Source organism: Onychostruthus taczanowskii, unplaced genomic scaffold (genome assembly GCF_017590055.1).
Source record: "Onychostruthus taczanowskii isolate IOZ18803 unplaced genomic scaffold, ASM1759005v1 scaffold3, whole genome shotgun sequence".
Classification (NCBI taxonomy): Eukaryota; Metazoa; Chordata; class Aves; order Passeriformes; family Passeridae; genus Onychostruthus; species Onychostruthus taczanowskii.
This window is the reverse complement of record NW_024500349.1, coordinates 15,669,721-16,246,436: the sequence shown is the minus strand read 5'-3', so window position 1 is coordinate 16,246,436 and position 576,716 is coordinate 15,669,721. Positions and strand designations below refer to the sequence as shown.

Below are 576,716 nucleotides of genomic sequence, written 5' to 3'. Positions count from 1 at the left end.
AGAGAAACTGAATATTAATCTGATCCGTGAGAAGTTTTCCACCAAAACTAAGTCAAACAGCTGCTCTTAAACATTCGTTGTTGAACGTGTCTCTAGCAGATAGCAGTACAAATTAACTCATGTTCTAGATGTTACATTGGAATTTATAAAAGATGTCACTAAACCACAAATTCTTCACTGGGCACAGTGCCATGCTTAGCAATTGCTGTATGATCTAATTATCAGAATAATTTCACCTTGCTGTTCATCTTAGCAGAGCAGGCTTGGGGCTCCAGGATTTTGTCACTGCAGAGTGAGAAAGTGTTTTCTGATGTAGGGGAGGAGGTGATTGCTTCTCAGTGCTGTGGGAATCCTCAGGAAAACATGGTTTTGTTACATCTGGGGGCTGATGCTGCTGTGTCTGGTTTCTGTTAAATGAAATCTTTTATCCTGTTGAAGTGCAGCCACAGCCACCTCTGTTAGGGAAGGCACAGTTTTCCCTGTTTCCCCTTGCAGTGCTGGGACCACTGGCCACCACTGCAGATTTGTGTGTGTCACCTTCCGGGATGTGTTGTGGGAAGAGACCTTGTCCTCTGTGCCTGCCCTGGGTTGCACTGAAGATTGCCTAAATGTTAGAAGAAAGTGGAGGTGGATAAGCTTTTGGTGTCAAACCCCAAGACACTATTAAAAATCTGCATTTCGGGCTCTATCACCTGTGTTAGGTGTGAGCAGGAGGCAGACAGCACCCATACTGACCATTACTCACAGTTTGCCAATGCCTTTTCTTAGAGCATTGCACTCTTTTGGTGGATTAAACAGGGCTACATTTTTACCTGTCTTCTTGTAGCTGAGATTCTCTAATAAATAGTTTGCTGAATATTTGTCAGTGTGTGCATGTGTGGCTTACATACATACATAGGATTTTTATGTTGTTTACTGATTATTGGGAAAAAAATGGTTTTCAATTCATTGCCAGTAATGTCTGTGTACCTTTTGATTCATATCTGGCCAGAGACCTATGCACATGGCTGTGCCACAGCCACTGCAGCATGCCAGGGTTACTAGTCAAGAGCATTTACTTAGCAGGAGATGGGGAAGGGGAAGAGGGGTTATCTCTGAAAGATGCTGCCAAGAAATCTCAGCAGACTCGAGCTCTGTGTGCACCACCTTGCAAAAGGAATTCAGCCTATCAGATGCATGGTAAGGAAACTAGAAATGGCTCACTCATTTAACTTTGTGGAACTATGTGTACCTGCCAAAGGCCACCTAATGACAAGAATTTTATCTTTGAATTTTTTAATACTACTATTTTTACAGGAACATCCAAAAGATCCACAATTTTTTTCAGTGTTTTCATTACGTTCACAGAAAACCAAAAAGCAATCCCACACGCTAGCAAAAACACAGATTACACAACATCTGATAAATGGAATATGACTGTTTTTTAGCTTTTCCCAGGACTCAAACCTGTGTGAAACAAATGAAGAAGTGACTGTCATGCTGGGAGCCCTTCTAGAACAAAACAGAATTCAGAGGTAACACAGCTCTCAGCAGTACCATGGAGCACTCAGGACTTTGCTCTCCTTCAATTAATAAACAGGTCTTGGTGTATAGCAACTGGTTTTTCACAACATTTTAAAAGTAGAGTTTCTGTTTTTAATCTAGATGGATGACACGTTTCATCATTAAAGTTCTAATGGACAGGAGACAGATTCATTTTTTCAGTGGTTTTCACAATCAATGTTATCCTAATTTTTGATTGTCTAACCCTAAAAGTTAAAAGGACATCTACAAAGCTGTATTAGCCTCCCTTTCCTCTCCAAAGAACACTCAAAAGCTTAGATCCTCCTATCCCTGCACAGTGAACTGATGGATGGCCCTTTGCACCCAGAGAGGAATGGAGGTAGCTGAAGACAGCCCTGAGGCACACAGATACCCAAGTGTGTACTGGGCTGGAAGCTGACCTGCACCTCTTTTGAAATATCTTCAGGGATAACAACCCTACCACTTCCCTGGGCAGCCTGTTCCAATGCTTCACCCCCTTTTGGGTGATAAATTTTTCCTAATACCCCATCTAGACCTCCCCAGGTGCAACTTGAGGCCATTTCTTCTTGTTCTACCTCTTATTTCTTGGGAGGAGAGATGGACATCTACCTCTAGAACATCTAGGACATCTAGGTAGCCTGGGAATGGCTACCTAGAACAGAAGCTAGACAGAGTTAGGAGGATAAAGGAGGCATTCATTAAAGGTCTTCAAAAGATACTCCTTGGCCAGCCAAAACCTCGCAGAGGCTACACCCAAGATGGACAGCGGGCATGAGTTTTTCAGACAGATATAAGTTTAGTTTATTTGCATATCAGCATTAATTCTGCAATTACAGCTTCTGGTAATGAAGCATATCCCTCCAGTTTGCCCCTTCCCAGTTCATTTCTGTTTATACTTTTTGGGCTGAGGCTGGGATGGTGACCTTTGTTCTCAGGCCTGGAAGGATTGTTTTGTCTGACCAAAATGTGAAGAGAGCTTACTAACACTCTATATGGAGTTCAGAGTTATACACTAATGTAGTACAGCATCTGAAAAATATAAAAGCTGAAAACTTTAAGCTTCAACCTTGCTACAACCTCCTTTCAGGAGGCCTCCTTGGCTTGGTTTAACAAAAAAAAAAATAGTTGTGGAGGTGTGAGCAGAGCTGTAGGCTGAATCCATGCCAGGTAAGAAAAGCAGGAACAGAGAGCTATTTTTTGCTGAGCGACTAGTGGCAGCTCAGTGAGCCAGGAGGATAAATACTTATATGACAAGGTAAATACTGGCATGGCAAGATATAGAACCCAAGGGGAGAATGCAGGGTGTAGGAAGATGGCAGCTCATCAGCACAGGGATCAGCAGAGGACAGCCCTTTCCCCAGGGCTGACATCTGTGCTGCCAGCAAAGGTGGGCAGGGTTTCTCACTAGAGACAGTGAGACACATCAATGCTCAGCCTAGTAAGTTACAAGCCCTTGGCTTCTGCTGCGTGCATCAGCCAACAGATAATTGCCCTCTTCTCTTAGGTGGGTATGTCCCCCACAGCAGTAGGAGATGAACCAGATGTGCCCACTGGGAGAGGTTCCTCACCCTGCTGCCTGGGGCCGTGGCAGCCTGAGGGCTATGGGGGCTCCAGCCCTCCCAGCTGGAGGCAAGCCCAGGACACCAGGTGCCAGTCACAGCTTTCTTCCCCGCTCAGTGACAGGAGTTCACTGCTCTCTTGATCTGAGGTGCCTTCTGTAGCTGGCTCTGAAGAAACTGTGCCTTCTGCCACATGTTCTAGTGCTGGCAGTTCAGTCCCCAGCATGAGTCCAGCTCACTACACAGACATAAGGCCACAAAGACAAGCAGAAAAGCACACACCAGGTTGGGATATTTCCTCCTGTTTTGTGCTCTGCTGTGTCCATAGCCCTCCTGAGCCAGGCACTGGGAAGGACACAGCAGATATTCCCCAGAGATTACAGCAGTGCAACTCTAGCCCTTCCTGGGCCTGCCAGCCAGACCAGGGTCAACATCCAAAAAATTCACTCCAAGGTGCCCTCTACACATTGTGCCTCTTGTAACCCAGATCCTGAGCCAGCTTGGGTGCTTTCACATTAACTCAACAGGAAATGATGATCAAGGTATTGCAGAGATGAGAAATACTAAATCAGCCATGAAGACCTCTCTATTTTTTTTGTTTCTCTGCTTGGAGAGCAAACCCTTATTCGCCCTCTTCTCTCATGTTCTAAACCAGGAAGACAATCTCTTGGTTTCAGCATTTCAGACCTCAAACTCATCTCTCTTCCCCTGGGACATCTTGCACCCACCATGGCTCAAACAGTCAGCCTGAACTAACAGGGTTTCTTTCCATTTGCTCACAGCCCTTTAAAGGAAAAAAAAAGGTGGACAAAATGTTTAAGATGCAACCTTGAGAAAGAAGATTTCTTAGCATCCACTTTCTACAGAAATGTTTTCATTGGATTTTCAAATGAATCTTAAATTACTGTAAATAATGATTTTCAAGTCTGTAAACTCCACCACTATGCCCTTGGATGTAGCATTATGGGCCCCAGTAGTTGTTACCTGCCAAAGGACTGAGACAAACACTTGTACAGGTAATGACCTGACAAGTCTCTTTTAAGAAATTTTTATTCTGTTCTCTCTTTCACAAGGAATTAAACACTTGCTGTTGACCCAGAACTCAGTAAAACTGAGACCAGCCTCTAAGGTTGATCAAGTGCAAGAAACGAATTGACATATGTGGTGAAGTCAGCCTCTCTCTGCTGAGCTGGAGTAAGTGAACACGATTTCCATCTTCTGATCATGTGAACTAAAATACCTTTGCTTAAACCATTTCAGAAGGTTCCAGTGCACAAGTGAAGACAGCCAGTAAAATTATTTTATTTTTACTGCAGTGGGATTCATTTCTACACAGGCAGCCTTTGTGTCTGGCCTTCAGGGCAGCCACTTTCAGCTGACAGTGGCAACTTCTGGATGCTGAAAATGCTGACAAAGAGCCTGTGCCCTCTTTTGAAACCTCCAGCCCTTTGTCTTGAATGAAAGCTCTGGTTTTAAAGTCTCTCCCATCCATTTTAGGGCAGTGTGTAAGGCAGTCACACTCACAGAGAGGAATACTGGATGTCTTTCTTCTCAGCTTCAATCAGGGTTTGAAATGGCCCTAGGAGTTTTACAGAGCTGGGCTGCTGATATTCATGTTCTCTTACCCTGGCTTCTCTTCTCAAGCTGGCTTTGCTGTGACTTCCACATGGCCTGCACAAGGACTTGGGTACTTCACTATAGCTTAGGCTTTAATTAATGCATTATCGGACACACCTTTCAGGAACTGGTCTGATTGATTTTTTTCTTTAGGCATCTAACCTAAAGGAGTAATTCAGATATTATTCTCAAGAAGGAAATTTATCCTTACTTCCTGTTTCCTCAAATACCTGTCAAATGTTATACTCTTGGCTTTTATGGCCAGGCAGCTCTATGGCATTCTACTGTTGCATTGTGTATGTGTTTAATGGTCCTTTGCTCACAGCCACTCTTGTTTTCCACACATTCATTCATTTCTTGGGTGAAAACCAACAGAACACCTTTACATCAAACAAGGGAATCTCTAATTTCGTATGCAGTATCACTGTTTATACATCAGCATTTGCATACACATAACCATTCATAGTGTATGTTCTTTATGTGCAATATAATATTATAATATAGCTGTACTTTGTATGATTTTATGTATTTGTCTTTCTCAGGGCTGGAGAGGAACTTTCTCCCTGTTGCCTGTAAGATTAGAGAAACTTGGTTCAAAAAGTCTTATGATGGAGGGAGGAAGAGGGATTTCTTTTTCTTCACTGCTCCAGCTTTCATTCATACTTGAAAAATTAACCAGTATTTCTGGACTCTTGGCCTACCATAACCTGGATATCAGTGCCCAGATGAGGAGGCCAATTTTTTTTTTTCCTGTGGAAGCTGAAAATCCTGGTTTTCATCCCCAGTGCATAATTAAATGATTTACTGAAGTGTTTTTCTTTTACAAATTTATATATTTCCAACACAGTTTATTTAGACCAGTGCCTCTAGTCCAGGAGCCATCTGTGACTCCCATGAAAGACAAGTCAGTTTCCAAAGGATGACTATAAAAGGGTTTATCCACTACAAATTTTTCAATCACATCCATTTCACTTAAAGATTTAAATGGTAACCTGGAATTTGATCAGTATTTCTATTAGCTTACCCCTTCATCTTAATATCAATAAAGAAATTGTGTTAACTGATGAAGATAATGGATTATGAGAAAATAAAGAACAAATAGAAGAAGAAAACCATCTATATTAAAGTTGCACAGAGAATATCAATTTGTTCAGTTGTGAAAACATGGGGTGAGTCACTGTGGAAAAAGTGAAATGTTACCCAGAGAGAAAAGAAGTCTAATAAGAGATGAGTTTAATGGGTTACGTGCCCTTGGTTCCTCCCTCTTATTGTTTCTTTGTCCTAAAAGAAACCTGACAGTATGTCTTTGGATCATCAGGTTAATGAAAGATATGTACATTGTGAAGGTTAAATAAGACCTCTGGTAAAGAAGTTTCACCAGAAAAGCCTGAAGCAATTTGAATTTTTCTTATGCTTCTGATTCCTAATGCATCCACTAAAGAGGCAATTTGACAAACATAAAGCGCTTGGGGCTCTTTGTCCACAGTTGTCAACTGTTTTTTGTTCAGTAAAAGCCCAGTGGAAAGAAAGGGCTTAAAACAGTCATTTTGTTATCACAGAACTCAGAATTAATCCCATGCATCTGTACCCAGTGGTGCTTTTAGCACTGTGCTTTGGAGCTGTAAATCCCCCATACGAGGAATGTGCGAACTGCTCATGGGAGCTCATCCGGCTGCCCCTACTGCTCCTGCTTTTAGAGTCACCAGGGGAGCACAATGTGAAAAGGTTTTTGGAAACAAACAACCAGATTATGTAAAGTATTCTCACTCCTACTTTTTGTAATGAGCGTGGTATTTCTCAGCACACACAATATTTTTTATGCTTCTATTTTTAAGTTCTATTTTAAAACTTAAATAGAGTTGTCTACCAATGTGCAAGAGGAAAACCCTCAACCTATAGCTCTGTGAGTATCATTTGAGTCAGTGGATTTACAGAAAAATCAGCAAGAAGGAAATAATTCAGTGTTTTGTTTCCTGATTTTTTTTAAAATGTTTGATCCCTCCTTCCATTCATGCAGAAAATAAGGATACTTAAGAGCTGGTCTATCAAGTAAGATCAGTGGTTCATTGAATGTACTTTCTCCTCTTTCAGTGGAAAATGCCAAATGCTGGCATGAAACTTTTTGACAGATAATTATGGATTTCTTTACATTGCTTTTATGGTGGGTTTTTTTTTTGTTTTGTTTTTTTTGGGTTTTTTGTTTGTTTGTTTGTTTTGTTTTGTTTGTTTGTTTGTTTGTTTGTTTTATTGTGAGTACCAACTTACTTGCATACTTCAATGGCATCTATGGAAATGTTTAGAGACTTCCCTGGAGCCCAAGGCAAAATGGAAACTGTAGCGAGTCTGTAGAAATTAAAGACAGCTGCAGGAAATGGACAGAACTCTCAGAGGAATTACCTTATGGACTTCTATTACTAGCTTAGTTCCACATTTAAAAGATGAAACCTTATATTTAGGAACAATGATTTCCACACTATGGCAATAAAAATTCATTATATGTGTAGAGCCTTATAGTTTTTGATGGTTTAAAATTATTTAGTTTTGTTATTCTTTAATGCAAGTTTCTCCCAGTAACTAATAAACAAAACATGATTATCCACTTCTGCTGACCCTCACAGACCCAGGATGGGCTCTGGATGTGGCACCTGGATCCCCATTTAGATTGGCTTGTAAAAACTTTTCAAGAGAGAATTGGCTGCAACTTTAATCCGAGTCAAACCTTACCTCAACAGTAAGATGTGAGATCCTGGGGAATGAACTCGCTTGGGGGGAGTCTGTAATTCTTCCCTTCCCAAGGGTTCTGGGCACAGAGATTTTCTTTGGAAAGAAATGATCCAACAAAGCATCTAGTCCTTGGAGAGTAAAGCCCATTATTATATACGAATAGGTGTTCAACTTATTTTTTTCCAAAACCAATCAGCAGAATTTAAAGAGATGTTTGTCATTAAAAATCTCTGTAAGGAAAGAGAGGCAGCTGTCTTCTGATCATTACAGTTATTGATCTTCTTCATAGAATTTAATACGTAAAAATTGACTGGACTTTTAAGAAAAAAATCACTGGCGAGTCCAGTTGTCAATGTAATTTACAAAAACCCCTTAAACTGTTAAATGCATATTCTTAAGAACAAAGTTTGACCTTGCCTCTTCTTGGATTACTAATAAGTCCTTTTCTAGTTTTCCAGAGGAAATGGATTTTGCAAGAGCAAATAGCTGAAACTTGCTTTCAGACCTTCTAGCTCTAATATGGTAGAGGAAAGATGAGCTGATGTAAGGTTGCATCAACAGATGGTAAAACCACTATATTTGAAAAAAGCTGGTAAAAATCAAGGAGTGGAATTATAAGGGAATCTATTTTGCAAAAGGAAAGGAGAGAAAAAAGTGGCTTGATTTCTAGAGTTTCTCCTTGCAGAAAAATATTAAAGATACTTTGCTAGTAAGAACTATTCAGAACATTGTGATTGTCTCTCAACATCAGATCTTTCCTATAGGCTTATTAATTCTACCTAAGAAGCATGCACCAGGATTTATTCTCATTGAAATGTGTCCCAATTTCTTTCCCATGCTATCTTTTTCTCTCTCTTTTTTTTTTCTTTTAATTTTTTTTTTAATTCCGTGATTCCCTGACCACATTATACATTCTCCTGGTAGCTCCTCACAGTTGCATGTCCTCTGTTTAATGATCATTCTCATTCTCTGTCCTTCCATAGTTAATGATAATGGGCTCCACAGCATTCCCCTTCATTATCACTACAGAGTACACATTTCCAGCCTGTTTTATGCCTCAGCCCTTTGTAGTTCCATTTAGAAATACATTTGCAAGACCTGCCTGTGAGAATGCTCTATAAAGCAATGTCAAAAGCCTTTTTACAGACACCACCCTGGTATCTTCTCCTTGACTTCCATCCACAGAGCTGCAGGTGGAAGTTTGAAAAGTCTGACATAATTTTTTCTTTCCAAGTCTGTGCTGGCTGTTGCTCAGCTCTACCTTCAGCTCCCATCATTCTCCCTTCTGCTCTGCCTCCCGTGCAGTTGCTCTTGCCTCTGCAGCTTTGATTCCAGCACACTGAGGTCCTTTCCACTGACAACACTTCTTGCAACACTAGAATGCAGTTACTCTCCCTTGGTTTGTCATCTGCACACTTTGCGTTTCCTTTCTCCCCCCATTTTTCTAAATATTTTAATATTTTTATAAATATTTTAATATTTTTCTATCACTTGATAAAAAGTTATGCATTCATTCTTTGCCTCTAATTATATTCCATCTCTGGCTGCTCCTTCAATTTCTCTGTTGTCTGTTTTCTCCTCTGCTTCTAATCCCTCAGACCACCCTCTGACTTCTTTCTCCTCTTCCAAGTACCCCCACAGCTATTTTTATCATTCTTCAAATCTATCCTTTAAATGCCATTCTTGCTAATTCAAAACAACAAACGAAAAACCTCTTTCACCTCATCTGCATCACATTACCCTCCACCACTGAAAATGAATAAACTTAAATATCTTTGTCACTTCTGAAAATGAAGAGGGAAGATTAATTACTTTTACTGATTTAATTGAGGACCCATGAGCACTCTGGTAATCCAGGATTAGCTTCTTGGGGTTATTTTTTAAAGCAACCATAATCATATTCCTATTTGCTAGTTTGACAGATCACAGCAACACAGTCATAACTTTTTACAAATTGCCAATAATCCCAAGGCTTCTGTCTTCTAAATGAGGCCATTCTGAGTTTCCAACACTTATAAAGTAATTATGTTTTGTACCTCATTTACAATGAAAATGGATGAATTCAGTCTAAAGAAACAGGCTTTTTTCAAAGGAAATCAGATGGAGTGAAAGTACTTTGCAATCGGAGAATTCACACAAAGCAAGCAGCTGATCTTGCCTACACACACTGGGATTTCTGTTAAAAGGAAAGGTCTAATTACACTTTGCACTTTGAAACCAAGTAATTCAGCTTTGTTGTAAAGTGACATAATTTTTCTGAAACTGCTGGCATGGGGCACAATGTGTATTACTTGCCATCCTCTCACCTCCAATCCAAAGTTATGAAAATATAATAGAATTTTTGTTGAATTTTTAACATCAGAATTTTGGCATTTTCTTTTGCAGCATTGTATCAGGGAAAAGATTTAGAGAAACATCAGGCCAGGATAGCTAATGAAAATTGAAAGGCTTGTTTAATCCCCTAAACTGTATTAATAAACTCAGAGCAACAGTATTTATGCTTCAAAAGTACCATAAGAAGAATTTGCAAATGGTATTTTTAAAATCTGACCGATGACCTAAAGAAGCAAATCCACTTAAATCACATTCTTTTAACTAAATGTCTTTCTCCCTATTAACAGCAATATTCTCCATTCACATATCAGAGTTTCCTGTAACAGGCAAAAAAGCTCCCAAGTTAATGCTGACCACATGAGTGATGCACATCATGGCTGGCGATGCAGGAGAGAGCTGTGTCACCAAAAGGAAGATCTCTTACAGGTAGGACATTCAGATTTTCTGGGTGGGAAACAGGTGGGACCTACCTGGCCCCAGTCATTGGACAGAGAAAACCTGTGAATGCCATCTTAGAAACATGGGTAGCAAAACCTACCAGTATATTAATGCAGGATGGAAAAAGGGTAATTTTAGTCAAGATGATTTTCTAAATTTCATCTATATTAATAACTAATAAGTATTTAAAATGCTTTTTTATATCCCGTTGAGGTCTGATCTTTCTATCACTTGGTAGTCCAGACTGATTCTTTCTGCTTTCAACTCTTTTCAGTTTCATAATCTTTTATTTAAAACAGATTTCTTCAACAACTTTTATGCTGTAATTACGAATTTAGAAGTTTCTGATTCTTTAAAGTACAAGGACTTTTAAGTGGCTCCTTCAAGAGGCTTCATACTTGGCAAGCAGTGCTTTATTCCTGACCATATTTCTAATGTTCCTGGATTTATTAAAGTTGGAAAAGATCTCCAAGATCAAGTCCAACCATTGACCCAGCGCTGCCATGTTCACTAAATCATATCTACAAGTACCACACCCACACACCTTTTGAAGACTTCCAAGAACGGTGATTCCACCCCTGCCCTGGGCAGTCTTGATCTTGTTTGTAGTTTTACTGTTTGTCCCTTTTTCCTAGTGCCATGGACCCTGAGAAATGTTACCCCATGACCCTTTCCCCTTTCTTGTAACGGGCATCATGAAGTTAAACCTCCTGGAGACTGTGTCCTCTACTTACTCTTGGGTCCCTCTCCCTACACTTGGGCTCTTCACCAAATACTGACTTCCATTCTGTGTTTTTTCTTGTGTCTCAATTTAAAGCAGCCTGAATGGCAGAGTCAGCCTATTCCTGCAACCAGGCTGCTTCTGAGCTGACTGAAAAGCAATCAGGAGTACATTGTCTGAAAAAGTCCAAGCTTTAAATGTCTTCTTGGTCCTTTACAGTCAGATCATCAAACAGCTGCACAGCATTAACACAAGTGCATTGCGAACGTTTATATTCTGATGAAAAGAAAAATTCTGTTTCATCCTCGTCTGCCAGAATTGTCAGTGATGAATGACAAAGTGCAGGAAAAAATAGAGAAAGAAAAGGACAAAGAGAGAATCTGCTTCCTTCTGTGTTTACAACTGGACCAATCAATTATCCCATGGCAAGGCTCATCCCACCTGCACAGGACTTTTCTGGCAGTGCACCCACTGCCTCAGGACAGGGCACTGCAAGGAAGGGCCTGCTCTGCTTTCAAGCCCTGTGCACAATTTAAATTTCAGCATCACATATAAGCCTCTCAGGCAGACCTACAAAAAACACCAGTGCATTTACTGAAATGAAAAGCATTTATATATCTGTTCAGATGCTACATTCCCAAAGGGGCAACATGCTTCTTAAGTTTCCCAGTTCCAAATGAAGACATTTTGGAATTAAATATCCTCGTTTCCAAAAACTCCATAGCCTCAAAGTCCACAAGGGCTTGGGCCATGCCCAGAACAATATGTCTCAATAGTTCTGAGCAATTAGGCATTTAGGTAATCCCAAAGTTTTGAAAGTATCCAGAAATCCTTCTGAGGCTGGATTTAGAAGTCCTGCTCTGAAAATCCTGACCTGGGCTGGACTTGTGCAGTGCTCTGCTGTAGAGATGGGATGGCCACACTGCAGGATGGGAGGTGAAAGAGAAATTATCTCTCAGGGCATGTCAACCCAGTTTTTCTAATTGATGCTCCTAATTCACCAGGTTAAAAGTTAGACTGGTTTTGTGACCTGGCTTGTGGGAGGAGTGCTTGGATGAATGGGGAAAACAAACATGCATCACACATATGATTAAGAAAAGGGTAAAGTGAGAAGAGAACAATTATTTTTCACCCTCACGGTTCATCTGGGAGCAAGGGTATCTGCTCTTCAGTCCCTGCTCCTAAGAATATATACACAGTCTGTTTCAAGATCGTATGCTCTGGCTTGTAAAAAATGTGGTTTTAAACTCAAGAAGTGTTGGACTACACAGTGAATGTGCACTTAAAATTGCTGCATTTGGGATGTGATCATTTTTAAAGAAGATAACATCTGTTTGAAAGCTGAACAAAAATTGAGCTCATGCATTTTCGGGAACTTATTTAATAACATAAGACAGATTGTCTTTCTTTCATGTAAAACTTTTTTTTTCTTTAGTAGGAAAACTACAAGCACTACACAAAATGAAGTCAAAGGCTGCTAACACTTCCACTCTACAAATAGTTTTTACTAGTAATTACTGGATCAAGCTGGTAGTAGTGCTGGTGTGTGCTCACTGAATAAATAATAATAATAATAACAATAATAATAATAATAATAATAATAATAATAATAATAATAATAATAATAATGAAATTTTTAGAATAACACATATCACTGTCCCTGTCTCTGCAGGCTTGTTTTGCTTTAGCAGTGATAAACCCTGCACACACAGCTGGATACAACAGGATTTCAGCCTCCTTTCTACAGCATGTTTTTAAACTGTAAGGTGTTTTCACATCTGTACATCGAGTCCTGGAGGTCTGATCTTAAGAAGGGAAACAGTGAGAGTGTCTGCAGGATTATTACAGCTGGTACATAAGAATCAAAGGATCTTTTTTCTTTTTACCTTAGATACCTTAGGCTTACAAGGGTTCCATTGTAAATAATGTGCAATAAGTAGCTCATGAGCCATAATAAATGTAGTAATTTGTATCTGTAAATCAGACACAGTGTGTGTGCACATTTTCCTTCTCTAGAGGGAAAAAGAAACACCTTTGAAGCCTCCTGTGCAAAGGGACGTCCCACTCACATCATTCAAGTGCATATATTTTTTGTCTAATTGCATATGCAGAAATACATATTTATCTACTTACATATAAAATTATAAAAAAAGTATTTCAGAATGGGAAATTAGTTTCTGATAAGCATGTGATGATAATATGTTTGGTATATTATTTAGATTATGCATCAGTATAAAATATTTAGTGTAACATAATGATCTGAGGACAAAAACTGGGTGAGACTCCTATTTACCTGGTACTCTTGATACATTTACTACTCTGAACAGAAAAATCTCAAAAAACACAAATGAGTCCTAGAAGAAAGGTGTCTCAGGTGTGATATCAGTTCCTCTGGGTCTGGATTGAAGGCACTTGAGACAGTAGTTCATGTTCAGACTCAGGTGTTTATTATTTCTTATCAGTAAAACAGTCTCATTACTGTGAGTTCTGCAGCTTTTTATTAGAAGGCACAAAATGGCTAACAATCTCTTGTTATAAGGTCTTTTAAGACTAAACTATCCAATAAAGAAATGACACCTAGATTATTTTCCCTTTTAACCCAAGAATTGATCCCAAAGAGCCTGCAATGCAGACTTTTCTGCCCAATTACAAAATGCCACCCAAACCCATGAAGAAGAAGAAAGAAGAAGCATGAAGAAGAAACCCAGGATGACATCCTGTGCCCTCTGTCTTGCTTCCATCCACAACATACTAAAAATCCCAAACCCTAAATTTCTCACCAAGTGATACACCTAGACTACTCTCTATAATCTATTTCACACTTTTGTGGATTCTGGTCTATCTTGAAGTCTAAGAAACTTTCTCCATGAATGAGGGACAAAGTCAGTGCTCCCCTGGGGGTCAGGACACCCCAGAGCAGACAGAGAAATATTCCCAGTGCCCTGGGTTTCCACAAACCCAGAGGAGTCTCAGGCTAAGGATACAGAGTGGATAGATTTCTTATCTTTCTTTTTGAAACGTAGTTCTGTATTTTTTTGTGCCTAGAATATTTTCATACATTCATCTGTCTGCCTGAAGATGTGTTTCTTTTCTCCTAGGTCAGTTTGCACCAAGGTATCAGTATTTCACCATTTTCTTCCTTATTGGTTACAGGGGCCTCTAACACTGATGTGCCCAGCAGTGAGGAGGTGGAATGGGGATTGCAAGCTAAAAACCTGCTGAGGACTTCTTAGCCCTGCTGGGACCCACAGCATCAGTGCTGGTGAGAAATCTGGGGAGCAGGAGCTGCTTGAAGAGGGGCAATGAGATGTCTTTGAGTTTTGTGATAAATGGCATTATTGGGAAGAACAGCCTTTGAGGGTCCAGGTCAAGCAGTAAAGCAAGTGAAGGAGAGAAAAAAAAAAAACAAACCAAACCAAACCAAAACCAACCAAACAAACAAAAAACTGGTGCAGACAGGCCCAAATAATAATGCTTCTGGTAATCTCCACCCTTGAACATGCTTTAAAGCTGGAGAAATTCATCACACTCATGCAGTAGCACAACTATTCTTCATATTGTATAATAAATGCTGTCAGCTGCATAAAGTGACTACATTTGAAACCCTCAGGGAGAACTGAGAATTATTTACTCCTCACAAAATACAGATATTTATTGGACAAAAACAAATTATGGGCCTTGCATGTATTTGTTTTAATTTGTTAAGTGTTATTTTGTGAACTTGAAGGGATTTCCTATAAAAAAATTATTAATTGGTCAGAAAATCTTTTTATTTTCTGAGAAGTACTTTGTGCTGCTAAAAACATTTGCTAACAACATGTGCAAGCAAATTCAACAGTGACTTTTTTGTCAGACTCAAATTTCTGATGTCTTTTTTCTTTGCCAATATGATTCGCAAGAGCTAGGCAAAGGACTGAGTTTTTTCAACTTCTTTAGTTTAATAAATTTCTATTCTAACTATGTGGTATATTCTCATTGTGGACCACAGGTACTGCAGTTTGTGTGTGACAAACACACAGTTTAGGTTATGTTTTAATTCTGGGGCAAAACCTTAAGAACACCCAAGTGCTTGGGACTGGCAGCAGAGTCAGGCGTGCAAAAGCAATGTCCAGCATTGTTCAGGCTGTGCAGAGCAACAAAAGGTTGGTTTACTGTGAGCCTGCAAACACTGTGAGTATCTGATATGGTCAAACCTTCAATGCAGATACACAAGAAAGCCAATAAAACCCCCTCCTCTGAAGTACTGGTTCTCTGCCTCTACTATTTAAGTCCTTTCTAGCCAAATCAACTAAGATATCCACTGCACAAAATTTTAAGCTTTGCCTTGTTTGCTTTGTCATAACTCTGTTTAAAGGCACTTTGCCATTATCTGAGTTCTGAAGGATGCTGAAGCACTCCACAAATCATAATACAAATCATTAACTGGGGTTACTCTGTTAGCACCCAGGGGCAGCTGTCCCTAAGGCTTTTCTCTGTTCCTCTTCACCCATTAAATCTATTTTGACCTCACAGTTGGGTTTTTTAGTTATTATCTCCTGAGTCTTGGTATAAAAACACTCTAGACAGTAAAATTCAGACTGACAAAAATTCAGTCTTTAAACAGGACATTAATATGTACCACTGTAATCCCTTATCTTGAAACACTCAACTGGAATTAAAACTACTTACCTGCTAATATAAAATAGTTCTCCCAGTATATCTATAGATATATTTCCCAGGAGAGAAAGAAGGGAGTAGAAATGTCAAAACATCTATTCCCACCTGTTTTTTAACTTGTGCGTTTGTCTTGTTCCATTCACTGCAGACATTTTCTTGTTTTTCACATTTCTGCAATAATCCAATACACAAAAGACAAAGGGATAATTCAGCCCATTTTTTTATTTCAGCAATAAAAATACAACTTATCTGCTACACCTATATTAGAGAGCAGGTATGAAACCTTCACAAGTTTCACCCCTGTAATTTTCCTAGTAGTGACTTTTAAGCTCAAGACAGCTCAAGAGATCTGGAGTTCCTGCCCATATGAAGTTTCTACTACTTTTCACTATTTATTACTCACTCATAATTCACCATTTTCAATCAGAACTCCTCTCATTGCCCTTTTCAGAACAATTCAAAATTCCTGAATGTACAGAATTCTACTTTACTGCTCCTACTCTTTCATACTAGTTACCTATTCCATTATCAACTATTGCCACTTTTCCCAAGTAACCACTCCATTTGAATGCATGATACAATTATTTTCTAAATGGCTGACAGTAATATCACAAATTTTAGCAAGATGACTCCATAAACTTATGTCTTAAAAGAGAGAAATTATCAAGTTACATAGTATGGTAGAGATATAAATGGAGATAATTTATGAATCTTCCTAAGCTGTGAGCACAAAAAAGGTAACCTGGCACTGGTTCGGTGTTATAGGCCACCCTTTAACAAAGCATGAAAAGTCACATCATCTTAGACCAAAAAAACCCAAAAAACCAAACCAACCAACGAACCAAAAAAACCCAAAACCCACCAGCAACAAAACGACCCAAAAAAACAACAGCCAAACAAAAAGCATTTTATTCTTATATAACTGCATTAAGGCAAAAACATGTATCTATCTATCTAAAATATACCAAGGGCTATCAGTCCCAAGCACAGAATTTGCACATTTATTTGAAAATGTATCTCCTTACAGCATAGTCTGGACCCAGTTCTCTTGATGGGAATGTCTGCATAACATATTTATTGGAATCTGAGTCATTACAGGTCCATTATTCAGAATTCAAATAATAGTATTAAAAAATCCTTCTGGCAGAACTGCTTCTGGACCCAGGGTATGGGAAGCCCAGACTTCAGTAACCAGAGGATAAATATGCAGTGTTCAATAGAAAAGAACTCAGAGGAAATTGAAAAAAGTTTTGAATTAAGAACCTGTGAGAGAGAAGAGAAAGGGAAATATTTTCATCTGCAGGCCTCAGCTTAGTTTTTTCTACCAGCTGATTTAGCTTATGGTTGGTTTAAATCCCTTTTTTTGTCTCACTTAATACTTACTTTTGGCATAGCAATTTCGGTGTCCATCAAAGCCTTGTGAATTCTTGGTGCCAGACAGCTAACATTTGGGAGCTGCAGCACTGAATATTTCATTGGATTTTTGGTTCTTTTCCCAAGAGAAATCATAGTTACAGGATGCTGTGACCAGGAGCCCCATAATTAGCCCTCCTGCAGTCATCAGCTTCTCTTATAGAAAACTGTGACCTAACCAGACTGTGCTCCTGAGCCTTTATTATCCACTTTGCTTCCACGACCCTACTGTTCTCTCTGTGAAGCATCCTGGACTTCACAACTTGCCTTGGCTGCATGCCAGACCAAGAAAAATGGTGGTTATCACATTTTACACAGCTCCATGACCTCTTGGAGGGCAACAGCAAATTGCCAGTGCAGCTGTCAGCTGGGAGGTTTGTGTCTGGCTGAAAGCAAATGTCAATAATAATCAGCATCTGTTTTGGGTCTCACACTGCTGGGCACATCTTCAAGTGTGCAGCGTAGCTCCAAGTGAAGCCACTTATTTAGCTGCCTAAATATGGATCAGGAATGCACATTTATTTCTTGTTGCTGATCATATGCATGAGAAGTGATGCATCTCCATGCCCATTCCAACCACCTTGGACTAGGGATGACTAAGACATGGATAAGAGGAAAGTTTCTATTGAAATGGTTGAGTGTTAATGCAGTGAATTCCTATACTATGATACTCATTTATGTTTGAACCTTGTCCTGTTTCACAGAGTAAAAGAAGTCTCCAGCAAGACTCTAAGGTACTAAATCTGATACTTATCATTCAATTTACATTAGAAATCTCATAACATCTCATGCAGTTTCAGATTAGAAGGAACTGTGATATAAGTTAGTCTAACTTCTGGTGTAGTGCCTTTTGCTAAAGACTTGACCTACTGAGGACACTCCAAAATGACCAGAGCAGCAGAAAACCAATTAGGCCAGATGACCTTAAATGATCTTGCAGACAGTCTATATCCCACAGAGAATACAGGGAGATAGCCAAAGTTACCTCCAGATTGAGAACTTGCACTTCAGATCATTCTGGAAGCAACCAATTTGTGTCTCCCAGGGAGTCTGCCACCAGGCAGGTACAGCCCACCTGGCACTCCTTGCCCTCCAGCAATAACTCACAGAAAATATTTTATATCCATCCCTAGGTCATCACATTTGTAAAAATATACCAAGAATAGAACTCAAGTTATGGAGCTCCACCATTAAAGTAAGGAAAGGTTTCTGGAGAAATTCCCTCAGTCCTTGTGAGCTGCCATTTGCCCATGGAAGTCCAGGTAAATGCAGAATTAATCTCTTCAATCTCAGTGTCTGGTGTCAAGGATGACAACATTACACCTGGACATAAATAAAAGTAAGTTACTCTTTATACTCAGACTGATTCACTTTAACAGGACACAGTTCTTGCTCACTGTTCATTCCCAGGATTTATGGTTATGTAATAGGTTTCTTAGGCAAGGATTCCTGTGATATTTATAGTCAGGTTTTTGGGGTTTCTTACCTGCCCTTTTAGGCAAGAGTTTCAGAACTCCTCTAGTATTTAACCTCAGGGTAGCCTTTGTCCCCTTCTCTTTCTCCTTTAGACAAAAACACTTTCCTCTGCTCCTTTCCTGTTCCAGTGGAACAGCTGCTGGGGAGAAGGTGTGTCCTCAGCAAAAGAGGCTCTGAGGATGTGCTCAGGGCAGATACACTTGGCTCATGACAGGTATCAGTGAAATTCATGGAAAACTGAGCATCTCATTCCTCCAGACTGAAAAATCAGTCTTCAGCTCTTCTAAACATCAAACTCTCCTGAGTTCTCTCTTTCTGATGCCTTACACGTGTGATATAGTCTCAGATTCAGACTCCAGACCTATTGCCAGCCTACATGAAGACTGTGCAGGGTAAAGAAAATGATGAGACATTTGATACTTAAGCGTGGTCTGTATTTTTCAAGATAGCTTAAGAATCCATGTCCTGCCAATATTTTATTTATCCTTAGATCTCCCATTAAACTCCCATTTCAGTTTTTAAAATAACCTCATTACAGTGCAGTTTTTAAATGACACATTTGACTGTTCAGCAAGAGATAAACATCTTCAGATTCATTTGCTGTCTAAGTCTTCAAAATAAGTGTTATAGATTCTAAAGGACAGGAAAAAATGTCTGTCACTGACTGCATCTGTGTGCACATACCACCCTCTTTAATACCCAAAGAATTTGTTATGATTTCTGTTATTCCTAAGACCACATAAATTAAAACAATAAGACAGCTAGAATAAAGTGTTACCAAATCCTAATCTCTAAAAGTGATGTGAAATATTTTCCAGCAAATAAAAGCAGAAAGAACTAATGATCCAGAGCTTTTAGCCTATTTATATGAAAGATTAAAATAAACCTAGATTCTAAGTCTTGATCAATAATAGAAATGTGTGGTCTAAAAAATAGTCTAAAAAGTGTATATATTGGTCTCCAGCTGAAAAATGTGGACATTTTTTAGTTAAATATTTTGGTGGGAGAGATTCACTCTGCAGTTTAGGGGGTTCTATGTTAACTTCAAAAGAAATGTGGCTATTTCTGGTTGTTATTACAAGAAGCCATTCATAGACCTAGACCTCTTTGGAAAGAATGCTAACAATTTCAAATGCCATAGGCCAGTATTGACACGAGCTTTGAAAAAGAATCACATTCAGTGCACTGAGTCAACAGATTTCTTTCCAGGTAATGATTAATTCTCTTTACACAGTGTAATTGTGCAAGGATAAGCAAACACCTTTTCAGAAAGAGGAGGAGGATTTAGTTCATGAGGAAGGTTTTTCATCTTCTTTGAAAATCCTTTTATGTCTGTGCAAGATATAGGAACACAGAATAGATGGTGCTTAAACCTTGGTTGCTTGTGACAGAGAACAAAAGCGGAGATTTCTCATCTTTTCATTTTATATTGCAATTGAAAGACCTCACCCCCAGCAGCTCCTGTAGGAGGGACTGTGCTGCTTTGTGCAGAGGAGGATGTTGACACTTTCAGGCTTTGCAGCCCTTGGGACACCTTTGGCTGGATAGTACAGGTGACTTTGACAATCTCTGGGCCAAAGTGCTCCTGAGCAGCACCCATGTCACACTGAGTCTACTAATGTCAGAAAAAAAACCCCTAATCCTCTGATTGATTACTTTTTTTCTAGTCTAAATTTAGGTGAAATTTAGGTAGGGATACCCCATGTCCTTCTGGAGCCAAGGGAGCCCAAGGCCATCGAGCATCTCAGATGTCTCTACACATCTATATGTGGGCAAAAGAATTAAATACTGACCATTACTGTTTTCGATACAATAGAAGATCAGATTTTTTTTTTTAATGTAGATTCATCATATGTTAATTCTAAGTAGTGCACTGACAGTCTTGCTTGCACACTTTTCCTGGTGCCAGCTGAAAATCTCACTGAAACTAGTCCCTTTACTTATCCCCTGCAGTCCCTTGTTGATCTCTACTGCCTCACCAGATTTTGTACTTTTTTGTCATTTGTTCTTGGATCAGCAGATGAAGATTAGTTTAGAAACAAATATAAGAGGATTAAAATACAGATGCTAAATAAAGTAACACATGTTAATGGGCATCCTACAATTTCTCCCACTTTAGCCAAAATTGTCTCTAACAGCGAATAAAAGGAAGAAGATGGGAAGCAGATGTTTTTTACTGTCTTGATTGTGAACTGGCCTGACACTTCCCCCCAAAAGAGTTTATCAGGAGAGTTTGATTCAGTGAATCAGTCCCAAACCCAGAGCTGAAGTACCAGCACAGCCAAAGTGATCAACTTCTTGGACCTTATGGGAGAAGAAACCAACAAAGCAACCTGAGAAAATATTTTGCCCTTACAAAGACACATTTCTTTTGTGACAGGCAAATACTTAAAAGAGCAAAGGAATCCTGAAGGATAGTTACACCTCACATTAATATCCCTGGGAGTTACCTATAGACCTCTGTGAGTCAACTTCAAGTTTTAGACTTTTATTTAAAAGAAAATTTAAAATTTGCTTTACTCTGGGACTTGTTCCTTTGTAAGATAAAAACTGTACCATGTGGAAGGGGTTGCCACCTGAGTTCAGATACAGCAGAAGACAGAAATAACTGATGTTACAAATCAGTTGTGGGACATATGCTGGGCTAAATGAAAGGAGAAAATGAAGACACAAAAACCTGAAGTAAGTAATCTCAGTTAAATTTTAAGTGAATTTTAGATTTAAAACTGTAATCCAGTCATTAGAATTGGGCTTATTAAAGATTCAGAAGTTTTATAATGAGATAAAAGTAGGCTCTAGTATTAGATCTGGAATACAAATCAAAGCATAAAATAGGAAAAATATTTTAATGCAGTTATTTTAATACATAGCAGTGAAGACATACAGAAAGACTACTTTAGCTTGTCAGAAAAACAAATTGGAATAACAGTCATAGTTCTCATACAGAGAACATAAATAAATAAAAGAAAACTAAAAACCATATGTCCTTATTTTGGAGGATGAGGAAAAGTAAAACAGCCAAAGAAAGGATAATAGTGAAAACAGCATGGAGATAAAAATATTAAAGAAATGGGATACAAATGCTATTGCCAGAATATTGCATAATGACTGCTTTTATGAACAAACAGAGCTAGAAATGTTGCTTTCTTGCTTTCCAAGAAACCTCCAGCAAGTCCAGAATGTGACATGATTAAGCAGGAGGATAGTTTTTCCCTCTGAAGCAGTGAGGATGGGGCACTTCATGTTCTCTTGGAGAAGTACACAAGAAGTACACGTGCTCTTCTGGGGAGCTTTTCAACACACCTCACGTTCTGTCCATTTTCTGTCAGCTCTGGGGAATTGAGCAACACACTTTAAGGATGATGGAACTTGAGAGTTCACCAGCTTCAGATTTATAGAGTGATAAACAATATATCAATCAGAGTCTGGAATTATATTTACTTTTCCCAGCAAATCTGCAAAATTTCAGTCACAATTATTTTCCTGGATTTTTCTGATGTCCTTTTCTTTCTGAGATAAGATGAAAAACACAGACTCCATGCTGGAAAGAAGGATTGTTGTACTACATACTCAGTGGTGCAGAAGAGTGTTTTCTGTGCCTTGAGGTACAACCACTGAGGGAGCCACGATAAGATTTGAAGATTAAGGCCTGCTAAAAGAAGCTTTTGACAAAGGGAGAAGAGAGAGGAGAGGAGAGGAGGAAGAGAGATTATCACTGCTGGAGCAGGGGCAAGCATATGCACTCCCTTGTCCTGCCCCAGTTGCCCTCCTTGTGATGGAACTGTTGGCTGGCAAACACAGCTCCCTGGGAAGTGTGAACATTGCAGCCAGCAAATATGGGCTGTTCCCGGACAGGGATTTCTTGTGGCATGCTGTAGTAGCCCTGCAAATTGAAGGAGTGTTCTGCTGTATTCACATCCCCTGTGGCCCAGCTGTGTGATCCCCCACTCACATCCATCTTCATGTCTGGACTGTGGCTGTCCCTCCGTCAGTCCATGCTGAGGACAATATACCTTAAAATAGTGGCTGCAATGGTGGAAAAACCATTTCTGTGATGGATTGATGTCTGAAGAAGGGAGATGAGTCCTGTGAATGGGAAGAGTTGATTAAAGGAGGACAGATAGGCCAGAAGAGAAAATATGTGTATAACACACCTGAAGATGGTATTTTCCCTCTCTGGGAAGAAGAAAGATGTCTTATTTTTAAGAATTTTCATTTGTGTGAGTGACCTACTGTCACCGTCATATTTTCTGAAAAATCCCTTCACCAGGATTTCTTCTCCTGGGAAGCTGAGAAGCCTCATAGAAAAATGAAAACAATAATTATCTGATTGCTTCTCCTGTGTTTTGCTGCTTTGGAATGTGGTTTGGAGATTGTTTACCAACTGGTCATTGTTTGATTGGTTGCATATGAATTGTTTTTACTTATTGGCCAATTATGGGCCAGCTGTGTCAGGACTTTGGAAGAAGTCACGAGTTTTTCATTATCATTCTTTCTAGCCTTCTGTCTGTATCCTTTCTCTATTCTTTTAGTATAGTTTAGTATAGCATTCTTTAATGTTATATAATATCATAAAATAATAAATTAGTCTTCTAAGAACATGAAGTCAAATTCTTTCCTTCCTCCTTTGTCCTGGGGACCCCGAAACTACCACAACCTACTATCCCATAGTAGTCTTCTACTACATGTTAACAGGACAGGTCACTGAGGTTACGTCTACATTGGTAAACTAACCAGTAAACAGCAGTGATAAATAACACAGACCAGTGCTGTATGGGACCTCTAGAGGTGTCCCCTCCCACCCGGACTGAGCAGCTCCATCCAGCCCCCTTAGCAGCAAGGTGCCCCGTTCTGCTTCACATCCTGCATCTCATGGCAGAAAACCACTGGGAGAAAGAGGCAGTCATGCCAGGCCAATCTTTACAGTTAGTAATAGAATATCTTCATAGAATCCTAAAACTGAGAGAAGACATCTACCCCCAGCCTGTAGTAGTGCAGCACCCAGCACTTTGCCTCACCGAATCTCTTACCTTTGGCCCCAGTGCAAGTCCCTCTGCAGAGCCTTCCCACCCTCCAGCAGTTCAACACTCCCACCCAGCTTTGTGTCATCTGTGGTCTGACTGAGGGTGCCCTTGTTCCCCTCATCCAGATCATCAATAAAGATGTTAAACAGGACAGGTCCCAGCACTGAGCCCTGGGGAGCACACTTGTGACCAGCCACCAGCTGGATGTAACTCCACTCCCCACCACCCTCTGGGCCTGGCTACCCAGCCAGTTTTTATCCAGTGAGGAATACACTTGTGCAAGCCGTGGGCTGCCAGCTCCTGCAGGAGAATGCTGTGGGAAGCAGTGTCAAAGGCTTTGCTGAAGTCCAGACAGCCTCTCCCTCATCCCCTAGTCTGGGCACCCAGCTGTCCTCCCCATTGTTTGTGACTGTCGTGGTGCTCGGATCCTGTCCCCTGCTCCTTTGTTTGCTTGTAGAGACAGAGCTGACAAGGCTAGTGAGTGGCACTGAAATTCTTACCATGGTTTTGGCTCTCCTAGGCAAGGTGTCACACAGTTCAGGGGACAGGAAAGGCCAAGGAATGGTACCTGTTACCAGGGTGGACTACTATGGGCCAATATGGGCCATTATCTGCCAACAGCAGTCAAGGCCTAATAATGTCATAATACAGATATAATAAGTGTGCAAGTTTTTATTTACCCAGGCTTGGAAGACTGATGGCCCAGGGATTACTGCTGACAGGACTTATTGTACTCCACAAACTTTGAAGAGGACTCATGAATATTTCTCATAGCTCAAAGGAAACGTTTCAGATAGCATTCCTGCTGCACAGGGAAAGTAAATATTTAAAGCTTATTCTGAGAGATGAGAAGGAACAAAACGTGCAAATTTTACACCTTCTACAAAACAGTAATTTAAATTCACAAAGGTAAGAGTTTCTTGTCAAGACACTACATAACAAGATACTGTTTGATAGAAAATAGGCCAAACTGCACCAAGAATAGTCTATGATGATTGATTTTACAAGAGGCTCCAGTGAATTGCAGCAACTTAATCTAAGATCATGTCTACTATTAGGGTTGTAGGAGGACGCTTTGTTCAAATTTCCCATGATTTGATTCATTTCATAGGGAAGTCTCAGAGTGCATAAGGAGTTTTCTTTGGGTAAAATCAGAAGGTAACAGCAAGCACATTCCTCCTGGGCTCCAAAGGCACAGGGTAGCTCAGTCCAGGTGCCCTGGCCACTGCTGACCGAAAGCAAATCCCACTGAAGCGTTTCACAGAAATGTGTATGGTATGGACACCAACACCAAATGTTTCACCTGTCTGCTCCCAACATCTGCCCTATTTGCTGGTGTAAACATAACCTAGAGTGCTTTCTGTCTACAGTTCAGATATTAGCATCTTTTTAACATTTAAAAATAGTAGAAAATAGAGGCAAAACAGAATTTTAATGTGCTATTTTGGAAAGAAGCAAGGCACAAGCATCATACTATAACACATCTAAAGAAAATTCAAAGCATTGACTCTTCCTAGGTGCAACTTAGCCTTCCATTCCAATTGACTGAGCCAGTTTTGACTTAGCCAGATACCCTGGTTGCATGCAAACACTGTTACCTGTGTCCAGTACTGCCATATTTGTGAGGTGTATATGGATTAGCCTCACAGTGCATTATTTGATTTCTGCATAAATACACGTACTGGAGTATGTGAAGCTGCACAAACCCCATGGAGCTCCAGGTACTCACCATTCTAATTTCTTCATTAGCATTTCCACTGAATAATACTCAAAAATGCTTGAAACCCATGAAACTGGCTGTAAGGGAATAATTAGTAGTCATCAGTATAATTTATGAGTATCTGAAATGAAAAATCCAGGGGTTTATATTTTTAGGGCCTTTGGAAGTCCCAAGAGAAGACCAGAGCAGGCACCCCATAAGCAACCTTCATTTCAGTGCCTGCAGATGTTGGTAGCAAGTTCTTTGGGTCAGTACAAAAAATATTTTTGAATAGCAATTTTCAGGTGCAGAAGTAAGGCCAGTCAGAGCAGTTAAATATTCTCTTGTGATTTTCTAAATATAGACACATGCATCACTGAGTTTTATTTCTGTACAAACAGGATGCTGTCTGTGCATGGTACAAGTGAATCTGCTAGTCTAACACTTAAATGCTCATGAAATGCACTTATCTGAGAAGAGAGGTGTTATGTACTCTCCACAGGCTTTATAAACTAAGATCTGAATATTGGGTCTATTATGTTGCTCATGTGTAGAAGCATCTACTCTTTTATAAGAGCACAATAACACTTGAGATAATTATGACATAAAGTCACTAACACTATGTTCATGTACAGGATTATTCTTCCATTTTTATTACTAAACATAAAAAACAAGTAAAGTTAATAACTGAGCTAGAGTCTAAAATCTTCACTCCCCTTGCAGATCAGCTACTTCTCTGAGTATTTGCCCATACATACACATCCAGTTTTCACAATGTCGACCCAGACTACAGGATCTTATGTCTGAGAAGTTGGAATAGCCATGAGATAAAATCTGATGCAACTGAAAGGCTATATCTGAAAGGGCAGCCGAAAATACAGGGGATGAAGACACATGAAACAAAGCAGAACAACTTGGCTGGAAATGAAATGGGGATGAGCAAAGTGCACAGTGATCAAGGTGTTGAAACAAGATACCAGCACCTACAAGAAACAGGTCACCAGAAACCAGAGGAGCAAACTGAGACTTGGGATCTACTTTCCAACTGATTTCTATGCTTATTTCCTAGTGACAAATGACCCTTTTAAGAAAGAAAGAATATACCCTGAGTTACTTTTTTCCCAAACAAAGGAGACAGCTAATGGAAAGCTGGAGGACAGAGAGAGTCACTTATGGCAGGGGAAAGAAAAACAAAACTGGAGGAGGCAATGTGATAAATGAATGCAAAGGGAGCCTGACTAGGAAGTACACATGATGCCAAACAACTTACTGAGCTACCATGAACATGAATAAAAACCAAAGTCACTCTTCAAAATGTAAATACAACAGAGATGCACATCAATGTTCCCCAGCTACTCTGCTATAAATAGCATAGAAAAGGTAGTGGGAGGTCAGAAATCATGGGAGCCATCCAAGGACAGGTTGAGGCTGAGAGAAGGCCAGATTCTGCAAACCACAGAAAGCTGAATTTGAGTAAACACAGGAGAACAACATTCCTGGTATCAGGAATGAGCTGTTCATGGGAAGATTCCCTTGCACCCCTCTGGTCACCCTTACCACCAGCACAGCAGGTACAGCTCTCTGTTCTACCACTGCATTTCTGACTTGGCAATGTCCTCTCAGACAGATGTTTTTTCCATAATTCCAGCTGTCAAATTCTCAAAACAGGGTAAACAAGATCTTGCTGGCAGCTTTCCTCCATCCTGGATCTGCTCATGAGATCTCATGGCTAGATCATTTCACAGATGTTTTAGGGGTTCTGCAGCTTATCACACAAATATTTACTTTTTCAGAAGGAGAAACCAAGTGCATGAGACCCAAGTTTGAAAGGCTTTGTTTCTTCCAGCCCCTTCCTGTGGTTGCTTGACAGGCTGAAACAAATGAGTGTGAAGACAGCACAGTGAGCAGCACAGCGAGGGGTTCACTCTTACAAGGGAAGAGTAACACCTAGGTGCTGCAGTGCTGCAACCTAAAAGCCAAATCCCAAAAGCCAGCAGAGCACAAGGAAATGGTGCAACTTCAAATTCCATCAGAAGGACCTCTCCAGCCCCATTAGCTAAAAGAAATTTACAGTGGTCATTTGGAAAACAACCTTCAGCACACCCCACTGAAGTCCAAGTGAGGCTTGGACACGAGCCATGGGCTGTAGGGAGATACCCTCTGATGCTCAGAGGTGCACCTGCACTGTCCCTGCAGAAGAGAAGGGTTTCTGAAAGTTGTCAAAATCTCTCTGTGGCTTAGTGTCTCAAGTTTTTTCTTCAAGGCAACCTAAGGTTTGAAAACAAGGTCCAGGTCCTTCCTTCATCATTTAGACACCCTGAAAATGAGCACTCAGAATTTTGGGAGTGAGGCACATTTGAGCTGGGCACATTTGCATCACTGAAAACAACAAGAGAGAGGGCCTAAAAAAGCAGGTACTATTAAAGAAACATGAGATTACACAGGCACTGAAAAATCACACATTACTGACTGCCTTTGAAAAATTGTGGCCACAGTGGTGTAATCTGTACATCACACATCACATAAATCTAGATCTCAAAATAATACCACATAGAAAGTGTCAGTCTGGCCTGACTCCAAGGGGTTAATTTAGGCATTTATTTTCATTTAAATCATATGCAAATAAAGTGATTTCAGGTTACTATGAATAAAGACAATTTGTAGCATACAGCAATGGATATATAGAAGGTATGTCAGCTCTTTTTCTTTCTCAAACAGATGCAATTAAGTATTTAAAAATTGCTAATATGATTAAGTAGCATTTATTTTGGCTATTAGTGGCTATGCAAGTGCAGTTCTTACTCATCAATACTGTTCCAGAGCAGCCAGATTTAATTCTGCTCTGTAAGCAATGGTGTCAAGTACATGTTAATGTATTCCTTAGGTGGTAAAAGTGAGAGAAAGTCACTTTAGGGGAGGTCACAGTTGTTGCTTTTGAAAGATTAATCTTCATTTTGAAATGTCAGCAAATTTCATATAGAATGATCAAAAGAAGTTCCCGTTTTGGGGGGTTTTTTAACCTCTCTATGTTGGTTAAACTAATCTTGTAAAGGTATAATGCACTATGCAGTAGACTCCTCAAAATGAATTCCCAGCAGATGCATAAAGAAATAATGTTAGGCATGCAACATATAGTAAAATTAGCAGCATATTCCAGGCCAGGATGCATATTTCACCAAGAAACCAGTGGCAAAAGTTTAGCAGTGGTATCAACAATCATCTTGGGAACCAGCAGTGCCAGAAGCTTAGATTTATGTAATTTCACTGACCTGGATTTTGGGATTTCCAGCTTAAGTGGAAACTTTGCATGAAAATACTGGTGTGCTGTATCTTAAAAATGGCAATAAATATATCACCTCACGTTCTTTAAGAAAACTGCATCCATGTTGTCTTCCAAAGTGACATTCCTGACAACTCCCTTTCATGGCATGGTGGGACAGCAGAAAGAGCAGAGCATGGCACAGACTTCACTTCTGCCAAACAGGCTTGATGAGGTGGAGTGAATTTCCCAGAGAAAGCCCTGCCAAGAGTTCCCTGCCCAAATCACTTGGGCTGGAAAGTCACATTGTTGTTTTCATTCCCAGCTTGATGAGAGGTACTGGAGACAAAGCTCACACTGCCGAATTCAGCACAGAGAGACCATTAGTCAGTCAGCTGTGAAATGTAAATAATTTTTGCCTTACAGAATATCCTCCCTGATTCTGTCAAAATCCATCATGCACAACTGCTTATTCAAGCAAAAGGTAACAAAAAGTAAATATCCCCCAAACTTACAGTCTAGCAGTGTACATCTTAATTTCAGTCCATCATTCTTCTCATGACACTTTGGTAAAAAACACTGTTCTTCCAATATCAGTCTGTCCTGATCGCTTTTGAACTAACAAAAGCTAAGTCTTTTAAAATCAGGGACTTCTAGTTTGCCTCATGAACTGTGACTTTGGAATAACTCCACTGGCCTCACAAGACAGGTTACTTCATTCCTAATTGCAATCAGGGATAACTCTTGGCCCACAATCAGTGAAGAACTCAGTAAAGGCCAAACCATGGACAGCCTCCTGATCTGCTTTCCAGGAGGCCGGTGACCCCTCGGGATTATCCCCTCTGCCTTTGCAGGAGTGAGAAAGGGAGAGGAAGAATTAGCTTTGGGAATCAGCTGTCTGGGCCTTACTTTGTTATTTTCCTCACTGGATTCATAGGCTGATTATGTGGAAAGTTGAATTTGATTTTATTTCAAAGATGCAAAGGGTCATGACAGTGTTCACTGCTGGATGCCTCCAAAGGTCCAGTCCAACTGCAGCAAGAAGTGCAGGCTCTTTGGGAAACACATGAACCTCCTGAGTCAAGCATGTATCCAGAAATACTTACCAAAGCTGATATTTTGACCATTTGGCTTTTCCAAATGTTTTGGAAAATGGTTTCCATTTTGGCTTTTTCTTGCTGGGACCCAACCAGCAAGAGTATGACCATAAATTTTTCTTTCAAATCCTTGTGGATGGAAGCTAAATTTTACAGAAGATTTAAATAAAACTTAGCAATTTAGAAGAAAGTATGTATTCTGCTAAGCCACATTTGGGATTATTAAAAAAAAATACTAGCATTAGCTGAAAGTTAAAAGAGCTATAAAATCAAATTGAATTTAAAGACCATATCAATTTACTAATAGAAGAAAATAAATACATAGAAACATTGAGAAACAGCTAAATATGTTAAATGATTCCTTGGAAAGGCAAAAAATAAAGCTTAATCTGAATATCTACTTTGATACTAAAGTTGCCAAAACCAATGCAGATAAACTGCTCAGGCATAATTGCATTAAAACTTTCCACAGGGACAAAGTCTCCAGGATGTCAGCACTGAGCCTGTCTTTAACTTTGGGTTTAGCACTTTTTGTCTTTTTATATTTCTTCTACTAACTGGTTTGTGCCCTAGGATATCTTCCCCAGTTACTGAGAGATTCTGACATGGGATCTTTACAGAAGCTGTCATGCTTAATATTTTGGTCAGTGATAGTGAATGCTTTCTTTAATCTTATGACATCCACCATGTTCTATGTTAGCAGCAAAGAAACAGCTATCCAGGTTGAATGTGATTGCTTCCATCAAATTTGAGATTTTTTTTTTCCATAATTTTCCTCAAGGTGCACAAAATATTCATATGAACTGCCAAAGTATTCAAAATGACAATTTAATTAAGAATACTGCTGTACTGAAGAGCCTTAGAAGTATGGCTATTTTTTAAACAAAGAAGCAAAGAAACAAGTCAGAGCACATTTCCTTTTAGGGATTCAATAATTAATTAACAAATTAATTTTCATTAATTTTACAGACCAATCTTCCCCACCCAGTGTTGTCATATGTCTCCTAGTGTAGAAATTAAATCAGACCTAGAACTCAAATTATAATCTTTCATCTGCTAAATCATCACACAACTTTAATATTTCCATCTGCCTTGGGAATTGATTAAAGCTCCTTCGAATTATAAAACCACAGAATCATTTAAGTTATTCTTTCAATTAAAACAGCCTTCCAGCACCCCACTTTTCTTTATTCTGTGTTCATTAACTTGTTAAAGCTGGATGTTAGAAATCTATTTTAGTAAGAATTCTTAATTACAATTAAAGAAGTCAGTCCTACTGACTGACTTCCAGAAAAAAAAAGTCTGTCAAAAGGAAAAATCATATCAAGTTTGTCAGTGGTGCTACAGGCAGCTTCTATGTGAAATAACAGATGCTATGCAGCAAAAAGGTGAAACCACATACTCTCTTCCCCATACTCCCCAACATCCTTCACATCTCCCTCTCCTTTCCCCACCCCCAACCCCTCACAGGTGATTAGATTTGTCCTGGGAATCAGATTCTTTAAAAGAAAAACCCATCTGAACACTCCGTTTCATCTAGTGTTAAACAACCAGATTACAAAATACCTCCTGTTCCTGATTTCACCAAGGCAAATTCTACTTAGCCAGAGGTGAGGTGGTGATGTGCCAGCACTAGAAAATTAAGGAAGGTTCTGATAGAGACATTAAGCTTGGAGACATTAAGGAGGAAAAAAGTTCTTTGTAGATAATCTAAATAATTTATGTCATTAGTTCCTATTTTGCATGACACATGGATCTTTCAGAAGAAGTCCATTTGAAATACTACTGGATGTACTCATTTTTCTTTTCAGGATAAGGCAGATTTATTTCTCAGTTTCTAACTTTCATGTCAACATATGCTACACACCTGATCCTCTTTTTCTGTCATTTTCCCCTTATGCATCTGCTGCCCTTTCCCCTGCTCTAAGCAGTCAGCTCTTGGTCCTCAAGGGCCATCCTGCACCCAGGGTGATGCAAGGGCTGCCCACCTTCAGCCACAGTCTGGGCACTGCAAGAAGGATGGCTCAGTGCTCCAGCACTGCCCTCCAATCCCTCAATCTCTCTGTTCTGACTCAGGCAGTCAGAAAGAAATGCCCATATTGCATTATAACACAAGTTCCCAGTACCAAAGCATGTAAACAAGCGTATGAACATGTGAAAGTGCTTGGTGCAGAAAGCAAGAAGGAGAGAAAGAAATTAATCTCCTGAATAAGATTACTGGTCTCCAGCAAAGGTGGCTCAAGCAGGGTTTTTTCTGTGTCTCTGAGGAAGAGTGAAACTTAGAAAAAATAGCAAAGCAAATTGCTTGATGGGTTGCTTTGAATACTGCAGATTACTTTTAGGTTCAGGGCAGGGAGTGCAATCCCAGTTCCCTGGCCTGGATATGTCTGCAGTCCTGGTTTTCTACCCATGGGCACAAGGAGAGGCACAAGGCTGCCCACAGCACTGACCCTGTGTGTCCTCCAGAGTGGAGGCTTGGACCTTGCTCCAGCCAAAAGGGTGGGCACAGCCAGGCCGTGCTGATCTCTCTTTGGAAAAGCAGTGCAGAAAGCACAGCCTGCCACCAGGCTGATGTTCACACCCTACCTTTCCTCCTTCTCTTGCATAACTAAGCACTGGTGCTGATCCAGCCACTGTTTCCCCCCCTCCAGGGTAGGCACCACAGAGTTTAAAACTCAGGAATGGGTGGGTGCCCTCTCTGCTGCAGCTGCCCTGCAGGAACATGCTCTGGAACAGGGGCACGCTCCACAAACCAAGAGAAGATGACAAAGTGCCACAACGCATGCCTGTAACATTTAATTACAATTCAATTTTAAAAATTAGCTACAATTTTTTACCTAGTTTAGATACACAATTGCAATCAGAAATCAACCACTGTGCAAGCATCACTTAACTAGAGCTTGCAATTAAAAGGCCATCCACTTGTACACCCGTGTCAAATCAAGCAGATTCAACCTCATCATAACAATGCTCAGCATTTTCTGGTTTGTATTTTACAAGTGTTGTGCAGTCTAACCCTAATTAATCTTCTTGAAAATAAGAAACAGAAAGGTTAGATTTATTTGGGGGAGGGTATACAAAGAATCAGATGGCAGAGCTGGGAGAAGAATTTTGGGGAAGACAGTCTCAGCCCTGCGCTAAAATAATAACTTCTGATAACTTTCCACTAGAATTAATTTGCTAATTTTGGTCTAAGTTTCCATCTTTTGACTCCAGTAATTATTATTAGCTGATGCAGTGTCTGTAATGTAGTCAACACTTTCCAGACATACAAACAAGACAAATTATTTTTACAAGACTGCCTATAAAAATACATTGCATTTTTGAGATCACTTTGGATTAGTGATGCCAAGGGAGTTTAAACATTGGTATGCACAATGTATGCAGTAAAACTATGTGGATTGGTAAAAACAAACTTTTTTCTTGTTGTTTTTTCCAGTTGCTGAGCACAGCATGCTCTAAGTTAGTAAAATTGGAGATTCACTGACAATGGAAATACTTAAAATTTTATGTCTTTCTCCCTTTCACAGTCTGATGTCAGTCTCATTTAATCATAGATTTTGACCTATATACCTACCTTTAGTACAGACAAAACAAACTACCACCAACTTCTGGCAATGAAAGTAAGAAGAAGATTTAAGTAAACTATTTTTATATCTCTGCTGCTTTCTGATTCCTAGGAATGGTAAGGTCCATCCAAAATTAAAACCGTGTTTTCCTCATACTTATCAGGAATCTATATTTATATATACATTTTATATATATATATATATATATATATAAATGTATATGTGCTCATTTATTCTATATATTTATATTTAAATATTTCCAGATGCTTATATATTTTAATAGATATTTATAGAAAGTATTTTACAGAAATACCACAAGCAAACTTGCCTGTCAGATTGTGTCTGCAGCTGTCTGTTCTCTTCTGCCATCAAGTGGGTATTACTGAAGTGCAGGAATGCAGCAGCTGCTGGGAGAGCACGAGAGGATGAGAGGGTGAGAAATGCTCCTGTGCCTCCCAGGTACCTCGGGCAAGCTGGGATAGCTGCCTTCTCACTTCAAAATTGTCTGGCAAGAAGCTTGACATCTGAAACACTTCTCCATACCTCCAGGTCTTCAACAATCTAAAAATCTATGGAAGTTCAGAAATAAAATTTTAAAAAGTAACATACAGTAAAACAAACCACCAAATACTTTTCTGCAGATGTGTTTTATTGGAATACAAAACTTCTTGGGATGATTGTGATATTCTGGGTGTTTTTTGTAAGGATGTCCCGGAGCTGATCCCCTCCAGGCTGGATTCTGCTTTTTCTCAGGGACCATCCAAATCTCCAGAAATGCTCTATTTTTTAAGAGGTCATCAGAGATTAAGGAGCTGTTTTAAGGATATTTTCTAAATATGGCTGTTTCAGATTAGTGTACTTAATCCTACCTCCCTGTGATTAAGCTATTGACAAAATATAGCAAATGTAAGGTATATACAAGAGAGCTACTTCAAAAAAGGCCCTTTTGACTTTACAACTAGTTAAACAAAGAATTATCTGCCTAGCTCCTGACTCAAAAATATTCCACAAGTTTTTACATCTCTAGTAAAGGCCTAGATGGGATAAAAATATTATTATTTTATTTATTCCATAATTATTTAAAATCACAATCACTCCAGAACTCCTGTATAATGGCATTCAAATTGCTGGTTTTCTCCTTAATTAGCTAGAAACAAATCTGATACATCTTTTAGCTAATGCTGAAAAAGTGTTAATGCTGAAGGAGTGTTAAGGCAGTAAATGGTAGCTTTTAACTACTGCATTTGAAGAGTCACTGTGTGGGGATTTCACCCTTGCATAAACACTGGCATTCTGGGCAAGTGCATAGTTTCTCTTTCTACTGAAAATAACAAAAGAGGGAAAAGTAAACTTATGTCTTGTTATTAAACAAAGGATAAAATAATGCCTTTAGAAAGAAGCTACAGAAGTGTGGGGGTTTTTTTTCCCCCAAGTACACCCTACATTTGCAAATAGTTAATATTTTGTTTAACACCAGCTAATCTATAAATATCTTTTTGACCTTTGGATAACAGAATGCTTAATACATCTGCATGTCAAACACTGCAAGTTTTACTTTGATTCACCCACTTTAAGATAAGCTATCATGTGCCAGACAGCTGCTTTTTCTCATAGCTTCCCCCATAACTAAAACTTCTGCATAGTTACGGAGCAGAAAATGACACCAGAATCACAGAGCAATATGTGCATTTCTCAGGACTAAATGGCTTCTGTTACTTGCTCCAGCCAAATATAAACCATATATGTGCAAACGCACACCAGCTTAGCTTCTGAAAGCAAATGTCTTCTCAGAGTGTTTCACACTAGTAGTAAACTCCCCATCTCCAGATTTTTCTTCCTTTACTGAATGTCTGAAGTAAACAGTGAAAATTGTGCAACTTTTATTCAGGGTGGTAAATGCAATTTGAAATAATAACTCTCTCCACTACAGAGACCACTTTCCATGGCGTAGATTATTCAATATAATATTTTAATGCTAATATTTGCTGCAAAATTCTCACACTATATAGCAGAGCTCTCTGTATCTATTGTTAAATATCTGCAAGCACTTTGTAAATATTAACACATTAACATTAACTTTATAAACATGTTAGCATTTTAAATGTCCTAAGAATTACACAGGTATTTATAAAGGTCAAAAAGTCTCCTGAGAAATTATGTACTTCCAATGCAGGCACTGCAGCCCCTAAATATTCAGTGGCTGGTGTCAGAGGTTGATTTTAAAAAGCCAAGTCGATTTTTAGGTTGCTCTGTACAGTCAATGGGAAGAGTCAAGTCTTTCCAAGGTCAATGACTGAGTGACTGAAAGGTTCCTCTAAGGGACCAACAAAAACTGGACAGTTCAACAAAAACCGCTTACAGCTAGAAAACAGGAAATGTCTGCAAGAAATCAGAAGAAAAACAATATAGACAAAGTTGTATTAACTGGGGAAGTGCAGATAGGAAAAAATTTGCATGGTCTGAAGAAGTGTAGCAAAAATAGGAATGGCTTTGAACAAAGAATGGTGGGTTAGAATGTGATACCTTAATCTGGGTGTTCAAAATGTTTCAAAACTTTAAGTAAAGCACGTGATTTTGAAAAGCTATTATCAAAGCCCTAAAAGCTTTGTAAACTGATCAAGACCTAAATGATGTTAGAAATACAGCAAACTGCAACTGGAAACCAGAAGCAAAACCATTCCCTGTGTAGTGTGCAATATATACAAATAAATGCATGCATAGAATAGTTTGGATCAATAAATGATTTGGGGTTTTTTAGTGCTTTCATCAAACTGGCAAATAGTACATCTGCTCATCATCTCCTTCTGCCAAGCAGGTGGAACATTTAAGAGAGGATGGTGATCGCTGCCAAGGTTTGCTTAGCAAAAATTCCTTTGTCTGTTTTAGCTATAAATAATGCTCACCACATGTTTACTAGGCAAGGCTGTGATTCACTTTCATCTCAGTTTGGTGAGAGACAAACCAAGTAATATTGAGAAGACTTAATTAATCCACGTGTAAACTCAAGAGATGCTCAAATTCAATAGGAAGCCAGAAGCAGCCTCAACAGAGAGAGAACACTCGGACTCTACTCATTGCCAGCAACTTAGCTCATACATTTTACATGCAATCAGCATTATATAAAAATACAGTGACTAAGAAACACAAAAATAACTATTGCAAGAGGGCAAATAAGTCCAAGCTTTCCCTCAAAAGAAGGCTACAGTCAGTGTATTAATTTTTCTCCTTTTACTTCACATTTCTTGTGTTTGAGGTTACACCATAGCTCAGTTTTAAGGGGAAAGTTGTCCCGGAAGCCTCTTCCACAATCTGGTGGTTTGGTCAATCTCCTGCAATCCTCACTGCACCAAGCCTGGCCTTTGTTTGCTGGGTTGTTGTGTGGCACTGCAAACCCACCAGAGCCTTGTGGAGGGGCTGGCAGAGGCGTCTCCTCCTCGCCTCTGCAGAGAGGAAGCAGCAGCAGCTGTCCTGTGTTGCACTGGGTCCAGGAACCTGCTGAATGTTATGGTGTCTGAACAAGATGGAAAAATGTGGGACCTCCTGACCAGAACATGGCAGATTACAGCTGTGAGTGAGGCACCTATTTTCCCAGAGGACTCTTCCCATAATCACTGACATGCCCAACTCTGCAGTCCAAAATGAGATGGTCCAGAACATTTGAGGATCTCTGAAATGTAGGCCTCTAGATCCTTTTGTGGGTTTCAGACAAAAACTGCTGTGGGCAGCCTCTTTTGTTCGTACATAGAGTGATTTGTCCTTGTTCTAGGAGTTAATGTTGTATTTGGCTGGCTCCTGAATGTCATTATCCTCCTTTTCTTACCAGTCTTGATCCCCCTTCATCTTTATTACTCAAGTTTAGTTTTCCATGATGTCAACAGATTGCAGGGAAGCTGCTCTGCTGATCTCTTCATTCAGGGACTGAATAAATGAGACTTGCTAATGTTACATTATTATTATTTTTCAAGTTCTCAGAGCTATGGAAAGTCCTGACAGCTCATGCAGAGTACAAGGCTGTTACTACTTATCTTTTACTAAAATACACTAATGAGAAAATTTCTCATCAGATCTCAACAAGAGTGTTTTGTTCCTTACAATGTAATGTTGACATATTTGTGTGCTGCTGTTCTGGGCCTGGATGTCAAAGCATATTAGACTTGTACATTGTAGTCATGAATTTTGTCAGTAAAAATAAATTAACGCTTACTTTCCATGGTTCCAGTTGTTTTTCAGTATTTTCAATTCCACTGATGGCATGTTCACAAGCAAACATCTGGAAAAATATTGGCATAGGTGAGCCGAGGTCATCTCCCTAATCTGAATTCACCAAGAAACTTGAAATACAGGGAAATTCAGAAGCATATTTGAAGACCAAGCTCATCTACAGGGTCCTACCCTAACTTTTCCTTAATTTATCAAATAGCTGGAAAAGCAACGCCTTTATCCACCTCATTAAACATACAGATTAAAACAGGGTTTAGTCCGAGTTTAAACTGGTGGCAATGAATATCTTAGTCTCCAGTGATAAATTGCATGTCAGAGTTTTCCTGTCTTTTCAGCCTGGGCAGTAACCCCGAAGGGGTTGCAGTGCTTATCTCAAGTGTGTCTACAGCATACATCCAGCCCTTCACAAATGCAAAGAGGATGGATCATGTCGTCAGACATGTACTTCCTAAGCAGACTTCTACTCCAGCTGACAGTAATCAACTCTGACGGTGGAGCAGAAGTTATTTTTGTCCTAAATGACAAACTGCCATGTCCTGTTATCTAGAAGATTTAAGGCCTGACATACTCTATTTCATCTAATGGAAACAGTTTAAAAGGAGAAGACAGGTTAACATATGCCAGCAGGAATGGATATGGAGCTGTATTTCCCCAGGTAGCTAAGAACGAAATATCTGTTATTTTTCTAACCATGGTGGTTTTTGTCAGTTCATTTTATTTCAAGGTGTGCTTAAACTTCAGACAAGTCCTGGTATTAGCATCCCAGCATCCCCTCAGCTGGCCACTTTTCCCAGGAGAAGATAGAAAAAGGCTGAGCTTATCACAAGTGATTACTCCTGACTGACCAGACATTCTCCCAAAAGAGTGACAAACACCATTTTAAACAAAGAGAAGGGAGGATGAGAGCAAACACCTAGCTGCTTCTTTTTCTGTTAGGAATGTGTGGTTGTGGAGTAGTTCAGACTAGTGACATTGCTTTAGATGAACCTCACAGTACAGTGCAGTTACCTTTTCCTCAGGGTTATTTTATTTAGTATTTAGCTCTAACCAGCCTTTTGCCGTTTGTCTGATATTTTGTATTTTCAGTGCTGTAAGGCAGTGACTGCATTTTTGCTCTGGTTTTATGCAGTTCTTGAGCCATGATTAGGATTCCTACAGCAGGTATTGCTACCAACATTGCACAGCCAGACACTCAAAGTGTCCTTTGCAGGGGCTTCTCTGTCAGACTCATATTTCCAAAATTCAGAGCACAGGCAATTATTTGGCCCAGACACTGAAATTCCACACAATGTTATAAACCATGGGAGTATGACACGTCCTAGAAAGACTCTGTGTCCTGGTTCATCTTTAAAGACTCCGGCTTTTAATGGAGTTTTATCTTCCCAGACATTATGAAATCCATTAAAATGAAAAATACTTCTTTTGGGTTCCTGGAAGTAATTAATTCATTTATACTTAAAATAAAGGGCAGATATTGTAGTAACTGTAACTGTCAGAAAGGAGGACACATTAGAAAGGCTTAGGAAATACAAGCTGTGTTCCTGACAGGCAGCTGAGGAGCTGCAGGGAATTAACAGTGCTGGGGCTGGGGGCATTAACTTCTTTTATATCATATTAGCAAGAACCAAGGACCCTGAAGTGTGATTTAATGGCAGGATTCAAACTTCACAAAGATTCACAATATCCTTTTCCAAAGTATTTGAGCATGAGGAGACTATGACTTAGTTACACAGAGGTGAACCAAGTATTGCTGCACTTGCCAACACCAAAGAAGTTCTTTTGCAAACATTGCAGTCTTCACCTGCCTCGTGCGGGGGAGAGGAGGGGCAGGCACTGATCTCCTCTTGGTGACCCACGACAGGACCCGATTTAGTGGCCTGAAATTGTGTCAGGGCAGCTTTAGGTTGGATGCTAGAAAAAGGTTCTTCCCCCAGAGGGTGGCTGGGAACAGGAACAGGCTCCCCAGGGCAGTGGTCACAGCACCAGCCTGACAGAGCTCAGTGAGCATTTGGACAATGATCTCAGGCACAGGGTGTGACTCTTGGGGACAGTCCTGTGCAGGGCCAGGAGCTGGACTCAATGGGTGCCTTCCATCTCAAGATATTCTATGACTCTATGAATTGAGTTACAAAAAATAATTATGCAGAAGCAAATTAGCAAAATGCTGTCATGCATAGGTAGTAAATGATTAATCACACTGAGAGCCTAAATGAAGCATGACAGATCACCCAAGATCTACTGATCACCTTGAATACAAGAGATTCCACTAGACACTTCCTTCTTCTGTATCAGGAAAAGCAAAACAGGAGTCCACAAAAGTCCTGCAAATGGGTGAATGAGATGGGCCAGGAATATTGGATGGCCTAAAGAGAAGTCCTTGTGTCATATAACTCTTCAAGCTGTTGTTTTGGGGGAGTTTGTTTTCTTTTTTTACCTATAATGGAAGTGTCAGATTCTGTCTATCTGGTCACAGTTTTCAGAAACTCTTGAAATGTTTTTGAAAAAGAGTCTCTTATTTTCACTTTACCTTTTGCAAGCTCTACACACAACCATACTTAATTCTAATATTAAACTAAGGGGACACTAAACCACTAAAGCATCTTTCCATCTTTCTATCACAGAATGGTTGGGTTGGTAGGGATCTTGAATTTCCCCTGTCCATGGGCAGGGACAACTTCCACTATCCCAAGTTGCTCTAAGCCCTGTCCAACCTGGCCTTGAACAAATCCAGGGATGGGGAAGCCCCAGCTTCACTGGGCAACCTCTTCCAGTGCCTCACTGTCCTCACAGTAAAGAATTTACCTATGTCCTATGTGTCCTTGGATTTCTTTAAAAATATATTAATTTTCAATTTTTCTTTATAAAGGAAAAAAAAAGAAAGTTTTTAATTCTAGATACCAATGCTTCTGTCTCTGTATATATATTTCTTTTCTATCTATAGATATGTGTTAGAACAAATGGAGACAGAGGTATGAGTATGCTGAAGGATAATACATATTCTTTGCACATGTCACAACATCTGAGTTTGTAGTTCAGAATCTCTGGCTGTTTGCAATTATTTCCAGTGTCTAGACCGGTGTACACTTTGCTGGAGGGATGCACCAACACAGCAGTTCTGAACTTGAAAATAGCTTTACTATATTTTTTATTGGATTTTTCATTTAAAGTAACTATGATTCTCTATTGCATGATTCTCATATTCATGTTATCTGGTTATTGACTGAATAATTCAAAACCCTAACATTGCAATACATGTGCATTAACAATTATAACAATAATTTTTTTAAAATGAGCACAGCTTCTGACGCACTATTTATCTTTAAAATGAGCCCAAGTCAAAACATTAATATCCAGGTCTCAATTTCCCTGTTTTTCAGGTGATATAGATGTACTGCTGGCTTTTAACTTACATCCCATTTAAACAACCTTTGCATTTTTGTTTTTGCTTGTTTATCTTCGTTGAGACAAAATAAACTTGAGGATTGAAGCGACTTTTTTTTTTTTTTAGGAATTCATCAAAGAAGAATAAAAAATACGTTTTTATGAGATAGTGTGGCTGGCTGAGCTGAGGAGCAGGTGTCTGGAATGCATGCAGAAGGGCTCACTTGCTGTCAGTGTGTTTAAAGCTGGAGAAGCCAGCCAGCACTGTGCTCTTCAGCTTGTAAACTCTGGTTGCTGATGTGATGAGAAACAGTGAATGTTCTGCTTGCAAATTTAGACCCTTCATCCCAAGAGGTTCCTACTAGATCCCGGGCTCTGTGACAAATCCAGGGTTTTTTTTTTCATGGCCCATATATTTCAGAACAATAATATATGTCATATATATGCCTTCTGGAAGCCCAGAAGAAAGTGGTTTCCTTCTTGTGCAATGTGAGCAGCTCTTTCACTCTCCATGAACACAAGCCACAAAGCTCTCTGAGAACCAGGAGGGAATAAATAGAGAATTGGAATATAAATGGTATTTTTTTTCTGTCAATTGTTCTCTTCTGTTGTTTATAAGACTTACCTTCCTAGTTTATATGTCAATATTGATAAAATAATAATTTCAAGATAATAAGTAATGCATTGTGTGAAGTCTAATAAACTGGAGTTGTGTGAGAGTTGCAATCAGAGTTCCACCAGTCTCTCTCCACTGCCTGGCTGGGAGCAATGCACAGAGTAACCCCCTTCAGTGCAATTCCTTGGCTTGGGGCAATCCCAGGCACAGGCTGTGCAGGGAATGGATTGTGAGCAGCCCAGGGGAAAAGGACTAGGAGATGTTGGTTGATGAGAAGCTCAAAATGACCCAGCCATGGGCACTCACAGCCCAAAAAGCCAAATGAGTCCTGGGCTGCATCCCAAGCACCGTGGGCAGCAGGGCAGGGAGGGGATTCTGCCCCTCTGCTCTGCTCTGCTTCTGGTGACACCCCACTTGCAGAGCTGCACCCAACTCCTGTGCTGTCAGCAGAAGGAGAAGGACCTGTTGAAGTGGGCCCAGGGGATGCCATGAAGATGGTCAGAGGGCTGCAGCAACCCAGAGAAGAGAAGGCTCTGAGGGGACTTTGTACCAACTCCTCATATCTACAGGAAAGCTGGAGAGGGACTTTTTCCAAATAGAAAGAACAGGTGGAGTGACAGGACAAGAGGCAATGGCCTTAAACTGACAGAGAGCAGGTTTAGATTAGATATGAGAAAATAAGTTCTTTACTGTGAATGTGAGTCACTGGCACAGGTTGTCTGGAGAAGGTTTGGCTGCCCCATCCCTGGAAGGTTGGATGGGGCACCCTGATCTGGAAGGTGTCATGCCTGCCCATGGAAGGGGCATTGGAACTTGATCATCTTTAAAGCTGCTTCCAGCTGAACCCATTCTACAATTCTATGATTTACTAGTGAATGCATTTACATAAATAAGGGAAATGAAGACACAGTTTTGTACCCTTTTTCCTTATTATTTCTTACTTCAGAATTATAAACAAGCAAAAAAAGCCAAGTTTCCCAGTAATATTCTTGATGAATTAATAAAAGTATGGATGAAAACTTCTGGATGGAGCAGAGCAGTTGGATGGAGCAGAGAAACCTGAAGACACCAGAGTTTGCAGAGAGAGCAGAAGACAAGGTATTTTGAGACAGCACACATGAGATTTTTAGTAAAGTGAATGATGCATGGCAGGGAGCTGATCAGGAGAAGAGAAAATGCAGGAGCCTGCCTTATTCTGCCTGCAAGACATTTTGAGAAAGATAGAATATATCTCCTGAAGAAGCAGTATGGATGTGAAAAGTCCAAAATTATTAGAACCACTATTTTTCTTCATGATATTTCATGTTTATGGGGGAAATAAGGGTAGGAATGCCACAAAAACAGCTGTTGCTATGTACTCTATAAAATTCTGCTTTTTGCACTGTCTCAAGCCAAGAATTAAAGAATCATGATGAACCCAAATAGAAAAAAAAAAAAATGAAACTTCTTCCAACAAACTTAAAACCTGAAGATACGAGCTAATGAGCTTATACTACCCAAACCCTGTTTTATACTACATCAGCTCTTTGTCACTCAGGACATGGTTTATATTCTGATTTCTGAAACAGTTGGAATAAATAAATCACCCAAGCAGCAACTGCTTGAAACACAAATAAAATCTTCTCATGAGTTGCCCTGATGTATTATTACCAGAAGGTATTTTGGCTCCTGAAAAAAGTGGCAGTCACTTGAGCTCACAAACTGTCAGTTCCTCCCAAGGTGCCAGCATATTACCTCCAGAATATCTGAGTTCCAGAAAGATGACATTGTAAGACATTTTATCAGAATAATGATGAAATTAATTACTGGAAAAGTTGCTGTTATTTGTTTTATTTAAAGGAAGTTTATAGGTGAAAACTTGTCTAGTTTCTGTATACGTATTAAATGAAAGATTAGCTGTGTTTCTTTTAGAGATGGATTGTGTGAACTCTTAAATATTTTTTCACATTCATTTGGAAAAATAAGTCTAAGAATGCCATTAACTCCACATTTCTCCAGAAAAAAAATTTATATACACTGAAAAAAAGGGTAAATTATTGTATTCATAACCACGGTAACAAGGTTACAAATTTTGCATTTTCAAACATTCACTAATTCACGCATGCCTATAGTGGACCTGTGGTGAAGTGTCTCTACTAAACAACCTCAGGTTTACACAGAAGCAAATAAGAGAAAAACATTTTACACAACACAGAGGATTTGTCATGCCAGGCATAAAGACAAAACAAGATCTGTTTCTCAAAGCTACATGAGCTGAACATTGGTGGAAATTTTTACAACCCTTTTAATCTGTCCTTGACACTTTTCCTTTCTAAAAATATCTGGTACATCTTGCTGGCACATACAGGACCAAAACCCTTATGAATTTATAGTGAACCCACAAAGCAGAAAATCTGGAGCATGGTGTGATGTCAGTGTAAGGAGGACACACACAAACCATTGCAAAGGCCTCAGCAGCTCAGCTGGGAGCTTACAAGGTTTTTCTATCCTCATGCACGAGGAATGCGACTCCCCGTGAATTCAATTGTGGATCAGATTTGTCTTTTGAGATTAAAGCCCTCATTAATACGTTGGGAGGACATGAATTCAAAGAGGGAGTTTGACAGTGATGAATGTCACTGTGCATGCTGAGAACTCCTGCTGCACATTTCATTAGCGTGGATCTTGCAAACATGTTCTTGCTATAAATCCACCCCAAGTTTACAAAAAACTGCCACAAGGCTGGTCACATTTTAAAGTTTCCTGAATGTTGAATGATTTTGCTGGATTGAAAAAGATTCCTTGGATAACATTTTGGCCATGCTGATGCCAAGAGGAGTTTTGCTGTGGATTTTAGCAAGGTGTGGCTGACCCTGGCTGGACACCACGTGCCCACCTCGGACCTCCATGGGTTGCAGGGGCACAGCTCCTCTCTGGGGTCATCAGCACAGCCTGAAGGAGAATCTTTGTTCTGGCATGTGGAGCACCTTCCCCCTTTCTTCACCGATCCTGGTGTCTGCAGAGTTGTTTCTCTTCCATATTCCCAGTGCTTTCTCCAGCTGCTATTGCACACTTTTAGGGGTCTTTTACCCTTCTTAATTATGTTATCCAGAGGCACTTGCAGCTGCTGCTGATGGGCTCAGCCTCAGAGAGCAGTGGATCTGTCTTGGAGCAAGCTGGCACTGACTCTGTCTGGCATGGGGAAAGCTTCTGGAAGTTTCTCTCAGAAGCCACCCATGTAGCCCCCTTCTGTCAAAAACCTTGCCATCAAAACCAATACAAAAGGCCAGCATTTGCAGTCTAATGGCTGAAGAGGATATGTGTAAAACCAGCAAGTATTCAACCAGCCACTGGTTAGAGCCTGCACTGGTCTATGCTCTGCTCATGTTAATGTGGCTACAGCTCAAATCTGCAGTCTTCAGAAAATCCAGTTATCTGCTTGCAAGCACTGGTTTGTGCAAAGATACTTTCTATTTTAACCTAAAAAACTATAGGAAATTGCAACTCACTGTGCTCTGTGAATTTTCTGTGGATCTGTATTAAACAAAAATAAAGCCCAGAACTTGTGAACTAAGTCTTACCCTGTTATCCCAAATGCAGTTACAGTTTCTTCAGCAGAGGAAGACACAGCAAGGAAAACACAATGTGCTGAGACCTGAGTGAAAACCTGAGGACTGTCCTTGCCCTTTGGTTCTCCCAAGCATACACCCCTGCTTGCCCTCCGAGTCCTAGAAAATTAAAGTCAGTAAATGTGGTGGAAGACGAGTGAGACAGTGTCTGTGTCCTGATGGTTAACAATGAAACCATTGTCAATCATCAGGACTGGCACACGAAATTCAGGGGCAGTGCTCATCGTGTGCCTGCAGCGTGGTGCCTCTGGGGCTTTCCCTGGATGCTCCTCAAAGCCACAGTTTGTGCTGCAATGAGGTGCCGAACAAAAAGGCAACCACAGTTTTGTCTCATGAAACAAAGCAGGATGTGCCACCTTCACACAAGCAGTCTGACACTCAGGACCCCTGGATACAAAGCAAGTTTTGTTTTTAAAGCTTATTTGGCTTCAAGGTTACGATACTTTTAAACATAATTTCTTTACATGCAATGTAGAATCTACAGGCATTAAACTGAAGAAGCAACTTGCACATATCTTAGAAATACTTGGTCAGAGTTAGGGATTTGCCTCAAGGCTCTAAAAATCCTAAAAAATAGGTCACTCAGAAATAGTCCAAGTATCTCATATTCCCAGTTAGTGTTTGTTATTTTCCCAAAAACATATGAAACAAACCCCCTACACCATATCATCTTTCAAAATATTGTGGAAATTATCCTAGTGTCAGCCACACACTTCATAACATCCCTACCAGGAAACTGGATTGCACATTTCTGGGGAAAATAAAATTCAGCATATATCTTTCATCCTGTTTTTATGCTCTTTCTCCATGGAAAATATTCTCACCTTGGCTGTAAATTTAGATAAAGTTTCAGTCTCTGAGAGGAAAATTATGTGGTAGTTTGTTTTTTGGGTTTTTTGATTTGGTTTTTTTGGGTTTTTTTTTTTTGTTCTTTTCTCTACTGTTTGGGTTACTTTTAATCCTTCTTGGAGACCTGATCTAACCTTAGTTTTGTACATTTTTGCACTTGAGTCAAATATCTGACTGTGATAAATGGCCACAATGAAGCTCCTTGGAAAATTGAGCTGTATCACTCCTGCCTCTTGGAGAGCTCCTATATAAGAAGATTATAAATGCTTTTTCCTTACTACCCCAGCTCCAACAAAAGGGAAAAAAAAAGAATTATGAAATGTTGATGTCCTCTGACCAGCTGATAGTCTCATTTGCTATTTCTAGTCTTAAAATTTGTTACCTTATTTAAAAGCTGTTATTGCTTTTACATGAAGCTTCATTTGAAAAGGGCTACATGAAAAATTCAACTCAGCTGATCAGCATAACCAGCTGAGTGATAGAAATTTCCCATAGAAAACAGGGGAGACATAGAAGGAAAAAAATCAGCAGAAAGACCTGATTTATTTTTGTGATCAACTACTGACTTGTGGTAATTTGGAAAAATTCTGAAGCAGAACCAACATTGGCAGGACAAGGAAAAACTAGATGCAAACAAATGATATTCCAGTGCTCACAATGAAACCATTGCACACTGCAGCTGATGTTAGGATTTCAATCCTCAGAGACAGAGACTTGATCCAAATGCCAAGGTCTTTTGAAATTGCAATAACACACTTGGACTTAAAAAGATGCAGATTTTGATTCTGTTTCAGCTCCCACCAAAATATGTGGGCTTTGAGCCCATCATATAAGGTATTTAATCCTCTTACCTGAATCTTCACAAAATTAAATAGGTTCACGAAACCTTGAAAGCACAGAATATTTCATGTGATCACCACAGAGAGCTAACACAGGGTGCCCATAACCACACAGAAATCTCCAAAATCTCCACCTCTACCTGAGACTGCTTTGCCACTGTCTTCCAACACCTTAGAGAAGTTACAGGGAAGCTGGAAGTACTCTCTTCTCTAGGATGCATGGTAGCAGCTCAACAGACAGCAGGTACATTTTGTTCCACGGGAATTTTCATTTGGATTTAAGAAATAAGATTATTCATCTTGAGAAGAATTAAACACTGAAACAGGCATCCCAGCAAAGTTGTGGAATCCCCTTGGCATAGAAATATTCCTTGGCTACACACTCCTCTGGAAAATTGAATCTAAGGCCTGGCTGTTGGCTCAAGATTGGTACACATGATCTCCAGAGGTACTTTCCAACATGTAATTTTCTGTAATTCTAACCCATAATTCACCACTCCCATTATTTTATAAATTATATTGGTAGTGCTCAAGAAATAGTAAGTTGTGAAAAGCACACATTCACCTAATATATGAAAACATGAGAGAAATACAATCATTAAGCTTTGTCCATCAGATTCAGAGATTGCTTGAAAGCCAAACCAAACATTCATCTGGGGTGAGAATCTAGAGACCCTGGTCATGAGTGTTCTGTCTGTCCCAGCTGAACTGGGGGTGCCTGGGCACAGAGACCAAGAGGCAGTGGGGGCTCTGTATCCATGTTAGCAAACTGGCATTGTCTCCAAAAGAAGGACCTGCAAGCCAAGGATCTTTGGGCAGGCCAGTCCTCACTGCCAGGAGCTCCTGAAAGTTCAGCCTGGGACAGGCAAGGCTGCTGCAGGAAAACGTTCAAACCATTTATCAGACAGATAACAGCTGTTCAGGGGCCAGAAATGCCCCTGGGAAAACCGGGATTTTAAGCGTAAAAATATGAGAATAGGAGGAAATGGGTCCTTACTTCACTGCACATAGGCCAGCAACCAAACACAAGTTAGCACAAAGAATTAATTCATTCCACTACAAAAGCATAAGTTTACTTTTCAAACCAAAATAAAAAGTACTTAGCTTGCAGAACAGATATGGTAGAAGTATCTTATAAGTCTGTAAAAGATAAAATTCTACATTATTAATGGTTTTATTAGTCAAGGGAAGGGTGGAAAATTAAACAAACACAATGTCCTTGCTGTCTGAGAGATAAATTGCTCACATGAGTACATCCAGTGTTATGGTGGATTGAGACTACCGGTTTGATTTATTGCTCTTTTTTGAATGGGCCCCAGCTCATTGACAACACCATTATAGAACTTAATTCTTCAACAGGCTTGTACTGGGTTTGTTTTGGGGGAGGCCTACAGAGGTGACTCCTGGGAGAAGCTGCTGGAAGCTTCCTCCATGTGTGAGAAAGCCAGTGCCAGACAGCTCCAAGGTGGAGCCAGCAGTGGCCCAGGCCAAGCTCATCAGCAGTGGTGGTGACGCCTCTGGGCTAAGGTACTAACAAGGGGGGATAAAAGTGCTCAACTCTGCAGCAGTCAAGAGAGACAGGAGTGAGAATACACAAGATAAACAGCTCTGCAGACGCCAAGGTCAGTGCAGAAGGAGGGGGAGGAGGTGTTCCAGTCCCTTGCAGCCTCTGGCGCAGACCATGGTGAGGCAGCTGTGTCCCTGCAGCTCGTGGGGGTCCAATGTGGAGCAGGGATCCACCTGCAGCCCAGGGAGGTGCCACACCAGAGAAGGTGGATGCCCGAAGGAGGCTGTGACCCCAAGGCAAGCCCATGCTGGAACAGGTTTGCTGGCAGGACCTCTGATCCTCTGAGGGATCCATGGTGGAGCAGCCTTTTCCTGAAGGACTGATCCCCATGGAAGGGGGGTACACGTTCCAGAGTCCCACATGCTGTTCAGTGGCAGCTGTTCAGGCTGTGCCACAGCTTCAGCCTCTGTCACTTGCAAGCAGGGCAGACATGGGCAGGGAACACCACTCTACCTGAGCCCAAACAGAAGACACGCTTCCATCCATCAGTCTGTCAGGGAAGTGTGTGTGCATCTTCCCCACCTAGTACTATTCCTTCACAGAACAAATGGCATAGAGCTGGGCCAGAAATCTTTCCCTGTTTTTCACAGAAGCAAGTCAGAGTGGGCAGGGTGTCCATTTATGGGGTTTCTGTGGGACATCCTGAGGGAGCAGTGGTTACACAGCCCCCTGCTTTTCTGTACAACCCACTTCAGACACTTTCCCTGGCATTATGCTGTGAACTCCTGTGGGCAGCCAGGGAAATGGGAAGGAGAACCCAAAAGGATTAGAGAAGTCCTGACAGCACACACAGTGCTGAATCCACAGTGTGGATCAACAATAGCATGTGATGACACTTACCATTACTTTTTCACACGGTACCTTAGGTAGAACCATCCTAATCATCCAAAACCAAACCATCCACTACACAGCAGGGACTTTCACACAGCACTTTTAACTTGCCCTTGCCTGCTCCATCTGCCTTTTCTACAACTCAACAGCAGCCTCAGCATCATGTCACAGCCATCCCTACCACGCTAAAGACATTTCTGTGTAACTAACCGATTGTTACATCAGAGAGCTGAGTCTGGGCTCAAAAAATGAGGGATGATAAAGGCTCCATGGACACAGCAACCCTCAATCTCACGGGATGATCAGCAAAACTCTGCATCCAAGGAGGATGTGTGCTGGGGATGGAGTGGATCTCTGAGCACCATGAGAGGAGGGGTGTGCAGAGATGTCCTGGAGGCAGGGTGTGTGAGCAGCCCCAGCGCCCAGCTGACAGCGTATCCCACTAAGGGTCTGGCTGACAGGGACTGAAGGATATGCAGGCGAGTTTGGCAGTATTTTGTGGCAGGTGAACAAATGCTATGTGCGTTCTTACACTGCCATCTTGTGACAGGCAAAGGTAACATTTGTGCACTGACAAGACAAATACATTTATTACAACTATTATAAAATGGGAGTTACAAGCAATTTCCAATAGCAGGCTACTGAAAACTAATGCCTGCAATCAGTCTGCTAATTAGCTACAGGTCATTCATTACTTTGAGTTTTTTTCCTCTGAAATTTTGAATATTAATGTATCACTAAAATTTTGAACATTTTTTCAAACAAAACAAAGTCACATTTTCTTAACATCTGTATCTCATTTTGGACAAGGATCAAGTCTGGGAACAATGGACACATTTTGAAAAAGCCATGGTAATTATAAAAAGCCAGTTAACTTTTTGTTTTGTTTTGTCTTTTGAGGGGGAAAGTTGGCAGAGTTTGAAGACTTCAAACATCCTTCCTTTGTTGAAAAGGATCTTTCAGAATGCAGTGTTTCTCAGTGAGGACTTGATGCAACCACTTTCTTGGAAGTTTCTTGGAACTTTCTAGCTGCCAAGGCTTTACCTTCAGTTCTCAGATGATGATCTCACACTCTGCATTGTTCTGCACACTGATTATAGTGTAATATAATATGTATATAATAGATTATTGTATATAATGTAATATAATGTATATAATAGATTGACTTTTTAAAAAAATTGTTCCTTCAGGTGGCATGAGTCTTAAACTGCTCTGAAAATTAGCACTAAAACCTTAAACTGACATTGTCTGAAAGCCAAAGGAGGGACTATAACCTGGGGGTACCACTCCTGCTGTTATCTAAGCCATGAGAAAGGCTCTGTATCAACTTCTCAATCGGATTGAACTACAAATTGATTTTCCAACAGTTACCTCTTTCAAAATTTTCATCAAAACATCAGCAATGCTGAAATTTGGGACACTTCAGATGAAAAATCAGAGTCAGTAGAATAGTAATGACAAAAGACAGTTTATGAGATTGCTGAGGCAAAAAAGATACAGTTCCACAGCAGATGCTGTGTCCCGAATTATTTTGCCATATAGAGTTCTATGCCTCTATTCTGAATCACACAAATTACCTGCAAAGGTAAAAAGGTAAATGGATGCACTCAGGAAACCATTGATTAACCCCTTCAGTAATCAATGCACCTGGAGTTCCCTGAATTACCAGAGATCTCCACCTGGAAGCTGCCCTACAGCTGCTGCTGCCTCCTCTGGAGAAATTCCTTTTGTTCACTGCCAAAGAATCTGAGAGGTGACATGCAGTGATAAAGTCAGTGTGCACAGCCTCTGCCTCAAAACTCGAGTGGAAGGAGTGCAGATTGTTAAATGGAACTGGGGGGAAGCACTGGGGAACTGCAGTGGAAATACCTTTGTGGTAGGTCCAATATAAAGACCAGACTGATGTGGCCTGACTGTTTACCAATTTCCCACAGCCCCATATGGAAGGACAGTGTGGGTAACTTATTCCAGAGACCTTGTTCTCTTTCTGTTTTCCAAAGAGAAAGTTGGTACCTCTGTATTTTAATAATTTGAGACATCTTTATTTTGAGAATTAAAATCGTGGAATGTATAAATGTAAAGGAAGAAACAAAAAAGGCTTCTACTTATCTCTGTATTTACATATTTCTGGTGATATAAATCAAGAATATGTGTGTGTATATAAATATAAATATATACACACATATATATATATATATAGATATATAGATATAGATATAGATATAGATATAAGTTATCATCCATGGAAAATTTTCCAGATTACTCTTTACTTGCACAAGTAATCATAAGTATGGTTTATTCTGTCCTTGGCTTGATATAAAGTTCAAAAATCAAAGAAAAGAGCAAGCCCACATTTATGCTTTAAAATTTTCAGCATATTTTATTTATATAATTAACTTGTAAAGTCATCTGTATTTTTACTGACAACACCTACCTTTCCCTGATGTGTGACAGAGTTCTGTGACTCTTCATAAAATGAGTATCTGCTACAGCAGCGCTTAGGATTTGTCTCTTCCCACTCTTCTGGACATTTAGGAAATGTAGTTGCCTCTTGATGTTTGACTGCAAAAAAAGGAACGCACTGTAACATACAAAGTCCTAAACTTTCTATAGAGAATGCTTCTAAATAAGAAGATTTTATTTACCCTTGATTTATGGTATTCATCTTACCTAACTTCAGGCACCAACCACGTGGAGATTTACAGCGAAGCAAGTCACTTCAGTGTCCTTTTATAGGGAGTTAAAACATGGTTTGGGACTGTGTTCTGCTCCACTTCAGTTATCTATCTGGAGAACAAAATTAATTTATAACTAGACCATGGTGACAAGAGTAAGTGCTTCTCCACAGACTACTGTAACTAGCTCACATGTAAGCCAATCTTTGCTTAAGTTAATGCCATTCCCATCATAAAAACAGAGTATCAACACATAAATAAGTATCAGTTTAAAAAAATAGTTGTCATTTTAGTCTCAGTTCTTCATTTCAGTCGATGTTGTATAATTGTAATATGTTTTATCAGGGCCTGTTGCAAGACTTACATTACCTAAACTGATTTTAGTCTGACACACAGCACAGCCACCTCCCCTAAAGCATTTCCTAAAGCTGAATTCTGTAATCTGCAAAGGCTGATGACAATCACTGCACAATCTGTAACATTTACCTGCATCTGGGCCAGTTTAGAAACAGAAAGTTGTTTGCATGGTGGAACAGTGGCTTCAGTAGAGCAGGGGGGAAATCTACAGATCTACTCAGCCTTCTGGAGGTGGCAGAGGAACGGGAAAGAAAATCTTTTCCTCGTTCTTCCAAAAGAAAAAGCTACAAGCACACAAATGATTGCAAAAACAGTCCAATCTCCTCTTGATCCACTAGAAGATCTTGAGTATATTATTATTATATACTGTTAGCTGGAATTTGGCAGGGTTTTCAACCACATTCACTGATTCACAGAGAGGTATACAGAAACTCCTACAGAAATGTTCTGCCATTATAAGCAGAATATCAGAGTCCAGCTGTGCAACATAGCACAGCTATAGGATTTATAGACATGAAAGGTTTCCATTTTGCTGAATGATTAAAAACATAGATTGAAAAATTTCAACATCAGAAACCATTTTTATTGCGTTTGGCTGGTTGGTTGGTTGTCTGGAAACTTACTTTACTGTGGTTAAAAAAACATCCAAACCAAACAAATCAACATTTATTTGTCATTATAATTAAACTAAAACTGGATATTATTATTATATGCATCTAAGTATTATTTAAATTGTACTCAATTTTTACAGCTCAGTCATAATTGTATTGTCCTTACAGTATTAGACACACATTGCTGAAATTCTTTTTGTTAACAGCATCTAACTTTAATGATTTTCTCTATTGCACATTTTGACAAAGCTTTGAAACTTAATGAATTGAGTTTCACTTTTCACTTACAAAATTAAATCAAAATACTGACCAGATTCTAGAGAGTGAGAAATAGAAGTGCTAGTTTCTCTTCTTTACAGGAGAAAAGCTAGAGTTTTGATACTGCTGTGAAGTCATGCAAGGTAACACTGAAGTCCAGGCAGTTTGCAACCTTGACAGGAGCTGGCAGGTCAAAATAAGCTCATAGGTGTAGCTTTCACTTGATCTACTAACTGATGTGAAAGCTAAAAATAGAGATTATCTTTCAGTAGAATTCAATTCACCAGAGATGATTCAATTAGGTAAAGCTGAAATCAATTTTTTCACCCAGAAGAAAAAAAAAATACAGCCAGGGTTATTTTAAAAACTACGTTTGTGATGTGTTTAGTATCTACCATTCAAGTCACATGCTACAATAATTCTCAGCAGCCTAAAAAAACAGCTGAAAATCTAAGATGCAATTAGAAGTTTCTGCCCAATTTCCTGAACGCAGCTTTTGCGGTAGCCTGTGTGAAGCTGGAATTGCATCTGCTGAAAGTTTTCAACTGAGTGCTATTGAAAAAAATCAGTATCAGCACTGCAGATTAGGAGAAAAACAGAGTCTGCCCTAATCTTTGAGCAGCCTATTTTCCTCCAAGTACACGTGTCATTATCCCAGTAGTGCTCATGGATTTGGAACCATGTGTCCAGAGACCATGCCTGTGTCTGGGATCCCTCTGAGGGATACTGAGTATTTGCAATTGACCCCTCAATGACCCAAGTTTTGGGTCTCAAATACAGCATTTTTTTGCTTTATGTGTAGGCTGTGAAAAAAAATCTTAGCTAGGCCTGATAAGCCATTAGGTAGGTATGGTCTGTATGTATGCAGGTCGTCATACTGGCAGAGATTGCACTATCAGGCAGTGTCAGAAAAGAACAAAATTAAATTACAGTAAAAAAGGAATAATCACAGTGCTTTGAAAAATCATCAGTAACATGCTTTATGCAGTTAAAAAAATTTCTTCACATTTTTGTTCAATTCATCTTTCTTTGAGTCTCATCCAGTAATGCCTCCCTCCCACTCCCTCTGTCTGGAATAAGAATCTAATTCTTTAAGTACTTTCTCTTCAACTTACTTTTCAACTCTGCCCCAAAAGCTGAAATTTCAGTGACTAATTGAACAGAATTTGGAATACTTCCAAGCCTACCTTGTCCTCATTGGTTTGACAAGGTTCCTGTGCTCTGGTCATTAGTACAGCATGACCCTGCAGAACTAACTCAGCCATGAAGCAAGTTAATCAGTAAATGAATAGAGTTCTTGAACAGAGAAGTTTTATCCTGAGTTCACCAAAGCAATTATGTGTTAATTAATTCTCTGCCAGGCACAAAGTAAGACAAATATAGGAAGTATGATCTTGAGAGAAATAATTTGCTGGGGAGAAGGTCAAATCCTAAACTGATGTAAATTGTCAGAGCTTGCTTTACTTACATTGAGACATTATGATTTATAACTTCTGAGGATCTGGCCCAATTATAAGAGGATTCACTTTTTAAATTTTATTCTTAATCCTAATAACCAATAGTAAATCCATGTCAGATAAGCCTTTGTTCAAATAAAATTAGTTTCCCCTTAAAAATGACTTCATATGACTTAAATCATAAACAACAAAACAGGTATATCTTCATTGTCTAGATATACATAGAAGTGTTTCATTAGACAATGTTCAAATATCTAGAGCCTGATTTTTTAAATGTTCAGTTCTTTAAAAGTATATACATATAACTTACTAAACTAAGCATTAAAATCCCCAGGAATATGCAGACTAAAATTTGAAAAAAAAAAAATCTTTGTATTGTATCTCTTTTAATATCTGAAAATTTAACTCCTGTGAGCATAACTCAATTAAACCATAGTTCAGAGTGCTGCATAAGCAAAACCGCTTGCAAATCTCAGACATAAAATATATCAAGAATCTCTTCTTGTTCCCATTTAAACCAGTAAGATATTTACCTTTCAGTTAAATGGAAAAGAAAGCAGATTTTAAACCAAGCAACCTCTTCTTTATTTCAGAACCTGGATTTTTAAGATTGGACAAGGAATGGGGTTTCCAGGTTTTCAGATGTGCTTTTTGTAAGCCTTTGAAGAGATTTAACATTCAGAGGATTGACAGGTTTAGTCAATAAAATCTCAAGGCACCATTACTTCAAGTCACTTTGGAATGAAGAGAGCATCTAATTTACCAGCAGAACCCTGAACGTATGCAACTCATTAATCCTACAGTTGAGAGTCTAGATAAAAATTGATTATTATCAGATTTTTTTTTTTTTTAAATGAAAGCATTTTGTATGCTGGTTCTGCCAAAGGTGCTGTTTAGCGTGGCTGTCCTTCTCAGGAAGGGCGATGTCAAATCTTTGAGCTCCAGTTCCATCAGCACTCTGTTTCATCGCTCCCAGTCATGTTTTCAGTTCTGTAATCATGTGAGAGTGAGATGAGAAAAGCCTTTTTCAGAAGAACTGCACAGGTGTAGCTGAAAGCAAACTGCCTCATGCCAAAACTTTGTATTGGAGGTGCCTAAGGGGTTATGATTAATAAAAGCTTCTAAATGTGTAACACTGAAATGTCTTCACTGGGAAATTGATTAAAATTCCTCTAAGCTAAGCCAAGTCAGACATATGTATCCCATCTATAATTTTGCTATAAAATCTCCTGTAATACTTCAATGCTTTTTGCATTCCTGATAGTCAAACACAAACAGAATAGTAGTGATAGATGTGTCTCCTCAGAAGCTATTATTACTTCCAAGCTCAATGCTGTACCCCCAAAGGGGTGCTTCTGAGATTCCTGTCTGTTGTAGGACAATGGGATTCGTGTTGTTTGCAGACACAGCAGACTGAACAATCAAAGGTGACAGAAAGGTGTGTTATATGCCTGGAGGCAACCATTTTATTAACTACCACTACTAGTCCTGGAAATATTCCTGTTGTAATTTCTTGGATTCCACGGGACCAGCTAGTTATTTTACCTCTCCTGCTGATTTTCAACATCTAATAGTTATCAAATGCTATTCCTTTGTTTGTGATTAATCCCTTGATGAATGACTTTGTTTGTTAAGGAAAACAGAGTGTTTTAAAGAACAAAGAAACATTTTTAAAAAATTAAGGGTCCAACTGTCCTTTTACATATCTAGATAGCCCAGTTCCTTTTTCAGAGCACATTAACTGTTAAAACTGCAAATATATGTTATATGATGAAACAAAACTACAGCATATATCTTTATCAATAGGCAAAAGCAGTTCTTCAGAGAAAGGAGCCACTTCCAGTGCCTTTTTGTAGTAATGTGGATCTGGATATTCTCATAAATGTTCTGCAAACTCTTCTCTCTCCATCCTACTACAACTTTCCACAAAACTGGTGACAATTTTTTTTCTCTCTCTTCCTCTCTCTCATACAAACAAAATGTGATTGTGTGTTTCCTTAGTTTCCTTTTCCCTTCAAAAAATGGCTTGGAAAGGAAGCCATTGCAGAACAAAACAATAAAATGATAATAAGCATTTACATAGGATCCAATAAAATACGAGTAAGAAACAAAACTAAAGTTGCACACTAAATTAATTTTTCTACATACATATCACATCCCTTCTCCCTGCCTTTTCTTTCTCTAACCCTAAAGACAACAGAGTAGGACCTTTAGGAAGGAAAAGAATTTCTCTATATTTTCTTGAAGACTCTAGTGCTATGTGGGCCTAATCCCTTTATGGCTTTTGAGAGTTAAAATAACACATAACTTCTAGCTGTCACAACAGTAAAGTGAACCGGAGCCAAAAGAAAGCCAAGAATATCTACAGGGACCACAGTGAATAGGAATTAACAAGTTTTTTGAACTTCAATCTCCCAAAATGTGCCAAAAATTCATGTTCCTGCTTGTTTGTAATTTGCTGCACATAAAAATTGCTTTAATTATTTTTCCCCATAATGTTCTGAAATTACACAGCCCTTTCATGCACAGACGAGCCCACTTTTGTGATAACAAACTGCTTAAGGTAAAGAAATGAAAGGTAAGGAAACTGTCTCCACTTGCAGCATTTGTCTAAGCAAAGGTAGTGGAAGATTACAGAAATTCTTTATTACTTCTCTATAACCCCACTACATTCTTGAAATAACTATTTTAGCTACTTGCCTATAAAAAGCAGGTTAAAATATTCTTTACATTCCTTTTGCTCCTTGACCATGGCATACGCAATCTTTCACAATATTTTTTCAGAAGAAAATATGCATGTTTCTTCCAAAAATTATGTCAAGTTTTCTCCTTTAACAGATGGTGACAGTAGTCCTTATCATATTTCCTCATAGCTTTAGTTTTTAAGCAAAACATTTTGGCACATCAAGAGGTATAAATAAAGATTCAGATGTTTATTGAATACCACATAATTTAAATAAATCATATTTACGAATGTCTGGCTGAGCAGAATTGATTGCCAACATATACCCTTTGGGCTTGAGTTTGTTATCTGATGTTTATCTCAGACAGGAAAATATAGCATGTGAATAATTTATCCCTATTTGTACTCTCCTTTTCCCTACTTTTCAATTTTTTTCAAAGTCACTATTTAAAGTAAAAAACACATTTCTTTGAAATGTACTTGCATGCCCAATAAGTTCAGCACGTGAGAATCTGAAATAATTACAACCCAGTCACTACCAGATAAATTAATCAAATAAGCCCTCACTAAATGCCCCATTTCCTCTACACAGAAATGAATGAAAAAAACTTCTTAAATTGCAACATTGGGCTTTCAAAAATTCAGCATTTCCCCCTTAGTAAGCAGGCTGCAGAAGTATAGAACTCCTTGCTAAACAAGCTCTGAATCCTTGAGAGGTGTGATGCTGCAAAGCGCACCAGCAAATCACAGACATGAGCGCTGTGAAGGGACTCTAAGGAGCAGTGATCCTTCAGATCCCCGGCCTGGGGCAGTTCAAACTCTGCCAGCCACACTGGCAAACCCAGGAGGAGTTCTCACATCCTCACCAGGACTGCTAGTTTTTCCAAGCTCAGCTCCATTACTTTACTCCCATAAGTATTGTCAACAGCTGATCTAGTGTAATACTGGCAGTGTCAGGAAGAAACAGAGAAAAAACATTTTCAAGACTGCAGGCCAAATCACAGGACTGACATTGATAGTAGCCTTGCAAGATAAGCAATCTACAGACCTGAACAGAAATTACAAATATTCCTTAACTTGCCCATGTTCTTTCAAAGAGTAGAAAAAGAATCCAACAAAGACTATCCAATATCCCCACAAGATATAAGAAATAAATCTTAAAACCACATATTGAATGGATTTTTATACTTTATTTTTATAACTACAATTGCAATGAAACTTAGTAGGAAAAACTAGGAGTCTTTTAAGATGTTCATGAAAATAAGGGGCACCTAGGTTTTTAGCACTGATATGTTCATGGATGTCAAATTAATAAATTCCAGTATACAAGTGTCAGCATCCATAGCAAGATTTGATTTCCTTCTCATCTACATTTTGATATGTGTACTAAAAGTGCATGGAATACATTCAGCAATGTTCCCACCTCAATAAAATATTATGTGCCGTTTCCACCTCTTCTATGCACCAGGTTTGAAAGTCTTCTCTCTTAAAAAGCTTCCATGGTGGCAATTATGTCTCCTTTCCCATCTCCTCAAGTTCCTCTTCATCACCTCCAGAAATCTCTCATTACATTATAATTTTTATATGAATTGTTACTAAAGGCTTCACTCTTTCCAGAACAAAATTTCTCATTCTTCATTCTTTGTTTCCAGAATACTTTTAAAAATTATTTTAGATAAGAATATTTTAAAAAAGATCCACCTCAAAATTAATGTGTTGTTATTGGTTGAATTTGTTTTAAAACTACAAAAGCAGCAATTTTCTTCAGTAGTTGAATCTCCAACCATCAGAATTAAATAACATTGTTCTCAGCATTGTGCTCCCAAATAAAATAGTGGCTGAAAAAGAAAATTATGACTGTGTCCTGGGTGGCAACAAATAGAACCAACCTCTGAAACACATTTTTTGAAAGTGATTTTTTTAAAGAATTTGCTCAAAATCCCTGCATATGGAGAACATCATGAGAACCTGCTTCCCTTGGTTAGCAATCCAGTCCCAGACTGAACATTTGTACATATGGAGAAGTCAACACTGAACTTTATGCAGAGATTAGAGAAGCACTTGTGTCCAATAATTATGGTAGATATTCCATTTAGAAAGAAGCTATTGAACACCCTTCTCAATGGATTTGAGGCATATGATGAATTGTAGTAACTTTATCTTGTGTACTGGTTTTGGCTGGGATGAAGTTAACTTTCTTCCTAGCAGCCTGTTGGGTGCTGGTTTGGATTTGTGACCAAAACTGTGGTGCTAACACAGGGTTGATTAAGCTATTGCTCAGCAGTTCTTACACAGAGACAAGGTTTTCTCTGCTTCCAACCACACCCTGGCAGTGAGGGCTGGGGCTGCACAAGATGTTGGAAGGGGACAGAGAGCTGACCCCACCTGACTGAGGGGTATCCCACACCATGGGGAGTCCTGGTCGGCTGGGGAAAGAAGGAACGAAGAGCATACTTGGAGTGATGCTGTTTGTCTTTCCAAGTCACTGTTACACATAAGGGAGTACTGCCTTCCTGTAGATGGCTGACACCTGCCTACCCATGGAAGTAGACAATTAATTCCTTATTTTGCTCTGCTTGAGTGTGAAGCTTTGGCTTTGCCTATTAAATTGTTTTTATCTTTTATCTTTTCTCACTTTTATCCTCCCAATGCTTTCCTCCTTCCCACTGGGGTTGAGTGAGTGAGTGAGTGAGTGAGTGAGTGAGTGAGACTGAGTGGCTGTGTGGAGATGATCTTCCTGATGGGGTTACACCCACAATATCTCAAAATTATAAAATTCCTCCTTCTGACAGAACAGCATACAACCATTCACAGGCAGTATAATCAGGTCACCTTTCTATTTTCTGTGCCTTACCAAGACAGAGCAAAGAGTGCAGACCTGGTCACAGTTATACATCTTTGGAGTTGGCAATGAGAATGGTATCTTAGACCATACAAACCAGGAGCACCAGTGCTTTAGGGTCCATTGCTCTGGCAGTGAGCCCCATCTGCCATTTTTCTCCAAGATGATCTTTCTTACTTTGCTTTTCACTGTTCTTGCATCGAAGTCTTGTGATTTTCTTCTTGTCAAACTCAAGGAAAGAGGTTAGAAGGATCTTATTTATGTGCAGTGAAGTAGAAAGCAGCGGTTTGAAAGCAAGCATCAGTTTACTGTGGCAGTATGTACTCTCTGTTTGCCTGCCAGGCATCTATTTTACATTTTGCACAAATATACAGGGCCGAGTGTTTTGTGCAAAGGCTTCCCTCCTCCCCTTCAAGCTTTTGATCGCTTACAAAATACACAGAGAAGAAAAATCTTAGAAAATACTGACCCAGTTGCAGAGAAATGTTTCTAAGATTTGAAACTGTAGATTCAACCAAGACCACACCAGCATAATGCTCATGCCCCTCCTGAGCAATATTCACTCAGACATGAAGGTCTGTCCCTCCAGTGTCTTCCTTCCTCCCTTGAAGTCCACAGAAGTTCTTCTCTCTGATGGAATACAAACAGTCAGTGCTCCCTCAAGCAATATCGAAAGTGGTGAGAAAAAGAGATAAAATGATGGAACATAAGCAAGACAACAATGTTGGTTAAAAACCCCCATTTCTCTCCTGGCCTCTCTTTTCCCTGGTGCCTCTGTTGACTGTGCAGTTGTGGATCACTCCAGCTGAGCAGGGTGTCAGGTCCTTCCTGCCCTCACTCCAACACCACCCCACAGGAGACAGAAAATGGATATTGCTGCCCCCAGATACAGGGGCTTGTGCTTGTTTTCTCTTTTAAGAATCACTCTCCAGTCTGATGCATCGTGGGCTCTCTAAGTGATGCGTGTGATTGGCAACTTCTTTCCAGTTGTGTAAGGCAGAAGACTCTCTCTATGCAGATTGGGCTCTTCCTATATCACCGAGAAGTCTATTTCCTCTCACATTCACCTTAGCATTTACAAAAATTTCCCAGGGAAAAAGCAGAGCCCAGCTCGTTTACAAGTGAGACCTTCAGTAAACTCTGAAACTTAGTAGCATGAGAGTGATTTATTAAGTTGCTAGAAAGAATGGAGTTTCCTGTTCTGCCTTGCTAAATCACTTTTGTAAAATATTAAAAGTGAGCTCCTATTTCTTTTTTGTATTCATGCCTGCAAAAACAGCTTCCAAATCTATGAGATTATTTCGCTAGATTTCAATGTAAACAAAAGAAATGGAACAGCTCTAAAGACATCATTCAAGCTAAATTTTCTTGATTTCAAGAGGGCTTTAAATTACCTTTGAATTTAGAGATGTAAAGTGTGGCCTAACAGAGGGACTGACCATACAGATGCAGTGGAAATATGAGAGAACAAGAAATCAGTCATGATTTTTCTTTTTTTTTTTTTTTTTTGGTCTCTGAGTTATACTTAGAAATTCTGCCATTGCTGGAATGCTTACTATCGTCCATAAAGCACAGTCAAAATCCTACATATTTTCAAATGGTTCTCAGCAAGTATTTTAAAATGGAATTTAGCTTGGATGTTCTGTGTCTCTTTACCAATGCACCATGATTTGGCATTTGTTCATTGCCAAAAAAAAAAAGTGATTTTCTAAACATATACCTCTATTTAGATATCTAAGTACTACAACTTCAGGGCCTTAATAAATGAGAGATGCATACACTACTACTGACATGTTTAGAAAAATATGTTGGGGACCAGATCCCTTTTTGATTCCCCAACGCCCCTTCCAAAATTCCAGTGAAATTTGCTTATAGTGTTGTGCTTTCTAAATGCTAGCACAATTAATATTTAGACTATCTGAAAATCAGAATATTTTTTTTCAAAAATAAACTGTGGAACAGGAAAAGATCAGTAATATCTCTGTGTAACAGAAATAATGAGTATGATCTGTGTTCTATTGTTGAATTAAATGATTCACACATATGGTCCTGCAAACCACAGGCAAGCTGAGCAATAGTCTTCTGCACTGCAGATGTTTTCTATGGCTCTACAATGACAAATGGCAGTAGAGTTCCACTATCCCCTCTCTATTTCATAGTATCACAGAAGGAATGCTGTATAGTATTTCCAAGCATTTTTACTATAAGCCTCAATTTAAAAAAATACGTAATTTGTTGGATGAAATCTGTCATAGCTACTTCCTTCCCAGGACAGCTCTAAAGCAAAGTTTAATCAATTCTATTTAGCCATTTTTAATATCCGAGAGAGACAAAAATGAATACGTGACAGCTGTTGCTATTAATAAAGGCCCTACATTTTTAGTTTCCATTTTTACATTGTGTTCTTTCAAAACAAAGGCTATGAGGAGCTTAGGGTTGTAATAACTCTTGTGACTTAGAAAACTTATTTTTATACACGTATTTTTAACATTTCTGGTGTTGTTAACTAAGACAGGTTGTACATGTATGCGCAAATATTAAGATACTATTGTGCTTGCTAACTCGTGCATGTCTTGACAAGTTAAAAAAGTTAAGAAATAGAAGTTCCTAACTGCTTGGAAATCATGGGCCTTCCGTATAGAAAAAGTAAGCTTTTCAATTTTTTTAATGTATATTATGAAGAGACCTAGAGTAAACAAATTAAAGTCTTTCACACACTAACAGGCACTAGACTTGATGCATTAAATTTTAGTAATTGTAAACTGTATTTCCATGGATGCACATTCCAATCAATCTCTCACTGCTTGCTAGACTTGCAGCAAACAGTTTGCTCACATTAATAGCAACAAAGTTATTTGTCTAGGGCAATAGTTATTGGAATTCTGCTTTGCCTTTAGGGTTGTCTGTGTAGATTAATTTTTCTTAGGATTAACTGGACACACATACATTTCTATCAATTTGGGTGTGCAGGCAATATAATAAAGAAGCGGTGTCTGTAGTGATAAACAAAGGAGGGCTAAGGTCCAAGCACAGGCACTGGCACTCGGTCACAGATTCTGTTAAATAGTTAACATGGTTTTTGAAGAGAAAAAAGAAAAAAAAAAAAAGCCAAGCCAGATTTAAGGGCATTACAACCCAACCCAGACACTACTCCCAACAGATTGTTTAGATGAGAACACTGTATTCTGCAGGTGACAGGATATAGCCACCTGAATGTAAGGCATGTTATGTAGGTTGTTGCAAGGGCTAGATATCACTGCGGGACACATTTTATTCATTTATTCATCAGAAATGTTTTTCCTTATGATCAAAATTCTAACACAAACCTCTACTAAAAATTGTACAGATGTCATTTTATTCTGGCATTTTATTCTTTACTACCTCTTTTTGAAGTCTCAGGTACAACAACGATGTCCAAATACACCATCTAAACCTTAAGTCAATTGTGTAAAAACTTTGCTGCAGACGTACTGCTTGAAATGTAGCAAAGGCTGTTTGGGTTTAGTTTGGACTTCAACTCCTTACACCTCCTGTAATCCGTTCTACTTTACCTTACTTATTGCAACAGTATTCTCCTTTCATTAACTACACAAGTTCATGCTCAGCTAATTATCCAACATGACTACTCCTTCCTTTCAGAGTCACTAAACTACATGTCTCACATTCTGTAGCCATATAACTCTGGTCTTTATTCTTTGTTTGTCTAAGGAAGAATGATGTCTTTATTTTTTATTTTAAAGAAGGAGCCATCTTTTAACAGTGAGCTTGCAAATTTTAAAGCCTTTTTTGTATTTTTCAGTATCATATTTGAATAGATATTCCTTGAAAAAGATAGTACAATTACATTGCTGTCATATATAGTGAGTTCGGGTTTTTGACTTAAACACTCCCAGGAAAGTTCTGCTAGAACTCAAGAGCAGAATTTTGTCAGTCTTCATTGTGCCATGTAAATCTAATAACTGAGGCAAAAAATAATTTAGACTCCAGTCCTCCGAAGGAATGTCTCCTTAGTTTCCATGAAGACATCCAACAAAACTGCCACTATTACTTCATGGGAAGTTAACTCCTTACAAATAGCTCACACCTCCCCACGCCCCCTCAGCCTGGCAGTCCCATGGCATTGAATGAAAATGCTTGTAAATAACACAGTTTAACAATTCAATTAGTGTTCTTTGAGGGTTTTGTAGTTTATAATTTTTTCCCTATGGACATCATGTTTTAATATAGTGTTCATAAGTCTGTTCTATCTTTTCTAACATTGGGGGACCTGAACAACTTCACTGCGGCAATGAAAGGCAAGAGGAGTTCACTGCTAGCACCAGTGTCACCTCTCATCTACTAACCAGTGAAACATAAAAGAGGATACAAATTTGGGACATTTGACCCCAGGATTCCCATACATTAACGTGACCAGCAGCCATACTGCTACCACAGGGAGACTTGGAGTTCATTCCTAGTCACTAAATTCCTAGGAGAAGGAAGATTTCATTCTTGTAGTCCTTGCTTGAACATGTTGTTCATACACACTGGACAGTGCTTACAACTTCACAAAAAGGATTCATTTGTCTCCTGAGGAATCCTTATATGCACATAAAATATTTTGAGATGGTTCAGTCTGAATCTTCAGGCTATTTTAAAAATTGTGCTTTAGTTTTGAGTTCATTTCTTTTTTTGCCTTTCCTCATATTTTTGATCACCTGAGAGAGTAATCATGAGTAAAATTTGATTCTAAGAAGACACATATGATCTTCCTTATTCCCCATATGCATGGTGTACCACATTCTCATATGCTCACAGCTCAGCAGCTGAAAGCAAATATAACTTTTTAAGTGAATGGTCACCTTCCTTGTAAATGAATTGATACAGTGTTTCATTTAAAACCTCGGCAAAATTTCCTTACAGACAAAAATTAGTGCAGTATAAGAATTCAAACATGGACTTTTGTGTGACATGATTTGTCCTGTTTTTATATCATCAAGCACTATGAGTTTAACTCCAAAATGCAGTAAACAAACTAAGAGGATGGGCCCCTTTTCAAATAGAGAATCCACCTGGAAATTCAATCCCTTTTCCAATAATAATAATATTATAAGAAATTATTATAATGCTTTCCAGCTTGATGTTTATTACAGCATCGCCTTTGAAATTTTTTGCAAATTCCTTGCAGCTTCCTGAGTTTTTTAACAGCAGAGAACTGTGTTGTTCTCTACTATGTGCACACCTACCAGTTTGCAACTATTCTGAATAGTATTAGAAAAATGGTTTTAAATATAAGAGTGATTATGTAACATCAGTTCTGTTGATTCATTTTCTAAGTACAATTCTTTCTATTTTTGTTATTTCACAAATTTTCTGCTTATGTCACCCACAGATTCCAGTACTAACACTATGCTTCATTTTTCTTTAAAAAATCACACAGAAATTGTTTGGACTCTAATATTCTAGCCACACATCACGTTTAGCTTGATCTTATATAATGCATAAGCAACTATATGCAGTGGGGTTTTTTCTTCCTAAAAATAGAAAAGAAAATAAATACAACTCATATTGAATTGGCACTTGGGCAGGATTCCCTAGATCTCTGGAGAGTTATGGAAGAAAGAAGGAAAACCTTGTCTGTATGTCTGTCACAACACCTTGGAATTGTGTTAAACCATTAAAAAGCAACAGCATTTCCAAAGTGAGTGCAATATAGTTGCCACCCAGAATGGAAAACATTCACATAAATTACTGAGATGAAAAGTAGCATGACCTATAGTTAAGAATTGAAACATGGGTATGATAAATCTTTCCTTTTATGTTAAAAAATGAACAAGATTAGAACTAGTCCAGCACTAAGAAGAGGCTATAAAGCATGCAAATACTATAAATAAAATATGTGGATTTATATCTCAATGTTAAAAAATTTATTAAGTGCAGGTATTGAACAGAAAATGTATTACCAAGATTGCTCTGAGTGACACACATGTACAGGATGTCAAAATCTGATTACTTTTATTTTTTTTATTCAGGATCAAGGAAATAAGGTAAACTTTTTAAGTTCAGCAGCGCAGCATATTTAGTTACTATTTCAATGGTAACCGTAATTAGTTACCCTTATTAGGGTACACTGTAATTAGCTACTAGCTAACCATGGCTTTTGATTAGTATGCCTGGTAAATTTACAAGATATTTCAAACTCCCACATTATTCTTACTAAAGTTAACAGGGTGTTAATATTTTTTTGTTTTTCAATGAGAAATCTTTAAGTGATTACATTGCCATATGCTGAACATAATGCAGCTATTAACTAAGATAAATAGGTAAACAGATAAATATGTAAATTAAATCGATTACTTGTGAATTATACATAATACATATTCTACATAACACGTAAGATCAAGTAATACACAATCTATTTTTCCCAGTACTCTTTTCAAATCAAATAATTTCAATCAGTCTCACTGTGTAAGTTCCACTTTGGTTAACTTGTCATGACATTCTCTTCCAATTCCATCAGTGTAAGAAGGCTGGCAGTGAAAGGACAAGTAGACTTGAATATTACAATTGATTTTAAGCATGTGATTCCTTACAGAATGTAACAAAAATTAATTTTTATATCTATTATCTATTTATATCTAAACTATTATATCTATTTATATCTAAACTATTATATCTTATCCAACATATAATCTTTAACTTTGGATAATATAAAAGCTTTCAAATAAGGTATCTGAATTATAGTATGACAGATGTGGATTTTTTTTTTTTTTTTGTTCCCATTAGCTTTCATCTTGACCATAATGGTTCAAAACTGACACAAATGTTGCTATCAATTAAGCCCATCCTTGTACAGCCAATCAGTGATACCACTAAGAGGTGTAGTCAAGCTGCAGATGATATTGGGACACATCAAAGCTCCAAACGCAGGAAGATGGCTTCCTGCCAGGCCAGCTTCAGTCTGGTAAGGATCTTCAGCTCAGGCAATGTGTCAGATGCAAGAGCTCTGCTCCAGAAACAATCTTGCCTCTTTTGTGTAGCATCACAACTGCAAAAATAAACAGAGTGAGACTGGAGCTAATGCTATGCACAAGAGTGCATTCCTGGAAACTGGAGCTTGGGAAAAAGCTGTACAGAGCCACAATTGATGATCAACTAGCTTCAGTTAAGTACTAATGATAACACGTTCTCTCTTTCAGAAACATCTGGATGTCTCTGCTCCATACAGGGACAGAAGTCTGTACTCTGGAAGGGTTTGTTAAGCCCAGAGAAGTGCCTCATGAATGCATGGAACCAGCCCGGTTCCAGCACTTCCTTGCAGCTAACAAGACACATTTGAACATGGAAGGCTTTGACACAAAGGGCAGAGACTGAGTATTTCTAAACTAATTAGCAAAAAGGCAGTGCTGGACCAAACTGGCTTGTCACGAGCTAACTTGTTTTTAAAGGCACTTGAACATCTTTGCATGCTTCTAATACATGCACCTCCCTTATCCATGTATGTCCCCTGCCTTGGAAGGATAGACTCCCCTTACTTTAAACATAGGATTTTTTTTTCTTATTATTTTCTATGCTGGCATTTAATACGATGTGCAGTGTAATTATTATTTCCCCAAAATTATGGCATTCATTGTGTGTCCATATAAAAGTTCTAGTTCTATAGCTATTTAATAACAAAAGGTACTACTTATTTCCTCATGGTCCCAGCAGGTTTTTTGACAAATGATGTTTCTCCAGTCACAGAATGCTCATAAAGTAAAAATAGATGCTATTTCAGTCTAAAATCAAATGTAAGTTTTGAGCATTTGTTCTACATAGATATAAATTATTTCCTATATTATACCAACACAGACCAATGTGAGATAAATTTGATGTATATTTGAAAATTAACATTAAAGGGTTTTTTCCAGAAAGTATGCAACTGGTGCAAATTCTTGCTCTGTTGTTTAGAATTAGTTAGAAAATATGGAGCTACGTTTCCTTTGGCAGACTCTGTGCTGAATCAGGCATACACTTTTCATGAACCATAATGCTGGTGTAAACACATGTCATGTCATATGTCATAAACATATGTCAGTTTACTCACAGGTAAACTTTTTAGGATAAACCTCTATTCCCAGTTGTGCATGAAAATGTAAAGAGACAACACACTCAAGAAAAAAAAAAAGGTGCATTTTTGTATCTTAGTCTACATCTATACTTGCTAGACTTAGCTCTGAGTGGATTTTTTTTTATTACCAGCTATATCCACAAGGAATTCACACACACAAGGACTAGCCATAGGGTATCAAATCAAAGTTCTACCTCCCCACAATGTACTGTTTTCAACAAATACCCCAGAATGTCTTTAGAAACTCTGCCTGTACAAGTTCCTCTGAGCACTGTGGGTAGGCTGCACTACACAGCCAGGTGTGCATGGCTAGGGACATAGCAAGGAGAGGGAAGCTGAAATGGAAGGAAGGATCCTGGCTGCTGTAGGGTCTATTTCAACTCTCATCATGTCATCTGCAAGGACAGCATCTCCGGGTAACTTGAACTCATTCCTCAGACAGCTTCATGGAGCAGCAGACATTGGGGGTTCTCTGCTCTGTGTCCCCCTCTTGAGCCTGGTATTTTGTTTACAATGCCTGGGGAAAAAAGGAAGAGCATAACCTTCTCCTTAAGACTCTCCCATCCTCCAACTGTTTTCAGCTCCATGGATTTCCTGAGCTTGTTGTTATTAAGTCTTTGTTCCCTTCCCCCAGCTTCCTAAATTAAATGCCTTGCTGAGATTTTTACTGCAAAGAAAACTGTGTTGCTAAACTTCATTCTGATGAAAAATTTACACTAATTTTCTGCATTAATACTTCTGTGATCACAACACAGCAGACCTGCCTCCCAGAAAACACGTTCAAATAATTTTTGTTTCAGTGCAGCTGGGAGTGGAGTACACAGTGAAGTGGGTTGGCATCACCAGCAAGACAGCTATCTTACAAAGCCAGATAAAGACTTGAGCTTATAGTGGGTGGGTTTGGTTCAGCCAGAAAGATGGTAGAAAGTCCTGGATAAGGCAGGGATGTGCATTCATTAGCCTAGCACAAGTGCTGCGATGGAGAGGACACAAGAGTCCCTGCTCTCCTAAGGGCAGCATTCAATGGATGATTTCATTATACCAAGCCCAGTACCTGGAACCCACCAGCACTGATGTACTTCTTCACCTACAGGTTGTACCACTGAAGCAAGAGAATGGCAGAAGATCGTGGCAAGAATAAAAAGCCATATACACACAGGATTGTGTTCTCCAGTATTAGAACTGAAAATAGAATGATCTTTTGAAGAGGATGGGAAGAGTAGCATTTAAAAGGACCATGGAGGCATATTTACCAGTCTGCTTGACACTAGGCAGTGTTGGTCTTCTCATGCCTGGAAAATGTAGTGGACATACCTGGGGGAACATGTAACAGCAGGACAGAGGGTATTCATGTCCCAGCTCCCAACGAGGATCAGCTCAGGGATTTCTCAAGTCACGGTTTGTGTGTCTACAACCTGCAAAGGATTTCCTTCCCATGAACCCGCCTGACATCCCCTTTAATTCATGGCAGTAGATTACATTCTTGGTCTGGATGATGCTAATTCTGTGCTTTTTGTTTATTCAGCTTCTTCTCCCTCCTCCAAGTCCCTTTCCAAGGGAAGAGGTGCCTACAAATCCCCTGTTTACACACCAGTGCAGCACTACCGGCAAAAGCACAGAGCACAAATGCAGACCGGCGTATTCCTATGGCAAGTACTTTCTATTCGGAAGGAAGTAACTTTATCATGTTCTCTTTCTAACACTGACGCAGTGGTGCGTTTTCTCTCCCCGCAACCACGTAAGCAAGCAGGCGTCTTGAGCCCTCACCATGAACCTTTAGGACCAGCAAATCCTTTCCCCAGCCGAGCCACCGCAGCCCGAGAGGTGCCGGTCCTGCCCCAGAGCCGCGGCTCCTGCTCGCCCTTACCCGGGCCCTTCCCGGCCGGGCGGGAGGAATTGCGGCCCTGCGGCCTCGCACCGCCCCCCGCCCTCGCCCCGGGAAGGGGGGCTGCCGACGGCCCCGAGCCCGCTTTTTGTTGGTACAAACATTTCCCCGTGCCGATGAAGAAACCCGCCGCGGCCGGGGCTGGGGGAGGGGGATTTCCTTCCCATTGTCTGCCGGGCTCGGCGCTCCCGGACCCGCTCCAGTGAAAGTGAATGGCCGGGAGGGACCCGCCGCAGGGCTCCTGTTAGACACCCAGCTGCTGCGGTAAACGCGGGAGTCGGGCCAGCCCAGCCCGGCTAGCCGGGCTTCAAAGCTCTGCACTGACAAGCATTAAAAAGTCTTCACAATACACATAAAAATAAGTCAAAACGAGACAAAAATGCTTCCTTTTAATCCTTCAATGTCCATCCTAAAGGCTATATAATGCAAACAGCTACTCAGGGAGCCTAAAGAGGATATCAAAACACCCCAAAAGCAGGCCCATGAGCACCCATTTATAAGCTCTGTGCCTGTCTTTCCACACTGGATCTAATTCATTGCCCCCCAGCTCAGAGAAGGTAACGTGGCTATGGTTGCAGACACTCCCTACATGTTTGCTTTAGGATACCTTGTTCTTTCTAAAATCAAATATTTGTGTCCTGAAACAAATATTTGGAGGTGGTCCAGATTAGCCTTTATAAATATGTTAAGTACAGGAGATTGCTGGCAAGTGGTAGACTCCAGGTAAAAAACCTGTACAGTAGGCAAGCCGTAAGGCTTCCGCCCTCCATGTGCTTTCATGGTGGTGAAACTGTGGCCTAAGTATTTATTTGACAGCTCTCTATGGGTCCTGTGAGAGATAAGAGGCTAAAACCTCTTTATACTGAAGATAGCTGAACTTCTGCCTTAAATAAATATTTACATAGGTAAGGAGAAGGCACTGCGACAGAGCAATAAATCTTTCACTAGAGAAGCTGAGACTGGCTTTGGAGCTTTGTTTTGGAGTTATGGCAAATCCCTCCAGCCAACCCAGGTTTGGGGTGAAGAATTAAAAATGGTTATGTGACTGCTGGCTATGTTTGTCCTCTGATTCTGGATGCAAAAATCAGTGCACCTTAACCATGTCAGCTTGAGCAGAGCTGTTGGCTTTATTGCATGGTAGAAACAGCAGAAACTGTAATGACCCCGAATTCTTATTTCCCCCCCTGTAGATAAATATAGCTCAGATGCAATTTGAACAGAGAAGGTTTCAAAGAAAGCTAGGACAGGCAAGCCAGTAATATCCCATGGAAACTTGGCATATATATTTCTATCAAACTTCTTTTGAAAATTACATGCCTTAATGAAATGACAGCCAAACATCACAAATACATGCTTAATATAAGGCAATTTGTAATTATACTGATGGCAAATCCCTTTTTACTTTAAAAAATTCTTGTAAATTTAATTTGCTTTTTTATTAATGCAAGCAATATAATGCAGTTAATAAATTATTGTGCCACTACTGGGTATCTGTCCAATGCCTCAAGCACTCTTTGAGAGCAGATTACCAGCACTTTCCTTCCTATTTATTTTAGACAATGTAAAATATTCTTTCATATTTAAATGCATAATAGAAGTAAGACTTTATCACAGCTGTGCAACTAACCATTATTTGCATTTTATTTTAGAAGTGGATGTAATGTCCTGATGCAGCAGTCTCAAAGAAACTGGGTTTAGACACTACTAGAAATCTTATTTACTGGACATTCTGGAGAAACTTCCACTTTTCAGTGTGCAAACTGTTTAATTTTTTACCAACATGGCACAGTGGATGCTTCTTTTTCAATATTAGCACTACTGTTTCCTTCTGCTATTTCAGTAATATTGATGACTACTCATATGACTAAATTTTTTACATGCATAAATGTTTATAGAACTAAGCTTACAGTTTATTTTAATAAAAGTAAAATTCTAGTCAAGTTAATTAATTGTGAAGTGTTACTTACCCATTTAATAATTCCTGAAGAATTTCAGAAACATTAGGATATATTTCAATAGACATTTATTAATATTTATCTCGCAGTCTATTAAAAAATAGAAAATTTATGTTTTCTTGCTACATACATACATACATATATATATATACATATATATGTTCCTATCAAGTTATGTATTTTGTATTAATATGTATTTCCTTCCCCTGCAGTGCAAGTATGGCTACAGCTGGACTCAGTGATCAAAAGGTCTCTTCCAATTTAAATGATTCTTCTGTGATCTACAGCTGAGGATGTATTGACAGCTCTGAGACAGACCGCTGATTCTCTGTGTTTTAGTTTCTGTTGCTCAAGGTGAGTGTCTACTTTCAAAAACATTATCTGTCATTTCTCCAAGTTAGACTTCATGATAGGAGAAATTTTCATGTAGCACGGCTGGATAAGCACCATATTTTCCCTCTGCAACAAGAGAGGGTCCAGACCTAAGAGTATGACAAAATACATACATAATAAATAGTTAAAGATCCGTTTCAAATGTATTATTAAAAAAATAATAAAAGAAACAAACAGCAACTCCAGCAGAGACCACTAGAGTTCTCCTTCTCCCAAATATCCCTAGCACCATCCTAAACCCTGTTTACCCCAGAAACCTGAACTGTGGACAGACAGAAGAGGAGAGAGAGAGAGAGAAAATTCAGACACAATAAAACTCTGAGGGGAAAAATATGTGGAAGGAGGAGGCAGCAGCGGCCTGGGGAAGGGATTGAAAAGTTTCCCCTGGCTTAACTTCTCCCCCCCTGCAGCAGCAGAAGCAGCGCCAGCAGCACAAGGTGAGAGAGACTTTTAAGTCTGGGGAGGAGGGGTGTGTGTGCGGGAGGGGGGGTGAATTTACAGCCCTGTGGATATTTCTGTGTCTGCCTCCCTGGCTTTGGGGTGCGAGAGACGCCGTGTCTCATGCTGGGTGGATTTTTTTTTTTTTTTTAATATGATGGAGGATTATAAACATGGCGCCTTAAAAAAACTACAAAATCATGTACACACTGTTCCAAGGAGATGGGGGAGAGGGGACAGGGGAAGGGCTGGGCACCAGGGGAGGGGGCAATCCTTCCCCGCGGGGTGCCGTATGAGGAGGGGGGAGCAATTATACTTAATAATAAAATGTGTGGGGCTGCGGGGGGGAGATGGAAGGCGGGATTTTTTTATTATTATTATTATTTCATTTTTCGGAGTGGGCAGGATTATCTGGCAGCCCGCTTGGAAACCGAGGAGAAGAAGGGGACGGCGGCGGAGCGCGTGTGATTATTAACGGCGATTATTTTTGTCCCCACACCTTCCCCGGTCGAATTTCGGCAGGGAGGCGGCGGCGGGTCCCCCGCGCCCCCGTGCCGAGTTGCAGCCAGCCCCGGGGCCGGGGCGGGAGGAGGTGGGGTGGGGAGAGGGGCGCTCCGTAGAGAATCGCCGCTTCCAGCGCTCCGCGCGGGCCTGCAGGGCGCGGGGGAGCCGGGGACTCGCGTGAGAGGCGAGGCCGGGCAGGGTGTGGTGCAGCCCGGCCTCAGCCCCGTCACCCCCCGGCCCCGCTCTATCCCGCACGCGGGGCCACCGCTTTGCTCCCCACTCTCCCCCGCTTTCCTTTCGCTCACACACCCCCGCCGCCGCCGCATTTCCTCGCTGGGGAGGGGGATGCCTGCTTGGAGGACGGGTCTTGGCCCGAGTAATGGCAGCTGCTCGACAGCGCCGAGGCTCCACAGGAGAGAGACGGCGGGGCTCCCGCAGGCCGGGCGAGGGGCCATGGCTGTCGTGCCCGCGGGGGGCAGGGGAGGGGACGGGGAAATGGTGAACTCAAAGCCCCAGCCCTCCTCCGCCAGCGGCTGCAGGCGGTGCCACCCCCGCGGCCGGGACGGCCTCGCCGTCCGGCGGGGCACCGGGGCCCCGGCATCGCCTTGCCCCCCGGCACAGCCCCGGGGGCTTCCTCGCCTCTCCCGTGTGCTCTGGGGCAGGGCCCGGGGGGTAAAGAGGGCGATTTCTGCGCTCTGCCCCCCCGGCTCCCCGCGGCCTCCGGGGCAGCGCCGGGAGGGGCCCACCCGGGGCTGTGCCGGACTCGGCGGTTCGGGGAATGCGAACTGGCGACGGGCTCGCTTTTGTTTGCGTTCTGGGGATCTTTGTGTGTGTGCACCCCCGAAGCCGCGTCTGCAGATAACTGCCCTCGGTGCACTTTGTGGGGTGTTCGCCTTCTCCCCTCCCTCGGGGCTCTTCAGAGGCCTGTCTCTTTTTTTCGGGGAAAGGATGGAAGTGTAGGTGTGGGAGTGCCCGTGGTAAGGATGATGGGGAGCTTCCGTGCGCTTTCCTGACCTTCCGTGTCTTCCAGACAATAGCCCCCCTATAAAATGCTGATGTTAAGGATTTGGGAAACTTTGTGTGTTTTTTGGGACTTATCCGGAAACCAGCAGGCTTTGGGAATTTGTTTTTGGTCTTCTGTGAACTTTACAGATGCTGGAGATGGGGTGGTTTGAGAAGAGATAAAGGAGTGAAAAAACTTTAATTTGGTGCTGTTTGATTTTATAATTTAACCTGGAATTATCTAGCATGGTCTCTGTATTGTTGGAATAATTCTATTTATTGTAGTTTTAAGAAGACCTTATTGCAGTACAAAAGAAACAGAGTGGAAAATGCTTTCTTGTCCTACTTAGCGCTGATATTTTTCCATTTCTCTTGCTTTTGTAGGAAATTGTTTAATTCTTTAGGGGTGAATGCTGAGGCAGGTGTGAGGAGGGGGAAAATGGGAGGGGAAATGCCAGTTTGTGGTTCAGGTTGCACTCCTTTGGGTTTGCTCGAGTTCCTCATCCTTCAGTATGAAGGACCTGGCATCTCTCCACTTTTTTTTTTTTTTTTAATTATCAACCACTCTTGAATGTGCTACAGAAAGTCTTTAGGGAAGTCAACTGTTTGCTGACTAATGTTTTATATAAAAGTGGAAGTGCCCACAAAATAATTTCCACTTTTATGGGATTTATGGCATTAATTAATTCCCACTGTGGATTTATGGCCTTAAAATGCCAGCTTTTCCATGCCTAAACAAACCCTCTGTGCTTTTACCAGATAGTTGTATGGGGAAGGGAGGGAAGGGAATGGTTCATGGGTAAGTAGTTCAGCAGAGAGCACTTTGTCTTGCTGATGGTGAGTTTGGTTTTAGTGAGTGGGGAAAAAAGTGACTGTGTTGACGGTTCTGTTGGTTGTGCTATGGATGGTTGTCTCTGCAACAAATGCTTGGTATCAGGTTCAGTAGCAAAGGTCTGAGTGAGAAAAATGATCTTTATCTCCACCTCATGAACTGGATAATGTGATGGAAATTGTCTTGTGTTGAAGTCAACTTTGTAAGGGGAGTTGGGCGTCTGTGGATGTTGGGAGGGGGTCTTAAAACTTTGGTGATGTGCTAGAAGATGCTCTTCAACAGTTTGAAGCTTTGTAGCAAAAATTTTACGGGTAGTTCACCTCTGAAGGTGTTTGTTTTGTTTTTTAAATCTAAGCAAGCAGTTGGCAACTATTAAATATAAATGTAAAAAAAACTAATTGAGTTTGTTCACCAGAAACCAAAATTCTTAACAGTTTGCCATAGTCCTTCTGTAGTATGAGGCAGAGCAATGCTTCATAACTTTTCAGGGAAGAAGTGAGCACTATTGGAGTGACAAGAATTTAATGACTGGAATTGCTGTGCACACGATGTGTGACTGGTAGTTTGTGTGCTATGTGTCCTTACTGTTTGCAGGCAGTAGGAATTCTGTGGGCATCTGCTGTTCAAGTGTCCTGGGTTTCCCTGCCTTGGAGCAGAGAGGAGAAGGGACTGTTCAGCACGACCTGAGGCTTCTGCAGCAGAAGAGCCTCGGTTGTGCTTTTTGGCCTAGGGTCATCTCAGCAGCAAGTGAGACAGTGAAAAGCTGTGAAGTGTGCTTGGTATTTCTGCCTGCACATAAATAAAACATACTGGGTACTGTTAGTGGTGTGGTGCTCCCTGAGCAGACGGACCATGAATTTGGCCTCAAACTCACCTTGAAGTGGCTCAGGCTCCATCTAGACTGTTGTGTACCACAGCTTGGGGACCACTGAACTGTGCCATCTGCAGTTGCTGGCTTAGAATAAGATACCTCAAGAGGAAATAGATAAAAGATAACATTGATGATGTTTTCTCAATTTTAGGTATTTAAACGTCTCTGTAGATGCCTGCCTTATCTAGTTAGCTAGCAAATTGTTTCATTTCACACAGTTTGAGAATGAGGGGGAATTTTAGAATTAGGAGACATGTTTTGAAATTGAGGATCCAATTTCAGGCAGCTAAAGTTCACAAATTCTGGACATACCTGTAACTAATTTTCATAGGAACTGCCTTCCACAGTCTTTCAGAGCATTTATCTCTGGAAGTGTGTGAAGACTTCAGGCAGTGGGAATCAGTCCAGGCTAAAAGTTCTGAAAAAGGGACAAGGTGATGATGAAGATGTCTTCAGGAAATTTCTTAATTGACTTTTTAGCTAGATCCAGATTAGCATAAGTGTCAGTAAAGGACGTCTTTTACCCATGATGCAGGTTGTTACAAATGCTAACTAAAACTGTAACAAAATTAATCTGCAAAGTATATGTGCCTCACTCCAGTGATGAACTTGGTTCGTAAAATGTGGAATTGTTTAAAATTACCGACGAAATGCACACAAGATTTTATTTTCCTAAATGAAGTAGAGTTTGGAGATTTTTTCAAAAGTTAGATCAGAATTGTTGGAGCAATTCTTTTTCTCATATTTATCCAGAAAATATATAAATTTGTTTAAAATCCTGACCACTGATTTTATTAATTGCAGTGGTTTTCCTTCCATATAATAGGACTTTGTTTAGCCATCCTTCTTGCCCTGATTGTTCAGGAGGTAATGCAGGATCATGTTCTTTGTCTGCCGAGGGTTTTGTGCCTTGGTTTTTGTTGGGTTTGTTTAGTCTCAGGATGTGGTGAGCACTCCCACATTATGTGTGTAGTACCTGGAGCATGGTGCCCTTGGTAGCTGGGCAGTGCAGCATATGTCGTCTTTGATATAACTCATACATTTTAGGCTGTCAGTGTTGCTTGTGCTAAACATTGTGAACAAAGATTATTCTTGTCAGGTTCTGGATCATTTTTCATCAGTTGAATGTAAATTTAGCTCATAATTGGGTTATTGTTCTAAGGTTTAATCTTCTAGTGGCGAGAGTACAGCCTGCAAAGTAGGTAGTTTATAAGATGACGTAATGACTCCATTTTTCAGGAATTTCTTTATTTGTTACTGCTGAGAGCATATGAAATGCAAAACAAATGTGGAAACCTCCACAGACCCCTTCATTCCTGGGTACAGTGGAGGTAACTGATGGACACAGAGTGGCTGTGTACAGTACAACAAACACTGTGGCCTCAAGCCTGCACAGGTGAGCTCCTGTGGCACATGAGGTTGTCTGATTTCCAGGGCCTCTCCACATGCAGCTCCCAGAAACACCTGGGCTGGATTGAGCCCATTTTTTTCACCACATTTTCAGTTGTAGTATTTAAACATAATTTTATCATCTCTTTAAACCAATGTCTGCCATCTAGTAATCTGAGAAAGCCTGAACTGTCTGTTTTGATTTGTTTCTATCATGTTGTGAATATTGGATTATATAGGGAAAACAAAGGGGTAATCCTAGCATTTTAGTAAGATTTCATTCATATTTATTTCTTCTCTTATTTTGGCCCTGAAATGACCAGGATCTTTTAGTCCTGTGGGCAGGCTACAGCAGGCACAGTGGTGATGCATACTGACATGTCCATGAACCCAAGTTAAAGCTCATGGTGTCTAATTTTAGCCAGCTTTGGTAATATCCCATCAGAGCTTGATCCTGTGGCTGTGCCATGCAGATAAATCCAAAGTGTAGCTATTGAGAATTTTATGTACAAAAAGACTGGTTTTTATTTTCTTCCAGTCTCTCATTTTGCACTTCACTAGAATGCAAAGGTGTCTGTTATGAAAATACAGAGAAATGATCAGTTTGAGTTTAAAGTATGTTATTGATAAAAAGGCAGTAGTATTTGTAATTTCAAAATTAGAAATGTATTAAAAATATAATTGGTGTACTTACTAACATTCAGAATATCTTTTCATGTAACTTTACACTGTATTTATTTTTAAATTCCAGGATTAAATAATTGCAGAATAAAACATGGTAAATTCATGATTATGAGTCTTCATAGAGCTTTCACTTATACTATCATATAAAACTAATTCATAATAAATAATTTTAACACCAGACACATTGAAATTTAAAATACAAAATCCACTTATTCATTAAAAATTTAATTTAAACATGCCAACAAAAATAGCAGTAATATCCTATTCACCGTTCTTGTGGAAATTGTATTTTTTGTGTGCAAAGAACTGGGCTCACTGTCTTAATTAATTTTAATCTATAAGAGGATACTATTGATTTGACATACAGTAATTTTGAAGAAGAAGAGTTAAACATATTCCTTCTCACCTCTCATTTTTCCAGTGTTTGTTACTATGTTGAATATAAACCAGCTTGCATTATATTCAAATCGATGGTTTTAATGCAGCTGACTTAACAATGTTTTGGTTACAGAGCACAGTACTGTGCTAGTAGGTGTAATACTCCAAAGCAGTGTTTTGGCAAGTGGGTATTTGTACTTTGATCCCATGCACTTAGGGCATGGCATTGTTATCTGGTCTTTTAAAGAGAGCTGGATGGGAGTTGCGTGCTGTGACTCATGGGACATGGCACTTAGTTCACTAATTTTAGCAGAGCAATTCTTGTCTGTCAACCTTAGGTTTTATTTGAACCTTCTGGAAAAGCAATGAAGTGAAACAAAATGGAGTTGAGAGAAAATGATTAGCAGAATCCCAAAGTAGCTAGAAATAGTACACAGTGAAAAAGAAAATAAAAGTATGTAAGAAATGTTTATTGCTCAACAAATCTTTAAGATCTGAGAGACTGATCAGAGAGCTTTATCTTTCTTAGCATGCTATCATTTTCTGTTAAGTCTCCCACAACATTTATGCATTCAGTAAGAGAGGATCTCACTCTACAGATACCTGTTTGCAATTACAGATGCTTCTCAAGCCAGAAACCAAGCACCAGCCAAGTCTGCACTGGCTGCTTGTGCCTTATTGCTATTTTCTTGGTGTCATTGCTAGTAAAAGAAAACTTCCAAAGAGGACAGAGTCTATGCCTTGCATAACACTGCAGTGTGTGCATTCATATGCACAAATTAAAGTGGAAATTGTGCCTCAGAATGGAACAGGGTTTCTCCAGTTTTCCTTCTGGTCAGTTGTTAATTTTGTGATCAGTGTCTTATGAGCTGTCATTGACTTCCGAGACAAGCTGAAAACCAGAGTTTATGCACAATCTCCTTCCCCCAAGCAATTACTAGGATCCAGGTTCAAAATTGTACAAAATCAAAACAAAAGAATTGCTATTTCATAAAATGTAATCACAGGCCACACAGTCACTGATTGTTCACTGATGAAAATTGATATTCACTGCAGAAAATTCATTGTTACCCGTAGATTAATATTAATATAATGATGGAGACCTTGATCGTATAAGCACTTGTTTCCCACAGGCATGAAAATGCATAGGTCTAGGAGCATACTGATGAATAAGTTTAGTTCCACAAAATAGTTTTAAAAATTAAAACCTTACGTATGACTCCAATATTCAAGGAAGAACACAGTCAAAATTAGTTGTGCCAATATAATTTTATGTGATACTGTATTTTTGATTCTTCTATGGAGTTGCATAGCAGTGTTACATGGGCATTTTTATGCCTTTTCAATATCCACAGTATGACTTGGTTTTTTTGCACATGCTAAATTTTACATTAATGTTTGTTTCCATTGAAGTTAAGGCACTTTTCCTACATGTACACTAGTCTTTGAAGGAGTTTACAGTGCTTTGGAAAAGAGCGGAGAAAACATGGATAATATTTTTCTGTTAGTGGTTTCTGCCATTTTCTGTATATCTTAAATCCTGTGTGTTATAGAAAACCTTAATTATAGATAAAGAAAATGGTGAAAGAAGAAATCTCTACTGGAAAAGACAATACCATTATGAGAAGAAAGGTTTATTCTTACATCAAGAAAGCTAGAAAACAGGTATGTCAGGGAACTGTGTATTTGTCAGGGAACTGTGTATTTTAACATCACAATACCATTATGAGAAGAAAGGTTTATTCTTACATCAAGAAAGCTAGAAAACAGGTATGTCAGGGAACTCTGTATTTTAACATAGTTTCAAAATTATGGAAATTATGAATGTGCAAGCAGGTTAAGTAATCATTTTTTTTATCATAGAACATAAATTAAAAACCTGAATTCTGAAATTTATCTTGAGTCATCCTGTTGTTATAATTTACCTGCAACAGTAAGCAAATCTAGATAATAATTTTTGTTCCACGCAACAAATTGTTTAGAGTGGGTAATGTTCTCCTCACAATGTGCTCCTATTCCTGCTTTGTTAAACATTCAAAATTGCAGAAAACTTTATTTTTAATTAAAAGCAAAGAATTGTTATTATTTGTTTTCCCAGGAACTAGATTGACACTATTTTTAGCTTCACGTAAGTATAGTTGAGAATTTAGGACGTTCTTAAGAACTGGCTGCGTTGACTTATCTCAGGAAGCTTCAGTGTCAGTTGTCACATGCAATCTGACATTTGAATACAATATGGCACACTGAATAATTTGGCATTGGTTCTAATATTAAAAGAAGAAGAAAATTTTAATTTTTTTCCCAAATAAAAATAGCTTTCTTAAAACCTCTTGGTCATGGTAAAATATGAGGAACAGTGAGAAGTTATTTTGCTAACAGATAACTCAAGGTGTTGGACCTCTTACCAGTCTGACTGGAATGGAATATCAGGCTGTTTAAAAGCTGCCATATTAAAATATTGGTTGGTTGGTTGGTTGGTTGTTAATCTTGTGCTTACACTGACCTGAAATAAATAGACTTACAGAGAATATTTGTTGTAAGAAAAAGATTCTTCCTTTTCCTGCACACTTTCCGCTCTGCTGGCTCCCAGAAGGCTTCTTTGTAAATCTCCTAATTGGAAGCATACTCCTAACTTCTCTCTGGTTCCAGACATGAAATTTTCTCTTGTTACTGAACTTGCACCTTTTAGGAAGTGCAGATTAAGAGTCAATCATCTCTAGGAGCCAGTTTTATCGTTTTGGGATTTTTTTTTTTCAATTCATGCTGATACTCTTTTTCTCAATAGTTGTAAAAAATAGCATAAAAATAACCCATTTTCCAGTCAACCAAGTATTAGCCTAAGTTGTAGCACTAATTCCTGAAAACATGGAGCTTTCAATAAAATGGAAGGACTTTTGTTCCTCATAGAGGCACAGGAAATACCAATAAACATCAGCTAAAGCTCTGTGGCGGCGCAGATTCTTGGAGTGCAGGTGCACCAAGGAGTGAGGAGCTGAGCATGGTTTGCTCTGCCAAGTTAGTGGATAAGCAGTTGCAGTATTTCCTGGGCCAGTGGGAAGGAATGGTGTCCAAATTTCCACTTGGCTCTTCTTCCAGGAGAACTGCCTTTCTTGATCAAACTAGCATGTCATGTAATCCAGAGTCTTGTTTCCAGCCATCAGATGTCTCCTAAAAAGTGTCAAAAATGAGGCAATTTTCTGAGGTAGAAAGCTACAGAATACTAGTTTTCCATACTATTCCAAACAATAGTAATTTAGATTATGGCTCCTGTTTTTACACATGTAGAAGTTTTGTTTGTTCCATTTTTTGAATGTTTTAATTTCTCTTTCCTGTAATTGAATATTTTAGCTGTAATGTTAAAACCTACTGCTTTTTAGGTCAAATCTGTTCTGTCCTTTCCTCATGCCTTGCAGCCTCCTACTGCAGTGCTCTTTCTCTTTGCACATTTTCCAAGAGCTTCTTCCGAGGTTGCAGGAAAGAGCCATGTTACACCTGCTTCTCTGAGGGGTTTGATGGAGATGAGAGACCTTGAGGGGTGAGTTAGTGAAAGGCTGTAGTGGTTGTCTGCTTAGTACCAGTAAGAGCTGGGAAATGCACAAGTGAAAAGAAGAAAGGGAGAGTTTGTTGTCAGATGCACATTAAGTGGAAATCGAGGTGTACCCTTGTCACAGGAGACAGCACCACTGACTTTGCTAATGTCATTTGGTGCAGCTCTGTTGACTTTAGTGGAGCAATATTAGTTTACACCTGCAGAAAATTTTCTCCCGAATCTCTGGGAATGAGAATATGAAATGAAGTGTTTATGGGTGAGTGACAGAGAGAGTGCATGCGAGAGAGAGCGCACACGCACACACTTTCAGGCCTGATTGACTGTATGAAAAAAACCCTGGAGTTGAAAGAACATTATTTTAAATTAACATTCATTATCTTCACGCGTGAGATAACAGTTCACTTTGGACCAGATCCTAACACCATTATGTTTCCTGAGCAGAGACTGCTTTTTTTCTTGAGTGAGGTTATTCAGTATGAGAATGGCAAAATGTAGTCAGATCTTTGACAATTAAAATATATGGATTAGTCACTATATATGAGAAAAAAATCTGTGTTATTTCTGTCAGGAAAATACGCGTTTTTTTCTTTTTAGAAGAAGTGGTTACATTTTCTTTGAAATGTGAAATAAAAAGTAAGGTCTTTTTTTTTTTTTTTTTTTTTTTTTAGGTCTCATCTTATGCCTGGAAAAGCTTGCAGCCATTTTAATTCATGCTGCATTCATTGATCTAGCAGTTAAATCATTTAATCACTGTGCAGCTAGGTCATCTACCTATTGGACACTGTTAAAGTGTTCAGCAATAAACATTGGGTTATTGGCTTCTAAATGACACTTTTGAAAAGAAAAAAGAAAAAAAAAAACAAAAAGCAAACAAACCATGAACACCCCAGTTAACTGATGAGCATTATAAAGGAAAATACAATGTGAATTCATGGTCTTATCACTCACCTCTTTTTTGTTCTGTACATGATATAAGTTGAAAAAAGCACATCATAGCAAACAAAGGAAAAAATCTGATTTTGATATTCTTTGGCAGTTCTTTTACTTCTAAATACAGAGTTTTGTAACATTAAGTCATCTAATTAGGCAGCAGCTTGTATGAAATATTTTCATAACAGACATAGTTTGTGAGCATGAAAATGAAAGCCACATTTTAAAATTATAACCCCAAATAACTTTCTGAATTTAAATATTACTCTGAAAATGGCTTATTCTCTAGGTATAATGATGTGAAAGAAAGTGGGAGAAGTTTGTATTTTATGTCAACATCAAGTAGAAAACTTAACACCTTTGACTTAAATGCTGCAGCTATAGAAATCCAATAAACTAAATACATAAAAAGGGAAATAAGTGTAGCAGCAGTTAATACGTGGCAGTGAAAAGCAGAGGAAAATTTTGTGTGCCTTTAAGTGTCCTGTATTTTCTTAGAGGGAGCTACTTACAATCAAATAAATCTCCTCTTGGTATGCAATAGGCAAGTATCTTGTCCAGAGAGAGATGGTAAATTCTTTGGCAGTGATGCTCTTGGCACCAGAGGTTTTTAAAGCGTCACCCATTTGCTTTTTAGTTATTTCCCTGCAGAGATGAAAAGAGAAGTTCATGCTCTTGTGAGGTAGTTGTCTGTCTGAGTGCAGGTAGAACAAGAAAGTCGCCTTTCATAAGAAGATGGGAACTGTATTTCCCTCTTGTTCCATGAAGGCTCAGAATACAAACATGCCAATTCCATCTGTTTGTGTCTGGATCCCTTGGCCTATTTCCTTGTGCTTTCCTGATCTACACTGAAAGCTTCATCAGATGAGAAGTTGTGATCATGTTAAGTATCTCCCTGTACCTTCAGCAGAGAGACTCCAAACAGAGGAGAGGGTCAGTTGTTCATCTTATTTGGTGTTGTCTTAATTAGTGAGTTTTTCAATGGTTTCACTTTCTGACTTCCAATAGCTCCTCTGCTTTATTATGTGAGTTTACTACAATTTTGGTACAATTTCTTGTTATACTTTCATCTGGGCATTCTGGGATGTCGTTAATTTTTTGAAGTAATGTCATTATATATGTGAACATGGAGTCCAACAGTAGAGGAGGAATTTGACTGAAGGTTTAACAAATGCCATCCCCCTGCTGAGTAAGACCTCAGTGAGACACTTTTTATAGGGGTCTGATACTTTTGCTCTCTTTTGTTTGGAAGAACATTGAAAGGGCTGCAAACTCAGATGAATGTGCTGTGTCCTCACTGTGTATTTCTTTACCAGTAAATAGGGAATTCAGTCATGGAAGGCAACTGGGTGAGCTTGAAGAAAGGAAGGTGCTGAAGTCAGCAGCATGTCAAAGGAAAATGAGAATTCAGTGACAATAAAAGCAAAGTGCCAGTGTTAATGCAACATATTTTCAGGTTTTGAAGAGCTGAAGATGCCTCTTAAAAGTGGGTTTGGGTGCCTGAATTGCAGTTTAGGAACTGTCAAAGGACAGGGTGTAAAAGAAGGCTGAAGTCCTGGCAGGAGAGCAAACAAGCATCCCTTGAGCTCAGCCCGCTCTGGTGGGTGTGGTGACCAGATGATTATCAAACAATACATGAAGTGCAATATTGCAGTGGGTATCAAACCTTTTCACATGTACGTTGCTAAATTTAAGAAACAAAAAGCCCCGGTTTCCAACGTTTCCTCCGAGTTCCACTGAATTAATGAAATTAACTGAGCTGCTAGAGCGGGTGGAGAGCGCTGTGGCAGGAACCCCACATCGGGCAGAAGCGCTGATTTACAGTCGCTTTGTCTTGAATTTAAATGATGACCTTCACTTCCTGCCTCTCAGACTACAGCAGGCTGCAGTGGAGGTAGCTTTGAGAAGGTGTTTGCTAATGAGGCTCTGGCACTTTTGATAGCTATGCTGGATAATCAGAAGGTGATAGATGATGGTGTATTGGGTTTGGGAATTTAAAGTGTATATTTATGTACTTACAATTTTGACCCATTCAAGCCATTTGTATGATCTGTTGGTGTTTTCCACAAGAGTAGTGATGTTGCCCTGGCTGAATTCCAGTTTGGCTAATTACATTCTGAGTGCCTACATTTCTGTAAAATTTCATCTGGATTTTGTTACTGTTGTTTATTTAAATAGTAATGCATATGTACTTGGAAACTTGTGAAATAACAGCACAGGATAAAAAAAGTTAGGAAAAATCCCTGCTCCAAATTACATTTGGTATTTGTGCATGAATAAGTATAGTGTGGCATGATACAGTACAGAAAAAATATGAAGTGGCATATTCAGTAATAGCATTCATAGAAGAGGTAGGTTTTCAGAGTTTATGAAATAGGTTAAGTTGCTGAGTAGTGTGCACTGTTAAACATATGATATATTGTGCAGCAGGAATGGTTATAATTCATTGGTAGGAGAAATAATGCTTGTTTGTATTGTAGTTAAACTGTATATATTTTTACAAGGTTATCAGGCATGGATTTTACATGTGTGTCAACAAGGGAATGGGAGCCAATTTTTGTGGTGATGTCAAAAGGACTTAGGCAATCACAGATCTGCACATGGCAATCATCTGCTGGCACAGAAATGTTTCTCTTCTACATACAAAGGCACATTTTATCATTTACCACTCAATCTCTCAGAATCCTGCTTAAATTACAGTAGGAAGCACTTGCTGTTTGTTACTGTAGAGTAAGAGGTAGGTGAAAAAGAACACAAGCCACATCCTGTTGTGGAGAGTATTTTGCAGAAATATGAACTTCAAAGCTGCAAGCTTGCTCTATCAACTGATTGATAATAATAGTCAATATTAACCTGGAATGGATTTCCAGAGGAGATCAAAATAATCCAGTATTAGACCATACTGCATAACCATAACATTCTAATATTTACAAGAACTGTCACAGTGTTCTTCCAAAAATAACTTGTCTGTTTAGAGATGCTTTGTCCACAGTGCATATATACCCCATTAGACAAAGATATTAGAAGTAGATGGAAAAACAGTTTTCATTTTGAAAATGATTTCAAGAAAAATGCTTTTGACTAGTACTTGTGAGTGAAATCATACCCAAGTCAAATAGATTGTTCACAAAAAGAGGTTTGGGGTTTCTTTGGTTTTCTAGAAATGGAAAAAAATACTTTGAAGATATCTTCGAATTTGCATATTAACACTGGTGTTTCTTATTGTTAGTAGTTCTTTTTACATAACTTCATTTCTAGCAAAAATAGTAAATAATGTACTATGTACTTATGCAACTGAAAAATTTATGACAATGTATGGGCTTCTGAAAACTGCTGTTCTTTTAATTTTTGTCTGTTCAAAGGCTTGGCCTTGTTTTTGGAAAGAATTTTTTTGTGTAACCCAGCTTAAATAATTTTACCTATTTCTTCTGTATCGAACTCAGTGAAAATGCCATCACAAGCCCTTGTGACAGCAACCAGCCTGTTGTATGTAAGTGAAAGAGTTGAAGCCCCATCTGTCAGTGCTCTGAGACAGACAGGTATCTTACCCACTTTAGTGTCTGTCTAGTTGGAGTTTTCTGTCATCTGTGGACACTTTTTCCTATGAAAAAAAATCAGGAATACTTCAACAAGGAAAGCCATCCAGCATCCACATGCTGCACATTATGAGAATAAGATCCATGTGGCTTCTTACCTTTTTTTTTTTTCTCCTTCTGTATCATTTATTAAAGCTGTTATGGAATATCTGCTTAAGGGTAAAAGAGTTTGAATTCTCACTTAGCCTCATTAAGGTCTGGGGCTTGGTGTTTACCGCTCCTGCTTTCATCAAGGCCACTTCCTCAGAGACTTTTGAAGGAGACACATATGTTCTCATGAATAACATTCTTCATTTTTTTTCTCTAATCATGGTAGAATTTTACTTTTTAATCAGCAGGTTTTCTTTAAACTCAAAATGTTATTGCTGGTGTTTTGCCTCTAAAGCAGAATTTGTTATTTTATACTTTTATGTTGTGGTTGTCTACTTCTGTATTCTCACATTTAAATGCTTCAGGCTATTCATTGTGTGTTTTCTGTGGGGTTTAACAGTTCAGCCATTTCCACACAGACTGTCAAAGTCAGTTGGAGACTGTCAAAATTTGCTATCAGACTGCTAGAGTTGAATCTCCCTCTGTCACTACAGAGTGCTTCTCCAGAACATAAAACCTTGTTAAGAAATAGTTGAGGTACTGGAGGTGATGCTATCTGTAGCTCCATCAGTAGCTTCACCACATGCTCTTAGTGCTCTTAGAATGGTTTCTAGAGAAGACTCCATGCCCTCAGGTGCTTAGTGACCAGGTGTAGCTGTTGAAGTCACTATGATGAACTGTAATAGTGCCCTCACAATAGAAAGAATTGATTTACCAATTGACAACTTTTTAAAAAATGGTTCATTCACATAAACATTTTCTATTTTGATTACTTTGTTCTCCCTCAGAATTTTTAAAATTTGTGAGTTTTCTTTTCTGTGGTTGGGAGAAAACCAAAAGTGGCACAGTCAGTACCTTATATACTTATTCATTGCAAAGATAAAAGACTGGTCTCAAGTGAAAGAACATATATGTAGCCCAGTAGTTTGAATATACATGAAGAATTCATGTCTCAAAGAATTCTGGTTATTGGTAAGCAATCTCTCTTTATTTTAGCTGTAAATTTAAACTTTGAGCAATGAACATGCTTAGACTGGTGATGTGCTTATTAGGTTAAAAAAAGAACAAGATTTTAATAGGGAAAAATTATCATAAGACTAAACAGCACATGATCTCATTAGCATTTATGGATTGCTAAACTGCAGTTTGAAAGTCACATTTCTGTCTAAAAAAGTTTTCCACAATCATACAAGCAACATTTAACAGTGTTGTTTTAGTTTGTTTACTTGGGGTCAGATTTTCAATGATCAGAGTGATTAAAGTTGCAGTTGTCTGCAAAGGCAGCGCTAATTAGCTGCAGTTGATGTTAGCAGGACTTTGAATAAATGTTGGTTCTGAAAATCTCATCATGTATGGACATCATATCTGTTTTCAGTCATCTTTGAAAATCTGGCCCTTAGGATAGTTTACATCTTGTCTTGTTTCAGTGGTTCTCCCTTAGTAGTTCCCCATTTTACTCTGCTCAGGAAGGTCCATCAATTTTAAACAGCATTTTGTAGTAACTTCTGTCAGGAGGGATAGATTGACAGAAGAGACATGGCCCTGGCTTTCCATGCAGTATTTTACTTTGCTCTAATAACATAAATAGTTCTTTGGATAGTACTTTTTGTACATAGATGTTTAAGTGCTCAGAAAAGGGATTAGTGTAATTAGTTTTGCATTTGGAAATGGTTGTGTAGAGATATGCAGTGACTTGCCTGAAGTTTACTAGCACAGGAGGCAGTTAACAAGTTAGGAGAGCTGGCGCTCAGTCTGCTTCCTTCAGCAAATGGAGAGTGCTTGATCTATCCACACAAAATAACCAGACAAGAATCTTCTAAATGTAGTGATTTGGTACTTAGGCAGTGTGAGTCATGTTCTGGGATGCTGGCAGTGGTTTCTTGTGATATTTCCGTTTCACATTCAGCTTCGGGGGCTCAGCGGGGGCTTTTGGTCTGGTTGCCATATGAAGTTCATCGGGGGTGACAGGGGAAAGCAGCTTAATGTGCTTATGTTATTTTTGTCTATAGTAGAAATTTGTGATGGGGACTGTTTCTGTTTTGCATAGAGTCACCAAAATAATGCATTGACTGTAAGCTAACTGGAGGTGCTCAGGACTATTTACAGCAGAATTGCCTGGACAGTGTTAGTTATTGAGTATAATTATTTTGATCTCACAGAGAGCAAAGCATAAAAACCACTTATCAGGGTTCCTAAATTGCACACTCTGTTCTTTGTTGTGTTGAAGTTGGGTACCTTCACTAGGCCTTTCGGACTCAGCTTTTTGTGTAATGGTTCTCCAACAGTAAAATGAAAAAAAAAAAGAAAAACAAATCTTACAAAGTGCTGTGGGCATAAAAATGTTCAAGGCTACAAGATCCCCTGCCAAGACAGTTTGCAGAAAAAACACTAATAACCTTATCCAGCTGCCACTCACTATGGAGTGCTTAACACTCCTCTTGCCTTGCTTTCTCAAAATTGACTGTAGAGGAATGTCTGCTGTAGGTACTGTGAGAGCTCTTGGACCAGTTAGTTTACTTTTCTCTACCCCATCAACTGAAGTGGATTAGAGCAAACTTTTCAGGCAGTAGAACAGTCATATGGTCAGTTTTCATTAAATTAATTCCTGTAACTTGTTCAGCTGAGGTTTGTTGCTGATCCCAAAGGCTAGAGACCCTTGCCTCCAAGGATTCAAGCAGCCAACACTGCTTTAGTGGCCCCAAGCCACTAAAGGACAGATTTCTCTTTAGGACTCCTCTTCAGCACAACAAAAAAGCTCAGAATACTTAATGTTTTTTTTCAAATTAAAAGATTCTCCAGATTCCATGTAGCAGAGTTAGTTCTTCTAGTTAGAGCTTGATTTTGAGTAAGAACCGGTATTTGTGGGCCTTACAGGTGTCTTAAATGGGAAGGCATCTGGTTGAAACATGCAGATCTGTTTGCTGAGTCAGGAAAAATACCTAATCTTTATTACTTTTATTTACAATCTGCTTATATTAATAAGCTAGGATTTAGATTTGTTGTGAATTAGATGTTAACATTGGTGTTCCAACAGAGAGGCTGAAACTATGCTGTTACTTATGTTATCTTCTCCATCTTTAGCCCTGGAGAATCCCATATATTTGAGTAGCTTTGTGTCATGCACCAGAAATTCAGTAAATGTGTCTTTGATCAATCCCTGTGGTTCTTATGATCTTTACAAATATGTCTAGAGGGAGGTGATTGTGGAAGAGTATAAAAAGCCACTTAACCCACCGTATTAGTGTGAGGATGACAGCACACAGCCAGTCTGGGTAAGTGTGGATTGGAAGCCAGGCTGTAGGATCTAAACATGAGCATTTCAGAGGGAGGAACCTGACATGATGTCTGTATCACACATGTTGTGTTGTTATTGCTTTTAAGTGTTTACTGTGTAGGGCAAATATGGCCAAACTGGCTTACCCTGTGGGGATGACACACTAAAATTCCTATGTAGATATGAGCCAAAACTCCTGTACCCTGTGTTTTGGATAGCTGAGAGCTCCCAAAATGGAGGCTGAGACTTGTCTCAGTGTTGAGCGCTGGGCTGGTGTTTGCTGAGTGACCCTTGTTGAGTGGTTTCTTCCAAATGCAGTGATCTGAGTTTATTTAGCAGCATCAGCATGGCCCTGCTGCCAGGTACATGACTGGCAGCCTCACGAGAGCTGTACCTGAAATATTGTGAGACAGGAGCTGTGGCTGCCCGCCATGGGCTGGGGAGAGTAACTCATCAGGTTGCTGCCATGATTTACCAGTCTCATTTTTGTGCTTGTTACAGATTCTGAATGTACTTCTCTATGGCATAGTTTCCTCCCTGTAAAGTCGCAGTATCAGCACTTTGCTGTGTTACGAGGCATTTGGAGTATAAATTAGAGGGGGAACAGTTGCTAAGGCATACACTTCCATTTCATTCTGTGAATAGGTCTGCTTCTAAGGCAGAAAGAGATAAAGATAATATACCAATACTTCTAGCACTAGAAGAATAGAAAATCAGAAGTAAGAAGAGACGAGATGGAGAGAAAGTGATATTGATAACAATGAAGGCAAGTGCAAAAGCAAAAGACAAGCAGATTTAATATGCTAAATTGTTTAATAGCTCAGTAAAAATGGCTGGAACTTCAGGTTGCTGGTACCCCTACAGTAGCGGGAAATGGAATTGTGCTTAGGTTCTAAAAATAGTGAAAAACACTTGCTACTTTGATATCCAGATTAGTTTTAAAGAAAGTGCTACAATAAAACTAGCAAATTTTGTACTTAGTAACTAAATTAATGTTACTTTGAAATTGAGAAACTGCCTATAACTCGGGAAGGAATGTCATGAGAAGTTGCATCATTTTTCTCAAGAGAAATAGCTTCCTTTAAAATTTTCACCAGAAGACAACTCATCTTGCTAGCAATTCTCATACCAGCGCTGTACTGCTATTTTTTCATTCAGAGTGAATGTCTCAACTCTGGGAAGAGTGAAATGTGTTTCAATTTACACTTGCTCATAACCCATTTTTTACTTTTTGCTGTGACATCAGAAGTTCTGTTGTCATCAACGAGCTGAGGCATTCACTGTGATACAATCTGGATCTGCCCTCAGAGTTTTGAGAGAACTGAGTATTGTTACAGAAATTGTCTGGTTTCAGGCTGCAGCTCGGAGGGTGCTTGTGCTATTGAACATGAGTCCTATGCTTGGAAACACCCTCTTGGATTTCTTTCTTAGTATAATTAAACAGGAATGTTCACTCATTGAATCTGAGTGTTCACTCATGGAATCTGAAAATCCATCATTCAAGAGTGACTGGAGAGTTCAGTAACCAGCATGTTTATGTTGATTTTTTTCCATTTTACAAAAAATGAGGACGATTTATGAAATCTCAAGAAAATAGATATAAATTTTTTTAATGGTTAAGAAACATTCCTGGTGTCACAGGAAACCTGTAGCACTGCGAGGAAGTGAACTTGGACATACCTGCAGGACAGACCTTCTTAAACAAATTTATCTGCTGTACTGTTGAAGCTGGCTGTCAGCAACTGGCCATGCATTGTCATTTTTGCTTAAGAAAGATGGGAGTGGCACATGTGACAGGAGACTTATTACCAGAATAGTCAGTGCAATCTTCCTGCAGCTCAGCTTTTTTATTTCTTAGACTTTTAGCCAAGTCTTCCAGAGGGCTTATCAGGTCAGGCAGTCTGTTGTAATTCTTTCTCAAAAAATAGTTGCACAGATTTTACACAAGCTTTTCCTTTTCTAAATAAAAGCAAGGGAAAGTAGAATGAGAAGAGAACTTTCTTGTCTAGGATCATAAATTATTAAAAATACAGATTTTTTTTAAATTGAATACATGGAGACAATAGAATTACTTCTCACATTTCCTCATGTGGCTTACTTGAAACAGCAGCTAAAACACTCCCAATAGAAAGAACTACTGCATTTTTAAATAATGAGATTTGCTTTCCAATATGTGCTTCTGTTGCTTGCTTTCTTCTAACTGTTAGCTGTGGCCACTTAAAAACTTAAGTCAGTTTGGTTTTTATTCCTTCTAATTAGCATATTTGTGTTTACTGTATTCACTAAGTTTTTAAAGCAGTTTTGGGGTGATTTAAAAGAATATTTGTAGTTTATTGATTGGTACTGGTTTTTGTAAAATCTTTGGGCTTTTTGAGATGCTGGCAAATGGGGAGAAAAAGGCAATAGGGATCTTCAAGAAAATCAGGCAGAGCACAGATGAAACATCCTGTATGCCTTTCCCACGACTGGAGGAAACAAGATATAAGAAAGAAAGGGGAGGATGTCAAGGAGGTGGCCTATAATCCATGAAAATTTATAGCAAATCAGTTGGACAACTGAGAATGCTCTTGGTGTGGGAAAATGACTAAAATAAACTGAATTCAGCAGAGAAGTAGTCAGATACTGTGGCTAAGGAGAAGAGCAGTGAGCAGGTCATGAATGTGGCAGAAATAGAATTTAGGGTACCAAAATTGTATCAGTGTGATGAATTACCTGAAGGAAATAAAGTGCCCTGATGTTTTCCTTGTCCTTTGTCTTCTTGTTCTTTGAAAATAGGGATTGGCAGAAAAATATATAACTGCGTGGAAGAGGAATCCAGCATTTTTTTAATTATGAGAGAAAAAAAAAGATGAAGTCTGCTACTCTTTCTTGGATGAGATCCAAGGAAGGCAAAGCTGTTGTTTAGGATTCTGAATGTCTTTATCCTGTTTTTAATTAGAAGTACATGTACACCTTGTAACATCCCAGAAAGGTTAGGAAGGCATTTTGTAGTAGGAGATACATTTTAGCTGTTACTGACTACTTTCCTTTCAGAATTACTGAAAAATCTATGTGTTTTCCAGCTAGCTGCCCTATACCAAACAGATTTTTTTCTTCAAGAAAAACAATCCCTGTCTCAAATTTTTGTGAACTTATTATTTATCATATAAATGATATGTCCAATGCAAAATGCATATAATTCTTCATGCCATTATATTATTTCTTGTTTCACTGTCTGCTACCTCCTCTGCTATAAAGTGCAGTCTCTTTGTAATACAGCTTGGATTTTTTTTTCCCAAATTGAGCGATTCAAAGGTAGTACATGAGGGAGAAGCAATTTATGTGATGTGGCTACATTCTTAAGCTGTAACAATGATAAATTAGTAACATTGCTTTAGGAGTTTGCAGTCATTTTGCTTTTGATATGATTTGAAGAACTGTATTGCTTAAACTTGTTTTATTCTTCACATACCATAGAAATTTAATAGTATGGTTTTGTACAGATTCTTGACTGAATTATGACTAGATTTTTTCCTTAGACTAGTTTGCTGGAATATATTAATGTATAGATATCTAATAGAATTTATTTCCTTGGAAGTGCTGTACATTTGTATTTGATTTATATTTACAAAGCCAAAATCATATAATAAATAATAGAAGCAAACTATTTGCATAGCTTTCTTTTTGATCTTTGTTTTCTTATCTGCATAAACATTACTGCAGGCTCCTGGGCTGGTACCTGTGGTAAATGGATGTTTGACATTTTGTATTTCTGTTCCATTTTATCTGTCTGTTTATCAGCCATGTAGTCCAGCGTCTCTTCCAGAACATGCTTATTCATAAAAGCTATTGGCTGTTGTCAGGATTGAGACTGGAGGGCTGTAGGCAGTAATGGGATGTGAAACTTGGAACTCATATCTTTAAGACATCCATCTACCTGATTTGCTGCTGTGTTGAAAAGATTGTTTATTCATCTTGGTTGTTTTGAAATGAGTTTCTTTTAGTTGATTTTTAGGAGAGAGACTGTAACTGGAGCAGAGAATTGAACTGAAACTCTGCTTCTCTAAAATCTTATTTAGAATTCATGTCAGAACTTTAGATCTATGTATTTTTCCCCTATGCAGTCTTTCAAAATAATTTCTGTAATCCTTGGGATAAAGCTCTGGTGAGGATTATTTCTGACTCATGATGGTGGAGTAAGGGAGGAGAGATGGAGCTTGGAGATTTGTCTTTGCTATTTACTGATCTTGGACAGGCCCTTTAACCTTTCAAAGACTCAGCTCCCCCAGCTTTAGATTGTGGACAGGCGTTTGAAGTTCTTTGGAAAATCTCACCAAAAATCAACATTTATAGGATGCTAGGAATTACACTAGAGAAAATTAGTTGCCCCATCACTTGGTCTTAGTATCTTCTTGGAGGGTAATCTATGAGCTTTGGAAATTAAATATTTCTTTGGATAATATTTAGTACCCTGGAACTCTAAATCCTATAACAAGTCCAGTATTGAGTGTACTGGCCAAATACATCCATTTACGGTTTGAGCTGTGGGATTTTGCCATGGAATTAACTTATGGACATGACCCAGTGAAAGGTAATGTTTTCTCCTCTAGAATCAGCCTGAATCACCCCAGACTTTTTCTTTTGCCAATTCCTACCTCCATGCAGCTCCTGCTACCATCCCATCATCACCCTGGTTTCTGAGCAGTGGTGCCAGGCTATCTCCAGTGAAAGCATTTCCCAGTCCTGCACTCGTGGGGACCTGTCTGAGGAGCTCTCTCCCTCTCAAGCCCTGACCCTGTGGGGTCTCTTCTTGGCCAGGCACGTGTGAACAAGGGCTTTTCTGTTTGTCTCTCTGCTCCTGTGTGGTGGTTGGGGGCATCTCACGACCATCTCCACTCTCACACTGGTCTGGACATGCCAGCTTCTGTCCTGGGGTTATTCAAACCCACTGAGAGAGATTTCCTCTGCTTTCTTACAGTGCCATTGTGAGAATTGTCACCTGCATTTAAAATGTTGTGAATGAAGGCCATTTACATTTTTGCCTTTAACAATGTATTTGAAGTATTGAAGAGTTCATAAGCTCTTTAACTAATCCAGAGCTTTGTGTTAGTAATTAAAAAAATGAGTGGTGGCAGTTTTCATCAGAGCTGAAGGTCACTGGAGGCATAATGTATTAAGAAAATGTAGCACATAATTTCCTTTCTCCAGATTCTTTTGTGAAAATTGAAATAGATATGGTTTTTAAAAATGCCTGTTTTTTGTAAGAATTTTGTCTTCTATAGTCAGTACAATTAAAAGTACAATTTAAAAAAAAAGAAAAACCACTGTAATTTTAATTCTTGCTTCTATAGGAATGAAAAAAAATTAAATTCCAGGTGCAAACTAATGGTCAGTAACCCAGTGATGAATGTTTATTCACTGGAAGTATTAATAGTGTACATGAGAGTTAATTTCTCCTGCCTAGTATGATCTTAAGCTTTAAATTTAGTGGATAAATGAGGCACATGGACATTTGGTCTCTGACCTTAGAGAGTGTGCAGCTATCTAGGATTTGAGGGTTTGTACCCTGTTAGAATAAATATGTAATTATTTGTGCAAGTGGCAGCACTCCAGCAGGGCAGCTGAGCACTTCCAGCTGGGCTGTCCATCAGCTGCTCCAGCTCTGGTGTGAACAGCTCCTTGCTGTGGAGGGTGGTGCTGAGCATTCCTGAATTCCAGGTGAACCATGCTATATAGTCAAGAGCCCTGGTGAATCACACCTTTATAGCCCAGGTATTAAAAGATCCTACCTTAACTTCCATAAATGACTGCAGAAACTAAGGCAGAGATGTCACAAAGAAGTGTTTTGGGTTGTGCATCTGTTGATGATCCTGCAGCCGTCCATAAATGATGGTGCAGAACCTAGGTGCATATTCACAATTGTTAATCACTTTTTGTAGGGTTTTGGCAATAGGATAATTCAGGTATTAAAACTAAAAGTACTTGCAGAATTTTTTATAAAAAATCTCAGCATATTTAGCAGTGTTAGTACACACCTACCTACCCCTGAAATGGGGCCTCAACTCCCACTCTTCCAGCATCCTACCCAAGCATGAACAATTATGAAAACTCTGCTGACCTTTCTGACACTAGAGTTTAAATGAGTCCTCAAAATACACTCTGTCCTCACTTTCTTGTTTTAAAACATTAGCTTGTTAACAGGCTTCTGTCACGGTGTCATATTTTTAATGTAAGGCAAATAATATTTGTCTGAATTCACCGCCTGCAAAGAAACTATCCTGGTGATGTGTTTAGCTTGGCTTTGCTTATGCAGATTATTTGTGTGTAAACATGGCAGATACTGTTTTTCAATGTTCTTTTTTGTCTGCAGTACTTCAAAGAGTCCCTTGTATCATTTCATATATCACTTAGTCATAAGCCCTCTGAATATACATTGTGAGAGCCTCAGAAAAGTGTTAATTGTATTCTACTGCAGTGGTAGCCAGAAGGTCAGGATCTAAAATTAATGTATTTCTGAATAATTTGAATTTTGTATCAAGGTTGATTTTTCATGGTCACTATTCAAAGTAGCATGCTAATTTATGGCTAACATATTACATATTTTTTCTGTAAAAACAAGGAGGCCTTTCCCTTCTCACAGACAGAGGCATGCTATCTAAACACTTCTGCAGTAGAAATAATTAAATGCGTTGGTAGATTCTTCAACTCATCTCAAATGTGTGCAAAAACTCTATAAAATTGAGAAAAACTTTATTTTTAAAATAATCAGCTAGAGATTTTTAGGTGAGATTCATTGGCTTTTATTGTTATCATCAGTATGTACACCTGAAAGCATTTTGAAAGAATATTTAATTTATATCTTTAAAGAAGATGTGCATTAGCTGCCTTCCAATACATTTTTATTCCTCATTGGTGAACAGTTGAGTATAATTATCTTTGGATTAATCAGTTTTTGAAGTCTTTTCCAGTGATAATGTGTAGAGAGGATTAAGAGAGAGATTACCAAAGCATTAGGACTTTTTTCTGGTTGTTTTTACAAAGGAATCCTTGCCTTAAGTCAATTACAATATTATTTCCTTGTAAGAAACTGTTGAGCAAACTAAAAAAAATCAAATCACCTATGGCAGGGTGTGTGTCCTGGAGCTTGGGAGGGAGATGTGAAAGCAGTGAGGTCTTATTTAGTTATGCACCTTCTTTTCTAACTCTGTTTCCTTGTTACATGGTAAGGCAGGGTTGTCTTTTTACCATTAGAAATTTTGAAGTTCCTTTTCCCCTTCTTTTTCTCTGTTAGATAAGCAGCAGTAAAGGAGAGGAATAACATCCCTTCTCACTTCCTCTGCTACCATTTTTCACTGGGGAATAGTTTTGTTTTCCTTGTGCTCATTTTTCATGGGTATTAAATTGCTCCATAGTGTTCTCTAGTTTGACCTTTATTTTATGTTTTGCTTTGGATATCATCAGAATGATGATACAATTTAAATACAGTTCTGTAAGGTTATTTTAATTGAATGTTTGAGTAACTCTGCTTGCCTCTGTAATGATTGAAATTAACTTGATCTGGAGCTTGGAAAGACTGTCCTATGTATGATTTCGTCATTAAAAAAATAATGAAATTAATACAAAGTTCTGTTGAACAGATCTGAGATTACAGTTCATTTGCTTTGGGCTTTAGGGAACCAAAGTGCAGCCACACCCTGAATTCGTGCTGGTGAAAGGCTTCTTCCAAGCCTCCAGTTACACCAAGAATGATGTGTGACATAGTTCTAGCTGTGGGAGCCACAAGCTAACCTTCTCCTGCAGGAATCTGCTTTGCAGTCATGAGTTCTCCTTTTTCTTGGCTGATTGCAGTAGCCCTGGTTTGGCTCTGGGTTTGTATCACACCCGACAAACCTGGGTGGATAGTGTTAGGTAGCTCTGTAATACCTCCTCCTTTTTCTTGGCTGATTGCAGTAGCCCTGGTTTGGCTCTGGGTTTGTATCACACCCGACAAACCTAGGTGGATGTGTAATACCTGCATTACTTTCATGGCTTCAGTGTTTCTTGTGTGGCATGTTGTGGTTTTTTCTCATTTCAAATTTATTGGAGAGGCTGGAGAATAAAGGGTTGAGAATGGCTTAGACCATGTTCTAAGATGAGAATGGTTACACTTAATATCTCAGGATACTGGAGGGATCTGCTCACCACTGCTCTCCTCATTCTTCTGGTACCTCGATGTTGGTGTCCCAGTGTGGAGCCTGTTCTGCAGTTTGCAGTTTGTCATTATTTGCTAAACAGGAAGAAGTTCTGCTTATCTAAGCCATTTTTGCTGTCATGTTTGTGTCCATGGCTGCATATGAGAAGGAACAAGCCTGCCATTTTCATTATACTTCCAAAGTGGCAAAAGTTTCCATTACAGATCAGTTTTTATTATATCTGTCCTAGAGTCGTGCTCTGCTTATATCAGGGAAATGCCACCTGCTAAATGACACAGGGTACTCAAGCAAAACCTGTGTATGTGAGTCCTAAAACCCATAAAGGTGGAAACAAAGAACAATCTGTCATTTGAGACGTCAACCAAGACTGAGTTTTTCCAAATGCCCATTGGACTTTGTTTTGAAATGTAGGTGATTTTAAGAGTGACCCTTATTCCTTGTCTATAACTCATCACTTGTGACAAGTGGAAGAGAGAGGGAGTGTACTGCACATGAGTTTTGCCCATGGGTCTGGTCAAAACCTAGAGACCCAGCCAGGATGGTTAGCAAAAGGCAATATTTGAGCTGGGTCATAAACCTTGAAAGGGCAGTCATAAATCATAATTAAGGTTTTTTGTTTCCTCGATGGTGTAACTCTTCAGAGAATGGAGACTGAAATTGTTTACCAAAGCCCTTTTTTTTTTGTGTTCAGAGAAGTGTTTAGGAAACCTTAACCAGGGTTTATTAAGCATATCTCTGAGAGACAAAAACAGAATTGTCTGCAAGGAGCATTGACAGGCTGACTGGTGTGGTCATAAAGGATATTTAATTTCAAAGGATAAACCACAGGATTCTTTTTTTATTTTTTTTTAATCTGAAGTCAAGCTTATCTAGTTTATACCTTATCTAGTTTAATGTATGAGAACTGTAAATTCAGCTATGTTAAGTAAACAATTTATTTTGGATTGATTCCATTTTCTCTTTGTTTTAGTAAATTTTGGGTTTGTTAGGATTACTGTTGTGTGCTTAATTTAATACAGATGTCTTCAAAGAGTAAAGAAAAATCCATAACTCTTAAAGAGAATAGCTGAAGGGGAAACAATGTCTCTGGAACTCCTTTTCATTCCTCTGTGGTCCTGCCAGAGGGGTTTGGATTAAAGGATTGTATCAGGAAGTCATCTTGCTGCAGTTGGTAACCGTAAGAGAGAGACCAAAAACCAAAGAGATAAAGACTTAATGTTTACAGTCATTTTAAAATTTTCAAAGTCCTATAAAGTATAGAAGTATAAATAATATAAAGGGGAGTGACAGCTCCTGTCTGTGAGGTGATGAGGTGGGATGGATGTGTGTTGTGTTTGTTTTGCAAATGAAATAGTAAAAAAACCTAGTTATGAGAGATCTAGTAATATGAAATAAGAGGTGAAATGGTCAGGTAGTGTTTCTTTCTTCTTTTTCAGCTTCATAAAACAAACTCAAGAAATCAGATCTTTCTCGTAACTTGTAATTTTATGAGGTATAAATGATGCTTTGGACAGGGGGCATTTAGCCTGTAGAATACCATGGAGGTCATATAGTTAAATGTAGTGGTTCAATTTTCAAAAAGGGCTTGATGATATGAAGTCTAATAACAGTGTCAGCAAAGCAGGCCTAGAGAAGGGTAATCAAATCTCATGATTTAAGACGTAAGCACATTACCTGTAGCATCTGGAAAGGCCTCGTTCCTCTCTGTCACCTGCAAAGCTTTCTGCAATTAGTAAGGTTCATTCTGGTTATTTGTAATGTCTATTTTGTTTGAAGCATTGCTCCTAGCAGTTGCTAGGGGTAGGATACAGTGTCCTGTATGTCATCATGTCATACCAAATGCTTGCACAGAGCAGTGCCCTGCTTCCCTGTGCTGCTGCTGCCTTGAATGACACCACCACGGTCTGAAACAAAAGATCCTGGTGATGGGATGCTGTGAAAGCACAAAATTGCCTGAGCCAACATCAAATAGAAGTGAACTTGAAGGGCTTTTGCACATATACTTTGAAAATTAATGCAACTCTTTTATAAAAATCAGTTGTTATAGTTCATGCAGAAAACCCCCATCTCTTATAAGCAGCAGTAAGATAATTAAATGCATGATGCAGGCAATTTCTTTTGACATAAAAATGGAAGTATATTTTATATCTGATTTTTGCTTTAGCTTTTTATTTCTGTGGTTTGCTCTAAATAACAACTGCTGGTTAAAATATTTTATTTGAAGTGTAATATGAGGAGTATATACATAGTTAAATCCTATGTGAGGCCCTCCTTTATAAGTAAAACCTATAGAAATGAGTTTAGATGCAGTTTCCTCTTAGAAAATTAAGAGTAACATGTTTCAGCAGATAGAAGAACATTTTATTAACCCTTAATAAATCAAAGGAAAAGATAAAGATGGCTTCTGAGGCTGAAGGCCTGAATTATAGTCAGGTGACTAAGTAAAGTCCTGGATGACTTCTCCAAAGGGAGGTCCTGGAAGGCACTGGGGCATGGCCTGTGAGCAGGCTCGCTGGCCTGTGGGATGTAGTTCCATATACAGCTTCTCTGGGAACAGAGCTTGAAATCTGGCTTTCAGCATTTACAATTTATTTTACATTCCATTTTATAACGTTCCATGGAGTCCATAAAAGTCAAGGTCAAATTGAAGGAGTAAAGGAAGGTGTTTATTTTAAATTATTGAAGACAAAAGACATCAGTATGGAAATCTTTTACTGCTTATATGTTTGCAGCTTCTTTTTATTGAACTTGTTAAACTGTTTGGAGGTAATGAGAAAATGCATGTAGGAATCAAGCTCAGACCAAGCAAATAAATTTGATTAATGGAATGCTGATAAAGACAGGAGGGTTCGCATAGTGATATGATATAGAGGACAAAGGCCAAAACACTGTAAAAAGGGATGAAAATTCTGTACTTTACTTTAAATGAAGGTACCACTGATATGAAATAAACAGCCTTGTGACCTAGGAGTCAAAGTTAGAGAAAGTTAGCATCTTGAAATAACTAAGGATATTAATTTTCTTTGCTAGTTCAGTTTCTACTTCAGCAAGGCATTGTTGTAAAACACTGAAGAAAATTCAGCAGTTATGCTTTTTCAGTTTCATTTTGTCTAGTTAGATAGCCACATTTATTAAAATCACACATCTTACAAGAAAAATTAAGAAGTGTCTTACACTGCACTTTTTGTTAATTAAAAACTCAATCTGACAAGGAAAAAAATTCAAAATACACATAATTCCCATTTAAAATTATAGTATATATCAGACATTGTCATTAATCAGCCCTTTTACTAGAATTACAATGATATTACTAGGGTTATAAAGGAAATATCACTGTCTGTGTTTGGGGTTTTTTTAGGAAAAATTGCAGTTATTTAAGCTTTTCTCAACGAAAAACACAACTGCACTTTTTTTCCGTCAGGCAGATGGGGAAAGTAAGATCTCTTCAGTTATTCAAAGATGTCCATATGGAAAATGAAAAAATAATGATGAAATTTTTCATCCAAAAAAGGCAAAGTAGCAGAAAATCAATAATATGCTGGCTAGAGCCCTTAGCTGAGATGTAAGAAATTCAGTAGCAAGCACGACCTTATACCAGGCAAGTGCAGGCACTGGTTAAAGCAGGCAGCCTGACTGCAGTGTGTGATTTAAATCCAGCCACAGGAACTTCTCATCCTAATCTCACTTTATCTTCCCTGGAGAGAAATGGTTAATTTTAGGGCTTAATTCATCTGACCTATTTGTGATGCCTGCTTCACAACAAGATGAATTGTAGCCTTGAGTAGATCATGTCAAGTGTGAAGGGAGCGTGGAGTGATTAGCTCAGGAATAGACGTCTGCCTTCAATCCGTTCTTGCAGCCTCTCCCGTCGGAGGCTGCGCTAACAAAAGGACAGAGCTGCAGGAGGACTCTGGCTCTGGAGCTGGAGCTTCAGCACCCCTCACCTGCTGTGCCAGATGCTCCAGGTGAGCTGAAGGGATCTCAGATACATTCCCACATATCTAATACTGTATTTCCACAAACCATCTGGGGACCAATAAAACAACATTTTTCAAAGGAGGGAGCTTTATGAGCAAACTGTGCAGCTCAGAGTTCATTTCTACTCTGTGACTATCTGCTTCACTGAAAGGATCATAGAGCACTTGGACTCGGAGGAGGGAGCACACATGCATTCAGCAGCCTTGCCAAAAGTAGAATAAACATTTCTTGATTTGGGGAGATGAAATTTCAAATGTCCTTCTCTGAGTTGACCACATTATGGAAAGAGTATCAGTTTTGTTTGTCAGTGTTATTTCCTGTTCTCGAGTTGCTTAATATGCTCTCATTTTTGCAACACAGCTCACAGGGAAAAGAATTCTTGGTGTAGTGCTTCTCCTCTTTCTTTGCATCAGAAATCTGCTCTTTTGAGAAAGCTAAAACCCCAACAAACATGCAGGGGCTGAAAGTGCCTAGCTAAACATTTCAGCAGGTTGAGGCAAAAAAGGGTTTTTGTCTGTAAGGAGGGTTTGCATGTTTCCTGTCTCAAGCCAGCTGAACACACTGCTATGCAAAAGGGGTTTTTACTAAAGCTTTTACTTTTTTTTTGCTTTGAAAACCAGATTTTCAGCCTTTCCAGCACATTTTAGGGGTAAAGAGCTTCTTTCTTCTCTGAACAGGTTAGGTAACTTTTGTTGGCCACATTTTTTTCTCAAGTAATTATACTTTAGGGGCCCTGTGTTACATCTTTTTCTGCCTGGAATTGCTTTTAGAGCAGCTGGAAGCCCTGTGAATGGGGTTGCTTGGTCCTTTCCCTTCTCTGTTCTTACCTCAAATGCTTACACTTCACTTAAATGCTGCCTATTTGTCTGTTACCATAGAAAACCTTATATACTGTCATGTGTTGGACTTTTTGCCTAACACTGAGTTTATTTTTTTGTGTGGAAAGTGCCAGTAGAAAAATACTGTAGTTGTTTAACCTGTGTGAAATAGCTGAAAGGTTGTTTGTAATAAGTATGATAGAGTATTCCAAACAGGTAGGACAAAGAAGGGGATGAGAAATGGAAATGCAAATGAAACTGCCTTTTTTTTTTTTTTTTTTTTTTTTTTTTGTCATCCTCTTGTGGTATTATGTAGATCCCCAGCCAGATGGCTACTGGCTATAAGCTGTGCGTGGATTCACAGGATTTTAACTCCTCTGTTGGTTTCCCATCTGTCATAAACTCAGAAGCTGCAATCCAGAGACTTACATGAATGTCAGTGTCTTCTTTAGCACACCAAAACCATTGTGGCTTGCAGGCTGCAATAAGAGCACGAATGAAGACAGGACAGTCTCTGGTTTAACAACCATGCTGCTAGACTGGACAGTAAAATTTCTTGCAGTTGGCTTAGAGTAGTGCTTTAAATTAGTTTGACCACTATGGTGACAGCAGTCTCCAACAAACAATACCCGAAAAGTCTCCTCAAAAGTTTTTTTCTACTGTTGGAACTCAGCAAAGATTGTAAACTTGCAGCTGATTTCAGTAGGAAATCTCATGTCTAAAAATAAATAACAGACTATTTGCAACAGAAAAAAGGTGATAAAAGTCAGAATCTCTCAGCACTGAGAGAACAGATGTGAAGCATTTAAAAACAATACCTGTTTGGTCTTTCTTCAGTTTAAAATGATCACTTCAGTATCCCATAGGTTTTCCTTCAGCATGTCATCACTTGGATGAACACATTCTATTTATAAAGGTGAAAACAGTGAAAAGCATCTTAGATTTGATGGTATTGGGTAGAATAAGGCATTGGTCACTTTGTGGTCACCCACTGGGGCCTCAGTGTGACTGAAACAAAGAAAACTTGCTCCTCAATGTAAAAGAAGCTCTCATAATCTTTCTTTATGTCTTGTCATACTCAGAAGAGCAAAATGAAAAATTAAATTAAATCTCTAGGAAGCAGGCATGAACAAGTGAGAAATAGGGGCTGAGCACACTCCAGAAACCATTTTAGAAGGAATTTTAGCATGTAAGTGTATCAAAGAGAAGCAGCCATATAAGCCTGTAAGGAAATCACTGCTATTATGAAGTCCTCCCAGATTTAGACTTGGTGTTCTTCATTAATGGATTTGACTTATATGAGAAGAAAAGCTACACCCCTGTGAGAAAATAACCACTTTCCTAAGGAGTAGCTGTCTGAAATCAATCTGGTAATCCAGCTTCAAAAACCCTGTCAGGAGCAAATTACCCTCTCCGTTTCCACTTTGCATTCAGTCCTGTAGGACAGGGAGCAGCTTAAGAGGATGATGAAGTGTTAGACTGAGTTTCAGGTGGTTTCTAGTGCTTGGTGAAGTAGCCCCAAGTTAAATGCCTCATTCAACATTAGGCATCATAACTGGAGTCATTCCAGGCAGGTGCTTCAACAGCACAGTGGACTCCAGGTCTTCTGCCTAGGTTGAAAGAACCTCACATGATGAAATAAGATACTGATTGGAAAGATTGCCAGAACTCCAGTGTTTTTTTTCCTGCAGAATACTGTATTGTAAATCCAAATTCCAAGTTGTTCCAAGTTCCAAACAAACAGGTTTGGCCTTTGTGATAATGCCATAATGTTATGATATTCTTGCAGTTCATTTTCTTTGCATTACGCAGAAAAGATTTTTGCAGAAATCACAACAGGAGGCTGTATTTAATGAATGACATTTTCTGAAATTTAGGAGAAGCTGACTGTAGGATTAGTTAATTTTTCTGGGCTTTTATTTCTCTTGGTAGCCACGGAGATGGCACACTGTTCAGTTATGTCCTGCACATCTAGGAATTCCCCCCACGCTGTAGGGCTAAGTCTCAGTGACAGAGCTCACTATCATTCATCTGCATTCAGATTAAAGGAGTAAAATAAAACCCCAGCCAAATGTTGGCAGTAGTGAAAACTGAAATAATCTGAAAAATGCAGTCCTAGTTTTGCTGATAAAATTATTAATCCCATGTTTCGGTGTCCAAAGGAAATGACTGAGAATAGAACAGTATGGTTAATACTGTTTAATAAACCTCAGCCCAGATAATGATAGAGCAGGAAGAGCTCTTGAGTGGTCAGGAAGTAATGTGCTCCCCAAAGGGCCTTTGTGACCTGCTCTGTGTCATTGACATCGCCATCATCAGTGCTTGAAGAAATAGGTTTCAGATGCACCCGCCAGAGGAGACACAGAACATCATTCTGCAAGTGGGAAGTGCTGAAGTCCCAGAGCAGCACAGGGCTCTTTGTAGCTCTTCCAGCACTTGCCATGGACATGCATATGAATATAATAGCACTGGTCAAATTTTCATTTTACCAAAGAAGTTGTACAGAACAGATATAACATGCAAGAATCAGGCTGATTTGAAATGGATTTTCAGGAAAAAAATGTGTAATTCTGTTCACTTACGACTGGTCCTCGAGAAGCTTTGGGAAGAATTCTCTGCATTAAAAAATAAAGACATGTAAGTTGGCTTCAGGTAAGAGAAGATGAGAAACAGGAGTTGGAAGCATCTGAAAGTTATAGGTAATGGAAAATATATAAAAAAGAGATCGCACTTGAACTCCCACCAAGGTCTTTGAAACAGCTCAACAAATTTGAGAGTGCAGTCCCAGATTACAATGTTGGGAAAACTCTGTGCCAGAAAAACCCATTTCCCAACCTCTGCCACCCAATGAGCCACACCAAGAGCTGGTTATAAAGTTAAGTGGTATATTCCTCCCTCCTGCTTTTAAAGAGCGTATAGGAAGGACATACCAACCTGAAATGGTAGGATGAGGTTTTCCTGATATCAGCTGTTACCAGGTTTGCTGAGAAACTGGTGTTATCTGAAATAATGGCAACATCCATCATCTGCTCTGATCTTTGGAAGATCTCTGTTTGAGTAATGTTTTAACTTTTAAGGTTTCTCTTTATAAAGTTTATGGTTTTGAAAATTATTTTCTTCATTTTTTCCATTTGTTAGCTTTTGCAGCAAAGATAAAAAGAAAAGGATCATGATTATACTCAGCTGTTTTCCACTTGAGGATTTGTTTAGTTATGAATGCAGTTGTTTTTCACTGTACATTGGTTTTCATGAAAACTGCTGTTCTCACGTCTGTAAATTGTCCTCTAGGCAAGCTTTGTCCTTGTCCAGACGTGAACGTTTTGGGGGGAGAGCTGAGGGCAATCTGAAGTAGGAAAGTGCAAACTTAATAAATTACCTGCTTTTGAGGTATAAAAAATATAGGAATAGACCTTAGAGATGGATAGGGATTAGGCTTCACTAGGAAGTGTTGATGGAGTTGGTTTGGGGCAGGATGAGAGGAAAGCTGTGTTGGAATGTGTGTAATTAGTGAGTTTGGGTACTGCCTATGAAGGAGAGAACGTGTGCTCCAAATATACTTCAGATTGTACTTTTAAGCCAGATGTCTGTGCCCAACCTGGGAAATACATTCTCTAAAAAACATAGAAGAGAAAGCTAAGGAAGATGAGCACTAGGGGAAAGGGCTTCCATTTCCACAATGCATTGTTCTTGATGAACTGTTCCACAGCTGGGAGAGCGTTGACTGAAAGTTTCAGGTCCATTATTTCTGATATTCACCTTGAATTTCAGAAGCAGGATCTAAAGCTCAGATTTTACAATTTGATCCTCTCCCTGCCTGAAAGTTTCTTTTGATTAATGTTGTAGAAGCATGTAAGCTTTGGCAGTGTTTTTCGTAGGCTCATCTTACCTGCATTACAGATCAATGTGTTTTAACGCTCTGAGTGTATTTCTGAAAGTTTCCAAGGGTAAGCCCAGGCATATTGGTCTTGAAGGAGCTTTAGTTTGGAAACCTTAGTTGGTTAGTTCAGAATTGTGCTTGTTTTCTTTATATAGTACCAGCTTTCCTGGAGATGACTGTTGACAAGACAAAGTCTCCTCTGAGCTAATGTTGCTTGTGGCCTGATTGCTGGAGAAAAGTGGTCATGCCTGCAAAACACGCTCATTTTTAAAATAATTCAGTATCTGAGCAGTTTTGGAAGTTCTGTAGCTGTGCTTTTATTTATAGAGAGGGAGAGGCCAAAAAGAGCTTTGAAAGAAACAAGTTCAGGCAGACTTTGTTTTTGTTAAGGAGCAACAAAAATTGATTCAGCTGCCTTTTGTCAATAAAAGTACAGCCTGGTAGAGGAATCGTTGTTACAAACATCTAAGGTTTAGGTCCTGTTGCTACCACTAGAATCACAATTTGTACTTTAAAGATAGTGTCGGTTGTGTGTAGTTCAGAGAAAGAGAAAAAAAAGCCCAGCAAATTGGAATCTCACATTAAATTGGAAAAAAGTCAACATCAGCTCTGTGTTATACCATATAGCTTACATAATCTGCAATGAATTTATCTTTTTCATGATTTATACTTTTCCGTACATTCATGATTCTTCAACCTGGAAAATGTATCTCTCTTTCTCATTGTTCAGTGTGAAACTGACCCCATGCAGAATTACATTCCCTGCTAATATACCATGAAAAATCATTTATTTATTTATGTCATCATAGCTTATTTACTATACCTTACTTACTGACAGAGAAATTTACTGCATCAGTTCAGTTGAGGCTTACAAAACAACCAAGCTCCTTAGCTTTCGGAGCAGAAAGGAAGATGATGATCAAAAGCTTGCTTTCAGAGAAGGAGCTACTCTTCTCATTTATATTTCTTAGCATTTTCCAAGATGTCTTCCACCTATCATTTTTTATTAGAGGGAGTTGCAGAATCAAAGTGGCATCTATTTATCATCCAGACTGAAATTCCAGCCCTCACCATCAGCCTTCTTGGCCATGATTTTTCCCGTTTTACGACCAAGTGAGCATTGGAGCCTGTCAGGATGCATAGCTGCATTAATCATCTCTGCTCACTACAGCCAAGTGAGAGGACAGGAAGCATCTATTTACTAAGGGCTTGTCTACATGGGGAAATAGCCCAGACTGCTCATTAGGAGTTAACTCCTTCCATGGATTCTGCTTGAGCATCTTTCAGTGGTTTAGCTTCAGGCTGCTTTGGAAAATACGGGATTTGGTAGTGGGTGGAGTTAAACCACAGAAAGGCCATGTTAGTGCGCAGTGTGGGTTCAGAACATGATCCTATCTCCACATGTCATTTAATCTTCTGTAACTGACCCTCTTCATGCTCTTAGTCTGTGGCAAATGGGAGGTTAAACATGTTAGGTGAAGCCCCTTTCATCAAGGCATGTGTGTGTGGCTTGCTTGTGTCCATGTGCCTGTGCATTTGTACAGGGAGCCCAGAGTGCTGCTGACAGCTGCTTGGGTGCAAGTATTATTTTTGATAACTCCCCAAACAAACAAACCTGACTAGACCTCATAATAAATAATTTTTATTATAGAGGACAAAAAATGTGTAGGATGATCTTTTTACACCTTGTATGAGCCATGTATTATTTAGTGATGTTGAAGTTACTCATGTTGGACCATCTTTTGTATGGAAACTTTTTTGCCCCAAGATGAGTTGTCTTCGGAGATGAACAGCTTAAATAGCTTAAAGTCTATTTAATATTAGTCTAGTACATCATCATCCTGAAAATAAGAGGCTTTGTTACTATGGAAGCTGAAGTTTATCTTCATGAGAAACTTGCATCATTTTGCAAGAACTGTGTTTTTAAAACAACTTACACTAGTGCAAGCTTCATTGTGGAAAGCATTTAGCATAACTTAATTTAATTAACCAAGCCAAAATGAAATTGGTTTTTTTAGAAGTTCAGAAGTTTGATAAATGCATTAACAGTGTATGCATTTTCAGTGGTCATAAAACAGGAGTAGAATAGAAAAGGAAAGAATATTTTGTCGTAAGAGTCCTTCAGTAATCATTTAGTCCAGCTGCCTAACCACTTCAGGATTCACCAAAAATTAAAGCATATTATTAAGGGAAAATGCCAAATGCTTGGGGCATGAAGCACCTCTCTAGAAAGCCTGTTCCAGTGTTTGACCACCCTGCAGGTAAATGCTTCCTAATGTCCAGTCTACACCTCCCCAGAACTGCTTTGAAACATTATTTTGTCAGTAAACCAGAAACTTATGTCGTTCTTGATGTTCCTATGTAACTGTTAATTTTCTTACTGGCTATAAAAACTAACTCTCTATGCAATTGAATACCAATTAAAAGTTGAAATATTAAGGAAAATACTGCTTGTTTTATAAGATCAATGTGGAACCTTGTCTTAACACAGATCCTTAACAAAAAATATATTATAAGCTTCAGCTTACCTAGGCACAATACCAAGAGTAAAACATGATGACCATCACTAAAAATGTAATTTGTAAGAAGCTGGTGTAGCTACATTGCTGGTTACAGCTTTGGCTCTTAGCTTTCAGCTCTTTCAACTACATTACTTTCTTTGGCAGCTATGCTTTTCTTTTTTCCAAACTTGCATTGCTAGATAAAGTTTTATTCAGTGATTTCTGCCAGACAGGAACAAAGGATAGTTTCTTTCAAATATTAGGTTGGCATTTGCTGTTGTCTCTGAAATTCCAGACTGGGACTGGCTGGAAAGGCAGCAGAATGCATTTTAGTCCTGTACTTGATAGCCTACCAGACCACTTGGACAGCCTTTGTTTGGAGTACGTGGCTATTGTTCAGTCTTTCTCAGCATCTTGTGTTGATGCTTCATATCAGATTTTGTTATACTCTGTTTGCACTTACACTTTTAGAAATTGCCTTTTGGGATGACACCTCAACATTTGTGTCAAGTTCTTTCTAACAGAGTGAGTTTATTAAACAGGAAAGTCCAAGTTTGGCTCCAAAATAAAAATAATGAGTTCTACCATTTGTATACTGATGATTTAAAATGTCTGAGCTTAACATTCAGCTGCTGTGTGCCTTAGCCCCAGTGAAGGACACTTACTTAATCATTATGAATTGAATACAATACAAATGAAATAAATGCAGTATCAGGGATTAAAATAGACCTTGCACATATGTATAGTAAAAGTATTCTTGGGACCTTTAATTCTGTAATGTCCTTGGCTCAGATTTCTGCAGTGGCTCACTGCCATCCTGAAATGGCACAAGGTAAAAGCAAAAGCTTTCATGTGTTCTGTGTACAGGAGTTGGGGAAAAAAAAAATTGCAGAGAGAATGAAGCAAAACATTACAGTTTTATATTCATGCAGACCTGTTTGTGTCTGTACTGCACTTCAGGGGGCTATGCAAAACCTCACTCAAAAAGTTGCATGACATCAAGGTTAGAAACCTTGCAGTTGGGAAATGCAAAAGGTGGAACTGCACAGATCAGCAGGGATATTGTACTTGCACATGGGAAATATTTAGGATAATTATGCTAATAAGCTTTCCTTCTTTGAATAGACTGTGTAGACCTTAAGCTAACAGTGAATAAAAAGATTTTCATTAGGAATGACATGCATTCAAGATGCAAAAATCTGTGTTTAAACAACTTCCAAAATGATAGTATGATCAGCCTGAGCTGATCTCCTAATAAAAAAAAAAATTAAAAAAAATTAAAAAAAAAAAAAAACAAACAAAACCAAAAAACCCCAAAGAATTCAGTAACTTTTATTAATTTATACTCTAATTTTCTGAGTTTAGTTTAATTAACAAATAAATTTTGCCTATTTCAGTCACAAGCCTTTCTTACATCTTTCAGTTTCACTAACATCACTCAACACATCCCTAAGTTTTTCATTGTGAGGATGTGGCAATCAGACAGCAATTGAAAGTTTACTCCACAACCCTGGAAAGTCAGCAGAAAGGCATTTGTTCATTTTAGTGGATTGGGATTAAGTCCAAAATAAATATCTAATATATCAAACCACTTGATTATTCTTCAGCATTTGAAAATTACTTTGTATGCAAAATCTTTATTTCTGATAACCCTCAGTCTTACAAAATAGAGTCTCCTGCTACCAGGTGCCCAGCAAATCTTTGGTTATGCCTATAATCTTGCACACTCATGAAGACAAATAAATGGTAAGCAAAATAGGGATTTTCTCCTACCAAAAGCTTTGTCCTCACCCTAGCAGCTTCTCCCCATATTTTTGGATCACCAGCTATGGGAGGCAGACATGAAATTAAAGTCTCTTGGTTTTGCCCCATGCATGACCTATATTGCTGCTCAGTCAAGACATTTTCACCTGTACCTTTCCTATGTAAAAATAGAATAATTACCACTTTTAATCACAATTGTTGTAGGAGGGGAAGACTAAGAGTTCACACTCCCACTACAGTGGTGATGAAGGATATGATTTAACAGCAGTTTAAATTGTAAACTAAATTTTAAGCTTGCAGAAGTTCACAGTATAATGGAGATCTGTATGAAGTCCAGGGACCCAAATTTTGCATAAACTTGCAAATCTGTATTTTAATGGTAGACTCCTATTTAGTACAAGAATAAAGCTAGACATTTGGAACTCTTTGTACTGCTCAAATATACAGTTTATACCTACTATAAAGAGTTACACTTTAACAAACACTAGACCTCATATTATAAAGTACTCATAAATATGAAATTGAGCCTGTGTTTAAGTTCCCAAACCACCCAAACTCAGCATGAAAGCCACAAAAACTAGGACTGAGCCTAGCTCCTTCCTGCTTTTGAGCCTAAAATCTTTCACTGTGCATTGTGGAAGAAACCACAACAATAGCCCCTCACAGGGCTATGAGGCCAAAAGGCAGCAAACCAGTAGCTGAGCAGTGGCAAGGATCAACTCCTTAAACCTTCTTTCCATTGCAATTAAGTGCACACGAAGTCCCAGAAGCGGTGGCTGATAGCAGGGATGGAGTTTAACCTGTTTGACTTTGCACTGGAAGGGCTGAGCACCACGGGTAGCCTCGCTCAGAGTGAAGTACAAACACAAGGTTTAACAAGCTAATACTTGTCAGCTCTTAATTAGCAGCTCCCATCAGAGCACCAGCACCCAACTGCAACGCCGTCTGCTTCAGTGCAAGGTCCACATTACTGGTGAAGTTTTCAGAAGCATCATATTTTGGTTGGACAGTGGTGTTTAACAGCTACCACGTGGCAGGATTTGACTACCTTTGAGTTTTTTTCTGTGTGCAGGGAGAGTTTCTAGCTAAACTGAGTACTTGATAGTATCTGCTAAATTGGATGCAAGCAGCTGGTCAGGAGGTTCCTTGGGCTGAATTCCTTGACGTGCTGCAAGGTGATTTTTGTTTATTTTGACTTGCAGTTCAGATTTCCATGTCCAGCACTGCTGCAGCAGACAGCTGCACAGGTTTGGCTCAGCCAAGTGTGTGCTGATGACTGGTGGCCTTGTTGTTGTGACAGTGTCTGCCTTGCCACTGCGATGGCACCGCTGCCACGCGCAGTGAGGCTGCGCTGGGGACCTGGGGAAGATAAGCCCTGCTGTGTGCGTTATCTCGTGTGTTCACAAGATAAAGCACAGGTTGTTGAGCCTGCCTGTGAGAAGTGTGGGTAACATTTGGCTCTTGAGGAAAGCTGCACACTGTAAAGTGGCATACTTTTCAAAATGTGTTTAGGACATTAAAGAGGGATTCAAAATACAAAGTGCAGTAAAACCATAAGCAGAGTGTATGAGGAAAAGTTAGAAAGCTGAAAATTGAGAACATAAATAGTTTGCTTTGGGCCCTGTGTGAGTGAGGGTGTGATGGAAGTGTGTGAGCTGGTGCATCAGCCACACAAAACTTTCTCTGTTAGGAGGATATTTCTTACATTCTGCAGTCTCATGGATGCCTACAAAACCTAAGACAGATCCTGCTGACATAAATTCCTGGATTTTCAGTCATCTCTGTTTTTCAACCTTTCTCTCAGAAGCTGTATCCTACCATAAACTTGCTAACAAAACATGACAGAAGTGGCATGGAGCAAACAATTGTATATGGACAGGGTGTACCATAGCTAAATGAGCATAGTGCCCAGCAAATCAGACAAAGGAATTGAATGTTTACTTCAGCTTTCAGTTTTTCTTTCCAGGATTTTTAAATGAATGCTATAACAAAAGAGGAGAATGAGTAACATTTTCAAGCATTTATCTGTAAATGTACAATCCATTATTGTGGTTTTAAAGAGTCTCTGGACTTCAAACTTCTTTAAAAGACTGCATGAGTGAATCAGCCTCTTTTGATACTTAACCTCTCTGAGCCATAGATTTTTACGCATACTCACACGCACTGCATGTTTATGCTTGTTCTCTCCTCTGCGTGTGTGTGTGAACCCACACATGAGCAAATAATCAGGAGTGATAAATACAGATTTAAGACTCTAACATGTCTCCTGTTAAAATGTAAACTACTATTTGCATGAATAAGGTGTTCCTGTGGAGATGCTGGGAGGATTTTCTGTTGCTTGGAAGTAGCACTCAAAGGCATTGTATGAACTATTAACAGTTGGATACAAGTTTCCTTTAAAATATTGTATTAATATAAAAAACTGCTTGTATTTTTGCAGGAGTGCAGGGAGTAGACTGTTGTGGTTAGTTTTACTGTAGAGGTAGAGTGACTGCAATGAACAGCAAGAAATATGCCATAATCTTTTAAACTTTTTCTGTAATGTAAAAAGACTCTATATTTTTTCTACACCATGGAATTAAAAGATTAAAATAACACTAAAGTAGTCTGGGTTTTTGGAAAAAAAAAACCCTATTTTTGTATTTTTGGCAGTATGGTGTGTAAGAGCTGCTATTTCAGTAGTAGAGTGTCACTCTTGAGTTTAACGAAAGTGCCCTTAAATAGTAAACCAAAGTTATGAATGTGAAAGGTATATTCTTTGAAGGCAGAACGCCTGCTAAAATTATTGTATCTTGAATTTTAAAAAAGGAAATGCAACAGATGTGATTGCTGTGTCCCATGTGTGTCCCTATGCTGTTATTTCCAGACAAACAGACGGGAAGAGCCATGGCCGTGCCCGTGTGTGCAGCAGTGGGAGCAGGGGCCAGCCAGCAGGGAGCCATCAGGGGGTACCCACATGGGTTGTGTTTTGGGGGGTAATTTGTGTTTTGGGGCCACGTGATGTGACATCCCTGCAGCATTCAGGGATGGGAGGTGCATGCCTGTCCTGAGGGCTGAGTTAGCCATAGCCCAGGGCATGGCCTGGGAGAGCTTCAGGCCAACACAGCACAATAAGGATGGGGCGAGGGGCTGGTGGGAGATTTGTTCTGAAAGCCATTCCAAAAGGAGCAGTGATGCCATAGGGCCTTTGCCACTCTGCAGCCACAGGGCTTCAGGAGCTCGTGGTTACAGTGCTCCTTCACTCTCTCTCTTCCTGCCTCCAGAATGGAGCATGGGCTGCTTCTCCCTCCAGAGAAGTGGGAATTCCTAATTCCCAAAGGCCAGCCTTCCCTCTGGCTGCACAGCGGGGCCATGGCACCAGGCAGAGGTGGCAGGTGGCTTCCCCAGGTCCCTGCCCTGTGTTGTGCCCTGGGGCACAAGCGTCACGGGGGTGTGAGAGAAAACCCCGCTGTCCCCTGCGCGGGTGCGACGCTGGCACAGCAGCCATATGCTGGGCTGCCAGAAATAGGGGCTATTTTTAAAGGAGTTGGGATTGCTAAACAAACTGAGAACTGGTCTGTTGTTTCACGCTGCTATGGGGGTCAAGAAGGACAAACGCTTGCTCCTCGCATGGGGATGTGATGCTGTGCAAGAGACCCCGTATCCAGCTTGCTGGCTGCCTTATCGTCTGACAGCTTTTGTACAGAGGGTTTGTGGAGAGCTGGCATGAGAAGAATGATCTTTCAGTCATGCCTGTGTTAGGAAAGAAGTTTTGTGCTAGAACAATCTGTAAAGATTGTCGCATTTTGTGTTAAGATCTAACTTCTTTTGTGCTTTACTCGATTTGTCTTAAAAATTAAATTCTATAAATAGTTATGTGTTTCTCTAGCAAATTAGCAGGGTTTTTTTTTTTTTAACTTGCAATGGCCTAATGTTCTGTGAAATGAATGCAGAGGAGCTTACAGGGATGAAGTGTCTTTTCCTGCTGTTCCCAATGGAGACTTTCTTTCTCTGAATCATTGTCAGGCAATGCTATCTACTGCTGTCACTCTTAACTGTATGTCTGTCACATTCCCTCTTATCCTTCCTTCAAAACTGTATTCTTGGCCTTTTTTTTCTGGGAGATCCCTCTAGTTGCCCTTCCTTTAAACCCCAGAGGGAGGAGATTTCTAAAGCTGAAATGTGGGATCGATGTGTGACCACACCACATCTTCTCATGTGCTGCTCTGCTCTGCCCTTCCCTGATATCTCCTGCAGCCAGGAATGCCTCACGGACCTGGCCGTGTACATACCTCTTCACATCATCTTTTTTATTTTCCTTATTTTTTTTCTTTATATGTGCTACATAGCATAAAGTATAATGCTTTTAAATATTTTCTTATCCTTAATAATGGAATGTTGCCATTCATTTCATTGCACCTGTAAAGTTAGTGAGTGCCGCCGAGCTTATATCAGATCTAAAACTTGAGAGCCCTCTTTGATAAGTACCTGTAGGTCCCATAGACTTGAAAATTACATTGCTGCAACTGATGGAATACTCAAATCTGTTTCATTTTTCTGAATTTGAGAGCAGGGACACTTTTAATACTTAAATTCCCATCTTTAACATTGCACAGATGGTGAAATGTTTTTGCATTTTTTATATTATTTTGGGTTACTGAAGTTAATATTCTGCTAGCTACAAATATCTGTGTGCATACCACAGGGTTCATTCCGAGGACAGAGCTCTAAAATAAATTATAGACCTTGGTAGCACTCATAAATCAGTCATTTTTTCATTGAGAAAGTGGTGGCAATGGAAGAAAGTTATTTAGTGATCAAAATGCATCGTTAAGCTTTTAAAAAGGGATTCTGTGCCTGTAGTGGAGCTGTAGGCGATTTATGGCTTATCTGTACTCATTGCCTCCAGCTTTTGGAAAATTTGTAAACAAAGCCAGATGCTCATTATGTTCCTGTTCAGGGTTGGTTAGATGGGCAAATGCCATCAGAAGCACTTTGGCCCTGTTGGGTTTTAGCATGTTACAGAAAATGGAACTGCTCCAAAATATTTTTTTAAAGACCTATCATCCATGAAAATATACTTCTGGTTTCTCATCATAGAATGGACTTCTTTAAAGTAGCTGTAAATGATAAGAACATGAAGGTAATACTCCAGGGACTGTGCTTGATGTTAAACTGTGGGTCCAGCTTTTTCTCTGTGTCAGAATTTGTGCTTATGCTGTATATGTAGTCAAGTACCACTCATCCTTTTTAAGAGCTTCAGGCAATGCAGGAGGCTGTGGCAGCTTCAGACTGGGGTAGTTTTGCATTTGTACCAAATATAGGGAGCTGAGATATGAACTAAATTTGCCATTGATTTAATATATTTTACTTCTTGCCTTTTGTCTTCCGTTTTGATTATGTGATGTGAAAGGGATTATTTTTTTTTAACTTTGTACTGCTCATTAAGCAGTAATGTAAACTATTTTTTTTAACTTTGTACCGCTCATTAAGCACTTGAAAACATGTTGTTATATACAAATTGAATGCCTATGCAACAATACATAATTACAACATTGTAATCATATTTCATGTAATTTATTTTATAATTCTTGGTTAACTTTTGGTGAATTTTATTTATTTATTTATTTCTTGGCTGCAGCTGACCAGGTGAACAGGTCATGGCACGCCTAACGAAGAGACGACAGGCAGACACAAAGGCTATCCAGCACCTTTGGGCAGCTATAGAAATAATCCGGAACCAGAAGCAAATTGCTAACATTGACCGTATCACAAAGTAAGTGACCTGCTCCCAAAAGAGTCTTGGTGAGGGGGATGGTTGATGCTATTAAAAACCCTTGGGGACAGAGATAGTAAACATAGTGAGAGACTGTGAAACAGTTACATGCAGTTCTATGTTACTGATTAATCAATTATATATAAAAAATCAAATTTACCAAACTGAGCACCTGAATATCCAAAAGTGAGGTTTAATTCATTGAATTGAGATCTTACCCTGTATTTGTTTGGCATAAGCATCTTTAGGAAATATGTAACATTTTTAGTACTTAATTGAATTTAGCATTTTGGAGTTGATAGCTTGTTCAAAATATAAGAAACAGATATAACAGTTGAGGAGAAAAGGGCACTAAAATCTGTAAATAGTCTACTTCTTTAGGAAAATGTGAGAGGCTGGTGTAGGACTTTTCCAGAAGGCAAAGAGAAATCTGAACTGTTAGGTTGCTCAAATAAATAAGAAGCCATATTTGCTGAGATGTGCATAAAATGCTATTAAAGAAGATATGAGATGATTATCACCTTTGATTAATACTGTCAAAATATTCATCAAGGTGCATTAGGTGCTGGATACCAAAGAAATATATATTCTTTGTTCTGTGGAGCTTGCACTGTGTAGAAAGGTGTACAATATTACTTGTAGCAGCCGCTGTAATAAAAGCAGAGGGTTTTGTCCCTCTCTCTACTTTGTCTGCACTTCCAGCCTGACATGTACGTCACATTTGTCAAAGTAATCAATATGAATAATTTAAAAGAACTAAAGTAACCAGTTGGCAACTCTTCAGTTGCCAGAACCAACGTGAACAGATAATGAAGGCAGAGACCACTAACAAGGAGAGTTATAAACAGTGCAGGTGACTAACAAAGTGAAAATCATTAAAACATGGCCCATGACAAGGGTCCACTGACAGAGTTTTGGAAGTTCTGGGGTGGAAGTGACAAGCAAAACTGGCTTCATAAGTGGAAGAAGTGTGGCAGTTCAGGTTCTCCAAACATAATGAGCAGTGAAACACAGAAAGAAGGATGACGTCCCATGTGAATTAATGTGTACCTGGCTTCTACAAGAAGAAAAATGGACCATTAAACTGAAAAGCACCTTTCCAGAGATAGGGAATTCCAAGAGGGTTTGGAAGAAGATTGTATTTTAGGGAATTTCACTTTGGAGGTCATAGTGGAGTTCTAGAATGCATTAAAGCATATATATTTTTTCATGATGTCTCCAAGGAGACGAGTGGGTAAACTAATGCTGTATACTTTCCATTTTAACATTTCAAATTACTTGCTCTAGGCTACATATTAGCTGAGTTTGTTAGCTGTTTGTGCTCTTTTTAGATGTAATAAAGGGAGACAGGCATGTCTAGCTGGGAATTCATCCCACTCTTATGAGAGATGCCTAGTTTAAGATAGTGGGAAAAACATTTAGCTGGGTAAAGTTAGGTCAGACAAATCATTACAAACAAGGTTGAGAAAACAAATAATCAGCTGTTAGAAAAAGAAGTACTGCTCTTGGAAACTGATGGGTAGTTTGATTTTTTTAAAAAGTCTAGGTCCAGATTGTATGACTCATTTCAAATCAGAAGAAAAACAAGTGACTAAACAGAAATGCAAGAAGTCTTAGTACTTTGAGAAAGATGAACAAGGTGTTTGCAGTGAAGAGTAATCTAAAAAGTGCTTGGGCATTGTAAATTCTCCCCATGCACATCAGTGACAAGAGTGATGAACACTGATCTAGTTTCTATTATGTGACATTCCTAAGGAGACAACTTTTGACAAGGAAATGATAAAGACCTTTGAATTGCAGTATGGTACCAGTGGCTGATGAAGAAACACAGATGACATAGTAAATGAGTATGCATAATACATAATATTCAAAATAAAGTTCCAAAATTACCATGGCATCAGAATATCTCTTCTGATGAAAGCTGAGTAACTAATATATTCTTCCAGGCTGAAAATCATTTGGCCAGGTCAGCTGCAATTCCTTAAAAGATCAATCCGTGTCTGGGCATATAGGCAAGCATACAAATACTAAGAATTTTTAAAACCAGTGGTCAAAATTGAAAATTATGAGCGTGTGTACATAGTTGGAGCTATAAGGAAGGTTTAACTATTTGTACTAGTAACATTTTGTAAAGTGTTAATACCTCTTGGGATTGACAGAAAGTAATAATGACAGTGACATTATGGAAGCATGTAATATTCCTGAGTAAGAATACACAAAAACAGCATGAGAATTTTTTTTAATAAATTCATGTTTAAGGTAAGTAACAGTCTTTCTATGTGTCATATATTGGATGACAAATAGGTACTTTCAGATAACGTCACATGTTAAAAAGATGATTCATGATTTGGTTTTTGAATGGATTTTCTTTTCTCCTGGTTTAAGCATTCATTTGCTGCTAGAGACAAGCTGTCCTGTGTATTTTGTGACCTGTTAGTTTAAACACCTTTATAGAAAATTGCTATGAAGAGCTGTTGCTTTCTTCATTGAATGGTTTGTTAATTTAAGCAAAATGATTTGTTGGCTTTTCTCCTAATGTGCATTCAGCATGGTTGTCTCCCTCTTCTTTATATAGTCTTGTTTATTTAATTTAATTCTTACTTTTCTTAGTCTTCTGAGTAGAAGACAATGTACATCTCAAGGGACATTTACTTTTAATGACCTGGGAGAAAATGTTCATAATATAAAAAGAGGATTCATTGTTTGTAGATTATGAACTGTTTCAACTCAATATGCAAACCAGACAAATTTATATAATGCATGCAAGTATGCAAATTGTTACCTGTACACTTTAAGTATAATTGATAGAAGATTACTTGGGTAAAAGAAGACTTCCAGAAGGTACTGTCAATGGAGAGCAGACAAGAAAAATCTACAGAACTAGGCACGCATTTTCTGTAGAGAACATAAGAGTAGGAGGATAGTGTAGGAGGAGCCTAGAGCACTAGAAGGTACTTCTGATATTATCAGGAAAAACCTATAAGGAAAGAGGCCCTTTAATTAAAAGTAGACGAGATCAAGTATGCTTTGCTTTTTAAATTGATGAGGGGGAAAGGCAAGAACAGAAAAATGTGTGATTAGAAGTGATTGAAAACTGTCTTACATCAAGGGAAGAGTCACTTGGAAGATTTGAATATGCAAGTTAGAGCCTTTAAGAAATTAATTAGTAAGCTTTTTGAACTTCAGGCAATTTTTTTAGAAGAGCCATTGCTTGCAGAGAAGTAATAAGAAACATAAGAAAGGTGTCTGTTTTGTAAAGAATTAAAAACGCAGTTGTGAAAATGGCAATAATATGACAGAGTTAATTGGAGTATTATATAAATACTTGAGGCATTGGTAGGGAAGAGACCACACTGCAGAGACTCAATGTCTCAGAAAAAAAAAAATCAATAAATTATCATATGAAAGGCATTCTGCAGTTTTACTGACTTCCTGTGAGGGTACATTATAGTTGGAAATGCACTTTCCATGGGTTGGAGAGAAGCATTTTTCAGTAACTGGAAAACTGAATGAAGGACTGAAAACCAACACTAACAAGAAGCAAGAGTGATGTGACTTTAAAGAAATTAGTACTTTGAATGTAAACTACCTTTGGAACAGGACTTTAAAATATATATTTAAATTCCTACCTTTGTACATAAGTTTCAATATATTCAGTGCATTTTTATGTAATGATAGAGCTCGTTTGAAGGCAGTGGTAGCGTTTCTGTAAAGATACAGAAAATAAATATTCTCACCTGGTTTATATTGTCGCTGAGTATCTCAAGTCAATGAATTGCAATAGTTTACAATTTGACTACGAGAACTAGCTAATACTTCTAAATCACCACATTTCTTAATAACAGAATTGCATTTCTAAGAAGTATTTATCAAGAAATATGACTTTTTTTTTTTTTGTCTAGATTTCATATTGGGTGAATTTGACCCTAGTGTATCAATTATTTAAATGAGCATTATTGGTATTAGTTATGCTGTAGGCACTAGTGAAGAAATGGCTTTCCATATCCTGTGAATTCTCTGTCAAGAGTGCAGCCTGCAGCCTGACAAATTGTTCATCCCTAAATTGTGTTAAAAATCATAACTATGCTTTGACTTCCTGTTTTTTTCCTCATTATCTTCCATCTGTTCTGGTTTTGGGGTAACCTTGAGAATTGAGTCTATGGAATAAAATTCCTTAAAATACACTGGGAAAAAGGCATGCATATTTAGATGAGTAGGATAAATTATTGACATTCAGTTGCATAGCAGATTGGTAAGTATTTCTGTACAGACATGTTTTTAAAGTTCTCTTTTTGGCTATTCCAATCTTCCAGTTCCTTTTATAGTGTTTTCTCCATAATTCCCTTACAGGTAATTGGACTCCTAAGATTTAATTAAGTATTAATTAAATATATACCACTTTTCTCACAAAATATTTGGTTTCCTCAGTAGCAATATATGAACATTTCATAATCTTTATGATTAGTTCATAGTTCATTAGCTATTAAGTTAATGTTATTAACATTCCCAGTTGGCAACTCTGGTATTCTAGAACTATTATTGGCAGCTTTCACGATTTTTTTATTGTAAACAGATAATTATTCTGGTTTCTAAACTATTCCATGAAGACTAATGGAATGAACCAAAGAATATGTAGAGAACCAAATGTAAAGAACCAAAACATAATTTTCTTCTGCACATCCTTCCTTTTTTTCTCTCTCCCTTTGTTGACAGAATTTTTTTTCTCTCTCCCTTTGTTGCATTTCATGATTAATTAAGTTGATTAGCTTCTCTTTCTGACTCTTACATAGGCTGTGTCTATTCCATCTCCATGTACTGTGACAGGGAATGCCCTGGCACTCTCTGGAGCATTTATGCTGGGGCTGCACCTCGTTGCCTTTGGCTCACAGAGTGTTTCTTTGGCCCTGGCATATTCTTTGTTTGTTTTATACGTGTGTGTGGTTCCTCAGTTCAAAGTGCCAAAAATAACACAGCCCACAGCAATGCTGTTCTTGAAACCTGAAGATGGAGACACGATAGTTCCATGTGCAGGCATCTGAGGACACACAGCATGCTGCAGCAGGGCTGCTGCCCTTGGCAGAAGGAGCCAGTGTTGGATGGTTCGTTTTGGGTTCTCTGTCATGAGCAAACCAACCCCTGGGCCATGCTTTGCTTTTTCCTTGGAGGAAGAGCTTGTCTTTCTCCAGAATGGAGCCTGAGAATGTTAGTTTGGGAATGAAAACAGGAGTGGCTGTAGGACACAGGGTAGAGGTAGCACAACTTTGGGGGGAATGAAGCTGATGGATAGACCACTACCTAGAATATGCTATAATTGGACACTTAATATTATTTTCAAATAAAGTGATACTGAAACCATCCATTTCATCAATCAGAAAGCTGTTTTACCCCACTGGTGATACAAGAAAATACTGTTTTTTCATTAATAGATGAAAAGACTTTCATCTTCTTCTTTAATTGGCTTTCAGACAGGGTGGTCCAGTACGAGGTCCTTAAATGATCATAGCTGTTTTTCCTGTATTTGTTCTGTGGACTCATTCTTGCTATATTGTAATTTAATATAGGTGCAGCCAAGTCAGAGCATCAAACAGGAATGAGCAGATCCCAGGCCAGTGTCGAGTAGGCTCTGTTAGCTCTGTGCAGACTGACATTAATCAGCATTGATGGGATAGCATGCCAGAAAGGAATTACTCACTATGAAAGATTACTGTAAAATAATGAGATTTTCTGGTCCCACAGTTGAGATGGAGTTGGTAACAGTTGTAGATTGAGTATGTGACCCTCTCAGTTTGACATTTGGACCTAGGAGGGGGATTTCCTCTCCAAATATCAGTCTTTGGAATTTTTCTAGTCAATGTCTGAGAAGACTTGAAGTTCATATATCTGGTTTTGTTGCCTTAGTTCTTTTGCTGTTCTTTTTCTAGGCTGTCTACTTTAACATAAAACAATTTATAGAAGCAGTGATTAAAGTAAAGTTGAGAATGACCAATTTATTCTCAGGTACAGAATAAACACAACAGAGTATAAATAAGAAAATGAGCAATTTGAATGGGAATTAGGGAATAATCACACAAGTATATAAATAAGAATATGTGATGAAATGGCAAGAAAAAAATTGGAAGAACAAGATTCTTACAGAATTGCTTATTTGAAGCTTAGATACTTACTAGAAAAATATCTATTACTATGCATAGTACTCTTGATGAAAATTTAAGTCTTTCTAGTATTCCTAGTACTCTGCATGTTGCAACTGAACAGTCATGCAGAAACAAAAATACTAGGCCATAGGAAAGATTAGAAGAGCAGATGACTCTGGATTTATAATGAGATAATCCTGTTGTTAAACTTTGTAAGAAAATAAGTATTTCACCACCTGATATTTCTTTGGTTGAAATACAAGCTTAGAAGTGAGGGTTTTGCTTTGTTGGTTTCTTAACCATTGTCAAGCCATTCCCCTAAAATATCTGTCTTTTTGTTGCTGGAAAGCAGGCTTATCTGAAAACAACTGATTGAAGTAGAACATCCTCCTGTTATGCAGGAAAATGCAGTGATCACCCCAGTTCACTTTTTACCAGAGCTACTGGCTCCTTTTCCATATCTGTACATCATTTTCTGTATGTTTGAAATGTGACTATTTGGAGCAAACAGTGTTATAGAAGCCCTGGCCAGTACAGTGAAGATTTTTTATTGTGCTATGCATTGTAATAGCAATTCCTAGTTATGCAAGGGTAAGCAGAAGTGTGGAGTCCAAGGTCCAACAATAAAAGCATGACACTTCCTCAGCAGTCCACACAGTTGCTTCAGAGGCAGCCTGTCTATGCAGTGTTCACCTGTGAGAAAACTGACTTCAGGTTGTATTGGATTGGCAGAATTACAGATAATATGCATTACAGAATTCATCACTGGGTGGTGACAGGGTGGAAAACTCTTAGTTTTCAATACCTCCTCATGTGTTGTCTGTTTTCTGTTTCTCATTATAAACTTCAGCTACTTCTTTAAGCTCCAAACCAATGTGGAGTTTTTCTGTTTTCAGAAAACTATTTTATGTTAAATCAAGATAATGAACTGAGTTTGGAGTTTTAAGGCCTGTAAATCCTTAGTCAGAGATAATACTGCAGAAACAAAAGTTTTCTCTGCTTTTTCAGCAATTTCTTGACTGATTTAGTTAAAAATCATTACATTAATAAAACAAAACCAGTCTAAAAATGATAATTTGATTCCCTAATAACAGAATTTTTAGTACAAGTATTACTTTGGTCATATATAAAAATTGTATTATGGGTGCATAACTAGCAGTTTCAAGCATAGCAATACATTGCAGAGAAATATGCTGGACACCAAAAAGCTTGACTTGTTTGACACATTAATTTCTTATACTGATGGCTTTGCAGTGAGGTTAAATTATGATTTCAGGTTAAATTTGTTTTATATTTTCAAAAGCTCAGTTATATTCTACAAAGGAACAAAAAAACCACTGAGAGCTGCATATGTGCAGAAGAGTACAAGGGGTTCTCACCTGCTATTGCATCATAACAAGTTTTGCTTATAAATTTGTACTGAGACTGAGAAATGAGATAATATTCACTAAGCTAATAATGATTTTTAATACCCAGGTTAAAAAAAAAAAGTTGAAAGAAAAGTGAGAAACTAAGCTAAACACTTTTTGTAAAAATCTTAAGAATGAATGAAAGATGTGATTTAATTGCACCAGGGATGTTCACAATGGCTTATGTTAATTGAATTTCACCTGTGTTCTCTGTAGATAGATACATTCACCATACAACGTTTACCTGTCTGTTTATAGGGTGTTTAATCTTAATTTTGTTTAAGATTTTGGAATTATTTTTTGGTTTGGATATTATTTAGTTTTAATATTGCTTGTGTTAATGGTTTAAGTGCTGCCTTTAGACATAATTGACTAAAGAGAGTGGAAACAGGAATTACAGGGAAAAATGTAAACTTTTCTTGTAAAAAGCCTGTGAAGAACCTATCTGCATTTGCTCGGAGTAGTGGTGGAATTAAAATTGCTATATTAGTAGATTTGGTTGAAGTGTTATCTTAAGTTTATAATGTATATTAGTAATTATTCTTTTTCCCATTGAGCTCCTTTATTGATTCCATTTATTTCTTCAATTTGTTAAAAATTCTATTTAATCATGGTAATTAAACTGGTTAAAGGAATACATAAAAAGAAGTGCACATGTATTAAACAGTGTTATTTGTAATTTCATAGGGATGATTTTTCCTTCAACTTGGTACTTGACACATTGTCCCCCGTTGCTTCCTGAATTGCTGGGACTGCTTTCCAGTGCTGGCTGTCAAAGACTAATTCAGTGCCTGGTGTGGAAAACTCTTCACCAGGGACTGACAGATTGCTCCAGCCTCGCTGCCTTTTTTTCCTGCAGAATACAGAGGAGGGAAAGGATGCTGTAGCTGGCTGTGCAAACATTATACCTGTAAGGTTTAGCATAAGTGGGTATTTTGTTGAGGACTAGAGCTTGAGGTGGAGTTTTTTCTGTATTTGCTTTGATCAGAAATATTACTGTAGTAACATCTTGTTCCTACAGTTCACTCTGCAAAAAACAAATAGGTGCTCAGATGTCCTGACAAATTTTTCTTGATCAACTTTCCTTATCTGGTAATTCTTCTCTTAGGAATGCTCTTACATGGTATTGCTAGAGTGGCATATTTTTTTTTCTGTCTCAGAGGTCAATGTTCTTCATTAATTCAGTAGGTGAGGTCATCTCTGGGCTGAACATGAATATGGTAAATAAAATGATTCACACTAACAGCACAAACACATTGTTATTAACCACAGTCATACTCCTTGTTTAATGTTTGTTAATAAATGCATGCTCATTTAAACTCTCCTTATTGAGTGTTACTGTAAAAGTTGTAAAATGCAATGTTTAATACAATACATGCAAAGTATGAGCTCCAGTAGGAATATTGGGAAGGAAAGGGATGGAACTGATTTGAAAACCACTGTCCCCATATTCATGTACTCCATACTTCTGTTAATATTCATCTTGAAATTGTATATGTTTACACAGAAAAATACAGAAAAGGCTAACTTTATTTCTAATTATTAAAAGCAAACCAATATTTATGTCACAACAATTATGTTTTTTGCTCAAATCATAACATCTTTGTTATATTTGATAGTGGAACTTCTAGCTTATATTTGGGTTCTTTGCTGTAAATAGATGTGACTTTCTATTAGAAGTAATAGATAAAAATGAGTGAGACATGGCCATTTAACAGCTTGTTATCTGACCTGAAGTGCTCATCAAGGCTTTCTCTGTAATCAGTGGAGAGAGAATGATCTCCAAAGCACTACTCATACCATCTATTTTAGGCTGTGGTTTCATATTCCCATTCATATAAACAATATCATCACCAAGAGCAGCAGCCCTGCCCTGATAGCTTTTCCAGCCGTTGTGCTGTTCCCTAGATGGCAATAAGGTGAACATTTGTGTGAAAGAGTGATGATTCTGAAACTCAGCTAGACTGAAAGTAATCTAAAAAAAAAAAAAAATGCACACAGAAAAAACCAGCCCCAAAAACAGAAAGGGAAAGGTTTTGACCCAGAAAAGAATGGACATTAAATTAGATGGAAAGCTCTAAAAAATGGAATCATTAAAACATTCAAATCTTCATTTTTTTTTAACATGTTTTGAATAGAGATGGTGGATATGAGCTGATTAAATATTTCATTTGCAAGGTATTAGCTAGGATGTTACACTCTGAGTCATGTAATACTTTGTCTCTAGCACATCCAAAGAAAGGAGCAGGGTGGAGCAGTGGCCCTGCAGCTACATGAGCATTTGTGCATGCAGTGTCCCTGAATGATTAGTGCTTGTTTGCCAGTCGTGCTCAGTGCATTACCAGCAGTGTCACATATGAGCTTTTAGGTTGGAAAAATGGGAGTAGAGCCCTTTCTTAGATAAGTTCCTCCATAGAAAAATGGTGGCGAGATTTTCTGGATATGGGTTGAATGACTTGGTACCTAAATTACTTGCTTTTCGTGGTCATGCTGGTGGGTTACACAATCTAAAGTGTATAGAGAAATTGTAGCAGTAGGAGTTTAAATTACTGAATAAGAGAATTAACATTACTGTGCTTTTTACTGAAATGACCCAGGTGATTACCATTATAGGTGCATGCATGGTGCCTGGGATATCTAAAACATGCACAAACAAGATCACTCCTGAGCTTCTTTTAGCAGCGGCAGCACAAACGTCAGGCAGATCTGAATTTAGTTGCACTGCTGGATTTCACTGTTGTACTATCAAGTTTATGCATTCTTTTTGTTTTACAAAAAGATTGCACAAAATTAGTTTTTGCATTTATTCAAATTCTGACTTTCTAGACTACAAAGGAGAGATGAAACAAATTTTAAAACATTTCCTGCTTGGATCGTGTATGTGTGTTCCAAATGAATGTTGCAGATACTGATGTCAGAGGGAAAAGTAAATGCATGATTTCTTGGAATTTTGGACTGCATGAAATGTAGATCATGTAAGAAGTATTTTATTGAAGAGGCAGCAGTGCTGTCAGTGCCTGCGTGGTCTGTGCATGTGCTGTTGGTATGTGGAATGCAGTGGAAATCAAATGCAGCCTGTTTGTATACCTGCATCTCATTGTGGAGTACAAATACACAGCAAGAACACTGTGCCTTGCTTGTGTTTATCTGAGTGAATATAATCCGTAATTGAAACTTCAGAAAGTGTAAATACATCTAAAAGGATCCTAGAAAACAAAAGCGAGCTGCTGTGTCCCCACTGTGGCCAGTTCCTCTTCTCTGTGTGTCTGTGCTGCCTTCAGCTCTCAGACCAGCTCTCAGTTTTTGTCAAACAGGGACTATCTGTGTCAAATACCCAGAATGTTTAGCCTGTGTTTATGGGAGTTGATTGGTAGCAGGGTGGTACATGGTGGAAACAGGCAACCTGAGCTTCAGAGCTGAGACCTTGAGATACAGCTGTGAGCACACATCTTCACCTGGCTTTCCACAAGGAGAGCTGATGGATTCCTGAGATCTGAGCCTGTGTATTTCAAGTTCTTAGGTCATGGAGCTGTATTTCTTTTTTAAAAAAAAATTAATCATAGCCATCTCTTCAACTTTTTTTTCAGTATGACCAACTGGCCTATTCTTTGCAAATTGCTTTTAAAAAACTCTTAAAAGAAATGTGTAGGTCTTCTATAAAATAGCTGTCATGCCCTGAAACTGAAGCAAAAGGCATCATTTCTCACTAGAGGTAGGAAGACAATATAAAACTCAGAACAGATTTTTGGCTGCTTTCCTTCTATTTTATGTATTATTCCTTAAGCTCTGTCCCTGAATCTAGGACATTTTTTTGTACCTGTAGGTAACATTTAAAATTAATGGCAGACTTTCAGTTGAGTTTAATGGGATCTGCTGTATTTCTCAGATCTCAATTTTATCAGATCTCAGTTTTTCAGACCTCAAATTTATCAGTTCTCAACTCATCCCTGGGTGAGTTGCTCAGCAGAGTCTGCTGACAGCAGCAAGCTGCTACTTCCCTTTGCACTGAGCAGGGTGGAGGCATCCAGCATAGAGAAAGATAATTGATCAGACCAAGATTACAGAGTTTGCCATGAAAATTAACATCTACCTACACTTGCTGCACTTTTGTATTTTTGCAGCTATTTGCGATATGTATTTTATTTCAGTCTTGTACAGATATCCTTGCTGTAACATTTTTTCAGTTATTTTCTTCTGATTGAGTTCAGGTGGCTGAAAATGCAATTACTTATGAGTTCAGAAAAACTGAATTTTTTTTTAATACCTATGTCATCTTCCTACCTTAAACAACCTCCCTTCCTCCCTTCTTTCTTATTTGGGCCACAGTACAGCAGTGCCTATGTAAACCATTTTCTGCCTCTCACTAGACCACAGATTCCCTCAAGAGGACTCTTTGGGAGCAAAGTTAGATATTTTTCCATGCTGTATTTTGAAGCCATATAGATTTGACTCTTTGAGACAGGGTTTACCTTCATGCTGTGTCTTGCAGAGCAGCAGGCAGGAGTTGTGAGCTGTGTGACAGCTGTAGGTGAAAAGTTCACCATCTGATCCCCTGCAAGTGCTGGCTACTTCTGTGTCTATTTTGCTCCCATGGTGATCACAGCTCTAGAGTTTGCTTCCTCCACACCCCTAAGATGAAACCAGACTTCCTTCTTTAGTTTTAAGGTGTGTTATGAAGCACAGATTCCAGTTTTTATAGACATTATGAACACTGGATAATTTGAGAAAAGTATTTTGAAGTTTTAGGAGTGAATTGGTGATATGCTGACAGATTTTGGTGCTTCTGGAATGTCTTACATATTGGGCAGGCAGGTGATTTAGAGGTGGATCAGGTATTCCTATAGTCCAGTTTGTGGGGCAAAGGGAGGTGGATCCATTTGCCAACTGGTAGGGCAAGAGATAGAGGAGATTTTGTTGCTGTGAAGAGAAGAGCCTGTACCAGGTTCCCCTGCACATCTTTCCTGCCCAGCATTCAGCGTGGCTCAGGTGGGGTGTGCAGCACATGGCTCTGTGGCCCCTCTGAGAACCTCCCCTCCACATGTGCTGACCTCTTGGGCTCTCTCTGTGGTGCCTGAAAGGTGGTCAAGACTTTAGGATGGGTAACACTAATAATATAATAATATAAACTGAAGAATATGACAATATTTTATCGTTATTTACACCTGACTACAGTCCTGAGGAGGTTTGAAATGTCTGTCTTACGTTTCTCTGATTGGTATTTTGTGACTAAATACAGATGAGCATCACATCCATATACAATCTACAAATTTATTCTTTTCCTCAGTGAGTCTCCTGTAAAGGTTTCCTTTTGCCAACAGTCAGGTGCACACATCTATTTAGGTGTGATGCACATGTGCATCTACCTGATTCTGTTGGTAGTATTTTGTTTCTGAAGGTCACCACATTTAAATATACATTTGATGGTATGGCAATGAGGTTTGCTTAAGGGTGGTAATGAGCAAACTCCATGCTAAAGATCCTTATCCTTTGCTTTCCAAGTGCTATTACAATAATTGAAAACATGCATTATTAGGCCCTTAGAAGTTGATTACAAGAACTGTAATTTTGCTAGATTTCCTAGATTCTTCTGTGTTGATGTCAAGGGGATCTGCACTGTCCATTCATAAATGGAGAAAATACTGATCTATAAACACTCTAATTTTCAGTAGCAGTTCAGTTGCTTCTGTATTCTGCAGACAAGCAGCCTCATTTGGTGAGATTTTGAATGTAGCATGCAGATTATCAGGCCTAACCTCCACTTTTCATCAGAAAGACCCTCATTTTATATAGTAGGGATTAGCACAGTTAAATTGTATTTTGAAATGGTTTCTTCAGCCCCCTATCTGATTAGGGCTGGTTTTCTGATTTAGAGGATTTTACTTTATCTCTCTGCCTTATTCTCACTCATTTGAGTGTATTTGCTTTACTTCTCGTGGCTGGGTTATATTGCACTCCCAAATCTGTTGATATGAAGGACTGGGCAAAAGCATAGCAAGCCATTCCTTCAACTCCCAGTTTCCAAGGTAAGGCCAATCAGCTTTTGTTGAAACAGCAGTCAGGGATTGCTTTATCTCCCGTACTTGTTTTTTAACTTGTTGGTGCCAGATGCTTCAGTGCATGCAGAGCCAGGACTTGCACTCCATGGATTAGTGGTGTCACTTCTGCACAAAGGCAAAATTTCAATATTGTTTTTCCCTGATCTAGTAATGAGGCTGACATAGTAATTGGGACTCCAGACATCATGCTTTCTGTCTCTGAGCTGGATTTTAACTCATTCTGTGTTTTCAGCATTTTTCATGTCATGACAATTTTTCATATTTCATTATTAAAGAACTTTAACTATCTTTTCTGATTTGAGTCCTGTGCCTTAGTCATGTCTTTGCTTACCTGCTGTCCTGGTTGAAAAGAAACAAGATAAGTTTTCATCCAAATCCTACAGTGCTGTTTTCTAGTATTTGTGAATATCTAGTCATGTACATACACTTCACAGGTTTTAATAAAGTAAAAATCTGGGGGAGGGTGCATTTTTCTAACAGCAGTTCTACTCTTTGAGGTAAAACTATTCTCTTTACATGTGTGTTCTTTGCTGTGAAAGTTGATAGTATTTTATTTTAAAAATAGAAAACATAGCCCTTGTGACTCCCCAGTGGCACAGTCTGAACACTGACTAAAGTACTCTTCAAAAAGCCACTGGGAATTTACTACTCCTGATTTACAGCTGAAGAAAATGGGGAGATAGTTTAGCTGGTTTAGTACTTTCACTCTGGTGGAGAACAGAGATTGGATTTGAGAAATGGGTGATTCTGAGCCTTGTGCCTCTTTTCACTAGTGCACAACCTGCCACAGTGGACATAGGCAGATTAAACCTCTTAGCTGATTAGAGTTGGTTTAAGGCTTTTTGGTTTGTATTATATATCTGTTCTGTTCAGAGATAAGAGTGAGAAATCATGAAACCTGTAGCTTACATTTAAGAAACCTGTAGCTTACATTTAAGAATTTGGTAGGGCTGTGTTTCTGCAACTAGGGGTGGTGCAGTGCAAAATACATAGATTTTTCAGCAGGATACCCTGAAGGTTATGGCACTGGGTTAATACCCGATTTCTGTTCTCAGACCTATAGCAGCCCACCATATGAGTGTAGGAAAATCACTTCTGTGCTCAGGGTCTGATTTGTTCTGTTAATAGAATGATAGTTAGCCCATTCTCTGTATTTTGAGACCTGTTAAGGAGTTTAATTAATTACAGACACGTGAATGCTATGGCTCTGTCCGGGAGGTTGTTAGCACTGAGTAAAAATGGAGATTTGGTGAAAAAAGAGCAACATTAGCAAATGTTGAGAAAGACAATTTCCACTTCAAAAAGCTAGTTGTGTTCGCATAAATATGTCCAAATGTGCACACACACATGAAATACATGTAACATGGTTATATAAGCAAATGAGTTGTTTTCATGTGGCTTTAAAGCTTCAACACTTCATGCTTCTATAGACCGGTGGTGTTCACTTGCACTCTCTTTGAAAGTGAAGTAAATTGACTTGAGTCTCTGCCTGGTTTAGACCTTGGAGTCTGGATAACTTTGAAAACTTATTTGTGGTGTTTAATCTCACTTGAACTCATGTTGAGTTTTGTTTTCTGTAGAAGTAGAGGGGGATCAGGTTGGGCAGATGAGTATCCAGCCAAGGTGATACAGATCTGAAGTGCCTTATCTTCTGATTTTGGCCCTTGATCCTATGTGCAAACCACCAGAGGATTCATATATATTAGCTTGGAACACAGACTTGTACAGTATATTGTTATTTCTGTATCAATTGCTTATCCTGTATACAGTGCACACACCAATTAGGTTTGGACCGTGTTGTGGTAGACATTATAAAATATGGTAAATAGCATCATCTGCTTCTAAGAGTTTTTATCCTAAAGAAAATAAACCCCAAGATCCTGCAAACATGCTGCATTTATGTAAATGCCTCTGATACCACACAGAAATCCATGAATGCCCTGTGCTGTTCTGATTATTGTATAATTTACTATACAAATATATACTTCCCCTCAGTCAGAAATCTAGTATACTATTTTATATACAGTTTAGAGCAAAACAAAAATATCAGATTAGCATAAACCAGTTCCAGCAAAAGCTTAAGAGAGAAAGCAGGAAAGGAAAAGACCTTTATTCAAACAAAACAATAAGAATTTTAAAAGGCAAATGTCTTCAAAAGGAGGGGTTGATTGAAGACTTGACCATTGGGGTGGTCCTCACTCCTTATTGTAAGTATGTAACTTCTAAGTCATTAAAAATTCCTGTCAGCCATGTTATTAAAAAAAAAAAAATCTGAACTGATTTAACTCTCTTTTTTTAAAAAATTAAATATTACTGCTTTAAAATAAGTCTTTCTTGAGTTTGCTCATGATCATAATTACATTTTTTGTGAAGGCATTTGTGATGACAGTCATAAAGGAATCGTGGTTGCTGGAATTCATTATGAAGCAGGATACTACAGCTGACAGCTTTGTCTTAAAGCAGGCAAATTACAGATTTCTCTTTTAGGAAGCAGGTAAAGACAGAGTACCTGGAGAAACAAAAATGGAGAGAAATTCTGAGGTCTGTAACTTTAAGAGATCCATAACTAGGGAAATATTGTCCACAAAATAATTGGTTCCAAGTCAATTCATGTGTCTGCTGATTGCATGCAATTGCAGCTCTCCATGTGCAGCAACTTCTAGATATGTTCTCAGAATTTTGTTAAAAAAACCTGGATTGTAATGACCTTAAGGCAGAGAGGTCATCTTTATTTGAGAGAAGATAATTTTATGTTGTTTACTCCAAGTTAATATTTGGTGTTGGCCTAGAAGCAAATTATTCTGGATAAAGGTCAACATTACACAGCTAAATCTCATGTATATACACAGTTAAAGCTACATGTGTTTTTTTTCTCACCCAGGCAGTTTGTCACAGTGTGATCATTGTGGTTGACTCAAGAAAAGGAGAAAAACCACTTAGCACAGTAACTTGAGCTGTTGAGTTTTCATATGTGGTATATAAATTTCGCATTTTTCATAAATGTGTTGTACACACAAGCATCACATAGATTCATTGGTACATTCCATATTATGTATGCTGTACAGGAGGTGTTAGAGAAATGCAAGTTTAAAGTAATTTAAAGGGCACAAATGGATGTGGCAGAGACAAGCCTAAGCACCATATGTGTTAATTTTGGGATTTTTTTGGTAGGAGTTTACTGTGCTACTACTTGTCTAAATTTGTACATGAAAGCTGCAAGAGGATAAAAGCTGATGTGAAGGAAAGGGTGAAGTTATATAAATTTTGACTGTTTATAAACAATCTAAAACTTAGAATGTGTATTGTTTTAACTCATTTGAAAATGTGTCTATTTTGCTGACACATTTTATAATTTGAAACTAACACTAAAAGACTTTTGTGCTTTGTGTGCAGGTATATGTCTAGAGTCCATGGTATGCATCCAAAAGAAACCACACGTCAGCTGAGTTTAGCAGTCAAGGATGGTCTCATTGTGGAAACCCTGACCGTGGGGTGTAAAGGGTCAAAAGCTGGTATTGAGCAAGAAGGATATTGGTTGCCAGGAGATGAGATTGTGAGTATAAAGTCTTTGAGAAAATAAATCACGATTTCTGATCTCTTAGCATGAAACTTGTTCTAATTTATATTTCAAACTATTTATAGATTCTGTGTTGGTGCTTGTGAACAGGGAAGTAATGCACTCTTAAATTTTTTTAACCTTTTCTGTTCCATAGAAGCTCTTTCCTCTTGAACTCTGTGTTTTCTTCTATGAAAAACTGGCAAAGTCCTTTGCTGGGTTATGCCTCACTTTTATGTTGTGTTCTCTTCTACAGTTGTACAGGAAGACAGTAAATATTATTGGTATTACTTGAAATCCTCAGACGTTCTCAAATGCCAAAGATGGTGTATTTAAAAAAAGAAAAAAAAAAAGAAGTCACAAAATTTTTAATCTTGCTTTAATCTGAATCTGAATAACAAAGAACTCCCCTTCAGAAGTGCAACATGAAATTATAAAATGATATGCAAACACACATGAAAAGATGTGTTTTACTGATATTCGTGAACACCAGGGCATTCAATTAGAAAGGATTTTCTTAGCAAATCAGCTACAGGCACCCAAGTACTGTTCCACTGGATGTCTAACATAAATATTAAAATCCATTTAAATAGGTTGAAAGTTACGTGAAGAGAAAAAAACCCATGGTTTTGATATCCCTCCACAGCTGAGGTGGAGCACACTCACAAAGTGCAGATAGTCACACAGACCAGGAAAAAGCTTGAACAATTGTTTTGCCTTGTTCAGAAGCCCCATCTCTTTATTTACAAGACAATATTTTCCTAACTAAAAAGAGTTTTGCAAAGCTTTAAAATACCTGAACTAGGAACTATTGCTTTGGAATATAAATTGCATTAAATACTGATAAAAGGGTCAGCATTGTCTCAGACATAGCTAATACATTAAATTTTGAGGAAACCCAGAAAAACTCTGAAAACTACCAAAATGCTCCTTGCAATATGTGAGTTACCAGTAAGATCCTGAAAGTGAAGCAATGTATTGCTTTTAGTTTTGTGGAAACAAGCAATATCCATAACAGAAAACATTATCATCAAAATTATCTCACTTACATGAATTTAAAGTATTGAAATACCTCAATTTCAATACATTGTATTTAATGTACATTATGTCACTGTTAAGATTTTCATTCTAATGTCATTAGAAACCCCCAAGGGAATTTTTAAAAAGGGTATGTTACTGTTCTCCCTGGGAGGAAACATTTCTAAACTCCAGCTTAGCTCTTTTAGGTATTTCTTGCATGAATTTTATCTGTTTAGAAGTGATATTAACTGTGTAGGCTCAACAAGACATAAAGCCTGAGATCTGTGATTATCTCAAGTATTCTGTATGTTTGTTTCCTGTATTGCTAAGAGAAAGGAAAAAAAAATTATCAAAATGCCTCACAATAGCCATTTCTTATATAATCATTCAAATAATGTTCCTGCTGCTTATTAGCAACATTTCTTTTCCAAAACTTGAAAGAATTTACATCCTGTAAATTCCCAGTGAGTCATTAAAATTGCACAATTATTTTATGTCTGAGCAAAAAATGCTGTCTTTGACAGAAGATGCTGTTCAAGTCACATTTTGAATAACCCTTTAGTTAGAAGCAGACTGCATTTTCAGTATTACTGCTAAGCACTGATACTTTGGGCTGTGACCATATGTGTGGTGGCTGTCTCAGTAGTTCAGAACACCACACTTGACTTAACAGTTTTATGCAAAAATAAAAATCAGCTTCTGATCCAGGCCATGTTTCAAAAGTACCCAAACCCAAACTTTTTGTTCCTAATACTGAATCAAAATGCTGCAGACTGATGAAGCAAAACACATTGACTTGGTATAAAGTCATTCCCTTTGTTCTTTAATTCAAAAAGTTTTAATGAGTAACAAAGTGTCATTGTCATCACTCGACATCAGATCAGTATTTTCCATTCTCCGCCAATTGGTGCAAACCCATCAAGTTTGGTATGTTCTCTGCTTTGGACACAGGGGTAGTTTTACAGATGCTTTGTCTGCACTTGATCAAGAGACAGTTTGTAGTTCTTTGTAATTCAGCACTGCTCAAATCTGGTACTAATGACTGTTGGACCATGAACTCAAGTTACATTTCAGTGAGGACAAATACACAGAATTCTTTCTGGAGGTGCGCTTGGAGGAGATGGAACTCTTCAAAGCAGGGTATTAATGTTCAAATAGGGATTTCAGGCTCAAACTTTGTCACTTACAGAGCCTTCATCTAATTGTCAAATTTGATTTGACTGGTACTATCGGAACTTGGAAAGCTCAAAACAGGAAAGAGAAGACTTAAGAACCAGTCCACCACCCACTGACACCAGTGCGGGAATGCTTTTGGATTTTAGCTTCTTTCCTGGCACCACAGTGGAAGTCAGCAAACACAGGCTGCTCCAAGGAGATAGCAAAGGGATGCATTCTTATCAGCCCTCCCCCCATTTTTATTTGAGTATTTGCTTGGTGATTTTTTACACTTTTGAAGTTTTGGATCTGAATTTTAGCAGGTGAAAAGATTACTGGCCTTGGCCACAAAACTGCTGAGCACCTTTGTCTGTTACTGTAAGAGGTGCCTCACTAGAGGATGCCACATGACCTGAAAGTGCTGGTTGTAATGGTGACTACAGACTGATGGCTAAATAGTGACAATAACTGAAAGTATAGAGATTATGAAAGTGCAGCTGTACTTGGAAAAGAGTAATTTGATAATCTGTGATGCTTGCTTAGGGGTTTCCAAACACCTGCCCTATCCAATAGGTTGACATAATGATAGATCTATGCAGTGAGGACATGATCTCTGATAGGGTTAGCCCTTAGCCTTCAGAAAAATTATACTACTTTGCTCTCATTGTTCTAGCAGCATGCTGAAGCTACAGTAAAAAAAATTTATAAAACCTCACATATTTAGTAATATACAAAAGACAAGCTGAGGTGCAAAGACAAAACAGTTTGAGGGCACCAGGAGGTTCTCCCAAAAGGGACAGCTCGTGAAAATTAATGTTCAGAAAAACTGGAAAAAAAAAAAAAAGAATGGTCGGATTTAAGAGTGGAAAATTATTCTGTCAGATACACGTGAGAGAAATATTTTTATGTAAGTTACTAAATTTAGACTGTGGAGTTGGTAACAAAATGTACTGTATTCCAACTGACATTTAAGGATTGGTACCTAAACAAGAACTTTGCTGCAAATATTATACCTCCAGGGCTTGTGCAGGTATTCATTTTGTTTGCTCATTTACCATGTGTCCAGATGTTTTGCACATTTTCAAAATGTGTTCTCAGCTTACAGGCCTTCTTATCTTGCAGATGATTAATGCATTTACACAAAATAAATGAGAGAAGAATTTATTTTCCATTTTTATTGAGGATTTTAGTTAGGAATTTTGCATTTTTTTGTTTGTTGATGCATTATTATACAGTTGAACAAATCTCTTCAGCTTCTTGCCTTGCAAGGGAAATGTCAGTCCTGAAGTCTGGTAATGGAAGTTTACTTTTTTCTTTTTTTCTAAATGCTTTGTTTCTGTTTCTCACAGAACTTCTGGAATTTGGACATGTTATTTATTATCAGTATAAAAAAAATCTTCTTGATCTTTGGATTTAGAAAATAATTTGTAAATCAGTGTTATTAACTTTGTTTTGAATGCAGTTGATAAAATAGAAAGGAAATTTAGTTCTTCAAGAAAATAAGAATGAATCTTCTTACCTATTCATTACTATTTTCTGTTCTGCCATGATTTTATGTACTTTTAACTGTGTAACATAGTACTGTGTCTAACCCCAAGAAAAAAATTGAATTTAAGTACCAATGTCCTATGGCTTTATGAGGGGATTAGATGCAGTTTTTAGAGTTAGTTTGTCTTACTCACATTTTTCTACAGACAGTGTGCACTGAGCTATTTTGAGCATTTAATGTGCTTCTTCTCCTCATGATTAAAGTCATAAAGCTGCTCTGACCCAGAGAGAGGCTTTATGAATGTATAATTTCAATTTTCTTGTGTTCATGAAGCCAAACAATATTGTGTAAAATGGAGATGTGTTCATAACACAGGTTCATTGTTTGCATCTGATTGCAACATACCCCACAACACTGCTGTGGTTTGAAAATGGTTCATAGTGGCCAAAGTCTCTAATGAGATGTGAAGAGTGAGGCTTCACACTTACTTAAGGCACTGTGAGCTATTTCTTCACTGAAGAATGTATAAAAGATGATTATATTTTCAAGAGATTATTCTTTTACAGAGTTCTGATTTCTGATCATTTGATTGATTGTCTATTGAAAGAGGCAGCAATTCCTCTGGCTGTTTAAGTCTGACTGTGGGGTTCAGTTACAGTCATTCTCCTGTGTATTTGGTCCTCTCTGTATCTAAATTATGGCCTTTCCAATTCTTCCTTCTAATGATGTTTGAGTTTTGTGGAGAGCACACTGTTTGGAGGGGAAGTTTCTTTGCTTTTTCCTGCTTTCAGAAAACATTAGAGATGCAACTTGTTTTTCCCCAACACGCACGTGTCTTCTCAGCGTGCTATTTCATTACTTTCTCAATTTTAAATTGAGAAAGTACTGGTGTTTGCTCAAAGCAACTCCAGATACTTCCAAGTCACAAAGGTGCTTAAATAAACTATCTTGTCACTCTGTCTGTATTCCCATCATTGTAACATTTGTTGTAACCCACTGTCAGCACTGTGGGTCTTGAAGGTGACTTTTTAACCCAAGTGACCTTAGGCACACACCCAGTTATTTTTGTGATTTGATGAGTTGCAGGTTTGATTTTGCTAGGATCAGTCTATGAGAAAGGAGTATTTTTGGCTGTTATGTTTGTGTTAATCTAAATTATTTTAGATTGAGCAAAGGCTTGATTCCTTGCTTGCCATGCTTAATTGCTTTTGTAATTATATTGATTTTTCCATGCTAGGTCAGTATTGGTAGCCAGAAGCCGTTTTTTGAACTGACTATGTCATCTTGAGTCTCCATAAATGTGAAGATAATTGTAAAAAGCTTAAGAACTGTCACTGTGAGAGATTGAATCTTTTCTGTACATAAAATACATTTTAAATAATAAAAAACCCTGAACAACAACAGACAAAACCAAACCTCAATCCAAAACCAGCCTGAATAGCTACCAGTTCTAAATAACTAGGCTGAGGAATGGTTTTAATGTGCATCCCATTCTTTTCAGTTAGGGGCAGGAGGATAATATGAAACAGCAATAGTGACAGCCAGTGCCTTCATCATGAAAGCTCTTACAACTGAAGAGCACAAAGAGGAAGAACATGTCACACCAAATGAAGAAAAATCTCCTTCAGTGTTTAAAAAATTCTCTGTTTGCCTTGTCCATCCATATTGCCTTTAATGCAAAGTCCTGTGTAAATTCACTGATCCAAAGCCGAACATAGCCCAAGCCATATTGGTTCATATTTTTTACATATTGAACAAATTGCGAATTTTCCAGGCTGGAATGTTCTAGATAGATTCCTAATTATTGTGAAAGTGACAGTGTTCTTTACAGTTTGGGATTCACTGATGCAAAGAGTTAATGATTGATCCTGTGAGAGAAAAAATTCAAACTGGCTTCCATCCCTTATTACCACACATCAGGGAGAGTATGAGGAGTTTGAGGTCAGGCCACATACCAGCCTGGTCACACAAGAACACTCAAGGATGATGAGCTTCTGAAACTCTCTGAATCTTTTCTGTCTTTCCATCCTTTAAGGTCCCATAATTTGGAGCTTAATTTTCCAAAAGACTGCCATGAAATCAATCCTTCATGTGCTAAATGCAATGATTTATCTTGCAAATTATCGGCACAAACTGCAGATGTGATTCTGCTTATTAATAAACTAAAAATAAGTGGATTTGTGAAAGTTCAGAAAAGCAAATATATTCAAATCATCAAATCAAAGCATAGACTATTTTGTCCTAGATAAATAAATTAAAATTCTGAATTCCCAACTTATGGAAGAGAAATCCTTTCTGCATTAAAGCCAAGACCCTCTTCTGTCTTTGCATTAAGGCTGTTAACATGCAGATCATGAGAATGGCCTCACAGCAATTCTAGTGGTTCTTGCTGCCTCTAGATGGGTTAAGAATAGTGAGCCATTTTCTGCATTCCCTTTCCAATCTTGGTTTTCCTCTTCCCATCTGTTCAGGGGTATTTCTTCCCTCTCCTCTGCTCATCCTTATTTTTTGTTCTCTGGAAAGGGAGTTCACAATGTTTGCAGGATCTTCACATTACTGAAGGTGACACTAGTAGACTCCATCTGACTGCAGAGAGATGCTGCTTCTTTTAAACTGGTGAAACAACCTTGTCAGCATCTTCACTTGACTCTCTCAGCTTTGCCAGCTTGACTTTTCAAAATTCAGTTGATGTAATGCTGTATTCTTCTTTGAGGCTTTTCACTCTCCATTCTGGAGTTGAGATACTGATAATGTTGTTCACAGATTTCACAAAATATTCTTTTCTACTTGAAAGGTTGTTTTTATGAATGAAAATTTACCTTCAAGTTTGAAGTAAACTAGTCAAACTAGTCTGTAGAAAGGTTTAATCATGGGATTTAAATTATGCTAATAGAACAATGACATAGATCAGTCTGTCTTGAGTTTGTTTTGAAAATATGCATCTTGAGTTTTTTCTACCCCTTCTGTGCCCACCCTGACCTAGTAGTGTTATTTTTATTAACTTTGTGGGTTCAAAATGCTCTGTATCTCTGGCGACTGATTATTATTGTGTCATGCTGGTCACTGAATGAAACTTCATTGAAGTTGACTGGCTTATTAATATTCATGCTTAATTCACAATAAATGCAGTCCCCATGCCTTTCTATCAACTGACAGCTGAAACAATATCAGCCACACCTACAGCACAGGACACATAGGCAAGAGATTTAAGGAACCTGTGTAGGAGGTTCTGCTGTTGGTTCAGATAAAATGTTTCTGTGTGTGACCATCAACCTAAAGGAGAACTACACAATAAGACCAGAGAAGCAATGTAAATGTATTTTAAGCAAGAAAAGGGAAGAAGACCATTTTTGTACTCAGTTCTTGAAAGGAGACTTAGAACTACAAACAAAGAGATGGTTTTTTTCTGGTCTGGATTTACCTTCTTTCTAGGGGAACAAAACCATAATGTGGACATAAAAGGCATTGCACGTGATAAATTCCTCACTCCATCACTGATTTATCTCCCTAATGAAAATAGCCTACAAACCTCCTCTTGGCTCAACTTAAGTCAAAAATTGTGACCTTAATAGCAGAGTGAATCCAGTTTCTGAGGAGACAAGCTGAAAGTTTCTATTAACCTTGAACTTGCTTGGAACGTGAAGAAAGAAAAAAACACTTTAACTTGAAATTATTTTATATTTCTAATATCCTGGAGGAGAATGCTTGTATTGTCTCACCTTAAATAATGTGCACTGCTACTACTCAAACATTATATTCTTAGGAAGGAAATTGAGATTTATTCATTACTTCAGGAACACAACTTACAGGCCGAGCAGATAAGTGTGACAGGGGTTTAAGCAGTCAGTTTTGCTGCTGACATGCTAGTACACTTCTTGGAAAAAACTCAATTCTTTAGCACTGGAAGCTAGAGCCTGGCTCTGCACTTTGGGACCTATCATCCCGAATTGTCCAGAACATGTCTGCAGGGTGGAAAGATGAATAAAAATCTACCTGTCCTGGCAGAATCCAGAGAAGATTTGGGAGGTTTCTGCCAGAAACTGAAGACTTCTAGGACAAACTGGCAATAAATTAATTAGATTAAATTCAGTGAATGAAAGCCGGAAGAATTCTGAGCGGATGTGGAATTCTCTGCAGAACCTGAGTCTTCCTGCATCAGTGCATCAGAAGAGGAAGCAGTTACCAGTGAAGAAAATGGAAATGGATAGTTACAAGCTCATAAATACACGGACTGTGGAGAAGGAGATTTTGATCTCTCCCCTGACTGTTGGTTTTGTGTTTGTTCTTTTTAGAATAGAAAGGGTTTCTAAAATAAGAGAATTTAAAAACCATGTAAAACAAGAAATTCCAATTAATTGCTGAGATGCTAAAACCTTGGCCATAATTAAGAAATAAATAAATAAATGTACTTGAAATAAAGCAAGGTGCCTCAGTAGTTGTGAGGACATATGAATTCATAATTATTTTGGATTTCTTTGTGATAAAATATAAATAATGAGTACCTACAAAGTGTCCTACAGGGTCAATATATGGGAATCCATTATAAAGATAAAGCCCAGGTCAGAGAAGGAAATAATCTATAAAGGGAACAGATCTGAATGGATAGATTATCCTGTCTGTGAAAGCACACATTGTAGCTACCTGCTGTAGTAGTTTTCTAGAAAAAGAAAGAAAAGATAAAGTGAAACGATTTTCACAAAGGGATTCTAGCTGCTGAAGTCTTCCTGGCTTTGAAAGAGAGATGGATTCCTGTTTATTTGCTAAGCACTTTTGATGAGCAAAAGCAGTAGGAAAAACATAGATGCAAAACAGGAAGAAATATATCTAGTAAACACAGGGATGCAGGAAAACTGCAGGGGAGAAAATAAGCTTATTTTGGAGTTGAATTTACCCCAAAGCATTGCTCTAGCGTTAAAGGTAAAAATGTGATGATCTAAGAAACTTTTATCATTGGAAAGCAATCGTCCTTATCAAATATAGACCCTTTACAGTAATGATGAAAGGGAAATACTTTATTAAACAGCTAACTCACCATTTACCTGCTGCAAAGATGGAGTAAGTCCTCTGAGCCATCAAGGAATTAATCACACCTTCCTCAGTTTGAAGCCTAACCTTTTCATCATTGTTCTGATGAAAAGATAAAAGCAGAAAGGATGTTTACAGGAGGATTCATGCTTGCTAAAGAACAGATGGAGCCAGGGACAGGGCACGAAGAGAAGACTGACCCAAAGGGCAGTAGGAACACTCCTCTCACTGCAGACTAAGGCCTCTGGTGGAAAACACACACTGTGTCCCCACTGCATTTGAAAAAACACTGGGAATGATGTTCCATGACACATAATGTTTGTTCCATCCAGGTATTATTTGGTGCATGCTGATGTCTGAGTGTTTCCACCAGTACATCTGCCAGAGACCCCTGATAAGCTGGAGCTTTCTTACTGGCTGCTGTGCCAAATGAGATAGAGCCTGTTTAAAATAAAGGCCAGTGTGCACGTACCACAATCCGCTTGAAATCTCTGGAAAAAAAAAAAAAAAAAGGGGGTAAGGCTTCCATCTGTGCAGCTCTACAGATAATCAGCCACACTTTGTAAAACTCCTCTTACTACAGAGCAGTTACTTGGAAGTTGAACAGAATTGTAAAAGCAGTGGATAGATGGGCAAAGGGAGGCATTTCAAAGCTGAGCTAAATGCTGGTGTCGCATTTCTGCAGCTCATCAGGGCTGTTAACAACCCTGGTGCTCCTGTCCAAGTCTGTTTCAGCTTGCCTTTTGTGTGGGGCAGGGATTCCAGCATTTACACCGTGAGAGAAGTACAAAACAGGTAAATGAAGTGGGCAGTTGCTATTTGCAGCAAATGTAGAAGTAGGAAGCATTTCTTCAGCTTTTGGAGAAGTCTCATAGGTAGTGCACCCCCACGGTGGTTCCTGATAGTCGTGAGTCATAAAGATGTACTGCAAGGTTTTAGCAATTACCTTTAGTAAAGCTCATGTCTAATTGAGAAAGCTTTGATGGAGCAGATGCTGCCTCAAAAAGACAGAAAGGAACTGATTTATTAAGAATGGAAAATGTGTTTAGACAGAAATAGATGCTGCTTTGTTTAATGTGAGAGGGGGTATAGGTTCCTGCAGCATACTCCAAGTTATTTTAAAGAGAGGACCCAGATACCAGAGGAGAGTAATGAAATGGTAGATTCATCCATGCTAGAATGCAGTACCACCATTTCTTATATAATAAAGGCTTTTAATTTACAGCAGAAAGTTTGAAAGATGAAAGATTAAGTAGAGATGATAGGAATTACTTCCCAACAGCAGATGATGATGGATGCATGTTGCAAAACCAAAGCAAAATTGAAGATATGAAAAAAAAAGAGCATCATTCTTGTGAGGCATTTATTTCAGTGTATATTTCCACTTGGTAGTCAGTTTTGTTTGGTTCTAGTGAACAGTTATTGAAGGCCAGCAAAGAAACCTTGACATCAGAACCTAAGATTTTAAAAGCTTCTCTTAGTTGAAGAAAGGGGAGGGGAACTCTGATTTTAAAGCTGATAGAGGTGAGAAGAGATGGAAGTGTTCCTTATGGCTGTTCCCAAATCCTAAAATATCAGAATACAGAACATTTGCTTCAGAAATTATATCTTTAAATTGGGCATGGCCTATCTCATTATATGTTAAAGAAATGGGAATCTGAGAAATAGTAGGAACTCATTTATTGACACTCTTTAAAGGGTTATGAAATAATCATGAAAAGATTATACTAAAGTCTTGGGCTGGTGATGAAAATTACTTGAAATAAATGTAGCATGCAAATACTACTATTTTTAAATAATTTAGTTTTTAAAATTACTTCTATCTACTGGCATGGACCTTGATGGCATTCTAGATTCCACCACTGTGACAGACCAAAAACGTTACACGGTGGGTGAAATCTACTGAGTATCTGCTAATATTCTTCCTTTAAACCAGTGAAAAACTGCTCTAAATTTCTTATCCACTGGGCAGCTGGAGCTCTAGGGACTGTTAAAGCATAGACAGCATGCTGGGCTGACAGTGAGTTTGTGCACAGGTGGGTCTGAATGAAAATCCTGTGATCTGGAAGGAGCTGTGTGTGCAGGAGTGTAGAGGGGAGAGAGAGGAACACCACAGCAGCACACATATAAAATAAATGCTGGAGAAGCACTTAAAACAGAACACCTGGAGGGGAAAAAGTGCAAAGATTGCTATGGGACAAGTGCTACACAGGAAATGCTGGGAACCATGAACTCCATGGGAAATTATTTCCTTCGTTTGCTTCATACTGAATTTAGGACAACAGAACTGTATGTATACTATTCGTAAATAAACATGATCATGCCAAAGGGGTAACTGACTTTTAACTGTCTTTCCCATCTATATGACCCTTTTTTTTTTTTAGCTTACTGGTTGGGTCCAAAGGATATCCATAATTTGGATTGTTGGGAAATCTAGTTCAACTGTGTGAAACCAGCAAATCCCCATAAGGGGGAGTTTCATGAATAGAGTTTTGCTTTTTTCCCCCCTCCCTTTTCCTCTCTCCACCTGATAGTAGAGTGACTTAATACCGAGTATCTGGGCTACCATTAAGGGACTTGGAGAAAACAGATTAACAGGTAAGAAATGAGCTATGTTAATGGAATGTGCATTATAAAAAGGCAAAGTGGTCCTTTTAGACAAAGTCTGAGAAAGAAGGTTATACTGTTTTCATGTGCTATACCTACATATAATTTATATGAAAATGAAAATCTATTACTTGTTTTAACATATTTTTTTACAATAATTACGGGCTTGCTGTGGTATGGAAGTGACCTAATAGTTACAATTGTGACCTCTAAGTTATTGTTAATTTTACTGTCAGTATGTGCTTCACATCTCCTACTTAATGGTATGCTAATTGTACAGCAGGATGTCACATTCTCCAACATACAGATTCCCTATTTCAATTACAGCTAAGTAAATCTCCATTACTAATGAGTAAGCATTTCTTTTCCATGTACATTTGCATTATAATGGACATTTTCTTTGTGCACTAAAATTATTCTTCCCTTGACAACAACTATGTATTTTATTTTACAGTAAAGGCTACGACATGATGATTCATTCCTTTCTGTTGGGTTTATCTGTATTTAAATTGTCAAGTGCTCTGGATAGCCTGACATTTTCTATCCCATGTTATTTTTCTGTACTTCCAGAATAAATGTATGTATTTGCTTTAAGACAACCTACTTAAGACAAATGACAAAGAAAAGTAAGCTTATGTGCCGGTCATAAATTGTGTTTTTGAAATTGTTGCAGTACTTCACTCATGATGCCAAGTGAACCTCAGCTATTTATGTCAGTGCAAAGTGACCTTTATGATAGAATGTTTGACAGATTTGAATATAAAGAACAAGTGACCACCACGTGTGACCCATATGATTGCAAGATCCCGCTCTGCTTAACAGAGCGTAGCTCTGGCTGTGACACACAGTCCCCCAAACTCATTTGCTGTCCTGCTGCTGCATAGATCCACGAATGCCGCGGGCAGCTGGGCAGGACCAAGGGGGAAGGTCTCCTCTTGGATCTGAGATACCAAATCTGCTCCCTCTCGGGGCCAGGCTGGTGCTGCTGAACTTGGGCAGAGGATTCCCTTTGTCTGCAGCACAGGGACCCCGGAGCCCTTCCCTCCCTGCACCAGGAAACTCAGTCCCTGTGCGGAGATCCTTCCTCAGCCTGCATGGCCCTGGGAAAATGTACCACCTTTTATACACAAACAAGGACTGTGAGTTTTATTGATAAAGTGATAGCCTAACCTTCGATAATGTGCAGCAAAGGTGCTGCTTTGCTTTTGGTGGGGCAACTCCCTATGCAGTAAATTATGTTAGAAGGATCTATTTTATTATGTTAGAAGGATCTATTTTAGATACCCAGCGAAGGTTTATGTATGAAAGAGAGTGCATTAATTAACAATCATTAATATTCTTGATGATTTTTTAATTGGCCTGGTGGTGGGTGTGTATATGGATAAGAATGATGGGTGTTGGGTTCTTTTAATCATATAAGTACGTGGGATATTTTAAAGAAATAAAATGTGGTGAAAGTGTCAGGTAGCATTCCAGGAATGCAGGAGGAAATGTATGCAACCAGAAGTTAGAACTAACAGATTGATTTCCTGGTCACTGTGCATGAATTCTTTCTAGCCTTGTGTATATCCTGATAACCAGATGGCTTACAGTATAGATACAAAGTTTGTTTTGTTTTTATTTTGAAAGGCCTACGGTATGCAGCCTTTTTCCCAGACAGCAGCAAAAAACAAGGTGAACAATTTTTGCACTATGTGGTTTTGAATTCTGTCATATTTCCTATTACGTTTCTGTCTTCCATTAGGATAGCTTAGTTTACTCTCTTAGCCACCACCATCATCCATGTCACTCCCGGTCCCGAGCTGAGCGTGCGGCGGGCCCGGCGCTGGCGGCGGCCGCTCGGCCCCGCCGCTCTCACCGCGGCCGCCCTTGGGCCGCCGCTTTCGGGAGCGCCCGGCGACACCTGGCGGTGCGAGCGGGAACTGCAGCCCCGCCGCGCCCGCTGCCCGAGCGGCCTGGCCCGCCCGAGGCCGAGCTGGGCGCAGCGCGACCGAGCCCATTTCCTGCATGAAAATAAATAAGTAAATAAATAGATAAAGTGCCGGGAGCACATTCCCCTCCCATTGACACTTAGGTAAACCGAGAGGAGCAATAACCAACATTTCATTGCTGTTGGAGGAAAACTAATGCCTCTGACCTCGCTATTGAAGTCAATAGGGCAGTTGTCCACAAGGGTTATGCACTTTTTAAAATCTTTTTTTTAACTAGCTTTTCAAATATATTTGCGCAAATGAATGTTTTATGTATACTTATGCACTAAATATACTGCATTAAACTAAAACTTTTTTTCTGTGAAAATCCTTTTAGAAATAATGAGGTTTTCAAAACTTTGCAGTGTGAATGCTGAAGGAAGCCTCTTCTGCTCCTTTATTTAACGTCATGGTTTCTGGCTTGAGTGTGTGGTTTTTCTTGCCAGCAAATATATTTCCGTATGTTTATGAAATTCCACATCTCTTTGCCAGCATATTTCTTAACAATGGAATATCTGGGAGATACGAATACGTAACTAATACAAACAAAAATTAAGACTCCTGGAATCCTGATTCTGTGGTGAAATTGCAGGACCTCTTGGGGTCTTCTCAGTTTAATTTTTATCTAAATATACATTCAACCAAAACTGATTCTTTTTCTTGCTTAATTGGCCCTTGACTGCCACCTGATTTTTTTTCATTTTCTACATACAGTTAATATAAATGACATAAAAAACATTACTTTATCCTGATTTCTCTCAGTCTACAGGCAAATCAAGTGCACCAACAATGCAGTATCTTTAGTTGTTTACAAAATATCCCAAAGAAAGGGCTCCCAAAGTACACAGCCGCTGGACTTTGGAAGGGGAAAGATTTGGTGAAACAAGAATGTGTTCTTTTAGCCAAAATTGGTGGTGTTATGCCATTTTGAGATATACAGAATTTGCCAATAAAATGAACTGAGGAGAAATGACAAAAGGTCAAGTTACACTGTTAATCTGCACAACAAAGGAGGGCAAAGTTCTGGTTAAGATTTCATAGGGCGGTTTCCCCCCCTCTAAACTTGCAACCCCTGCAATCCAACATTCATGGTACATCAAGTGTAGTGCAGGCAGCGTGGGTTGGGGCTGTCCCAAAATCTCGTGTGTTCCTGGGGGCTCTGGTCAGATGAGTTCTGTGCTCAGCACGCCGTGCTTCAGCACGTGGCATTTCGTACGCTGCTCCGCTGGAGGAGACCTTTCACACCAGGACAGCACGTCCCAGGCACAGAATAGTGAAAATCAGACAAATGCCCGTTCTGGCAGTCGGTGGGAATTGCTAACTCCACCTTTACATAGCATGACATTAAAAATAGCTTGATCAGATTTTTATCAAGATAATTTACTGAAGAATAGGAGTAGTTTTTGCAGAGATCTGAACCCACTGAAAAGTGACATTTGCCATGAAAAGGCATTGGGAGTTTTATCTGAGATATGACAGCTATTTTGTCTTCTAAGTGTAGAGAAAACTGTGGCATTTCAGATTACAAACAAACATTTAGCAGTGGCCACTGGCAATTCTGCTTGGTTTTAGAACTATAGATTCCTAGAGCAAAATTCTGCCTCCAAATTGTATGCATGCTGCTCTCATTTATTTCAGCAAAGCTTGTGCACATGTTTCAAAGGTCAGAATTTGGCCGTTGGGGGTGAATTTTCAAGGAAGACTATATTAAAGACACCTGTGCATCAGCAGAACCATATCCTTTGTCTACTGCAGAACATTTCAGGAATGAGCCCGGTGCTATTGAGCACGGCAAGTGAAACATTTTATATGTTTTGAATTGCATTGGAATTGCTTAGCAGGAACATTTCTTGCAGTAATTGGTTCATGATTTCATTTATTTCTTGTAACTCAACACTTTGATGCTGAAAAGTTGTCAGTTTTAAGAGAGTAAAGCCTGGAAGGGACCACCCTTCAGAAAATTACAGCTGAAAATATACCATAACAATCAAACTAAGGGAAATAGTCCAAGAAAATAGGTATGGTCTGTTGAGGTGCACAAACTTTTGTTTGCAATCTAATACAGAGAGGTCAACAAATATTTTACACAAAGGTAGAAAACAAACCCACTTTTCATTGTGGACAGAGCTCATATTTGAAATTGTAACTAATCAGAAAATTGAAAAAAATTAAAACTTGGCATTCATATTCTATTGGAGTTAGTGTGTATTAAATTGATGAAGACCTTTAAGCACATAGGTTTTCCCCTGTTTTTTAAACATTTTACACCTCTTAAAAATGTTTATAATGTCTAATTGCTGCTGGATTTCAAGACATATCAATTTTGTTCTTAGTTCCTGCAGATTTTGACAGAATGTCATACCAAAATATTTTGTATTTTTTGTAGGACTGGGAAACAGAAAATCATGACTGGTATTGTTTTGAATGCCATTTGCCTGGAGAGGTGTTGATATGTGACCTGTGTTTTCGTGTGTATCATTCCAAGTGTTTGTCTGATGAGTTCAGGCTTAGAGACAGCAGTAGTCACTGGCAGTGCCCAGTTTGCAGGGTGAGTACCTATGAGATTTCATGTGCTGATTAGAGGATTGATATTCATTAATAGATTTATGAAGGTGTCCAGATGGTCTGGCCAGGTTATTGGGTAAAGAACTGGATATTGAAACGATGGTACATATCTAGAGCATCTGTACAGAGGTACCAAAATGTGGTACATGTAGCAGATGGCAATTTTTGAAGATTCCAGCAAGTGTTACTTGCACAGTACCCTGTGCCAGAGTGTGTGCACCTGAGTGCAGTAAAGTGTGGGAACCTTCAACAAGAGTAAACAAATTGCTGTATAAGATGCTACTGTTGTTACCTAATGTCATTTTAATGAATCATTTTTGTATTTTGATGACTTGCATTCTTAATATTTTATTGGAATGGTATTTTATGTTATAAAGCCACAGTCATGTAACTGATGAGTCTAGTATCAAAAACAAGGAGTTAAATCCTGCTTTTCATTTACTGATGTGGATTGTAATGGTGCAAAAAGAGCAATCTGGATTTTACTCATGGCATCCATATCTATGTTGCTTTTTCTTTTAAAATGCTATTCTTATGAGTATGGCAGTGAGGTAGCAAAAAGCATTTCTTATATACTTTCCAAGAATGGGCAGATATGTTGTCTACAAGTCATTAGAAGATTAAACATTCTGGTCAGGAATGGTGCTTACTGGTACCTAGCCTTGAATCAGCCAAATACCTGCTGCTGTTGTCATCTCTGTGTCACCTCCCCAAATGGAGCACTTCACTAGGCTTCCTACAGAGCTAGGCTCCCTTCCTGTGGAAGGAATAATGCATATGAATGTTTCAGATAAAATTGTTGCTACAAAAAGGCATAAAACTGCCACTTCCACTCTGGCTAGGATTGCTGGAGAGAGAGAGGCACTTCCTTTGCTAAAAGCTTGGATTAGCTGTAGAGCAGCAGACTGACCTTAGGATGATCTGTGCTGCAAGGAATGTAAGGTTTCAGGCACTTTGTGGGATGGGGAAGAAGTTGTTGAAAACATGTGGAGTGTTTTGTTTCAAAACAGCACTTTTTGACTGCTGTTACCTTAGAGTGAGTTCCACAAAACCTGTTGTTGTTGCTTCAGGTTGCTCTCAGGAGAGCAGATTGCTCTCAGGGAGCTCTCAGGGTTTAGGGAAATAGTAAAAAAATCAGGCCTGCCTCAAGGAAGCTGAAAGTAATGAAAAGGAAGTAGTGGCAGGGAAACAACTGTTAAGAATAAAGACATACTGTATCTTTCCATATTGAATTGCTAGCATTTAATTTAGCTACTCAATAGTCCCTCTGTTAAAAACAAAAACTATGACCATATATAGATGATTTACTTTCAGATTTTTAAATAAATCTCTTTAATAATTGTTGGGTCTTATTATAAGTATTGATTATTCCTATAAATAGTTAAAATTAGGTAAACTGCATCCAGTCTTCACTGTCGTTTGCCAGGAATTTTAAATGATGCCTGGTGAAGGTAGAGAATGTGGATGGTTTATGCCACCTTGTGTATGAAGTGGTTTCATAACATTTATCTTGTACCATGGATATCCTCAGAGTGGAAATGCTGAATCATTGCTGGAATATGCTCTGATACGTCAGCTTTGAGAACAGTTTGACTTTCATCATGAAGCCTTGAAGTCCTTTATGGCAGTGATATTAAATAAATGTTTACCTTAAAAAGAAAATCCTGTGAAACTTGAGCCATGTGCTCTCTGCCTATCTTTCTGCATATTGGTTCCTTTTTTGTTATACAAATATTAAGGAGAGGTTTTGGAGGCTCTTAAATACTTCCTGCCCCAGAGGCCTTTGGCTTGCTTAGTGCCTCAGGTGATGATCAGCCTATTTTTGTGGATATTGCCATTGTGAATGCCATGGCATCCTTTCTCCCCCTGTGCCAGCAGCTCCTATTTTTCTTGTTGTTAATTCAAATCACTTCAAGCCCTAATTCTGCAAACTTGGGCTAAGGAGGCTTGCACAGTCCCTGTAAGTCTGGGAGGCAGCATCCTTGTGTCAGTAGTCATCCTTCAGTATTCTGCTACTTTCTCCCCACCCTCCTAGGAAATGACTGCTCTAATTTCATTTTAAAAGCAAGAAAGTGGCCTATATTAAAAAAACTAATAATGTGGAGAGAGGCCTGGCTGGTGTCCAGAGGGCATAACAGAGCTTAACCATCTTGCATAAGGGCAGTGGGGGATTTACACTGTGTTATCAGCAGTAAATAAGTGTCTTCAAGAAAAGTGATAGCTGGGACAAAGAGATACATATATTTTCATATTTAATTCCATAACTGGACATGGCACTTTTCACTTGGAGATTTCAAAGCTCTTTACAAAGGTGAAGTAAAAGTATGTTTAAAACATAATCTATTGGGAGAAATAATCTAAGAACATTTCATTCTTATGTAAAGATTGCTTCTGTAATGCTGCCAAGGTCAGCAAGCCTTTGGATTTTTCATTTCACAATTGCTGGTTGTATTAGTTTGATCAACCAGTGCAGCTTTATCTTGCACACTTGGATACTTGGAAATGTTTTATAAAAGCCATTGCTAAAGATTTGTTCATAGTTTAAAAAAATATTTTCTTCCCATATCATTTATAACAATCCCTTTCAAACCTTGTTCTGAACTGTGTTTGCCTGCTCGTGGTTTTTCTCCATTCCATCCATGAACAACAATGTCCAGTTCCTCATTTATTTCTTTTTTCAAATTGATCATACCACTCTGAGTATTTTTGTACCCTATATAACTCTCAGCAGGAGTCAAAAGTCAAACAAAGTTCAATTCAAACCACATTGCACTGATTGAAATTTTTCCCTGACTGTTGACTAATCATTGTCTTAAGTGAAATAAATTGGCATTATCAGCAAAATTCCTGGTAGACAAGTCACAAGAGAAAAACTTAATATTGAATGAGCTTAGAGATTACATTTTTCACTTCTGGAATAGTCATTCCAGACAGGGTTAGTCACCTCTGTCTCTGAAAGATATAGGAAAGTTGTACATTTATTGCTTCTCTTCAGTTATATAAAACAAGGCAATTAATTTTCTTCAGCTGTTAATTTAGTACCTAAAGACTACAAAAAATACGGCCAAAATACTAATTTTTTGGAGGGGGAATAGATATGTACAAAATTATGAGTACGAGAATTTTGATCATGTTGGCGTAACTGACTATTATTATTTCTTGTCTAAAAATCCAAATTTTAAAAAAATTAGAAGAAGGCAAAATTAAGCATTTTGATATATCATCTGTCACAGAGATGTAGATTTTGATTCATGAAACAGAAGGAAAGAATTAGTCATGTGGTTTTGCTTGACTGCTAAATTTTTTTACAATCATCTCATGAGAGATTGTTCTTCCATGCATGTTCTTTGCAAGGACTTATAGCCAATTTACCTATTGTAGTGGGTACTCCAATATTCCTGGGGTTTATACATAGGAGACCAAAGTAATCTGCAGGGCTTAAGATGTTGAATACTGTGCTGGGAAGTATTCTGTAGATAGGCTTTTTCTGAGTTCTGGTATTGTACTGAGCATTTCCTAGAGTACATAAAAATAAACCATTATGGAGTTCACAATCAACTTCAGACAAAATATGACAACTGAGAATGATAAGCAGTGGAAAGTTAGAGGCACAGGAAGATGGAGGTTACTGAAGTGAAGTTACTCAAGTGCTTAGATCAGGGGGTAGGTACCAGCTGTCAGTCAAGGTGGTGAATATCAAATACAAGGAGGGAGGAAAGAATCTCGCTGTATTGGCTTATTTCATAGTGTTATGGTAGGAGTTTGAGACCTGGATGGGGAAACGTGTTGTTAAAACGGTATTTGGTGTGATCGCACAAATAATAGTCATGGTTTGGTGGGTAAAGGACAGTCCTAGGGTAGGAGCAGTTTTAGCAGCACAGAGCCCACACTTGTGAGGTGTTGGTGCTCACAGTCCCACCCATGCACCCTGGAGTAAATCAGGGAGCTGACAGAACTGGGCATTATATAAGAGATCCTGAATAGAGATTAAAGGAATTTGTCCAAGCAGTGAGAAAACTGGGTAACCTCCACTTAGAGCCTCCTGCCACCTTCTTTGTGCAGATAAAAGCATATTTAATTAACATGATGCTGCATATTCAGAAAATGCTTAATGCACCATACATGTAGAAATCAATTTGTGGATTCAGCTGTAACATTTCCAAAAGCACCTGATGCCTTAAAAAGTCTAATTTTACTGTAGCTGATCATGAAAGAGGCAAATCTCAGGGCGTATTTTGCTCCTGCAGAAGCTTTTCTGTGTGATGCTTAGGGCACACAGTACATTGGTTGCTCTGAGAGCCATTCCATGTGCCTGCATACCTTTCTTAATGGTACAGGAAACCTGAGGACCTGAGGGTTGAAAGTTTGAGAGGGCAGCAGAGCAGTAAAGCTTTCCATATGTAGCACCAAATTCCTCTGGCAATTTAAACCCTAAAAAAGTCCAAGGGCCAGGGTGTAAAGCAAGAAGCTTCTAAAGAGCAGTGGTGAGTGTATGTTAGACTCATGCTCATAGTTCCCCTCTGCAAACAGACCCCTTGAAACCTGAATTGCTTCTGAAAATGCAACTGATGCCTTAGAAACATGTATCTGTCATTGAGCAGCCTTTACATAATCCATCACTGAACTGAAATGCAGCTCTTTGGTGTGTGAATACACAGGACAGGTGAGAGAGGAAGGGAAAAATATTCATTAATGGGAGTTTACAGGGAAACAGAAATCTTTTTAAATGGTGCAAATATAATTTAAATGCCTATAGCTAGGCAGAATGCTGGCACTGACATCTTGCATTTCTTAGAGTTTTCCTATTTTTTTCTCTTCAAATGAAAGACTGCAGCAATTGTAGCACAACTGCCACCCTGGGAGTTGAGAGCTAACTCAGAGTGCAGAGGTTTGTCACTTCCATCATCCCGGGTGCTACTGCAGGATGGGGTTTTTCTGTGAAGTGCCCCTGACTTCTCTAGCCTCATGTGGTTTGTAAAGCCTTGCAGTGAAGTCCTGCACTATAAGCATGTCAGAATTGCTAAATAAGTCACACCTGCACAGTAGCAGTATATTGCTACCCACTTGAAGAGCTAGGCAGTATAATTAATCTGGAGCATTGAATATAAAGAGCAATGTAACCTTCAGGTTCCAGCTTCTAAGAAACAGATGTGCTGCAGAGAATAAGGCTCATGGAAGGTATTTCCTGCACCCACAAGAAAAGAGTTAGGCTGCAGGCTTGGCCTTTCACCTGCCAAATCTCATTAATCTTCTACATGAGGATTGCTGTTGGGAAGGTTATTACTCCACTCCGTCATCCCCTGTCTAAACACATTGGCCTGACCAAGTCTTTCAGTTTACCTTGATTCAAAGCAGGAGGTTTGCAGATTTCTCTGTAGCAGGGCTGTAACTTAGGATTTGTCCATGCTGCAGGTTAACCCCAGCAGGCAGCTAAGCACCACAGGGATGCACTTCCATGTCGCCTCAACTCCCAGCTGTAAAGAAAACAAAACAAAGGTGGTGCAAGAGCAGTCACTGCCCACCCTCATGGACAGATCAGTGCCCAGACAGTTCCTGAGTTGAAGCTGGCTAAATTCCCCCTAAGCCCCCTCCTCTTCCTTTCTCTTGCTGAGCATGAGGTTACATGGCATGGAATAGCTCTTTGGCTAGTTCAGGTCTTCTGCCTTGTGTCTTCTCCCAACCTCTTGGGTACTCCCCAGTCTGTTCACCGTGGGGCAGAGTGAGAAACTGCCTTTACCCTGTGCAAGCACTGCTCAGCAGGAGCTGGAACATCCATGTGTTACCAACACTCTTTTGGTCACAAATCTAAACCACAGCACCACACGAGCTGCTGTGACAACAATAATTTCATCCCAGCCAGACCTGGTGCAGTCCCATATTAAGATAATTTATCCACAAATAGGCTGTGCAAAAGTATAAGGATCCTGACGTTTTGGGGGCTGGATTGAATCTCAGCAGTCTCCTTGAAAAAAAGTTGAACTTGAACAAGTTTTCCAGTAGAGTATGACAGGGAGAAGAAAGTGGATCTTGCCACTATCATTGTTTTTGTTTCTTGAAAGTAGGAAATTAGAAGACCTAATTTTCATTTATATTTGCTTCTATATCACTCTGCCTATAAAGGGGACCTGAAAGTGGGTATATTATCTTGTGTCAGAGCAATATAAATAGATTTTATGCAAATCATAGTCCCCATCTAGTATTATCTATTTTCTTGCTTTAAGTGGCTCTGGGTTGATGACTCTGAGAACACTACAAGTCTTCAAAATACAAAGGAGGGGTTTTCTTATTAAAAACTAACACATTTTCCATCATAACTCCCAAAGAATTTGTGAATGCTACCTCCGAAATGGCTAATTGTTGAAAAGTGAATGAAGTGGTTGAAATGTAACTGGCTTTCTACAAAGGGTGAGCAACCTTGCCATAAAAAGACATTTTGCTGGCTCATAGGCTCCAATTCCCTAAATTTATTACCTTTCAAAATTTAGTAGAGGAACATGGAGATCATGTTTTTCTTAAAATAAATCAGTGTAGGGAATTGAAGGAAAAGTGGAAAAATTAAAGTTTGCCAGAATTGGCAAGTTAATTATACCATTTTCATTGGTGCTTAAGATGATATTAATTGCTGACATCAATAACTATACAAAGCCAGCTATCTATCTTTTCTTACGATCTCAAGGATAAGACTGTAAACCATCTATCTCAACAGTCTCTTTCAAACTCTCTTGCCCAGCAGGGCATGAAAAATGGTTCACATGAATTCTGAAATACTTTCAAAGGATGATAAATTCCAGAGCCATGTCAGAAAAAGAGGTGTAGGACTAGTCAGTGCATGTGAGTTTTATTGTGTCCTTATAAGTTTCAGTCTTTTAAAATGCTGTGTCATTAGCAAGCACACAGCACTCCAGTGCCTGGAATGACAAAATGACAGCAGTGTTTCATAATGCAGATAATTTAATGCACATTTGGGTTTTCATTTGCTGTGGCAATGTTGGTTTATGAGAAACTGAGTAGGTGATTTGAATTCCAGCAGAATGCACGTTTCTCCTGGTAGTCAAGAGTGAAACATGAACATACCGAATGTGATTCAATGTGTAGTGCAGGATAAATTCTCTGTCAGTCCAGAGTTTGGAAGGAAGGTCAGGCAACCATTAATATTATGAAAATAGTGCTTAAAGGAGCTGTAGGTTTAGAAATATCTGGAGCTGGCCCTTCCCACAAGAGAGTTTTTCCCAGTCAGGAGGAAGCTGTGGTGGTGTTATGCACCATGCAGTGCCTGAGTAGGTTTGTGACTGAGCTGGTATTTCAGCACAGTTTGTAGTGATTCTAATTGCTGTTAAGCAATCAAATGAACAGCTTTGCAGGTAGTGCTGTGTACAGTTCTGTTTCAAGAAAGGTAGTAAGTACAATCCTGAGATGTATAGGTTGCCTGCTTGCTGTAGCACAGGGGAACAGCCTGTGGTTTTCAGTGTCCTCAGTCTCTTGCAGGAGGAATATAAACACAGGGGAGACACAATCAAATCCTATCAGCTTTTTTGTGCTAATGTGTAATTTTATTCTTGCCAAGTAAATTTATAAAAGCAGGTGCTCTGTACTCAGTGTCTGTGAGCCCTATGTCCAGAAAGTAATTGAATGAAAAATAGCACACTTCTAGTGACTGATAATTTTTAAGCCTCTTTTATTTACATATTAGAACATGGATTCATTTTTTTCTGGTGTTTGCTAAGCAACCATCATCTTCACAATTATGTAGATCTTGCTAAAGACCATCAGATTTTGAGGATGCAGGTGTAACTGAGCCAGTTTGGTCCACACAGTTTGCACACAAGTGGTGAAATAAGGCATGAGAAGGGGAGAGCTCAGCCTGGCAGTCAGTGCACAAGGAGGTGTGAGGAGGAGTGAATGCCTTGCAGGAGACATGAGCAGTCAGAAACACTTCAGGGTAATAGACCTGGAACCCATGCTGTTGTTTCACTGTGCTTTTGTTTGGGAGAGCTGCTGTAGGTAAAAGCAGGGAGGAGGCAGCACTTTGCAGGCAGCTGTTGTAGCTCTGCAGAGCTGTGCACAGCTGCTGTGAGCTGGGATTGGAAAGGCTGCTTTGTAAGACACATCAGGCATTTGCAGAGACACCTTCTCTCTAGCAGCACATTTTCAGTATGCAGGGCTTCCCACTAGCCTGGTTATACTTTGAAGGGTGGGGTAAGTCTCTATGATTGTCTGAGATGAGAGGGAAAAACTCTGGATCCTGAAGTGCTAAAAAGTAGTGATCTGTGTTCCAGAATCTGGATTAAATTTTGTTAAGGAAGAACCACAAAGCTCCCAGACTGCTATGTTTCTTGAGCAGTAAAAAGTGCTCTGAGTTTCTACTGGCTAGAGCCAATTTGTCTTCCTCCCAGATGGTATCATTTTGCTTAGTAAGCACATAATTTGTAGATGGTACAGGATATTATTTTTTAAATTATTTCTTATTTTACTAAAATTATTAATGCCTTGCTAATAAAAAGACCATTAAATAAATTTTCAGCTGCTCCCTAAAATGACTTTCTTCGTTGCTTTATTCTAATTAGACACTTTTTTATGAGAGGTTTTGACAAACTATTATGGATACAAGTGGAAATAGAACTTGCAATTTTTCTGTAGCTGAAGTTCTCAGCCCAGACATAATTCAAAGTAACAGATATGGTGGTAGTGGTGTGTTAGTGTTACTAATTTCTTAGAAAATATTTTCCGTAAGAAATAGTGTTTTATGTGATTGAAAGTTACCTTCTCAAATCAAGTGTTAATGCAGAGGAAATGTTTATTGGCTGGATTTTGAAGTCAAGTTTAAAATCCTAATATGATGCTCTTTTTCTTTGGCAGAGTATCAAGAAGAAAAACACAAGTAAACAAGAGATGAGCACATACCTGCGCTTCATCGTGTCCCGGATGAAGGAGCGGGTGAGTGTGAGCAGGGAGCATTGCTCAGTCCCTGCTGCACTGCCCAGGATCATTGTGGTTGCCCTGTGGCTGTGCAGGAAGGAGGGCTACAGGAGGGTGCTTTTTATTTCTCCTGTCACAAGCACTATGTGTGTTTTCGTACACTGACCAGGCCCTGAGGTTCGGATCAGTGTCACCAGGCTGTGCCATGGGCCTGTGGCTCCTCTGACATGAACACTTTTCAGGTTTGGACACACCTAATCCCATGGGTTGTGGATCCCCAGTTTGCCCTTGTGTAGTCCCCAGCTGAAATATTCCAAACTATTGCATTTTCTAATCCTCTTTTATGTGTTTTAAGCAGATTCTAAATGCAGTAACAAACACTGTCTCATGGTCCTTTCAGGCTATAGATCTAAACAAGAAAGGGAAGGACAACAAACACCCAATGTATCGAAGGCTGGTGCACTCAGCTGTTGATGTTCCTACTATACAGGAGGTAGAGTGACTTGCTTTCTAACTTCCACACTGGTTTTGGTGTCTTTTAATAGTGAAAGTCTACAAAGTCCTAATCCTCTTTAATTCTCTTTATGATCAGTATTTCAGTATTGTATCCAGCATTAGATATGGAAGCTTAGCATGTCAAAATTTTCCTCATAAATAGGTAATTGAATAAAACCATTTTCAGTGGTGCCTAGTTTTCAGACACAGAGTGTCTTCAATTCCTTTTGTACTAAGGTTACACTAGTATCTACAGGTAGCTAAAATCTTCACAGAAATTACTGTTTAGCTGAATCAATGAATATAGACTCAAGTGCCTGTGTGTGCTTCTCTGGCCCAATGTTTTTGACCATATTCTGATTTCAGTCATTATGCCCTTGTGTGGGTGTCAGCTTTATAAACATCTGAATGATTCATAAAGAACCAATCACTTTGTTGATCATGAAAAACCAGACTCACCCAAAACATCTGTTTTGCATTAATTGTTCCAAATATAAAGTACTAATAAATATATTGTCCCTTTTTTCTGAGCCAATGGTCTGATCATGACTCATATAAATCAACTGCACATGAGCATAATAAACAGCGTATTCATCTTTACTCGGTCCTGCAACTGGATTGTAGGCAGTGCTGTGGTATATCTTGCCCTTTACAAGCACAGATGTGAAGAGCCTTTTTTTTTATTATTAAAATGCACAAATAAACAATAGCTTCACTGACAGTTTTGGAGACCAGCACTGCTGCCTGTCTGGAAGTGCTGGCAACACTGGTTGAGCCTGAAAATAGGTCAGGCCTTCCTTTTACTCTGTCAACTTCTTCTGCTTCCATAGAAGGTCATTTGGCTTTGGTAGCATTCTACAAGCTGATGTTGTTTTGTTTGATGATTGGAATTGTCACAGATGTTCTTGAGAGAGCCCATCTGAAAATGCTGCATTCCCCATTGGACAAAGCCATACTAAGAAAATGAATTGCATGGCTCCATGTAGGCATTTTTTATGAGTTTGGAAGACTGGGACAACCAGCTTTCATCAGATAACACAGACTGTCAAGTGAAGATCCTGGAAGCTCAGTCCTGAAAGGCAGTCAACATTGATTTGAAACTAGCTGATATTTTAAGGTACAAAATGTTCACCTCAGGGAACATAGTTTGAACAAATATTCTGGGTCACACCTTATGCTGCAGCTACTGTTCCAATCAGGAAAATCTTTTTTAAACTTGGTCAAGTATTAAAGGATCTATTTTACTTCTGGGCATTGCATAAAGGGCAGCCAGTGCTCAGGTACTAACAAACCATGCTAGAGAGTTGTAAGTAGTCTTTTTGTATGCAGGAAAAGCAATGTCTGATCTGCATAATGTAGACTTCTGTGAAAGCTTCTCTGCATAAAGCAGGTAGAGCACTTTGAAGAGTTTTCTCACAGCCTTGTGTTTTCTTTTGTGTAGAAAGTAAATGAAGGAAAGTACAGGAGTTATGAGGAGTTCAAAGCAGATGCTCAACTGCTTCTACACAACACAGTGATTTTCTATGGAGGTAAAATACTACATTTACTTCTTGCCTTGTTTGATTTGTCTTTATTTGTAGGAAACTCACAAGTCCAGGATGGATTTGGTATTAATTAGTCTTAAGTGTGAACGAAGTAATTTGCAAGCCCTTAAAAATCAAAGTGCATGAGGACTTTTTAGGGTCTTTTTTGACCCACCTGCTACAGAACTATTTTCATCCTCCCTGGCTAAGCCTCTTAGTGAGAATTACGCATTTTCCATCCTGCTTCTTCTTCAGCAAAGTCCTAGGTCAGTCTATACTGCAGATGTTTGCCAATATACAATATTTTCTTAGGGTAGGGTAGGGTTTGCTGTGCTGTGTCATTAGAAACTACAGACATATTTCTTTTACTTTTGGGCAATATCTGCCATATTGTGACAGCAAATGTAGCTACATCCACATCAGGAGTGTGCTGCTGGTGCAGTGTGGAGGTACAGCCATCAGAGAAGCTGCCAGGCACTGGGAAGGTAAAGAGTAAATGATTGGAAGTCAAAAAACACCACCACCATGTCCAAAAGCTGTAGCCAGGTCCTGTTTTCCAGAGCCACCATCTCAGGAAGGATGTGGTTCTCCCCTGCAGACATGGCCACTGTCAGTCTGAATGCAGGAGATCCACACTGTGGCTGGTGGGGAGAGATGTGAATATGCCAAGAGAGGAATACAGGGGTGTAAAGGGAGACTCAGTGATAAACAGTCTGTGAAGCATCACACAGAGCACAGAACAGAGAGATGTTTTAGGACAACTGCATTGTGCCATTAAGACACAAGCAGAGAAAGGAACTGAACCCATAATAAGAGCAACTGTGTCTCCCTGCTGCTGCTCCTCCTCAGATGTGTACTTGCATTGTTCAGTGTAAAAGCGGTATTGTGGAATATAAATATGACACAGAAAACGAATATTGAAATGATTGTTAGAAAATTTTAAATGGAAGGCCTGTCCAAGTGATTAAATTATGTTTTTTCTTCTTAAGCACGACAATTATAGCATGAATGTGGCAGCAATGACAGCTGCGAATCTTTGTGAGCACTGTGGTCATACTGTGATTGTTTACATAATCTATTTTTAATTTATAGCGGACAGTGAACAAGCTGATATAGCAAGGATGCTTTACAAAGACACCTGCCATGAAGTAAGTACCACCAAGCAACCAAGAGGTAACCACGATACTTCATTTTCATTTCAAAACCTAAGAAATTATTCTTCATATTACAAAATAAAAATTGTGTGAAACTGAATTATAAATTTCCTCCAGACAGTCCAGCAGCTGATTCAGAATTCCTTTTACTTTTTCTTTAGGTTTTTGTTGTTGGTTTGTTGGTTCTTTCGGGTTTTGTTATTGGGGTTTTTTGGGTTTTTTTTGCAACTAGATTATAATTTGAAAAATACTGATATTCAAATTTTAGTTTTGAAAATAAGCAATATAGATTTGGACTAGAAATAATTGTACTTACTAATATAAACTGAATCTGAGGTGAGATTCTTACTAAATTCTGTAATTGTCATTAAAGCATTTCTCCATATTCAGGGGAGACCAAAAAATACAACTGAGGAGCTGGTGGCACACTTTCTCCTTTTGTACAGTTGAATTACTTCTTTCACAATGTTCTTTAAATATTTGATGAATTTAAGAACTGTTCTTTGCATTTCATCTATAATAGATCATTAATATGTCAGTTAGTCTTCTCCCTCTGCCTGGGTTTTCTGAAACATGAATAATGTTTCTTCAGGTTGTCTTTCAGCCTCTCACAGCCCACCTCAGTTTCACACCTTTAGTTTGCATGGACAGACTCCACCAAATTAGCAAGCAGGGCTGAAAAATTTTACTACTTAAGGGAGAGGTATGATACTGAAATCACATAAATAGGATTTTTTTTTTGCTTATTTACCTTTTTTTTTTGTTTGTTTTTCAGCTGGATGAACTGCAGCTTTGCAAGAACTGTTTCTATTTGTCAAATGCACGACCTGACAATTGGTTCTGCTATCCTTGTGTATGTTGCTGACACAGATTTTTATTTGTTTGCTTTTCTGTATGAAAGCCTGCAGTTTTGGTGTCATTAATGCATTGAATATTCCATTTCACAGGGCTTGTTTCAAAAGCATGGCTAAGACTCTGTAAGCCTGGATATTTTACACAAGTGAAGTGTTGATTGGAGTTCAAAGCTGTAACAATATAGGTTATAAAACTTGGGTAACAGCCAGTTACAACAGTTTCACGAGAAAATAAGGAGCTTACAGAACTAAAACTTTGCTCCTGAATGAAGCTAGAAAGACAAGTTAATTTTTAGGCTGCTTAAGATCTCTCTTTTCAATAGACAATTATGCCCTTTTTAGACTTTGCAGTTTTGGGTTTTTTTTTAAGTTGATCCAAGCAATGTATCTCACAAGGAATTGTAAGAAGATAAAAATGAAAATAGCACTAGAAACAAACAGTAACTATACTCTTAAGGTACTAGCATAGTATTGCAGCAGAATATTTTTGGGAGATAGCAATATAAGATTTCATATCCACTAACAAATACAACTTCTTTTTCTAGATACCTAATCATGAGTTGGTTTGGGCCAAAATGAAAGGCTTTGGGTTTTGGCCAGCCAAAGTCATGCAGAAAGAGGACAATCAAGTTGATGTTCGCTTTTTTGGCCATCACCACCAAAGGTAATTTATTAATTCCATGTGCTGTTTTTTACAAACAATATTAAAAGAATTTATCTCATCTGTCATGTTGTAAATCCTGGCTCAGCTTGTTGCCAGCATTAGAAATACTGAATACTTTGCTATAATTGTTTCAGAAAACTTAAATTTCAGTCTAACACATCTGAAGTGTCCAAATTCAGTGGCTCAGAGGTTCTCTTTCCTCAGTTGCCAGAAGGATGTTCCTTAATGCCATTTTAATTAAAGACAGTCAGTGAACTTAAGCTGTTTCTTCAAATGTGTAGCAGTCTTCTAATCCAGGCCAAGGTGAAAATTGGACAGAAATGTACTCCTTCTATCAGCAGTATTGACTTCAGGCAACTTCTCATTTGAGCTGAGGCACTACAATTTTGTGGTTTAGTACCATGATATATATCACAAATGTTTGTGTCTCACTGCTAGAACATTGACAGGCCTCCTGCTGGGAGCCAGTTTGCAATTTCAGAGAATCCCTCTTTACACTGGAAAGTTGTCTCTTAGAGATCAGCTTTTGGTTCTCTCTCCAGCTGGTTGTTCAGCATTTGGGAGGTTTGTAGCAGTGTGACAGTGAATGTACTGGTTTGGATTATTTTACTGTTTTATTTATATGCCTATAATGTGAGGAGAAGAGACATCTCTAAATTAATTCATGGTTGTTGGGAGATGGTATATTTTGGTGCATCCCAAAAGGGCCTAGACAATTCAGTAACAGTGTATTAGTTAACTGTTTATATAAATTGCTTTCATGTAACTTGCACAGTATATGACATCTTTTCACTTTTTATATGAGCTACCAAGACTTTCTAATAGTTATAAAGCAAGTTCTTTACTGGTGCCTCTGTCACAGAATGCTTTTACCTTGAATCTGTTAATGAATACAGTTTATTTGTATTTATATTGTTTCTTTGTCTTTACTCATTAAATTTATATTGGAAGAATCAATAGTCTTTTCACAAACATGTCATTTGTTGAGTATTTAATCTGCTAGGCAGATGTGCATGGCAGTGACTCTATATCCACTGTCCAGTGTTGCCTGGTGCTTGGTATAACCTTTCAAAATTCAAGACCTGCCTATCTAACTCTCTGAGGATTCTCTGAGCACATTTAAGTGGACAAAGTAACTTTGGAACCATGTCACTGGCATAAATTCAGTCCAAACAAGCATGACAGTCTCCATGGAAGTTCAGTCCTCATAGACAGGGGCCCAGGACACAAAATGTCTCTATTCAAGGCGAGGAGTTGGTTCATTCCTTGACAGTTTTAGGGAAGAGGTCAGGAGCTAAATTGGATTAACATATGAACCTCCAGTAAAAAAATGTTTCTGTGTCTGAGTCAGGGCATTTAGCAAGAGACGGATAAGAGAAGGTGCTGGGGAATGTTTGTGGCTCACCAAAAATGAGAGAGACTTTAAGCCATAGCATCAACAGCTAACAAGTATTTATAATAACAAAAATGTCTAACAGCATGCAGTCCATTTTTTTTCAAATGTGTTGAGTTAAAAAAGAAAATCAAAAATGAATTGTCAGTGATCGGCCATTGTGAAAAACTGCTTTTGAAGTCAGTTTCTCAGGTTGAGATCCTTCATCTGTGTTTAATGTTTCTGAACTGTCTGTTCTGTGTATTCACAAGGGCCTGGATCCCCTCTGAAAACATTCAAGACATCACAGTTAACATCCACCGGCTGCACGTGAAGCGCAGCATGGGCTGGAAGAAGGCCTGTGATGAACTGGAGCTGCACCAGCGTTTTCTTCGTGAGGGGAGATTCTGGAAATCAAAGAATGAGGACAAAGGGGAAGAGGAGGCAGAGTCGAGCATCTCTTCCACTAGCAATGAGCAAGTGAGTGCTGCTACAATATTAGCAATTGGGGCAATTCATTAAGGAGTACAAAGTCATTGTGGTTTTGATTAATGTGCTGTTAATTAGCCTTGTGCTCTGTCTGCAGGTTGTGAGGACAAGAGGGTTCAAAGACTTATTCTCCCTATCACTTGTCCTCCCTATCTCACTTATATCCCTATCTTGCTATCAGTAATAGCAAGAATTTGGATTTTCCTCTTTCCTCAGTTTCTTGGATGACCTTTGTGAAGTTTCAAAGTGTTTGTCACGTACAGCACCTTGATGAGACAGATCAAGATTTCTAAAGTTAAATAGGAATGTTTGAGTCAAATGTCACAGATATCAGATGGACTGCAACACTGCCTTCTTGGAGCCCTGTCAAGGACAGCCCTGTAGCTGCTCAGCCTTTTCACAGTTGGAGTATGTTCACTTGGAGCTCTATTCTGCCTTCAGATCCACAAGGAACACCAGCCATGACATTTTCAGCAGGTCCAACTGAAGTTAGGTGCAAACACTGCACTTGAGGACCGTGTGACCAGCAACTGATTAAAGGCATTAAAAATAATTCTGCATAACAAGAAAAATCACATTGTTTTAATAAAGAGCACAAATGGCCAAGATCCAAAACTTTGCATTTCCACATGGAAATTCCCTTATCAGAGCTGATCTTAACTAATCATTCATTGTCCAAAAGGGTGTTATATATCCACTACTTTTCATAGTTTACAGGATGCTTCTCCCTATTTTTGGCAGCCCTTTCCCTGGCAACATCTTTCCTCATTTAAAACCCCTATCCTTTCTCCAAGTCTGTATTCAAAAAAAATCAGTATATTTTCACCGTCTTCCTTTGTCCTTTTGTCAAACAGGTCTATCACTCAATCTGGAATGAAAAAGTTTATAAAACTCTATGTTGTGGTGGAAGGTTGTTCCTTATCAAAGTGGTTTTAGGGCTTTTTACCCTGGTTTGTTTAGCTAACCCTTTGTAGCCCCTTTGTTTCAAGTCTTGTGTGCAGTCATACAACAGCCTGTGGTAAAACAGGAAAATGGTCACAAATAAAAGATAACTGGTATTTTCCCATTTTTTTCATAAGTGTCAGTCACAGAGTCTGAAGTGTCCATTTACATATTTTCTCTTCAATTCCAACTATTCATCTTTGACTTGGCTAATGCTTATACCTGTTTTACTGGTTTCTCAGATACAGGAACACAGGAGTAGCCATCAAACTCACTGTTCTGCTGTAGTCTGCAATATCCTCTTACTAAGACTAGCTAGTACTGCATGCTTCAAAAGCAGGCGAAAGAACTTCTCTACAAACACTGCAAAATAATTACCATCCACTTAGATCTCATTCTTGTTTCTACTGTGAGACTGACTTTTATTCTAAAGCATAAAGTTCCATATCCCTCCAGTAATAATCCAGTCTGGATGATCTTACCATATTTACATACTTATATTCTCTTTGTAATCACTGCTGCTTTCTGGCATCCAGCAAGATCTAAGTATGGGTCACTGATATCGGAATATCTGAGAAAACAAATGTTTGAACTTGTGTGTGCAATGAAGAAAGGAATGGTTAAGAGTATTTTAGCAAGTGCATGTTGAATGCTAGAACTTGTTCTTTAATTTTGTTCCTTCATGCAGTCATAGTCATCAGTGATAATGTAAACATTTTATTGTGTGCACTTCTCATTTAAGAACATTTAATTAATGTTTCTATTTGATACCCTAAATAATTGCAAATAATCACAAATAAAAGGCACATTGGTCATGTTACAATGAAAATCACTTACTTTAACTGTTTTTTTGGGTTGATTCAATATGCTTTTCTTAATGTTCACAGCTGAAGGTTACTCAGGAACCAAGAGCAAAGAAAGGACGACGTAACCAGAGTATGGAACTCAAGAAAGAAGTGAGTAACCTCAATTACTGTGTTTATAGAGATAGCAAAGTACAAAAAGTCTGAAATTTTAATAGACACTCCTTCAATTTCAGTCACCTTTTAGTGATGTTACAGTATTAGCCTTGGAAGTTCCAGCCCCACAGCGTGGTACTCCTTGCTAACAAGTGTAATTGTGCCTCCCACGTGCAAGTAATGCGTGTCATCGTGGGAATATCCTGTATCATGAATAAAGCAAGCCGGCTTACAATATTTCTTAAAAATAACAAATACTTATACAAAATACAAATACTTACACAAATAACAAATTCAGGATATCAGTAAGCCCATAAACAGCAGAAATTAGGAAGTGCAGTCGTGCCTATGAAGTTTATGAACTACCTCACCCACTTTGCCTGCGGGTTTCCCTGTGTATCCCGCTTTCAGGATCAGGGAACCGAGGGCTGCGTTATTGAGCGTGTACACAAGGGGGCACTTACAGAGAGAGCCATAAATCTCTTTCCGAGCCGCAAGGACTTTTCCTGGCCTCGTTCCAGCTGCCGAGGAACGCTGAGAAACATTTGCACATATGTGTGTGTGTTCCTGCCAGAGGACTCGGGATGCCAGCGCAGAGGAGGCTGCGGGTGCTGTAGCAGCAGAGCTCTCTGTGGTGGCTGGAACAGGGACACGGCCCCCCCTCATTCCCGGGCAGCGCCTCCCCTTGTACCTGATCCTGCGGGAGGCAGCGTCGTGGATGGAGGCAGTGACACAGTCTCTGCTCCCTGGGGCACAAACTTGGTTTGAGTGCGAGATAGGGAAATTACAGGAGGATGTCTCGCCATTCTTACTGTGTTTTCTGTCAAGCAAATGCTGTCATTTGCTTCATATATTTATGTCTTAGCATCTGCCTTCTTAGCTCTGATCAGTGATCCAGAAGTCAATCACAGTGACCTCTCAGAGAGTAATTGATGGCAAAAGGGAATGCACAGCCTTTTGAATGGTGTGAGCAATGCCTCATCACAGACAGGCACAAAGTCCAGTCCTGAGCAAGGCTTTGTCTCTACACTGCTAAATGAGCATTAAAACATGTAACTTTAATAAAAAAAAATTGTTTATGTCTTCAGACACTTCAAATAGCAATAAACATTTCCAGGAATATAACTTCAATCTGTTTTAAAGAGCAGGAGCAATTGGTGTTACATTGTAATAACACAGGCAGCTAAATTCAGTACAGTACACTACAGTAACAGGGACTTCTTTCTTGATAATTGTGTAATTATACAGAGCTTCTGTGGTCATCAAGTCTAGTTCCATATTATTGGAAGCAAGACGTAGACTCTCATTAGCCTTTCATCTTCAAAGGACCTTTGAAGTACTGATCAATCTTTGCAGCACTTCTATGGAGTCAGTGGAATATCACAGACTCCGGGGCAGCCTGTTGGGTCAGAGTAAGCCCAGAGTTTGCCAAAACAATTCAGGAGCTTTGGCCATGCAACTACATACAGCTTAGGCAGAATATTGTGGGGGAGAAATATCTCAAGCAAACCTCTAGTAATCCCAAGGAGTCAGCCCAGCCTCTGTGGTTTTCATACTTTTGGGGAATTGAGGCTGGCTGAAGTCAGAAAAGCCTGACCCAAGAGCCTGCCCACTCTCAAGGTGGTTTTCCACAGGGACCCCACATCCCATTAGCACTACAGGTCTTCATCAGACACCTTTCACATTAATTACACTGATATTACTCAAGTAATATTTTTTCTTCAGGGGGAACTGAAAAGTGAACAGGTTGACTTGTTCTATTTTGCTATGTGATTTACAAGTTTGTTCTTTCTCTGCAGGAGCCAGAACCTGAAACTGAAGCAGTAAGTTCAAGCCAGGAAATTCCCACAATGCCTCAGCCCATTGAAAAAGTTTCAGTCTCAACTCAGACCAAGAAGTTAAGTGCCTCTTCTCCAAAAATGCTGCATCGGAGCACCCAGACCAGTAATGATGGAGTGTGTCAGAACATGTGCCATGACAAATACACCAAAATCTTTAATGATTTCAAGGACAGGATGAAAGCTGATCACAAAAGAGAAACTGAGAGAGTCGTGCGAGAGGCAGTGGAAAAGGTAACACTTGTTGAACACCACCTACCCTGGGTTGTGGAGAGGAGATTTTGGGGATTTTTTCACATTCTTTTCTATTTTTGTAATAACCCCTCTTACCAAAATGAATAAAAAACCTTTTCCAAAGAGACCACACAAGAATAGTCTCCATTATTGCTTTTTTAGACCATTTCTATACCAACAAACCTACTTTAAACAGAAAACTCATGGCTTTTTTTGATTCTTGTCCAGTGATATCAGTTTGTGATCCAAAACTGAAACTAACTGTTCATTTATGAGTATCTGGTTCCAAAGCCTTTCTCTCCATTGTTAAGTGTGATTCTAAACAATGTCATTGTTTAACTGCTAATCATAAATAATTCTTCTTTTGTCCATCTTCTGACCTAAAGTTCAAATAGGGTCACTGAAATTTGTTTTAATTTTCTTATCTAATAATAACCTGTTTAAAATTCAATGCCTAAGCTTGACCTGGTCACCTTTGGCTAGAGAGAGCAGGGCAGTTTGGAGGATGATTTGTCTGACCTCTCTTAAGTACCTGTCTTAAGATAAGATGAATTTCCTTCTGGATGAAGGACTGTGAAATGAACTTGGGGAGTTCAAGTGTTAATCCTGTAGGATTAAGACACCAAATGTTTAGGTACCAGAGCAAGGGCAAAAGAACCTCACTGACAATGAATACTAAAATAAATAAATACCTCTTAATGAACTCAGGGATGTTCTATTTTGTATTTTCTATTGTGCACTTGCTGTATATTTATATGCAGTTGTAGATTTGGAAAAAACAAAATCTTTTTTAAAGAGAAATTAATAAATTTATAAACTGATCATTGAGCAAATATACATAGAACTTATTTAGCTGTTATTGTAGATACCTAGCAGAGTAGAAATACAGTGATATTTTTATTTTGATTAAATCTGATTTTGCTATATCTCTAATTGAGCAATTTTTTATTTCCTAAATAGAAGAAATCTCTAATTGGGTGACCTCCACCCTCATCATTAATAGAGGTTTAAAGAGTAGAGATGTAAATAACACTAATTCCAATAGCTGTCCCTTGACTTGTTTTGCTGACTGTCTTTGGCAGCTGCGCACGGAGATGGAAGAAGAGAAAAGGCAGGCTGTAAACAAAGCTGTGGCCAACGCACAAGGAGAGATGGACAGAAAGTGCAAGCAGGTGAAGGAGAAGTGCAAAGAAGAGTTTTTAGAAGAAATTAAGAAACTAGCAGGTCAGCACAAGCAACTGATTTCCCAGACCAAGAAGAAGCAGTGGGTAAGTGTCAAAAATTTATCACAAGAGAGTAAGTGGAAATGTATAATGCATCCTGCAGGCAGTTGATGGGGATTTCTTCCTTGCTTTTAACTGCACTGCTCTTTCACTAGTCTTTCAGCATGAAGGCTTTCTCCTTCATATTACTGTTTCAAATCTTTTCCAAATTTCAACTTGGTGTTTTGATTACTTCCCATCTTAATTTGTTAGTACTAACAGCAACATCTTCTCAAGTCCAATCAGATGTTAGTATCAAAAATATTTTTTTCTAAATGCAGTTTTACGCTGTATAAGACATGTTTTGCATTATGTTCACACTCCTTTGATCTTGAGACCTCAGAGGGTACAATATCTGGCTGCATCAATTTGGATTCCCCTGCTAATAAGGCTATTAGTGATATCCTTTTGGCCTTTTCCTCTCTTGCTTTTTCTACACCTGTTTTATATTCCTTTATATTTAGGACATGACATTCTGAAATGTATTCCTCTCTTGTTTGGTCCTTAAGTGCAACTGCAGCATCAGCTACAAAAACCATGTTGGTGTGCCCTCTAGAAAAGTGAAAATAGACATCTAACTTCTTGTTCTGTTGCATGCTACAAACTTTTCCCTGGTTTTATTTGGACTGTGGCTGGTGTTTTCTCAGGCTGGAGTGTGTCCTCCCACATGGCTGTACAGCACCTAGCCAAACACTGCAAGGACCATAAACTGTGCTGCTTGCCAGGAGCAGAGTGCAGGTGGAAACCCCTCTGCTCAGGAGCTGGGACCTGGCACACAAACTCTGCTATTTCTGTGCTAATTGTCACAGAACAGGGGAGCAAAAGCCATCACTGAGGAAGTCCCACAGCACTGTGACAGTCGCCTGTAACACACAGGAGGGTGGGCACAAGATTGTAGCACTTGTGGGGCTGTTAAGGAACAGGAGCCTCCAGGAGATGGCACAAGCTAAGGGATCTGTCACCTGCCACCCCCTGCAGCCCCATTTCCTTCTCCTGTAAAAGGCTGTTTTGCTGCTGCTCAGCCTCATTAGTCCCTGTGCTTACATGAAACAATGGTCCCTGCAGGGAAAACTCTGCTCTGGAGAAGAGTGGAAAAAATACTCAGGCGAGGCAGTCAGTGACTGACTATCACAGTTTTGAGTTTGGAAAGACAAGAATTGCTTCAACTGCTCCTGTAGAGTCTTCATTTCTGTTCCTCACAGAGGTTTTACTGTGGGTGTTATGATGGTGCAGTGCTTGGGTCTCTGTCAATACCTGTTTCTGCAGACCAGAGAAGTTATTTCTGACTGAAGTGATTGAGTTACTGTGTTCAGTGTGTCACCAGCTGCTGGTGCCTGTGTGCATGTGCTCATCTGTGGCACTGGGAGGGAAATGGAATTGCCTTTGCCCCCTACAGAATATGTCAAATCACCTCTGTTGTGTCAGAAGTGAAGAGCACACATGTGAACCATTGTCACCATTCAGCTGACATACAGTAACTCGGGCACAATAACATCATTGTGAGGCTGGACTCTTAGCTCTAGCTGCTTTTTGATAGTTTGGAAAGTAAAATTTCCAAGAGACTGACTGGAGTTATCTGTTCCAATGTGCCTTTACTATATCCTTCAGACTAATCAAAAAATGCCCTGGTACCACGTCACTGAATTTATTAATGAGAGCATAAAGCTTCTCTACTGAGCAAAACAATCAGAAGATAGAAAGAGTATGTGACAATCTTGCCTGCTTCTGTGGCCTCAAACTATCTGTCAATCACCACCCTAAATGAAGGCATCATGCAGGCAGCTGGTTTGCATGTGGCAGGAGAAGGAGGGTCAGGATAAACCTCTGCATTCAAGCTGATGGATCTGCCTGCCAACACACAGCCCCAGGCAGCTGGACTTGGTCCAATTACACAACTCCCCAGTGATTCTTCCTTCAGTGGTACTAATGACAGTCCCTGGTGTGTAGTACTGCACTTGTATGCTGCTATTATAATGATACCTCCTCACCAAAAAATCTCATGTAATTAACACACATACTAAATGAGTTTTGGTGGCTTTGCTTTTTAATTAGGAGCAGAGACCTCTGGTTTTGTGTAATGCTGATGGCTGTGCTTGGGAATATAGCTGCTATTATTCATACTGTATTTGTCTTTTTCTCATACCTTCAAAACAAGTCCAGTTGGGATAAAGGGATCATTTTGTTGGTGGTATACAGGGACACGAGATGTACTTCCAGCCATTAGAAGACTAATGCATAGTTAAAGAATAACAGTTCCTCTTTCTCTAGCTGTTCACAATTGGCTTAGTCCAATTTCTTTTTTATACCTTCAGAAAATTTGGGTTTAATATAGATACCTCAAGTAAATAGCAAACAAAAGGAAGAAGTGTAAAGGCAGCAGTAACAATAATGAGATTATGCAGCTCCGTGGCTCCAGGGTTCAGGCTGGAGTGCTGGTCGTGACAATGTTTCTGGTTTAGTTTCTCCAAGTTCTTTTATTTGTGTATAAGACTAATTTAAATTGGTGCATAGGTCGTTTCCATAGACAGCTTTTAACTTTTTTCTCTTTCAAATTTATTTACACATATATTTATTTTAACTTCCAACAGGTGGTCTTTAAGTGAATGAGCATTGTCTGTGATGTGTACTGCCTGAAACAAAACCCCAAGTGATTGATAACATTTAGAAAGAGGAAAATACAAAGAAAAGGGGAGGCCTGAGGCCAGCTGGCATTTTGCCTCCAGTGCCACATGTGCTGGTACCAGCACAGATGACACTGTAAGTGGAGATTTACATCCCACACTTATGGCCAGCATATGTAAAGGGAAGTGCAGGACCCACTGATCAGTTGTCCTCTCCTGTCGTAGCATTTTTTGATCTCTCCAAACCAGCAGATGTGAATTTGGACTCTGGGCTGAGGCCCATGCTGTACATAATGGAGAGCCACAGCTGTTCCCTGCACCTTTCCAGCAGATGATCCTAATAGTTCCCACAGGCTTGTGGGCAGCCAGCAACATGAAAAACCAGGAAAACAGCTCTCGAGAGGACACTTGTTTGCAGACATTTTTACAAATAAACTTCCCAGGAGCTAAATTATGCAAGGAAAACGGAGAGGTTCCCTTCTCACACAGCTAGGGCAGTCCCTTTATTGCTGATGTAAATAAATGGTTATCAGTTTAGCCAATGTAAATGTTGGCTTTCTTGGATCTGTCTTTCAGTAGTGTGGGTTGTTGTGGTTTTTCTTTTGAAGCAGTTTGGTTTGTTTCCTTTGTAATTCTCTGTTTTATTACCAAAGCTGTAGCTAGACAGGACATAAAAAGTAAATTGTGTGTTATTTTGTGGTTTGATAGCAGCCTGCACAGACTGTGTGATATCCCTCCCCCTGTTCCACATCATGCAATCAACATTTCAGACTGGATTCCTAAAGATGCTTCCTGATTTTGAGCAGACCAAATTCAGAAAGACAAATTTGCGGTCATTAGAAGCTGACTCTCCAGGATGTAGAATATAAATGGTACCTTAAACAGCAATGCCACCTTACTTTATGGAGTTTTGTCAAAATGAGAGTTAATGCTTCTGCAGCACTGCCTAAAGGGCATAAACTTTCCTGCAGACAGGGCACTGTGTGGGTGCTGTACCTCCTTGATGGCCACCTGTGGTGCTGACCAGCATGTTGTCTTCCCTTTTTTAGCTCCCCAGAGGCCACAGGGTTATTTTCCAAGTAGCTCTTCCAGCTATCAGAAAGCTGGGGGTGTTCTCTGTGTTCCAAGGTACAAATCATCTTTGCTGCAACTTTCTCCAGAACTAAATAATTCCGCATAAATCATGGGCTGTGCAGCATCTTTCTTTCAGGAGTTTTGTGCAGCGCTGGCAGGCACGACAAAGGGCAAGAGCCCAGGTAGCCAACCTGTGTATGACAGGCCTTCGTCGGTTTGTCTAAGACTTGGAGGAAAAAACACTTTTTTGATCTGCTCAGTAGCACTGATGGAGCACAAGGTTTTCCCTTCAGGAGGTGGCAGTGCTGACTGCCAGTCAGCAAACCCCAGTGACAGCAGTGTCCTTACAGGCTGACCCCAGATGGGCTACAACAAACCAATAATTCTTGTCTCCTGGGATGTTAGTGTTGTGACTTTTGACATTTGCTAGACCCAAAGGATCTTCCCCAACAATCTCTGGACAGGTCAGGCTTATAAAGAAACCTCAAACACTGTTTTTCAAGCCTGAGCAGAGCCTGCTCGTGCCAGCAGCACCTGTTGATTTATTGTAGCTTTTAAGACATAGATCAGGGTGCTATTACACAAATGTAGGGTAAAAGATGCTTCCTGCGCTGCGTGCCTGAAAAATGTCAGTCCCCATTCCGAGAGATGAGTTTTCCTAAGTGGGAGATGGTTTTTGGAAAAGCAATAATCCAGACTCTGGAAAATACGAAAGCATTTTGTGGATTTGCTGAAGATTGCTGCTTCACTCAGCACGTGTGAAAAACGCTTGGATGCCCCCAGGCATAAATAAAGGGAGCATTGCTCTGCCGGTGCTGGTGTGGCAGGGGTGGGGGAATGCTGGTGAGGAGGGATCCTGCCAGGGGGATAATCCCATCTCACTTGTTCTCCCCAGTGCTACAACTGTGAAGAGGAGGCCATGTACCACTGCTGCTGGAACACTTCCTACTGCTCCATCAAGTGTCAGCAGGAGCACTGGCATGCCGAACACAAACGCACCTGCCGCAGGAAAAGATGAAAGAGTTCCTCCTCCCCTAGAGCACCACCCCAATGATTGCTATTCTCAGACAGAGCGGTTTTTGTTTCCAAAAAGAAAAAAAAAAAAAAAGCCAAAATTGTTTAGAATTTGCTTCCCATTTTGCACCAGCCTTTAAACACTTTTCTTGGAAGAAATTTTGCACAGTTATTTCAGTCTTCTGTTAAAAATGCTCCTCCAAATTTTGTCGGCTAAATGAATCGAACATCTGTTGGAGCAGGTTACTTCAAATAATTTTAAACTAGAGGATTTGTTGCATTTTCAGCAAATTTTAAGACATTTTTAGGTTTTACAGAGATTTTAATCTTTAAAAACAGCAGATCGAAAAACAAAAAAAGATGCAAGTTTAACAAAAGCTAAAAGTTTAACATGTTTAAAAAACATTTAAAAACTAGTTCTGAATGTAAGAAATACAGAACTGTTTCAGAAAAACGAAGCATACTACCTTGATGTAACATTTATTTCTTAACCTTGTTGAGCTGGTTTTGTTCAGCTTAATTTTACTGTTTAAAGGCATTATCTATTGGTTATACCAGTGGGTACATGATTGAATTTAGGGAACAGGGTTGACACAGCAGGTGCTAGTCCTGCATATTTTTTCTTAAATATTTCCCAACTGTGTTTTATTTTCATTATTTCTTTTCAATATATAACTTTTATAACAAAATATTAGCTTTGATCTTGTAGTTTAAAATCACAGGGAACTGGGGTAATCTTTTACTGAGCTGGATCTTAGAGAAAAATGAATATTTAAATTTTAAAGTTTGCACATTTCGTCTTTGTTCTAACATGAGTGCTTATAACAAGAATAAGAAAAGCCAAAAAAAAAACCCACAAAAAAAACAACAGACAAACAAAAAACCCAACTACCTTTATTCATACTTGGAATTTTGAGGCATACAAATTGCTTTATTGCGCCCCCCTTCAGCCTCCCCAATTCAATGTCATTTGACCACCTCTGATCTGGTGTCACCTGGTCCATTGTAACTGATAATAAAAGGAGAAAAAGCACTTAAGTTTCACAGAAGCCGTTATGTTTGTAGTAATGGGTCATTGCCTAATAATGAGCTCCATCACTGTACTCAGAATGAAGAATAATGCATGTTAATTTTCTTGTATTAAAGATGCCGTGATTTGTAAAAAGTCTGTATTTTGCGGAATGTCTGGATTAAGAAGCATTACCAATAGGAATGGATCGATAGTTGAAAAATTATTTTCTTTTTGTTTGTTTTATATATAGATATATTAATTGCTTCCATGTTCAGAGACAATTTTTTAAATAGATGTAAAGCTTACTTAAATAGCTTTTCTTTTAAAGTGTCTCCACATTTTAGTTTCTTTCAAAGATTGGTCTTAGACTGAGTCATATGCCCATTAATCATCCAGCTATTTTTTGAGAAGTTAGAGGAATAATTTGTAAATATTTATTTAGATCTTTGATATTTATTGAAAGCAATTACATGATGGAACGATGGAAGCTGAAGAATGAGGAGGAAAGCCTTTTAAAAAGTTTTCTCTAGGATTTGTCAGGGTCATTGTAAAGACAAAAATATAACTAAGACTTCTGTGAACTACCACTGAAATTCTGACCTTTTTTACTTACAGTGGTGATATAAGTTAATTGACTAGATACCGCCAAATATGCCCAATATGTTGCAGAAATTAAGTGGTAAGTTGATTGGAAAAAATAGTAAGTAGATGGTAACTTGTATTACCACAGCTGCATTATTGCCTGATAAATGTGTAATTAACTTTTGTCGCCTCTGTGTTGTGACTGTAAAACACTTCACAACTAAAAATCAACCTTGTTCGATTACTTTACAAGTTCCAAAACTTCGATCCACCCCTATGAAAGCAAGTATTGTGGAAATATTTTTGGTGTAAAATCATTCCAGAATATGTAATATTTAACTGATAGCTGCATGAAAGTAAGATTCGTGTTACTTTGGCTTTTTTGTCTCTGTTGACACGGTTGCACATTTCCAAGTTACTACAGCGTGAAAACTGTGTGTTTTAAAGAAAAAAAAAAAAAAGAAAAAAAAAAAAAAAAGGTTGTGGCCTGGTTTTGTATAAGTTTTAGGTAAAATTACAATTGATTGTTTTAGGAACCATGATTTAAAATTAATTTTTTCTGCAAATCATAAAGCTATATTAAAGTGTTGAGCTTAGCCACTATGCACATTGTAATTATTCATTGTGGCTGTCCAGTTTATGATGCATTCTGGCATTTTGTAAGCTGCTCTGACTAGCAATATATAGAGTCATTTAATGTGTTAACATTGGTTAATAAATGTATTTAAAAAAAACCCCTCACTGAATGTGTCTGTGTTGATTTTGGCCAGTTGTCCTCACACCCCAGGGTGGGCAGGCATGAGGCTGCTGTTAGTGTTGTCCTCACCAAGGCGGGCTGGGGCTGTGCCTGAGCTCCCAGGAGCCTTGGTCCTGACTCGAGGGGAGCCAGCAGGGCCAGAGAAGTGTTCCAGCATTTAACATGGCTCTCAGCTCCGACAGTGAACCCTTCCAGCCCGTGCAGGGCCAGCAGCCCCCAGGGGCTGCACCCCAAGTCCTGGTTTTAGAGCAGATCCTGCACTGGCAGCAGCCAGGCTGGGGCTCAGCCCCGCTTTGCCCTGGGCTTCCCGTCACCAGCGGCCCCACTCTGTCTCCTCCCTCACCCTTCCCCAGCCCTGAGCCTGTGCCCGAGCTGGGGTTTATCAGTGAATTCCCTCTGGAGGGACGGCATGAGCCCAGCTTCACCCGAGTGCAGCGGGGTCTCTCCTGCCCAGCCCTGAGCAGCCAGTCCCAGTCGCTTGTGAAGCCACCACTTGGTGCCACTGAGGTGTCCCAGGGAGACGAGGGCCCATGGAGAACATCCTGCAGCCACCCAAGAGAAATGGCCATGGGGACAAGCCAAAGGCAGAGTGGGTCATCCTGGCGTCCAAAGGGGTCATCCTGGAGCTCCACCAGGAATTCAGGGCTGCAGCAGGGACGCTCATTAATTGCTTTCAGTGTGGCAATTCAGAATTTCCTTGTGGAAATTAAGACCTGGCAAGACCTGCAAGTCCCAAGGGATCCCTCAAAGTCTCTTTTATTGTTTCACTATCCAAACAGTTCTGTTCTTACATGAGCCGTATTTTATTCCTTCATCTTGATGAAACTCAAATGTCAACAGTGAATAGAGAATATGCTGGCAGAGCAGGATCAGGGATAAGCAGCGTGTCCCTTCAGCTCCCATCCCAGGGCATTTTCCCTTTTTGATGACTGCAGTCACTTTTCAAGCTCAGCACTGCTCACCAGCACTCCAATGGCAGAAATCCCCAGTGAAAATGCTCCCCTCCCCTCCCCATGTGCATTTGCCAGTTCAGGTGACACCAGTGGGGCCAGGATAAGGATCAAACAGATCCCTGGCCACGCCAAGGCAGCTTCCCAGCTGCATTGTGTAACACAGATCATCTGTGACCTGCCCTACTCCATCCCTGTCCCACACTGGGCCCTGGCACTGCCACCTGGCAGAGCAGAGGAGCAGAGTTCTCCCTGCACTGCCCCAGCTCTGCGAGTTTCCCTCCATCAGGAATCTCAGGATGAGTGGGGGCTTCTCTGAGTTCCTGCAGCACCACCACTGCAGGCAGTGGTCCTAGAGCATCAGCCTTAAAGGCTTCAACATTTTATTGTTGGCTTTTCCTATTATTATAATTATTGTTGTTGTCATTAATTATTTTTTATTAATTTTTTAACTCTGGCTATTCCTTTATTTTCGTAAGGAGGAGCTGTGGTTTCTGCCTCCTGCTTCCTTTAGGTGGAGTGAGCTGCCCAGCTCATGGCTTGTTTGCCTTTCACAATCTTAAATGACCAAATATGTGAAATATGTTTGGGATTTGTTACTGGTAGTTAGGGGACACCCTGTCAATTTTAGCCTCCCTGAGTGAGAGTACAGATGTGCATATGCCTCTCAAATGCTTTCATAAATGAAATTGAGGGGGGGTATCTAAACCAGAGAGGCCCTTCTTGTGTTGATTCATGTCAAGGAAATGCAATTGCAAGTAGAAAGGTCCATCCATTAGAATATTGTTGGGTTTAACTGGGAGATGATTATAGGTAATGTAAAAGGAATAAAACCAACTATCTTGGACATTCCATGCCCCATATTTTACCCTAATAAAACCTATTTCCAGATGTCAAAATCCTCAAAAGTATGATAGACTGAGTAATGCTCTTTGAAAAAGAAATGCTGGTTACTGGAAGTTCAAAATTGTAAAATCAGAAAGATAATCAAGAAAAAATTAACTCTGAATTGTCCCTCCTGCTCCCCATGGCAATGCTTGCCCCAGGACCTCTCCAGCCCCATGTCCCTGGAGCCACTAATGAGGCATAGAAGGGATGTTTTATCCCATCAGGGATGGCAAACAGCAATGAAGAAGCTGAAATTAAGCGCAGCATCTACTTTGTAGATAATTTGTACGTGGAAGGGGACTGATAATTGAAGATTATTCAGAAGAAATGCAAAGAGAGCCAGAACACTCCATGCTAAAAGGCAGAGTGATGTGTTTGTTTACAAAGCCATCGGCCAGTTCCTGCAAACTCCCTGAGTGAAAACTAAGCTGGCGTGAAGCTTCAATGATAATAGGATTTACCCTAGAGAGGGATCTAAAAATAAACTCAGTTCTGCATCAGAAGACGCTGTGAATCTGGTTACACAAAATGCTTTACTAGTGTTTGGAAAAGGACTTCTGCAGGAGAAAACAATGTTTATTAATAAAGCCAGAGCACTTTCATTTGTAACTATTTCATTGACAGGAAAGGTAGCTTTTTCAAACAGCCACTTAGGTGGCTTTGGGGCCCCACTTGCTGCCACATTCCAGCTCTGCCTCTCTCCTGCTCTCACTCCTGTGGCAGCTGTGGGAGCCAGCTCTGCACTGGGCCAGTTTTGAGCCACGATCCCACCACAGCAATGTGCTTTTGTCCCTTGTAACAGAGCCTTCAAGGTGAAAAATGGCTTCATTAAAAAAGGAGCTCAGTGCCTTGCACACAGCAGCTCTTGAAGTCCCTGTCACCAGGAAAGAAGGCTTTGCCTGGCACGGGCCACCCCTGTGTGCCTGGAGCAGCTGGGGCTCCCTGTCCTCCTTGGGAGGTGTAGGAGCTCTGTGGGTCTGCAGGACTGGGGAGAGAGCGGGATGAGGCCTCCAAACCCCGGGGCACAGGCAGGGACATCCCCTGCTGCTGGCCCTGCAGCTCAGCCCCTCCAAGGAGCAGCAACACTGGCTCCTTCCCAAAGGAGAAGCACGGCCAGAAACTCTGCCATGCATGGCTTATGAGCTGGAGAGAGAATTCCTTTGGCTGCCACAACACTTGCCTGAGTGACAGAGCCTTTTCCTGTCTTTTCATAAGTCCGTGAAGACCACAAGGGCTGGAAAGCCTTTTAGTTTTGCCCCAAAGAAATGCAAGATGTGCAGCTCAGTCATGCAATTGCTTGTCCTGTATTCCCACTGACACTGGAGCCAGCAGCACTTTAACCCTTCGCTCCCCAGGGCCAGTGGCTGCCACAGCAGGGAGCTGCTCCGCGCAGGCCGGGAGTGGCTGCTGGATGCTGAGCAGGAGTCCAGCACTGCCCAGCCCTTCCCAGGGGTGTTCCTGCTGCCCCTCTGACAAATTTGGGTGGGGGCATTGCCCCCAAGCCCCGGAGTTCCTCTCCCTCAGGCAGGGGGGTGGCATTGGGATTTCGGGGCCAGGAAGGGGAACAGGAGGCAGCTCACACAGCAGGGATTGCTGCAGGGACAGGATCTGCCCTGAAATGTCACAAACACTGAGAAGCTCTGAGCCACCTCGGGCTTCTCCTGATGCAGGAGCCTCCCTTGGAAAGCAATGGACAATTGTCACAGGGAGAGGCCCTTCCAGGAGAGAGCAGCAGGAGCTCAAGCCTGAAGGCCAGAGGCCTCCCAAGCTCCTCCATAGCCTGGCACAGCCCAGACTCAGCCTCTGCTCCTGGTACTGCATCCACTCCCAGAGCCTTTCTCTTTACCCAAAGGCTCATGGAAGTACTGACAGGATCATCTGCAGAGACAGAACCTATTTTATGGGCTTCTCTTAACAGCTTGTTCAGAATTTGAATTTTTTCTCCCAGTTGTGATCCTGCTCCAGACCTCCCTGGGCAGAGGGAGTGTTTCCACCTCTCCCAGCTACTGCTACTTCACCATTTGGTGAAGAAAAGCAGTGTCTGGAGTTGCCTGTACCATTACAGACCTAATTATTATTCTTCCTGCGGCTCAGCATTTCCAAACCAAAATGGGACTTTGCCACATCCCAAAATGACAGGCTGCATCCTGAGTTTGTGTCCCTCCTGCAGATGCACTGGCTTTATCATGCTGGAGAAATAAATGGTGCTGGTAGTTGTAAGTGCAAAGACAGCACACGTGGCTGATGCAGGCATAGCAAGATGCAGTCACACCAGTTTGGCAGCAAGGCTATGGCTCTGTTAGGCGCTCCGCTGGAAACAGGAGTTTTTAATGGAAGTTTTCATTTAAGAAAATTAAAATGGGGTTTGTTAGAAAATTTTCATAACTGAGTGATCTCCAACAATAATTTTATTATGGCTTAAAATAGTAGTTAAAAGCCTCTTGTACTGTAAAAAGGTTTTGCTCCAGGATGAAGAAACACTTCCCTTCACTGAAGGAAAAAAATTAATTATAGCTGAGACCACACTTCTTTCTCTTTGCTAACCAAAGAACTGTGAGAGAAGAACTAAACATTCCCATTCAGTTTTTGTGGCCCTACACCCTGGAATGGCAGGATAGGCTGTGGGTTTCCATGGTGGATGCCCAGTGTCTGCCCTGGCAGCCAGAGGCATTTTCAGGCTGTGCAAGTCCATCCCTGCCCCTGCAGCAGCCAGCCAGGACTGAGCCATGCAGGGACCCTGCAAAGCCACACGAGGGTGTAGCCCCATCCCAGCTCTCAGAGAATGCAAAAAAAAAAACCAAAAAAAAAACCAAAAAAACCTCCTGTGGATTTCAGGAAAGTATCCAAACCCAAATGTTTAAGAGAGGCATCCTAGAAATGCTAATGAGCATGTGCATCTGCAATGGAAAGTTTAATTTCTTTGTCCCTCCTCAGCCACTTATCTCCTTTGGGCAGTTGTTGGCTCAAATCCTGCTGCTCTGTGAATGCTGCCCGTGCCATACTCACCTTCTGACCTGGCTTCATGGAAACATTATTTTCTTCTTGCCTGCATCTGCTTTCCCTGCTCCTGTCTTCTCCAAGGTTTCTGTTCTTCAGTCCTGCCACTTACCTGATACAGACCTGGTTGTTTTTTAGTTTCCCAGACCACTGGGGTTGGGATAAACTCTGTCCATGCCTTGCACATGTCTGTCCTCCTACCTCCATACACCTCCTCTCTTGAGTCTTACTGCAGAGCCCCTGGCTGAATTCAGCAGGGGAAGCTCATCCAAGCCTCCAGTCCCTGGGGCTAAGAGGTGAGGTGTGTCCCAGCATCTGGAGCTTCCTGATTGAAATGCACTCCCCTAGGTGAGAAAATTAAAATGCAGGCCCCTAAAGTTGGGTGCCTGATGCCACAGGGTTAGATAGTCTCACCTGCTTGATCTTTACTTCCATATGCATTTTTGCTGGCCTCCCCTTCTACACCAAACACTCTTCCTAAAACTTCCCTCCATTTATGGCTTCCTCTACTGATAGCTCAGGACAGCTCTTATCTTGGTGCCTTTCCTGGCATCTCTAAACCTCTCCCATGTGCTGCCAGTCACATTTGGAAGCCACTCCCAGTGGAGATTCCATCAGCTTTGTCCCCTCCTCCAGCCACTCTCCACATTCTAAATCACAAAATTAAAACAAGATCAGCTTCATGCCTTTAGGATCCACCATTAACTGCTCATTGCCATAGAATATTTTGCAGTAATTTAAAAAAATTATTATTATTATGTATGCTGTGGGATCCCTGGGAAAGAGACTTTTTTTTCCTCATGGGGATCAGAGAGACAAACAACAGTGCCTTTGGAGAAATCTTGTTTGTGCAGACCAGAAAGAAGTAAGGAGCAGTGACTTTGGCTGGCATGATGCAGCATGACCTGCTCAGTGAACCTGAGCGAATCTGAAATGCCAGGCAGCTCCCAGTGCCAGGATGGTGCCAGAGGGTGCAGAGATGGCCTCATCCTGGTCTGCTGTGTAGGAAAGGGGGAGCAGCAATTTCAGAGATGCTGATCTCAGCCAGGTGCAGCACAAGGCAAACCTTGAGCAGGTTTTTGTACCAGCTTTAAGGTGATATCCCTCAAAAGAAAAGACAAAAACCATGAAAAGGAGAACCCTAAATCATGGTGAGTGAGGGCTTTTGGGAAGGTGGGCTGCCAAATGGAGCACTCCAGATGTGAAAAAAAATAACATGCATTTATGTTTAAGGAAAAAATTAACAATATTTTATATTTTATCCTCCCAAAAAATGATGAATTTCTACTTTCACAATGTAGAATTTGGTTGCTTTTTTTTTTTTTTTTTAACTCTTAAAATCTCAGTTTTAAAGAAAAAATTTCTCCCAATTAAAAAAAAAAAAAAAAAAAACAAGATTCAAAATCAGGGTTAGTTCTTGCCCTGGGGACAGAGGGGTACATCCCCTTGGGATGACTCTTATAGGCTGCACCTCTCCCCCACTGCCATCCCCCTCAAACCAGGAGTGTGGCCAGGCAAGAGCCACAGCTGGAATTGCCTCTCCAGGGGTGCAGAGGGGTCTGTGGCCCTGCAGGGACTGTGAGAAGCTGCACTGGAGAGAGCTCAAAACTCCCCCAAGCTCAGCTTTGCTCACAAGGCAACCTGTGAGAATTTGTTGTTGATCTCTGTGAACGCCCCTCCCTCCCTTGGTAATAACAGTGCATAAAGCAAATCTTTATGTTGAAAGCCAGAAAAAGAAAGCTGTATGGTCTTTTATCAGACTTTTTTCCAATTCTTACATTCTTAGTATCAATGTGATAATGAAGAAATTACGCTGTTGTTATCGTGCATGATTCTTCTAACCCTACAATTTTTTTTTGGTTGCGATTTCCCACCAGCTTTGCAGTGTTATAGCCACCTTTCACCAAAATAATTTTTAAAATGTGGAATTGAAATATTTTAACATTTTAAAAACCTTAATCACATTAACATAATAATCAATCCCCTTTTTGCTTTAATGAAACACTTTGTAAAATTGAATCAGGAACTGTTCTGCCATCCTCTTCCTTCTGCCATCTCTAACTTGCTTTCTCCTTCCCACAATTTTTGGATCTTTCTCTCTGCTCAGGGTAATTGTGGATCCACACACAAACTGCCCCTACCTCTTGTGATAAGCAACCTGAAATCTGAGCCATCAGAGATGGGATTTTACACCCTGAATTTCCCAGATAGGACTCCAAAGACAGGAGGACTGAGAATTTCACCCCTTGAAATCGCATTTGGAGAATGAGAGCTGGGTCCAAACTTCTTCTCTGCGAATGCTGGTACTCAGCAGCTGGGAGCCAGCTCTGAAATCAAGATCTTTCTGGAAAAAGCCAATGGAAAGGGGCAGATCACATTTCCAAGATCACATTTCCATTGCCCAAGGCTGCTGAACCCATAGGGAGGTTCTGGCCCCACGTGTGTGAGTGACCAAGCTGTAACCCATGAACTTCCACTGGCAGAGAGCTCCATCAGAGCTGTAAAACCTGGGTCAGTAACTTCCTTAGGTGACTGATTAGCAGCATGTCAGTAGCAAGACCTTGCAACAAAAGTGATAAGTGACAAATTTGAGGAGTTTTACAGTACTAATGCTTGTTATTGCTTCTCACAAAATGTTACCAAGCTTACAATAATCTTTACACTTTCAGCAAAAATGTGAACAGTATATTTGAATATATTAAAAAGAATTAAAAAAACATTTCACAAAAAACATTTGTTGCCATATGAAAGTCTTTCAGCAATAAATGCCCACACCAGTATTTAAACATTGTTAAAAGTATAATGATTTGTACTAATAAATTATGCAACAAGAGAGGTAAACAAAATAAAATTACAGTATAGCTCTCCATGTTCCTCCACTGAGCATCCACAGCTCTCGGAAGCTCCATTTTAGATGACTAATTAAGAAACTGATATTTTCAGAGCAACAAAAATAAAAGCTTTTATTTGTTCATTTGAATATAAAACAGGCGTTATCACAGATGTACAAAGCGTACTGGTGGTTTAACATACAAGAAGGTTGCTGTCCTTTGCACATAAAAATTTTTGTTTGAATCTGTGATTGGCTGAGTTACATGAATTTCTCTAACCAGTCACCACACTCTATGAAATAACGCTGCTAACATTCAACTGATAAAAGGGACAGTCTTCCCTTGGGTAAAGTGTCAAGCAGGATTAAATATATATAATAAACAAGCACCATGAGGAATCTGCTCCTGTTTGATTAGTTTTGTGTTTAAATGTTCATTGTGTACCCTCTCTTTTTGTGCATGTGCATCGAGTTGATTACATGGTTTTGTCTGACTCCAAAAGCACAAGGTCACAAGACAAACATTTTATACATTCTCATGAATGGTTTATCTACAGTACAGTTTCTAATACAGAACAATCCTTCTTTATTGCTCAGTCTGATGGTGCTTAAATGTTTCCTTCCTTTTGCTTGCACAACAAAACCAGAAACTCAGTTTATCATTTCTCTTAACTCAGGATTTAACAACCACAGATGACAGGTTGCAGAAGAGAGCTGTTATTAACTGCGTTTCACAACTGCATTGCAGTTCTTTTATTCTCTACAAATGCAAAGTTGACTTCGTGAAGGTTAAAGTGATGCTTTGAACGACAGCGAGATTTGTTTTGCAGTACTGAGATCAGCGATAGCAGGACTTCACAAGTTAGTTCACACACTGCAATTATGTTTGTAATCAATCAACATCTTGTCTGAAACCTTACAACAACTTGCCATTAAGAACAGATTTTATTCTTTTTAGGGAGCAGAAAATGAATTTGACAAAGTATGGGATTGGTCTGCAGAGCAGGAATAGGGCTATTCACAGGACAGTGAGGGCGGAAAAGATGGCCTGAAAGAAAACGCGTCTGACGTGGCGAGATGCTCTGTACTGTACATGCAGACTAAAACGTCCCTACCTTTTAAAAAGATTTTTAACACCCAGCATTGAGACTCCCTTATACGTGATATAAACATGATAACATTTGCCCTGCAACAATCTTAGTCATGCATATCCGGTAATGAGAGCCAGCACATGAACGTCATTTGGGACAAATAAGAAAAGCATTCTTGGACTGCAGCTGGTAAATCCCACTCTTGATCACAAACAGGTCAATTCAGTTACAACCACATGAAGGAACGGGAAGGGTTTAAAAAAGGGGGCATGGGGGGCAGGGAAGACAACAGAACTGGGGAATCAAACCCCTCTTTTCTCCGAAGGTAGTAAAATGAAGGCAGCTGTGATGCATGTTTTCCTACTCTTCTCCCGTGATGGCCTCGGGCTGGAGACCACGGGATTCCTCGGCTCTTTAACCAGGCAGATGGGTTCCTCTGATGTTTTAACGCGTTCAGGGACTAGTTAGCAGATGCACGATCCGTGCCAAAGGGTGGTAGTGACTGTTCGCTCCTCTCCCTTAAGGAATAAATTAAAGACCATCGGAACAATCGTTTCCTGTAAATGTAAACTGGAAGCGTTGGCCACCGAGCTACGTGTCCTAGCTGAGAGGCAAATTGATAACTCTGTGCAAAAAACCCCAAAACTTTTCCTTATAGCAGTAAAAACACCAACTAAAACAATGAAAAAAATTGTGCAACAAAGTTCTGCAGCTAGACAACAGTGCTATTCCTCAACCTGCCTTTTCTAAGTCTAACAAGTGTATGCACATGCCAGCACGAATATTTATTGTTGCCTCCATGGCAAAGAAAAGAAAATTATTGTAGTGCATTTTTAGTCTTAAATTCATTCACTGCCTTAAAGGCAGCAATAATTCCACTTGCTGGTATCTAGAGGATTCTTTTTGACAGGGATACTTAGCAATCCAGGATTGCTTTTTTTCTTTTTCCAAAAAATTTGTGAGTAACATTTGATTATCTACAGTGGGAGACACCATGCAAGTGACAAGTACTGCATTTTAAACTTTAAAATCTTTTGTCATTAGTGAATTTATATTTCATATATATATATTTGATGTGATACTATCCACTCAAGATAATACAACACTTTGTTTTTTATATTAGCAAACATTTCAAGAATTTAATATTCTTGAATGTTTCTTCTCTTTTATACTTCTAAAGAGATCAAAATAAATTAAACGTTTTGTACATAATTACAGAAGAAGTAGTTAACTTATTTTATCTTTTTAGTTTAGTACAAAGATATTTGCAAGCTCATTGCCGAAATACACCTTATTTATAAATTTCTTCCATTCTAACACTAACAGCAAAGGCTCTTTGGCCTTTGGGCTTTCAGCATCTCTGACAGAAAGCTGCAAGATTTCTAATTGAAAGGTGCTACTTTGGGTTTTCTCCTCGTACCACTACGTATTTTCCTAAGATGTGGGATCTAAAATGGCTTAAGTTAGTAATGGATCTGTATTCATCGGCCTTTTATGACATATTAAAACAAATGAAGGAAACAACTATTTGTATTAGTATGCAAATTGTTTTAAAAGAATCCATTTGGAGGGCAGAATAAAAAAAAAATCTACTTCAGCTTACTTAATGTAAAATACAAAGCCACATTTACTCAAAAAGCAGTATTGTCCAATAAGCAAAAAAAAAAAAAAGTTTAAAATGGGCTTTTCCAACACACTGAAGGGCCTTACCCCATAGTCCTTCTTTTCTAAAATTTAGTGGTAAAAGAAAACATTTCACATTATATTTCCTGCCAATCGTGACTGCTTTGAAAAGTCGTAATAGAAACAGTTCCATTCTGATGAGTGTCAGTATCTTATCTGCACACTTTTTTTAGTGGACACAAAAAAATTTTATACATCTATAGTAAAGTCTATGGAAGCTTTAAGGTACAAGACTACATGTTGTAGGCCACATAGATGGGATCTAGCTGGTCTGCCAAAAATCCATCTCGTAGGTGCATACGTTGTTTCTCTCCACGGGAGTTGATAGGAATTACACCAATGTCCACAACCACCACCACCCCTACAATCAGATAGTGTTCCTCCAGGACCACGTTGGTGACCAAAGGAACAAGGTCCAAAGCTTCTTGCTCAGATCCATCCAGCTCAACTACAACGACCAATAAATTTGTCCAGGTAAACACCGCACTGGAACAAAAGAAAATATAATATTAATAATGTTTTTTCATCCACTTCATTTTTTATCCCTTTTCTTGCACCTTGGTTACCTTTTGTTGGAGCTCCTGGGGCTCTTTCCCAGTGCTCAGGACAAAGTGTACACAGCAAGAGAGAACACGCTGCAGGCAGGGGCAGAACAGCCCCATGAGCTCTCTCGTTAATACTGTTATAATTTTAAGCATTAGACTGAACTTTAGAGAAACTTGCCTGTCTTGGAAGGAGGTAGTAAGACAGCACGTGGTTCCCTCTGAAGCCAGGGAAGTGCCACAGCTCTGCTGTGTTCATGGACTGATGTGTGTGTGGAGGTGCATCCACAGGGCTTTTTTGAAGAGCAGCCCAAAAAACCAAGGAGATTAAGAGAGCAGGCACCAAGAAGAACAGCAAGAGCATAGTCTGAGCTGAAAGGTCAGTGGGATAGCTCCTGCCAGGGCAGGGTGTGGAGCCCTGGGAAGGCACATGGCAGGCTGACAGGGGTGTCCAGGGAGGGGGCATCCTGGGAGGGGGCATCCTCCCCACGCGGCTACGCGCCTTCGGGGCTGGGCTGGCTGCTGTCCAGGCAGGTCAGAGCTCAGTACAAAAAAGCTGCAATTCTTCTGGACCAATTGGTTTCCACTGAAGGAAGGCTGTGTCTCCATCTGTTTTATTTTGGCTGTTTTATTTCTGTTGGGTTTAAGGGGACAGGAGTTTTGGCATTCCTGATTAACAGTTGAAGCTGTCAAGGGAACACCATTATCTCCAGTATCTCCTCTTTGCTAAAAGAACTTTGTAAGACCCCAAAGTTTTGGTTAAACCCTTGAGCCAAAGCAGGTAAATTTTGGGTTCTGCTACCTGGAATAATTTCTGGCTAAGGATAATGCATTTTTTCTTCCAAATATGGAGGCTGGGAGGGTGTCTAAGTCTGGCGTATGCTTCCACCCAGAGCAGTTTGACAGCTTCCCTCCATCCTCCTCCTCACATCTCCAGAGTCTCCAAAGACTCTTGCATCTCATGGGAGGTCAGCACAGCTGAGCCACAAAGAGCAATCTCATTCGTCCTTGCAGGTGTTTAAAACACTTCTTCCTCTAGCTTATCCCACAGAATAAATAATAATATTCTACACATGTATGCCATACATCAAGCCCTGTACTTTACTCGCCTTTACCTCATAAAATCAGGGGATAACTTCCCAGAACTGTCTTGAGCATAAGCATCTGAAAGTCAGAATATATTATGTACATAAGCCATCTTCAAAAAGAGCTTCTTACCCTAAGGTCAATGCCTGATTGAGACAGAAGTGCACTGTTTTAGCCTCCTAAGACAGCTCTGAAAATCCATGTACTGTGGAAACATTATCTTATTTTGCCCAAAAATTAGCTATGAAAATGTGCTCTATGCTGATGCTTGACAGAATGGATTTTAGGAGAAAAGTACTTAAATCTTTAAAAAAAAAAATCAGATCCTGCCAAAATAAGGTGTTTGATTGAATTCTCATGCACTTATTGATCTGGAAAACTAATGAGCAGCCAAAGCAAGGATGAGAAGGCCCCTTTTAACTTAGTACTGCTGTGAAATGAATTTTCATTTGTAATTATATTTTCACAGACATTCTAGTAAGTTTTGATTGATACTGAATATTAACAAAATGAAGTATCAATCTGCACAGGTGACCATCTCCAGAGAGGTCCTGGAATTTTTATTGGTTGCTGTACAAACATCTAAATTAGTATTATATATATTTTACCAAAAAAACCTGGGGAGTTTTCATTGAAATGTAAGTTGGCATTTAAAACCATGCCTGGAATACTGCTAGCCTGTTACTTGGGAAAGCAATTAATAGCAAGATTCAGGAGCAGGTGCCTAAAACATGGTTTAGAATAAATTATTTAGTCTGAATTCAGGAAACTGATTCCCAAAACTTTCTTGAAGCTTCTATTAAGTCCTAAAATAAGTGATACTCCCAAGAAGCTTCAATTTAATTTAAAACTATTTTCATATGTCATGGTTCTAACTCACTGGTGATCACTGGAAGTAAAAGGAAATATTGCTCTTTCTGTTCTTACTGGTTGAGATGAAGGTACATTAGTCAGTGTGTCTCTCTTATGCATACATCAACTTTCTAGCCCTGATGAATAAAAAATCTCAAACCAAAAAGCTAAAGACCAGGAAGGCTGACCTTTCCTTAAGAAATAATTGAGTCACAATAATCAAGTCACACCCAATAGATGCAAAACAGTCAATGCACTGAGCTGGGAATGGCCCCTCCTGCTGCTTCCACATCACCAAATGCTACAGGAAAAACAAGGAAGTTGTCAAAACACCTCCAGGGAAAGAAGCTCCTAATTGTTTTCTTCTCCAAATACCTTGTGTAGCTTTGTGTATATAAACCACTTCTAAGCAAATTCCAGGAAGCTCTGTTCTGTTCCTCTTTTGAGACTTTGACATTTAAATGAGTCAGCCATGTGCTTTAATTAAAACACATACATTAAAGCACATACCACAGTTTGTGGTATTAGAAACACTTTCAAAATGCAAAGTGTGTGTTTACATCACAAAACCAAATCGTGCCACTCTTTCACTGGTTATGTCTTAAGACACAGGAGGTCCAGAGTCACAGGTTGTTGATTTTGCGCTAAAATTTCTTAAAAGACAAGAATAATTTTAAATGACCTTTCAGATCTGATCCTCAATGACAGAAGCTGCCCAGCAGGATCACATGTCATTCAACAAATCCCTGAGTCCCTCAGTGGTCTCCAGTGTTACAGAATGAGCTGTGTTTCTCTGAGGGTGTTTTTACAATCTATCAGCTGGACAAACCCAGCACCTTCTGTGTGCAGCAGCAATTGATGCAGTTCAATCCTTACTGGGCCATTGTAACTGAAACAAGAAAAGGGGCTCATGCCCCTGTCCGCAGAAAGGGATATACAAATGATAAATAAACTTTAAAAAAGAGTTAGCTGGCCATTATTTTGTCAAGAGGTTTTTCACAAAGACAAAAGAATGGTCTCTAAGAGAAGCTGAAAAAATTACATGACAGAAGTCAAGGACAGTCAGGATGAGGACTGTGAATGAAAATTCCATAATGGTTATCTGGCAGAGCATTGGTTTAGGAAAAGGCTGGGAACTATGAGCAAACCAGACATTGTCACTCTGAATAACTGTGTGTCCCTTTTCTGCAGGGACCACATCTGAGACACATCTAATTTATCAACAATCTCTCTTTTTTAGGGAAAAACATCCCTGAAATACTGGCCTTAAATATTGGCCTTGGGCCAAAGGGTAGCAACATTACAGAGTGTTTTCTGAATTCTCACTCCTGTGCCTTGTACACTATCACCCAGCTACTGGAAAGAGTTAAGGTACTGAGAATTATCTGCATGTATTTCTTGCAGAAATTCAGTGGTGTCTTCCTCTGGTCATTCCAGCTTACCCACATCCCTTTTGCAGTTGCCACTTTTTCACTCAGGATTGCCATGTTTGTGGAACAAAAGGGATCCTGGAAGTGCTCTCAGCAATCTTGAAAGCAGGAACATAATTTAAGCATTTTTTGGTACTGAAACCCTGCAATTTCTGCAGTGTGATATGGCTGCTTTATTCACTGCCTGTGAGCTCATAATCTGAGGGGACACAAACCTCTGACAAACAGATACTGCTGAACACAGCAATTTATCAATCTTATAATAGAGCAGTCCTTAAACAGCTTGCTCTGAAAACTTTCCATCCACTGCTGGTGCTGATCTGACATTTTCAAGGGGAATTTCATGACATTCATGAAGGGTTCATACTATTCTGTATGAAGGCACAGAACCCAGTTCCCTGTGTAATGCCTGTCTGGCACAAGACCATTCCAGCAGTGATGATGCTCAAGGGAGAAGGCAATAAGGCAAAACCTCAGTTACAGTCAGCCAAGCAACTAATTGTATTCATTTTAACTCATATTTAAGAAAAAAACAAAGTCTTTTATACTAAAGACCAGTTCAGCTGCTGTGCTTCATTCATTATTAAGCTTCCTGCTCCAGGCCACACCTCTGCAACCAGGATTGAAAAGAAAAATGCACTAAATTGCTCTGGCTATTGCAGCAGATTCATTTTGGTTGAAAGGTGAATAGCTGAGCTGTGGCTGTAGCAAAACAAAACAACTACCTGACTGAGTCTTCTGATGCAAGAACAATGAAAAGCAATTTGTGCTCATGTCAGCCTCAATAAATGATTTCCTGCTGTGTACATCTGAGGATGATACATTGATTAAGACAACATTATTATTAACTCATTGATTTACTGTTTCAATTTCCATTGTGACCTTGATTTGATCACTGCTTCATTTATTAATAACTAATTCAAAAATAACAGTGTGTTCACTAATAAAATTTATTAGTGTGTTCATTTATTTGAAATGTTTGCTTGGTTACTCTTAAAAAAAAGAAAAAAAAAAAAAAGAAAAAAGAAATACACTGAACAAACTTATCCAAAATCAGTCCTTTCTGATAAAATCTGTTTGTGCAGAGTTTCATCCTAAGGACACATTTGCAGCTGGGTTATAAATCCTGTGACCATCCCACCAGGCCATTTCCTGGATCAATTGCAATATCCAAGGAAAAACCCCAGACATTATAGATATTTCAGCTTTTTATAAGGGCCCTGGTGTTATATAACCCTTACCATTCTGTGATGCTCTTGTGTGCTCTAATGACAGAGGTTTCAATATCGATCGGGTGGTACCGCATCCCTCGCAGTTCCATGGCTTCGTCTAATGCACCCACCACATAAAGTGCATCATGGCGTTCTGGAGGAAAGGGATTAAAAAAAAAAATAAAGGGAAAGATTCTATTCTCCAGTACATTAAATTATAGAAATGTTCACATTAAGAATTAAGTAAAATAAGTACAACATAAGTTATCCTCGAATTTCTGAAACCCTGAAGTGATTTCCGACTAATGAGCATTTTCCATTACGGAAATGCAATGCAGAGCAAAAAACACAAGAAAGGAAGGCAGAAACACTATTCCCATTTGAAAAAGACAAAAGCAGAAATCTTTATCCAAAGACAGTGGCAGAATTCCTGATTTTCTTCCAGGTGGATGCAGAACAGATTCTTTTTGTTTAAGGCACTCTGAATAGACAATAGGTTCCTTGTTTCTCTCTGTTTTTTCAAAAGGAAAGAATAGATTTGATCCTGACAGTGTGGCTGATGTTCTTCCAATTGATTTGAGATGGTCACTACAGATGCTTTTAATCTATTACAAAGGTGTTTGTCAATAAACTAAAACCATGCTATAGCTAGATTGTAAATTGCTTATTCAGGTAACTTAAGCTTAACACTTTTATAGCCCATATTTTTTACCTACAAGAAATAAATGAGGCTGAAATTACACTTTTTAAAAGATATTAGGCTGAAAATAAACAATTACATGCTAGTCATGAAAAAATATTTGCTAACAGACTTAAAAGCAGATATAATTGACAATTTTTGCAAGGATTTGGGTAGTTGTGTAGTGGTATTGTAATGACAATATGAGGTCTACCTAATAAAGGGCTGAGAACTTTCTGCACTAGGAGCTAAAAGTAGGAGAATGGAGCAAGTCTTTGCTAGGAGACTTGCTAGGAGAATACCTAAGCTATTTGACTGATTAAGTTGCAATATCCTCAGAGAATCCTGAATTTTCTCAGGGTTGGGCTATCATTATGAAATGAAAAAAGCCTGTGCAACCCAAAGTAAATCTCTTCAGAAGGTGCCATTATAAGGTCATGGCACCAGGCCTAATCCACAGGGATTACTAAAATGTTTTCAGATTTGATGAATTCTTTCTTGGCTGAATGGCAGCTGTTCTGCTGGCCCTGGGATCACTCCTGGAGGTGTTCACAGCACTGCTGGAAACCCTACCTGGCCAACAGCCTCCCCTGGCCAGCTCAGCCACTCGTGGCACTGTGCTCCTCAAAATCACAGAAAAATAGCATTTTCCCAAGCACAGACACTGTGTGCCTGGCAGCACTGGTTCACTTACATGTGCACAAGAGACAAGGAACATCATTAAAACAAGTAAGGGACTCCTGTACCTTCCTGACAGAAAACCAACCACCCTATAGCTTCTCTTGCAGGCTACTGCTTGTGTTACATTTCAGTACACAGCACTCTGGGGTAAAGACAGGAAAATCTGGGGAATGGACAGATCCTGTGATTAGGTTTTTAACAAAGCTGGTGGTCACAGTAGGGACAGGGCTCAGACTCTCACCAGGATTTTTTCACCTTCACAAATGCATTCCTGGGGATACAACTGCCAGAGCAAATGATGGCAGTTTCAGCTGTAATTCATATTTTTCCAGCTGAAGCACTGGGTGTATTAAAAGTGCCAAAAGGTCACTGGTGGAGGGGATTTATAGTACATGAGGTACAGAAAAGGAAAAGCAACTATTTCAGTAAGGAAATCTTGCCCTCTTATTTATTTTCTGATTATTTTAATTAAGGGTTTCTTTGCAGTTTTACAGGCTTCACAGATGGAGCATGTTAGGTACCACAGGGCCAGAGGGGCAGTGTCGCCCTCCAAATAATTCAAATTATTTGCATAGACCTAGATGATGAGAAACCTCTTACCTCCATTTGCATCTGTGAGTTCTGTTCTTCTCAGGAACCCCAGATAACCAGTTCTTGCCCAAATAGTTTGTGTGTCTCCAAAGCTGAGTCTTGAGTTAAAATGATCTGATTGCAAAGATTCATCTCCATAGATGGTAAAATACCCACTGGCATTGTGAGTGCTGTGAACCCATATCTAAGTTAAAAGCAATTATACTGGTATTAATTAATGTAGTTTTTGAGAATGAAGCATTACTGAAAATTCTTGATGCAAATATTTTTAGTCATAGCTAGATAATACTAAAAATGTCTTTTAACACTGTTTCTGAACCCAAAACTGACCCAATTCTAGCACAGAGAACCCAATCTACTTTTGCTGAAGTTGCAAGGCAGCTCTGAGCCATGCCACGTCCCTCACTCCTGGTTCAGTGTATTTACCCCAGCAGAGCATCCTCCATGAACATCAGAGACACAGATTATTTTTAAAGGGTGAGGCCAGGGACCTTCACCTATGGAGAAGGATTCATTCCATCAAACTCGGAGCATCATGGAAGTTTTTACAATTTCAAATTAATGAACTCTTACAGAAACTCACAAATTAGACTATAGTTTTAATTATGATCAAGCATGTTCTTCATTTTGTTAACTAGATTTTTAACTGCTTGAAAATAACATAATTTTTTTTCTTACTCTATAAACAAAAAATAAATTTGAAAAACATATAGTCTTGCTAAACTCAGCTAATGAGAGTACTTCAGTGCAGTGAAGCACAACGATTATGGAGAACAGCACGAGAAAACCATCTAGCTGAAATTAGACTAATCTATAAACTTACTTTTCACGTAAGCTTCCATCAGAATTAGCGACGCACCAAGTATAAAATACAGTGAGGAAAATCAGATTTTTTTTCATTTTTTAAACTTGAGATATTACTACTTAGAAACAACTTACTAACAATTTTAATAATGACACAAATATCACAATCCACCCTTTATAATGATCAGTAGAATTCACTATTTTCTTAACTGGGCATTTGATAAGGTGTATCATAGGAAATCATTAGCATGCACAACAATAGCTTTGTCTCTGGAATTTAGTTTAGAGCACACAAAGTTCAGGTTCTCATGACTCACCTCACCAAGATGAGAATCTCCTAAGGGTCCCTTTGTTTCTGGATTAGCAATAATGATACGTACTCCTGGAAGGATCTATTGAAAGAAAACATGAGGCAGTAAGAAAGCAGCTACCACCTTATGCAATTGTATGCTGATGCTTTGTCCCCAAAGAACCTTCATTACAAACTATAAGAAATCCTTAAAAATCCTTAAAAAGTTAAAGTAGACTTATAGTGCAAAAAACCAAAAAAATGGTTCATAGATATGATAAAATTCTAGGATAATATGACAAAACTGCTTCTCTTTTTGAATGCTGTTCCATCAATACACCTCCTTAGAAATCAAATGTTCACCTGCAGAACAAAAGTCTGACCAAATGGCCCCTGTCTGTATGAGAATACATAATAGGAATGGAAAACCCCAAGGAACCTTTGGCCTAAGACCAGGAGAAAGCCAGAGGCATCATGCAATCTCCCAGAATAATGACCTGCCAAAGCCCTCATGTAATGGACATTCAGCAGCTACAGAGGTGGATGTTGAGCCCTAGAATAGAAAAGGGAGCATCCTCTGAGCATGAATGTCTGCAAACTCTGGACAGAAAGGTTTAGATGAGCAGCCAGAGCACCAGAGCCTGCCCCTTTGTGCTCACTCTGTCCCCAGGGCCATGCTCCAGCAGGGACAGTCCCTCTGCAGGTGATCAGTACCGTTGGTCATCTCAGACCAGCTCTCACTGCACGTGGGTTCCACGTCGATGGCACTGCCTGCACCAGCGCCACATTTGTCAGCTGCCTCAAGAATGACATGTAGGGGATGAAAAACCTTCTTTTTGCATAAAAGAAGGAATTGATTTCTGCATAAAAGAGCAATGCCCAGGTTCTGAGAGAGTAGTAATGCATCAGTTACTGCCATCATGCTGTAACCCCAAGAGTAAAGAGAGTAAAGGAAGGACATCAATCTGCACAGCTAATAACGCCTGCCCCAGTACTACATTCATGTAAAAGTGAACAGAAATGGATATTTACTGAAAATATTGACCATAAAAGTTACACTTAAATCTTCTTTCAGTACTTACTTTCCCAGACTCCATGAGAGGCAAACTATGTGGAGATCCTCTTTCGACTAAACGAACTCTGTAAAATAATATGTATAATACATGGTTGCCTTTATTTGCTTTTCATTAACATTTATTTCTAAAAGGAATGGTTAATGGTTGCAGAGTTTAATGTTATTTTTGGAAGAGTTGAAGCTTATATCCTGTTATGTGGAACATAATCAGACTCAATATGTAATATTAGTCAAAACTTATGGAGGGAAAATAATGAAAAAAAGATGTGTGTGAACTTTTTCTTAAATAATAAGTTCTTCAAATGTAGTTGGTGCCTTCTATTTGTTTCTGATAGACTTTTGTAAATGGAATTCCATGCACAGATTTATTCATGACAAGCAGGATCTAAAATATTGATTTCCCACAAGAACGTCATAAAAGCCAGGGCACAGACACAAAAGCATGTGAGCTGAGTGAGCAACCACATTCCACAAGTAGCTGACAGCTAAAATCAAAATCATATCAAAATAACTCATAACCTGGCCTCAGCTTCAAATCTGCATTTGCAATCTTTTAATTATTTTCAATGGACAGTGGATGATAAACATTTTAATATTTTTAAAAAATCATTTAATGAAAAATATTATTACTGCTGAGATCAGATCCATTCTCAGAGTCTGACTTTCTGGTCCTCTCTTCCTTTTTTAGATAATTTATTTCCCCACTAAGTGAACTGGAATGTCATCTCTCCTTCAGTGGTATCACGGTCTGGAAGGAAATTTCTCATTTAACCTTAGAAAAGTACTCAGCAGGTTAGAATGAAAGAACTCACAAGTTCTAAAACAGCTGATGATCTCAGCCAGTACAGGGCAAATAAAATTTGGTAGCATCTAGTTATTCCTGTATCCTAAGTAACTTAAAAGTTCTAACAACCATGGAAAACTTAAACTTCCCACTTTTGAACAACATCCATAATCCACTTAACCAAGCTCAATCTGCACTTGTGTCTGAAGAGCTGTTCTTACCTCTTTTCTCCCCCCAAAAGCCAACCATGTAAAAGGTAAAGATGAAATATCAGAAGACAAGAAAACAGACAGGAGCAGATGGGTGGAGACCTGGATCCCATTAAGCTGAGCATAAAACTGAGTCTGTTAGGAGCAGTCACAATAGATCTTTTTCAGACTGTTTTGAGGTCTTTTTATAGACAGAGCATCACAGTGCTCAGTTTGGGAAAGGAGGGCTGAGACAAGGAGAGACCTCAGCTAGAGGTCCCTTTGGAGAACAAAGCTTTGGCAAGTTCAGACCCTAAGCAGAAAGGAGATGGATAAAGATCTTTCCCTCTCTTTTTTTTTCTTCTTTCCCCTATTTCTTTGCTCCAAGAGTCTTCTATAAAAGGTGAGACTGTTGAGGTCAAGGGAGGAATAGTGAATAGTGTTTTATCTGCAGTTCTGGGAAGTTTCTCAACCTTGATGAATGGGGCAGGGCTAAGCCCTGAGATATTGCACATCAGTGTGAACAGCTCCTCTCACTAACAGAAAGATACAACCCAAACACTCAGGAATTTCAGACCTTTTCCCAAGTTGTGTTGAGAGGAAAAGGATATAAAGTGCCCTACAAGGGGTACTGCCAGGAGCAGGCACAGCTGGGCAGCTGCAGCCTGACCTACAAGGTGTGTAACAGGAATCACTTTTCAACACTCATTCAACTGCCACTAGACTCCCAGAACAAGCCTAAAGCCCTAATTTCCTCCTCTGTGTGTTACATTGATGTTATACTGCCCTTGTTCACACTGCTGTGTTACATGTGTAACATGTCTGTGTTTTTGACATTTCCTGCTGAGCTGAAAAGCAGCACAGCCACCACTGGATGATGGCAAAAGCAGTGAAGATACAGCATCCGTTTGTCCATCCAGGGACACAGACACAGGGCAGCAGAAAGCCAGGTCATGGGAGCCTCTCTAGAATGTGTGTGTGCAAGGCTAAATTAATGCTGCTCTAAAAAGGGTTCATCTACATCAGCCACACTTGGGGCAGCAAATGGCAACCAAATGGCACACAACCACACAAATGGCAGTGAAATCATAACTATTTAGGAGTATTTGGCAAGGGTTTTAAAAATAACTCTGTATATGTTGAAATGAAATCAAATATTGCAAAAACCAGTTGCTACTAATGCCTATATATTTCTGCCTTTGTATATATATCTTTGTTCTGTAAAATCCATATCAGTCTAGAAATAGAGAATGCCTTCAACTCAGTTCTTCCAAACAACTGATATCTCCAATCTTTCAGTAGGTATTTGCAGACAGGTAGCTACTCCTGGAAGAAATAGTCATCATCTCACCCACTTGGTACCTCCTTTAACAGACTTATTTTACCTATTATTTATAAGCATTTGTGAAATTGAGAAAATCTTGAAAAAAAGACAATTTAGAAAACCTCAGCCACAAGCACTGTTAGGACTGATGGTGGTCACTTAACACTCTAAAGGTCAGGAAGCACTTTATGAAATTTAAGATAGGTTTAAAGACAATTCTATTTGGATAACAGTAGAAAAATCCTCAGGGGCAGGAAAAGTGTGTGTCAGAAGTGTCCAGCTGCCCAGAGATACTGGTGGCCTGTGCTTCATTCCTGTCCTTAAGACATGCCTCCATGAAGTGTTGCTGAACTACAGGCCTAGCAAAAATCACAAATAATAAAGCAACAGATTCGATGGTCAATGGCATGACTACTGGAAATGAATCAACAGTGATAAATCTGACAATCCCCTCTTGGCTTTCAGCACCTGTGCTTCCCATTGTGTTCTTATTATCACTGGAGTATTCTTCTAGTTCTCTTCTCCACCTGTTTCATTTAACCTTGCCTGATTTTTTGGCACATGGTGATCCACAGAAGGCGCAATTTCTCACCTTCCAGCTCTGCTAAACCTCTCCCACTCTGAACTTCCCACCTCATATCCCTACCGAGTTTTCATGGCACTGCACTGAACACAGAAACAGCATTTCCTGGAGGTTTTCTGTGAGGGCACTCTTAGCACCCAAAACCCTGGATCCCTTTTTAAAAAGTTTCTGCTAACCTCAGACTTCATTGGGGAACACACTGTTAAACCTCTAACAAATCCAAAAATAATAAAAAATATTTTTGAAGATATTAAAAAAAAATTAAAAATATCAGTATGGGATTCTGATGTTAATGACTCTCATGCACATTCCGAATTTTTAAGTGTTTAATAGTCTAATTAACTCTACTGTGACTAGATACTGTGAATAAATTATGGTCATTAGGCAATAATTTTTAAAATTAGTTTTATTGTGCCTCAGCATAAAATAATTCAATTGTTCCCACTCTTCCTCAAGAGATTTCCCTTTTTCCACTGAAAAATGCAGACACAATTGAAAACTTCTTTGCTTCTCTCTTGAGCAAACAGCATCACTATCAAGGCTGCTCTGGTAGGCAAACTAAAAATGCAGAGCACAGGGCCCATCAGACCCTTAAAACCAGCACCTCTGAATTACCCAGGCGATGCTGGCACAGAAGCACACGGCTCCTTGCAGCCTCCCCAGGACAACGGCAGCAATCCCTCTCCAAATTCACAAATAATCACAACCCGCTCCCAGGCAGCGCAGGTCCAGGAAGGGCAAGTCCTGTTTCTCAGCAGTGCTCCAGAGTTCTTTGTTGGGAATGAAAACAATCTCTCACAAAGTGAGCCCAGAGCCTTCCTGCTGCTTTCTTCTGCCGCCGAGTCTTGCTGGGAAGGGCAGAGGAGAGCATGGCAGCAGAGCCAGACTGGGCAAAGAGCCTGAAAATCAAGTGGATGGGAGAAAACATGCTGCCCTTGGGTGTGAAAGCTACTTTTGCACCTTCTGGTGGTTTGCAGCCAAGCTGAGAGGGAAAACATAAATGAGCCACACAATGCAGGGCAGACACAGGGTTTCTCCCCCACTAAAATATCTGACTGGAGGGAGAGTGACAGAGGGTGTTTAAGTATTGTTTCACTGTTGCAAAGCTATAACCAGGAATGATACCAATGAAACTGTAATATTTACACGGAATAGTCTTATAGAAGAGTATATTTTTCACAACTTTTTTTCCACTGGTTCCTAAGAAGATTTGCTTAAAAAATTCTCTCACTGGAGCTGTAGAGTTGAGAAAACTTTCAAAGTCTGGTTCCTGGGATTTAATGGTGAATGCAGCTACACCCCCAGTATGTGCCAGCTTCTTTTTTTGTTACAATTTAATGTATTGAACATACTTCATCTTCTTTAAATCAAACACTGACTATAGAAAAGTAGGACTGAAATCTGACTTCAGAACTGGCTGGTTATAACTAACCAGGCACTGCAATCACTGTGCAGCAAAGGGGTATCAAAATGCAGCAACAATGTCTTTCTGAAACTGAAAATTTTGTTTATGCTCCATTTTAGATTTGGTTCATTTGGTGATGAAAACTCTCCAAAATACATGGCACAGCTTGCCAGTGCTCCACACTAATCAGAGAGTTTGTCAGCAGAGCTATCAACTCTTGCCTTGGGAATCTGCAGGGGCTGGCACATGCAGACTGGTACTAAGCAGGACTACAGTGCCAAAACTGGGCAATCCTTCAGAGCTGGCTGTGCTGCTGCTCAGAGAAAGAGTTTGGATTCTGTGATTCTAATAGAGATGGAAAGAAGCTATGAGGTCATCCAAGTCTTGCTGCCTGCCAAAAAAAGGCTGCTCCCTGCAGTGCACTTTTGAGTGCTTTGCCTACTTCTGTTAGAGTATTTCAAATGATGGGGCTTCTTCCACTTCCTTTCAGGGCTTATTTCTCAGCTGCATTTATTTCAAATCCAGGAACCTTTTTCACTCTGCAATGTTTGGCATGAACTAGTTCAGCTTCCTCTTATTATTTCTACCTCTCCACATCCAACTCAAAGGAGCTTTACCCCAGTGCCCCCATTCTCTTTCACTATAACTCAGCTGAAGAGACTGCCTTTTACCCTGCCACTTGGCCAAACCCCACATCTTGAACTTTTGTCTTTCCTTTACAGCCATCGCCTCAAGCTGAGCCATGGTAATTGCCCTCTTCCTCCTTGCCTGTGTGCCAGCATCTTCTGTCAACCAGGCTCGGGCACTCACATCATCTCCAGCTCTGCTTTCCCTGCCTCTCCCACCAATCCCTCCTCCTGTCTGGAGCAGCTCTCAAACCATGTCACTTCACAGGCATGCCAGCTTGGAAGCCCAACTCTTTGGTCTCTTTCACACCAGCTATTTTGCACTGATTTCTTTCAGCATCTGTTCTTGGATGCTGCCACTCTTGAAAACCTTCAGCAACAAGGCCTGGAGGAAACCAAACAGGATGTGATGAACATATAACCCAATGTGTTTAAGCCCCCTCCTTGCCCACAGTCTCTGTGGCTGAAAGCAGCAGCCAGTGGTCTCTGGTTTCATTCCAGCCCTGTTTCTTAAGTTTACCTACTGACCATCATCTTACATTAAAAGTTAAGCTTCTGGGGGAAAAGTGGATATTTTCTTATCCTGCAAGATATTTATTTTTTGAATCTTTTTCTGTATTAACCTGGAACAAAGAAGTTAAATATGTACTGAAGTTGTAAATGGAATCTAAAAATCTAAAAAAAAAAAAAAAAAAAACCAACTAAATGTGGCAGGTCAGAAAAAGAGGTTATTTATGGTTAATATTTCAGGGCATTTTGTTTTGTTTTGAAATTAAATAAATTACCTCTTCATACTGAAAATGCTTTAAACCACATCATAATCAAAAATTAAAAATTTAATGTGTTTTGACCACTTTGAAAACTCTTTTTCCTTAAGATGAAAAGGATCTGCCCAAACTGACTCTTCTGAATTCAGCACAGTGAAAAAAGGGCCAACTACCTAACTCATTAGAAACTGTATCCAAAACCAAATTGCAAGGCATTTAATGTCAGAGAACTTTTATGTGGCTACATCCAGAGCACAGAGACTTCCCAGTTCTGACTCAAATCATAAAGAACTACTGCCATCAACACCACCTTTCAGATATGCATCAATGTCCAGTCTCAGATGGTGCTTGGGAAAGGTGGGAAAGGGCTGGTGCAGCCTCTTCTCATTTTCTGTAGTTAGAAGAAGGATGGGCACTGTAGGTAACAGTGGGATCCTGGACTGGGTCAGGGCTCTTTGACACTCAAGACTGTCTGTGCATTTTTCTCTTTGCTCAAATAATAAAATGTTTCTACGTAAACAATTCCAGAATTAACAAGTCAATGAGCTCATTCTACCAAAAAAATGGAAATATGGATTAAAGAACATAAGCTCTGACTTCCAAAATGACAGGCAGGTTCAAATAGCAAATCAGAAAAGTAGGAAAATTTCACAGCTGAACACAGGCTGAAGGGAAACCTGTAGATAATGAAGACATTTCCCTGCATCCTCCTGGTTTCCTCAGAGCAGATTTTCTCTTATCACATGATATATACAAATAATGGATAAATACAACTGAGACTGAAAAAGGGCTTTGGGATTTAGGCAAACTTTAACCAACCGAATGAACGACACTTAAACTTTCTGTATGCTTAGGACATATTTTAATCCTGTTAATTTGATAATGAACAAGAATTAGCACTAAATAATTTCCTTTAATGTAAAGGAATCCTTCACTATAAACCTAAATTACACTTCATGTGCCAAATTCCCTGAGGTCAAAAGCTAAGAGCTTCCAATCCTTCAGATGGCTGGACAAAGAAGCAGAAAAAGTTACACAATGATTTAAGACCGTTCAGAAAGCTGCAAACAAATCAAAATGGGGTAGGAACTCTGGTTCAGGAAGGGAACACTCAAAGCTTCACAGATTAAATAATCAATAGCAATTTTATCATAAAATATTATGGGAATATGTAAAAAGGTAAGTGATGGTTATGTTTGCTTTCAGCTTTGAAGTACTGTAAAACGTTCAGCTGCCATCACACATTAAATTTATTTAAATTAACTTTGCATATTGTTTAAAGCACAGTATACAGCTATTTCAAGAGAATGCACTGGACCAGGACTCTGGAGAATTTGGTCTCCCACCTTACACCTTGAGCACCATCAGGGGCTCATCACCTTTCTCTGTGCTTCAGGTTCAGCTCAGCAAAATCAGGCATAAAGCTGCTCACAGATGTTATCTCTTTACTCAGACTACAAACCTCTCAGGACATGGTGTTTATTACTAATTGTTTTTCAGCACTTTTCATAATCACAGTTGAGATCTGACAATTCTGTTTAATGCAATATGCTTTTTCTATTTTGTAACCCTTTGTCTTCCTAGTCCTAATCTCTAAAGAGACTTCACATACAGAAAAAATTAATTACAATGAACTTGGGATCTAAAAACATCCTGAGCTAATGGAATTAGCTTATTTGTTGTTAACAAATGATGGAAATTATTTTAATATTGCTAATAAAATATTCACATTCTACATTCCCACAATGTAATCAAAGGTAGATTTTCTGAAATCAAGTAATTTTCTTTAACCTGTCCCCTTCTCTTGCTATAACCTCCAAATTTCCCACTATTAGCTGACTCAACCTGCATTTTTGGGAAAGAATCTGCACAAAGTTCTCCTTAACAACAACCAAGGACATTTCCTGTGCATGGAACACCAACACATGAAGCTATTTTCTCAGTTCAATGAAAACTGCAGATGAGCACTCAGAAGGAAGGGTCAGCAGTGCCATGAGCAGCAGGACCTTGTACACCTGCAGGCACTGAAAAGGGACTGTCCTGTCACAGGAGACTCTCTGGGAACTGTGGCTGAGCTTCTTGAGACTCTTTGCTTATGCAAGTTCATCTTCTGCTCACAGACACTTCCATTATATGCCATACTAAAGAGGACAAGTTAGGCTTGAAGCAACATATGAAGATCCATTGAAAGGAGCCATTTAAGAGGGAATTACATCTCTAACCAAATTAGTGTTGCATAAAGGATGTTTTTACTATTCAGAGCTCTCCTTCCCAAGTCAAACCATTCCATCAGTTTTCCTTCAAAGATTTCACTGACAACAGGAGCCAAATGAGTGCCTGAGGCTGGCAAGCTGGAGTGGGTCCCAAGGGTGACAGAGCCCATTTCCCAGGGGTAACTGGCAGCACAGTACCCTGTGCTGAATTATTTGTCCCAAAAAACTGAGTGTGTGGCACGGCAAAGGCCCTGTCCTCCTGCAAAGGCTGGCAAGAGAAGAGGGGAACAGAAAGGGGGATGGAGAGCACGTAGGAAGCTCCAGCTCTTGTAGCACGGCACAGTCTGTGGCAAAAGCTGCAGAAGCTATAAAGCCTCATTCCAAATCTTACATATATTCATTATTTCCCCTTCCAAAGCAGATGACTTGTGAAATGCCCCCTAAGGCAGCAGTGTGGAAAAGCAGCACCATTTCCTCCACTGCTGAAACAGCAAATGTACCCTATGCTGATCACTTGGCACTTTTAAGAATCAGTGTTTAGCATTCCATTAAGAGTATATGCCAAAATGAAGGAAAGCAAATTGGTTCAGAATATGTTATCTGTAAAAATCAAATACATAATATATCTTGCATAAAAAATTGAAGAATCAAAATTCCATTTCATTACGACATTCCTGTAACTGTACAGCTAGTCTCATGGCAAAGTCTGGGAGAGAGAAAGAAAGAAGTATGGCCTTTAGGTAACAAAAAAAGGGAGACATTTTAATAAATCTTCCTCAGGAATCTGAACAGCCAGCTTGTTTTATCTATTTCCAGCTTCCATGAGAATCATAATTGAAAGAGAAGGACCTGTAACACCAGAGAAACTCAGTACACTTGGAAATGGGAAATCCTTTTTTTTTAAAGTGTCAGACACTCTTCAGGAATAAATATGTTGGTGTATTTTAATAAGCAGTGAAATCCCCAATAATTTTACTGAAATTTTATAATTTCAGTGAAATTGTAGTTACACTCAAAACTGCTTTGTAAAAACAAAAATGGAACCATTTTCCATCTAGTTCTTTTACTTATACTGGAAGAATGACATGCAAATGCTACTTGCAAACAGTAACACAATAACTGTACAACTGCAGTACACCCACCTAGAACGCTACAGCTTTTTGTTTTCCCTTTGTCTTTGTCTTAGTTGATACACAGGACAGTATTCTCTTTCCCCTAAGCCATCTAAAATTCCTTGATTTTTAGTTAAACTATGCCAAACCACATCCTCTCTCAAACACCATATTTGCAGCCAACGCTTATTGTCCTGTTCCACTAAAACCATGATAAGCTTTTCTCTTGAAGATGATTTTATCAAGGAAGAAATGGGCTTGCATCAAGGGAGGAAATACTTCACTGACAAGTAATCTTGCCTTAGAAAGCACAAAAATTACTTTGTAGGGCTCTCACCCCCCCTTAGTTCTTGGACATTCCTCCCTTTCTTTTGCCCTGCACAGAAGTTGTGCTATGCCTGAAACAGGAGGCAACTTTCAAAGCTCTTTAAAAGGTACATTTACAAATTTGGTTATAACTCTGGATCCTCATGGGTCAGCAGTACAATTTCTCAATAATATTTGCTCCTCTTCAGTTTCCCAGGCCATCAGCTTTATTCCTAATCACTGCCTGTTCAGTGTACAGAGATTAAACGTTCTCCTGATGCAATCAGAACAGCAAGAGAGAATCTTTCCTCCTCTCCAGACAGACTGGGAGTTCTCAGAGCCAGAACTGAAAGTGTTCACATGATGCTTATCAGCCCAAATTAACTTTTCTGTATGGGAGATTTGTTTCCCATAGATCAGAAACAACACCAAGGGGATTTCTGAGAAAGCAGTGTTTGCATGGAAGAAAGAAAGCACGATACTGCTAAAAGGCCAAGGCTGTATCTTCTCCTGAGGAAAAACATGAAGAAGGAGGGTTTTGCCAGTACCATGACAAACAGCTTACACTCACAAATAAGATTCTGAAAGCTAATAGTCAAAATGCTTAAAAGCCAGGTGGTTCTACAAAGACTCCTCAAAACCAAAATGCATCATTTCTTTTTGTAAATCTTTGAGGAACTCAGGTTTTATTTTAAAGACCTCAGGCCCTTCTCTCAGCTGAGTTACTTCTACTGACTTCAGAGGGGTGTAAATCTTTTCACTTTCATGAAAAAAACCCTGTTTCTGTTTTCTGATAATAGAAAAAAAATTCCAAAGAGCTAAAGCAACAGACAATTACAAAAAATTATGGGTGATGTGTGGAACTTGGAGTTGGAGCCACCCATATGAGAATTTCCCTGAAGCTCAGGGTGACAGGAATGGCACTGCTGGAGGCAGCACTTGACAATTCCATTGGCAAAATGAGCTTATTGTGTCTAAAGCACTGTGAGGACAATGACATGGGAGGTCTGTTTTGAACAGTCCACCAGGTACGTGGAACTTTACCCCTCAAAACATCCCATGCCCTCTGCCTACAGAACCTCACTGCAAGGGAAATGCTGGCTGGGTGTCACAGGGCTGGTGGTGGATTTTCACCACCCCTTTGGACCCCACACAGTGAACAGCTGAGGACTTGGATTTTCTCTAGCCTGTGACTGGGCTCTGTAGGCTGTAACCCATTGCAGGAGCTGGAAAAGCCCTGCTCCCCCCAGCACCAAGGGAGTAATCCTCAAAGCTTCTCTTTTGCTACCATTGGCCAATGGCTTGCAAATAGGATTAATCAATTAAATTTGCACAAAAGGTAACTATTTCAGTGTCACTTGCTATTAGCAAATCTCCTGACACACCTCCCCCTGTGTGTTCTCCCTCCTGTGTGAATATTAAATGGTGCCCCTCCACACCCTGACTGTGCTACAGAGCACTGCTGGGGCTACAGCTCAGCTAAAAACTCAGCTAAGGAGTTCTTTTGTGTGGTAACCCTTCAATAAAAACCTTTTTCAAGGTAGATCGAGAAGTGTTTGAGAATAAGGGAAAAAGTCCTCTGGTTTTGCTGTTTGGTATTACCCCAAACAATGTATATATAACATGAAAGTTTCAGTAAAATGCAGAGAAGGATAAACAATTGACAGCCATAATAAAAGGCTATTTTTCTGCTCCTGCATGAAGTCTGAAATGCTGGAACATTTTAAAATGAGGCCAAAGCCTTTTCTGATTCCTTTTGACAGAGCCTGGATTTGAGACTGGGCTCAGTGTATAAGCAATCTATAAAAATAAATCCTAAGTAATTATTTTCTCATTTCTTTGAAATGCTACAAGTGTTCCCTTCTTTTCTTGAGGAATGAGATTCAGAATTTCCATTCTGAAAACACCTTTGTCAGGGAGACAATGTCTGAGCAAGTCTGAAGGAAGTTGAGAGAACTCTGAATGCTCTTGGAATCCAAACCAAAAAGTAAGACTTGCTTATTATTGTGAGTACAACACACAAATGACCTAAGAAATCGAGTCTGCTAATGACAGACTAGGTGTATACAAGGTAATTTTTTTAAGAGCCACATTAATTTGCATCAGTCCGAGAGGATGTCAGTGGCCACATGGGAAAAGACACCTATGCTGTACAGCTCCACAGACTGCAAGTTTAATAAAGAGGGTAATCAGGTTAGAATAATTGTTCTAATGATGGAGTGGGAGCATTTCACTGAAATACTGTGGGTATCACCAGCCACAAATTGAACAATAGTCAGACAAAAAAAAACCTAATAACTTGAACCCAAATGCCTCTTTGTGTTTTTGGTCTGTTTGGGAATATCTCACATCTGGATTTGAGTCCCTCTTTGGTGCCAGCTGCCTCACCATGTCTGTCTATCCCAGCAGCTCACCATTACATGTGGCCCAAAAGGAGCTCTAGTAAACCACAAAAGAGTTTAATAAATTAATTTTTCCATCTTTATTACTCTACAGACTTAACTAGATGAAACTGAATAATTTAAAAGATCATTTAGTGCACCTATTATTTTCCCAAAGGGAATACTGAAGTTTGAAGACAGGATATGATGGGAAAGGATGTCTGCATGTATGAAACCAGATATGACATCAAATAAAACAGAAAACAGTTTACCAGCACTGTCTGAAAGTCTTCATTCTTGCCCAGTTTGATATAAAATGTCAATGCAGTTCAATAAACAGTTTAAACACAATTTGTAGTCAAGGGGGAGCTGTCTATGACAAATGCATGCAAAATGGTATCTAAACCTTCACCAATGCATCTGTGACTTGGTTAGTGGCTCTCTCCCCCTGGAAGTCCAAGCCCCCACTACATCAAAGCTCCTAAGTTGTCACTATCTGCTACTGAACAAGAAGACTGGTGACATTTTTATCTGCTTTTGGGGGTAGACAGATTGCAATGAATATGTTTCCTTTTACTTTTCTTATCCTTTTAAAAATAAACTTCAACATCGAAGTAGATCTTTCCTTGCTCTGCTTAGGGCAGAACAGAGGTTTTCTTTTTTTTTTTTTTTTAATGGATAAGGTTTTGATATAGAAAAGAATATTAGAATGCAAGCGGATGTTTATCTTTACAGGATTTACATGAAGTTTCAACTTTAGGAGAAGATCAATGATCTCCCTCAGCTGTCACCAGATGGATCCTTCAGCTCAATGTTTAAAATTCCTGAGGAAATTCTCTATAAAACATTTAGACTATGAAAGGTACAGATACCCAGGAAAAGAAATTCCTATGTTAAAATTTTGAGAAACAATTCAAAGCAGTCAAAATATTTCAATATTTTTAATGTAATTTTATTTCTAAATCATACCTGCTAGTTTCAAATTTAAGGTAATTTCAAAATATGTATTATCAGCTTAAAACAGTAACATTTGAAAACAGCTTTGAATGAGTCGAAAAAGGTATGGTTTAGGATGTTTACAAATGTACTGAAACATCTGAGAATACAACCTGACCTGCTGCAGAACACTTGAAAATATTTTTGCCCTGTTGATGGGAAAGATTTGATTTGGTTTATTCTCAGTTTGATGAATTGGCTTGTTTTGCCAAGAAATAGCTTTTCTGCAAAAAACTAAGCTGCTGTTAAGGATGAAGAAGCTGTGAAATTTTTATTTTAATATCAGAAATGTGTTTTTTTGCTAGACATTTTATAAGTGCGTGTACATATTGTTTTAGAACAATCCAGATAGAAGGGATGCTTGGGCTTCAAATTTACATCTTTACTGGTACAAAAGGATGCAAATGTTGCAAAAGCCACCATCTTTCAAGTGCATGGTGTTTTGGCATGATGAGAAAAGGCTCTCTCTGTCTCACTCTCTCCCTTTTTTATCTTCCAAGCACTTCTCAGCTTTTAGCATATTTAGGCACCTTGTGCTCAAGCACCTGAAAAGCTTTCTGAGGAGAGCATGGCTGGTCTAAAGTGTGATGGAACAGTCTGACAACCAGGCCTCTAGAAGCAGGACAAGAATATGTATATATTTATTCAATTTATTTCCCCTTTTTGTGGGGGAGGGGGAACAAAATGGCTTTCCCAGAAGCAGAGAAATGCAGCAATGAGCTGAGCAGGTGCTCCTGCCCTGAGCTGCACAGGGAGGCAGCAGCCAGGAGCCTCTGGGATGTGCTGGAAGCATGAATCCACCTACATCCTTTGGGCCTGAGCTAACCTCTGTGGTCTCTGCAAGCTGCACTGCTCTGCACTGCTGGGGCACACCACCCACCTGGCAGATAACTCAGGAGGCTTCTGTGCTTTATTAAAAGCCTCTGTGGGACTTGCCTGTCTCTGCTCGCCCTTTCCTCAGGCCATCCTGAGCACACCCTGATTTGCAGAAAATCAGTAAAATTTTGAGTACAATGATACTGATACCCTGCCACCAACAGCAAGCCAGAGCTGTATATTCTTGCTTTGTGTGCTATTCAGATTCCAAAAGCAGGGGTCTAATGCCATTTGAGACAGCTCAGAGTGCCTGGGACACTCCTTAGGACTAACAAACACAATGTGGCCCCATGTGAGATGCTGCTTGACAAACTGGAGCACCCAGAACTGCACTAAAAGCTCACAGCCAGGCAGTCAAACCTTTTTCCAGTGTCAGAACTGATGCCAGTCACTGACCAAGTGGTTGCACCCCTTGGCACAAGTTTCCTGAACCCCCAGTGCTATGGCCACAGTCCCAGCAGCTAAACCTAAGCTGTTGGCTCAAAACCACACAGGGACACACACAAAAAGGTGTTTGAAAACCTCCACCCTGACCTAAGAAGCAAATCATCCAAATCCAGGGGGAGCTGGGAGGAAAGAAACATCTAGTTAGGTCAAAAAACCACCCCTAGATCTCCACACAGATTGTACCTAGCACAGGTATTCTGATCTAAACACCTACAAGAAAATGACATTTTCATAAGCTGTAAAGTGAACAAGCACATAATTACCAGATGAGCTTGAAATACTTGTATTGAAACTGATTATTAATTATTATGGATGTGAACAGGATTTGAATAGTCTCAAAGAGATGAACTACAGCTGTTTTTTGAAGCAACTAGAGAGTCTTATCATGCCAAGAATAAAACCATATGTTCAGTCTCTGTCAGACCCTGAAAAATATCTTCTAAAATACAAATGATGAAAAACATTTTCTCACATTAAGTGTACAGTGTAAAATGTTCATATTGTTGGGGGACTGGCTGGCCTGCACAGACTCTGTGGGTTCCTACTCTGTGGTCTCACAGATATTTACAGGGATCTGTCAGATACTGCTAAGTAATAGGGACATTCAGTTCCACTAAAATGGTTAGAAACAGCAAGTGTAAGGAACTCTCTGTCAAATAGAGTTGTTTTCTCCCTAAATTTATGACCCACTAATCTAATTCCAAATTCCTCAGGATTGGGTAAATGAGGCACAGCTTTAAACCATCAAATTAAAATCTACATTACCACAATATGAGAACCAGCTCTAAAGACCATCTTTCATGTTCTGTAGAACCAGTCACTAAATATAAATTTACACACTGCAAGGCCTGATCTTGTTAATGATGCCTACTTCTCAATGACGTGCTAAAGCAGGGAAATAGTATACTCATGGTTTATGCAACTTTCATGAACAGTAAATCTTAATTCCTCTCTCTGAACATATTTTTTTAATTATTTATAATTTTTACTGACTGTGAATGTTACATTCACTTTCTATAGAAAAGGCCTTTTTTCTTTTCTGGGTTGATTATGAGCATGGACTCTGTCTCTACACTACTGCACTTGCTGGGCCAGGAACACTGAATTTTTGTGGCTGGGTTATGCAGACAGTAGTGTCCCAAAGGACAGATCAAACCTAAGTGTTATTATTTGAATCATCGTGTGCAAAAGGAATAAAGAAATAAAGAGTCAGACATCTTGCAGCTCCTTTTTTCTACCTGACAAACTCCATGTGCAACAAGAAAATACCTACATGTCTGTCTGACCTAACTACCCAGTGGGTAATTTGGGCCTCCAGTGCCCTTTGCACTTTGATAGAACCAAAGCTGGGGGACAAATTCTCTGTTAAGCTTTTAAGAAGGATGAAAGAAAAAGAACAAAGAAGGTCCCTATTTGGATAATGACTTTTTAAGGGAACCAGGCCTGTTAATTAAATATTCACCTTTTCCAGAGTTCATAGAAAACTTCTTGGTTTGTTACAGTTCTGTAAAGGCACTCATGACCAGAGTGTTGAAAAACTAAAAGATATGTGCATAGGTATTTTTTAAAATGACACCTGAAATCTCAAGCTTGCCTCCAACCACTAAGTGATACATTTTATTTCTCACTCCTTGTATACATATCTAACACTCAAGATGGAACTGAAAAGTACCCACAATTACAGAATGTGGTTGCTCACAGTGGCTGTAGCAAATAATCCATCCCCTCACAGTCCTGCAGCATAAGACCTGCAGCAAAGCCACCAGGATCACCTGCCAAGCCAGGAGAAACACTCTGTGAAGCCAAAAGGCCCAACAGGACTCCAGTCTGTGGGGACTGGCTAGGCTGCACCACCTGAACAAAGTGTCATGAAATCCTGGTGGCAACAAAGGCAAGGAATCTTGTTAGTCATTGCCGTAGTGATGGTAGATGCCTCAGTTTTACCAGAGGTAAAATTAATTAACCAATATAATGTCTGTGTCTGCTGGCTGGTAGGAGGCAACACAAACAATTTATTATTGCAATGGTTTCCAGGGTCCGTGGGGTGTGCTGTAAGCAGCTTTCTTGCTAGAAACTCAGTTAATTGTGTGCATTAGAGAAAAAGAAAAAGGTGGTTCCAACCTGTCATGCCTCAGTGCCCTCATATCAACATACACTGTGGTGGGATCTGGTCCAGATGTTCCCTGTAAACAACAACATCAGCTAATCAGAACCTGAGGGCTGGGAGGAAAAAAGAGTTTTAACCCCCAAATAACCAAACATTCATTTCAGTGCTAATTATGCTAATCAAATGACAAGTTATATTTAAGGTATTCATCAATCAAAGCTCAGCTTTACAGAATCAGAACAAGCACTGGAAAAATACCTACCATCAGGTACTTGTCCTGGAGTTCAGAAAAACATCAAGCAGTCAGACTACTTAACCAACACATGTCAACAGAGGTTTTATTTGCTACAAAAGGCCAAGTAATCAGCACATGGATACATACAAAAAATGTTAAACATGTTTTGCCATATAAAGGAAGGCAGAAATTGCTGAGGAGACACAGTTTAATGGCAGAAGCACATGGTCAGGAATGTGAGGCATGGTTTACTGAGAGTCCTCATACATGCAACAGAGAATATACTTGAAGCTAAAGATAGTAAAGGTAGCACGCATGACATGAACCAATCTGGACTGAAGGTCTGTTAAGCAATTTTTCTGATCCTTTTCAGTCTTCCACTGCATAATTTAAACCCTTGCTTTATGTCACAATATTTAGTTACTTGAGAAGAGGCAGACTAATTTTAGTTTCCTTTCATGCAGAGATGATGCAGTCTTTAGGCCTTTCCACCCACAGCTTTTCTGCAGATTTGCAGCCTGCTATGATCTGCCCTTATCCAAAACTTCAAACTCATCACCACTGAACATCATGTGAATTCTCAATGCTCCAGGCAAGGGCTCTCTTCTCTGCTGCAGACCTCATGCTACTGCTAAACACAAAGCTAGAAGAAAAGCACAACTTCCTTCTGGAACGCTGGCACATTGGAAATTTTCTTTTCAGCAGAGGAATTCTCTTAGACCTGGTGAACTCCAGATGCACAAACTCCTTTAGCAGTTATTTAGATGTCTACTACTTAAACCAGCAGGCAACATGAATTCCTAGTGATTTCTGTCCCATTTGGGATGCATTGTAGAGTATAATTTTTCACATTAGGAATATCTAAGGCAAAATTTTACTTTTCTGCAATGCTGGCTGATTGCTCCACAATTTTTTGAGCACTAAAAGTTGCAACCCAGACCCACAAATATGTAATTTTTGTATCTATGGGGGAAAAGTGTTACCACTACCAATTGATACTTACTGAACATCACCCATCACCAGAGGAGAACAGGAATAATAGAGCTGCACATGCATGTTAGCCTCTTTAGCTTGTTATACACAATACAAGGTACAATATCCTCTCTAGCTATTAACAACACGATTTTCAGTCTACTGCTAAACTCAGCAGTGTAACAGACTAGTGCTGAGTGGAGAACTTATTTGAAATATACAAAATGTTGAAAAGAAAAAAACAAAACCAAGGAAAAATTGGTTATCTTTAAAAATAAAACCAAAGCTGATTTGTATTTGTAAAATAATGGAAACAGTCAAGTTTGAAAATCAAAGACAATCACTATGGTATTCATTAATTTCAGCATGAATGAAATAGTTACAATGGACATCGAATATTTGATGAAACCTGCATCCAGGTAAAGCTGTACTGGACTTATTTGCAATTTTATAGAAGGATCTGAAAATCCCCAAATCTCCAGACTCAATTTCTAGTCTGTCCCACTGTTGGAAGCTGATAGGTGGGTATTGAGGGAACATGAAAATCCCCTACCTGCTCGGCCAGCTTCCCCAGCCTGTGAGGCTATAGCAGCAGGAATAGCAGGGATGAGGGAGAGAAGGAAAGAAGGTAACACAAGACGAAAATAATAATAAAAAATGGGAATGAAGGGTGGGAGAAACAAAAGAGGAGAATGCAAAAAGCAGGGAGTAAAATAAAAAGAAAAACAATGTCAAATACAGGAATTTTACAAATTAACCATTATACCATTAAAGGTTAAAAAAAGTAAAAAATGAGGTGTCAACATTTTAGTAGAGCAACAGAAGAGACAGCTGTAGACTGCTAACCTTGGACAAACAGATTTAAATGGTTTTAGGACACTACAGACAATGTTGTTAGTGGAAAACACATGTCTAGCATACTCATTTTTTTGTTATTGGGTTTTTTTTTTTGTTGTTTTGAAGTCATTAGACATTATGGCCCTCCTATTTTAATGCGCTTTATTCCATTGAGAATTCCAGGTCTGTCATTTTACTATTAACAGAAGTTTGTAAGTGATGTCCTCTAGAAATCAAAAGTAAGATCTCTTTTTGGAAAAAAAAATAAATTAATATACAATAGAGGAAGATACTTACACCTTCTTGCATACAGATTAACCTGATCCTAAAGTGAAATGAAATCAAGGCTTGGTGCATAATCTAACTACTGGAAGATCACAAATAAATGGAGTAACTTCAGAGCCCAAGAAGTCTTCATTCCTATTTGTTATGGTAAACAGTGTAATACATATAAAGAACAGTGAAATTTAAAGTTTTAACTCAGCAAAGAGACAAAAAATCCTCAGTGGTGACTAGTCCTAAAGCACTACTATCACGTGGAGTATCTAATACCAGATGGCTGCTGTGGGATTTGCCCTAGGACTTGTGAAAACCAACAGCTCTGAAAGCCCTGGCATCCCACATTCCTCTCACCAGACTTCTGAATGCCAGCAGAGTTAAACACTGCAGGAAGCTGCCACAGCAGCACCTTAAGACAGGTCTATTTTGGATGCAAAGGAAAATTAAACATTTAACAAAAATAGGATGAACTGCTTATTGAACTGATGCCCCAAAATGGTATTACAAACAATCCAGGCTGAACACTGCAGTGTAACTGCAAGAAAACAGGAGAATTACTGAAATCCAGCAGTTATATAATTCATTGCCTGTGACTATACTGCAGGTGCAGAGAGGACTTTGAGAGTACCAGAATCTCATATGCCTTTTAACTACGCAACAGCTTGAGAAACAGCAGCTGAATTATCAGCAACGTCCTTCTGTGGCCAGTTGCAGCTGAAATACTCTGAAAAGTATTTCAAAGGAAGCAGAGTCTAAGCCAAGACCAGAATGACTGACTCAATTTGTCTGTGCACATTTATTTTGAGAGACAGAGATAGAGAGCATCTGTTATGCTGGTAACCGGGAAAAAACAACACAACTTCTGGAGTATCTGATATTTACTTAGGATATGCCTGGTAGTATTCAAGAAAGCCAAATGGGACATAAAGAATTTTCTGTCTGAAAATGGGTATATCATAATTACATCTCTTGGACAAAATAAATCTCTGCCCATGCACAGGCTGCCACTGGTGAACCATCCCTGGTCTGAGCAAATCTCAGCAACATGCCAGGCTTTTATTCTCTGGGAAAACACTGCAGGTGAGAACTGCTTGAAGTGATACTTCTTGTAGTACCAGTGGTACTGCTTGAAGTACCACCCCAGCTGATTGTACTGCTTGAAGTACCTCAGTGGTACTGCCTGAAGTACCACCCCAACAAGTCAGCTGTAGGCTGACCACATGCCAGGACTCAGAGCACACCTAATTTCCACTCGAGTTAAAGGCCAAGCTGCATGCTCTCCCCTACTTCCCTCTCCAGAGTTAAAAACCAGGAACTAGGCTATCAGAAATCCTAAGTATTTAAAAATAACTGGTTTTTTGGGTTTTATTTAACAGCCTAAGGATGTGGCCTCAGTGTTTACTCCGAGTCTGCTGTTCCAGCGATGCTCAGAAAAGGAATTTTTGGTGTGCACTTGGCAATGTCACCTACGCAAGCACAGCGGCTGGAGCTGTGAAAAGAACTTCATGGCATGACTCATTGCAAAGGTGGGAAAACAGAATCTGAGGGAGCTCACCCAGAGCTGTAGTACATTGCTAAGTGTGAATCATACCTCTGACACGGTGCACGGTCTCCTGTGGCACTCCTTGCAGACCTACCCTTTATTACTTTTAATATGGAAGATCCTCAGAGAGTGTGATCTATCACTAAGTAAAAAGAAATATTAACTTTATGCACTAAACTAAGTAACAAAGATTCCTTTGCTAGACAGTAAGGAAAGGGTCCATTTCATGGTAACTTCAGCCATTAAAGAAGAAGGTTTGCTGTATAAGGTAGGAAGGATCTCCTGATGGTGATGGATCCCATCCCCAGATGGGTGCCTGAGATGTCTCTCTAAGTATTTCTGTGATTCCACTGACTATTGATGGACATGGGATAACTCACTTAACCTTGCAGTCTCACTTAGAGAGGGTAGAAAAGAAGCAAGACGAATCCTGCTCTCCTTAGCTTGGACTGATTTGTTAGTACATTTTCAGGGTTAACTAAGGAAAATTAACAATTCTAGAAGTTTTCCCTCAACTGAAATTGAGTAGCAGGTTGAATAAAATGAAAATATTTATTCCAAGTGTTTAAATGGAAACCAGCTAAAATCCTAGAGAACCATCTGTGCTGTTGTAAGAAACCGGCTACTTTTCATATCTATTTTTCTCTCTCTCTTGAGAATGCTAAGATGCTAGTTAATGAGAATTAAAATATGCTAGATTCAATCTTTTCATCTCACTAATCCCTGGACCATTATCTGTGACTATACAGCCACAAAAGGTCAGATATTAATAGCATTTAAGTGCCTAAAGATGGAGGGAATGATTTATTTTCAAAAGCACATCTCTAGAAATCTAGTCTGCAATGACTACATCAAAGGAAACATACTAAATTTGCTCTCAATTTGAAAGGAAATGAATACAAATGACAATGTATTAGTCTGTCAGTGATCACAACTCAGAAATCAAGATAATATGGTAGATTAAGATTCTTTTGTACCAAAGAGATTATCACAATGATTTCTTTTTCAAGGTAATCTTCAATAAAATGTTAAATTCTGCTATACATACACACACAGACACACAGACACACACACACACACATGGACATACACAACTTCCTCCTCTTCTTTTTGGAGAGGTGAACTGTAAAAGCTTTCTGGAAGAATCAGGATACCTTTCCCTTTAAACATTTGAGTTGTGGATTTGTCCACAAAATTTGAAATCAAGAAGGTATCAAAGATAATATCCAAGTTGTATTAGAGGTAGCCCACAGAGAAGAAACCTGGATAAGAGTCAGTGGCTGAATCCTGAGATATGTTTAGTAAGGTGAGTAGTGGATACATATTTTAGAAGCACTGCAGACCAGGCTGCATCACCATTGTTCCTGTGGAAGTTGATATTCCAGGAACCACGTGCTGATCTCATAGATGACATAACTTGGAAGAAAAAAAGCAAAGGCAGATGCTATTGACTCAGATAACTTGACAAGTAGTTTTATGCAGTGTGAATAATCCAGAAATCATAACCCATTTCTGGAACATATTGGAGACAATACTAATTGCAGGAATACTGTAGATGAGGGATCAAAATTTAATTTGTTTCTCAGCTGAGAAAACAGAATAGCCCACAAGCTATTCTGGAATACCACTAGTCATAAAATTCCAGACAATTTGGAAAGAGCAATTCAATCTAATTCAGTATCCAGTCCCTGGCAATGTCTACTGCCAGATGCTTCAAAACACATCTCTATCTTTACAGGCTCCACCAAAATGACATGTTTTGTGGTGATGCTTGTAAGTAAAACCTTTAGTAATTTTTTGAGTACCTTTAAAACATGCCAAAAAAGCCTCAGCTCAAATGCTTCATAACCAATTCTGCTTGGGAAGATAATGTTGCTACATATAGCCTGTCCTGAAGTGGCTTTTCTCCATTCCAGCCACACCAGTCTTTAGACAGTGTTTGGATTTTAGTTTGTCCTATGGACTGAGATGCCACATCTGAGTAGAACTCAACAAAGCCTGACATTAAGCTATACAATCAGCCAGGCTGTGTAACCATCCCACTCAAGGCTCTCATTCTGTGCTGTTCCTAAATCTATATGTGCTATCATTGACAATATTCCTTCAGAGTTTAGCCACTTTTACAGTTTGATTCAACAGCTCTTTCAATAATTTCTGTAAAGAACCATCTAAGAAGCAATCTTCAGCTAAGGAGTTAACACAGTCAAAAGGCAGATATACATAGTCAAACCATAATCCAGCCTAACTCCAAGCTGATTAGGACTTGCAGTTTCTCTGAGTGTAGCCAGCCTTCCTGCATGTTTGCAGTGGGTTGGCCCAGTCAGCAGCTCAGAACTCACCCAGCTCCCTGTGGGACAGGGAAATCATAGGAAGAGCAAAAGTGAGAAAATCCACAGGTCAAGATGAAGACGGTTTAATGAGAGAAGGAAAGAGAAAAACCCAAGTGATGCAAAAGCCATCACCCATCACCCCCCTTGAGCAGAACGATGCCCAGCCAGTCTCTGAGCAGTGGCTGCTTTGGAAGACCAACCACCCTTTTTCTTTAATGCTGAGCACGACATTATGGGATATCCCAGGTCAGCTGGGGACAGCCTTCTTGGCTGTGTCCCGTCCCAGCTCCTTTCTCCTCCAGCCTGCTTGCTGGAGGGCAGTGGGATGATGGTGCAGGGGACACAGAGAGAAATGGGGACAGCCCTGATGTTGTGCAGGACTGGTCAGCACGAGCCCAGCCACGGTGTGCTCCCAACACTGTCCAGTCACAAATCAAAAACAGCTCCACACAGGCTGCTACGAAAAACATTAAATCCAGGCAGAACAAGCACAATGTTACTTCCAACAGGCCACACTTTGATATTGCACCTGGCTTACTGCTCCTTAGTATTATTTGTCCTGAATTAAGGACTTATAAGTGAAGCAACCACTATGAACCATCCAGAGACCGGTGCACGTCTAGAATGGAGATTTTCATTAGTGGCAAAAAAACTTCTGCAGCTAAAAATTTGCCTTTGTAACCTAAAGCATTCTTCATGTCTGGTCTCTCCAAGGACCAGAAGCCAGAGAAGTTGAGTAGTCTTTCAGAAGCAGCTCCACCACAGCTGCTGGGGGAGCTGACAGGCCCCATCCTGATCTGTTTCCAATGAAGGTATGTCATCTCTTCCCTGATTCCCCTCCTTTCTAAAACTATTTTATTCCTGGAGAATATTTATGGTAGCAATTACAGAATGGCAAACCAAACAGTTCCACCTCTGGGCAACAGAATGACTTTTAACCCTGCTCAGCTGTGCCTTGTCATATGCTTGACAGTAATGATTAGAGACAGCCTAGGCTGTAGGGATCCTCAGAGGGAAAGCAAGCAGTACTGGAGCTGTGGCACACCTCCTTGTATTCATATCCTGTAACACTGAAAAGGGCAAGAGGCCAAAGCAGGCATAGACATACTGCTCTGTGCTGAACCCATAACCTCAATTTGTCAGTTTTTTGGATTAAAAAATATTTACATTTACAATCAGAAAATGAATAGCAGATTCTTATTTGCAGTGTCACTGAGAAGATTCGTTTTGACTTCCACACTGAAGCAGGTACCCATGTGACCTTCCTGAGAAATCCTTCACATAAACCAGGGGCAGCTGCCAGGTTTGAAATGCAGGATGGACACACAGAGTACAGGCAAGTCCTGCTGAGGACACAGTGACTTTGAGGGGGTTAGAGACATGGCACATGACCAAATGGATATGGAACTTCCCAGCCAGAGCAGCTGCCAATGCAGAAGATGATTCTTTTAGTATTTAAAAGGTTATTAAATTAGAAAATATATTACACCTGAGTAGGACACCTATGGTGTTATTACAGGAATAATATGTGCAACTCTGAAACCAGATTTGAAGGACAGAAAGAGATCAAGAGTCACAAAAATGAGACAGAGATCAGGAAAGCATGTATTAAGATTCTTTATCTATTTATCAAAAGATGTGTGTTATATGCAGGACAGGAATTAAATTCTTATTCTAGAATAAAAAAAAAAAAGGTCTAGATTTAATGCCAGATGAATTTAAACTGGAAATAAGGTGAAATTAATTAAAAATGGAACATCCTAAAAAAAGGCAAGTTAACTTTCATCACATGAAGTCCTCAAAGATAAAATAGTATATTCCAGATCAACCTAAAACTGTTTTCTTGGTGCAGTAATCACTGGTTGAAAAACTAGATGCTATTCAGAAATTCAGACCAGATAGCTACAGTGTTCCATCACTCATTAAAATCATGACTCAGTAAAGACTCCTGGAGATTGCATGTTACATCCTGTATTATCCTTGGGACTTTTCTTCTGATTAGAGGATCAAAACAGGAGAGATAGAGCAAAATAATTTTTCTTGTGTGCAGAAAATATCTATCTAGTTAAACAAGTAATGGTTGGAAGTATTTTGTGAACAGAAGGAATCCATTTTGTAACACACTGAAGTAAACACTTGGAAACTCGTTTACATGACACGATTACCTACTGGCTCTGGAGCACAGAGTACACGTTCTGTCACTGTCAGGTGCTTTTCTGAATTACACTATTCATGGGCAGAATAAATGCTATGATTGCAACATGAGAGGGATGAATAGTTGACAAAGTAACAGAAATTTACTACTGTGTATGCAAGAACACCAAGTACTACATGCATTTTCGTAGCATGTCTATGACCAAACAGCCAAAGGAAATACAATGAAGGCTTCTTACTGAAAACCATTTCCTTAAAACAACTTTGAGCTTAAGGAGTGAAAAATCTTACCTGCAAACATATTGCCAGGTTAACTCTACAGCCAAGTGATGTGCTGACAGCCCGTGGATGGAGACCCAAGTCTTTAAATAACTTTGAAAACGACTGAGTAAGAGCTATCCGAGGTCGTTCTTCAGCCACTACTACACATGTCCGTACACGTGAAAGGTCCAGTCCCCTTGCCTAAAAAGAAGTCAAAATGTAACAAAGGCCACAAATGGGTAGGTTTAATGCAAAACAGAAGTTCTTAAGTGTATTATGCAGGTAATATGATTGAAGAGGATCCGCAGAACAGAGGCCAAGGTATCAGTACAGTTTCCATTTTTCCTGGAGGCCGGATGGCCAGATGACACTCTAATAGCTGAAGAAGCACATACTTGCTTGTCATCCCAACATTAGCACATAGGAAATGATGGGCATGCTAATTCTGAAAGGAGGGAATGCTATTTCCCCAAATTAATTCAGACGACAGTGAATAACAGAAAACAGGAAGCAATGTCTAGACTTGGAAAACTGATTAGGAAATTATTAAGAGAGGATGGTAAAGGTTGGAGTCATCATAGATATCAGCATCTCAAGATAAATTTATTTCAGTAGCACATGGGAAATTCCAGATGATTTCAGATATTTAACTGGCTACCTTGTTTTTAATTCTGGGTGGAGGAAATGAAGATATACCCTCCTCTCCATACAACAAGGATCATCCAGTTGAAACAACACAGTACTTTTAAGCATGTTATTATTTAACTATAGAGGTCAAAACCAAACTAGTACCTCATATAACCAGGGTATTCATAAAAACACTATACAATGTAATACTCCTTGAGCCTCTTGGACATTTACACCTCTGTTTTCCAACACTTGCCTATCAACACAGGCTGCAACACACATCAGAAAGCTTAGGTAAATAAAAGCCTTTCCTTGATGTTTAACAGCCCTGTGATCTGAAGAATGACTAGTATTGATACACAGCCTTTGGCAAGGAGTAACGTGGGTTCTGGGAAGCTGCCTGTGCCCTTTGATGATTTTCTCCTCCCAGCAGACACTCAGCAGAGTGTTGAAGGCTCCCAAAGCCCACGGTGCAGGCGCAGGGCGGGCAGGACAGCAGAAGCACTCACCTTCAGTGACTCTGTTTGCGAACCGAGTCCCTTAGTACAGAGCTCCATGACTGAATAGGAACAAAAAGTGTCCCTCACTTTGTACTGACTCACAGCAAGAAGCCACAGGGCAGGGTTGGTCTCCAGCTCGGAGGGAGGAATCAGAATAGACTGGTGTCCTGAATAAACGCTGCAAGACACAAGGTTCATTAAGACACACTAAACACCCGTGTCCACAGACAAGCCATGGCGTAGTGAATACACAGTTTATCACAGCACTGGCTGGATCCTGTAAAACCTTAGTGCACTTCTGGAGTGCTCCACAGCTCCAGAAGTTTAACATAATGTTTAACCCTGGTTTTCTGCTGTTCTTCCAGAGTCTATGAGGACTGCAGGCAGAATGTGCTCCTAATCTACTAATTCACTCAAAATTCCTGTGGACTTTGCTCTTAGGACTGTACCAAAAAGAGCAAAATAGCTCAGTTATTAATGGTGTAAATAAGCAGTGTAATAATATTTTTAAAAAATTATGTGTTGCTGACAAATACTTTGGATTGAGTAATTAGCATTTTAAGAGACCTTGACTGAAAGAGTACTTTATTACTTAATGTGGAAGCAACCTGCCTCCTGCTAAAGCAAGCAAGAAGTCTGCAATAATTTTCAAGGGAGTAAATTTGGCCCGAATTTAACATCCCTTGTAGTTTTAAATTTCTTCTGTGAAAGTTTTATGAACTTTTGAAACTCAAATATACTACATCTCTTGTATACTGGATAACCACTGAGCATAAATTTTGCAAAAACACACTTACCAGGGTCCCTGAGGGAAAAATTATGTCAGAACTAATTCCTCTGGTACCTAAGAATCTCCCCAAGGGAAAGATATTCCCAGTTTGATGACTTTATTTCCCATGGGTTCTATGTTGTTCACTCATCTCACACAGGCACATTTACCATCAATTTTACAGTCCCCTCACATCTCAATTTGAGATCTGGAGATATTTCAAATCGGAATGGTGACAGCATAAAGCCTCCAAATCACAGAAGTTCTGAGAAAGGACCATAACAGCCCCCAAGATTTATGATGCATAAAAGAATTTCATTTGTGACTTGAAAACTTGAAATGCCAGCTTGGTAAGGTAAAGTCAATGTTTTCAAATCCAAGCGTCTGAGGTAAGACATGAAATGGAACTTTATTTTCAGGAATACGAGCATCTCTGTAACACTGGACATCAGGCACCTTTGCAATTCTTGCAGATGGGCTGTGCACACACACACACACACCCCCACAGACACACTCCCTTCTTGGTGAGTGAGTACCCACACTTCCCCCAAACCCAGGTGAGAGTGCTTTCAAAAGCTGTGCCATGTAGAACAGGGTTTGTGTGACCTGGATGTCTTTACTTGGTACAATAAAGGCAAAAGAGGTGAACAAGTCCAGCCACAACAGCAGTTAATAACCCAAATTGTTTAGGTCTCCGCTGGAGTATGAGCCTGAGGATGTCATGGAATATGTATGAACTACAGTTCAAGCAATTTCATTTATCACAGAGGAGAAATTTTATCTCTGACTGCTTGTCCCCATTTATGCCCCTCTGGGTGATTGATGAGCTCGCCGTGGAGCGATGAGTTCTGGGATGGGGCTGACACGGTGGCCACGCACAGGGTGGGCAAATGAACCATTACTCTTTCATGGAATCAGAATAAAGTATCACTGAACCTTGAGCATGTGCTGCAGAAACATGTGAAAAGAGATCTTGGCAGCATTACCCATGCCTGAAAGGGGCATGCCCTGAGCTCAAGTGAAAGATCAAACCAGACAGGGAGCAGTACTGATTTTTACTATAAATATTACCTCACTCTTTCATTCTTAGCAAATTCTATTAAGTTTTTCAGAGAAGTAAGACCAAAAGGCTGCTTAGGGCTCCACAAACAATCAAGGCGTGCAATCTGTCTGGCAAATACATAATTCTTACAAACAGGAAGCTGTAACCACTCAAGTAAAAACCTGGGATGGGCTCCAATCTGTAGAAATATGGTATACAGAGATTCACCTTCAAACCCTTCCCCCTGACCCTGAACTTCTCTAATTGATGCAACCAGTAGCAAGTGAAAAAATTATCTGCACAATAATAAACATTATGTGTGTTATTGAGTGTCAAATGTGGGAGAGCTATTACAACCACTTTAAGATCCCTTAGGTATCACTTATTCAACTGGGCAGACATACCAAAATCAAAACCAAATCAAAAGAACAAGCTTTATCCCTGTACTGAAAAGTGTTTGCACAAACTCCCCAGTAATATTGGAGAAAAAACCTGCATTGCTTTGGTAGGAAAACAGGAAATTGATTCCAAGTGTATTTTACCATGAAATCATTCAAAATAGCAGAATTTACACCAAAGACAAATGTTTTCCCCCTCAGTAACACTAATGTGTGAGGGTGAACTGTCTACCTGTCTTGATCAACTTAAGGACAAGAAAGTGGTTTTACTCCCACCAACAGTCCTGCAGCAAAGCATGAGGATCTGGATGCAAAATAACCCATCTTCTTCAGACTGAGGGAAACAAATACTCTTATAATCAAGTTTAGACTAAAAAAAATTACTCCAATTAGACTGAAACAAATTAAGATGTTGTTAGTATGTTTTCTGAGTTTTCTAATGCCTCAAAAATGCTCTGGACTTCAGGATTAAACTGCACAGGAGAAGGAAATATAAAGCAGGAAGAAAACTTTGTGTGCTGGAGAGCCTCACACGTGCTGCTCTTGACTGCAATACACAAACCTACAGCCAGCTGATACCATGCCTGCAAACTTCACACCCAGCACAGGCTTTGCCTACTGAGCTGTGGTTTAATAATCTATGCATGTCCTCTGATTTGCAAGAGCAGTTGGTGGAGCTACAAGAAGAACTACAAAGGCATAATTGTGGGGTGAATGTGCCAGTTCCACAGCTGAAGTGGTTTATGCAGCACCTGGTCACCACAACGTCGGCCATAATTTGGCTCAGCTCCCTGAATCAATCTCTGAAACATTACACAGAATTTGTGTATCAGTCCAAGTCACATAATGCTACATATCCCTGAAAATTCACAGATTTATATTCCCCTGAGAAGCTGTCTATCACCCGTGTTTTGGTAGAGAAAAAGCTGAGGAAAAAATACCCTTGTACAGCTGCTTGAAACATTTCACACCATTCTAGTGGTTTCAAATCACTGTGAGATGTTAGAGGGTGCTCACTTGGCATGAATGCCAAACACCACAAAGAGGACCACGTGCCTGAACAAACTGCAGTTGTGCAAGGCTGCTTTGGAGGTGCTGGATGAAGCTTGATATGGTTCCAAACCTACAGAAAGTTCTGTCAGTGCTGCCTCCATGTAATTCTAGGGATGGAAGAGAAGTCTGGTAGGTTCATCCAGGTATGGAATTCTAGATTTGGTGAGTTAATCCTGAAAGAGAGGCACTGAACATGGTGAGGTAGTTCCATCTAACCTTGAAAGAATGATAGTTAAGATGGTTAAGCTGTCAGCTTGGCTATTCTTATACAAGAACCAACAAAATAATGGTGAACACTGACAACAGTGGGATGAATGGTATATTAGGAAATACTTGGGAGTTTAAATATAAACTGTTGAAGCTAAATTCCCCTTTCTGAGATTGCAACAGTATATGATACAATGGACTAGGTGCAAGATTTTACTTATGTAAATACTGTGAAAGAACTGTACCAAGGTTGTCACAAAAGTATCCACCTCCTGATGCAGGTCTTAACAACAGAAGCAGACACAGTGCAGAGCATCCCTGGATCACCTTGTCACAATGACTTTTGGGATGCAGATGCAGGGGTGGCTGAGGTGTGAGATCACCTTTTAGAAATGCTGACTTCTTTAGGGGACTGCAGAGCAATCCAGAGGAAAAAAAAGTATTCATGCGGTGGACAAAGCCTTGGACTTTGGCAGTAAGTGAAGAGCCTTGTCTGCCTGCACTAAGCAAGGGCTGCCCAAGGACAGGAACACTCCAGGTAAAAGCACCAGGATGTATTTTGGTATGACAGAACCATCTGATCACAGCACTGGCTGCGCTGTTCCGGCAGCACACGGAGATTCCTGGAAGGACCTCTTGGCACTCAACTATTCCACCGAGTTGGAGCTTTAGTCCACATTGTGCTGAGGCAGATCAGCAGTAAAAGCTGAGGTTTTATTATAGTTCCAAACATTTCAGCAGGTCAATAAATGCTGACAATGGCAAGTGCAAGTTGCAATTGCATTCTGGCAGTTACTGACCCATCACTGCCCTTACTCCTGTGTCCTTGTGGGGTGACATGAGCTGCTTCCCCACTTGAGTGGAGGAGGCATGTGGGTACTGCTGAACCCTCTGTTTGCGTTTGGTTTCTGCATTCCTACAGATGATTTGGCACTTGATGATGAGGGGCAGGTATGGGAACTGATGTTTGGTAGAACAAAAGTCTTCACAATCACCTGGATCAGAGCTTGTAGGAAGGACAGTACAGGCTATAGAGGACAGTGCTTGGGAATATATCTCTCTTAGGCTTCAAAGGACTTGGGCCAAAATTAAATCTTCAGTTCTGGAGATCCAGCATGTACAAAAAACAGGGACTTTTGAACAAAAACTAAAGGACTTCACACCACCTGCAGAGTCCAAAGATGACAGCATGCTCTAAGAGCATGACTGCACATGGTAAGCAGATAACCCATCAGTACCAGAGACAGAAAAAGGCCATTGCTCAGCCTTGAGCATCATTCTGGTTCCTTATCACCATCTCTCCTGCCCCACTCATACCCCATGTAAGGGCATGTCTCTAGAGGTGATTAAGTCTGCCAACTCATCTCACAACTCACATATCAAGGTGACTCAGGGCATTCAGCTGCCCTTGAACTTTCCAGGCTTGAGGCAGGTTTAACAGTACTGATGTAATATGGAAGGAAAGCAAATTGCCTATTCCACAAATTGCCAATGGAAACAGACTCTCCAGGAAACTGGCACACAGCAGTGTGTGGGCAGATAACACACCTTCACACTCCTCCTGTGCCAGTTATGCACTTTGCAGAATACAGGACAGATGTTTATGTTCCTATCCTTCACTTCCCATGTCAGAGTTATCTGGTTCTGATGTGGCATTTAGGCTTTTTATGCAGTCTTGCCTTTAATTTGCTGCACATGGGCTGGAAATTGGGTGAAATGCTCATGCCTGCCAGTTATCTTCAAGTTAGCAAAAAAAAACCCCTAACAATAATCAGTGGTTCCTAACACAATAAACTTTCCTAAAGTGCAGTTCTTCTGTCAGTGTTGCAATCCCTTGCTTACTTGCACAGTTCCACCTGTCTGGTTGCTAAGAAACCTTGCAGTCTTTCTGTAGCAGAAGCCACCTGGCAGCACCACTGTGGATTTTGGCTTCATGCTATGGAACAGAGGCAGCAAGAGCAGGATAGGATAAAGTACCTTCCATGGAGAGCCTTCCCTGGACCACTTCATAGCAGTCATGCTATTTATTGCATGGCTGCTGTGGACCAGAAAATTCAGTTCCTCTGGTCCAGTCTGAGTCTCACTGACTTACTCTTGACAGGCTCAGTTTCTGAGAATATATATAAAGTTTATTAAAAAAAATTAATGTACTTAATTTGAATAAGGACAGTTCTGTCTCCCAGCAGTAAAAGTAGAACTGCAATTTGAGTTGGCTTAGCTGGGTTAAAGCAGGGGAAAAATTCTTATTTTATTGCATTACTTAGCAACTATCAGTTAAATGAATGCTCACTAATGAACTGCAGAATGCTGTATTCTGCCACACAGTGAGAAGCATTAAGACAGGGACATCTTAATTTCAGGAACCATTTCTGAACAATGGGATTTAGAGTTCTTTTTTTTTTTTTTTTTACATTTGGGGATTTTTTTTTTCCTTTTAAAGAATGTAATACATTTTAAAATGTAATGCAATGCTAGTCAGAATACTAGGATCACCTTCTCAGAATGGATAAATGAGATTATTAAAGAGAAAAACACAAAGATAATGTATTCTTTTATTGAACCATGAGTAAGAACTCGTTAAAATTAGGAAGTCAGGGGTTTGTGAACTCACATGGGGCTGATGTCTGCTGCCACACCCAGGACTTGCTGTTCAATGAAAAAGGTTCCAAGGAAACCCTGCTGGAGCATGCAGCCAGTTTAGAGGGAACAGTTCTTTTTAATGTATTGCTCTGCTTTGCAAGGTTTCTTTTCTTTATTATTTTATAACCTTTAGGCCATAAAATAATAAATTAAAAAAAAATAAAAAAAAACTTTGCAAAACTATGCAATATATTCAAACTTACCAAAGGGCTGGCTCCATGCTCCAGCAGCTTTCCTAAGTAGCTTTGACCTCACAGAATGGGGCATTCTGAGGCACCGCAGTAGAGCAGGCCAGCACAACATCTAAGCACCTACAACGGGGATAAAAGGTTAGTTTTTCTTTCAATTCCTTAGTCAATGCCTCCTTTGGTCTAGTTAATAAAGGAATGTAAATGTACTTTTAAATCCACCCAGCACAGGAGGTTGTTCTTGCTTCCTGCTGGGCTCCTAAAACAAAAGAGTTCCTATTTAACTCTCAAAAGCCCCTCACTTATAAAAAATTGAAGATCATACTTCATTTCCATATGCCATTAGAAATATTAATTTAGTAAGTGGAAGTGGTGACAGACAATAATAAGTTTAGAGTAGAAGTCTCTGAGTTAGAAATCTGGGTTGAAATGTTGGGCAGAATCCAGTTATGCTGAACCTCAAAGGGTAAAATGCAAAGTCACAAAATTTTAAGTTATGAGGAGTAAGAGCCTTATAAACTCCAGGATGTATTTTTTCCTATCACATCCAATAACACTAATTTCTAAAATAGTAATGAAATGGAAATTAGATTTGTAAGTGGAATTAATTAGGCTGTATCAAATGCCAGCTTTCTCCAAACGACAATTGCAATTCTAGCAGCCTGAAGTTTTTCTGATTTAAGAGGAACAGGGGATCAGTGGCAAAGAAGAGATTGATGTGAAGGTTCATAAGACTCGAGTGCTGCTGGCCTGATCTCAGTTCCTTCAAATCCCTTGTCTCCTTTCTCTTCTTTGAAAATGGTATATAAAATTTTCTATTCCTTCTGTAAGCTACAAATGAGCACAGACTCTGATTGCTTTCTCCCAGAGGCTGGCTGCCTTAATTCACTTGCCAGTCATAAACAATCTTCTCCTTCTGAAAGGCTGAGTACTATCAGTATTGGGAAGAACCTAAGGGCAGCAAATGCATATTTGTTGGAGGAATGGCTCTGGAAGAAAAAAAAATTGCATTCAGGAGAGTCTTGGGCATCACAAATTATTTGGGTTTTGGACAGGTCAACATTTATCTGTTTTTATGGCTCTATTATGATGTTGCATAGAAGTTATTCCTAGATGTTCTCTGTTCCAGCACTATCCTATACAATGATACATTCCTCAGCTGAACTCTCCTATGGTGCTGCACAGACCTTCTCTGGCCTAACAGTGCTGACATCAGCTGGAACAATCAAGTCTTTATCAGAAATAGTCAACTGATTTTAAAAAAGCAACATTTAAAAAATTAAAACAGAATTATTTAATTAAAATCTCAGCATTTCTGAAGGGCTTTTTTTTGCAGCCTCAATGGTTTTATTTTTATGTTCGGTAAATAAAGCACTGAAAACCCAAAAGTTTTTCAAAACAGAGGCAACTCTAATCCCTATGTAAAATCCAGAACAGTATTAGGCAAGTATAGCTTAAATCAAGAAAAATGGATCAAGAATGAATAAGATAATACTGTTAATCTTTAACAAATATTTTAAAAGGGCAATAAACTGTGCCAACAGCCTACTTTTAAATAAACAATAATTGCTGAAAAGAAATTGTTGCAGTTGTTATCAAATAATATTTCCTTCAGGTATTTAGTAAATTGGTACAAAGTTTATCCGAAGTATTTTTAATACCGTGGATTATCTTAATTTTAGCAAATAAAAATAGCAGTACTGCTAACACCAAAGAGCAAAGATGTCACACCACTGTGACTCTGAGATGTCTTCATCAAAATGGGCTCCATTAACACTCCCACAGTTCTTTTCCTTTCCCTATGCATCAACCCAGCTAACTTAAAAAAAAAAATAAATCAATAGACCTGCTTTCAGCTCTGAACTGTAACTTCCCTGGAGTATAGAGATTGACAGAAATGTTATATTTCCAAATTTATTAACCCAAAAAGCTGATTCACATTTCACGAGAAATGTTTTGTTTTCTGATAACTTCACTACTGCCATACGAGTACCTGCAAGAAAACACACTTCTGTGTCTCTGCAGAAATCTCATCCCAAAAACCCCACAAATGAGAGAGTCCCCTGATATCTACTCCTGCTTTCAGATTAGAGAATGAAAAAGAGGGCACAAGGAAACCACTTCCTTATGGTAATATTGGTAAAGCACTGCTTTCATCAAATGACACAAGGCAGGCTCTGCAGACAGCAGTACAGCGCAGGAGGTCAGCGAGCAGCCGTGCTGGTGCTCTGAGCACCCGGGGCCATGCCCTGCTCAAACAAACCACATCCTCCACACAGCAGCTTCCAGCTGCTTCCAGCAATTCCAGCTGCCTGGGGCAGTCCCAGAGGGACTCTCTGCTCCTCCCATCCTTCCATCACTCACATCATCCGTTCTGCTGTGCCACAGTGCAATGGAAACCTGCTTCAGAGAAGGCTGAGGAGAAGCCTCACCTGCAGAGGCACCAGAGGACAAACCCAAGTCCACAGTAGGGGTCCAAGCAGATCGCGACTTCCCGGGAGGGATAAAGCTCACACTGCAGCTTAATAGAACGACAAAAGGCACTAGTGGCTGCATGAGACATCTGAAAGACAACAGCAAAGCAATTAAAATGATCAACTGTGTCATTGGGAGGCTCACTCCCAGACTGCACCAAGTGCTCACATCAATCACAGGATAAAAACACCAAATAAATATTGACTTTATGCTCAATGTAATTGACTTTATGCACACAGGTAATTTGTATCTTAGAAAACATAATTTTCCTTCAAGAGGGCATCCACATAATTGTGAAAGGGGAGAGGAGACAGAATGAATGGTAAGTTTGAAGTGATTTAAGAAGAAAGCTGTGAGTGGTTTAAAGATGTGCTCCAAGCTGTATGCAAAGCTAATGATAACTTGCTACATTTTCTGGAAGAATAAAGGAATGAATGACTGAATGGAACACTTTGTTGATCATCAATAACATATTTTAAAGTATGTATTTCTTCACAAAATAAATGAAAAATGCCAAAGCACTTTTTAATTGAAAAGGCTTTTTTTCAGCAAAGCAGTACTAAGGAGCTAATAATTCAGCAATAAAAATCCCCAATAAAATTAGTAAAGTTTCTGTAAATAAATATCTGTAAAATATCTTCATGTTATCCAGCTCCTAGTTGAGAAACAGGCTCTTAAAATCTTGGTAAGGAAGCTTTCAAAGATAATACAAGCAGAAAGCAGAAATGAAAAACCTGATCCAAAGGAAATTATTCTGATTTTTCCCCTAGTTTTAGGATGCTTTCCACACTCACCCACCCTGACTTAAAAGTTCTCATGACAATGGAAACAGGAAAATATCTTTTAATATTTGTCTTCCCTGTTGGTAACAAGAAAGACACCAGTGTTAGAAATACAGTCTGAATAGGAGTTAACTTACCAAACCTTTGATCTCTGCCACATAGGGAGCTGGTTGCTTTATATACAGCTCACTGAGAGTCAGTGGAGGAAAACAGGCACTTGGAAGGTAAAATTTATTTGATCTTAAAGTAAACAGGGGAATAAATCTCCAGAAGTGACTATTCCTCCATTCCAGTGACAGCCATAACTGAGGCTGGATGTGGTCCAAGTGATGCACAAGGACCAGCTCTGAATGGGTGTCTGTGTGGTGATCATCTGCAGTCTGCAAATTAATTCTATTCCAGCTGAATCAAGACCACTTTTTCACATGGGAGTAAACTGAACTCTGTTGGTATAAAACTGCTGTTGTTCTGTGAATTTTTACACCATGCTGCATGTAAGCAATTGAAAATGTTGAGAGTAAATGCAAGTGGAATCTACTACTTTCAAAGTGATTACAAAACATTTATCAACTTTTCAGGAGCCATGGGAGTTATTTAGCCATTTCTTTTAATTTAGTACCACTACATCATGAATATAAGCCTTGTGGCCTCTTTTGATCATTTTATAATTAATTAAACACTAGTGATGATGTAGTAGATGGTAACTGTTTACATAAACCTGCTGAATCAGTGACCTTCAGGCTCTGTGACCCAGATATTAGAAGCTAATCAAGAATTCCTTGATAGATTTATCTGTATTTCCCTCTAGCCACAACAAGAAAGGCTCATCGACTTGTCTTGCCTTTGACTATCTTTGAAGTTTCCCAAATATTCACTTTGCATAGTTAGAAGTCATTTCTGCAAGTCTGATAAAGTGTAATTCAGACCTGATTTAATAAAGATGACTGCATTTGAGGCTTTCTCTAGAGGAAATGAAGACTTATGTGACATTCATGCCTTTAAAAAATAGATGTTTTAGATCAGTCAGATAAATTACACCCTAAAAGTCCCTGCTTCTCTCTGTTGGCTGCTGAGGAGCCCAATGACTACTCCACATTTCTAGGCATTGTAGCTATTCAAAGTTACATGGAATAAATGCTGCAGGAGTGTCCAATATGTGATCATCAGCCAGGTCAACCATCTAACCATCAGTCAGCCTCAGGCTGGTCACTTCAACAGCTCTCTGCTTCCATCTCTTCATCCAAAAACTGGGAAAAGGATGTTTTCTTTATTTACAAATCATGCTGACAATTTCTGCAAATAGATGGGTGATACTAAGGAGTGTGAGGAATTCAGCATAGGCTCCAAGTGTGATACATCAGCAGAGATTGCTAAAGTAATCATAATCCTTGGATATGCACCAAATAGGAGTAAGGAAGAAACAGGTAAGAATAACAAAGTGATTTTTGTGTGTTGTGGTGAAACCAGGGATACATAAGTTAGGCAAAACAGATTTGATGAATTGTGGCTAGAGGTTTGGAGAAAATTACATTATTTCAAGAGCTCAAAATGCCTCATCTTAGCAAACAAATCTATCAATGAATTTTTGCAGCTTACTGTAGTATTATACGGGGCGAATATATCAAAGAAATCATCAGGTCCCTTAATTGCAAGAAGAAGAGAATATTGAAAACCAATGGCCAGTAGCTGAGTTGCAGAAGAAGGGAGTGATGAATGGGCACTGGAACAAGCAGGAAAAGGATGACAGTCTCATTTCCTTCATAAAATGGAAATAACAGATGCCTAAGTTGAAAAATGCTTCAAGCAGACAAACTAGTGGTCTATGCACAGGAGTAACGGAATGAAATTTTTAGCTTGAGGAGGAGATGGGCTAAACCCACCACACACAGTCCTGTACCAAGTAGAGAAGAACCAATTTAATGTCAATGGATTCAAACAATGTCTGCATGGGAGGAAGTACTTCGATTCCTGCTTCCAAAAATAACGAGGAATCACAAATTAGGAGCAACCACCTGCCAGCCAGGCAGGATGGAAAGAAGGGCAGCTTTAACCAGGAGTCCCTACCTTTACCCCTGCCAGCATGCCAGTGGTGGAGACACTGAAGTCAAGGTAAGCAAGAGTTTCAGGGTTAGAAGGTTTGTAGATCTGTGCAGGCCGCTTCTTTGGCAAATCGTCTGGTGGAGACAGAGACAGAAAACGTGTGTATGTCACTGACAAGCCCAGTGACAAAAGGGACAGAGCTCCCCTGGCCCCAGCACTCACCTGTGTCCAGGACTGGAGGCCATGTCCTGATATCCACTGCCGCCGCCGCCTCCCGCGACCGTAACAATTTACAAATTAATTGCGTGGTCATTAAGCAGGCAGAGCGGCTCACCTAGAAATTCAATAAAGAAATAAAACCACAATGGGATACTAATTAACTCCCCCATGAAAAATGGGCAAGACTGTGACTTATTTTCTGCCAGAACAGGATACAGGAACATCAACTTTATGTTTTCTGACTGGCAGGTGGGAAGATGCTCCAAAAATGCAGCTCACAAAGAAGACAAAGTCATGTGAGTTGTAAAACTCACATAAAAACTGCACTTTGAGAAGAGCATTGTAATGAAATTAAAGGCACCTTAACAGTGAGAATTTCAGTGACCTTTCCAATACATTGTATCAGCTCTCACCCTGAAGTGCCAGTAAAGAAGGCTGTGTCCAAAAGATTTCCTATGTGACAATAATGTATCCTGGTTCATAAACAATATTTTCAGATAGACCAAAACCTAGTCTGACATTTTATATTAGTAATTTTACTATCTTAAGTCAATTTTATGTTAGCCATGTATTTCCAATTCCTGTGCTAGAGATAAACCACTAGGAGCTCTTCTGATATTGGCAAAAGTAGCTCTAGAACAGAAATTGTGGAAATGGCACTAAGAAATGAAATGGTGAGCTTACAGCAAATTCCATCTGCACCGAACTTTAAATTATAGATGCTGAATTCTCCTTTTAGATTTGCTATTCTTAAAAGTTCATAGGTAGCAATTACATGAATATTTCTTTCTTAATGAGACTATTCTTATTCTTATTAATAAAAATGAATATTCTTAAGGAATTCAGGCAAACATGCATAAAAGCACTGAAATCACTGAAGATAAAACACAGGAAAAACAGAAAAGGCAACATTTTTTTCCTTTTTCCCAAACTTTGAAAATATGTGTTGCTAAGAGTATTTTTTTTCTTTAAGGAAAATGAAACATTTCATGGCACACTAAATTTCCTGTGTTTAAACGAATAAAATCAGTAATCATATGTACATTAATTTTACCACTGAGAAGAACAGAACATCTTCTCCTGACAGTGATCTCCTGGAAGTAAATTTTTACAACACCAGAAATTTGGACATTTTGAAATTTGGAGCAAACATGACTGAATCAAACTCTTATCTCTTGACACTCTAATCCAATGACTGCCCTGTATAGTCTGTTTAAATACTTCAAGCTAAAAGTGAATCCAAACAAAGCCACTGCAGCACCCCTTAATCCATTTTCATTGTCATGGCAAGGCAAATTCATTCTTACATCACTAATCTTAAATCCATGAAAATCTTGATTTGGGACACTAAACCATAAACAAAAGGAATTTCAAGAGTTGGTGGTTCCCAGCCCCCTCAGTAATTACATAATCTGCACAATCAGAGGGTTCATTGAAATACAGAATATCCATGCCTGGAGAATTCCACATCAGAGGTAAACACAGAGGGATAGTGGGAAGGAGAAAGAACACAGCTTAGCTACAGGTTAGGAATTGTTCAAGATGGGGATCAATTCAGTTATATTTTACAACAACCAGCTCATCAAAAAAACACAATTATGCGGGCCAATTTTTACTCAGAAGTCATTCTTACTGACTTCCAAAGGTGCTGTGCAGACACACAACATGTTATAGCAGGCCCCATCACATCAGGAAATTTGTGTGACTGCATTGGCAATGAAAGGACAGCTGCAATATTTTAATTTCTACAAGACCATTAATCTCAAAATTGAGAGAAATTCTTGTGTAAAACAGAGCTGAGAGGCTTATAAGTCAAATTGGCATTAATATGGCCAATAAATGTCAACATTTTATCTAAAGTTAGTCTATTGAAGGGACAATGAATACAAGTCAGCTAAGATCTGTCAGTTTTTATCATAAAATCAAACATCTAGTTTAGCTATTAAACATCAAAAGAAAAAGAAAAAACATATTTACATCACTTTTGTATGTTAGCAATTGATGTTTAAAAACACCGAGTGCCAAAATATTCAATAAAAAGAATCCTGAAAATAGAACAATTTTTCATACCTCTTCTGATACTTTGTGGCATCTGATGCCATAAGGAAAGCCAAAAATTACAACTATCTCTACTATTTGTTCATTGAAAATATCAAAATTATTTATCAATGGTAAAAACACATTTGTTTAAACTGGTTTCTTCAGAATCCCCATCAGTAATTAGAAACTGCCCAATGTAAAGGGCTATCTAACTTCAACTATTTTTATTTCTCTCAGTAACAAGCACATTGCAGTTATTTATGTGCAACAAAGGTTAAACATTGTTAGATAAAGCCAAAATACCAAAAGAAAGCACTGAATGAAAAAGTCTGAGCAACACTTCCCTGGATGAAACAAAAGACTGACCATTTTCACAACAAAACAGTGAACTTGTTTTAAATGCAGAGATGCAGAGCAATTGGATATTCAGAGGTGAGCATGCCATTGGGTGAGGATAAACTTCCCACTGAGGTTTTTTCTCAAGAGTCTGTGTGGCATCTTACCACAGCTGGCATATAGATAAACATAAAGAAGCACTTTAAGGAGTCATGCAACTGGGACAAAATGTGACAGCTCAAGTGAGCAGGTTGCGTGTTGCCCAAGCAGGGTTGACTTCGCAACCCACTGAAGTCCGGAGTCCTGGGAAGGAACACAACTCTTCAAACCAACGACCCCTCACTCAGATTACTGCTCCTAAAGACACAAATCTTTCATCAGACACAGCCATTTCACCCATTTGTGCTCACCTCCACGATCATCTTCACGGTGGGCAGCGTGGTGGCGATGTTCTGGGGGTGCGGCGGCCGCACCGTTATTGGCACGCAGCCCGCGTACAGGCACCCGTAGAACGCGGCGATCAGGTCTATCCCTGCACGGAGAACAAAGCACAAAGCCTCCCCTGAAAATCAAACAGCTTCACCACAGACTCCTGTGTCAGCATAAATATTACTTGGAACTGGACCCAGAACGTTAAATGAGTGACTGAGCCCTTTAACAGAGTTCTTTTTCAGCCCCTTGTCAGTATTTGTTCAGCTTCAGTGGTTCTTCTCTACCACACCATTCTGAGCGAGAAAAACCACAGGCGACACACAAAACTGCAGCCAGACAGCAACATTTAGAACAACTACAGTTTGTTGTTCAGTAACCTGTTAAAAATACTGATTTCTACAGATTAATTATCTTCCTAAAAGTACGTTTATAGAGTGTATAAGAAGAGGGATGTTCCAGCAAAAAGACAAGGGAGGATGATGCTTGGTCCTATCAGCTGCAGAAAGAACATCTGGAGGTTCCATAAAATACTGTCTTTCTCTTGCCATTTTTAACCTCACATAGGCAGTCTTGACTAATCTACCTGAAGTTTTACAGTAAGTAAGGGAGTAATGATTTTGAAATCCTGCTTCTGACATAAAATTCAGTGTTGTGCCATATAAATATTGACAGGAGGTGACGGACAATGGACAGCAGCACCCTTCAGGCTACCTAAGGAGGCTGAACAGACAACAGTTCAAAGATGCCTTGAACACTGCTGTCTGTCACCTCCCTGGTGCTGTACACAGGCTGTGATAAGATGACAGTGGGGTTGGTTTATTCTTTCAGTGGAAAAGGATGTGCAGTACTGCTAGGTTATTGTTTCTTCAATAAAATCCTTCATTCATGGGATGTGAAATACAGAAAACAAACATTTAAGTTTAAAGTATTAGTCTTCTTTTGTGGAAAAGGTTTTCCCCTATTAATGACTGTGAAACTGCTCCTATAACTACAAAGACAATAACCAGTGTCTTGCAGTCCTTACAAACCAAATATCACATTACAGACCTTAAATCAGACTGTTTATTTCACTAACACATAAGAAATGTTAAAGATAAAAGAGAAGCACTAGATCAGAAATAATTTCAAGCTAATGTCAAATGTGTTATTAGTTAACAAAAACTTAAAAGCCCTGAGGCCAAAGGATGAAAATCAAAGCCAAGCCAGCTATCTAGATTAAGAGTCTATAGAGAAAATTGTAATGACAGGTTTGTATTTCTTGATCATTTGCTGCTTATCAATCAAATTTCTACTCTAAAAAACCCCATGTACTACTTCCTGGTTATTGTTGCTTTACCCTCATAAAATGCACCAAGAGGGAATTGAACACGTGAATCCAAGAACACTTATCAGATGGAACTGCATGCTCATAAAATAGTCTGTATCCAGCAAATTTAAAAAAAAAAAAAGCCATAATTAAATTTGACTGCTCGTAAGAGACAGGTTTTAAAAACACAGGTTAGACTTAATCCGAACCCAAAGAAATAAAATCCGTGTGTATGGAAAAAGAGAGATTCTTTTGACTAGGTTTGACTACATCTTTTGGACTAGATTTGACTAAATTGAAAGGACTGTGCATAAGGCAAACATCTTGTGTTCGACAGTCCACATGGTGCACACGGTAACACCCCTGCTGCAGCACCCTTCAGAAAGATCGTGATGAGCTTCCAGGAGTCCCAAGGTGCTGCTACAGCAATTCTTTACCTGGTGGGTAAACCAAAGCCACGTGGTCTCCATCCTGTAAATGTCCCCTCTCCATCAGCATGACAGCTATCTTCTCAGCTCGTTTGTGCAGCTGGACACATGTCAGTGAGTTGGCTATTGTTCCCTGCATGGGAAGAAAGATAAATGTCACAGGAGATAATGTGATGGGCTGAAACTCTATTTTCCTCTTCACCTTAGAAGTTGTGGGATGAGGGGCAGCCACAATATGCCATGCAATGAACTTAAAATATGGAAACATTCAGCCTTAGGACAAACTGTAGTTGGAAGGACAAAATGTTTCTAAAGTAGAGGAATGTTCTCTGTTCCTTTCTCTGTGTTTCTGCCCCCACCAAGGCAGTACAGCAGTGTGCTAATGTCCTGTACTTCCTCTGCTGCACAGGCAGCATTCCTGCTGCAGCCAGAGCCTTTATGCTCCCCGTTGCAAACTGGAGCATCTGTGGAGAGCAATTCTGAAAATTGCATTTTGTTGTCTGCACACTGGAATGGAGCCAAATGGCCCAGCAGAAATACTTTAAAGACAAAAGACACAGGAGAAAACAATACTTTGTGATGGAAAAAAGAATTAGTCTGTAACAAAAGATAAGCACTTATATCGCATATAAATGAAAGAGAGAAGAAAGGCCATTTGTTAAATTTGAATAACTCTGGTCAGCATGAGCTTGGCATTTTTGAAGCATTTTAAATAGTGCAAACCCAAAATTATCAAACAGTCACAGTGTTTTAAATTGAATGAGTGTTACAGTTCTTGCACTTCCTAAATATATACATATGTGTGCATATATGCACACACACAAGTGCATCTTTAGAAAAATATATACATCTGTATCACAAAAATCAACACCACTGCGGGAAGACACCTCAGAAGACTAAAAACAAATGTACAGGACAGACTGGCTGCACCTAGAGCTGGTCAGGCCAGGTCTGGGCTGGGAGAAAGGGACAGGGCAGTACGGGAAGGGCTGCATTTTGGCTTGTGTTCTTGTTGTGTGGAAAAAGAGCAGTTCAGTCTCCAGTACAGCTGTGACACACCTGGCACCTATCACAAGCACTAAGTTCACTTGAAAAAAAGTGTTTATGAAAAAATTGGGAGGGGAAAGGTAAGAATATGTAAGAATATGTAAATACATATATAGTAAAAACGAACACATAAACACACACTAAAATAGAACAGTGCATCAAAAATGCAATGTAATACAATAAAAAAGTATTGCACCACTATCCTCCTTAAGAGAGAAAGCAAGAAGGTCTACTGTTTAAAGAAATGTTCTTTACACTCTATTTTAACAAGGCAGGGAACAATAAGTTTTTGTTCTGGTGCTGGTTTCTATCCACCACCACCCCACACACCACTGCAGTGTTTGCTCACCAGAGGAGGTGAGCAGTTTGCCAAAGGACAAGCTCTGCAAGCAGTGCCACGTTACCAGGATCACCTGGCATTCAGACTCCATTACAAACTGCCAACAAAGAGCACAGCCCAACTGGGAATAAAATGGACAAAGCCAGGGCTCAGCATTCCTCTTTATCATCCTCAGCAACCACAGTTACTGAACTGCACTTCAGACAGTTTTAATCAGTATTCTGATCAATGTGGAGACCATTTCACTAAGAAGGCTTCCTCTAAAGACATATGAAACTCTGTGGATGCTGGACCAGTGATGATTTCCATCTGTCCAGCCCTGAGTATGCCAAAGCAACGTGAGGTCTGGCTGTCCTGCCACTGCAGACCTGTCAGGAAAATGTACTCAAATTCTCCATTTCTTCTTTCAAGAAATTGCCTGTTCCCATGGTTATGAGAAGAAGGACCTTTTATATCCATACACACATCAGAAGCATAGGTCCTACCAGCAGATAGGGAATTGCTGTAAATCAAGTGAATTTGTGCAAAGCTTGTTTACATTTAAGACTTCTGGCACTTGCTGCCTGTGAACCAGTGGGAAGTCACTGTTTATATGAAGTGTAGGGAAGGAGAATCCTGTTGTTGGACAAGAATCAGTTGCAAGCATCAGACAACTACTCCCTTTGGGCCTGTAATGAGCTATCCTGAAATGTAAAGGTGTTGCAATCCTTCATGACACACACTAAAAACAATGTACTGCATTAATTTTGAAATATTTCAAATTCTCAAAGCTTGGGTTACAGGAAAACACTAATCTCAGTGGACTTCCATTAGTCATCCACTTCAGGATGCCTGAATGTTTTAGAACAAAGTGTGCAGACAATGTCCAAGGAAGACAAAATAGGAAAAGTTACAAATCAGAACTAAAATTCAAGATGGGCAATAAAATTTCCTGGGGCAAACTCCACCAAATCTGTCATCCTTTTCCATAAAATATTAATTCTCTCCAAAAAGCATTAGATCTCAATCAAATTTCGTAAGATGAGATACTCTTCACTGAGAATAACAGAGAAACTGTATTTTAAAATCCAACTAATCTTCACTTCGGTGGAACAGGAATTTGTTTTGTTAATCCTTGTTTTGCACATTGTGTCCTTACTTCCCTTCCCTGTTTGAACACTTCTGCCAGCATGGAAAGTTTGGCTTTATTTAAAACTCAAAAGCAACAGCCTTGTGTGGAAGAGATGGGATAGCACACATCAACTCTTTCTCACAGCATCTTTGCTCCTAACTTACAGAACGCAGCAATGCAGTACTTGAATGGTGTAATACTGAACTTATAAACAGCATTGCCTCTCAAGATTTCTACTTTGCCTTAAAAAAATACAATATTACTTCACTATTTATCTGTGAGGTTTCACATATCCATAAATATAAACTTTAATCTGATGTTTTAAAAAAATTATTTAATTACTTACTGGCAGCTTCAAACTGAACTTTGTACCAGCACTGTAAAATGGAGAAGGACATTCTGTAAATACTGTAAGTGGTGATTTCACAGAGGTCCACAAATTACTGGAGGTTTAAGAACCCATTCAAGTTGCATAAAGACCACATAGGCTGAGACAACATCAGCTACTACTCCAGGGGACCAGAACCTTTCCAGGCCTCCCCTCTCCTGAAGACCCTCACACACTTTGTATGTTTTCCAGATCTGACAGATATGTGTAGATGTACTGTGATGGAATGGTTTGAAATCAGACCTTAATTCTCTCTGTGGTCTTGAGAATTATTGGTTTATCATCTGTAATCATCCAGGAAGTAAAGAAACTACACTACAGAAAGCAAGGAAGTTTTACTCTTAGCAAAGCCAAGTCCTGTACCAGTCACCTTCATTAACTCATTTCTAGTAAGCAATGGAATGCTGTGCCAGGCTGGCACCCCATGTAGGTTATGCAGAGAGATTTATTAGTGATTCTCTACAGACTTGATTGTATTCTGGACACACATTTTCTTCTCTTCACCTCCTTTCCTCATTCTCACACCTCCCCAGATGGTCCAATCTCACAAACAACAGCCATTCTTACATTTAGGGAAAATGCTTTGGTTTTGCCAAGCCTTTGCTTTTCAAACTGGAAATCAGGATGGTGAGCAGTATTAAACACTGTTATTCACACAGGGACAGATCTGAAACAGATTCAACAGTATTGAAACAGATTTGCAGTGTCAGCTCACACACAACATGTATATGGTGGAAAAAGGAATGAGAAATGTGTAAGGCACACTGATACAAAAGCAATCTATATCTTGACAACTGACAATGGTGATTCTCTTTTCTTTTCTGCCTCAGTGAACATGAAGTGTAACAGCTGAGTATAAGTGGAAATAGGAAGAGAAAGGTCACATCCAGCCACAGCACAGGCAGATGCTGCTGAAATCCCAGTGTGCCTTTGCCACCCCAGCCCCAGATTCTTACCCTGCAGTTGAGCAGGGTGTAGAGCACGTGGTCAGGGGTGGTCTGAGCTCTCCACTGCAGCACTTCTGACAGGAACAGGAACTGCAATAAAGCAGAGTGACAGTCATGACACCAAACCACTTATTGGCTTTAAAATCCAGGCCACAATACCCAGAAGCACTAAACAGGAATTAATTCTCTTGCTGTCACATATTTATAGGAAGGTGCTTTTGCATGGTAGCAGCCACCTCTCTGGAAGTGAAGCCACTGCTGGGATTATGACATATTACTGCATATATTTCCAAAGCAATACAAGTTCTTACTGATCCCTCTGAATTTAAAAACTATTTAATTTCTTTAGCTTCTTCTCTTTTTCTTACTTAAATACTTAACTACTTATATAGCATAGAACTTACTAATTTAATTACTCACATAAGCCCCCAAAAGAGCTGAATTTCAACTTAATTTGCCAGGATTAAAATAACAACAAATAAGGTCAGGACCTTACATGTAACAAAATTCTCTGGATTCCACTTGAGCTGGTAAAAATTATGTAATAGAGGGTGATTTCTGGTAGAAGCCCAGTGAATGCTTTCCACCACATTTTTTCTGCTGTCCCATGTAAACTTATTTCAAAAAATCCATAAAAATAAAATGCAGTGACTTCTCATCATGTCTATTTAATATTTATCTGTAAAGAAGCCATATTAAATCTATGCATTAATTAAAAAGAAGCCATCAACAAATTTGGTGGTACTAATAATAATAACAATAGTCATCATCATCCATCATATCTCTGAACTGCTAAGTGTCCTGATGTCAGCTATATGATGTTAACTATATAATGGATGAAGTCAATTATATGATGTTAAATACAAGCTGTAACAGAAAAGTTTACCTTACCTTTCTGGCCTGGTCATTATCTTCTATTTGCCCCAAGTCTCTGCCACTGGCCTGTGCAATTCTTTTTCCAGAGACCAAGTTCCCCACCATCACAGAGGCAGGGCCAATTTCTAGAATAAAGCAGAAATACACCAAATGCAATAAAAATCCTTTGCTTGTGGATGAAAATTCATGTGATTTCTTTTTCATTACATGATGTTCTCCTCACTGCCATCCACAAGACCAAAATTTGAGCACATCTCTGTTGACATAAACTTTGGTTAGGAACCAGAAGTGGTTGGAAGATACATAGGACTGGATTCATCCTCTCAAAACAGCTCTAATTTAGCATGGGCTCTCCACAGCCAGAGACATATCTTGTCTGTCTTTGTGGGATGAATCTGGAAAATTTAGCTCCTACTGTAGCCATATCCATTCAAGTGCCTCAGTCCAGAGTGACAACATTCCTATTTCCCTCTTCTGTTGCCCGGGCTAAATTGCATCTGTATTAGGACTTCTGTAACGCAACAGACACAAAGTGGCAGGGATTAGGAAGGCAGATGGTGCCTATGATAAAATACATGCAAGCCCTCTAGAATAAGATTGAGAGTGAAGTTGAGTAAGTTCAGAAGAAAATCAGGTGTCATGGCTGACACTCCTCCATGAGGTGGATTTCACTGATGTTTTGTTGCTACCATTAGGGGACAATGATGGGACCAATGGTCTCACAGATAACATTTAAGCTCATGTTGGCATTTGTTTTCTGCTCCTCCAGCATGGATTACTGATCAACTGCAATTTATACCAAGCTCCACTTCTAGCCTATGGTGTCCAAGTGATTGTTTCTGGTATAAGTAACCACATAATGTACAACACCTACAGACTACTCTGCTTTAAAAAGCAATACCCTATGATAAATACCCTAATAAAAGCAATGCCCTCTCGGTATGTCACAACAACACAAAATGGGAGAACGTGAATCAGTTTTGTTTCTGTGCTCCTGGCATTAAATATTATTATTAACATAGTAATATTTAATGTATACGTAACATATCTGTAATGATCTCCATTGATTCTAGTTCAGCAATTACTTTGTGGTGCAGCAACAAGGAAATACCAATGTGACCACTGCAGTAAAAGTCCTCATTGCTTTCATTAAGTCAGTGCAAGTCACTGCTAACCTCTGACACTCAGTATTGACAAACCAAGATTATGGTTTTGATTCTGAAACATTTGTCCAAAGGTTTTAAAAAGATGATGGTTTAGGCAAACTAGCATTGAATTCATGAGGTATAGCCTCCATACTCAAGATCCAGAGAGCAAGCCCACTTCTAATTCCAAGGTGTTTTTCAAAGTGGAAAATAACCAACACTTAGTCTAATGTAGCTGAATCCAAGTCTTAAGCCTGAGGCTACACATCCAGAACTCCTTGAAATTAATATGAGTACTAAAACCTGCAATTGGATTCAAAGGCAAAAATTTGTTAAAATTTACTTGTAGATTGGGCACAAATAACCAGTGACTGGACTACTGCAGGCTACAAGGGCTTTCTTGGTCTCTTGAGACAGTCCCTTGCTGTACAATTTCATCCAATATTCTTCATTAAGAGGCAGAACTTCTGAAGAACTATGTTAAAACTAGTTAGGGTTTTTCCTCTAATTACCTGCTGTAAGAGTAATACAGAATCTCCCCACACAGGTTGGGGATTAAACCACTCATTCTTTGCTTTAATTTATTCATGACCAGTTTTGAAGCATTTGCTCTTCCAACACTGTTATCTAGTGACAACAGTCCTCTTCTCTCTGTTTCTAGTTTACAAGGTCAGCCTTTGAAATAAGCCAAGAGTTTATCTTTCTCTGGTTTGGTCGCCATCCTCTTTAAACATAACTGAAGAGGAATTTATGAAGAACTCCAGGTATGGTCTCAAAGTGACATGTCATCTTTATTGAATTAGCTTTTTTCCTTGCACTCTCTGTGAAGGTGCTTCTAGCTCCTGGCAACACCAATGATGTCCTTGACACACACAGAATATTGAAGAGGAAAGCTGATGAAGCTGATTCTCACCTGTATCAGCAATTACTTGATTTTGCTCCCTTACAGTACCATAAGCACACAGATGAAGTCACAGTCCCTTGGCCTTCACTGCTCTTACCTGGTTGCTTTTGCCTTGGTTTGGGCAGGTTTGTTACGCAGGTGTGGGGACACATCAGCACGTTGCAAGGATGCAGAGATCCTTCCAGGAAGAGCTGTTTGGTTTCTGACAGGTGAATCCCTCCCAGAGGTGTCTTGGGAAGTGTGTTTGCTGGGACAAGTGCTAGGCAGTAGACTCCCACTTGATGAATGCTGTCGATTGCCTAAAAAATCACACAGGAAGTTGATTTTAATGAAAGGCTGATTTTCATCACTAATAAGCACATGTTGTTCTGAATTCCTTCATAAGCCAGCCCTAATAATTAACTGGCGATGGAAATAACTGGATCAGCTATGTCAGTGATAAGGAGGTTCTTTTCACTGGGAACAGGTGGACAGAAATGTTGTTACACTCATTCCAGCAGATAAAAAAGCAACCAAAAACCTGGTGACAAATGCCCACAAATCTATTAGGAAATGCTACCTTGTTTTCCCTCTTAAGCACACATTAGTAGCAGATATCATGGAGATTTTTTACAAAGATGGGCTGTCAGACCACAGGAAATTGCTTTTAAGCTGTGCACTTCTCAGAGCTAAAGTTCAAAGGATTCCTATCAACTTAATATCCAGTCCATCTTTCTGAGCAGGGCAAAATTTCAAATAACCCCTATAACTAATGATGTATGCAGCTTGTGAATTTTTATTTTTTTTTAATAATGTAATAACTGTTTCATTCCCCGATCACAGTGTAAAAGATTTTCAGGAAGGAATGGAAAATACATAAGGGAAAACTATGAAACTACCCACTTGAAAAAAAATTGGTTGGACAAAAACCTGACAAAGAAACATCTTTGAATTGTATAGCAACCATGTTCACTGCCTGATATTAAAGTGAATTAAACTGCATTACTTTCAAGAAAACTGTAGCATACAGTATCTACATAATTTATTGAGTTAAACATGAATATCCATGCAAACAGATTTTAATTCCCCACTGATTTAAAGGATTTATTTTCCTTATAATGGTAACAAAACTTGCAGAAATTGTGTGTTAAAAAAACCAACTTCAGACATTTACACAAATTGAGAAACAAATTACAAATAGCATATCTAATGAGTAGTTAAATGTTCAAAAATATAATTTACTTATCTTGCTTTTTAATTTTAAACTGTGATAAAAGTGAATTGATATGTGTGCTGCCTTGAAGATACTATCTAAACTCTGAGAAATAATCACTTACAGTTATGTATGTACTAAAATGTAGACTAATAAATTACTGATTTAAATTACTACAAACTAAGCAATGCTTCACTTTTGGCTTCTGTTTCCTCCAGTTCTTATTTATTTGACTGCAAAATCTCATAAGAAAAAATAATAAAATGATGACTCATTTAAAAGCATTGGTATTTTAGCAGCAGTAGCTCTCACAGTAGAATTGGAAGCTGTTGCTGCTGGTCTACAGACACCTCCCAAAAGATCAGCAATAGTGAAATATTTATGGCAGCCAACACACGTCTCATGTTTCTGGCAGAAACTATCATAACCTACTAATCATAATATTATTTGTAGGTTCTGAAAAGCAGTGATAAATTATGGGATCCTCACCTGACATCAGCCTGAAGGAAAATCATCACAAGGCAAGTAACCATTTAACTCTGTGGCTCCAAGAGGTGGTGAATGGAAAGCAATACTCAGCTGTGGTAGGATGAGGGGTGCATGCAATGATTCCCCAGCAACTTCTGAACTGTCTCTGAGAGATACATCTGCTACACAATGCCACATAAATATCATGAGTCATTCAAATCTGTCACCTTTCACACCTTTGAGTTGGGCACATTTCTGAAGCAGGGAATGATTTTGTCACAAGGATGACAATTGGTGAACTGAGCCTTAAAATTGTGAGGGAGAAGAGTACCAGTCAATTTTAATACTGCTGGCATTTATGGCCCTCGATGAGATGACTTGGTTTTTGAAATGACTCTGTCTAGCCAGAATCAAACAATATCTCTGTCCCTCTTTTCACTGTGAAAATGGACAAGATAAACCCAAACTTGTGGAGAGTCCAGACTGCTGTGTTGTTTGAGCTGAGAAAACATCTTGTTCTGACACAATTCTCTGGGTAAACACTCTCCAGTGCTGCAGTAGATCTCCTGGCTTTACCTAGCCCTGTCAAGTCCTGGAACTGGTAAAACTAACATCCAGTGTGGCACACAGGAACCACAACCATGCCTGAAGGGTCAGATCAGTCTGCAGCAGATGAGCATCTAGGTTCTGACTGAACTGCTGGGTGATCTGGGATCTTCACCCTTCTACTCTCGAGAAACTCCATCCCCAGCCTGACCACTCCCTCCCAACCATCCCTCTGCTGAAGGGCTGCAGTCCAGCATAGTCCCACAGGTGTGGCAGCTCTGCTGTCCTTCAGTTCCCTGCCAAGGGGCAGGATGGGTGTCAGGAGAGTCAGAATATGTGCAAACCACTGGAAAAACTGGTTCTGCAAATTGAGACAGCTCAACTGCAGGGAAGAGACAGCAAGACACAGCAGAAGCAGGCAGTGCAGTGCAGGGCTGGCACATGGCAGCACTCAGAGTGTCAGACAACTCACAAATAGCATTAAAATCAAGTACCAATTTGCTCGAGTTTGTTACCATGGACTTCACTGAGAGTCATGACACAGGCTGTAATGTTGTGTGCCTCACTAGCAGATGATTCAGATACAGCTGGTTACCACTTCCTGACATCTGTCATTAAAACTCTGATTGGGAAGAGGCACAAAACATCCCACATGTTCCTGGCTTCTGTCCTTCATCTCTGCTCTCAGCTGTGGTGGAAACAGAAACTTCTTGTTCACATAGTGGTGCGTGCCAGAGTTGCAGGCTTCACACGTGGGTGATGAAAGCAGCCACATGTGTGTCCTTTGATACACGGCCTGCTATTCTCAGACACTGCTAGGACTTGATCAGACTCAGAATAACAGGGCTGACTCTTGGCAGGACTGTTGGGACACATGATTCCTGCAGCTTTTAGTACAGAACTCTACTGGCTATGATTGTGTAAGACATTAGGTCTGTAAAAGTCACAAAAATGCTTCGCTGACAAAACAGGACAAGTGTTAAGTCCAGAGTCTCAACCCCTTTAGGAGCCTCCTACTTGACAAAAGTGTGGGCAACCCAAACTCTCTTCTTCTACAAGAGCTGCCCTAGGTACTACTAGGTGTTTCAAAAGCCTTCTCTGTGATGGCAAGCTGGAGATTCTATCTTTTCTTGGTATATTAATTTAGATCTGCTGTGAATACGAGAATGAAATGTAGCTGTCTTTTGAATCAAGAGAGCAGATGAGCCTGTCTTGAGATGGATGAAAGCTTATTTGTTCAGTTTCTTGAAGGATACAGCAGATAGATTCCCTTTCTTATTCAGTAAAATGCAATGATGAATAAAAACATCTCTGAATCATGTGGGATCTTTTTCTCTGGCTCTTAAGTAAAGCAAAAAATATGCCTGCAATATATTTACTGAGAAGGGTCCTTGCAGAAGGCCAGGAAGGAAGGTAGGAAAAAGAAGTAGAAGTAACAGGAGAGCAACTGTACATAGAGTTGAGACCACTTCACAAGGTATCAACAAACAGACTTAATCTGACTACATCTCCATTAAATCTATTGCTTTTGAGTCTGAATGGGATTAACCACTGAGATGGAAGATGACCCTATCTAAGGTGTTTAACATTTTTTTGTGTGGACATTAGACTTGAAAAAAAACCTGAGTATAGTACTGATATTGCCAGACTGCTGGAATGGGATTCTTTGGAAGAGGTATCCCTCTGAAAAGATAACCCCACTGTAGATACCTAGATCTGAGCTAATCAATCACTTTCCTTCATTTCAGTGGAGGGAAATTGGGATTTTTAGGAAGAGTTTTACTCAGTTTATTTTAGCTATCAACATGGTAAACTAGAAACACATAATTCTCTCTCACATGTCAAAGAAAATAAATCCCAATGAGGCCAACTCTGTACCCATGCTTATAATTGTGAGCAGTTAAGAGACTCTGTCCGCTTTTGACAGTTAGAGTATATAATGCATTAATTAATCATTCATTCATTCATTCATTCATTCATTCATTCCCCTTTCAAAATAAAGAATGACTATATCCTTATACACCATATGCTACTCTCTCATTGCTATTATTTACTTCAATTCATTCCTGCTTTCTTATAGCATTTTGGTTAGGAAAGGATCACTCTCTGGGTGTGTACAGCCGCAGATAGGAACTGTCACTCAGAAGAATCTCATTTTGTGCTCATTAAGAGCAAGTGCAACTGAAGGTGGATTCACAATTACTCAAAGACAAATGTCAGTCAACTTAGGGGTCTGAAAGATCAATAAAAAGAATATAAAGTAAGAAAAAAAATTAGCTTCCAAATGTACATATAGAGCATTACCTGGAGAACTCGGCTCATCCACTGAAAACTGTCCTCTTCTGTGGAGTCTGGCCTTTGCTCAGCAACAATAACTATCCTTTCATCGTGCAGCACACTCACAGAAAACACTGCTATTCTATAGGAGGAGAGAAGAGCATTTAGTGCCAGGACAGATGGAAAAACCTGCCTTCTGCATCAACCTTCTACAACTCTGATTTCTTTTCTTATTAGTTAGACTCCCGGTGTGTCAATTATTAATATATTTATGCAGAAAAAGCTACAAGAACAGTTTTAGATAAGTTCTGGAGTGGAAACAGCAGGCTTTGTTCTACAGTCATGTATATACAAGCAGAATGTCAGAGCAGGATTGAGAAGTGAACATTCTTGGAATAAGAAAAGCAGTACATTTGGGTCACACCAAGGTTGTTGCTAAGATGTTATATAACAGCCAGCATAAGCACCTTCTTTGGCCCCATCTTAGAAGATGGTAATTGCAACATCATTTTGTAAGAGGTCTGACATGTGATGGAGTGTGAGCATGTGCTATTGCAGGAGGCTCTTCAGAAGTTTTGGATGTCTCCTGCTCAGTTCCAGCACATGAGGAAGGTCACACAAAGAACCACTGTCACATTCAAAAAAGTCAGTGTAAGGCATATTGGAAATTTCAGTGCACACAGAAAGGCTCCTGTTGAGCCAACACCCTCAGAATCAACCAGCTGTTCAACTGGAAATTTCAGTAATCACAGTTTCAAGACCTTGGTATCCAAATTCTTCCTCAACATTGCCTTGGGCTTCCCTCAGCAGTCTCCTGGTTCAGGCAATATGAACAGAACTGGAGGGAAACTACAATGTACATCAGGCATTGCTTTCTGAAAGCATCTGGATCATTTACACTTCATCTAAGCCAAATAAAGATTTCTACATAATATAAAGAAAGAAAGGATCAAACCTCCCCCTGTAGACAAATTTCATGGGCTCCACGGCCAGTGCTGTTGCTACAATGTCATCAGCATTATGTCTTCTTCCACTGACAACCATCAAACCATCCATCTTGCCAATAACAAAGACCAGTCCACCTGGTCCTATAAAGCCTAGGAGTCCCGTCCTTATAAAAGGATATTCAGTGATAGGGCCACCAGAACTGGTCATGGGAAACACCTGCAAAACAGAAACATGGCTCTTCAGTTCTGTACACAGAGATCAGCCTGCAAAGTATTTCAGGCATTTTCTCAGATGGCTACTCTGAATCAAAGTAAATAGGTCACTGGTGATGCTCTTTATCCTTCAGTGGCCATAAAGGGAGTGTCAGGAAACTCCTACACTGGTGTGCACCTGAGTTCCAGCAAATTCAATCCCACTCTGTTTATCACACTCATTTTCTGTAACTGTGAGCCTGTAGATCATTTATGACCTTAAAAAAATATACAAATCTACATTTAAGTATTAAATAAAAACCCATGCTGAGCAGACTGCCAACCCGAGGAGCTGTGTATAGGTTAACTGAGAGCTTAACTCATGAACATTTCAGTAGAGGTTTTTTTCAGTACCTCATGCCCATTTCCAGCACAGTATAAGACATAGGCAGGCTAGAAGTGAAGCTATTTTAAGGTTCAGCACATTAATGATTCTTTCAGCTGACCACATTTTTATTTAATGTCAATTAAGTTTTCAGAATAGTAGTGATAATGTCTCCTGTAGCACACCAGGAAGTGAAAATACTGAAAATACTGAAAGCCCTACCGAGCACTTCTCTAAATGTCTGAACACCAGACAAATGTGACTTCCACAGACAGATTCCTATGGCTTTTTCTACCCTAATTAGCACAGTGTTATCCTTTTGGCATGTGAGCTGCTCTGAGCTGCATTCTGACACAACCACACTGTCCTGCAGTTATTCCTTTAAACTTAAATAGTCTAAAGGCAAAAAGACAATGGCAAGTAGAACACCATGCCTATATAGTGTTCTTGAAGGCTCATCTAAAAAGAAAGGTCAAATTCTGCTGCTAGATGCCCATGGGTGACTCTTATTGAACAGATTTAATGCCTATACATCCTTGGCCATAATTCATTTCAGGAGCACAAAACTCTTTGACACTCTAATACCTGCAACATGAATTCAGCAGTAAAACAGAATAGAGATCCACTTTGAGAGAACACTTAAAATCATGCTTAATTTTAAAATAGATTGGTCCTGCTCACTCAATGGCAATTTATTTGCTTAGCTTTAGGAATAAGTCTAAGTCAGTCTAAATATGCTGTTAAATGGCTGACAGTTATGAATGATAAATGAATGATACCACAATTACAGCAAGTACTACAAAATGAACAGAAGTACCTTTCTACCCTGAAGTATGTAAAATCCAGGATTATCACCCACACTGGGTATTGCCAATTGTATTTGCAGCATAAAAATCAGCTATCAACAAATTCCAGATCACAATAGCATAATAGGATTCCTGAATTCAACTGTAGGATGTAGAATCATATCTACTTGTCTCCATTAATTATATAATGTGCAGTGTTTACAACATTCAGCTCTCCATTTTGCAGGAGATATTAGTCACATTAGACTATTAAAAGTGGTAATAACAGAGAGTTTTTTATGGGAAACCTAAATGTATTACTATTAATTTCTGCCATAAACATGAAGCGACAAAGAACTGTAGCTTAAAAATTTTTTTTTTCAATTTTCTCTAATTTCTTCAGCCTTACTGTCTTCAGCAGAAGTTAGTGATAACAAGTGAGCAGGAACTACAGAGCTATCAATACAGCTGTGTGCACTGGAGTCAGAAAAGAGATTCCTAAAAGCCAAAAGGCTTTCACCTAATGCAATTCAAACAAACGCAGATGGGGACTAATGGGGAAAAGGTTTCTCTGCTCTTCAGATATATCTCTTGAAGACTACATCTGTCAGGATTCTGTATAAATAGAAGCCTTAATTCTGGAAGTGCTGTGGAAATATTGAAAAGTGCTTTCTAGAGATACCAAGCAGCTTTCTTACTGTTTGCAATAATCAAATTCTGCACATAGACTTGTACAATATTACCTTTTGAACTTGGTCTTTCTTACTCCTTCCCTTCTGATTTTTTTCAGCTCCTGGTATCTTATTTGAACATTGAAGTAAAAGCTCTTCAGAGCCAAAACTAAACTCACATAAAGAATATTGAAGTAAAAGCTCTTTAGAGCCAAAACTAAACTCGCATAAAGATCTACTACTGCACTTAATGAAATGGGCTTCAGTGCAGATTATCTGGCTAGAATATACATCCTAAGCCACATGCATTGATTAATGTTGCTATTCTTATAGTGTTTATATCAATACTTTATGTCAAATGTTACCTTGAAATAGAAAAAGTTCAAAAGGAAATATTTTATATAGCACTTTTTGTCAACTTACTTCAAAAGTATTTTTGGTCATGCCAGAGAGTCCATAATATGATGTACCCGTTGCAATAGCACATACACAAAGTTCTCCTATCTCATCTGTTTTACAAAGCTGAGGAATTCCATCTGGCTTCACTGAACACATTATAGCTAGAGGGAGAAGAAAGAAATTAAAAAAATATTATAAAATGAACCACAGAATAACATAAGTGCTGTGGGAAAGACATCATGGTGGAGATGACACAAACAAATTAATTACATGTAGACTAATGTCTAACAATCAGTTTTTTGAACATTATTGTGTTCAACATTATCAAGTGGTTTTCTATTATGAATGACATTGATACAAAGAATGCAAGGATCTTTATGTAAACTCAGTCTGTACATTGATAACAATACCTACTTGTTTTGCTCTCTGAAACTGCAGTTCATCTGTAATATTGCTGTGAAATATGATTGTGTTCCCAGGTTTGCATACTGAAAACCAGATCAGCCTCAGTCATTGCAAAATGAAATAGCCTAATGGAGCCCTTGATAATTACTATACAGGGAGGCAGACAAGCAGGAAATCCACCTTTCAGAAAGTAGCAAGTAACACCATATGAAAGACCAAGATATTCTGGCAGACTAATAGGGTTGTTTTACTGAGAATCTATCAGAGCTCAGACTCCCTCTGTCTGGTCTTACAGGCTGCAGAGACAGCAGGAGCTAAACAGGAGGGATTAGAAAGCACTGGCCTGAGAAAAAAGTACTATTTTATGTCAACCATTTGAACAAGAATTAGGAATGCTGCTTTAGCTATCATCTCTGGAGTTGGAGTACAGCATTGGTAGATTTTGTAATTGCAAAGAGGATATGATGATCAGGGTAAGGAGAAAGGAATCAACACATCTTTTAAGTACAAGAGTACAAAATCTTCCACTCAGAGGATAAATAGAAGCGTGCACTTTCATTAAATTTATCAGAACATAATATGAAGTGCAAGATGGCACATTATTATAATATCTTGTATGAAAACTGTTAAACAAGAAACAATTGTATCTTCCTTTAAGTTGTTCAACTGAAATTTTGTAGATGCATCATTATGTTTTATTGCTTTGGTCCATAACAAGCATTCTCTTACAAAAAAATACAGTATTAGCCTTTTCTAGTGTCCATAGCATCTTATTTAAAATGTAGCTGCCTTAAGAAAAGTGTTATCTTCCTCTTCAGAAGCACTGGTTGCAGTTTGAATTTATCAACATGAACTTTTCAGTCATACCTGTTCTATCTAGTAGCTGGGTGATAGCACAAGACCTTTGGAAAAACATTCTGCAAGCTTTCAGATAGCAATTTTATTGATCCTTCGCACAGGCTATGAAAATTTTCCCCACCGAAACCTTTTGTCTTGGTTGGACTTATGGATATTTACAGCCACAGCACTTTAACTTCCTTATTTTCTCTACCAACACCTCACAGCTTAGGAACAGATGTGGTGGCAGGTTATTTAATACATGTTACTAATGCAAGCACAGGTAGACTGAGGGAAATGTAGACAAGAAATCTTGGGATTTCCAAACCATGAAGTTTTGTAAGGTAATGCTTTTGGACTAAAATGTTTTCAAGGAGCTTGTAGTCCTAAAGCTTGTAGTCCAGCAACAAAGTATGTTCACCTGCAACTTTCTACTGCCAATCACTTATATTGATGACTCATAATAAGTTTCAAAGGAAGTTCCTCACCTCCTGGCATCACTAAGCCAACATCCTGGACAGTCAGGACAGACAGCTTTTCTTCAGAGTCCACTCGAATCACGCCATAGGTGAGCCCATGCATGGACAGAACTCCTCTCCCTGGTGGCTGGTTGCTGTCGTCTGTTGGCCTACGAACACGGGTTAGAGCATCAGTGCACCATCAGGCAGGTGTAAACATTTGCTTGTGCTTAATGGACTACTATTGCAAACACTCCTCTCTTTCAAGAGTTTAAAATTGCTCCTTCCTGCCTCCCCTATTAGGCCAAATAAAATCCTGTTTTGCAGTCATTTCTGAATAATTACATCTTTTATTCAGTACCCACCCACACATATGGGGCTGCTGAGATGCAAGTAACCCCTAACATTTACCTAAACCAGCCTGTATATAATTTTCAGAAAAATTTATAAAGATTGCCTTTACCAACCAAGTAAAGAGCTGTTACCTAATTTTTAAAATACTGAAACATGATATAGATGAAGAAAACTGCACTACAAATATTTGGAACTGTAAATAACTTATCAAGTAAATAACTTGATAAATTCTATATGTTATTTATTTTGAGGCAACCTGGCATAGATTTACTGTCTAGTATCTGTGGAAGACACAAGGACTTTACCTTCTTCATTTTAGTGCATATAATTGAATCCTTCCTATTCCAATTTACCACATGGAAATTAAAACAAATTACGCCTTTATCGTGGTCAAAACGTTGTGGATGCAGCCTCTTGGTAACGCCTCAGTTTGCTCAGACTCATTGCTGTAAAATTCCACAGCATCAGCACAAGATGCCTGTCAGCTTGTTCAGTATAAAACCACCTGCTGCACCAGCAGATACAATTATACCTATGGAGAGCGTGGCTTGAGTAAATGAGTGTTGACGTATGCAAGTTACCAAGGCAGGGGAATGTGTCAGAGCTTTTCATGTCTGGAAGGACTCTCGCACTGTCCTGCATTTTAAATGCAAAACTGGAAGGTGACATGGTGCTGATTTGAGTTCAGATTATGCATCCATGAAGAGCAGACTCCAGCTCTTTTCAGGGTGGATAAACCAGCCAATATTGAGTTCACAATTCTGCGTTTTTTGCAAATACTCCATCACAACACAACTATTTTTTAACAGATAATGTCCTTTGATGTGACATTTCTCCTCTACTGTGCTTGAAATACTAGATGGACCTCAGCCAGTCCTGTTCATGTAAGCCTTGCCCTGATGGGCTCTATAAATTTCAATTAATAGGTTTTATGAGTCATATTTCTCAAGTGACATTGTCAACAAAGAAGGATGTGAGCACGCTTGAAATTGCATTAGAGCATAACAAATGGCACTAGTAAATAAGCACCTGTGATAAATAACACTCCCATCACGTAAAAGGAACTTTCAGTGGCATTATTGATCAACTTTCTCTCATCCCTGCTCCCCAAAACACACATTTTGTGCTCATGAGAAGAAAGGTCTCCTGCAGGCTTCTCCCAGTCTTTCAGAAGCAGAGGTCATCTGGACTTTCAACACATCCATTTTCTTGCACTACTTATTACACAAAGCATTTTGAGAGCAGCTCCTCCTACCATTTACAGATTCAATCTATTTGACCACTGCTTTTTGCCAGCCATTTAAAAGAGGAAAAAACCTGTCTTAAACTTTTGCATTCCCTTAAGCAAGTGGGTTCAGACTAATATGCAGTAAACCAAAGGGGAATAACATGAATTATTTGCATGACACATCCCTTTGAATATTAGGTTTTGTGATTCAGCACTAGGGCTGAAGTACCTCTAGCCTATTACTGTCTTTTTTCTAAACTATAAGGTTATTTCAACCAAGAGCTGGTTTTGTTACTCCTCCTTGTAGGAAGATCAGTAAAAATACACCATAGATTTTGAAAGAGTCAGAGCATTAACAGGGAGCTCTCTGGATCTCTGCTCTGCAGGGAGTCATTTTAATGCATACTTCAGCAGTAACTCTTTGGAAATTGTATGATAATGACTTTACTGTCAGTGGAGATGGCTTGAACAAAATGAAAAATACTACATCTCCCAAGTTCATCTAGCATTATCCTACCATTAAACAGAGTTCAAATAAAAGGAGATGTGTTCTGTAACACTCACTGCAGTAAGAACTGCTCTGTAATTACACAGTCACGCTGAAGATAAAATGCCTATTTTTTTTAATTTTGAATTATCCACAATGCTATGTGCTAATAATTTTTCTTTTTTAAGGTGTCAATGCTAGTTAATTTGGAAATGAATTTTTAGTGCTTCAGAGAGCTACAGGCACAGAGCTTGTGTCTAGAAGGGGCACACCAGTCAGGCCATTATGAAGTTCTCCCACTTCCTAACCTGTGATTTGGGCAAAATTTTCCAGGGTTGGCCCAGGAAATTAAAAACCTGCTCAGTGCTCAGCACAAGAGATGTCTCCTGCCCATTCACTTCCTCTCTGAACTTACAGGCAAGAGTTTATTCCAAGGGAGCAAAGGCCTGCACAGCCAATGGCAGGGAAATCCATCTAAGGGAAAGACACTTGGTACTTCTTGTATAAAGCTGAGAGCAGGCAGGTGGAGCTGAGTGAAGGGCTCTCTGAAATCCTGTAGCTCACAGAAAGACAACTAACCTGGGCAGGGTGAGTCCCTGATGGATTGCTTTCAGATGTTCCAAACTAATAATGAGGTGGCTGAAAATCAACCACGCTCTTGGCCTCATGTCCTTCCTCCTGTAAATGTTCTGTTGGAAAGCTAATTGAAAATCTAGTTAAATTTCACTTGGACGGTGTATTTAGGAATTTGTGGCAGGAAGTATTTTACTTAATGCTATTTTAGTGCTTTACACGTTTATAATGCATGTTCTAACGTGAAACAATTATAATTGTCTGCAGAAACACGAGCTGCAGAAATAAAGTGCTTACTGTTCAGTGTACAATTTTTGGAAAACTCTGCCAAAAGAGACAATACTCACACCACTGGCTGTGTGCTACAGCCCTCCTGACAGGAGGGCTGCTAGAGTAAAGTTACTGCTGCTAGAGTAAAGTTTTGTGAGAGGCTGAGGGTGCTGGGGGGCTCAGCCTGGAGGAAAGGAGATTCAGAGGGGACCTTATCACTTCCTAAGTGATAAGGAAGGATGTAGCCTGGAAGGGGGCTGTAGCCAGGTGGGTCTTTTCTCCCAAATAACAAGTGACTGGACAAGAGGAAATGGCCTCAAGCTGTGCCATGGGAGCTTTAGATTGGATATTAAGAAAAATTCCTTCACCCAGCGGGTCATGAAGCATTGGAATAGGCTGCCCAGGGAAGAGGCTGAGACATCATCCTTGGGTATTTAAAAGATGTGTGGAAGTGGCACTCCACAGTTTAGTGAAGGCTTTGCAGTGCTGGGTTAATGGTTGCATTCAATGATCTTAAAGGTCTTTTCCAACCTGAACAACACTGTGATTGTATATACATAACACTTAACAGCTCTAGTAGCATTTAGCAGTTTAAGTGGATTTTATCTATTCTATTTCTAGTCACAAATCCCTCAGACTCAAAGAGCATTTCCAGATGATTACTGAAAGCCTGTGAATGGTTAAAAAGTGCCTGTCAGCCAAAAGCAGCCTGCAGAAGGTCATGATTCTTTCTAAACAGAGTCCTTAAGAATATGGCTTTCTCAATGGCAATTCCACTTAATTCTCTCGTTTTAATTAATTTTATGCTTACGGTGGCATTTTTACATTTTTATTTACAGAATTTACTTTGCATTTCAACTTATTTAATTTAGAATGAGATAAAATTACAGCAATGGGAGCCATAAAGCATTCTGAAGTTAAATCATTACTCTAAAATATCTTGTATGTCTTCCTTGGACATAAACAAATTGTAAACTATACCTATCATATAGAAGTTAAATATGCAGATTCATATTAAATTTTTTTTTCTTCTTTTTTTTTTTTTTCCAAATTACCAGACATACACATTAAGTGGATCTGTTTTCACTGGTGTGACACATACCTTCGAATAGCCACAGTGAGAGCTTCTGGTGAACTAGCACAGGGACAAATGACCTCCTGCCTTAGACCTTTACTTTGGAAGACATTGAGAAATGCATCACAGGAAGAAATGGACCCTGGGGTAAAGAAAAAAAAATATTCAGAGAGAAAAATAATTTTATTTCTGAAGTGATGCTATTTAAACTGCAAATTTACTGTTTAATATATAGGCTTTTCAGGAAAAATCATTTAAAAAGGATCCTTGTCCACTGGGAAATGCATTATAGCTGCTACAACTATCTATATATGTATGTATGTATGTATAAGCAGTTGTCTATATGTGTACAGGGAATAAAGACTAATTTTTAAACATGAAATCTTTTCATTATGCTTACATAGAAAAGCCATTACTGCTAGATTTACAGTATCAATTTCATTGCAGTGTTCATTTTTATGATGAGGGAGGTTATGGATTTAACAGAGAAATTCCAAACAAACTACTGCAAACAAGCAGAACACCTCTATGCTGGTATCTTAATATAGATATTATATATCTTATATAATACAGAGAATAATATAATATAATATAATATAATATAATATATAACATAATATACATTATATTTCCATATATTAATATTGATATATTAATATAATAGATAAATATATATTGCATTATATAATACACAATATATCTATCTTATATCTTATATAATACAGAGAAACAGCTTATGCTGTTAATTGCCATGAAGTGATTCAGATGTGTTTCTCTAGAGTAGCTTAAGTATTCCCCTAAAATTCTCAGTTACTTCTGCAGCTGAGAACTGTCATTCAGAGGAAATGTTCTCATCCTTTCTATAGCTTAAGCTCACCATCGCTTCAGCTTTTATAGGTTCATTCTTTATACATGACTGTGATGTTAAACAAAACTAGATTTACTGCAACTTACATTACATGGAATATCAAGTTTGTTTCAGGACGAGCTAAAGAAAAATATACTTTGAAAAGAATCCCAGATTGATTACTGGTTCCACAAATGTCACCCAGTTTGTAGTAGACAAAATGCATGTTTTTCAAATATTTTAGCTAAGATGGGTGAAGACTGAAGCTTTAAGTGCAAGAGAGAAACCCCTTCCAGTCCTGTCCTGTGCTGGGGCAGCAGAGCTTACATGGGTTTGCACCATCAGCCACTATCAGCATCCGCAGCGAGGAGAGGTTGATGTCCCTCTGGTCTCGGTGTGCCACCAACGCCCAGTGCATGTCTCTGGACTTCACACAGGCAACTTTTGCTGCAACAGCAATGAGAAAATTACTAACACACCATAGAAAAGCTAGACAGCTGTGTTATCAATTTGCACTTTTGATTTTGACTATCAAGCAAATTTTTTTATATTCTTGTTCCTTACCTTTGTATTGACAGACTTTTTGTATCCATGACAGAGGATTCACTTTCATTAAAGAGTATGGAATACTTATGACATGCATCATGTTCATGACACTCTGAAATCAAAAACATACAAAGGTTTGATACAAAAATTGTGGCAACTACTCATGTTGTGTTATGGGCAGGGGCATCTATGCAAAACACTCTGTTCTGGCATTCATCTTTTCCTATCCAGCTACCCACAAGAAGATGAAACAGACACCCATTTTCCAATGCTTTAATTAAAGATTAAGGACTTATACTAATCAGATAGTAACTTTTATGCAGTACTGAAAAAGAACATTTTCTTTCTATTCATATTCAAAGAGGTTCACTCTAAATAGAAAAAAATTAAAAATAAAACATTGGGTGAAGAATGTCTACATGTTTACTATGTAGATAATATTATCCCTAAGCCTGATAAACTGCCATATATATGAACACTGTACTAAAAAGGACAAAAGCAGTAAGACAACTGTCTATGGAAATCCATCTCTGGGAAATATTAAAAGCTTCCAATGGTAGTAGAGCACAAATTATTTAAAAGACAGGAGACAAAGAAATTGAAATCCTATACTAAGCAGAAATCCATTTATTTTAACAGAAAACAAATGAAGGAGGTTTTAGTCCCTCTCTAGGTGAGCTAATGCCAGTATTTTCAACAAGGCCATGAAAAGTTCCAGGAAAAAGCAGCTGAGTGAAACCAATGACAAACCCAAAGCTGATCTCTCAGTCTGAGCTCATCAATTGCATTAGAGATTTCTCAGTTAAACAAACACCCTGTAAATGAGCTGCTGCTTTACTTTTTGTTAGCATTTAGAAATATCTCCTCAGGGCAACATGATTCCCCTCATAGCAGCTCAGGTTAAATACAGTATTTGTTTTGGAAAACCTAGGTTTAAGAAAGGTTAAGTGTCCCAGTGGATTAGTCATCTAAACACTTGGAGAACTGCAAAAGATATAACTATCTTTTATCCTTTCAGTCTGGTACAAGCATAGGCACAGGAAAACAGGCAAGTACTGAAAAAAATGAAGTTAAGAACAAGATTAATAGCAAAGGAAGGCACAGAAAAGCTCTATTAGACATTTGCTTTCAACCAGTGATAAAGATGTTCTTTTTAACATTAGACACTTATGGGTGTTAAGCCTAATAATTTCTGCTGCAGAAATATTATTACTGCACTTTGATAGTGAGAACAGCGTAACACTGCATGGGAAAAACATATCAGATCACTGGGAATCCTGGGGATCCCCAAAATCATGGGACCCCCAAACAATGACCCTTCAAGACTTGACATCTGTTCTTAAAATGATCAGTGAATAGTAAACAATTTGTCAGTCACTGATTGCAACAGCACCTTAAGAAGCAATCCTTAAAAATACGTCAATTGTCTCCATGTCAATTGAGGAAGACATTCCAACATCAAGTAAAAAATTAATGCAATTTAAAGTATTGGGAATATTTAATGTTAGCAAAAACATCTGTTGGTGGGAGTTTTGATAGGGAAGCTAGTCAGGAGCAATAGAACTATGCCACTGGATCATATCCCTACAGAGGAAAATACTAATTTGATTTGTTTCTGCTATAAAGTTTGATCTCAAAATCACATAAGAGATAACATGATAAGAATGGGATCACAATATTTGACATGATACATAAAAATACATTGACATCTTTCCCATGCTCAGTATGGGTAAATGCACCAGGAGAAGATCATGGGTTTAAATGACATTTACTTTGCTTTCAAAGCAGAAAAAAATTGTATTAAAAGAAACTGTAGGACATCCCAGTTTGTGACAGCACTAAGCATATTAAGTTAGTTTATTTTCATATACTCAGAGAGAATAAAAAAACATACTTACTGTAAGAATTCCATGCCATAAACCAACATCCTTCTTGAAATCTAGTACATTCACAATTGTTTCAGCTGTCCAACAAAAACAAAGCAGAATTTATTTTTTAGAACATGGAATTGACCCAAGGCAAACCCACTCAAAGGAAGGAAGCTTCAGTATAACATGACTGATGATCTCAAAGGTTAACTTTCAAAGTAAATCTCCACTGCAGGATTTATATTGGTTAAGACATTATTTGTACCTCTCCTACAGATATTTTAAACATGAACATATTTCCTGGAACAAATAAAAAAAAAAAATCATGTTTTTAAATCTAGAAGCCTTTGGCACCAGACTTTGTAAAACATAATATAGATTGATGAGAAATAAATGACAATCCCCACTTGATTTTAAGGATGATGTACACTGATGATGTACGCATGTTTTAAGGATGATGGGCACACTCCATACCTTCTGTGTAGCCACACGCCTGGGTCAGAGCTTGGCAGTGTGTCAGCAGTGCAATCCTTGTCACAGTTACACCAAGAACACTTCCATCTTTACATGTTTTGTACTAAAAAGAAATAAGCAGGGAAAGCCAATGTGAAAGAATTGCCATAATTCCATTATTTAATAGCTATGTTTAAAGTGTTTCCTCTGCAGTTGAATGATGGACACATATAGCTAATGACTCTATTTTAAGAAGGCAGCAACACCAGGAAGTTTGGAGGCATTTCTTTGTTAAAAGACAATTTTTTTAGGCTTTCTCTTTTGACTGAAGATTCCCAGGTTTGGTATCTGAAATCCATGTGTTGTTTGAAAACAGCCATTATGGAAACATAACTCTAACAATTCTGATCGTGTCAGTGACTAATGGACTGGCTAGATTTAGCAGAGAATAACCTAGTTCAGTCTGTTCAGTGTTTACATGTTTGATTTTATAGGCCAGCCACTAAACCCCAGCTTCTCCCTTCTGCATCTTATAAGGCATGTGATAAGAGCTGACTGCAGAATGCTTGCTGGGTGCTGTGAAAATAATCTATATGTATACAGTCTGAAAGACACAAGCTCTTTGATCAGAAGAAGGTCATACTCATGAAAAAGCAGCAGAAAATAGGTGGGAGGCCATTGGTGATTATTGAAATAATTTTTGTAACTTTTTTTAAGTGTCTGAGAACTATCAGGGGCAGATAATAAATTAAACATTTATCTTTCTCCATTATGAAGATAATCAGCAAGATTGAGAGTGAAGACATCTCTGCTTCTCTAGCCCAGTGTCCTGACTGCACAAAGACAGGAAACACCTTTGGTCCATTCACTTGCACTTAGTCCCTTTGAAGAATAATTTAAATTCAATATTAATACCACTGAATTCAAAGCATTTGAGTCTATGCAGAAGGGGGAGGAAATGATGGGAAAAAGAGGAGGAAAATTAAATTCAACAGCATTGCTAACCTTCCCTTGCTGATGCTGTTCTTGGGAGTGTGACTCATAAAGCAGTAAGTGACAGGCAAGTATTTGAAGAAGAAATTCTTTCTTTTTCAAAGGGTCTGAAGGTTGTGATATGAGAACTGAAGCTTCACTGTGAACCTTGTCATCTATCCATCCCAAGGCTAGTGGGCAAGCCCACACTGAACAGAACTAAGATTGCACAAGGCAAATATAATATAACACTGCTACAGCCACATAAAAATTTTAATGTTAGAAACACCCAGAATACAATTTAACATTCCATTGACTTTTCTGAAATCAGTATTGGTCAAATTTATTAAACAACATTACTTATTAACAACCTAAAGCAGGATGTTCTTTGCTTCTGTGACTGCTGAATGAATAATGATGTTTACTTAATCCAGAGTGCCATATGTAATGATTTGAGGAGAAGATGCATCTTCATTAACTCACCTCAATGTAAGCTGTGTCATTGTTGGCATCCTTGATGTGTGGGAACCAGTCACGAGGTGGCTTGGAGAGGTGTTTAGACTCAGTGACAAACCACAGCAGCTTTGGCCAGCCTGAGGTACAAACAAAAGCCAGCTTCCATTGAGTTTCTGCTGGATAAAACAAGAAAAAAGCCTTCCCTGCCAGAGTTTTATTCTTGAAAATCTGGGTCACCATTACCTAAACATTGCTTCATTTGAACCTCAGTGTAGTATGGGAAAGAAGATTTTTCAGATCTGCTTTCTTGACACAGCTACTGAGGTGTTTTTAGGCAGTCCCTGAGGGAATGTCTGGGCAGTTTAAGCTGTTGTGGACCTCAGCAGTTTCATTAACACTCCCCTGTCAGAAGTTACTGCCCCTACACTTGACTGAAGGAGTTAATCGTATGAACACTTCTCATCCACTACAGTCCTAAGTCTGTTGGTTGAATTTGTGTGGCCACAGATGGTCTCAGCAGCCTGGCTGAGCCAGCAGAGAACTGCACTGGGAGCACTGGTGCTGCTCTCCATCCATGAGGCTGGCACAGTCATCACTGCCAGTGACACACCAGGACAGCGGTGTCCCAGCAGCACGCCTGCTCCTGTAACAAGGGCTTCACCCTAGGCCTGACCCTCACCCACAGCCATGAAATAAGTGCAGTTTATTGTAGTAAATGACCAGTGAGAGCCATGATAAGCTAGGGCTAGGTTACCTTTAAACTGTGGTATCTCCCCTGTGGGGCTTTTAGGCAGTCCTTTATGGCATGCATCGCTGGTCAAGGCCACAGTAACTCCACAGCTTCCAAGCAAAAAGCCTATTTGTTGACTTCCTGCATCCTAAGAGATGACAAAGTACAGAATTGATTAGAGGTGATTACAGGCTGAAAGCACTTTTGTTCTCGGGCACATTATCTTGAGAGGAAAACAGTCTCTTTCCTTTAAATTGATTTCCTTTTAGTTGACTATCAAAACTCATCTGTACATTGACAAAGGAATTCCAAAGCTAGGTATCCTCTTGTCTGTAGCAGCATAAATCATAAAGACAGTGAAAGCCATCAGACGGCATATGCTCTTGCATCTCTTCAGAAATGACAAGTGGCTGGGAGGAATGCCTGATCTGACAGAGGATTGTTCCACCCAGAGGGATCCCTGGAGAAATTGCCAGACAGGACCCTCATAAAGTTCACCAAAGGCAAATCCAAAGTCCTGCACCTGTGGAGGAACAAACCCCTGTGCCAGAATGGTCTGGAGAGCAGCTTTTTGTGAAGAACCTGGGGGTCCTGCTGGACAGCAAGCTGAGTGTGAACCAGCAATGTGCCCTGGCACGAGGAAGAGGAAGGCAAATGGCATCCTGAGCTGTGTGAGGCAAAGCTTTGCCAGCAGGCTGAGGGAGGGCATCCTCCCCCTCAGCACCAGAGAGGCACATCTCCACTGCTGGCACCAGTCCTGGGCTGCCAGGCAGAAGATGCAGAGCTACTGGAGAGAGTCAGCAAAGGGCCACTGTGATAATTAAGGGACTGGAGCCTCTCTCCTAGGAGGAAAGAGTGAGAGCTGGGACTGCTGAGCCTTGAGAAGAGAATGCTTAGGGAGGGATCTAATCAATGTGTGCAAACACTTGAAAGGAGGGTGTGCAGGAGATGGAGCCAGGTTCTTCCCTTACTTTGCCCAGTGACAGGACCAGAGGCAATGGACACAAACCAAAACAGAGGAGACTCCCTCTGACAATCAGGAAACACATTTTTACTGGGAGGGTGACTGGCACAAAGCACCCAGAGAGGTTGTAGAGTTTCCATACTTGGAGATATCCAAAAGCTACCATGGATATAGTCCTGGGCATCCTGTTTGAGCAGGGAAGCTGGACTAGGTCACCTCCACACATTTCTGCCAACCTGAACCATTCTGTGATTTTGTGACAATTCTAGGAAATCATATGGATTACAGATGCTTCCACCTGGAGAAAGCTTTCAACCATTAAGATGTTATGATGGGTGTACAGTGGTGAGGGTTTCCCTATTTATGCTGATCTAACCTGATTTGTCAATAACCATTTCATTGAGTAGTTACAGGCACATTTCAGGAGCACTACATACAGTCAAGTGCCCATTAGAGTGAGCTCATTACATTTTACTTTCATCAAGGGGATAGAAGCAGTGAGATTAAGAAGTCATGTAATGATTTCCCAGTCTAGGCCATAGATGTTCTTTAGGAGATGCTGTGCTTCTACAGCATTACATCTGCTTTATGTATAGTGTCTTGTCATTACTTTTATAAACTTTACATCCCTCCAACAGGCTCCTCAACCGAGCAAAGCCTTACATGTAAATGCATATAGGAATATTGACCCTTTCTCCACAGAATTATTCTACTGAAAACCTCCTAAAGAAACTCAAAAAATCAAATTAAAATATCTTTCAAATCAACCATAGAGCACACTCAACAATGGAAACAACCAGAAATACGGAACAGTTGCCTTAATCTATTGATTTCTTCAAAGCAAAATTGTATGATGGAAAGAAAGCCTCAGAGCCTAACTGACTAATTCTTAATGCAATTTTTATATAGTCAAAAAAAACCCATCTAAAGTGGAGAAGTAATGAGAACAGAGAAAAAAGCAAAAGCCTATCCATACCACCTCAAAATATGCATATGGCAGCAATTATCAGAACTTTGATAGCTGAGCAAGCAATGTGAGACAATTAACTGATCTGTCAAAGTCTATCCTATATAACTGCTCCTATCCAGAACTATTGTATTTGCTTTTGCTTACTATACCCAGAATGCTTATAAAACCAGGAAAAAAAATGAAATGTCATTTTTTCAGCAAGGCTTTTTAAACTTAAGCTTGTGTATCATCTTTGTCCATATAAAACCAGACAATGAGAGTATTCTTTGAACAACAGAGAATAATACTGGTGTCTCCATGAACAACACTTTGGGGAGCATGTTGTTGGCCCCACCACACCTGCACCAGTGGGGCTTCCAGGACTTAATGGGCTTTGTCCAGCATTAATTACTGTCCTCACTGACTCTCATGTCAGCTGCTCCACATCTCTTTTGTCAAACCTATGGGCCAAGCACTTAGGAAGATCTAATCCTGGTTCCACATGAGGATGAGACCTGTCTCCACTCTTGGAGTCTGCTCAGGGGAAGGAAATGTGGGTGCCTGAACAGTGCAGGAGGGATGGCTGTCCTGAGGCTCCCTCAGAAGGAATGGCAGGAAGAGGAAGGCTGGAGTGTTCCATGGAGAACACCACTCCTTGGTCAAGACAGCTTCTGAGACCTGCTATTCTATCATCTATAAAGGGAGGTCATGAGTTCCTTAAAATATCAGAGTCATACTACCATTGCTCAAAATTTCTCACTAAATTTAATCTAATAAATGCTTGCTAATATATGTATGAATTTCTAACTACCAATTTAAAAAGGCATATAAATTTTATAATTGAATGCAGCAATGGCATTGATCTCAATTTTAAATTACAATTTTGTTGTAACTGTGTATCCTATAAAAGACTGCTACAAACTGCTTCACCACTATATCAAGAAAATGCCAATTCTCAAGCAATGAAATTCCAATTAATGCAGAACTTTGTAAACAGAAATTAACCTAACGAATTGCATTAAGAAATCTAACACAAGGAAACTAGTAGAAAGTGTGGACCCTCAAGCATCAGCATACCACGGCACTGGGGGATGCATCAGCTAAGAAATCACCTGTCAAACTCTTCTCCCAGCAAAAGAACACAACAGAAAAAAGAAACTGGTATTAACAGTGTAGAGTTTTTTAGATAACACAAGAAAGAATGTCTGTGCTCTCTCTGGTCTGTCTAATGTCTAACTGTCTTAGAGGATGTCCACATAAATATTCATCATTCACTTGTAGCAGTTCACACACATACATAGATTTCTTAATACGATCTCTTCACTTGTAACAGTTTGTAATAGCACACTGATTTCCATCAGGACAGTCCACCTCAAACAACATTAAAATCTTCACCCTATTCTTTTCTGAACAGATATTCTTTCAATTGTAAGGAAAACATGGCTGAACAATCATGTGATGTAACTCTGCCACAGGCGATGGGAAGAATTTCACCAGGCATGGGCAGTGTGTTTCACAGACTTTCAAATCCCACACCATGCTTTGGTGGCCACAAACCCTGCCTTGCAAGACAAAGGCAAATCAAGATGCTGAAGCAGAGGTGCTGTGAAAGACACTCTTCTCAAGGGCCACAGGAGCTCCAGTTGAGGATTTTGCAATATGAACCCAATGAAGCTTTCTGGAAGTCTCCTACTTGGTGTCCATCAATTACACCTTCAGTCTCAGTCTCTCACACCTCATAACTAGTTATCCTCACCTTCTGCCTGCTGCTGGTGGCTCCATCCTGACCCAGAATCTAAAACTACTGCAGAGAACAGAGACATGAAGAAGGGGTTGACATCCCTTGCCCTATATAGGTTTTTCTGTGATAACTGGTGCCCCACAGAAGAACTTGTTTCTAAACTACTCAAGTGGTGCTGGGCTACTGGACTGACAGCCAGGAGGTCCAGGAGAAGATTTGAAACCCTTTCACATCCCACAGACACACCACAATGTTCCTCACACACTCAACCATGTCAAGACAACAGTCTTTGCAGCTCCTCACACCTCAGCATGACAGGCCCAGAACAGTGAGGAGCTTGGGCAAAACTTGTGTTTGAAAAATGAAGTTTGACCTAAAAGTGCAACCCTTTGCCTGAGGCTATGAAAGCTTACATGTGGGCTACAAAAAGGGCTACTGACTTTAAGGGTAATGATTATTACAGATTTGACAGACAAACTATTGGCCTGCCTTTTGAGTAACGTGAAATGAGTGGTTGCAATGGTGAAAACTACTTTATAAGTTGCAAAGAGACACAACTAAATAATATTCTGCCAAAAACCCCAAATCCTCTTCCCCTCTAAGTAAAATCATTCTCCTACCATGAGGGAATAGATTTTCAGGACACACTGGTTTGTCAGAAGTGTTACTTGCTATTTTGGTTATCTGCTACTTGGCAACCCCCCACTTGCCATAAACAATTTATTTTGCTGAATATTGTGGGGGTAGGAAAAACCTCAGTGAGGAGACCAGGTGAAACAACCGAATGCAGTCCCAACTGCAGACAGAGATGCTCATTGTCAAATCCTCTACAATTCACAGTTTGAAATAACACCTAATGCAGGTGGAAGGCAAAACACAGAGCTGAGGTATTGTAGCATGAAGTTTGAGACCAATTGATGACTTTGGAACTATCACTTTACATTTCGTGAAGGCACAGCGCTTGCTGGGGTATGAAAATTTAGGTGTGCATAGCTTTAGACTATGTCTGCACACACCTAGAGAGATCAATCTTTCAGATGAAGCAAGCCTGAAATCCTCTCTGCTGTAGGCAGCCATTCAAAGTTCTCCAAAGACTTTTATTAAAGGTTCCCTAAAGGTTTTCACCAGTACTTGGAGGCAAACTGTCTTCTTCCTGCTGCAAAGTGATAATTCATTGTCAGGATAAAAAAATCCCACGTGTGGTAGCATTTCAGCCTGCTGTTAATGTCATTTCTCTAATGCTTTGTGAGAGTATCTGTGTGAAGGAAAACAGTTATGATCCTGTCTCCGTGAGAGAGAGTGCATGTCCTTATCTAATAAGGAAGGAAGAGACAGTCTGTGCAAAGGTTGGCCTGATAAAGGTTACTTCTGTTCACTTGCAAATCCCAGACTGTTTTCAAAATGAGAATTATGTGGTGGAGCATCATAGACTGAACTAATCTTGTTTTCTGTTGCAATGCTTATTTGAGCTCCAGTGCCCTTTGCTAACAAAAATTTGCTGGTAAAGAACAAACAGGGCAATGATCAGATGTAAAGGCCAAGCATCACCAGTTCTGAGCCAAAAGAGGCATCAAGGAAACCTTATTTTTTTAAAAAAACACAAAGACCTTAGTGCAGACACAATTTTCATACCCAGCTTTAAGATGAAGAAATTAACTCTCTCCTCAGACAACAGCTTTGATATCTGCCTGCAACTTGCATGTGAAATCTGCAACTATGAGCAGCTTAACATCCAAAAATCTTAATAAAAGCGAGACAATGGTTATTTTTGGCAGTGGACACTGCATGAAATATGATATTCTCTCCAGGAAATTACCATTTCCTAACTTGAAAATATAATAAGGAAACACAGACTTCAAAGGATCTAGGATTCACTGTGACAAACTGAGCAAGGATTGGTGCTCCACTGCTGAAGAGTGTGAAGAGGGATGGACAAGCACAGGGCTTGCAGGGCCCAGCAGTTTGCACAGGGGGCTCAGGGGTCTTACATTCCTTGGAGGGACTGGAAGATTATACCACTGAAAAGAGTACATGAAACATTTTGTACGTATTTTAAATCCAGAGGAGAAAGATATTCATTATCAGAAGATGTTCAAAAGCATGTAGAGGTCCAGTGTTTCTGGCACACTACAGCCCTACAATGAGTAAAGCTGAGAGAAAGCAAAGCTCATTTTATCTCGAGCCCTGAAACACTAGGAAAGATGTCAAGGTGTATTTCCTTTGGACTAGAATTCTTCTTTCAAAGAAAGCTATGACTGGGACAATTTCACTGTCTTGGAAGAGATATACCTCCCTGGCTACTGTAAACTTTAATAACTTCTCAGGCTTTAATAAAAAGAGCTCCTCAAAAACAGTTTTTACCCTGTATGAAGCATCCTTTAAAAAAACCTCAGGTTCCTGGAGTGGGTCTCTCCAGATTTTCTATGACAATACACAATTCTTCCAATCACACTCTGAGAGCCAGCATCTGGAAAAGTACAGAAATGCCTGCTGGAAGCACACATAGCACTAAATCTAATAGGCTAGGAAATAGCATTTTGAGTGAGAAATTAATTTTTACATGCTTTCATGTCACACACACCCTGCTACAAATTCTGCCTATGATAAGGAGGCCATGAAGATCTGTGAGGGTTAGATTTCTTCCTATGTTCACAGCATGTGACTGAGCATAACTGTGAATGTGCTTGGAGGACAAAAATGTTATTTTTAGATTAAAACTGATTAGCTCCCCTGACTGTATCAGAGCAGAATAATAATATTTTTCACGGCGCCGATCAAATGGAAAAAAACACTGACCTAAAAAATATAAAGAAAAAGAAATCAAAACCTTATTTTAAAATCTTTTCATGAGGGACATAGTAAATCACTGTTTCAACTGGAACTCAACATGCTGAAACTCCCATCTCATCTACTTTGACAGCACATTCTACAATATAGTTTGTAACTCACATCATATCACACATGCACTGAAAGGGTTTGTAACACTCCAACTTCAGACTGGATTAACAAAAGTGGCAGTTCTGAAGGAAGAGATACTGTACAGGACACATTGTTTGCTAATGTTTGGGAAACATAAGCAAATTTTGAGAGAGGGACACCATTCTGAGAGAAGAGAGCCTAGAAATGAAGGGATGAGAATTAGCTCTAAGAATTTTGGGAAGTGTTGATGCTAAAGGCATTGCAATGGTACTAAATTCAGAGAAAGGAGGAGAAATAAAAATTCTGCTTGTTCTATTGTTACAATGACTGCAGAATCTCTGACTGCTGCTTTTGGAATGAAGAGTTGGTTTGGGATTTTTGTTTTTAATTTTAGATCGGATGTCCCAAATCTACAGAGACAAAACCATGCTGCAGGAATTCAAATTTCCAATTTTTCTTTGCCAAACACTAGGAAGCTTTCTGGGAATAACACTGGAGAATGCTGCATGGCTGCTGGATGTTCAGACAATCCATCCCAGATGCCAGGTCACACATCCCCTGAAGTTCTGGGGGTATTCTAGGTACTCTGTCAACATAAAGGCGGGATGCAGAAGGAAAGAGCAAGGCAAGATGGGCCTTCACCTAGTAGTGAACTGGGAAAAAATCCTGTCAAAATCTTGAAAAAATAACAGTTATACTAAAAACAAAAAAGAGAATACACACAAAATCTATATGCTGGCAAAGCAGAAGCTGCTACTTCCATGTGGGTGCAGATGTCTGCACAGTAGTCTGTAAGGCAAAAGTCTACCTGGCTGCAAAAAATACTGCTCAGTTTTAAATTGCCAGGGACAAAATCCTGCACAGAGCTGTGAAAAACTCCTTTTTATGAAAATGCAGAACTGTATTAAAGCTGTGAGTACAAACTTTAAATATTAAAAATGGCTGCTAATATAACTACCTGAAATAGCTCATCCTGTATCAGCTTGTTATTCTGTAAGCCTATAGTATAATATAAAATATAATTGCTGGTCTATTTGCTAGTTCACATCTCTGTCTTCTAAAAAGCAACCCAAAAAATGTCCACTGCCAGAATGTACTGAAGCATGCAGAACAGAGAACAAATAATGGGAAAGCATAAACTAACAGTCTAGGCCATTGTGTGATGACAGGAATGACATCTTCCCACGGATGCCAGAAGCAATCCACTGCCATTTGACCAGGCAGAGGTATTCCTTCTGGGACTACTCAGAACACGATTTTCATCTCATTGTTTCCACTCCAGTTGCCTTTCCATATAAACAAATGCAAAGATATTTGAAATAGTATATGCTGTGAGATTGCATAGCTTTATTTATAGAGTATAGATCATGTTGCTTTTGTAACTGACATCTCTGTTATTGTGTTATTAATTTGATATTTAAACATCGTGGCAAAAGATAAACAGTCTGAGTCTGTAGATATTCCTTTATAAATATATATATATACACAGATGTGTAAGTGTATATTTATATATCCATATATAGATACATATTTAAAAAAAAAACACCCAAGAGGTGCAGCCAAATTAGGGTAAGTTATTCATTTGACACAGAGTATTTACTTGGACAGCTGGATTTTATAGTTTACTGGGTGAATGTGGTATCAGATGTTCCAAAATAAATCAAATTTACACCTATCTATGTGCTTTAAAATGTCATTAAACCTCAGAGAATAGTAACAGGGAAAGACAGATTTTTTTAACCCTCAAAACTATGTTGTTTCTTTATTTTTTTCATGCAACGAATGTGGATTTACCCATTTGAGCACCCTGTAAGATCTTAAAATGTACATACTCTGCTGGCCTTATTTTGTTGATGCATACAAAATCTCTGGTTTTTTATCAAAATAATGCACCATGTTATGCAACTGCCTCAGACTAAATGTACTGCCCTCAGATGTGAAGGCACAACGAGAGCCCAATGGAAACACTTCTACTAAAATCACCATCCTTGTTCTACAGCCATGTCCACCTCTCAAAGCTCCCAAATGCATCATTTTACACATGAAACAGCATAACCCTACTCCCCAGAGCAGGCATGGTGCTTGAGGTCCCATCCTCTCCCCTTGCATGGCCTTTCCAGCTCTCCTGCATCTTTCCTCCAGTCTCAGACAGTTTAAGCCGGGGCACATCCTGTCTCCTCTTTCCCTCGGTCCTTCCTTCTGCTCCATGGCTCTCCAGTCTGCTCTGCCTGATCTCTTGCTGGCTGATCCACTCCCTCCCTCCATCTCTCTCTCCTCCTTCACCAGTTTATCAGCTGCCCCCCACTCCTGATCCCAGCCCTTCTCTCCCTGGCACCGTCTGGTTTCACCATGGCAGGAGCCCACCACAGATGACGGCTGGGGCATTTGTGACTGTAATGGAGAAATGCCGAGGTCAACTCAGTTTCCCAGAGGTGAGAAAGGCTCAAGCAGGTTCACTTAGGGAGGAATCTCCAGATATTTTGTTAATTGGCTGTGTGAGATGTCCAAACTGCAAAGGCTTTGTGAGGGCTTACGATCTTGTTTTCATGGCTTCCATTTGAAAGGGAAGGTTGCTGTCCATGAAACAAAGATTTGAGCTTCTGCTCCAGAGTACTCTAACACTGGAACATTTCAAAGAAAAGCCCTTGACAATTGAAATGTTGAAAATGTGACCAATGCAATACATTTGCTCAGCCCTTTCCTTGGCATCTCATGGCTTCAGTCAACATTTCCCAAAAGAATTCACTTTAAAAAGAAAACTTGTAAGGATTAGAGAACACTCTTTATGGGTACAAGTCCAGACCAAATAATTAAAGGCATTATTAGTGCTAGCTAAGACAAGAGTGATTATACAAGGGGTATGTGGGAACAGCCAGACATGGCAAATTAAAGGGATATGACCAAAACAATCCTCATAATTAATAAATACATTTTGCTGTTCTTATATCCTTCAAGGCATACACCCTCAGATTCTGCAGAACCTATCTAAGTGACCCAGCTGTGGTTCACCTCCACCCCTCACTGCCCCCAGACACTCCTTCCAGCTGGAACTGCTCTAGCTGTCTCCTAACACTTCTCTGGGATATGTGGTTGTGTCTTTGAACCACCACTGGATGTGAAACGCTTTTGATTAGCAGTGGCCAGTTTTCTCTATGAATGTATGTTCTGTGACAAGAACTCCTGAACTGAATTTGTTCAAGTGCCACCCTTGGCAGAGGTGACCATGGTGACAGAAGCTTTGGGACACATATGCACATATAGACACAGGAGAAGGCATTTCCATAACAGCTTTGAAGCAGCACACATAGCACCAGTGGCATTATAACACAGCTTGGGTTGCAGGGACAGGTGGAAAATCAGCAGTTGTTGCCAATGATTCTTTGTCAGTGGCCAACACCAGAAGGTTTTAAAAGGCAACAAAGGTAATCCATCTATGACTGGCAGAGTGTTGTCTTGAAAAATTTTCCTCTCATTTTCCATGCAGACCTGCATTTGCTGAAACTGCAAGCACATTTTCAGATTTTCTATCACAAAACAGAAGGAACTATATATAATTCACCACACAGCACTATCTTGGTATCCTCAGATTCAGAGCTAGCTAACTACAAAAATGTACTCAAAAGCTACGTTCAGTTGTGATTTATTCTGATGTAAGTGCTAAAATGGAGTATAGAGAAGAAATTCAGTTCCTCACCTTTCTTGTAAGTGGCACTTCAATAGGGACGGGGACAACTTCCGCAAGCAGGCAGCCATAAAATGCCACCATGAAAGCAGCAGGATCATTGTTAGGAAACACCAGGGTTACCTGAAAGAGAGAGAAGTATGTTAAAAATGTTTTATCCTAGGTGTCAGATCATGATAATTGGAGTTTCCATGCCTCCTTTTGGATGCAGATGATACTGGAGCACTTCTAAGACAGCTATTCAAATGCCTAATAACAGATGAATGAGGAATCAGAAGGAATTTATTCTGATAAATATTCCTTTTATGAATATTTTCACTTAGGATGTAGTTAAATATTTTCATGCTGCATTGTTTCCTACATTGACAACACCTTTCATCTGGTTCTGAATTAACTGATTGCTTTACTGGTGTTAAATAACTTAAATTGGAAATTAGAAGGATTTTAGATCCTAATGTAATAATTTGCTTGAAGTTACTGAAACTGAAGTGTACCTGCGACCAAATAAAATTATCCAGACTTAGGATGTCATTATGCCAATCATTAACACACTGTTTTGTTTCACCACACTTTGCCTCATAAAACAGTTTCATTTTAGGACTGTCCTGTTTTCCTGTCTTCCCAGTGTAAAGTACTGGAACAGTACACAGTGCTTTGTGTGCTGTGTACACACAAGAACCTGGTATCTAGAAGCAAACCTCACATCCAGAGCTGGCCATATCACATGCCAACCTAGGTGTGGATTTGTTGAACCTAACAGCTTCAGGGCTAGGGCTGAGGAATTATTTAGATAAAAGAATGCCAAAACCAATCACGGATCACCAGAATGCTCAGTAGGTGCTGAGCTGTGCAGCTGAACTCCTGCAGGCCCTGCCTGAGGCAGGACAATGCCTGAGATCCTGCACAGGGAAAGGGAAAGAGAAAGGAGGGGTCAGAGCCTTGCTGAGGATCCAGGCACTTCAGAGAGCCCAGAGCTCTCCCTGCAAGGGCAGGGAACAGTTCTGCTCTCACTGGTGAATGGCCTTAGTGGCTGGATCTTCTCTGTGGTTTTGCTTCAGTTCAGTCAGATGGGCATTCTCAGCTCACGTCCCAAACAGCTGTAACACAGCTGGGAACTCCTGCACCAAACTGCAGAGGCACGCAAAGGCACAGCAAATGATTCCAAACCTCTTTCCTCTGGGCTCACACACAGGACTAGCATGTATTATCACAGCACCTTGCCATTTGTTGAAACTACTTAGCAGCCCTTGAGTTTTGACTGCTTCAGCATTCACTGAAGTTTTGTTAAAGTAAAATCATGGTGTTTCCATGTGTGCTCCAAGGTTCAGCTACTGGAGATTGTAAGTGCTCCCAGAATTTTCACATGGCTTCAAAGGTAGACACCTTCAACACATCAACTGCTTTCTTCAAACTAGAAGAAACCTAACCAGCCTTGTCCAAGTGGGTCCAAGATATCTCTGGTTTTTAGTCTGAAGGCTTAAACCTCATAATTCTTCATTGCTACTTTATCTGCATACTTGCACATTAAACAATCCAAGTGCTGGAGATGGCTGTGCAGAATTCAGTATATGCAAGTGGAAATACAGGGATTTTGCCAGGTGCATGGTGGGGGATGGTAGAGATTGCTGAGCCCAGCAAACATCTGAAAGATCCCAAAATATACTTTGAGGGTTCTTAGGTTTTGCACTGGTCTTTGCTTACATAAAGCCATTGCAGGTTTGGCTGGGAACCTTTGAAAAGGAGCTGACAGAGGTGCAAAAAATCTCACTGAAGTCCAGTGGGAATGAGGCATTAACTTCCTCTCCAAAAAACATTAATCACCAACAGACTTGTACCAAATAAATAAATAATGTGTGTAAAAGCAAAAAGGGCTGAAGGAACAAAATCATACAGTGTTTATTAGCAGATGAGAATCTGGTTAGCCAGTAGGTATTTCAGAGAGCAAGATTAATTTGCAGGCAGCTGTCTGGGGTGATGCAAGGTTAAATTTCTGAAGTTACTATAGAAGGCAATGCACTTTGCCACGTATAATACCAGAAACAAGGAAGGAGATGCAGGCATGTTCATTTACTTTTTGGCTCAGACAAAGAACCTAAAAGGTGAGGTAATGGTAGCCATGAAAACCAGATTGTATTGACAGAACTTGTTTTTAAAGGGAAAATATAAACTATTTTATACATATCAAAATAAGGAAACAAATATGTTCTCATTTGGAAAAGACCAGAAATGCATGCCTGTATTTCATTTAGTATTTAAAACTGCATTTAAGTGTTGTCACACAACACACATTATGTAGAATAAAGTCACCTTCAAAGAGGTCAGAAAGCTTTTTTGTTATTACAACAGGGGCGTAACAGCCAGAATCACAGCCTAGAGCATCAGAAATGCTGTAACACCTCATCTTCAATGTGAAGTTGCCTCAAATGATCACATTCCTGTTATACAGGGATGCCAGGCAAGATGTTTTTACAACACAAAGCATATGCTTTCAGCACTCAGCTACAAACATTTGTTTCACTCTAATCTAGGCTGACTTATTTTAGATGAGCTGCAGTTTGGTCCTTACAGTCCTATGCTAGCTAAATTTCCAGTTTTCAGCCTGAACTATCCACAAATCCTTTCTTGACATTAGGAGATGCCAGTGACTGCTGCAGAAAATGACTATGAAGATGGGCAGGCAGTACACAGTAAATAAGGAGAGATGCACATTGCCCATAGGTGAACTTTATTCTTTTGGAGATTTCTGGGTGGACTGTTTTGATGTGCACACTTGAATAACTTGCTGCTTCTGCTGTTGCTGAGAGACACACTTGTAAATCAAGTAAAAGAGAGTCTTCAGATCCTAGTCCTGGCTGAATGCCATTGTAGGAAGCAATTTAGATTAAGGATCTAGAGATCCCTTAGTTAATTTATTTATGATTTATTTCAAAAAGAAACAGGAAGGACTGTCACTTTTGGGTTCTTTCCTCTTTTTTTTCCTTCTGGGAAGCATTAATGCATACTTTCATTTTTGAAGCCCTAAGACATGTGTAATGCAAGCAGACATGTTTCTCACATGTGGCACAAGAGGATCAACAGTTTGAGAATTGCTATCAGACACTGGAGGGGGAAACTTAATCCCACACCCACAACTCTAAGTGCTAAGGCAGGACTAAAATTTGCATTTCTGACAAATTTGTTCTGGAATATCCATTCCATGGCTTAGATCCAAACTGGAATGGGACCTGTGGAATTTTCTATACACACTCTGGCAGAGAAAATGAGCAGCAGGCTAAGCCAGCCTTGGCAGTCAAAGGGGTAGGTTTGTAAGTACATTGTTAGCAAAACCATAGGACGTTCTTGTCTTCATTTAACATCTCCAAGTCCTACCCCTGCAACTCTTGCTCTCTGTGGGCTTTATCCATCTACTTAGATTCAGCCTCTAGCAGTAGCTGCATCAGAGTCAGAACCAGGAATGGAAATATTCTCTCTGTTACCAGTCAGCGTCATTTATTTATTCAACTGGCTGCCAAAATGTGCTGACTTTGCTTGTCTTTGTCCTCCACAATGCTTCTCTTGTTTCTACCATCTCAACAACTACAAAGTCATTAGTAAGTCAATTTTTTATCCACATGACACCTCCAGGCTCCATAAGCAAGCTTTTGCTAAACACTGTTGTTCAATGTCCAAAAATCACTTTCTGTGGGAATGTTTATTGTTAATGTTGCCACAACTTCAAGTTCAGGGGGTACCAGCTCAGGTTACTTAATATGCAGTTCAAAACATCTGTCTGAATGATCAGTCTTAGGCAGGCAACAGCAGATTTCAGCACCCTGTCCCACACCCCATTATTTCTCTTCACTAATTTCCTCTCAGCACCCCAAATACCTCATTCTCTCTTTGCCAATATTGGATTTGAACTATTACAAATAATCATTGAGATACTCACCCTGTCTCCAGGTCGTACCATTGGTTCTTGTTTTGTGCCTAATTTATGTAGTATATTGTAAGCAACCTTCATACTTCTGGTCCAAAGTTTGCCTATTAACACAAAATTTTCTAAATTAATATAAAAATTATTGTGTTTTACAAGATTATTAAAGAGAAAGAGTACCTGAGAAGGTGAAAACACAGAGTAGGAGCATTTATATTAGTTTTCCAACTAAATATGACACCACTACTGGGACTACTGGAAATACTTAAATACTTATCAGAAGTTTTCTTTGAACTTCTTTTTTCAAGACAGCAGCACTTTAAAAACAAAAAGAAAAGTGAAAATAGCTTTCTTTATGGCAGAAGTGTTTTACTTTGGAGAAAACTGGATCTTGACTCTGAAATGAACTGTTAGAAGGGGCTGGTACCTCATCAAGTCCAGACATCACCCTACCACCTTAGCCGTAGCACGGCACATTTCAGCACAGACTGACCTCAAGGGTGATGTTCTGTTTTGAGCATGACAATTCTCTCACCAAGGAAAAAGGAAAAGAGTCCCAAGAAGCAGAGGCAAAGAAAAGAAAACCCCAACAAACAGAAAACATCCCACAGTCAAAGGGGCACACTGAAGCAGCAGGGACCCTCTGAACCTTAGCACATCCATATGGCTGTTTCACTTTTAATCCTGGGCCTTTTTCCATTTAACTTGTTTTTTTCTTCTCACCTGCTCCCATACCGTCCCTTCTCTCATTCATTTCACTTGCCCCAGTTACCCCACCTCACTGTCTCTCTCCTCCCTTTCTTCACCTTTCCAGCACCACTCTTATCTAATCCATATCAAGTCCCCACCCCAATATTAAATAAAGAAAAATTCTGTCCCCAAGACCTCTTTGCCCTCAGGCCTTTCATTAATCCTTCAAGTGACTGGCATCTTTGCTTTCCCAGGTGCCCTTTGTTTGGAGACCTTGTTACTTCCATGTGAACAGCACCAAGTTTAACAGCCCTTGTGCTTGGCTGGCCCAGGTACTGCCTTTAAGCACTATTCAATCTGACAGTAACAAATCTTTAATTCATGCCCACCAATAACTGAAACCATAATAGGTTCTGACAACGGATTGCCAATGGAGTTCAGCAGTTCAGGCCCCAAAAATGCTATTGCTATTTATAACTAAGCCGAGCAGTTGCTATAATAAGAACCTCCACATCCTGGTTATAAAATGCAATACTACTGAATCATTTTTAAGTGCAAATCTGATGTAAATATAAAGTAAGATGAGAAGGCCAGATTTTCTTTTTTTCCCACTTATGGAAAATTGGAAGGGTCACTGCTGCTTGTTATGGAGAAAGCACTAAATGCAATTATTTCTTATGAAAACAGTAATATAGTATCATTAAACTATGCTTTGCAAAGTTTTTAATTTATTAAAATTAAAGTATTTGCATGTTGAACTGTCTTACTGCTTAGAAAGGAACACAATTCTGTTTCACTGGAAACTCAGCACAGATACAGGAGTATGTCTGCAGGATTAACTCTCACACAACTACCTGCATTTGATGGAAAGAAAGGCTTTGAAATCCTCCCTGCTGCTACAGTTGACACTTGAACTTGACAAGTGAGTAGGATAAAAAAAGGATGCCTTAAGAAAGCATTAAAGCTTCAGTGGCAACAAACTTAAAAGAGCAATTAGTAATGATACAGAGTATTGGAGAATGGAAATCAAACACCTCAAAAAAGTTCTGAATTGCAAAAGAGAACCATCTTTACACAAAACACTTTTAAACTTGAAATGAACTTTGAAGGAGCTGCTGTGAAAAGTCATGTCTGAGCTCTAAAGATTAAATCTGTTACTAGTCTTAAATTTACATTTGTGACATATTCACACCAATTTTTCATCTATCAAATGTACCATCAAATATTTTTTTTTAAATTTAAGTGCTATTCATATTACAGTATTTAGATGCATTCTTTCAGGGGTGCCCAGGTATGCTATACAATCATCTCCACCTAAGAGTCCTGGATAAATGCCAAAATTAAGTTCTCTCAAAGTCTAAGAACATTTAAAGGAGTTGTTTCAAGTGAGTTTTAAATAAGTTTAAAAACATTTTGTCATGATGCTCTTTTATTGCAAAAATTTTATTTCATCTTCTAAGACACAGATAATAAAAGACTGCCTTCCTATTTCCTCACGTTTCTGGAATACACTTTGAACTGCACAAAAATGGCCGCAATACGTTCTAGTGGCCAGAAAATGCTTGAATTTTCTGTCGCCACAGCCCTTTCTTTGTCTATTTATTGGTGAGATACCAACCTGTGTTAAGTATCTGAGGCACACATGCCTCTGAGTATGAAACTGTGGAAAACTGAAGCGAAGGAGCTTGCTTGCATTCAGCTGGGAAGGGGCTGGAACACAAAGCTCTTACAAGCTCTATAATGTCACTCCAACGCTTGCAGGCTCTGCCTGCCCTCAGCTGCTGCCAGCTCTGCTCCAGTGCGGGCTGCCAGGGGCAGGCAGGGACCCCCAGGCACCCTGGTGAGCAAGCAGAGCAAAGTCCAGGCAGATCTTGAACTCAATTGTTGAACAGGAACTCTGCAATTTCTCTAACAGGGTATATAGCTGTGTTCCAAAAACTCAATTAAAAAAGGGCCACAAAAGGAGCAGAACCCAGAGGCTGGAGCTAGGAATGTATGGATGATCAAGGGCAGATCAGTGGCTTTTGGATGGGGCACAAACTTCTGACCAGACGTGGACTGAACTGTGGCTCTGTTTGGTCACCTTGGCTGTTTGCCCTCCCGGCCTGACACCAAGAGAAACACAAAGGACTCTGCAGGATAACAGCTCTGAGAAACGGAGGATGTTATAAAGAAGGAAATCTTTGAAGTGTTTCCTTCCTTGGTTCTGCCTAGGCTGCAATTCAGAACAACTCTTCCTTTGCAAACTTGAGAGATTAGACGCTGCTGGGAAAAAAAGCCGATTGCTAAAACCTCTCGCGCAAATCCCGATGCTGTGACCTTGCTGTGACCTGCACACAGTGCCACATCTGTGCTGTGGGAGTGGGAGGCCTGGTGAGGAGGCCAGCTGTGCTCCAGCCAAGGCTGTCACTCTGAGATGGGGCTTAGGGCCCATCCTGTGCGGGATAAATCGCTTCGTTCCACGGGCTGCAGAGGAAATCTGCTTGGGCCACCGGGGACAGGTCCCATTGTCCTCAGCCCAAGTTCAAAAAAGCCCCAGCCCTCCTCGGACAAACACATTGCCATTAATCTCCTCAGCTGGCTTGAAGACACAGGGGAGGATGTAGGAAAGTCAAGCAACAGCTTCATTTGGAAGCGAGCAGAGCAGCCCGTGTCCCAGCTCGGTGCCAGAGCTCCTCGTTCCCGGCCATGCCACATGCCTCAGCCCTTTCTGCAGCAGAGCACAGGTGCTGGAGCCTAGAGCTGCCCTGCTGCTTCCCTGCCATAAACACCACACCCTGCGAGCCCTCTTGCTCCTGGCATTGTTGTGCCCATCCCCACTGCAGCAGGGTCCTTCCAATCAACATTCCTACCCACCACACCAGCACAGGATTTGTGCCTGTCAGGCCCTGATCTCACTAGAAAAACACTAACAGCTACTTTCTTGCATTTAAAAAATGAAGGATTGTTATTTCAACTACAGAAGTGTCCAGTGGTGTTTAAGGCACAAGGGTTCCCTCTGGAAGGGGCCCAGGTTCTGCAGACCCAGTGGTGGGACACATCACATATCGTGGGTATCAGAGGGCACTAGATGTTTAGGAACATGAATTACCCCTCAGTTTTCAGGTCACAAAACCATTTCCCATACAAAGCAGACTGGTAAAATTCCCCTAGCTAATTTTGGAAAACAAAACCCCAACAACAGGCAGTTGATGCACACCTTGTTACTACTACAATGTATTACCTTGTTCCTACCTCCCACTGAGCTGCTAATTGTGGTGCTGCTTTCCAAAATCTTGTATAAGTCCACAAGATGGTAAGAAACAGAGCTTTTCTGTCCACCTATGACTGCCTAACTTATAATTGCTTATTTACTGAAATAAATCTTCCTCTAAAGATTTTCACTTAGCCGCTTCTGTCACTTTGCCAGAGTGCTGCTGCCAGACTGCCATGCCCTAGCAGCATGCTTCTGCAGGAAAGCCTTTCAGGCTCTTCACACACTTGCAAACTGAGCAGAGAGCTCCCACTGTCCAGTGAGTAACAGCAAGCACCACTCTGCCTCTGAATCTGAGCCATATCCTGCAGACATCAATGTGCAGAAGTGCTGGGAAGGACAGGATGGAGAACAGCATCTTGCCTTCTGGCAGCTGTGACAAACACTGCTAGTACCCATGTGGAGCTAGGAGCTTTTCTCTTGCCACTGGGGTTTTGATTTAGCTGAACAGTATAAACTCTGCATCAGCAAGGATATGTTTTGTAATCAGTCATCTTTTTTTTTTAAGTCTACTCAGATGGCAATAAAATTTAGCAAGTGAAGGTAGTTAATACCCAGTTCCATCTGGTTAAGCAACACAGTGTGAAGATAAAGGAAACCAAAAGGTGTTAAAAAACACACAAAAAGGGATCTGTTAACAAAAATCAGGTATTTTCCACATGACACTGAGGTAAATCCCCTTCCTCTTCCTTTCCAAATCTGCAAAAGGACTAAATGTTTGTGTTGAATGTAAAGAAGGTTTTAATAGAAAAGCTGTATCAGGAAGAAAACTCAGAAAACAAACCACAATGAATTTCCTGATCATTTTCAGGACACTTTTCAGAACCACACAGCACTAACTCAACAAAGCCAAACCAGTGGTTGCTTACCAATCTCCACGCACAGCAACTGCGAGACTGCCAAAGTTTAACTGCAAATAATTTTGTCAAATATTCATTTTCTCAATACCACGGTACAACACTCCTTGTATTAATAGAAACAAGAGCATTTATTAAATCTAGTGTAAATGGCAAACTTCCTAACGCTATGCAGGTAAAGGGGCTTTTTTTTTGCTTTGCAATGGTTGCAGCTTTACTACTCTGGTAATCCTTTCTTCATGAACTCTTTAGATTCAGTCTAAAAAGAAAATGAAGTTGTTGTTTTTTGGGATAAAAAATTCAAAGAAAAGGAACAAAAATATTCTGTTGCAGAGAATGAAGGACTCCAGACACTCAGAATAGAGGCATCCTTGCTATTACAGTGCTTGATATTGAAGTCTGAATCATATAATTCAGCAATTTTCAGGTTTTTTATTAAAGAAATAAAGATTTAAAGTATTGAACAATCATAAGATTAATATCTGTCTGGGGATTTAAACCATGACTATTCCTACTTCTGTGAGTCCTGAGTTATTTCAGAGGTAAGGACAGTTTGGTTATGCAGCTACTTGGTCAGAAGCATCTTGAATCTGTCTCTCTCCTGCTGATAATTGTGAAATTCCTGGTCTAGGACATTCTCACAGAAAGGTCAGGAAAGGGTGCACATTGCACACCAGGTGCAGAATAGCTTGGGGTTGGCTGGTTTTGGCCTGTTTTGGCCTGTTTTAAGGTATGCTAGGATATCTCCAGTGTGAGCAACATCACCTCTGCTGAGGCAGGATCCCTTTGGCTCCAAAATGTTCACAGTTGCTTTAAAGTTATTTTTAAAATCAACAATTCATTTGCAAACAAATACCATTTGCCAAGCGTTTCCTTCTCCACAGAATTCAAATGGAAGAAACTGTCCTCTGCCCAGAGAGTCACATCTGCTCTTTTTTCTGAGCCTTGATGTCCCTGATGGGCCTCTGATGTGGCAAACACTACATCAGAGCTACTGAAAATGGTTTAAAAAATCTGATTACAAATAGTGTTAGATAAAGGAAATTAGATTCTTTGAATCAGACAAATTTAACTTGTACTCATTTTGTTGTTTTTAACAATGGTTACAAAAAGAAAGCTGAAAACTTTTTATTGGTTAATTACTTTCAACACTTTACTTTTTTCCCAGCTGTTCTCGTTTTCCTTAGAATAATCATTTTAAGTAAGAAAAGTAGTTCTGGTATCATAAGAACTACACAGGATTTATTTGTCCTTTATTCACATTTCTTCTCTAAGAAATCACTAAGCAGTTAATTATTAATACCAAAACTAGATGCCTCACTACTCTGATTAACTTTGAGCCAGAAATTGTCTTCCTTTTCCTCAAAGAACACATTACTTTGCTAGTCAAAGTTCAGGCTCTCATAAAACCTGATAAAGACATATTTCCTTCCCATATCTCAGACATTTCAATTTATGCATATTCAGTGATTTGCTTTATAAAGGGATTGAGAATAACTTAACTAAGATGTTCTCCACTTAAACAAGTTCCCAGAGGAACAAAATATTTGAGAAATAAGTGATATTCATAGTGTTTCATTCACTAGAAAGAATTTAAGAATTTTGAGTACATTAAATAAAGATTACAACTGGGGCACTGAGAAGAGCTTCAAGAACTGAGGCAAACGCTTCAAACACTTGCTTGAAAAAAAGGATCAAGTCTGTAAGTGCAGTTATACATTTATTCTATCTAAAGTAATCTGAGACACGTGGAAAAAAACCAGTCCTGACATGCTATGAAGACAAGAAGCTCAAAAAACATGCAGAAAAAGACAGAGGAGATAACAAGGCTTTGATGAACTCCTGCAGAGAAATGGAAGGGCAGGAATGATTTTAAGGAACAGCTGGAAGTGCAACTTCTTTAAAATGGTTCCCCTCCTGGCCCAGAAGCCCCTCACAACCTGGAGCACTCCCCAATCAAAGCCACATGAACAGATATCCACATCAGCATCCTCAGGGGAGAAATCCATCCCAGTGCAGCACACAAGGTGGTCCCTGCAACACTGACCACCTCTGTCTGCCATGGCAGATCACAGCCTGGCCTCGTTCCTGAGCCCTCAGAGGTGTCTCTGGAAGGCACAGCAAAGGGAAGTTGTGAGGAAGACTTTGGAGAAGCAGAATTTTGTGGGTTCTCAGAACTCCTTTTTAGCACTCAAGGCCACCAAGGGCAAATAAGAAAGCATCCTGGATAGATGCAAGAAGCCAGCACTATGCTTTTCAGGGCCACAAGAGAGCCTGATGTAAGAATTGAGACCAAGGTCACAGATGGGATGAGGTTTCACCATGTAGTTGCAGCAAAAGGCCTCAATTTGAAAAGATTTCCTCCTAAAATAACCTGTGAGGTTTGGACACAGAATGGCTGTAAAATAAAGAAAGAAAGAAATGTCTGGCTGTGTATGGTACTCTATTTAAAGCCTCAAAGATGGATGGGAAGGCAATATTGTCTACAACAATCCACAAAAGATTGCTTGGTGTTAAGGATAAATTTGCTTGGTGTTAAGGATAAATTTGCTTGGTGTTAAGGGCATTAGGATTCCTGCTCAAGATGGGCCTTGATCTAGCTGAGAGCTACAAAGACATTCCTGGAAATCATCTTGGAAAGGTGGAAAAAAGTGTGGAATAAGCAGACAAACCTGCAATTCAGCCATGCAGGGACAAAAACCTGGAGAATATACCGAGAATGAAATCAAAAAACATCAAAGAGAAGCCTCTTCTTAACTGGAAAGTTGGAGGATAAAGAGAGAGGATTTCCATGACAACAAGGGGGTGTGAGAAGAGACTGAAGCAAAACAGTAAATAGTGGTAAAGTATTCAAGAGGAGGTGCAAGTGATGATAAGATCTCAAAAAACCAAAACTCTGGAAAATTAGAATTATTCTTAAAATTATTAATATTTGTGAAATATACAAAGATTCCTGGTAATGGTATTTCTTTAAATAACTGTGGAATACAAACTAGAGGCTACTGAAAATCATCAGGGTGGATAGTTAAAATTTTAGTCACCTGATCATACCAAGCACATGAAGAAATTGAGTGTCACAGTAATATCATGTGGCAGGATTGTGGCTAAGCTCATCTTTCAAAAGTTTATTACTACCAGGGCCAGTGGAACTATGCACAAGGATAAAAAGTCATGAGTAGAAGTGTCTTTAATGATTTCGAGGCTTAATGTCTATTAATTTTCAAGTTAAAAACTGCCATGCCTGCAATTGCTAAAATATAGCAGGTACAGAAGGTGGACCAGCTACAGCAAAATCATTCATAAAGTCACCAGTGAAATGGCAGGTGGCTGTGTTGTTAATGACATTTCCAAAGCAGTTTTCATTTAAGGAAACTCTTATGGCATATTAAATGAACATTTCCAATGAAAAATAATATCAGTGTTAAATGCACCCAGCAGAGAAGAATTCAGCAAATCTATGAAATGTTTTGGCTTGCAATTTCTTTTATCTATTAAAAAAAAAGGCAAAAAAAGAAAAAAAGAACTGATTTTTTTTCTGATCTCAGGAAACTACTGACAGGCAACAGGAAAACTACATCCCAAAGTGCTGCCAAATGAAAGGTGTGAAAACACAAATTTTAGTCCTACTTTTCTCAAGATTCAGACAATGCAGAAGAGGAAAGGGTTATTTTAGAATAGAGAAGCAGGCTAGGTGGCTGCATGAGCCATGCAGATATGTTTCTTGAGTTGATTTGCTCACCCTACAGCCTCAGGCAAAGCAGGACATATGCTCAGACTCTCTGGACAGAATCCCAAATTCAGAAAAATGGTCTGATTCTCAGTAACAGCTTAATTTCCTTTCCTGTCCAATTTATTTAAAGCATTCAGTAGATGACATGACTTCTGCAAACATGTAATTGCAAACTTTAAAATTCTTCCCTAGTTTCAAGTAAATGTCCTTAAGGAAGAAAAACATTCATCAGTGGTGAATCATATGTTTGCCCCTGAAATTAAGTCCCTTCTAAACTCTGAAGTACCTGAAGGGAAAATGTTTCATGCATGACCCTCAGTTGCAAAGGTTCTCTTATGCTTTAAAAGCCTTTAACTATATTTGCAGTGCCAAACTTGCAGCAGACAACTTTTTGGCCAGAGACCATCTGGGTTTGACTCCTGAATGGAAATGAATGTTCAGCACTGAACAAAACAGACAGACCTCTATATCAGAGCATGTAACAACATTCTCTGCACAGAACTCCAAGTCCCTGAGAAGGTAGAAATAAAAAAGCAAAATAATTTTTTATATCCATATCAGTAGCATACAGAAATGTTCCAACTCACTTTCAAAGTCTGACAGTTATTCATAATAATTCCTTTGAACATCTCCCAAATGTCCCCTGAACATCTCAAAATCAGAAGCAATATGGGAGTTATTTGTCAGGGATATCCTTATGCTTATTTTTATTTGGCCTTTCTTGGTTGCAATACATTGTCAAGCAGTATACATTGAACTACATGAACATACCAAAGGTCACACTAAAATATATTCTGGCAAATCTATTTCAAGGGGTACATTTGCTAGTTGTACAATTAACCCATCAGGAGAAATAATTCAAATCACACTTACTACAATGTCAGTAAAAAAAGGGAAAAAATCCTATTAACTCCTTCAGGAAGCTGATGAATTTTGTACACCAGGTTAGGCTTTTGCAGAACAAAGCCTGGGTGACATGCAAAGGCAATGGATTTGGACATCAATCTTCAGGAAATTCTGACCTAGGATGCATTTCTATTTAAAAGGTGGTTTTAATTTATAATCTGTTTTTCCATGGGTATATCTACTCAGCTCTTTTCCTTTGCAATAAATCATACTATAACATCTCAGCAACCCATACTCAGACATCAACAGCTTCAGAACTGTCTTACCTTCCTCACAAATGGAACAGGTGCATCATTACAGGGCTTTTTTCACTCCACATTTATGCATCTACTACACACACTGTACAGAATATATAAAAGCACAAACAGAGTGCTCACCATAAGTGAGAATATACAGTGGTTTTCCATTGGTATCCATAGTGGTTAGGCAAGGAGCTTTTGGTGAGATGGTTCCCCATCGCTGCAAGGCTGCTTCCAGGGAAGGAGGCCAGTTTGTGACCACTCCTAATTGCTCCCCACGCATAGCCAACATCTGGGCTCCTTCTGGCTTTGGCTGGTTTGGATCTGGCTGTTGAACTTATGATTATGAAAAGATATACAGTTACCATGTAAATTCTATACCTTGTGTACACCTCTGTAATCAAGAGAATAAGTTACCTTTGCAAAATGTTCTGAAAACAGTAACATATAAGAAGGCATTGAGAAGCAACAGAGAAATGTAACAGAATAATTTAATTTTAACTTTAACACAGATCAAGCAACTGATGCACCTCAGGAATTAAAAGTCCTTGCTCTTACACGAGTTCTACAAGAAGGGAAAGAAACTGCTGGGGCAGCATGCATATATTTATCTTCAAAATAGTAAACCTTTCTTTATTCCTAAAGAGAGATGGAGAATACTTTTTCCTGGAAAAAATGCAGTAATGAGACGAACTGCAGAGCTACTGACAAAAATGTACTTTAACAAGTAACAGATTGATTTAAGTCATGTTCTGTTACACATTTTCTTATAAATTCCTGTGAAGACTATTTAAATTTCCACATCCTGGCGAATCTTAGTTCTCAAAGCATTGGTCTTTTTTTAAAAAAGTTCCGTTTACTGACTTTATCTTTGTTTCTATCTTACATTTAGTTCATTTTTCATACTTCACTGTTACACAAAGGATGTGGTAAAACATTTAACATGCTCCCTCACTAATATATTTTCCCTTATTGGTGTTCCAAAGCACTGGCTGTAACCCACAGCTGAATGTTCTCAAAGCAAGGTTTCCCTACACTCTCTTCTGTCATTTCTTTGCAAGCAGAACCAGGAGCTGAGCAAACAAGAAACACTTTTGACTCCACAGCACTATGTCCAAGCTTACTGCCAGCAGTTTCCACTGAATACCAATGGTTTTTGCCAGCACAGGAAGGGCTTACTTGTCTTTCTAGAAAGTCAACATAAGAGACAAACATTTTACGGAGTTTGAATAAGCGATCCCGAAACCTTTTGAAAAACAGTCATTTTACCTTCTAACAATTCCTCGAAGTCATCTACAAAGAACTCTCGTAGTGGTGGTCGTTTGGGCCGTTTTAGTGTATTGACCAGCTGCTGAATCTTTGCTGACACTCTGCTGCTCACTGGTACTCCTGCAGGACAAGGATCAATGGAGACATCAGTCCACGGCTACGCTGCACCCGCCAGATGTCAACGGCGGGAAGGAAAGGTCTAGGACTGCAAGGCACCACAGCTACAGTTTCATGCCATACCAGGACTCAAGTATTTAACATCAAAGAACATAAGCAAAAAGGAACAGTGATACCTAATGTAAATGAAGCCAATACAATAATGTCAGAGCGACGTTGCAAAATTAGAGGGGAAACAGCACACAGACTGAGGGAGAGAAGCACGATGGAATAAATGTCCCTGCAGCAAATGTCAGTACCCTGACAGAATTGCCTCAGGAATGGTCAGTGAGAAAACTGAACTGGCCCTTCCCATGATCACTGGCCATACCAACATTGTCTGACTAGACTGCAGCCTGGTGAAGAGTGTGGGTCAGAGGCTCTGCCCCGTCATTTATTCTGGGTTATTTTTACACTGTAGGGGACGTCTGTCCAGTATCCATCTCAAACATGGATCTTTGTATTACACATCTTTGTATTACTTCAGCATGCCCCTGTATTCTCTGAACATCCCTGCAGCCAATCCCACCAGCCAGCAGCCTCCAAAGGGAGCATGCTTGCCCTGAGAGCACTTTGGAAAACACAGCTCTGAGCAGCAGCCGGGGCAAGGGGCATTTTTGTAATGTAGTCCCATCAATCACCTCCCCCTTCCTTTTCTCTAGTTGAGTGCAAAACTCTCCAATGTGCACATCATCTGTTCCTGAACTAATAGCTTTCTGTCACTGCATTGCAGGAATTTCAACTTTTTACCCTTCCATAAGGTTGATTCCAAATCTTTTACCAAGTGGTGTTTAGAGCTGTAGCTAAGTTTAGATACAGTACACTTGGTCAACAACTCCATGCTGTGCTGAAATATTGTTTGGTAAGTTTTAGAAAAGAGAAGCGGTAAATAATGAAGGTTTACAAATAACTGTCTAAAAACAAAAACAAACAAAGCTCAGAGAATAAAACTTCAAACATGTAACCAGGCAGCATGATAATGGCAAATCTAAAGAGATTCCCTGGGGTTTTTTGCCAAACAGTTTCTATGGGGAGTCAGCTCTACTGATTAAGAAACATTTCTCTATGCTATCTTCATTGATATCAGCTTATTTTAGAACTGTAAAGGTGCTGCAACTTTGTGTTTACAAGTGAGAAGTGCCCAGAAAAAAAAACCATGAAGAACAGCCAAAAAACAAGAGCAGATACATAGAGTAACCACAAAAAAGGTCAGGATACTCAAAATAACCCTGGTTCAGTTCTGTGACATACCATCACCAGTCTCCATAAGCTCAGCATTGCCATACTTTGGTGCCACCCGTGCCGTTGATCCTTGGGGTCTTTCTACTTGTATTGAGTGTTCTGAGGTGTAAGTGGTAACATCTGGAGGGGCAGAATGATTTTCTGTGAAAAGTAAGTTAAAAGGTTTAACCGTGTACCTCTAATTTCACAGGGCAGAAAAACAAAAGGCAGAGGAAAGGAGATCATTTGAGGTTTTTTCCCCCAACATATGAACAGGCGTTAAAGTTAATGTGAAAAATGATTAAACTATAATGTATAGTATAATTTTAATAAATAAAGTTTGCACTAATTAAAACAGGGCTGTATATATGCAATCACATAAGCAATAGGCTAAAAGAATTATACAATTAGGTTGTAAGTTCTCCACTGACATCTGATTTTACTTAAAGCTTGTGGACATCTGCAAATAGAAAAGACCTTGACAAATACACTTCTCATGGATTACTGTGTTAGTTTTTCTAAGTAAAAAGAACACAGCATGTTGTCAATCACTTGCAAATGCCAATGCATATCACTTTTATAACCGCTGTATTTTGACTATGTCAGTTTTAGTTAAGAAAGTAAAAAAGTCAATCATAGCAGGTTTGGAGACCAGAGGCAAAAAAATAAAATGTAAAGAAACATGAACTTTGCATTCTTCATGGACACTTGCTTGTCTGCTATTTTTAGACAGAGATATTTCAATTCTTCCGCATAACAAAGCCTTGCCTTCCAGAAGGCAAACACGATTTGGTCTGACTCATGCCAGCGCTGCTGAACAATTCCACAGAGATAATCTTTCTCTTTCATGGCCTGATAACTCAGCATGCTACTACAGTTTGTCTTCCCATGTTTTCAAGTCTCAGTCTGTTCTATGTATTTGTGCTATTTCTATAGGTTGTCCCATAAATTTTTTGCAGGTTTTCATCCATATTAGATTAGATGGAGATAAACACCACAAGCAAATAACAACTTTTCTTTCAATTGACATAAATGATCCCTAGCAGCCTCTAAGTTACAAAAGAAGGCAGATCTTCACTCTGCTGCCATGGAAGTGAAGATAAATGCATTCTATTTAACAATAGGGTAAGAGTCTTTCGAAATGCAAAAATTCTGGAAAGATGTCATGGTGTTCCAATCCTGTTTTCAAGATGTGCTTCTTACTAAACCCTATCTTTAAGCATTATGGTGCTGTAAGTACTAGAACACCAACTTCTACAGTAAATTTAATCTCAAACATAATTTTAAAGCACTTTAATTTTTGTGAGTTTTGAACATTGAAACACTGTGATTCTTGTACATTTAATCCCAAATGTATGCACCATCAACACAGCAATCACATAAGCAATAGGCTAAAAGAATTATACAATTAGGTTGTAAGTTCTCCACTGACATCTGATTTTACTTAAAGCTTGTGGACATCTGCAAATAGAAAAGACCTTGACAAATACACTTCTCATGGATTACTGTGTTAGTTTTTCTAAGTAAAAAGAACACAGCATGTTGTCAATCACTTGCAAATGCCAATGCATATCACTTTTATAACCGCTGTATTTTGACTATGTCAGTTTTAGTTAAGAAAGTAAAAAAGTCAATCATAGCAGGTTTGGAGACCAGAGGCAAAAAAATAAAATGTAAAGAAACATGAACTTTGCATTCTTCATGGACACTTGCTTGTCTGCTATTTTTAGACAGAGATATTTCAATTCTTCCGCATAACAAAGCCTTGCCTTCCAGAAGGCAAACACGATTTGGTCTGACTCATGCCAGCGCTGCTGAACAATTCCACAGAGATAATCTTTCTCTTTCATGGCCTGATAACTCAGCATGCTACTACAGTTTGTCTTCCCATGTTTTCAAGTCTCAGTCTGTATTTCCTATGTATTTGTGTTATTTCTATAGGTTGTCCCATAAATTTTTTGCAGGTTTTCATCCATATTAGATTAGATGGAGATAAACACCACAAGCAAATAACAACTTTTCTTTCAATTGACATAAATGATCCCTAGCAGCCTCTAAGTTACAAAAGAAGGCAGATCTTCACTCTGCTGCCATGGAAGTGAAGAGAAATGCATTCTATTTAACAATAGGGTAAGAGTCTTTCGAAATGCAAAAATTCTGGAAAGATGTCATGGTGTTCCAATCCTGTTTTCAAGATGTGCTTCTTACTAAACCCTATCTTTAAGCATTATGGTGCTGTAAGTACTAGAACACCAACTTCTACAGTAAATTTAATCTCAAACATAATTTTAAAGCACTTTAATTTTTGTGAGTTTTGAACATTGAAACACTGTGATTCTTGTACATTTAATCCCAAATGTATGCACCATCAACACAGAAAACTAATTTTTTTGCTACACATACCAGAAAAGGATGCTAATAAATGCTTATTTTGCATGCCTCTCATTTAAAGGTAGCATTTGACAGAAAATCATCATGCAGATTTAAGACATGACATTAATTTCTGCAGCTGTTATTTAAAGTTTATATTCATGAACATCATAAGGGTTCAATCCTATCACCCAATCGTATTATCTGGTTGAGGAAGACACGAAATGGCTTTTATTGAGCAACGCAAAAATGTCTTAGTTCTACATGTGTCCAGTTGGAGCTTTTTCTTCTGATCACATCCATTGTTACAATTTTACTAAAACAAACACCTTACATTGTGCTATGTGACCAACTGAAGTACAATAGATTGAAATTTTTGCCGGTAGTTGCTTGAATAATGTCTTCATTTAAGGTCTTCATTTCTTGTCATTATCAACTATTTTAGACTCAGCACAAGTTTTTGCCCTTTCCTGTTAAGTGGCAAGAGCTTTTTATAGATTGTGATTGTATTACTCAATAACTAAGTCAATTTAAAAATGCTGATGTTTATCTTTTTCTCTTTACTTATAATGCAGTTCTGCAATGCATATGGGAGATCATGACTAAGAAAATAATTGTACTTAGTCAGCTATTAGTAACATGAGAAAGTATTTTTAAAGTGAGCTGTATTTGCTTACATCTTTCCAGTGAAGTATTCCCATCTTTCAGTCTTTACAAGGCAAAGTGAAGTGGAGAGAAAGAATAATTTTTTTTTTTTTTTTTTTTTAAATGCATGGGGCAGAAGATACATGAGCAGGGATGCTCTCCCTTCAGAACACTGTGCTTAAAACCAAATTCTTCTTTGTTACACAGGGGGAAAGAACGTAACAAGAGTCCTGTTCTTTTGTAAAAGGCTTTCCTTTTGAACCAAAAGCACTTGCACTTAAAGTTGCCTAAAAGAAACTCTCTTCCCAAGGTTTCCACCATGGCTCAGTCAAGGAGTTTTCATGCCCTCATTGCCCAGCTGCTATTTACTTTAATCCTGAAGAAAATGAATACTGAGGTTTGTCTTGATGTGTTCCTTTATAGTATCTGCTTAACAGATGCCTTATCATGGCATTATCTACAGTGCTAAGTTTCATCCATTAGATTTACAAATCTTTGGTCAGTTACCATCTCAGAGTCAAGAAATTAAAATCATACAAAGTTTTGGTCTGAATGACTTCTAAAGAAAAAGATAATTGTTATTGTATGTGAAATGTATGCTTTTTTTGGTACAGAACAGTAATCCAACCTTTGGCTATGGACACAACCTGTAGAGAGTTGCTTGGTCTTATGTCAGGTAATGTGAAGAATTGTTTGAGGTTTCATTAAGAATCATGACCCTGACACATCTGTTCACTAAAAAGTAGAAACTGACAGCTGCATGACTTCAAAGCACTTCCTCCATCAAACATACATATTTGCATCACCTCCTATTCCCATCTCTTCCAATATCCTTGCATTAGGAGATCACAGACAGAACAGCTGTTTCCAGTTAAGGCTCTCTTAATTTCTGCCACTGGAGCAACATCATTTACCCCATTTCACGAAGATCACAAAGGCCCAAAAAAGCAGAGCACATTCATGGGGGGATAGAGCACGTGCAGTGACAAAACCCCACATCTGAGGAGAAGCAAAAAAGTGGAGGAATACTTTCAGTGGAGTTTTAGAAGCTCACATAAGCACCAGGTATTTGAAAAGTCTCCAGGAACTCAAAAACCATTCATGTAAAACTGTGGTTGAAGAAAATGCAGCTTTTACTCCCAAATAAAGTGGCTCTTCTGGTTGTCAGGGAAGGGAAATCCAGAGTCAGAGATGCAGATCCTTCCATTAGTTGGGTTTTTCTTATATTGATGTCCAGGTGACAGATTGTATTTTAAACTAGTCTCTTGTATAAGTTAACATTCCCCCTCAGAACACAAGAATTTCCAAGCTGTCTGAAAACCATCAGCCATGCTTATGGCACATGGTTTTATATTTATTTGATTAGCAATCTATGTAGCCTTTAATGTGGATAGAAGCCTTTGATTTTCAAACAGAAACATATTTGAAGCATATAGAAGAAACATTAAATGCACCTATAGGATCAAAACTTTGAAGCGAGATTATTAACTATATATAGATTTACAATGGTAAGCAAAAATTGTGTAATTTTCATCACATGATCTTTGTGAGCTTTGGGGTGTGCTTTCTGTTCCTGATTTTTATATACATAGAAATCCAAAACATGTAATACCAACAAATGAAAGCTTGAAGGTCTTAGAAATCTGCACAATACTGACCCAAATAAGGGTCAAAACATCAGATATTTTTAACAGACTTCACTGGTTTGACCGCTAAATTCATTAATTACTGAACACAGCTGTGAACACACCTAGTTTTGCCAAACTAAAGATTTTGCCTATTGCTTAATGCAGACCCCTGAGCATCTTAAAGCTGAGAATAAATATTTAAATGATATCTATCCCAAACTAGAACTTTGGCCACAATAAAGCAGCAGCAGTCAAATTAAATGAACAGTATAACATTCAAATCATACAATAGCTTATGCAAATTATCCAAATGATTCACAAAGATAAGTCTGATTATATTATAGCCAAAGCTTTTTATCAAATTCCTTCTCAGGACTAAATTAGTATAGTTAAACTGGAAAAAAAATCTCCCTTTCACTCTGTGATGCACTCCGGAGGTAAAATCCTAGTGGATATCAGAATGGAGGGTTTTTTTGAATTATCATTAAGGTCTTCCCCGTTGCACCTTGAATTTGTATTTATCAAAACTGGCACCTTCAGAGTATGGCCTTTATATATATACAGTTGATTTCTCTCTTGCAGGCTGGTCTGTCTCTGGAGAACAACTCCTGGACCAAACAAACATCAAGGCATGGCAACATATGTTCTTTGTGACCAAGAACAAACTGTCTCTGATAGCTGAGGAGCCTTAAGAAACAGGATTACTCTTCACTCCTACCAAATATTATTATTCATCTATCATCACTGGCCCACTGCCTTGGAAAGAGTCAGGCTTTCTGTAGGGATACTTCAAATCTGTTACCTCTTGGAATACATTTAAATGCGAATTCTACCTTCTTGGATAGGAAAGAAACAAAATAGCAATTTCATTTCAAATTCTTAAAGAATGCAGCTCACCCATGAAGAAATACATATTACAGTTATAACTGTGCAGCTTCTCTTACATTTCCTGTGATTTTAGCAATGACTGATGGCAACCACAAGATCCCAGTCTCATCAATCAGATTTGGTGCCCAAATGACTTTTACATTACTACAGCTCAATTAGTGTCCAAGAAGAGATGCAATTTAAGGCATCTTATTGTCAGAATGAATGAAAATATGCATACACTGAGGTAAGCTCAACTGCTTCCTTCAAAGGCAAGATCTTTCTAGTCAACTCGGCACAATAAAACATGTACATATAAGAAACAGTAGTTTCCCTCTTCTGCAGAGTAGTGCCATCTTAATTTAGCTCTATAAATGCTGTATTATTTACCACAAACTCAGTGATTATAAAAGACGTACTGTGCCAGATTTAAAATTACTAAAATGTCAAATTATAAAGAAGCTATATTTAAAGACACATTAAGACTTTGTGTATGAGTAATGCAACCTTTCAGAGTTTGGATAAATTTAATTCTCTATGCTATAATTTCCTGTAGCATTTCAAGATGAAGTCATAGAAAATAATCAAATGCAATGATTAACGTGTTCCCAATGCATGTGTTTCTAAAACAAGGTTCTAAGCATTCATTTAGCATGAATTTATGAATACAATACAAGTTCTTCCCCTGACTGCAATTCAGCCATTCTGGATCATGATGGGAGGATTACTGAAAATACAGGTGTTACATCAAGCTACTCATAGCAAAACCAAAGAGATATGTAGTCTCATTCCAGCATGTAAAGTCATGAACACAGCAGATGCTTTCATGTATCTCATTACATGTTCTTGAAAAGGAAATGTCAGTTGAAGAACAGTCACACAAAACTGTAGTAAGAGAGTAGTAAGATTGCTTTATCTGTTCCAACAGACTGCAACAGATTTTTAGTGAGAGCCCAAAATACACACCCCAGCAAGAAGACACACAAAGCAAAGGCCTTGTATGAAAAGCAGCTGAAGAGTGAATGGAAACAAAGCCTTGCTTTCCACATATCCAATCAAACAGCTGCCTCATGTTAATAAAGACCAGTGTCAATGGCACAATATTCAGAAATAATGTGTGTGAAGCTTAGCCCTAATGGAAAGAAAGTTTTGACTTCCTAGCGTCTTTATAAAGGAAATAAACAAGATATTAATAATAACAAATCCCTTCTCTGAAGCTATATAATGGTCTCTCCCATGGAGTACAATTGCTAGATATGCCAGTTCAAGTATTCTAAATTCAATTAAGGGCAGAAAAAAATGTTTGAGAGGACTACTGTTAACAGAATTATCAAAAATCACTCAAGCTATGTAATTAAAGTGGTGCAGCAGTGGGGGAAACTCATATGCAAGCAATCCCTAATGATGCATGCACTGATTTTCCTTACTGATGAATCCTACAGAGACCTTTATAGTGCTAAGTAATGGAAGTCATGCAACTGTACATTTTAAGGTATTTGGCAACCAATAGCTAGATCCTATTTGCCACAACATAAGCTTACCCCCAAATCTAAAATATTTTTCCCCCTCCTGAAATAGGAAAGTATGACTTTCTCTCCATGTAATAGATATAAATAAGAAAAAGCAAAGAAGAAGCACAGGAAGGACTTTTGTAAGACTTCACACAGCAGCATCAGCTGAATGTGAGAGTCAAAATTCATGTTAAACTGGACACATTCAACACATGTGTATACTGACCTATATGTGTTTGAGCCATAACATCAGCTAGTCTGTGTGCAGCACCACTGCCTCCACTTTGTGTGGAGGAGGAGGAAGTGGTTGATGTGGTAGAGCCGTGGATCGCTTGACTGATCCAATGTTCCATGTTTATACTCCCCTGGCTGGAGGTGGGAGTTCCCTGGGAGTCGCCCTGTACGGAGCCTTCGTCTTCTGAACCAGAAGAAGTATCTAGTAATTAAAAACAGCTTGTTAACTTGCAGTGCTTTGGGGTTATCTTAACAGAAATAACTCATATTCATACCAGAAATCTCAAGAAAATGCCACAAATAAAATCTCAGGAAGGTAGGCAAACATAATGAGAAAACTGCAGCTCTGAAAGCCCTGAAACTAAGTCAGTTGCTAACTATGCACTTCTCCTGCTCTAAGGTCATGGCATGCGTACTATTGTACAAAAAAAAAAAAAAGATATAATTAAAGTCTTCCTTTATAATGTTAAACACAGAATCTTCTGAAGATTTCCAGGCAGCAGAGAATATTAAAAAAGACTTTCTCAAGCTCACTCCCCAAAGTCTGTGAGACACTTTTCCAATTGTACAAAGTCCAGTCCTCAGTGAAATGGGAGTCTCAGCCGGATTCAGTGAGTATGAGAAGCATGAGATATGGGGTGTTTTCACAGTCTAGCAGATAAAAAAGCAGATAAACTTGAAAAGGAATGGCACAACTAATTGCTAAGATAATGTTACATTACATTGTTAGGGAATAAACCAGAAATGTGAAAGGAACTTAGACTACCATAAAACATGACAAGCTGGCCATAGTCAGGTCCTTGTAAACCCGAAAGGACCAGTGCAAGCTAAGGTATCACTGAGGGCAAAGCAGTCACGTGAACTGTCCCTGTTGACTTTTCCACTACTCAGTTCACCTTCTCTTCAAACAAACCTCAGCTAAGCTCGGTGTGCATCAAATGACATTTCCATTACTGTCTATGCTGACAGATTAGCAGTTCACAGCAGCACAAAGAACCATTTTTAAAATTCACATAAAAATAGAGATACTCACCTGGAGGTGTGTAGGCATCCATTGATGTTTGCACCACCAATGAACGTCGTTTTGAGGGCATGGGGACTGCCATTTTCCTTTCTTTATGTTTAGCAAGGGCTGCCTGCACTGCTTCTGTGTGGACATCTGGAAGGAAAGAGGTGTGAAGCCAGAGTTAGACAGAAAGGAGCTGTTCTCTGTGCATCCAGCAGACCTGGCACAGACTCTGCATGTGCCAGCTGGGCTGACAAGGCACATCCCGTGCTGGGAGGCCAGGAACACACAGAATCTCAGAGGAACTGCTGGAGTTCTCCTCTGCAGAAAAAGCAGCCACAGTGAAAAGTGCTGTACTAACAAACAAGCCCTTTGAGCTGTATGATATTCCCAGAACAGTGCTGCAGTATTTGAAGAGCAGGAACATCACTTCCCTAGGGTAAACCTCTGTTTAACCAGGGGCTGCTACTTCAGTGACCATTGCTGTTTTCAGTGGAACTGTGGTGTATTAACATTGCCCATTTTTTAAATGGATAAGCTTTCCAATTTACAGAGAAGTCACACAGAGTAAGTGAACATTTTCTTGAATGGTAAAAGGTATGTAAAATGCCACAACAGAAATGACAACAGGTCCCTCATTCCCAAATCCTTCCCCTGCCACTGTCATTTAGCATTATTCACAGAAAAATAAGTATTATGTAGGGCTGGCCTGAGGTGGAATGAGGAAAAAAACACCCTAAGCACAGATCTGGTGCCTTGCAGGCAGGTGCTGCACACAGCTCATACCAGCCCACTCCACAGTACCCAACAGATCCCTTCTCCTTGGGGAGGTGAACAGCTTCTCTACCTTTCCCATGTATTTATAGCTGCCCGTCTCCCAGAGTCTGAAAAAGGCCATTTATCATGTCTAAAAAATGTGAGTGACTTTTTGATAATGACTTTGTTTTAAGCACCATTCTTTAATTACTACCATAACTACATATTGAAATAAGTCTGCTTTTAGTTTACTACCTTGCACTGTTTGTCTGCATATTTCAATGGAATTGGGACATATATGCACATGAGGTGAGTGTGTGCAAAAGACATGGCAGCCAACAGGAGTTTCTTGTGGGTAAGGAGGTTGCCACATATATTGATTGTGTGACATCTTGCCTTTTAACCAGTTGACACTGGTCAGCTGTAGAAAATACAGCAATTTGTGTGATAGTTTAGTTGTGCACTAAGGAGCACAGTGAATCGGGTCTAATCCAGAGTGATCCCACTTGTGCTGCTGCTGCATCTCCTGGAAGAAACCACCCTCACAGGCTGGGTTGGCAGCACACTGCCATTATCCTACTCCTGTACGGATGTGAACAGGCAATGTGCCTCAAGAAAAGCAACAGGAAAGAGAAGAGTACCTATATATGTGTGTGATTACATATATATATATATATATTTAAAGAAGCGTTGGTTGAATCACATTTATGTAATTTGTGAGTAACAACCTGGAAGGATGACTAGAAGCATTAGATGATAAGCTGCTGATAAGCTGCAGTGTCTCATTTCCAATAACGGTATTTCCTATCTTTTGCCAGGGTTTAAGCACCTCTCAGTAGAAATACAACAGGGAAGAGTAAGAAAAAGAGCATTAACAGCTGCTTCTGTGAGTTGCTTTCTTTTCTTTTGTTTTAAACCATGAAGAGGATGAGAATATCAGCAAAGAAAAGCAAACAGCAAAACTGGAAAACTATTCTCAAAAGAGAAAAGAGCCATGCAGCTGATGGACCAAAATGAAGGAAGAACCAATGCTATCATCAACCCAGAGAACAATTTCTCTCCTGTCATTGTTTTTAAGCAGAAAGTTTAAGGTCTTTCTTATAATTAAAGGCTGATGAAAACTTTATGTGAAAAGGATCAGAAAATTTATGTGAAAAGTATCACACTATGAAAATATAGAATATAAGTCTTACCTAACAGCATGACCCCAAGATAAATTCCTACCTGCTCACTTCAAACCAATGTCAATAAGGTACACAGGACTGAACACGCTCCCTAATAGTTTCTTATCTGTTAAAAAAGGAAAATTCTTGGTTTTCCTTCAAAGGATAGCAATTAGATAGCAAGTAGTAAAAAAAAAAGAGCTTTCCCTTTAAAAAAGCTCAACAAACCAAGACTCTACAGCAATTTTTGGAAAAAGAAATTTTGGAAGAAAGTAACTTTTGCTGATCAACACAGGAGGGACTATTTGTATATTATTGTAGATAGAATTGTGTTTTAACTGTGTCAGGAGGGAGAAGAAATTCTGCCAAAAATTTTTAAAGGAGGACAGCTGACAGAAAATCATTAAAATGCTTAGTGACAACTGGATGCTGAATCAGAACTTGTGAATTCTTTGATTTCCTTTTTGATGCTGTTTTGATATAAGAAGGTAGACTCATCAGCTTAATTAAAAACACTCTGCAGGGTTTTAATTTTCAAATGAGTCCACAGGAGCCCAGGAATTGAATTGTTTTCCTAATAAGGTACATTCTTGATGTGTTTATTTGTAATGGGCTACCATGGAATAAACCACACTATAGATAGCTAAAAAAAAAAACAAACGCAAAATCTCACAGGAAAGCAAAACAATGTCAAAACCAAGAAACTCTGAATAAACAAGAGGGCAGCTGACTGGGAAGAAGGAACATACAACCTGCTCCCAGCACAGCCTGCAAGCTCCATTATTTAGAAGGCATTACTCACATTATGGAGGCTACCAAAAAACCCTGGGACACACATTTAGAAAATGCTGAGGACAGATAATCCAGAGATGGTCCAGGGAGCATCAACAAGAGTTTACAGGATTTTAGGCTGAGAGGAATAAAGTGCAGCATAAACAATCAAGCTTGGGTGAAAAATCTTTTCACAATGTTCTCTCTCAGGAATAAAATCTTGGCTAAAAAAAGTTTTCCTAGGCATATAAAGAATGGCTAAGGATTGGGTAGAGAATGAATAACAGCCAAAATAAAATGTATGTTCTTCCTTTTGAATGAAAGCCTATTGGTGGGTTCTAAAGATGCTCTTAACCTGTGTGGACAGCCTTGTACAGAGGGGGACTTGATTAAGCTATGAACAGCCTTTGAGCCCTTCATGCCTCAAGACCAAGACCCAAACATTGAGAAATCAGAGATGTGAGGGAAAGACAGACTGATATTTCAGAATTACACTTGAGTGCAACTAATGGGTTACAATATCTATCCTGTAACCACAGCTTAGACAGAAACAGTAAGGAGGTTTGTTCCCAACAAATATCAGCTTCAGATATGCACTTTTCAAACACGTACTTTGCTTTTCCCTAGGTTTTAGCTTTGCTTTTCTGGTCTACAAACCAACTTTGCTTATGTAGCACAAGGAACGTTAACCAAAATGCAACTAATAATCTCTTATTGTACTTTCATGAAGAAAGGATTTAAATCCAAGTTGAAACATACAATCATCACCAGCATGGCCGGTAATCTGCTTCTCATGAATTTGAACAGGAGTGTGGTAGTTCTTCCCCTTTACCTCAGTCAAAGGTGGGCTATGGTGTCCATCCTATTTTATGTAATTCACTGCTTCCTCAAAGCTGTCCCTAACAGCTACTGAAAAAATACAAGGAGACTTGCAACAGGAATTTGTACAACAGGAACTGGATGCTCCTTGTTCTCTAAAGAAAGGAAACCACATTTGCAATCCACACTGAGACAAAGTCAGGAGACATATCCAAATTCCTTTGGGACAGGAAACTACTATCCCTCCAAATCCCATCATCACAAAGAAGTTTGTATTCTCCACACATCACACACAGCATCAGCAGGAACATCACATTAGCATTTCAAACAATCTCTGGTAGGGTGATGTCCCTGTCTTGCAGGTCTGATAAAAGTGTCTGAATTCCTTCTCAATCTACCCTGGCATGCTCAGACTAACTGAATCCATCATACTGTGATTGAGTATTGCTATAAAACACAGACTTCTCATTAATTTTTCCTGAAAAATTTGTTCAAGTGTGAATACTTAGTCCAGAAACAACACACAAAAATGCCTGCATTAAAAAAAAAAATCATTAAAAGAACACTTCTTCTGTCTTTCCTTATAGTGTTGCTGTAATTTCTCACCTACTATAAACTTCTGATAGAGTTTCAAACAGAAATATACTTGATGTAATTGCACTCAAGCCTTCTGAGTGGAAGGCTTTTTCTAAGTGGAAAAATCATGCTTTTAGGTGAAATATTCTTTTATGTGACATTCTAACTACACTGTTATAGCTGATAAAATGACTCCAGATCCTGACCCTTCAAAGCTCTCCTGGAGGTAAAAAAATAATTTTACTCTTCCCACCTGGCTTTTCAACAAGAATGTCTTACAGAAAATCCAGAGCATAGAGTAAAGTATCATTACCTCTGTATACAGTAGTGGGAAGTAAGGCATAGTTTTAGCTTACACACATTGAATCCAATTTGTGTGTTTGTACTCAAAGAATCAATAAATGGGAAAGAGCAAAACACTAAGCTTAGGAAAGCTCACTTTTTTACTTGTTGCTTAACACCAATCAACCTGGTGTTCAGCATTCAACCTGACATATTTCTTATGGGCTGCAAACTGCAGACACAACAGCTCTGTCCCCAGTCTTTTCCCTGTTACATTCAAGCATTTTTACTTGTTCATTCTCTTCCTTTACTTTCTACGACAGGACAGAAAGGGCAAGCATACTTTTGGCAATAAAGTCAGTAAGTGAAATAGGAAGGAAGTGGAACTGTAAAAACAAGCAGGTATTAGAAAGAAAGTGTCCTTTCAAAGAGCTAATGATCTGTTATTATACGATATGAGATGAGGTCTCAAAACCAAGGGCAGAGAAATTAAAACTGGCACAGAGAAGGAGGGTCTGCAAGTTCAGACTTCCAGAGTGATGACCTATGGCTTTGGCCAATGAGCTCCTTAACCAGAAGCTCTCCACTGTTGCAAATTCCTCATGCCATCAGCAGGATGAATTGCCCAGCTTTCCTGGGAGGTGCTCTGCTGAGTGCAGTCACTCTTTTCATCTGGTTTATCTCATAACTTGGCACGAGGGTGTGATCCTAGCTTAACTGGAAAGGCTTACAAAAAAAAGCCAACGCCACTAAAACAGACATTACTGCACAGACAGAGCTGGCTGTGGACACCCTTCTCAAATGGGGTGACTGAGTGACAGAAGATAGGGACAGAGCAGCATTGACTGATGATAGGTGGGCAGTGGTCAAAGGTCAAATAATAATGCCCAGAAATACAGAAATAAACACTGTTCATTTCAGACTGCTTGTACTTTTGACTCCTTGTTCACAGTGTTCTCTAACCATTTATTTCTTATGCTGTCCTGAAATCTTTTTCGGGGGGAACACTACAAATTTTTATTTAGTCAGAAGTTGAGCTGGATAGTTTTAACTGGCTCTGGGGTAATATAAGTGTCTTTGGAACTTTTCACGAAACCTTTTTGGGGAACATACTTCTCCTTGCACAAATATATGCCTACTTGGAACAAGTGGAGACTTCCTTCTATGACAAGCTGCCCTCTCCTACTCATTTCCTTTGGGGAAGACAGTATGTATGATCCTTTTAGGCACAGCTGTCTCCACAGGCAAATCAGTCTTCTTTTCCTGAAGCAAAAAACAATTGTTGTGTGATGAACAAGGCCAGCCATTTCCTGCTCCACATGTGGAGCCCTGCTGCAGCATTTCGTGTTTCTCTGCAGCTGCTAGAAGAGCACTCTTCCATAGAGTGCATTTTCATTTGGCATGGAGCATAATCCTGACTCACCGTACCCCTTCCACCCCATGAACAGGGATGCCCATTCCTTACTTAGTCCAGAGAGAGTGTCCTTTAAAGCCTTGAATTGCAACTGAGATATTTGAAATATGCTGCAAATTCCTAGTCCTCCTAAAGACCTTTGCAGATTTTAGCAAAGAACTTGTTCCTTTTTCTTTAGATCTTCTATTTTAAAAGAACAAAAACCTATTCAACAAATTACAGTTGCATTTTTCCTCAAGGTGGAGGGCTTATTAGGGTTTTCTTCCCTTACATAAGTTTAACTTGCCTCAGTAGCTTCCTTTATTCAATATTAGCTGCATTTGCTCCATAGGCATGCCAAACACTCAAAATACTGTAAGCAAAGCAGTACCTCCTCAGAGATCAGGGATCTGAGTATGAGCTCTGCACAGATCACAGAACAGGGTGCTCCTCCCACGGCCAGCAACAGCCACATTAAAAAATTCCACATTATAAAACAGTTCCTCACAGCCCTTGCATAAAATGCCTCAGCACACAAAAGAACAACATTATCTTCTTTTGTACTTAAATCAGGTCTTGCCATTGTGTGTCAAGTAGTTCTCCTGCATCTCATTTACCACGCAGCCCTGTCTCTTTTTGAGACAAGAAATTAGACTGGCTGTAGACGGGATTCATGCATTGCTAGAATCAAGATTTTAGAATCTGTTTCTGCTTCTGTTTCTCATAAAATATACTCCTTCTTCTAGCTTTGCTCATGTTTTCAGTTTTCCAGGAATTATAAAGCCTTCATATGCAATCACCAGCAATTTAAGAAACACAAACATGAAAAAACAAGCTGTTGCCTAATTTTTTCTGTACAGATGCAGAACTACCTAACAGAGTCCCTACCATTTTCTGCAGCCTGGCTTGCCTGTTGTGAGGTAATGCTACTACTTCCATCTCTCCTTTCAGGGGACCTACTCCTGAAAGAATAAAACTGCCTGGAGATAAACCTAGTTGTGATCTGAATTCATCCATCTCTTCTGTTTCTTCTTTTTGGCTCATGTAATTCCAATTCTCATTCATCTCCCCTGAAATATTTCTTTTTTTTTTTTTCCTTGTTTTGAGCTAGCCATTGGAAACAAACTTTATTTCTTTGCATTAGTAGCCAATTCCTGGTAACATGATGGATGACACAACTGGGAGTAAGACAGGCTTAAGGCCTGAGAAGGTTTAGACTCCTTGCTTGTTACAACTAACTCACTCAGAGAATGGCAGATTATCAAGATCAAGAAGGCTGATGCTCTGCTTTAATGAGCTGAGAATACCAAAGGATTTTTAATTAGAGGTTATTTAGGTACTTATAATACGTAGTTATGTCTCATTTATTTTGCAGTAGAGGATCAGCCCTGAAGTCAGACATTTAACAAATAAGTAAAACCACAAATAAATCTCTGTCATAGGGAAGCAAGAATCTGGGATGGCATCAAGGAAAACAGCTGGAAGAACAGACAGAGGAGCCAATGGAAGCAAGGCCATTTTCTGCTATATCAACACAGAGTGCCAACAGAATAATCAAAACAATTTCTAGTTATTACAGGGAAACAGCTGATACTATAGGAAAATAGCATTATCAAAGGTGAATTTTGGCCGAAAATTCTGGATAAGACAATGATAAGTATAGCAATTGTATGTTACATAATTATACAGAGAGAAGGTTGGAAATTGCTGTCTTACAGGAAACCAGTAGTTGAAAGCATGAAAGTTGCTTCTGAGTTTAATCAGACCTTTGTCAGAGCTACCATGGAGACAAAGGAAACACTGAGAATTCATTTCCTAATAAGCAGCCTGTAAATACTCTGAATAGAGATAACTTGGTAGCTACATTTATTGGAAATGCAATCAGGACGTGCTAAATAGGGTGAAACATGGTAAATGTGGTATCATCAGAACAGACTACAGTTTGGTTTTGCCTTTTCATTGTCCTGGCTGACATCACTGGGTTATTTTCAGGCAGATACAGGGCAAGTGATTTCATAAAAATTCTGCTGTGTTCATCCAACACAGATCAGTCCCTTGGAAATCATCTCACCCCTGGGAATGTGAAAGTGAGTCCATATAATAACAGACCTTTGCTGGGGGTGATGCCATAATGAAGCAGTCTCAGAATACTTTCACAATCTCTCTGGGTATTAAGATAGGAAAGCACATGGCCCAAAGAGCACAACACCTAATTTCTCTCCACCTGGAAGCAGGTGTGCTATTAATTCTGAAATATGGCATTCACAATAGTCAACACATGATTGAATGAAAGAACAGCTGCTCTAAGATAACTCTCATTTATAGGAGGGCTATGGAGGTTACTAACAGAAATAAACTGTTGCTTACCTTTCAAAAAACAACTTATGTGTGCAAGTTTCAGCCTTTGGGATATTTAAACTATATATATTAGGCCTCTGGCTTTAACAGGAACTGGGGATACATGGAGATGCAAGGGAAACTTGTGCTGTCTTTTCATAAATTTGGGCCTGAGTTTTGTGGAGCTGTACCATTTCTGACAGTTAAAAGTCAGTGGCTTAGAAAAGATGTGCATTCCCATGAATGTGCCTCTGGAAAAGGCTTGGCTTTTCATGGATGCTGCAGCCAACAAGCCCCACTGGTGCGCTCCTTGCACTCCCTGAAGGGCTGTGCCATCCTTCAGCCAATGCTGAGCAACTGCTGAGCATCTCCCATCCCCACCTGCTGCACACACACACACAAAGCAGATGCTTGGTATGTTCTCAGGTGGTCAGAAAGCTAAACTCTAAGGAAGAGAAGCATGGCTGTCATCTCCCACTTTGGCTGGCACAGCAGTAATCCATAATTCTGGGTAGAAGGAAGAGAGGAGCTGAACACGTGGCTGGGAAAGCTGCATGGGCAGGATGTGAAACACAGAGCTCACATGCTGGAAACAGAGGACCCCAAAACAACAGACTGAAGTCTCTCTGACTCCACAGTTGCTCTTGCATAGTTTTTGCTCTAATTTGGATTCTTCAGGTATTATAATAAAGTTAATTTTAAAATGTTTTTCTCAAAACTCTGAGTTTTAAAATTGTATTAATTCTTCTCATAAGTGAAATAAAACCCCAACGTGCAGGTCTCCCACTAATAATTTCCATCCCTCCATTTATTTATTATCCCATTTGTAATGCACTTTGGAAGTCAGCTTCTTCTACACAGTGATCTCATCTCAGGTCCCCTTCCTATGCAATCTGAACTAAACTAACTTTATATTTGTTTCTCTCTGGAGATCCTCAAAAATTTTTTCTCAAGAGCTCTATACTTATCCTCACAAACTTTTTCTGCTGGGTCAAAAGCAAGGATGTGGTCATATAAATTACACATTTGCCAGCATTTTTCTTCTACTTCTTTTTTTGTCCTGACTGAGTTGTAGCTTGAAATTTGTAAGCAAGATAAATCAGATAGGAGATTAATTAATTTCTGAATAAGTCTGTTTACAGCTAGGTTAATGATTTCAAATTAACTTCTACAAGTAACCCTCACTCAAATTTAGGGTTAAAATATTATTTGTTTTATGATCTATCACATGGACATGTATATACAGTCCCATAATAGATAGCACATTAAACACATTTGCCTTTCTCCTTAATCTTTGGAGAAATGTGAAATGATGAGGGTTCAGTAAAAATGATTCCTCAGATCTTCCCGTTCCATTCTTTAGCATGCACAACTCTCATAATATCATAGTACAATTATTTTTTGTCAGTTCTGGCAGGATTGCAAAACTACATCTTGAACATCCTTTCAAAACCACAAAATATAGGCTACCTGTATATTTTCAAATCACCACAAGGTAAGCTGTAAAGGCACAAAATGTGACCAACCTTTGTTAGGGTTCATGCCCACAACTACCTCATGGTAAATGAGAACAAACACAGGGTGAGGCAGGTACTGAAGCTCCTGGAGCAGAGCAGCTCAGCTAAGAAAGGTCTGGTGCCAGCATCTCTAGGACTTGGGTCTACAGGGAATATTCTTTCATTCCTAATTATCATATTTCAAATGAGACTCAAACCTGGCCTGGGATGATTTGTTCTGAAGTTTAACAATTTCATGCTCAGTATAAATGTTTCTGTCTTTTCCCCTTTGAACACCAGAGTAGGAAAGGTGGCTCAGGAGTCTGAGCTGTTAGAGGTGTAGTTAGGATGCATTTCTTTGGCAGCACCTCCAAGTATCTCCTACATTAACATGTCTTTTAAAAGAAGTGCTGAGCGCACTTGGAAAACGGGCTGTTCCCTGCAGTGGTGGGATCTCTGAGGCAGGGGCTGGCAGCTCTCCAAGGATGGTGCACCACACCAATTTTTTTCTTTCTCACCTCCACCACCTAAATTATGGGGGAAAAAAATCACCAGAAGAGTGTTAGAAGGAAGGTATTCTCCCAGCTGGGAGTGCAGGTACCACAGCCACCCTACAGCCCATACCCTTCCTCCATGCTACCAGCTGAGAGATGTTGATTCCACTAATGGCATTTCTCAAAACACTCCATTTCGCAGCTCCCAGATCTGTGCTCTCCTGCTGCTGTGCCTTTTAAAACCTGTCCACTGAGTCCATGCAGTGCATGTGCTCTCATTTGCTGGTCTTACTTCTAGGACACCATGAGCCTCCAGACACAGAGGCAGCACAATGCCACTTATGCTGCTACTTCCCACATCATTCCTGGCACCTGGAAAACTCAGTTTTTAGAGCTCATTGGTTTCACTTCTCTTAGGGATTACACTGCTACAGGCAGTGCTCTGGTCATCTTCAAGGCCTATTACAAAGCTCATGAGAAACAAGAGACTTGATAACCTTGGTCCAACCCATTTGTCCCATCCTTATCTCATCAGAGGAGAATTCTGGTACAGTAGAAATCATAGAGACACTATCTCATGCCTAACACATCCATGTACCTTTGAATATATTACACCACATTAAACACTAGAAATTAGTGTTGCTCTTTTTTTTTTTTAGTTTTTAAATTTTATTGGTGCACATTTTTTGTGTTATCCATTCTGGTTCTAGGTGGGTTTTTATTACTGACAAGTGTCGAAACAGTAAAAGCCAGGTCCTGGTACACAAGAAGGTGCTCTGGTTTTGAGCATTGGGAAGGAGAACTCAAGCGTCTTGCTTTGGTCTCATCTAAAGGCCACAGGGTGTCCTTTTGGGAAAATGGAAGTTGGAAAGGACTTGATGTTTCATCTCCTTGTGTGTTGATCACCCAGCTGAGGAAGGATAACACACTTGTTCTCCAGAAATCTGCTGAAGGTCTCTGAGGGAAAGCTGCTCTCTGAACCCCACAGACCATGACTGGCTGGGAAACAAAGAACTGGGGGAGATTTATGGTGACCAAGATCACAATTTCTGATGCCAAGGACCTGCCCAGTTGCCCACGGGCTCTGTCACCTGGCAGAGCCCCAGCAGCTGCTGCTGTACTGCGCTGCAGCCTTTACGTGGCAGCAGAGCCCAGCTCAGCTCCGGCCACCACGACGGTCACCACAGGGCTGCACTGCACAGGGGTTTTTAAGCACCAGAAAGACCATTCTTCCAAAAGCAAGACAGCTGATATGATGGCATTTTAAAAAGAGAAGAATGCAGCCACTGCTACCAGCAAGGAAACAGGGCCCCCAGTACAGAGGGACAACAGCCTGTGCAAACGCCAGTCTTCGACCAAGTCAGCTTGTTCAGACAGCACGGCAGCGGTGTGAACGCTGGGCTCTTCAGGCTGCCCCCTTGCCTAATCCACCACATAATTCCCATCTCCTTATCTCAACACACCATTCCAAACCCATGGATCTGCAGCTTCCAAAAGTACCCGAGGAACCTAGTTCCTAAATGGCACCAAGGAAACAAAGCTGTGTGGCCAGCAGCAGCTACGTCTCCGTGCCCATTATTCGCTCAAGCTCCAGTCTGAGCCTGACTCTGCAGTCCCATCAGCAGACCAAGCCCAATGCTGACATCTATTCCACATGCAGAGTGCTGGGCAAGCCAGCATTCCTCTGCCTGGAAATCCACTGGGCCAGAAAAGCCTTTTGGCAGAAGTTCCTGATCCAGCCTACAGCAGCATTTGGCTTCAGTGTCATCTCGAGCCCCCAGATAATGTTATAGCACAAGCACCGGATGAAGAATGGCAGCTGCTAAGAGAAAAACATTGCCATGATCTACACTTGGCAAACCTTTCCAAATACTGTTTCCAAATGTGGAATACTAAGAGATTTTTTTTTTAAATCAGTAGTAAACAAATCAAGGAATGCTTTTGGATTAATAATCAGCTAAACTATTTGCCACATTTGTATAAAGTAAATAATATCGCTTCACCCTGCACTAATTCAGTTACTACACTTTATAGCATTTTCTATTTCTTTAGACGTCTGAAAAATGATCAAAGCTGACATTTTGAAACATAGTGGTTTCAGGCTCCCTTCCTGTATAAAAGGAAGCAGCCAGGAAATTTTAAACCTTTTTGGTTTTAAAGAATTAGACTAAATTTCCAGTGCAGGCTGAATTCTAAAATCCAATTACCTTGAAACAAAAAATATCCCAGAAACATTTAGGGAAAAAAACCAATGTCCACAAACTCAACTGTCAATTTTATTTGGAATATAAAATCATAGAATGCAGGTTTTCAAAATTATAGTGCTCAAAAATTTGGTTACAACATTAATGAAATAATAATAATAGTAGTAATAAAGGCTGAAATAAGAAAACAGATAGGGATTAAAAATGTCACAGTTTGACATTTTGCATAATACAAGAGAATAAGTTGAAGGTGATATTAGTTGCAGCAATAATTTTGAGTCTCCAAAGAGAGTTCATTAAACAATCTTTGCTGACATCTAAATCCACATAAAAAACAGAGGCATGGAAGGAGAACTGGATGACTTTCACAATCTTAGACTTCCAATTAGGAAAACCTTACCAAGAAGAGACAGAAAAAGGACTTTGATCAGAGTTGGAATGGGAAATTTATTTGCAGATGTTAATTGATATAAACTGTGCAAAAACACTAAGGGAGGGGAATGTTTTCCTAGATGTGAATTCTTTATTGGTTAAAGAGTGTGTATTCATTTTGTTTTGGGCTTTTTCCAAGTAGATGTGCCAAATATGATAACAAACACTCAATCTGGGTAACAGCTAGGATCTAACAATCACAATGTGATCAGAGCAGAGATGCTGAAGTATTAAGCACAGCAAAACAAGCCAAACAAAGACTTCTACCTGAAGCAAATCTGAATCTGAAAACAAGATAACCAGAATGAAATCTGACTTGCAAGTTTGCAACCCACAGTAATAACTGAGTAATTAAGAGACCAAGAAAGAAACAGACTTCTGATCTCACAAGGGCAATACATAGAAGGGGAGGACATAGTTCAGAGTTGTTTGTTTGTTTGTTTTTCCCAGGGTGGAATATTGCACAGTATCTTAGCAAAGTTCCTCTGAAAGTAAATTTGAAGATGATCAGATAACTTTTAAAAATTTAAATGTATACTTATATTTACTTTTACTGTCTTTAGCTACATTTGGTTTTCTTTTGAGTGGGTGAAGATGCAGGAGTTGTTCAAACCAGTTTGCAGGAGAGCTCGTGCTTTGCTGAGGAGTCATGCTATACAGCAACCAAGCCAGGAATTCAAAGCCTTGCCAGAAGTCCCCAAAACACTGTCAATCTTCTCAGTTTTAACACTGAGGACATTTTCAGAGCAGCAAGATCTGAATTTATAGTATAGTCCTGACTCTCCTAAAGTGAGACTCCTGCACTAATAACAGCCCTTTACACTGAATTCCTTACTTTTCTTCTCAGAAATGAAGTTTTTTCCTTTATTATATATACATATACATACATACATATATGTATATATATGCATAATTACAACTTGCCCCATCCCTAAGACAGGACCTCATGTACCATTTCACTGAACAAATGCCTTCCTTTTAAGGCAGCAACTGAAACCAAGAGGCAGCAACACCAATTCAGAGTACTCCTGGGGTCTCAGAAGAGGCACACAATGAAGATATGCAGGATGTCTCCTTTTGCCCATCCCCAAAGTGACTCAACATCTTCATGTACAAATGGCAAACACAGCTCAAGCAGACAACTTTCAACTCACAGTCAAATGCACATGTTTTTAACAGAACTGCTCTGGCGAGTCACAGCTTGGAGATTTGAGGACCGTGTGTTGAACACCCACAAATTAGACAAGTTCAGGAATAGTATTTTTTACCTATTTAAAAACTGGGTAGAAATCAGACCATTTATAGTGTAATGTTGGAGAAGATTCTAGGAGCTTATATATCAAGGAATTATTATGCAGATACCACAACCATTATTCAACAGAAAATTGGCAATGTCTACAGTATGAACCCAGGGTTTCTGAGGGGAGGAGGGAGTTTTAAAAATTTATCAGAATGGTCTGGACACACATGAACTTTGTCTGCCACATTTATCATTTAATTTTCCTTTAAATGGGACTGGCAAGCTCTTTGACTAATGGAATGAACCAGAGATATGTCACAAAAGGTTTAATGAGGAGTTCTCCACAATTTTCCAGTTGTGTCAGCACAATGAGTCTGACTGCATCCAGCAAGAGGCATCTCTCAAACACAATCCAGAGACTCCACAGTCAAACTTACTCTCCTCAAGACCCTCCACAGTCCCTGGCTTCTGACTCTCAGCTCACCAGGGTCTCTCTGCCACAAAGGTTGGTGGGTGCTGCTGTCTATGGCTCCCTAATTCTGCCTAATTACACCTTCAAAGGTAGGAGTAAAGAAGTTTCAGATATCACTTTTCCTTTATGGAGTCACAGAATTGTTAAGGTTGGAAAAGACAACATTATCCAGACCAACCATCAACCCATCACCACTGTGTTCACTACTCAACCACACCCCCAAGTGCCACATCCACATGCCTTTTGAACACTTTGAGGGATGACCATTCCACCTCCTCCCTGGGCAGCCTATTCCAATGTTGACAACTCTTTTGGTGAAGAAATTTTTCCTAGTATCCAAACTTAAACCTCCCCTGGCAGAACTTGAGGCCATTTTCTCTTGTCCTGTCTCTTGTTACTTGTGAGGAGAGGCTGAACCCCACCTGTCTCCAATTTCCTTTCAGAGAGTTGTAGAGAGTGATAAGGTCTCCCCAGGGCCTCCTTTTCTCCAGGGCAAACACCTCCAGCTCCTTTAGCTGCTCCTCATAAGACTTGTGCTCCACACCCTTTGCCAGTTTCATTGCCTCAAGGAATTATTATGCAGATACCACAACCATTATTCAACAGAAAATTGGCAATGTCTACAGTATGAACCCAGGGTTTCTGAGGGGAGGAGGGAGTTTTAAAAATTTATCAGAATGGTCTGGACACACATGAACTTTGTCTGCCACATTTATCATTTAATTTTCCTTTAAATGGGACTGGCAAGCTCTTTGACTAATGGAATGAACCAGAGATATGTCACAAAAGGTTTAATGAGGAGTTCTCCACAATTTTCCAGTTGTGTCAGCACAATGAGTCTGACTGCATCCAGCAAGAGGCATCTCTCAAACACAATCCAGAGACTCCACAGTCAAACTTACTCTCCTCAAGACCCTCCACAGTCCCTGGCTTCTGACTCTCAGCTCACCAGGGTCTCTCTGCCACAAAGGTTGGTGGGTACTGCTGTCTATGGCTCCCTAATTCTGCCTAATTACACCTTCAAAGGTAGGAGTAAAGAAGTTTCAGAGCTCACTTTTCCTTTATGGAGTCACAGAATTGTTAAGGTTGGAAAAGACAACATTATCCAGACCAACCATCAACCCAGCACCACTGTGTTCACTACTCAACCACACCCCCAAGTGCCACATCCACATGCCTTTTGAACACTTTGAGGGACGATCATTCCACCTCCTCCCTGGGCAGCCTATTCCAATGTTGACAACTCTTTTGGTGAAGAAATTTTTCCTAGTATCCAAACTTAAACCTCCCCTGGCAGAACTTGAGGCCATTTTCTCTTGTCCTGTCTCTTGTTACTTGTGAAGAGAGGCTGAACCCCACCCGTCTCCAATTTCCTTTCAGACAGTTGTAGAGAGTGATAAGGTCTCCCCAGAGCCTCCTTTTCTCCAGGGCAAACACCTCCAGCTCCTTTAGCTGCTCCTCATAAGACTTGTGCTCCACACCCTTTGCCAGTTTCACTGCCCTTCTCTGGACATGCTCCAACACCTCAATGTCTTTCTTGTTGTGAGAAGCCATGATAAACCAGTTTTAAACCAATCACTTCCTTCACTTTGTGTTATATCTGGAGCAGTATCAAAAAGAAAGTTGAATCCCATTCACTTGGAAATGAGTTATTACCCTTCTGTTCAGCTCTGAAATTAATTTTATCTTCCTTTAATCAGTACTTCTATTTAGGGCATAATGATGTTCCCAACTTGCTATACTGCAAATTAAATATTTTTCTTATAGTATTACCAAACTAGAATCAGTACAGTAAAATGCAGCTGTGTCACAGAACCACAGACTGGAGTAGGTCAGCAGGAACCTCTGGAGACCATCCAGTCCAACTCCCTGCTCTAGGCAGGGTCATCTACAGCACACTAGGCTTGGGGCCACATCCAGTGGGGTTTTTAATAGCTCCAAGAATGTAGACACCACAACTTCTCTTAGTAACCTGTGCCAGTGGAGAAAAAAAGCTTTTTCTTAGGCTTAAATCATTTTTTTCATACTTGAATTAGTCTGACTGCATCCAGCAAGAGGCATCTCTCAAACACAATCCAGAGCCTTCACAGTTAAATTTATTCTCCTCAGGACCCTCCATTCCCTTCAGGCCCTGGCTTCTGACTCTCAGCTCACCAGGGTCTCTCTGCCACAAAGGCTGGTGGGTGCTGTATATGGCTCCCTAATTCTGCAGCTGCAGGAGAGGCAGCACCAGATGAACCAGACTGTGGCCTCAGGTGGCTGTCTGGGAAGGATGCTCATACTGCAGCAGCCCCTGAAGCAGTTCAAACAGCTGAGCACACCTAGCCTTCACCCTGTTAAGGTGTAGCACATGCAGTACATGCGGTAAATGCAGTTTACACCTTCAAAGGTAAGAGTAAAGGAGTTTCAGAGCTGCCAGATCCCTCTGCATGGCATTACACGTATGCTATATCAACTGCTCCTTCCAATTAGGTATCATCTGCCAGTGTGTGAAGAGAGCACTGTCTCACCTGCACAGTTACTAATGAAGCTATTAAGGGGTATTGGAGCCAGCATTCACTCCCTAGAGTACCCATCAGAGACTGGTGTCCAGCTGGACTTTGAGTCACTGATCACAACTCTCTGAACTCAATTTCAGTCAATTTTCAGACCACCTCGCTGTCCATTTATCTAATTCACATTTCACCATTTTGTCAAGGAGGATGTTATGACAAACACTGTCAAAAGCCTCACTAAAGTCAAGGCATTCAACCTCCACTGCTGTTCCTTCAGCCTCCAGGGAAGTCAACTCATTGTAGCAGGTCATTAGGCTGATCAAGCATGAATTGACCAACCTACTAAGAGAAATTTGTAAATCCATGCTGTCTACTCCCAATCAGCACCTTGTCCTTCATATGATTAAAAAGAGCTTCCAGCATTATTTGCTCTACCACCTGCTCAAGAGATTGAGAAGAGTCTGACTGGCCTGTAGTTTCCCAGATCCTATTTCTTGCTGTTCCTGAAGACAGCAATGAACTTGCTTTCTCTCAGCCTGCAGAAACCTCTCCTGACTGACACAACTTTTGGAGGAGTTGAAAGTGGGCTCACATTGGTCAGTGATGCATCCCCATCATGACCCACAGACTTCTACTCGTTCAGTTTGTTCAAATATTCCCTGTCCTGATTCTCCTTCACAGAGGGTAGGTTGTCATTGCTCAAGACTTTCCCATGGATCTCACATGCCTTGGTTTCCAGAACTCAAGTATCATCAGCACAGACCAAGGCAAAGGATACATTAATTATGTTGGCCTTTTCCATGTCCTTTGTCACCTGCCCCATTCAGCAGTGGGACCGTGTTTTCCCTACTCTTCCTTTTTTACTCATGTGCCTATAGGAGGCTTTTTTGCAGCCCTTCACACTCACTGCCAGATCCAATTCCAGATGAATCTTGGCTTTGCAACTCCACCCCTGCGCTCTTGGACAGCATCTCTCTATTCACACAATGAATGTTCCCCACTGTGAACTACACGAGTTCAAAACAAACTTCTTTTTTAAAAAGCAAGGAACAAAACAAGACATTTCAAATTTTCATTCCAGTTCTGGGGTCTTCAGTCCCACTCACCTGATCTGTAGCGCTCATCCCGTGACCCTGAGGACCTGCGACGGTGATACCGGGAGGAAGAGGACGGAGTGACAGGAGTCCGACGTTCTTGTGGTAAGGCCTGGTCCACCCCTGCATTAATGAAAAAAAAAAAACCAAACAGCTCATTCTGACTGAATTTTGGAAGATTTATAGTCAGGAGGAGTTCAGCATACACTAGGAGTAGAAAATGAGCATTCAGCGCCTAAAGCGCGTCGTGTCAATTGGTTGCACACTACTTGCCTCTGGTCAGCTTTTCTGATGTGGTTATTTTCCCGGTTCTCTCTAAAAAACCTTTTTTCCAGGGTCATGGACAACATAGAAAGAGCAAACAGACAGTAAGCTTGGCATTTTTTATTTTACAAACAGATGACTTTTCATAAAGTAGTATTTAGGAATTATTTTAATGAGCTAATAAAGGCAGACACTATTGCAATAGATATTGAAACCTTCCTGTGAAATTGTTCATAGGAAAACTTAGTGTGTATCATCTAAAACCTCATCTGGTTGGATGCTGTCAGCTGGTGACAACACAATACTAACCTGTGGAAAATAGTTCCTGTGGGAAGGGAACAATAGTAATACCTATAGTCATTTTTACCTACCAATGGTTAGAAAGTAAACTATAAATGCACCAAATCAGGCTGAAAATAGTAACTTGTTCCAGGAAAACAACAAAAATAGCTTTGTAAACCTGCAGCATTTGAATATGCTGAGCCTAAACATCCCATGTTTTAATATTCCAATCTTTTATTAATCTCTTTCCCATAGTGAATTTGTTGGTTTTTTAAAGTATTTTCTTGAAAGCGTCTTAAACTACTATTAAACTACAGTAGTAATATAACAGCAGCAAGATATATCAACACTTCTGAAACTGATGTTCTTTGACAACTTCCAGAGAAGAGTGAAGGCAATGACTTAAGCAGGAAAGTTCAAACAATAGGAAAAGAAAGCAAACCTGCATCTGAAATAGTGGCATGATGTGGTTGCCTGCTCTCTTCCAGAGAAGAACCTGAGCAGACAAGCCCAGCTGATGCATTCAGCTTTGAGCTAACAAAGCACAGAGCCTCGGGTGTGAGATGCACAGGGGTAAAGAACAGGAGGACCTGACAAAATTAAATTGATTCTTTCCCACAATTTTTTGCCCTTAAGAAGTAGTTACACGCTACGTGTAACTGTAAGAACACAAGTAAAACTGGCCCCTTTCACTTAGGGCTCAAATGTAGGACTAATAACTTGAAATTGGATTCAACAAAACAATGCTTGGAAATATGCTCATATTTTTCAATTAAAACATAATGCAAAAACTCTCCACTACTATTTCCAAATGGTTCAATGCCAGCTTATTGGAGAGGGATAAGAATTTATATTTGTGGAAACAAGAATTTTTATGTAGATTACAGACCAACCAAAAATTCTGTGATTACTTCAATCAGTCTCAGCTGGGTTTCAATGGACTCTTTAAAAAAGCATCTTTTGAAAAAAGTTGGCATTGTATGCTTATTTCTTTGTGAAATAAACTGCACTCGAAATCCAGCTTTTCTCTTAAATCTTTGGATTATCAGCAATGTCAAGTCTGCTTTGATTTTGTAGAGGAATGGCTGGTTGGCTAAAAAACATGCTTGGAGTAAAACCTCATAGGCGCCTAAAAGACAGAATGAATCCATAAATTTTCCTCTACTCAGATAGTGATTAATAATTCACTCCCTTAAATCAAATAAAATGTCTTCATTTAACTCCTCTGTCTCCATACTATAGTACTGCATAATTTCACTTCTCTCATTTCCCTTAATATTCTTTCAGTCAGGTGAACCTGACTTCTAAATCACTGAAATAATCAAAAGAAGTACTTTCTACTCCCTTTTATATATCAAAATAAATACTTTCTCCTCCCTTTTATCTTCAGAATTTTTCCTTCTTTATTTAATAACCCTGAAAATGAGCAATATACAGTTAATAATAAAATTAATTTTGACTAAAATTTTTCCAAAAAATTATGTTCCATTCTGTATGAGATGCTAAGCACCTTTAATCATCTCAGTCCTTATCATCAGGAATGAAATAATTTATGGAAATCACATATTTTCACAAAAATCCTAGAAAAACACACTCAAAAATTCTACACCTAACACTGATGCTGTGTGACAGAGGTTTTGCTAAGAAAAAGCAGTGCCACATTTCCCATGGCAAGTGACTTGTGTAGGGCAATGGCACGTGGAGAAAAACAAACAAAGGTAATTGAGAAGTTGCTACTGCAGTACAACATCATGATGAAACAGGAAAAAGGGATTAACTGCATCTTCCAAACAACAAAACCACATGCAATAGGCTTTAGAAACACCTAGGGGAAATTAAATTGTGAGCAAAAGCATCAGTTTCAGAGGTACACAACGGCTGTAGGAGGGAGATCTTCCAGGCAGACCTGAAAGCCATTGGGCAAAATACATTCAAGCCTAAGGCTTCCTTCTCCTGGTTTAGTGACTGTGAGACACCTCAAGTCCCTTTTCTGCAGCTGTGGGCAGTACACAAACATCTTTTTCCAGGTGTAAAATAAAGAGTGCACATAAGATAACATCAAACACTAACCCTGCCATGGCAGAAGACAGCAGGACACCCAACTGGCCAGGCAGTGCTGCTGCCCACAGCACTCCCCAACATTGCCAAGGGCTCTTCCCCCTCCCCTTCACTACGGAGATTGTGTTTTTACTACAGATATATTAAGTGTCTCATCTAATCTTAAAACTGAGACACTTTAGCAAGTGTTATTTCCTATCTACTTTGTATACATGTGTTTGTTCTTTTAAGTAAGTCAGTTCTGACCCAATGGGCAACATGAAGTTTCCTCATATAGTCAGGAAGGAGGGAGCCCCAACTCATCATCCTGCAGCAGTAGTTATTTAAGGCAATAGAAAACTAAATGAGAATATCAAAATGTCTTATGAGGACTGGGGGACCATTTGATGGCTTTACTTCCCACTTACCCATATATATAAAAACAGTGAATAAATCTCTACCCAGGAGTGGAGTAGGACACGTGAACTTGGCTCACTGACAACACCAATTAAGATGAGGAAGTTAATTGTGTGCTAAAATACAAGAAGAAGCTCGGCATCAGCCAGTTGTGGGGACACCTCTTTGTATTATGTTCCTCTAGGGTGAAAACCAGAAAGCACCGCCCCACTTTGGAGAGAGAGCAAGGAACTGGATGACACTTCTCTACTGAAGGGCTAGAGCAGGAATTAGCTGGATTGCCTGGACTCACATCTTGGCTTCCTGTGCACCCACTGGCTCCCACAGCACCAGCGATGGTGTGAGACAAAGGACACAATAGCAAGAACCTACACACTGCCATTCCTGAGCCATGGGTGGGAGTAAAAGCCATGCAGAATAATGACTACCATGAAATCAGTGAAGTGTTGCCTCAAATAACAAAGTGGTGTTAACAGCCAAATTGTTCACCTCCATGAAGGCTCTAGCAGTACAGTGCAGTAATAAAAATATATTTTTTTTTCATTTCTGAACACAACTAAACCCAAAAAATGGATAGCTTTCACAGCCAGCACAAGGGTCTGTGAGTTAAGTGCTAATGCTTGTCCAAGTGCAGCTTCGCCCAGGCGCGTTTGTGCATCGGCAGCGTGATGGCTTGAGAATCCATACTTGGATCGATTCCTACATTTAAGGAGGTGGCAAAGCAATGAATGGCTTTCATAAGAGAAAGGCCAGTGTCACACCAGTGCCCTGTGCACAGACACACTCACAGTCACTGTCAAACAGCATAATTCTAAATAACACCATGGTCTACCCCAGTCTTGCAGCTGAAGCAGGACTTTACCAGGTAAACGTGATTAGCACTACTGATTGACTCTTTGCAAGCCAGGAAGAATTTCAGGAAAATATATATGCCTGGAACACAGTTATTTTATATGAGAGGCTTAGAAATCAGTGCTTCATGGTCGTCACAACACACACAGGCATCAGCAGGTGCACTGGAGCAAACAGACATGTTCCTAACACAAAATAAAGCTTGTAAGACACCTACATTTAGATGCCACTAAGAAGGTGGCACTAAGATGCCACCATTATGAAAAACAGAGACCTAGACCAGAACTCAGGATTCTAAACAAAGGTGTCAAATTTCTTTGCAGACGTTGTGGACTGCGATACCCAGCTTGGCCAGAATGGCATTGTCACCCTGAAGTCCTGTTTTATGTGTGCTCACTCTGTGCAGATGTCTCCAGCACCACAGGAAGTCCTGAGCAGTATCAGACACCCATCTTTGGGCAACTCCATAAGTCCAGTGAAGCCTTGAGAGCTGTGCAAGTGGTCAGTGGAGGTCTCTGCTTTGGAATCAACTGAAAAGCTCTTTGGGTTTCAGCAACTGAATTAACTGTATCTCTTCACATAAGAATGGAAGCATAAATATAAGGCTCATAGGCAGACAACTTAAAGCAGATATATCAATCCACAAATCCTAATCTGCAAGCTGGATCCTGTCTTGACTGAATTTAGCTAAAAATGCAAGAGCCTCAGTAAAGCCATTTATGCAATACCACTGCAAGCTGGATAGCTTTATTTTTAAGTGCATGGAAGGTACAAAACTGTCAGCTGGAAGCAGGCTTCACCTCTGTTTAATTTTTTTCCCCCCTTCACCTACTTGTTCCTCCTTTCTTTATTACTTCTTTTTGTAGATAAATTGCAACACTATGTGCTGATAACATGGCAATAGCTGCACTGCCCTCTCCAACAAAGGACAATTATTTCCTCACTGTCAGCTGACAAGCTGCTTTGATATATCTCTTATTCCTATGTCTGTGCCAAATTTTTGAATCTAAAAATATTTAAAAGCTGAAATGTCTAACTGACAAGAAATAGAAGGCATTCTTAGACAGAGGCTACATTTATTGTTCTAAAACTAACTTACAGTGTGTGCCCCCAGGAGAGAGAGCTGTAGGATAAACCAAACTACTCCAGGGCCAGTGGGAAGGAAGGCACACAGTGCCTGCAGTGCAGTTTTAAGAAACAGTATTTATCTTCTCTTCACAGTACTTCCTGAGCTTCTGATGGCTCAGCTTTAAAAGTAAACCCAGGTATGAACACACCATATATTTTGTAAACATGCTAAATGTCACACCATCCCCAAGGAACTCATAACTTAGTGTGGCATTTCACTCTTCCCATCAAATGTACAACTACATAACGAATTCACTGGATAAGCAAAAATGCAACATTTCTAACCAAAGACATCCAGGAAAGTGGAACCATGTTCTGCTAGATAAATCTGGAAAAATGTAATTTCTTATTAGATTTGTTTAATTAAAAGTTTTCCTTCACAGGTGAGGTTACTCTTGGTCTGACTTAATGCACACACTTCAAATTTTCTTTCAGTATTACAATCTCAATTTTGCCTTCCAGCATTTCCTGAAAGGTTAGCTTTCAATTCAAACTTAGCATGGATCTCATGGGCTTCTTTTTTTCTCTCCTTTTTCCGAGTGATGGTGAACATCACATTACAGCTCCAGAGCATATGTGATGTCTGGTTTCCATTTTCCTTTCTACAGCTTCAGTGTCCCATCTGAAGATTCTTTTTGGAGAATATGTAAAAGAAGACTACCTATTCACAAAGCAAACACCTTCACCAATGAGCTGGTCAAATCACACTGCAGACAAATCCAGGCAGCATTGTGAATTCCAGCAGTTTCTCATTTTGACAGTGGCACCCAGCTCTTCAAACATCTGCACAGGCTCCACCTCCTCTGCTCCAACACTGGTTAAGTTTTACGGCCCTCAGTGGTGTTGTTCCTTTCTACCCTCTATTGTTCACCTCTGACTGAGACATCTTTCCTCACCCATTTGTCAGATTTCAGACCAACACTTTCATGTTTCTTCCTATGCTCTTATGTTCTGCAGATGGCCTCCAGGAACATCAACAGATATTTCCTCGGAAATCTTCAAATTCTTTGAAAAACATACCAGCTCTGATGTGTACTAAAAATATCCTCCATCCAAAAAACATCACACCGAGTGCTGAAACCACTACCTGCATTACTAACAGATTTCATCATGTACTCATTAGTGAAAAGTGAAGGAAGGTATTTTTTGCTCTATGTTTGAACAAGGTTTAATATTATGAGGTCTTCATACAGGATAGAAAACAGAGATGTCATCAAAGCCCAAAGAATTATAAAATGGTAATTGGACTCAGTCATAGTGGTAAAATCAAAACAGTAACCATCATATTTAAGTGATGGCTTCAAGGGGTACTTCTCAGAGGCTTTCAATACATTCCTTTTTATCCAAACTAAGCTCTGTAGGCATCCACCAATTCAAAACCAAACTCCTTTTTAAGCCCAAGACTTACTAGGCATTTGTCTGTGTGCTGTAGTTTCTCATCTGGGAAACATCTGTTGCACTGTTTCAGGGATGTGCCCACGAGCTGTGCACTGCACATGCCTTTCAAAGAGATCCATGTTCTCACCACACTTATGCTCTTTGAAATGCCCCATCATGGTTATCCCTTGGTAAGATCTTTGAGAATTAGACAGGCAGATGTGATAGGAGTGCTTTTTAGTATTAATAAAATGAATACATGAGAGTACTTTTTCAGAATCAAATATTGTTTAAATATTTCCTTGCAATCTTTGCAATACAAATAATGTTGCAATACAAATAATGTCTGTGGAAGAAAAAATGAAATTGTAATCACCAAGTTTACTTGGACTGCCATAAGCCTTAGCAGCAGGAATAGCTGAAAGCAAAGGCATGCACACATACACATAGAAAGTATGCAAATATATGCACAGAGAGCAGACATTAATATATGTGTCATGCTAATACGAGAGTCTATGGAAATTGGTTCCTGTAATTCTACAGAAAATTGTTTTTTCATAAGGCAAAGTGATCTTCTGCACAAATGTATTATCTTCTCTGCCCTGATAGCTTGAAATGTTCCCAGGCTGGTGCTGTTGGGACTCCAGCAGCAGGAGGTGCAGGGATCTGTCTCTAGGCATGTGAAAGGAGCAGCAGGTGCCTTTTAAGCACCACATCTCACAGATTTATTAACCATAATAAATAAAGCACTGATGACTGGTCCACATGGTTGCACTACAAATAGAGCTACACTGGTGGTACCAATGATGGGAAATTACAGAAAGCAATCTAGTGGAGACACAGCACTTGATTAAGAGAGAATGAACCACCCATGTCTGAGCTGTTAGAAGCAATGCTTAATTGATAACAACATTGTCTGTGAATGAATAATCAAATTTCCTGGCAAAACACTGGAAGCGAATTGGGTAAGACCACAGCTTACAGGGAATACAGGTAATTAAGGGGCTTTTTTCTTATAGGGAGGGTTTCTCTTTATCTTGTGCATGCAGTTGCCCACATTATCTTACCCAGAACTGAATGATCAAATCAAGATAAAATTCAGAAAGTTATTCTGAAATAAATCCCTGTTTAAGTGGTTACTTCAGCCCTTGGCTGTCATGGCTCCTCCACAGAAGCAGTAAGAGAAAGGTCACGACACAAGAGGGACTGGGATGTATGTACAGACACAAAGGTATGGATTCACTATTATTTTTAGATGTCTGACACAGGGGCACACTAAGAAAAGAAAAATTGCTCTGCACACAGAACATCTCCAGCTATAAACTCACATCCTGAGAAAGCATCTTGAGGAAACAAAGCTGTACTTTTGTCTCCCTGACTTAAAGCAGGTGGGGATTTAATGGGAAAGAAAAAGGGAGCTCCCCCCATCCCTTCTCCCATTAACACTGCCAAATGCAGCATATCCGTTCCAGATTTCTGGATGTTCGACAGCCTGGCTGGAACAGTACAAATGTCCTTTGCATATGTGCAGTCTGTGCAGCATCTGGATGTGTCAGACCCACTGTGCATGCACTGCAGGGTCAGCCTGCAGATGTGCAGTGGATCTGGCACATCCCCTGTGTGTCACTGCAGGTTTGTTGTTCAGTGTGTGACAATACGTGCTCTGGGATTGTCCTGTCAGGAACAGGGAGCCTAAGAGCCAGCTCCTACATCACCTGGAGGAGTATCAACCACATGGTTGCCTGGCTTTACCTTTCATTAATCCCACTCCTGAAAAATAAGTTCTCCCTTTCTAAAATGACAGCATCCCAATAAGCCTGACAAAAAGACATATATGTATGTCTTTTCATATATGTCTACAGCCCTTTTACTGGTTACATTTATCACATGGTTTAATATCACTAATACTGTTAAACCTGAAATTGCAATTTACATTAAATCTTTCCCATTTTGAAAAAAATCTGAGGCAGAGGAAGTTAACCATGTCAGAGTGAGGGAACCTGACCTAGACCAGCCCTGTATAAGAGAAGAAATACAAACACAGTCAGAATTCAATATAGGCCTCCTCTATAGAATTACGGCAAACTGGTTTGAAAATGAGTGGAGAAGGTTTCTGAAATAGATAACCCTTTTACAGGTATGTCTTGTTCTGACAGAACAGTAAATCTTATCTTCCCTCCAGCCATCTCTTACAACCTGTCTGGACAGCCTGTGCGAGTGTGAACAAGCATGCAGAATAGAGTGTGATGTCCTCCAGGTGCCCACATGGTTGGCAAGAGAAAATCTGGTGTCTTGAGGAGTTGTGGATCCCCAGCAGCCTTGCTATAAATGCAGGGATGAAGCAGAATGCCTGCTACCAGCCACAGATCCTGCCAGAGGGATGTGTACCTTGGAAGGCCACAGTTCTATAGGCACGGCTGGAGTCATGCCTTGCCTTGCAGAGATGTAAACCTGAGGAATGTTCTTCCTCCAGCCTGCTCTACCAGCCTGATGCCTGTTCCTGGAAGTCAGTCTGCTTCTGAATGGCTTGGATGTGAGCAGAGCTCAGGCAGAGATCTCTACTTGAAAATAGCATAGAACTAAGGGCACTTAGACTTTTACAGCTTTCTCCAGAATCTGGTGAGCTTGGGCCTGTTTAGAGCACTGTAAAAAGGCAGTGCCAAAAAGGGAATGAGAAACACATGCATTCCTGTGTTTCACCAGCTTACTGTATGCAATCTCCTCCAGAGTATCCATGGTATGGAAGCTAGAGAAGTGTTAATACGTTCAAATATTACTAGGAAGAGCCATTCCTTCTCCCTTCCCATCACGTCTCTCTTAGGCAGAGAAAGTCAGCAACGGCCTTCCAGATGTCATCCTTTGGTTGTCCTGCCTTGCAACTGGCAGCCCCATGTCCATCCTACTGATGTAGGCATCTACCAGAGGCTTCCAGATGAGGCACAGTTATATACAGATACGGACTGGAAAAGATACATTCATGGTGCTCACCAAAACGAAAATAAAAGAGAGGCCGGTTTCCTGCTGTGCTGGCTGCTCTCTCTCTAGCGGCCGCTTCCCGGATGTCACAGACACCAATGTTGGCAGTGCGGAGCATTCTTCTGGCAGCTCCTTCACTGTGTTGCAGTCTACACCGTACCGCGGCAGCTCCATTCGCTGCTGTAACAAGTTGAAAAAAACTAATTAATTCACGTTTAGTTTTTTTACATTTGTTACAGCAACGAGTGGAGCTGCTGCCCCCATGCAGTAGAGCACACACGCACACGCACGCACAGACACCACAGGACACCCACGGAGCCAACGCGGGTCGATGTTCCACTCTGCCAACATGGGCGCTAGGAATGTTAGCAAAGGCACAGCGGGAGGACTGGATGTCCCAGCAGAGGGGAAGAGCCTTTAGATTTCCTTTAATTTGTCGAACGCAGTCACAGAATGCAAATTCCTACCCTTTCCCAACGCCTCCCATCCCAGCAAAAGTCATGTCCATATCCATACTGGTTTAAAATACCTCTAAAACATCTATTCCCTTATAACACCAAGATCCAAGTCCGTCACAGCTTATAAATTCTTGCATTCCCCATCAAAACAGCTTACAATTTATCTTTTTTAAAAAAAGGCTAACTGGTCATGTATGTGATTGTTGAGATGTTAACAGAGGCTTACAAAATTCAGCATCTGTTTTGTCATCCCACTTCTTCTTGGAAAGGATTCATCTCCCCCTTCCTAGTGAGCAGGGATTTAAAGCCATTCAGATGAATAAGGTCTTAGAAGGATTATATCAAACTGAACCTTTTCAGGTTTTGTCCAAAAGGCAACATAACAAAACAAACAAAAAGTACAAAGACAGCAAAAGACCCAAGCACAAATAGTATCCATTTATGGAGGAAAATACTTTAATACAGCAGAAGTAATGTCTTCCACTATAATAAAATAATCCATTTAGCCATCAGCTAAATGATTGACCTTAATATATTTACAAGAAAACAGTGGACAATATTTCAATAGTTTGTTTTTCTTGATCCTATTACCTTCACATCCATATTTCACATTCCTTGCGAGGGATTTTCCAGCAACTGGGTGAGCAGAAATGTTCATTCCATTTTGCCCCATCCTTAAAACAGCTCCAAGTCGGCTACATTCTCAATCATGACCTCTTTAAGTTATTGGATGGACCTCACCACAGGACTGGCTTACAGAGATCCCTCTGCTTCTCCTTACCGTGCCAAACTTCAGTATCACAGTAGAGACCTTGAAAGGTAAATCTGTGAGGGTTCTCCATGTTCTCTCTTTCATAATTACATGCAACCCCCAGCAGTTTCAGCCATGGATATAGTTTGACCAGAGGACTGTGAGCTCTATTTGCTTGTGTGAAGAAAGGAGAGGAACAAGTGAAAAAATAAACAGATTCTGGTACCAGCTGTGCCGCTGCACTGAGGATTGCTGTGGGGCTCTCCACAACCCAGCAAATCCAAGCAGGTCTCATGAGAACCAGCTGTGAAGACTAATGTATGTCTGATAGTCAGGTTGGACCAATAAATATCCAGAAATTTAATATACTGCACCTCTGGTATTGTAATTCTGTTGACTTGATTTGCTTCACTCCCTAATGGCTCCCAATGGTTCGGGAATGTCACAGACACCCTCAAATCAGGCTGCATCACTTCAGAAAACAGAGGTGTCTGCAACACTGATCTCTGTTCGGGAGTTCCCACCAGTGGAGCAGACCAAGTGAAATCCAGAGGCACAAAATCAGCATTCTGCTATGGAGCTAGACAATAGATATACAAACCTGATGAAGAGAGAACAAGGCAGTGCCTTCACATATCAGCAGTTTAAAACCCCATCAATTCCACTAAAAAGGAAAGATTTTGTAAAAGAAGGAGAAACTAGTGCTGAGGCCTGCAACAAAAACAAGGCTCAGAGAACAGCCAAGCCTAAGTGGAGCCTCTGTAAGGTCAGTGAGACCAGGAATGCACAGGCACACTCCTCTGAGACCAAGAGAGAAGAGAGGTCTACACCAATACCTACAACTACACATTGAACTTTGTGATCCAGTGCCTCACAAGAGTAAAACAACTCTGGAAAGTTCTTATACATATATATGAAATAAATTAAACTAAGCAATACATTATTAAAATTATTTTGAAGGTACATTTACACCTTTTGGGCAAATGCATGCAGCCTATCCCTCAATACTAAAACCAGGTATGTGTAAAAGGTCAGCTGCCCACATGCCCTAGGACAAGCTGAACTCTTAAGGATATTGATGGTCTCTCAAGTGTATTCGAAAGTGAGACATGGACAGGAAACCCAAAAATGGAGGAAGTTACAAAGATCCAAGGTTCTCTCCCACTCTTGCACACTTCTGGTCAGAAAACTTCACATGGCTGAGATGTTAATGAGTTAGGACGTCACATTTTCCTTTGGATTCTTGCATTACTTCCAACAAACAATGCCTCTCTAACAAGCCTAGGCTAATTTAATTTTCCAGACATGACTGCCAAACCCACACCAACGTATGTAAAAAATGTACACACACATCAAAGAGGACATATATATAAAAATACACACAGAATGGATGGAATAATCTTATTCTGCATAACAATAGCTTTGTTTCTGCCACATCAGTTTCTTCAGAGATGCAGATTTCTACGGTGGCAACTATCAGTACACTTGACATCTTCATATATCACAAGCACAGATACACATACCGGGAGGCTGTGGCAGGTAGGCCCCAATTAATTTTGATCTCTTCTTTTCATATCCCTTCTGTGTGATGTCACCTGCCAAGAAAAGAAAAGGATAATCAATAAGATGTGGATAAAGACAGTGTATAGCTTCTTAAAGGCAGCACCATCAGCTTAGCCAACACTGCACTGTTCATCTGTCCTGACAATTAGGATGAACAAATGAAAAGCACAGAACGATCATTCCACCCAGAAAAAGCTCAATTTAGGCCACAGCCATTCTGGCAAGAAAATACCCAGCCTTGACTTATTTCAGCACCAAAGTCCAGCAGCACGGAGTTTTAAAACCATTTTGATATGCTGCACACAAGCTTTCAAAAGCTGCAACGACCTTCATCAGGTTAATAAACAATGGATTATATAGAATGTGTGGGCTTGTAGTGGCTGGCAAAACACATCACTGATTAGCATTTTCTATCATTAATGGGATTTTTCTAATCGAGCATGTAAGGCACAAAAGACTTGAAACTGCTGCTATATCATTTCTGCAATAAAAATGTTTTAGCTAATTTCTGAGCAGTACTGAGGAACAAAACAAAAACAAAACAGAGCTACAACAGATCCACTAGAAAATAGTATCGTAAAGACTCTTTGCCTGGATTTCCACTTAAGTATCAAAAAAAAATATTTGGAGGCAAATGTCTGTATTTCCTAAATTCAATTAAAATAACACTTCACTGAGCCTCAAGCTTCTCCAGGTAAGCTATGTTTTTTTTAATATAAAGACTAAACAGCATTTTTCTGTAAAAGTTTTCCAGCAAAAAAATGACACATAATTAGTCACATAGAACAAAACATATTCTTTTAGTCTTACGTTTTGGGAGAAGTTTGGCACCAAAGCAGAAATACAGTCCTGACTCTGAAGCTAAATATCAAACTTAATACATGCATATATGCTTGTTTTCAATATAAGCTACTCCAGAGACTAAAAATTCAAAGATTTTTAAAATAACACCATATTCACTGCCCTATCAATAGGCCTATCTGTTATTGTGACTCATCATGCAAGTAAATCTCACTTGCAATGCTGGACTTTTATAGTGGTAAAGGTTGAGGGCTTAGGAGGGTTGAAACCACTGAAAAGAAGAGGAGCTTTGACTGCAGTGTCCAGGTGGACATGGCAACGTGAGCCTGTTTGTGCTGCTCCATCCCTGTGCTCAACATTTACCTAAGGACATTGTTTGCCAAGGGAACAACACACTCATTCCAATCCCAGCTGCTCTGGTAAATGGGTGCTAAATTAGCACCAATGTCTGCTGGTCTGAAATCAATAACTACATAAAAACATCTTTAATTGCTAGGCCTTGCTGAAACACCTTTTCTTAGGAATGGTTCCAGTAAGCAATAAGGAGGCAAAATTCTGCAAACCTCTCTGTGACAGTGTCCTGAGCCAACCTCTCAGCCCTGCTTCAAAAACAGTCCTTAAAATAACACCTATAGTCTTCACTACCATATCTCAAACTGCTCTACAGAAGAAGTGGCTAAAATATCTGGGTTTTTAAATGAGGAGAGCAAGACTGGAGCACTTCAAATGATAACATTCCCGTATTTACTCAGGGAAGAAGTGGCAGACTTGGCAAGAGGTCCTAAGCTTTAAAGTTCAAATCCACTGACTTTTCAAGCACATTTCTTCCCATCTTGAACACTTCTGGCATGTGTTCAAGCTAGTGAAACAAGCTCCCTCTCCATTGTAATCACCAGCTCCTCACAAACCAGACAGTAACAATAGATACCACTTCATTAAAATGTTTTAATGAAAAATGTGTTTGCTTTTATGTGAAAATTATAAAATGTGAAGAATTTTTTCTTTCAAACTGTTGCTAAACAAATTACTATTGACTTCCTGTGTTCATCAACACCAAAGTCTCACGCATTCCAGACATAGCCTGAGTAAAAATTTTACTTTTGTATTTTACTATTGCTCTTCTAGGAGAGCAGAGGTACCCGGTGGAGAACCACAGCTCCTCTGTGGTATGTGCAAGCTGGAAATGACATTTTAGATATGAACAATTAACAACAGGTGCCTGACTGTTGGTTACTTTTCCACTCACACGGTAGTACATACACATGCAAATCAATACCTCAAGCTGTACATTCCAGACATGGCTCATGCAACCTGCACCCATTCCTGCCTTAAAGCTCCTTCCCCTAGTTTATAAACCTATATTGTCTTAATGGAATGAAATGACAGAAATTTTTATGGAAATATTTCAGTTTCCAGGAGCAAACAGCAAATTAATTTGCAATTATCACTAAATTTTCTATCATCATACCCATCATTTCCCAAGTCACCAGCTATAAAAACATGCAAAAGCAAAATACAAAATCTCCACTATTTTCATTGTAGCACTACTTTCACCATTTTGAGGTGGAAGGAAGTCAAGAGCATCACATACTCCGGGGAAGTACCATGCTTTAATTATCATGATTAATGCTATTCGTATTCATTTGTGTTTTTTCAGGTACACTGACTTTAGATTATAAACAATAGCTCGTTAACCATTAAAATATTATGACATATGTAAATCTACCGCATTTCAGAGCTATGTTGAATTCTAACATAGCTCTGAAGAGTAAGCTCTAAAGATATACTAAGCATAGCTCACCAAAGTTTAGGTGAGCTTAAACCCTGTTCTTATCATAAATCACCTTTCACTCAGTTTTCTCAATACAATACTAAGACCTTTGGATTATGTCCTTCCTACCCTTGCAAAGGAATGTGACAATTTTACATCTATAATCTGGGGACCAAACCCCTTTCCAGTTAGATCCACCTAGCTCATGTTCTTCCACAGTGCAATGCTGCATTTATTCTTGGGTTTTTGAGAGTATTACCAAGATAACTAGAACTATACTTTCTTGCCCTAGGAAGAAAGGATGTATGGTATCTTTCTGTTTTTAACTAACTCTTTTCTTGAAAAGCAAGCAGACTCAAGGAGGGGAAAGGGTCTCACCCACAATGTCCTTTGAGCAGACAGAATGTGTTGGGTTTTCCACCCACTCTCCAAAGCCTCTGCAAACTTAGATCTCCTTGAATAGGAGACAAGGCTGGCAACGGGTTTAAGGAAAAGCCAGGCCATGGATGAATGGATGAAGACTCCAGAACTAAGGACAGGAGGGAGCAGAAGGAGCACATGGCTGCAGGGCACTCTGAGGACGGGTGTCCCTGGGACAAGACACATAAAGCCACACAGCTGAAAGGTGGCATCTCCATTTAGCAGCTCCTTGCAGGCCTCTGCTCTGCCTGTCTGTCTTCTGCTGTGGTTCTCACCCCATCCCCTGGTCTTGGCTCTGCTCCAAGTGCTCAGTCCAGCTCTGCTTCTTCTCAGCTTCATCCCACAGCTGGTCCCAGCCCCTGCCCTCCTTCTCACTCCCTTCCTCCCAGGCTGCATTCACTTCACGGCACCCAAGGATCTCAGCCTCCTGTTTCCATCACACTCTCCAGGTTTTTTTCCCCTGGACACATTGGTATTTTCCTCCTCACCTCCACTGGTGATCTGGCAGGTTTCCACCATGGGAAGCCACGGGTGTATTCCCTGGGGGGGTCCTGTGCCCAAGGGCCAGCAGGGGAGAGCAAAGCACAACCCTGAGAGACCTGAACACACCAACAGCGAGCAAATGTTACCCTGCTTTTTCCCATGTTTAAAACTGGCTGTCCAAGGGCTGCTGAACAACAGGCATGCATTAAACTGACCCTCCTTCACCAAAACAAGTGCATTTCCATTGAAATAAGTCTTAGAGAGTCTCTCCAGGCACAAGAGGGAAAATGCCACAGTTGCAATGAAAAGGACAGCATGAACTAAAGACCATCCACCCCTCCAAGGAACAAGGTAGCTCAGTTGAGCCAAGTACAGGACCAGGGCTCTGTCAGTCTGTAATCCCACTGCCATCTATTTCATTTGTGATTTGTGCCCCTGTTTCTGCTGCTTCCCCAGCTGCAGATGGCAATGCTCTCTGACACCAGCGCCCGCAGACAACAAGTCCTCTGTAGCTATATTTAGCAAAGCCGCTCCAGAGCCTAAATTCATTCGACTATGCTCATCACAACTGTTACTGCTTGTGTTAGATACTGTGTTGCCTTTGAAAATTTACTGAGTCTTCCTCCTTCCTTCCAAAGTGCTGGATTTCTGCCTCATTACAGAGACAATGGTCTAAAGCTGGGACAGGCAGGTCAGAGCAATTTAACTACAGCACAAACCCGTCACGAGCGAGAAAGGAACGCCAGGTAATGCAGAGCCCCTGGGGATCCTCCACACTGGGCAAGACGCTTTGGGGAGCAAGAAATGCCTGTAAATGTTGAAGTCATTCCCATTATCCTATGTTCTGTCCGGGCCTCTGCATGATTCAACTCCATCCATTTGTATGTCATGTCCTACACTGAATCACACCTTAAACCAAAAATGAAAAGGCACATTTTGTAATCAGCAAATTATTGACTTCTTAGTGTTTTGTTGAAGGGAAAGTTATTAAATGTGAAAATATGAAGGTTATTAAACATGAAAATATCTGTGCATTTCCACTTTCAAAGCTGAGAATGGTTGGAAAGAGCGGTACCACAGAAAAATAAGGTGTTGTGCTGCTTTCACGAAAGTAAAATTCTTAGAGTTGATATAGGACAAAAGTTTCATTTTTCAACTGAAATACCTATTAGCTGAACTATTATCACTTCTGAAAACAAAAACGTGCAGTCCTGAAGAACTGCCGCCATTATATATGAAGTAAATTTATTCAAGATTATTGCATTATACAGGGCAGGAAAAAGAAATAACAAAACCCAATACAAGCTAAATGTCATACCTTTTTCCTGGAGGATGCTAAAAATTCTTACTGATCTCAGACTTTCACTACACAGGATAGGTAAAAAGCTCATGAGAAAACCAGGGGCCAAAATCACCTGATTTACTGCAGTGAAAATTTTATACTCCATGCTATCAAAGCCTGATTGATGCTGCTGTTTTCACTACACATACATGTTTTCAAAATGAAATTTCAGGCTGGGACTTTGAATTAGTTTAAGGCACTTATGGAAAAATCCACCACGGGAAATAATGCAATCAATAACTCCTCTCAAGCACACACTAACACAGAGCTCACTGGTGAGTGTCTTTCCTTTGCCCATGATTTTCTGCCCTCTAAAGATTCAATTTTCTGTACGACTTGTTTATTGCTGATGACTCAAATTCAGTGTCAGCATCTTGGCAAGAGGGATTTGAATGAAACAAAGCTCCTCATAAAGAGAACTGTGAGTCATTTACTTCTCCCACTCATGATGCAGACAGTCTCCCTGTCTGGTCTCCCAAAAATATGCCAAGAGACAAAAGATTTCATTTTGGAGGGTGCAAGTACAGAGATACCAGAGCTCCACAAATATATCACGTAACACATACAAGAACACAAAAATATATATATCAGGAGTAATTTTCTTTTCCAATGTCTTTTAAAATTGATGTTCAGCTACAGCAAAATCTCAGAAAACTGCTCAGAACCAGGATAGCAAAATGGCAAACTATGGCAGTGGGCAGAACAATTAATGGGATCCCACACTTTCACTGCAACCAGTGCCATAAATTACACAACTGCTCAAGTGCCTTTAAGGAGATTATGCTGTAGTTTAAAGCTTTCAAATTTTTTTTAAAGGTGACAATTTTAACCACCTGTATCTGATTTCCCCTTTTCCCCCAAGGGTACATTTTGTTCCTGTTTGTTGCAAGCAAAGCAGAAAATGGCTGAATTTCAGTGAAAGATAAGGCAGAGTGTTCCATGTGTATTTACAAGGTGAAGCTTATAATGTTTCCTAAAGAGGGTTCTAATTCAGGAGAAAATATTTAAACAGATTATGCTATTAACAGAGAAGGTAAACTATTTTAACAGGGCTTAAATAAGAGATTCAAGGTCTTCTGAATTTGGAAAATATTCCTGTTCAAAATAAATACTTTCTTCCCATTCTTTTGATAGAGAAATTGTCTGCTGCATAGTTAGGCTACTAAGTGCTTAGTTTTAATTCCAATTCTGCTATTTTAAAGAAGTATGTAAGCAGCAAACAAATTTGTATGGAAGCCATTTTTTAGTATCTCCACCTTGAATCCCAGAAGACCTTTAATGAATTTCCCCACTTACTTTCTGGTCCCAAAGTCTTCAGCACATTTTTCCAACACCCAAAATACTCCTGGGCTTCAAAGGAAAGGAAAAAAAAATCTGGGAATGAGGGGGAAATCCCCCAAAAGGAACCCCGAAATACATAATTTAAGCAAATTAAAACAATCCCAGGGATTTTGTGACTCAGACTTTCTCTGGGCTGGCTGGGCTGGGGAGCAGCAGTGTGTGCCAAAGGGGTGGCACGGGGCCAGGAGCTGGGCAAGCTGCTGAGACCCCTTGGAAGCCGGGGAGCTGTGTGGTCCTCGGGCATCCCGGAGCTCCCCCGGAACAGGGAATTTGCACAGCACTACTTTTATGGCCTGGATTAGTGTAAAGTAAACATAGGCTGGTGGAACAGTGAAGGTTTCCATTCTCAGTGTCAAGGGTTTATTTCATTATTTAAAGCTTTAATGAACACTTTATATAATGAAAGCAATCCTTGCCATTTTTGGAATTTTATGACTGTTAGGACCCTTCATAATGTTGTTTTCCTTCCTTTATTGCTTTATAAGGCTTATAGGGCACCCTTGAAGTGTATATCCTTTCTGCAGCTGCTGGAAGCTCATCTATCATCTCTCCACTGGCTTTCCTGTTGCCTATGAGGCATTTGCCTGTTCTAGTTATTCTCCCTGTCTCTAACAAACGGTGCAGAGTCAGATCTTGCTCAAGACAAAAATAAAATACAATTCTGAAATCTATGCCTAAGGAAACATTCCTGATAAATGTTATTTAATAGGCAGGCTTTATATTTCAAGTTAGAAATGCTCCCTACAGAAAGATAATTACAGCAGTAATTCCACTTATCATTATTTAGAATTTACAGTTCAGAGCAAATCAGGCATTTCCATAAATGCCGCGCTGCGTACTGGAAATTTGTGTCCCGATTTTTTCCTGGCCCTGAAAATGCCTTGGAAAAAAATATACAGCAGGAGAAGGAGGAGGAGGAATCCTAAAGGAGGAACATATAATAGATGCATGAAACAAAATTGAGAATACATATCCAAACAAGTCTGTGTGCATATTTGCTCCTCTGGGTAGAAAAATATGTTCAAGGCTTTTCACAAGGAAAAAACAGCAATATCTTAGTAGAATGATAAAAATTGTTAATAGCAAAATTTCTTATTTTTGTCACTTCTCCAGGAAGTAGCCTATGAAAATAATTCTCCTGCTTGCAACCTTGTGCTTTTAACCATCTTTTGACTACTTTTGACATTACTAAGTTGAACCAAAAAAGTGCAAATGGGTTAATCTTCTTGGAAGGGAACAAAAATCTTCCAAAAATCAACAGATTTCTAAATCCTCAATCCATAATTTTGCTCCCAGTATATTGATGCATCACAGTATGACTCCAGATCTCATCCCAAATTACAATTCAGAACAGAAATCTGGAACTCCTGTTTTCATATGCTGGGAAAAAATAAAATAACTGCTTTTGCCTGATGCATTGCAGCATTCTCTCTATTGACTTGGGATCTCCATAAAGCTTTTGTATTTGGTATTAGTTATGGTAGTCAATAATAGAACTGATTCTATCTACAGTATCTAAAATAATGTTATTTTACCCTAATGTGGGTTAAAGACATTATGTTGATTTTAAAAATAGGTATTTAGAGCAGTTGTACTGTAGTATTAGAATGCCAAAATGTCCAAATCTCTTCCCACAGTTTTTGTAAAAATAGAACCTCTTCTGGGGAAAGAAAACTAAAAAACCTCTTTATGCAAATGCAAACTTCCACATACTTTGACAGCTGCATGCAAAGAGAGAAAAGCACAGATATCTTAACTACCATGGGAAAGCTGAAGCAGCAATACTCCCTTTTTAAACAATTTGAAGACCATGAATGGTTGTGGAAGAATATTGAGCAATTTAAGTAGTTGTGAACAGGGACTGGAATTACCATGACAACTATGCTGAGTGACCATAATATTTTTAAAAATTTATCACTTGGGAGATCATTAAGCCAAATAAACTGGTCTACAGCTTTAGTGCAATATGTTTCACCACATGACACACGCAACTTTGAAGAATTTTTTAAAAAATTATGAAGAGAACATAAACATCTTCCATGGCAATATTCACATTCCTATTCCTGAAATGTTGGTGCTTAGTTTACTAAATTGAGTAAATAAGTTATTTCCTGTACTATCACAAACTTTGTTGCAAGCAGTCAAGGATCATAAATACCTGTTGTTCATAAAAGCCTCATAATGGAACCATCATCTGCTTTTCTACTCCCAACAGCTGAGAACCAACCCTCTCCTAAGCTCAAAGTGCCCAAGGGTAATTAATGTGAACAATGCAATGATCAAGGAAGCCTCCAAACATCTCCAAGCCCTCATAAGCAATTCTCTCAACAACCTAACCCACACCCCTACTGCCTCCATTCTCGTACCCAGTAGCTCCAGTTCTTTTTTCGAGCTTTCCAACAAGACTAAAATAACTTGTTTCCTTCCAAAAAAGCCCCCAAAAGTATAGAAACACATTCATTTCAAAAGCATCCAAAAGGAACAACCTCCTCGATTGCCCAGTCCAACATCCTGCTAGGCAAGAACAGCAGATCAGAGTGAACACTCTTGCTCTGAGTGATGGGAATTCTAGCAACAGCATTGAATAGTTCCCCACATCCTCTTTGTCTCAGCAGATTTTTAACTGTTCAGTGCAAAATGAAACTACCTCATTTGGAGTTCCCTTCTTAGAACTGAAAGATGGCCATTGATGGGCTTACCTAAGAGGCAAGATGTTGCTTCAGATCTGGAGGAGAAAGGAAGTTTAGTTTTATAAGTTTTCACATGTACCCTTATACGTGAAGGCATCTTGTCCAGTTTTATTATTGTGAGACAGCCTGGACATGGTCCAAAGCAAAAAGTCACATAAATCTAGAAAAGCCCACACCTCATTCTACAATATTTCCTCTTGGTTTTCAATTAAGTTTTTGCTATGATGGCTGCAATGGACCCTTTGGCTATTTTCCACTGAGAAGAAGAGCATTTACAACCTAGACACAGCAGGAGGTTGCATTCAGGTACATTTCATTAATCTAATCAGCATCCTCTGATGCACATTTTACAGTCCAAATAATCCTAAGCAGGTGCAAAATTGTGTTACTCTTGTTCTACTTGTCACACAGTTGAAAAGTAACTCTGATGTTACTGCTAGGCACAGAAAACACCACATCCAGGAATTTCTGAACATTAATGACATAGCACATAAATACCGGTGCCATCTTTCCAAACAAATTTGCTCATAATTTTGTGCCTCAGTACTTCACTTTAGCACATGAGGCACCAGCCCCAAAGCAGACCATCTGCACTTTAGTTCTGTCCCACTCAAGGCCAGGGTGAGCTGCTGACTGGTGAGACAGACCACAGAGGCTGCCTGGGAGTGAAAGAGAACCTGGAAGCGATGCCTTCCCTGAAGAAGCATTGTGGAGGGAAGGACTACGGTTTTGTTCACAAACCTCACTGCTCACTTTCACTTGAGGAAATAGTGACCTCCCATTTTACCAACCTTATCCTTCAAGAGGTCTTAAAATGTGTCAGACAAGTACATGGCAATGCCTGGGTGACTGAGTTCCATGTATTGTAGAAGAGCTTGTCAAACACTCTCAGAAAGAATTTTCTTTTTTTTTTTTTTTTTAATTCCAAGCTGCTATAGCATCCTCTTTACCATTCTGGGGGAATTCTTTCACTGATCTCAATCTTTCCAACCTGAAATAATTATTTTCCTTTTAATCCTATACCACTGGTTTTCCTGGTTCATTGTTAGACAAACTTTATTTGCTTAAAAAAAAAAGTGAACTACCTCAAAAAAGCAAGAGATCAGCCAGTTTTGTAAAACTATCTTATCAAAGATAATTCAGGTTGTGTTTTATCTAGTTTAAATTTACCTCCCTGTCTTTAATTTTTGCTTTTAGCATTCCAGTGCTGATATTATCTAGTTGCCTATTTCAGCAAAATTTTCTTAGGGTGTTATTAATATATAATAACCTCTACACAAACTGTTTCTAAGAAGACAAAGGCTTCCCAAACTGCACAGTTCCTGGAAGTATATATTTTCCTGCTAACATGAAAAAACTAAACACTCATTTCTATTAATATGCTGTTCAAAGAAAACCTAGTTCAGATTTTTAAACAAATCTAGGCCTGAAAACTAAGGAAAATGTATGCAAAGCAAAATGATCTACCTATCCTGCTGATGTAGAGTAAATGAAATCTGTCTCTGGGCTCAAGAAATCAGAAAAATTAATCCTTATTTTATAGCCTGCAAATGCAATTTAGGCTGATATGGTAAAATACATTTTGTTGACAGTCTATTTGATCCAACAGCCAGATATGACAAAACAAGCAGCTATTTAAAGGCCTTTGCAATACATGAACTGTAATTCCTGTTATTAAGACACCCAGATCACTTCATCTTTTCTATGCAAAAAAACATACATTTGAAAATTGTCACTAGGCTACTTGTGCATGAACCAGAGTACTGAAATTCCACTTTTAAAATAACCTAAAATGCATTCATGTCATTTTCCCACTCCGTTCCACAAGGACCTCGAACAGCAAGATGAATTAACATCATTTGATTACTCAACTCAATTCCTAGCATGTTACTAAAGGAACAGAAAAGCCCAAAAGCATCTCACTGTTCTCCTGTTATGTGGGCAAATTGTTTATGAAGCACTGGAAATATGCATCCTTTGACTCAAGGACTCCTATTTCCCAAAGGCTGACTCAGATCTTACTCTCTTAAACCTGCAAAACAACTCGAAAGGGAAAATTGTTGCATATCTTCAATTACCTCAAGACACAATCGATGGCCCTGTTCTCCACAGGTTTCACAATATTTGACAATTCCATTTTTTCTCCCTGCTGTTGTGCACCTCCGAAGGCTCCTAAAGGTCTGTAACATTATTACAGACCTAATGCGACAGCTCATACTGATGTTGGCACAAAGCAGCTGTTCTCATAGGAATTACTACCCTCTAGAGCCTGTGAAATACTTGGAAATCTGCAAACCTTTGCTAGGTCCAGGGCACACACTTGCATGCAGCTGGAAAATCAGATCTTCATACTCTCATCCTTCTTTTTCTCAATTCCCAGCTTACAACTTCTCCTGATCAAGATATGGAAATTTGCTGTGGTAAGCCAGATGTGCAAACATTTTCTTTTTCTCCTCAGTTCTGAGTTCATGATTTATTTCATACGTTAATGAGGTTATTCTGTGATTTCTGTAGCCTTTTCCCTCAGATTTCAAAAAATAATAAAGTATTTCAACCCAAAAGAAGCCACTAATTTCACATCCTTGTTACATTTTTTCCTGCAATATAGAGTTCCTTTCAAAAAGAAGCTGGAATTAAATCACAGCTATACTTACTAAAATAAAAGCAAGCAGAATTTTACTGAGGAGTGTTTATTTTCACCTGTGCTAGAAGCCAAAACCAGCACTACTTTTCTAACAGGCAGGCGTTTGCAAAGGCCATTTCCCACGATGACAAGTTTCAGCACTTGAGTTTGGCTTTCACAGACAGGGCTGGTGGCTTAGAAGTTTTTGGGAAAGACCAGGAATGCATGTTTGTATCAATAGGTCAAAAAATACTCTTCTGCTCTTTTTCTCCAATTGTCACATGGTGACAAGTAGCTAATTATTATTGCAAATCTTTGTTAATTTGCTTGTTTGCAGGAATTCCCCTTGTGGCTTATTTATTTTGTGGATCCATAGGTAAATTGGCAAACATGCCAGCCTGAGGAGCAAAGGAACACCAATAACACACCTTACAAAACCCAACACTTCATTTACTTTTACATTTATGATACAGCTACACTTTAGAAGTGCCAATAAAGAATACTTAACATGCAGAAAACCAACAAGAGACTTGATTTAATAATCTGTTATTAAGTCCTAGCTGGGAAATAAGACTAGCAGAGCTGGGAAGATAGCAGTCTTTTAAGAAACTAAGAAATGAAGAATTAAGGTAGGATTTACACAAATATACACAAACCACTGCATTTTCAGCATAATTCAGATAGCACATCCACCTAGATTGCTTTGGACAGAAATGCATGTGACCAACATCACACACCAGCTGTCAGCCTTTGGCCTTGTACTGCCATCCAAGATCCTCAGTCCTGCAGTTGTGTCCTTGGGCAAGTTTGGCCCACAAATGCTGCTGACCTGACTGCCCCACGTGGGTGGACAGCTGCCCACTTAAACCTGACAAAAGCACAGATGAAGGATCTGCTGAAGGCCACCACTGCTGGCTGTCCTACACAAGCAGACCCACACATCCAAACAGAGCTCTGACTGTAAATCCACATGGGCAGAGCAAATCGTCCAGAGCAGCTGCTGGACCAGGTGATGCTTAAGAAGTAACCTGATAAACCTGAAACAACAGGCACAAACCACGCCTCAATTTTCTTCTACTTATTTCTTACCCAGACTAGATATTTTCCTCATTCCTCTCTTCTTTCCAATGGACACTGATGCTGCCAGGCTGTGCCACAACCCCATTTTCAGAGATCTCCATTCTTATCTACTTTCTTTCTGCCTTGCAAATAATCAGCTGCTCAGCTCAGGTGTCCACATCTTGGTGTCCACACACTACCTGAGCACTGGCCAGCCTAACTCAGACTTGCAGACCCTGAAGCTGCATTGCAAAGGTCTTCAATCACCCCTCTGCTGTTTAATGTTCATAAGGTTTATAAGCTTTTTATAATTTATATTTATTAATCATCTGCAATCTCAGGTATCGCTCATCCTAACATCCTTCTGGATCAGCTGAGTCCAGCCAAGGCTTTCCATGGCCAAGGCTGACACCAGACCTTGCAACTGCTCCCCTCTGCACACAGTTTGGAAATTTCACTGTCTGGTCCACAGGAATTCCCCAGCATTTCCATTTGATGTAATCACTCCTGTATGACTTCCTACCATGGTAGCACTGGAAAGCCAGCATCCCCATCTGAACATCTCAGTTTTCACTGCAATCTTTGTTTTCATAATTCAAACAATTTATAATTCAAACAAGGACAGCATAATCAGAAGCTTTCTTTAACTAAAAGGTGATCCCCACCATAGTTATATAATAAAAATAGTGAGTGGTATCTGAAAACCTGCACATTTAAGATGGAAAGATGCATCATCTTTGTGTCTTCCTGAAGGCAATTAAGGCTTCTGCCACTTCTAATAATGCCATGCTTTGTTCATATCTAAAGACAATAATTTTCATGGATGGAAAAGTGTAAGAAACACAGGAATGATCACACTGGATGCCATCCAGTCTAAAAACAGAGGAACAGTCACATTGGATCCCTTCCAATGCTCTCTCCTGTCTCTCAGCTCATACAGTTACTTAGAGGACATAGTAAGGCAAAAAGTTTCAAAGAGAAAATGTCAATAATCTACCCTCTTTCTCCTCACAGTGTCATTATATCAAAAGCTATTATCCAAACCTCAGAGCACAGCATAACAGCATTGCAAAAACCACTGCCACAGCTCAGAGAACCTTTTGCCTTCCTAGGAAAACCGAAACCCTGTTTTGAATCTTGCTGAAGTCTTGGCTTCAGTGAGTTTCAATGGAGAATTAATTCCACAATGTAATTACACTCAGTGTAAATTTGCCAAGTTTTAAGTTATTTAAATATCCCCTACCCTCTGCCATGAAAAGTTCATGACATACCTTCTCTGCGGCATTCATTATTTGACACACTTTTATCAGTTCCTCCCTTCAAGATAATTAATTCCAGATTTTCAAGACTTTTTAGATGCAGGTTTTTCCCATGCTGTTCATCATTCTCACCCCACTGTACCGCAGTCAGAGGCCAGTTCCCCTGTGGGTAAGGCAAGGCAGTGGGTAGTGAAGGGAGAAGCACTTGGATCATGCTCCAGCATGGGGTTTCCCAGTGCTCCCAGTCCACAGCTCCCAGCTGCCAGTCCTGTGCAGCGCTGCCCACGTAACCCAGCTACTGACCATGTACCATGTTCCCATGTTCCCATCTCTCTTCTAACCCAACTGTTTCCATCCTGAAAACTCTGAATACACACCTTTATCTCAGAGCCAGCTTTACAACCTCTTATCAGCTCCCACACGTAGAGATTAGCTATGTTAAACTGAGGAAACTCAACAGATCTGCTTTTATAGTAAGGTGGGCCAAGGTCAGAGGTTTAAAAGGCAAATAAAAACCCATATATTGCACACTGAACATGTTTGGAGTACTTCATACATCCAAACAAAAAAAAAAATTATATGCATAATTTATCTCTATATTGCTAAAAGCTTTCCTTATAATGCTTGCAATTTCAGTACCATCAATCACTGCATCATCACTAGGACTGAGTTTTTCTCTTGGATTTTTTCCTACTTTGTATTACTCCTCTTTTTTTACTTGGCTGCCTAGTTACTTACTGATGCGAAAACCACATTTTTTCCAGGATAGCACAACTCCTCTGGTTCTTTCCAATCAAAATTATGCTCCCCCAGAATGCTCTCTGGATTGATGCAGAAAGGTTTGAACATCCACGTCAGTCTACGCCTATCTTGTTTGAGAATATTAAACCCAGGAGAGTAACGGGGTTGAAGGGAATATGAAGATGTATTTTTGCTTCCTCCAAGTTAGAAAGATGACTTTAGCTAACAAAAGAAAGAATCCCCTTTCCACTTGTTTGTTGTTATGATTCTGTTCCAAATCTTTCTAAAGAAAAAAAACATCATATGCATCACACTCTTACGAACCCCTTCCCTACAACTTCTCCCCAAAAAGTGGTTAAGGTAGTAGCTACTGAATAGATATTTCTAAATGCCTTAGTGGCTTGTGATTTTAAATCTGATATACACATGCAGTTTCCTTTTCTTTATGTCTTTGAAACTGTATGTGTGTATATATATATATATATATATAGACACACACATATAAAATAAAAATAGAAGTGACTGAAACTAGAGAGAATCAAGATCTGAAACTAGAGAGAGAAATGTAGCAGTCCAAACCTCACCAACAGCACATCTCCCCCCCAGTGACTATCAAACTATCAATTTACTTTTTGTTTAGAAAGCTGGAAGAAGCAATCTCAGGATAGCTTCCTTTTAAATCTAAAAAGCAATGTAGTCAAGCCTCTACACTCCAAATATTTGCTGATTTCTTTAGACTTGGCTACCTCCTGTACCAGAGTTCTGCATGAATACAGGATTACTTTAAAAATCAAATGCCAATGTTACATCAATGAGCACCAAAGTGAAATCAGTACCCATCTCAGTAACCCGGAGGAATAAGTCCTTCCTTTTTCACCTTGCATTTGCACTGGTATTTAGACACATGCCCTATGTAAAGGTATCTGAGACTTCTTTTGCACAAAATTATGATACAACATAGAACCACTAACTCTTTAAGATCATAAATTCTGCAAGGGCTCAAAATACCAGAGCATACTAAAGCTGTAACTTGGGTTGTGATTACAGGTACTCCACAGGCATGGCCAGGTAAGATTGACCCTTGCTCTTAAAAATCTGGGCAAATTCAGGAGTAGCTCTGCATGTATCTTTGCTCACCAGTGAGCCACTCTTGTAACAGTTAACTAAGGGAGGGAACATGGACAGCCAGGATGCAAGTAAAAATTTTTAAAAATATATATTGACTACAGTTTTTTAATTACGTTAAGTTCCCATTTGCCAAAAGGGCTTATGTAAGGCTAACAGCTCTTAAGGACAAAAACTGAAATGTCTTTCTTTTAAATTACATTAATTTACAAAACTGACTAGTTCTGACCCAGAAACCATCATTGCGTAGTGCTGACCTGTTCTGTAGTTTCAGATGCACTATCAGAGCATATTAGGACACACAGGGTCTGAAACAGCACTTTTCTCTGCAGCTTCTAAAGCACCACTGGAATATCAATAATGCGTAATAACAAACATTTATACCTCCACCATGAAAAAACACTTGCCCTGAGTTGTATACATCAGGCTGTGTATACATTTTTACTCTTTAATCTCTGCAAGCTGTATGTCAAACAGCCCCTTTAAAAATCACAAGTTTTTTGCAAAGTCAGGCACTGCATAATGGCTTATTTCAGAAGTTACACTCTGCATGCATATGTATGAAGAAATTACAGAGAAAAAAGCAGCTCAGCTTATTTGTCTTTTGGTCACCTAATCAAAAAGGTGATTGAATTCATTTTTACCATATCCATGAAGTCATTGGAGAGCAATCACAACTGTTTTTCCATGTGACAGATGAATGACCTTTGCCACGGCCTCAGAGAAAGACAAGCCCATGTTTTGTCCAGGTACACCAGGGCCACATTTCCCTTCTGCTTGCACATGTAGGGAATATTAGATGTGCTGCAGCACTGCTTGCTCGCTTTCCTTTCTCACAGCATATCAAGGGGCTTATTTAATTTCTTTCATAGGAGACCAGGAGGACACCAGCCAGATATTAAGGATGTTTGCTATGCATGATCAGAAGGGGGTACACAAAGTATTCTTTATTTCCCAAGGGAAATCACTGCCCTAATGCAGCCAAAGTATTTAACACCACAACTGAAGATTACAGAGTGGGGCACAGGCCTTGACTTACGTACCTAAAACCCACATGTACATCCCTGAAATTCAGTTCAGCAATTTTGTTCGCCAAAGAGTATCACAGATTTGTCTGAAGCTCACTACTGCCTTTCCTCCTCCAAAACACTGTTATTTTGTGAATTCTCTTTCCCATCAGGGTCAATTCAATGCAATTTTTTCAGGACTGTACCACCCACAACTTTACAGAGTCCTCTCTTCTTGATCATATCTCTTCATCCTACAGAAAATGGCACTGCCGGCTTTCATTTAAAAGTTTGGCAAGTCCCTGATGGAGCCTCTGTGGGTCCCAGAGATGTTTCTTACTATAGTTTACGGAGGATTTCCACATCCACACCCGCAGGCAGGCACTCCTTTCAACCACGAGGTTTCCACAGGAAGCTGCACCTCAGCAACCTGAGTGCCTGGTGATGCTTCCTGCCCTTCACCTCCCTCCTAAAGCAGGAGCCCTGGCAGTTCTCTCTCCTCACACAGCGAAGGCAGGCCATTGCCAGCACACTGGTGGATCTTCAGCAATGGATTCAGCAGGAACTGCTCCCACCAACAGTGTTTACACAGTCTCCAGCAAACCTCACTGGTAAATTCTAGAAAGATTCTCAGGTAAGTAAGCTATTTACTTATCTGGCTACCCCCACCAACACAGGACTAACAGATTCCAATAAAACTTGAGATGCAGGCTCCAGTAAAGCTATGAGCTGCACTGATTATCTAAAATGAGTGGAACGTAACAGAATAATAGAATATACATACATTTTAAATAAGAAATAAGTCTATGAATACAGAATCAATTAATACATGACTCATAATAACTGGAAATAAGTAAAACAATAATGGGAAGTCTTGGGTACAGCTGTCAAGACACTGAGCAAGCTTAAAATATAGAGCCATAGTAAACACAAAAATTGAACAAAACTACTTTGTGTTTTAGAACAGAGAGGGAAGAGGGACATGGGGAACCCAAACATAATCTTGGCACCAAAATGGCACTTAGACTACCTACAGAACCTCCTTTTAGCCTCAACCTGTTCTCTTTCAGCTACAGGCAGATAAACTTCAGCTTACTCCTGCTATACCCTAAGCCCTGCTGAGAGAGGCAACCACAGAATGACAGAGTATCCTAAACGGGAAAGGACCCACAAGGACCATGAAATCCAACTCCTGGCCCTGCACAGGACACCCCAGGAGTCACACCCTGTGCCTGAGATCATTGTCCAAATGCTCTCTGAGCTCTGTCAGGCTGGTGCTGTGACCACTGCCCTGGGGAGCCTGTTCCTGTTCCCAGCCACCCTCTGGGGGAAGAACCTTTTTCTAGCATCCAACCTAAACCCCCCCCTAACACAACTTCAGGCCATTCCCTTGCGTCCTGTCACTGTCACCACAGAGAAGAGATCGGTGCCTGCTCCTCCGCTTCCCCTCACCACAAAGTTTTAGGCAGCAACAAGGTCCCTAAAAGACATTAAGACAACCCTGCTGCTGCCCCCTTCTTAAGCACAGGATACAAAGATCAAGACACAGGATGAAATCTTTGGTTGTGGCTGAAAAAAAAAAGAGTTCCACAGGTAGAGAGTTCAGAAGAGTGAAGGAGATGGATTGCAGATCTGTGAACCTCAGCAAACAACATTTTTCCTCTATTGTTCAGGAAAATCCAAGGTTGCAAAGCAGTGTTACATTGGACAACATGCAGGCTGCCTGTGTTCTCATTTATACAAACCTAATTTAGCATTACACTTCCTCTTCTTTCAGCCACTGCCTGTTTCTTGAAAGCAGCAATCCCAGTATGGACTCAAAAAAAAAAGCCACTGAAAGCTCAGCTTTCTGAATACTGTTGTGTAGTTACTTGCATCTGTAATTTGCTCTCACAGAAATAAATGCTAATATGCTTGGAAAATGTGACTTAATTTTGTGATGTGAATGAGTTCTCCTGTGTAAATCTCTCTATACAATTTTATGTTATTCTTTCTAAAAAACAGAAATTACTACTGCATTCTGGTTGCAGTTCCAGAGTGAATACTGAGATTTACACTCTGAATTTTACCATGGCATGGCACAAGGGAACTGCTCTAACTCCCCTCCTGCATTTACTAACAACAGAAGGGTTTTGTTCGCGTCACATTCAGCATTTTGATGGATGCATTTACTAAACATAAAATAAAGTAATTGAAAACACTGAATAGTGAACAAACATTTCCACATATTTCACAAACCCATCTAAGAAATCCTTGGTCATTGGTGCAGAAAGCTTTGACATGTTACTCATCACAGCTTTATCTCATAAGAAAAAAATCAAGGAAGGTGATTTATCCCCAGATTCCCACCTCTCTAGCACCCAACCACAGGCAAGTTGATGGCAAGTCACTGCTTTACATACATCTTCCTTTTTTGTGCCCCAAAGAAAGAAAAGGGAAAATCAGAAAAAATTAAAAACCAAAATAAATGATTCCTTAAAGGAGAGAACTACACTACAAGTAATTATAGATATATATTCATTTCAGAAAGCAATACTACAAAAGGACAACTTTACGAAGCAACAGCATCTGAGATTTTGCCTTCCTAAAGCAACTAACACAGGAACTATTTCACCTGTTTTCTATCTGCATGCAGGTATAGGTCCTGCTATTTGGATGGGGATGCAGCTTAGATAAATTGGTTTCTCAAATCACATACCACCCAATATTGCAAAAGCCATGGAAATTACAGGTTCCACACATCTATCTACCCACGTATCATTCAGATAAGATATGCAGTAGCCCTTTTCCCCTTCAGTTTGAGGCCACAGTACAGGGTCTTTTGCATTGCTATTCTGTATAAGACAGTAGCAACATCTCCATGCAAATGTTTCTGTGTAATAAAGACAGTAATTACCAACAGCATCATGGCACCATATCCTTTTGTTGTACATGAGGAAATAAAATAAGTGTGACTTGCCAAAAGTCAGGTAGGCAGTCCATGGTAGCAGTGAGATCTGAATGCAGATCTCCAGGATGTGTATTACCCATAATATCAAACTACCCTTTAAAAAAAGTAGAAAATCTTTAAAAACATGATGTCTTTCTTCCCTTCTAATGATTAAATAGATTCTGCATTCTATTTTTCTTGCTTTTATAGGTCACCAGGCTACACAAACAGCTCATTCTGTATGTGTAAAAAAAGCAGCTTAAAAACACCTGTTCACTTTGGCTGGACTGAGATTGTACATTCCTTTTAAGTAAAAAGGCTGACAATTCCTCCAGCTCCCTGATTATCTTTATGATCTACATGATCATTTTGATTAATATCTGACAATGTTTTTCTGTAGTCCTGGCAAGGTTAGTTGCATATTACCAGCTCACTCATGTTTTTGTCCAGGAAAAGCTGCAGGAGCAAATACATTTGTGATATTCACATCTTCTCTGAAGAAAAGAAAAAAGAACCTGTCCCAGGAAGTTGCATTCAATCATCTCCTCCATAGAGAGTAATGTTAAATACTGAGATGTGGTAAATATCATAGTCAAACAACAGAATATTAAAACAACAGGAAAATCATCTTTACTCATCTCTTTTATGCAATAACATACCTACTGCAATTCAAAGAGATAAAAATGTGTGAATTATTGGGATTAAGCCTGTGAAATATAATTCAAAATAACCAGAGGCCAAAGGCAAACAGATAGCAGCATTCATAAGTAGAGATTGGAGAACCTCAAACCTACATCATCATTTAAATTCATGGCGAGCCCCATCCTGCAGTGCACTTAGTGAGAGCCACCTTACCTTAAAGAGAATGTATCAGGCAGACAGTGAGGGTGAACAGATCTGTTGAAACACTTCTGTATATTGAAAGTCTATGAAAATGTGTTCCCTCCAGGAGACAGAACAGATTTCCATACAATCATAAGTAGCAGATACAGGGCGATACAATGGTTTCCCTTTTAATAAAATAGGAGAAATAGATACCCCAAGATAACTATTGAGCAGCAGATTTAAAAGAAACTGAATAAAGCAGTCCTTTTCTACCTGGCACATTCCTCCCATATGGAACTGACTGCTCCAACATGCTCTACAGGGCAACAGTAAGATCAGCTGCAAAAAGGGATCTATAGAAAAAGAAGGTCCAGACACATGTTGGATCAGACATAAAACAACTTATCCCTCTCAGTTTCAGAAACTAGAAGGCTCTAGGAAGGAAAGAGGAACATTATACCAAACTTCTGCTGGGTTTTCCCCCTAATTATCCATCCACAGGTGCTGGGTGATGCAGCACAGACAGGCTGTGCTGCTGAGGTGAATGATTCCAGCAAGGCACTACAGCTCTTGTGATGGACTTCTCAGATCTCCTGGCTTCTCTCCTCTGCTGAATCTGCTTCCAGCCATGGGCACAGTGCAGAAGCTGTTGTCAGCACTGGCTCATGTTCTCCTTAGAATGGATAAAGATAAACTGCCGTTGACCAGCCAGTCTCATCAGGAAGCCTGCAGCCCCCAGCAGATCCCAGCTGAATCACTGCTAATTGCATCTCAGGTATTGCCTGGAGTGCAAAAGAAGGTTGTCACCTCAGGCCTCTTTCGTCATCACTCCTTATCAGTCAGCCTGTGTGAGGTCAATGGTGAAAAGAAAGTCTGTGGACACTGATGTCAAACTGCCAGGACACAGTTTAAGCAGCAGGAACAAGTCTGTTTTCTCCAGGTTTTCTCTATGAGCAAATAATTTCTCCCTTCTCCTTGGAGAGGATGTAATTCAAACTTTCAGACTTCCAAGAAGTGGAGAGTTGAAGGGACATATGCTATACGTGTCATTTTGGGCCCAGCTGTTTCATTAAGCAAGTAGACAAATCGTATGAGTTGGGCACAGGAATTCCTGCTCCATTTGTGTGATTTTTGTTTACGAATGCAAAGCACTAGCGTGGATACCTCTGGCAAATGAAGGAGACTATAAATTAAAGTATGTATTAATCACACACTTTATCTGCTACCTAAACTAGCAGGTATTTTCATTCTGTATATGAACATATTCTTGAAGCTGCAAGATAGTAATTTAAAAGGCAAGCAATTCAAAGCTTCCGCAGATGACACTGCAGGTAATGAGATTTTTTTTTCCCCTGACATCTTGTGTTTCATCTTACCTCACAACTAAATTATTTAGTGTATTTTTAAATATATATATATATAAATAAGCATTCTAAACACTAAGCTGTGTATGACCTACTTATTTTGAGTTTTCAATTAAAAAATAGGCATTCCAGGAAAAAATATTTCCTATGCAATCATCAACTGAAAGAAGTCGATTTAATCCATGAAACAAAGACTTGTGAAGGTGAGATACATGCACCAGTAAGCACGAGAAATCTTTTGAACTGCAGTTCTAATTCAGAGAAATGAGTTTTCAATTAAAAAACAACATTTCCCCTGTGACTCTGGCAGTCACTAAGCACATGACAGCTTCAGCTGCTATCAGAGTGGTGCCTGTGACAGGTCACCCCACCAAGGATGCTGGAAGTGCAGCTCATCTATAATTGGCTTGATTGTAGGGATTTGCATATACATAAAACACGGGGTGATGTGAAGACTTCATCAGCATGAAATGGAGGTGGTTGCATTCTCCATGCATGACCAAAGCTGGGAGGACAATCAAAGACTTTAATGTAATGAGAGTTTTTAACACTTTAATCACCTCTGCTGAGTGCACAGAGTGATAGGACAATAATGGAAATTTAATTATCTGCAGGTTTTACTACCACTAGATGTTTACCCTCTCTATGCCCTTGTTTCCTCCTACTAAAATAAAAATAAAAACCAGCTGAGCCAATCATAAAGGATTTTAAGTCTGTTGTAAAAGACACCAAATGGTTAACTTTCAAGAGGCTTCTAAAAGACCCTTTGAAGTCTGCAGAGGAAGTCTCCATCCACTGAAAGCACACCTGTGGGACAGGGAGAATGACCACTCTGGAGGGAAAGTAACGCAAGGGACTTGTCAGAAGAAGGAAAAAAGACAGCTAAATACAATTAACTCTCTCCTCCCTGCTGAGCCCCAAGAGGACTCAGGATAAGCCCCACTCTGCCTTTGAAATGCTCACACACAGGATGGCTGGTAAAGGTAGTCCCATGTATGATGAAGGCAAAGCGTGCTGCTTAAACCAAACAATTTAGAAAACTGGTAAGAATTTATTTGTGCAGGCCACACGGAGGAAGGTACCATTATCTCAAGCAGGCATCCCTGCAAGGAATGCAGAAGAACAGAAGAATGCAGCTATGACATGGAGAAGAATTCTCCCCGTGTTGCTTTACACAATCCACTGGCTTGGCTTTTTCACCTCCTGGAGATCCACAACCCTTCACATCCCCATGCAAATGTACTCTATTCCTGCACATGGAGCAGGAGTTCAAGTATCTCTGCATCTGGCTGCCTGCGCCAGTGCCCACACTGTGAGCTGCTGAGGGCAGAACTATGAAAAAAAGAGGATTTATAATATTTTTAGAATATATCACTTCATTCGATTTTGTTTGCCAATCTCTTTTACGTTTTACTTGGAATCATAAAATACAAGTCACAGAGGGGGAGGACAACTAAAGTAAAATGAAAACTACAACTATGACCAAGTTCAAAAGAGTTTGATTTTGTGAAATGAAGACAGAAACCTCAAAGCACAGTCCTGGGCTTTCCTGGTAAGAAAGTGAATGATTTTCCAGCCTGCACTGGATTTAAGATTTTAACAAAAATATGCCAGAAAGCAGGAACAAGGTTACAGCCAGGAACATTTAAGTTTTTATGCAGGCAAAAGAAAGCTATAAAATATTACAAAATATTTGTCTAGAATGTTTAAAATGGAGAGCATGCATTTATCAGACATTGAAGCACGATTTCCAGCCTGCACTTCAGAAACAAAATCGTAAAGCATTTCCAAAATGCCTCACAACTAACATCTACCAAGAAACAATAGGTGAAACCATGTAAAGATTTCACACCCTTTCTCTGCATCTCTGAATCAAAAAGAAAGAATGGAAAGTTATTGTGGGAAGACATTTGCGTAATAAAAATAAATGCTTTAAATAAACTTTCTTGAGTCAATGGTTTCAGAAATGTGAAGTTACATGACACTTCAGAAATTGCTTGACCTGCCCCATTCCTGTGCAAGACTAAAATAGAAGCCTACAGAGTCAGAGTTGTCTCAGAAATGTTATTTTGTCCATGCAATTTCTGCCTTTTCATTGCAATAAAAATGATCCTTTACCTATTAGATAGAAAAGTATCTAATAATAATAAATAAATAGAAACATAAGATTGTAACCTAATGAAAACATCTAACAGAAAAAAGGTGCAGAGGTATTTCAGACAGTCAATAACCCTTCTTACAAGTCACTGCAATAAAGTGTTAAAATGATGCAGTTTTCCATGGTGAAGAACTGCACCCCTGCCAGCACCTTTTGCAGACAGAGAGAACCACGGAGTCAAAATGAAGCCCAGGACTTTTGCAGGGGGAAAAGATTCAACCAGTGCACACTGAAATTAAAAAATAAGGCTGCATGGTGTGCATGTGTTTACACACCTCAAGCACTAAGATTGCTTCAATGGATGTTCAAAACTACAGTTTCACTTTCCTGCTATAGCACTGAGCTGGGAGCAGCTCTGGGTCCCCTTCCCCACAGTGACATCCGAGGTCTTGCCCCACACAAAGGCATCCCAGCGAGCCAGGCAAACACTGCCACGAGCCTCAGCTGGCTGCTGGAGTGTGCCCACGTGGCTGTTCTGCTGGGAATGTCAATGAAGCTGGAAGTTTAGTGCACTGCCTGTGCCTGCAGTGGCTGTGGAACAGCAGAGTCCAGGGTCACACCGGGGCACGGGCTGTGCCATGGGGTTGTCAGTGCCAGCTGACAGGCTCTGCCACAGTGGCAGGGATGGCTGGGATGGCAGGGCTCACTTGCACCAGGCTCCTGGAACAAGGCACCAGGTTCTGCTCCCTCAGCACTACCCAGGGTTCAGGTCCTGTTTTGTGCCAGGCTATTGAACATGCACACAAAATTTGCTCCTCATCCTTCAGCGCAGCCCTCGTGCTCCCAGCCTGTGAATCGGGGGAAGAAGGCCAGCACACACAGACACAGATATACACAAAATCATGCCACCACCAGGCCAGGGAGGACCAAAGGAGCCCAAGCACCATGTAGCCAGACAGCTACAGCAGGACAGTCCCTGTTCCTGATGGTGTTTGCCACATAGGCAGTGCCAGAAAGAACTGAGCATAAATTTGCACTGTTATCATGGAAATTTCCCACAGCAGCTTTTACCACAGGGTAACAATAGGGTCCTATGAGAAATTAAAGCTTATTTGAACTGGGTGATTTGCCAGCTCGGAACACAATGGCCCCTCTTCACAAAGGGGAGGTGTAATTTGATGTTTTTGCAGCCAGGAAGGATGGTCTGTGGCTTCCACAGCCCATGTGTAACTGAAGGCATGACTGCCAGGGGATGCAAAGATCCCAGCAGGAGCACAGAGCTCCCTCCATCACAAGGAGAAACCTTGAGCCACAGGCTGGACAAACAACAGCTTCTGCTTGGAAACAAAGCCTCCTTCATGGCCCCAAAAGTGCCAGCTCCCTGTGAGCCAGCACAGGTCTCTCCCTGGCTGTCACATGAGGCACAGCCCCAGAGTGCCCATTGTTAGCACGACCTTTCCCAAACAGAAGCCCAGTCAGCTTGCTGGGTGTCCAGGTCGGCTGCCTTTGCTGAGGGCATGGGGAAAACAAGGAAAACACCAGCTTCCAGTCACACTGTGGGTGTCTGATATCACTGGTGGGATTTGGCCAGTGCTGCTCCCTCCCAGCTGCAGCTTTTGGGAGTTGCACCAAAAAAGAAGGAATAAAAGTGCATGCACAAGCATGGAGGTATTGCACAGTGAAGTGAATGAGGATCACAGCTGCTTCCCTGCAGTGTTGTTTAGAGCCCAGGTGAGGAGAAGAGTAGGAAAAACTTTGCAGCATCTTTTCCTCTAAAATTGTCCTCAGGAAAAAATCTCCCACTGTCAAGGAATGTCATGCTTATTGGAAAATGAGATGATAAAGAAGACCTTGGGCATTCAAACCCAATAACACAAAGTTTAGGTCATGTTGGAGGAGTCCCAACTTCTCCAGGAGCTAAGAGGGAATCAACAGACAATTTCTCTAATGACTTTTCTGCCCTTTGGCTTTTCCCTGTTCTTTTCACTAGCAAGAAGACTCCAAGCCTGCCATTTGTACACCAAATCAATTATATTTGCATATCTGGTATTTGCTTCTATTTCTCCTGGAAGAGCTTTGCTTTCCCCATTTGAGAGGTAACAAAGGCAGGGAAAGGACCATGACTTCAGGGGCAAGTCCATCACAGAAGGGGCAGCACAGCGAGAACAGGTGATTGCTTTAATTCAGCTCACACACACACCAGACAATAATTCAGCAGAATTAAAACTCATGGGAATTCCTATCAACAGTAACCGAAACCTGCCTTACATCATTTGATGGACACTAATGGACTCAAAACTGAGCTGAGGCTAACCAAGGGTTTTCAGTTCTTTTCTGACAAGCCCAAACCTGATTTATTCAAAATGTGCTACAACTGGATTCTGTACTGAAATAATGCAAAAACTTCAAATTCAGGAGAACTTAAATTTGTGTTTATTCAGTTCCAGGAGGAAACAAAGTAGATGAGTATATATCCAGCACAAAGCTTAATTGCCAGGTAAAGGCTGTCCACCTCTTCAGCTGGGTCTGCTCAGAAGTCCTTGTGAACTACCTGATATGTGAGACAGCCTGCACCACATTCTACCGAAAACTGCATCTCCAACTCACTTCCAGGTGAAAGGTCCTCTCATCCATACAGCTCTTGCCCACCAAGTAAACCAATAGAAAACAAGTTAACTTGCAGGTTAGGACTTTGGAAAAGGATGCAAAGCCAAGCATGGGTTTGTCAAAGTCATGTCCAGTGCCAGCAGCACCACGGAGCAGCGACCTTGACATGCCTTCTGTACCTGCATCTGCAGTCTTACATGCATCACTCCCACAGAGGCCAGTCATTCAAAGGCAAAACGCGCCTCTGTTCCTCACTTGTTGTTTTGCTTTATAGCATTTACACACAGTACACAGCCCAGAAAAAAAATCCATTCTGCATTAGCAAGAAGGTGATGCATGGAAGAGAATCACCATCCTCGGTCCTGCCTTTCACCTGGGTTATCTAGTGCTGCAATTTTAAAATTTTACTTGTGTAAGCCTGATTTAACTAGATATTATTATAGAAGTCACAGCTCAAGATTTTTGCCATGGATTTTAAATTACATTGCTGTGATTTACTGGACATTGCTATGAATTCTTTATAGCAGTTAATTGTCATGGTGATATTTAATCTTTTTTTGTGTGGTACTTCAATTATTTTCAATACTTTAACGTAGTAGATATTCAAATAGCCAATAATAAAACAAGCAGCAGTAAAACACTTGCCAAACCAGACAACATTTTGTCTTAAGCTAAAAATCTACTTGGTTTCAATAATTTACTGCAATGTTCATGTAAGTTCAGTATTCTTCCATTAACTTTCAGTTGTGTTGTTTGGTTATTTTTAGTTTATTCCTTCAGGTGAAAAAGAGCTTTCATCAAATTCAACAGTAGCTGAAAAGACATGGAATTAACATCTCTTGAATTTCCAAGTGCTAAAAGGTGAAATAATATTTATACTTTGTGTGGCTGCCTGATTTTTCACATTAGCATATCTGTGGTTTTTATCAATTTTTCTATTGTGCTCATTTTGCAAACATTCTACGCTTAGTTTGTAAACAGAAGTAATTAGCTGACAACAAACATGATTGAGGTTAAACATGCATGAAATCATTTTCAAGATTGGGACCCAAATTAGTTAAGCTTAATTCAGGTCATTGTTAATAAAATTTTAAAACCCCACTATTTTTATGGATGTCTTTGAAATAAACTCCTTCTCTTTGATCTTCTTTGTTCTCTTCACCCTACTGCTTTACTGGTGACACTCAAAAGCACAAGTCTGCATTTTTTAGATAGGAACACTGTAAAATTTATCTACAGCTTTCTAAACTGAAAAATAAAATTATTAAAATGGTGGCTCAGAACTTATTGGCCTCCCTTCCCCATACAGCAGTAAAAAGCTTTTCTTTGGAGTAACAATACAAAAGCATTACAAATTTTTATTTCATCAAGTTGGCAGCTGCATATATGTCTTTAGACTGGTTAGGAAAGAAGATTGTTGGGAAATTGGTAGCAATATTTTTTTTACTGCATATGACAATACTTCATTGCAGCAGGACAATGCTCCTGTATTTGCACATATATCACTTCTCTCAAATTTCTAGCCTTCTTTTCAGACAACTTTTTGTGTGCACGTTTATTATATTTACGTTGGGTATTGAACAGCATCGCTCAATTTTTGTCTGCCTAGGTCTGTAAATAAGCAAACAAATGTATTCTTAAAAGTGATATTTACAGTAACATGATGATTGAATTTATTCTTTCTGCTACCAAGCACAGCTTGTGAGATTCAACATTTCTCTTCCTACTGACCACAAAGATAGTTGTGCTCCAAAGCTTGCGTCCATTCAAAAATAAATTTTAAGAAATTACAATGTAGTTATTAAGTCTTCCTGTTTATAAGAAAGGAAAAAACATAGGCATACCAGGGCTGAAAGAACCACATAGGCAATCGTGCATTACTCCACAGCCAGAAGTATCTATGAGATAGGTAGTTTATATGAGAAGTCTACAGAATACTTATTACACTCCCTTATTCATCACTATCCTGTAAGCTTTTCAACCTTTCTGGTCTGTTTTAAGCTGTCCCCTTCAAATGTAATGCAAAAAAATCCTACAGAATCCTACAGAATGAGGAACACTAAGTCAAAGCAGATCTTGCCCTCATTACCCCTGTAACACTACCACGACTCCTCCTATACCTCACATAGTTCAAATACAAAGAAACCATTCTTAATACATGTTTTAGAGGAAATGTCCTCTTAGGAAGAAAGATGACCAGGTGGGTGAAGGGACTCTCCACGCTTCTTTTCCTGTGCTATTCTAGAACCTGCACCCCTTTTTCCCCAGCATCAGAACTGGCAGAGCACACATATCTTCCCTCACAGAAAAGACAGGGCTCACACAGCAGTAGAAAATCCATAAAAACACAGCTATTAAAAAGTACATGTTATTACTAAAGGCATTAGGGTGAATATAAAAGAAAAGGAGCATATGTGTAATTAAAAGGCTGCCCCTCTTTCATGAGGTTTGAAAGCAAGAAAAAGCACCTTCCTCAAGGCTAGGAAACATGTTTTATGGAAGGTAATTGTGGAGAGAAGCACCACGTGTTCCTCGCTGAAAGCTGGTAGTGTTAACTGGGGGTAGATCCAGAGGCTGTGACAACTCCCCACAGCCAAAGCAAACACTTGAGGATTTCTGCTGTGGCCTGTGCACAGGTTGTGCTGACAGAGTCTTCTGGCCTATTTCCCTCCAAAGTCAATCCCACTTCAAGCTCTTAGCATATTTGAAAAACTACAGGCTTATTGTACACCACACATTGCTTTCACCACCCAATTTCCAACCAAACTTGAAAATAAAAATAAATTTTCACGTAGCACCACATATGACTGGTACACTGGTATTTAAAATTGGAGCCTCTAGTGTTTTTAAGCAGTTTTAATAGCAGCAAACTTGCACAGGAAACTCTTTAAATATAGTATAGGTGTCACTGAAGAACCCTTTATGTTTATCCTTGTGCTTTAAATTCACACCAAGCAGTGTTTCATGGCAGCCACTTTTGTTTTGGTCCAATTCAGCAAGACTCTGGTGTTACTCAATTTAGTGTAAATTCTAGAGCTGGTCAGAGAGTGCTCTGCCAGCTGGGGAAAGCAAAATCAAACCCCTTTATTTTCACTGAAACCAGAAAGCCTATGAAATGTTTATTTGGGAGGGGAGGAAAAAAAGAAATCCCCACTTTTTTTAAAATCTTATGCAGCTTGACATTTCAGCAGGGCCATGCCCTGCCCCGCACCAGGGTGTGAGGCTGTCACGTTTGCCCGTGTGGAGACAAGGCCAGCCGGTTCCCAGCCATCACAATGCTGCTCCATGGAAGGCTGAGGTATGCAGTGACTGCCTCTGGCAGCTCCACAGGAGAGACCTTCGCAGTTAAAAGCCATCAGGCTGCATTCCCTGAGACGTGATAGGCAGGGAAGCCTGCAGAGGAGTTCAGCTGGAGATTTCCTCTTCCTCCCTTAAACTGGTGGGAATGCACTCCAGCAGGGGCCTCACCCTCCAGCCAGGGAACTGAGGACAGTGGAGTTCTCCTCCTGGATGGTGTGGGAGGCTCTGGAGAGGGGTCCAGAGAAGGCAGACACACAGGAGGCATCACCCCTGCTGCTCAACACTGCACTCCAACCTCTCCACCACCAGCCTCCATTTAAAGCTTAACACTCACTTTTGAACATGTTTTTCTCCCCTAGCATACATAATTTTGAAAAGCACAAAGCCATTTGCAAAGGGTTGGTTTTTTTGGTTTTTTGTTCATATTTCTCTTTTCATTGTTGCAATTTAAGAGGAGGGTGGGCAGCAGGATTGCCTGCAGGTGGGAGGGGAGGAGGAGCAGCAACCAGTTTGCCTTTTGCAAGCACTCCCTGCTTGTGTCTGCCCCACACTGGGACGTCAAGGCCAGTGATGCAGATGCAGCTGGACAGGTTTCTCCAGGGGCTCAGGGCTGCACGCAGCGTTCAGCAGCCTGCGAGAGGAAATCAATGAGAGCTCTCCCTGCACTGGGCCCTGCCACATTTCCCTCCATGGCCTCTGTACTCATGCAAAGAGTGCTGTCCTTTGTGCCACCACCCCCAGCGAAAGCCATTACGGCAGCCCAACTGCGGAAGATGACATCGATAACTAAAGCCACAGAAAAAGCTTCCACAGCTTGGTGAAAGAAATACAGGCAAGCAAAATATTACAGCTAAGCCCCATTTCATCACTCCTGACGCAGAATGGTGCCTGGGCTCCTCTAGCATTAAACATTGGATGCACTGATACATTTTCATGTTGCTAAATTATCAGATGTGCCTGCCTGAAACACATAACACCCTTTCTAGTGGCAGAAACCCAGCAGCCACCACACAGGTCTCCCTGTCATGCTGTAGCCTTTAGATAGTGGACTCTGAAATGCCAAAACCCATCCCTCTTATTCTTTCCATCGCTATTTCCTGTAGGGTGGCTTTATCTGCTGGGACAGCATGGTATTTTTTCCTGAAGAAGCTAATATTGTTTACTCTGTCTCCTTTTGAAAACAGTTTCTTTCCATTATGCATTTTCTATTGACATTATTCTCTCATTATAGACATCATATGGTCAATAATAGTATTTTTCTTGCAGTTTTTTGCAAATCCTTTTTTTTTTTTTTTTGGTCAGGTTTTCCAAATTAATTTAACCCTTTTCTAATTTTTCAGTAAGCTCTGGCATTGGAACCTCTACATAATTCCCTGTAACATAGCTGGTGCAAAATGGCACAATACCAGCAAAAACCTGTTTAAATATATACTCCTGTTAAATTTTTCTTTGCCTGATTGTAATTAGCAAACAAGAAGGGTCAGGAGCCACCATGGCTGGGATGATCTGATGAGACCAGAGCCAGCTGGCTATGGGGCAGTCACAGATGCAGGCACAGGACAAGCAGCGGGAACATCCCAGACTCTTTTTTATGTGGCACATTCAAGTAAGACCCTTCTTTCCAGTGAGTTTCCTTCTTGAAGTGCTAAACTAATTGAGAGGAATAGAACAAAGCATAAGGAGGACACAGCATGGGCTGCAGCCCCACTGCAGATGGGATGGCCTGGAAAGCAGTGGATGAAGCCCAGGAAAAATCCTCCCCCTTGGGCCAGTGGCCCTGGAAAGCCAGTGGGGAGCCAGGATGCTCTGAAAGGCTGAGGTTTGGCAAGGCAGGCTGGGTGTTCAGCCTCATCAGTGGATTGATTCTATATTCTCCCAAGAGATGATGCACATGCCTGTAGAGGAAAGAAGAGCCATGCCCCAGTAGCAGCCAGGCCCTGGCCTGTCCTGTATTTTATCTGCTGGACTTTAGTTCAACCAAACCCTGTTACTGTGAGCTTGCACATTTAAAGGCAGTCATCTGCTAACACGTAACAATTATAGTTCAACTATTTCTGAAGTATGATTAAAAAAAAATTAAAGGATAAGCTCCTCTTAGTGCTAAAAAAAAGAAAGTCCAGCAAAAAGAGTAACCCAGCAATATCTAATGACCCAAGAGGATGAGGATAAAGAAGTTATCAGTTGGGAGATGAAAGCATTAAGCAGTGAAAACAAATTATAAACTTACTTCATTACTGTGGACATACGGACAAAAGCCAGATGTTGGTACAATAAACACCACAATCTCTGGAATTAGGAGCAGAAACATTCCGTTTTAAATCAAAATGCTAATGTTTCACTTCACCATGCAGGTGTTCAGCCTTCCAGGCTTCACCCTGCTTTCATTTTGTCTTTGAAAGGACAGACATGCTAAAGCAGAAAGCTTTTCTGTCTGCATGGACAACTTCAAAACATACTTGTTCAATGGTTCTATTATGCAAAACTTTGGAAAACTCCTTTCCTTGCCAGCAGATGCTGGTAGCATTTAACCTCTCCACTGCCACACACGTGATCAGACCATTCCCAGGCACATCAAATGACTGCTCCCAGCCACCCTGCACCAGTCCTCACCCACAACACCTCTCACTGCAGTGCAGCAACGAAATCCAATGCACTTTGACTTACCCCGGGGTTATTCCAGAAAAACAAAATTTAAAATGTGTCTCAAACTCTTTGTAGATCTGGTATCAAAGTCATTCACAGCCCATTATGAAAGCACGTATTTTAAGACCTGAATCAAGCTATTTTATGCACGTCCAAAGACTTCATTCCCACCTCAGAGAGCTTTTAGCTTTCCTGGTACCCAGTCAGCCTCCTGCAAGCAGCCACTGCCTGAAAGCCCCGTGCTGGGCACTTTCCAGCTCAGGGAACACTGGGGTTTCTCTGCTGAGTGCTCAGCACAGGGCCAGCAGCCACCCCAGCCCTGCCTGCCACTGCCACAATCCCGAAACCAGCAGGTACTTGGAAAATATAAATAATCATTTTGATTCAACCCAAACGCTGCTTTGCGACATCGCTGCCTTGAATAATATGTCCTAGTGTGCCACTTTGTTCTTCTCTCTTACATTATTTATCCTGTAAAGAGTTCTGCTGGGGGAGATGCAGAAAGCTGCAGTCAAATTCAAAGCACAATCAATTACCTGCATTTCTCAGGAGAGAGGCGTCAGAGATACAATTCTAACAAGACCTGGTCATCTTTTAAATCCTGGGTTTTTTTCAATCAATATTATCTGGTACAATATTTAAGTAGAAAATTAAAATTAAAAAAATTGGGATTAAGATGAAAGGAGTCTTGTTTTCTTGACACAAATTTCATTTAATAGTTTCAGAATTTGCAATTAGAGAGTAAAGCTGGGTTTTATATGGTTAGGTCCCCAAACTATGATGCATTGTCTGGACAGCAGAAAGATCTGAAGGCAATTCTGTTGCCTATCTCTTTTTATTTAATGCAGTACAGCAGCAGGGACCGAACAGAAGATATTTGCCCACTGGTAGTAAATGGTTGAACTTTAATATTTGTTTGTCTGGATGATCCTCTCTTTGCAAGCTCTTGGTGCAATCCACTGTGGGCAATTACACCTTCAGTATCTGGCAGAATGAGAAATATCTGTGTTGGAAATGAAAAGCAGCCAATAGGGAAGAAGAAAAGGATGTAGCACTTACAAAACTATTAAAGGCATTTAAGCAGCCATCTAACAAAAAAATTGGAAAATCTTTGTAAGCCAACAGCCATAGCAACTCCTTTCAAGTGTTCCTTTCAGTCCTTTACAATATCAAAAATTAGGTGAAACGGTACCACAAAAACTAAAAACTCACAAAATAATTACCTTGGGATAGAAGCAAGTAGTTATATTAAATGTGAGTGAACCAAGCAAGTTCTTTAATAGAACTCTGGAAGGTAAAGGTTGTCTGTAAACATGAAAGCAACAGAGATCAGCAGCAAGCAATGCCATGTTATCCATCATTTTATGGTTATGTGGACCATAAACACTTTAAATAATGAGTATAAATTCTTGGTGAGATGTCCATGAAAAGGGAAAAAGGCAGAGCTCCATTGATGGAAGGAGCTAGGGGAGGTGCTCTGGGCAGTTTAGAAATGAAGATGTGGAGTTTTTTAATTTGGTCCCAACATTGGATTCATGACACTTAATTTTAGCCATCTATATTCTTGACATTTGTTCTGCAGTAATGATTGATGCTTCCTCTAGAATCAGCAATAAGAGTCAGGCACTTTCAGCTGGTGATTCACTGGATCCTAAAATAGGTTTATAAAACAGGAATCTCCAGGGATGATTCCATCCACATCCACTGACTAGGAGTGAACTTAGCAGCTGAAGTTAAATGAAATAAATTCTGTTTGAATTTACCAATTGCAGCACAGGAATATCTGCCAACAACAGAATAAGAAATAAAGCTGAGGAAAGGAGTTGTAGTGAAAAAGCCACATTTTTGGGCATGCTTCATCTTCTAATAATTAGGATGTTTTGATTCATGCAACTACACTCCATGTAGAAAAACCATATGATTTCATTCTTTAAAATTGTCTATATTTATAGTTTTCTCCCTCAAAATGTAGGCAGCTCCTAAAGGCATCATATTATGCAGCACTCTTTCTTGTCAAATTTGGTTTCATCTGGCAAGTGTGTATTGTGCTCTTTCACTGGCAGTACATCCTCACTTCCTTGGGAAATCTTGAAAAAACCCCTCTCATGCACTCACTCTTCCTAATGGAACCCAGTGCATAAAAGTAAATGTGTCTGCTTAAGTCCACCAGTGCAACTTCTGACAAATTACAGTGGCAGAATTAACAGATCTAAAGAAATTACAAAAATATTAAAATGTATTACTAAAAGAACACTATGTCCAAGTACCAATAATTTAACTCTTTAATCACACAGTTTATGTAAAAGGTCATAGGAAAGGCAAAAAAATAAGTAACACAATCAGATCACTCATAGTGAGACATCTATTTAAAATTTCTAGAGCTACAGAATTATAAAGAAAGCTATAAAGCATATAGGAATGCATAACTTACTTTTATGCAACTAAAATGTATATACTGAAGAATGTAACATACTCTGTAACTTCAGGAAGCTGCTTCTCTACAGATGTCTATGCAAAAGTCACATACACAGAGCACCACAAAATTCCTAATTTTTCTTTCTTTATGTAACTTTAGGTCAGAAAGATTTTTTTTGTGCATTTTTTTCTTAAAAAAACACACCAGCTTTACATTCAACAGTGTACTTTCTGAAATGCAAGAGGGCTGAAGGATTAACAGAATAAGCAAAAGAGAAGAAACAATCAACAATAATATTGTGAAGTGAGAGGTTGTTCCATCCAATACTAGCAATGGTAAACATTCACCATCAATAAAAGAACTCCTGGGACCTGCTAACACTGCACTATTGGAAAATTAATGGGCCTTGCAGAGACCTCTCATCTGCAAGGATCTTCATTCCACAAACAACATGCCCCATGCAAACTCAAAATTCTCATTGTATAATCTGTGGCAGAGAAGACCTTTATGGATTTTTTAAAATGTACATAAAATGTATTACAGAATACACCACAGGCATATTTCTTCAAAATGCCATCAACCAATGCTGAAAATACACCGTATTCAAAAAGAAAGCTAGGCACACATAAGGGGAAAAAAAATTCCAATAAAAATATTACAGGCAGTAAAATATGTATATAAACTGGAAGCCAGTTCCATCCTTCTGAGGAAAGGCTGAATCCTGCAGCAGGGCACTGTCCAGCCCCCAGGAGCACCCCCAGCCAGAGCAGCCTGGCATGGGGACCCAGTTAAACGTGCCCAGCAGCATTCTTCGAGTGCAGTGAGATGTGGCCAGATGGCTTGAAGGCATGTCTAGAATCCAGCAATTCTGCTGGAACCAGGAAATGCCCTCTCCTGAGTGGTACATAGTAATCTCAGCTGATCCAGAGAGAAGCAGAACTGCTGGATTTTTTTTTAATAAAAAGCCTTTCCTAGCTGTTATTATCCTGTAATACCATGTATTTTTTTCCACACTTTGGAAAGTACTCCCTATTCATGGAAGCAGTATGGCAGCTGCTATTAAAATTTGACCCCAGTGATATTAAGATAATAGTTTTTGACATAGCCATACTAAATGTCATTCCTCATTCTTCCATGTCACTACCAGTAAATCAATACCAGAAACTAATTCATTGCTGGCAGAAAAGTCCTCCTGTCTTTTGACTGACATAAATTAACGAGCTAAATAACATGAAATTATCTGAAGTCAACTGCTATTTGCATTAGTCCTACAGAGGTCAAAAAGCAGACGGAATGCATACCTGGCAAAGTCCCATACCAATGGCAAAGTTTAGTTTACATGTAAAATATAAAGCAGGCTATTTTTATTACCAGGAGTTTTACATTCCTCCTCTGCTTCAACAGGCTGGTCCTGCTCTAGGTTCACCAGGGCTATACTGACACTGCTGAAGTCAACAGCAGGATGTGAGAGAAAAAAAAAAAAAAAACCATAAAATGGACAGCTAAGGGCTAAAGCTTGGGGAGAAAAAAACAACAACAAAGAAAACAAACAAACCAACCAGAAAACCCCAATAATGTTCAAAGGATTGGCAGCATTCTGCTAAATTAGAGCTGCAGCTCCCACTTGCAGCTTAGCTGTCCATAAATAGCAGAGCAGCCATGCCAGGCAGCCACTGGAGGCTTTCTCACACTCACTATACACTGCCCGAGCTGCAAAAATCAAACCCTTTTCCCACAGCTTTGCTGGCCTCCAAGGACCTTCCAGCCAATTGTCACGTACAATCCTTCTCAGTGGGATAATAAACACCACAACCCCCTCCACGCCCCCCACCGGAGCATTAAATGTCCGATTTTATATAAATTAGAGGAGCTGCTTTGCATCAGGTGACTGCCTGATTTGTTTGGAGGAGTGTGTGACAGTCTCGAGGCTGGGACAGGAGCCTTCACGCCCACTGCCTGGCCCTAATTAAGGAGGAATAAGCGCTCCTGTCACGTCCGCCCCGCCGCACAAAGAGCTCCCGTGTGACGTAGAAGACAGCATGCACAGATGAAAGGCAAATCTAAAAGACAGCACAGTCTTGGTTTTCTTACTAGCACCATCAGAAAGGAAGGAAGGAAGAGTGTCAAAGAGCAGTGGCATTTAGAGGTAGAGATCCTCAAAACAATACTATTCTAATGAAGGACACACATGTCTAAAAACTTCTTGGTACCCTGCAAATATTTTGGTTTACTACATGCCATTACATTATCTTATAAAACATCTCACAACCTTTTTTTTCTACATAAGTTAAAAACAGCTGATAAAAATTCAACAATTTTCTTTTAAAAAACCAAAAAAAACATCTAAACCTCAAATTGAAGGATTCTGGGATACCATGCATTTTAAAACAGAAATGTTGTAACCAGAAATGGAACTCGTGCTTTAATGCTGGCATGGAAGCATTCCTGCCTAAAATAAAAGAAGCTACCACCTTGATTTAAGAAGCACTTGTTTCTGCTTTATCAAGTTGCCAAATTACCATTTTGTCTATGCACAAATTCTTTTGTATCATGAAGAAGAACTTGTTGTATCTACCTACATCAGCTGACCAAACCTGGATGTCCTTGGTGATTACATAGCCTTTGTTAAAATATATATAATCGCAGTTAGGTATTTTTGTAAAACATTCCAGAAGTCAATATAGAGAAGAGTTTTGTATACTTTTACAGATTAATACATTTTCTGTAGCTGTTCACTGATACTATTTCCATGTGTTTGCTGTTGCCCTTGCAGGAGCTCACCCTGAGGAGCACCAGCATTTGCTCCCTCCTGAGTAAATATTTTTCCAGCTTCCTTCAAAAGTTATATGTTGCATGCCTGGGCTTGTTTTTTGCTTAAAATAAGTCAGTTTTGAGCTGTACCCTTAGAAGAGAACTGGGAAGGTCAAGGGGTTTTTCTCCACTCGAGGCCCAGATAAATCCATATATATAAATCGAGAGGCTCCTCACAAGGATTGTGTCTGCAGCAAAAGGGGGGAAGGATCTGACACACTGCACACATACCTACAGAAATCATACAGTCCTTCAGAAGCTTTATATAAACTGGAGATAAAGTAGAAAAGAGGAAAAAACCCAAATACAATCATGCTTCTGTGCCAGGAAAGGCAGAAGCAGGAGAGAGCAGGCCCTGAAATGACACCCAGCACCGAGCAGTGATGGAATGGAAGCTGAGGGAGAAGAGGCTGCCACCCGGGCTGAACATGAAGAAGGATGAAAAAAAATCATTCCTTCTTATATATTCAAGTTGGAAAGCATCAGCTCTGACTCCTAGTGCTGGTCCCACGGACCATCACCTCCAAAACCCCCCCCAGACAACTCTCTGTCCAGAGCAACATTTTTTTGCCGTGCAAATCAAAAACCGAGCCTGAAGCACTGCTGCCTGCGAGCTCTAAATGGAGGAAACACAACTATATTGGCTGTGGCTTTCTAACCAGCACAAACCATCCTACAGACAGTCAATGGGGTAACCATGTGTAAAGCAAACCTTAAAAAAGATCCAGTTAATTTTAGCTCAGGAGAGTCAACTTCCACGCCAAGCAATCACACAGTGCTACACAGCCCTTTCCCTCATGGTTTTCACATTTTTTTCCAGTTCCCTCTGCATGAAAGTAGCCTTAATCCCCCATGCTTCCTGAATGCCCCATCAAATAAAAGTTATTCTACAAGCTTTACACATCACATAGCTTAAAATGTCATTAAACTCAAGAGAGTTTACTGCAGGGTGCTCAGGCCTGAGTTTTCAGAGGAGATGTTGAGTAGGTAGTGCTAAGCAGGGCTGTCTATTAATAAATTTGTTCAGCAAGTGCTCAGTTTAAGATCTAAGTAGAAGATACATCATTCATTACTCCAAATGAAATCACTGACAAGACTTAAAAATATATGCAAGACTTCTCCAAAGAAAGCAGAATAGAGACTGCTATTTGCCCTTCATGCTAAATTAATAAACTACACAATTAAACATGTGCAATTAACAGCCATTCATTATTTTTGCAGCATATTTCAGTAATTGATAATGTAGTATAAAAATCATGAAAACTGTCTGGGGGTTCATTTGAGAGATTTATTAAAATTTTACATTGCCTTACAACAAGTACCACCAAAATGGAATAATGTCTACAGGAAAAAAACTACAGACATTTAATTACTGAGCAAGGTTTTAATCAAAACCAATTTTTTTCCTTCATGGTAACAAAAGAGATGTTTCGGCACTGGGCCAGAAAGTAACTGTAAATTTGCATGTTCTTTGCTTCCGAAGAAAAGAGGTTAAAAAATTCATCTTTAGCTCAATGTAGTAATTATTTAAAATCTCTGACATGAACTGTTGAAAAGTTAAATGTATTTAAAATTCAAATATGAAACAGAAAAAATGGGATAACAATGAAAAAGGACCAGGTTCTCCACAGGTTCTTTATGGATTAGTATTTTTCCTAACATAAGTAAAGAGATTCCTAAAATATGGTATGGTTTTCAAACCCTCATCTCTCTGGGTCCTGCAGCCAGCCCAGGCCAGTGCAGAAAGGCTTGGCAAAATTCTGCACACCACCGACTTCCAGTCAAGGAGTTTCCAAGTGAAACAGAAGATCTGCATTTCTTCAGTTGTGGAGCATTTTAACTCCTTGGCATGGCTGGAGAAACCTCTCCCACATAGGAGGAATGGTCTGAACACTCTTGCCTAATTATCAATACACTGAAATCCATGTAAGTGATGCACTAACATTTAGCCACACGTGCAGGTTCAGCCACATCTGGCCTGCAGTATTGTGTTCTTCCATCTGCAGCCTCTGCTTAAAAAATGTATGAACTAAGCCAACTGCAAACTCTGTCCTGCAGGTATTGTCAGTAGTTCAGACTTCCCCATCCCACAAACACAGACAATGGTCCTAACTGCTACAGAGCATAGAAATAAAGTTCAAAAACTTTCTTGAGAGAGAAACTTGCCTAAAGAATTTGCAATGTTTTCTATGCTTTTTAAAGTATACAGATTTCATCTAAGCACCATTCTATTCTTCCATTCTTGCACCACTGAGATAACATCGTTAATCTTAGGGGATTTTATTGATTTTTTTTTTAACAAAAAGACTGAATCTTTTTCTAAGTAAGGCAACAAGGTAGAAAATTTCAAGGAAAAAATAAAGGAAAAATTTGTCTAGCATCATCATAACTTGAGTTTGCACAATTTTTTACAGTTACTATGTACCCATTGATCAGAAAGATTTTAAATAATTCAAGTAAAAATTACGTTACTACAAAAGTAACACATATCAAGAGCACAACACTTGGCCAATGACTTTGAAGACAGAGCTCTAAGTTGCAACCCAAGTTCTGAAGGAAAAGAAAAATCAGCCCAAGTCACATTAGACCAATTACCTTTAATACACTCCCATCTCCCAGAAACCTCCAGCAGTTACACCTTGTGCATTCAAGTGAGTTATCTCCACTCTCACAACTAATTTACAGAAGTTACTGAGGCTCCCTTGGTAGGGAAGAGGCTCATTCTCATAGATAATTTTGTTCCACTACTGCACATTAACAGGTTTTGTACATTTAAATGTAGAAAAAAACTCCACTCTTCAGGAAAGAAAACCTACGTAAGTAAATTTCTCAGCTGGACGTGTACAGTAAATTAAGTGAGCAGATCCTCATGGTGAGCAACCTCTGTGGGCAGCACAGGTCCCTCCATCCCAGGAGACACCTGCCTTCCTTCAGAGCAGCTTTCCACTCCCAATCTTAACTCTCCTCCTCATTTCTGTACAAAAACACCATCATTTGGTTGCTCCCCTGACCTACTTACTCAATAGAGCATCTTTTCCTTCTGGAAGCAACTTAACACTACTGATAAGAAGCTAAAAACAAGGCAAAGCTCTATACAGAGTGCCACTGAAAAAAGATACTTGGAATTAAAAATAAGACAGATTTTCAAAGTTTTCTAATGTATCTGCAAAATGGGGTGTGCTTACGTTCCATGGACAGGAAACTGGCTGTTAAAATAACAATACTGGAAAAATAGTAAGAGCAGAAGAAGCAGAAGGCCAAGTAAAAAGAGTTAAATCTGCAGTGCTTTAGAAAAGCATACATGAACTGCAAGAGAGCCACCCTGACAGAGGCCATAATGCTCCAGGACAGCATTCCTGCTCCACCACTGGCACCAGCAGAGGAAGATGCTTAAGCTCATGCTTAAGCCCTCAGCTGACCCTGGTAGCTGCAGTTATCAGTCTGACAGCCTGCCATTCCAATTCAGCTGACAACAGCCAAGCACAAGCACAATATTCACATGCTTCAAATTAGTTGTGCTCAAGTGCTTCAAGGTATTGGTTCCATCTCCCATCTCATTGTTTAATCAAACCATCACGTTACTCGGGTCATTGGTATTTTTGAGCACGAAGGAAAGTTTAAATTACTGTCATAATTTGCTCCTCTCTTCCTAAAAATATAGCAGGAAGATGCTTTAAAATGACAAAATGTTATGAACTATTTTGATGCATTTACCAGTTCTCACTGTTTCAGCTAATTGCTGTCAACTGAGTCTGAGTGTATCTGCCAGCCAAAATGATAGCAGCTATCAAGGCCCCACAGAAAATGTTCCTGCACTGCATGCTGCTATGGATGGTATGTGTGTGTGGCACTGTGACACCTCACGTGGTTAGATAGGATAAGTCAGTATATTTAAAGGTGTTAGAAGCTAATTCACGAGCCAAACATCACGTGGTGGTCTTTTTCTTTGGCCAGCTTAGCTGTGGTGAAGCCACCTTGCCTAAGAAACAGCTCGGTTTAAAGTTCTGCTTTTCACCATGGCACAGCCTAAACTCCTGTAGTTCCTGTTCATTTCTGTGTAAATTTATTCCTGCAAGTTCAAAAGACACAGATGTCTGTTGGTGGGGGAGATAAGTATAGTCTAAATCAGAGCTCATGATTGCTGCTCTAGCACTGGATCAGGAATGAAATGCCATCAATCACAGAACCCGCAGGCTTCCAGCTTCACCTCCTGGAGGACCCAGTCCTTTCCTTCCTGAGCAGGCAGCAAATCAAAAATCACAGGGTTTTCACTTCCCTGATTAAAACATATTTCATCAAAACACACTGAAACCAAACATCAGGATTTAAAGGTGGTGATATCAACAGTTCATTGCAATTGGAATGGGGGTGAAATTGGATCAGAGCACACCGGGGAGCAGGTTGTATAATGGGTGCATGCTATCAGGTTGTGCATGCCTACATTCAGGTCATTTTATGCTTTCTAAATCCCATAAAAGTTTTTTGTTTGTTGCTTGGGTTTTTGTTTTTGTTTTTTTCACTTGGAGCACATAAATGAAAGTTTATAATAGGATTTAGCAATTTAGGAGAAAATAGCATAGTCAGGTGTGTACTCTCTTTACAAGAAACTGGTTTTGGCTTTGTTACTACAAATTTTCATTTCATAAATTTTACTGATTTTTTTTTCAATGAAGGATCCTACTGAAGCAAAAAATTCTACTTAGAATTGTTTATTAAAATTTTATTTTGCTGTCATACTTTCATACACTACATCAGTGAAATACAATCACACCTTCTCCCAGCATTACTTAAGTTTCTAAAGCAACCCTTGCAAATGTGGAAATTTCTTTGATTGCTTTTTGCCCAGAATAAATATGAAAGCTGCTTAAGAGCTCAGAATTGCAAAACACTTGGTGCACTGCTACCAAGATCTTTTGAAGATGAGGGTGGGCTGGCTGAGTCTGCTGCCCTGAGGTGGCCAAATGTCAGGCAACTCTACCTGAGAGCAGCGTAGCCACATCACTCCAGCTGCCTGGCAGGTAGGATGTACAGCCAGCATAGCCCCAACACACCCCTTAAAGCAGTTCTCCTCTAAAATCTATTACTAATAGTTAGTGCCCTGCAAAGGCATTCCTCAGCTTACACTTCCCACTCAGAAATGAAAACCAAATTTCTTCTCTTCCACTGCTAAGCAAAGTTTTAGCAAAAAAAAAAGGAAAACAAAACAAAAAAAAACCACAAAAACCAAACAAACAAACAAAAAAATCCCACCCAACAATGAAACCATATGGAGAACAGAATAACTGACCACAAATATTTTTTCTTAGTTCAGGATGATCTAGAAGATCAATGGGACATAAATTATTTGTGAGCCAAGCTATTTCTGTAAACTCTACTGAATGTTACATCAAAGGCAAAGCAAAAAGCCCATAACAAGCAGTTCAAAATAATTTCCCCTAACCTCCTTCAGTCACTGAATTCTCAGGTGTTTCTCCTAATGGAAATAAAAATATTTCTATTTGCGTCATTTCCAAACTGATGTTCATGATTTAACTCATCTCTCCTTACGTATTCAAGGTGACTCCAAAGTGTCATGATATTTTCTGTGTATGCTGCAACACACAGGCAGAGTGTGGGGTACTGAAATGCTGTGTGTGCTTTCCTTTATTACATCTTTACTTTAAAAGTATTTTCTATGTTACAGGATGCTGTACACAGATATAACCACAGCGACATAATTTCGCAACACAAAGTCCAAGGAGTAGATTTCAAAACACAAAAGGAAGGGTCAGCTACTAGGCTGAAGTTTACGAGATGACACTAATTTTATGGAAAACAATGAAAATTGATGGAAAAAAACACTTTTCTGTTTACAACAGATTTGACATGACAAAAATAAATATTCCTGACCCTTCCTCACGCAAGTCCTTTGCCTGCTGAGAATCTCAGTGTTACAGGCATTTCCCAAGATTAATGGAAAACTCAGCTCATACCAACCATGCAAGTCTCCCTCCACGGGGCCCATGACACCCAGTCCAGGGTTCTCAACTTTAAATAAGGATGTGCCCAGCATCTCTGCTCTGGCAGGGCAAATTACACATCAAGTATTACAGTGTTCCCCCTACAACCCTTCTTTTTTCCTAAAACAACTTTAAAAATAATCAGACACCAATAATTTGAATGAAAAGTAGGCCAGTTGCCCTGGAGAAAGTACCACAGGCACACAATTTTATACAGTAAAACACATTTTCTTTTTGTATAAGTGCTCAGTACACTAATGGTAAAAATAAGAACTTTGCTGTTTGTCTACTTCATACATAGTAACATTGCCTTAAGATAACATCTTTCTCTTATTTTTAATGATAAGTAAGAACTCAAAGTTATGTTTCTTTTCTTCACTTGTGGTTGAAAAGGAGAGCACATTTGTTTTTAACTAGATTATTGGCTTTTGTCAAAACTTGTTAAGCAATTCTGAATCCTTTCCTACTTCTGAATGCCTCAAGGCCTTTTGTAATTAGGGTGCTGCTGGAGTGCCAAGGGGCAAAAGGAAAATTGCTGGTTTGGAGCAACTTGGACAGCCAAGGTCACTTCTGGTGTCAGCGTACAAAAAAATCCATCATCTTGCTATCTATGCTTCAAGGAAATAATAATTCCTAAATGTCTGAAAACATGCAAACTTTGACCAGCTTAGAAAAGATACAGCTAATTAGTCCTGTTGTGCTGTGAGTTGGTTTTGCCAACAGCAGGTGGACCTGGATGTCAGCTCTGTGTCCCAAAGTACTGCAGTACCTGCTCCTGTTCCTCCAAACAATATATTACAATTCTGGCTGTTGCCATCTGGCAAAACTGTTTGAGTCCGAATTTCACAAATCCCCATTGTTTTTAATTATTTGAGGCATATTCTGTAAGCATTCAAATTATCATGCCAAATAATTCAATTTACTATATCTAAATTATATTATTATATTATCATTAATTTCACAGAAAAATCTTGGAAGTCACTGCATAATTCAGCTCCTCAACACATATCAGTATGCATGGCATAAGTCACAATTAGCTGACTTTAGTTATTTTCCTTTTAACTTGTTTTACAGTTTCACAGGAACAGGCAAGTTGGAGCTAAGCTTTGTCCCTTACCACTCAAGACCTACCTCCAGCACACTCATCAGCCCAAAAGGCAGCCCAGTGCTTATATTGAGATTTATAGTTGCATGTTTCTATTTAAACTATATTTAGTACAAAATTAACACCAGCATTACACAATAAACATCATTTGTACATGTGGACATTCTTGCTTTGGGGAAATTTGACTTCTGGTGATGCCTGCACCCATTTAAGTGTGCACACTCACCTAGGTATCGTTTTCAATTTCAATAAAAGCATGTATATGAGGATTAGACTGCTATGAACACTGCAGTGCAGATCTAAATAACTCAGTCTGCCAAACTAGTGTTACTATGGAAACAAAACTAATGTACTGTGACCACAGCTCTGACTGCATTACTTAAGACCATCTGGTTAAAACAAATATTTTCGTGGCACAGTATTTGTTCTTAATTGTGTACTGATCCATTTTCTTTTTTATTTTTCTTTTAACATGAACAAATGTATTAGCTTTTTTTTATTACTATACTCTGTTCGGGTTTTCACAACACTGCACATGATTTTAGTTATATTTAACATGCTTATGAATAAATCCACATCTCTAAGTTAAGCAAGATTGGATGAAGGTTAACAGTCTGAAGTTCCCTGCTCTCTTGCACCACATTTTAGAAGAGGTATTTTTTCATATTCCTGCATCACAGCACCACTGAAAAAACACTTCTGGCCATCTGTTCTCCCTGGGAATGCAATGGTGCTGCAAAGGAAAGCTGAGCAATGGGCTCCCATCCACCCATCCCAGCTCCCTGACTGCACTGAGGCTGCAAAGCACCTTCCAAGTCCATGGGCAGCTCCTCCAGCAGCACCTGGCTAGGAAGAGGCAGAGCACTTCCAAAGTGGTTTGTTCTACTTCAAAGCATTTTTCAGAGTAATAACTCATTGCCTATCTCCAGGTTAGGGAAATTTAATATTCTGAATTGGGATGTGTCACTGCAGATACTGTTCAGATAAGAAATCAAATGCTTTCATGGCAAAATTCAGATTGACCATCAGCAATATCAACACAGAAAGGTGAGGATCGCTTTTCCTATTTGTTTCTAAAACCAGAAAGAATATTCTATTCCAGGGAAACATTAAATTAACAAACTAGTAAACAAGTAGATCAATTTTTCATTTCAGTGTTTCTACAGAACTGCAATGTTTTGTTCCTACTTAACAGGAAATACACATATATATGTGTATGTATTAATGGTGGGGGTTTTCAGGGGTTTTTTTGATGCCAGGTGCCCACCAAAACCTCTCTTACCACTCCCCTCCTCAGATAATACAGAGAAAACTCATGGGTCAAGGCCAGGGAGAGATCACTCACCAGTTACTACCACAGGCAAACCAGACTTGCCTTGGATAAATTTGTTTAATTTATAACCAGCCAAGTGAGAGCAGGATAATGAGAGATGGAACCAAACTGTAAAAATACCCTTGCCTACATCCCTCCCTTCTTCCCAGGCCTAATTTCCCTCCTGAATTCTCCACGTTCTCTCCTGCAATGGCACAGAGGAACAGGGAATGGGGGGTGTGATCAGTGTGTCCACAGAAAAATAGGTCAGCCCCACAATCCAAGTTTGTCTGCTTTTTGCAAGCTCCACAGAATAACCATGTGTTATTTAAGGACAGGTTTCCAGGCTGCATTCTTGAACTGCATTATAAATTTGAGGACGTATGACTTGAGAAAAACTGAACACAGTTGGTTTTCCAATGATGAAAGGAACTAAATGCTGTCCATTATGACAACAAGGCTTTTCTGGCTGTCCAGTCTCTAACATAGTTGGTTTTCCAATATGAAAGGAACTAAATGTTGTCCATTACGACAATGAGGCTTTTCTGGCTGTCCAGTCCCTGGCCATAGAGATAGATTCATTCTCTTGGCCTCAGCCTGAGCATTCCTTCAAAGATATGACTTGGAGAGGCAGGTTTCTGTGGCATGGATTTTGCATGCTGCTGGAGGTGTGAAAAGTGCAGGTTAATAGTGGTGAAGTGAGCTGCAATCTTCTTTAGGCAGCTGTGCTGCACAGAGCCTGTGAGACCTGCAGTCGGGAGGGCAGGGAGGGGGCTCTGCCTGGGAAAGGCAGCAAAAACACCACTTCCCTTTGCTCAGCAGGAGCTGCTGCTCCATCAGTGCAGCTGCAGGCACTTCTGGCAAGAGCTGTGGTAAAGGCACAGCAGTTTTCAGGAACTGTGGATGATACCATAAGGAAAACTCAGAGCAATTTATCTACCGCTCTATTTGCTTGCATGTCCATCTGCACATTTTATCTGGACACACGGTTGATACATGTGGGAACTTGTAAGGTCTCAAATTAGACAATTCTTATCTTGGAAACCATGCAAGAAAGTTAAGGATTCAGCTAGAGCCACCACCTTTTTATGAAATATACATCTAAGGAAAATATGTTCTAAATTATGTGCTTCTGAATGCCACCACTGGAGACAGAAGAAGGAAAATAGCTCTCAGTACAGAGCTCCTTCAGATTCCCCAGGGCAATGCTTTTTGGAACAACTTTTGCTCAATCCTGCCAATATTTCATTTTTTTTTCTAATTGAGAAAACGATGGGAAGAAGATTATTTTTTTAAAGATCATGAATATTAAGGAAGCACAATCTTGCTAGTTCATAATTACAGCCTTGTATCAGATTGCCAACCAGTCAAGCATTTCTTATCATTAAGAAATGGATAATTGCAGCAGGAGATGATTGAAGGAAATCAGCCAATCTCTCTAACAAAAAAATCTATGTCTCCATTTATCAGATAGGTATAGGAAAGTGAGCATCAAATTCTCGCTAAAGGCTCCACAAAAACATGCCAGGAGGTAAAAGCAATATAATTAAGAGGTGATTACAGAAGAGCTGTACCTACAGCAGGGCATGCAAAGCACCACACCTCCCCGTGCCACACACAGATCACCCTTCTGCCTGGAGCTCCAGTGTGGCTGCTAGGAAAGTATCCCCACAGGGAATATTCCAAAGGGATCTGCTAGCAAGGTGGGAGCCACCAGCCTCCCTTCTACAGCCAAGAGCTACACAAACATCCAACCGTGTGTGCAGAGAGCTGCCTCTGACCTCAGGGCTGCCCTCGCCGCTCCTCCAGTGGTGAGCTTCAAAGAAACATTAAAATAAAACTTGCTCCTCCAAATCCGACAATTGATGCTGGAGTTGCTGCCATGTGATGACTTGGTAAAGAGACAGGAAATAGGAAAGAGGAGCTACTCTGACTCCAAGACTGTTAAAAGCTGAATTATGTTTGGCTGACAGAAAAAAAAAAAAAAAAGCTAAATAAATTCTGCGCTACAGGTGATCTGAGGGTAGATAACCAAGATAGCAGGCTAGGGAAAATCTCCAGCAGTTTTTATCATCTTTGCAATACCACATAAATAAGGAGAATACTCAACAAAAGAAATCTTGTTACACTTAACTATCTTTCCATTAATGACTGACATAATTTTATGCCATGACTTAATTACATGTCATGTCCTAGTATGAGTTTTACAAAATGTAAACAATGTTACTTTGGGACACATCATCCTCCTGTCCAGCATGGCAGAGAGAGAGGGAAAAATCAAAATATCTAATTTCTGCATATTCCCCCTCCACAATACAACAAGGGTCACCCACCTTCAGACTAAATTTATGGAATCAAAATTCTTTGGACTTAGAAGAATATCCTGTAGATTCCTCAAGTCCATTGAAAATATATCGGGTTTTAGGATATCAGAACATGAATGTGACTGTATTTCTAGTCCAGTTTGGCAACCATCCCACTACTGGTGAGATGACAAAATCAGATCAGCTCTGATTGTTCCTGACACTGCTTTGATGTGACAAGCATCGATACGAGAAGGTCCCATATTTCACTCACTGTTTCAGGTGGGCTCCCCTGTTGTGAGGATGATGAAGATAAATCCTGTGGGCAGAGCACGAGGAAAGTGCAAGGCTCACCTGGCCTGCTCAGCTCTCCAGTCTCTGCCATGAAGGGTGTCCACACAGCAAGACTGAGCCCAGCTCTGCCCTGACTGTCCCAGCCCTCCAGCTGCCCCTCCAGCAGGGAGCTCCAGATTCCCTGGAGACAAGAGAGACAACCTGTCCCAGCCTTTGCCATCAGCTCTATTACCTCTGGCCCTTGGACTTTCCCTCTGTCCTTCTCTGACCCTAAATCTCACTCTGCATTCCTCGTTCTTAAGGGAATGTATTTAAGAAACAAACCCTGATTGCAACTTATCTTCAGAGTCCACACCTTGAGCCACCCCATGAAGGTGTGAACATATGCTTATGTGGATGAGCACCCAACATGAATTTTGCATCACTGCCCTCTCTTTTCCTCTTCTCTGCTGCTTCTCATCACCTCACTTTAGACTGTGAACCCTTCAGTCCACATAGCAGGTCTTGTCATGTCTGGGGAAAAAAATTATTTCTAACCCAATTTCCATTTTCATGTACCTTTCTTGCTCGTTGCGTTCTCTTCGTGTACTTGTCACTACCAACAGCCTCATTAACTCCATTTCTGGCTAACTGTTTTTGCAAGGGAGAAGAAGAAACAATACAGTGAAAGTAAAGGAGAATCTGCACTAGAGAAGTACCTTATAAGATTAACATTATTGGATTTGAACTGAAGGATTTCAGAAACCACCATGTCACAGTTGCTTCTTTTGCAAAAACAAAACACATTTTCACCCAACAGCCAGAACCTCTGCCTGGACTCAAACTCAACTTGTTCCTCTTCATCTTAGATGAAGAACTTGCCTAGAGCATCCCTCCAGTTTCACTGGAGCATATATATGTTCTAAGGGTTTTTAATAGGATTACTACAGTGGTCCTGGAGTATAAAGAGAATAGATGCACACATGAATAGCTGAGGACTCAAGTTTACTTGCACATAAACAGAATTCAGAATCCTTAAGTAGCAATTCTATGAGGAATAAAACTTCCTAACCCCTAAAGACATGAGTATTAGAAATTACATACATATATATGAATTGTTTGCTCTGTCATTTTCACTTTTTATGTATATGCAAATATCTGCAGATTCCTAACTTCAAAAATCAGATACAACCTCACAGACCAGTACATGGAAATTTTTCTTTTTTTCATAATAAAATGGGAACATGTAATTTCTAGTAACTTATAATATCTGTAAGCAAATTTAATAAGCACAAAAAGTGCCTGCTTAAGCAAAAAATCTGGATACCCTAACCCAGAAGCCTACAATTGGACCACCCATTATTTAATAACATGCCTTTGGCAAGCTCTGTTGATTCTTGCTAAGAATACTTTCTTTAAAATAGAAAAAGATTAACAAAAACTTAAATCTTCAGTGCTTGACACATGAAGATCACCAAGGAAACTGTACTTATTTGACTCAAAGAGAACAGTGCTCAGATTTAAGGACAAAGCATGCATGGGATTCTTCATGAGCTTTGTTTTGCTTGCATTGAAACGGAGCATATCTAAACCCAGATCTTCAACTTCTAAAATATATTTTTTAAATGCTTAACATACTTGTGCCCCACAATGCATATAGAGATGGCCCAAATGTGTAGGTACTAATGAAAATTATTAATGACAGTCCTCCCAAACACACTTCTTTCTTCTTTCCATGTGCTTGAAGTACCACTTGTGTACTTCTATGGGGAAACTCCACCTCAGCAACCTGGGCAAGTGCTCCAGCTCCATCTGAGGAAAAAGCAGCCACATCAGTCTAACTTACAGCCTGGTCTACATTTGTCTACATTCCTCCACATTCAAATATGTTATCTTTAAAAAAATACACTTTTCCCCCACTCATTCTTTCTTTTTCCTTCATGTAAAACACTTTCCAAATGGAACATGAAACTAAATGCTCTTCATGTCAATTCAGCTTTAATTTTCCTGTAAATTATTTGCTGTTAAGTTGGCAATCTAAATGTATGTTTTAAAGAAATTTCACTATTTCAACGTTTGATTGTAAAACCTCAGTCTTACATACTTCATTTTATATTTTAAAAAAAAGAAGAAAAAAAAAAAGAAGTATCAGATGTCTCTCCTTGAACTTTTCAGTTAAATCCCTCAGTGACACACCCAGGGAGTTGCTTGCTTGAGGCATGAAACACAATTAGGGTAAATGCAGGCATGGCCAAGTGTCCAGAGGTATCTATTTCTGACTGCTAACATTCCATAGAGTTTCTTGCTCTATTATAAACTTGAGCTCTGCCACAGAGCTCACAGCTACCATAGTAAGCAAAAGCTATTTGATATCATTAACTGCAACAGCATTTTCATTTTGCTAGAACTGACTGGAATGGCTGCAGGAAGCCCTTATCTGCAGTCCAACATGACTCCATCAGTTTTCATGATACCCTAAATTAGGTTTTGAGGAGACTATTAAAAAGAAATGTAAATACCTGCCCTTGGACTATCTCCATGGTTCACATACCATTCTGCAACGCTTTCACTGAGACATTAACTGAATAATCTGTATTTAAAACCTCCCAATTCCTAACACAACAAGTACAACCTGATGGCAGAAGTAATGGAGAGAAAAACGGAAAGAAAGTGGAGAAGAGTCCAGGAGACTAAAGGAAATAAAAGGTAAAGGGATAACTGGAAGCAAACATTTGCATTACTTTTTTCCTTAAATTCTCTTCAGCCAAAATTTCTTGTTCAGTACTTGTAATTCATATATGCTGCACAAAACAGACACATGATCATCACCCTAGCACATAACGTTAAATGTGCTGTAGATGTTGGTCTCAAAGCTCTTCCCCCCTGGTGTTAGGCAGTCACACCTCCTTTTAGACACTCTCCTGCCCATTCATTTTGGCAAAGGAGATTAGTGCTGAGCCTCAGCCCTGGGAACAGCTGCTGAAAGGAAGAAGCAATGGCAGCAGGAGCCCTATCCCTATGTATTTAATAGGAGGGACCCATAAACTCAAAGAGGAATTAGTGACAAATCAGGTCTGCTGATTAAATGACTGCCAAAATAATCTCTACTTGCTAGAGAACATGTAAATCAGAATTCACCCAAGAAGAGGGACAGCAGACTGGGAAGGTGTGTCCCCCCATATCTGAGCTGCAGAGGTGATGAAATCCTAGATCTGACTCTCAACCAGACACCACTTATCATCATCAAGCATGTAACATGACTACAAAAAGAACTATTTCTCGAGAGTTATCTCTCTCATGAACTTTTCCTTACTGTTTGGAGCAGGTTTCAGTGTAGGAGAAGGGCAGAGGACTGAAAGTCCTGTATTTGATACATGGATTTTTCTTTAAGTCACATGACTGAACTGGTGAGACAGGAACTAGAAAAATGGCCATTGTGGGTGGAAAACTGACTGTCTCCTTAACTCAAAGGATGGTGGCCAGTGGTAAAGTCCAACTAGTTTTGAGCAGTGTCAGAGGGACTGACAGTGGGGCCAACACTGCCGGGTGTCTTTATGAATCACCTGAACAGTGGGACAGAGTATGCCCTCAGCAAGGTTCTGGGTGGGACCAAGTCAGGCAATATGCTGGAGGAATGGTCTGCCAGGAGCCTCCTGAAGCTCAGAAGGACAAGTATGAAGTCCTGCATCCCCTACAGAATAACCCTATAGAAATATCTGGAGTTGGGGACTGACTGACAAGGAAGCAGATTTGCCAAAAAATCCCTGAAGGCTCCGGTGAACCCAAGTGGGAAACAAAGTCAGCTGTATGGCCCTGGAGCACACAGCTCTATTACCAAGTGTAGACAGCAGGATTATGAAAATCATTATTTCCCTCTCTAAGGCATTTTTGACAACATTTTTAGAATATTGTGCCAGTCTCACACAAGACTATAGGAGAAATGCCACAGAATGTTGGATGGAGTCTTGATGTTTTCATGTCATCAGCTTCACTGCATCAATTAACGACATTTCAGCCTACAGATCTCCATCAGGAAAGAAGGCACCTCTATGAACCCTCAGAAAATAGTGAGTTTGATACTGATTGCTCAAGATAGTATAAAGTAAAATCTTTTACAGAATTTAGAAATTTCTCTTTTGATTCTTCAGTCTGTTCACATCAAAAAGTACTCTATTCAAATGTTTGAGTAAAGCAGTTCAGCTGATGGCCAAGGTTTATCTAACCATGGACCATAAGGTGTTGCAGAACAATTATCTGATCAAGAAAAGAGAAATAACCTGTTATTTATGATAATGACCATACAACTAGTCCCTCTGAATCATAATGATTAATCATCCCATGGAACAGGTGTAATGAATTATTCCTGAGTTATTCTCAGGATTTCAAACATGTATGAAAACATGCAAAAAAAAACATTACAAGTGGCAGGCAGCAAAGGAAAACAATGGCAATAATTTGTTCATATAATATGTCTGAACACTAAATTGGCCTGAAATCCATTAATTAGATGTTCACAGTAATTCCTTCATGCAAACTGAATCATAACACTGTTGCCAATTCTTCCAGCCGCAAATGGGTCATTCTCATAACAGCACAGCTCTATTTATCTTGGCCACCACATCAGGAGCAGAAGCACAGGCAGTAAGGCCAAAGCTGAATGAGGATTTACACACTTTTATTGAGAAATTTAATTTTTTCAATTTGCCTAAATCATCATTTACTTTATGAGCTGCAATACTGCTACCATCAGCATTAATAAATAATCTTGGCTTCAGCCTCCAGGTTGTGAGATTGATATGTACCATGATTATGTTCCTTCTGCCTTGTTTTTTAATTTCTAGTGTATGCCAAAACCTGAATTTCAACATTTTCTCCACCCCTTGAGGATTATTGATTTATTTAAAAGGTGAGGGGAAATAGGGAAGAGAGAGGAGATATTTTCACACCATCACTGGAGAACAGGAAGAAAACCAAAGAAGGAAAAGGCACAGGGTCCAGCTCCCAGCTACTGAAGCTGCTGATCATCTGCTGCAAGGATTGCACTCCAGGCAAGATTAGAAAGGTTGCCAACATCACAGGTAAATAAAGAAACAGCCTCCATCAAGGAAGATCCCCATCCCCTATGCAGTGTTCACATACCTGCTTAATTTTTCTGCTACTCACTGATCCACAGTAACTGCTCAATGGCAGTGAGCAACAGCACATAATAGTCAAGAAGAGGAAATAACTAATTTGCTTGTGGCTCATTGAGAACTTTGCCAAAACATCAGTCAATCCTGTTATAGTCACTGATGTGTAAAAAAACAAATGGTCTTCAGTAATGACAAAAAAAAAGCAAAACTGTCTTCCATAAACCCTACAAATAACAGACTCTAAAAATTACTTTTTCTGCTCTAGTTAAAAAATGTGATTAAAGCTGTATTTCTATGTAAGAGTGAATACTCATACATTAGTACAGGATTTGTTGCATTGAATTCATAAGATCAGCCACACTTGAGGACACAGTGTGGAGGGGCAGAAACCAGAATGCAGGTGGAACAAGAAACCTCCCCTTCCTCAGAGGGCAGAGCATGTTCCCAGGCAGGTCATTCCCATAGTGGTGGTCTATGTGACCTTGGGTTACCCTTCCACAGCATATGCCCAAAGCTTAGCTGCAGTAAGCAAAACTGATTAAATGAAGGCCATTCCCAGTGCATCCTGAAATTGGTGACAAAGTTTTCCTTGAAAATTGATGGGATTAAGCCTTAATCTTCCACCTGAGTTTGAAAGGCTGTACTATCATCAAAGTTAGTTCAAAACTCTTTTCCTGCATGAACATCCTGCACAATCTTAAGCAATCACGTCACCTGCCCTTTGAATTTTGCTTACTGGCTGTGAAGAATAGCATTTTTCCATTACCTCTTACCTGAACTTCATTATAACAGTAATTACATTATTATTTGCAAGACTCTGACATGGGCTAGAAAAGCAGTACATCTAAGGAGACAGCTGAGAAGTTTATAAAGGAAGACACTTTGTCTTCCCCAAGAAATACACAGTGGTCATTGCAGATAAATTAGAGTCATTCCAATTTCTGTTCATGTGCCAGCAATGAAGAGATGCTGTGTGAGGCATGTGAGTTTGCTGTTTGTTTGCTGTTATTTAGAATTTAAAAAAATAAACACACACATACACCAAAAAAAACCAAAAAAACACCCAAACAGAAAAAAAAAGCCACACCAAGTTGCACAAATTGGTGATTGATACAAGGAAAATGCATTGAAACAGCTCCTGATAGGCACCAGGAGGCTCTGCCCATCTGGCCCTGGCTCCTCCAGTGCATTCAATGCTGCCAGGAATCCAAATCTGTAATTACAGCTACCCAGTGCATGAAACACCCACGCTCCTTGCCTTCTATTTTCTGTACTCACACAGTACAGCTTCTCCTGCAGCTGGCTGCTCCTCAGAGCCCACAAAGCCCGAGCCACATGCCGTGTACGTGACGGGGCACCAAGCCTTGGGGCTCCAGAGCTGAGATGCCCCACTGGGGCTCCAGGCTCCTCGCCCAGCTCCTGGCTGCTCCTCACATGCCCACACTGTCTCCCTACTCTCTGCAAAAGCTACAGGGACAGCACAGAGCTGGCTCCTCACAGGGACCGCGCTCCTGCAAATGCAGTGCCAGGCGGGAAGGCAGCCTGGTATTTCAAGTGACCCAGAGACAAATCATTGGTTATTATGGGGCAGTCCAATGCCAACAGTGCACTGCAGGCACAGGATCCTGTGCCAGATGAGAATACAGCAAGCAAGGAGCACGAAAGCATCGTGACCAGAATCTGAGAGGCAAAATCTGATGATGGACTGCAGCCCTTCCAATGAGATGAACTGCCAGCAGCATTAATGAAATGCGAGTACGTAACTTATGGCACAGAGAGATAGAAGTATTGAACTGATAAAAAGAAACATTTCCACAGCCATGAAGGGCTACAAATAAAACTGGGATTTATAGCAAACAGCTCCTAGTGCAGAAGCACGGCTCCTCAATGGTATTCCCACGTGAAGAGCAATGATTGGTGTCACATATCAGGTAACTGCAGACAGTGCAAGAGCTTCTCTCCCTCTTCTGAAACTCCTAGGTCATGGGCTGCCCCCTCTGCTCTTCTGATAAAGCTTCCAAAATCTTAGGAGGAATCCCCTTCCCAAAGACAATCTCATTGCTCAGATCTAACCTCACTGAAAGTCTGCTCTGGCTACAGTCTGCAGAGCACCTGTTAAACACCACACCTACAAGGTTGTTTTGTTCCTCTGTCTGAATTTATCAGTGGAAATACCCATTTGGTTTAGATGCATTCATTGCTGCAATCTATGCAACTAAGCAAGGGTCACAGAAGCACACTGGTATCTAGACATAATCTTAGACACTGAGGATCAATACATGTATCTGGCACTCCTCAACCCTATCTCCCTTTCCTTAAAATGGGTATATGAGATGGAGAAGCCAGGAACACACATGCTGCAGTGCTATTGCTAACAGCTCTGAGAAATGCTCCTGCCTGGGAAGAACAGCAATGGATTTCTGCAGTATCTCAGACACTGAAGTGCTTTCCGTTGGCCAGATTCTGTAAGAAGTTTCTGCATTGTTTTGAAATAACTTCAAAGTTATTTCAAAGTTATTTCAAAACAATGCAGAAACTTGTGGATTAGGAAAAAGAAAATCCCAGCAAATGTAAATTTCCCACTCTTCTCTGTAGAAAACCTGGACACTGCAGTTCATTATTTCTGAAACTCTACTATTAGTCTTTGCACTGCTGCAGACATCTCTGATAGTATCAAGGTCCTATTCTATATAATCACATTCATATAAATGTGAAGAGACATCAAGTGATGTTAGGGAAGAAAACCCACAGAAGTTACAAGTAGGAATACAAAAAATTAGTGACAGGACAGAAACTACAAGGACTACTGTATAACTGCCTTGGTTCATCGATATTACCTTTGTATTCTTCATTGCATTGTAATTTTACATGGTGTGCATTGCAATGTGATATTTTATGATGCCAAGGTTACAGAGATCCTGATTTCAGCATCCCATCACATAAAATAACATGTTCTAAACCAAAAATCTCTTCCTGACGTTCCTGTGGCTGTAAGTCTACACTTATTTCCTTCACTTCAGGCTTTGCAGAACAATTGCTGCAATTTTCTCACTGAAGAAATAGAAAACAAAGAATTAGTATCAAACATTGGGAGATCAATTTTCACAGACCCCATTGCTTGGTAATTTAAATGCTAAGTACTGCAGCCAATTAGTCTAGACTGAAGTATTTGATGGGGGCAAAATTTAGGTTAACAAATACTGCATAATATTATCTGAATAATATAGAGCAGACTTCCTACAAAGATGAATTTTGAATCTGCCCATTATATGAAACAGGTGCAAAGAGTGCGTGGGAGAGGTGAATTCATCCCTCCTCTAAATGGCAGTATAAAATAAAATTAGGATATAAAATTTGGGGGTGTCTCACAGGGCAGTTTTTAATTATATACTTAGCAGCATCTTTGCATATAATCATTACCTCAGCCTCCTCGTTTGCATGTATATATTCTTTTGTGCCATGATCAAAGAACAAAGGTTAAATCCTTCTGAAACTCTATTCAAGCAGTGAAAATTGAAAACAGCTATTTTGAGGCTTTGAGCTTTTTTTTTTTTTTTGTATTTTCCAACTGTCTGTATAATCTGCTTAAAATTCTGTTTACTTGTTAAACCATTTATTCATAGTGTGATATTGGAGAGCACAGGTGAACCAGCAGAGCTTTAGGGATGGACCTTTCAATGGTCCTCCCATGGAAGAGGGAGAAACAACATGAGGTCTCCAGCTGGGACACTGGTTGGCTGCTGGAGGACTTCCACTAGATCTTCATCCCTCCCATTCTTCTCCTGTACCCAGTTTTGGTGTGCATGAAAGGGTTTGGTATAGAAACACTGGAATTGCTGTCTAGTCCTTTGTTGCCATGCTTGTGGCACACAAAGTCCCTTCTCTATCATGAGTGCTGGATAAACATTCAGCCTTGGCAGCTGGGGAGGATGGGGATTGATGGAGAGGCAGAGCCATCCTGGTGTCACTGAGGAATGATGAGACTGGGTCTGCTGGGGCCAAGGGCTGCTTTCTGTCACTTCCTACCTAGAAAATGTCCGGCTTGTGAGTTTTTCTTCTTCCTCTATTGCCACCTGTATGAACAACAAGCTGTGTGTTATGGCCATTCAGTATTCCTGGTTACCTCTGAGGAAGTCCTCAGTGCCCATTTAGAATTCCTGGCTTGTGTTTGGGCTAGGTTAACATTGAAAATAACCCATGTACTGCAGACTTCCTTTTCTTTCTTTCAGGCAGGACTTGTTCAAGGGTGGAAATCTTTAGAATAAGACAAGGCAAGATGAACTACAGAGTAAATGAAAGGCACATGGCATGGAAACAGCTCAGCAATCCCAATTTTAACAAAACCTGGACAGGTGCATTTCTGCAACACATCCAGCTCATCCTTGTGTCACATCACCAAAACCAAGAGAATATTGACATAGAAGGTGCCAACACACAAATACCACATTCACACAGTCACAGCACCAAGAAGTATTTCAAGGTTCATCTAGCACCAGATACCGAAATTCACCTGCCATCCCAACCTATCAAACTGACTCAAATGCTCACTGCTGGAGAAAACCTCTTCCTTCTTCCAATCACAATAAAGCAATAGCTCCTGAAGGCTGGATGAGATTCACTTTCTGGGTTAGTAACCACCTTTTAGTAAAGAAAAATTTTAACAGTTTAAGCTGTTACTTTGCAGCCCTGCAAAAATGGAGAGATACCATATCAGCTCTTCCCTACAACCACCTGATGATCTGAAAACATGGAATAAACTTCCTTTCTGTCCCAGCCACACAACCTTCAATATCAGTTATGAACAGCACATCAGCAGGGTATTCTCCAGGACTGGGAAGTTGCATCAACAATTTCTACTGCACCACAATGCATTACAAAGAGAATGACCAAGTTCAGCCTTTCTCAACACACCCCTGGCTCAGGTTTGCCACAAGATGTATTTGAAATTTCAGTTACCAAAGGGCTATTTGGATTTTCACTGATAATTAGTTGCTTTCCATTATGTAAATGGACATAGAAAGATGCATTATGGGTGGATTGACTGGAAAATACTACATTTAAAAAAGGGTTTTGGCTAGTAAAAGTCTCTAGAGAGCTCTTCACTGGACAGGATTTATCCTTTTACACTGGTCGTCCTTTAGATGGATTCATTTGTCCAAGTTTAGCCTACTGAAGTTTTGCTGGGGATAAAGTGAGGATGACTCAGGAGCAACACTCACATGCACTGTTCAGCTTCAGCCTCTTCCACAGCCTTCCTTTAGATGAGTTGGAGATTAGGAATGAGCAGCAGAGAAGGAGGCCCAGCAGGATGTGGAATGCCAGGTGAGGCTCTCTGGCTAAAATGCTCAATATTAATAGCTTCTTGGAAAGAAAGAAGAATTTGAGCATCCTATTTCTGTCATGCAGTGCCAAGGCAGACATGGATTTTGGATGGAGATGTTGCAACATTTCTTTTTACTCCACCAACTAAGTCCTTCTTTCAAGAAATGCTTCCACCATATGGTAGAAAGAGCCATAAAATCACAGAAAATATCATCTGGATATTTAGTCAACTGCTGTTTCCAGAAATGGTGGCATCCTCAGTCATACAGGAAAAAGGCAGTAAAAGTAGGGCTTCACCTGCAAGTCTAAAGGCCCTCTGGCATTCTGGCCTCTTCAGAAGCCTGGCTGAAACTAAGTTAAAATCTTCAATTAAGAAATGTCAATTCACTGAATGTATATTGAGGACTATGATGTTAAAGAACACCCATTTGCTGCTTTGACCCTTTCCATCTAAATATCAAAGGTCTGATTTTTATTATTTTAATTATTGTGTCCACACACAGACACAATCCTCCTCCTGAAGGAGGGCTGCAGATGCTCAGGGACATCTGAAAAACAAACTACTTAGCAAAGGAAGAGCCTATAAACCAGAACAATGTGAAAGAAATTATCCAAAGGGCAGCCAGTCATGCACTCTACACTACTGGAGTACTACTGTTACTGTAAATTTTCCCTCATTTTCCCCTAAGAGCTATCAGTACATCTTGATGACTGCAAAGGCACACAGGCATGTGTCTCCTGCCTTCCAACACCTTCCCAACACTTCAGGTTTCCTACACAGCACCTGTCTGAAGTTCACTGCATCACTCCTGCTTCCTCCAGCACCTGCCTCCTACATTCAGTGAAGAAGCAGCTCAGCTACAGTGCACTGCAGCACACAAATTTTATACAAAAAAATTAATTTTACATTAAATTACTTTTGAAGACATAGAAGGAAAATTGAGAGAATAAAGCCAAAGGAGCCAACATTCTAGGAAGGCAGAAGTGTACAAAATATACTCTAAGCATAAACCCCTTCATATTAAAACCCTCAATTTAAACCCCTTCATAAAGCAAACAAGCAAAGAAAAATTCAAAGTGATATAATGCAGTGTAATTCAAGCCTAATGTTGCAAACACTAAAAAATCAGCAAATGAAATAGATGCCTCACGTGGCTCTTTCACTGTACTGTGCATAGAGAGCAACTTGAAAAGAAATACTAAAAATTTGCATGTTTTCCTCCTCACGATGGCAAAATTTTAGTCTGATGATCTTTTACCAATTCAGAAAAAAACCATGTGCCATAAAATGAATAGTAAGAGGAAACTAATTAGAGTTTGCACCTATGCAGAAAACACAATGCAATCTCCCAAATAATTGAAAGCATTTCTAAGTGTCAGCTTTTCTTATCGCTATCAAAAAAAATCAGTTTATATTGCAGCTGAGATTAATATTTTTAGTATCTGAATGGAAACAAATGTCTACTAAAACTGTGTGATGGCCTAGAGCTTTATAAATAACCACATCCCCTCGTTGCCAGTTGCAGTGATGACTACAGATGCAGCATGCTAAGTTATTCCATCACAAGTCACACGCTCGCAGGAGCACTGCAAAGTGAAGATCAAGGTTAAATAGTTAGCAGGGATTTCTAAGAGAGAAGATGGCTGTGTGACCTTGGAGCTGTGACAGGCTCCAATCCAGGGAAACACGGTATGGAAGGAATCAGATGTTACCCATGTTCTTCACAGGAGCATTGTTTTTAATTAGATACAAAGCATTTTGTGTCTAAAAGGTCAACTAGGCAAGTCAAGAGTTCACAGCAAACATTGTGCTCTTTCCAGAAGTCCTTCACATAAACTTGCTACAGGATAGGTGCTTTACCCCCAAATTCAGTGCTTGTGCTCATCTGATATAGAAAACTCTCCTGCACTGAAACCCTAATGGAGGCAGCTCTGAAAAAGACTCACAGCACCTATTTTCACTAGAAGGTGTGCAGCTGCTTTGCAGTATTCCCCAAAAAACCAGCCCCATTCTCATGAACAGTTTCCCAATGAGCTGATTAATATTGCAGCTAACAGCACTGCCCCAAGCTTCGCCTGGAATTTCCTCCCTCCAGCTGTTGCACTAAAGGTGCATTTTCACAATCCAGGCACGAAGGTGACTTCTGCCAAGCAGAGGAAGGGACTGGAGCTTGACAGGGAGCCGGCTCCCCTTGGCTCATTCAGGGGCCAGAAAAGCAACTCAGCGAGGCTGTGTCTTATAGAGAGCCGAAGGAAAGAGGCCAGGAAACTTCCTGCTGGGATTTTTCCCAGGTTTAACTCTGTGTATTCATCCACAGCTTCCCATGGGCCAAAGCAAAGTTGAGACTGCCTGGTGTGGCTGCAGACCTGGCAGCAGGCACAGCCCTATGTCCTGTCCTGTCCGAGTCCCCTTCTCCTGGCAGATCCCAGCTGTCCTTCCCTCCTGTCCTCGCCTCCTACCTCATCCACACCATCCCAACATTTGCTTCGAGCAGCCTAAGTACTCCCTCCCAGAAAGATACCTCTTGAGAGGCTTAAAAACTTGGCAAAAATTAGGTTATGCTTTCACAGAAAAAGATTCTTAAAAGGTAAGACCCTGTTATGGGTTACTGATATGTAAAAAAGCATGGTTTTAATGAGTAAAAAGAAATTGTAGCTTGTTCTTTATTTCAGAAACAGCCTAAACAGTTCTGGAGGCAGTTTTCACACTGGAAGCAATTCCAATGGAAATCTTGGTGTAGCCAAAATGAAAGGAAGCTGTGCTCCAATGGTATTTCCATTCGTTTTATTACCCCTATCTCTACTTAACACAACGCCCTTAAAAAATATTCAAAGCAGTAAAATGCCTCTTTTTTTCCTTCCTTGTCTAGGGAAGAACACAACGTTAACCAAACTAATTTCTTTAAGTAAAATGACACTTTGGACACCTCATTATAATTTGACAACCACTTAGTTTGTTTTCAAATCAACACCCTCTGTGTTTCTAACTACATGTAACACAACATGGCTGAGCATGACCTGTGTTTAGATTTTCTAAGCCCAACTCACTCTGCTTTCTGAATTGTTAAAAATTAGAACTGCTAAGAAGGAAGAAAAAAAAAAGGCTACTATTTGTTTCTAAATTATTATTAGAAGAAGGCAAGTTTCAGATCACTCCAACCTCAATAACTACTGCCAGAGTTGTTTCTACCCATTAGGAGTTGTCAGCAGATTGGTTTCATTTAATGGGCAGCCAAACTCAGCTTCACTGAACAGCATTTCCCTGAGAAAAAAAAGAGTTTGCAAAAACCTTCATGTGAAGCAAATGAACAGGATGCATGCAGTAACACGTGCTTCAAAAATGAAATGCAAACTGCTCACAAAACTTGGTATATAGCTTTGTTCTACTTTTTTTAGCAATTCCTGTTGTCTAGCTGTGTATTCCAATTGGCAAAAACAATATAAGTAATATCCTGAGATAAATTTTGCATGAAATTCATAAATAACACTAAGTTGAAAAATAACTTTATTTTTTTTTCTTTTAAGTATAGCTCCAACTCTTTTTCTAAGGAAATCAAGAGTTTGACATACCAGATCATAATAAGACATGAAGGAAAACAGCTTTTCAAAAAGAAAAAAATAATCAAACTATCCCAAACTGCTTCCCTACCTGCTGGGCTATTTGTTTCATAACCAGGGCAGAACAAAGGGTTATATAGTCTGAACAACAATCTACGACACTTGTAATTCAGCTCATTTTTCTTATCCTGACAGAAAACTACTGGGAAATGTATGGTGACTTTTTTTTTTCTTAATTAATTCCAAAATTGAACTGAAACTAAAGGAGGAGAAAGATTAAGTGAGCTGTAGCAGAGGTACCCCTGCCCTTCACACGCTCCATCCTTGGATGCCTTGCTAGGAGAAATCTGCCCAGACCTCATACAGAGATGTGAATGCTCTGCACTGGGCTGCAGATTGAAGCTCTAATTAGGTACCTGTGGGAGAGCAAGGAGTCTCCCTCTCCCTCTCTCCCTGGTGATGCCCAGGAGCCAGAGAGCAGCCAGAGACAGCCATAGCAGCACATCTCTGCAAAGGGCTCTCTTGGCAGCCTGAGCAGTTGCTATTTCCCCTTTATATTTTTAATGTGGGGGGTGCATGTCCATGTGTGTTTGTGTTTTCCTTCTGTTATAAACTGGTTTTAACACATGAAAAAAGCATGGGGTGAAGTGATGGGAAAGGTTTGGAGGAAAATGCTTTTGAAGAATGGCGTTTGATAGCTGGATCTCTGAGCATCTGTTATTTGTATATGGTCTTATTTACATTAAAGTGGAAATACAAGAGTAATACAGCAATTCATGGATACAGAAGCAGTGTCCACAAGCAGATGAGGATGCCTGTCCTGGTCTATTTGGTGTCTGGGTCTGGGTTTAGAAGCTTGCTCAGAAGCAAAAGAGCATTAGTCCCTTCCTCATGCTTCATGCACGCCATTCCATTACAGAAGCAGTGTCTGCAGATGAGCACTGGCTGCCAAAAATGTGACAAATTCAAACAGACAAGCTCTTGTAATTACCAGAGAAATCTGTATACAAAGGAGGAAAGGGAACTATGCTCCATGGGGAAAAAAAAAAAAAAGCCCAAACATCATATATGAAAACAAGACAAAGGGAGCTATTGTTGAAATGGGTCTTGCCAGTTCCAAAAACATTTGATTTTCTTTTTCCCCTTAGGCTTTAAGAGTAAGTGAATACCTTTTTTTTTTTTTTTTTTTTTCTTGTAAAAATAAAGTCATTCTGTATTTCTTCTATCTGGGAGAGAGAAAATAAAAAATAAGAAAATCAGCCTCTCCAGCAACCCTGCCCCATGCAGCACACATGAGTCTAAAGAAAATCTAACTTCCCATCTGAAAATACCTGAATTCAGAAAAAACAGTAACACAAAACTACTAAAGGCATGGAATTGTCCTACTAAGCCCTAGTCAGCAGTACAAATTCAATAACCACCCCACTGCCTGAGAATCAATATCCAAGACTTTTTGTTGCAGGCACAGAGCAGCAGAGCAGTAGGTCAGCCTGAAAGGCTTCAGCTCTCAAACAGGAGTTACCTTTACTCAAACAACACTGAAACATTCAACTGGAAGATTTTCATCAGATTCCTGAACCTCTTCTCATGATTTTGCACTTTGCAGATGGCAGTGCCTCCTGCCCTGCCCCAGAACCCTCTCCCAAATTCAAAGGCAGCACCATCCCAGTCCCATGGCCAGACAGACTCTCCCAACATCCACTCATCATATCACAATCTTATCACCATTATCTCTCCACTGAAAGCTGATTTGAAAAAAATTACTTTGCCGTCTCGTGGTTCTACTGTAAATCATTACCAAGAACTTGTTTATTTTCTGACCTCATCCAACTTTACTCCTTTTTTAAAAAAATCATTCTTTTTTTTTTTAATGACTCTTTGAAGCACCTCTGAATCTAACAGCTTCCATTTAATATCTATGTGAACAGCAGAAAATACTAACGTGGCCATTTCTCTCTAATGAAGTTTTCTATTTTAACTCAGGTTTGTAGGTAGATTCCAGGAGAATCCCACTCTGCTCAACAGATACACATACAGCTTTTACAGGCTGTTCTGTTATGGGTAATGCACCTACCACACCAGTTCAAAACGATGCCAGTATGCCAAAAATGCAGTGCTACTACTTGAAGACTATTTCATAATGCATTCATGAAAGAAACTGGATCACAAAAGATGTTCTTGCCATTACCTGGGGAAGTCATTAGCGTGGAGCCCAACGCCAGCAGCTTCACACGCCGGCGCAAACCTTCCAGAGGCACTGGCTGCTCCCAGCCCGTCAGCCACAACCATCAATCACAACCATTTCCTCTTCTCTACACAAACCTCTCCACGGAAATTTGCTCCATTCTAATGCCTAAAACTGACTTTTAACCCTACAGATGCGACATAAACAGAATGAGTTTATCCTCTCAGAAGAAAACATTTCAGGGCACATCCAGTGGTTCCGAGATGCATTAGGAAAGAGCTAATTCTGACAAAGTAATTCCTTTTATTCCTCTGATTTTCAGAGGGATGCTTTGCTGATATTTCTAACTTGCACACTTCTTTTCTAACTCACTTCAAAAATGGATAATCAATTACAAAAATCACTCTGTTCAGAATCTGTGATGTTGGGATGCCCGAGACAGGTGGGTTGGCATGCTCCTGAGTAAAACAGTCACACACCAATTTGCAAAATTTGGAAATCTTTTGACTGACATATATTGCACAAGAATAGAAATTTTTTTACACCGATTACTCATATATTGCTCAGGATTTGCAACTTTCTCTCAAAATGGCCAATGTCATGAACTGGTAAGGATTATTCTTAGCCTTCACACTTGTAGACTGAACAAAAAGACTGCACTTTTCTCAGAGCATAAATTAACAGCACTAAATATGAAGTTTTGGAACAGTCACACAAAAACATCAAAAGTTGATTTTGCTTTTTAATGCTGGAAGGGTACTTATTAAGTTGCTTTTATATAATATTTTGGCACTTATCTGGCAGGAATTTGAGATTAAATACATAACATTGAGGTAACAGTGTTTTCTGTGAAATATAAAGTAACCTGGCACATTCTTCTCTCCACCATATAAAAAAAATTCAACTACAATCTCTCCTAGATATATATTATATTACACTCTGGATTAAATATAACAGTTTGAATTTTTTCCCTTTTCTAATTTAATGCAAAACAAACAGAAAACCACAAAAACCTAAACCAAGAAATCTGTTTAATATTGCCAGCTCAACAAAGCATATACTATCAGTTACTCTTTCTAGCCCCACAGTCACATATTAATAAATCTTTAGAACACACTGCAAAGGAGTAGTACAAGAAATGCACAACTGCAAAATGCAAAGAAAGTACCCTCCAAGGCAGGAAACCAAACTTCCAGGACAGTCTTGTTCTCATGGTTTTCAGTTCTGCAGAGCTTTCTATTTTTCTCTTCTTCAATTTAGCCCTGGGAAGCTGTTGTGGGAGGTATTATCTATTTGATGGGGATTTTTTTTTCTCCAGATTGTAGCCAAAAATAGATGATGAGAGGGGAAAAAAAAAAAAAAAGAAAGAAAGAAAATCTCATGTAAATAGCCTCAGAAGATGTGATTTACAAAAGAAGAAACCTGCCAGCCACAGATTAAACCACACTATATTTGTTCTGAGACAGAATTAAAATGAATAGCATCATTAACTGCATCTGCTAAGAAGTCATCCTCCTTCTGTACAGAATGAGTTTCTGCTGAGGAAGATTCCTTGCCCACATCTCATCCCCAGACTGTGTGGGATAGAAACACACACTGGCTGTGGTCTCCTGTTTCAGAAAACTGAAGGTGACAGAAGACAACGAGAGGAACATACTGAAATGGGCTCACCACAAGAAGAGGATTATACAACCTTAGATATAATTTGCACAGTCAATGAAGAGGGATAAAAAGAGGGATGAAGGCATTCAGCAGATGACATACATACAAATAAAAAAGAGAAAAAGCTCACCACTTCAAAACCCAATAATAAACAATATTATTCCATTATATTATAGTGTCAGAATTGTCAAGCAAGTCTGTAGATATTAATAAAGTTATGTAATTGTTTAGACTGAAATGCAGCACAGTAATGGCTAAAATACTTTGCAGATGGGAACAAGACTATTAAGTCTGCTCTTGATTCTATGTTTGCTCTTCGACACCCTGACCATGTGTCTAAAAGCAAACAGAGCAGATTTTTTATTTGACTTATTTTTTTAAATGGATACCATAAAAACCAAGTAAAGCAAATGGAATATGAATCTGATTTCAAGTTACTGGGCAGAGGTGCTGGGTAGAGTTTGTCTCTATCTTTTTCAATTACTCATCAACCACATAAATAGTCCTTAATATTTTTCAATTTCAGGGTTGTACATGACAATTTCAGTGTTGGAGAAATATGGAGGTATCTTTGTTTAAACCACAACACCACAACAGGCTGTGTTTTGCACCCACCTGTTTATTATCTGTGGGATAATAAAGTCAAACAAATTTTTAAAAAAGAATTTTTGACACAAAAGGAAGAAATATTTTCAACTTTAAATTTGAAGTTTCGGTTGAAAAACTGTGGTCAGACAGAAGGACAAAGTGCATTTCTTTCCAGACTACCAAGTACCACACAAAGTACTGAACATCTGCTTCAGAAGCAGCAACAGAGCTGCGTCCCAGCCAATGCATGACCTATGCAAACTCTCCCTGATATTACATAGCAATAGCTTATTCAATCTCCTCTTTAAATCAAGAAAGCTTGCCAGCAATCAAGGGGTTAAATCCCTCTTCTCATCTTCCTCCTCTCCTCAGCTTCCCACACAAGACTGAACCTATTTCATAAATGAGAGCTGTCCTCCTACGTAAGATTCATATTAATAAAATCACTCTTGGAGGATCACAGGCTCCATCTATCCCAGCACACTGAGCAGTGCCAGGCAGTGTTCCTGGGAGAGGGAACCTGGTGTTCTGCACTCTCCTGGTGGGAGATGGTCCCTGGCAGCACCTGGCCCCAAATCAAGCAGGGCTCCCCCAGGCCAGTCTCTGGCCATCCATCAGCTGGGATGTGAGCAGCCTGGTTTGGAGTGTGAGGCTCAGCAGCGCTGGCCAGGGCTCTGCTGTGCCAGCTGTGCCAGCTGCTCTTGCAGCCACAGCCTTTCCGTGCACTGACAAATCCCAGCGCCATGCAGTGTGTGCAGCCTTGCAGCTCCAGCTGCTTTACATTCAGGTGTCTTTGCCAGTCCCATGTGCAGCCCTTGGACAGCAGAACCAACTCCATGGTACATGGTCCCCACACCTTGGTTCTCATCTGACTGTGGATACTGCCAGCATTGCCAGTAGAGACAATGCACCATAACACTGCTGAGGGATCTCCTGTGGTCCCGGCAAAAATATCTGCCATCACCTGGGTAGTGTAAAACCAATGAGTTTAAGTCTGGGGAATGTGCTCTATTTGTGTTAGTTAGCATACAAAGCTGAGTGATACTGAAACAAGCCATTATTTAAAATGGACTTTATGAGTGCAGAACACAGGCTCTAGATACCAGTGCCTTCCACAGCTGCACTGAGCTGGGGGACAGCACTTCAGCAAAGGCATTCAAAACTGTCATACTGTAACTCTTTAAACTGACAAATCAAGATCTTTTCTTCCACCCAAAAATAACTTTGCCACACAGAAGAGAGATCAGACAAATGCTACTGGATTTGATTCTATTGCTTCAATAAAATACAAATGTTAAGAGGGCAGAACAAGTGATCTGAGGGCATTATTATCCTCACCAACCAATACTCCACGTTATGGAACTCAGGGATTCAAACCTGTCTCACTCCTAGGTCTGTCACACATCCCCTATGGACAGAGGTGTCTGCAAAAGCTGACAACAGAGAAGCTTCCACTAACACTGGTTTTAACTAAGCTCTGCCATCACTTTCCTTAGCACCTGGAGTGAAGGACAGAGGAGGAAGGGACACACACACAGGGATCTCTGGTAGAGCAGATGAAGGTACACAGTCCATGTTCAGCCCTCCCATCAGACCCGAGCACCACCAGTGGTACCACAGACAGTCAGGAAACAGCCAGCACTTCAGCTGGCCAGCTCAGCATTGCCAGCGGTGTAACTGGGCAGACTCAGGCTGCAGGACAGGGACTGATGTACTCTGGGCTCTTCTGACACATGAGATGCAAAAGCTGAGGGTGTTACTGCCAAGTCTTATGGTTTCCCCAAGCTTTGTTCAGCCCTTCTGCTGGAGGTGGCAGAACCAATGTGCTGTGTGCCCCAGCCAAGGGCACCACCACCTCAGACTGTCCCTGTGAATCCTATCCTCTGTAATTACAGTCAGTGATGAAGGTGCAGCTCTCAAGACACAGAGGGCAATTAATTACCAGAATCTACATTGCTGGTTTTAAGTATCAAATTAAGCATGCATTAACAAAAGGCAGCACTGTGTTATATATTTTGGGATCAGAACACTCAATCAGTACATGTAGAATACAAAAACATTAGGTAAAAGCAACAATAATTTGAAAAATTTGATCTAAAAATCAAAAAGAGAGAGAAATGGAGATTTCTTTTTCCAGATGACTGGTATAACACGAAGTGACTTAACTCATCTGACAAGATGGATTACAGCTGGCCCCTTATCTCTTGGCCTGCTTAGTAACATGAAAGGAAAAGAAAAACAATGCATTAATTGATGGTGGAGAACGTTTTTCTTTCTAATGGTTTCCAGCCAGAATTTTTGAGCCTGAGCCATTTCCCAAATAATGGCTAGCATTTGTGTACACATTACTTTCTTTCATGTGACAAGGAAATGTAATTTTTCTTTGAAAACACACTCATTAAGGAAGCAAACCCCTTCCCCCCCCCAGAAGCCTATGCACCCCATTCATAAGTGTGACACAGTATAATCACTTTAAAAGTCTGGAGGAACCACAGATCCTTTGAAAACTCCCACAGCAGAGACACAGCCATGTGCCTACTCTCCAGTGCCCTCTATTAGATCAGACCTACCCAGTATTTTAAGGTTATTTGCAAGGCAACAACCATCAGAGATCTCAATCAGGTTGAGAGTTATTCTAGGAAACACATTTTAAAATAATTCAAAGAAACCGATGATTATCACAAATAATTGAAAGAAGTAGGCATCGTTAATACAGTCATGATATTACATAGGTTGATTACATGCTCAGAAGTCACTTGGCAGTATTTATTTTCTCGATAAATGCTTTTCAGCTTGGTTTCACAATTTTCTCTGATAGATGCTTTTCAGCTTGGTTTCACGGAGCCCTTTCAAGAAAAGGAAGTGCACAAAGGCAGTTGCAGATGATTGTTCTGTACTTCTCAGCAGATCTGAGTGCGACAGCAGCTGTAATGCAGCGCGGCCAGGTGAGCAGCAGCGCACCCGAAATTCCCTTCTCCACCATGTGGATCCTCAGAAGACAAACTCAGCTACAAAAGGGTTCAGCGAAAATCTCCAGCTACTGTATGCTGTCTCTGCCAGAAGCAGAAAACAAATATCTAAGGAAAATACAGATCAAGCCAGTGAGTCCTGCAAGTTTGTGCTACCCTGCCAGCGATGCCTTGGGTTAAACAAATGCATCTGTGCTTGAGCCTCATTTTTCTTGCCCTCCATTGAGCTATGGCTCAGACCAGAGACAGCATGGTATCTCTCCAACACAGGGGCCTGAGCTGTTGCCAGAACAGAGACCATTTAGCGCATTACCAGAAGAAATTAGGATATTTTTTCTATTACAGCAAGAACTGCTTGGTCTCCCTGCTTGGGCTGCACACCAGGAGAGGCTTAGTTAAAAGAAATGGCAACTGCAGCAGAGTTCCCTGCCTGAGAATAAAGCTGAAGCTCAGTTTTACAAGGAAACAGATGCATTATGAATGTGCAGGCATGCAAAATTAATTTAAACCCACCCTGAAAACAGGGAGCAGAAAGATGCTCCCTTGTGGAAGCAATCCCAGCAGTGCTGCCATGCAAGCACTGCCTACCTGACTGGGCAGAATGGGATGATGAACACCCACCACGTAGAGCAAAGACAAGGCTAGTGCTGCACATCAATTCCTGCTATTTTATTTATAACCCCAGTGCTGAGATGTGTAGTAGCTATGTGAGGCAAGGTACACTTCCCCTCTCTCTCACTGATGGGTCAGTGGAAAGCTGGTGCTGCAGATTTCGGTGATTAGCAACAATTATTACATAAGGCTGGTGCCCACCCGTAAGAATGCAGCCACCAACTCTTCCCTCATGTATGATCAGAAACTGGGGATCCAAAAAAGTCCAGTCCTCTGCTGTGGTGGATCTCACAAGATCTTACAGATCTATGTAATTTGGGAAAGCTTCAGAGAATGCTGTACTTTTAGGTGATGGCAAGGTATCTAAGAAATACACTTATTCCTGACAGCAGCTCTCTGAAACATTTAAAAGTTCATTCTAAGAGTAATAAATATATTTCATAACCATCCCAAGGGAGTTTTTCCTCATCAATGAAGCTACTGTACTTGGCAAGGAAGCGGTGTGACATTTTTTCCCCAAAGGCTTTGGAGTGATAAATGATAGCTAAAATGAATTTTTCTATTATGCTTAAAGCCTTTGCAGAACAGGCTTTAAGAAGAAAGGTTTGGCTAAAGAAGACTAAAATTTAAAAATCTGGAAATGTAAATGTTAAGAGTATTTGAAACACAGACACAACTGATACACAGAGATTAATCTAATTTAAGGCAAACTCCCAGACAACACTTGGGTATGAAACAGCTGAGGGATTGGAGATATCTCTTACTGCCTTTGACACAATAAGCTGAAAATGCACCATAAACTAAACTAACTTTATTAAAACATTATGACATTTCATTGATATAGAGCTGCATTCAGATATTAAAATAGTTCAAGTATCTTTCAGTATACACTATAAACATGTTTGTTCTTGAATGAAGTACACATAGAAAGAGTAACAGTAAAATTATCAGCCTTAGGCCCTGACATTTTCAGAATCTAGAAATAAAAAGCTAACACCCAAAATCTTAAGTTTAGGTCACCAAATTATGAAGTTTTTAAAAAAATCAAATTGGATTATTTCTCTTGTGGTTTTGAACTGCAAGCTATATATGTGACTCACATTTTCAAGTTTTAATGTAAAAATAATTTTATTTTGGTTTTAATGGAATCAGATCCAATCTCACAATTTACCAGGTTGGCTGGATATTAAGAAAAATGTTCCAAAACTTCACAGTTAGCTCTTCTTGACAGCTTAGTGTGGAATTTAGTTATATTCAAAAATTGCATTGACCCGTGACTACCTTATTGAGATGGCACTGTTTGCATCTCTCAAGTTCCTGTGAAATTGCCTGGCCATTATGGCCACTTAGACTAAACTTAGTTCTGGATCTGGAGTCTCACAGTGGCTGAGAGAGTGAAGTCCTGGCTGCACACTGCAGAGAACAGTCAGTCATTCCAAAGGGCACAGCAGCCTGTGACAGCACCCAGTGCGAGGAAATTCGTGAGATTCACCACCAGGTCTGAAGCTGAGAATCAGGACTAAAGAGCAATATAGGAATTAATCTTTTCAATACCTCCTAAGTGAAATAACAAGATACACAATGGTCGATTACATGGGAAAAATGTACTTCTAAAAAACTTAACATATAATATTTTTTAAGCCTACACAAAACTTTTACAAGAGGCAAGAACTTCAGCTTTATCATTGTAGTGACCTGACCACCCTGAGCTGCAAATGAAAAATCAAACAGCTGTCAAAAGACCACTACTTTTAAAAAAATGACACATCAGCTAAACAGTGTTGCATAATTACAGACAAAGCAATGTACTGTCATGCTTTTTATCCCACTTGGTAATATTAGAATAAGAAGTCAGTACTGTTAATATCCATTTGGATTCATTTCCTGGGTATCCCAGTCCCATTCCTATCAAAACTCAGTAACTGAAAATAACTGAAGTCAAATGTTCTCTGTTTTCTAACCTGCAAATGTCTGTCACACTGAAAGACATTTCCACAGGTGATCGAATGAGGCAGGGGAGCAGTTTATCAGACACAGAGAGTTTCACCACCTGGCCACTGGTTCCAGTCCAGACTGAAACCGATAGTCCATGTTTAACCAAAAAAAAAAAAAAAAAAAAAGCCACTACAACTGCCCAAAGTTTCCAGCAGCTGTTCAGCAGTACTTATTACACTCCCTGGTAACAGCAAACTATTTATGCAATCTCTCCGTACAAAATGAGGCATTAAAATAAAACCTTGGCCAAAATTACTGACATTTCAGTCCAGACAAGATTATTCACATGCCTGAAGTCTCCTGTCTTGGAGAATGACAACCAAGATGTGTTTCTTCCCAAACAGCCACAATTTTATAGTAGATGTTGCTGAACTCCAGCAACATCCAGACTGTGGCTCTGGGCTGCCTCCTTCTATCAGTTATAATCTGTATTTTCACATGATACCGATCACAAGGGTCTAATGCACACAGCCAACAACAGACTGCATTCATCTACAGGCAGACATATGTGTTGAGCCCCACAGACTCCTTATGGGGGAAAGTCTGTATAAAACTGAACACCCAATGTCAGGCTGCTGCTGACCTGGCTCTTGGAGGCTCCACTTGGCTGCCAGCTGACCCCATCCCTGCGAAAGTCTGTATAAAACTGAACACCCAATGTCAGGCTGCTGCTGACCTGGCTCTTGGAGGCTCCACTTGGCTGCCAGCTGATGCCATCCCCACCCCGTGACTGCCTGGCCCAGTACAGCAGTGATAAAGGTTCCAGCAGGTTCTGCCTGCCTGACCCAGTACAGCAGTGATAAAGGTTCCAGCAGGTTCTGCCTGCCTGGCCCAGTACAGCAGTGAAAATGGTTCCAGGCACTTCCAGCCAGAGCCCAACTACCAATGAACATTCCTAAATGCTGGGTCATTTTATACAAAGCACGGAATGGGAAATACACTTTATTCAAAGTCTGGTGTTTCTGAGAGTGGGTGAAAAGCACCTGAACACACCCAGGTAAGTAGGAGTACAGCCCATAAACTTCTGTCAGTGCTGTGCTTACAACAAAAATCAGGAGAAATCTTATTCCAGAGCCTCAGAGGCAGATGGAAGTACCACACACAGAAAATACCTGATACTTGACTGAATTATTGAATATACCTATGGCATATGCAGCTTCAACAATTGTGTCTGAACACTGGTATGCCACAGAAGCACTTCTGGGGACAGGACCACAGGCAGCATTCACATGCACGACCTCACTTGGCAGCTGTTTTCCTGTTTGCTTGTTTGTTTGTTTTTCTGGGAGGGCAGAATGACTAACTCAGCAGTCCCTGTTTGCAGAGTCTCATAACAGGGCTTGGAAGCATAAACTGCCCATTTAGGTCTTTTTTTTTTTTACCTGGGATCTCAAGGTAACATTTACATTCCCTAAATACCAATTCCTTAGTATACTTTTAGCACAATTAGGTGATCAAGCAGAGCTACAGCCATGTATTTCAGCCAAGCAGCCATTAACTACTGGGAGCAGCAGCATAAGCAGGGAACAAGGATAAAACCTTTCCCTCGATCCATAAAAAAACCCATTGGAGAGTGTATACAAAATGAGAGGGACATTAATATTAAATGAGAAACCACAATGAGACAAAAAAGATGTGACATAAAAAAGCAAAATTTTCAACCAGAAGACAAACCTATGGAATGTGAAAGAGAAGAGGGCAAGAAAGAGGGAAGCAGAAAGATCATCTAGAATTCTTTAGAACCAGAGGCATTTTGAATAGTTACATTTTAACTAAATTAGAAATAACTGGAGGAAATTCCATGACCAGTGTCATACAAGAGAGCAGACTAGAGGATCTAAGGTTGCTTTCCAGCTTTAAAATCTAAGACCCTATGAATAGAAAAGGAAAGAAGCTCGATTGGCAGCAATGAAGACATAGCTATACAAAATGTTATTTCAGGCAGAGAAAACATACTGCCAAAAATAGTAAGAAAATATGTCTGACATATGCATGTACATGCTCTGTTCTCTACTACCCACATCAGTACTTACGTATTTAATGTACAATTTGGCAGGAACAAAGCCAGCACAAAACGATACAGTGGGTCCCAAGGGAATTGCTTCACAGGTGCCAATAAACTTGGAAAAATAGGAAAATCTTCAGATATGGCTGGTCTTCAGCCCTGCCCAGAGCACAAATAGCGCGGCCACAGCCCAGCAATTCCTTGGATTACAGAGGTATCTGCCTCAGCCACCTCAGCCTTGCTCCACCATGCCCAGGATGTGCAAGAGTGAGGCACCGCCAAGGGAAGGGCTGGCCCAAGAACAAGTTGTTCCAGCTGCTCACAGCTGCTGGACACTCCCTTGGGATTTGGGGACAGCTGGCACAGGTTGGGTAGCCAGCACTTCTCAATAAACAAAGAAACATGCTAAGGACAAAATACAGATCAAGATTCCAAACAAAATTATGGTCAGCAGCAATCAGCTTTGTTGTGTTAAATCAAGAAGAAAGAAGCACTGGAAGCCTTTCTGGAGAGTTTGGACACAAAAACTGCAACACAAGTAGGAACTGTCACTGCTGGATACCTTCAACTCAGTATTTTTATCGCACATTAGGAGCAAATTTATCCCAGGAGTTAAAAAGAAATCCTGCATGCAAAGCAATGCTTACGAAGCTGCATTGCTGCTGGCTTTAGTGACAGCCACACTGACAGTATTCATACAGAGAGGCATCAGGCTTTTGGGAGAGTGTGCTCCAGCCTCCAGAAAACCTGCTGCTGTAGGGCTGAGACTGGAGAAGCCCCTGAATCCTGATGAACTGCACACCAAAGGCTGTGCCTAAGTCAATTTGCACAGTACAACTGCAGTGATAGGAAAACAGAACAGTTTACACCCAAGAGCTCTGATTCCCTCAGAGTAACCCACCTCCCCAAGGAATCTCAGCACCCACTCCTCTTCCCTGGGGGTCCTGCTGATTTCCTACAAGTCTCTGCGTGTAAGGTTTGCCATAGCCTATCCTAAGTAAGTAGCAAATGCGCTACTTCAGAAATTGCCAAAAAATACACAATGAAACCATCACAGTATTTTATTAACTCAAATCTTTAAGATTGTTGCTGTGCAGTTCACTGGAGAGCATTTTTTAACTAGTTCTACAGAAGCCATTGCCTGCCTGTGCTGTGCCTACACAGATGAATATATGCAAAAGCCTGCGGCTCGTGAAGGTACAGTCATAGGGGAAAAAAAGAAAACGGAACAGAACCAGGAACCAAACTCCCACATATTTGCCTTTTTCAGCTAATCTTGCTAATAATAGCACAATTGTTTCCTTGTAAAGGAATGCAGGAGGTTTAATTATCAAAGCAAAATTTGATGCTTTTAAGGCTGGGGGGAAAAAATGAAACCACCTTCCTGTATTTCCTAGCCTTTAGCATAAGGACTGTACTTAGAAACAGAGATCTCAAATTTAGCACTTGGTGTCACTGGAGATTTTAAAGCTATCACTCCCCTTTTTTCTTCTTCCCAGATCACCTACCACCACACAGCACACCAGCTCCCAAGAAAAGCAGTAATTTCTGAATTGCCAATGTAAATTTTTGTACAGTAAAAGGGGGTGAAGTCAAGAAAGAAGCCTTGACTCTCCAATGTCTGTATTGAAATCAAAGTGCCATTCACAAACAATTGGTCTCATAGCTTGATCTCCATTTCTTAAGTGCCTCCAGCACCCACAGAACTCATAAAACATCTTGCATTCAGGCTATTTGTTTTGAGTACTTAATGGTGCAACAAAGATGAGGCAACCATAACTTCAGTTTCACATTTGGAGTGTGATGGCCAAAGCTCCAGGACACTCAGCACAGGGACCTGGTAGGGTACTGTAATACCCACAGTAAAATCCAGACCACATCAGACTTCAGACAACTCTGAAATAAAATTATATAAAGGAGTTTTTTCCTCTTCAGTTCTAGATTCAAAATCATTAAGCCATAAAACCTGGAAAGATAGGAACTAACATTATCATATACTTGCAAATTCAAGGAAGTAGACAAGAGTTCTGAGGCTAAGCTGTATTTAATTTCTGCCCACCTGTCACTAGCTTTGGTGTGATATGTTATCCTGAATAAAAGAAAAAGAGGTACCAGATTTCTATGTTCTTTCTGTTGAAAAGGAAAAAGTGTTTCCTATGTTCTTGAGTACTCCATCTATTGAAATGCACAAGTAAACCTTAAAATAATTATAACTAACAGCAGTAGTCTCATTTATTTATGATGAATAAAACATGATGGAGAGCTGTCATAAAAAAAAGACAGAGATTTAATCTCCTAAGGCACACAAGTGCATTTCCTGTTCATGTCAGTAAGAATAAACAGCCCTGTGCAAAGCCCAATGAATTTACTGGGGCTTAAGTGCCTCTGTCATATAAGAAAAAATTACTTAATATTACATGTTTCATGTACAAAATGAAGGGGAGGAAAGCAGGAAGATGAAGAAGTAATAGCACAAAACATGAAAAATATTAATTAAATTAAAATTCAGATTTATACTCCATTTTTTTAGGTTTTAATGATCAGTGAAAAAAATCAATACTCCTGACCCTACAGGAAAACTGCTTAGAGCAGGGTGTTTCTGCTGAAAAAAAATTATTCTGAATGACATCTCTAATAATCTGTTTTCAGCAAAGAGGAAATTCAATGGACTTAAGAGGTTACTTGTATCCCAAATTTTGTGATATTTTATCCAATATTAGTCTATTTGTTTCCACAATGGTTCAGTGTGAAAAGAAACAACGCCACAGACACACAAAACTTCGGGACACACATTATTAATTCCACACAATTGCAAAACAGCCAATTACCACATTTTGGAAATACAAACAGGTGTTCAGTGTGCAAAGTACCTGAATATTCCTTCCACACTGTTCAGCTTTGCTGGACCTCAGGTGAAGCCTGGCAGTCAGCTCTGGGCACTACACATTATCTCAGCACCTCCTAAAGCAGTCCGAAGTTACTCAACAAGGAATGACAGAGGTCCAGAATGTTTCATCTGTGCCCTGTTTAACGTCCATGTAAAGGCTTTGTAAATCAGCAAAATGAGTTACCATGCAGCTGATTCCATACAAGAGGAGGGAACAGACTGGACAATCTCTCTAGGTCAATCCAAACCCTATTTCATAAGAACATTAGCAGTAAAGTTCCTTTCTCAATCCCAAGTGAAATGGCTTTGACCTAAGGACCATAAACCTCAACAAAGCCCACGTTCTATGACCACCATAAATTCCACATCCATTGCAAGGCACCAGCCCAAGGATCTCAGCAATACCAGCCCAAGCTGCACAGCAAGTAGCTGCCAAAGCCCAGCTTCTCAAAATGAGGAGTTACCACATTGTGCATGAGATAAAATAGAGAACTTCAAAGACAAATGGTGACAGCTCCAGTAACATTTTAGATCCATCTAAGAAGCGACATGACTGCTGACATCTGAACATCTTCTGACTAGCAGTTCCATTTAAGAAAATGGAAGGAATTATTTTAACATATTCTGGCGGGAGGGAAAACTGAACTATTTTTAAATTCACAGTTGGCAAAGTCCCACTTTATTCATGAAGGTTAGCCACAGAAAACCAGTCTTATGGTCTCAGCAACAACAGTGTGCTGATGCTCAGAAAAGCAGATATGAGAAAACCACCTTTTCTTAATAGACATGCTCTACATGTGACACACAGATTAGCTCTGGCTGCTTTAGAGATTAAATTTACTTTTCTCCTCATTTGGAGTTCTTTGCAATGCAAAATCCAACAGAAACTGGAAGCAGGAACTACACCGTTTCTGGGTCATACACCATTAGACCTGTTAGTTAAATGCCAGTTGCAAAGCTGCTATTCCTGGTTGGAATGCGTGAGCCACAAAAAACATGGCCTGACATTCAATTTATAGGGTTGGCACTTGGGCATCTGGAGACAGGACAAATTTTTCACAGATGATGCATATTTCAGCTAGAAGTCTTTAAAAGGCCCTGAATAAGGAATGCCATGTTCAAAGAATCAGTATTCAGATTTTTGTCACATATTAGGTATTTCTTTAACTCACAAATTTTCACAATCTTATGTTCAACTTGTAGAAAGGAGCAACCAAGAATCAAATTGATCAAAATGCTCTATTTTGACTATAAATCACTAACTGTTAAAACAGGAAACTGAATGCATGACTCTTGAGACTGGTCTAGAGCATAGAGTTTTCTGAAACTAAAGTGATCTGTTACATGAAAGAAATATTTTACCAGGTAATTAAACTTCTTAGTCTGCACTAGGAAAAAGAGATTCAGGAAGAAATCAAACCCGGACTGATGTCTGGAGGGATGTTTTCAAATGCATAGTTTCTGTAGAAAATTTACGTACTTATTACATTTACAAAGGCCTGTGATTTCCTTAAGGACTTAAAAGGTTAAATTATTTTCCCCCTGGTTCTAGTTTCTATTACTTTTGACTGCTTCAAGAGAATAAACAGGTGACTCTGCTCATTGCTTCAGCCATGTGACACTGCAAGACTGACCAAAATTAACAAAAGATTTAACGAGGAAGAAAGAACACAGGAACTGACTTTAATTGGGATCACTACATTGTGCAGAACTAAAGGAAGGCTATAATATAGGAAACTGCTTTAGAGGAAAGTACAAAGGAGTCAGGATCTGGCAAGCAAATGTGATACACATGTGGTGAGGCAGTCTGTCATCCGTCTCTCTAGAAGGAGATCTCTTTGTTGTTCTGCTGGGACAGTTTGTAGATGTCAACTTGCAGAGTGTGCAAGAAAAAAATTGGTGCACTTCTAACAAAAAATAGTGATGTTTTGTAAAACACAAAGAGATTCAGGGACCAGCCCCGAAAACAGGGATGCTCTTGGTTGTCAGGGTAACGTGATCACCCCAGACAACAGAGACGTCAGCAGGAATGTGCAGCACACACTTGGTACCCAAGCACACAAGTCTTCCTGCTTCCCTTTTGTAATTGAGCCACAAAGGGATACAGGCAGATAACTGCTGCTAAGGTGGGGATCAGTCTTTTCTCTGTGTTAGGGATCCAAGACATCCAAGAATCTGGTTGATGCTGAAAAAACAATTTTTACTGGTGTTACCCATCCAACTTAAAGGCATTAATTAGAAGAATCAACAGATAGCAGAAAAACAATGAACCATAAGGGACGACCCTTCTGTTTAATGCAGCAGTGTCCAGAAAACGTGGTAAGATCTAATGACACACAAAATATTACTTTCTTTAGGGTAACACTCATGTAGCTTGGCTTTCATTAGATCAGATGCCCATTGTGTGCATTCTCACAAGATGCTAATAAACGGTTTTCTAGTTTTCTGCAGCCTGGCCTCTTGAAAGCTACATTGCCTTCTCCATCAAACCAGGCTACAAATCACCACTCAGCTGCAAACATACAAATATTCAGATAGACAACAGAATAAATGACCAGATGAAGAAGTCTTGCTTGTGTGCTTTGCTGACGATCCCATAAAACAATGTGAAGTCATATGTCTGACAAAATTAAAAATGTGCAAATTTTGAAGGATTTTTATTAACGAGAGTGGATACAGTCCACTGATCCTACAGCAGCATTACCAATGTGTCCTCACAGATCACTCTTCTACAGCAGTTTATACATTTGGTGATTTGGATAGACTGCTGTGGTTTTACCAGGCAGATGCCTAAACATCACCCAGCCTCTAATTCACTTCCCCTTCCTGTGGGACAGGGAAAGGGAAAAAAAAAAAAAAAAAAAAAGAAAAAAAAAAAAAAGAAAAAAAAAAAAAAGAAAAAAAAAAAAAAGAAAAAAAAAAAAGAAAGAAAAAAAAAAGTAAAATTTGGGGGTTGAGACAAAGACAGTTTAATAGGACAGGAATTGAAGTAGTAGTAGTAGTAATAACACTAATAATAATAATAATCATAATAACCAAATATACAAAACAGGCGATGCACAATTGCTCACCATCTGCTGACTGACGCCCAGCCAAGTGCCAAGTGCAGCCCTGGGCTGATTTTGTTCCCTAATTTTTACACTGAATATGACCCCAAATGTTGGGATACTCCTCTGGACAGTTGGGGTCAGCTGTCCCAGCTTGTGTCCCCTCCCAGCTGTGTCCTGGGCTCTTTGCTGGTGGGGTGGGGTGAGAGGCAGAGAAGGCCTTGGCACTGTGTAAACACTGCTCAGCAACTAAAACATCACTGTATTATCAACATTATTCTCATCCTAAATCCCAAACACAGCGCTGCACTAGCTATGAGGAAGAAAATTAACTCCATCTGAGCTGAAACCAGACCATCCTGAAAAATTTTGCAGAAAGATATCTAGCAGAAAAGAATTCCCATGCAGTTGAAAACATTAAATATGCTGAATTTTGAATATTAAAGTTGACAAGAATAGCCTCATGGGTTTTTAATCTTACTCTATGTCACTGCTGTTGTTTTCTTTGAAGACTATCTTCTTAAAAAAGAGAAAAGTATTTAAATCACTTTGTTTAAATCCCTTTAGAGGCTAGACCAGCTCTTTAGTGCTATGGAGTGAATAAAACATTCACTCACCAAAAGGCATACACATTAATGGTTTTGCAGGAGGAAGAAATAACATTATTTAAAAAAACAACTAAGTTTATTTCTTCATTGTTCTGATATTAAAAGACAATTTATACTCAGCAAGGATTAATGGAAGAGGGAGATTAAAACAAGTAAATGGGGAAAAGCCTTAGGAAAAAAGATGGAATACATGACTTAAATTTTCAGAGTAGCAAATTGAACAATCAATGTAGGTTAACGTCTACACTTTTACTCCTAACCATTGTTGGGACTCTTTGCATCCAATTTTGTAACACAGCCCTTCCCCAGCTGGGGAAAGATCCTGTTTCTTCACTCCTGGAGTCCAAGAATCTTATCTGTGCTTGCCCTTCCCTCTTCCCTCCCTGGGTATGTCATAAGTTGGCCAGTTTGCATTTAGGGTTAATAGGCCATATGCAATAAATGAAAATCTTTCCACAACAGTTTCACAGTCAATACAAGACACCAGTGAGCTTTCTCTGCTCTGCTTGAAACTGAGTTGGTGTTGCTAGCATAAATATTTACATTATATCCATAAGCACACATACACCTTCCCACACACACCCCTGTGACCATTATGCAGCTACACTGCTCATATTACCCACCTACAAGTAAAGAAGTTTTTCAAGTTATAACTTGAGATGTCTCTTAGCAGCTGTAGGAAACCAATGACCTGAAACAGCAGCTGGCACTGAAGGTACCTATAAACCAGCCATACCTTCAGCTAATATCCTGCTTTGCGTAATTTACAGATGATTAACAATCTCAAGTTTACTTCATCAATATGAGGATGGCAGTTCCCACATTTTGGCAGAAAAAGCCCCTTGTCCCTGTGCACTTCCCTGCCTGCCCAGCCCAGCAGGTTCCCCCTCTCGGAGCCACACAGCCCAGAGCTGCTGGAGAAGGAGCCCTGGGGATTGCACCAGGGCTGCTGCAGGACTGATCACGGAACAACCATCATACCCAGGAAACATCAACTCAGCCAACACATGAGCCAGGTAACAGATAAAAGTTACAAATAATCATGTTCTGTTTGTGTGTGACCCCAATCATCACACACATTACAGACAAATAAGAAAAGAAATAATTTTTATGTCTCTTTTTGTTTGTTTCATATTGAAAAGCTCTTAAAACCTCTTGTAATAGCTGCTGTACCCTGTGATCTAAAATACAAACCAAATTCTGGCAAGGCCAAGCACATTAAGTTTAAAGTCTACATCAGATATTTCTCTGGAGTTCTTTAGGTGATAACAGATTAAATCCTTTTTTTTTTTTCATTATCATATTGTTTTCAGTTCCATTTGACTAACATCAGAAAGGAACAGCAGCTCAACACCTTTCTTAGAGGAGCTCTGCCACCACCTGGCACAAGGCAGGTGGGGATTGTAGACAGTATGAACCAGAGTTCAAAATGCACCTAAAATAACATGAAAGCAGAGCTGGATCTCAAATTCACTTCACACTTCTGGCTGCCCTTACGATTTCTCTTCTAACCTAAAAGTAGAGCTTTGTCTCCATGCTTGGCAACACAAAATAAAATTACTAAAAAATTCTAGAAATTAGAAAATAATAAGACATCACAACTCATATTCAGTTCTTCAAAGAAAAAAAATGTGGTGGGGGGAAGTCAAAATCCAATGAGGTTAATTCCTTAACTAGGAGTTCATCTGGGAGATGTATATATTAGGCAACTAGCTTAGAAAACTTTATAGGTGATCTCAACGTGCATTTGTAAACACAGTCAGGTATGATTCTTCTCTTCCTGAACTCTTAGGTACTCACTGAATTCCCAGATAGGAGTGAGGTCAAAGAACAGGTAGACATATTTGAAGGAATCAGAAGGTTATGAATCTTATACACAGAATCAGTTGCTTTTTGTAACTCTGAACACAAAATTTCCAGGCTTCACTTGAAGGCCATCCTAAACACCCTGATGCAGGAGGACATCTATTCATATCCCAGAAGAAAAGAGTAACAGGTATAATTCAGGAGAGGCTTAGGCTAAATATAGCTAATATTGGTTTAAAACATATTTACAATCAAATCTTGATTTGCATGAGTCTTCACTAATTGGCTTACAAGAATCCAGATTCCTGTGTGCAGCATAATTGCTGTGCTCAACTGCTGAATTTATTATGCCTTCCATTAAAAAAATGACCCCAGCACAACTGGTACCAGTGACCCTTCATGGTTTTGTTACTAGTTGCCAAAGGGTACAAGCTGGAGAGCTGCAGAAGGGTCTGGCCAATGCATTGGCTTGGAGCTTTTATTTTATTCCACAGTCTACACCCTCTCCTTCCACCCACCAGGTATCTGTTTCTCTCTCTCCACTGTGGACTTCACACCTTTCTGGTTTTGCTGATCCTTGACCTCTCTAGGCTTCTTCTTTTTCTACTAAAACTTCAAGAGGTACAAGTTAGTTATCAATCATTTATCCCCGTGACATGAGGTGGTTTTTATGTATGCATTCAAGTATGTCTGTATGACACTCCAGGATCAAGGATGATCTCTGCCTCCCCCTTTCAAGCACAAAAGCAATCAATGCAAATACTTTAATAGCAATGTCATAGCCATTCATCATTTCTTAAAACTTTAGATCTCTGCTTTGAAGTGATAACAGGTTAAATGACAGTACCAGCCCCCTCTGTAATTATGTCCCTTTCATGGCAAGTTTTCTGGTATACAACAGCTGGTTTTATTATTATTAATGCTGCACGATGACTACAAAAAAACTGACCTGAATGGGATAAAACCAAACCAGCTGTTTCATCTCCTTTCATCTATTCACATCTCAAAGGGGGCTTTGTGCACAATTGGTTTCCACTGAAGAGCTGAAAAATCACGTGTCACAACAGGGCCAGAGGTATGTGGGTCATGGAATAAGCGGCAATCCCAGGCCCTGCCACGGAAATCTCTGCCCAGACCATCCTCCCCCCCTTAATCTCACCAGGATGAATTGGCACCGAGGAAAACAATGAGCACTCGCTCACTCCATTTAATTTCCACAGAATAAACATAGAAATGAGACAGCCAGTGCATTCAGTTGTAGAATCTGCCCTGAGAGTCCAGATGAGCAGTAGGAATGGAGAGGAAAGGGTTTTAGTCTCCAAAACAGGAAAAACAGAACGTAAATTTAGATCCATTACGTTGTTTCTTCACAGAATATAGGAATCACTCTCTTCTTCTACTGCAGGAAATGATTTCTCCCAGCCCTCTCCCTGACAGCCTCCTCAGTTACCCTGGTTTCACAAACCATACTTCTGTCACCTAAGCAGATACAACAGTGCTGCCCACCAGCTCAAGATGACAAAAGCTCAAAACTAGAATGTTTTAATTACAGATCTCTTTTAATTTTGCTCACATAGAAGAATAATTAGAGAGTGAAAGAAGCCCACACAAACCCAGAAACATCTCAAAGACACTCCATGGACTTCACCAAGGTTCACCCATAGTTCCCATTTAATGATCCCAGATGTTGTTACTGGCAAACCTTGGAACTAAAGAGATTTTACAGAACCATCTTAAGTACAAACTTAACACCCTAAGATACTGCAATGGTTAATTAGTATAGTCTTGAGATGACAATGCCAGAAGAGTATACATGTAAAGTATATTTTAAGGTATTATTTAGCCATGTCTCTGACATTTTAACAAAAAGCCATTCAATAAATCACTTTATGTAGCCTAAGAAAATGAAACATTCAAATAGATGTTTATTTTTAACAGACATAACTTTTAAAATAGAATGCAAAGAACATGCATGAGCAGCATTATAACCAACTGCTGTGACTCCTGTATTTTAAGTTGTCAGAGTAACAATTAACAGTGTGGTACCTCATATGCCCTTTAGTGAGTTAAACAATCAGTCAGCTCTGTAACGAAGCACAGCTGTTAATTGAACACGTGCCAACAGTGGCACCTTGCACGGAGGGCAACGCTGACCTTGCACAGCCAGGACTCACTGGGAGCAGCAGCCTGGGAGCCAGCCCTGCCCCAGCTCCAGTGGGAGCAGGGAGGTTTCCCTGGCCTTTGGGAACTCTGTGTATGAAACACAGTCCAGCAGAAATAGGGGTGTCTTGAATCTGGACACACGCTAGCACAGAGTCAGTATCCCACGAAACTAAGCAGGAGTGAAGACCTGGAGGAGAACAGTAATGCAGAGCACAAACACCCAGAAGACAGAAAATAATTGGCCTCAAGAGCAAAGCCTAAATCAAAATCCTCTCTGCTTTTCAGCCCAAGACACACATCACCAGGGAACTGTGCCAGTGTGCATCGCAGCGTTTCCCTCTGCATGGACAATACCCAGTGAAAAACATTGCCCCAAAACTTGCACTGTTCTGCTCCAAGCCACAGTGTCAGGGCTGCTCTGAGTTTTATTTGGATCACAGGGCAAGATTTTTGTCCCTCCTCTCCACACCAAAATGCCACAGTGGAAAAGCTCTCCTCAGAGTAACAACCTGACACGCTTGTATCTAAGTGAAGAAAATTGCATTCACACCACTATACCAAGAAAGAGCCACACATCTTTGTTAATTAAAGTTATTTACATAAAACATGATTTTGGTGGCTTTCTACAACCAGCCTTAAGCTAACAGATCAGCCAAAGGGCAATGCAGAACTTCACACTGCTCCAGATCTCAAAGTTTCAGGGCTGAAACTTTCAGGAGGCCTGTGCATACTCAGGGTGAAATCAGTGTCAAAGGTGTTCTTAAAGGGACCAAGGTGAAGAACAACAGTATTCAGATTTCTAAAACATCTAATATTCAAGTTACTGTGCAGTTTTATTAGCTGCAGCCCTTGTACACAGTCTTTCTTCTCAAGTCTTGTGTTAATGGTTCAGGCAATAATTTACAAAAAATCTCTAATTCAGAGAAATTATGTAATAAACATTAAGATTAACTTCTTTGGGATTCTTCTAATACACTGCAAAAATTGAAATAGAGAAAAAACAAAACAAAGCAAACCATTTGCACAGTTCTATTAGAGTAACTCCTCTGCAATAACCATTCTTTGCAGAATCAAGGATTTAGTGTTACAACTTGTGATGTTCTATTAAAGCCTTGGAGACAAAAACTCTATAAAGTACATTTCAACACTGTAGCCAAAAAGAACAAATAATTTAAAAACCTAGTTGTGAGCAACAGATTTTTATTTTATCTGAACTAGCCATAAATTTGCACCTGACACCAAAACCCCCTTGTTTTTAGCATTGCGAAGCAATGAAAGTGCATGATAAACTGTAGTCCTATCAGATACACATTAGAAACAAAAATATTTAAAAGTATCATGGAGAACCACTGAAGTTTTGATGACGGATACAAAGATATCAGTAAACAATTTCCAACTTGGCAGACCAAGTCAAATCAATCTGTTATGGAGATTAAACACTTGGAAGCTTAATTGCACATGCCTGTGTTACCACACAACAAAAATAAAATCGGAGGTAAATATTTCAAACATCCAATGTTTTCACTAGTTCCTTCTATCTTACATACTCTGTAATATGTGAAAGCACCAAGGAGAAAATACATGGTCCCTCTTCTGAAGGTAGAAAACCAAAAGTTAGATTTTCATAGCTGTAATACAGTCTTAAAGGGGCACATAATCCAAGCAGGTACATCCTCGCACATTTCCCTTCCCAACCTTCTCAAATCCAAGCTATGAAATGGGGATTAAAGATCAAGGCAGGCTTGAGCTGCAAACAGGTGGGCAGAGGCAATGTGTGAACCTTGGACACCAGTCCACCCTCTGACACGGTGCAGCTGATCATTTGTTTCTGCAACCCCCCATGCGAACGTAACGAGTCCTGGCGCATCTGCAAGGTCACCTTGTCTGCTGCTGGCCATCCCAGCGGAGCTGCCACCCCCCTGCCCTGGGGCACTGCCAGTCGGTCCCCAGGCACATGGTGAGCCCCAGGTGAGTCACCCCTGGCAGGAGCCTGCTTCCCTGCAGTGGCTATAAAGGGAGCCAGAAGGACGGGTTCTGACCAGGCTCCTCCAAGCTGCGCATCTGAGCGAACGCAGATGAATCCTGCTCTTCACCTCTGAGTCACGGTGCCTCCCCCGATTTTCACCTGAGGCTGCACAACTATGCAACACCCACAGGCAGGATTTAAAATACATCCCGGCCAAGAGCAATCTCTAAAGCAGGAGGATACGAAATTTTGACAGTTTTATCATAAATAGCCCGTAGGCCTTCTAAAAAGAAGCCATGCAGGGAAAACAGTTACGGCCAGATAATTGTATGTTTTAATGGGAGTGCAGATCTCCTCAGAAAATTAACTTCACAGTCATGTTGCAGGGATATGTTTATTGCTCCTCAGTGACAAAAATAAAACTATCATTTAATTTGACTGCCAGGGCTGAAACCTCCACCAAAGCTTCAATCTCCCTGGTTTACACAGCACCATTAGCCCCATTGCTAACACCACATTAGCACTGCTGTCCTAAGAGGTGCAAAGGTCAAGCTAAATATTCCTTTGATGCCCAAAATAAACAGACAATACTTGAAACTGCAGAGAAAAATCATTTCTGTTGTAACAATTTTACCCTTTCATATTAACAAACTATAAATAGATCTAAAAATATTTACTGAAGGCCAAATTCTGCAGAGCTGAATTTACCCAGTGGGGTTATGTAAGAAAAGGTTTCAGAAATGCACTAAATGGGGCTGATGTTACAGCTCTAGAAATAATGTCTTCCATTTTCATGCATTCCACTTTTTTTCTCAGTTTCTTAAACCGATAAACTTGCAGTGATGTTTTTCTCTTCAAACAAATCTCTAGTACCTGATGATGATGAGCTGGAATGAAAACTGGCACTTGTGGCCCCTTTATGCCAGTCTTTCCTCCCTCATCCAAAAACAGTTCTGCTGTAAACACAACCCAAAATTACAGAAGGGCAGAGTTAACCAAAATAGTCTTCAAAAATGATTAATTTAAATCTCCCTGAAAAACTTTTATCATTGTCATTTAATTTCACTGAGCAGATTTACAGCAGTTGAAATATTTTGGCAAGTTTAATAAATCAGTGAACAGTGACACAAGACAGAGACAATCTGGGTCAGGCATTTCTGCCTTCTGCCCATCCTGCTGCCTGCCTGTCTAGGATCCCACACAGCCAGCTCCACAGGTTGCTAAAAGAAACTCCTGAATTTATCCCACATCCAGGCGCAGTAAAGTCAGTAGCACTGACAGTGAAGGACCAAGTTGCTCTTGTATACCATATTTTACTCCTAAATGAAGACAGCCCTTGCTTTTAGGCCTACAACCAAGCATGCTAAAATTCCTTTACTATAATGACAATGATAATAGCAAAACATGGAAGTTAAAAAGTCAACAACAGCAGAAAACTAGCAAGAGTAATTCCATAGTAAAAGTCATTTTTCTCAGAGCATAGGGAAGTTTTTCTCACTCACAGCTTCCCACCAGTATAAGCAACATGCACATATTCAATGGCACGTGTGGAAAGAGTCTCAAAAGCCAAAGACAGAGACAAGACTCCTCACCGTTAACTTTCCCCTTTACTTCTACCTCCACACAGTAGAGAACCAGGGTAAACACCAGGCAAGAGCTCACAACAGCAAAGCTTCCCCAAGGCACAAGATTCAAGACCCTGCTCCTGCAAGCTCCATGTGGACTCACAAGGTTTGCTGGCCACATCCACAGGTCCCTGCAAAGCCACAGTTGTCACCAACAGAGGTGAAGGGTGCTCCACATCACAACTCCAAAAGCCGTTCTAATTCTCTCCCCAGAGAATCTCATTTAAAACACAACCACAGTGTTAAACCACCACGATTTGCTCTCCTGCAAGACTGAACTGCCAGGCTGCTCTCTGTGACTTCCCCTAAGTGGTGACATGGATGTCCAAACCCTTTTGTATTGTGCCAGCATGTGGAACAGAGTTTGGCCAAGAGAGATCACATCCCCTTTGCTCAGCACGGCAACAGCAAGTGAAATGCTGCCATGCAAAGACCTTCCTTGAGACAACGCAGATTTTGGGTTCTGCCTCACACAGATGAGCTCCAGCCTTCAGTATGGTGCTTCAACTAGTGGTGTATAAGGGTGAAATGATACCAAGGAATATTATAGAAAGCAGAAAATATTTCTAATATAGTGATTTAGAAAATATTTCTAAATCACTGCTTCACACAACAGCCTATTGAGAGAGGATATGAAGTCTGACTCACTGTAATCTTCATACATTTAATGGATTTTTCCACACTTCAGTTGGGCTCCATACCAACAGGAAGAAGGTTATTTTCCTCAGTGAGGATCATTAACAATTCATATGCAGCAGTTTCTGCCATATGTGGCTCATCAGCTGACTGCCTTGATCTGTTAACCAGTCTGCTGGTGGGGTTCTTCTAGCTTAAATGAGGAGCACATTATTTTATAGTTGTTAATAATATTACCAAAAATGATACTAAAGCCATTTGCTGTGAAAGAAATGCTGCTTTTATTCAGAAAAGGTTGTTAAACCATCCTCTACCTAAATGCGTTGCTCATTTTTTCTCATTCTCCTCTATTCTTGCGGGGGAAGAAGGAGATGTGGGAGGACATTTCCAAGACATAAAAAGCTTCAGAAGTTTCCAATTGGTATCACGCACTGATAAAACCTTGTTTCAATTGGCCAGAAAACAAGACAAGAGAGAAAAGGGGAAAAATTTGTAGTAAAGAACAGTTCTCCCACTTGCTCCCAATCCCTGCTTAGTTCACTGAGAAAGGGATAAAAAAGTATCTTCCCATCAACGTGGAAAAAGCAGATTTCAAAGTAGTTTTCTACAAATATCAGCACTATTTCTACTGCACTTCCTCTCTGCATTGAATCACCATTTTGCAAATATCCAAGTTTTGGTTAAACATGAGCAATTATAGGAAGCAAAAGAGAAAATCATTATTTCACTTCAGCTTTATGCAAAGTTATACTTATGGAAATCAATGAAATTATTATTGTTGTAGAATGAGAAGAAAATGCATTTTACATTTCTCCAAGCTCCTTACATTCTGTGCTCCATCTCAGATGATGACACAGACACCAGTATTCAAGACTCTGGTCATCAGTCCAGCAAATTTGTCAATTAATGATTATTCCCCTGCTCCACAGACAAGCACATACAAAGTTACACCCTGCATTCTGGCCCTCAGCTGACACAGTAGTGACTTCATCTTCTCTTCATAATCCATATAAACTACTGTACTTTCAACACATATTTCTAATCAGCTCACCTCAGAGTCCCAGAGCTGTCTATATGTATCACACATGCAAAATTGACTTTGTCAAGGAAATAAAAACCTCCACAAAAGAAAGCACCAAGAGCAATCAAGGCATCCATGCATTCAGATGGTTTGGGCCAGAACAGATCTGTTTCCAGAAAAAGGGGACAGATCAAATATGACCTTCAGTTATTATGTCTGCTCTTCAAATTCCTAATCCCACTCCAGAAACCTGTATCTGCTTCAGAAGGATGATGGACTGCACTATTACAAACCCAGTATTTAATGGTTCCTGCAGTGACAAGAAAACACAAGAGTTCCTAAGCGGCACAAAGATACTGCCAGAAAACAAGTTAAAGGAATTTTGGCTGTTTTCCTATAACATTTGAACAGCCAGAAATACAAATTTTACAAACACAGAAAAGGGTCATAAAGAACCATTCCAGCTGTGTTTGTTTTGAAAAGAAATTTGTTTTAAAATAAAACTTAATCATGGCCTCAGAACAAGGAAGATGGGGAAGGTCTAGCACAGGCAACTCCAGGGTTCTGCTCCTCACCTCTCATGGAGTTTGGGGCAAACTGTGCATCTCCACAGCATTCTCAACATCCCTCACTCTTCAACTGCCTGGGGGGATTTGAAATGCAGCTACAAAGCTGAGATGCAATAGAAAGCATTTTTAGTCCAAATGTAAACCATTTAGTTAAATCTGAGTTCAAGCTATTAATGTTTTGTTAAAATTCCTCATACCACATTCAAGGGATTGGTACAGAGATTAACAAGAAGTATTTTTCCCACCTTAGATAACAGAAGAGATTAGGTTATAACAGTTATTTATGTGTGTTACATTTCCTTGGCATGGAGAGCTAAATTAACTGACTGCATTTTTTAGGAGTAGCTCTTACATGGTTTCAACAATGACCTTGCTGGACCACCAAATATCCATCTCCGAAATAAAAAAATAAATTCTGACAATCCTGAGAAGCTGAATAATGTTACAATATCAAGACTTAAAGAATTTGGTTTACAGTACACTAATAACATGGCATATAGTTAGGAAGATGAAATCAGCTTAGTGGTCACAAGAACAAAAGTGAAATCAAGTTAAGATCGTTTCTTTGAAAGGAAAAGATGACTTGACAGACAGTAATCAAGAGTTATTTTGTAAATGGATTTGCTGATGCTTTCCAAAGGAATCAAAAAGGCTTAAGTTATTCAAAAATAAAAATTACACTGTTTCATTTTTGTCTTCTCATACTTGTCTTCTCAATTTAATTTGTAATTAAAGTGGATATTATGATATACATATAACATGCAAGAAAAATTTTACTGGCCTTATTTTTGGAAAATTTGAAACCTGCTTCCCTTTCTAATAGAAAAAAAAATGAAAGCAAGATTTCTGTTCCAATAAAACAGTACTGAGATTTATTTTCCATTTGACTGAATATTCAGGTATACTGAAGAAATTATTTCCTGAAGAAAGGAAATTAGCCCAAAGCTGAAGGCCAGCTTCTGCAATGGTTTCATGGATTTGAGATTTCCTTTCTGATGGATTTATGCTGATGCACCTTGAACCCATTTAGGGTTAAGTCTTCTTTTGTTCCTACACTGTTGATTAGCTTCAGCTTCTGAGCTGGAATGTGTAGCAGGGAAAGGCAGAAGACCTTGCATCTTGATCATGAAAACAAAAGCATGTTCAAGTAAGATAGACCAGCACTGCAAAACTGGAAATATGTGAGCTAGAGGAGGCAATATTTTTCCAAGTACTCTATCTCCTCCAGAAGGAAAATGTGATCCTGAGGTCTCATATTAAGACAACACGCCTGATAAAACAAATTATTTTTAAGAGCTGCCTAAAATTATGAAGCCTCCAAACCTTTATGTGATATTGCTGCAGCATTTGTAAGATCTGATTCACTGGTTGAAGTGCAACTCCCTTCTGCTTCAACTCACCAGCTGAAAACCCATCCCCATGACAACCCGGGAGCCGCGGAGGATAGCTCGGCACCCAGCCTGCTGCCAAGCACTGCCAGAGCCCTCCTCCAAAGAGGGATCTGCCAGCCCACAGGAGCACACCTCTGCCACTGCTATAGGGCTGGGCACGTGTGCATCACCCTGGATTAGAAAATTTGAGGAGAATGGCATTAGGTGCATGCCAACAGCCCTAACACTCAGCCAACTTTTTCACTTCAACAGTGACAATACTGTCTCTCAATCTAATGTATTATTAGTGTGAACAGATTGGGAAAAATAAGAGGTTATTTAGATATCCAAATGTCTAACTCCTGCTTGAGCAGGATCAGTGACCAACACAGACTTGCAGTATGAATCCATTACATCTCAGACCAGGGAAGCTGGTTTTCCTCCTCAACAATATGCAAAAGAAATCTGCTAATGGTAAGGTTGGAGTTGAACAAAACATTATAACTGCATTTGTCTAGATCAACACTGCAGACAGATCATAATCATTTCACCACTAAAAGCAAAATAATTAGCTACATTTATCACAAACAACATCAAGCACTGTGTATCTCAGCAGTTGTAATGCTCCTTCAATTATTCTGCCTCTCTGTTACATAAGCTCTACTCTGCAGCTCCAGGTGATACAAGAAAAAAACAAATTCATATCACTTTTGTAGTCTACTTTATAGCACAGAGACAAAGAAAAATATGTTGGGAAAAATTGGGAAAATCACCTGGTATTTTGAAGTAGTTCCACGTCAGTAATTTCTTAAACATAAGTCTCATGATCCACTTTGGGCAAGGACTTAATGGGTTTGGCAATCAAGAGTTACCCAAGCATTGAAACAATCCCTGGTTAAAATAAAACATAACTGTAATAAGTTGAAGGTAGTTGGTACTTGTGTGCACTATTTCATCCTCACCAAATACAACAATTAACTCACATGGTGAAATCCCAGCTGAAAAGAAACCAAGAGCAAAACCTCATTACCTTGAGGCCATGGTGACCTCTCTTAAAAGACTGCAAAACTCCTGTTAAAACAGAGTCCCCTTATTACAACATTATGGTGAGTACATACAACTTGCCACATATTTTCTTGGCCAATATTTCCAGAAACTGGTTCTGGAAAACAAATCCTACCATCTCTGTCTTCAGGGGCTGGCAGGCTCCCAGCTCAACTCTTCCCAGGAAGCATAAAATCACAATCAACAGAGTTCAGCTGGCATTTAGTGTCAGCTATACAGAGAAAGTTGCTGGTCAAATATTCCATAGCTATTGCTGCTTAGCTCTTTAAAAATTATCATGTTTAAAACTAGAGTGCAAGATTGAAACTTAGTATTTTCTAACATGGTATTTTTCAATCATCTCTCCTGACAATTTGTTCCAGTTTGTGTACATCATACTGGATACATCATACATAATACTTCCTATTATTTCTTAATTTGGTAAGTTCACAGTATTCAGAAATTCATACCAATTATACAGTGTAATCAATGACAACAACCCACTGGGAAGTCAGGCTCTAACTCTCCAACATCTTCTACATCCCTTAACCCTTCTTTGCCCATACCCACACTCATCACCTGCCACGTGAACCAAAGCCACCTGCAAGAAGAGGCTGGCAGAGCTGGTTACTGCAATTCAGAGTGACACTGCTATGCATGTGCTTTCCAGAATCCTTTTAGGACACACCAGTTTAAAAGATGCCTCCTGGGAAACAGCACATGGATGACACCCATGGAGTACGGGTATGAGCAGAGTGCCCAGCCAGCCTCTGGGAGCTGCCCCAGCTCCAGGCCGCCGCCGGGAGAGCCCACGCACTACCTGTGCCCAGCAGCCTGCAAATCCCATCTGCCTCCTTGACAAGCAATTGCACGTTCTTTCTAGGAAAGAGTTTAGGACAACTGCCAAAACACGCTCCTTGCATTGCTTCTGCCTCGTGCTGTCACCACAAGGCCGCATGGGATGGCTGGAGATGGGGACCTACCACAGAGCAAATACAAGTATCTGGGATTTCCTAATGGACATGCAACCAGTGCAGGACACACAGGCAAAACTGGCCAAGAAGCCACCCAGGGAGCCACTGCTGAGTCGGTGTCCCCAGCTCACACTGTGTATGGTTCCCACCCCATCGAGTGGCACAGCCTGCACGGGCTGTTTTGAATGCTGCACCATGTGCATTCCAGGGTGAAAGTCTGATTTTTCAAGGCAAATTAGACACACAAGGACTCACATTAATTACAGGTTCTGGGCACTAATCCATGAAGACAGGTGCAGAAACCACAAGTTTACTGCTGTTTCGAGAGTTTAGTGATGGCAAGCCAGAATCAGTGCGTGCCCCATCCCAGAACGTAAGACCTTCTGTGTCTGAGCAACAAGAGCGAAGCAGCACAAAACAACAAACATTCACATGTGAGTGTTACTCAGAACTTTACTCTGAAAACTCTGCTGGCTCTGTTACCAAAAAAACACTTCACTCCTGGCCTTCTTCACTCTTTGCATTTACTTCATATATTTTTTTTAAACAAATAAGAGCTCTACTACCGAAATGACCAGTCTAAAGACACAGGGGTTTTTAGAGAAGCTTTTATTAGCTCCTTTTAAAGAGTCAGAACAGGCTAAAACAGCATTGCTACTAATGAGTCACATTGGTGGGCTGCAAGAAAAGTGTCTTTGAACACCACCAACAAAACTGTTCTACATAGAGGCTGCTTAGCATTACACTCTACCAGATAAAGCTTGGAGAACTTGTCTGAAAAGGTTACTGTGTTCTCCATTCCTATCACCTGCACCTACACTGGTGGGGCCAGGGTCAATCTGAGAAGTGACAGCTTTCCTGCTTTTTCTGAGACCAAGACCCAGTTGTATGGCCTCTGTTCTGGCTGAGAAACCCTCGGAGGCCAAAAACCCCTAATCTGGGTCATTAGGCAGAGGCATTGCTCCTGAAGGGTTTCTCCCCTCCAACAGCTGAGCTAAATGCCATGTTCCCAGCCTTTGCCAGCTGAAAAAAATATCACCAATTTCTGGTCTCCAGCTGACTGCCAGGGCAGATGAACAGTCTCTTTTCTGAAGACAGATATGGATGAAGGTCCCACACACTCATCTCACCCATTCCTGCAGCTGACACAAATCCAAGAGGGAGGACAACAGGCGAATTCCCACAGATTCCCCAAAGGGACAAAATCATTTCCAGTAGGACATCATATTTCACAACCATCGAAACCCTTTTCTCTTCCTCTTGATCAACAGCCCAGACCTTGGAAGTACCTTCAAAACAAAACAGGACCAGCACAAACCCTAAAATGAATTATTTCAACTACTAAAAGCCACAGACTGGCACATTATAACTTTCCATACACCCTTCCCTCAACCAGGCCCTTAATGCATTTTCAATTATGTGAATAATTTGCATAATTAAGTTGCATTCAATACAGGTTTTTTCAGCTGGTCAGAATTAACTTGAAAAAGTCTGCTGTCACAATGATTTCATTTCTGAAGACAACCCCCTAAGCCACTCTGGTTTCAATAGTTTAGTTTGACTCATCTAGGGCAAATCTAGAGCAAACAGTGTAATTTGGAAAAGGCATTCTGAACCTAGCATTTTTACTAGTATTTCAACATCATGGTTGGGAACTTCAAACATACAAGACAAATACAAGCTCAAGTCTAAAAAATCTTCACTGTGTACAACCACTACAATTCAGGCATAAACAATCCACTGTGCTGCAGCATCTCTGATTCCAACCCTTTTTTTTTGTAGGGAATTATGTAACATTTCTCCATCCAAAACATATTGTTCTACTCCTTTCCCACCTGACCATGCCCAGCCTGCTGCAGCTACAGAGTTTACACAAACCTCACAAGTGCTCATAAAGTGCCAATTATAATCTCATTCTTTTTTATTTCCCCTGTTCCAGTCCTTGCCATTTTTTTAGGAGATGGGCCAGAAGCTCTTCAAAAGGATCTAGTTACTTTACAACAGTCCTGTTCGAGTCAGGAAGAGATAGAGATGGCCTTCAGTGATTTCTTGTGTTCAAGGGATGCCAGCTCAGGGAACAATTGTGAATGGCTGAAAGACTGACTTAAAAACATCTTGATAAACAAACACACCAATAACCCTTAAATGAATTTGTTTGCCAATAATTATACGCATTTAGCTTCCCAAAGCTGAAATGACAATGATGCAAATGTTCATTAAAATCTAAATGCACTATAATCAATACAAGATGCAACAGTAGTTAAATGAGCATAGTCTAGAGCTCAAAAGGACAAAAAGACCTACAAATCTGCATTTTTGTTTAAGTTGCATTGCATGTTAAATTCTGCTGCTTACAAGCCAAACACTGTGTGCTTCACTGATACTAAATTGTCCCAATGAAGTCAATAAAAATATTTCTGTAATGAGATAAAAATAATTCAGCTCTATGCTAACAGAAAACTTCATCCAGGGAAAAATGTTTCTTCTTAAATATCACATGAAAATGTAAATTAAGCAGTGGGTTGGTGCCTGCCATGTAGTTTAAATGAAGACTACTAAGGCAGATTTAATTTTGGATGCCAGGAAACTAGGATGCCTTCTGTAGATTTGAGAAAATACGATACCACAGGACCAGTATGACTTACCTAGAGAGCAAGTGGTGCTTCAAAATACTGCAGGCAGTGGAGATGCTTCAGCAGTATCCAGGAACAACCTTACAAGCACCTATGGGGACTGAGTGCCTAAAGTTTCACATATTTCTGGGCAATATGCAAAACATTTCCACCATGTAAGCATGGAAATACCTTGTAAGAAACTTCTGTTCCTACAAGAAAATACAACCCCATAAACTGAAAGGGCTGTGAAATGAACTTTAACTGCACTGAAGCCAACACTGCCCTCTTAACATCAGTAACAGGTCACAGACCTTTGGGTGCAGAGTGAAGGGGAGATGAGAGGAAAGGCTCCCCAGATGTCCCTGATGCTGTCCCTGTCCATGGCACTCATGCTGTCAACCCCTGCAGGGAGGATCCAACCTGGCCCACCTGGAGTGGCATCCCAGAGGGATGAGCCTTTCTAGGTGTCTTGACCAGAACAGCTCCCAGCAAGTTTGGAACAGGGAATGTGTTGGCTCATTCCATTTCTTTTCTAGACATGTTAGGAACACAGGAATAGAAGAACATACCTGGAAATTATCTGAAATACAGTCCAGCCATGAATAAAGGCTCTGACTTTTCTTGTTGTCCCTTCTACTAAGCAGGTCTTGCAAGAGAATCAGCTCCCTGCATCACAGTGGTGCCTGGTGTCTGTGATGCATCCATCCACAGACTATCAGCCTGGAGTGGGACAGCTGTAAAATCTGTAAAGCAGCTTTTGGAACTGAAAGGCCCCTGAAGTCTGAAGTAAAAGGACTTATTCTGATTATAACAAACAAATCCTATTCCAGCTGTAACAAAGGAATCCATTCTTTCTTGCATGAAAAGCCATGTATTTTTTAAAAATCCTTTTTTTTCCTACCTTGCTGGTTATATAAACAGTACTTAAAATAACTTGAAGTAAAATACACTTATCAGGTTACTTGGATTTCTAGAATAGAAACACAGAAGTTTTAGTCAGAATTCCTGTCCTATTTTCCCATTGTTTGGTAGTACAAAGAGTCACAGAATCAGTTTGTCTGGGGCCTCATCAGAAACCTTGCAAATATCAATAGTGAGATTCTCTGGCTAGGATGTCTCAGTTTTGTCAAATGAATCCATCTCATTAATCTGGTTTCCACTCCTAGACAATGGTTAGAGACAGACACTCCTGGGCTACAATTCACATGACCCTCAGATGTCCAAAAATAGGATCAGGTGAATTGTGTCCAGGAAAAAACTGTTCTTTTCCTTTGATTACATAGGGACCCTATAATGATTTGATCAGAGGCAGACACCCAAACTGCTATCTAACCTTACACAAGATGTTTCACAGCTTCAGCAGCTCTGACAGAGTCCACCCAAGATCTCTGCGCAGCCATTAGCCCAAATAAACCAATATTCTCCACTCAGTTACCAGGACCCACAAGGGTCAGTGTAAGAACTGAATGTACCCATTCAGCTCTACTGCTACACAGGGCTGAGTTACCACAACCAGTTCTATGGGAAATCTCTGTTGTGTTCTATATTCACATTTCAAAAAATATTCAGAAGAGAGATGCCAAAACAGAAACATTTTGTTTCAATACCACTTTTTTTTTTTTTAAGAATTAAATTCTACATGCAACATGAGCTCTAATGTGTTGGACTGAAAATTTCTGTCCAAGTAGCAGGAATGCATGAAAATCCCAGCTCATGACAAACCACACTGTGGTGCCTTCACTCCTGTGTGATCTGGCTGATCCTATAGCAAGAAGCAGGTAACTCCACAGCTTGATACAGTTTGGGCTCACACAGACAGCTCCATACAAAGGCCCTAGCTATCACCAGTGCTTCTGGGTGTATCTATATGGAGAATATTCCCTCCACAAGCTTACACAATTATGCTTCTGCAATGTTACAACAGCCAACAGGACAGCCAGTATATAGCATATTTACATGTATTTTCAAGAAACAGGTGAAAGGATGCACACAGGTTAGATAAATTAAACAGATCCACAAAAACCACAGCTATTCTGCATCTCATTCTTTCTAAATTAATAATTCAAAGATGCTGAGCACCTGCATTTCTCACCAACAGCAGTGGAGCTGCTTCTTGAGTGCTTCTTCTGCACTCAAAAGGCATTTATCTTCGGTACAGTAAGGAGGATATTATTTGAGTGATGACCTGGAGAGGCCTTATCCTGCAAGATGCCAAGTGCTTCCTGTGGTTTGAGAGTGACTCTTGTGTAGCCATGAGATCTGTCAACACTACAATACACACACCTTCCTTACCCTGCCTCCCCCCCACCATGTCTGTTCACCAGAACTTCTTCTGACCTTGGAATGTAACATCTTTGGGGTAAAAATCACTCCTTTTCTATAATAAACTGTAGTGACCAGGCCTGACACTGACTGTAAACATAAATAAAAATCAGCACTGCACATCTATATTGCTCTGTCAGGAGAGATTAATTAGAACCATTCATATAATGACAAGGCTCCTTCTGTCTCACCTCAAATGTCACCGAGGTAGCTCACACTAGATATATCATTTTATTTTTGACCCTACCTGTTCATAGATGGGAGATAATGATGCATCTCATGTACCAGCTTTCATTTCTCCTGTCTATTTATATTGTAAACTCTTATGACTGCCTCTGCCTCTTACTTTCCACAACACTCAACAGCAATAGTTTGAACTACACTCTACTGTAATTAGAGGATCTACACCATTTATTATCTCCAGATCAGAAAAACGCCCAAGGTGGCTTAGATCTCTTACACATCAGTATAGTCCTACCTAATAAACAGCCTAAATAAAACCATAAAAGATGTACTAGGAAGACCAGGGGGAGGGAATGAAGATGACAATGCAGTAGCCAATAAAACTGGAATTCCCTTGAAGGAAACCATTGACACTGGTGGGACCAAATACTACTCTGTTTCAAAGGTCCTGACAGTCCTTTTCTTTTTAAATTAAATTCCCAGTTTGCACAAAAAGCCTCAGGAAATGGGAAGATTTCTTCTCTTGGGTAGGAATGCATCTATCACTGTGCACCAGGATTTTATAGCATTAAAACAACAGGTCTTGCACTGCTTGAATACATTATAAAGTAACACTCCACTTAAATAATGAAGTGTTGCAATACCCCTGGCAAAACACTAATCTATGCAGTGAAAGCCAGGCAAGAAGAAAAATGTGTCTTACCACACAGTAAATAAATGTCAAGTGTTTAGTAAACCTTTATAAACACCAGGATTTGAATGCCATGACAAACACGGAATCAGCCTGGAGGAAGGGCAGGTGGAGGAAGCACAACCCACCTTGGGGCAGAGGGCTCACCCTGTGCAAGGACACCCTCCCAAGATCAATGACTGGAATGCAAGCAGCACATGAAGAATCCAACCTGCTCTGCTCTTGCAAACCCACAGCCTGATGGAAAGGGGAGTAGATGGAACTCAGACCATTTTCTCCTGCAGGGCTATGAAATCCTGAAACCTCCTGCCATGGATAGAATCACTATCCTATCCATGACACCCATGGCAAGGCAAGGCAGGTTTTTGGGTGGTCCAGGGGAAAGAAGAATAGGCTGCATCACTGGCATCAGGGCCTACTGCTCAGCCACCTCTAAATAAAAAATAACAAAAAAAACCCCATCATATTTCACTACAAGGATGTAGTCAAACAAGCTTGCTAAAACACAGGGCCCCTTGTGACAATGGACATAACACAGATGTCAAAAATGGCACAGCTTTTGTAAGTGCAAAATTGGGGATTTAATTGCCCTAATGATCAAAGAGGTAAAAATTACCCTTTATAAAAAAAGTTTCAGGTTCCACTGTGGGGACCGAGACAGCTCTCATCTGTGAAACTCTGTAACATCTCAATTACCAACGCCACAGAGACCAGACCAGCTTCTCAGCTGTACAGTCTGGCCCAAGACCACAGCCCTGTGCCAATATGCAAATTGACTGTCTCATTGTTAATGATTCAGAAATGCTAAATTTTTGGCAAGTTAGCAATAAAGAGAATTTGAACTACATACATTAATACACGAAGGCAGTGTGCATTGCAACCCCCGAGGCACATCAGCAACTACATATATTAGGCTTTGGAGATACTTCTTTTTGCACTGTTGAAAGATATGAAAAAAATAACATTAGGGCATAAGCTGTCATCTGTCTTACATGACAATGAGGTTATTTGGAGGTTAATAATTTTGGGGTTATTATTCTCAAATACAGTTCTGATTAAAATAAGTTTTCATAAAAACATATACAACGACAATTCCTGGGTATATTTAAATAAAATAAAACTGTATACTGGGGATTCTGTGAAGAGATTTTATCACTATTTATGGTATTAAATGTTTCTTCATCTCACAACTACAACATCCATGAGAAAGAGAAAGACATATCTAGGTCCTGCTACTAAAATTATCCATCAGGATACAGCAGCTCTGATCTCAGGGTATATTTTCTGACTTGCCTTTAGCTAAGAGATTCTTTCTAAGAAAGGAAAGCTAAGGAAACCCAGCCTAAAGCTGCATGTGAAGCTGTGAGCCATGCTGCCTCATCTGCTCCCTTCAGGCATTATCCAGGAAAAGGAGCAGCCACCCTAGCCCTGTTCCCATTCCATTTGACAGAATTGTTGAATATAAACTTCCACACCTCTGCTTGAGGAGCTCTGACCATTTTTAATTGCCAGTTGTTTTTCAGATCACTAATAAAGTTTTGCTCAGTTCTTAGAAAATGCATTGCCAAGACCAATAACTTTTCAGATCTCCAGCTTTTTTCATACTTGAACTTAACTCAGCCAAGGTTTTCCAAGCTTTCTTTTGATACCATTGTGCAAAATGTTATTCCTACATCCTGAATTCTTCTAAAAGTTTAACAAAATACAATAAGCCAGTTCTCTTTTTTTTAATGGTGTGAAGCTGAAGGAGGACAAGCTTACCTCCTGACACATACAGTCCAAAACATTTTATTTATGTCTAGCATAAACTAAAAGACAAAAGATTAAGTGCCTACACTTCTGAATTAAATATATATACTGAAATTTCATTAATATTTACAACAAAGGACTACAAATAATTATCAAATATGCCATTCTAAAGTGCAGCATTTAATCTGATGCATCCAATGGTTATAGTTTGTGTCATAAATTTTTGCAATCAACCTAATTAAATAGACAGTATCACTTGAGTAAGATGGCTATGTTCATTCTAAAATTAAATATACTGCAGCTGTTAGTGCTTTGGTTAGATTTTTGAGACCATCCTCCCCTTTTCAGCATGAACAGCAAATGCAGGAGAGCATTTTCCACTGTGGAAAATGCTTTCCAGTCTTCCAGCTGTGGGAACACCAATGCCTACATTTCACCTAAGCATGGGCAGTCTCATTTCACCCAGTGGGAATACTTACAAGTTTAAATTTAAGCAGAATTATGGCTTAGCTGTTCATATGTAATAGTCAGAACATAAATCAAATCACACTAAAAAAAAATCCTGTTAAATTTCTTATTTCTGCCAAAAGTGGCCATCATTGCAGCCTGATGGTCACAACCTCGAACTCAACCCACACGAGACACCATCACTTTTAGGCCCAAGACTTTTTGCTGATACACAAAATTATTCCAATGAGTTGCATGGAAAAAAAGCAATTACTTCCTCCCATTGTTATTTAAACTCTGTAGTGAACATATTCTTAATGCTTATTACATGGGGCCCACTCTGTTAAAAAATGCAATTACAGAATGAAAATAGAGGTCAGGAGCAACTGGCCAAGGAATTTAAGAAGTGCTTAAAACTGGCAAGGATGAAGTGTAACAAACAACTCCACTGGGAACACACTGGAACTTGTGACTGAATGGACACCTCTGTCTTTATCACAGCTATCACAATGTAAATTAACCACAGATATACAGCACGTGGAAGGAAAGAGTTGCTCAAACCTAATCCACTGCCATATAATATGCAAAACCTGCCCCTTTAAGAAGCACCTAAAAGCCTCCTATTCTGGAGAATATCCTGCCCTGAAGAAATAAAAACTGCAACATTACCCAGAAAACACTGAGTGAGCAGTAGTCTTAAACAGAAATAAATGAAAGTCGTTCTTTGTTCAGTTCTGGACTGCCAGGGAAATGCCCCTGTGAACTCCACTGGGCATCCCATTCTCAAGGTAATGTATATGAAACAAAAAACACCAGATACATATGAATCAAATTAGCCTTTTACTTTCTTACCACAAAACATCATTTTCAAACAAAGTAACCCTTACTGTGCATAGTTACATAGTAATACTTAAAACCCAGTTAAAATTTTGAGTTGAAGTGTATTATCACCCAATAAGAACTACACTAATCACTGTAATTAAGCCCCTATTTAAACAATTATTTTGGTATTAAAACTGTTTTCCACAGCCTTAGTTTTAATGCTATTAATCCACTGTGAAGTTCCTTTCATTAAGCAAGAACAAAACTTTTGTTGAGAAACTTCTTAATCACACAGTAAACATGCTGGTTCTAATGCTGACTTCTATGGTCTTAACAAGAAAATCTGTCTCGTTTACTTTGGATAACAAGGACACTTCTGACACTGCTACATCTCAGTGCACACAAGCATTTTGCTTTGCAACAGACAGAGAATTCAATTCTCATCACAGCCACCTGCACTTGGATAATTCCAAGTAAAAGCGTGGTTCTGTACAAATGTAACCAAGGAAAGAATGGCCACAATTTTGCAAGACCAAGTTTCCCCATCAGAGTGCAGCAGCAACACCACACCTGAGGAGCAGTTACAAGGTCGATCTAAAATCATCACCATGGATCTTCCCAGGTTTTCCTGTCATTGATCTGAGTTACAACAGACAATGTAATTTCAAAATTCTAACAAAGACCAAAAAAGGAAGCAGCAATCAGAAAGCATTTTGCTATCTCAGCTACTGACTCTAACTCTCCAACCCAGCCTCTTTCAACCTCCACAGTGAATTAAGAGTGTATTCCCTAAACACTGATCAGTTCTATCTGTAGCCATGTTCTTATTATAAGATTACTGCAATAAACTTTTCCACATTGAATTTTACCTTTACTGAACGAAAATTAATTAGGCGCACACTAAACAGCATCCAAAATTCAGAGGTTATAAAAGTTTAAATGCCGTATGTAGACCCTGTTGAAGTCTTTTGGTCAATTAACTCCTTTTCTCTTGCAGTGCATGCCGCATGCTTTAGATTATTTCAGCCACATTATCTTCAGTAAATTTTTCCATTTCCAGTGTGTAAGAAGTAATATTCAAAATACTAAACTTTTTATGCCTCCATAAGTTATGACCTTAAAATACAAGAACTACTTAGTTTTATTACCTTTGGTTGCAGCTTCTAACTTCTGTCTTATGACTTCTATTACATGATCAAAAAGTAGAAGGCAGCAATATTTTTAATATAGCATATATACAAAATTATTTACATCCCCAAGCTATTGAAAAGGTCTTTATTAAGTGTGAAATGCCTATATTTTATTACAGCTGCCATTAATATTCGGGTGTAGTCACAACCTACTTAATTGTGTGTTGTGAGTAAAGTAATTCCTGAGGGGTCCTGTTACGGTCAGGCTTACACAGGGCAAAGCAGAGAATTTTAGACATTGAGCAAAAGTGAGCTTGACAGACACCCAGCATTTCAATAAAATTCAAGATGGAAAAAGAAGAGACATTCCTCCTTCAGGAATGTTACACACAATTTGCATGCGTGTATGAGCTACATTCCTACCTCTTTGGGGAAAATAAACTACAATTATGGCAACCTACTGATAGTTGAAAATGTGGTTAGTTCAATGTAAAAACTAGTTTGCAATATCTTTAGTTATAACTACAAAAGAGAAGGGGGAGGATAGGATAGGATAGGATAGGATAGGATAGGATAGGATAGGATAGGATAGGATAGGATAGTTCATTGGGAAGGAACCTACAAGGATCATCTAGGCCAACTGCAATATGCCAGTTTTTCCAGAAGACCTAGAAACTGAAGGTTTTTCATAGCTGATGCATCAGTCATTAAACCTTGCACACCACAAAAGAAACAGCACTGTTTTCTTTTAATAAAAATTCTCTGTCATCATGATGAGCAATTTTAGGCTTCAGTAACTTGCATTCTCACTTTCAGCAGAGCTAGTAATATGCCCAATTTCACTTTCCAAAAGCAGCACAGTATGATGAACCTCCACAGAAAAGGTATTTGAAACAGAAACCTCCAGTTCTGTTGGGATCCTCACCGTTTCAGTAAAGAAATGATCCTTGCAGGGAGAAACACTGCAGGGGTTGGAGCTCTCGCACTACACAGGAGCCTCCAGAACAGCAACCTCCAGGCTTTAGAGTGCTCTGTTGCATTGACAGCTCTTAACTGATAAAGCTTTATCTCTGCTAATGAAAAGTGTTAATGAGGAGTAGGCAGGGGAAGAGAAAAAAACTGCAAGAAAATGTTATCACTCAGGTGTTACTGATGGGAAAGACATCACCTGTGGGACACACGAAGTCATGGGGGGTAACACAACAGTGAAAGTGCTACTCCTGTATTCAGATGTGTACAATGCTACCAAACCCCAAAATCCCAAAATAGAAAGAGTCACGGATCTGCCGAATTCTGCTTTGCCGGCGTGGGGAATGACATCAGTGTGACTCACAGTGCACAAGCAGGAGAGGCAGCAAGACAGCTCAGAAAGGGAGTGAGGGGGGAGAAGAGCAGCCATTCAGTAACTCTCCTGCTCTGCATCACAGTAGTCATTTACACATTTATGTTCCTGTGCCTTCGTTTTCAAATGAAGAGGACAGGCTAAATTTAGCATGAATCTTTTCTCATGACACATTTTAGAGTCCCAGTGGCAAGCTGTATGGAAAAGCAATGCAATTAGGAGTTAAAAATCTAATTGCAAAGGGTCTGAGAAAATATACAATCCTGAAATTGCATCTTATGGATAAAAACATTGGGTTTAGAAAACCCAGTTGGCTCATGTTAACCTTGAGAACTGATCCTATGCAGCATTAATCTTACTGCTTAATCCCATGCTTCAAAACAATCTTGAAAACATAACTTTACTTTTTAGATATCCATATTTCCATAGTATATGCAACAGGAACCAAAGCCATCTCACAGAGTTCTCCTGATTGGACATACACTGACATGATGCAACATTTTTTATATTATTTTTACCCTAATAACAATAGTGTGATTCCACCTCTGGCAACCACCTTACGAAGCATGTTTTTCCTTTTAGCCTTCTGTTTTGCCATTTAGACTCCCTGGAGTCAATACAAAAACCCTACAATTAATTACACAGGAAGAAGTTGCAACACAAACACTGGTTATTCCTTAGGAGAAAGCAGCAGCAGTGTTAAATTAAAAAAAAATCAGATCCAGTGGCCACAGATAATGAAGTTATTACAACATATACACCTCTAAAGCTGTATACATTGCAACAGTGCAACAGCCGAGCCAATGAAGCCCAGCACTGACACCAATCAATGTAGGAGAATGCTACCTTAACCATCCCCCTGCAGCACAGCTGTAAATAAGCTCACTTGAAGCCTTCATTAACCAACTGGCTAGCTGAAAGAAATTACACAGTATAATCGAATTTGAAAAGACAACCAACACAGGTCAAATACTGTGTATTTCTTTTTCCCACTACTCTCCAGTAAGGTAAACACAAGTACTACACATAACAATAGACTCAACTAACCCTGACAAAATCACACTCGGGGGATTGGGGCTGGGAGGATGGTGAGAGGCCAGAAAAGGAGAGATATCTTTCTTCTCACAGACTTTCATCAGTTTTTCCATCCTAAGTTAAAACCAAAAACTAGGACAGTTATATTTGCTTATGATCACATAACCATAAATTAAGACACTTTTGGTATAACACAGGTATTCCATCATGTATGAGGTTGCTTTGTTTTGTCAAGATCATAAATAGATTTCCAACATTTTCAAACCCTCACCACCAAAATTCCCTTCTCCATATAAGCCTGTATATTTTTTTCATGATAAAAAAAAATTCTGGATATTTACAATTTAAAAATATCTTCTGCTTGGAAACTAGTTGCAGCAGGACCCAAATGAATTCCCTCCCTGCTGCCATTGCTGCTGAACTCCACCTGGTATCTGGTTATTAAAGCAGATTCCAAGTGTGACACTCTAAAAGATCTCATCAGTTTTCACACAGCAATTTTCTTCTTAAATTTATAAGACCTCTGTAAAAAGTACAGTGATATAATATCTATTGAAAGCATGGGGAACAGGAATGCATATTCTGTATTAAATCACATCTCAGAGAAGAGAAAGCAAAGTGCAAAATTTTCAACTCCCTTTTTTGGTTGAATCTGTTCTTAAATGCCACTTCCTAATCTCTTGTTCTCATTTTCCTCAGTCATTTTGGAGTCAGAGCAGAAATAGCCACGAATACACATCTCAATTTTAACCTTTGAGATATTTTGTAACTGCCTTAATTTCTCACTCCACCTCTTCACATCTCAAAGTCACTGTAGAAAGCTTAAGAGAGAAACAATACATAGAAAATTGGGAACATTTTAATTCCCTATTATTCAAACAAAGCTTGAATCTTTCAGATATAGATGCGCTGAGTTTTTCAAACTGTACAAGTCTTCTGGTTTTTGGATGCTGTCACCTATCAAGACATTTCATTTAAATGTTGAAGAGTGGTTGAAAGGCAAAAACCCAACAAATATTAATGTACTCTTAGAGAGACAGGAAGTCAATGCAAAAACTGGAGCTGCCCAGTTGCCTGGAATATCACTTTCCTTAAGAACTACTCACAGGACTTTACAGGAATTTCACCTCATTATTTGCAGGAATGAATGAATTGTTACACAGGATGAAGCCAAAGATCCATCTAATTGAGGATATTTTCTCTAACAGTTTCATATTTTATCTAACTTTTGGAATTATTATCCTCTCTCTTGTAAACACAAAAAACTCATGGGGATTCACAGAAATTACTGTTCAGTGGGTTAAAAAAGCATCAAACTAAAACAAAAGGAAGGACCTTTCCACACAAACAAAATCATTAAATTGTGAAACTACACTGCAGAGGCCAAAAGTACAAATGGTTTTATGGAAAAAATTCAGGGGAAGTAAGTTCATCGCTGACTATTGACATGACCAAGCTAACAGCTCGGAAAGCCTCTGGCTTGGCCAACTGCAGGAAGTTCAGGGATTCACCAGGGAAGCACTGCCCTGTGCTCACCCCTTCCTAACACTGTGCTGGCCAGGAACATGCTGGGCTTGTCAGATCCACTACATCTTTTCCTGTGACTGAAAGCAGCAACAAGGAGTCTGCAGCTCAAAGGACTGAAAACTTTCACTTTATTCAGTCCTGGTGCATGACTTTCCCCTTTGTGTTGTGAATAGCTAACATTACCCTGTGTGCTGATGTGTGAGCAGCCAAAGCAGTTAGAAAGGATATAGATTCAAGAATATTCCTATGGGTGGAGAGTCTTCCTAGTTTTGGGCAGTGCAAGACGATTCACATCCTGAAACACAGGAAAGAATTTTCCCTACACCTACTTAAGATGAGTTTCTCAAACTTGTAGGAACACCTCCCAAAGTAATGGACAGTAAGTAGAATACTTTAAGGGATGTCCATATAAATGGGCTGGACCAAGCTGTGCTGCCAACTGGCTCACTAACATCCCTGCAGTGTTTTGCTCAGAGATCTAAGTGAATGCTGCTTTCACATGTTCCAGTGTCTGGTACTCCCACATCATCTCTTTGTATCAATTCACTGAATCACAAAGGAATTGAGGTCAGTAGGGATTTTGGGGACCACCTAGTCCAATCCTCTGCCCAAAGCAGAACTGATCAGAGCAAATTGCACAGGACTATGATGAGTTGGGTTTTGAATAGCCCTAAGGAGACATCTCTACTTTGTTTATTGTCCTTTAGCAGAATTTCCTGTATTTCAGTCTGTGCCCATTGCCTCTTGTCCTATCACTGGATACCATGAGAAGAGCCTGGCTCCAGCTTCTTTACTCCCCCTATCAGGTCAGCCCCACCTTCCTCATGTCGTAGACAGAAGTCAAAATTCAGAAAACCTAAAAGAAATTAAAAATAAAGCTTCACTGCCTGATCGTGGACTAAAAAGACAGTGGTCTTAGGTGCCTGTCTCAGCTGTCTGATCCCTGCAGCTTGTGTGGCATCTCATCCACCAGCAAGCATCACTGAGGCTGGGCAGCTGCAAAGCAGCGTGGCTATAAGGGAGGAAGGGAGCAGCAAACTCTCTCTCAGGCAGAAAACTTACAACAGGTCTTGTAAGATATTTAAAACTCCAGATGATCTATTAAAGTAAAATAATCAAATACCAGCAACAATTTTTAACATCCCCAGAAGACAAACTATTCAACACAGAAAGATGAAATTCATGCTATAAGATATTTTACTCCTCCAATAAAATATTTATAATGTACTTACAATACCACACAATATAAATACACACTGCCTCTTTCAGAAAAGCAATTAAATAAATAAAATATAAACCAACTCAGTACCCTCCAGGCACTCAGACCAGTAGACCCAGATTCTCCATCATGGTCTTTTATCCAAGCACGCTCACACAGCCATAAGCACATCCCCTTCTCCTGTCTGTCTCTTCCATGGACACTTAAGTCCCATTTATGTCCTGTCACTTCCCTGCACTGTTTTTTGCATAAATTCTAATGATTAACAGCAAATGGTAGTGAAATATCAATGCTGTCAAATACATCTATTACTCTTTCTTGAAGCTGGACTGAGAAAGATGTTTTCCAGCTGTTTCAGTGCAGACAGTTTTTAAAACCATGTTCCCCTGACCAGCCAGCTCATCAGTCAAACACACCCATTCTGCACCAAAGAGCAGTCCTGAATCTCAGAGGCTCAAAAGATGGCTGAAGGAAGGCAGGAGGCAAAAAGGCTAATCCAAACCCTTAACTCCAACCCTGTTCTTCCCCAACTTCAGCCAAGTATCTGTATTTTTCCAGTAGTATAAGACTGTTTCAGAGCTCAACACTGGCTTCTTCCTAAGACTAGTTAACGATATTTCTTCCTTTTAATTTGTGAGCAGAAACAGTTTAGCAATATAGTTGGAATGAACAAAAAATGATAAATTGGAAGAAAAAATATAAGTGTGCACTGAGGCACAAAATGCCCTGACAAAAAGAGAAATAACTCCATAAATAACTTCAATAATACAATTATTTTTAAAACGTCATATACCTAACAGAAAGACCAATAAAATTAGGATACTCATGGAAGCAGCAAGTCTACTTTTCAGTTTTAACACACAAGGAACCAAGGAGTTGGCCCAGAAACACAGAACATAAACCAACATGGTGAAAAAACTCCAAAATCTAAAATTTTTAATTTATGCTCCCTCTCCCGTTATAGTCCATAAAAACATGAGTTCATATCAAAAATAGAAAAATGAATACAGGAAAAGGATGGTGCAAAAGTTAAAGAGGAACATTCCCATAAATTAGCACACTGACAAACCTGAAGTAAAATGACAACGTGGTGGGGTCTCCAGGGCATTAGACAGCTTCCACTTAAAACTGCCATGGGGTATCAAAAATCATCATTGATTCTGGGCAATGAGTTACAGTAGCACAAGCTTTTTTGTTCACAAATAATCTTCCACTGGGAAACTCCCGATCTATACAATTCTTTTTCTTTTTTTGGTAGCAGGATATTGACCTACAAATTGAGCCAACTAAATTAGAAAGGTATTTTTTGCTACAAACCCACATTTCTGGATCCCATTCAAGGCAGCTCTCCAGAGCATTCCCAGTTCTCTGTCCTTCCCAGAAGGCAGGACAAGCTCCAGCCTGTGCGGGAAGCAGAGGGTGCTTGGCTTTGCTGCTCCCCTGCTGTCAGAATAGCTCCCCCATGCAAAGAACTTGTCAGTCAGTGACAGATTATAAAAAGGAAATGAAATGTCACATTCCTGCAAGAGCTCTGGGACAAGTGAGCTTACCTAGAAAAGTGGGATAAGCACAGCTACTGACCTGTTAAGTCAACAAGGTCAGAAAAACCACAAACCCCTGTGTCTACCAGCAGGCTTTCAGCAGGCTCCTGCTTCCCCTTGGCATTTCCAGGCATGACCCCAGGGGTAATGCTGAGGTGAGAGGGACAAGGAAGACAGCGATTTATTCTCAGATAACCTTGACCCTCTCCTTCAGAGTAAATGAAGACTCTGCCATGCAATTCAGTGCCAGATGTGAATGGGACACAGCGAGGATGCTACCCAAATACCTCTATTCCCTTACAAAGAATTTTAAGGGATTTGTTTTAATAACCACAAATTTTGAAATAGTGCTCCTCAGCACCTGGAATGTGAATGGAAGGTATAGAAGCAGCTGAGGTAACACGAGTTGCCAAGTAATCTGACTTGGACAAGATTCAAAGCACCTAAAATTGGTCTGATTTTACAGTCTTGGCAGAAGAAACTTGATTAAGAAAACCATTTTTTCACTAGCTACTGCTTTTAATAAATAGCCTACTACTTGTAGCCTACAGAAACTGGTATAGTGACTAAGAGTGGGTGAAGCAAAGAGAGGATGACTTGCCAGGCAGTTATTATTAGACACCTGATGTCAGAGCAATGATGGTTACCTCTGTGAAAACATTGCTCCTGAGCACAACAAGATTCATCTCTCAGGGAGGGGCATGAGCAGATGGAGACATCAGCAGACCCTCCTGCTGCTCCCTAGGGAATATTAATCCAATCTTCCCATTTTAAAACAATATTCAAATAATACCTGACATACTGCCCTCTATAGCATCTACAAAAGCATGAAGGTGGGATGGTTTGCCCACAAATATTGTAACCATCCCCTCTGACAAGGCCAGAGGTGATCCCAAGCACTGTAGCAGCACAGCCTGCAAATATTCCACTGTTTGCAAAATCCCTGCATCTTTGGCAAGGTAGTGAATGGATCTTCTCACATCTGATATCATCTGCTGGCACTTGCCAAATCAGGAAAGAAAAAAAGGCACCCAACTAGAGTGAGGAAGATAAAACTTTCCTTAGAACAGGAATTATCTTCTCAGACATTTGAAAAGCTTACTGAAAATCCAAGAGCAGCAGGATGGATAGCTTGTTAGACAACCATTACGTTGATAGAGAACATCTGAATTTTGAGAACAGCACGTAAAGCCAGTAGTCCACTAGAAATGAGAAACCTTCTGCAAATGGAATCCAGACAGAAACAGAGCATAGATAAAATAAATCTTGGCAATCACTACCTTTGTACTGAATCTTCACCTTTCAAGGGTTAAAACACAAAACATTCACAGAACTGTAGGAAAACACCCCAGGTTTTAGTCAGGTAGATGGCTGCCCCCTGAGCCCTGCTCAGTGCACTCAGGCACAGCCGGCAGTGCCCCCAGCCCTAGAGCTGCACAAGTGCCAACAGCTCCTCTCTTCCTTTTGCTTCTGCAGCTTCCCCCAGTCCCCTCCTCCCCAAATCAGGAACAGGGTCTGTCTGTCAGCACATCCTGAATTAAGCAGTCAGTTTTGTTTCTCATCTTACACACACAATCACGCATTTGTCTTCAGCTGGAGACATGGGGTGAAGTCAAAGTCAGGAGACCAATCTCCACGGTCAAGTAATCAAGATAATTTTAGCTCATAAACCCATGTTCAGCTCTACTCCAGCAGACTTAAGAAAATTTTTAAGCTTTTGCATCAGAGGGAAGGCTGGGGAATGACAGTGTCCTCATTTCTGCACTGGAAAGTCACTCCCACCCAAGTAGCTTGGACTGGTTGTGGCAACACAGGGATGTCAGCAGCCAACCAGCACAGCCTGCCACCAGCAAGTTGTCTCTATCAGGTAAATTTTTAACTGTCCTTCAGCACTTTCAGCTGAATTAGGTCCCTGGCTTACTTTAACAACTTATCCAGTACTTACAGTAGCTTAAATTCTCCAAATCTGCTGGAGTCATTTTTGGCAAGTAGCAGAAACAGTGAATCATCCCACATTATCCCAGAGAGACTTCATAAATAAATCCTCCTATCTGAAGAGAACTTGCTGAAGGCTTTTTTATGTGAAGGAAACTATTTTGGTCCTGTAAATAAGTAACAATGATTCAGTCCAAAAAATGAGCCATTTGCTTTTTCAAGCTGATCTTTACTAGAGAATGATAGGGATGGTATACCGCTGTACACCTCCAGATTTCATTCATTCCCCTCCAGCACCTTCCAAAAGAGAGAGAAAAAACTGATATAAACTCTCTTTTTTTACGTTTTCAACTGAGTCCTGTGTAAGATCATTTTTATTATAAAAGCTTCCCAAAGCAGAGGTGACTCAGCAGTCATTACCTCAGACATCAACATAAAATTAGAGATGTTATAACAATTATGTCAATTAAATTAGCTAGACATCTTTAGCAATTCTGATTATAACCAGATATTAAATTTCAGACTAATTTGAATTGCAATCAAAGCCCATATTTACATCTTAGACGAATGCCAGATAGAAATGTCAATTAATTTGTATATATTGTTTGAAAGACCAATTATGATCATCAGGCACAGTGTTAGACAGTAGCTGTACAATTCACAAACAATCTGATTTCTTTTCAAAGAATGAGTTTGCCAATTTCCTTCTTTCTGCATTTTCACATTGTTTGCTTAGTATTTTATAGGTGGAAAAAAGGAAAATACACCATTTCAACAAAAGGTTTTGGTTTTCTTAAAAATGTTAAATAAGCTCTCAAATCCAGTAAGCCTATAATGTGCATTGCTGATGGCATATTAACTCCAATAATTATTCTTTGTTAGCAAAGTGAGCTGTACAAATTCAGCTGAAGTACAAAAGTCACTAAACAATGAGCATCTGTCATAAAACGGTGCAATACATCATGCACAAAATCTCCAGCCCCTTCAGCCAACGGTAAAGATCCTCTCCCTCTGTCTATGATAGGATTTCTGAGCAATGAATGGGGCTTTCTCTTCAGCATAATCCTTTCCTAATTTAGTGTCAGGATTTTATGATGCAATTCTTCTATTCTGAAGCTGAAACAATTTCAAGTCTCTCTTTACAAAAATAAAACATTAATAACCCTGTCTTATTAACATGCGAGTTTTGTAAACATTGAATTGCCTTTCTTTCCAGAAGACAATACCAACAAACACTTTCTCTTTGCCATCTAATGTCTTTATATACTTACAGGGGTAAAGAGCATCTATAAAATTGCAGCTGACATAGGAATAGGACGTTGGAAGGTCTGACACTCACTCGGAGCTCATGGAGAACTAAACAGTCTGTCAAGCCATTTAGCAGCAAATTGGATATCTTATTGTTCTAAATAGGATTGAAACAGGACCTGCATTGTTGTACAGAATTAGGAGTGACAATGCAGATTACTCAATTTTAAATGGAAGAGAAAGAAATAACTGGACCTGAAACATAAAAAGGGGGTTGCAGTTTCTCACCAAAAACCTTTCACAAACAGAGAGGGACTTTTTTTCCTTATAAGTACATTTTTTAATATAGACAGGTAGATTTCATTTACACATAGGTAAAGAAAAAATATCCCTGTGATATTTTTATAGGAAATTCACTGCTGGAGAATAATTGGGTGAAATATTCTCTCTCTGGTCATAGCTTGCTGTGACAAAGCTCACTCCCACAAACCCAGAACACAGCACTGATCCCTCCAGTGTGTACAAGGCCTCAGTCAGCAGCTGGGAAAACCAAAGACTTGAACACAGGGCCACAGTTCTGCATCAAATAGCAGGATGGGGGACAACCAGCCTTCCCAAACCCAACCATCATCAACACCACCAAGTTTCCAAAGTTTCCACACATGAAATGACTGTAACTAAAACAAAAAAAGACCTCACCTTAAAATATCGCTAGTTCTAAATTTGCCAACTTCATTCCTATTTCTGTCCCTAACATCACACAGAGAGCCTCCACTCAAAGTGAAACCTCATCACATGGGGAGCAGCCTCTATTAACTGGCAAAGCAGGTGAGCAGGGCCAAGCAAAGCCCTGCAGACAGACTGGCTGTACTGTGCAAACCTACCTTTCCTGCTTCTTAATAGAAGTTAAGATTGCCTAGTTAAAATGCATAATTACACACAAACGTAATTTCGGGTAGTGAAAATGCCAATGTTTGTTATGTGCTGTTTTAAAGGAAAACTATTTTGACAACAGGACTTGAGAGTGGTATTTTTAGAATTCACATACGGCACAGCATTTCAGCCAAAGAAAGAAAGCAGCAAAACATTTCTAAACTGAAATATCAGTCTATTTGTGCTCCATATTCCTCCTGACTCATTAAAATCTCAAATGCTTAACTTCAATCTTCCACACAGTTAAACAATGCTTTTTTTGCTTTATGCATCTTCTTGTCTGCAATAAAAATGCTTCATTCCATGTCCGTCCTCTATGAACCCTAAATAACTTTTTCATTTAACACAATTTTCTGCTATCATGATTTACACTCCAGTATCCTTCTGCTCAGCCTCCTTTTTTTTCAAAATAAATCTGGAATATCAGATTGGACTAGTCAGCTATTTGGTTCAATATCCTACCCCTGAAAACAGAGACTTATAAATGTAAAGCTGTGGTGAAGCTTCAGGAAACCACTACACAATAATCTGCTCTTGGAGAAATTTCTTCATAAAACTCCTTTATTTTCAGCTAGTCTCAGCTCCCAGACATGAGAGAAGTATCCATAACCTCCACCACTTACTTTACTCACTATAATTGAGGCCTCTTCTCGCTTACTTCACCTGAGTGCTACTATGTTGTACATATGTTTTCTTGGAATAACTTCACAGAACTCACAGATTAATTTTGGATTATGTGTGGGTTTTGCTTCCCTTTTTGTTGAGTTTATTCACACCTCGGTGATCCCTGTGTGATGCTCCCTGGGATCAAAGCTGTCACCTCCGTGCGCGTCTTCTCGGGACTTGGCTGCTCGGACAGATCCAAGGGATGCCTTTGAACACAGGTCTGGCAGGATCCAAGACTGTTTGCAAGCAGATGGCACATTTGCCAGCAGGCTTAACCAAGGATGAACTGAGTATTGCTAAGGAGGTTTTGTCACAGAGGAACTGCAAAACTGCCCCTCTGCCCTTGGCTGGATCATCTGACCTACCCACATTCCTCAGATGCACAGGACACAAGTGCTGCTTGTAACATTTCAAACACAATAGCAAGGAATCCAATGACTCTTATAGCTCCTGGCCCTTCCCAAAATCATTTTAAACATTTAACTGTCCAACCATGTGTAAAATGGCCTTGAGGCTGCAAAACAATTGATGACATGTAAGTCATATGAGTGAACAATATTGAGTGTGATCCTTTAATGGCATAGGGCTTTGTGAATAAGATACACCACTCTTCAAATCAGGTGGAAAGAATACTTCCAATCTGGAAGTGTCCAAAGCATATTTCCTGACTTGCACCCAGTGTGAACAGTACACCAAAAAAAGGAAGATTTTCACTAATTGTGAAAGTCAAATACACTGGAGGTTCTTTGCATTAAAAAAAAAACATGATAATAACAAAAATTCCTAGAGACTGTCACCCTACTTTGCTTGTCAACTGACCCTTTAAAGGCAAGTGAAGACAAATGAGGATAATACCAGAAATTAAAATACAGTATTTTACAAACTAATAAAAATGTCATGCTGTGATCCATGCTGTGACCTTGGATACAAAAGATAAAATGAAAGGCCTTCACATAGGGAGACAATTCAGAGTTTAAGTAAATTTCACCTCACCACTGAAGGCATGCTAAGTAACCAGGTCTCATTAGCAAGGTTCGCTCTAGTTTATAGTCGTACTTTCAGGTTTTCTCTGAGTCTCCCAAAGATAAAGATCAAAAAAGGAGGTCAAACTGAATTCATCTTACATCCACAACCAGTTTTTCAGTGAAATTAAAATGGGACACAATGTCATAGTTGGTGACAGCCATTCCAAGAGAGTCCAAGACTCCATTACTCAGTTTAAAGCTATATTCCAATCCCAGTCCTCCCCAAATACAACGTAAAGCACCAGCAGTTCATTTTGCAACATAAACCAGAGTATGATTCCTCTTCAACAAAATGCCTTAATGTTATTATTTCAGCTTTTACTTTTTCTATTAGGGCCAGTAATGTAACTGGGGGAAAAAATTCTCAAGTGCTTCAAAATTTAAATCACAAGCTCAGAGCCTTTTAATCAGGGAAGAAATAAAAGCTTAGTTCATTCACACGGTTAAACACAGTAGGATTCTCCACCCTTTACAATCCTAATGGTGGCACCTGGAATGAGCCAAGTTTAATTAAATTAGTTCAAATCCACAGAAAAATGAAGCTGACCTCTTGAAATCACCCTAGCCTGCTTCAGGAAACCATTATTTTCCATCAGGAATACATGTTGAAAACAGACTTTTGCTGGTCAGTTGTTGCTCCTTGCATGACTTGGTTCTACCCATTATCTCTGCAGCAGGAAGAGAACAAAAAATCATCAGAGAGAAATGTTACAGTCTTTATAATCCAATGGTAATGTCAATGATCATGAAGTAAGGAGAGACTTTACAAGCAGAACTCTGTGTTTTCAAGTTCAAATGTTCCAGTTTTTATTCAGAGTGATTACAGGCTTGATCCTTATGCAATTATTTGCTTTGCTAGGCACAAATTTTTGATGGCTTTCTCAGCCATTAGAGTCAGCACTTTAAATAAATGGCAACACTGTCTTAGAATGGAAGGCAGAAGTTCTCTCTTAAAGCAGGTGGCATCAGCCCTCTCAAAACGGTTTCCAGAGATCCAGCCAATGTCAATGTCAGGACCCAATCTTCTCCTTTCAGGTGGATAAGTGCTACCAGGACTTTTTATACCTTTCAACCCTTGCTAAAGGCTTGCCATCCCCTTGACCTCTGACCACTCTTTTCTTACCTCTGAGCAGCTCAGTCATGCATCAGGCAGCTACTTCCAGTACCATGAGCTTGGTTCACACCTTTCCTTTCTCCAACATGGGAAACTGAAGAACTGAAGAGATGAACCTTCCCTGACACACTCCACTATTCACTGCTTTTTTTTCACCACTTATTTTTCAGCTGGTGTCTGCTGTGTAAACAACAAGCTCCTCCAGTGGCTCCAACGTTGCGCTCCCCATGTGGAGTAACGCAGCTCAGGGTCTGAACCATGCTGCCATTCTGATGTCAGACACAGCCAGCCAGCCTCTGCTGATAAAGAACAGCCATGACCCCAAAGGGGATCTTCTAGGAGAGCTTTACATGGAAGGAGACCTGGCCTTGCAGCACTACCACCGAGTCACAGCCCCCTTCACTGTGACCTGTCCCAGCATGGCACTGTCCCCACCTCGTGACCTGGAGTCTCTCACATCAGCCTGCTGAATTGCGAGCATCCAGCTCTTGGGTTTGGACTAACTTGCAGAAAGAAGCATCCCTTGCTCCCTTCTCCTTTCCTTTGTGGATCTATGTTCAAAAACATGAAAGGCCAGAGCCAGACATGCTATTGAGCAGCCTTGAACTCAATCCACGAGTTGTAAAAGAAAGCCTTTATACCATTATGCAGGAAAACAAAAGAAGAAACACTTGAAAGTATTCCTTCACTTTCCTTGGACAGAGGAAAGTAACCCTCTTTGTCCCCAGACTCCATTCAGTTCTGTCAGATACGGACTTTCTGAATAAAACAGCCGCCCCATACCACACACAAACTTCTGACAGAATAGGCTCTACTTAAGAATGGAAAAACAAAGAAAAAACTTACTCCTGTTCTTTAGTGGGTTTTGAAATTTCAGTCAGTCATTTCAACTTGGAGGTTCAACTTTAAACCTGGAGATCCAAACAGAAGTACAGCCCTAAAATTGGAGAGACACTCATGCAGCTGGCCATTGGATGAATGCAAGGAAAGGAAAACACTTGAACCCAAAGTCTGCTTCTCTGAAAACAAATCCTGTATTATTTCTTTGTAAACTAACCTCGGATGAGGTCCTGGTGAGCACGTTAAGCAGCACACCCTGCATCTGCCAGCTCCAGTCAAATTAACACCGAGCCCCATGACAGTGACTAACAGCAAGCATGAAACTGGCCTGAATACAGAAGTGCTCACAGTTTTTAAAGAAATGGATAATGGGTAATTTGTAGGAGTTGGTTGTCAAATTATATATTTAGGGGAGTTTTCTTGTATGCAAGCTAATAATAGGCTTAAGCCTGTAACTTGCACTAGGAATAATGATTAAAGTAGCAAGCTTTGGCAGTTTCCGTCTGAAGGACTCTCTCAGCTGAACTCCTCCCACAGGCACAGCAAATCCTAAGAGGTATCTTAGGAGTGGATAATATGAATCACCACTTTTTTAAAGCAAGAAGGATAATGCAGACTGGCAACCATTTTTTTTTTAAAGAGCTAAAACCTGTCATGAAATAAAATCACTGCTGACCCATAGGAAGCCACTGGCACAGCCACTGATTAAAAGAATCTCATAAAACACATGCAGGGATGTTACATCCTTAACTCTGAATGATTTTTTGCCATTTTAGATGACAAATTGTACTACAGTTTCAGTCTCACTAACTTGACCAAATAATTTTGAAAGTGTCTGAAAACATAAAGATCTACTTAATCTTTTTAGTGATCAATACCACTGTATTACACAGAAGATTATGCAATAGATTTAGCAGAAGTTAATAGAGAGCTATTGGTGAATCTAAAATGGTGACTTGACTGGATACATCTAAAAGGAAAATTAGTATTAAGGAGGGATGTGGCAAGCTGAGGACTGGTAGGTAGTAAAAGACTAATACCCTTAAAGAAAACAATAAAGTAATTTTCACTTTCATAAAACCTTGATTGATAAAGCACTGACTGAATATCTAAAGCATGCAGTGAAAAGAAAAAATTCAATCCTGAACCTAATCTGAGTCTTGTCCATACATCAAATTCGCTTCCTGACAATAGGATTGGTTTAGAAAAACCAACCAACAGTGAATGAACTGAAATTATTTCAAGAGCTCTTTATAACAAATTACCTTACCATGTATTCTTTCAGCAATTTGAGGGCCAAGCAAGAGGTTTTTTTAACTGTTTTAAAGATACTGGGGTTTAACAGCATTTATAAGCAAGGCTTGTGTTGTGTTGGAGTCATATAGAAGTAAATTGCTGCACACTGGGACTCCCCAGAAACCTCCATCTGTCTTCCACCTGCTTCCAGCACAGTGGATGGCTGCAGGGACTGCCTGATTTTTTATTTTTTTTTTTCCCCATAAACACAGTGTTAGAAGAACACAAGAAAATGAAACTTAAGAAATTAACAATCACAGTGGATAACAAAAGTTGTAGCTAAAAAGAAAACTCTTTGAGAAGCAAGAAGAAGGCTTTGGACAAATGCCACCATCAAATTAAGGTTTGGTTGCTTTGCATAAACGTATTTATTCATCAAATAAAAAAAATCAACCCATAATGCTGAGCATTAGAAACAGAGTGTGAGTCTTTGTATGGAACTAAGTGGTTATGTCTTCCAGAACACTTTTTCCTTTAGTAAAATACCCACTGCCACTATCAATTGCTAAAGTGGAAAAAGTAGTCAGAAATAAAAGCAGAAAATTTTAGTTTTCCTTCTTATTCCTATTAAATACAAACATTTTCAGCCTGCAACCAGAAGAATAATTTATGTCAGTGGAAAAGAAAATAGTAAGAAGAACTTAAAGACACTCCATAACTTCTATATTTAATTTTTACATACAATAAACACACATTAGATGATTGCAACAATATGCCTACTTAAATTACTTATTTCAGCTAAATGAAAAGGCTAATTATAAGGCTTGGATAATTATGCAAAATGAAAAAAAAAATACAAAAACCCATCATGAATCTTAAATATAACATCTTTATTTCAAGACTAAAGCCACAAACCTTGTTGTTTACAGATTACAAATGGGTATATGTTCATTTTATGAGATGGTGCCAAAAAGAAGGCCATGGTTAGAGCTGTAAGGAAACACTAATGTTAGTTAGATTCTACTTTATTCAGATCAGGGGAAAAAAGTGAGTATAAATTAATATAATCCTTCAAGTATAGAGGTTACTTCAAGGACATCAAACAGGAGTGCATGTTTTCATCAGCAGCTCACTCAGTAAAATGCGTTCAGTCTATCACAGGCAAAATCAAACTGATAACTGCTTGACACTGTCATGAATCAAGTGGCTGGATTACTGCACACAGCAACATTTTTCATCTCTACCTGAGAACAAAAGCAGTAAACCAGGTAGGCAACTCCAACCCTTGATATAAATGGGTATTTGTCTCTACTTAAGCCACAAGCTGGCTTTCATTTACCTGGCTATGCACATCTTTTGACTCAAGTGTGGACAGTCCCAAATGACCCAGGCATGGCTGGTCCAGCCACGCTCATTCCAGTGGGACTCCTTCCAATTTGCTAAAAGCACAAACTCCTACAGTGCAGGGTCAGAGAAAAACAGCCCAGAGCTCAGAAAAGGGCAGCCTTGCCTAAGCCCTACTCCTCAAACACCGCCTGTCCACTTGCTGCAGGGCATTACCAGTCCGAGGAAATCCGTAAGAAATTCTGTGTCTGGAGCCAACTGGGTACATCAGTGCCAGCCAAATGGGTACAACTGGCCTGTGAAGGAGGAATGGCTTGTGCAGGAAACAAAGCAGGAGGAACAAGTATTGTAAGACTCACAGCTTTGCCACTTGGCTAGGAAAGCCACGGGCATGTGCAGCAGTGAGCCCCGAGCAAGGAGCGCCGCAGCCGAAAACTGCTCAGCCCTCCAAGCTGCAGAGACTGTTCCTGAGAACAGACCCACACTTGTCAACGCTAACACAATTTCACGCTGCCTCTAATCACATTTTAATTTTAAAATAGCACATTTCCAATGGTGCATTTCTATTCCTTCCCATTTTACACGGAATTTGCATTTCTTAGAAGCAACTGGCTTCTCTGGGCTCGCACACTTTGCTTGAGTCATACATTAAAACCTGCTCTGCTGCTCTCCCTTTCCCTTACATCCAACAGGAACCAGAAATGCAAACGCACCAAACTAAAAAGGACAGGTTTGTATCTGATTCTTTGCAGACACAAAATAACAAGCAAGTATAAATGTATCAAAAAGTAGCATTGAAAGCCACTTTTTCTTCCAAGTCCTCACTCCTATTTTGCTGCGCTTCATTGCCTAGAAACCAAGAAAAATGAAGCTCTAAGAATACAATAACTAGAAATATGATTGCAGCATGGAACAGGTAATTTGCATTCTATATTTAGCACATATGCATATGTTACTGCTGACATGAACAGCTATTAGAAATGCCTAAAAGTGTCTCAACCAGAGCTTTTGCAACTAAGTTCTTCATGGCAAACACATGAAATATTTACTATTCAGAGTTAATAGTTTGGAAGAGCTTACATTTCAGACTGTTCATCACTGTTTATCATAAGTGCACAACAGGTTTTATGTTAGCCAATGGATGGAAATACCTTGAAGAAGCCACCAGCTTTAGAGAAATACATTAATAATTATTTATATTTAAGAAACAAATGGAGATACATTCCTAGGCTGATCAATTAAAGATGCAAGATCAGAACCTGTCTCTCCTCCCTCTAGAGTGGGCAACACAAGAGGATTTGCTTACAGACAGATAAATCAGCATCGCTTTCAAGACAAAAGCACCACACTTACACTAGGAAGGAAGACACCAAAAAATTAATGTAATTAAGTCTATGGAGTAGCACCTAAGATGGGAAGGTACTGGATTTCCACAAATTTGGGGAGCTGCTTGCTTTCTGTGGCAAAAGGCAGGAGCTCTGCCTTCTTCTCCCTGCCACATGCTAGATGGAGTGGGGAGAAGAACAACCTGTGACTCCAGCCCCATGCTGGGCTTCCCAAGAACTTGCACTGAAGGCTTGGAGGTGAGTGCCCTGGTACAGTCTGTCAGCCTGAGACAAGTGTTCCTTCCTTAAGAAACTTACAGCTGGGGTGAAACTCCCTCACTCCGAAATGATACAGCCTCTCAACACAGGAAAAACTCCTGCGTTGTATCAGGAATCACCTTAAAGCTGGTTCTGCAGGAGCAGCTGAGGAGCCTCCTCGGCTGACAGCAATACTGAGGCACAAGCCTACGTAATTATCCCCATGCTGATTCCTTCACTGTGCTTGGGCACCTCAGCAGAGAGCAGGGAAGCAGCACAGCACCATTTGAAGGGCAGAACCCAGCACAGCAAGCTGCCAGAGCTGCAGCCTGGTCCCCTGCCATGCCTTGGAGGGCACAAAGCAGAGCAGCCTCTCTCCTCCCAGCACGAGGCAGAGCCGTGCCAGGGAAGCGCTGGGGACACCCCACCAACAGGAACAGCTCCAGAAGGGCCCGATGCTTTATGAGCTCCACCACCACAGGAAATCTATGAGGCCTGCCCTTCCAAGCCATTCATAAAATTAAAACTAATATGGTATCAAGTACACTTGGAAAACAAACAGGAGAGGAAATCAAAAACTCAAAACGTCTCCCTCTGATCTCTTGAGCTAAATAGTCCAAGATAGTGCACAGAACAGATGTGCTGTAAGATGAATTTAGGCTGACATTGCTGAGCTTTAGGATGATGCTATTCTTTCAGTAGACCCTTCAACAAAAATCTTTTGATGTTTTTCCTTGTTAGGTAATCAATTTGGATTGATATTAGCTAGCCACACAGTTCAGAAAACTTGTTTCACATTTCAAATTCAGACATCCTGCCAAGATGCACTTCACATGTAGGTGTAGGAAGAGAAAAATATAGACTTTTTATTTTTGAAAAGAAAGAAAATATGAAACAGGGAAGATATTACTTAAACAGTGGAATATAATTAATCATCAGGTTCATGAAGAAAAAAAAAGGTGAAGACACACATTACAACCAGTTCCCCACAGAAAAAAAACAGTATTCCACAGAAATCAATTTTACTTAAAAAAAAAAAAAAAAAAAAAAAAAAAAAAAAAAAAAAAAAAAAGAAAGAAAAAAAAAAAAGACTGCCAGGTTTCCTCTTCCCATTTGCCTGCAGGACTGCTACCAGTTCTGGCTCCTAACACTAACAAAATGGGGAAGAGAATGAAACATTGTCCCCTTACTACATTTTCTGGAAGAAGCAATACACAACATCAATCAGTGTTCTCTCAAGGAAGCCCAAAGGAGCTTCCAATCCTTCATAAGTCTGGTTTGAGTGTGGCTGTGCCTTTGCCACTGCAAGAGGAGCCTGAACCTGAACACAACAGCTCTTTCAGCAATGGAAATGACCATGCCTCCAGCAGGGTGTTTTTGTTACAAAGTGGTAATCTGGGACTCCTCTTTTGCTACCAAGCACAGAGCATAGCTGCTGACAATTTAACACTTTTTCTGGACTAGTACAGACAGTTTTCTAAGGGCACTAATTAAAAACACTTAAATGTTTGTGACTGGTGTTTGATTTAGAGCAACTGTAAGTATCTTACTGCACCCACAGAGAAGGCAAAGCAACAACTGAACCAAGCACCTTGGTTGCACCCAATCCAGCCACCTCCATTATAAAAACTGCTTTTTTAGGCTTTTGATTTCTGCTAGCCGAAAAGACTTATGACAGTAACACACATCATGATACAGTTCCTAACAACTTGACAAAGATATACACTGTTGATGTTGGCCACATTACTTCAACATCTTTGCCTTCACTTAGGACATCTGGACATGAACATAGGAGGACCTATGGACAGAAATCCTCCCACCCTGACAGGCAAAGCATCCATTTAGAATTTCCATAAGTAGTTTCTTACTGCACTGTGATCCTGAATAAACATCTCTTAGAGCATTTCACTACTAACTCCAGAAATTACCATTAATACCTTACCAATGAAATAGTTACCAAATCTACACCTCCACTCCATCTGAAAACATAGCCATTGGTAGAATTTCTACTTACAGTATAACACTGAGCTAGCAAATGGAAACAAACACTACAAACAGAACAAGCCCTGCTCCTACAGGAATTCTATGGCTCAGGCAAGAACTGAGAACATGTTTATGAAGACTATCCACATAACCTTTCTAGGAAGACAATCCTTTTATGAAATATGTGATTCTTATTTATGCTCTATATTCCATGAGGATGTCATGCTCAGAGAGAAATGGCAGCTTCCACAAAACACATCAAGAGAAATCCAAGAGCTTATTCTGACTATCTGTTTTGATCTGCTGAGAGTTCCTAAGAGAGAGGGCATTTTGTCATTCTGAAGTTATTTTTAAGTAGAAGTCATGTGCATTTTCCACAGAAAAAGAAATCAAGGGAAAAAATATCATGCACTTAATGACTAATTAAAATAACAAACTGAAGGAATTTTCACACCTCATTGGCCTAAGAACTTTTTACAGAATAATCCCTGAAAGTTTTACTTGGAACCTTCACAGATTTGCATTATCCTTTTAGAAAGTCTGTAACCAGGAATTTGCAAGCCATTGGTAATGGCCTCAATGCCTGTTTGTAAATAATGAACTTAGTTTTTCCTAACTGCTACACCTCATGCTATAAGGAATTGCATAGTAAGCGAACTCATCACTAATTAAAGAATCTACATTTTACTTATTGATTGATTTCTTAGTTTAGTCACAAAAGGTACTGTGCCTAAATGAACTGAGTATACTTTCACAGCCATCAGAAATAACCAAAAATAAACAAGCTACAGGGCAATACCTTCAAGGTCCTAGTCTGTAATTTAAACTTACTGAACTTATTGAAGAAGTTAAGTTTCATTAATAACCCACCATGACACCACACACAAACCCAAGGCCATCAAGATGAGGCAATGGTGAATTGCAATGGGCTTCCTAAACACAAGGCAGAGGATTCTTACAGAAAGCTTCCAATAACTAAAATAATGCCAGTCTCACTCATCTTATTTGTGGGGAACAGCCTTTTTATGGAAAACAAGTCACATTGAGTCGTTTGCTTATTTTGTGAAAGCAGCAAGGTGGGAAAATGGAGCTCAACCCTGGGGACAACTTCACTAGTAAAATACTTTTAAGCATTACAGTGCGACTCCCAGAGCTTTTGTTCTGTCAGACAATAAGTCAATATTAAAAATTATCAGTTATCTCTGTAGGAAATGCTAAAGAGTAAATAGTAACTCAATTTCAGTCCAAAAATAAGAAAAGGAATCATAGAAAGAGCAGTAATTCAAATGCCTGATTTCTCCTTACAGTATAAAGTGGTATCAAAGCTGAGATTTGTGAAGAGTTAGGAAGAAAGTTAAGCTCTACAATAAAGAGAAGATAATCCCATGCATTCAATGAGTCATGAGCCATTTCCTATCCAAGATCCTCATATAAAGAGATCTTCATCACTTATCAATGCACAAATCACACCAATATTGCAAACACCTGGCAATGCTGCTGAGGGCCAGGGAGGTCCCTCATTCCCATTCTGCACACCAGGAACTGGTGCCAGAGCTGTGTGCAGCAGAAACTCAGCCTGAGGCTTTCTACCTCCTAAGCTAACTCCCCAGGCACAGAAAATCCCTCCTTGTAAAGGAGACCTGTTACAATAATACACAAAGTCCCTTGCATCATGTTATCTGAGGTTTAAGATCTCTAGGTAACACAGGTCACTTCAGTTTGCAATTCAATCCCTTTGCCAGAACAGATTTCTCTTCTCACTAACACCAATTAACCCAGTTAAAGAGATTTAATCTATTACTGGGGTGGGAAGTTGCTGCAAGTGTAAAAAAATCCCGAAATACCCTCTAGAGTTTTCTTCTGGGACAAAGTCTTACAAGGTAAAAACACAGAAAGCACCAGAGTGTGACAGCATCAGAGGAAAGGAAGCCAAAATATTAGCTGTGGCATACAGATTTAGAAAGACAGGTTATGATAATTGCTTTCATACAGACACTTTGGCATGGTACTATTTGAGATTAATGAACAGAGATAAGATTTAACAAAATCAGTTCCACCTGTTGCACTGCTCTGATTCAAACACATATTTAGAAGGAAGTGCCTCCAAATGCAGTGCACACTGGGAATAAAAAGGACCCCTGAAGTCCCAAACTGCCCTAAACCAAATGCAGGTGGAAAATTGATCTTCTGTCCTTCATCCGTTTGACTGAAGGCAGAAATTGACTTCCTGCAAGTTATTAATTAAATTCACTGGGCAGAAATTAATCCTTTGGGTGTGGCCATCACATTATCTTTCATTATTCAGAAGACTGAAATCATACTGTTCTAGCTCACTTCACCTTCATTTCCCCAGTCCTGGAAGAGGGCATACTGAAGTGCTATCCACATCAGGCTAAGCCTTCCACAGTAGCATTAATTATTGCTCCTGTTCTTGCTTCTGGGTTAATTCCTCTCAGACCTAAAGTCCAGCTTTCCTAAAAGCAGCTATTTATTAAAGAAGTTCAGATAAAGCAAAAGGGGCTTCATTCATAAGGTAAATACAAATGAAGCTTAGACTAGCATTTGGACCACATCATCTGCAGTGAATGAAATAACAGAAGGAGCTTCAAAAACAGGAGTGCAATAAAAACCTATTAAGGATTCCTCATCCTGGCAGCAGTTGTTGTCAGTGCTGGAAAATGCCCCCTCCAACTGGGATGCAGCTGGGGCAGCTCCGCTTCAGAGGGGACAGTGCGTGGCCAAGCCCTGGTCCCACACTTGGGCTACAGAGGGAGCCTTAAGCTGGAGCTACTGCTCCAAAAGCCCTTCCCCAGCAAGAGGAGACCACAGTCCATGACATTTGTACAGTGCAGAAGGATGGGACAGCCAACATCACAAACTCAGAGAAAAAGTGAAAGAAAAATGGCCAAATTTTTCAGAGATGAAAATCATTATCAGTCCACCCTACATTGCCTATGAAAATGTTCTCAAGAACCATGAGAACCATTAAACTACAACAGACACAGCATTGTGCACATTACAGGAACTGTTTTACACAGCCCCATTGTTGGAAAAGGTGGTTGTTACCATCCCACCTCCCAAGGACTTAACTACACTAACCCCTACCAGCCACTGGAATGACTCACTTCCTCAGGCATAAGAAAGACAAGAGGGTATTACAATTTTTGGTATAAAAAAATCCTGTCCCTGAGCATTTCCAAGAGACCAAAGACTCTACAGGCTCAGCTCTGCTCTGTATTCCATGAGGAACAAAATATCTGAGAGCAGATTTTTCATGTGTTCCCCATTTGTTCATACACAGCTCCACAAAAATGCACCCTGCAAACACTGGCATACCAATCATTCATGCTCACAAACACATTTCTTTTCTGCTGGCACAAGCAGACTACCTGCAGCTACCTTTTCTGTGCATTGGTCAGTGTATAGAAAATTTAACACTGTGAAAAACAAGTCTCTCAGATTAGAAAACAGACTGCAATAAAGCAAGAATTGAATTGGCCGATTATCTCAATATGTGGTTTTAATTACCTCTAACTCATAGCAGTCTGCTCATTTGCATCCTTCAGATGAGACCTTAAATATCCATACCCTCTGTGCCTGCCTTGGACAAGGAAGATAGCTTGGGGCTTTTTGGAAAAAAAACAGATTCCTGCCTCGTTTTACTTGGCTGCTACAGTCCTCTGAGGTGGCTGCAATTCAGCAAAGCCACAGGGCTTGCAGCTTGGGAATTAGGATGGAAATTGTTACATGAATGCAAATACTGTTCTTGATCTTTTCTTGAAAAAAGCACCTATTTACTCACCAGCCTTAAAAATTAAATGAGGTTCTAATTAAGGAACAATAAGCCACAAAGAAAAAAAAAACCTGGCAAGAGTAGCCCAAAAGACACAATTTAAGACTAAACAGAGCAAATAACCAAGTTATCACTTAAACCAAAGTTATCTAAAAAGGAACCAAAAGAATAAAGGAAAGATAGAATTTAAAATGAGCTTGGCAGTGACAAGAGAAAAGCTGAAAAAGTGAAAGACAAGGTATAAGACCTTGGCCACAGGAGCTGATTGGAGTTTAAAAGTGAATGGAATCCCAGTTTAACAAAAATGCATTACTACAGTCTGAATGTGCTTAGCTCTTTGTAGGGCACCCAGAGAGGATTAATCTCCTGCCCCACCTCCTTCTACACACAGTAGCCACAATCTGGCCCTTCAAGTCTGACTACTGCAAAATGCCAATCACTTTTTTAATGGGAAATGGCAGCTTCAAAATTACATTTCATGGCATCTTCTTACTTCAGATAAAACAAGTATTGCTTTAGTTATGCCATGCTCACAAGAACACCTATTCTGAAGCACCAGGTTTAAATACTACACAGAATTCACACCACACTGTTGGCTTTAGGCACCTGAATTAAGTGGTTTAAGTTATGGGAAGGCACTGCTACAGTTTACAGCTGAAGCACAGTATGGAACCTGACAAGTGCATCTGAAATCCTGTAATTTTAACCTAGTTGTCACTTCACACTACAGCTAATCAGCTTCCTCTAACATGTCACAACCATCTATTGCATTTTTAGAAGCCTTCACCTTCCCTTGTTCTTGCTAGAACCCTCTCCCAGCCCGCAAGCCTGAGGATGAGGACAGGTGCAAAGTTAGCACATTACTTAAGAAAGGAAAATCACTTTTAATTACCAGATTGCAGCCTTGGCCGCACAAATGCAGAGACCTGTAATTCTGATCCCTGCCTGAAGATCTGCCTGGCACTAGGGCAGTGCTCAGGGCCAGCAGACTGTTCCAGATTGCAGGGTGGCAGGATCCTGGGGGATAACTGCAGACTTCTGGCAGCAGGGAGGGCAGGAGGGGCTCCAGCCCCGGCTGGGTCAGCCAGCAGCCCCTGCAGAGAACAGCTCTGCCCACGGAGGGAGAGGCCTCCCCATCTCCACAGGAGACTGTGCCTGCGAAGAGGTTTAAAGCCCCTGAAGATCAGTCCAATAAAATCAATTCCAACTCTGTGGAAATAAACCTTAAATTTGGTACTAAAAGCTGACTCTATTTCCTTCTTGCTGGGAGAAGGATTTCTGCACTGTTTTGTTTGAACTGGTTAGTCACACACCAGGAGATAACTCTGGAGAAGGCAAAAAAAAAATAAACTACAGCAACAATGAACAGTTCTAAACAAATCAGGATGGTTTCACACAATGCAGGCAGCCAGGGGGAGAACTCAGAGGGCAAAAGCAGGAGGTAAAGTCATGGGAGGCAGGCTCAGCTTTACCTCAGTTGACAAGCTTGTTTAGAAACAAACTGGCAAAGGCAGTGACCTCTCTGCCCTGCCCTTACACGCTTATCATGTTTTGACTAAAAGGTTGTTAGCAAAAGATGAGCAAGTTCCCAGCACTATCTCATTAAACCCTCTGCTGTTTTCCTGAAGGAAAGTGTACCAAGGTACACACTACAAGTTCTGTTTCTGTGTAATAATTACACTACAGAAATAGTTTCTTCGTATTAAACACTGGCAGGGCAGTTCTAAAAGAATCAATAGCCAAACATTGCACTTAACATCTGCCATTTTAATAATCACCTCTACCTCTACCGAACAATGCAACAGACAGTTGTAAAATTCTAATAAATCTTGTGACTGGCACCCATCTCTCTCTATTTTATCTCATCATAGGTTTCTTGCTTGCTATAATTTTGTAGAAATTGCAGCTTTAGTTTTCCAAGATGGTGTTGAAATTGAAAAATTAAGATGTACACCACAGAGTTTCAAGACAAGATAAAAAGCACCTCCATTCACAACTGTAAATGACTGTTCCTACTCTGCAGGACACTTCCATTGCTAACCACCCACCCTCTCCTCTTTTTAAGTAAGGCTGCAGCTGGTCTCCAAGAGGTTCTAAATTAAGGCAGGAATGTGGTACAAAGTGCATGTGCATGAATTCAGATCTCTCCACACCCACTGAAACACATCTCCAGAGAAACAAAAGCCCAGTACAGCAAGGGATGGAGAAATGAGCACTTGTGCTCATGACACCCATCTTACAAAGTAACTGCTAAATGTGTCTCAGGAGTTAACTCATTCTCCTCAACAACTCTTAACCACTGTTAGTAAGAAACACAGAATAATATATATATATATACTCTATTTCACCTTGTGCTCTTCTGTGGAGTAATAAGGTAGTGCAAAAATTCAAGAGAACACAGAGCTGGAGATTGTAAATTATGTCGACAACATGTCTGTAAATAATATGAAATAAAGATAAAACTTTTTAAGTCTTTTAAAGGACTGTGGTCTCAACAAGAAGTGGAAGTGTTATATTTACTTTAGAATACCTTTGCATGTTGGTAGGTAAAGTTCAGATGTATGTGTACTCCACTGTAGGCCAAACCCACCACTCAACATCCACTTGTGTGCTGTAGGGGTTTCTTCTTAATTCCAGGAGGAAAACAAAGCCTCCTGAAAGTGAGGTGAAATGCCTCTGCACCTCCTGTGGATACTTTCATATATACAAAAGATGTCTCTGTGTTTGTCACACTTACATTTCAATCAGATGTAGGACACAGGCAAGTACATGACGGAAGATGGAGCAAAGTCTTTCATTAACCACTTACAACTGACCACATGTATTAACCTCACACTCTGAGCCTACCATCCCATTTACCTCCTCCAGATGCTAACCAGCCTTCTCACATCTCTCTTGCATTCCCCACAGGCTCCCATTTCTCCTCCCTTCTTTCTCCTCTTGCTGTTAGCCTGTCCCCTGCTTTACCAACAGCCTCTGGTTTTGTACTTGCCATGGTTTAACAAGGGCTTCCCACCTCTGCCACTGCTACAGCTCCTGCTCTACCTGTACTGCACTGACACATTCTGCAGAGCCATGATGCTGACTGGATCGAAAACTGACCCAGCCACACATCAATTCTGCAGTTTTGGAGCCAGATCAATCCCCTGGCACAGAGAGGCAGGGATGGCACACCAGTGCCTGGGAAAAGGAAGCAGCAGGAGCCACTGCAGAAACCTGGACTACCCTGAACTGCAGCCCTAGGCTGGGCTCTCCCTACTCCCACCCTCCCAGGGACTTTCCATGACCACTGTTCCCCACCTGGCAGCACTGGCAACTCTCACCTGGAGTTCCTCATCCTCCAAGTTTCACTCAGCACTTTGCTAGCAGTGACAAGTGAAGCTCAAATCTCTGTCCCAATATTAAAATGCCATGGCTCAATGCCAGATTTTAAAGCCTGATAACTTATACATTTTGTTTATTAAAGAGATGGAATGAAAACAGATGAAATCTGGATAGGCATACTCTCGTGTTATTCATACTAGCATATATCCAAATCACCATTTATTTCTGTGCATAAGTAAACTGATGATGGATGATATGAAAAGTCTTTTTTGAAAGAATTCCTATTAAAAAATGAATTAGTGAAAAATTCTCAGCTTACTAAGCCATTACACACTCTAGCTCAATTTTGATCTATATTGATTTAATGGTATTTCTTGGAGGTAAAACTAGCTGGTATGTTATTATGCATTTATAGAAAATAAAGAACTAGAAATCTAGTGGTACAGGTTAATCAAACTGTCAACAAACCTTCTTTGCTGCATAGCATAATCCACACAGCAATCTCAAAATACATTACAGAGTATTTTATAACACAAATAAACTTTAACAGGTTTTATTTTATATATAAAACACTGTCACCTCTAAGGCACTACAATATTATATCAGAGTTGGAATTTTACTTAAGAGGCTGCATGTTTTAGAACTTGGGCAGAGTCTGCAGAGTTCCCAGACGTTAAAAGCAAAGCCCAGGACCCCCTGGTTGAGCAGGGATGACCAGAGCCTCAACTAAAACTTCACTGGTTACATCTACATCCTAAATGCAAAGCACTACAGAACATTGCTATGCCACAACAACAGGCAGTGGGACCAACCAAACCTAGGTGGAAATTTCATTTTAAAATTTAAAAAAAAAAAAAGCTCATTTTATTTGCTTTTTCCTGAGGAAGTTATATGGAAAAACTCAAATTGGACTCAAAACAAAGGGAGAGAGAACTCCATTAGGTCAAGCCTCACCTCAGCCACACCATCTTTACAACCATTACAACTCTTACTTATTCACAAACATAATTTCAACTGAAATGGAGGTGACCCAGCAAAGTGTCTGCAAGAGAGGGGAAGCTGACAGTCTTTAAATTGGTAGCTTCATATATCTCGCTGCAGTGTATGGAGGCTGCTTTTATACCCTCTCCAGCTCATTCATGATGCTTAAAGACAAAACTGCAATGCTAAGCATTGCTTGGGCCATGAGTCATAGTGTGGAGCAGTTATTCACACAGAAAATGCATGACTTACTGATTCAACAGCCTGGACACAGCAGACCCCTGTCCTACAAGGTAACTTAAATTATTTGTTTAAATTAAACATGACCCTTCAAGGCAATAAGCTTGCTTTCAAATATCAAATAACACAGGTCCTGGTTTCAAGTGCCACTGAAATAGTGGAAAGAGTCAAAAACACTTCCAAAGGCTTTGGATTGAGCTCATGGAAGGCCAGATCCCATTTGAGCCCAGTCATTACCACCAGCAGTCTCAGCAGCAGACAAGCAGAAAGAAGGGACCACAGAGGACTCCAATCACACAGCACAGCTTCAGTGCCCAGCAATTGGTCAGCCAGGCTATGAAACACCAAGTATTTGGCCTCTTCTTTGTTGAAGAATTAAGTATTTCTGCAATCCTTACCTAGAATTACTAAGGACAGAAAGGATAATGCCATCTCATTTCAAACCCTGTGGCACACACAATGTCAAAACACAGAAAAATTCATAGCTGCCACCATACAACTCTAATTCCACTTCTAAAATTCACCTCCTCAGAAGCTGTGCAAATCTTATGTCTCTATCTAAAGTCAGTGATGACTGACAACATCAGATCACAGGAAATCTTATAACAAAACCAACAAGATACACACAAAATTTCAGTGGATACTCAAAATAAATTAAACTGGGTCAATGGATAAATTGCAATATTTAAAGATTTATTATATTTAACATTGTTGCACTCTCACTTTAAAGAAATCTACACATCAAAGAGGAAGGTACCATCCTAGCTACATATTTTGTTGTTAAAATTATCTAATCCTCCTACAATAGTATCACTCAAAGACCTCAAGTGACACGCTGCATTCTGTATCTTCTGCAGCAAAAGGCAGGCAGAACAGAAAAGAACAAAACGTGGAAATGTGTTGCTAGGATAAGACGTCATGGAAACCAAATGCATTGCACTTAAATAGTGCACCATTCTGTATGTGCTTTAACACACAGAAACACTTCATTTTCTCTGAAGTTGAATCATCTGCCTTTGGTGGATTTAGATTCTTTTGGGTTTGTTTTTTTTTAATAGCACACCTGAGTTTACATTCAAAATGTGTTGACCAAATATTGTCTTAGATTTTAATTTCTACCACTCAATAAGGATGATGGGATAGTATAGATCCAATTTTTTGGGTAGATTTTTTTCATACTGCATAATAAGGATGATGGGATAATATAGATCCAATTTTTTGGGTAGGATTTTTTTCTGCTAGAGCCTTGCAGAATCATATCCCAAAATGTCATGCGAATTATCACTTCATATCAGATGCATCTCTCTTCTCTCATCCTGTAGCTTTCTGAAGCCCCAAGGACACTCTGAAGGAGAACAAATGAAAATGAAAATTTAGTTGCTGTGCAGAGCCTCAGGGGGCTTTTCTATTGATGTCTCTGGAGAGCAGGGAGCTAAGGTGGGAAAAAGTTTTCAAGAGAGAATTTTCCAGCAATGTATTTCAGGCACGGCCCATGGTCTTCTCTCTCTTAAAAAAATCCATTAAAGGTTCAAAAAAACTTCCAGTCTTTCAAAGATTACATTCCCTCTGCACACTTGAAATTACAATATCATGGGTTTCTAAACAGTAAGCCACTGTTTGCCAGCTACAGCAACAGAATGTAAAAAAGGCACATTGCCACTTTGTAAGAGCACATCCCACTATGAAGCCACATACCCAGTACACAGCATTTTCAGGATGCTTGCCCATTTTGAAAGCAACTCACAAAATGAAGTTAAATGACCTTAGAATACCTGAACACAGTCTCCAGAATGTCATGCTGGCACTTCCCAGCTAGGGACCTGGGATTTACTAAATACATTTCATCAGTGCTAAAGTGCAAAGAAGACACTGTGAACAGCATTTTCACATAGCTTGATCACTACTATATTTTCCTCTTGTCATAATAATAATAACAATAATAATAATTATTATTATTATGGTAATTTTCATAATAGTACAAGTGATTCTGCTTGTTAGAATTTGAATGGCAAACACTTCACATTGTCAAAAAGATCCTTTTTCCTCCACCTGCTGCTATCTGATGAAGCACCAAAAGTATCACTGTGATGTAACCTAAAGCATCCCTCTAAGAATTCAGGCTTTGATTAGGAAAAAGAAGTTGGGCTGTGTTAAAAACCATTTCTATGCATTTCCCAATAGGCCTTTTACTTTGCCTGAATGTTGGATAAAACTGTCCTTGTACAGAAGGTGTACCTTTTGAAAAACAAACTGATCGTGTAGAGAGGACATGATACTACTTCAAAGCACACCGTAAGAATCCACAGATTTGCATGTGGCTTTGGGAGCAGGATAAGGTCTCACCCACAGTCCCAGACTTGCAGCTTGCAGAATTATAAGCATTAGGAGAGCAGGAAGCAGGACTGAAAAGGATTTCATGGTAAGTCTTTCATTAGTCCTGGAGCATCTGAGAATTGGACTGAACACTGAGCAAGTTTCCTCACTGTATTTGTATGTATTTATATGGCTTAAATATATCCAAGTGTGGCATTTCTATGATCTCTTTTAATCAAGCTCATTTTGGAAAATATCAAAAACAACAGTGGAAACAAATGAGCTGGAGTTAGAGCACACCACAAGACAACTACAGTCTAACCGAAGGCAAAAACTCCTTTTTTTGGAAGACTGAGAGATTTTTCTTTGGAATAATTTCCAGATATTGTCACCTTTTTAAATGGAAAGATGACTATTTGCTATCAGAGCCTCAGCATTCCTGCAGCATCCAAAAGCTACAAAGGGCATTCTTTGATCCTGTTAATATGGAAATGAGGGCACAGAGAGTGCTTTCTTTAAAGAAAAACAGCTGTATCAATAAAAGCTATCTGTGAAAGCGATGAACAATTTTCTCAACAAAATTATATTTAAGTTCTTTAAGCTGAAAATCCTTTAGTTTAACAGATACTGCAGAGACCTCCTTTTGATGAGTGATCACATACAGCCATGGAAGTGGCTTGCCCATATTTTCCATGTGCCAGCCTCACACAGAATATTGCCAGATCTCCTGGGGGAGATCTCCACCTAACACCACACAAAAGCAGAACAGCTCGTGTTAAAGATACACAGAATCTATCTTCAGTGGGGACAATCAGTGAGGAAAAAAGGGTACAACTTGCTTTTACTGGCAAAAGCTGGGAAGAAGTACCCTTCACCTTAAAGCCTGGCATTTGCTTTCTTACCAAATGATGCCCAGGGAGATTTCTAAGCAGTTCCTCCATTCTTCACAGCAGAGGCCTGGGTTTTCTCCTGACAAGAGCCTTCCCAGCACCAGAGTGGCTCTGGGTAGGGCTCCAGATGAAAATAAGAGGAAAATAGGAAAAGGAGGGATGTCAGCTCACTGCCAGCACTGGCCAAACCCTGTGAAAGAGGCTGTGATGGGGAGAGCCAGGCAGGCTGTGCAGAGCAAACCCGTGATTCCTGGAGGACAGCCTCCAAGCTAAGGGGACAGCAGAGAATCTGGCAACCAACAAGCACTCACAGGGTACCAGCTCAGTAAGGAAATCTGTCCTCAATCTCAGTTTTTCCTCCCACTGCAGATGCACCCCTGTGCTGCCTGTTTGCTCCCTTCAGAGCAGGAGCTGGTACTTGTGCAGCCCTTGCACAACAGCAGCTGCTCCCCACACCCCGCTGCAGCAAAGATGAATTACTCTCTGTCAAGTTCAACACATGATAATGAAGTGAAAAGAAGAAAGTGAGAATGCTCTGATATTAGAATTAGGTAATCTATTAAGTAGCAATAGCAAGGCCCTTGTTACTAGCAAGGATCTAGAGCATCCCTTCAACAGCTTGTCTTTCTTTAAAGCTTTGCTTCCTGGAAGTGAGAAAGCAACAAAGAAAAGGCCATAAATAATTGTTCAAGACATTAACTCTTTTCTCCCCTGCAGCTTTTAAAAGCAGTACAAGCTATAAACTACCCTATAAACATATCTTGAGCTTCCTGTGACAACTTTAGTGTCAAGCAAAGCCTGGCACTGAGCAACAGTATTAAGTTTTCCACCTCCCCGTTTTGAATATGGATACAGTTTCAGACTGCTGTGGAGCCTATTTTACAAGTTTTCTCTTTTATTAGGTCTCTGCTCTAAATATCTTTATATTGTTCATATTTATTGCACAGTATCGTGCTGTGTTGTTCACATGATTCTGGGGCACACAGTATGTGAAATATTACTCCAAGCAACACAGGATTTCCATTTTCTTTTGCAATTGTGGACAGCAAATACTATCAAGCTGCAACACTATTCAGAAGCTGCACACCTCCTTGCATAGACAGTGTAACAGGCAGAATTTTATAGCATGTTAGTTATAAATTTACTTTTATTTTACTTAACATTTCCTTTCTCCATACAAATGACTCTGCACTCACAATTAATTGACCATATGTATTTATGCAGCATGTACACACATCATACCCACCACCACTTCAATGATTACTGCTAAAAGTCCATGCTATTAAAAAAACTAGTCACACTTTACATAGAGAAAAAGAGGAGCTATGTATTACTTAACAAACAGTAAGGTCACAATCTCCATCTGGCCAAAAAGCATGTCATAACAAAAAGGAACAGCTGGAACTTGTCTGCTCTGCCTTTAGTTTTCTGTGTATGTATTTAGCACTTTCCAAAATCATCTTAGCAAGACTTTTTAAGACTAATAACATCATCAGTTATATCAAAGGCATGCTATTTAACTAATTCTATTGCATTTTTCAAGTGCTTTTACTGTACCTTTCAGCATGATTTTATTCACATCACTCAATCTGCCTACTAATAGCCACTCGTTAGGAGTTGTTAAGCTACTTATGAGCCAAGGCACAAGCTACCCACTGACACAGTTCCAGTCCTCACTCACAGAGAAGGCCAGGCCAGCAACCAGGCAGCCAATCCAGGGAAGGACAGTTTTTTGTAGGTCTAGTAATTAAAAAATAAAAATTAAAAAAAAAAAAAAGAAATTTTCAAATTTTCAAGGCTTTGTCTTCATGCTCAGTAGAAGACATTTACTGTAACTGATGTTCAGAGACTGAAATCTGTAAAATGTTCATAATAATTCTTAAGTCTCCTCTGCTGTCTAAACCCTGGAGTAAAAATACAGAATGAGCAAGCAGAGAGACATACCAGTGCTGTTAATGTATTCATGCTCACAAACAAATGCATTATAATTCTGTCTGTACGATAAGGCAGCACAAAAAACATCTCTAGAATAATAATCCATTCAGTGATATTCTCACATTGATATGCGTCCATGATTTTGATGTTTTTAGTTGATTAAAAATTGATAGTCAAAGAAGTAAGCATTTGCTCTGAGTGTCCAAGTGTCAAAGAAATTGACATTTTGTTAAATGAACACTCACTTTTCTAGAATATTCAGTTGAGACTTAGTAATACTCATGTTCTAGCATGAGCAAATGCATTTAAACATTTGCATTTAAACATGTTGCATTTGAACAACACTGGTGCTGTGCACATTCCAGTGCACACAGAGCCCTGCATGGCTCCCAGGCTGCTGGGGAGAAATGTCTGTGCAAGCAGCAGTAAACCTGGCACGGATGGAATCCCACCCATCCCTCTGCTGGTACCTCTGGGACTCAACCCAGGCTCCAAGGGAACGGCTCAAACCTTCCCCTTGACTTTGTCTGAGCTAAGACTCGCTCAGAAGTTTCAGCTGGGGAAAATGCGGTCTATAAATCTTGTCCTGAAGGGATACAGGATATATTTACATCATTCCATGTTAGTTGTGACTGAGCCTTGCACTCATCAAAACCGAGGATGCTCCCAACAAGAATAATGAAAGCAAAATAGGTCAGGCTCTGCTGCACAAATGTAGAAAGCTTCACATTGAGCTATCATACAAAGAGTAAGAAAAGAGCAACCACATCATTTCCTCACATATCCAGAGGTAATATCTAGAAATAAGACAATTTGATGTCTGATTTTGTTTCACACTGGACAAAATCAGCATCTTCTTAAACTTCCTGTTGATACAAAGTATTTGCAATATTGGATCACCTTTAGTCTCCGTATCTCAAGTCATCAGACCATAATACATACAGAGTAAGGCTGAAAACAGACATTGATGCTCAATCTGCTTAGAACTGGTTTACAATAAGTTACCATTTGTCTACAATATTAATTTGTGTCCCACAGACCTGGATTGAAAGTATAAATGTGATATTTAAAAATAAAATTAAAATTTCCCAATACTTCTCAATTCTTCTAAGTAAATCCACAAATGTGAACTAGATACAATATGAATATATATTATATATGAAGGTCTAACAGCTTTTTAAGCCAACAGAGTCAGAGAAGGCGTTTAAAATCAATAAGACACATAAAACTGATTGCAACCTTATAAAAAGCATCAAATCTTTTAGCCTGGGTGACACAAATATAGCATTTCACACTGTAAGCAATTTCCTGGCAATGTAGGCCAGTTTACCTTTGCACTACCAAGGGGTTCTTTGCATCTCTAGACTACGAGTAACTGCAGAGGTTATTTAGGGAGCAGACAATTCCATAAGGCACGGTGCAGGACCAGGAATAGCAGCTCTTTGCAGCTAAGACATGGTGTCACACATGGGTCACCCCACACCTTGTGAGCAAACAGCCTGGCTTTGCTTCCAGGGTGATCATTCGTCTCCAAGGAAAAGGGATGCAGGGCAAAATAACTTAATGGAAGGGGGAGGTTTAGTAGCTGATGTAAACATTCCACCTCAAACCCTGGCTCCCCAGCCAGCCACTTCCAGAGACCTCATCAACGCTCTCCATAAGATGGCAAAGGGGTGTAGGTGCTCCAAGCTCTCCATACCCAACCACCCTCCATGGATGGCCAGCAGTGCCACTGCAAGTTTTCACAGGGACAGGCACGTGAAAGCCAGGACAAACAGCCCAGGTGTGATGCCAGGACATCCTCAGGCCTCCAGCAGAGCCCTGTTTGTGCCCAGGGTGCAGTCATGCATCCAAGGGATCAGACCCTTCTGACTGTTCTCAGCCAGGTGACTCCAAAACCCTTAGGCACCTTTTATATTCAGTTTGCAGAGCCTACACTATGGGCAAAAATGTTCAAATCACATTAAGCTTCTAGGCTGTTTTTGAAGATGAAACTGATAAAATGGGCATGTGTGCTGTTAAAAATTTTAATAACGTGATTTTTTTTTAATAGAAACAAGCAGATTCACACTTTTCACAAGTCAATCATCTTTGACTAAAAGGGACTTACAGGAAACACCAAAGAATGCCAGCAAATCCCAAATTTTAGGGATCATTCCTTTAAACCTTGCAATTACAATGTGTGTGAGCAGATGCAGAAGGTACTGAAATTCTCTCACTGGTGCCAGGGGTGCAGGCAGAATGCTCTTCCAATGATTTCAAGAATATCTTTGATACTTTCTGCATCAAAACAATGCCAGTTAGAATGCTGACATTTAATCCTGTGGCTGTGAGCAGAGGACACAGCTAAATTTACTCTGTGGATATGCCCTAAGCAGTAATCTATACAGGAAGGGAAAATACTAACACAGAAGGTAGAAGGTGCATCTCTAATACCATTATGATTTTGAAGATGTACTGAAATAGGAAGGAAGGTGTGAAATGATGCCACAGCAGATCTTTACAGAAAACCCAAAGGAAGATAATGTTGCCCAGAACCAGTGTAGAAAACATGAATGTTAATAAGATTTTTTTTTAACATCTGTATTTCTGGTCTGCTACTGTGTGACACTGTTTTCTGGAACACAATGCACTATTTCAAACACAAAAAGAAACACTGTCCACTGAAAATTAATATGTGGTAAACACATTCCTTTGCAAGACGTAAGTGATTTAATAATGAGATTTGGGGTTATGTCATCTGACCATATTGTTCCTATGGTCTTTATGGCAAATTAACTAACTTACATTTCCAGCATCACAACCTACAGGCCTACAATTTTCATTCCAGGATGATATTCACACAGGATGAGCTAAGAATTGATGAGAAACACTGAACAAGTATCAGGATACACACTGCTCTCAACCATGCCACTGCTTCAAAGGTATGTTTTAATGTTGCATTATTTTTGTACACATGCAATAAATTTTTGCCAGTCCATGCAAGTAAATGTGGCAGAAGGATATTCACTGATGTGGCATGATACACCAAAATGCACAAGAGGCAACCCAACCCATCTGGAACAGCAAAAGAAAATTCAGAGATATACTTAGGGGCTACTTAGTTTGTCACTCAACCAAAACCAAAACACACACAAATTCTTGGCAGAACACAGTAAATTATTAACTTTATTTATCATCTTACAAAGTAAACTGTAACAATTCATAAAAAAAAAATCCAGAACATTGAAACCACACATTAATACTAATAAAACCCCAAAACTGCAGATCACAGAATTAGACTCCATTAAGCACATTGTTGCACTAAGTGGCACCCACTTAGAAGAAGCAACAGAGCCAAAAAAAACAGTCATCTACACAGAGATCCAACATGAGCAAATGGAGCAAGATTAATACAGCAAATTCATACAAATTCAGGACAAGAATAGAAATCAGGCATGCTTTTCCACTGTTGTTTGTTTTTCATTTTGCGAAGACAGAAAATACTATGTTTGCTAAAATGTTTTGATTCAGAAAAAAGCATCATTTAGGACAACCTTTATTTATTACAAATACTGCCCTTCCTACACATTAACATAAGCTCATAACGGAGCATTTTCTTAAATCAGTCACAGTCAAGGGACAGAAGAAATGATATGCAGCAATACCAACACCCTCTTTCACAAATTTCATGACATAACTGGACTTCCAATGTTGCCTCTGCCCTTTCCCTTTTCAGTCTTACTGAAAATACAGCAAAAATAAAAATGTTAGCCCGATTAGTTTCAGGTATTACAAATGCTTCTTGACACCAGAAGCTGGAGTCCAGTTACTCTGAAGCACAGTGAGAATCAAGCTCACTTCTTTTAAGATGGGACATTCACTAAGCTTGAGGAATGCATCAGTGTAATGAGACAAGAAATATTTTAAATATCCACAAATGTTAACGTTTTTACTTCTTAGATTAAAAGACTTTTACAAAAAATTTCTTAAATATGGAATTACTGTACCTTTTTATGACAGCCATTACTGTCATTTACTGATAGCTCGGGTTATTATTTTGTTTTAAGCAGCTGTAAATAAAACTTTATACCTTCTTGATAGCAAACTTACATTGTTAGTCACATATCTGAGTCAATTCCTTCCCCCTGAGCATAATTTTACCCTCTGAGAAGTAAGCATACAAGAACATGGCCTGAAGGGACTTATTTCATGTATTTTCAGAGACGTGACAAGGGAGGAAACAGGAAATAAAAATCAAAAAGAAGAGACAGCCCTTTTTAATCAGTGTTTTTCCATACTCTACTCAGGCCCCCCATATTCCCAAGACTTCGGAAATACACTCAATACAAGCTTGAAATTCTAAAAAAGGACCCATTGAAGTCACAAACAGCTTGATCCAACTTGCTTTTGGTTCTACAATCTACATTGCTTAACACTTACAAGATTTTATTCAAATGGGTCATCTGCATATGGTCTAAGAAAGACATCCTGGGTCAAAACTGAAAAATTTTAATACCATGATGCAATCCAAAGCAATAGTTCTGAAACTGCTTGGTAGATCCAGTGATGACATCAGCTCCTGGGAAAAAAAAATGGGGAAAAAAATTGACCAAAATACAGGATGTCAAAACTAAGAAAAAGTATTTATTAGCATCTCTGATTAAAACCAGATGCTTTCAATTCAGAAACTATTTTTCTGTCGGTTCTATTTTCTTCTTCCTGCTTCTCACTAATGACCTCTCTTCATAAGGAAGCCAAGCAGACACCTTCATGCCAGGTCACCAACTGCAGGCTCATAAACTCTGCACTGGCACCACACAGCACTCAGCAGAGACTGCAGCAATCCTTGGTGTGATGCTCCCTCTTCTTATTTCAAAAAAAGTGTGAATGTCAACACCTGAAACCTCCACATCTCAAGGCAAGGTTATTTTACTGTGTCTTAACCGTCTGTTAAATAGATAATTTCTAGGAAATGTGAGTGCTCTATTTAATTTCCCCTTGGGAAAAAAGCAAGGCAAATGGGGCTGCTGCAGGACAGAATTCAGGCTGCCTTGCATTCTTTGACTTGCATTTCTCTGCAAAAAAGAGCTTCAGTTTTGAGGCTGTTGTCGTGTTGTCTGCTCAAAACCAAAGGTTTTCCTTGGTGGCTGAGATACCCAAGAAATCCAGCTGGGCCAGGGCAGAGCAGGAGCAGAGCCCCACGTTTGTGTGTGGCAGCCCTCACTGACACAGCTCTGGCCAGCAGTGCCCCAGAGAATGCCAGGCTCAGGGAGCAGCACAGGGAATGCCACAGGAGAGCCAGGCTGGGCCACCCCGCCACAGGACCTGACAACCACCCCTGGCCTCGGGGGGTTTCAGTGGCAGTCCTGACAAATGAGGGCTTAGGGCTTCAGGTGCTACTTTTACAGCACACTAATTCTGGGTAGGAAAGGCTTGATTGAACTCTTATTGATTGATTGAACTCAATTGATTGATTGAACTCTTATTTCATATATCGAACCTTAACTATGAGAAATTGTGGAGAAAGTGATCTAAAGAATTGCTTAGGTGTGTATTGCACACATAATGCCAGCCTGAGCTCTGCAACAGAAATCAAATGTTGTTTGTGTAAGCTGATCCCTGATTTTCAGATACTAAATTTTCATAGCTGGCTGATGTGGACACGTCACTGGCTGCCTCCAAAGTCTGAACTATCTCTCACCATGCTCTTCAATATGCTCAAAACTCCAATGAGTTTGTTTTATTTTTTAACAGAAAAAAATCTAAAAGCTACAAACACTAGATGTTTCTGAGCCATGAAAAAAAACATGTGATAAAATACTACAACTAACCTTGAAAATCAACACTTTTTTCTGATATTATATACCCAACATGAAAAAATAAACCCCAAAATTATTTTAAAAAATTACACTAGAGACAGGCTTTAAAATCCCCGAGGAACAGAGTGGGAAAGTCAAAAAAGTATCCTGGAACACCAACCCAAACATTTCCAACCCTGTTGCATCTTTTTTTGGTAAAGTTTAATTGCAGAGACATGCTGTCATTCTTGCTGGGATCCAGCTGCCACTGTTTCCCTCTGACTGCAGCCACGAAAGCCACAGCAAACGTGGCAGGAGTGAATGTGTGCTAGCAGGTCCTTCCATTCATGCAGCACATTAATCACGATATTAACACATGTACAGCACTAAGCACTGGCACACCTGGGTACCACACACATCCTCAGCTGTCTCAGCTCCACCCAGGGACAGTGCAGAGGCCAGGGCAATGCCACCTGAGGGAATGCCACTGAACAACACAGCCTGTCTGAAGGCAAACAAAGCCTTGGTGCTGAAGAACAGATGCTTGCTGCTCCACTGATGAAATGTTCCAATATTGTATTTTTCCCATTGTCCACTGGACACTATTATTGTTTTTCCTTCATTGCCTGTGCCAGATTTTAGAAAAGGGCAGGAGGGAATAAGAAGAAACATGTGTTTCCAAGACTGCAGTTCCTGCCTATTAAAAGAACATTTTAAAAAAGTAATAGCTACATCCAGAATACTATTTATCCAGCTTTAAAAGTGGAAGCATTTAGTTCAGTAGAAGAAAAAAATTTAAAGCACCATCAAGCTTATTCCTTCTTTAGGACTCTTCTTGCAGTGTTCAGTACTACAGCACTGTAATCAAGTGTTGTCTAGATGATTTTAAGAAATGAACAAATTTATTCCACATGTGAAAGTCTTTGAGGCTAAAGAACTCAATAACATGTCAATACTGCAAAGATTGTGGAGATTAAAAATAGCAGCAGAAGGAGGTTTCGTGTTCACTTCACTTCTATTGGAACAAAAAATGCTGAACACAGTGTGGTTTCCTGAAATGGCTGCGATGTCTCCTATAGTCTTCCTCATATGGAATCCCTTACACCACCAGTTGAACTCTTTTAGGATTATCTAGGCATCCTTTCTTTTCACATGTCCTTTTGGATGTTTTCTTCTAGTTCTGCAGTCCATCCCTGGACAGCAGAGTCCTTAACCATGCAAGCCCCAAGTACATGCCCACTTATAATCACGTGTTTCAGCTCTAATTGGTTTCAATATGACTTAAGCCCATAATAAAAGCACTGTGTCCCATGCAGCTATGTTGGTGCCTACACATTTTCATAAGCAAATAAAATAATCCACAGTTGCACAGCTTTATAACACTATTCCGATAAGAATTTCTTCTACATAAATGTCACACTGCAATTTCCAGTCCAGTCAGTTTTTCACAGGACAATCCATAATAAAATGCCCCACAGCTTTTTATGCTAGACTGTAAAGAAAGATGTAACACTTGTTCTTGGCTTTAAGTGGTAGCAGAGTGCTCCCAGAGTAGCAATTCCATTTCTCAAAGTATAATGATGTCCAGCCTCAATATACTATGTTGTATCAACCTGAGGTTTGTCAATAATACACAACTTCATGTCTGAATCTAATACTTTTTTTAAGAACTCATATACAGTATTAGTTTCCCAAACATAAGAGATTTCTCAGGTTCCCTGTGTTCAGCATGACCCCAAGAGTCTCTTTTTTCCAGCCCGATGGTCAAAGAAAGAGTTGGAATTCTTTGGCTCTGGTTCACAAGGTTGTTTATTGTCAATTATCTAAAATATTCTTTTTTCAGACCCGCAGAGGTCTGCTCAGCAGGTCTGTCAAGGGCACAGTGCCCACCCCTGGGCTGGTGTCTACATTTTATACTATGAATTATGTGTACTTTATTTATCATTATTTTCCAACACCTACCACTTATGTTAGACTCTCTGCTTCTATTCTAAACCAATCCAAATGTGCCAACATCACCAAGAAGATGAAGGCTAGGAAGAAGAAGGAAAAAGAATAGGACAACACCCAGATCCCTCCATCTTTCTCTTTTTTCCAGCCCGATGGTCAAAGAAAGAGTTGGAATTCTTTGGCTCTGGTTCACAAGGTTGTTTATTGTCAATTATCTAAAATATTCTTTTTTCAGACCCGCAGAGGTCTGCTCAGCAGGTCTGTCAAGGGCACAGTGCCCACCCCTGGGCTGGTGTCTACATTTTATACTATGAATTATGTGTACTTTATTTATCATTATTTTCCAACACCTACCACTTATGTTAGACTCTCTGCTTCTATTCTAAACCAATCCAAATGTGCCAACATCACCAAGAAGATGAAGGCTAGGAAGAAGAAGGAAAAAGAATAGGACAACACCCAGATCCCTCCATCTTGCCTCCCAGACCCCTATAGTAAAATCCTCAAAACTCCGCTTTCTCCCAGTGATTAATTCATTATTACTGTGCTTAAACTTCTGTGACTTGTGATTCTTCATAGAAGGTTGGTAATTTGCTCCATGGGTTAAGATCGAAATCCCAAGTGTCTTTGGCTTCCTGCCAGGACACCCCAGCCCCCTGCCAGGGGCACGTGTCACCCAGGGCACCCAGAGGGGTGTCCTGGGTTCCAACAGAGATTGTTCTGAACCTAAAAATGAACCACCACTGGAGAACTGCCATCTGGAAATAAAGTACAGCTTTTCCTGCAGCACAGGAAAGAATGGCACCTAAGAACTGTAGCTCATCCACAACACATTAGACCCAAGGTAGGAAATACAAGGAGAACTTTTTTCATGTCTGTGTGATCAGCGGACATTTGAATTTCTTATGACCCGAAAGAAAAACTCAAACAAAATAGCTATCAACTTATGAACCCTTGAGATATCACAGAAAAAAAAAGGGGTGTGGGGGATAATCACTGTTCTATGTCTTGAGCTCCTGGTATATTTTATTTATATCCTGGAGTGCTTATTGACGTGTTAATTGGAGACTTAACTTTAAGGGCATATTCATCTAGAGATGTTTCAGGAGAACTGGGCATGGGCATCAGCAAACCCAGCTGCTACTGACATGAACCCACTGCAGCTTTGCTGCCTGCCCTGCTGAGGCTCTGAGAAGAGCACAACACTGCTCCTGCCACTGATGGGAGGCCTGAGCACGCACCTCCAGCCACCAGCCCAAGGACAGAGGAGCGACTCTGGCTCAGAAGTAGCATCCACCTCTGCCTCAAGCTGCTGGGCAAGTCTTAGAGCCAGCTTTGGATTTCAAAGCTCTTTTGCTTCCAACCCAAAACCTTCTGTATGTCTGTGTCCCTGTATGCCAAATTGATCTTCCCTCTCTCCTTATTCTCCCAACCAATTATATGACTCTGAATTTGCTCCAGTTCTCAATGTGGTTCAGTGAGAGCCAGAGCCCTACAGATAGCCAGACACTGCAAATGGAAAGGTGCAACATGTTAAAGTAAACCTCAAGATACATAAAATAGAATTTTACTTTATTGACTGCATATTTTGAGGTACCAAAGGTCATAATGGTCAATTGTTCCAAGCCAAAAGACATTGTTGCAAATTCAGCAAAGGCAGCATGTAATTCCTTTAAGGTGACTGAACAGAAACACACACATCACAACACTAACTGTAAAAGAGATGTCTTCTAAGTCTGTTTAACAACAAAAGCACCGGTGACTCCTTTGAAAGGGTGTGAGTCAGTATAAAAGCCAAAACACTACTGAGAAGCAATAAATATAATGGGATTAAAATTATCTTCTTGCACCAGACAGCTGAGACTGAGCATCAAGAAACCCCACATACCCCGGTGTGATTTAGAAGGCCTCCTAGTGACAGTGATCTGTCCCTTGTCCTTCTTGACCTCAGCTGCTATTTAAGGAATTGGGAGCATGGTGGGGAAGGGGCTTGCACATCTGAGCCACAAAGCTGTGGAAAAATCCGTGACTCAGAACGGGTAACTTGCGCATGCCTATCCCTAAGGGAGCTGCTGCCTCCCATAACATTCCCTTAAGTGGGAAGATTTGTTCATTTGAAGAGTCAGTGTGTGAGGTTTTTCCTTCCCCTCCTTCTATGAATGTATATTCCTTTATATCTTTAAATATGCCTATATACACACACACACTGCTTGCAAAAATAATGACGTCTGCGCACGGATTTTTACATTTCAAAAGCTACTTCCTTAAATATCACTGAAAATAAATCATTGCCTAAAGAGATGTTTCCACAGCTAAATTTTTAAGTTCCTTAATGTGTCACATTTAGCCTTTAATGGAATATATAGGCCTTGTCCATTTTTATGTCTAAATTTAGTTATTCTATCAGTGACAGACTAACTTCTCACCCTCCCCATCCCGTAGCAGTGGGTAGAAACAATTGTGTACTTGACTTTGCAGATCATTCCTTTTACTACACAATCAAAAGTCTCTGTTATCCAGATCTTATGAAACCCAGTAACAGAGGACTAAACCACCATATATGCTGGATATCACAAACAGACCAAGCTCTTTGAATCAACTAATTTTCATGCAGTTAAATGAAGCAAAACTAACTCATTGAGAAAACCGTGAGGCTTCAGACCAAGTTCAGTAGATTCCAAGTACACCAGGAAAACACCATGATGAATGCTAAAAGGAAGATGAAAATAAAAAACTAGTCATAAATGTATCTGACAGTCCTGAACAGAATCTTTTATCTCATGTGTTGAACACAGCAATACACTCTCAAATTCCTAAAACAGAAACAATTTATGCCTTTGACATGCTATGTCAAAAGACAGAGACAGCGATCACTTGGCTTCTCCCATTCTTTTGATATTTTGAAAATCCTGGGAAGAATTAAACATATCTTCTCACCCATCCCTCAACTGACTTTTTCCCCATAAGAGAATGGCTTGAATATAGTCTTCAGGAAATTACCCTGTTGGATTCAGATTTTTCTTATCCCTGAGCTGCAAACCCAACCCTGGAAAGCAGGAGACAGATATTTTTGTCTTTGGCTGGTGATTACTCTAGTTGGTCTACGAACCACTTTGTTAAGGTAATACTAGAAAAAGCAGAAAGTGCAAGGCTGGAGCAATGCTTTCTTGCTTCCTCATGATTCTCGCCTTGCAGCAGAAGGTAAAGAGAAACAGCTTCAAAATGTTTTCCAGAAGATGGCTGCTTAGATCAACTCGTATTCAGGAGAAAAGGCAAGCTCTGTATTCCCTTGTTTCTTCACTGTCTTGAAAGCAAGGACCTGCCCTGGGATTTTAGGGTGATTGCACACGTTTGGCTGCACACCCTGCCCATGACATGTGTCGTCTGACAAGCTACAGCATGTGTCCTTCACCACAACATACACTGTGTGATGGAATTCTTCAGCTGACATGCACTGTCATGGAGTTACTCTCTTTTTGTTCCAAATTCAATAAACACTGAGGAAGCACAGACAATGAGACACAGGTATGGTCAATTCTGTTCTTCATCTAATGAAGACCTTAAACACATAGTGAAGCATCATTTAAACAAAAAAAAATGCTTGAAGATCCCTTTCCATTTACTCAGTAATCCAAAAGAAAGACTGTTGATCCCTTGATTTAGCACTGACTCTCTTTTTTAAGCAAGCAATGAAGATGACAATAATTTTTTTCCCCGTGCAGGAGACCAATATGCTCGTTCCGTGTGTGACAATTTGGTTTAAGTTAAACTGGCAGTATCAATGAGACTGAAGCACATGCCTAAAATGCCTTGCTGAACTGGGACCATACTCTACATAACTTCCTCTCACAAAAGCTATGTCCAGCTGCTCACTGAACAGTCAGGAGATGATGTGGGCATGGGAGTTCTTCCATAATTGAAAGTTGTGTTCATACTCCAAAAAATACAGTCCAGTTTTGCTTTTTATAGAGAGGAAAAGAAAGCCTGGTGGCTGAGAAAGTATTAATAGTGTGAGGCCAAACATTCATCTGAGGACCACAGCCACCAAATGACTTTCATAAGAAGGCTCACTTGGGTTGTTCTACAATGCCAAAATATTGGTGACTGATTTCTAGCTCTGCCAGGGGACTCATTATTGCACTACTGACGTGAAATTTTGAAAAAATATGCACTATTTAACTGCATGATTACAGCTGCATACTACTCTCAAAACAGATTTCAATAAAAGTAATAAAAGATCTCATCAACATTCAAGGTATTTTCATATCTAAAATCGGTGTTAATAAGTAATTGAACAAAATTATTTTCAGAGCCATTCAGTTCTGCTCATTTCCCTGCTCCTGGCAGAACCAAGGGAAATACTTTTTCACAGATATAAACAAGCATATACTTCCATCATACAGAAAAAAACAAGAATTGTTTAATTGACAGCCATATACCTGAGTGATGATCATAATGACAGTATTAAAATCATCACAAGCATCCTTACCCATGCTTGGATTCTAGCCCATTTACATAAAATGTAAATTTACTGCCATTATCAAGTTTTGCATACAAAAACCAGTAACATGATTTTAAGGGAAACAATTTCAGAACCAAATACCTGTTTAATGCACTGTGCTTCACTTCTCATGTGGCATATTTCTGCTGACTATCACTGAAGTGCACAAGTCAGAATTACATCCAAAATTTTCAAACAGTGTTATAGCAGATCTCAGGTATGAACCCACTGCAGGAGAGGCCAAGTGTGCCATTCCAAGAACCCCATAGTGTGAGATCCATGAGAAATGTGCTGGGAAGCACAAAATTACTTAGCAGTGAAAGGGTGGAAATTTAGGGGGGTATCACACAATGGCTGAGGATGGAAGGAGCCTCTAGAGGTCACCTTGTCCAACTCTCCCTCTCCTGCAGGGCCCTAGAACAGATCACCCAGAACCACGTCCAGACAGCTTCTGGGCATCTCAAAGGACAGGGAGTCCACAGCCACCCTGTGCAAGGGTAACAGTGCCTCCCAGTCACAAAATGTTTCCCTTATTATTCCCTTATTCCCAGTGTAGTTATATAAATTACTTTATTCAGCAGAAAAACTGGATTAAGATGTTTCTACACAAGCACCCCTTCCCAATGCATCCATCTTTTCCTGCATGCCTACTGTTCAGAGCCCTGTTCTCAGCAGGATGCAGTTATTTCTGAAGTTGCACTTTACAGCACTGTTGAATTGATCCAACTTTAAGTGCTACAAAAAAACTTACTCAGAGGCAGGGGAAAAAAACAAACTCTATGAGATTTTCTTCCTTTTCTTATTTCTTTTGGTTTTGGGGGTGGTTTTTTTGGGGTTTTTCTTTTTTTGGGGGGGTTTTGGGTTTTTTTTTTTTGGTTGGTTGGTTTGTTTTGTTTGCTTGTTTGTTTGTAAACCCAGACATCAGTGGAATCATAACCCACCTGCAAACAGCAGCAAGGCAGCAGTGACAATGAAAAGGACTTAAAATCCAGCTTCACACACATGGTGTACAACCCCCAGCCCTGCTGTTCCAAGTCTGGCTCCCCCGGAAGCTGTATTTTGTGGGTATTCATGTTAACACCAGAGGCTAAACTGGGCACAGCACTTGCACTGAGCAGAGGTGCAGGACACAGCAATCACACAATCCAGCTCTTCTCCTCAATATAGGCCTGGTGCTGGAAAATAGGTGCAAGTAACATGACTCTATCCCAGCTGGCACTGAACCCTCCACAGCTAGGAAGTTCACAGAAGCCAAGGAGAAGGCTCTTTTTTTTTCTTCTTCTTCTTTTCCACATACAAGTGTGAAAGGAGGCACGCTTCAGTATGTCAGGGATGTTTTACAGCCATGCTGCACATTGTGCTAAATGACAGTGCTGGGGAGGGGCAGGGTGGGAGCAGGAATCTTTATATAGCACTGAGAGCAGTAATTCAGCCCCTGACAGTCACATGAATACAGCCCTGCTGAACACAAACAGTGCCTTTCTCTGGTATGAGGCTATTAGGCAGATAAGGCTCCACTCTGGATTTGAAAGACTTACCCTGACAAATGATCTTGGTTTTTCTTCACCCTGCAAACGGTGGCAGAGGACTGGAGGAATCTCAGCACTTTCCAGTGCTTATATAACAGGTGTACTCATAAATATGCAAAGATGATTTGAAGATGCAGTTTCTAATCCATGCTTTATGCCTGAACAATTTAAATTACTTTCATCATGTAGACAGCATTGCCAGCTCTTTGCAAGTAGTTCCTTTACAATTTTAGTCTCTATTAGCTGTATTTTTGTTTAGTGTGGGTTTCACATGAATTGAGAGGGGAAAAAAAAAAACCCACCCACACTGAATGGGGATATAATTAAGACAAATGCATTTTTAGATGGAAAATAGATGTCATGACTTATCACCAGATCAGATTTCAAGAAATTTAAGATCCACGTTTTCCATAAATGCCTCACACGGCATGGAGAATATCCTAACCTAGCTCTAAGCAAACATGACAAAGTAGAACTGAACAACAATAACCAAACAAGCAAACATCAAGCATGACTAACAGAACACATAACTCAGCTTGTGTCTCTACAGACTGTAAGTTTCATCAGTTAACAAGTTTGTTACTCCAAGACAAATATTTGTTTGAAATCAACTTAAGAATAAAAGACTTCAATTTGCAACATGTTGGCCCTGGCATGCTTCAAGAACAATCTTTCAGGTGTGAAAAGAAGAATTGTAAAAGGGGGCACCACATGAATTACCTGCATGATGATTCTGCACCAAGTCTACTGTTCTAGCAGTGGTGGAGAGAGAGATGACCAAGGAAGGTGGGGCAGGATGGTGGAATGACCCTGACAGGCCACACCACAGCCAGATGGCTTTAGAGAGGAGAAAGCCAGAAATTAAGCAATGGTGGGAGGAAACATAGAGGTGAGAAGAAGCTAAGAACTGAAATAAAAGGCACATATGCTGGCTTTCTGTCACACAGAAACAGGTGATACCAACGGTGTATTAAAGGACCAGAAATGCCACAGAGCTTTTGTGGTAATGAGTTCCTTCAGCAAATGGGGAACAACTTCTCTAAATATGAGTTGGTTTCCCAGTCCTGAATGAGGTCCCCATCTTTCCACTGGGAGCACACCACAGCCCCTTGTTCCATATAAGTAAATGCTCTGTCTCAAACACAAAATGTTCTCTTAGTACCACCAACGACTACACACAAAGTGAAGAAAAAGTATCTGTTTCTTTCTGCCATACACCCTAGCACAGATCCTTAAATATCACAGACTGCTTCTGACTATTCACAGACCTAGCTTTAAGGGAAGTACACCCATTAGTGCAGTGCTGATGCCAGCAGAGCTTTTGCCATTTATTTTTAGGTGAACTGGACTTCATTCTGAGAGAAAAAATAAATACAAGAATTTATTTTGGAAAAACTTATACTCCCTCCTTATTTGAGTCCCTGAAAATGAAACTTCAGCTTTTACATTGAAAGTACTTCTATACTGCTATTTTGGGCAGACTTCAACCATCTTTCAACTGCAATTCCTGTAATTTTATTGTAATTTCTACTGTACACTCCTAGGAGCCCAGCTCTGTGAGGTGTGGCTGCTTTATTGCCCATGCTGGGCTCAGGGGTGGAATGCAGAAAGCAGTGAAGGGGACAACCCAGTCCAACCCACAACCAACAGCCATGAAATGTTCTAAAAGCAGTCTGGAGAAGAACAGGTGCCACAGCATTTCAAAACAATGTGGCCACTTAGATGCTTTATCCTCTCTTAACTCTAACATAACTACATGAGCAATTTTTGAGGAAGAAGGACACATAATATGTTTCACTAAAACTTAAGTAAGACATTTTGGTAGCAGCTACTGGCTACCATTTTCAAACTATCATGACTTTTTACAAGACACCCATTAGCAAAAGAAACTTCTACTCTGGGGAAAAGTCAGGGGAGACTTATTTGGGTGTCTGAGTTAGAGGAGATTTATGACAGAGTAAAAAATCTGTAAAATTGTGCTGGTTTTGCATCATGGAAGTGATGTTTTGGGAGAGGCTGCTGGCAGTTTCCTCCGTGTCTGAGCACAAAGCTGACTTTAAAGAAGAGTTGGCTTCTTCTTCCCAATTTCAGCCTAATCTAGTCCTAGATATTCAATTTGCTTTGGTCTGAAGAAGGCACAAAGAATCAAGCTGGCAGATGAGGCCTGGTGGTATTTCCAGTAAATATCCTGCACCAGAATGGTTTTTCTCATAAAGAAAGTCAAATCTGAAACTGTGTTTGTTATTTACCAGAAGAAACCAATCACAATACTTAAGAGCCAATGTGCATTTGAAGAAACATACATGTGCAATTTCACACTTTGAGTGATGTACAATAGACATTACACTGCAGGTGATATTACCTTATCAAAATACACAGAAAAGCCCTTTGCAGGTCAGCCAAAGCCAAACTACCACCTAGGACTGACAAACAGCATCACGCTGTAAGAGGACTTCATGTTTCAGAGATGTTGTGGTTTTTGCACGATCTTCAGGACAGAAAAGAGCCCAGGGTATTTCTTCAATAGTACAGAGCTGGTGCACAAACCAGCTGGGATTCCTCTCAGGAGAAACTGGCATTCATGAGAAAGGGTCCAGGCTTCCTATACTTGTTTGAAAGGTATCCTATAGAGAGAAAACTCTTATGGACTATGTTACCACAAGTTACTAAATGTCTCTGAATGGTCCAGCAGTCCAAGATGAAATTTAACATTGCTGTGGCTATTTCTGGCTGAATGCATCCCACACACAGCTTCCTCACTTCTCACAGCCACCTCTCTTGGCCCCACAGCATCTTGGGTAGAACAAAAAACAGACAGGAGGCTGACTTTCAAAGCCAAGGAAGAAATATCAGAGTTGCCAGGGCCCCTCATCTTCCTCAGAATTACCACCAGCAGACAATACCAGCCACAGCATTATTGTGCTCAGGAAGAAACACAGGGTCTGGGTTTAGCAACAACAAACATCTTCTCCCACTGCAAACAAAGGAATATGTTCTCTGTTTCACCTCGCTCCAGAAGTGACTGCTGGAGGTCAGAGACACCAGCTTTGTGAAACTCCCAATAAACAAAACAGTTTTCACAGACGTTCAGAGGGCAGCACAAAGGCACAGAGTGACTTCTGCTGCTCCTACACCTTCACCCATCACTGCAATGAAGGGCAAATACAAGTTACCAGTCAGCCACTGAGGCAGAAGCAAAGACATCATAGCAAAGAGCAACCTTAGGCATAGGGTGCAGGAAGGATTAATGTTCAGAGGAAGTGAGGACCTTCTTATTTTTTATCCAAATTATTACAATGGACAATATCTTTATGTAAAAACCAATGATTAAGCAAAGTACAATAAACTTTAAGGAAGCCTTTAAAAATGTTATTTTTCTGCTATTTCTTGTTTATATAGAAGTCCCCTGAGCTACAGGCAAATATATGAGTAGCCACTATTTAAGCAGGAATTATCAGAGCAGCTGCCTTTGATACCCTCTCAAACTGTAATGTATGCACATCCTTACAGTGTTCAATATTGACTTAAAACAAATTACTACTGCAAGTAAATGTCAAGTCACCTCTAGTAAAATACTGAAAACATACTAAACCTGAAATTCTACGATGTTGCAGTGCCTTTTGGAGTTACCAGGAAAATATATGTCATAATATTGGACTGGACATTTTGAAAATGACACTACCAAAGTACCTAAACCAGTGTATTTCTGGTCAAGGGTGGCTTCAGTGGTTTACATACCTATGTACACACACAGACTTCTTACATTTATTATGTCTTAGAAAGAAGCCATCCATCAGTTCTACTTGTGGGTAGATTTTTTTAGAAAACTGTTGAGTCTTCTATGCAAGTGTTTCAGTGTTTATCTAACGTTATTAATATTTTCTGTCTTATCTTCAACCTCCATTTGTCTAATTTCCATTCCTAGGAGTTCAATCTTCTCATGTTTTGGACTACTAATGCTTTACATTATGGGAAAGTATTCCTCCATGCCAAACACAAGACTTCTCAAATAATTAAAATAAACTGCAATCTTTCTCCTCGCAAACAATGTTTATTAAGACTACTTTAATCCCCAATGTCCATGCCTCTATTCTTGGTCACTCTTCCAGATCTCTTCTGAGCTGCTTGTTAATTCTCCCAAGCCTGTGGTATGGATACACAAATGACTGAAGTCAGCATTTATAAGAGACACAGATATAACCTTGTGACTGGAATGCGCCAAACTTTAACAGCATAAAATTCATAAACACAAAACTCAAGACTTTTTTTTCATTATAATTAAAAAAAAAAATTAAATTTAACTGCTGATAGTCCCATTGTTGTTGCTCAACATAACAAATCAATCTATTACAACATGGAGGCAATTTGAAGTAGAGCAAATTAAAAGTACTGCCTGTTAGTTTCCCTCTCAGAAATAAACATCACTCCACAGTCCAACAGTACTTTTTTCCTAAAAAATGTGAACCCCTCACTTCACAACACTCAGAAAACTTACAGCATCTACTAAAGAAAGTATTCATTACTTTTTCAGACTAAAAAATATGGCAAATGAAACTGAGGTCTTCCAGCAAATTCAGCAAAGGAATTTGCCATTATCATCATTCAGGAAAAACCAGGATATTTCTACATTTTGCTGTTTCACTAGGTAACAGTTGTTTGTTCATCCTCAGGCATCTGCCAAAGAAGTCTAGCATTTCAATTTTTACTTCAAGATTCTTCACTAAATTTGAACTGCTTGCATCCCACCATAATTTTATTTGTTCACACATTCATCAAAAATACTTGATTGTTTAAATATTTCTTTCAATAAGGATAAGAGGCAGGCCACAAAAAATTCTAAATTTTGCTCAATCTCCTTGCAATTATAACAATGATAAACATGAGTTAACATGACTAAGGATATCCCCTCAAAAGAAAAAAGGTGAAGATTTATTATTTGCTATTACCAGAAAGAAATTTTCTGTACAATTGCAGAACTGTTCTGTAATGTGATAGGAGAAGTGCAAAGAGCAGTTTGGTCTGTTTTCTCACTAACTGGCAGTAACAGAAGCAACATCCCTGCAGCCATCCTGCTCATACCACGGAACTCTTCCTGGAGGATCCACACAGACGGAATAGTCCAGGGCTGCTTTCTCTGAGGAGGCTGTTGCTAGGGTCTCTCTATTTTGCCAGGCTGTTTATGGACACATGGACATCCACACAGTAGGAAAAAGAGCGTCAGAACACTCAGTTTGGGTCTCTACGCCAACCAGAAGTCTCTGAACTTTTGCTGGTCTAGGCAAACTTTCAACCACCAGCCTACCAGTGAAAAAACAGGCCCCATTCCTTACACTTCTGTATTTGTCACAGAGTTCATTAAGAAACATTTTCCTGGCTTCTGAGCAGCTCTTACCAGACCAAACTTACAAGATCTTTTTTTTGATATTTTAATCTTAAATATAGATCAAGCCAAGATATGAATGAAGAAACTGCAGATGTCACAGTTTGGAGGTCTGGACTCTGGATCCAGAGAGATACAGGACCAAAGTCCTAACATCCATTTCTACTTACATACACAGACAACACTTGAAGAATCCCTCCGTCCCCTCCACTGTCACCATTCTGCAGACCCAACCATACACATAACAGCAAAAACTCCCTCAAGCATCCTAAATAATAACATATGTATGGTTCAGTCTTTGGAAAGCAAACAGCCCCTTCAAAAGTCAGAGGAAACACTCTCTCTTCCAAGTTATCACGACACCTCAGGAGAGTCCTTTCTCTAGTTATCCAACCACTTAAACAAGAGTCTTAAAAAGAGATCACTGAAATATCACATACTTTTCAACATTAACTTCTGCTGTAAAATAATGTGACATTACCCACACCCTGGCACCTGATGCTGCTCTAAACCCTGAAGGTTATGTGTCCAACAGACTGTGCCTACCAACCTGCCAGGAACCAGCAAATGACTCTGCTCTCCAAAAAGGGACTGGGAGAAGCACTCTGGCACGCCTCCCTCCATCCCCTGAGAGCCATGCACAGTGTCCTGGTAGCATTCCACATGGCTTTTTAGGCAGAAGCTTCCTCTTCTGTGGCAAGAGGATCCAGCTAAAGCCAGTCTTCCCAGCATCTATCTCAAGCTGTATTGCTTTAAGTATTTCTACTCCTATATTTGCTGTTTTATTGCAGAATATGATGGTGTCCCTAATATGTTTTAAACCGTTTTGAAGTTACACTTCATCCTAGTGATAAATAATACTGGCTAGCAATTAGAATCCCTAGCTAAAATTACCAAGGGGAAAAAAAACAAAAAAAAAAAAAAAAAAAAAAAAACAAGATTTCTTTACACAGGTCTAAAATGAGCAATTCCCCAATGTGCTGCACCAAGTGGAGTTAAATAAAACCAGCTCCCATCTTTCAGTGCATGTTTACCCGAGTAATAGTAGGAAAGAGCAGAATTCTGCAGAGAACAATCATGTTTTGGAAATGCCCCCACACCACCACAGTCAAGGAGGGAACCAGGAGCTGCGGTTAACAATCAGGAAAGGCTCTTCACAAGCCAGGAAAAGTCTGCTGCACCCAGACCCCACGCTGGGGCTACTGACTGCAAGGAGGTTCTCAAGAGAAGGGGGAAAAAAAGGAGGCGGGGGCGGAAAGAAGGCAGAATGGGATCATCATGAGTTTGGCAAAAATGAAGCTCACCCACTGGGGAAGATAGGGGAATATACATGCATAATTTTACATGGATTAAGAGTTTGTGTCAAATCTGTGATGCACTGTGGTGAATTCTTATACTGCAGTGACTCATCTTGTCTGACAGTTGCTGGGGAATTAAAGCAGTTATTTTTAAAAAATTATATGTCCTGCTTGACGCGTTATACAAATAGCCTCTTAAAAAATTAAAACGCAGTCAATGTATTTTTAAGTATAGGAGAGCTATGGTACATTTAGGATTCTGCGTACCATAGCACAAACAACTAGGAACACCTAAAGGAATCTGCTGATATCCCTTCAGTGATCTTTTTGCCGTTCCCAATCCGAATCCTGCATCAAAAACTAGTTTATTATCTCTGCTTTTAGACAGCATGCAAACACCTTCCCCCCCGAGAAAAATTAACCACAAAGGAAAGAGCTGTGCTAAACCCGAATTCCTCCGATACCAAAGGATACTTGGTTTGCTGGAATCAGGATGCATTCCCCTTCTGATGGATTGACAAAGGCAGGTCAAGCCCTTCCAGGGAAAGGCAGCAGTTGAGTCACAGCCACAGGTGCACGCAGGTTTGGCAAGGGAAGCAGCGCTGGCTGCTGCTCCCTGCTCTGCGCAGCACAGCCAGCAGACATACCCTGAGGCTGCAAAGGGCAGCTCCTTGCAGCCCGTGTTCTCCTCGGGAACACATTGCTTATTCCCTGCTTTGCCTATAAAACTGACACCCCCTCGGCAACTTTTCAATCTTTGGGAAAAGTGTTTGGAGTATGTCAGTTGTGTAACACAGTAAAGATCATCTGAATGATCTATTAAGTGTAACCCCTGGGCATCAATGCTGCTCCACCAATAAAGGTATATTTACAGCATGCCTTCAGGACAGCTGTTCTGGGAACATCCTGCAGATTTGCATAGTCTGTTTTACAAGGCATTACCATGTACTTCTACCGAAGGAGTGGCAGGGAATTCTTTCGACACCCATTAAAAGCCCTTAAGTCCAAATAGCACAGTGAAGGAGGCAAATAAAAAAATATTCAAAATTAAAAAAAAAAAATAAAAGAATAAATTCTTCAAATTTCAAAAGGAGGCAAATAAAAAAATATTAAAAATTTAAAAAAAAATAAAAAAATAAATTCTTCAAATTTCAGTGTCTCAAAATACTCATGAATGAATTGAACCTGTTTTTAAAATAATCAAGTTATTGTCCTTCTCCAGCTTGAGCACCATCAGGGAAACAAAATAGCTGATGAGAGGAGCTTCATCATACAAAGAAAGGGTTTTGTTGACAGTGCTCTTGATTTCATCATAATTTCCATGATATCCAGTATATTTTCTTAAAGCTCTAGTCTTCTACGTAACTTATATGAAAATTCCAGCTTTATGTATTTTGAGTAAATTAGTCCTCTCTCCACCAGAAAAAAATAACTGAAAACATGAGCCAACTGCATCCTAACAGCTCAAAAAACAACAAGAAGCAAACACGAGTGTTGAATTTCTTAATTCATTTCTCCCCTAAACTCAGACACTGTCATTGCACAGGTGATGCTCACTTTCTAAGCAGAGCATTATCTCCTCTCAAGGAGTGAATTAAAAGGATGACTCTGCATCCCAAATCACAGAGGTGTGCTAGTTATTGAAATTTTCACACTTTAAAACCTCTCTGCGAGTGAAGTCAGCTGGCAAATGTTAGGGAGAAATAATAACAAGAGAAGCTAACTACACATCTCTGGTCTCAACACAGCAACTACAGGCAGACAACAAAAGACATAACTTATACCTAATAAAATAATAAACTTGGCCAGAAAGTGACTCAATCAACCCAAGCAATATTACCAAATATAATAGAGCCAGTCAATACAGTGAAAGCAGAGGACCAAATTAATTAGGTGACTGCAAGTCCAGTGCCTTTGGGAATAAGTAATCACTTACTAAAGATCTGCTGAGATTTTTTTTTTAAAGTGCTCCTTGGAGAAAAGTTGAGACTTTCAAAAAAAGAAACCTGCTATGCCTCATGCATCTAAAATGGAAGAGGACTAGAAGTATAGTACGGAATATAGGGAGAATAGTTCATGAACAGGATGGCTTTCAAATTTTCCATGTGGTGTCTGTGGTTCTTTAAGTGTTTCTGCTATGTTATCTGACACTTGGATAAAATACTGGAAGAAATATAGAGCATCTTTGCCCAATTAATTTTGGTTCATGAAATAATTGGAAGGAGAATTTAACCTTGCACACCCTGCAATTGAGGGCAAAATAAGAAAAGGGGGAGGGGGTATTTTTTAAATTCTTAAGTGTTCTCTAAGAATGAAGGGGTTGTAGAATGACTTTTTTTTTTTTTTTTTTTAATAAGACAACACATTTCAGGACTCCTGGGTTTATTTAATCAGTTCTTCAGTTAACAACCCCCAAGCTATTCTAAAAAACAGGATGATTCATCTATTTCCACCCAGTACAATTTTATACATCGTTAGAAAACTAAAACCTCGTAAAATCCTAAGCAGCCCCGAAGTACAGCTACTGCAGAGTGACATGTTGATTGCATCAGCCTAGAAGGGCTACTTCTGAGTAATGCAAGCTTTAGCAGCTCAGGGAAACTACCAGAGTGTCAGAGAACATGCACACGACATACCAACATCAAGCATGTTCACCCAAACACAGCCTAACAAATTACTCCAGAACACCTGGAATCAAGGATGATTCCACAGCTAATAAATTCCACATTTAATAAATTTAAAGTGTTGTTGAGACACCGTGTCCTGAGAAAGACAGAAGAAATATCCCCTTCCCAAAACGCAGTGAGAACACCAACGAGGAGTGTGCTGTTGATGCTTGAGGCTGAATGTGACACTACATGCCACCACACCACGGGGAACATCGCCCTGGACACTCCTCAGCGCGCCAGGCTCCTCCTGCGGGGCAGGCAGCCTGCACACAGACACAGAGGAACCTGCTAAGCACTTCTGAGTCCGGCTGATCTCCACCTGCCAAGTCATACTAACGAAACCAGCAAAATCTGAAATGGTTATTCTCATTTGCATCCATAATACCTTTTAAATAGCTATGTTTAAACCAAAAAAAAGCCCATTCAGACCACAGCAAAGGGGAGGTGGAAGGCATGTGGCTTGCCCACAGTAACCAACAGGTTAGGCTTGTCACAGAGACAAACTTCCCAGAGCACCATTAAATGACTTCTGACTTTCCTTCTCCCTTTCAACAAACAGGCAGTGCACAACTACTAAAAAAAAATAAATAAAATAAAAAAAAAAGCACTTTGCTGTGTGGTCTACAAAGCACGTGCCCAGCAGACACTTCCTGAGGCTCTCCTGCCACATTTCTGCCAGTGAGGCTGTGCCAGCTGAACAAGGAACTCAGGATTTGGCTACACGGGGTGGGGAAAATGCCACGGCCAAAGTGAAACGTGTGATGAGGACTACCAGTGAAGACGTGATTGCAACACCTGCACGGGGCCCGCTGTGCTAGTGGCACAGTAACCAGGTCTGGGCACAGGGACACAGCTATTTTATGTTCAGTTTCAAGATGCACTGTGTGGGTAGGACCCACGCTATCACACTTCCTAGAGCTAGGAAGGAGACAGCTTTAGCTCACAGCTGAGGAATAACCACGCAATAATCCTGCTGGTGCTCCTCTCTTTCCCACAAAGCAGCAGCTCTCCTTTGGAAACTGTTCCTAAAGCTGCACTGGCCATACCAGGTTTTGGCACAGAGAACCACATGGCTTGGATACAGGCAGCAGCTCTCGGACCCACAGCACCCAGAAATAAAAAAATCACACTCAAATAATACAACAAATACAATGTTTCAGAAATTCAGCACTTGAAAAAACATCTTCCTAGCAAGTCTGACTGGGGAAAGCACTTTAAAAAGGGACATAAATTACAGCAGTCACTCTGCCCCCAATATTATCAATGAGACCCCAACACATTAAAGCACGTAGTTGCCTATTACCTCCAAAAGTCTCCTGCTTCACAAAGACAGCAGACACCCTAACACATCATGAGCAGAACACATGTTAAAACCTCAACCACGTGAACTTTTATGCACTTGCATAAGTGTATCTCAGTGAATGAAGGCAGTGGACTGGCTCATGACAGCCAAGCAAAGCACAAGCATAAGGTACTGCACATTCAGGGTGTAAAGAAACACAGAGTTGCCTTGAAAACCATTTAACTCAGGAGTTGCATGGCCAGAGTATGACTTCTACAGCACAATAAAATATACAAATTACTGATCCCACTCTCTGTAGGGACTAATTTTGGGAACAGGCCAGGAGTTGCAATATGCCTAAAGGTAGGAGCTTTAAGTAGTAAATTATTTCATTTTCTCAGGCACTGAACACTGTCATGTACTTGACTAAGAACACACCAAGAGCAGCCTGGGGGAAGACACTGAAAATGTGATATTGCCTGTTTTTTACCTGCCTCCCAATTCCAACTGATCCTCATTTAGGCTGCCACAGTCAGAACACATGAGCCATCCCGTCTGCTGGGTGTAACGCCAGTGGCACATAAAGAAAGATACTGTCATCGGCCTAAACTCATTCCAGATCTCGCTGCAGGGAAGCTACAGCAGTGCAGATACAGATGCCCAACTCCAAACCATGTCCCACTTCCTCAGAGCTTTCTTGGATTATGCTTACAACAACAGAAACTGCACCATAAAACTGTATTACAACTTTGGTACACTACATTAGCATATTTATCGAGGGTCTGTGCCAGTTTGATTTCAGGTTCTTTGTAAGCATTTACTAACAGATGTTTTAATTAGTATCTCATTGGTGTGTAGACAATGATGTGACACACCAAGAAGCATTTTCTGCATAAAGCAACAACATTACATGTACCATGATACAAACAGCTCTTCCCACCCTCACTACCACAGAGAGGGCCAATGGACAGTCAGTGCATCATCACGGAAAGGCAATACTGTATTTAACTCCTCTCACTTCAAGTTTTCAGGGTACCGACAGGGAGGGGGAGGCACAGAAATGAGAGCCACAAGCAATCTCAGTAGTTCATTCTCCTCACCCTCAAAGCGTTAAAAGGAAAATACAATGTCAACATCAGCTCCTCCCTGCTGATGAAACTGGCTCCAGCGCATTTTACTTTCTGGCTCGAAGCCCTTACAAACCGTTACAAAAAGACAGAAGACAGACAGACAGCTCAATATATTGACCACTTTCAATTACTAATTTGGGACACGCTGGGTCATTTGTCCCTTCTATGAAGTGCTGTAGCCTCTTGGTGGTGAACGAACCCTGATATTTGGGGGCATTATAAAAAAAAAAAAAAAAAAAAAAAAAGAGGGGGGAGTTAATAGATTTGCGTTTCAGGAAAGAACCAACGCTAGCATCAGTACATATGAATACTGCCCACTCTCTTCCTCCGGGAAACACCGATTACATCTGATACACTAAAACCACCTCCACGACTCTGGTCGCCCAGTGCCCATCAGCGAGGACACTGACAGGCACTCCTCGCTGCCTGCCTGTCGCTCCTGCCCCGGCGCTGACACACATGGAAGCGGGGAGCGGGAGCCGGGCTGAGGAGCGGAGGGCGGGCTGGGGCTCCTGCTCATCCTCCCTGCCACGGCAACAGCTCGGGCTGCGTGCGCGCCTTCCCAGCCCGGGGACCGGCGGAGCATCACAACCAACCACGCCAAGAAGCCACCACAAGCTTTCAATTATACATTAGGAAAAAAAAAAATCCCGCAATTAAAAATATATCTATCGTTTCGTCTGAGTGACCTGACTGGTATTGTCCACAACGACCTTATCAGGGGGTGTTTTGTTGCAGCCGACACACACACGCTGCGTGGACTCCGTGGGAGTCTCTCGATGCGGCCACAGCGGGGTCTGGCACGCAGGTACGCGGCACGTTCCCGCGAAGCCGCGTTTCCCTGGCAGGGCAGGAGCCCCTACAAGCCATCCCCACGGATTTTTCCAGCTCCCGCACCACCGCGTGCGCGGCCAAGCCCCGCCGCCAGAGCCCCCCTGCCGCCCCCGCCCGCACCGCGGCGGAGCGCGGGGGGCTCGCAGGTAGAACAAAACCCCCGCGCCGGGGGACAGGGGCCGCCAGGGGAGCCCCCCGGGCGCCATCGGGCTGGGGCCGGCACCGCAGGGCCGCAGGGCGGAGGGTGCGCGATGGGGGAGCGGGCCGGGGGTGCCGCGCCGCTGCCGCGCCGCCCGCGCCCACCGCCGCCCGCGCCGCCGCGCCTTTACCTTCGGAGAGCTCCAGCTCCAGCTCGGCCAGCCGGGCCCGCACCTCCAGCGGCAGGGACACGCTCTCCAGGCTGCGGTCCGCCATGCTCGTGCGGCGGGGACGGGCTCTCCCCTCCTCTGGCTGCCCGCTCTCCCCCTTTGTCCGCGGCTGGCGGGGCGCGGGAAGGCGGCGGGGCCGCGGCGGGTGGCTGAGTCCTCCCCGCGGTCTCAGCCGGGCATGCAGGGGGAGGCGGGCGGGCGGGCGGTCCGCGCGGGGGGACGGGGCGCGGAGGGAGGGAATGCGGAGGTTTCTCCTCTCCTCCCCTCTCCTCCTCCTCCTCCTTCGCCGCCTCCTTCAGCGGGGCCCCGCCATGGCCGCTCCCGCCGCCCGCCCGCGATCGCCAGGGGGTGCGGGACCGGGAGGTGCGGGGCCGGAGTGTGCGGGGCCGGAGTGTGCGGGGCCGAGGGTGTGCGGGGTGTGCAGGGCAGGGGATGTGAGGGGTGTGCGGGGTGTAGGGGTTGTGCAGGGCCGGGGGTGTGCGGAGTCAGGACGTGCGGAGCTGGGTTTGCGGGGCCGGGGCTCCAGCGGGGTGTGTGGATTCGGGAGTGCGGGGCTGCACTGGCTTTCACCCCTGCCAGCTCCCAGGAGTGGGGTGCACGAGGAAGGAGTGATGTGCTCTGCCCAGGCGGACACTCGACTCCGAAACCCTGTGCCCCCTTTTCCTTCCCCACCTGCCCAATAACTTCCAGCCTACCCCTATTTTCACTCCTATTCTCTGCATACAGCCAATGGAGGACTGCACGGTGTCAGGTTAACAGTGGGACTCGATGATCTTAGAGGTCTTTCCCAAACGAAATTATTCTATTCTATTCTATTCCATTCCATTCTATTCTAGCCATGGCAATTCTGTGCATATATCGCTGAACCACGGTTGGACATTGCCATGGAAGAGTAGCAATTTTAATATGATGATAAAGAATGAAGTTGACATATGTATCAGCTGACACTGAGCCAGTATCTGGGGAACAGGGTAAAAAGGACTGAGGACTTTTAATTACACCACTCCAACAAGAGAAGGAATGTTTTGAAAACATTTAATAAAACCACCTTTCAAATGAACAAATATATTCCACAAGGAGCATCTTCCTTTCTTCCTCTATACATTTTTGTGTTTGTTTGTTTGGGCTGGGGGTTAGTAGTTTGGCTTGGGTTTGGTGGGTTGTTTTAATCCCTCATGAGGAGGAAGGAGCAAGACACCACAGCACCTATGATTTCAAAAATCCTTGAGAGTCCCAAAGGTAGAACAGGTCTTTGTGTGACACAATGTTAGCAGGCAGGAAAAGTCACAATCATCCCCAGGTCAGCCTTGACTTAGCTTACTCTTCTAGTCAGGGAAAGAAAAGGATGTAGGAGTTTCTTGAAAAGATAAAGCTTAGGCTGCAACTATACTAAATAAAGTAGTATTTTATTATGCTGTGGAAGGAAACCAAATAACGTCATGTACCAGCTGTGCTGCACAGGCACTAGCACTGGAGTGATTCCTGCAGCGTGTGCAGGGCTGGTGGTTTCTCGTGTTTTCACTGATTACCAGCCCCAGACTGGAGAGGTGTTTACACCCAACTGTGGCCCATGCCAGCATCACTCCAGCCAGACCAGCAGCAGAACAGGTTGGGATACTTTGGTGAGTTTGCCTGCTGTAAACCAGGCTTGAGCACGCACAGTTTTCCTTAATTTTATGGTGCTGCTGTTTGTTTTGTTGTCATATATGTTGTTTTCTGTCAACCTCTCGTGAGTTTCTCTTCAATGCAGTGAGGAGGAAACCCACCTGGTCAGCCTCCTTTGAGAAGGGCCATTGCTTTCAGCAGCATGGTGACACACATTATTTAGGGCTAAACAAATCCCTCTCCTCCAGCACTGTGCTGCCAGGAGTAAGAATTTTTACCTTTTGTTGAGCACTCCATGTTTCAAATACAGACATTAAAAAAAAAAAAAAAAATCCAGATCTTTCTTAAGGAGTAAGAATTTTTACCTTTTGTTGAGCACTCCATGTTTCAAATACAGACATTAAAAAAAAAAAAATAATCCAGATCTTTCTTGTTCATTACGTCCAGATCTAAACAAAGGCAGGCAATTAAATCCAAATACGCTCCAGGGTTCCTACCTGAGAATCCGAGTTTTGTTTGTTTATTGTGTTAAGTGAGATGAAATAGGCTGAAAGTATCAGCCTTCTGCAGAAGTGGCTTTTTCAAGTATGATGGAGGCAGCCAAGAAGGAGGCAAGGGAAGATTTTGTGGTGGTCCAGCTGCCTTCACCAGTGTGTATCTCTGAGTTGCAACTTTACTTCCCCAGTGCTGATACAAATTATTATTTAATTTGTTACCTCAACATTACAGACTCTGTACTGCTGATGTTTACACCACTTTCCAAATTTTTCCTTTCGTGAAGTTGTATAAAGGGACCTAAAGAGAAGTGGTGGAACACTCAGACAATTTCTGACTGAATCACATCACATCTGGCTGAATTTTCTTGGCTCTCCCATGACAAGCCCAGGGTTTCAGCTGTTGGCCTTTGAAAAGGAAGGGTAATCACTTGGGGTTGGATGCCATCCAGCAGAAGTGGAAATGGCTGAATTCAGCAAACAGGGTGAGGTGCTTGGTCTTGGCTCCTGTGGAGAGCCTTTGGGGTCTACAGGCCCCCCTGGGCAGGGCCATCCCATCCCCTGGGAGAGGTGCAGACAGGGGTGAGTGTTGTGGGAGCCTTGACGTGCCAAGCCCTGGCATGGGGACATGCATGGGGCCATGGCAGCCTCCTCTGGAAAGCCCACTGGTTCCCCTTGGGCTGATCTCAAGAGAAGACATTTCTTATTTATGCAAAGTGTCAGAGCCCAGACTCCAGGAAGGAAATCTCAAGTACATAAATTTGCACAACAGTTTTGATGAAACACTGAAATTGCAATGAAAAAGGAGCAAGCCAGGACTTTTGACTAGCTGGTCTTTATTCATAGATCCCTTTAGTTTTATAGGTTGTGACTTGGAAAAGTTCAGACTCCAAGAAGAGCAGGATACTATCTGCATTTTGGAGGCAGGAATTAATTAGCATGGTCAGAAAGAAGTGTATTTTTACTTAGCAGTACATGTGTAGCAGACACATCCTAGTGGTGACTGTGGATCACCTTCTGGTATTGCTACCTGAGTGAAACCTCTGAAGGACCAGGTAGAACTGACCTTGCTTGTGTAAAAATCTTTTTCCCAGCTCCCTCACAGCAAAAGATGCGTTCACATTTTCAGAGATTTAGCCCAAAGCTAGGTCTATACTAGAAAACATTCACAGCATCTCAACTTTAGGAAAGGAAAAAGGCACTAAAATTATTTAGGAAAAGGAAAAAGCTCTTGTGTAGAGACACTGTTAACTTAAAGTACCTAAAATGATATGTGTGTCTCCTGCCCACCTCAGCAAAAGCAAGAGGACTGTGTCTGTGAATGAACAGGTCAGCTTCTCTTCTGTCTGAGAGAGAGGGGGAGTGGGGATTTGGCCAATGTAGCAAAAAAAAAAAGTCAAAAGCAGGAGCTATTGAAAGAAAAACAACCAAAATAGTCAGCTGCCTTGAGGGACTGGGTTATAAGGAGAGATCACAGAAATGCTTACTCAGTTTGTGAAACAACAGCAAGAGATGGCCCAAACAGCTGCCTGTGATGATTTGAAAGGCAGAAGCACCAGGGAAGTTGAAGTGGGGAGAAAAGCAGGGTAAAGAGGATATAACTGAGTAATGTAATGGAAATAGGAACTGCAGCTGAAACACGTATCAGGGAAAGCTTCCAGGGGATGAGCAGCATTAGACTTCAGAGGAGGCTCTCAAAGGAAATGGTGGAATCCCCATAATTTGAAACGTTAAAGCCAGAGTAGACAAAGCAATCATGAATATGCTGTATGAAATAATCCTACTGTGGGATGGGATGAACATGCTTGTCTGGCACTGCTGATGCGAAGATGTACTACTTTTCTTCCTGTTGAAGCCAATTTATTTATTCCCCTTCACCTCTCCACTTCCATTCCATCTATTTGCATCTGTCTGCTCATGTCTCACAAACAGATCACAATATGTATTATTCTTTTACTGTATCTACCACATATGTGTCTGGATGGCTCCCTGAGGCTGACTATAAATAGCAAAATAATTCATTAGTTAGATAAATTAATCAGGTTTCTCATGAATGGCATGCAAATGGTTCTATAATTACTTCCATGTTGGATTATAACTTCTTTTCATGCTCAAAAGTCAAATCCAAACACATCTTCTAATTTTTGTCCTGGGGAAGTGGAAGGGGACAGGGGAAGCGAAGGGAAGGGAAGGGAAGGGAAGGGAAGGGAAGGGAAGGGAAGGGAAGGGAAGGCCCTCAGCCTTTCTCACACATGACTTTCATTCTCTGTCGTGCCACCTAAGGCTGCACCATATTCCATTTCTCCAAACTGTTTAAACACCTGAGATCTGTTTAATTACCATGGGCACATAGCAGATGCCAATTGCTGCATATCTGGGCATTTGATTCTCTGTCTTAATACTTTGAAATAATTTTGATGTCCCTCTCTTAACTCACTGTGGTTTATGAAAGTGAATCCCAGGAAAGCCAAATGAATACCATGGATAGAGTGATCCACCCCAGTGTGCAGTAAATCCTGGACAGCTGAGAGGCAACTTCATAACCTTCAGCCATTTTCTTCCTTTCCACCACTGCAGATGAGCTCTGGTGGTGGGGGAACTGTGAAGTTCCTTTCTCCTCCTGTCCCTGTGCCAGAGCTTACTGGCCTCGTAGCACAGCTGGCAGCAGGGAACACGAATTCATGCCTGAGCTCTTTCTGCACATAGTTTGGCATATTAGCTCACATGCTGATGAAACTGGATTTGAGCTAAGATGCATAAAAGGGAATTTTCTTGGCTGAATGTGAGGTACTGCATAGAAAAATGAAGGAAAAGGAAACTTTGGGAGATATATTTTCCCTTAATATATTAGATAGTTCTTTCTCTGTCTTGTATTTCTGCTGTTCTTAAAGGAACTATTTGATTATTATACATTTAAGGTATTTTTTTACAATGGTCTTTTGTGCAATTTAATAATTTTCATACATTGTTCTTTTTATTAAAAGCAAAAATCTAATAAAAAGCTTTCCTTGGCACAGTTTAAATTAACTTTGGTTTTAAAGTTAGTCCCACATAAGATGTGTTTATTAGGCTCCTGCAGTCTGGCAAAGCCTGTTTACACAAAATAAAGGTCCTCCCCACTGCTCTGTTTGAGGTTGGAATTGTTAACACATTTCACAAGTTCAGAGAATTTGCAGGTACTGGAATCTGGAGATAGGAAATGTCCTGATATTCTGTAAGAAGATTCTGTAATACAGTAAAAGATCCAAACACACACGTGCACAGCTGGTCTCTCACACTCTCATCAAGGTTTGAAGCATCAGTGATGCTTACAGTTTTTGGAAAAGTCATCAGCTTTTCTTCAATAAAATTTTTAAACTTTTTAGCGAATTTTTTAAATCTACTGAAGTAGAAATGTGAAGTTGAGTACAGGAGAGCAAATTTCCTTGAGTAAATTCCTCTACTCTTTTCTGGTTTTTTTCTGTAAAGTTTTTAAAGGAAAACATTCATGTATGAAAAAGGAACTAGATATTTTTAATAGCCTGCCCTCCAGTTAATTCATTATATAATATTTTTAGCAACAGAAAAGCAGATTGGTGCTTTAGGATGTCATACAAACTGTTGGCACATTGTAAAACCAATATAAGCAATATTCTCTCATCTAATATGCCTCTCTGAGCTGACTATATCTGAGTTTTACCTAATCTAAAGAATATGAAAATTACAACAGGGTAATGTTCAATTAATATATAAAAATAACTTTAATAACTGGAAAACATCTTAAGTTTCTTTCTACTGATGTGGAGAAACTCCTATTAGAACATGCCTTAATAGTTTCATGAATTCACAGCAGTCAACAACAAATATCCTAAGAAATGTGAAATTATTCAGAAAATGTGGAAAAATACTTATTTTTCTATTAAAAATAATAGGATATTTTAACCATTGACCTTTTTGACCAATTTCTACTACCTGAGATACATTAAATCCATGTCAGTTTGATTATTGTCACACAAAATCAGGATTAAGATTACCATCTGTAGTGATGGTGCATTCTAAAAATTCAAAATATTCCACTTTTGAATTTTTTTTTGTAGTCCTAGGAGAGTTTCATGCTTTCTTGAAAATAATCAGGATGATAAGTTACTCTTTGTTAGTGAAGAGTAACAGATGGACATCCCAAGAACTTCAATGTCTCTGTGACTTAAATATTAAGTGGCCATAGAAAAAATACACTCTGAGAGGAGTATATTTTTTTTACTTGTTTTCCCAGCTAGTTTGTTATGTTAAGACTTTGAGCATTTATGCCAATAAGATGTAGAACCTGAATTATCAGTGACTTTTGGAAGCAAAAATGGTGCCCATCTAGCATATACTTTCACAATGTCTGCAGCACCACCTTTTCATTTTCAACCTTTTCTTACTTGGCAACCAAAACAAAAAAAAAAACTTGAATTGTAGTCTGAGAAGTGTGCTATAATTATCTTTACAATCTGCTCCAATTACTTACTGTCTTACATCTGACATCTACCATTAGCAATTTTGAACAAATGGCAGTAAACATATGACAGTTACTGATCTCACTACTTACCTGCATCAGCTGATTTCTTCTGTCTTTCTGGGAGTAGAAAGCTTTTGCATTTCTGAGGCAGTAATTTTACATTTGAGAAAATTCTGCTGTCATCATCACTTTCACCATCACGACCCATGTGAGAATGTAACTCAGCTAATTCCAAATAACTAGTCCTCAGTCTTAGCTTTTTATCACCTTTTAGTCTGTGCACCTCAGTGCTGGCTCTACTGGTTCTGGACACTTGTTCCCAAAAAGAAAGTGCATTCTATATACTGTGTACATTCTATATGACCATACATTTTGGTCAGCCTGCAGCAAACCTAGTGCAACCTCAGGGATGCCCTCTGGGAAGTGAACCCTCATTCCTCCCAGCTGGCCAGCAACCTTTGTTTCCTTCTGGCCAGGCCCTTCACCTGTGAGCAATTGCCATAGGCAAGGTAATTTTTCTCTTTTTTTGAGAAAATTGTCTAATTTGATCCTGTCCTAAAACTCCCACATTTTTTTTCTTTAGAAGGAGCCACTTCTTCCTTCTAACATTACCACGAGGTTGTGACAGATGTCTTCAACATTTCTCTGTACTCAAGTTTGCAGTACCAGCTTCTGTATGAGCTGGTACTTGAGGACTTGCTGAGACCTGGAGAACATTTGAAGAGAACTGTCCTCAAGCTTCTTCATAGAAATACTTTTTCTGGAATATTTGGCTTCCTATTGTCTTTCAAAACTTTACCCTGAAGAAAAATTCTCGCTGGCCATTTGCACAAAAAACCTGCCAGAGTTTAAATGGCAAGTGTTTGCTGTTTGCATGGCCATAATGAAGCAGGCCAGAAGTTTTCTTCCTTGCATGATGTTTCCCTATTTGATTCATGAGTACAAAACCCTGGATTCTGCACTAACCTGGCTCTGCAGGCAAAGACTCCAACCACATTCCCTCTTGTTTTTTAAGGTGCATGATTTATCACTGCCTCAGAGAGGCACAGAAGAGGAATTTCTTACTTGTGAATTTATGTCAATTTTTGTTAAATAATTACATGGTAGTCCAGTTCAGTTCTGGAAACAGGATTAACCAACAGTTATTTTCATTTCTGTGTGCTCTCTGCAAATGTTTAGGTCATTGATTTAATCTTCACCTTGCTTACGCAGCAGATTAATGAATTATGGTAGGACTTGATTAACTTAAAGGTCTTTTCTAGCTAAATGGCTCTGATTCTATGAATTAATATGTATTTCTCAAAAGAAAAATCAAGGCTCAGTGTCCCCAGTGTGTGAACAAATGCACTCCATGGCGAACACCACTGTGAGCAGACACATCTGGCAGGAGAGGGGGACCAAACATCTGGGCAGGACCAGGGCTACAGACAGGGCATGGCTCACCACAGTGCTGATTTTCATTGTGCATGGGCCTTTTTTTCTTTTCTTTCTGAGCTAAAAGGTTAATGTTTGACTATTTATTTGGCTGAGCCTCCTTAAAGGCATGAGCTCAGTGGACCATTTTAATAACAGCAGACAGTGCTTCCTGCCCCCTCTTCTCTCTGGCCCTGGGAGCTTTTATTTCTTACCAGGAAATACTGAAAGTCCACAAACACGACACCACTGGCCTACAACCCCATGTCAGCAGCTCAGATTAATCATCTTCGTACTGTTTAAGTTTCAGTGACAAGCTTTTACATTTGTGTTTTAAGTAGTCCAGGAAATTCAGGTCAGGATTGACAGCTGAGAACTTCAGTTCGAAAGTTTAATATTACTTCTTTCTTCATCTTCTTAATGCTTTTAAGTACAGACACCTGTCTGTTGACTTCCAGAGCCATTGGAGCTAACAGTGAAATAATTTGATTTAATTTTTTGGGGTTATCATCCAGAGAATGGGGTAATATCTAGATGTGTAGAAAGAGAATAATATTTACTTACATCATCAGGTGTTGTGAGGACCACTTGTTTAACAGTACTTGTGTGTTTCTCCAGGGAATGCCACTACTTCCACAGATACCATGGTTATCTAACATTAAATATTTTATTTAGCAATCTGATAAAGTAATTTTACTTAAGAACTGAGACAATTCTCATGTATTAAAATTCCTCCAGTATTTCCTTCTTGTTTTAAGACTGTCCTTGAGATTTTACAAAAATGCCCTTTCATTACAATTAAGAGAGATAAGTTTTCACTTTCTGGGATTTAAATCTTGCCTTTTGGATTCTCCAAACAAGGTAACCCTGCATCACAAAAGCAGATTTCAATCACACACCTTGATCTTGCTTTGTTTTGTTTTCCTGCTCTTTTTCTACTGTTTCTTGGTCTGATTTTTAGCTGATCTGTTTACTGACCTTTAATACCTCTCCTACATCACTTCAGAGGCAAGAGGAGGACTCTTGCCTTGCCTTGCAGTGTTATCAGATGTATGAAGTGCTGAACCGCTGGCAGCAAGTGAGTACCTGACCTTGGGTTTGTCTGGGTACTAATGAGCAGGGAAAAAATAGATGGGATGAAATTCAAACCTTTGTATATTTTTGGTACAAACCTGTATATGAACATCTTAATTTTGATGTGAGGCCTCCAGATCACATGGGAATAGATTACAGATTGCTTCTAAGCAGTTTTAGTTAAAAACTATCTAAACCACTTTTGTTTCAAATTAAACTGAAGTGATATCAGTTGGATTTGCATCAGTTGGGAACAAGTCAAAACAAAGATGAAGTAAAAGTGCCATTAATCCAAAGTCAGAATGGCTACACCAGTTTAATTGGTGTGACTGTCTGTAATAAGGAAGACTTAGTGTCATGAACTATTGAAATAATTTATTCAGATATCATTCTGCCCAAGGGAATATTTCAAGCAATTACTTCCTTTTCCCCAACCTTCTTTGTATAGAAAGTTTGTTAAATGCACTGATGCTTTCTCATTTTTTGTTATTGGTAAGAAAAACTTCTTCCCACTGCATTGTGTCCTCGGTTTTCTTATGTGTAGTTCCTCTGGAAAAAATAATAAAACAGTTTGTATTGCAGGAAAGAATTTGATTCACAGTTTTTCCAAGATTTCACCCCTCTCTGAGCTGTGATGATGATTCAGCACAGGTGAGCTAACTCCAGATCTTCATATAAAGGTTTCTGGGATTTCATTTGAAAATCTCCTGATGTGACTGTTTCACACACTCAAGGGAAGAAAACATTATTATGTCTTTAGCCAGAGTAGCCAGTTAGTATCTTGCGTGAGTGCATTTTCAAGATGAAAATGCAGTTTATATGAATTTGATACATTCTTTCCTATAATGTTTTCATTTGGCTAAGACCTTGGTTTCTGAACATGCCAGGGACAAACCTCCCTGATCTCCAGCTTCATCTTTCAGTTCTAAAGCCAGATGTCTCTGTCTTCCCTGCCTCTCATAATCCACACTCCTCACACTCCCTTGTGCCCTGGGACCCCAGCGACCAAACTGGGGACTTTGTGCTCCTTGTGACTTTGCTTCTGAAAAGCTCCTCTCTGACCCAAAGCTTTAGGCAGGGCAGTCCCAGGGGCTTTTTTTGCACCTTTGCTCGGCCTGGGCTGTGACAACTGGAGATTCTGTCACTGAAAGCAGGAGAGAGCCTGCAGGGATGGTGCCTGCACGGCTGGTGAAGGAGGAGCTGCAGGTGGGTGAGGAGGGAGCTGCTGGCTCTTGGCTCAGAGCGAGCAAGGGATGTGAAATGCTCCTGCTCCTAGGAACTGCTGTTTACTCACTTTTCCAGGTAATATTAATGCCAAGACCTGGTGGCACCTGCTCACCCTTTGCCAGTGACACCTGAAGGGCTCACCACCTGCCCCATTATTTCAGCTTTCTTCAGGCACCTAAAAGGATGGGCCAAAATTTTGTCCCTTTCATGCTTATTTCTGTTACAGAAAGGGGGGTAAAACCCCCCTGTGTTTTCTTGTTTTAAAATGCCACAGGAAAAGCATTACTTTCATATAGCTTGAAAGCATAAAATAGATGTTGTGAAATCAATCACTGTTATTATATGTAATAGATACTTTTCAACGAAATAGCCTTCAGGTTTTTTTGTATGTTACAGTGTAACCACTCATGGACAATTTTTTTATTGGAAGCTACTTGCAGTTTTGTGAAAGGGGTAATGCTGGGACACAATTGTGATGGATAAGTTCATGGAAAGGCATACATCAGGAAAAAAATGCTCAGTGTAATGCAGATATGATTGATTATTTTAGGGATATCACATAAAGGTTAAATTACCACTGTGAGCAAAGTGGCATTTAGAAACCCTTGAGATACTCTGCTATCAGTTCTATGCTCAACTCAGAATTTCATATGCTTTTAGGGTCATTGCTAGTTATGTGGTTGTACTGTGGAATTGACAGATAGATAGTTTTGCCTTTCCTTCAAAAATCTAGATTGTTATTATTATTGCTGTTAGGAATGAAATTCTAGAATGGCTTTTCTAATACCGACTTAAATGATACTAATAAAGCAAAGTACTTAGTTTACTAGCATGTCAATAAACCATTAAAACAATCCATACATAATGCTAATTCTAATTGGTAGTATATTAAGAGCCTGAGTTTTTCTTAGGGAGACAGAATACCTTCTGCTTTCAACTGGAGTTACATTGGTTGTGGAGAGATGTACTAGAGGACTGCTGGGAATTTTACTTGGTTTGGATTTGTGTTCTTTTTGTTCAAATACAAGATAAAAAATGTACAATTTTTTTTTACTCTGTCTTTCTGTGGTAAATATAGATCAGAATTGTTACATTTGGCTTTCCCTGATGGAGGGCAAGAGAGAGAGAGACACCTTTTCACTTCTTTCAAACTGCACTGAAGGCGTGGGGGGTTCAGCCCTGCTCCTCCTCAGTGTCCAGCCCCCATAGCAAGGCTCTACACCTCAGTGCACCAGGCTTGACCCACAGCCCTTCCTTCTGGGACAGCAGCTGGGATCTCCTTCCTCTGCCCACCATCCATTTCCACAAAGTCTGCAGCAGTCCAGTGTCTTTTTCTCCTCTGCCAAATTCAGCAGAAAGGAATAAAGACAAAAAGTCATGTTTATTAAAATAAAATTTAAAAAATAGAACTGAAAAAGAAGAAAAAAGGAGCTTAAGGGTTTTTTCTCATTGTAGGTCACTTACAGTCAAAAAGCTAGAAGATTATATTCAGTGCCAAAAAGGTTGCTACACGAGTAAAAGCTGTGTGGAAAAATCCTGTATTGAATTATTTTTGTTGAAAGGCACTTTAAAGATCATCCTTCCACCTTCCACAAGACCAGGTTACTCAAAGCCCCATCCAATCTGACCTTCATCTCTTTGGTTTATAATGTTCCCAAACTGTAGCCCTTAATAGGCTTCTAGTACTCATATGAATATTCAAAGACATTTTGTAGTGAAATCATGTTGTAAAAGGCCACAGAGAAGAATACTTGACACAGCTCTTGCATCAGATATACACATACATTAATCAAGGCTTAGATACCTCAAGTATAAATTACCTCAGAAAGACAGAATGTAGTTTTTTTTAATGCAGAAGTATATTTAAAATACATAGTGAGATGGTTTCTGTCTTTAATGAGTGCGAATGAAATAATATCCAGTGCAGCTCATGTTGGGAGATAGCACAGGAGGTACAGGGTCAGGAAATGGGGGTGCCACAATGGTTAAAATGAGAATATGGATGGAACTCACCACAAACATTAACACACAGTTTACTCAGTACTTGGCCATGCCTCTTGCAAAAAGTGGATCTAGGCTATTATTAAATAAGTTTTTTTTTAATACAGAAATAAAGCTGTGCTCAGCAATATGCAAAAGTCAGGGAATAAGCCCTGAAACTTGAGTGTTCTTCAGCATCTGGCCTTGTTGGTACTCTAGGTTATTTCTGAATGCACAGGAGCACCCAGCTAGCAAGTTACACACCTTTCTTTGGAGTACAAAAATCCCTGTATTGTCCAGTGAAAAGGTGATGACAGCTCCCGAGACACCCAGCCCTGCATGTATAACTTAGGAACTGTGTACCCTGACTGTGATTATATTTTGCTTTAATCACTTCATGAAAATGGTGACTGGCTCACTGCAGACAGAGGTAGAAATGCTTTGCATTCTACTACCACTGACATTAAAATTCTGACTCACCACCTTAGGTAATTAGTAACAAAAAAAAAAAAAATTATGTATATTTAATGCCAACAGATTTAAGCAGCCTGGTTTCCAGGAGTGCTGAGCTTTTCTGGATCCCATTAAATCCACAGGAAGGTTCTGTATTCAGCACCACTACAGATCAAAGTGGCCTTTAGAGACCTTTGGAGATGCACTCAACCAAGCAACAGCACAGGGACTGGCAGCCCTCAGTGCACAGTGTCGGGTGCTCCTTTCTCGCTCCTTTCTCTCCCAAAGCTGGAGCTGGAGGGTGCTGGGAGCACCCGATTTTCCTGAGCCTGAAACAGAAAAACGGTGAGTGTCCAGCTTGCAGAGAAGGATGTGTCCTGGCTGGACACACTGCTGGACATCAGTGTCAGGGAGAGCATGGTCACTCCTGCCAGCTTGCAAATCAGTCCTGCTCAGTGTTGTACTTCACATTTGCCAGAGGGGAAGGACATGTACATGGTGAGGGGCAGTGGCTCAGGTGGTCTGTGACAACTCATTAAACTGGGGAAATTCAATTGTTTGCCTTTAAGCTGTGCTTTCTCCATTCTGGTAGGTGCATCTTTTGCTGTCTTTATGAAACCTGGATTGGAATTTATGTTCTTGATGCACAGAAATAACATCCACTTCTGAATGCATTTTGAAATGTGCCTCACGGGGTATAGCTTAGTGAACATGTGAAACACTTTTCCAACTCACTTTCAGCAAGCAAGCTATATTTGCATCAGCACCATCTTGCATTAGTCCTACCCACACAGCAAGAAGTGTCTGAGTATTATCTGTGATATTACACAGAATTAACGTGCAGAGCCCAGTGAAAGCAGGACTGTGTTTCCTGGGCAGTGAGAAGACTCTACAACCCTTACACCCCATCAGATTTCTTTCAAGCATTTCAAGCAATTAGTTCAGAGGACGCTGGAATTATATTCAGATAACATGCATCTTTCCTTCTTGTTTCTGATTACATTAATTATTTTTGCTATGGGATTCTTGGAGATTACAGGCTATCAGGAAAATTTCCAGATTGCTATGTATCTATCAGACATTCTGGGATGTTTATGAGAAAAGCAAACCCTTGGTCTCCCATGTCATCCTCAATAGGATGGATAGTTATGGAATGCAGGTAGTGGAAGACACTGGAAGATGAGCTTTGCAATTATAGCTTCCAGATAGCACAGCTGGAGAAAATAAATATCCTGTCAGAAAAAAGGTGTGGAAAAAACAACTGTGGAAAATCTGGGGAAGCAAGCATGTGAATTTGCTTCATCATAAGGCTGGGAAAGATACTGCAATGGAAATATTTCTTTACTTAAGCTTGGCTTACAGCATTCATTTCCCCAGGATCAAGGCTTGGTGCTGCTATCTGTCCCTAGACCAATATGAAACAGTGGGAGTGAAGTCCTGAGTGCTCACCCTCAGTGATCAGACCACACAATTGTGTTTTCAGCCTAATCTAGAATTCATAAAGATTTATTGAGGTGCTTCTGAATTCAGGCTAGGATATCTTCATGGACTTGGCCCCAAGAGAACTGGAATTGCATCTCCACCAGCCCAGCCCAGCCATGCTTTACACATGGGTGACAGTGAAACCCTTTGCTAGTGGAGCAGCTCTGTGTGCATCACAAATGGAAAGTCTCATTTCAGTACCTGAGTGCAAGCTCTGTGCTGCCTGAGACAAGACTTGCAGTGCTCTCTCTCTCTCTCTCTCTAGTGGTGGCTGGGTGCTCCAAGAAGAGCAGCTCAGGATTGCCCTCCTCAGTGATGTTTCTGGCCACCAACAAAAGCTGGTTTGGTCATTTTGGGTCTGTGTGGCTCAAGGCACAAAGTCTGCTTGAACCTTTTCCTGCTGCTGAAGCTTCACCTTAGTGAGAGGGCCAGCACACTTCTCTCAGGCCAAGCTGATAGCAAAGCAAAAGCAAATTATTACCCTATATCTGTGTAAGTGAGAGACCCCCAGCAAGAGACATGGCCAGACAAATACAGCCAGTCCATAGTACAGGCCATTTTAGTAACATTTTTTCCTCTGTCTTCCTTCTCCTCTTTTATTACAGACACTCTTGAATAGCTGTTCTGTCTCCATCTCTGCTGTTTTCCATTCCTTTTTCTCTGGACACATTTCAATTACCTGTTCTGGAAAGAGACCCACCCCTGTGTGCTTTCAGCAGTGGAAAATTTCAAGGTGATATTTTAGAAGGGAGTAACTAAACTCTGCATATAGCCCATTAATATCAATTATGGGTGTCAGATCAATACCAATAGCAGTCATATTGTTTAGAAGCTTGAATTAATGTCATTATGCTGCCCACTCAGCTATGGGCATTTTCAGACACAATACACAATTTGCATTTTATTATAATGCATCTTTTCTGAAAATTCCCATCATGGTGGGGACATTGCCATGTCATAAGGCAGCCATTCAGATGATCCAGAGTGCTGGGCTGGCAGGAGCACCCTGCAGGGGCACTGCTGTGACAAGGAGTGTCCTCGGGATGGATTTCTCCAGCCAGCTCCCTCTCCCCCTGTCGGATTTACCAGATCCTTTCATGCACCAGCCTCCTCCTTGCTCTCTGCAGTTCCTGGCTTTTCTTACTGGTGTCTCTCGTGAAGCAAAGAGTGCCACCACCAGGGCAGGAAAAATTAACATGGTAAGAGAATCTGGGCTTAAAAAATGTATTACAAAAACAATTACTTAAGAAATAATAACTAATGCTCCTGTTCCTCTTTTTCTTTCCAGGCTATGTGTGCTCTGAGATGCCTGGGGACCTCAGCCTCACCAGTTCTGTCTCAGCAGTCAAAAGAGTTGGCACTGTGTTAACTGGGTGCCCACAGGCATATTTTAAATAACCTCATCAGTCTGGGTAATTCTTATTAGTTCCCTCTTCTCAGACCTGCCAGAATTTAAAAAAAAAAGAAAGATTCTCAGGAAACTTTCCCCAGCAAAACCAGGATAATATTATTGGCACTTACATACACTGCTGGTGAGCCTTATTTGAAAGAGCCTACACAATCCCAGCTGGATCAGGGTAGTGGTGGCCAGCTTCAAGGAGATTTACAGACCTTCACTTGTTTGGTCTGGCAGGTGGAGGCTGAGAGTGGGGTGTGATCACTGCTAAACTCATTGTGGGGATAACATCAAGAAAGGGGAAGAGCAAGTCACACTTAAGAGTGATGCTGGCACACTCTCAAAGGGGTATAAGCTGATCTTGAATACACTTGGCCTTGATTTTAGAAGACAGTACCTGCTACCCTGAAGCAGTGAACCTTTAATCAGGATAGTGTGGGCCAAAAAACAAAGTTAGATTGAAAAATAGCACTATTCATTTTTGGAGGCAGCTGTGTGTTGTAGTGCTGCCATGTCAGGAAGGTCAATTCTGTGACTCAGAAGATCTCTCAGTCCTATTTCCATGTTCCTCACAGCCTTTGTCAGAAAAATAAATTGATAACAATATTGACACTAAAATCACCCTTCAGAGACAATCTTCAGAGTCTTCAGACTACTAAAATGAAAGGTGGGAGATGGGGAAGGATTTCATCTTTCATGTTGCTATTGATTTACTATCTCAGCTCATAACACAGAAATGCATCAGTCTGCACTCAGTTCGTACTTGAAAGTTGAAGTTTTTTCCTCTTCAAATACAGAGATTAGAAATGATTTTGTTTAAAAAATGAAGATTAGATTCTGCAGATGTTCAAGAATCTTTGATGGGAGTATGGGAGGGACTCCTGATTCATCAGTGATTGAACTAAAGTGTATTTGAGTAGGATATTTTTCCTTCATTATAAAAGATAATAGACCAAGCAGGAACAGCAACAATAGCATTTCTTCTTCTTTTCATAGTACTCAAAATACAATGATGTTTCCCATTGAAACCTTGGATTTGACAAATAGCAGTATCAGCTTTGCATAAAGTTTTTCTTCTGAACCACTCCTGATGATAATGGCATATATAGCTTTAAAGAGCCAGTCTCAGAGATTATGGTCTACCACTCTTCATATAATTTCTAGTTAGGGATTTGATAAGATTTTTTTTTTTCCTGGAAGTCCAGATTTTCCCTTTCTCCTAATATTTTTACTAAAAATTACTTAAGGGTCAATTTAGGAAAACAGATTATTTTCCTTTTAATTTTTTTCCTTTCATACTATTCTAAGGGAGTCTGTCATTCAGTATTGTAAGGAAAATATTCTAGCAAAACTTGTGAATGCAATTGCTTGATAATTTTATTCAATCTGCAGAAATGTTGAGGCCTTTCATGGGATGCTCCCCATCAATTTTTCCTTTTAATGCAGCATCCCATGAGTCAGGCCTTTATGTAATCCTATTTACCAATGGTTGCAAAATCATTTATACAATGAGGAATGTAGTAAGTGCTGTCATTTGAAATCAAAATATTGAATTCCACATGTGGCTAGCGTAGCAGACTACATGGTTGAGCTAAAGATACCCTTTGCAGTTCCGTCATCACATGCTAATTATTTCTTTTCCTATTTCTACATAGAAGACTGGAAGAAATAGTTTTTGTTGTGTTGCAGTTCAAGGCAGATGATTATGAATTAACTTATAGCAGAAAGGCTGATTTTTCATTGAAGGAAACAAGTATTGTTTGCCTCATCAGCTCATTTTTTTGAAACATTAATTATTAAACTTTGTCAGTCATATTCATAAGGGACATCTGATACAGTTGCAGTCTCATACATTTGCAAATGATGAGTCAGAAGCACCAGCTTTCCCCTAAATCAGTTTTATCTGAATGAGCACTGGTAAGTGTGCTGGCTAATTGAGCTTACAGAAAAAAAAAAAAAAAAAAAAAAAAGGAATTTTATAATTTTATCAAGATGAATCCTGAGCAACCTTGTTTCCTGCTGCTTCACACATCAAGCAAAAGCCCTTGACCCTGCCATGGGATGTAAGAATCTGTACAGATTAAATGTGAATGGAAATGGTGAATCTGTGGCAGGGAGCCTGTGCCTAGCCTGCAGGAATGCTTTTCCTGTGCTTAACCTGCAGGAATGCTTTTCCTGTGCTTAACCTGCAGTGACTCTGTGTCCTGTGTTGGAGCTACACTGCAGCCATGCATGAGGAATGTCAATCTGACCTCTGAAAAAGATACAAATTCATAACAAATCCACCTCCACCTGTGTTTTTACTTTTATTGTCGTGAGCCTTTCTACATCCTCACCTCTAAAGGAATCCCCTAAGTTTTGCGCCCGCAGCTTCCCAGTTACTCACTCACTGCAGGAAGACAGCTGATGTTTAGTGGGTACAAGGCCATCAAACCCTCAGAGCCTGTCAGAAAACCTCTGCATGTCAGTTTGGAGCGGCACTGCACCACAGCAAAGTGTGTGACTGCATTGCAATCGATAAAACCCCAGCACAGGCCCTGCCTTTCCTCTCTCCAGGCAGCTGCCCTGGGAATTGGTCTCTCTGTCTTTTCCCTCATGCTGCTCAGTGGCCATCTCCTCTTGCCTCCAACAGGGACAGATGCTGGGAAACAAACCTCAGGGACTGATCTGGTGCTGAGGCATTACTCACAGGCACACGTATAAAGGTTCATACAGAGGAACTTATGTATGTAAAAGATGGTTTATTGAAATAAAACAGAAAATTAAACAAGCCATTGTCTAAATGAATCCTGAATAGATTTATTTTGAAGTCTAATGCTGCTTCCCAGCACCAAGGTAGTGGCAAAGAAACTATTAATACTTTCAAAGGCAAGATATGATGCAAAGTCTACATGGGAAGAAGGAGCTAAAGCCAGCAAAAATGGACAGTCTGCAAAGAGCAAAGGATCTGATCACCGTGCACATTCACTGGATCAAAGAAGAACTGATAATATATCTGAAATCAGTGGGATATTTCCACAGTAATAGAAAGGAATTTAACCTATCACCTACATCCTGGGTAAATGCTCTATTCATTGTGTTACTGCCTATAATGAGAACTACCTCCTCTTTGAAAAGAAAAAAGCACATGTAGCAATCTTCTTTTTGCAGTACTTAGTCATCACTTTTTCCTGAAGGGGACTTAGGATTAAAAGACAAAATAGTCTGAGGAAAAAATTCAAATTACACCTTTATCTCACCTTAGTGTTTGCACCTCCTGTTCTGGATACCCAGGAGTCACCCAGTTCCTGCCTGTGGGTAGGAAACATCTTCAATCTGCTCATTGTCAAAAGCCAGGCACCACCAAACTCAGTGTTCACATCTCCTGTTTTAGCTATATATCTTGGAAATTATGGTAGTGAACACAGTGGGAAGACTAATGAGGAAATTTGCTATCTAATAATTCATATATAATAATCTCTTTTTTTAGAGCAGATTATGAACAGATTTGAGTGCACATTGTATGTGGCCATCCTTGCAATAGAGATAACGAACCATAAAAAACCTGTCCACCACATGAGCACACTCCTCAAGAAGCCATCAGATCAAATCTATCAGCTGCTTAAGGTGAGAGGAATGTATCGTATCTGATATCTGATGGGCCATGGAACAAGGCATGAGGAAGTCCTGCACCAGGATCTCTGCAGGCAGAGCCACACGGATCCCAGGTGCAGCTCTGGCTCTCCCCTGGAGGGAATAAGCTCTTTAATGGACTTTGCAACATTCAAGACAAGCTATTATGTCCGGGTCCATGACATTAAATGCACAGACATGACAGCACAGATCTTGGGGGCTGTCACAAATTGACACTAAATAAATTGTCCAGGACCTTGGTACAGCAGTTGCTTTCTTTAAAAACAACAGGGTGTTTTCCTCTCTGCAGCCTGGATTAGAACAGCAATGCAATTGCTTTCTCTTATGAGGATTAATTGACCCACTCAGTTACTTCGAGCCAGTGAAAGTTAAATGGGGACATAAAATCTGAGCATTAGTCAGTTATTTAGAGCCTAACCAAGGACTCTTTCTTTTGTCTCACCTCATTCACTGTACCACCCTGCTGTCAAAATGTAACTCTGCTTAAAATGATATGTAACTCTGCTTAAAACAAATGATTGTTTTATATACAAATTATTAAAACAAAGTTGTTCAAGTTGCTCAAACATAGAAAAGAGAGGCAGTGTCAGAGTTTAAATGAGTTTAAATGTAATAGGGCTGGTCTGTCCACTTTCCGACTTAATTCCTAGAACAAATTTATTTAACATCTATCACTAATGAATCTGAATAGGAGATACATGCTGATAAAATATGTGACTCTCATAGCTAGCAAAATGTGCCTCAGAAAGAGGTACCATCTTTTTAATTACTGGAAAATTGTACAATCCTTTAAAGTTTTAGTTAAGGTTTTGTTTTGTGGCCTTAAAACCAAATTAGATGCTCAGAACTACAAGTTGTATTCCTCTTGCAAATTACTTGAGATCATAAACCAAGACTGATATTAAAAGAGGAGATGGGACTGATACAGCTGGAATGAACATGTATATGTAGAAATACATCTATATCTATAAATATGTATATATGGGAGATGGAAATGTATGTTAATGTAAGAATGTTGGAAGAACAATTTCTGTAGAAAGATCTACTTTGAACTAAGGAGGGAGTAACATTTGCAGAAATAGTAAGAAACACTGCACTGGGAATTAGTCTTTCCTGTAGTACATAGGTTACTTTGATCTTCCATGGAAATATGAGACTGCAAGTTAGCCATAATTGCTTTGCCCCCTGTTTTTAACCTCATAGTTATTCTCAGCTTCCTCAGGCTTTGAGAAAGTCATAAGAAAATAATATGTTCTCTCTCCAAATTAGAGTCAAGCAGCATATCTTGTGCTCTTCATGGCACCCTGAAGGGTTAAATCTGTCCTGTAGCTGAGGTGAAGGACAAATTGACCCTACAACCTAACACATTCCCTTTTTCCTTGTGTGGACTGGCAAGATTGTACCTTGGCACTGAGCACCTTGCCTGTGTTTCTACTTGCCTCCAGTCAGGCTCAGAAAGAATCAGGTACAGATGTGACTTTCTGAAAGTCTTGAGACAATAAGGAAGGAGTAAAACCAAAATTAGAACTAGATCTGCCTCCTAACAGTGTGACTGAGATGTCATACTCTTTTATTCATTGAATAGGCATGGAAGCACACCCATAACATAAGGAAGCTTATTAATATGAGTAAATGCTCATGTTTGTGAGTAAGGCTTTCAAAATCCTGTCTGACATTTTGATGTAAAATGAATTAGTGGTTTAGCAATAGAACAATGGGAAGAATGGAGCCGCCTGCATCTCATGGTTGAGGCAGACATACCATGGCACACCCAGCAATCAGTCCTACAAACCAGTCCTAAATACAGACTGCAAGGTGGGGACGAAACTGAATAATGAACACGCCTGGGGTAAATTGCAGTGAGAAGCAGATCTTGTAAGCTGCGGTGAAAAAAAACCTCTCTGGTGGCACGTGCCTGGGAGACTGCAGGGAGCAGACGTGACGTTGCATTTTCTTGGAAGCAGCTGGGATCTGATGAGATTGGGTCTAATTTAGATAACACAGAAAAGTCACAACATCCAGCCTTAAGGCAGGCCCAGAAGATAGGCAAAGTGACCAAGTTGTGTTTCGGCACGCCAGGTGTTTGTATGTTTCACACATACAAACCTCAGCAGACCCCCGTTGCATTTTCTTGGAAGCAGCTGGGATCTGATGAGATTGGGTCTAATTTAGATAACACAGAAAAGTCACAACATCCAGCCTTAAGGCAGGCCCAGAAGATAGGCAAAGTGACCAAGCTGTGTTTCAGCTGCTGTTTCACACATACAAACAGCAGCAGACCTTGTCGTGGAGATTATGCAAATAAAAACAATGGGTTGAGTAAAAATGGCTGGAAGAAGATACCCCTGGAGGGTATCCCCTCCAAACTCAAGCCTCCACTGCACTAGCCACTATAAGCCACAAGATTACTTAGCCCAGGGTTGGATTCAGCCCCTGGATGAGGGCAGAGATGTCCCTGGCTTGGTCTTGGAGATGGAGCACCACCAGTGTCCTGGGTGAGCATGAGTGCAGGTGGTGGGTTTCCAGGCTGGTGCTGAGCTGATGCTGCAGTCAGTGTGGGACACTGTAGCAAAAGAAAAAATACCTGTCTCGATTCAGTGCTGGGCAGGAATTATTTTGTCTGGGTCACAGGTTGCTCTATACTCTTTAAGAGACCATAACCCAACTCATACATCCCACTGATGGGGCCAGACAGTTGGTGAAGAAGCAGTTCAGAAAGATGTGTCAAAGCCTATTTCTAAAAAACAGGATTCCTTTTCAGCTTGTAGCTTTGCTGAGAGGGTATTTGTAATATTTTTTATTTTGCTGTCAGGGTATTTGTAATATTTTAGCATCTGTTTTACTGAAAACAAGCTCTTTTTTAATATCACAGTTGTATCTCCTTTTTTTCTATTTTTACAGAGCATGGAGTTTATCCATGCTGCAGTCCTGTAGAGATGCTCTCCCATCCAAGATAATTAACTGCTCATTAATAATGTGGCTGAAAAATAATAAACTGGCTGGAATTTGTCTTTGACTTCTACAGTTCCCAGGAGTTTATGACCGAACTGGCCAACTTTCATTTGGTCATGGAAAGGGAGCAAAATAAGAGACACAAGGAAGTTCAGCAGTGCCTTTGGTACTGCTTTAGCAGGGAGACATTCAGAACTTCACCCACAGCACCAAACAGAGCTAACTGGAACCTTCACCTTCCTCATGCCCCTGTTAGATGTATTGCTGGGTCCATCCATCCATCCATCCATCCATCCATCCATCCATCCATCCATCCCAATGGGATGATGAGTGCTGGGGTGAGTCCAGCCTGTTGTTCTGGATATGAGCCCATGGCAGATCTGTACCACAGAAGGAAGGTCTTGAATCTGTTTGAGATGAGCTGCAAAATAAAAGCCTGAATTCAGTTTTTACGGGTATTGGTCACTTCAGAGGCCTCTGTCTATTCCCACTGAGGGTTGCATCAGTCCTCTAGCCCGTTGTGTGTCATGGAGCCACCTCTCCAACAGGGAGGTACGACAACTCCAGGATCAAATAAAAGGATTGATCCTCTTCCTCTACTGAACATCCCAGTCACTTCAGTGAGCTTGTTCTGAACTTCAGGAAAACATCTGAGCCACTGCAGAGACCTCCACAGAACGATGTCCCAGCTTTCCTCACTTCCTCACCTCTCCTTTACTGACAGCACTGACCAGGGTCTCCAGTTTTCTGCAGTTACTCAGCTGTGCCTGTGAGAGAAATGCAGCTGCACCCTTGAGGAGGCTGAAATAGAAATTGTGACCTGGAAAGTCTAGGAAAGAAGGGTTTTTTTCTGCAAAAGGGGCCACAAAGCAATTCACAGTTTCCAAGGTGGTTGCGTGGGATGGGAGCTGCAAAGTGATCTCAAGGCATCAAGTAGCATTCCCTTCCATTTCTGGCTGTGCCATAAATCCCTCATAGTAAATAAAAGCTTTTGTGCACGCCAGGTGTCCCAATGGCAGAACCAAGGCATGCAGACAAAAAAGAAGCACTGGGTAAGCGGTGCTTTCTGGGCATCAGGATGGTTTTATTCAGAGTTCCAGCTAAGGGGAGGATGATCTTGCACCTAAAGTATTTTGAGAAAATCAGTCAAGCCCTGGCTCTTTCACAGGGAGCTGTGGGGATGTGTTTGTAATCTGGTGGGAGGCTGAGCTGAAGGCCATATATGTCGATGAAGTGAAGCTGAAGAGAGAAGATATTTTGATTTATCCCTGCTGGCTCAGACACACATCTTAACCCTTCCAGCATTAGCCCTCATAAACACAGAGCAGTACCTCTGTGGGAGCCCAGGAGCCTCGGCGCCTGCCATCAGCTCTGCTTCCTGGCTGTTTGCACAAAGCACAAAGCTAATGGCAGGCAGATCTGTGCAAACCAACACAGGCTGCATAACTGTACCCCGGGATGGGACAAAATCCCAAAAGCTCTCAGTCATTTCCTAGAGAAAGCTGGATGCACTTACAGGGCTGTGGCCCTGGAGGAGGTTGGATTAATGGCAGGGAGGTCCCCTAGAGAGCCCTGCCCTGTCTCCCAGATCTGTCTCATCACCAGAGGGTGCACAGGTATGTGGGGTCTGGGCAGGGTTACCTGGGTGCTGCTGTGCACAGAGATCAGGACAGGGCACTTGGCAGGGGGAGGGAAGGAGAGGAAGCTCCTGAATGCAGAGGGTGCAGGGAAAAGCAGCTGGAAACAGGCTGGGGGAAAAGTGATGGTGGCAATGTGCCTCTTAGGATCCCTTCCACAGTGGCAGAGGGAAAATGCACATTTTGTTTGCCCTCCTATGCTGTCCTTCCCTGGAGGCTGCAGCTGTGCCATTGGCCACAGGGCACCTGGATGGGGCATTTTGGAAATGAGCAGAGGAAGGACCAAAGAGGGATGTAGCCACAAGGACATTTTTGCTGAAGCAGCTGAGACCCCCACCACTGAACCTCCTCCTGAGTGAGGCCAAGGCTTCACACTCAGCTGTCAGAGCATCTTCACAACAGCCCCTCGGCCACAAAAAGGTCACCCAGCCCCCCCACAGCAATGAGAACAATTTTTGAGATAAGCAGACCCCACAACTGCTTCCAAGACACTGTTGTTTCCTTGATAATGTCTCTCCAATTCAGCCAGGGGGGTCGTGGTGTGGGCTGCATTGCAGCACTTTGTTCTTTCCTCATGATGCCTGCCAGGCTCCTCTTTGCTGTGTGCACACATGCAGAGATGGAAAACTAATGGACAATGTTTTTTTTACCTGGAAACTGGTGCTGAGCATTACTTACCAGAAGCACAGAAAGCCTTTCACATCCTACAGGGCCCCCGTGGCCAGGAGGGCAGTGTGGAGGGAAGGGTGGCCTGCAGGAAAAGCTTGTCCCAGTGCCATCATTTTCTTAACTCACCTTGTAGTAAAGAAAATGAATGCAATAAGTTGAGTCATAGAAAATATAGAAAGGCCATTCCTATATTGTTTGTTATTGTTGCACATGCTTTAGGACATGAACACTTTTAAAGTACAGGGGACAGTCCAACAATTTTAAAACACAGACATTATAGATAAAAGTTGTTTATAAAAATCATTAATCATCTTATTTTAAACAACAGTTGCACAGAAGTATGCTACCATGGGTCAGCTTCCTGCAGTCAAAAACTCTACTGGGAAACTGGGTTTAATTTCCTCTCCACTGCCATTTTTTCACGTGATGCTGAACAGCTTTCTTAATTGCTCCACATCTCAGTTTCCCATTCATAAATAATTGTACTTCCTTTCCTGCAGACTTTTTTTCTTAATTTTAAATTTACATTCAAAAAAGCTACTCAGTATGCAAAACCTGTGTACTGCAATGTTGAGAAATTAATGCTGCATTAAAATCATCTTGATTCTCCCTCTTGAACTCCCATTTTGGACTGTCCCCGAGGCACAAGTGATACAACAATTAAATTCTGTAGCATAATGCAGATAGGGGACAGAATTAAGGTTGCACACTAATCACCCCTTTCTTTCATCTCTGGTGCATGACTTTGAAGCTTAAATAGAATTCTTTTAATGTATTGCTAAGTGTCACTTTCTGTGTAATTTTTAAAAAATATGTAAAAACAGAATTATTTTCTGTCTGCTCTTGTATTTTTGTGTGTGCATTTATGACACAGTGCTCCTAGTGAGGGCACACTGACTCCTGGGCATTGCCACCACCTCGGACACCTTGGCCAGGCCTGGTCACACCTTGTGGTGCTTGTGCAGAACTTCTGGCAGGACAAGGGGTCACACACCCAGACAGGATGAAAGGGGAGGATTCACAGAATGACCAGGTTGGAAGAGACCTTAAAGGTCACCAAGTCCAACCCAGTCCTAACACCTCAACTAAACCATGGCACAGTGCCACATTCAGTCTGTTTTTAAACACATCCAGGGATGGTGACTCCACCACCACCCTGGGCAGGCCATTCCAGAACTTTCTCACTCTTTCTGTAAAAAACTTTTTCCTAATATCCAACATTTATTTCCTTGATGCAGCTTGAGACTCTGTCCTCTGTTTCTGTCAGTGCTTCCTGGAGAAAGAGCCCAGCCCCAGCTGAGCACAGGCACCTTTCAGGAGCTGTGCAGAGTGGTAAGGGCACCCCTGAGTCTTCTCTTCTCCAGGCTGAGCACCCCCAGCTCTCTCAGTCATTCCTCACAGGGTTTGTGTTCCCAGCCTCTCTCCAGCCCCGTTGCCTCCTCTGGATACACCCAAACATCTCAATGTCCTTCCCAAACTGAGGGGCCAGAACTGGACACAGCTCTCAAGGTGTGACTTCACCAGTGCTGAGTACAGGGGAAGGATGACCTCCCTGCTCCTGCTGGCCACACCATTCCTGATTGAAGAACCCAAGCCTCTCTTTCCATGTTTCCCCAACATCGTGTGCAGCCAGAGCTGGTTATCAGACCTGGCAGGGACTCACGGGGCAGCTGAGGCCACCCCAGCTCACCCTCGCTCTCCCAGCTTGGAGGCTCTGGCCATGCTCTTGCTGGATGAGTTTGTCCCATCCGTGGGTCTGGAGCTGCCCCTCCCAGCACTCCCAGCCCTGCTCTGCAGACTTGCTTTGGGGCACAAGAACAGTCAGGATCAATTAGTCTGAAAATACACTACTAACTTTTTCCAGAAGAAACATGAAAGGACAGAGGAGAAATTGCAGTTCTCAAACTTCATTACTCAGCAAAATCTAGGTGAATTCTTGTGGAAAAAGAAAATGCATTTCCATAGCTCCAGGGATTCCTTCTGCAACATTTCAAAGGCTAGCTGCAAACACCAGCAGTGCAGAACCTCTCAGTGACAGAAAGTATTAAATGATCCAAACAGATGGGTTAGTATTGACAGCAGTGGCAATAACACAGTCCTGCACCAGTCTGTTTGGTGATGCTGGGATCAGTTCCAGGCCAGCAGAAGATTGCTGTGGTTCCTTGGGCTTTGTGTATGGGTGTCTCTGGGCATTTGTGTGCTGCTGTGTATGTGTCCCCTCTGCATCAGCCTGGTCTGCTATAGAAGCCAGAGCTCAGTGAGGTGTGTTGGCCTGATGTGCTTCCCTAGGGAGAGCTGGCAGCTCTTGCTGCAGGGGAAAAAATATTCACTAGCTCTGCAAAATGTGGGTGAGTGTAGTGTCATGGGTGGGTTTTGTGATTTATTTTGTTTCCATTTAGTGTAAGAAGTTCCTTGTACAGCAAATACCTACCCTGCCTGTGTGGTTTGGGTTGCTTGGCAGAGATGTCACATCGGTATCAAAAACTAAGATGACCAGGAGGATTGAGAGCCTGTTAGTAACATCATCCAGTGGCAAGAGCATCATAACCTGCCTGTCCTGCCCAGGACTCATATGGTGACCAAACTCCTGATAAATGGGGAAACCTGGAGTTTCCACCAAGAGAGGCAATGGTGTGAGCAGGAACAGGTAAGGAGGGTGCAGCTGAGATGGCTCCTCTTTTCTCACACTTAAAATGGAAGAAATAATAGTTTCTAAAAAACTGATTAGAGAAAGGAAAACAAATGAAAAATTAACAGATTGAGCAGGATGGGCCATTTAGACTCCTGGAGGTGTCAGGTTCAGGAAACACAGAACAAGTGTTTTCCATGTCACATTGGCCAATTCAAACAGATCCAAGGGCCATGGTCATTTTTCTGGGTGCCAATCCTGATCTTTCTTGTCTTCAGATGTTTTTTGAATCTATTTGTAATTTAAGAGAGCTGGGTTTGTCTGGGATGGAGTAAGTTTTATTCAAAGTAGCAAGGTGGGGCTGTGTTTTGGGTTTGTGAAGGGAACAGTGCTGACAGCACAGGGATGTTCTAGTTACTGCTGAGCAGGGCTTACACAGAGCCAGGGCCTTTTCTGCTTCTTGCACTGCCCCACCAGTGAGGAGCCTGGGGGTGCACAAGGAGCTGGGAGGAGACACAGCCAGGACAGCAGACCCAAGGGTGTCACACACTCTATGACACCGTGCTCAGTAACAGCTGAGGGAGGATGGAGGAAGGGGGATGCTTGGAGTGACTGTGTTGGCCTTCCCAGGTCACTGCTACAGGGGATGGAGCCCTGCTGTCCTGGAGATGGCTGGACAACTGCCTGGCAAGGGGGAGTGATGAGCGAATTCCTTGGTTTGTTTTGCTTGTGTGTGCAACTTTTGCTTTGCTTGCTAAACTGTCTTATCTCAACCTATGAGCTTTCTCACTTTTACGCCTCTGTTTCTCTTCCGCATCCCACTGGGGCTGGTGAATGAGATGTGTGGGATGTAACTGCCAGCTGGGGTTAATCCACAATATTATGTAATTCCAAGATCATTTTGTTTCCTTATGTAGCTTCTGTGGTGGTGGTTTCATGTGAAAACATGGCCTTCCCTGTACGCCAGCAAAATCCAAACCTGAGGTTAACCCTCAGAGGGAGGGAGGGCAGTGGTTGTTCATGGCTCTGGACATGAAGGTTCACAGACCTCGTCTCATCATGTAGACAATGAAGGAGGACAGAAAAGAGAGAAATCAAACTTGCTCATTGGGAAGCCCATAAATCCAGAGTTATTTGCCAGCTATTTAATTTCCATAGGCCTGTCTCTGTGTGCTGTGTGACGAGAGAGAGTTCATTGCATTTACTGCTGAACCCACTCTTGCAGGAATTTTTTTGGGGATGAGAACGGCTGCAATATTTTGGCCAGGCCAGGGGCAGCATGAAGCCCCAAGGCCCTTGGGTGGAGTGTGATTGCAGGAAAGGTCCCCACAGTCCCTGCCACGACAGGGCAGAGCTGTGTAAACCACTCCAGGATTTACCACATGCCTGCCCTGGAATTCAAGGTGAGACAACGCTTCCCTCAATTCACATGCAACACTTAAAGGTTCCAAACTCCTGTCAAGAAAGGCTTAAAAATCTGCAGAAAAAGCCAGAAGGTGAGTGGGAGCAGGCTTTCCTCCCTGCTCCCTGACTGAATAAACTGGGAATTGTAAAAAGAAATGATTGGTGAAATTTCTTTTGTATTTTGCCAGTCAGTTCACAAGGACCCAGATCCATTCTATTGATTTCTTCTTGCTGAAAGGTAAGCAAAAGCCCTTATCAGTGGGTAAACATGCTGCACCCAGGAATTTGTTGACCATGGTCGCAGCAAAGGATGTAGTAAACTCACATATTGGATTATTTGCAAATTGCAGCAGTGAAACTAATCTAACCTTTCAGCGGCTCTTTTAAGTGGTATTATTATTAGCCCTTGTTCAGAGGATGGCAGGCAGGCAGCCAGTAAAGCACTTAGAGTTTGCCATCATCCATCTGTTCCTCTATAGATTTGAAGATTGTAGGAATTTTCCTTTTTAGGACTTACTTGGAATATGATTAGTGGACCACTTGCCATGTTGTTATACAAGTGTGTCTGTGTATGAAGTATGTGACAGGTATTTTATCAATGAGGGACTCTCAATTGAACAGTATTTCCATTCATCCCTCTGCTTGTTTATTTGTGTAGTAAAGCTACCCCTGGTGTTCTCAGAACACACATCAGGATTACAAACATTTTGTGTTGCAGTAAGAGAGTTATCTGAGCAGATGCCCATAACCTTCCAGCTCCCCAGGAAATTAAGCATAAAATTAAAAGGCCTTCTTTTTAAATACTTGAATGACATGGATTTTTTTTCTTAATTGTCACAATCATAATTGCAAGAACAGCTAGTGGAACGGTGTCTGTTATCCTAGGTAAATCACAGTCAGGGATTAGAATGACGGGATGCAGAGACAAGAATAATTTAGCCTGTGTCACTAGACCTATGCCTAATCCAAGTAGTCAGATTATTCTGCTTTTCCTGTGATTTTCAAAATGTAGCCTGCTCAGCAGTAGCCTGGCAGAGCTCATTGCATTGCAGACATTAATGGGGCTGGGAGCACTGAGGGCAGTTCAGCCCTTTGGTGAGGCAACGGAAGCAAAGGAATGTGATTTACAGTGGACCTCAGTTCACAGGGAAGGTTCAAGAAGGTAATTTCTTCCTTGAAATCCTTCAGGGTTCCCCATTCATTATTTCATAAATATGGACAAGATCAAAGATGTAATTATGTCCAATTATGTTAATATACAAGAATTGTCTCTTTCCAGCAGTCTTTCAACACCACAGCTTTTACCTGTCCTCCCAAAAGACCCTGCAAAGCTCCTGGGTTTCACCTGCTCTGCTCTGCTGCTCCTGGCTCCCAGAAGGCCCATTTCCAGAAGCTGTTTTCCATTTGCTCTCTGATGAGCTAGGGAAGGGCTGGGAACATCGTGTCTCCCAGGAAGCCTACAACATTCCTAGCAATAGCCTACAATATTCCTAGCAATATTCAGAGACAATATTCAATGTCTCTGAAATGGTCTGTGCCAGAAAGCTGGGCTCCCTCCTTCCAAGAGGGACTTTGACCTGTGGGGAGGTGAGCAGTATAAATATACCCCTAATTCCCTGTGCAGCGTGGTCTACCCACATTATCTCTGATACCAGAGCACCAAATGTGGATCTTGGTTTCTAAATGCAGCTGCTCCTGGTGGGGCAGTGAGTCCAATCAAGAGGCAGGTCCTGCTCCAAGGATACAATGCAATTTTCTAACCCAGACTAGGAAATGGCAGGACATATCCAGCACATCCATATCAAAGAGTTTGGACAACTGGTTTCTTAGAGACCCAGATCTGTAGGCTGTAAATAAGCCAGTTCTGCCATGAAATGCATTCATGGACAGAGGGACTGTAGCTATGATATTTTGTTAAAAATCCTTTCCTGGGATTTTTCCCCTCCTGAGGAGCTGAGGGCCTCAGGAGAGAAATGTAAACAATAACTATCTGCTGCTATGGAATGCAACAGGTTCATCTTCAATTGGTCCATGTGGATTGTTTTCAATTGATCACCAATAACAGCCACCTGTGCTGAGGCTGTGAGCAGTCACCGGATTTTGTTATGCATTCTATTCTATTCTTGTTCTTTGTAGCCTTCTGATCTGTTCTTTTAGTATAGTTTTAATGTAGTATTTTAGTATAATATATAACATAATAAATCAGCCTTCTGAAATGGAGGCAAGCCTTGTGTCTCCACACACAGAGAGTTCACCGCAACAAGGGACAAGACAATACTTCCCTAAAATGTTTGCCTTGTGGACGGGGACAATTCCTGCAGAGTAGATAGAACTAGTGAGAAGGGCAGCTGGCAAGGTCAGAATTTGGACGTGGGGCCAGGTGAGATGACAGCTGACTGCTCCCACCAGCCCTGGGTCAGCCACCCTGGTGGGACACACGTCCCTCTGTGCAGCCTTTCCAGAGCAGCTCTGCCGGCGCCGCCATTCCCGCCGCGCTCCGTCTGCCGGGCTGTGCCAGCCCAGAACCATCCCCAGACACGAGGGGAGTGAGTGTTGGCTGACTGAAGGCACCACCAAGCCTTTGAAGTCCCATTTTCTGTGTCTTTCACAGGCAAAATCCATCGCCTAACGTTTCCTTGTGGCTTTTGGTGAGGTTTGAGTTGGCGAGGTGCAGGGCATGGAGTGCTGTGATCTGAGGGCAGCTCTGCTGACTGGTTGGTGTTGCTTTAGTACATGCACAGACCAGTGTGTGAGGAACACAGAAATTGAGGGGGAAAGAGTTGAAATCCATGGCTTTGAAAGCATTGAGGCATGTGTTCAACTCCTGTGGACTCCAACAGGCTGTAAGGACCTGCTGAACAGGGCTTCTGACTGGAATAAATACACTCAGATTGAACTTGGGCAGAGGAATAACAAACTCTTCCAGGTTCAAAAAGTGCATCTTGAGGCTCATTAAAAATGGTTTTCCCCAAGGCTCCTCTGAACATCTGCAGTCAATGCTGCACAATACAATCTGTCCAAATCCTTTCCTAGAATATAAATGTATTTTTGTGTGGAAGAACATTCCCTTCACTAGGGAGAGCCCCTCTCAGCAGGGCTTCATATCCCTCAGTTTCGGTAACCTCCCTTCCCACAGCATGGACCCTCCTCTGGCTTCCAGGAAGAGCAGCCTCACACCTCTTGGCAGGCCCTAAAAAACAGGCATGACTGGTTCCCAGACACCACTGTTGCACACACTGGAAAATATATGAGTATTTAAAGGTAGTAGTCATATCATTTTTCCTTTGTATCCTTTGTGCCTGGAGAAGACAAAAATAAAGGAGAACAAAAGCTTTCACAAACACTGGTGGCAATAAATCCCCTGCTTGAAATATCTGGGCAGGGACATGTGTTTTGTTCTCTGGATTTCAGGGTTCTTTTCAGCAAGTACTGAGCACCCCTAGCTTTCAAATCAAGTTTCTCTGAAGACTTCTCAAATTAGTTGTCTAGACACATCAACCTTTTTTTGTTTTTTGGAGCATTTAGGGTGTGAAACTCAGGCAGGCTGGTCTTTCTCTATATAAAAACTGAAGAACATCAGGAATGGGGGGGAAAAGGAAATTATTTTGCATAGGAAAACAGCAATTAGCAACCATGCTTAAGAAAATTGCAGAATCTCAAAAGAATAAAGAACTTCTTCACAAAGAAAAGCATTTTAGCAGTACCTGTTAAGATATCCAAACTGCAGTGTAGGCAATTAACAAAGACAAAGTTATTACAACAGAAGTAAGTTTTAAAACTATGTTGATTTGGCAGTAACAAAATACTAATGGTCAGTTGAAGTTAACTCAAAAAAATTTGGTGTCTAGACTCTGTTTAGAATGCATTATTTTCTGGCATTTTTATTTTCAACAGGGCTTTGACTGAGCTGTGTCAGATACAGGAAGAGAGCACTGAACATGTGAAGATTTTCTTTACTAAATTATTTAGTGCTCATGAAAGGTGCCAGATGGAGAGCCTTGGGGACTCAAGCCTTCTTTTCATCTTCAAAACTGCCTTAGAATAAGAAGTGACAAATTTACCAAGCTCCTGTTACAGGCAGCTCCTGTGAATGCCTGAGTCCTGGCCTGGAGCTCGTGACCCCGAGGGGGACAGGTTTGCTTTGCCACCCTTCCCTGCATGCCTGGGTGCTCCTGCTGGGATGTGCCATGAGGGTGACACACAGTGTGAGACAAGGCAGGGACCCAGCTCTCCCTCAGCTGGCTGGGCTGCTGCTTGCTCATCCTTCACAAATTCTCCTGGCAGGTGGGTTTGAGCTGGTTCAACAGTCCAGTGATAAAGAAACAATCCAGTAAAAAAGAAAATTTCTTCTTGACAGGGGTGGTGCTGGATGGTTTGATGGACTATTTGTTGTTGTGTGTCTCCCACTTTGATGATCCTGTAAGTAGTGAGCCATCCAGTCTTCTGAAACACTCTAGAATTGTTGAGCCCAGTCAATGTGAATGGAAAATGCTTTGCAGATTAGTAAGCTGATGGATCTCTGTCCAAATAGTCAAAGTTAAATATATAACAAAAAATTACATGGTGAACAAAAAAAGGGATAAGGAAACCCACAGCTACCATACTCCAAGGCACAAAGAGGTAAAAATTCTCTTTATGCATTTTTGACCTTAGACAGAAGGCAAACCTGTTTGCTCACCTGAGGTGAGTTCATTACCACAAATGCAGCAAAAGTCTGAACTGCAGCCACTCACCATGCCATAATTCACTGCTGTGAATGGCAATCTGAGATCTCAAAAGAGATCTGAGTCTACCTAAAACAAACATTGCTCTCTTCAAACCAGAGTGGGATCACACCAGCTGGTAAACCACGGACTGTACACATAGGGAAGGACAAAACTTACAAGTGCTGACAAAACTCTCATCATAACCCAGGGCTGTAAAAAAAGGAATAAGAGATAAGGAGTCCCCAGTCCACAAAAAGTGTTTCCATGACTCATATATGGGATTATGCCCAGCAGTGCAAGAGGAATGTTTCCTTCTCTCTCAGAAGAAACCTGATTGCAGAAACAATCCTCAGCTCCTGAGAAGGTGCTCATAGGAAACCACATCAGCTGCCCAGTGCTGTCTGATCACAGACCTGTCAGGTGTAGGTAAAAGCTTTGTCAGCTGCCTCTGCCAGAGGCCACAGAAAGGGAGGGCTGTGTGTGCCAGCAGGCTCCATGCCAGACTACAAGTAATAAAAGGAGTTTCTGCAGGCCCTGGAGAGGGAATGTGTAGAGGGTCTGGCTCTGATGCAATCCAGACCTTCTCTGTGCTCTTCCAGGACAAGTTCTGGAACACCTGCAAGGCAAACCTTGTTGCTGGACTGTAACTCCAGACCATTCCTCTGGAGACTGGCTGGTGCACCTCAGGCTGGCTTTTAGCCCTGAACCAGTGCCAAGGCATGGATGAATGGGCAAAAGGCTGGCTATCCTGCCTCTGGGCACAGGAAGAGCCAGCTGTGGAGAAGGAAGTACTGGGAGAGGATGGTATGAGGGAGGGGGAGCCATCTTCCAGATGTTCACATACCTGATCTTGTGGAAACACCAGCCAGCTCCAAGGAAGCAAGCCCCAGAGGGGTCTTTTTTCACAGCGGCTCTGAATGGATGATCCCAAAGAGACCCAGGCAGCTGCATGCATAATTTTGTGGATCTGAGCCATGATATCTTAACTGAATGAAATTACACACTGAGGCCTGGGAATTTAAAAAAAAAAAGAGCGGTCTCCCTGACTGTTTTTGGTAGCTTTCCAGTCCAGTCTGCCCCTGTTTTGTCCAGGAGAGCCCCATATTGGACACTGGTGCAGTTTCTCAAGTCCTGCATGGAGAAGAAGGGTTATATTCATAGCTACAGCTAATACTGAGTTTTCTGAGGAGTGGCTGGAGTCAGAAAACTCCAGCACCCCCTGAAGACAGTACTATGGGTCTCCTGTCTCTGCAGTGTGACATCTTGTCTTGACCTAACCTTGGTCATCAGAAACTGTGTACAAAGAGAAAAAGGGGGGAAAAAACCCCAAACCCCCAAACAATATAAGCAGGAGGCTGTGGAGGTGAGGTGGTGAAGGGTACTGCAGCAGCTCGGTGCCAGTGGAGCATTTCCCATGGGAAGCTGGAAGGTGTGAGAGCCAAAGCACCTCTAGTGCAGAGCCAGCAGAACTGCGGGGCTCAGAGTCCCATGGAGCAGGAAGGCAGGCAGGGATGTCAGCAGAGCCAGGCTGCAAAGCACAGCTTCAATGCAATCAAAACCTTCAGCACAAGATTCCCAGCAAATACAAAGGAATGGGGTAAGTAATCTCCTATCACAGAAACATCTAAGATTTGAATTAACCTCCCTAGTCCTTAAATTTCATTGCTTCACATGGGGCTAGTGTGTCTCAGGTTAATTGTGTGGACCTCTGATAATTGGCCCAAATATAGCACAAGGAGATTTTCGTGCTAAGCCAACATCAATAATGTGCATCAAAGGCTGCCCTGAATTCTCTCTCTTGGTTGCTCAGTCATCTTTGATCTAAAAAATGAAAAGAGTAAGGGATTTTGTTGTTATTTTTATTCCTTCTCCTCATCACAGGATTGAGGTTACTGAAAATATAAACAGAGAAAAGGTGGCAAAACAATAATAAAAAAAAGTAAAGACAAGCAAGGGTGATGAAGTAAACAGAAAGAAATAGGCTTACAGAAAAGAAAAAAAGACCTGCTGATAGGAGAAAGAGAAATGCTGTCAACATGGGGTATGACAGTGAATGAGGTGGTGAAGAAAAGCCTGGGCAAGGTGTTATGGATGAGAAAAAGAGATCAGCCCATGACTTCTGTAGGATATAAGAATGAGATCCTGTCTTCCTAAGCCACCTGTGTGCTGGCCATCTGACCTTGCTGTGATCTGCTTCAGAAGCCACCAGGAGGCCACTGGGAACTGCAGCACGTATGCAGAAATGTCTCGTGCATTTGACCCTCGTTGGGAATAATAATTATTTGGGAAACAGATGTTCCTATGTGACCTTTGTACCACTCAACTAAAAAGCAAAGGGGACCCACACCACCCCCTCTGCTGGCTGCACAGGAGGGAAGGAGCTGCTCCACCCACACAGAGCTTGAGGGAGTGAGCCAAGGCTCTCCCGGGCTAAAGAAGGAAACCAAAAGAGCCAGAGGGAGGAATACATAGAGAGAGGTGAGAAGCAGAAAAGAGAGGACACGTGGAATTTTGGGGATTTGGGTATTTAAAGTCTTTGTTCTAAGATTGCTTTGGGAACTCAATTCTTCCAACATTCCCAGTGCTTCCTCTTGGCAGCTCCACAAAAAGAAAAACTTGTTTTAGCAACACTGAGACCAAGTAGAGTTGAGTCCCAAGGCTACAAAATTCTGGCTCCAGGAAGGGTTGTTCACAGGCTTCCTATTCACACTTGAGCTTAAGGCCCATTAATTACAGAAGGAAATATCCCCAGCGTGGAAATCTGGATGAGCTCACAAAACGCACGAGGATGCTCAGACCTTAATCCCCCAGCCTGGCTTCACTCCCAACTTACAGCCCCAGGAAATCTATCTCCAAGAAAGTGTCTCTTCCTTATCCTGTGTTGTTATCCTCTGTCCTCCAGGCATTCTTGCATTCACCTCTATGGAGTGCAGGTTTGGAGAGCAAAGATGAGGAAAATCAGGAGACATGGAGTCATGACCTTGCAAAATGCAGTGTTTGCTTGAGTTTGATGCTGAGCTGACTTCTTAAATGGGGTAAAAATTAGCTCCTGAAGAAATATTGTATTTCACACCAGGTCTAAATGCACATAGTTCACTGGCCCTTCATTTTCCAGCTTGGTCCGTAAACTGGAAAATTTGCCATTTGTACTGCTCTAGTGGTAAATTATTTGTGCTCTTGGTTATAAACATGATTTCAAAAGTACGCAAACAAAATCAAGGAGAAATAAAAGATCAGGAGCATACAACAAGCAAAAGCCCAAAAAAAATAGAGAAAGAGGAAATGAATTCCTAAAGATGTTTGAGCTATTTTGATAATAATGTCACCAAAAATATTTGCTGTGTTCAAATAAAACCTTACCAAACATTTCTTCAGCTTTGCATCTAAATCAAATACTGATCACAAATACAACATTTCAAAAAGTTGTCAATATGAGTCATAAGCTAAAGAGATTCCATGGTTTTTATTGCAAATTAAAATTATAAAGCAAAAAGGGAAAATTATGTTAGGTGTGAAAATGTGTTTGTCTGGGCATTTGATGCGAGAAAGCACCAGGCAGCATCACCAAGGTAAACAGATGAGATATGAAGATGCAATATTTCCCTCATGCATCCCTGCCAGGAAAACAGCAGGCTCGTTTGACATGCTAAAAATGTGCTTATGTTGACTTTTAATTGGAATCGTTAGAACAAATGTCCGTAGCAAACAGGGCTCTGCCTCCCCACCTTTTCTGCTGTGTTTTTGCAGTCTCCCCAGTGGGCTCTGCACTGCAGGCTGTACCTGAGCCTTGCCTGTGCTGCTGGCAGGGCTCTCACCAGCCCTCTGCAGCACCACACTGACACACAAACCACTATCAATTCCCCTGCAAAGCCAGATAATGGGATGCACTCTCCCTTCTTCCTGTTACAGCTTTCCAAGGGCCAAATCCTCCCTCCATTTACAGTCCAGAAAATCCCATCCACCCAGGGCTGCTGTGCGGCATTTACACTAATGCAACCGAAGGCTAATTTTGGCCCTAAGTTATTTGTATGCTCGAATATTAACTTAATGCAGGACATTTTCTGAGCTGGGTTCCTCTCTGCAGCGTGTATCAACTTACTGAAAGTGAGACCATCCTCCTTAGCTTCCCGTATCGCAGGGAGATGTTCAGGCCATGGGCAGGGAGTTTCCATTTTGCCAATTATGGCTGTGGTGGCAGCTGGATGAGATTGACTTGCACTTACATCCATTACTGCGTTGCAAGTTTTGTTCAGTGTGGAATATTTCATGTAATGGGTCCCCTTCGTAGCATTTGGCAATCAATCCTTCATAATTTGAAGTTCCCTTTCCTGATTGAACTGTTCTCCTCCTGGTGGAGCTGGTTTGCATGTTGATTTGGAATAGAATGAAAACTCAGTGAACTACAAAAGCCTGTTGCAGAGATTTTTGGCGGTGTATGACCATTGTTCTCTTTATTCCCTGCCTATTATTTCCTTCAGCATCTGCTCAGCTGATTAGTTTTAATGAGCAGTAGCTCTACCGGTGCATGAGGGAATTCACAGCTCAGTAGGTAGGGGAAAAGAAAATGAGCAGTGGAAAATGGCTGTGTGCAGGTAGCTGTCCCCAGAACAGGCACCTTTATATGCACATCAAACATGCGGCAGGAGGAAACATCCTGCTTGTATACTGCAACCACTGAGAAATTCCTCTTCACTGGGTACTGGTTGCCACTGGAAGAGGCTCTTTGAGATCCAAAACTACAGGGAGTTGTTATAGATACACAGGGAAAAGCAAAGTTATGTCTTGGAGCTGTTGTGTCTCCAGGTGCATGTAAACCACAACAGGTTATTCCCCAAAAAAAATGCATGATCAGAGGAGGAAGCCTCCATGCTTGGATTTTATAATTTTGCATTTTTTCCACTGGTTTGCCTGTTGTCCTCAGCTTTCTCCTCCTGCCCTGTGCCTGCTGAGCAGGGAGTGCAATGAACAAAAACCAAACCACGACAGTGGGAGAACCAGCCCCGCTTGCAGGCTAAGCTTCCTTCTTCATCCGCAATGTTTGCTCCAATTTCCATGCCTGGAACATGCAAAATCCTCCAGGGTGTTGGGTTCCTGGTGGTGGCTGGAGAGCACCCTTCCACAGGTCTGTGTGGTGGCTGCACATCTGAGGCACAGAAATGTCAAAGTAAAACAAGTCAAGCAGAAGCGAAGCTTCTGGTCTAGTGTCTATGATTCCCTGGAACAATTTTCCTCTCTCCATCACTGCAGAAGTCATTTCATCAGAAGTCTGAAGATGCCAAAGGCTGTTGAAAAAAAATGTTGTGAGAATAGTTATAGTCAAGTGGGAATTGTTTATTTTCTGTAACCAGGCAGAACCACTGATACAGGCCCTGCTAACGGAACCCCGTTAGTGAAAACACATGAAAGTGATCTCTTCTTTAATTTCATTTGGCTTTTTAAACTGAGATGAGTGTTACTCAGCAATCCTGACTGTCATCTCCCTGCAGAAGAAGCCCTGCCCTTCCATCACACCGTGCCTGGGTGGTTTTGGGTAAGTACCCCCAGAAAAGGGTGAGAGAGGGGCTGTGGCTGACAAACCCTGCAGACACAGGCCAACCTGCTGGAGTCACAGCCCTCAGCAGCAGCACGGTCCCTCTGCCTGAGAGAGGGGCTGTGGCTGACAAACCCTGCAGACACAGGCCAACCTGCTGGGAGTCACAGCCCTCAGCAGCAGTCCCTCTGCCACGCAGGGATGCTGTGTGCCACAAGTTCCCACAGGACAGATCCCAGGGGTGGGGCTGCATGGAGGATGGTGGCACTGCAGGAGAGACAGGGCAGAGCTGCTGAGCACCAGCATCATCTTTGCTTTTCTCCTCCGGGTACGAGACACTGCAGTCAGGCCTTGGGGTCTGCTTCCCCTCCCTCGAGAGCTCCCTCAGCTTCGTCTCCTTGTGGAGAAGGAGAGGGGATGGCTGTGCTGCTGGGTTGTGCAAGAGGCTGGGGCTGTCTGTGTGAGCCTGGACATGTCCTGCTGGGCAGCAGGACCAGCTTTGACACTCTCCCCTGCATCTATCCCAGGCACTGCAGGTAACCAGCCCTTCCTGCTTTCCCTTCCTATGTGCATCTCTCCTCTCCAGGCTGGTGAGAGCATTATGCAATATCATGTCATATTTGTCATATTAGCGAACCATAGTTGATAAAATAAAGGTGTATGTATTATCCTGACCTGACAGAAAGACCATTCTCCAACACACTCATTGTCAATGCTGTTGGAGGAGCAGGCTCCACCACTGGGATGCCTCTCACCATCAGTCTACTGCTGCCTGAAAAAATGCCAAGAGAAAAGATCTGCCATATGTGTGGTCAGACTGCGCTGCACACAGCCCATATGGAGTCTATCTTTAGGCTTTGACAAGAAGAAACAGTGATGGTTGCTCAGAGATACAGATTTTCCTCCCCTTTCCATCTTGCACAGAAGGAGCTCCCAACATAAGGGTGCTGAAATGCACAGAGCAGAGAAGTCCTTTTGGGCCATCAGCACCCCCTTGCTCTGCCAAAGGCCCCCTAGGCCTCTGAAACCATGAAGGTGATAAAAAGACTGGAAAAGTCTCTCAGCATCCCTCTCAGTGATGGTTGCTCAGAGATACAGATTTTCCTCCCCTTTCCATCTTGCACAGAAGGAGCTCCCAACATAAGGGTGCTGAAATGCACAGAGCAGAGAAGTTCTTTTGGGCCACCAGCACCCCCTTGCTCTGCCAAAGGCCCCCTAGGCCTCTGAAACCATGAAGGTGATAAACACCTGGAAAAGTTTCTCAGCATCCCCCCGGGGATGTGACTGAGCTGTCAACTGTGGCAGGGTCAGGCTGGGCTGGGCTGCTGGGAGCTGCCTCCCCTCTCTGCAGAATGTCACCACGGCACTGCTGGCATGGCATGGATTGCAGCTCACCCCATTTAAGTTAAACACTTTTTCACTTGAATATTTTCAGCAGAGGCTTTGACAGGCGGGCTTTGGGAGCAGAGTGGGCAAGCACCAGCCTATGGAGGTATCTGCTGCAATGGTGTGCAAGAGATGGAGGGACAGGGAATGTCCTGTGCCCTGGGCAGCTGCTGCCAAGCCAAAGCCACTCAGTGCCCCCAGCTGCCATTATGAATTGTGCTGGAAGTGCTTTTGTCAATTCCTAAAATCTGTTCATAGCAACAGAGCTGTGGTATCACACCCTGCAGGAGGGCAGCTCACAGAAATCCTCTTTTCTTCCTTTTATCCCCTTTTCTCAGCAAACATACACTATTTATTCAGGTTGCATTTCTCTAGCTGCCTTGAGTGCACATCTTTACTACAAACCATAGCAGTGTCTTTTGTGTGCTAGAGATGCCACAGCTGAGTTAGGACAGAGCCCTAGGCTAACACACAGGGCTGGAGAAAGCCTTGGTTATCCAGGACTATGCTCATCCTTTGGTGCCTGGAAAACCCTTGTACTGTACTACAAAACAATTTGGGGAGTTACCAGTTCCATGGGCATCCTGTACCATTCTCCTTTCTGTTTCCACCTTATTAGGAGTCCCCTCAGGTGAGGGTGAAGGAATTAAGTCTCTGCCCTAAAAAGCTTCCAGATGAGGAAAAGGATGGAGCAGAAATGTGCAAATGTTCTATTAACTAAAATATGTTATGGAACACTTTATGTCCAGCCAAGCCCTGGTTTATTCTGACAAGCAGCAAGAGGACCAAGAGGAGGACTCCAGAAATTTTAGGAAGGATGGGCACCTCTCCCTCAGAGTGATCTCATGAGACAGACATGCTGTTAGTTGTTCACCTGCAGGGATTTTGAAGTAGTTGGTACTTTTTATTCTATACAGAAATAGTATCAGGGATAAAACTGAAGTTTTGTATCCGTGAGAGCCTTAAACACATTCATTAAGGAACAGAGCAGAGTGCTCAGCAGCTGTTTAAGGCCAACAGCACTGAACACAAACACCTTTTGCCTGAAACTGGCTGTTTCCATTTCAGAAGTGCTAAGTCTCATTCCCTCTGAGTGGGGATCATTTCCTGTGCCTGTCCCACATCTTGGTGTTTGTGGACATATATTCCTGACATCTTCCAAATGTTATCCTGGGTAAAACACTCAATGATTTGTTCAGCCTCCTGAAAGTTTGCTGACATTACACAGAAACAGCAGCCTGGATGCTCCTTGCACACATTTTGCTCTGGTTTATTCAGCTGCTCTTTATTTACAGTTTATGACAAACGTTTTTGGGTTTCCATGTCATTTGGGAAATAAACCTAACTGCCATCAAGGTGCGTGTTACTTGCTGAACAACCCATACTAATCCATTTTAGCTAGGGATTACTTGTTCACCCAAAAATCTGAGTGTGAGTGTGTATCACCTGTGAACCAGTTTCTGAGGTTTGTTTTCAGAAAGACAACAGTCCTTGAGTTAACCAAAGTCTAAATCAGCCACCAGGCCTCACTGCAGAGTGTCAACTGTCCAAACAAAAAGAAGAGTCCAGGTCCAACAGACATCTCTTCCTTGGTCCTGTCCTTCCACTCACATCCCCTTGGGGCAGGAAAAGGAGTTGGATTTTGCAGTGGCTCCTGAAGCTCGGCAGCACGGGCCTGTACAAGCCAGGAATGAAGAACTTTGCATTAGACCACGAACAACACTGAGGTGCTAAATTAACCCCAGGATGCAAATATCAGCATCCTGACATTGCAATACAGTGCAGGAAATGACCAGTGCTGTGGTGGGTCTGCACAGAGCCTGGACCCAGGACACCACTCCTTCCCAGGTGCTGCTGAGCTGGAGGTGAGACAGTGGTTTTGTCCCAGCTTCCCTCAGCATTCTGAGCTCCTGTGGCAGGATGTGGTCAGGAAATTTAACAGTTGTTCTCTCCACTCAGGAAACGTTGACTTGTTGAACCAAAATTTTGCTTGGGAAAAAAATTGCTTGCAAAACTGTGCAAAAGAGATAATGAGAAGATGATAAACCAGCATCAACTCTTCTGAAAATTAAGCGTCCTGACCAGTGGAGTATCCACACTTCTGGTGTCCTTTTTACTGCCAGCATTTGAGAGATTCCTCTTCCTGGGTAGAAAACAAAACAAAATTCTTAATCTCAAAAAGTGTGGCAGACTGTGAAAACCCTTTTCAGTACAGTTTCCTTTGAATATAAGAAATTTAGTTTCTCTCCATTACCCACAAATGTCAGATAATTTCATAGTAAGGGATATGCTGAGGAGACGAACTGAATGAAAAATAAAAAGGAAGAATATTTTTAGTCTTATTTGTCGATTAAATAACTACTTCTATCATGCGTGCTAATTACAGATGTTGCAAAAATCCGGCCAGGAATAAAACGAATTCGTTCAACAGGAGTTGCTGTCGTCTGCCACCTGCCCCTCGCCCTTCAGCCATCCAAGAGCAGCAGCTGGGATGCAGGAGGAGCTGGTTCCATCGGGTTCTGCTTTTCCTCATCCCAGAGCAAACCCGGCGTGCCCTTCCCAGCGGGCTCCTCCTCACCCAGGGACAGCAGCACCCAATCCCGCCGGCTCCGGGCCACTCTGCCCTGCCCTGCTCTGTTCTGCCCTGCCCTGCCCTGCTCTGCTCTCCTCCTTCTCTGCTCTGCTCTGCCCTGCCCTGCCCTGCTCTGCCCTGCTCTGCCCTGCCCTGCTCTGCCCTGCTCTGCCCTGCCCTGCTCTGTTCTGCTTTTCTCTCCTCTGCCCTGCTCTGCTCTGTTCTGCTTTTCTCTCCTCTGCCCTGCTCTGCTCTGCTCTGCCCTGCTCTGCCCTGCCCTGCTCTGCTCTGCTTTTCTCTCCTCTGCCCTGCCCTGCTCTGCTCTCCTCCCTCTCTGCTCTGCTCTGCCCTGCTCTGCCCTGGTCTCTCTGCTCTGCCCTGCCCTGCCCTGCCCTGCTCTCTCTGCTCTCCTCCCTCTCTGCTCTCTCTGCCCTGCTCTGCTCTCTCTGCTCTCCTCCCGGCAGGGGCCGGCTGGCAGCCGGGTCTTCCCGGCGGGGTCATCCTCCGTGCCGCAGCCCCGGGGCCTCCCGGACGCTGCTGCCCTGGCAGAGGGGAAAACGTGTGATGAGGCATCCGTCTGCGAGCCCCAAGAGCCCCTGCCCTCGGTGGGTTGATGAGAAATCCTCCGAGCCTGTTAAGAGCTGGTGTTCTGTAACGCGGCTCCATCATTCCCACTGCAGGCAAATCGCACCCTGCGCATCCCGCTGCCCTGCGGGGAGCCGGGAAACACCCTCCCACAGGCACTGTGGAGCATCCCTTTCAAAGGAAAGGGATGCTGAGGGCGGGCAGGCAGCCTTGCCACGAGGGAATAAACAAGTTTTCCATCACACGAAGGCATTTCCCAAATTGCAGAAGCCACAGCTGCCCGCTTTATGCCCCCGCAGACGGGGGCGCCGCTTGGGCGCGGGGCTGCCCAGGAGCTGGCAGGGTTCGAGCTGCGCTGCCTCTGAAATGCAATATGGAAGTATTAAACTTTAATAGCACTAAAGAGGCTGGGGCATGAAACTCTTGATGAGCGCTCGTAATGGGCAAAGGGAAAAGCCTTTCAGGGCAGATTTATTTGTGCACCCTTGGATAGCTGCTGAGACAGGTCAGGATCGCACGGATCCACCTTCCTTCCTTCTGCCCTCTAGTGCTGGAGAGAAAAATTAGATGTAAGGAAGGGAGCCTGCGATTTGTTCTTGAAATGCACAGGGTAAATAAAAGAGGAGGGAGAAAACACTATTTGTATGTATGCTTTGATACCGGTTTAGGCAGAGCATGCCAGGAAAAGTGATGCCACAAGAGCCACTGCCAGCAGGGTTTATGGTGCCTTTTAGGAGCCAGATGTGACACTGCAGAGAGTGGTTGGGGACAGGACACCGTGGCATTGCTTCTGCTGTTGAACTGGGCCCAGGCGTGCCAAAAGCAGTGGAGGGTCCCAGGTGAGGCTGGAGCTCAGGGCTGGGTGCCCCGGGTGGGGACAGGTGTATCCCACCAAAAACCCGTCTGCTCCAGCCTCGCTGCTTCCTTCAGATTAAAACCCAACAAAGCTTTGAGGCAAAATATTTACGCTGGGGAAGTGCCTGCTGTTGAACACTTCAAACCTCATTTCATTCACACTTGCTCTTAATCTCTGCCTCTGAACACCACCTCATGAGGCTGAGTCAGACCTGTTACCCTGACAGCTCTCTCCCAAAAATGTGGTGGGAAAGGCGGCTGAGCAGGGGAGCGCTCCCGGTGTAGTGTTCGCTTTTGTGTGCACCTGTACTTGACAGCATTCTGCTCAACAATGTCTAAGGGAAAAGCCACGCTGCCATAATTTCAGCAGCTTCTGTAAAACAGGGGAGCTGTCGCCTGCATTTTAGCTGCCAACAGCAGGGGAGAGCTGCAGGACATCCCAGAACAAACAGGAATGGGAGATAATGTGAAAGGGAGACGAAGGACTCATCCTGTCTCAGCAGGGCTGACTGATGCAGCCCTAGGGTGATGCTGAGATCCCAGTAAGCCAGAGTGTAGGGATTCAGCCACCCTGGGGTGAGCAGTGCCAAGCCAGCCTGATGAGGACTAACAGGGCTGGGCAGCTTGGCTACCAAATGGGCAAGAGGCCCCCAGGAGCACAGGCAGAGCTCTCCGAGCCATGGAGCAGTGTCACACTGGCCTCACCTCCCATCAGACTGCAGCTGAGGAGCTTTAATGTCCTTCCTTGAAGCAGCACACTGGCTGGGGGTTCCTGACCAACTGCTCATCCCTCCAAAAAGGCATTGCCTTGGGCTCCCTTGGAGTTGCCATGGGCACCAACAACATCCTGAAAATGCTGTTACTCACAGTTTTTCCCTCCCCTCCCTTTTCTTCCTCTGTACAGTCACAGAGGAAGCAATTAAGAAAAGTAATCAGAAATAAGTCTTCTTCTTCTTGTTTTGTTGCCTGACAAAACAAAGAATTTTAAGCCACATCCTCCCTTTGAGAAAGCAAGTTTTGATTATGTACATTTTGCCTAACTACTCAATTTCAATTTCAAAATGCTTGCTCTTGTTTCTGATCTATTTCTCTTGTGCCTCCAAATCAGGATGTTTCAAAACTTTGACATGAATTTTTCAGTGTGTCGCCCTCTTGACTCCAAGCACTGCAAGGTGATGAGCTGTTCAGTGTCACACACAAAGAAAAACTGTTTTGAATTTCTGCTTTTCTCAATGTGTTTATCTGTTCAGTCAGTTCCTTGTATCTGTCTACAAACAGGATTCCTGCTCATACAGGGCACACACAGTGCAAGGTGCCAGGAAACTTCTCCAGGAAAGCCACTGCTATTTTAGGGTACCTTGCCAAAACCAGGATCCAGCTGAGGAGATGCAGGGGAGGACAGCAGAGCAGTTTCACAAAAGGTGCAGAGAATGGGATATGATGCTCCTAATAGAGAAAAGATTACAAGACAAACCCCACACCTTAATCAGGGTCTGCTGTGGCCTTTCCTCCAAAATCAAAATCAGGGCTTCAGGAGGACTTTAGTTTTCTTTCCTTTTTCTTCTGCTCCCTAATGTTCTCTTAAAATCTGACGTAGACTCTGCAGGAAGAAACTGTGGAAAATGGAAACTTCTTATGGCAGCTGTTGCAGGCTGGTAGAGGAGGGTATTTCAGGGAAGTTGCAGCCCCCACAAAGCATGCTGTAAGCACAATACATGCTCACTGTTCCCATTTCCAGATCATTGTGGGAAGCCCCAGCCTTCTTTTACAGTTTCAGGTTGTGAAAATCATCATAATTCCACGCTGAACTCACTTGAAAACACAGCACAAATAAGGTACAGGGGATGGTCTCTGAAGGTTAAACACAGGGGTTAAAATACTTGTAGAGGACACAGAAAAGGCATCTTGCACAGGAAAGCTTGGATGGAAAAGCTGAGGGAGAGCACTTCTGAGGTTCATTTTTGCCTATCAGAGTTTGAAACTTAGCTTCAGTCACTCCTGTAATGCAGTAACACTATGTATGCTTATCCTAAGTCAATAAACAGGGTAGGATCACAGAAAATGAGCTTCCCAACATAATTTTTTCCTCTTTATGGAAACAGTTTTCAGTATGGTTGGACAGCTCCTGGGTCCTATAAAGAGCAATACAGGTGCACACACACACGCACGCATACACACACATGCATGGGCTCCTTACACTCACACCTGCACAAGAACATTTCAGAAGTGGTTCAGGCTGCTGCTTTCCACAGGAGCATTTACAGGAGCACACTAGAGGATGCTGAGGGATAAGTCAGTGTTCTGTTCCCTCCCCATGAGACAGAGTTCTATGAAACCTCAAGAGCCCTGACACAGGGAATGATTGGCATCTGTCTCCACTGGTTCAGGAAGCTGGACAATTGCTTTATTAAACTATATTATATTACATTATTCTATACTATAACACAAAGAATACTAAAGAATACTAAAAGACACCAAAGAAAACTCGTGACTGTCTCCAGACAGCCAGGGCACAGCTTTCACCCAAAAGGCCAATTAATATAAACAACTATCACCAGAATCCAATTAAGAGCTCACTCCAGGTAAACAATCTTCCTAACACATTCCACATGTGCAAAACCACAGGAGCAGCAAGTAGAGATAAGAATTGTTTTTCTCTCCTCTCTGTGCTTCTCCAGGAAAACACCCTGAGAGAGGGAATTATGTCTCTCTGTTCAGAGAATGTGAATGCCACAGAGTTCCAGCTCCAGCCATGCTGAGCTATGTCCACAGGCAGGACAGCTGCCCTCACTGTCCCCAGCCCTGCTCTGCTCTGTCCATTAGTGATGGACTGGCCATCCATCACTAATCTGCCTGGCCAGAGGAGTGCCACAGAAGCCTGAGACTGATACCCTTTCCTCACTAAGCTGCTATATTCTAATGCCATCTCAGCCTGAAATGATGCTAGAATCCCTGAGCTGCTACCAGTTAAAGCCTTTTTTATTTTATTTAAGAAACAATCCAAGCCCCTCCTGGTTAATGTCTTAGAGCAGCTCAGGAGAGCAGTGATGGAAACCACAGGCTTTGCCTTCATGTCACACAGGCAATTAAAACAGAGTAGAGAATCTCCCTTCTCCCTCACCTACCACCCAATCTCCCTCAGTCCAGAGATAATGTGCTTTAGTGAAGATGAGGCATCCATCTCTCCTGACACTGCTCAGTAAGGGAAGGACCCAGAGACTTAGTGGGAAGGAAGACAGCACCAGAAACAGCTTGTTGAAAAGAGTGCATGGCTGTGCCTCAGGTCACATGGCCAGCAGGAGCTGGGGCAGGGAGGAAGGAGCAGGACCACACAACCAACATTGGCTGGAAACACCAGGGACCTCTTGAGATCAGCCAGTCCAACCCCTTGTTCAAGCAGGGTCAGTCAGAACAGTTTCTCATTGCTGTGTATTATCAGGTTTGAGTATGTCCAAAAATAGAGCCTCCACAACCTCTGGGGAACCTGTGCTTGACTTTCCTCACCATAAACCAACCTTTCTTACATTTCAATGTGCTTTCCTAGGTCTTGGTTCATGCCCTTTCGTCCATTCTCTGGATACCCTGAGGAGATCCTGGCTCTGTCTTTCCCTCATTACCCCCCTCAGCATATATTTTAAACACAGAGAAGATCCTTCTGCATTTTCTCTTCTCCAGGCTGGAGAGTCCCAGCTCAGGACTGGAGAAAAGATGGAGCAGGTACAACACAGGTGATGGATACAGAGCCAGTGACAACTCCTCGAGCAGGGTGGTGAGGACCTCATCAAGAGCAGACTCAAAAACAGCTGCTGGTGGCACTGGTGGCACAAACATGACAGCCCAAACACAGCCGGTGCCCAGCCCTGCCCAGCCCAGAGGGTGCCCACAGGCGCTGGGGCTGGAGTGTGCTGGGTGGGTGATGCACTGAGCCTGTGTTTGAAGTGCAAGGAAAGGAAGGGAAATTATCGTGGATGTGCAGCAGTGGCACTTGTGTTTTTCTTACAGAAACAGGGTCCTCCAGGGTTTTATTTTGTGTTTTGTTCTCTTTCACTTCTCATGTTTGTGTTTGCAGTAACCATTCTACAGTTGCTGTGTGTAAATATGTCACCTGTCAAAGTGCTGCTTCTCCAGACAAGCCTTCCTGTCCCAGGCTGAGTGTGCCAGATGTGCCCAGTCCCATGTCATGCCCTCTGCTGCTACAGCTCATGGTGAGGGGTTTGAGGGCATTGCCAGCCTGAGCTGCACCATGGGACCGGGCTGCCACAGCCTGTGTCTGCTCACAGCTTAAGTGTCAGTGCTGCAGGGTCCTGATGTGACCCATGGAGGCAGAGCCCCTCTTCCACTGCTTCCACCACCTCTGGAACCATCCTTGGTCAGTCCTGCCTGTGACCTCCTCCTGCCCGAGCCAGCTCAGCTGCCTGTCCCTGCTCTGCAGCAGTGATGCTCCCTTCATCCAGCACTTCTGCCCACCTGTGCCAGTGGGAGTGAACCCACTCCACCGTTCTCACTGCTGCTGGTGCAGATTTGGGGTGAGGCCAAATCCCTGCTTCACAGCCTGAAGAAGGGGAGCAGCTTGCTGCAGGTGCACCACTCCCTGAAATTCCAGCAGTGGGGCCTGATGGCAGCCCCTTGGCTCCTGTGTGCTCCGTGCCGTGCAGAGCCACCCCTCGGTGTGCAGAGCTGTCCCTCAGTGTGCAGAACCATCCCTCGGTGTGCAGAACCATCCTCAGTGTGCAGAGCTGTCCCTCAGTGTGCAGAGCCGCCCCTCAGTGTGCAGAGCTGTCCCTCAGTGTGCAGAGCCACCCTCAGTGTGCAGAGCTGTCCCTCAGTGTGCAGAGCCGCCCCTCAGTGTGCAGAACCATCCCTCAGTGTGCAGAGCTGTCCCTCAGTGTGCAGAGCCATCCTCAGTGTGCAGAGCCACCCTCAGTGTGCAGAGCCATCCCTCAGTGTGCAGAGCTGTCCCTCAGTGTGCAGAGCCATCCTCAGCCCGCTCCCGGTGACTCAGACCTCCAGAGGCAGCCGAGAGCATCAGCCGCTGCCGGGCAGCGCTGGCAGACACGCCAGGGAGAGCAGAGCCGAGAGGAGCCGAGGCACAGCCAGACTCCCCCTGTCAGACGGGGCTATTTTTAGAGTGTCATAGCACTAAGGATATGGAATGAGCCGCTTCTCTCTCGTCACTCTGACGCCATCCCCCGCTGCCCACGCACCCACTAAGTGGGTTATCACAGCCCATCGGGCTCCCAGGGAGAGGGAAAGAACACAAAAAGGTCACTTCTCTCCTCCCCCCCAATAAACAGCAGAATACGTAGAGCGTTGTGGTGTTTGTTAATGGACTTGGGTTTGAAGTGCTGAAGGTGTCTTGGGGGAGACACCACCTCTCCTGCTGTGCAGCCCTCAAGAACCAGCTATAAGTCACCAGCCTCACACGTTCATGGGAAACGCAGATCTACAGCACTTAGAGAGGGCTCTCCTCTGTCTCAGCTGATAAGCCACTCCCTGTATCCTTGATTCTTCCCTGACCTGCCAGTATCCTTTATTCTCAGTTAGACATTGCTGAAATCACTGGGATCCCAGATACCAGCCCTCTCTCAGATGCCTTCTCTGCCATTCTAGTTTTCTCACCTGACATGTTGAAATTCACACTTGACTGAGATGTTTGTGTCCTTTGTGCCACAGTGTTTACAGGGATTCTCAAGGGATGTTGTTATCCTCATCTAACACAGGGAAGCAAACTCCCCATTCCCCACACCAGTGAGAGATGAACAGTGTGCTCGAGATGGAAAAGACCTTCCCAGCCCTTTGCACTCAGGGTCACTCTTTTTCCTCCTGTTAGAGTCAATCCACAGACCCCACTCTTTCCCAGCCACCATTATGTGTGTCCTTCCAGCACAGAGCTCCTTACTGGGAAGTTTCAGCCCATGCTGTTGCACATTTTCCTTTCTCCAACTTGCATTTTAAAATTTGTGGCACTAACAAGGTGCCTGCTGAAGTGGTCCCTCTCTGCTCTTCATCTGCCTCACCATCTGCCTCAGAGAGCATGGGGCAGTGGGGTTTCTGCAGAAATTTGTAGACTGGAGGCCAGAGAGAACGAGTATGATCTATATCTGTGGCATAATAAATGCCATAGACAACCAGGCAGCAGTTCCCACAGCAAGCGCTCCATCACTCTGTGCTCTATCCCTAACCAGTGCAGACCCAGCCTTCCTGCCTTTTTTTTTTTTCAGTGACACTAATTAAAGTATATTTTGTGCTATGAAAATATGTAACCACACAGAGAAAGGGCAGCTAAGGTTTGGAAATCTTAATGACCAGATTCGGGAAGACTGCAGTCCTGTGGGAGCAGCAGTTATTCAGGCACAAGCACACACAAACAGCATTTTAAGCTTGCACAGTTTAATTAGAAAATAATTCCATCCCATAAAATATGTTGACATTCCTAAACGTTTTGTTTCAGTGAATATCGACACCTCTCTCCTCAGGGAGCACTGAAATACCCAGGACCTGTGCTGTGCTGGAGCTCATCCCTGGCACAAACCCAAAGCTGTGTGCTGGGAACCTCCCACTGATGCCAGCCCCAGCACTGCTGGGAGAAACCCAAGGCAGCAGGAACAGATTCCAGCTGGCCACGCTGCCCTGACCCAGGTTACTCCAAAGGCACTCTCTCCTGGGTAGCTGTGCCTCCTTAAGCACAGATCCAGGGCTCTCCCTGCCACCAAAAGCTGTCATTTCACCTGACCTGCAGACATTGCCATCGCTCCTCAGCCTCAGGAGGCTGAAGAACCTAAAAAGCCTTAACCTGGATGGAAGCCTGCTATGTTCTGTTCCAGCCAAGGGTACACAACTACAGAGGGGTATTTGCCCTATCCTACATCTGCGTGGTGTCCTACAAGTCTCCATTTTAATTCCACTTTCCAGGAACACTGCCAGATGCAGGGGGGACTGAAGCCTCCTCTTCCCACAGCCATGACCAGTAGACTCTTACTTGGCTCTGTCAATAAGCTTGCTCTGACTGGCTCAAAACAAGTCTTCCAACAAGTCTTCTCAAAAATCTAATTATAGCCCTGATCACCTGTCACATTCACATTTTCTGAAAAATCCCCTCACCCAGAATTTTTCTCCTGGGAAGCTGAGAAGCCTCAGAGAAAAAGGAAAACAATTTTTATCTCATTTGCTTCTCCTGTGTTTTTCTCCTTTGGAATATGGTTGGAGAGTGTTTACCCACAGGTGATTGTTTAATTGCATTCTGGTGTGTGTTGTTTTCATTCATTGGTCAATCAGTGCCAAGCTGTGTCAGGACTCTGGAGAAAGTCACAAGTTTTCATTATTATCTTTTTAGCATTGTGTAAGTATCCTTTCTGTATTCTTTAGTATAGTATTCTTTAATATAGTATCATAAAATAATAAATTAGCCTTCTGAGAACATGCAGTCAGATTCATCATTCCTTCCTGCCATCAGGGTCCCCACAAATACAATAATCACCAATAACATTAGCCTAGAGAGTTCTGGGAATTCCCTCCCTGGTGTAAGAAAATATCCAAAGCTGCAGCCCAGCAGCACAGGTCTAACCTTGACCTCAGAGCCTGAGGTGGGGTTTGAGGGGGGTGATTTAATCTGCCTGTTATCTCCCTTAATAAAGGCCAAGAGAAGCTAATGGGTGCAAACTCATCAAAAATGCGCATGGAAGTATTTATTTTATTTGTTTTTCATTAAAACAATCAAGGAATTTGTGCTTATTTAAAAACATCACTAAAGCTTTCCCAGCACAGGCTGTCTCTAGCAAAAGACAATGTGATACATGGTGTTCATTCAGGTATCTACACATGAGAACACACTGCAGGCACCTCTGTGAGACCAAAAGTCATTTTGTGGAGTGTTTCAGAAAGAGCTCCAGCATCTCCCTGTGTGGGACCAACATCGTGTGGGTGGTTCACTTGGGCCTCCCTGGGACAGGAACACCAAGAAGCAACAAGGAGAGCTCACCAGTGGTGAACTGGTGGGAGAAGGCTCTGCCAGGCTGCTGGGAAATTTCTGTCCAGGAATATCTGCGGAATTGGACAATCTCTTAAGTACTGTAAAATATAAAGAGGATCCTACAAATCTTTATCTGCAGATTTCTTGCTTAGTGAAAACCACATTACTCATGGTCAAAGAGAATTGACACTGATAATTCAGTATTTAATGCCACATTTTAGTAATTTTAAGAACCAATATACTCTAAATAGCACAGCAATCTGCTATCTACGGCAAATCCCTTTTTCCAATGATGGATTTAAGTACAAATAGAGCGGGTGAGGGACACTTTTTTAGCAACACTGGTGACTAATTCTTTTGAAATACACTCCTCTAAAAGGATGCTGCTTTCTCTCCAGCAGGGAAATCCCCCTTTCTCTGGACTGAGATTCACAGTCACCAGAAGGAAACAGCAATCAACAGTGCAGTAACCAACTGCATTTGTGCTCCTTGTCTCTGTCAAACACGAGCTTATCACAAGTTAGAGAGGTGCACAGGCCAGCAGGGCTGGTGTTACCAGCACCATGGAGACCTGGAGGGATGGCTCCTATGGCTGGAGAGTGGAAGGACAAAGGCTCTTCGGGAAGGAGAGGTAGGGGAGATGAGGAGGGGGTGTTTGCCATCTATGTCAATGTTGGAGTGCCTGGAGCTTTGCCTGGGGATGGAGGAGAGCTCATGGGTCAGGGTTACAGGGAGGGCAGGGACAGGTGACCTTATTTACAGGTTTGCTACAGGCTGCTCCACCAGGAAGACCCAGCGGATGAGGCCCTCTCCAGACAGACAGGAGCAGCCTCACAAGCCCTGTGAGTGAGCGAGTGGCTGAGAGGGGCTGGCTTGATCATTGGGGCTAAACCACAACAAACGGCTGCCCTGCATCTATCAATGGTTTAGTGCACTAGAAGTGTATTTGTAAGACAGGGATAATTTCCCAGTCCTTGAAAAAGAACACTTTGGGAAAGCAACTGCTCCGTCTAGCAAAGTATTCTTGGATGAGTCAAAAAGGCATTCAGACCATTAGCTTACTATGATACAGCTTTGGCAAGAGTCACTCTTCAGGTTGCAGACATGGTCTTTGGTTTTATAACTCACACAGCTGAAATAAGTGCCAAAACACTGACAACATCATAAATCACGTTGTACAAGTTCTCCGCTTCTTCTCTTTGACCAGATTAAATAGCAGCTGCAATGCAAACCAGAACTACAATGCTATTTTTTTATAAAGTGGGTTATAAAATTCCAACAGGGAATGACCCTCTTACTTGAGTGCCAACAAAGAACTACACTTGAGCCAGCACTGTCTGGGAGAGAGATTCCAAATAAATGCACCATATTGGTGCCAGCAGGGCTGGGCTGGTGGGGCCAGGGCAACCAGCCAGGCTGTGCAGCCTCCCACCATCACTGGCCACAGCCCTGCTTGCACCCAGAACCGTAGGGAGCACCAAACCCCTCCTCACCCTCCTAACTCCAAGGAATGATGGCTTTATTCAGCTTTTCCCTGACTGTCCTTTCCTTTGCCCCTGCTTATTCCTAGTTCAGACTCCTTCTCCATGCCCCAGAGGAGTAGGGAGAAGAGCCAGGATGGTTGGCTGAAGTTGGACAAGGGAAGAGGCTGGGAAAAGGGTAATAAGGTCAGGACAACATTGGACTAGACTGCGTGGGAAGGTAGTTTCCATTGTGGAAACAAAATGAATGCAACAAATAATCTGTCTAGCATTAAGGGAACAAAAGGAAGGCAACAGATTAATTTTCTGAAGGCCTTTCTAGAACTTTATTCCCTATTATACTGAGCAATCCATACGTTCAAAAATTTACTGTCTCATAATAGCAGCCACTGGGTACTAGGAAAAAACCCAAACAACAAGTACTCATCAACCCAGAGGAGCAGTGATCAGGGTTATAAGCAGCCTCTTTGGCTCACTTCAGACTTTGTCAAGTATTACACAACCTTTTAGGAGAAGCAGAGTTCTGAAATTTTTCGAATTTCTAGTTATGCAAAGGTGAAAGACAACTAGAATAATTCTCCTTTGTGTGGAAAAGTCCTGGAAGACAGACTGCAGCTTGAGTATTGGCTCAGGTTCTAGGCCAATAAAACCAGCAAATAGGAGCCAGTCCAGAGGAGTTCACCAAGCTGTGGGGCTGGAGCTCTCGCCCTGGCAGGCAGGCTGAGGGAGCTGGCACTGGTCAGCACTGAGGTGATTATTTTGGGGAAACTTACCTGCAGCCCCCTTCATACCTATGGGGAGCCATCTAGGAAACAGAACAGGGATCTGTATAGCAGGGCAGAGGGCCAACAAGAGGGAAGAGGCACAAGGGTTTAAGGAGAAAATCCTTCCCCAAAAGGGCAGTCAGATTGCCCAGAGAGGTTATACAGTCTCCATCCTTGGAGGCTTTCAAAGCCCAAATGGATAATGCCCTAAGAAACCAGCTCTGATCCTCCTTCGAGCAAGATAATGAACCAAAGACCTCAGAATCACAGAATATTCTGAGTTGGAAGGGACCCACAAGGATCATCAAGTCCAACTCCCAGTGAAAGGCCCATGGGGGGATTGAACCCACTTCTTTGGCGTTATTACCACCATGTACCTCATGAGACCCCTTCAGGCCAGAAGTCCTCTATGTTTCTATAGTTTGTGCTGAATGGGAAAACATTTAATAGCAAATAGAAACCATTCTATGAGTTGCAGCTGCTTCCTAACAAAGACTAATAAAAAACATGCTAGGCATGTTTATATTAATAAAGAATTGCATCACTTGGCCATTTGCACATATGAAATCGAGTTCACAGATCAAGCCTTTGAGCTACAGGTGTCTATACAAGCTGTGTAAATGTGTGTCTTCATACTTCAATAGAGCTCCTCAAGCAGATCCAATACACAGAATCAAAATTCAGCTGATCAAGATGCAGATGAACAGCTCTCCAGGCTCCCCTGGCTATTGATCCAATCTCCATGGACCAAGCAGACAATTCAATTTATGTACATCTGTAAGCTGAGTCCCAACCACTGCCTAGTGGTCTGTAACTTAATTTCTGTGTGTTACATACACATCCCTTGCTCTTTTATATTGTATTAGCAGACAACAGCCATGCACACCCCCCATTTAAGTGCTTACAAGTCAAATCTAGTGTCATTTGCTTGGGAGTTTTTACCATGCTGAGCTCAGTCTCTCTTGGCAGCTGTGGGCAAGAGATGAGAAGACAACTGTAAGAAGCAGAGGGGACCAACATTTTACACTTCTTAACGGAGAAGTGTCTTGCAGTCATGGTCCAAGCCATGGAGCATGAGAAATCCCCACAGTCACCTCGCTCAGCCTGCTCTTCTCTTCCACAGGAATTTTTAAATGACCAAATCTCAGAGAAATGGAATCAAGTCAGAAAACATTTAGATGTCCCCGGAAATGCTATCAGACACCTGAAGGTGGCTGTGGTCAGGGGAGGCTGACTGGTGACAATAACTATCTCCACAAATTGAGACAACCCCTCTAGGCAACCTGCACCAGTGTTGAATTATCCTTAGAAAAACCAAAAGGGTTTCTTCTGCTTGAAGAGAATTCCCTGTTTTAGTTCATGCACCTATCACTGAACACCACTGGGAAGAATATGTCTCCAACATATTTTCTGCCCCCCTCAGGTATTTGTACACACAGACAAGATCTCCCTGTGCCCAGGATGAACAGTCCCAGCTCTCACACTCTCCTTGTTTGACAGATGCTCCAAAAACCTTCATCATCTTCACAGCCCTTCACTGCACTCAGTCCCATGTGTCCCTGACTCTTTTTGCACAGGGGAGCCCAATGCTGGACCCAGCAGTCCAGGTGTGGCCTCACCAGTGCTGAGCAGGGAAGGATCACTGTCCCCTGACCTGCTGGCAATGCTCTGAGGGCTGCCCAGGATGGCACTGGCCTCCTGCACTCTACAGACACACTGCTGTCTCATGTCCAATTCATCGCCCACCCAGTGCCCCCAGGTCCTTTTCTACAAAGCTGTTTTTCTAGCTGTTTTCCACACTCCAGCTGGTGCAAAGGGTTGTTCCTGCAGCAGGAGGTGCAAGATACAGCATTTCCCTTTGCTGGACTTCGTAAGATTTCTGTTGGTGCTCATTTCTCCAGCTTTGTGGAGGTCACCAACTTTGCAACACCCAACAAAGCCGATCTTTGATAAACCATGGCCAGAAATACGGTAGACAATCAGCAACTCACCTTCTTACACTTAAAGAGCAACCCTCAACAGAAGTTACAACTTGAAAGGGGAAAGGGGAACAGGAAAGGGGAATTGTACACCTGATTTCAGGCAATTCTACATAATTTGAAGCAGAAACAAAGTAGTGACTTTTCACACCAAATCAGTGCTAATGTCTGCTGCGTCCTGGGCTGTCAAACCACTGAGACAGCAGCCCCTACTGAGGCTGAACAGTGAAGCATGATGTGTGCTTCCTACACGAGCTGTGTTCTTCTGTCCAGCTGTGCTGTACTTCCTTGCCTTCCCATTCCAGAACCACCTGTGGTACTTGTATCTCCTCTTCTGTGTCAGAACTAAAAAGAGTTCTACAGAGCATGTATTGCCTTTTTTTTTTTTAAAGTTTCAAGCTCAATGTACATTAAACCCAGGACACAACTTCCATACGTCCAACCAAGTGTGGCTGCCTTTGGATTTCCTAGGCTGGGATGAAAGCATGGATCAGCACTCAGGATGGCAGCAGGCATGGCTGAGTTTCTGTCTCTATGGGAATCACTAGTTCAAATGAAAAGTAAAATACAAAGGTTTATCTGAAACAGACTTTGCTAGCAAGGAGGCATTTGTCTGGCAGTTCAAGCAGTAAAATCTGCTGGGAAAATCACTCTTGCAAACCTGTCACTTGTGTCCACTGTCTGAATCAACAAGTCTCTCCAACACTTACTTGCCACAGCTTCAGGGCAGGAGTTCTCCCTCAGCACCAGCACGAGTCATCCCAGAGGAGAGGGACACATTGCCAGTGTGCAGGAAGGACACAGATTCCAGCAAACACAGAAACGAAGAAAATATCACACAAACACCATAAATCCAGCAACAACTGTAAATATTAAAAAAATAGAGCATACTTTTTAAAATTTATTGTATACATTATAGATATTCACACACCTAGATAATACTCCTCTGAGTACCAGATTTGCTTTACTGGGTGGGACAAAATATAAAACTCCAGCAAACTGAAATGCTTCAAAATGCTGAGTCTATTACATTGCTGAAAACAGGTGCAATTCTTAGGAGCAGGGAGCTGCCATCTACACAAGCAACGCAGCTCCCAAGAATAGAAAGTGTTGACTCACTAGAGATGAAAAGGAGAATATAACAAGAGAGGGAAAATGACTATGAATTTTACACATCACATTTCTAAAGGAGAACAAGATCCTTGAGTAAGAGACTGTGTAGGTCAGGACAGCACAGACACCATAGATCCCCAGAAGTTCCATTTAGGAAAAAGGCCTTCTCCCCCACAGAGCATATCTAACTGCACACCTTTGTTCCCATCACAAAGTGCATCCTGCTGCCCTCCTGCAGAAGAGGCACCAGCTGCCTCCCACCCCAAACAGGGCTGGCTTGTGGGGGCTGTGAGCCACTGCCGTGCAGAGCTGGCTCTGTTTCGTGCTGACACCCTAGACCTGAGCTAAGTACACTGGAGTTGGAGACAAAAGAGCAAAAGTGAGACATTTCTTGTGTGAGCCACAACCCATGAACTGTGGATTCCTGGAAAACACCCCAGCCTTGGAGGTAACAGGCTGGACCTGCTGAATCTCACTCACTCTTCTACCTGGGCTGACATCTCAAGCTATATGGAGAGCATGGCTTTGTTTTGGAAGACATTAGACACATTTCATTGTGCATCAGCAATTCCACCCACATAGAGTTCTTAGATCTGTCCAGCTTTGGCACGTTTTACAACTCTAAATTCTTCCATTTATCCCTCCTTCCTCAGAGCACCCTTAGCCACGGTAGATTTACTGCTCTGCAGATGCCTCCAGTCTGCCTTCAGCAAATGGGATGTGAAGCCATCAGGCTGCTGGATGGCTTCTGCACCCCACGTGCAGAACACAAGCACACAGAGCAATTTGCTCATCAAACTGATGGGAATTTAGAGAAATTAGGGAGTGATTTCATCTTTTCACTCCCTTCCCCAGCATACACCCACCCTTCTGCCCTTCATTTTGCAAAACAGTGAACTGCTCCCAAACCAATTGTGACAAGATGCACAAAGACCTTTAATAGTCTATCATAAGAGAGATTAAAGATTTAGCACATTTACAGCTTGTACATAACAGTCAAAAACACTAGAGCAGAAATTGGACCCTTTCTACTCTCCATTGTGAGAAAAAGGCTCAAAAATCACCAAGTGTGATGACTGGAGCCACATACACTGGAGGGAGCAAGGCAACATTTAAGCCAAGATTTCTGCTTTCTGTTCATCATAAACTAATTGTACCAGCACTCAGTTTACATTCACTGATTGCAGCACAGTGCTCCTGCCAGGACCATCATCATGTCACTCTTCTCTAGGCATCAACTATACTCCTGTTCCTTCCTTCACTGTAGTGCTGGTACAACAAAAGCTGCTGACCTATTCCAAGCCCTCCTCTTTCCCGAGTACTTTTCAGAGCAGCCAGTGTGCAGATGTGAGGAAGCACACAGGAAGGAAGAATGGTACAGCTGAGGCCAGCCAGCCTCTTTGCAGCATTTCTGTGCTTATTTGGCACAACAGCTCAGGAACTGTATTACATGTGCCACTTCCACAGGAACCAAATTTCTACCTGATCAATTTATGCTGGGCCTTGAAATATAGCCCAAGACATTTATCCACAATGAGTGAAGGCTGCAGTAACCGAGCTACCATAACCAGATGGCACCAGACTGTTACAGAGCTTATTCTCTCAAAAGCAGAGATGAAGTGCATAACGTTGCTTTCATCTATACACTAGCAAAATTTGAAATTCAATCACTTCCCTGACTTAAATGATTGCAGTCATAAAAGCTCAGCTATACTAGAACAAGAGGTTTTAACGTAAAGGTTTGTGAAGCAAAAGCGTATAAGAAAATTTGAAACTTCATGAAATCTTATTTTCTAAAGAAGCCTTAGGATGAAAGCATAATGAATCAGTTTCTGCGACAGTAAGTAACCTTTGGATGCTCAAATTGCACATAATTTTCTACACTCACTCTTTCTCCTCATGCCCAAGAGGACACAAACCGATGTGCTTAGCATGAACATTGCTGCAGCCATCACTGAACATCACTTTTTATTGAGCAAAATCAGCACAAAGGGGACACTGCCCAGTTTTGTTGTGCAAACAAATAGATCCCCAATTTCTGTCAGAGCTGGGGTGGTCCTCCACAGACACATTAGAATTATGGCAACATTACTGACAAATTTCCATGCACTTTTTACAAATTAAGTGGTAGAAAACTTTGTCCCAAGCGTGGAACAGGATACTCATGTTCAAGTGAAAACTGGTTGCCTTCAACTACTTGTAGCCCAGGTCATCACCAAAGCCCAATGGTTAAGTGAATTTTCCAGCCTGGAAATGCACACAGTGCCCAGTATTTCCATGCACTTTTTACAAATTAAGTGGTAGAAAACTTTGTCCCAAGCATGGACTCATGTTCAAGTGAAAACTAGTTGCCTTCAACCACTTGCAGCCCAGGTCATCACCAAAGCCCAATGCTTAAGTGAATTTTCCAGCCCGGAAATGCACACAGTGCCCAGTGCAGGCTGGTGTTCCACTGTTGGGCTATTTTGCTGAGCAGGCAGTAGTGAGGAAATAGAAGCAGTAACAGTCTAACCTGTCCAGGAGCTTACAGAACCATCAGCATGAGGAATAATACTGCAATACTTCCCAAGATGCATATAAAACACAGCAATTGTTAATATTTCCATGCTTACATCCATTGTTATAATTGGTCAGATATAGCTGTAGAAGACAAAAACCTCAACAAAACAAAACAAAGGGGGTGGTGGAGTGGTGTTTGGATTATTTCCCAAATATTCTTTTATGTAGACAGAGAATATCCCAGAAGCTCTTCTTTCCTAGATGCAAGACCTTCTTCGAGAAGAACTTCTAAGACCAGCTAAAGCCAAAAATAATCCCAAGACATCTCCAGATTCAAATGCCATGCAACCAAAGCACCAACCTAAACATTAAAATCCATATTTAGGACCAAGCCAATACCTTATCTAATAAATGAATGAAACCAATGAATAGAACCTTCAGTAAACAACACATGAGCTTTTGAGTTTGCTTTAAAAAAGTTAACCAGTCATAGTTACCTAATAGAGAAAGATACTGCAGCCTTCAGAGATATATCACAGAGGTTCTTGCTGCTGATACAGAGCCTTAGGTGATGGTTACAAGAGCTGTGTTGAACAAGAAAGCAAAAGGGTTTTTTTCCCAAAATTAGAAATATACAATTTCCAAAAATGGGAGCAAAAGACAAAAGGTAATGAAAAATACTGCTGAAGAAATGTTTAATTAAAAAAATCAGGAATTCAACAGTGCCTAAATCTTTATTTTTCATAACCTACATATTTTTTTTCAAATTAGACAGTTTTACATTTTTATGACACAAAAGGAAACTTAAATTACTGATAGTTTACATGTAAGCTTGATTCCAGTCTTAATGGAAGAAGAACAAAAACAAAAACCCTCAAAAAGGCTCCCATATTACACTTCTATTTTGTGAATTGGCAGCTGTTAGGTCTCCTCAGAAATTTGGATTGTCTGCTGCTATTAGTGTAATAGGTTCCGAAGCACAAAACCCCTACCTGTAGCTGAAGGAGATACAGAGATAGGTGTGCACCGTTGCAGTCAGCTGTTGCTCCTGATACAGTGCCCCACCCTCCAGCAAGGGCCTTTCCATGCCAAGGGCTCAAGGCTTTGAAGGACAACGCAGCAACATCAAAAATTTGCCACTGCTCACACGTTTCTAAGTGACAGTGGCACGGGGTGGGACTGATCTGAAATTACATTCCGTTTTGAAAGCAAGCTTTTTTAAAAAATTACTGGAAGAATCTCAGATCCCATTTTGACTTGTTTTCAAAATGAAAAGTATCACCACACAGCTCTAACACGGTAAAATGCCAATTTTAATTAGTGAATCCCTGAACCTTGAGCTCAGCTACTGCTTTTGGGAGATTTTTGATTTTAAAAGCTATGTTTTAATTCCTCTCTGTATCATAGCAACAGTCTGCATGCAACTTCACAACTCTACTCCGAAAACTCCATTTTGTCACTGAGTGGGGGGTGGGGGGAATAAATCTCAAAGCAAAATACAGTAAGGAGAAGTTGTATTGTATATTACACAGCGATTTGGCGTGTCACTTTTTTTTTTTAAAAAAAGCTATAAAACCACATCAGAGGAAGGTTTAAACTTTAGATGCAACAGACTGTTGCTGGGTAAGCAGTAATTACAGTGTATTGACCTATCACAAATGGCAGCAGAATACATTAGAACAGCACAACACATCCCACTGGTCTCAACAGATCACCTGGGGCACCGGCTGAGCACCAGCACGAGCCACTCACAGCCGCTGGAAGGGACCACTTGCCACTGCTTGCAGCTGGTAAAGCCTTTCACTTGCAGCAGACAAACAAAATGAATCATACAGCTGGCCTAAACCATACACAAATCTAGCTACCGCTTTCACTGCCACTGGGGAAAGGAGAAGGGGATAAAAAATTCAATGACAGAAGTGGTCGAGCAGTTTTGGTGATGGTGTCGGGCTCCTATCTCCTCCCACAGCATTCACAAAGTGCGCTTTTGAAACAAGGAAAATCAGACTCCACATGCCCTATTTTGACCAATTCTGCAGCATACAACAGGCTGGATTTACAATGCCAACTAGTTACCAATTGATGCTTGTAATAGGAAATTTATCAGGAGTCAACTTCTATAGTTACTTTACAGTTCTGTGAACCATGCATTGATACTCTTGAAAGCAGACAAGTAAGCTTCAGTGTATATTTTTGCAGCAGTCAAGTTTTTCCCCAATTAGACTTGATTTTTATTAATGACTTAAAAATTACAGTTTGACTGCTGAAATTCATTATTTACATTGCAGAACACTTTTGAATTGGCTAAATTGTTTGGTTTTAAAGGGACTTTAGGAAAATATTTGAGGGCTTTCAAATAAGACTTTCGTTCCATTTCCCTTTTGCAGTGAAGAGGCAGAGTCAGTTCAACACACCAGAATAAAATAAGAAAAAGAAAAAACAACAAATTAAAGTAATATTCAAACCACAACATTTAGTTTATCTACATCCAGCTCAACAGCAACATTTATAATATCAATAATTTTTATCAGATTTTTTTCTTTAGGGTACCTTTTTATATGTTCTGATTATTTACAACTGTACAAGCAAAGCACACACTTCCAAGTGCACATATTTAATACAGTATTGACTATTTGCATTTACAGGTTTTTCAACAATCTGAAAAAGATCAACTGTTTAAGATCTTTAAGGTATATTACAAAAACTGCTGCTAGTTCCTGTACTACAGTATGTTTACCCAGTAAGACCAGTGACAATAGATACATACTGTAACTGAGTAATTCTGTATGCCATTCATGCTAACCCTCCACGGGGTCAGACCTCATTAACTCTAAACTGTCTTGTACAAAAGTTAAGGCAAAGTCATTTTCAAGTTTAAATAAAATTCAAGTCTTTAAATATTGGATGGAAATAATTCTTTAAAAAAATCAGTTGTTTAAATAAACATTTTTGTGGAATAAACTGTACTGTCATAGTCAGCAGGAATGAGTTTTGTCTGAACTTCCTGCAGTTTAAACACTTAAAGAAAAGCTTTAGGCATTTTAAAACAAAAATAATTTATATTCAACTTTATTAGAAACTTGCTAATTTAGTGCATCCTTGTCCTTCAGAAAGCGCATCACTTCTAAAGTAAATAAGTGTGAGAAACCTCATCCCAGAGGTAAACATCAGGGATCTCTTCCTCCACCACACAAAACAAACACCATTATCTCACGTCTTGAAAAATTTAAATCCGTATGCCAATGCTCGTAGTTACAGGAAGATGTCAACACAAGGCTGACTAAGATATGAACTCTTTCAAAGAGCACTTGGGGCAGAATTTTAAAAAAAAGTCTACACAGAGCACAGGGGTAACCAGAATATACAGCGCTGACTCAGTTAACTCCCTTACAAGCACAGGGAAGCTAAGGTTATCACAAGAAGGCTACTCTGCTTTCTCCTGATAACATCCACTAACAGGCTTCACCACCATAGAAGCTCACAGACTTGATTCTTTCTATTCACAATGTGCTTTGTATTTGCAAATTATAACATCAGTTTTATTCTGGAGTGAGAAGATGGTTACTTGCTTGCAGTAAGTCATAAAAGGAAATATTTCAGAAAGACTGCTATGGTGCCCTAGAATTCATTTTGTGTGTGCAAAACATCAAAAAAAGATTAAGTTTTTAAAAATGCTAGAAACAGCTACTCATTTAACCTAAAAGTGCAAGGTTGTTTGCTGACACTTAGTACAGCAGCCCAATAAAAAAAATCTTCAAGGTCACATACTAATTTGTAAAATATATCTACTTTCTTGCACTCTACACACTAGCTGCCATTATCAGTCTTTTGGACACTAATTTAGATATGTACTTGCAGACCAGTTTATTAAAAATATTGCAGCAGCATGTTTCTGCTTAACAGTTTAGAAAAAACTCACTATACAGAGCTTGCACTCACACAGCCACAGAGAGGCTTAATAAAAAGTTGATTTTTTTTTAAAGACAAATATTTTACACCTTGAAAAAAAAAAATCACACTAAGCTTCACCTCCAATTAAGCACCAATCTAAATGTAAGGTTTAGAACAACTATCCAGAAATACCCAGAAAAATAGAATGCTTGTTCAAGAGGGGGAAAAAGTATTTCACAAAAAAATAACTTGCAGGCATTGTTACATGCCTTGTATCACTGCAAGCTCCTAACCAGCAACTCATTCTCAGGTATCTTAGTGGGAACATGGGTTTAATTTGTGGGAAACAGACCTCTTCTCAAATCCCTCCCAGGTGTTGTTTTCACTGAGGAGATTTTGGAGGGGTACTCTGTTCTTTATTTAAGCGTTTGCCAACGGCTGGAGGGGACGATCTGCGTCCTGACTGTCTTCTCTGGTCTTTGGGTTGTCCAGGATGTGACTTCGCAGGAGGAGGTTCTCTGTTTTTCTCTATTGTTTCTGTGGGCTTTTTTTCTTCTTTCCCACATGCTACAGTGTTTGGCTTCTGTTCTTTCTGGGGTTGCAATGTAGGAGGATCCTTAGTTGTTCTCTGGCAAATTTCCGCATAACTAGGTTTTCGCAGTTCCTAGGAAATCAGAAACAAACAGGACAGAGTTAAAGAAAGCATCCTGAGGAAAAAAAAAATACTCTTATGAACAAAAAAGGGTGAAGTTCTTGTCCCAAAAGACTGCTGCACTTAAATATGCAGATGAGGGCTTGAGTATGAAGTTCACAAAAGTTGCATAGCCAATAAAGCTGAAGAAAAGGTAAAATGTAAAACAGCGTGCCAGAAAAACGGGGTATAGGCATAGGACAAAATACTTCCCTTTCAAACTCTAAACCAGTTGAAACACAATGAATACTCTGGTTTCAATATCAACATATGTATTAATACTTCTGCCTCAAGGATCCTACCAAGAACAGGATTCAGATAAGGACATCTCTTTTGCACTGTTAATTGCATAATTCTATCATGCAAGTAATTGTGAAGCCCAATAAGCAAATCTAAAGCTGCTGGACAAATTCTAGGATGCTGGGCTCACATGATTAGGCAACACTGGGTAGCAATAAATATTCTGTTAAATGCAAACTGGCTCATTAAGAAAAAGTGAATAATAAGGTCACTTACTATGGCAGACCCATTGACTTGTACCGATTTACATGCAGTACTCAGAGTGGAAGAAGAAAGTCTTTCTGTACTCTGTGTCTCTCTCTGCTGTTTATCCACAACTTTGGAGTCCCTGTAATCATCCAGCAGGAAGCAAGGCTCATGAAAAGTGAAACTTCAGGACAGATGAATGATTTAATAATAGGTCTAAAAAGTTTGAGTGTGACTGCAAGTAGTTATAAAAAGCTATAATTTGCCTAGCACATGATGACTAGCACTGCATTCAAAAATGCTATGAAAAATAGAAAAAAATATATTCCTGTGCAGTGTGACGCTACCTGTAATTTGTCATGTTCTAATAGCATTTAGTTACTCAGCTATTTGATTTGCAGGTTCCAAATAAAGTGTTACTAAAAAACTTTTTTTATGGTATGGACATCAGTGCTGCCTACAGGGCCATGGGTTTACTCTCTCTGTTTCAAAGCTATCTAAATACAAGACAGTAAGGTATTCATTAAACTTCTTCTACTCACAGAAACTAAACCACAACACTAAATTTTCTTCTGCTAAATGACTATTATGATTGAATCACTATTATGATATTGTTCAGAAATTAAGCTTTATTGCCTTTACTACAAGTACAACAAAATATTACTTCTTCCATTGATTAAAAGTTTAATAGCTATTTACATTGTTCTGCCTGATGAAAGAAAATGCAAATGTGATGCAGAGCAGAATAATTATACCCATGTAATTAAGTGCTTACTCAGTAGGCTGGGGTGGCGAAGGAGACCTTTCAAAGGTCCTGGGCAATGTAGAAGGAACTGGTAACGGCTCTCGAGGAATTCCTGATGGAATAGTGTTTGTACTTGCATCCACATTAATGTTCTGAAGGAGGAAAAAAGGCACAGAAAGACAATCAAAATATCCAATTAATATGGTCTGCCTGAAAATTAGCACAACCAGGAAACATTTCATAGTTTGATTTATACTGGTAAATTGACTATAGGAAGGTATAGAAGGAACAAATATATATATTGTAATGAATATGTTATTTTTTTCCTTTACATTTATTTGGAAACACAGACAGATGTGGTTATTTCCCAAGAAGTTAGAAGCTTCAGGTCCCTTTGGGACATATCTGAATGACAAAATCACTTTGAATCATTAAGGTTAGAGAAGACCTTTAATTAATCATCACCTTGTCAACTAGACCACTGTACTAAGTGCCATGTCTGGTCATTTCTTGAACACCTTCCTAGGGTTAAGGAACCAATATATATATTGTAATGAATATGTTATTTTTTTCCTTTACATTTATTTGGAAACACAGACAGATGTGGTTATTTCCCAAGAAGTTAGAAGCTTCAGGTCCCTTTGGGACATATCTGAATGACAAAATCACTTTGAATCATTAAGGTTAGAGAAGACCTTTAATTAATCATCACCTTGTCAACTAGACCACTGTACTAAGTGCCACATCTGGTCATTTCTTGAACACTTCCTAGGGTGGTGACTCCATCACTTCTCTGGGCAGCATGTTCCAGCTTGCCTTTCAGTAAAAAAAAATTCCTGACTTTCAACCTAAACCTCCTCTGGCACAGCTTGAGGCCATTTCCTCTTGTCCTGTCACTGGTTGCCTAGGAAAAGGGACCAACCCCCCCCTGGCTACAACCTCTGTTCAGGCAGCTGTAAGGAGTGACAAGGTATCCCCTGAGCCTCCTTTCCTCCAGGTTACACAACCCCAGTTCCCTCAGCTATTCCTCGTAACTTGTGTTCCAAACCCTTCACCAGCTCCACTGTCCTTCTCTGGACACGCTCCAGCACCTCAGTGTCCTTGTACTGAGGGGCTCAAAACTGAGCACAGGATTCCAGGTGCAGCCTCACCAGTGCCCAGGACAGGGGGACAATCACTGGCCACACTATTGCTGATCCAGGCCAGGATGCCACTGGCCTTCCTGGCCACCTGGGCACACCTGGCTCATGTTCAGCTGCTGTCAACCAGCACCCCCAGGTCCCTTCACACAAGGCCACTTTCCAGCTGCTCTGTCCCCAGCCTGTAGCACTGCCTGGAGGTGCTGTGACCCAAATGCAGGACCCAGCACTTGGCCTTACTGAACCTCACACAACTGGCCTCAGCCCTTCAATCCAGTCTGTCCAGACCCCTGTGCAGACCTTTCCCTTCTGCCCTCCAGCACATCAACACTCCTGCCCAACTTAGTGCTGTCTGTGAACTTACTGAGGGTGCCCTCCATCACCTGGTCCAGATGACCAATGAGGTTATTAAACCAGACTGGTCCCAATACTGAGCCCTGGGGAATACCACTAGTGACTGGACTTCTTCCCACCTGGAAATTCTGCACCTGCTGGTGACAAAGTAGGCTTTGCACCTGTTCATATAACCTCAGGCAGCCTATGAAGACAAGTGTCTCCTAGTGCTGTGCACTAAGAACTGTCTTCTTCAAACCTCTACTTCTATATCATCCAATATAATGATTTGCTATCAAGCAGAGGCTTTTTTCATAGCCCTCAAAAGATTCTGCTAGTGCCAAGTGATACTGTGCTTCCAGATAAATGCCAAATAGGTTCAAGATGCATGCATTAATTTGAGGAAATTTGAGGAAAGACAACTCTGTACCCAGAAAAACATATCTCACATTTATAACATTTTGTTTGTTTCAAAGGGTGCTATGTCTCATCATAAAAACTCCAAAACCCAAAGAGATTCTGGTATGCAGAAGGGGAAGCAATGGGAGAACACAAGCTCAGAAGGAAGACTATAACCCTCCTTTTCTCCCAGCCAAGTCACCATTCAAAAGGGCATAAACTCTAAGACTCCTATGGTTGCTATTATAAAGGAAAATGGTATTTGATGGCCCTGTTTGCAAATCAGACAGCACAGATTACTGCAGTAGATCTAAGCCTAGTTTGATTCAAAGTAAAAGACTGCAAAAGGTGGATGTTTAGAAATAACAGAACAGCTTTTATTTACTGTAATAGTGTGTGCAAAGGCTTGAAATTGCAAGCTGCTGAGCATTCTGACCCAAGTGCATCAGAACTTGTAGGTACACGGTTAAGTGTGAACAGCTTCAAGTCAAGCAGACACGCAAGAGCTTTTCCTTGCCAAAACACTCAGCCCTTGATCTGACAATGCTGCACTTCCTAGTTACAAAATGTGGGATGATTATTACCTGCCATTCCCCAGAGAAACATCTAGAAGAGCATCACTAAGCAAAGAGCATAAAGATACGATGCTTGCATAACAACTGCTGGAAATGATAGACCTTTAGTCCCCTCAGCTTCCATACACTGGACTTGCCCATCTATATGAAACTAAGGGAAGCACTGTGTAACTTCAGTGCTTTGTAACACCACATCAAGTGACATGAAAAAACATTGAGATCAAGGTGAAAAGCAGCCTGTATACACTGGCAAGACCAATGTTAGCTCAAACAGCTTCGTAGCAGAACACAATCGCTCTTTGGAGCCAGCTGCTGTTATCTTACTCTTTATTTAAAGGCCAACAAGGAAAGGCAGCACAATCCCTTTTTTTCCACACAATGGTACAGAATAACTCCTGTACGCTGGAAAATGAAACTGGTAAATGGAGGGATGCTTTTTAAGGTGACAGTGCACTGCAAGTATCACAAAGCCTAAGTGCCTGACTGATAGGAAGACTGCCTCTACAGGAGCGAAGTCTAAGTCCTTTACCGTAAGTAAAAAGCAAGTACTAGATCTGTAATGGGGGAACAAAGGGGTTTCAGCTGCAGAATTAAAAGCAAGTGCTGGAATCATATGTAAAACCTAAAATACAATAGCCAAAAACCATTTTGTAAGTAACAGAGGTAAAATACTTCATAATCAATAGATCTTAGCCAAGAACAGCCTACCATCTGTAGTACTGGCTGACAGTAAGTTAAACACTGCTCTTACCATGGCTCTGAACTGCACATTCCCCCTAAATGCAACCCTAGAACATAGCAGCCCCTCCTACCGCTTGCAGGAGACAGAGTAGATGGCTTCTCTGTACAGTCACTGCCTCGGGTGCAGGCTGCCCTGCTGTCTCCCCCTTTCTTTACTAACCCCTGACACATGGGCACCAAAGAAAACATTCTAAACCAAACTTATTGCAGGAGAAGACAGAGATTGCAGTGGTTCACTGTGTCATTTTGCACTGCTAATCCAGGGCTTAACTTCTTCAGCTGTGGTACAGCTAGAAAAACACAAGTTAAATCTGAGCCATCAAAAAAAAGCCAATACAGACTTTCACAGCCCAGAGTGCTCCACAGTGCAGAGGGTTAAGTGAGTCTTGCTGGAGGAGAACATACTGTCACTCACAGATGGCACAGCAGAGACAGTTCTAAGAATGAAATCTATGAAAAACTACTGAACATTAATTTTCAACTGCATCTCTACTACATCTATACAGCAGTGGTTGCCAAGTTATTCTGGTGTATTTTTATCTTTCTGAGCAATTTGACAAGACAACACTGGGATCCAGCTGGTTTTGGAAGCAGTTCTTGTTCCAGCTATGATGCCTAGTGTACTGAGATTATGTAGGCAGCTTCTTTATTTTGGTGCTTAGAAGTTTGTCTCTGTCACTTTAAAGTGTTTTATATATAACTCAGAAGTCTTACTTTCAAGCAGCAGGGAAAATGTATCACATACTTTTCACCTGAGTCTATCAAAAAGCCTGAGGCAATTATATACAGCAAAGAGCATATTTTCTAATCTCTGCTATTAACATCTACTTATTAAACTGGTGCCCATATTCTACACCATTTCAAAGAGAATAACCAACAAATTCTAAGATATAAGTGAAGAAGGCAGCAGCACATCATTTGACAGCTGTTTTTAAGAACATTTCTTACAACCCGTGTCAACCCACAAGTTTTTCCATGTCTAGACCACCAAATCAGAAAACAACAGTTATGCAATTCTTTGTTTTCCCAACAAAAATGAACATTCACTACTCACTCTTTCTTTTGATGTTCCTATTACCACGCTGGACAGTCTGTTTTCAAACAGGTCTTCAGTCTTTAAATTGCCAGCAGCCCCGGGTAATGGAGGAAAGCTAGATAAACCCAATTCAAAGCTGGGAGATGGAGGTTTTGGGGGTGGTGGAGACTGTGTTTGGCCTCTCTGGAATAGAAATACCATGTCGGGGTTACTGCGCTAGATGACAGAAAAGATATGCAACTCTAAACTGTATTTTGCACGCAATTTGTATCAACAAACCCCTGGAGAAGGCTCCCCCATCTCATCCCCCAAAAAACACAGAGTACCGAGGAATAGATGCTTTCATTTTCCACTGATGCCCTTAAAATATTATTATTAAAATGTCATGGTATATGCATCAGCTTTAGGGACACTGGCATAATAAGAAGTTTTCTCACTGACTCTTCCTTGAGGACAGACACACTGACAGAAAGGAAAACAGACTGGTTTATGTATCATGATACGGTGAAAATTTATATAATGCCCATTTATGTACAGTTAATAACATCCTAAATAAAAAGACAAGAGTCAATAAGAATCTTATTTTCAGATATATGAAGAAAGGGCAAGACAGCATGCCTTGTATGTAGTACAGACAATAACAATTTATATCTAAGTAGTATTAATCTGTATGGTCACTGTGTAAAAAATAGAAAGGTAAGCGTCAAAACAATTTTTGAAACAGAGACTTTCTAATGAAATCTAAGAAGAAGTAGTATTAATCTGTATGGTCACTGTGTAAAAATAGAAAGGTAAGTGTCAAAACAATTTTTGAAACAGACTTTCTAACGAAATCTAAGAAAAAAACCAATGTCTCAAGCAAAAAACAACACCTGTGTGGTAAATACAACTATTTTGTACTAGAGAGACCAGCTCAAGACTTAAAAGTACCATGGTTTAAGATCACTCGTGAGAACTGCTGGTAAGGATTTGTAAGTTATTTTATATTTACACAGGAAAAATAAAACTCCTTTGTAATATGCTGTAACTGAAGTTACCAATTAACTTCACCTACATCATGTAAACAAAGAAGTTTTTTTTCAAAGAAGTGTTTCTTGACTGTGCTGACTCCTGTGATAAGATGATCTCTGCTGCAAAATACCAAATGTAAACCAGTCTTTGAAACAGTTCCTACTTTGAAAAGGAAAATATGAGTATATAATCAAGATGGTGTGAATGTGAGAATACTTCTGAACAAAAAGAACAACAGATACAAGACTACTTTTGAGGTCTTTTCACAAACTACATGTAATGTCCAAAGAATTGTGCATCAAGAGGGAAGTAGGGAAAGAAAAAATACAGAAGCAAGAACAATCGCAACTCCAAGCGCTGTTACTGACCCAGCATTACCCCTGGAAGAATGTTACAACAATGGAGACTGCAAATCCCCAAAACTCAAGTCAGATGACCTGCCAAAGGTCAGGGAGAGAGACTACACTAATCCAGCTCAAACTGCAAGAGGAACAACTTGAATTTTTAAAAGTCATTCTTCAAATCACAACACTCATTCTTCTTAAAGGGAACTGAAGTTCTGCAATAGCAAATGCTTTTATGTTACACTTTAAGTTACACAGTTGAATCCTAAAACCCTCAAAGTACTAAGTGTGGCATTAACATTTTAAATTAGCAGAATGAGGGAGGACTTAAATGAATTTTAAGCTAACTGCATAAAATTTCTCAAGTTAACTTCTTGTACGTTCAGTACCTGGCTAATGTCTACAGCCTCAGAAACAATCTGATCAAAAAGTTTCACACTCTTTTTCATGCAAACATGCATAAAACTTTTTCCTTTAAAAAGAAAAATCTTCTAATGAAGTCATTACTCCATTCAAATATACCGGTTTTAGTGGCGTCCTGTGTACACTATCTAATTGCTACAGCATTACACAAGAATACTGGAGGATACTGGATTCAATTATTTCCAAGTCTAAAGGGGAAATTTTAATATTTTGGCTACAAGTACACTTCCTTGCAGTCCTAGGTGTGCAGCAGCTCTCACCTCTGCTCAAGGTACAGCACCAGACACCACAGACTAAAGATTCTTGGCCCAGAAGAGACTGGAAGGAACTTGGCTGCACAGGCTGCAATTACAGCCTGGTGCTGACAAAGGGAACCATGGGTCTCCAAAGAAGTCACATGTACCAGTTTTTACATTCAAATAATCTTTGCAGTCAGCTCTGTCAGAAGTGCTGCTCTGCTCAGGGAGGTGTCCAAGGTAATCCTTTCACTCCAGTCACTCACACCTAACCTGTACCACTTCCCTGTTCTTTTAAATACAGAAAAAAAGTTAATAGCAAAACTTCACTCTAAAAATTCAAGCAGCTTTGAAAGGGCAAAAGGAAGAAGTACTGGGAATCCTACATGCAGTCTGGTCTCGCTGCCTCTGGGAAGTTTGAGGAGAACTAAAAGCAATCAAGTCGAAGGAATCACTTGCTAAACTTTCCTGCTCCTTTATCCAAGTTCAGTCAGGTCACTCAACAGCAGGAGACACAAACACGTAAATGCAGTGATTCCAGACCTTTAGGAAAGTGTTATGGCTCATGCAGTAGAGTAACATTACAATTGTAACATGAATAAGGAAATAACCTGGTTCAACTTCATCAATATGCCACGTGTGGCAAGAATGAATTGCAAAGGAATGACTGGTTTTACCACAGCAAGCCTTAAATCCTACAAAAACATGTTTTTTTCTCTTCTACACTTAGTGCAGCCTTTTCAAGTATCAAGTCTACTTTGGTATTAACCTTGAATTTCCCAAAACCACAGTATTTTAATGGTGTTAGCATACCCTTACCTGGTGGCACTTGAAGAGGCATTTAAGAAAATGAACTGACCACTTCATAACAAATATTTTTGCTACACATTATGCCACAAGGATCTATATCATGTTCTTCACTGTCACCATGATTGATAATGAATTATCAAGTGTTTTGAAATTCAGCTGTTTAGCTATTCCTGAATGTGAACACTGGCATGTTGACAAAAACTGAGATAGAAATTTTTTGCTACTGTAAGAGTAATTTTAACTTTTCCCTGACTTCTGCACCAATGGAAAATCTTCTCTGGTACCCAAATACAGTAAACTCATGAGACTAATGAGCTGTTGTCTTTAATCAACTGTGATGTACAACTGCCTCTGCAGTAACTTATGTCCCCTGCTACTCCACATAATATCCACACTCTTGCCTTCTTTCCCTACTTTTATGAGAGACAAATAAGATCATGAACACTCACTGTAAACTTGTCCTCCCTTTTCTTTCGGTAGCCATATGAGTTTTTCCTAAGGGAAAGAATGCAGATATGAGAACCTTGCCTATAAATGGATGGAAAGCAGTTAATGAAAACAGGAGAAATTAATTTCAGTTGCTATTTCATCCATCTTCATTCTACACAGGTTATCCAGAAATGTTTTAGGCAAAAATTCCTAGCAAGCTGTCCTTAAAATAAATGGATACATCTTATGCAAGTCAGTGTAAGAATAAACTGGTTACAAGTAATTCCTGTGTTAAAAGCATCTCAGTAGAGATTACATATGAGGATTAGACAAAATGTTACAGTATCTAAATAAGGGGGTCAGGAATTTTTTGTATACCAATGTAACTTCCCAAATACAGATAACTATTTTCAATCCAGGTAAGGCTCCTTCAAAAAACATTTTTAGCACTTTGCCCCCAGCCCTGCTTCAGGTAAAGCCCCTCCAAGCAGCACAGTAAAATTTGCAGTGTATTCTAATTCAGTTTCAATATATTTTCTAAGTTAGTTTGACTTTTATTATTCTACATGTATTCAATACTGAAACATCAAAATAATATAATTTTAAGTACAGACTACTGCTGCACATTTTTGCAGTCTACAGTTTGAGCAATCTTGTTTCCTGAATTCTTAATCATACTTTCATCCATTAGTTATAACAGAATTTGGTAAATTAGATTTCGAAAAGTACTATAACGCTTGCACAAAACACCCATTTAATTTTGCAATGATAGAAGTCTAAAATAGGATCATCTGCAAAACACTTATCTTCCAATTCAGTAAGTCACTCAAAATGTGATTTACTTGGAGTCATAAATACAGCCATTATCAAAGCTGCACAATACTTTTCTGAAGCACTTATTAGAACTGTATTTATAAATATACCAATTTTCAGCTCCCCAGGTAGTTGGTTCTGTTTTTTGTCAGGCTGCATTTAGAACAACATAACAATAGTTTCCTTAGTTGCCTGCAGCAGTTTTTCCTCCCTCCATACCAATCCATCATCTTTGCTGTTGTGTATGCCCAGTCTGGTCAAAATTCTGATCCTTCAACTGAAAAAGTGAAGAATGAGCACTGCTATTACATATTCAGGTATACAGTCTGCAATGCTAACAATGGAATTGGGCAAAACTTCTTCAATAATGTCAAACAAATAATATACAAAAACTTTCTTGCACCAGGTGAAGAAAGGATAAAATATTAGATGTTATAGATCTAAATTGTTCATCAGTTGCCAATAATTTTCATCTGGCAGGGAAGTATGCAAGTCTGCTTTGCCTTTGCTCTGTATTTAACACTTTCTGTGAAGTACTTTGCAAGATTTTAAGTTTGCGGAGAGAGTCTGAGTTTAAAGCAGTATTGAGAACAGTAACAGTACCACACCTCCCCTAAACAGAGCAGTTCAGAAGCAGCAGTGCTTGCCCGTTCAGAGGACAACCACGGAGCAGACTCACCTTCCTCTCCCTAATCCAGGGGACGAGTCAACGCTGGTCTGTTCCACCCGGCCGGTTCCCACTTCCCTCTTGGTGTAACTGCTGGTAGCGCTCTGCACCCGTGTCCTGCTTTGTCCCGGCTGCCGCGTCTGTGGACTCCTGACGCCATTGATTAAACGATCAGCAGAAAAGTTGAATATTGTAGGACTGTCTAGAAGCCCAGGTCCCCTTTCTGCACTGGGTATTGTATGTCGTATATGTGACTTGCTAGGATTCCTATAAATTCAAAAGTCATTTCAACACACGCGCACTATCAGAGACCTTCTGAGGCCTAAGCCTATTCACAGAATTCAGAAGAAGCAAGATCTTCAGTCCTTTATCACTTATTTCATTTATAAGAATGATCAACATTCATTGTAACAGGTCATGTGAATTATCAAAATTAACTTTTTCCCTGTCTGTTTTCAACTAGAGCTTTACTATATAAATAATCCTGCTGATGTCACGTCATCTCTCAGAAGATTTCAACTGAATACCCTAAATCACAGAACAGACAAGTTCTCAGCTTTCATACTGTCCATTTACATTTCAAAACACTGCATCCATTAACATCACGGGTACCATCTGCCCTACGGCCTTACCTTTGGCACCAGGTTCAGTTTCACAAGTATTCTCAAGTTAGCTGGTGTTACTAAAATAAGCAGATGAAAACCCCATGTGCCAGATAATACAACAGTATTGTAAGAAGATAGATTAACTTGCCTGTTCCTGGGAGGATATTGTCTGAGTGTTGTGAGTGGAGAAGCAGCAGGCTTGAAGGTTGGAGATGTGAACCCGTTGATAAATCCAGTATTTGGAAATGGTGTTACCTAAAAAAAATGTATCGCATGTGCACCATTATAAACAAACTGAGTATTACTTTTCTTAACCCCATATTTTATGTCATTCTGTGCAGGACAGTACTCAAAAGACTGCCTCAAAGAGCAATAGAGAATTTGTCTAGTGCCTTGTAGCTGACTCACACAATTTCTGGAAAAACCCCAAGCTTCTCTTTTTCTGAGAAGTCAGCCACTACACATATTCAACTTATCATAGTTCAAGAGGATTGAAAAACATCAAGCCAAAATTCTTGGCTGTAAGTTAAACAGCTCTCCTCCTATTTCACACCACACTACGCATGACTGTGGAGTACCAAGATACTTCTTTGTCAGAGCCTCTAATCTACATGGCCTGTAACTGTTTCTCTTATAACTGTATGTGAATTCCTCCCTTAAAAAAACCCAACAACTTCCTTTTAGTTCCTCATTCTACTTCCATGTGACATCTAAATAAAGCCTAGAGAATAAGTGGATGTTAAGTGCAACTCTGATGCTTTTCAGATTTTACCATCTTATTCTACATGTGAAGCACTTGTCTGAAGAAACATTACTGAAACATTTTCTGGGGTGGGTGCATACTAACGCCTTGTAGTAACAAGATGCCTCAAAACCTGAAGCATGTTCAAAGTAATTTCCCCAACCTCACTAGCACACTTTTTTATTTAAATGTCTGAGTTTCATTTAAGGAATGTTACTGTTAGAACCAGCAAATGCTTGCTTGTATTTTCCCCCGAAAATAACTACGATGCAGAACAAAAAGATTCTTTCTACATTCTATTAAGCATTAATAAACAGCTGTGATTAAGACCATTTGGTATAAAGGTACATTTAAACTTGAAAAAGGTTTCTTGTGCAAGTTAAATCACTAATCAATGGAAAACAAAATTTAACACCAAAGCTGTCATATCAAAACTACTGCTAGCCTAACCTAGCATGCATGACAGCAAATGCTACCTCAGGCTTCAGAAAAAGGCCATTACAGAAGGCCTGTGACAAAGCTCCTTGAGGAACAAAGTTTCATCAAAATAATGCTTTGAAGTGTTTCTGGTTTAAGAGTTACAACATGAATGCTGCAAAATTCCATCAAAGCTAGTAAGAAATCACTGAACCTGAAAAATGAGAAGACTCTGAACATATTAGAGACCCTAGCAATATTCAACTATTCTTTCTTTATAATGATGTGCGATCCTTTTGGAGGAAAAAAAATATTTTCCCCGTTTTCCAATAATACCAAAAGCATTCACAGAAGTCAACTGGTTCAAATATACTTTCTTTTCAATTTCTTTTTTTTTTTCCCAAACAGGAAAAACTAGATCTTTTCTCAAATACAATTTAAGTACATGATGAAGAATGAGGTAGTTTTAGAATCCTGAGGACATGTGTTTCCATACTCAAGTTTCAGAATTAAGATGGTATTGCCCACATGACTGGGGTATTCAATCTCTAGTTAGAGATGGGAGACAGTAGAGTTTATGTTGAAGCAGAATAGAAAAACTTTGCTGTATTTTCACACAAGTCTCTACATGCAAACTGCAACCCTGTCTCATGAAAATTATTGCTGTGTCATGGTTCCTCATGGTCCCTGTTCTCCTCAAGTGATTTCTATTCAAATATAGCTCTTCCTACAAAAGAATCAAGAAACATCATGTTACAGTCATGTATATAAAATGCAGCTAACCAATGACAATACACTGCAGAACAGTGAAAAGCAAAGCACAGACAGTTGACTTCCTGTTTTGACTAAGAAAAGTTCGTGGTCTTTAATGCTAGCAAACTCATCAAGTCTTTCCCAAAGGATATGACTAGTAAGCTTTCTTGGATACAAAAAGTTACAGGATAACATAAGGTAGATACACAGTATGATGTGCTTGAACCTGTGGTTTACTAATCTGTGTCTTCTACACTATTCCCATCCAGCTCCTCCAGCATCCCAGAGGAAGACTGCGCAATAGTCTTAGTCTAGCTACAGGCAGATTCATATTCATTGCTGCTTAACAAGACAGTTTTTTCCTGGATTAACACTGCTCACTGTGTTACCTTGTCTCCTCCACATTTTCAACAACCCCCAGATTGCCTCCCCCTGCAAGACCTCGGGTTCCCTTCCCTGTGTGTGAAGTGTTTAGCACACCAACTTTTTAATTAGCTGTGGCTCAGTACAGAGGATGTTTGCACAAGTTTGTTCAAGGACACTTTAATCCTCTGCCAAAAAAAACATCTAAAGAACTTCTAATTTTGAGCATTACTCCCCTCATTTCTTTGAGCCACAAGTAAAGAGGCATCTCCAGAGGGGAGAAAGAGGCTTCAGATAGGAAACCTGAGCCTCCCAGTCATTACAGGAAACTCCACGTATTTGTAGGGTAACAAAGGCCAACTAAAAGGGGCCAAGGTAATTCTGATGAGACTGTCACAATGCAGAAGACAGAAGCAGCATTGCAGGATACAGCAGATATCTCATTAGAGTATTTATGGATTTATTGCTACCACCCTAGCTTCAAGCCTTACCAACAGCCCCTTTAAGAAAATAACTTAAAAAGCGATTTAAAATTGATTTTTGAAATTGCTTTTGCTAATTACACTTTTCATTGCCAAAAGAGATGCTATTATTGCACAGAAAATATTCTGCTTTAAGAACATGCCAAACAGAGCAATTCAGCATGTTAACCTAACTTCCTGTTAGAAGATCTTGGTATCTTGGCAAGTCTTTACTAAGGAACTGCCTCAAAACCTAAAAGGTTTAAGAAGAGAATCACACTTCAGTCTGAAATCAGACACAATTTTCAAATAATCCATCTTGCACACTATGGCAAGGATTTTGAAGGACTGTTTTTCAAGAAGAACCGGAATCTTAAACTTCCCTCTTCAGGATAGGTAGGTTTCCTACACTTCAATAAGAAAATAATATCAGCTTAGAAAAGAACACAACTGTTTCAGAATCAAGAGACTTACCAATGAAGGGTCAAGGTAGCTGTGTGTGGCTGACCAGGTCTGTGGGCCAATTAAGCTGTACAGTGGGAAGTGCTGCTGGGGACTGTATACTGGAGGTATGTAAAAGGATGTTGTGTAGCGCTGCTGTGTGTAGAGGTTCATATCCAGAGGTCTATATCCATTCTTTGGCAAAAATGTGTTTATAGCTATTGCCTTTGCTTTTATCCTTGCCTGCAAAGGAGATTAGATTATTTATTACAGCAGTCTTTCAAATTAAATGAGGATGGCTCAAATTAGCAGCTCTCAAACTTTTACTGGACACTTATCAGTCACTGCTTTGTCCTTCAAGGACAGCAGGAACAGCTGAATGCTTCCCTGCTGCCTGCTGCTGGGCTGGATATAGCACTGCCAGAAATGAGGAAGAGGAGAGGTAGTTGTATGTGCTAGATTTCTAAACCCACCTCCACATCAAACAACTGCTGAGCTTGGACCATTTAAATTTATATTAGAAATCACAGTGAGCACCACAAAACCCAGAAGACACGCACACCCCCACCCCTAACATCATAAACCCCTATTTACCTTAATTGGTTTTCCTTGGAAAGTCTTCACTTCTTCTCTAAGGTATCTGTAAGCCTTTATAAAAAAGAAATTGTTAGATTTGTCAAATGTAATTTAAATAAAGGAAACTTAAGTTTTGACAGCCTAAGGCTAACAATAATTCTTGGAGTGTCTGCTAATGTTACAGTATAGCAAACTCTCATACATCACCCGCATTTAGCAACATTTAAATTATCATTAAGTGCTTCAGTAGCATGAACACAAGACTCTAATGGTTATGATTGAAGCATTTCAATGTGTCACTAAAAACCAACTCTCAGTACAAAAAAATCATAGCTTTAGCCAGGAAGCCAAGATATATGAACAAGATAAAAAAACCTTTTAAGTGTTATGTTTAATAGCTACTAAAAACTGGATACTACCTAAGGGGAAGCAGCATTACTGTTTTTACAGTTTGGGGTATTTTTCTCTTTAAGTTGTTACACATGTGTAATACAGTTTACTACCTGTCAAATCATCTTCATATCATCCTTATTTACTTTTACATTCTAATATGCTTCAAAAAACAGCATTACCTGTAGCTATGATATTATGGAAAATCCTTTGCTGGGATTTTTCCTCTCCTGAGAAGCTGAGGAGCCTCAGGAGAGAAATGTAAACAATTACTATTTGCTGCTGTGGAATGCAACAGGTGCATCTGTGATTGGTCCATGTGGATTGTTTTTTATTGATGACCAATCACAGCCACCTGTGCTAAGGCTGTGATCAGTCACAGGATTTTTGTTATTCTGTTTTATTCTATTTTTGTTGTAGCCTTCTGATCTCTTTGTTTTTTTTAGTATAGTTTTAATGTAACATTTTAATATAATATTTAACATAATAAATCAATCTTCTGAAATAGAGTTAAGCCTCGTGTTTCTACACACGGAGAAGAATCAGCAACAATTACCTGCTGTGCATCAGCTTCCGATTCAAATGTGATGAACCAATTGTCATTATAGGCAAACTCACAGTTGATGAACTTAGGCAAATTGTCTCCTTTGAAAAGTGCTTCAACCTCCTGGGGAAAGTGGTTTGATAAGGAGGTGGGGAGGTGAGGGGGGAAGGATGGAGAGAAGAAAACATCAATGTAAAATGCAAAACTCTTGACACTGAGAAAGAAAGACAGAAAGCACTGTTGGGCTTACAAAACATAACCGAGTAGTTCAGAACACCTGCAGTAGTGTCAGCCCTCTCCAATCTCCCCCTGGAAGAACTAAAACTAGCACTACCTAAGGCCATACTGCAAGAGAGGTTAGCTGGGAGCTATTTAGGCCGGAGAAGACATTTAAACTTGGTATCAAGTGCAGAAATATGTCTATTTCTCCCCTGTCCCCAAAACCATGGATCCACATGCATGTGGCACGGACAGGAAAATCCTGCCTTTTCAGCAGAAACCTGCAAGTAAACTTTTACTCTAATGTCTACAGATTCATGTATTTGAAACAGGGCTTATGTTACCTCAAACATAACTGGCTAGTTTCTACAAAAAAAAACAGACCCTGGATTTTTTGTTTTAATTCATTTGCATATTTTTTGTTTTGTCACAGATTTGAGGTAAGCAGCACCAAAAGGCAACACAACTTGGGAGGCTTACAGCATCTTGGAATTTCGCTGCTTAAATAAAGCCTGACTCTGCTGTGCTAGAAAACATAGGGTATTAAATCTGGTTAGTTAAGTCCAGATTTTTCCAGCACAACAAATTTAAACACAATGTATAAAACATTTCACTGGAGACCAACTCTTCTGAAAATAAAGACCCCTCAGAACTTTGTTGTCAAACATTTAAGAGTGAACATCCAGTGCTAATATATCCAACCTGATGAACTCATGACAGAAAAAAAAAATCAACACTAAAAGTTAGTCAGTCTTTGTAAAGCTACATTTCATTGGAAAGCTAGAAGTAGCCACTATTTTAAATCTATGTACAAAGCATATATCCAACTTTTCCCCTCCAATGCCTTTTAGCATTTTGTTTCATGTTCCTGTTTATTAAGGCCACTTACTTTTTTGTTACCAGTTTCTAAACTGCAGTACTTCTGATTTTTGTATGATGGTTATTAAGAGGAGCAACTCTTTCAGAATCTTTAGTCTTCCTTGTAAAATTAAATAGGAGAGAAACTAAAATATATATGCATCATCAAGA

At 40.3% G+C, this 576,716-nt stretch overlaps 3 protein-coding genes across 13 annotated transcripts in view; 1 reads left to right on the top strand and 2 right to left on the bottom strand.

Annotated features, from left to right (window-relative positions):
* Positions 1-72,447: 72,447 nt before the first annotated feature.
* On the top strand, positions 72,448-175,104 carry ZMYND11 (zinc finger MYND-type containing 11). Of its 5 annotated transcripts, none has more exons than XM_041408418.1 (16): positions 72,448-72,664; positions 116,495-116,629; positions 133,622-133,781; positions 146,710-146,754; positions 149,437-149,598; positions 158,472-158,549; positions 158,932-159,024; positions 160,468-160,555; positions 161,642-161,697; positions 162,479-162,556; positions 163,103-163,221; positions 164,866-165,073; positions 166,912-166,980; positions 168,783-169,055; positions 170,138-170,323; positions 174,908-175,104. In XM_041408418.1, the coding sequence occupies exons 2-16, from the start codon at positions 116,514-116,516 to the stop codon at positions 175,028-175,030; spliced, it is 1,854 nt and encodes a 617-aa protein (XP_041264352.1). In that variant the 5' UTR covers positions 72,448-72,664; positions 116,495-116,513; the 3' UTR covers positions 175,031-175,104. The 5 variants fall into 5 exon arrangements, with proteins under 5 accessions (XP_041264352.1, XP_041264355.1, XP_041264356.1 ...); XM_041408419.1 differs by lacking the exon at positions 72,448-72,664 and adding an exon at positions 73,238-73,257; XM_041408420.1 differs by lacking the exon at positions 72,448-72,664 and adding an exon at positions 114,861-114,910.
* A 10,044-nt stretch (positions 175,105-185,148) lies between these two features.
* Positions 185,149-495,776, bottom strand: DIP2C (disco interacting protein 2 homolog C). 5 transcript variants are annotated; one of them, XM_041408487.1, is made up of 39 exons: positions 495,402-495,776; positions 330,283-330,354; positions 327,563-327,730; positions 318,230-318,340; positions 300,221-300,346; positions 299,180-299,389; positions 291,963-292,094; positions 290,556-290,675; positions 289,425-289,622; positions 279,627-279,718; positions 275,711-275,821; positions 265,468-265,591; positions 264,741-264,850; positions 263,307-263,409; positions 262,863-262,927; positions 260,983-261,076; positions 260,746-260,865; positions 259,599-259,713; positions 255,615-255,754; positions 253,909-254,045; positions 251,461-251,669; positions 250,533-250,647; positions 246,120-246,321; positions 243,989-244,098; positions 243,107-243,187; positions 239,274-239,397; positions 237,509-237,630; positions 234,726-234,837; positions 234,528-234,637; positions 231,639-231,769; positions 222,919-223,087; positions 221,813-221,983; positions 214,932-214,961; positions 213,186-213,247; positions 197,064-197,121; positions 196,010-196,084; positions 194,898-195,072; positions 192,968-193,091; positions 185,149-188,302 (listed from the first exon to the last, which is right to left on the bottom strand). In XM_041408487.1, the coding sequence occupies exons 1-39, from the start codon at positions 495,484-495,486 to the stop codon at positions 188,050-188,052; spliced, it is 4,866 nt and encodes a 1,621-aa protein (XP_041264421.1). In that variant the 5' UTR covers positions 495,487-495,776; the 3' UTR covers positions 185,149-188,049. The 5 variants fall into 5 exon arrangements, with proteins under 5 accessions (XP_041264421.1, XP_041264422.1, XP_041264423.1 ...); XM_041408488.1 differs by having other exon boundaries at positions 291,963-292,073; XM_041408489.1 differs by lacking the exon at positions 214,932-214,961.
* A 62,958-nt stretch (positions 495,777-558,734) lies between these two features.
* Positions 558,735-576,716, bottom strand: part of LARP4B (La ribonucleoprotein 4B) — a 53,985-nt gene continuing 36,003 nt past the window's right edge. For 2 of the 3 annotated variants that reach the window (XM_041408371.1, XM_041408368.1), the window contains 10 exons: positions 575,481-575,591; positions 574,553-574,606; positions 573,992-574,201; positions 570,930-571,036; positions 570,189-570,443; positions 568,717-568,762; positions 565,462-565,626; positions 561,251-561,372; positions 560,506-560,617; positions 558,735-559,962 (listed from right to left, as the gene is read on the bottom strand). In XM_041408371.1, coding sequence (XP_041264305.1) covers positions 559,681-559,962; positions 560,506-560,617; positions 561,251-561,372; positions 565,462-565,626; positions 568,717-568,762; positions 570,189-570,443; positions 570,930-571,036; positions 573,992-574,201; positions 574,553-574,606; positions 575,481-575,591 — 1,464 coding nt within the window. In that variant the 3' untranslated portion in view covers positions 558,735-559,680. The remainder of the gene's footprint in view (positions 559,963-560,505; positions 560,618-561,250; positions 561,373-565,461; positions 565,627-568,716; positions 568,763-570,188; positions 570,444-570,929; positions 571,037-573,991; positions 574,202-574,552; positions 574,607-575,480; positions 575,592-576,716) is intronic. The other variant, XM_041408369.1, reaches the window with a different exon arrangement.

Excerpts from the sequence above, each read along its gene's own strand:
- ZMYND11 (XM_041408418.1), top strand. The coding sequence starts at position 116,514 with ATGGCACGCCTAACGAAGAGACGACAGGCAGACACAAAGGCTATCCAG. Across the intron at positions 160,556-161,641 it reads CACAGTGATTTTCTATGGAG|CGGACAGTGAACAAGCTGAT; the intron begins GTAAAATACTAC and ends TTTAATTTATAG. Across the intron at positions 166,981-168,782 it reads GTATGGAACTCAAGAAAGAA|GAGCCAGAACCTGAAACTGA; the intron begins GTGAGTAACCTC and ends CTTTCTCTGCAG.
- DIP2C (XM_041408487.1), bottom strand. The coding sequence starts at position 495,486 with ATGGCGGACCGCAGCCTGGAGAGCGTGTCCCTGCCGCTGGAGGTGCGG. Across the intron at positions 292,095-299,179 it reads TATGGCTCAAACACATATAG|AAAATCATTCTGCCCCTCCA; the intron begins GTCAGTATACAC and ends TACTTTTCACAG. Across the intron at positions 263,410-264,740 it reads ATGACACAGCTTACATTGAG|TACAAAACATGTAAAGATGG; the intron begins GTGAGTTAATGA and ends ATTTCTTTTTAG.